Source organism: Manis pentadactyla, chromosome 3 (genome assembly GCF_030020395.1).
Source record: "Manis pentadactyla isolate mManPen7 chromosome 3, mManPen7.hap1, whole genome shotgun sequence".
Taxonomy (NCBI): Eukaryota; Metazoa; Chordata; class Mammalia; order Pholidota; family Manidae; genus Manis; species Manis pentadactyla.
In genome coordinates this window covers 151,121,307-151,639,106 of record NC_080021.1, presented here as the reverse complement: position 1 = coordinate 151,639,106, position 517,800 = coordinate 151,121,307, and the positions used below count along the sequence as shown (strand labels likewise).

General features: G+C 39.2%; 3 protein-coding genes, 1 non-coding gene and 1 pseudogene across 11 annotated transcripts; 3 read left to right on the top strand and 2 right to left on the bottom strand.

The window, feature by feature from the left end:
• Positions 1-82,061: 82,061 nt before the first annotated feature.
• Positions 82,062-124,251, bottom strand: ABHD17B (abhydrolase domain containing 17B, depalmitoylase). 2 transcript variants are annotated; one of them, XM_036893456.2, is made up of 5 exons: positions 123,678-124,251; positions 103,459-103,636; positions 89,752-90,221; positions 86,384-86,563; positions 82,062-83,568 (listed from the first exon to the last, which is right to left on the bottom strand). In XM_036893456.2, the coding sequence occupies exons 2-5, from the start codon at positions 103,477-103,479 to the stop codon at positions 83,349-83,351; spliced, it is 891 nt and encodes a 296-aa protein (XP_036749351.1). In that variant the 5' UTR covers positions 103,480-103,636; positions 123,678-124,251; the 3' UTR covers positions 82,062-83,348. The 2 variants fall into 2 exon arrangements, with proteins under 2 accessions (XP_036749351.1, XP_036749352.1); XM_036893457.2 differs by lacking the exon at positions 103,459-103,636 and having other exon boundaries at positions 123,678-124,249.
• Positions 124,252-124,499: 248 nt separating this feature from the next.
• Positions 124,500-408,831, top strand: C3H9orf85 (chromosome 3 C9orf85 homolog). 7 transcript variants are annotated; one of them, XR_008996504.1, is made up of 4 exons: positions 124,500-124,846; positions 172,141-172,247; positions 302,025-302,177; positions 408,246-408,831. XR_008996504.1 is itself a non-coding variant. In XM_036893460.2 (4 exons), exons 1-4 carry the CDS (start codon positions 124,634-124,636, stop codon positions 227,345-227,347), a joined length of 588 nt encoding a protein of 195 aa, XP_036749355.2. In that variant the 5' UTR covers positions 124,500-124,633; the 3' UTR covers positions 227,348-227,766. The 7 variants fall into 7 exon arrangements, 3 of the variants coding, with proteins under 3 accessions (XP_036749355.2, XP_036749358.2, XP_057354566.1); XR_008996505.1 differs by lacking the exon at positions 408,246-408,831 and adding an exon at positions 398,504-398,627; XR_008996503.1 differs by lacking the exon at positions 408,246-408,831 and adding an exon at positions 303,125-303,644.
• Positions 157,460-157,565, top strand: LOC118916478 (U6 spliceosomal RNA). Its single transcript, XR_005026403.1, has one exon. It is a non-coding gene; the product is annotated as a U6 spliceosomal RNA (small nuclear RNA).
• Positions 325,179-344,956, bottom strand: LOC118916451 (ribosome maturation protein SBDS-like; annotated as a pseudogene).
• Positions 408,832-412,202: 3,371 nt separating the features above from the next.
• On the top strand, positions 412,203-492,457 carry GDA (guanine deaminase). Its single transcript, XM_036893455.2, has 14 exons — positions 412,203-412,478; positions 448,560-448,648; positions 453,374-453,545; positions 463,185-463,272; positions 464,992-465,097; positions 466,515-466,542; positions 467,670-467,777; positions 470,331-470,438; positions 472,234-472,331; positions 474,612-474,679; positions 485,942-486,088; positions 489,170-489,300; positions 490,458-490,485; positions 491,321-492,457. Exons 1-14 carry the CDS (start codon positions 412,371-412,373, stop codon positions 491,389-491,391), a joined length of 1,350 nt encoding a protein of 449 aa, XP_036749350.1. The 5' UTR covers positions 412,203-412,370; the 3' UTR covers positions 491,392-492,457.
• The last annotated feature ends 25,343 nt before the right edge of the window (positions 492,458-517,800 follow it).

Here is a 517,800-nt window from a genome sequence, read left to right as displayed (position 1 = left end):
TTACACATACAGAGTCATTTGTAGTTCCTTTTCTATGACTTGTCTGTTCCTACCCTTTATTCATTTTTCTACTAGTCTGTTTTTCTTATTCTCATTGGTTTGTAAAAGCTCTCTATATATTAAGGAAATTATCCTTTTGTTTATGATTTGAGATGAAACTGTTATTTCCCAGTTTAGCCAACTGATTTAGGGTGGTAAATAGCTAGAAATCAAACTGTACCCAAAAAACCACACTTAAGTGAAAAAATATGTTTGTAGCTGCAACTTGAACCAGCGTAAGAAGCTAACAAATGATGCACTGAGGAAAGAAAACTAATATTTGATTCTAGGAACCACACAATTCAGAGAACCAGCACAAGTGAGTATGGGGTGCTGTGATCAGGGAAGAAGGAAGCCCCCTTGGAGGCCAGACCGTGAACCCAAGAGACTGAATTTCAAACTGTAGGCAACTACTTAAAACAGTAGATGATACCACAGGCCAAAGGTCAAGCTCTGAGTTTGGTCTCTAAGCTCGCCTTTACCTTCTGAATCATTTGACTCTTGTCCGCCTCTCAACCCCTCCTCATATAAAAATGACTACCAAGCAGGGATGCATATCCAAGGGTTCTGGAGCCACACTGTTTCAGACTGAGTCTCAGCAATACCACTTATTAGCTGTGTGACTTTGGACAAGTTACTTAAGCTCTCTGTGCCTCTGCTTCCTTCCCTTTCAGATGGGAATAATCATAATACCCACTCCATGGAGCTGTTATGACATTAAATTATTTAATAAATGTGAAGTATTTAAGAGTGCCTGTACATATATGCATACAGTTGAAGTTATTTAATGTTATTAGTATACATGAACACACACACTCTACTTCAGACAGGTAACACCGATTCTCAAATTTCCAGTCACCACATACGTACAGTTATCTTCCTTTCACAGATAAGGAAACTGAGGCCCAGAGAAAGTAAGACCCACTTTTTTTTAATCACCTTTAGGACATCTTCTAATATCTTTATATTGGAAGTATAAAGAAGTATCTTTATAAGGAAAGCTTGGAGAAAAAAATCTTAGTTACACAGGCAAGGAAAACCTGCAGATGGTGTATAAAGGGTTGTTTTGAGAACCAGAAATTAGCCTTGTCCTGTTGCTCGAGAGGGTGCAAGAGGTATCAATAGGCAGAAATTCAAGGGATGCAGAGTTTGGATAAGCCTTATGAAGAACTTTACTTTCCATTGCATCCCCAGTCCGTAGCCTAGTGCTTGGCAACAGCTCTCAGCTCTCAATAAATACTTGTTGAATGAATCCATGAATGAATGAATGAATGGTCAGAACTGCCTCAGGGGCACTCACTCCATCCTGGCCATGTGTAAGAAGAGGCTAAAGCTAAGCATCTGATGGAGGGTTAGAGTAAATGCTTGTTGACATTTAATTATCCTGAGTTGTCAGGAAGAAAAATGATCCTGGTGAAAATGCAGTAAAGAGAAGTCCCGCTTAGCACCACCAAGAGACTGAATTCTGATTTTAAAAGTTCCTGTACTTCAGGAGAAAGTAACTTCAAAAAGAACCCTGTCTGAGGCTTGTCTAGCTGGTGAGTCATTGTTTCTGCAGGACAAAGGCAAGACCAATCTACTGATACTCCATACAGGTGAAATCAAAGTAAAGGAGAAAGTTGTAAACAGCCTGAAAAAAAAAGGTTTCCAGCAAGAAAAAAGAAGAGAGAAGAATTGGTTCAAAAGGGCATTGGCAATGTATAGGTGTTAGTAGAAATTAACAATAACAATTGCTATTATTTGAGAACTTAGTATGTGCCAATCACTGTGAGAAACCAAAGTGTCAATGAGATGACAGTTATCTTCCAATTTTTGAAGATATTGGAGCCTAGGAGGCCCAAGTTCAAATTCCGACTGGGCCAGTTAATTGTTGTTTGACTCTGGGCAATTTTTCCAAATTTGTGCTTCACTTTTGCCACATGCAAGTCAGTAAAATGGGGATAAATAATTCCACAGCGTTATAATACACTATGTGCAAAACAATGTACCACAGGACCCAGTATATTTGTGGCACTACCTCTCCCCTCCTCGCCCCCGTCTGTACAACATAAGGAGCTGCATATGACAGTTGGAACTGACGAAAAATTTAATAAATGAGGGAGTCTTCCTTCCCTAGAGACGTTTATTCCGAGGCTGGACAGCTACATGCAAACAGCAGCCCTTACATGGTGCTTACTGAGGCAGCAACTGTTGTGGGTGTTTCACAGATACAGATGTAGCTAACTACTAATCCTGCCGATCCTCCCAACAACCCTATAAGGCAGATGGTACTATGATGCACACTGCACAGATGAGAGGACTATGGCAGAGCACCTAAGTAATTTGTGTGACATGGTATAGGTGAGAGATGCCAGAAATCTAGAGCTAGGCAGTCCAACTTTTCACCACCTCACTAACCGCCTGCCTGTAAGCAACAGTGTGAAGGTCATCGATGACCTTGAAGGTCCTTCCAGCACAGAGATCCCATGGGTTCACAATCTCAGTATTGTATGAGCAACTAAAGGGGTTCAACAATGACAGACAGAAGAGATTAGTTTAAAACGGGAAGAAAGAGCAGCCCTGGTGCCTCCGCGGGGGCGGCATCTCCCCAGCCCGTGGGGGAAGGCACCCCTCAGAGGAAGGCTGGCATTCCCAGGAAGGACAGCGAAGAGGCGACGTTTCCTCAGGCCAGACCCTCGGTGTCCCAGTGTGACAGCGCCACCAGCCACCCGTGCGAGCTTTCGCATGCTCACACATACAGGGAACAGCCCCGTGAGCCGCGCGGCGGCGGTGGGGCGGCCCGGGCGATCGCGGTGGCGGCGCTGATCCCTGCGCCCGCTGCGCCTCCCCTGCTTGCCAGGCCACGTCAGGCAAGGCTCAGGCTGACCGCAGGGGGTGCCGAGAACCCACGTTCCATGTGTGAAACTCTGGTTTTAAAAGCTCTTACCCGTGGATTTAGGTTGGGGTTTGGATTTTGAGGGGAAAGGGGAAAAAGAGGATTCATAGGTCATAATAGGACCTTTCTTCCTGTATTCCCCTCTCTTGAACAGCATTTAGATGTAAGGTCTGGTGCTAACTCTCAAGTTAAAATCTGCTGGAGAAAAATAACAAACCTAATGCAGGCTTCCACGTGCATCCCAGTTAGTAGAAGGGCTTTCACAATCTCAGTCTTGTTTGAGCCTTGTAACACCTATGGAACAGACGGGTCAAGGATTATCATCCCCATTATACCAATGAGAAAAGTGAGGTTCATGGAGATGGCAAATACTATTCAAAACAGTGGTCTTTATCGCTAGGAAATAAAAACATCCCATTATTAAGTTAAATATTTTTGTATGATTAGCCCATGTTGTTGATAAAGACTCAGCCTCACTCAAATTCCTTATTTGCTCCAACCCGGCAGATTATGTCTGCTGGTCACAAGGGGGAAAAGCTTACAGGCCAGAGCACAGGGGTAAACAGCACCAGATTAAGAAATATTTAAAATCCTCAATAATCAAGTGCAGTGTGTGGTCCTTGACTGTATTCTGATTTTAACAGATCAGTGAAAGACACATTTGGGGTCAAATTTTGAATATGGATTAGGAATTAGGTGATATTAAGGGATTATTGTGAATCTTGTTAGGTCTGATAAAGGTGCTGTAATTATAAAAAATGCTCACCTTTATACAGCTTTATAGCTTCCCACGAATGATTAAGGATGAAATGCCATGACATCTTTAAAATACATAAGCAAAGGAGGAGGGGCGGAAGATGGCGGCGTGAGTAGAGCAGCGGAAATCTCCTCCCAAAACAACATATATCTATGAAATATGGCCAGAGTGCAGGGCGCTCGATACTGGGAAAACAGGGCAGCAAGAACAGTGAGCAGGCACTGGAGGCTGGGCGACAGAGGACATAAGAAAAGCGCACGACCATTTTTTTTTGCTTTTTTGCTGTTTTGTTTTGGCGAGTGCTTTTTGGAAGTCTTAAAGGGATAGGGACCCCAATACTAGGGAAACAGGGCAGAAAGACAGGTGAGCAGAGGCCTGAGGCTGGCAGCGGAGAATAAAGAAAAACGAACGACCACCTTTGTTTTTTTTTTTTAATTAAAAACTTTTTTTTTTTTTAATTTAAAAATTTTTTTTTCTTTTTTTTTTTTTTGGTGGGCGTTGTTTTGTTTTGGCGGGTGCTTTTTGGAAGTCTTAAAGGGGCAGGGCGGGTCACTTAATCCAGAGGTAGGGAATCCGGGATCTCTGGGCACCCTAATCCCTGGGCTGCAGGGAGCAGGGAGGCCCCTTACGGAGATAAATAGCCTCCCAGCAGCTCCTGCTCCAACGCGACTCCACCATTTTGGAGTAGCTGCCCGAGCTAGGCCACGCCCACAGCAACAGCGGAGATTAACTCCATAGCAGCCGGGCAGGAAGCAGGAACCCTGTCTGCGCGCAGCTGCGCAGCAAAAGCCACTAGAGGTCGCTGTTCTCCCAGAGAGGAGGGCCACAAACCAACAAGAAAGGAAGTCCTTCCAGCCGTCACTCGTCCCAGTTCTGCAGACTATTCCTATCACCATGAAAAGGCAAAGCTACAGGCAGACAAAGATCACAGAGACAACACCAGAGAAGGAGACAGACCTAACCAGTCTCCCTGAAAAAGAATTCAAAATAAGAATCATAAACATGCTGACAGAGATGCAGAGAAATACGCAAGAGAAATGGGATGAAGTCCGGAAGGAGATCACAGATGCCAGAAAGGAGATCGCAGAAATGAAACAAACTCTGGAAGGGTTTATAAGCAGAATGGATAGGATGCAAGAGGCCATTGATGGAATTGAAACCAGAGAACAGGAACGCATAGAAGCTGACATAGAGAGAGACAAAAGGATCTCCAGGAATGAAACAATATTAAGAGAACTGTGTGACCAATCCAAAAGGAACAATATCCGTATTATAGGGGTCCCAGAAGAAGAAGAGAGAGGAAAAGAGATGGAAAGTATCTTCGAAGAAATAATTGCTGAAAACTTCCCCACACTGGGGGAGGAAGTAATTGAACAAACCACGGAAATACACAGAACCCCCAACAGAAAGGATCCAAGAAGGGCAACACCAAGACACATAATAATTAAAATGGCAAAGATCAAGGACAAGGAAAGAGTGTTAAAGGCAGCTAGAGAGAAAAAGGTCACCTATAAAGGAAAACCCATCAGGCTAACGTCAGATTTCTCAACAGAAACCCTACAGGCCAGAAGAGAATGGCATGATATATTTAATACAATGAAACAGAAGGGCCTTGAACCAAGGATACTGTATCCAGCACGACTATCATTCAAATATGACGGTGGGATTAAACAATTCCCAGACAAACAAAAGCTGAGGGAATTTGCTTTCCACAAACCAACTCTGCAGAACATGTTACAGGGACTGCTCTAGATGGGAGCACTCCTAGAAAGAGCACAGCACAAAACACCCAACATATGAAGAATCGAGGAGTAGGAACAAGAAGGGAGAGAAGAAAAGAATCTCCAGACAGTGTATATAACAGCTCAGTAAGCGAGCTAAGTTAGGCAGTAAGATACTAAAGAGGCTAACCTTGAACCTTTGGTAACCACGAATTTAAAGCCTGCAATGGCAATAAGTACATATCTTTCAATAGTCACCCTAAATGTTAATGGGTTGAAGGCACCAATCAAAAGACACAGAGTAACAGAATGGATAAAAAAGCAAGACCCATCTATATGCTGCTTACAAGAAACTCACCTCAAACCCAAAGACATGTACAGACTAAAAGTCAAGGGATGGAAAAACATATTTCAAGCAAACAACAGTGAGAAGAAAGCAGGGGTTGCAGTACTAATATCAGACAAAATAGACTTCAAAACAAAGAAAGTAACAAGAGATAAAGAAGGACACTACATAATGATAAAGGGCTCAGTCAAACAAGAGGATATAACCATTCTAAATATATATGCACCCAACACAGGAGCACCAGCATATGTGAAACAAATACTAACAGAACTAAAGGGGGATATAGACTGCAATGCATTCATTCTAGGAGACTTCAACACACCACTCACCCCAAAGGATAGATCCACTGGGCAGAAAATAAGTAAGGACACGGAAGCACTGAACAACACAGTAGAGCAGATGGACCTAATAGACATCTATAGAACTCTACATCCAAAAGCAGCGGGATATACATTCTTCTAAAGTGCACATGGAACATTCTCCAGAATAGACCACATACTAGGCCACAAAAAGAGCCTCAGAAAATTCCAAAAGATTGAAATCCTACCAACCAGCTTTTCAGACCACAAAGGCATAAAACTAGAAATAAACTGTACAAAGAAAGCAAAGAGGCTCACAAACACATGGAGGCTTAACAACACGCTCCTAAATAATCAATGGATCAAGGACCAAATCAAAATGGAGATCCAGCAATATATGGAAACAAATGACAACAACAACACTAAGCCCCAACTTCTGTGGGACACAGCAAAAGCAGTCTTAAGAGGAAAGTGTATAGCAATCCAAGCATATTTAAAAAAGGAAGAGCAATCCCAAATGAATGGTCTAATGTCACAATTATCGAAATTGGAAAAAGAAGAACAGATGAGGCATAAGGTCAGCAGAAGGAGGGACATAATAAAGATCAGAGAAGAAATAAATAAAATTGAGAAGAATAAAACAATGGCAAAAATCAATGAAACCAAGAGTTGGTTCTTTGAGAAAATAAACAAAATAGATAAGCCTCTAGCCAGACTTATTAAGAAGAAAAGAGAGTCAACACAAATCAACAGTATCAGAAACGAGAAAGGAAAAATCACGACGGACCCCACAGAAAGACAAAGAATTATTGGAGAATACTATGAAAACCTATATGCTAACAAGCTGGGAAACCTAGGAGAAATGGACAACTTCCTAGAAAAATATAACCTTCCAAGATTGACCCAGGAAGAAACAGAAAATCTAAACAGACCAATTACCGGCAACGAAATTGAAGCGGTAATCAAAAAACTACCAAAGAACAAAACCCCCGGGCCAGATGGATATACCTTGGAATTTTATCAGACATACAGGGAAGACATAATACCCATTCTCCTTAAAGTTTTCCAAAAAATAGAGGAGGAGGGGATACTCCCAAACTCATTCTATGAAGCTAACATCACCCTAATACTAAAACCAGGCAAAGACCCCAACAAAAAAGAAAACTACAGACCAATATCCCTGATGAACGTAGATGCAAAAATACTCAACAAAATATTAGCAAACCGAATTCAAAAATACATCAAAAGGATCATACACCATGACCAAGTGGGATTCATCCCAGGGATGCAAGGATGGTACAACATTCGAAAGTCCATCAACATCATCCACCACATCAACAAAAAGAAAGACAAAAACCACATGATCATCTCCATTGATGCTGAAAAAGCATTTGACAAAGTTCAACATCCATTCATGTTAAAAACTCTCAGCAAAATGGGAATAGAGGGCAAGTACCTCAACATAATAAAGGCCATCTATGATAAACCCACAGCCAACATTATATTGAACAGCGAGAAGCTGAAAGCATTTCCTCTGAGATCGGGAACTAGACAGGGATGCCCACTCTCTCCACTGTTATTTAACATAGTACTGGAGGTCCTAGCCACGGCAATCAGACAAAATAAAGAAATACAAGGAATCCAGATTGGTAAAGAAGAAGTTAAACTGTCACTATTTGCAGATGACATGATACTGTACATAAAAAACCCTAAAGACTCCACCCCAAAACTACTAGAACTGATATCAGAATACAGCAAAGTTGCAGGATACAAAATCAACACACAGAAATCTGTGGCTTTCCTATATACTAACAATGAACCAACAGAAAGAGAAATCAGGAAAACAATTCCATTCACAATTGCATCAAAAAAAATAAAATACCTAGGAATAAACCTAACCAAAGAAGTGAAAGACTTATACTCTGAAAACTACAAGTCACTCTTAAGAGAAATTAAAGGGGACACTAACAGATGGAAACTCATCCCATGCTCGTGGCTAGGAAGAATTAATATTGTTAAAATGGCCATCCTGCCCAAAGCAATATACAGATTTGATGCAATCGCTATGAAACTACCAGCAACATTCTTCAATGAACTGGAACAAATAATTCAAAAATTCATATGGAACCACCAAAGACCCCGAATAGCCAAAGCAATCCTGAGAAAGAAGAATAAAGTAGGGGGGATCTCACTCCCCAACTTCAAGCTCTACTATAAAGCCATAGTAATCAAGACAATTTGGTACTGGCACAAGAGCAGAGCCACAGACCAATGGAACAGACTAGACAATCCAGACATTAACCCAGACATATATGGTCAATTAATATTTGATAAAGGAGCCATGGACATACAATGGCGAAATGACAGTCTCTTCAACAGGTGGTGCTGGCAAAACTGGACAGCTACATGTAGGAGAATGAAACTGGACCATTGTCTAACCCCATATACAAAAGTAAACTCAAAATGGATCAAAGACCTGAATGTAAGCCATGAAACCATTAAACTCTTGGAAGAAAACATAGGCAAAAACCTCTTAGACATAAACATGAGTGACCTCTTCTTGAACATATCTCCCCGGGCAAGGAAAACAACAGCAAAAATGAGTAAGTGGGACTATATTAAGCTGAAAAGCTTCTGTACAGCAAAAGACACCATCAATAGAACAAGAAGGATCCCTACAGTATGGGAGAATATATTTGAAAATGACACATCCGATAAAGGCTTGACGTCCAGAATATATAAGGAGCTCACACGCCTCAACAAACAAAAAACAAATAACCCAATTAAAAAATGGGCAGAGGAACTGAACAGACAGTTCTCCAAAAAAGAAATACAGATGGCCAACAGACACATGAAAAGATGCTCCACATCGCTAATTATCAGAGAAATGCAAATTAAAACTACAATGAGGTATCACCTCACACCAGTAAGGATGGCTGCCATCCAAAAGACAAACAACAACAAATGTTGGCGAGCCTGTGGAGAAAGGGGAACCCTCCTACACTGCTGGTGGGAATGTAAGTTAGTTCAACCATTGTGGAAAGCAGTATGGAGGTACATCAAAATGCTCAAAACAGACTTACCATTTGACCCAGGAATTCCACTCCTAGGAATTTACCCTAAGAACGCAGCAATCAAGTTTGAGAAAGACAGATGCACCCCTATGTTTATCGCAGCACTATTTACAATAGCCAAGAATTGGAAGCAACCTAAATGTCCTTTGATAGATGAATGGATAAAGAAGATGTGGTACATATACACAATGGAATACTACTCAGCCATAAGAAAAGGGCAAATCCAATCATTTGCAGCAACATGGATGGAGCTGGAGGGTATTATGCTCAGTGAAACAAGCCAAGCGGAGAAAGAGAAATACCAAATGATTTCACTTATCTGTGGAATATAAGAACAAAGGAAATCTGAAGGAACAAAACAGCAGCAGAATCACAGAACTCAAGAATGGACTAACAGGTACCAAAGGGAAAGGGACTGGGGAGGATGGGTGGGTAGGGAGGGATAAGGGGGGGAGAAGTAGGGGGGTATTAAGATTAGCATGCATGGGGGGGTAGGAGAAAAGGGAGGGCTGTACAACACAGAGAAGGCAAGTAGTGATTCTACAACATTTTGCTATGCTGATGGACAGTGACTGTAAAGGGGTTTATAGGGGAGACCTGGTATAGGGGAGAGCCTAGTAAACATAATATTTGTCATGTAAGTGTAGATTAGTGATACCAAAAACAAAGCAAAAAAAAAAAAAAGGCAGTTCCTGTGTGGTAACCTCCAACGAGTTCTACACAAGGGTATAAAGGGCATATAAAAGTGTAGGCAAAGGGTCTGTTTGTGTTTATATAGAGAATCAAAGCCTAATTGGGCTACTCCAAAAATGAACTAAGATACGATATGAAAAAGAACTTCCAACATCTGCACTCTCTGGAAGACTCATGCCAGAAGATGATCATCAAAAAACCCCAACAAAGATCCACGCACTGCTACAGCTGTAGATGCACTCATCCCACCAGTTCCTGGACTTGCCATGGGAATGAGGAAGGAGATATCTAAGCTGGCCTGTGCATACAGTAAAACAACAAATTTGACTGGATCTATACTGTTGGAACTCAACCAAGAATTTGGAGATGTGCAAATTGTAGCGCTCCAAAGTCTTACAACTACAGACTATTTACTGTTAAAAGAACATATGGCATGTGAACAGTCCCCAGGAATGGGTTGTTTTAATTTGTCTGATTTCTCTCAGACTGTTCAAGTTCAGTTGGACAATATCCACCATATCATAGATAAGTTTTCACAAATGCCTAAGGTGCCTAACTGGTTTTCTTGGTTTCACTGGAGATGGCTGGTAATTACAGGTATGCTTTGGTTACGTAACTGTACTCCTATTATGTTAATGTGTGTGCACAATTTAATTAGCAGTTTAAAACCTATACATGCTGAAGTTACTCTACAAGAAGATATGTCAAAGAAATAATCAATCTTCCCATGTTTTCTTCCGCCTGCTACTTCTATAGCTTTTCTTCTTCCTTCCTAATTACAACCCTTAAATAGAATTCGTGCCTCATATCAAATTTACCGAGTATCATAATTCTTCCAAGTGGTAAAGATACCTCAAGACAAATGCTGGGCATAGAAGCCACAGGGCATAAATATGCAAAGAAGTAAAAAGCTAACCTTTTCAAACAATAAGGCTTCCCTCTCACTTACCAACTTCACATTTCCCTGTATGGCCCCGGAAGATGACTGGTTAGCCAGAGACGGGTAAGATTCCTCAAGGGAGGAACAACCTAAGACAGGCACAGTCGCAGGGGGGCCATCAGGTGAGAAATTGGGGATCAACAGATGTGAGGCTTAGAACCTCACCCCCCCCTGTTCTGAGAGAAATCTTCTGCATACGTGGATGTTTTATTGCCCTGGTCTAGCTTGGATTAACACATAGTCTACAGGCACACACCTGATCATCTACATTTGCTCTCTTACAACACTAATCTATGTTTTCTACCTTTATCTTGTATCTACCTACCACTTCAGCATTTTATTAAAAATAATAATAATAAAGAGAGAAATGTGGTATCCACATATAAATCAAGTATAAAAACCAAATGAGTATTCATATTTGAACTGACTGTTTAGAGTTCATAATGCATGAGCAAAACCGAAAGTTTCTGTGATGACTCCCCTTGTACTGTTCACTATGTAACTTATTCATTATGTAAGAATTTGTTCTACATGTAAGAACTTGTTTGTTATGCCTCAGAAGATTGGAGACTGACGAAAATTAGGCTTGGGGTGGATTAATGATTGTGCATTGAGCATTGACTCCCCTATACAGAATTTTATTGTCGTTAACAACCATTTGATCAATAAATATGAGAGATGCCCTCACAAAAAAAAAAAAAAAAAAAAAAAAAAGGACAGACTTCCAATGGTAAAATAAATAAGTAACCGGGATGTAATGTATAGCATAAGGAATATAGTCAAGATAGTGTAACAGATTGGTAGGGTGATAGCTGGAACCTAGAATTATGTATATAAATGTTCTACCACTGTGTTGTACACTTGAAACTAATGTAATGTAATACTGTGCGTCAACAACCCTTCAATAAAAAATAATTATTTAAAAAAAAAAATTACATACGCAAAAAATAATAATAAAACATACGTGATAACATATTGACAATTGTTAACTCTAGGTTATGAATTTATAAGTGTTTATTTTACTAGTCTACTTTTGTACAGGTTTATATTTTTCATAAGTTACAGAAAAACTTGAGAAAAAGGGACTCATTCTTCCTTTTACACTTAAGTGTCTGTCTTTTTAATTTTTATTTACTGTATTTTTACCTCTTCTTTAACTTCCTTTCAGTGTGTAGAAAATTTCATACGATACATAAAAAAAGGAAAAGGCCTGATCTCACATTTGACTGTGATTTTACATCTGTATTCATCTCTGATCACATCTCACCCCATACCATTACAGATACAAACGGGAGTACCATACAGAATGTGAAAAGATTCCTCAGAAAAGATAAAGGTGCTCAACAGAATTTTCTTTTTCCTTTTTGCTTTTCATTTTGAAATCATTTCAAACTTACAGGAAGGAGTTGCCATAACAGTAGGAGAACTCCTGTGTCCCTTTCACCCAGCTCCATCAGTTGTTAACACTTTGTCACATTTTCTTATCTGTAGCTATCTCTTTCTCTTTGTCTATATAGTTACATGTATTTTTTCTGAACTGTCTGGTAATCAACAGCAGCTGTCATTCCCTTTCGCCCCTAATATTTCAGTGTGTTTCATGGGAACAGGGACTTAACAGTATCCTTTATGGAATTTCCCCCCAGGCCAGAATCCAACTTAGGACTGCGCAGTGCATTTGGCTGCCATGTCTCTTTAGTCCCTTTGAATCTGAAACAGTCTATTAGTCATTCTCTGTCTTACACGATAAGAACAATGAAGAGTAATTCCATTATCAATTCAACCTCTCTTTTCTCCACAAAGAGCTAGAATTTCATTTATAGAAGAAGAGAAAAATTTAACTGTTAAACCTTGAAAGTATATATAAAGAGCATTGTTCTCTAGGAGAAGGTTCAGAGAAGCTCCACCTGGTGAATGAAATCAAATTTATATGACAATATCAGGTTTTAGCTGGGCAAAAAGATAACTGGCAACTAGAATAATTTAACACTAAAACATATTATGAAGAGTATCTCTAGTGATCTCTAAAAGTTTAGGGTTTTTTTAAATTTAATTAATTTGTTTAAACTTTTTAAAATAACACAGACATTTCTTTGTATGAGAGTGTAAGGTATGTTTACACAACAGCAAGAAAATCAAATTACAACTTAAAAATATCATCCAGAATTTGGATTCTTAGAAAGAACCTTAGGAATCATCCAATTCAACTCCTATTTTACAGAAAAAGAGACCAAGACCCAGACTACATTCTATGGAAATAATCAGACAAGTGCATGTGGGTGCTTGTACAAAGATGATCACCCAGCGCTGTTTAAAATGATGGGAAGGAAATGACCTCAATGTCCATCAATGGGAAGTTATTTTTAAAAGTTATTTTGTCAATACATTAGATCTCTGTAGCCACTAAATAATAATGCAAATATATATTTAATGAAAGATGCCCATCATATATGAAATGAGAAAGCAAAGTCTAAAATATCATGTAGAGTATAACCCCATTTTTGTAACAGTAAATGTATATAGATGTGGGAGTTGAAAAACTCTGGAAACAAATACATCAGAATTTCACTAGTGACGGCCTCTAGGCAAGACTAGAATGGATTTCAACTGACTTTTTTATCTTTACTAAAGTGTGAATTTTTATATAGATTATTACTTCATTAAACAGGAAAAGGGGTTATTTTCACTGCAAGAAGAAGCAAGTATCATCTTATTATCATTTTCACTTTTACTGGTAAACATTAACCACTCTCCAAAGTGTGTTGAGCAATGTTATGAAATTGTTACTGGAGGCATTATTCTTAATGTGTCAGATCAAAATTGCATTAAAGATAGCAGTGAAGAAAACCATACCACAGCATATTTGAAAATGGGATTTGAAATGGGATTATGTCACCAGGTTAGAATCCGAAGAGAAAACAATGTGTGTCACCCATTTGAGAACAACACCTTGCAAGGACTTTTTTGGATGATTGGGTAAAAGGATGGAAAGATACATGGATGGATGGATGGATGGATGGACTTAATATGTATGAATGTGCATGGCACATCATTCCACAAAAATGGAGTTGGTTATCTTCACCCTTGGATTTCATTCTTTTGTATTTACAGCCAACTTTCACAGTAAACCTACTTCTTTCATGTAATTTTTACCAGGTAATAACACTCTCTGAAGGAAGAAAAGGGAGAACTTCAGGCCTCTGCTACTCCTCAAACCTCTACCCAATGAATAGTCTTTACTGGCAACAAAGAGTGACTGAAGGTATGGTGAACTGTGATAACCACCACTGTACGAGGAGTTCTTAACCTCTTAACCTCTGTTTGGTCCTCTTTAAAATCCAGAAAAATGTGCACACAGTTCTGGCTCATGAGATTCTTAAGCCCCCAGATATCCCACCCATTAATTTTATTGAGGTTCACAACTCCATGTTAAGAACTCCTGAGCTAAGCTATGGCAGGAGATGACTGGACCTGATAATATAAAAAGCTTTGGAGGTCAAGCCTCTGTATTTCTATTTGACATAGAGGATCTTGACTACCTGAATGTAGCTGAAGCAGCCAGGCACTAAAATCAGAAAGAAATGGAAGTTAATATATTTTTCTGGTTTTAGTATTTGTGTTAGAACAACGTCTTTCAGAATATGTAATTCACCCCAGCCACAAGTGGTGAAATAAGGACAAGAGTCTGTGATTCCTTACAGAGAAAAAGAAAGAAAACTGAGGTTGCATTCATTTACTTAACAAATCTATATTGAGTTCCCACTATATGCTAGGCCTTGTTCCAGGAGCTGGAAACATAGCAGAACAAAATGGGCAAAGTGCCAGCCACATGGAACTTGCTTTCTTGGTGAGGTAGGGGAGGGAGACAGAAAACAAATAAACAAACTATTGTACGATATACTGTCATACTGTAGTAAGTGCCAGAAAGAAAAATACAGCAAGGGAGAGAGAAAGAGAGCAATGGGAAGGGAGTTTGCATGACAGGACAGCCAGAGGACTGGCTGAGAAAGAGATACCTAAGCGGATGCCAGAACGGAGTGAAGGAGCAAAACATGCATACATCTGGGGAAAGAGTTTTCCAGGAAAACAGAACAGGAAATGCAAAGGCCCTGAAGAGGGGATATTCTCTGTGTGCTTGAGAAACAGCTAGGAGGCCACTGTGGGTGGAGGGAGGTGAAACAAAGGAGAGAGTGGTGGGAAGCCCAGGAGGTGTCCTGGAGTCAAACCATGTAACGACTTGGAGGCCACAGGAGGGACCTTGAATGGTCTAAGAATTGTGGAAAGCCACTGGAAGATTTTTAGGAAGGCATATCATGATCTGACTTATATTTTATGACAGCTCACTCCAGCTGCTGTGTGGAAAAGAGTAGGAGGGTGAGCATGAAAGCAGAGAAAGGGAAAAAGAATGCTTATTTTCTGTCTCATGTGGTTACTGGCAATTTTTGGTGTCTCTGGGAACAGAACAGAGAAACAGATTATTGGGATCAAACTGCATCCTTCAGACCAGTTCGCTCTACCCAGTAGTTACTAACATCCAGCTGGTGGGTCCTGGGAAGGAGACAGCAGTCACCCACCTAGCTGTGACATTGTGATTTTAATAAGAAATATATATTTGTTCTTTGTCCCCGCTCCTGGCACAGGGCTCCTGAAACTCTTAGAATTCCCTAAGTGATGAGAATAACAGGGGTATCTTTTGTTATGAGACGACTCATGGCCCAAACCTAAGGATGGGGACTGGCTACCAGGAGTACTAACCATGTGATTACAGGGCTGAAACTGCCAGTCCCACCCTCCTGACCTTTGCAGAAGAGAGATGAGCTGGAGGAACCAATCATCTAATGAGTCATGCCTATGTATCGAAGCCTCCATAAAAACCCAAAACGACAGGTTCCAGGTTGGTGAACACATGGAGATTTGGGGAGTGGCAAGCCTGGGCACAGCATGAAAGCTCCTCACCCTTTCCCCATACCTTGCCCTGGGTATGGCTTCTATCTGGCTATTCATAATTAGGTCCTTTTATAAAAAATGAGTAATCAACTAAGTAAAATGCTTCTCTGAGTTCTATGAGCCCCTCTAGCAAATAAATCAAACCTAAGGAGAGGGTTGTGGAATAGAACACTAGCTCCATGTAGATGGTACCAGCACTGAGCTGAATTGTAGGACACCCAGCTAGTGTCTGAAAAGTGCTTGGTCCTGTGAGGGATCCCCTCCCCTCACTGGTTTCCAGAATTGGTACCAGAATATTATTAGCTCTTACCTTCTTTATGCCAACAATTGTGTCTTTTCCTCAATCTTCCCATTGCTAGGTAGGCATGGTAGTATGGACATAGCGGCCAAAGCCCTGGACTGGGGATCAGAAGACTTCAGTCAAGTCCTGAGCCTGACATACTACAGGGCCTGTACAGATTGGTAAGTCATGTAACCACTCTAGACCTCAGATTCTTCATCTGTAAGATGAGAAATAGTGTTAGCTTCCTCACAGAGCAGCTATGAGAAGCAAAAGTCAAAAGTGTGTTGAAAGGGCTTTGTGAGCCCTATGCAAACATAAGGAACTATTATTAAAGCCTTCTCCCCTCCAGTTCCATCTTAACCCTGGCCAGACCTGGCAGTCACTAAAAGAACAGAAGTGATGAAACAAAGAACTGGTTCTGCCTTTACTTTCTTGCTGTCAGCCCTGGAGGTGGTTGGTTGGCAGGCAGGATAAGATTTGGAAGAGCTGGGATAAACAGAGAAGAAAAGAGAAAAAGTGAATGGGAGAGAGAGCAGGAGCCTGAACTTGAGGGAGTCAGGGGCTCTGCAGGAAGAAAGATGAGTTCATGGAGCAGAGAGATGCATGGCCCAGATCCTCCTTCAAGGCTTGCAATCAGCAGGCATCAGCAACTAGATACGTAATTCACCCCAGTCCCAAGTGGTGAAATAAGGACAAGAGTCTGTGATTCCTTACAGAGAAAAAGAAAGAAAACTGAGGTTGCATTCATTTATTTAACAAATCTATATTGAGTTCCCACTATATGCTAGGCCTTGTTCCTTAGCTAGGGCCTGCCTTAGCTACAGAGCCACCTCACCCAAGATGGCTCCTGGGCAGCTTGCATCTGATGGAAGAGGGGTATGAAGGCCTAGACATTTGGCCCAGCGATGAATGACTGTGACAGGCACATTCACCAGGCTGTGCCAGTGCCAGCCAGCCAGGCTGCCAGAAACTGTCAGGCCTGCATTACAGATGAGTTCTCCCTCCTCTTCCTCTTTCTTACAGGAGTGTTGACCCTGACACGTATCTTATAACCCAAAGTCTGTCTGAGTGTCTGCTTCTGGAGAACCTGGGGTTTACCAGGAGGCGTCGAAAAGAGCCACTGATAGGATGGGGCTTGGAGCCGGATCACTCACTGCACAGCGTGGTGAGGACTCCAGCATGGAAGCACAGACCATCTCTATCATAACCTTTTCACTGGCGGTGAACTGAGAAGGTGGGCCTGTGAAAGGGAACGCACCAGCAGGCATGATGCATCAGGCATCTGAGGCAGGTGGAGGAAAGGCAACTATAGGGATATCAATAATGTTATCCTATTGTTAAGCACCCTTGATGTGCTAAAGAAAGAGAGAATAACTGACGGTAAGAAACAAGGAATTGAAAGCAGGTGCCAAAGGTGGAGGGCCTCTTTGGTGGTGGACAAAGAAGAGCTCATCTTATGCAGCTGGAAGGTAGTAAAAGTCAACATGTCTTAATAGAATGGCTGAACTTCAAAGATGATTGCAAGCCTAACCAAGGAAGCTGATATATTGAGGTCAGGGCCCTGTTTGGGGAACTAGGGACTGACACATGGGGTGGGCCACCTGGGCAAACACCCCCAAAAGATTTTGATTCCCTAGATTTCTTTGTACCTTCTGAGGCTGCAGATGTAGTCCATACCTCCTTGTTATGAAACAAACAATACTGCATCCTGGGACCTGAGGGATTGTGGTCCCATCATGGCTGTATTAATTCATCTGTCCGGCACCTGCAGAATGAATCTGGTTAGGATGATGGTTGACTACTACAAGCTCAACCAAGTGGTAACTTAATCACAGCTGCCAGGCCAGATGTGGTATCTCTGACAGAGAAGATTAACACGGCCTCATGCATATAGACTGAAGAAGACCTGTCAATACACATTGGTAGACACAATGCTTCTGTTGGACACATGTACTCAGCAATATTAGTTTTAAATCTGAACAGACACTTCTCCAAAGAAGAAATGCAGATGGCCAACAGGCACATGTAAAGATGCTCCACATTGCTAATTATCAGAGAAATGCAAATTAAAACCACAATGAGATATTGCCTTACACCAGTTAGGATAACCAATATCTAACAGACAAACAACAACAAATGGATGTGGAGAAAGGGGAACCCTCCTACACTGCTGGTGGGAATGTAAATTAGTTCAACCGTTATGGAAAGCAATATGTAGGTTCCTCTAAAAACTAAAAATATAAATACCATTTGACCCAGGAATTCCACTCCTAGGAATTTACCCAAAGAAAACAAGATCCCTGATTTAAAAAGACACATGTCCCCCTATGTTTATCGCAGCACTATTTACAATAGCAAGGATATGAAAGCAACCTAAGTGCCCATCAGTAGATGAATGGATAAAGAAGATGAGGTACATATACACAATGGAATATTATTCAGCAATAAGAAGAAAACAAATCCTACCATTTGCAACAACATGGATGGAGCTAGAGGGTATTATGCTCAGTGAAATAAGCGAGGCAGAGAAAGACAAGTACCAAATGATTTCACTCATCTGTGGAGCATAAGAACAAAGCAAAACTGAAGGAACAAAACAGCAGCAGACTCACAGAACCCAAGAATGGACTAACAATTACCAAAGGGAAAGAGACTGGGGAGGATGGGTAGGAAGGGAGGGATAAGGGGGAAAAAGGGACATTACGATTAGCAGACATAATGTAGGGTGGGGGCATGGGGAGGGCTGTACAACATAGAGAAGACAAGTAGTGATTCTACAGCATCTTACTACACCAATGGACAGTGACTGTCATGGGGTATGTGGTGGAGACTTGATGATGGGGAGAGTCTAGTAACCATAATGTTGCTCATGTAATTGTAGATTAATGATACCAAAAACAAACAAAAAAACAAAAAAACCGAAGGAACAAAACAGCAGCAGACTCACAGAACCCAAGAAAGGACTAACAGTTACCAAAGGGAAAGGGACTGGGGAGGGTGGGTGGGAAGGAAGGGAGAAGGGGAATAAGGGGCATTACAATTAGCACACATAATGTAGGAGGGGGCATAGGGAAGGCGGTATAGCATAGAGAAGACAAGTAGTGACTCTATAGCATCTTACTACGCTTATGGACAGTGACTGCAATGGGGTGGGGGGGACTTGATAATATGGGTGAATGTAGTAACCACAGTGTTGTTCATGTGAAACTTATATATATATATATATATATATTAGTTTTAAGCACAGATGATGATCTATCTTGATTTTTGAGATTAGTCTCAATCTTTGAGGTCTAAACCAGTGCCACCCCTCTTGGGAACAGTAACTGAGCCAGTCCCTGCAGTCTCTTTTTTCCTCCAGTCTGAAAGAACATTAAGATATCTTTACATGGATCAAGTTTATATACTTAACCATTTTTATATTACTTTTGGAAATATTCCTGTCCACATTCTACTCCAGTTTGGATATGGTGACTAAGTATCTGTAACCTTGACTCTCTAAACAATATTGCCCCCTCTTGGCCAAATATGTGCTTTCCCTGGAAGGCCATATTACAGTGATGAGACTTGTGCTATAGTGTTTACACCTGCACATGCAGTGTGGCCATCTGTAAATATCCCAGAGAACAATCACTATTCTTAAGCCGTTTGAAAATATTTCTATGTAAATTATTGTAAACTATTTCGATGGTGGGTAAAATGGCAATTCAGAAATTGATTTTAATTTTGAAAATATGTTCTTTTCTATCCAAATGACTTTGTCATTGATTTTGCAAATGTGTTATTTTCTGTCCCTATCAGAAAAGAAGGACCAAAAACAGTTCGAATTCACACATGTTGGACAACAATATACATTTGTAGTTTTCCTCCCAGGTTATATTATCTCTCTTTCCTTCTGTGACAATATAGTCTAAAGAAATCTGGACCATCTGGACACCCCAGAGAACATCACGTTGATCCATTACACTGGTGACATTGTGTTGATTAGACTGAATAAGCAAGAAGTGGTTAGCACATCAGAGGCCTTGTGTGCAAGATATGTGTGCTCCAGAGGATAAGAGAGAAAAACCCAGTGAAGACTCACAGCCTGCCATGTCTATAAAATTTCAAGAGGCCCAACAGTAAGGGATATGTCAGGATACCTCTCCAATGTAAAAGATTAATTATTGCATCTTGCATATCCTACCATGAGCAAGGAAGCACAATGCGTGCTGAGTCTCTTTCGGTTCTGAAGGCAACACATTCCACATCTAGAGGTATAGCTTTGGCCTACATACTGGTGACAGAGAAGGCTGCCAGCCTCAAGGAAGCCCCAGAGCAGGAAAATTCAGCGTCAAATCCAAGTTGACGTGGCACTAGCAACTGTGCCATTGGCCCTGTGACCCATCAGACACTGTGGTGTCAGAGACACATGGTGATGCTTAACAGCAAGTCCCAGAGGAGAAACCCAGCCAGGCTATCCTCTGAGAGCAATGCCTCTGAGCTGGTCCTCAAGCTGTGCCCTCAACAGGCTGTTCCAATACTCCCTCAGTGCTGCCTGCTTCTGGTGGCATAACATGTGAAAGGATGTGCTCATAGACCAACTCCTTTGCTTAAAATGAGTGTCTGGTCTGATACAAAGTTTTATGGGATCCCATATCAGTGAATTAAACATTCTGTAAGCCCTCAAAGAGTGGTTCTAGGTAAGGCCCAGAATGAAGGAAAAGGCAAACCCATACTCAGAGTCTGTGCCTACTCCTGAGAATAAACGGCTGGTCCTTCTGGGATAAAAGGGGCCCAGTATAGTCCATTTCTTCCCTGGTTTATGTTTTTGGAAATTGAACATTTGTCAGTGGCAGTCTTGGTAAATCAGGACAATAATGCTTATTCCCTGTATGGTCTCCATCCCCACACCTCTGGGCAATTGATTCATGTGACTGTCATGCTGGCACCGGGGGGCCAATGACAGGAGCTGGCTGTCCGTGAACGACCGGGTCATTCTGCCTCCTCGGCTGTTTGGTGCCTCTTCTGTAGATGCTGATAGATGTTGACATTTGATGTCCTTCATGCCCACCCCTGCATGTCTATCCGCATGCCCCTACCCACAACCTCCCAGTCTTTTTTAACTTCCACGTTTTTGGTCAACTGACCAGGCCATTTGCCACTGCCCAGGAGTTCATATATTTTAACTCAGGCTACTTCTCTTCCACAAAATGGATGATCAAGCGCACCACTCAAGGCTTTACGCAAGAGGAGGGATGTTTCCCTTGCTGTTGTCTTTCAAGGCCACCTCTGAGGGGACCATGAAGATGCTGCCACCCATGCCCAGCTTGCACTCACATACAGGGAGGACCCATCTGCAAAGCAAACTCCAACTTCTGCTCCCTCAGTGGGTCGTGCAGACTCGCCGACAGAGCCAGGGCTGTGAGCTGACGAGGGGCCCTGGGGTGATAGTGGCAGGTACTATGGGCTCTCAGCTGCTGCTCATGCAGCTTAGTTGTGCCCTCTGGTCCTGTTGATCCTCATTCCTGGATGTACCACCTTTATTTTATGAGGGATTGCTGCTGGGACCCCCTTATCTTATGACTTGGATGATCTGTCCCTGTTCATGATGAGCAGTTTCACTGGAGGGTCCCTAGGTGACCACTGGCAGGCCTTCTATCTCTATCACAGTCATAGAGTAGAGCAGGAGCAGGTTTTCAAAGGTGTGTGAGTCACTCCTAGAGATAGTATGGCCTTGCTCCCAATTCCCAAGGTCAGGAACCATGATCTTCCACTGGCACTTGCCACAAAATCCATACAGCATCTTTCCCCATTGCTGACAACCTCCAACACCATGGGATCTGCAGGCTCATATGGCCCAAGTGAGGGCTCCTCATACCTCAGCCTAGCCCGGCTACAGGCACTTTCCTGCTCAAAGCGCCACACAAGCCATGGCAGTCTTTCATAGCAGCTGGAGCAGTGACCAAAGTATGCATATACCTTCAACTTTTCATTTGTTTTTTGTAAACATGACAATGAAGGTGGTTGAAACCTAGAGGACCCAGAAGTACTTCAGTTTTCAAGTAAGGAACAACCCAGCCAGGGTAAGTAAAAACTAGAGAATACAACCCCCAAAACCATCTAGGACATTTTCTTCCTGAGGCATGCAAAAATCAAACTTTCTGATTGATAAACCAGGCATGAAAGTTCTACCTGGACAAGAAAAAAGTACATGCTGTTGTCTTCATGTTTTGATCGCAAATGGGCTCTTGTCAGATATTAATACATTATGTTTCTTTAAACACAGGAAGTGGCTAGGGCGAATTCTTTTCTCAAAGGTTCAGAATGGTACACTGCTCTGCACCTCTTCCCCCACCCCAGCCAAACACACACACCAAATGATATCTGAGAATATATCTGGTGAGAAAGCATTATTTTCATTGACTCAAGACTAGCAGAAGGTCCAAGCAATAATACAGTATCCTAATTATTCTACTATAAATAAAATCTCAATATTTATTTGTGGTTATTTTAAGGAAATCTACTTTGGAAAGTGTTCAGAAAGTTCAAGCTTGCATAATGCCAGTTTTCTCTCCCATGTGTTTTAGCATAAGACTCAAATTCACCATGTTGTCACAAGATAGCTACTTCTAGCTATCATTTATTAGTGTTATTTTTTATTACATCATGGTAAGTATAATCCACATAATACTTAGAAAAATCTACTAAACGGATGGGTAAGGCCATACCATGCTAACATTAATCAAAAGAAAGCTGGAGTAGCTGTATGAGTTTCAGATTGAACAAAAGACTTCAGAGCAAGGAAAGTGATCAAGCATTAAAAAAAGGGTACTCTAAAATGATACAGGAATCAATTTTCCAACACCACATGAAAATCCTTAACATGTATGCACCCAACAACAGAGTGACAAATATGTGGGCAAAACAGATCTGAAAAACTGCAAGGATCAATAGATTGAATCCACTATTATTGATGAATACTTGAACACCCCTCCATTAGAAATGGAGAGATCTAACAGGCAGAAATTAGTAAGGATGTGGTTGAGCGCAACAGCACCATCAATCAACAGAACATAGTGGACATCCACAGACTACTTCCTCCAACAACAGAATACACGTTCTTCGCAAGCTCACACTGAACACTCATCAAAATAGGCCACATTTGGGACCACAAAACACATCTAAACACATTTAAAAGACTAGAGAAAAATCATACATACAGTCCTGCTCTCAGACAACAAAGGAATTAAACTGAGTATCAATAACAAAAACATAGATGGAAAAATACTGAAATACTTGGTGATTAAGCAATGTTTCTAAGTAACACATGAGTCAAAGACAGATCAGGACAATAATGCTTGTTCCCCATATGGTCTCCATCCCCACACCCCTGGATGTATGAAAAATTAAAACACAACTTCTCAAAATGTATAGATGCAGTGAAAACAGTGCTCAAAGAGAAATTTATAGTATTGAATGCATATTTTAAAAACAATAAAGATCTATAATCTATCAGCTAAGCTTCCACCTTAGAAAACTAAAAATAGTAGAGTATTAAATCCAAAGAAAGAAGAAAAGAAACAATAAAAATTAGATCAAGAATCAATGTATTTGAAAAAGCAGAAATCAACAGGTAAAATCAATGAAACCAAAAACTTTTTCTTTGAAAACACCAGTATTGATAGGCCTCTAGCCAGGGTACTCAAGAAAAAAAAGAGAGGATAAAAATTACTAATATCAGAATGAAAGCAGGTATATCAATATAGATCCTATGGACATTAAAAGGATAATAAAGAACACTATGAACAATTTTATGCCTACAGATTTGATAGTAGGCCAATTCCTTGAAAGACATAATCTGCCAAAACTCACACAATCTGAAATAGAGAATCTGAATAGGCCCATATCTATTAGATGAATAAATCAATAATAAAAATCCTTCCAAAACAGTAACCTAGAAGAAATGCACACTTTCTAAAAAACCACAACCTTCCAAGACTAACCCAGGAAGAAAGAGAAAATCTGAACAGACCAATTAACAGCAATGAAATTGAATTGGTAATCAAAAACTACCTAAGAACAAAATTCCTGAACCAGATGGCTTCATCACTGAATTTTAACAAACATTTAGAAAAGAGCTAATACCCAACTTCCTTAAAGTTTTCCAAAAAGTAGAAGAGGGGGGAATACTTTCAAACTCATTCTATGAGGCTAGCATCATTCTAATACCAAAACCAGGCAATGACACCACAAAAAAAAGAAAATTACAGACCAATATCCCTGATGAACATAGATGCAAAAATATTCAACCATAAGAAGAAATCAAATCCTACCATTTGCAACAACATGGATGGAGCTAGAGGATATTATGCTCAGTGAAATAGCCAGGCAGAGAAAGAAAGTACCAAATGATTTCACTCATCTGTGGAGTATAACAATGGAGCAAAACTGGAGCAAAACAGCAGCAGGCTCACAGACTCCAGAAAGGACTAGTGGTTACCAAAGGGAAGAGGTTGGTGAGGGGTGGTGTGGAGGGAGGGAGAAGGAGATTTAGGGGCACTATAATTAGCAATCACAATATAGGTAGGTCACAGGGAAGGCAGTACAGCACAGAGAAGACAAGTAGTGACTCTGTAGCATCTTACTACGCTGACAGACAGTGACTGCAATGGGGTGGGGGTATATGAGGACTTGATAATATGGGTGAATGTTGAAACCACATTGTTGTTCATGTGAAACCTTCATGAGATTGTATATCAATGATATGTTAATTTTAAAAAAAATAGCCCTTCCAGCACTCCCTTTCCTCTATAAAAGAGAGTTCCTCACCTTTGTTCTCCAGATTTGCCTATTGTCTTGCCAAGCTTGCTTGTCCCAAATTGCAGCTCTCTGCTATTCCTGAATAAATCCATTTTTGCTGGTAAAAAACAAAAAAACTTTCCAAAACAGAAAACACAGGCCCAAATATGTTCACTGGTGAATTCTATCAACACTTAGGAAAGAAATGATACCATTTTCTATGATCTTTTTCAGAAGATAGGAGCAGAGGAAATACCTCCTAACTCACTCTATAAAGCTAGCATTGCACTAATACCAAAACCAAAGATATTACAAGGACAGAATACTAGAGACCAATACATCATGAATATAGATGCAAAACTCCTCAACAAAACAAAAATACTAGAAAACTGAATTCAACAACATATAAAGAGCATTCTACACCACAACCAAGTGGTACTTATTCCAGGTATGCAAGGCTGGTTGAACATTCAAAAATCAATTGATGTAATTCATCATATCAACAGGCATATCAAGAAAAAATTGTGGGCATATCAGTAGATGCAGAAAAACACGTTTGATAAAACCCAACATTCATTCATGATAAAAACTCTCAGTAAACTAGGAAAAAGGGGGAATTTCTCATTTATTAAAGTATATTTACAAAAGTCCCACAGCTAACATCATATTTAATGGTGAGAAACTTGTAACTTTCCCACTAAGGTCAGGAACAAAGCAAGGATATACACTCTCACTGCTGCTTTTCAACATTTTACTAGAGTCCTAGCTAATACAATAAGGCAAGGAAAGGAGATAAGAGGTATATAGATAAGGAAGGAAAATATAAAACTATCCTTGGTCACAGATGACAATTGTCTATGTAGAAATCCCAAGGAATCAACAAAAAAATCTGGAACTAATAAGAAAGTAAAGCAGTTTTGCAGAATACAAGGTTAACATAACAAAAGTCTTTCACTTTCCTATATATCAGCAATAAACAAGTGGAATTTGAAATGAAAAAACACAATACCATTTACATTAGTGCTAAAAAAAAAAGAGTTAAATATCTAGGTATAAATCTAACAAAAAATAGTACAAATACTGTATGAAGAAAACTACAAAACTCTGATGAAAGATATCAAAGAAGTAGAGAGGTATTCCACGTCCATAAATAGGAAGACTCAACATTGTCAAGATGTCCATTCTTCCCAACTTGATCTATAGATTCAAGAGACTCCCATTCAGTAACACCACAAATTATTTTGTGGATATCAACAACTGAGTCTAAAGTTTATACGAAGAGGAAAAAGACCCAGAATAGTCAACACAGTATTGAAGAGAGCAAAACCAGAGGACTGTCACTACCTGACTTCAAGAATTAATGTAAAGTTACAGTAATAAAGATAGTATGGTTATGGTGAAAAAAATAGACAAAAATGAAACAGAATAGAAAACCCAGAAATAGAGCCACATAAATATAAGTAACTTATTTTTTTACAAAGGAGCAAAGGCCATACATTGGAGCAAAGAGTCTCTTCAACAGAAGGTGCTCAAACAGCTGGACATCCACCTGTGAAAAAATGAACCTAGATAGACTTTACATCCTTCTCAAAATATAAATTCAAAATGGATCAAAGACCTACATGTCAAACACAGAACTATAACACTCCTAGAAGATAACAGGATAAATTAAGATGACCAGGGATTTGGTGGTGACTTTTTAAATACAATATTGAAGGCACAATCCATGAAAGAAATAATTGATAAACTGGACTTCATTAAAAATTAAAAATTAAAAATTTCTGCTCGGTGAGAGATATTGTCAAGAAAATGAAAAGACAGGCCACAAACTGGGAGAAAATATTTGCAAAAGATATATCTGATAAAGGACTATTATCTAAGATATACAATTAACTCTTAAAAGTCAACAAGAAAATAAACAAACCAATTAAAAAACAAACCATCTCACCAAAATAGATATACAAATGATAAACACAAAATGATTTTCCACATCATATCTCATCAGGGAAATGAAAATAAAAAGAACAACGTGACACCACTAGACACCTATTAGAATAGTCAAAATCTGAAAAACTAACTACACAAAATGCTAGAAAAAGTGTGTGGGGGGGGAACAGGAACTCTCATTCATTGTTGGTGGGAATGCGAAATAGTACAGCCACTTTGGAAGACAGTTTGAAGGTTTCTTACAACACTGAACATACTCTCACCATAAGTTCCAGCAATAATTGGATATTTAACTTCATATTTACCCAAAGGAGTTGAAAACTTGTACAAAAACCTGCATTTAGATGTTTATAGCAGCTTTATTCAGAACTGCCAAAACTTGAAAGCAACAAAGCTGTTCTTCAGTAGCTGAATGGATAAATAAATTGTGGTGCATCCATATAATGGGATATTATTCAGTGACAAACAGAAATGAGCTCTCAAGCCATGAAAAGACATAAAGAAAACTCAAATGCATATGACTAAGTGAAAGAAGCCAATCTGAAAAGGCTACATGCTCTATGATTAACTGTGTGACATTCTGGAAAAGGCAAAACTGTGGAGACAGTAAAGAGTTCAGTGATTGCCAGAGATTGGGATGGGGGAAGGGAAGGAGGGATGCACGGGCAAAGCACAGAGGATTTTGAGGGCAGTGAGGCTACTTTGTATGTTACCATGAAGGTGACTAGGTGTCATTATACCTTTATCCAAACCCAAAGAATGCACACCACTAGTGAACCCTAATGTCAACCATGGACTTTGAGTGATGATGATCTATCAAGGTAAATTCATCACTTGTAATAAATGTACTACTCTGGGGGGGCATGTTAATAATGGAGGAGGCAGAGAATATATACGGGATATCTGTACTTCCTATTCAATTTGGCTATAAACCCAAAACTGCTCTAAAAAATAAAATCTATTATATACTCTTAAAAAAACTTTGAATGAATATATACAATGAATAAACATTATACTAATAAATTAATTTTAAATTAAAAAATGTTTATATGAAGGAAATATAAGGGAATTCAGTTATGCAGTATTGTTTGTTAGTTTCTTTGATTGTTTTTATTTTCTCCTATGATGTGAAAAAGTCCCAAGTATGGGCACCCAAAAGATATCCCACATTGGGTATCCTTTACTATTTTTCAGCAAACTATCTTTGCTACTCTTGTGCAGCATCAAATAAGAGAAAGGCAATCCACCAAATCTTGTACATGAGAGGCAACCCTTCCTCTTTCAATTTCTTCGTAGGACTGGAAGATTCTCCCCTGAATCACAAGTGTCTACAGGACAAACAGTTATTTCTGTGTCATTAGCTTCACATGACAAAAATCCCTGACATGGCTGTTAGGTCAAAATGAATGAAGAAATAACATATGTGTATTCAAGAGCCTTTTAGACACAAAAATAAGACCACCCGTGAAAATAATCAGCCCTCTTTTCTGTACTAAAGCAAAAATACATAAAGATAAACATGTTGTCTAAAAAGAATATAAAAGCAATCTACTCTTATTCACTTTTGCAGTGCAAAGAAACTACCTTGTAACACAGTCCAAACTGCACTATTTTTTTCTGTAAGCTTCTTGGATTTGATTTGCACAGCAGAAAAGTATCATCTCATAGGGCATTACTTACATATTAGCACAACACACTTTGATCAGCTATCCAATCCTAGTACAGTAAGGACCCGTTCATGATTCATCTCAATCTCACATGTTTCCTATCAGGTTACAGAAGCTTTATATAAATGAAACCAGGTTTAGACTTAAGAAAGTCAGGGGTTATTTCAACCACTACTTACAACAGGTGTACCTTCCTTTTGCCTCCCCAGACAATACTTGTATGAACAACATGCCACTCTGAGTCTTGGTGAAAATTTCAGCCTTATAATTTATAGATGAAGTGACCTTGGGTGAGCTACTCTTAACTTTCTAGATCTCAGTTTCCTCAGCTGTAAAATGGGGCTAAGAACAATACTTATCTCATGAAGTGGCTATGAGAATTACGTTACAGGAAGCATGTAAAGCTGCTAGCACACTGCCTGGCACTTTAAAAATGCTAAATAAATTTTGTTTTTCATCACTATCATAAGGACCATTAAGTGATAACTGGTAATCCTTTTTGAAATTTGTGCAATCTGTTAAATCTTTATTTCTTCTTTTCTCTCTCTCTCTCTCTCTTTTTTTTTTACCAGTAGCATTTATGTAATGTCAGGATTGTTCTTATCTATGAGAGCTAGATATAGGGAAAGTCATGGAAAAATCCAAGTGCAACCTTCCGTGCCAAATGTTGGGAGTATTAGGATCTATCTGGGACTTTTCCAGTGTTCATGGCAGGAGATGAATGTCACAAGATGCCAGGAAGCAGGGAAACTTTGGAACTAAGAATCAAGTCTGTATTTGCTGGCACTTTCTTGTAATCTTGCCTGATACACTTTTGCTTATTTGACATATGGGTTGCCAAGGTGATGGAATAATCAGAAGTAATTGGGCAACAGATGCTCCTAATCTATTTAAACTTTACTAAAGTTTACTCCTTTGAGGTAAAACTGTGACAGCACATACATCGCTGCCAAAATGCCAACGAGCATCATGAGCTCAGACCGGCCTCTGTTTTTCCTCCATTTCCTTGCGACCCAGGAAGCCACCACCTGGGCCCAGGAGTAGGGTTTGGTGGGGTGGGGGAAATGCTGGTAGTGGGAGGTTTGCTTATTAAAGGATCTAGATTTTTTTGTGGCGATGATTTCACAATGTATTCAAATCTTGAAACATTGATGTTGTACACCTGAAACAGGACGTTATGTTGATTATAACTCAATAAAACAAAGACCAAAAAAACAAAAAAGGATCTAGCACATTTTACTCTAAGGTTGTAAAAAGAGCTTGAGATTTGGAGCCACAAAATTTTGGAGTTCAAAGCCAGCCTCCACCACTTAACAGCTCTGGGTCCTTGGGTATGTGAGGTTACCTCCTGAACCTTCTAAAACAGGGACAACAGTGTCTTTTTTCACGACTTTAGGGTTGTTATGAGAATCAAGTGGATTTATAAATGTGGAAATGTTTTATAAACTGCCACACATCAAAACAATATTACAGCACAACCTGCATGTCTGCCTTGGACTGGACTGAGGCTTCATGCAAATTTTTCAGAGAAAGGTGTTTCTGGCCTCCAGAATGAGTCAAGTGAACTGGATTAGAAGGTGACACTGCCTAACATTCCACCAATTTAATGAGCACCCCAAATAGAACCTTTGGAAAAGTACTTCATTCAACATAATTTCTTTTAAACCTGTTAGTTACCTTCTCTCAGATGTTTCTCAGTAGGAAACACTGCACTTAAAACAAAATTGAAATCATAGAATTAAAATGTTTAAAATAACTCAGCCTGGTCATTTATTTAAAAAAAATAAAATAGAGATTAAAATTAGTACAGGTCCCTGTAGATCATACCTAACCACAAAGAACCAAGCTACAACATTTAGTGAAAGTTCAAAATACGATCCAGAGGAATAATGGTATGATCTATAAGCCAGTACGGCTTCCCTCTCTGAAAGATGCTGTTAGCAAGTATAGATAAAGCTGCTAAAATTTGTTTCTAGCTGATTTTTTAACCTATTGAAAGGTTTGACAAGCCATGCCTTAGTTCCCTTGCAGTTGGTATATTCTGAGTTATCAGATTTCTGTACCAGGGTTCCAATTTTTAATAATGTGCTTCTAGCTTTGAGGAGACTTTTTCAAATAAAGAAACTGAGACAGAGAGCCTTTTATTTTTATTAATATTATTAAGTTTTTGTCTGAATATTTATTCTAATGTGTAAGATATATAAATGTTGTAAGGCCTTAAATTTGCCTGAGCCCTTTAACAACAGCAGACAAGCCAAATTTCAGCATATATGATGGTTGTAGTTGCCAAAGATCATTTTTTAAAACATATGCTTCCATTTCTCTGCTCTATCTTCGAAGATGTCACATCCTTTGTAAAAAGCATGAATAAAATATAAAGGGTGGTGTATTGCCATCTCTGCAAAATATTTTTCACTTCACTGAAACCTAATACATAAATGTCACATAGAATATTAATTCTAAAATGATTAGTGTCTATAGTATGCCTTAATCATTTTTAATTGTTTCTCATTGAAAAGACACCTAGTATTTTTTCATAATATGCTGTATTTTACAAAGTTTGCAGCCACATTTGAAAAAGAATTCTCTTCTCAACGCCAATAGTCTTTTTCTTCTTAATTACTTAATAAATACAACTATGCAAATGAAGCCATTGGTTTAAAAATACGTGGCAACATAAAAGGCTTTTGTTTTACCTTGCTTTGAGGATATTCAATAGTGTTTTAGCAAGATTGGCTGGGATGCCAATAGAGAAAAAAGGAGGCCCCCTTGCCCCAGTTCCAAGTGTTTGAAAATGAACTTGCATTCTAGGTCATCCTCTATGTGTGGTGGTCAGGCCCTTGAATTAGAATATTTTACACAGATAAAGACAGCCCCTTTTTAAGTAAGTGTTTCAGAATGCATGGGAAATAAAAAGATAAAAGCAATTCGTACCATGCTGTGACATCAGGCTGTTTGTGCCAAATTCTTCATACCCCCAAACACAGTAGTCCTCGTTGGTGGCTGGCTGTGGGATAATTTCAGGCCTCTGTTGACAATGACTCCATGAAAGGAAAAGACACAGTATTGTTACTTTGCTGCACTATCAATAAATGACAGGCAGATTGCCTCTCAAATCTGGTTCACTGTCAAGTGACTCATCATCTTCGGCTATGCTAATACGTGTTTGCACGAGCACAAAAGAACTAGGAAATCATCTTGACTGAGAAGAACAGAGTAGTTAAATTTTTTTTTTTATTGGCATTTATTTCTTTGTATAGAATGGCAACCAGGCCATTGCATCTAAAATTGTAGCATTACCGAAGTTACTCTGTAAACAATCACAAGTTCAGAAGCTAGGGCTGTGCAAGTGGTCATTCACAGCTCTCTTTCCAAGCAAGAAGAATGAAACATCATAGTTGAGTATTTAGTAATACAAGATTAAACAGGTGACTTTTCTCTCTGAAAAAGCTCTTGGGGGTTTCTGCTGCCCCAGAATCAGAAGAGTTGGTCAGTCTGCTGGGTGTACTAACATATATCATTAGTATCTTATAAAAAACCCAATAGAACATCACAAGAATGGAGATCTTTTTTTTTTTTTAATATGTGAAGACATTGAACATGGATGAATATGTAGGATTTCCCAACAATCATCCTGAAAGCGACCACTCTTAAGTGTGGAATAATCTTTTTAAGCATATTGATACAGATCCTAAGAATTCATATATTGAAGGGAATGCTGCAAATTTACAAACAGATTGTGATGTATTTGAAAAGAAAATAGAAGAAACTGAAAGCTTAGATCTATTTGTTGGAGGTAATGTTCCTCATAACAGTCACAGCGTTTGCTCTGTATAAAGCAATGGAGAAAGGAGTTGAGCATGTGTGGACACCTTTCAGCAACATACTTGAACTATTTTTTAATATGGCAAAGATACTACTTTAGAACTAAGAGTTAAAACTATAACTACTTAAAGGTTTAATGCATGTGCACAATAAATTTGTGGATCCATTTATGCAGTATGATAGGACACTGAAGAAGATGGGAGCCTAATTCTGCTTGAACAGAAACACTTTTTGTAGGAGGTGATGAATTTCAGCTATGCAGTGTGATGAAACATGGGGAATTGTTAAGATTACCCTTTTTTGAAAGTACAATATTTATATGGTAAACAGCCCATATCTAGAATGTATCTACAGTAAGGATTAGGATAAGCAGTCCGCTCTCTCGTGACTGATCAGCTGTTTATAGGTAAACTTCTTACTTACAAATGAACTTCATGATATATAGCCAGCCTATAAAAAGGCACAAAATTGAAATATCTGCCTGTGTAGAAAATTTAAAAAGCCATTTTAAAGGTGGAGATTCTGCACAACAAATACCATTCAAAACCTGACTCCAGTAGAATAATATACATACATTTGTATTTTTTAATTAGATGAAGACACTCCAAGACTTTCAGGTATCATTCAACTATTATTGCAAATCTTAATTTTGGACTGATGTCTTTATATCTTCTTCACATTTCACACAAGTTTTTCTGCATGCATTTGCCTCAGTCATCTTACTGCAACAGCATCTGGACATTAAAAATCCTGCTATAGATTTTTGGTAAATCTATAACATTTTAAAGGACGACATTGCCTAAAAGTACAGCTTATTTCCTTTTGGAAAGTATGTATAGTGCATATTTTTGGAGCACCTTCTTCTTTAACACCTAGTTAAGAAATGTTCTTTTATTTTTATTTAATGACTTGAGTTCATGCTCTTAATATAAATATCTTGGCTATTATGAACTTTATACTAACAGTACACTAAAGAAATTCTTTTGAAGATAATTTTGTGATGACTTTTAAACTTCACAAATGATTAACCTTGCTCCTTATATACTAAAAAATGTCTGAAAGGATAATATGGTCAAATATATAATATAAAAGGAATTATTGTAAAGTATTTTGGATTGCTATAGCAACTTGTCTCAAATTGAAAATAAAAGTTTTTTTTTTTTTTTTACCTTTAACTCAAATAAAGCTCATAGAGCTGGAAGATCTTAAGTGTGTGCTATGGAATGATTTGTCCAATACCGAAGTCATCAGCAATCAAATTCTCCATCGCCTTTCTGGAAATGCTCTATTCTGCCAGTAGAGGGCACCATGTGCGTACTGGGCATAGAGAACCAAAGGATTATTAAGTACATCTGCCTTTTGGGTTTTCTCTCTGAAGGAATAAGCCAAGCCAGTGTGAGCTGAGTGGAGTCAGAGTTGCTCGAGCACTTCTGTGGAGCCTGAAGCTTTTTATGATGCCCTTGATCATTTGAGCACCCAGAAAAGCTTGAATTCATCCTTGGCACTGATGGGAACACAGAATATAATAATTGTTGAATTTTTGTTTTTAGAGGTTGCTGATAAAACGGGCAAAGAGTGAGAACTGAGGAGGGTCATTTTTGCATGGAGGGTCAGTCCATACAAAAAAAATCAGACAGAGCCTGGGGGTCAGGAGACCAGGTTCTATTCTCAACTGCACCAGTTACTGAGTAACCTCATACAAAGGGGGAAACTAAGTTTCATATTCATTTAGAAGCTTTGCTTTGGCCTTTGGTATGCATGCTCAATATAAGAATGACTAATACCTTTCACTTGACTGTCATATTTATGCAAATTTATGTTTCCATCATTCAAATATTCATTAAATATTTAGTCTGGAAGAACACATTCATATTTTTTATGCATAGTATGTTTAAAGGTTTAACACCAGTTAATATATTTATTTCTAACAATGTGATGTTAACATAATTCAAATTAACCTGATTTTTAATCCAGCAAAGAACCTATAGCAAGGATGAGGTTATTGCAGAAACATGCAAAATTGTGCACATTTCATTCAATATTTTTTTGAGATGCTCCTCAAAGCAGATCAGCAATGCCTTGAGATAAATGCCCAGCTTTCCAGAGGCAGAACTTTATATGGGAGAAAAATATCTACATCGCTGAGTCATTAAAAATACTTGAGAAAATACATGTGAAGAGGCTGACACATTATAAATGGTCTGTTTTCCTGATTTTTACTAGCATTATATTATAAGTGATGGCTGCAGTTGAAGGAGGAGCTCTCTCTAGGTCATTAAGTCTAACCTGAAAACAACAGGAACACCTGCTGTCCAGATACATCACATTGTCATGTCTACAGGGAAGATTAAATTCTGCTCTTTGGATTTGGAGCAGTGAAGAATTACATAGACCTGAACTCTGGGTCTCATAAAGAGGCAGCAAAAAAAAAGAATTTCATTGCACAACACAGAGCAAATCTTCATAAACGTCTTCCTTAGTGAACACCCAATTTTCTTTTCCTTTTTTCCAATGTCAGCTGAACACTCACCACCCCAGCATTCTTTCTCAATTCTCTTGTTCCTCATTCTTTGCTTCTGTGGGATAATTCGGCTTCTCCAACGTTGCATTTCTTCCATTTCCTCTCTCAACCGAAGATATCCGTTAAAAGGAAAGGAAAGGGGAAAACTGTTTTTCCATCTATGCCACGTGACAAATGATGGGAATATCTCTGCCAAAAAGAGAAGGGAAAGAACTGGAGACAACCCACTTCTACGAAGAGATACTTTGCAAAATGATGTTTGCTTTTGGTAGATTTGACATTACCTTGCTAAACTACGTTTTCAAAATCACAAATAAAATCAGAAACTCTCTGGCCTGGAAGGGATCAACAAGTCCAAATCCCACATTTTACAGATCAGAAGGCTGAGACCTAGGGCAGGTATTGGATTATCCAAAGTTCCCTCATTGGTCACTGAACTGGGTTCGGAATCGTCCACTAACCGGCCTCCTTTGTGCATTACAGCACACTGCACTGCTTCAAGCTAAGTTTTTAGCTATAGCATTTGAATTATGTAGGGGTCTTGTAACATACATAAAATCATCTTCCTTAGGATTTTCTTTCCTCACTGCAATTATAGAAAAACTTTTCTGCCTATATGGAGAGTAAAACAGTCAGTATTAAATAAAGTACTGTGAATTGCAAACATTTTTCATCTAAATGATAAACTATACATACTTCAGAAATATAGTGTATATATTTTTATAAACAGTGATTTTGCCTTTTATATTAGGAAAACTATAGTTAGGTAACATTACACTAGTTAACTTAAAGTACAACTACCAGACTTTTAAGAATTGTGATTCATCTAATCATCTCCATTTCTTTGAAAAGAAATATAAAGAAATTCTTTTTTTTTCTTTCACCATCCTTGCCTTTGTCCTGAGATCAGTTACAAACCTTCATGAGAAATACTAAATTCTCATAAACTATATTCTCCGGCATTGCCATAGGAGTTAGGAAAATAAAGACCAGTAAATCATTATCTTAAGCACCTCAGGCTAGTAAAACAACCTGGCCCTACTCACTCCTCATTATTGAAGCCATCTCGCTAACCAGAAGGCTACACTCCTCCCTAACATCTTCTAAGTAACTCCACCAAAATGTTTCAAGTTGATTTTAACCAGCAGGTGAAAAAAAATAAATATGCCAACAATACCTCTGCTTTCTATGAAATACAAAATTCATTTCCTTCTTATCAAAACACAGCTACATTTATCCTGACTTTTCCAGCAGTAGATCTAAGATACTCACAGAAATGAACAATTGTTGGAAATATTCCCTATCACAAGTGCAAAAAGCAGAATGACCACTTCGACCACTTTTCTTCTCTGTAAAAAAGAGAAAAAATATAGAAAATCTTATCTGCTCAAGGCTGAGTATTGTCATCTGCAAAATGAGAAACAGAGGCTAGGATGGCATCATAGCTTTTTGTGTAATTAACAAGAAAAAAAAGCTAATATATGCAAAAATGGCTCAAGGGAGATTGCCTTTATCTGGAAACACACCTGATTGTCCATGAACCATTGTTAGCTTATCTTAGTTTACATTAATGTGTGGTGGTCAACCGCGTACATATAAGTGTGAAGGAGGAACACAAACATTTTTCAGTTATAACATTGGCAAAGATTTTAAAAGCTGACTCCCCATGGTAGTGAGCACACTGAAAAATTTGCTAACACATCGTTGGTGGGAATGTAAATTGGCATAGCCTTGCTCAAAGGCAATCTGTCAGTCAATGCCAAAGCTTTAAAACTACAAATTAGCCGTGACTTTGCTGCAACAATTTTGCTTTTAAGGATTTGCTTATGAAAGCAATCAGAGTTAGACAAAAAGGAGGTTTATCACTAAACTTAAAAGAACAGAAAGCTGGAAAGCACTTAAAATACTCAACAATAGGAATGTAAGCACAGTGTAGCATAAGTTTTGGACAGATTACTATGCAGCTGCTAAAAATATTGTTAAATAAGGTTTAATGGTATTCCAAATGTTTATGATGTATTTTAAGAAAAAATGATACATACACACATGTAGAATCTGTATGTATATGCTTTAAAAGGTATAAAGAATATAGAAAAAAACTTCCTGGTGATTCCTCTGGAATGATAGTCTTGTAGAGGGCATTTATTTTCTTCTCTGTATTTTTCTGTACTTTATACATTTTCCAATAAACATGTAATAGTTTTGTAATTAAAAAAGCATTTCCTTTTTTTAAAGCCAAGCCTTTCTCAGTTGACTGTCCAAATGTAATAACAACATGTATCTAGGTGAAAGTTTGCAACAATGCTGCAATTGTGCTCAGCTCACACTTGCTGTTGCAGTTGCATGCAAGCCATTTGTCACCCTCTCGGCTCGGGAGCTCAGCACTGGGCTTTCTTTCCTTCTGCAGCATGCAATCCAAGGAGGAGTGCCTCAGTAGGCTGGCTCTGAGCCACCAAGCCTTCCAAAACCCTGTTAGAGGAGCAGGAAGGCCAGTTCCCCACCAACAGGCAGATGGTGAAACATCCTCTTGGCTCTTGTTAACCCAGCCATATTGGAACAGACACAGCTGAAAATAGGCAAACAAATTCTCCAAGGTCAAGCAAAATTAGTCGTCTCTCAAGGGAGTATTTCACCATGCCAGCTGGCATTCCCAGCAATGCCCTCAGCCTGTTTCAAGGGTGGATAATGGGCAAAAAGAGTTGAAGCTGTACACTGGACATGTGAGCACCTCAACTGGAGAGAAGGTGGGCTTTGCAGCCTGTGAACACTGTCAGGAAGCAAAGAATGCATAGGACAGCAAAGTGGGGGAGGTCTGATTGTGAATTAGGAGCCCTGGGTGCTAATCACGTCTCTCTTTCTCCTTTTTTTGAATTTCAGTTCCTTCCTTGATAAACTAGTGGAGTGGGATGGGGGAGGGGGCAGACAGGTTAAAATGAACTATAAAGTTGCTTCTAGCCTTCAAAACCTTTATAATGATTTATAGTGAAGTCATACAATATACATTTCACTTGATGAAAATGTACTCAATGCTTATTATAGCTGGAGAGCAGGAGCCGATGTAAAAACAATTGCTCAGCCACAGGACTCACTGTCCTTAACGGATGTCCCAGTTCCAGTATAATTATTCAGTATACCATTTATTTAAAAGAATATTTTTCACCAAGACTGAATTTTCTCCATTGCCAGTAAAACTTCTTATTTCATTGTCAATAAGCAGTGTGTTTACTAGGAGGCAATATAGGTTTGGGTTAAAAGCATGAGATAGAATCAGAGTTCCAGTTAAATCTGAGCTTCACCATTTGCTAACTTGGAAAAATTACTTAAATTCTCTCAGCTTCAGTTTCCTCATCTGTAAAATGGGAATAACAGTAACTACTTCCTAAGGTAACTATAGAGAGTAAATAACTTCCTAAGGTAAATATAGAGAGTAAATAACTTGCAGCATCCCATGTAAGTTCTCAGTATAACACAGGAAGTGTAAAAATAATTTTAATACCAGTTTAAGCAAAGCACAAAATCATAGAATTTTATATTAAAAGGGGCCTTAGAAACAACCAATTTCATTTCAATCCTCTCATTTTATGTAAAGAAACAATGACTCAAAGAGGTGGAGTAGGACCCTGGGACCCCTAAGAGCTATTTTATTCTTTATACATCCCAGTAATTAATTAGGAAATATCATGTGCTTTTCTGAGAAATTACATCAAAAGTTTCTAAATCATGTGGAAATTATTTCTGTAATGTCTATTATTTTGAATCTTGTGTTTGCTGCTTACTGAAATTTGCCATTTCAGAAGGTTTTCCCAAAAAGAATCTGGCATTTTGACTAAATAGCCCAGTTGATCCTTGCCCCAGCTTCTTTGAAAAATCCGTTGTGACTGCTCCAAGCAGACGTAGACTCTCCCTCGGTGCATATATATCAACAGCTTTTCTCTCTTGATTTCCCTAGCTGCTCTCAGCTAGGTAGAAAAAGTAATTTTAAGTTTAAACAAGCCAAATTCATTTCATCAACTCCAATCAGACACAACAGCCTTCTCTGGAAATCAAGATTGTGGATATGCAACAGTGTCTGCAGGGCAATAAGATAGGATAGGGAACTCATAGAGTGCAGAGAGAAAGCAAGCTGACAGTCCCCATGCTTCCCATACGACCAGGGATTCAAAGCTCACACAACCCTACGAATTAGATATTACTATGCCCATCACACGATAAGCAGAACAACGTTGCGTTGAGGGTCAGCGCGAACTTGCCTGAAGTCACACAGACAGGAAATGATGGCGTTGGACTCTGAACCCAGACCAATCTGGTTCAGAACTTGCCAGTAAATCAGCAAGGCTCTCTTCCACCTATGATCTTCATGACTTTCAATTGTTAGAGTACCTCGTGATGCAAAAAACAAAACAAAACAAATGATTCCCACAAAATTGTGTCACCACCCATTTGGAGAAAAGAGATCCATCATGCAATTCACAAAAAGTGTGTGGAGTGTCTGGAAGGTGTTATCGAGACATTGAGCTTCAATTTTGGTTCATCCTAAGTATGGTAAATGATATTTTAATCTCTCCTGATCAGATTTTCTTATATTATGTCTCATGATTCTTGTAAAGAGAGAGAAATGTAATGGATGCAGATGAAGGAAGAATTGTATATATTTTATTTTTATAAAAAGTTTTCTCTAAATCCATCTTTTTGTATTGATCGAGTTATTTCTCCTAGCCTTTTTAAGGGGAAAGGTTTTGTGTTCTCCCTCACCTCCCTCCTCTGGCTTTTTTTCAAGCATTTTTCCAGTCCACTTACAGTTCAGGACAGATGTAGATGCTGGCCTGCTCCCAGAATCTTGTTGCTAAATCATGACTCCACCATTCCCCATGGACTGAGTAGTGCCAAAGTAGAAAATGACTTCAGCCCACAGCAGAATCTGTGTTACTGCCAGTCTAATTAAAGCCCAGAGGAATCAATCCTATTTGCAGCACTTTTTTTCATTTCCAGTTTTCACTGAGATGTATAGTACATCACATTTTGATGATTTATACAGTACTTCTTGAGGCCTCTCTCTGTCCCATTGCCCCAACATTGTCATTTGTCTATTCCCCAGACTGGAAGAACAGCAAATCTTCAGAAAATCTCAGACAGGCAGGTTAATAGGAACACTATGAGAAAATAAAATGGGTCTTTTAAGAAAATAACTGCAACTTACTTAAAATGTGAGTAAAGTTAGAGTATATGACCTGTTAGATTAATACAGCATAACTTTGGGTTACTCATGTGTACTGATATCAACTGCATCATTTCCCCATCCTGCCGGGTACAGGAAGCTACTATGTTGATAAAAAGCAGATGAGAAAGGGAACAGCTGTGAGACTTTCTTTTTTGTGGCAAAACTACTACAGAAAACTGCAGCATGCAACAAAGGAACATGAAAGGGCCACAAAGTATTGTTACAACCTTCAATCCCAGAAACATTTGGAGGATATCCACCACGGAAAGACTATAGTCCAGGCGCAGCTGAACTTCTTCATTATAGATCAAGCATTACCACCAGGCAGTATCCTGATGGCAATTTTGAGCCTCAAAGATCCCATCTCTTCAGGGTTCTTTTTTATTTGCTCCCATATATCTAGGCTCTTTGAGCTCCAGCGTTCTCCCAAATGGGCTTATTGATCTCATTCATTCACCAAATATTTGTTGAGCTTCTTAAAGGATCAGGCACTGACCGAAGCACTGAAATAGTGTTGAATGACAAAGACCAGGTCCCTGCTATTATGAAGCATTCTTTCCAGAATCATATTCTTATGTTCCCAACAGGCTAATTTTAAGCATGTCATCTATTTCATCAGTGTAGAATATACTCAGTCCCCCCAAGTGGAATTTTAAAGTGAATATTTTTACTGTCAATGATTTTTCTCCAAAGGATCCCTTCGTTTTTCAGCCACAGTGAGAATTAAAGGGAAAGCTGACTGACATGGCATCAGGAGGCCTGCAGGGGGAGCTCTCACATCCACGGCGCCCTGTAAATCTGACTCCGCAGAAGGGATGGACATCATACTGTTTTAGCTGCTTTATTTCCCAGGTGGAAGAAAGTTTTCCGACTTCCTCCACCCCGCAACAGCCCAGCCAGTGAGAGATGCCACAACTCAGCCACTGAGAAGCTTACAATAGATGGGATTCCCAGTTTACTTCAATGGACTTTTTGCTTAGAACAACCCTCCTATCTTGGCCCCTTCCTCTATAAAAGATTGGTCCTCTTATTTGTTCTCAGGTCATTCCTATGGTTTTGCTGTTGCTTGCATGCCCCAGATTGCAATTCTCTACTATTCCTGAACAGACCCTTTTTTTTTTTGCTGCTTGCTAAAACAGCTGACCGTTTGTTTTTAAGGTTAACACCACAAACATTGTCTTAAAATAATAGTTAATACAAGCAATGGGAACCTGGAACATTTATTGCTATAAACCTTGCTAAACTTACCCTACTCTAAAATCTCCGTAGAATGAAAACATTATCTAAAAGGACACGCCTTTACCAGTGGGGCACACTGGTATTTGCCTTTTATAATTAACAAGAAATAACTCAATAGTTTCTATTAACAATTGACGAACTTTGACAATTAGTGTGCAGGATTAAATGAAATGAACTGTCTTAACAGGAAGGAATGGAAAATAAAATGTACCTGAAGGGGAGCAGAATATACTACTCCAAAATACGCTATTGGGCATGAGGACTACCCTGAGCTAAAGATTTTTGAGAAACTGCAGAGGAGAATCTCTGAAAATAGTAGAAGTTGCCCTCTTCTGGGAAATTTACATTTATAAGGAAAATCTCCATTTGTAAGGGTGTCTCCCTAGTACCAGGAAGAGAAGGGTGAGACTCTAAATCTCTAGAGACTTCATCAATGGAAAAGGCCCCACTTAAATCTGCATAACAACATCCTTATTTACAGAGCTTTTTCTGGTCACCTCCCATAATTGACTCTCCACCCACTAACATCTTTCCTTTATCTTTAGCTGAAGATGATATTTAAGGTGGTGGCTTGGGCAATTTCAGAGTTACTCACTTTTCCTGGAAGTCTTCCATGTATACAGGAAGCATGCATGTAATTAAACTTGTGTTTTTCTTTTGTTCATCTGACTTTCATCAAAGGGAGGTGTAGGTTTGGAGGGGAATAATTTTCCCTCCACCATCCTATGTTCTTGGCTGAGACCCCCCCCCTCATTAATTACCATCTTCAGCTAGAAACAAAAGATGGGATGGGCAGTTAGTTACAGGAAGTGACAAGGAACAGCCCAGTAAACAAGGGTAAGGCTGTTATGCAGATTTAAGTCACTGCCTTCTTTGATGAAAATTTCCAGAGATTTAGTCATCATCCTCCTTCTGGTACAGAGAGGGTGACACCCTTACAAATGGAGATTTCCCTTTATAATGTAAAATGTCTCCTACAGAAGTAACTTACACTCTGTTTTCAGAGCTTCTCCAAGTCAGCTGTTCCTTAAAAATAACTAGCTGAAGGTAATCTTTCTGTCAAAGACAGTACCTTTGGGTGGCGTGTTTGTTCCTCTTCGGGGTTTCAGCCAAGAACCTAGAAGGGTGGAAGAAAAATTGTTTTTCCTCCCCTACTTAACTCTCTTATAAGGGCTATTTGATTTAAGGGTGCCCTTACTATAGAGGAGAAAACGGATACTTTAGAAGAGGTAAAGTGACTGGCTCCAAAACAGAATAAGGGAAGGTCACTGGGGTAGGGGAAACTTTGTAAGTAACAAAGATGAGTACTAGATTTCATCAGTAGTGGTTCACTTCCTCCCCAGGGGGAAAAGGGTTTTTAAAAAATTGTGAATAGCCAGGAGTCAAGCTTCAGCTGGAAACAACAGGAAGCAGAGGCAAATTGAGTGTCACTGTGACCACTTCAAATGGCAAAAGGCAAGCACCCAGTGTGGTCTGATAATTTAAAATGTATCTAGGAGTACAATAAATTGGTATTTCAGGTCTTACAGCGCAATAATGAATAGGATGTGGTGGGAGGGGCTCTGCTCCCCAAGAACTCTGAGTTTAGTATAGGAAATAGACTAATTATACTGTTGTCAGGCGACTGCATCTGGGGAGGTCTCTCCGTGCGCAGTAGATGAAACCTCTACCCCGATGGGGGAGGGTTCTTGACTGATCAAGAAAGATTTCTCGAACAGGTTAAATGAGGGAAAGTAAGGAAAGAGTGAAGGAGTTCATTAGAGCGAGTAGTAGTGAATGGCAGCTGCCGTACAGGCCGCAGAAAACAAGGAAGGACCAGGGAGGAAAGGGAAGCTCATGGAACTCCTGCTCGGCATATAGGGCAGATGCCTTACCAACTCCCAAAGCCAACGTCACCTGGCGTCCGGTGTCCGCTTGAATCTGCACGGCATGGGAACTAAGCCCCTATCACCCCAGAATTTGCGGGAGCCACAGAGGATTAGATGGAGTGAGATTATGTTCTGAGAACTTCCCAAAGGCAAAGAATGGAGATTGTTGGGCAGGCTACTAAACAGCATGATTGCGCACAGCTGCAGTCCTGTCTGGGTCACCCAGGTGACTGGAACTTGCAAGTTCAAATCAGAGATCTCAGTAGCCTTTGTCTGAAGTAGGACACAGAGAAAGACTTGTGCTTAAGTCTAGAAAATAGAATGAAATACCATAGTAACAAAGACACCACTGGAAGAGCACAGAGACAAAACATAGTAAGTTGAACAGTAAGAAGGCTTTATTTAAGGTAAAATACACACTTGAAGAAAGGGAAGTACTTGCAATTTCAGAGAGGAGGCACATTTAAAGGCTTAGGATTCTGTCTGTTAAGGATTTCAAGGATGGGGCAAAGGCCCAAGGGGAGTAGGCTTGACATGTGGTCTCATGACGTCTGTCTCCAGCAAGAGACATTATGTAACTATCCATAGCCAGTCCCCTAGATACTCCATAAGATAAACTTAACATGAGGAATTTCTTGATCTTGTTCTTCTCCAAGGTAGTGGTTACCCTCAAGCAGTGGGAACATATCATTTAGGACTACTTGCCCTGCCTTAAGATAGGGTTGGTTATTGGCTAATTACCATAAAATATTAGGAGTCTCACCTCCTAACTCCCTGGTTTTTAAAATGGAATCTTAGCCTTAAGATGGAACCCCTCCTGTTCTTAGTATACTGTTTAGATCTCGGCACTTTTCACCATAGGCAGGAAAAATTAATCATGATGTTTGTCCCATGTCCCTGCCCTACCTCAATACTACATGAGAAAAGGGAACAGGAGTTAAAGGAGAAACACAGGCATCCCAGGGGAATCAGATGATTAATCCTATCAAAGAACATAAGCATCATAAAGGAGGTATTATACACTGGGTATTGAAGTATAATTAGGAGATTTCTGGGTAGACAGGTAGGTGAGACTTCTGAGGAAGAAAATTTTCCTCTACCCTTCAATGGTTGGTCTAAGATGGTCTAAGAATTAAATTGGCATAATGTTGTCAGGAAATCCAATCCTGGGAGATCTCCCTGCATGCTGGGTGAGATCTCAAGCCAGGAGAAGGTTCTTAACTCTGATGAGAATGAATTCATGAACAGACTGAGCAGGTACAGGCAAAGAATAGTTTATTAAAGCAAAGTACACACCAAGGAGGAAGTATGGACATGTCCCAGGGGTGAGCAGCAACAGTGGGGTTCGGGTTGGGTGGTATTGTAGCTGGAATTCAAACAGGGGATGGAATATTCATCTGGATAGGTGAGGTTTTCTTGGAATAGGATTCCCAGGAAATAGAGTGATCTCATTGGAACCTCTAGAATGTTATAGTAGGTAGATGCCAGACATGAGCAGGGAGGAGGCTGGGGACTTTGGCCTTGTTTACATTACATTAGAAACTTGTTTATATTCTGAACATTCTATGTAAACTGTTCTTGCAGGATGTGTGGAGTGAGGGTATAGATAACAGACCTGTCAAAACTGACTAGTTCTGGAGAACCAAGATGGCGGCGAGAGTAGAGCACCAGAAATCTCCTCCCAAAACCAAATATATTTTTGAAAATACAACAAATACAACTAATCCTAAAAGAGAGACCAGAAGACACAGGACAACATCCAGACCACATCCACACCTGCAAGAGCCCAGCGCCTCGCAAAGGGGGTAAGATACAAGCCCCGGCCCGGCGGGACCCAAGTGTCCCTCACCCTAGCTCCCAGCGGGTGGAGAGGAGTCGGAGTGGGAGGGGGAGGGAGCCCAGGAGTGCTAAACACCCAGCCCCAGCCATCCGCACCAGAGCGCAGACACAGTGCATGTGTGGGGTGCTGGATACTAGGGAAACAGGACAGTAAGACCTGTGAGCAGGTCCCCGCAGCCGGCGCACCCGGGACAAAGAAAAGCGAGTGCTTTTTGAAAGTCTTAAAGGGACAAGGACCCCACAGCTGGATGGAAGTATCTTGGGACACTTAGCCCAGCAGCTGCGAAACTCAGGGAGCTCTGGGTGCCTGAACCCCCACAGCGCAGCTTGGAGGCCCCTCACCACGATAAACAGCCTCCTGCCTGTTCCCCCTCCGACGCGGCTCTGCCATATTGGAGCAGCGGCCTGAGGCAGGCCAAGCCCACAGCAACTTCAGAGGTAAATAAACTCCATAGCGGCCGGGCAACATCAGAAGCCCCGTCTGCACACAGCTGCCCAGCACAAGCAGCTAGAGGCTGCTGTTCTCCCAGGAGAGGAAGGCCATAAACTGGCAAGAAGGGGCTTTCTCTTACCCAACACACGCGCCAGCTCCCCACAAATATATCTATCGCCATGAAAAGGCAGAAGAAATTGATACAGACCAAGATCACAGAGGCAAACCCTGAGAAAGAGATAGACCTAACCAGTCTTCCTGAAAAAGAATTAAAAATAAAGCTCATAACCACGCTGATGGAGATGCAGAGAAATATGCAAGAGCTAAGGGATGAAGTCCGGAGGGAGATCACAGATGCCAGGAAGGAGATTACAGAAATTAAACAATCTCTGGAAGAATTTATAAACAGAATGGATGAGATGCAAGAGGCCATTGATGGAATAGAAACCAGAGAACAGGAACGCATAGAAGCTGACGCAGAGAGAGATAAAAGGATCTTCAGGAATGAAACAATATTAAGAGAACTATGTGACCAATCCAAAAGGAACAATATCCATATTATAGGGGTACCAGAAGAAGAAGAGAGAGAGAAAAAGGAATAGAAAGAGTATTTGAAAAAATAATTGCTGAAAACTTCCCCAAACTGGGGGAGGAAATAATCGATCAGACCATGGAAGTGTACAGAACTCCCAACAGAAAGGATCCCAGGAGGACAACACAAGACACATAATAATTAAAATGGCAAAGATCAAGGACAAGGACAGAGTTTTAAAGCAGCTAGAGAGAGGAAAAATGTCACCTACAAAGGAAAACCCAACAGGCTATCATCAGACTTCTCAACAGAAACCTTACAGGCCAGAAGAGAATGGCATGATATACTTAATGCAATGAAAGAGAAGGGCCTTAAACCAAGAATACTGTATCCAGCACGACTATCACTTAAATATGAAGGAGGGATTAAACAATTCCCAGACAAGCAAAAGTTGAGGGAATTTGCCTCCCACAAACCACCTCTACAGGGTATTTTAGAGGGACTGCTCTAGATGGGAGCATTCCTAAGACTAAATAGATGTCACCAGAGAAAATAAAATCACAGCAAAGAAAGCAGACCAACCAAATACTAACTAAAGGCAAAAAATAAAATCCACTACCCACAAAAGCAGTTAAAGGAAGCACAAAAGAGCACAGAATAAAACAACCAACATATAAAGAACAGAGGAGGAGGAATAAGAAGGGAGAAAAATAAAGAATGACCAGACAGTGTCTAAAATAGTTCAATAAGTGAGTTAAGTTAGACAGTAAGATACTAAAGAAGCTGACCTTGAACCTTTGGCAACCATGAATCTAAAGCCTGCAATGGCAATAAGTACATATCTTTCAATAATCACCCTAAATGTAAATGGACTGAATGCACCAATCAAAAGACACAGAGTATTAGAATGGATAAAAAAGCAAGATAATCTCTATGCTGCTTACAAGACACTCACCTCAAACCCAAAGACTATAGGAACAAAGAAAGACTGAAGGAACAAAACAGCAGCAGAATCATAGAACCTAAGAATGGACTAACAGTTACCAAAGGGAAAGGGACTGGGGAGAAAGGGAGGGAAGGGAGGGATGAGGATGGGGAAAAAGAAAGGGGACATTATGATTAGCATGTATAATGTGGGGGGGGGGGCATGGGGAGGGCTGTGCAACACAAAGAAGACAAGTAGTGATTCTACAGCATCTTACTACGCTGATGGACAGTACTGTAGTGGGGTTTGTGGGGGGAATTTGGTGAAGGGAGGACCCTAGTAAACATAATATTCTTCATGTAATTGTAGATTAATGACAACAAAATTAATTAATTAATTTTAAAAAAAACTGACTAGTTCCAACCTGGAGAATTTGACCCTAACTTCACCTTACCCTTCTTAGCATACTAAGGTCATGCCCCTTGGCACCATGACAGTTCTGAGACGGCACACCTAAGAACTAAAAGAGGGTGTCACCCTATTTCTCAGAAATCCCTTCCCCATTCCAAGGAAAGCCCTCCTATCTGGCTGAATATTCCACCCCCTGCTTAAACTCCATCTATAAGACCACTCAACTCAAACTCAACCACACTGCTCATCTCTGGAGCATGCCCACACTCCCTCCTTGAGTGTGTACCTTGCGTTATTAACCTACCCTTACTCTTTGCTTGTGCCTGCTGGACCTGCTCATTAATTCTTTCTCATCAGGGTCAAGAACCCTCTCCCAGTTTGAGGTCTCACCTAGCACACAGGGAGATGTCCCTGGACTGGATTGCCCAACAACAATAAGACAAATTAACACAAGAAAATTATATGCATAGTGACCTCACATACATGAGTGGTTCAAAGACAGAAGGGTAAAATGAGGTACATATGCTGAGCTGGTAAGGGAATGGGTAGGGGCCTGGGACTTCAAAAAGGAGGACAATTCATAGGGCAGGAAGAAGAACAGATGGTTGATAATTAGACGTTTACCCTGCTATACACATAGGTCACTCAAATAAAATTTACCTTTGGTAATTACTTATTCTAAGAAAGACCTCCTCCAAGGTAGATACTTCTAAGTAGTGTTAAAAAGCAGAATTCATACAAGTGAATTTGAAGATCTAATTGCCGTTATTAAATGATTCATGAGTTGGGCGGCATCCTCTCTAGCAAGTATAGATGCTCTGAGAAATTGCACAAAATGGAAGGTTTTTATAGACAGGAGGGTGGGGAAAGTTACCAGCCAAAGAAATAAGGGATTGTTTCAGGCAAGGTCACTTCTCTTAGGAAGAAAAGCAAGAGGTTTTATGCAGATTACATAATCTTCTAGGGCAGATGGAGAGGGCTCACGTGACAGATTATTTTATTGCTGATGCTGAGCAGAAAATTCCTGACTGACTACATTTTTTGGGGAGGTTGAAACTGTAATTAGGTTTAGGTATTGAGTCTTGGTTTGGTGACTTGGCCTAGCAAAAGTGACCCCATGTTGGGCCTGTGCCTTTTTTTTTAACAGTCACTGAGGGACTTGAGCCAGCAGGGTGTTGATTGCCTTCAGTTCAAAATAGTCCATATGCCAAAGTAGTACATTTTTGGAACACTTGTTTTGAACCCTTCAATGACAACACAAAGGTGTGAACAAAATGTATCAGATGCCAATTGTATACTAGACACCCTTTTAAATTCTTTAGATGTATTAAATCATTTAATCCTCACAAAACCCTATGGTTAGTTCTCTTATTAATCTCATTTTACATATGAGAAGAAAAGATACTTTTGAGGGCAAAGATGATGGAGCCAGTTTTTTAGACAGTAAGTATAACGCACTCTTTCTAGAAGCTTCCAAGAGAAATATGGGGGCAATAGAAGGGCATCTCTTATAAAACTTGAAAACTTGAAACATTTAACCTTCATTCATGTCATGCAACAGTTTGCCACTCTCCAAACCTCCAACTTCAGCATTAATGCTGAAAATTATATGAATTTGATATGTCTGTAATGCTGGAAATTATATACGTATTATAGTATTATATACGTACAGCTTTGGCTCAGGCAGAAAACTAAGCACAAAATACAGAAGAGTAAAATGGTTTCAATTACAAATTTTTCAAATTATATGAGGTACAATTAGATAATGGAAATGGCAAATCAATTTTATTTCTATTTTGATATTCAAAATGTTTTTGATCACTGAAACGACAAGCGAAACTCCCAGGCTCCCTCTTGTGGCTTGGCTTAGTGATTCCCAAATTTATCTGAGAATTTACCTGGAGAAATTTATGAAAATAGTTTCCAAGGCTACATCCACAAATGACCAGAACAGGGTAGGAGTGGATGTATCTTTTTAAAAAGCTCTCCAAATATTCTTGATGACCAGCCATTGTAAAAATTGGCATCTTAAAAATACCCTTTTTTTCAAGTTCACTTGAAACAACTTCAGGAAGAAACTTTTCTGAAACTAAAAATGTGAAATGGTTTGCTCAAAGTTGCAGAGAATGTGAATGGCAAAACTACAAGCAAAGGCCAACATCTGACTCTAAATTCAACATGATTGATTGGAACAATTCTAATTTAGTCCATCTCCACATGTTTATCCCTTAACTCACCAAGAGTCCTGCGCCCCGTATCACTTTGAGACAACACACGCAAAGTTGCCAACAGGTATCTTCTGGAGATAAATTATTTCCTTTTCAATATTTGACATATCTTAAAGACTGGTTTTTAAGGAGGCACAAGGAAATAAGCACGATAAAATATTTCCTATAGGACAAACCACTTGAACTGGCAGTCTCTTCTCCAGAATCTGTCTGAGACTGAAGGCATGCTGAGCAAGGATCTCTCTCCACAAAAATCAAACTATTGCCTGTCATTCCATATTAAAGTTTTATTCCTTTGGGTCTTGAAATTTCGAAGTGCAGTTGACAAGGCAGCTTCCCAGGCTGGGTATGCAGAAGGATAACAGAGAAACACTTTCCAGTCTGTCCCTGGTCAATGATTAATTAGTTCATCTGCAGAAAGATGTGTTTAGGCATAGACTGTAAAGGAGGGCAGAGAGCATCGAGAGTCACACTTAACCTGAATGCCCAGAGCAAGAGCCACCCAGTCTTTGTATAAACTACCTGAGGCTAAGTTAAGGAATGCGCCGGCCCTAAGTTAGATAACTAGAAGCGGGCTAAGCCTGGGGACGTAATCCATGATAAGTCACGTAGACAGGCTTGTGTAAGCAAGAGATAACATCTGGAGCGGTCAGGCAACTGACGTGCTCCCTAAAAGGTTACAATGTTTACCATTGGTTACAATATAGAATGTGTTTTAAAACTATTGATTGTAGAAATGTGCGGGCTTTGGTGCAACGGGCTGTAAAAATCCTATATAATCCATACCTAAAGTTGCTTGGGGGTCAGCAGCTCGGACTCGACCTGTGTGTCAGGGGAGGTGCTGTCGGCCCCAGCTAGCTAGCTGAATAAAGACTTTGCTTGGATTTACATCTCCGTGCCCATGTGGTTTGTTCTCTGGAGAAGCCCCGGAGTCCTGGACCCTAACATTTTGGGGGCTCGTCCGGGATCCGAGCATCTTCCCTGAGAAGAAAGGACGGCTGGAGGCAAGGTCTAATTGTCCGGACGGGGCAGTGTAATCCGAGGGTCACCCCCTCGTGTCTGCATAAATCCATTATAAAGCGGGAGTCGCTATCCCGTGTATGGTCTCGGGTTAGTGACCCCAAGTAAGGAAGTCCGGGTTGATAGTCCCGGCCCTCAGGTTAGAGACCCTGGGTGAAGCCCAGGTAACCAATCCTGGCCCTAAGGTCCGAGTGACTCGGCCTTAGAAAGGCAAGTCCGATCGGCAGAAAACTGGCGCCCGAGGAGGAAAAGATCAAGCTCGTCACCCTGCGGCAGTCTGAGTGGATGCCTTTCGGGAGAGTTACGAGAGTTTTTGAGGATCCTGAAAGTGGTGAGTGTGGTGTGCACCAGAGTGAGAGAAGGACCGGTCTGAGCGAGTGCAATCAGATGTGGTGTGTGTGCTTAGTGTCATTGTTGATTGTTTTATTGTGTTTTGGTTTCGGTTTATATTTCTTTCTGCGCTTTTCATTTTAAGTTTCCCCTATTCTGAGGTTCTCCTGTTCTTTCCATCCCTCCTTTCTGCCACTAAATCATTCCCCCGCGGGCACGGGTCGGGCAACTAAGAGCCATTAGGGCACCCGCCGCTAGAAGACTCCCGTGACAGGATAAGGGGGTCACAGCCGCGAATCCCAGATAAATTCGCGTCCCCTGCAGAAGAAAACCTGTGCAACGACTGGCACCCGTTCACAAGCACATACACCAGCCATCTTGTTTGAAGTGGCATCTCTATCCTTCGCCTTTGTCTTCCTCGTATTTTTCACTATGGGCCAGACTCAGGCTACTCCCAAAGGTCTGATCCTTTCCCATTTCCCAAAGGTCAAGGAACGGGCCTTAAATATGGGCCTTGGCATCAAGAAAGACAAGCTCGACACCTTTTGCTCAGCTGAGTGGCCCTCCTTTGGAGTAGGCTGGCCGACCCAGGGGTCTCTTTCCATGGACCTTATTGGCAAGGTCAAAGCCGTTATCTCCCGGCCAAACCCTGAGGGCCACCCTGACCAACTTCCCTATATCCTTGTTTGGGAAAATTTGGCTAAGAATCCACCCCCCTGGTTGAGGCCCATTTTGGTGGGGAAACCTCACGCCGACCCACCAAAAGCCTCAGTCCTAGTTGCCCAGGAAGATTCAAAGCCCTCTGACCGTAGGGCCAGAACCCCGAGTGCGCTGCCCATTCTCCCTGACAGTTCTCCCCTCTACCCCCCTCTGGAGATTGAGCGACCACCTCCGTATGCGGAGGAAGGGGGTGAAGCTGCCAGGAGGGTAGAAAACGAGGTTGGGGAGCCCAGCAGGGACCAGGCGGCCACAGCTTCTCCAGACTCTTCAGCAGGAGAAGGCAGGAAGCTGGAAAGAGCTTCCCCACACTCCCCCGCCCTGGCCCCAAGTTGAGCCCCAGGTAGAGCAGGAAGAATGCAGTTGAGGCCTCGGGGGAGAAGGGAGCAAGAAGGGGAGGCTCCCTCCTCCACCTCAGAAGGAGCAGTGCCGGTTCTGCCTGTGCGTGCCATCGGTGCAGGCGGCCCGGACGGAGCTCAACAATATCAGTACTGGCCCTTTTCATCTAGTGACCTCTATAATTGGAGGACTCAGAACCCTCCCTTCTTGGAGGACCCCAAGTGTCTTATAAGTCTAGTAGAGTCCATTATGTTTACCCACTGTCCCACATGGGACGACTGCCAGCAATTGCTCCACACCCTCTTCACAACGGAAGAGCGAGAGCGCATCCTCAATGAAGCCAGGAAAAATGTCCTCGGAGAAAATAGAAGACCCACTACCCTCCAGCCCATCATCGACGAGGCGTTCCCACTTACACGCCCAAATTGGGACTTCGGGACTGCAGAAGGTAGGGAGCGTCTCTGGGTCTACTGCCAGACTCTGATGATTGGTCTCCAGGCGGCCGCCAGACGGCCCACTAACCTAGCTAAGGTAAAAACTATTGTTCAGGGAGAAAAGGAAAGCCCGGCCGCATATCTGGAGAGGCTGTTTGATGCTTACAGGCAATATACCCCCATAAACCCAGAGGCAGAGGAACATAGATCAGGTGTAGTCCTCTCATTCATCAACCAGGCAGCCCCCGATATCCGGAGGAAACTCCACAAGCGGGAGGACTTAAGAGAAATCTCTATTAGAGAAATGCTGCAGCAAGCAGAGAAGGTCTTCAATGCTAGAGAGACTCCGGAAGATAGAGAGGAAAGGCTGAAGAAAGAAAAATGGATAATGCAGGAGAAAAATAGGGAAGAGGACAGAGAATTTCAGAGGAGGGAGAACAAGAGGCAGAGGGAAGAAATGGCCAGGAATTTTTTTAGCCGGGGTGAAAGAGAGCCCTAGGTCACCTCAAAAAACGGGACCCCACCCATCTCGACTAGGACGGGATCAGTGTGCCCTGTGTAAGAGATATGGGCATTGGAAGAGAGAGTGCCCCAGGAGGAAGGAACAAGGAGGAGGGAACCCCGTTAAGACCCTACACCTAGGAGAGGAGAATTGACGGGGACGGGGCTCGGCACCCCTCCCCGAGTCCTGGGTAATCCTACGTGTAGAAGGGACTCCTATTGGGTTCATGGTAGATACTGGGGGGCAGTGTATTCAGTTCTCAACCGAGCCCATGGTCCCCTAAACCCAGGACGCACGAGTATAGTCCAGAGAGCGAAAGGGTCCAAGAAATGTGCCTGGACTACTAGCAGAAAAGTAGACCTAGGAAGGCATCAGGTCTCTCACTCATTCCTGGTCGTACCCGAAAGCCCTGCACCGTTGCTAGGCAGAGACCTATTAACCAAAGTTGGGGCGCGCATCCATTTTGAACCAGAGGGGATAAAGATCATGGACAAAGAAGGGCAGCCCCTATGACTGGTGGATGTGTTGACCCTATCCCTAGCCGATGAACATCATCTGTTTAAGGCAGATCAAGAAAAGGGGGGCCAGGAGGAAATGGACTCTTGGTTGCAGAGGTTCCCCACCGCATGGGCCAAAACCGGAAGAATTGGTCTCGCCAAACATCTGCCCCTGGTTGTTGTTCAACTCAAAGCCACGGCCCTACCCATCCGGGTCCGGCAGTATCCAATACCAGAAGAGGCTAAGAAAGAGATAGCACCCCATATCCACAGACTGTTGGAGGCAGGAATCCTTAAACCCTGCCAATCTGCATGGAATATGCCCCTGTTCCCAGTAAGGAAGCCTGGCAGTAGAGATTATAGACCGGTGCAAGACTTGCGAAAAGTTAATGAAAAGATAGAAGACATTCACCCCACAGTGCCCAACCCTTACACCCTACTCAGTTACCTGCCACCCTCACATGTGTGGTACACTACTCTGGACTTGAAAGATGCCTTCTTCAGTATCCCACTCTCTGAAGTTAGTCAGCCTATGTTTGCCTTTGAGTGGCAGGAGCCAGGGAGAGGAAGAAAAGGGCAGCTTACCTGGACTAGACTGCCACAGGGCTTCAAGAACTCTCCCACCTTATTTAATGAAACCCTAAGCCAGGACCTGGAGCCCTTTCACAGGAGCCACCCCCGCGTGACACTGCTGCAGTATGTGGATGACCTGTTGCTGGCCACAGAAACCCGTAAGGAGTGCGAAGAAGCCACGGGGAACTTGCTGGCTGAACTAGGCGAACTGGGTTACCGAGCCAGCGCCAAGAAAGCCCACATCTGTCAGAGGTCAGTGGTCTACCTGGGGTACAAAATATCTAATAGAGCCAGGTGGCTAACGCAGGCCATGAAACAAACTATCCTGACTATCCCCGTCCCTTCCTCACCCCAGGGAGTGAGGGAATTTCTTGGCTCAGCCGAGTTCTGCAGGCTCTAGATTCCAGAGTACGCAGAAATAGCCCGACCGCTATATGAGGCAACCAAAGAAGGGCCGGGCTGGCAATGGAATCAGGAGCAACAAGAAGCTTTCGACAGACTAAAAGAAGCTCTCCTCTGGGCCCCCGCCCTATCTCTGCCAGACCCAGAAAAACCCTTCATCCTGTTTGTAGATGAAAAGAAGGAAGTGGCTAAGGAAGTCCTGGCTCAGCAGCTGGGCCCATGGAAGAGACCTGTGGCCTACTTGTCTAAGCGACTAGACCCAGTGGCCTCTGGATGGCCACCTTGTCTGCGCATCCTAGCAGCCATCGCTCTACTAGTAAAAGAGGCAGACAAGCTGACTTTTAGCCAGAACTTGAGAGTAACAGCCCCACATACTGTGGAGGAGATCCTTAGGCATCCCCCAGGAAAATAGATGACGAATACGAGACTCACCCACTACCAAGGACTCCTACTAGACTCTCCACGAATTGCCTTCTCTGACCCGGTGACCCTAAATCCTGCCACCCTTCTGCCAGACCCAGGTCTGACAACCCCCATCCATGACTGTAGAGACATCCTTTCCGAAATTATCCAGGTACGAGCAGACCTGAAGGACACACCGTTACCGAACTGTGGGCTAAATTAGTATACAGATGAGAGCAGGTTTGTGCAAGAAGGGGTCAAGAGAGCAGGGGCAGCAGTAGTGACCCATGAAAGGGAAGTTGTTCAGAGCGCAGCCCTGCCCCCTGGCACCTCAGCACAAAAGGCGGAACTTATTGTTCTCACTGAAGCCCTGGAGAGAGCAGAAGTTAAGCGGGCCAACATCTACACAGATAGCAGGTATGCCTTTGGCACTGTCCATGTCCACGGTGCCATCTACCGGGAAAGAAGATTCTGTTCCGCGGAAGGGAAGGAACTGAGGAATCTACAAGAAGTCCAAAGACTACTAGCCGCTATCGGAAAACCAAAGGCGGTAGCAGTTATACATGTACCGGGCCACCAACCAAAGAAGACACCTGAGGCCATCGGCAACAACCATGCTGATGCAGAAGCCAAGAGGGCGGCCCTCTCGGACTCCCGTATACTTGCAGCCCTCAAAATACCCCTACCTGAACTGCCCGCCCTGCCACCCAAACCTGAGTATTCCCCTCAGGATCTTGAGTAGATTAGGAAACAGGTCTCAGGGAAAGTGTTTGAGGAAAGAAATTAGAGTAGGGACCAGGAAAGTAGGTTGATCCTGCCAGAAGCGTTAAGGCAGTACATGCTTGCTAATCTGCATAAGTCCACCCATCTAGGCTGGAAAAAGCTACTCAGCCTTTTCCAGTCTGCGCAGCTGGTATTTCCTCACCAGAATGAAGCAGCTGTCAGATCATGAAAGAATGTAGTAGCTGTGCAATGCTAAGACCAGCCCCAAGAGGGCCGCACCCGGCAGGTACTTGGGAAAGGGGGAGGGCTCCCAGGAGGAGTTGGGAAATAGACTTCACCGAAGTGAAACCAGGGAAGTACGGATATAAGTATTTGCTGGTTATAGTGGATACCTTCTCGGGGTGGGTAGAAGCTTTTCCAACCATGCATGAAACCAGCCAGGTAGTAGCAAAAAAATTAATTGAAGAAATCATCCCCAGATATGGGGTCCCTGAAGCCATAACGGCCCGGCTTTCGTTAGCAAAATCCTGCAAGGACTAGCCCTAGCTTTGTGGGTAGATTGGAAGTTACATTGTGCTTATAACCCACAAAGCTCTGGGCAGGTAGAGAAGATGAATTGGACCCTGAAAGAGACCCTTTCTAAATTGGTATTAGAGACTGGCAGGGGCTGGGTGACCCTCCTCCCCTTAGCCATCTTCCGCGCTTGGAACTCCCCCTATGTGCATAATTTAACTCCATTTGAGATAATGTATGGGGCCCCTCCACCCATAACTCGGCGAGTGCAGCTTCCCAGTGCAGAGGACCCGGCCCCTGACTATCTGAATGTGCTGCAGACTCTTGCTAAAGTGCAGCAGGAAATCTGGCCCCTGATCAAAGCATATTACGAAGGCGGGAAAATTCCGAGCCTGGAACATGGCATGGTCCCAGGGGATATGGTATGGATCAAGAGACACCAAGTGAAGACTCTCGAGCCTAGGTAGAAAGGACCTTACGTTGTATTGTTTACCACCCCCATTGCTCTTAAAATTGATAGTATCGCTCCATGGGTGCACCACACCCACGTTCAGAAGGCCCTACCTCGTAATGATCCAGGGGCCCGTAAGAAAGAGTGGAAGGTGCAGCAGCATCCTGTCAATCCCCTAAAACTACACCTAATCCGAAGATGAAGGAGATCCTGCTAATAAGCTCCTTAGTATGGACTTCACGGGAGCCACATCTGTGGAGATCAGAAGCACCAACCTCCATCAACCAAGGAACCTGACCTGGATGCTGATTGATAGCGACAATGGAGAGGTCCTCAACTCCACACAACACATTGCACCAATCGGAACCTGGTGGCCTGACCTGCATTTCTGCTACCAGCAGCTCAACCCCATTTACCGCCACGCCCCTCCAGATTTGGCTTGCTCCTATAGGTTTTATGCTTGCCCAGGAACAAGTAAAACCAGGCACTGTGGCGGGGGGGGGGGGGGGAAGGGGGCGTGACTATTTTTGTGCCAAATGAGACTGCGTAACCTCGAACGATGGGGATTAGAGATAGACAGTTACAAGAACCAATTCTGTCAAATTCTCATATGTCAACAAGGGCAACCCTAGTCACAAGCCCTCCACGGCTTGTGACAGAAAGGACCAGGATTGGGTAAGAGTTCAATTCACCGAGATGAGAAAAAAGACTGAAGTATCACGCTGGATAAACGGACTAACATGGGGATTAGTGTACTATAAACCTAGTGATCCTCTCCTAGGTGCATTCGGGGGGCATGCCGGTTCAACCCTCATCATTAAATTAACCGTGTCAACTGCCAACATCCCCGTAGGTTCCAACCCGGTTATGAATCCCCAGAAACCTTCAATCCAGGACAAGGGCCTGGGCCAGAAGAACGAGAAAATGTCAACCGGAACGCTTGCCCCAGAGCCCACGAGAAGACCAGGTCTATCGACCTCTGGGTTAGGGGCCCAGCTCGCTCTCTCCGGGTTAGACAGTCCCATGTGAGAAATGGTGCAGGCAGCAGTAGAGACTCTTAACCACACCACTCCCTCCCTCACCGATCCCTGTTGGCTATGCTACCCAGGTTCACCCCCCTTCTATGAAGCAATCGAGATAAATGGCTCCTACACTATCAACAACTCCCATCCCACTTACTGGGACGGAAAACCGTGGGGACTTACGATTGCTCAGGTCTCAGTCGCTGGTACGTGTGTAAGCTCAGTCCCGACGGCCCAGAGCCAGTTATGCTCCTCCTGTAATAACACCACGTGAGAGCAGGGAAAGTGGATTATACCCTCCTTGGGTTGGTGGCTCTGTTCAAAGATAGGCCTCACCCCGGCCCTATCCACCTCTGTGTTCAATACTAACAGTGACTTTTGTGTGCTTGTAGCCATTCTACCTCGCCTAATATATCATTCTCATGAATCCCTTCTCTCTTTTTGAGAAGAAGTGCTGAACCCCCACCGGAGAAAGAGAGAGCCTGTTACTGCCCTGACCATTGGGGTCCTCTTCCCCTTAGGGTTAGCAGGAGCAGGCACTGGGGTCGCAGCCCTTGTAACTCGGGAACAGGGGCTCACAGCCCTGAGGCTGGCAATCGATAGGGACCTAGAACAACTCCGACAGTGTCAGACCTAGAGCAATCCCTCACTTCCTTGTCAGAGGTAGTCTTACAGAACCGAAGAGGCCTGGACCTCCTGTTCCTAAGAGAAGGTGCGCTGTGCGCAGCCTTACAAGAAGAGTGCTGTTTCTATGTAGACAAGACTAGTGTGGTCAGGGAGTCCTTGGCCAAGCTAAAAAAAGATCTAGAGAAGCGGCGTAAGGAATATGAAAACAGCGAAGGCTAGTTTGAGTCTTGGTTCAAACACAAGCCATAGTTTGCCACTCTCCTCTTGGTCGTTACAGGGCCACTAGTCATCCTGCTGTTGTTGCTCACAATCGGTCCGTGCATTATAAACAGACTGCTTAAGTTTGTACGGGAAAAAGTTGACACCGTCCAACTCCTGGTCCTTCGCCAAAAATATCAGGCTCTAGATACTGCTTCGCAAGATTCCTTAGTCCGATCTAGAAAAGGGGGGAAATGTAAAGGAGGGCAGAGAGCATCGAGAGTCACACTTAACCTGAATGCCCGGAGCAAGAGCCACCCAGTCTTTGTATGAACTACCTGAGGCTAAGTTAAGGAATGCGCGGCCCTAAATTAGATAACTAGAAGCGGGCTAAGCCTGGGGACGTAATCCGTGATAAGTCACGTAGACAGGCTTGTGTAAGCAAGAGATAACATCTGGAGCGGTCAGGCAACTGACGTGCTCCCTAAAAGGTTACAATGTTTACCATTGGTTACAATATAGAATGTGTTTTAAAACTATTGGTTGTAGAAATGCGCGGGCTTCGGTGCAACGGCTGTAAAAATCCTATATAATCCATACCTAAAGCTGCTTGGGGGTCGGCAGCTCGGACTCGACCTGCGTGTCAGGGAAGGTGCTGTCGGCCCCAGCTAGCTAGCTGAATAAAGACTTTGCTTGGATTTACATCTCCGTGCCCATGTGGTTTGTTCTCTGGAGAAGCCCCGGAGTCCTGGACCCTAACAAGACAAGGCTCTGAATGGAAAGGAGTTTGAAAAGTGGAAACAGGCCGAACAAAATTTGTCTGCCTCACCTTTTTGCAAGGTGCGGTTTCTGTTTATCCCCGATATAATTACATTTTCTGGGATTCCTTTGTGTCCTTTCCCTCATCTCTCTCAGCGCCCACACCTACTTTGAGGAGTTCTGGGCTCACTTAAGATCTTGCTTTTTCAAGTCAGACCAGCAGCTTGGGTATCCCTTGAGAGCCAGTTAAAAATGCAAAATATTGAGCCCCACCCCAAACGTACTGAAGCGGAACTGGCATTTTAACATGATCCCCAAGTGATTCATATGCATATTAAGGATTGAGAAAACTGCTCTAAAATGTAAATTTTAGAGTCTGGTGGCTGGGAAACAAAAAATTACCTAGGCCAATTCAGAGTTTCTTCAACTGCATTGAAATCTAGAGTTTCCTGGAATATTTACAGGATTCCAAGAGGCATAATAATGTTTTACTGAAATGGTTGAATATATAAATATTTAAGCTTGGGATCCAGTTTCTTTCTCTCCTCCTTAAATTACACACTTCATCACCTATGGTGGGCATTTGTTTTTAAATGCAATCAAAGAGAACTAATTCAAGCATTGTCTTGAAGTATAAAATGTACGAAGCCAATAGCTCTAAGCATGCATGTAATGAGTTATGAGGACTTCAGGAAATTACTTGGTTTTCTTGAATATTAGTCACCACATCTGTAAGATGGAGATGCTCTTGGCTGCCTTGTTTATCCCCCAAGAATATTAAAGGATCAAAAGAATTGCTAGTCCCTGGAAATGGCACTGTTGATTACTTAGTGGTGTAAACCAGAAATGTTGGAGCCATCCTTGGCTTGGCACATCAGGTCTGTACCAATTACTATCAGGCTTATTGTTTCCCTCAGAACCTTCCATTTCTTTCATCCTCTTTGCCACTAAACCAGACCTAGTCACCATCAATCACACTTTTCCTAAACCATGGCCTCTTGGCCTCTGGTTTGGGGTGATCCCTGCCTCTACTGTCATTCAAATCATCATTTACCCTGAAACTAGAGGCATTTTTTTAAAAAGCACAAGTTTGGTCACAAAAATCCCCCCTAACTGGAGATCTTCAATGGCTTTAGGGGGCCTTGAGTGGAAAGTCTCAAACCCTCATGTGACTCATTTTGCTTTCATTTCCAGCCCTTGCCACCTTCTCTGCTATTTTGTCTTCTCTTGCTGTTGCATCAGTTACATCAGTTTTGAAAATCAGACTCACAGAATGATGCTGGGGTTCTTGTTTGCGGAGCCGAAGAATGAGCTTCACAGTCAAGGTAGGAGAGCAAGGTACACCCTTTTATTTAGAGATAAAGTGAAAGGACAGAGTTCCCAGCTCACGCCAGGAGGGGACAAGAGAGTCTGGGGTGGTGCTTTGTCTAGGGGGTTTTATAGGCAGCTGAGGATTTTTCGAGAACATGAAAAAAACTTAGGGGTGTGGACTTGTTAAGTGGTCCCTGAATATTTAGAATTAACTTAACACAAGCAACTTCCTCTGATGATTTCTCCTTGAGATACCAGCATCTTGGTCTGGGAGCATATGAAATAAGGCCACCTGCTCAGCCCCCAAGGTGGGCCGAGGTATTGTTTGCTAAAGAGTAAGTTAAGAATTTCTAACGTCTTAACTTCTTGGGTATTAAAATGCAATTTTATCTTTAAGGCGGAATCCTTCCTGCCTTTTACTGTGTTGTTTATGCCTGGGCTTACTTGCTAAATTAGTTGCCCAATTTGCAAAATCACTTCATCAGATCTGAAGGAGAAAGACAGCACATAGGCCTGGGCCTTTTAGTATGCTAAAGACAACCTTACACATGATTATAAATGGTTAGCATAATAAAACATGTGCTACTCTTCTTTATCTGGGGAACATTAACTGATTTTACTGAAGAATGATTCTAGAGCTCAATGTTTAACACAGAGTTTTAGCAGGGGGTTTCCTTGCATGTAGTTACATTGCTCTGACTGCAAATATCCCGCCCTGCCCCCTCCGGAGGCCCTCACCCTACTCTGACTACATCTATGGTCCCTGTCTCAAGAACATCATCAGGAAACAACTCCATATCTCTCTCCTAACTGTCCCTTTAGCGTCTCATGCCACTGTCTCTTCATTCACACTTGGATGAAAATGCCAGCAGTTTCAATGACTTTCAGTTCCTTATGGAGTAATTGAAAATATGATGGTCAAGACACCTATCCTGGCGAGCATCTAGTCATGTATAACAATTATCGAGTGACTATGCCATACATCTGTAACCAAAATAGTATTGAGACAGAGACCATGGGCTTAGACAGAATAGGGTGAGGGCCTCTGGAAAAAGCAAGGCAAGGCAGGATATCTGCAGTCAGAGCAATGTAACTACATGCAAGAAAACCCCCTACCAAAACTGTGTTAAACATTAAACTCTAGGGTCATTCTTCAGTGAGATCAGTTAATATTTCCCAGAAAGAAGAGTAGAGCACATGTTTTTATTATGCTAATCATTTTAATCATGTGTAAGATTCACTTTAGCATTCTAAAAGGCCCAGGCCTATGTGTTGTCTTCCCTTCTTCAGATCTGATGAGGTGATTTTGAAAACTGGGTATGAAGGGCCCCCACCCATAAGATAGCGAACCTCCTGCTTCTCTTCCGAGTCCTCGGTTCCCGCTGGCGCCACCTGAAGCCCAATCACCCCTCGCCCCCCTAATCCCAGCACCTAGCCAACAGCCACCAGCCCCGTAGAAGTGACACCACAATCACCCCATGCCCCTTCCTATATAACCCAGCACCTTTCCCCAATAAAGCGGAATTCTCCGGTGAATTGCTGCTGTGTGTCGCTCCTTTCCTTTCAGGGTAACTAATTTAACATGCAGGCCCAGCTGTAAACAACATAGTAAAAGGCAGGAAGGATTCCACCTTAAAGATAAGTTTGCATTTTAACACCCAGGAAGTTTAAGAAGTAGGATTCTTTACTTGCTCTTTAGCAAACAGACAATACCTCAGCCCACTATGGGGGCTGGGCAGGCAGCCTTTTGAAATGCTCCTAGACCAAGATGCCAGTATCCCAGGGAGAAATCAGAGCAGTAAATTTCTTGTATTAAGTTAGTTTTTAATATTCAGGAACCACTTAACAAGTCCACACCCTTAAGCCTTTTATCTGGTTCCCCCAAATCCTCAACTGCCTATAAAACCCCTAGACAACGCACCACTACTGGCTCTCTTGTCCCCTCCTGGCCTCTCACTGTATCTTTCAATAAAAATCTCCCTGACTCTCCTACCTTGACTGTTTGCTAAGTTCATTCTTCTACTTGGCAAACAAGAACCTGCGCATCAGTATCATATATCAACTTTACTGCAGTAAAAAAATATTAGTCACTTCCAGTGTCAAGCATGTTCTCAGTTCAATATTTTCCTAGCCCCATCTAAAACTGAAAGCAAATTTGATTTATAATTACACTGTGGCCCCACCCCCACCCCCATCCCCCCGCTGGAATCAACATGGGCTGGCCTCTTGCAGAATGGAGTGAGTCCTGGCCCCTTCTTTTATTTTTTACATGCTCTCATCTTCCCTGACCCCTCAATTGTGGTAAATCTGGGTTTTGACTCCACCAGGTGGTTGAAACAGGGAAGAAGAGAGGTAAGGAAAAGACTGAAGTTCTTTCTTGCCGAGTCTGTATTTGCAGACAATTTTCATCATTCTATCTGTGGACTTTTTAAAGCATGAGTTGACTTCAGTCTTCCATGCCCTCAGAACTCCTCAGGATACATATCAAATTCCCCTACTGTTCCACTGAAGTCCTTCTCTAATATTGAGGTGAAAGGGAAGCACCCCATTCCTCTTCCCTTTGGAAAGGTTAGAGGACACAGCCCTCCCTTCAAAAGATCATCTCGACAAATCATTCCTGCCTTTCCATTCTCTCAACCGTTTTACGCCCTTATGTTGCTGAGGTGTTCAAGAGCCATATAACCAGTTTCTGGATACCTACTTCAAAATTGCTATAGGGTGGTCTGTCTTGGATCTGGCTTTAGTTTCATATCTCCCTCACCTTAAAGTCGAAGCTTCCATTGCAGCTTGTGTTGCAGGAGATTTCTGGTGGTCTCTCTAGTCTTGGAACACACATTTTGCCCCATTCCTCTTCATTTGCTTCACCCCTACTCATGTATCTGTCGTTCCTCATCCACACTGTGGATATAAGAGAGTTCAGAGCATGAAGATCAGGAGGATTTGTAGACCAAAGATATGAAAGAGTATTTATTTCACAGATGAGGAAACCAGAAAAGTCAATCAACCTATGAAAAACTGTTCAACCAAATTAATTATGGAGCAATTATAAACTAAACTCTAAGATACCATTTTCCACCCACCAGACTGGCAAACACAAAAAGTATGACAACATCAAATGTTGGGAGGATATATACATGTTTGGTAGCAGCATAAACTGGCCCAAACTGTTTATTAAACAATTTATCATTGCCTTATCAAGATGAACATGTGCATATCCCACAGCGCAGCAGTTTGCTTCTAGGTAGTATGTACCTAGGAAACATACATGTGCTCAGGAGGCATGTACAAGTATGTTTATGGTAGCATTGTCTGTGACTGTCAAAAACTGGAAATAATCCAAATATCCATTGGCAGAATGGGCAATAAATCATGGTATGATCTTAGCATGGAATACTATACAACCATGAAAAAGAATGACCAACAGATCTGTGTGACAAAATGGGTCAACCCCAGACTCATGATGCTAAGTAAAAAAGGAAGGTGCAGAAGAATACTTGCAGTATAATGTCTTACATATAAAGTTGAGAGACAAAATTAAGGATATATTTTGTGCAAATGTATGCAAAGATGTGTAATAAAACCCTAAAGAAAAGCAAGAGGCTAAAAAAAAAATTAGGTGTTTATTCTGGGACCAGAGATACAGTGAAGAAATGATACACATAACTGGGTAATAGGCAACTGAATGTTTATTATATTCTTTGTAACTTATTTATATTTTATATATATATAAATGATACATCCATAAATGTTTTCATGTGTATAAAATATTTGATAAAACCAACAAACAAAAAGGACATGTTTACTTATTTCTCCCTATATCTGCCATAATCTATTGTCTCTCTGTTATTTCAAGGTTGAAGGTTGGGCCTATGATTCCGGAGCATTCACCTATTTCAAGGCTACAGTCTGAGCCCCAGTTTTGAGGACACACTTGCTCATGCACTAAATCTGGTATTAGACAGTGGGGCTCTGCTATTTATGAGCAGTATGACTTTAGAAATCGCAGCCTTAGTTTTCTTGCCTACAAAATGGAGACAACTCTAATCTCACAGGGTCGCTGTGAGGATTAAATGAGTTAAACATACACAAAATACCGGGGGCATAGTAAGTACTCAGAACATGTTAATTTCCTTCCCCATTGTGAAAGAACAGAAGAGTGTGTGTACAAAATAGCGTACAATCATCACTGTTTTTCACAAACCAAATTTAAGCCTGTGCTCTACATTACACTGGTCAACCCATTATTTCATATGACCTTCACTGAAAGGTTCCTATGCACCAGACATTTTGATGACAGATCAGTACCTTCAACCTCACAACTGAAAATGGCATCTTTTCTAACCTCAGGGCTAGGCCTAAAGAAGAGATTTGTGATCCAAGCCATGCACTATATAAGAATGGAGTTATAGGGACTTCGGCTGTGGGCAAGTAAAATGTTTAATATGTAATGAAAATAAGACCTTTGGCGCCAGTATGGCACTTAAAGCCATTCATACTCCCTGCCACCTGCTGAGTCACTGCTAAGCTGGGGAAACATGAGTTCCTGAAGCTACCTGGAAGGCTGGTTATGTCATCTTCGGTTGAAATGGATCCCAAAATATATGTCATCTCCTGGGAAGGTGGGGGAAGTGGGGAGAGGTTTTAACTCCTGGGAAGTGAGATATTACTTTGTTCCAGTTTGCAAAAAAGATCTATTGGACTCCATTCCCAGAAACTGTCCCCTGAATGACTTAAAGCAGGGCTAAGGAAACAGAATGCATATTTTAAATTGATTCTCTCTTTCTCTGAGCTGAGCTCTAAGTCGCCTAATAAATTTTTAAATTCCCAAAGAGCTAGTTGCATTCACAGTGACTCCAAAAAGATTTCTAATTTGGGATGTCATAGTCATCACTTGCATAAATCACCACAAACAAAATCGCTGCTTTGACTAACTGGGGGCTGTATGAGGCTGTCCTCCTCATCTGTCTTCTCCTTCACTTTGTTGGGTATCAGCTCTGTTAGGGATATGAATATGATCTATCTTCCTATTAACAATTCAGATGTTGGGTCAAAGAAGGACCATAGGGTTTCAGAGCTGGCAGTTAGAGCTCAGAGTTCTTGCACTCACTTCCCAAGGCCACATATCTTAGTGCTGTGGTCTTTAAACTTGTGTGTAATGGAAGGCTTGTTAAAACACAGACTGATGAGTCCCATTCCTACAGGATGTGTTTCAGTGTGCATGGGGTGAGTGTGTTTCTGGCAAGTTTTCTGGGGTATTGATGCTTCTGGTCCAGGGACCTCAGTTTGAGAACCACAGTCTCACTTAATTGAAGGAGAAGATACAGAGGCCAGCCCTAAAGTAGTCCATTACTTTCTCCAAGAGGTCTCTTCTATAGTTTAGAGATTGTATGCTAAAGTTATGGAAACCAGAGTTTCTTCTCTGGGCTCCTTAACAAGGAGACTTGTATTGGAAGTAGAGCTAAAGCATGAGCTTTGGAATCAGAGACCTGGTTGAGAGAGTGCACAGCTTAGCTTTGTGACTTTGCGCAAGTTACTTAGCTTATCTGAATCCCAATTTCTTCATCTGTAAAGAAATTACTAGTTCCTTTAACAATCTGAGGCTTTTGAAGAAGAGTCCAAGAAGTATTTGACATAGTTATAGGATGTAAGCCATTATTAGAGCATCTAATTTAGCTTCTTTGCTTTTCAGATGTAGAAATGAAGGTCCAGGGAAAGTGAGTGTCTTAGCTAAGCTCTCATAGCACGTGGCAGAATGAGGACCAGAATCCTGGTCTTTTAATGAGTTTGGTTTCATTTTAATCCTTCACATTGGATGAGTACTTCCAAACCAAACATTCAAAACTAAACACTTTAATAGTGGAAGCTCATTCATATGGCAAGTTGTAGACTTGCAACAAATATTTTAGAGAGCCATCTTAGCCAAATTCTATGATTTAACCTACTTTCCAAAATACCATTTCTTGTTCAATATCCCAATTATATAATGGGACACATTACATGGGAAGATAATGAATTTATTCTGCTCATCCATAACTACTAAAAGAAAACTTACAGCAAGTCTCCAAAATTTATTTTTCTTTAGAGTCGATTTTTCAAGAGTCTTCCTTGTGACCTAATGGTGTTTCACAAAAGGGGTGTGGCTATTTGTAGAATTCATGTCTTTCCTGTGGGAAATGAGTACATTTGAAAAAGGAGAGCTTAGTGAATAGGAAACCAATTTCTGCATTGAGGAGAAAAGAAGTTTTAAATGTCTTATGACAATGGCAGTAAACGTTTCTCCCTGTGAGAAGACATATATACACTAAGTGGCCACTAGCTGGCTAAGGAGAAAAGTAACAGGATTCTTCTAAGAACTCTTTAGTTACAGTTTCGACCTTCAGCATCCAGATTTAATCAGTGATGCAGACATTCCAAAATGGCTGGGATTTTCAAGGGACATTCTGATGGGTTATAGATCAGTGGAGGAGTTGGGGAGGGTTTGTTCATAGCTAAGGGATGGGGGATTGTGTGTATCAGGAAGCCTATTTTATCTGCCTGGCACATGATAATCAACAATCTTCAGTAATGGGAAGGGGCAGTCCCAGAGAGATAATAATGGAAAAATCCCTTAAAGCCAATTTGACCCTGGCCAAAATTCGCAATGTGTCCTACCTCAGATGATTCAGCGTTCATTTTAGTAGGCCTGAAAATCTGAAAATAAATGATTTTGAAGTGATGATATAAATTATGCACGAGCATCAACTGAATATTCAAGTTTAACGAGTTTATGGAACACAAGAGAGTATTTCTTTTAAGATGCTGCATACTGCTATTGTTAGGTTCAGAGCCCAGCTGATTGCTTATAGGGAGCCTTTGTGCAGATTTGAAAAAAGCTCCCCCTCTGGGTGATGCAGCCCGGTGGGGTACATGACTTGGCAAGCAGAGCCTGGTCTGGATCTGAGTTCCCTTTTGTCCCATTGGCTGGATGCCTTTGTGCAATGCACAGACTGCACTTCCCTATGTGGCAGCCCCAATTGCTGTTTTAAATGTGCACCAGCAGAAAGGATTTAAAGGCTTGAAGTGGTTGTGCTGGTTGTTAGAAGGTATTTTGAAATATATAAAAGTGATGGGTCCTTCTTCTACCCCAGTACAGAATTTATCCACAAGAGAGAAGGTGCCAATTAAACTCTAAAATGCCATAGAAGCAGGTGGACCCTTCATGATAGAGAACAGAGATCTTTGGGCAGGTCTGTTCCCTGAAGAAGCACAGCTACTGAGCCACATACCCTGTGCCCAAAGCAAATAACTCAAGAACTGGAGAATTTAATTTCTGGAACCAGAATTGTCTAATTTGCAACCTGCTACACAGACCTTGGAAGGGGAAACTGCATTGTTTTGGAGTTAAAACCCTTGATGTCCACCTAGAATGGCACTTAGGCACGGTGGGTGTTAGCAGTAAAATGGGTATGGGCTTAAATGCCCATTTTCCTTTCTGGACCCATGGCCCTATGAGGCCATGGCAGTGAAGAGAACCACAGGAATCCAATATTGAGTTTTCAGTTCCAGGATGAAATGGAGTTGACACACATCTCCCTACTCTGGCTAAAGGCCCTGGACACTGTATATAAAACGGATATAAGAAGATTCTAAAAGGCAGAGAGAAGGCAGACCTGTTAGAGAGCTCAGGACCCAAGGAACAACATGGTGCCATGGGTTCTCTTCCTGCTTCATTCAGTCTGAATGGGTGCTGGAGAAGCAGGAAGCTTAGAAAAGCCAACAGGGTCAGACAAAAACACCTCAAGAAAAGTCAGCTCTCTCTAGCTACAAACAGGGAAAGGGGGCAGCCTGGCAAAACATAGCTTTTAGACAATGATCACTCTACTGCAGAAAAAAATAAGTGAGTGAAGAGCATTGACTTATGCCCTTGCCCAGCTATACCAAGATGCTCTTCTTTTCCTTCCCGTGGGTAATGTTCAGAAGGCCAAGTGGGCAGTTGGGACTTTAATCCCCACCTGGCAATAATGACACCACCCCCAACCTCTGCCCCAGGTTGTCAGTAAAGATGATGTTGAAGCCAGGACTTCCACCCCACTCAGTGGTGATGAGGCACCCCTCCTTGCTAAGATGGTATCAGAGAGGGCTGACGGCAAGGCCAGGACTTTAACCACATTCCAAAGTGACTAGGCTTCCCAGCCCCGTGTGGCGTCAGCAGGGGCCTAGTGGGGAGCCTGAACTCCCACCTCTACCAGCAATAATGAGATGCCCTCTGCTTCCCAGGAGTCAGTGGGAGCCAGGTGGGGAGCCTGGACTTCCACACCAGCTGACTGTAATAAGGCACCACCACCCTTCCCCCACTGCTGTGGTGTTACAGGTGGCCTGCCAAAACTAAGATTTAAATATGATCCAGAATCTCATAACATAATAGCAAAAATGTCCAAGACTGAAAAATTACTCATATCAAGAACCAGGGAAATTTCAACTTGAATTGAGTTGAAAAGACAGTCAACAGACACCAAGATTATACAAATGCTGGAATTATCTGACAAAGATTTTAAAGCAGCCATCATAAAAAAAGAAAAAAAACTTCAACAAGCGATTATAAACATGGGAAACAAATGGAAAAAAAAACCCACCTTAGTTAAGAAATAGAAGCCATCCAGAACAACTAAATGGAAATTTGAGAACTGAAAATGCATAATCAAAATAAAATCCTTGATTGTATTGAGGCTTCGTTGGAAGCTTTTTGATCATGAGTTTAGTGTTCTCTTTATTCCAGGACCAGTCTAGCCCTAATATGAAGATATGACCTCCTTTGATGTCCCCAAATGTTAAAAGTGTCTCTGACCTGGATGGATGGAATTCAAATGTCATTAAGCCCTGTGTAGACTCTTCAGTCTTTTTTCTTTGCCTGGCTTTGTGAAATTTCACTCCGTGTAGACATAAAGTAATTCACATTCAGCCAAGGAAGCAAGGGGACCAGACCCTTGTGAAAATTTTTGGGGCTCTTCCCCTGTGCAGTTTGCTCCCCTACAGTTCTGCCCTGTAAATTCCAGCCACCTCAGCCTCAGTAAACTAGAATTTCTGTGTCCTCATCCTAGGGAAACTGGCACGTTCCATTTGAGTTTCTTCTCCCTTTATTGAATTTTGAAAATTGCCTTTGGGTAAGGGTTGCTGGATTTAACAAATAAAAATCCAATATTGTATTTTTATACATACTTATCCTAAAAAGTACTTATTATGCATCTGAAATTAAAATTTAACTAGACATCCTGTATTTTAACTGGCAACCCTACTTCCAGGCAAAAAGCCAGGGAAACTATGGAGCTCACTTCAATTGTTTCTCTTCTCTCAGAATCACAATCTTGAACATACTGTGGTCCCAATGTCTGAAAATAGCTGTTTCATATATGTTGTCCAGTTTTCTAGCTGTTTACAGTGGAAGGGCAATTCTGTACCAGTTACTCCTTCTTGGCTGGAAATGGAAGTCCATAATGCATCTTTAAAGTTAGCAAGCAAACCACTAAGACAGCTGTCCAATCTGGAAATGGTCAGTGGAATCATTCAGAAAGTTGTACATACATTTGTCATTTCTTTTACTCATCCTGGGGTATGCTACACACAGTTATCAATGTGAGAAAGAGCTCAATTATAATGTAGAGCATCTGCCTTTCATTCAAGGTTCTTATTTGAGCACCATTTCTCTTCTGTTTCATGGTCTCTGCAGACTTTAAAGTTACCCGTTTCAGCTGCTTTGGACAATGTCAACCTATCTCTTTGGGAAGTCACAAGGGTCCTTCCAAGGTGAACTCCAGGCACTTCAGACATCCTATATTATTAGAAAGAGTATTTCAAATATACCCTCCAAACTAATGAGATGCTATGCAGACATTTTCACCGAGAGAGTTCATATTATTTACACAGATTATTATAACAACTCTCATCTCTCGGGAAGTAAAAGAGATAGCGTTCATCAGACAATGGTCATGTGGTATGGTAGAAAGAACCTGTGCCTTGTGAGAATGAGGGGGCAACTAATATTTATTGAGTATCTGTTATATGCCAAGTGTTTCACATTCAGTGGTGTGCTGGAGCCAGCCTGTGCCAGCTCATCTGGGCTTGAGAGAGGCAATTGTTAAATTTTCAGGACTCTTGCCAGCCATTTCTTAAACTGTTGGAAGCTGAAAATTGACAACAGGAGGAATAATTTATACTACGAAAATTATCAAATGCTACAAGTCATGGCTCCTCCTGCACCTCTAAAAGCTGATTGTTAAATGTTTACCAGCTCATCACTGTAATCACATTCTTCATTTCATTTTGTCCTCCAAACAACACTATAAGGTATTTATTAGAATGTAAAGTTTAAAGATGGAAAATAGACTCAGATTACATAAGTAAGTTCGTCCAAATCTCCCCAGGGAACAAGAAATAGAACCAGTTCTGTGTAACTCCAGTCTTTCCTGGTTATAACCCCACACCTTTGAGCCAGGAGTTGTAAGCCGAGTTAGTGGTCCGAGCTGGACACTGACCGTACATCCCTGGCCCAACACCTGACCACTCTGGATCTCCGTAAGCTCATCGATGAAGTTGGAAGCACTGAACTATTTAACGTCCAAGGTCTCTCTTGTCTATCGATTCTACCTCTGCCCACTGTGACAGAAACACTAAGAACAAACTCCTACCAAGTGGCTGCTAGGAAAAGGGATTTATGCTATGAGGGGCTTCCTTGAGGCTTACACCTATGATTCTACCAGATTTTCTTTGCTCAAATGTCCATCATTAAGGAGATGTAATAGAGAAAATTTGGGTAGCAGGTTGGTTTATTGAAAGTTCAACTGGGCAAAGTAAACTACTGTAAAATTAGCCATCTTACTTGTCTTAGCCTTTGACTAAAAATTACCCACCGACATCCTCTGGTCCCAGAAGAATAAATAGCCTTTTATCATTGATGTGGTTATCCCTGAGGACAACTATGCAGGTCTTTGTTTTCAAAGGATTCATTTAAGAGATTAAACATGGGAGAAAATTAAGGAAGAAAATTTGAAAGACAGAATAGAAGAGAATAATCCCATTTTAGAAGGTGGATATATTCCTAGACACTGGGAGAAGAAACACAGGTCTGTAAGGTTCAGAAGACTCAGTTTAGGGTTCGTTTATGGGAAAGACTGCAGGGAACCTACATGGGCCAGGCACAAAGTGCCGTGGCCTTAGGGCTCAAGGAAAGCTTCTAATAATGTGGCACCTATAGAGTACAGCCTGTGAAACCACCACTAGTCTTTGAGTGCACTGAGACAGGATTTCTAAAGCAACCACAGACTGGGAACCAGAAAGAGGAGTGAATTCTGAAGACTTGCTATTATTTGATTTCAGTGATCAGGTGTTAGAGCAAATTCAAGCTGGTTATTGTGGAGAAATGTACACCGGTTATATACAAGACATGTAATTCATGATATCCAAATATCACTAGCAAAGAGATTCCATGATCATAGCTGTGTTGCAGAATTAAAAAAAATGATGCATTTAGATGGAAAAAAAAATGACGCTCTTAAATGCTGACATCATAATTCTTTGGGAGTATTTCAGTTCAGGTCTTCCAAGAAGCAGATGGAATTATATGCACAATAGATTGACTGGGAAGAAAGATTAAGCAGGGAGGGGCTAAGGAGGCAAGAGAGCTTTCAGACTGTGATGGAAATCTGGTGCCTAGGAGGAGACCAGAAAGAAGAATTTGCAGGATGAGCCTCAGACTGCAGCAGTTCTGAGGACATCCACGGCAGGCCATCAATGGGGACTCTGAGCAGAGTTCCATGGGACTGCTGAGGAGAAGTCCCAGCTCAGGCAATGATGCCCCTGCAGTAGCCTCCCTGTGCACAGTCACTGGCAGGGGTCAGCTTGGGGGAAGCATAGCCTCAAGGCGAATGCCATAGTGGGAAGAGGTTCAGCGGCTGGAGTTTATCAGTTAGCTCTGCTCCTGCAGTAGGTTCCCTTGAAGGGACATCACAAAGGTCCATGCTTGCCATGTTTTAGAAAGTTATATTTTTAGAAAAACACTGGGAGGTGCTGCTGTGGGGTAGAAAGTAAGCCCCTGAGGCATACACTCACTGGGCAAAAGGAAGTAAAAGAGTGTTAACATTTTCACCTTGGTAGAGGCAAAAATTTGGGGGCACAGGTCAGGAATAAAGGAGAGGAAGACTGAACATGGAAGGAAATAGCTAAGGGACCCTGTACAAACAGGGTATCTAATGTTTCCAGGTCCTAACAGAAATTACCTCTGTCATTTCAAACCTTGAATAAAATCTGACATAATGTACTAATGCTTCATGGGAGTGTGTGTTTAAATGAAGGGGAAAAAGGTTAAATCCTGTAAGTTAATAAGATACAAAGCACAGGACTTTTGTGCATAGAAAGAAAGCCAATCCATAACTGAATTAATTGTGTAGAAATGGGAGATCAGAGGGTTGTCACCTGGGGAGGGCACTGGAAATCCCAAACTGTGCACCAAGAGCACTGGATCAATCCCGTCAAGCTCTGCTTGGGTCTGTGAAGACTGATTGCAACTGCAGGGCCTTCACGTCAGCCACGGCCAACCCACAGGCATGTATGGAGATGTGGAACAGTGGTGAGAACAGCAAAGGGAAGCCAGGACATCGTACCGCTGTCGAGGGTTTCCCTGCTTCTCTGGTCCCCGTCTTGTTAGTTTCTAGCGCAGTCTTGGCTCATCTCTCTTTTCCTCTTCTCTGTGCCTCCTCTGTAGCAAATAGTGGCTTCCCTGGTCTATCACACAGAACCCTACTCTTCAGACTGGGCAGGGAAGAAACTGTATATAAAGGTACTAGACATGATCTTTCCCCATTGTGTAAACAAGTATTTGTTTTCTAGCTTATCTATTAGCACTACTCTCGTAACCAATCACCTTGCCTCAGAACTGGAATGCCTCCTTTCTTCACTTATTTCAGTTTCAACTGGTATCTTCAAGCTTTTCCTCAATTAACAATTACAATAATCATCTCTGTATAATTTTTTATCTATCACATTCTTTCATGAATATTATCTTTTTAGCTTTTGAGAAGACCCAGTAAAGTAGACTGGACAGATGTTATGATGTTATGTTGCAACCATTTACAGATGAGGACACTGAGGTTTAAAGAGGATTGCATAAAATCACACAACTAGTAAAATAATTTGAATCCAGGTATTTCTTGCTTCAAAGTCCCCTCTTTATCCATTGTACTGCTTTTTAAAGGGTCCTTCCATGTAGGTAATTACCATGACTCTGTGAGTCTAGGAGTCACTAATGCTTCAAGCAATGGCAGTATCTTTTTAGGAATCCCCCAGAAGTAGACCCCAAAACAAAAACTTGAGGGCAAGTAGTTTATTTGAGGAGATGGAGGTTCAGGAGTGGAATAGGCAAGTGAGATGGAGTCAATAAAGTTTATGAAGGGCAACCCAGCTAGGACTATGAGGGACTAATCACAGTTTAATTCCTTTCCCCCTGGGAAAACTCTGGGAGCCTATGTAGGACACATGGCTCTGAGCTATCCCACCTGGGAGGTGAGGGAGCTGGGGTGTGCCTGAGTCCATCAGGCTTTAACTGAAGGTTGCTCCCACTGAATTATTCTGTGGTACTTCCAGCTGGTTGGACAGGAAGGCTGGCTCGGACAGCAAGAGAAAGCTTTCAAGGAAAGAAATATAAATGAATAGTTAAGAGTGTGGGAATACAGGTGAGGCACCAAGCACATTATTGGCAGAATCAATGGAATATTTTATACACAATCATCATACTCATTTTTCTCTAAAGAGAATATAATACAATTGTAATAATCATTGGAGTTGAATATAGCATTACAATTTTAAGAGTGCTTTCACATGTGATCTCATAGGATTACTAAATAGTCCTTTGATTGTAAACAGCATTGAGCAGATGAAAAAGTGAAATATAAAAAGTAACTTGGTCAATTGTAATGAACACCTTAGAAAAAAATATATTTTATCTCCACCAGGACTTTTCAGAAATTTGAAAGTACTTCTTTTCTTATACTAAGTTGATTATTCTACTTTACATTTTTTTTCTTACTGAGTTGATTATACTTAAATTAAAAAATTATAAGTTATAGTTTTTCTTCTCTTGGGAATTTACAGAGATCTTTGGTGGGGCAAGCAAGAAGAAGGAAAATTTAAGAGGAATGGCTGATGGAGAACACTTATGGGCCACAATCTAAAACCTCTTCTCAGAACTACAAAAGCTAGATCAGCATATTATATTAAAACCACATTAAAAAAAAAAAAGATTAGTCATAATCAGAAAAGACAAAGCTCATAAAGATGAAGTTTAAATCAAATAAAACGTGTTCATTTATGCACATTTTATGTCACAATATGTATGGAAGGAATATTTCCTTAACATTAAATAGTTGAAAGTTTTCCTCCTTACCCTTTTTAATAGGACTGTCCTGGGGTGGATTGCTGTTTAAAAAAATTCTTCCATATAAATGCATTGGTTCTTGAATAAAGCAAAGGAGTGACTGCTGTCAACACATTATAATGAGAAAACAAAAGACACAGATTAGGACAAGAACTTGGTCAAGGTACAGAGTTTCATGTAGGTCACATTTTTGTTTCACTATAAAGGAAAACATAGTGTTATGTTAAGAAATTACAGCATTTAGATTTTTAAATCCTCTATAAAAGAGATTAACTTATGTTCATTAACATGCTAGTAACTTATTAAGTTTTAAAGTTAAACATCAAACTTGTAACATTAAATGTGAGTAATTAATTCTTACATCAGTGCAGAAGCACCGTGATTGAAAAAAATGTATTCAGGATTTGAAAATTTAATTTTAGGGAAAAGAGTACTAAAGATTTACCATTACAGATTAAATCTTTTCTGAAACCATGGGATTTTCATTTCAGCTGTCCCAGTGTTGTCTTGCTTTCAGACTTTCTAATTTAACCCTCAAAACTAAGAACACAATGACAGTATGTTTTGGAGACAATAGGGCTCATTTGGAGCCAAAGTGTCACAAGAGTAGAGCAGGACTGGACAGGACGAAAGGTACATTTGCTATGTACGGTTCATCCAGCTGTTGCTGCCTTCCTGGCAGGACCATCATTTTAAAGCATGGCGGACAAGAACTTTTGGTGGCTTTCGATCCTGCCAATCATATAAATATGGCCAAAGTAAGAAACTGGTCAAAAAAAAGGTGGGGAAGGAGGCAGCGTTTAGCTGCAGACTCAGATTGTTTTCTGCAATATGCAAGTAAACTCACACATTTCAATAAACATTTCCTAAAAGTTATCTAAAAATAATTTATGGACTGACCCTCTTCATTTCTAGACACAGATCCACCTTTAGAACATAGACAACCCTTTATATTTTTGTATTATTTTAGAGCACTTGGAAGTATTCTCATTTAGGATTATCATCATCTAATCTTCATAGTAGACTTCCAAGGTCAGCAGAGTGTACATTATTAAGGTTCCCCTTTGATGATCAGTATGGCTCTAAGATTAGTATATCTAAGATTTCAATACCTACCTATCCTCCATCCCCCCCTTGTACTGCTAATTTTTCTACTTCCTTCTCTAATAATTTAAAGGTAAAATAGGAAAGAATTTAGTTTTAACTTATGCGACTATCCTATAAAACTCTCAAATGAGTAACAAAAAGGAGTAACTCTTACCTCTGTAGAACATTTTCTCCCCTTTTAATGATATACAAAAAGAGAAAGGTACATTCTTTGCCCTTCATAGATTTTCAGTCTAACAGATAATAAGGCAGCAGCTTCTTCAAAGGCAGATCTCCAGTGTGGAGGGTCTGTCTCTGAGGATCTTTTTTTCTTTACAACACCGTATGTACGACGCTCTGTTTAGAGAACTATGTAGGCTTCGTAGGATTAAAAGGGATAGAACACAGTCCAATATCTCATGTCTCACTCCAAGTCTTCTTGGAATGGGGCTTCAAGTAGGTAACTTTTGGGAAACACTGGGAAGGATTCAAAAGACCAGTGCAATCACACAGCTATTGTTAGGCTTCTCCTACATGTCCTGTTAATCATTATTTTTTGCTTATTTCTCTTAGGCTCTGAAGTACAAAAATGCTGAGACCAAATGTAACCAAAATACACATTAAAAATAAGTGCTGGAAAGGCAAGACTAATCCCTAGTCCTACTCTCATCATTATAGCCTGTTTCCAGCCTTTCAAAACAGTCCCACACTATTTACTCTTATTAAAATTAACTATTCTTTTTTTTTTTTCCCTGCAAATGTGCTCGATATCTCATGAATTGCAAAATATTCCTTAACTGACAGGGTGTTTGGTATGTATTTATACTCACCTTGCCTTTCTAGTTAGGTATGTAAGTTTGGATTTATTAGTCCTAAAGCACCCTGTATTTCTCCCTATTCTGCTTCTTTCTGATATTGATGCAATTGTTCCTTCATTCTGAAGATCTGTCAAATACCTCTGTACCATACTCCTTGATGTTGGCAACTATTCAACTTTTTGTCTTCATGATTCTTAAGTGCACTTTCAAATCAAATCCATCATCTTGGTCAATGATGGCATTTAAATAGTGCTAAGGTCAAGGCCAGCTGATGTGTAATACTTCATATGTTCCCTCTCAGTTTCTCAGGTTGTTGATGTCATTTAGAAGCCACCGTTTCAACAGTAGCAAAAGTTGAAAATGGCTTCTCTGTCTCTTGAAAATTCATGACTGTCTAAAATAAAAGAAACATACAAGACAAAAGCTGTAACATTTGCCAAAGAAGCAAGCTCCTAGCAGCCAGTCATCTAATTCCCTATAATTCTGGACAGAACCCAATCTCCTGGGCTGCCAGTAACTATTTCTTACCTCTGGGCAGGGGAAACCTTGGTCTTGGCTGTCTGAAGCTGTAGCTTATAGGATAGCCTTTCAGGAACTTAAGAACAGTGATGTTGCTCTCTTAATTTAGACATAATTTAATGAGTTCAGTTATGTCATTTCCTAGATCATCAGTGTAGAAACAGGAACAGCAAATTAGAGGAGAAGAAACAAGTTCACAGTAGCAAATAGTGACAGTTAACAGTGTGAAAGCACAACAGAAGAAACTGGAAGGCAAACACAGGAATCTGAAAAGCAAAGCAGCCTGGGACTCACGAATATAAGAACAGATGATTAATTCTGTCATCTATGCAGCCCATGAACTGGGAGTACCAGGAGAGGATGGAAGAAAAAGTATTCAAAGAATGGAAAAAAATTCCCCAAATTTATTGAAAAACAATAACCTAACCTTTCAGAAAGCTCAATGAACTCCAAGCATAAATATAGAGCCACAAATAGACACATAGTAATAATGCTGAAACTCAAACACAAGAAGAAATCTTGAAAAAAACCCAGAGAAAAACAAAATGCCATTTACGAGACACACACACACCAAAAAACCCCAGTAAGATTATCAGCTGAGCTGTTCTCATGAGGAACAATGGGAACCAGAGGTAGTGGGAAAACATTCAAAGTGCTCAAAGAAAAAATACCATCAACCAAGACTCCTATATGCAGCAAAGATACCTTGAAAGAATTAAAGCAAAATACTTTCTCAGATAAACAGAGAACTTGTTGCTAGCCAACTTACCTTACAATACTGTAGGAAGTTCTTCAGGATGAAAGCAAGTGATCCCAGACCATAATTTGAATTCACAAGAAAATACACCAGTAAACTATGTGTACTTTCTAAATTTAAAAAGCAATTTTATAATATGTATATAATGTATTATTGACCCTGCAACATATAAATGTAGTAGGTGTTAAATACTCACCAACTGTACAAATGAGGGGAATGTGAGCAAAGCTGTAATGGGCTGAGACCGTCACTACAGTTTATAAAGTAATGAAGTTTAGAACAATGCAGGGATGGGTTTGTAATATTAACAGATGTGTTACATAGGAATTGCCTGAAAAAATAGATGGGTACTCAATGAGAGTAGATTGTTTCAGGTATTATATGATGTTACATTCCCTCCCCACAAAACTCAGTATCAACCAAATATAAAGAATCCTTCTCTTTTGACTACTCATTTGCTGCACTGAGAGCCAGGCTAAAAACAAGTTATTTCTCCTTTGCCTATACTGGGATGTTAAAATTTCAATTTCAGAAGCCTGCTTAAGAAGAGCTAGTTTGGAACAGTGTAAGAACCATTTAAAAAAATATAATTATAAAAAACAACAGCAACATCATAGATACCTTTCTCAGGAAAAATTCACCCAGAGTTCTATTTCCTTAACATGATTTCTCATTATACTTACTCCATTCTGGTTTTACTCCATAGGCATTCACATCTTATTTTATGGAGGTATAATCATTAATGTTTTCAGTTGACATTGTATTGGATATCTTAGCAAGTTTAATTATTTTTGATAGCATCACATGTATTCAGGGATATATAAGCTATTTTCTAGTGGCTCTCTCCCATCGGCCCATTCTGTTTTCTACTGGACTTAGGAGAGGGCTTGGAGGCCAGACCTCCAGATTCTAAAGAGCTTAAAAAAAAAGGCAAATTAGCAGCCAAACTTTGGTGAATTGAGATGGCTGCTGTCCTTATTTAAGTTTTAAACTTGTATTCACACAATTTGAAATTCATTACTTAAATTCAAATACGTTTAAGATTTATGTAAAAATACAAATTAGTTTTGACTTTTGAATATGAATCACCGTAATTTGCAGGTAATTTGGAAGAGCACATTCAAATTTTTAAATTCATATGCCCCTAGGTCTACATATCTACTTTGTACCCTTCTGACTACCTTGATGCAACACACTGCCTTAAGCAGTTTTGGGAAAAATCCATTCAACTGATTTTGAATTAAGGTGTACAACCCCTGAAACATGCATTAAACCAGCAGGTACAAAATATCACAATTTAAAAAACAGCATTTCCCCATTTTTCTAATATAATTTCCTAACACAATTTCATTTAAGGCATACTATTAAATCTTTCCAGCAGTGTTATGGAATTGTACTATGGAAGTTCAGTGTATGCCTAGAAGAGAAAATAAAGACATAAGTAATTTCAGGTCCATTTTGCTTCTACTGAAAGCAGTTGTGTTTAGCTCACTGCCATTTGTATAGACTCTAGGCTTTCTTAACTCAAACTCTTATTAATGTCATGACTTATTTCCATAATAGCATTATTTGCTTCCTTTCTTACCATTACTCATTCAAACTATTCAGACACATAATCCATTTAAAGATGTAGTGATTAGATAAAATATCTTCTCTCCCATTTTGCAAATTACTCAAAAGCACAACCCATGTATCATATGCAGTTTTTTTTTGTTACAGGCATTCAGGGTGCAGTTGTTGGAATGCAACATGGTACCATGGTATTGAAAATATTGCTTCTTTTAAACCAAAGCAACAATATAAAAGCCATCTACCACAAATTAGTAACTACTTTGAAACTTTCAACATAATTGCTTTATCTTTGGCACTTTGTAATTGTAGTAAATGAAGTATACATTCATTCATGACTAGAGTTACTATCTTCCCTAGGTTTTAACATACAGAATAGCTGTTACTGAGCCTAGTAAAACTGATTACTTTTAAATATACCGATCATATTGAGATTCTGTTAAAGGCCCATTTGCTCTAATTGTAACATACCAATTTGCTGTAAGCTAGCTAGCTGATGATGAGACCTAGGAGCCACTTAAATAAAATAAACATTAGAGACCAAATTTATGTTTTATTACAGTTCAAGAGGATCACTGGTTCTAAATTTGTGATGAGTGTATAACCATTGACTATAAGATTTTAAACCTTGGCAAAGCTGCTTTTCTTTGGGTTTCCTTCCCTGTAAAATAAAGGGATTAGGCTCAATCAAATGTTGTTCTTAAGATTTATCTGGTTTTCTGTATTACTTGTTCTTGAAAAGCTGTTCTATTCACCATATATTATTTAAATGCACCAAAACATCCAATTTACTTGACAATTTTTATCAAGCTTTCTTAAAATGAACACCTATATATTTAAACCCATCTCTAAGAGATCTGTGATACATATATATGCTTTAGGTGGGATATATAACTGGCACATTTGATTAAAATGTCTGAAAAAATGTAAAGATGAGAAAGTTAAAGTTCTTTAGTACTTCTAAGATATAGGAGTTACATACACCAGTAACTATTTTCTAAAGATTAGTGTTAACCATCCAAACTGTACCAGGTTGGTATGCACAAAAGCCAAGTATCAAAAGTTTCTGGGGTTATTCTAGCTGTGGCTAAAAACTGATCATCAAATCATTACATATGTGTGGGGATGAGATTTTCATATTATAAGTGGAAGGTATTTTATTAATTTATCAGTCCCATCTTTTCACCTCTAGTTGAGGAAGCTGATGTGTAAGTAACCTGACAAGGACATAGGCCTAATTAGTGTTGGTTGATAAAGCCCAGTAGATTGCTAATTCCTCCAGATTGTACTGTCTTGTAGATCCACAGGACAAGTGATGCTCTGAGTGGGTGGAAATCTAAAAGGAATATAAATCTTAAAGGGACATTATATAGTCCACATAATTCAACTTTTCTTTTAACCTGGAATTTCTTTTGTAGCACTGTGACAAGTATGGGTTTCTGCTCTGCTCCAGTGTTTAAGATACTCATTCTCAGGAGGCAGTCCCTCTCTTTGATAAACCACCATGAAGTTCTTACTGAGGTTTTTATCTGTCATTTTACAACTTTCACCTAGTTCTACTAAGTCAAAAAGAGTAAATTAAACAAGAGTAAAGTACTTGCTTCCCAAGCACTTTAAGATGGCTATCATTCCTCGGTGACAATCCTTCGGTTAGTCTTCCGGTTTCAGTTTAGGGGACTCTTTCCAAATTAGTAACATCTTAGTATCAGCACTAACGTGTGAATATCCCTTCACTGCATCCTCTAACAAAATACTGCAGATGTAGTTTGACCAATACTTTATTTCCTCATGAATTTAGAACGTAAGATCAGTTTCAAAAGCTCACATTTTACCCACTGCAAGCTAAAATTTCTGTATTTTTTTCAACAAATGGTTTCATATTTCTATAGATGGCTTTCTGTTGCATCTAGGTCAACAATCTGGGCCCATGATACTACGTATGATTGTGCCCCTAACTAGCTAGCTAGCAAGCTTCATCCCTATACCATCCTTTCCCCTTGAACTTTGGCTAAGCTTCCACATTCTGTCCCCGTCAGCCTGGAATGTTTCCCCTGGGCCATCAAGATTTAGTCATTTCTTAGTACTCCTTCAAAGTTAAGTTCAAATACCACTTCTTTGTGGGAATCTTATTTGCCCTTTTCCCCATGTTTCCTTTCCCAGGAACAGTTTACCTGTACCACCACCCTACAAATCTCCTTCAGTCCTTATCCAAATACTACCGTACTGGTGCCATGAGGCATCTGTCTCTTCAGCTATACTGTGTAGTCAATGAGGACACGGCTGATGTCTACCTTTATCTGGCATAGGGTTTTGCATGATTTAGACATTCAATTAATATTTGTTGAATGAATCAACAATTGGATACTGAGACAAAGAAAAGTGAGTGCTCTTCGAAAGACTTAAAGGGACAGAGTCCCCACAGCTGAACAATTGGATACTGGATTAGTATGATCAATTATTTTGATTTTCCATGGTAACAAAAGAAACAGCTAAATTCTGGGGTGTATGTTGTACAAAGAAAAAAGTGTATAGGATTCTAGACAATTGCAAGAAAAATCTCTCTAAAGCAAAGAAACAATGATCAAATTTAGAAACCACTGAACTATGTCCTATAAGGAGTAAATGTAATTTTTTTCACTCTTTAGTGGGTGGACAGCATGGAAGAAGGCAGACAAGCACAGCTGAGTGATATATTTGTTGTTTTACTGTTAATTTGACACATCTGAACCAAAGCATTCACAATACTTGATATACTTTGAAGAGAATCATATACTATAGTCTTAGACATAACCACAGAACAAGCAGAACAATTAAAACTATATAAGGCCTTAAAATATATCCACAGTGTGTATTATTCAATATTCATTCATTTACAAATTAGACTACATACCATTAAATTTTATTTTTATTTTTCTTTCATTGTTTATTCAGGCAGGATTCATTCAAGGAAAGGCAACTTAGTTTTTGTATGTGAGCTTTATTTTTACTACATTGGTTAATATAAAAGTTATGATTTAAATGTTTTCTTATCTCCTAAATCCAGAAATGAATTCATGTAATTGTCAGCCATCCATAACAACAGGTCCTATTCTTAAAAATAGCCAAAGTGGAAGGGACCAAATAGTAGTCTGTGGTCTTGATGAACAGCTGTTGGATTTTCAGGTTTCCTTATAATGAACAGTACTGCAATTCTACAAGTCAAAATTTAAAACATTGCATACAAAATCATTCTTGAAGCTCTGTCTTTTAAATAAGTATACTGAAAAATTTAAGTAGTTGCCTCACAGTACCAAACTTATAAATGAAAACTAGTTAAAATTCAGTGCTATCATGATTTTTCATTTACAAGGTAACTAGTTGGGAAATTAACAGATGGCTTAAAAAATTTCAGACATCATTTTTCTTTAAAGAGAACTGTGTGACAATCAGGGAATACAGAAAATTCAATGTATCTTACCATGACCTTTAAACCTCTATCCCTGTACAACAGGGGCTAGGTCATCTCTAGTGAACTTGCATGTTTTCATACAGTTTATTCTATTTTGAGTACTTGAATTATTTTAGATATAGAGCTTTTTATTGAAAGAATATTACATTTCTATACCAGGATAAGATTTAGTACATTGAGATGTTTTAAAAATATTTATAAATTTGCTTGATATGCAAAAGCATTTGGTAATACTTTTACAGCATTTGATTTCATAGAATTAAAATTTCATACAGTACTCATCTTGATGTTTAAAAAAAAATTCACAGAAAAAATATAAATTACATAGCCTGACTGCAGGATATCGTCATTTCCAGTTTCTAGTTTTGGTAATTAAAACCTTCATTAAGTCTGTTAACAAACCATTACCTGTACATTATGAAGGCAACTGACATGATTTGAAAACAAAACCTTCAGGTTTTATGTTTTTTACCAAAGAGTGCAGTTCAGCAAGAAAAGAAAACCCAGTATGCAAATATACAGAATTTACAAATTTACCAGTTCCTGTGACACAAATTGTTTCAACCTTTCAAGGTACTGTCCATAAAGTTCCACATCATTGTGACCTGCCCCTTCAACCCAGAGAGGCTCCACAGGTCTTTGGCAACGCTCAAACAACGCGAGGCCATGTGAAAAGTCAATGACTTCATCTTCAGTCCCATGAATTATTAATACTGGAGAGGTTATCTTAGAGATTTTGTCAATGCTGTAGGGAAAAAAGAGGGGGGAAAGTCATTGAGTTGACTATGAAAAGGAATGTACAACAAATTTTCTTGTGCTAGACCAGACAGATTATTTAAATAACACAACTGTGTTTGAATCAACCCAGAAGGGTTAGAAACAAGTCAAATGAGATTCAAGCCACCTTTGCATACTCACTACCTTGAGATGATCTAAATTAACCTCATGCATGTCTGCTCTGAGGCATCACTCGGTGGTTACTGTCACCCTAGTGGACCTTTCTACACACAGTGTTGATGCTTAGCACAGGAGAGGAGGAAAATGGCTATTTTAAGTATGGGCTGACTTTATACCTCTTGGCATGTTGTTTTTGTCTCTCTTCAAATCTAGTAAAATGACATTTTTTTTAGTTTTAGGGTGCTAACTTACCAAAATAATGAGAATATGATACAACAAAATTCTGGAACTGGTAGGCATATTAATGTGAGCAGATGAAAAATACAGGAGAAAGAACAATTTTAAGAGAATAGAAAGTAAAGTGAAGAAACAACCCAATTTATATGACAGAACTGGCTAAGAATTGACATGGGGATGAAAATGGATTGAAATTCATATAGAATTTGTTCAAAGGCTGTTAAGAAATAAATAAGTGCACACTCCCAACCCTGTTGTTCCTTCTTTTTGTAGCTGGTAACCGATTGCAACCCAAAACTGTACAGTTTGCCGATTAGGGTTTTGCCAGACACAGACTAGGACAGAAGTAACAGAGACCCAGTAAACATATATATATACTGGCTATTATGAACCTACTTTCTCTACTGGCTCCCAGAATGCTGACAGCCAGGCCTTCATCCTGGAAGTGGGAGTTTTAGAAAGATTCTTCTTTGGAGACTATATCCACTTTGAGAGCAGAGATACATGAATACTGACATGGGAGGTGGTGGGGAGCCCTAACCAACTGGCTTGACTATACAGAGAAGCTCACAGTTAACCAGCCTTCATCACCTGCTGCAGATCAGCTCTTGCATTCTTCACTCTTACATATGAGCAGACAACCAAAAATCAACAGACACCAGAGGAGAACACTGATTAAATATAAGACAGAGATTTAAAGAAAAAAATAAAAAAATGGCAACTCAGGAGACAAACTATGCATAAAAGAAATCTTACAAATTCTTTTTAATTAAAAAAATTTTTCATTAATAAAAGTACAGTTGATATACAGTATTTATGCATTTGTCATACAACATGATTCACCAATTATTACAAAATGCTGTGATGTGTAGTTACCATCTGTCACCATAGTTATCAGAATTCTATTGATCATATTCCCTATGCTGTACTTGTGATCACCATGGATTCATAATTGGAAGTTTGTACTCTTTAGCACCCTTTTCCTCCACTGCCATGGCAGCCACCCGTTTATTCTCTGTATTTGAGTCTATTTTTTTGATTTTAAAAAAATTCTACATATAAGTGAAATCATATGGTATTTCTTGTTTGACTTACTTCACTTAGCCTAGTACCTTCTACATCCATCCATGTTGTTGCAAATGGCAACATTTTATTTTTTTAAAAACTGAATAGCTGAGTAACAAGTAACTAAATAAAAAATTCTTACAAGTAAGTTATTACAACCAAAAAATGAAGCTAGCATCTTGAAAAGGAGGAAAATCATCAAATGAAATAATTCAAAGCTGTATTTGGTAAGTAAAAAAATGCTTGGGTGTATTATTTGTGAAATGTTCAACAGGAGAGAACTGAAAAAATAAAAAGAAATGTATGATCTTTTCCCAATAGTTTACTGTTAGTGCTGCCCTCTCTGTTGGTGCAGCAGAAATCAAAGATGGAATCAGGTAGATTTGTGAAATGTCATAGCATTACTTCAACCAACCTATCATTCCTTCCATCCAGGTGGACAGAAGCAATGTAATCAATGTACTTTCTAATCTACCATTATCTAAAAAACAAATCCAAATCAATGTAAACACCAAAGCCTCCCACAGCCTGCTCTGGTGATAAGAGCATATACTCCCATGATCTTTCCTAGAGAGTGACCCCTTGCTGGCTAATGATAAAATTTGTTTTGGTAATGATCCTTGTTGTTCTTAAGACCCAAGTGATGGCTTAGTCTTTGGCCCACCCATCATTCACAAAAAATCCATGTATTGCTGCCAATTGGAGAAAAGATTGAAATTTGCCAGTTTCTCCTCCTTGCCCTCTTCCTTTATTGGCGAGAAATAGGCCATCATTTTTTTTCCAGTTATGTAGAGGAGCTGGTAGAATTTTTGAAGCATAAGAAACCTTCTTTCAAATTTCTCTAATGTTTGCAGATTTTAAGGTGGCAATACTTTTTCTAGTTCATTTAAGACTTAACTTTTTGGCAATTCACTTCTTTTGTAAAGCAGGCATTATTAATTAGGTACCATTCACTGGTTTATGTGCACATGTCTCATTTTTCCTCTACTTACTCCCTTCATCCAGTATTATGCATCCCACTGAATCATACCATTATCCGTTAACAGCTCAAGTCAGAAACCTGGGAATTATATTTAGTTTCTTTGTTTAGCATCCTAGATCTAGTCTGATACTCTTTTCTCAAATTCATTCTCTGCTTTCCAATATGAGTGCCACTGCCAGGCCTTCAGCACTTTTCACCTGGTTAATATTTCTCAAATATTTCAGCCTTCTGTGACCACCCTCTTCACAAATTAATTTTTTGCAATTCCTATAATATATGCAAAATAGCTCATGCAAGAGTTGTATCATGAATACCTTATTAAGGGATTGAAAAATTACCTCAGAAGTTCCATTGAATTATTTTGAATACTGATACTTACTTGGGGAATGCATCAAAACAGTAGGTCTTCTTGGTATCAGGAAAAGCAACTCGCATTCCAGAGGTCAAAGGAGAATGAAGAATAACAGCAGCACTCTCATATCGAGCAGCAAGGTCCACAGAGGGTACTGTCCCTATACTCTGGCCATATATGATCACATTTTCGGGGCGAATGCCATATCTATAAAGTTCAGAAGTTAATAAAGTTGGAAAGCTGGACTGGTAGGAAATGTTTAATCATTCCTAAGGACTTAACCTAGTAATAATGACTTAGAACGTCAACACATTCATGTTTTAAAACTGAAGTTTCTGAATCATTAGTGTCATATTTAATACTAACTATAATAAGATCTATATTATTTTCTTGGCTTATTTCATCTGCTTCAATTTCATCTTTTGAGAGAAATGAACTGATTAAATCATTTATGCAACTCTACCTAGTACACTGATCACTACATTTGGAATTTGTTCTATCACTAATATTTTAACGGACTGATGTCTATGGAATATTAAATGTATTTTTTATTCAATATAAACAAAGTTCTTCATTTCTTCGAACTCCAAAAGTGGCTCATTTTATTTTCTAAGTTGGTCATAATGATAAAAATACTATATATACTTACGGTATAGAATAAATAAAATATATTAATATTTCAGGCTAAGAGCATCACTATTTTTCTTGCCAATTTTCTTTGCTAACTCAGAAAAGTGGACTAAGGAAAAAGATAAACTAATGAATGTGAATTCCAAATGCTATATAGTTAATTAATAACAGACTTCATGCTAAATCCTAAGACTATTGCTTTACTGTTTATTTTAAAAAGAGTTCAGATTATGTGAGCTCGTTTACTCAGTAATATTGGTACATATTATGTTCCAGATACTGCTATCTGTCTCCAGTACAACTGTCCGAATTGTAAAATACTTCCTACAAGTTAAGTGAGGTGCTATAGGGGATAATGAATGTGGGGTTAGAGTGACTTTATGCCTTTCCATGTTGGAAGACTGACATTACAGCAGTCACTTCTAAATGTTCAGGGCCATTTACACAAGACATTCTAGTGTTTTGAAAAGGTAATAGAAGTCTTATCTGAACATTCACTAAAAAGAACAAGACAAGCCCCTTACGCTTCCTGTGGCCTTTCCAAGGGCTAAAGGACTATTGGAACTATCATGGAGTGACATACCTTCTCATAGTTTCTTCCACTCAGTCCTATGGAAAGAATCCTTTGGTTTATATCCCAGAGACACTGGGTTCCATCTACTGCAGACTGAATCCTGTATGTTAAGTAAACTCAGAAAAGCTTTTTTCTTTATAACAGACCTAGCTGCACATACTTCATAGGGATGAAGAAATAAATCAGAAAAATGAAAATTTCAACATCAGTGGAACTTTGGATGCTGCGTGGTTGCTGTTAGCTGCATAGCAGCACTGTTGATGCCAACTATGGGTTTTAAGCTTAAGCTAAAGGTAACAATGGCAAGGCTCAAGAGCTGCAGAAGCAGCTGCCAATTTAGCATCAGAGGGTTCAGAGCAAAAGGAGAATTTCAGAATAGTAAAATTAGAGAGGACTTTTAGAGACCATCTAATACATTTCAGCTGCTTGGTGAGCAGATGTTCAGTCACAGTAAGTTAGCGACAGACCTGTAACTATAATCCAGGTGCCCTGATGCCCAGTCCAGGGCTTTTTCCATTATAGCACACAGATAATGAGCTCAAAGACTGTGGGGAAAGACTGCACAGTGAACATTAGTCTCTTATTTTCTGCTGATCTGTCAGACGTTAAAAAATTGAATTATTATAGTCACTTTTTCTGAAAAGGCAATCATTCAAATAATAAAGGCCAGTATTTGTTTTTCTCTTCCTGTTTACTTAAGCCCTAACTTTTTATATTAATCAAGTGAAGAAAATAAAAGCATGAATTCTAATTACACACATTTTTAAATATGACAGAATTTCAGCACAGGAAAGGGTCTTGGTGATCACTTAATCCAACCTTCTCATTAAAGGTATGAGGAAACAGAGGCTCAGAGAAGTGAAATAAATCCTCAAAGATAATCTACACCTACTCACTCTTCTCACCATGTTTAGGGTTCACTATGAGGTAAAATATAAGTCCCCAATTCTATGCTAAACTAGTACATGGGTCTACTAAGAAATTTATTTTGCTTTTGCTTCTCATTCACACTGGTCATCAAATGTGTTTAAAAAGATTAATTCATCAAATTGGTATCTGATAATGATAAGATTTAAAACAATTTAATACAGCTGACCACTTCCAAGAGGTTTTTATACATTAATATGCAATACTGAAATGGATACTGTTGTTTTAATAGTTATCCTTTCATGGTACTTAAGAGCACTAATAATAAAGGATATCTGCTTTAACCTCACATCCTTAAAAACTATTAATACACTGAAGTTACACTTTTAAGGTATTGTCTATATAAGAGTTTTTCTATGAGAGTATAGTGCTGCTGTACTATTGATCTTGAAAGGGTAAAGGTCTCACCTACTAACAAAATTGAGGTGGTTCACCCTAACTGACTGAAGCCATTACTATTTAAGCATTAAATTAGTAATGGTAAGTTTTCCTTATGTCCTCTGGCTTCAGTCTAACTAAACTCTTCATTGTAAGTATAGATACCATTCTAGTTATTATATACTGATGAAAAAATAAACTGCAGTCTATAAAATTGCAAAACTTTAAAGAAAAATTTTAAGTATCTTCTAGTTTCCAAAAATGTGCTGTTATAATCAAAGAACAAATTGATACAAGATAATCTGCCTAAAATAATTATCATAACACTACTTGTTTTTGGTGGCAATCATCTCTCCAAATTTAATGAGTCTCGAATGCAAAGTAAAATCTCTCCTACAGAGTGAGTACTATAGAAACAGTTCCCATAAGGTATCTTTAAATCTTTAAGCTGTACCTTCTGAGACATAACGTAAAATAATGCAAACTCTGGCTTAAGATTTTAACAAAAATAAACCAGCCTCTTACATTACTAATGATAATATGAATGATAAGCTGAATTACTGTTTTCTACCACACCCCTGACATGTTGCAACTTTGAACAAACATTTTTATACCATGGTTATGTCTTAAACAAAACCAACAAAACCGGCTTAAAGAATATCATACATTTATATCTTCAAAAAAAACCACATACGCACTGACACAAACACAAAAACTTGTCTTAAAAAACTATTACAATCTAAAACTTTAACTCTTCGTAGGTAATATAACCTCTATTTAGTACTTCAGGATATGTTATAAAAACTGCTTTTAATCTATATTCCTATACAAGACAATTTTAGCTAACTGTCATAGATGTGCAAAATAATTCCTGATCACCATTTACCTTGTCCTAAGAGCAAGCCAAGCAGCTTCTATGTCTGCATAGAGGTTCTTCTCTGTTGGTTTCCCAGAACTTGCACCATATCCAGAATAATCATATGAGAATATGTTACAATTAATCCGTGATCCCAGTCCTATGTAAAAGCTGCTCATCTGACCAAGATCAACAGCATTTCCATGTGAGAAGAGTAACGTGTATTTGGCATTGGGTGAGCAACGCACAAACATGCAGGCAATTCTGTTGCCTTTACTGGTTCTAGTCATGAAACACTCAATAGCATCTTTTTCTCTAGAAGAGTATTGCCAGTCTGCTCGTTCTGATAGGTGTAAAGTCCAGCGGCTTCCACTTTCATCACACATCAGTGTGTAAGTTGGATCAGGTGGCAAAAACGCTAATTTTGAAGCAATTTTCCCTGGACAAGGTGGACAGCAGAAGAGGCAACATAGCTCACTAAATGAAAGATTATTCATCTTCTGAAAAAGAAAAGGAGATAGTAAATGTTTTAATCACCGTGTGGATTCTGCATTCTCACACAATAGGTCAAAACAAAAACACTGGTAAATTCTACTGGTGGTCACTATCTATTACTTTTATTTCAAGTATTCTCCCCAAAGAGATTTGTGGCATTTTTTAAGAAATACTTTGAATTCTGGGGTGAGGTGAATATTCCTCAACATGAGACAGACTCAAATGCTATTTATTATGTTTCAAATACTAGTGATTATAATATTTAACCAAAATATGAATAATACAAAGAACAGGTAATTATTTCTTCACAGATAACAGGAGGTATAAAATATCTTTAGTGTAGCTTGTAATTTCTATGCAACACAGTGAAAATTCTTAGAATCACCTGGAAATAGATTAATATGATATAATAAATATATAATAGCATTCAGAAGATTTACTATTTCTCAGGCATTGCCCTAAAGTGTTCTATGTGTATTATGTTTAGTCCTAAAAGCAACCCTGTGTTTCGTCTAAGAAAAGACGACAGCAGGCTCAATCACTGTCCTACATTACTGGGCTACAGAACACATTTGTCTCAGAAGCCTAGCATTTTAGCCATATTATCAGTAGCCAAAATAACCTATAAACTGTTAAAATTTATTTATGTATGTAATAATTGTTCAAATTAAAGTCCATTGGGAAAAAGGTGAAATCTGCTAAAGGTTAAGTTTCTAAATGGTTAGATGGGAAGGAGCATTAAGTTTTAAGTCACAGAGAACTGGGGTGGAATCCTAACAGTACCACTGACCTGCTGTGTGCTCTTGGGAAAATTATTTACCTTTTTGACCCTCATTGTCTTCTTAAGTAAACAAGGCCAGTGCCTACACTGAACAGAATGGCTGTGAAGACCATATACAATGGTTTGGTTAAGGCATGTAATACACTAATGGCTATACAGCTGGCACACTTAAGAATGGTCCATCTTCTTCTATGTCTCTTTCACTAGTATTTTAAAAGTATCCAGGTCATATTAATTTAGAACAAAAACAAAGCAATATTGTTTGCCCTGCCAGTATTTCCTTTCAGCTTGTCCTCTATCAAATTCTTATCCTTCCTTTTAACAGTAGTAGACCATTGCTTATTTTCAGGATGAAGGCATTCAAAACAAGTACCTTCCAGGTTTGGTGGCACCTAATTTTCTCCAAAAAACCTACATATAAGGATAGGATAAAAACACACACCATTATACCAAAAATAAGAAGAAATGACTTCACATGATGAAAAAATAAAGAGTATGTGGAGTGAAAGGAATGCCTTTCAGTCACTCACTGAATCAAAATCTATATTTATATTGTGCAATACAATTGTGTTAATTTCCCAGCATAAACTACTTTGGCAGATAGAAAGCAGCAGCAGTAACTGCACAGATAGAGAAACAAGAGCAGGAGTGACATAAAAGGCTTTAAAAGATGCTAACTGGCTCCCTGAACTGTTATGCTGTGGATTCTGAGAGCATGCCCAGGGATTTGGCAGGTAAAGAACATGTGATAAATTAGTTATGTCTACTATAGTTTTGGCCACAATTTATCATCCTTGTCAGGAAGACAAAGGACATGGTCAAGAAGATGGCAGGGAAGGTAGTTCAAAGAGTTGGTATCAAAGGAGATGACCTGGAACAAGAAGATGAGGCAGAAAATACAGTTATAAGCAATGCTCTGTCTGATAATCTGCCTATGGTTTATCTGTTGTTGGCCTGCAATTAACTTACAAACCAACAATACCTGACCCTCAACAGCCTATTAAAAGCTTGATTAATAGGTAAACTGTATATAGTTAAGAGTATGCTCCTATAATTTACCTGTTAAACAAGATATTTATATACTGTGATAAAAAGGAATTGTGAATAAACCTGGCTGACTGAACATACACAGTGCTGCAGTGCCAGAGTGAAGCCTGATGAAAAAGACAACCCGAGCTTGAGGGTGGCACAGAAAATCATACCCACACCCCTACTGCCTCAAACCCAGGTAACTGAAGTCCACCTAGTAATGAAAACTTGCCAATTTTCACTTTCCTACTATCAGGTCTGGTATAGGGCAGCAACATAGACATGCTTTAAAAACTTTTTCTTTTCTGTAAGTGTGAAATGAAAAGCTTCACAACAAAAAGTATAAATAAAACAAATTTCAGTATGATGAGAGCTGAGAGAAAATATTTTATTCTTTTTTTAAATTTTGCTAACATTAACCTACAATTACATGAGGAACATTATGTTTACTAGACTCCCCCCATCACCAAGTCCCCCCCCCAACATACCCCATTACAGTCACTGTCCATCAGTGTAGTAAGATGCTATAGAATCACTACTTGTCTTCTCTGGTTGCACAACTCTCCCTGTGACATCTTCGTTATCCATTCATCTACTGATGGACACTTAGGTTGCTTCCATTTCTTGGCTATTGTAAATAGTGCTGCAATAAACACAGGGGTGCATCTGTCTTTTTCAAACTGGGTTGCTGTATTCTTAGGGTAAATTCCTAGAAATGGAATTCCTGGGTCAAATGGTATTTCTATTTTGAGCTTTTTGAGGAACCTCCATATTGCTTTCCACAATGGTTGAACTAGTTTACATTCCCACCAGCAGTGTAGGAATAACTCCAATACATTTTTATATAAAATTTACCTGATAAAATGTTTCTTGACAACAAAATCTTGAAAAAACAAGGCAGTGAATAATTATATGGGGGGAAATGATAAAACATTAAAGTACACAAAAATCATTAAAGAACGACAATAAATTAAATAATTTATAGCAGAATTTCTGGACCAGACAAGGATTTATGTAAGTTACAACAACCCATTTAAAGAAGAGAGAAAACTTAAACATGAAGTGGAAAAAAATGTCATAAAGAAAAATACAGCTGGAATCCTTGGTTTAAAGAGATACATTAAAAAAAAAAAATTAAAGAATACTTACTCTCAATACTATGCTATGGGAGTCCAAGGGGGAAAAAGAGGAAAAAAATGAAGATAGGACAACCTAATAATCTCTTAAAATGAAATTGTTGAGAATATCAAAAGGTATTTAAGAAAACTCTCATGGCTAGACAAATTACAGCAAATATTAAAATTGCCAAAAATAAAAACTGGAAGTTTCCAAATGGGAAGAACAGATTAACTACAAAAAATTAGACGAATATGGGACTTTTCAACAGAAACACTAGAAATAACATATTAGAAGTGTAGTTTTAAAGTAAACACAAAATAAAAACTTTCAACCTAGTATTTTATGTAGAGATTAAAATATTACCTTAGTATGAAGAGATAAAGATAGCTGTAGCCATAAAAAAAAAGAGCAACAAAAAACAGAAGGTTTGTTTTCCAAACCAAGACCTTCTTTGAAACAAACTCTAGCAAGGAGGAAAATGAATCCAAGAGAATTCTATGGTATATCTGCTACCATAAAAAGAGTAGGTAATATGATGTACTTTTTTTTGGTAAGCAAGCAATAGAGGAGAAGAAAACAAAAAGGCAGCAAAGTATACCCTGAACAATCCAGAACCAAAACTTTGGAGAATACCAATAGGCAGAGGATTGGTAGAGGAGGTTATGGAGTACTTAAATGTACAAATGTGCTGGGGCACTGGTTGCTTGACTTGTTCAGAATGGTATTCGTATTAATAAGCCTAAGATATGGTAAAAATAACAAACATAAAACAATGACTCTTAGTAAGTCAGATGTAACTACCATAAAAACTAGTTTGTAACATACAACTGAAGTAGTTTTAGTTATTCATTACAAATGTCTAGCTGTGAATATTTTTCAGTGTGTTAAACTCAAAAAGGAATGTAAGCACAAAGAAATAAGAGAAAGATACTATGGGGAGATATCAAGAAAAGAGAGTACAAAAAACAATATAGAAATTGACAGACACAAAAACTGACTTTTAGGAAAGGCTTCCAAACCACAATAGTTAATTAACTGAGCATGTACTGTGCTCAGTTAACTGTTGTCTGGCAAAGTCAGTTTCTAGCTGTGTCTAAGGTTGTTCAGTGTTTAAACACTTTTCATGTATTAACTTATTTAAACCTTCCAACAACCCTCTGACTTGGGGACTATCATTAACCCATATACAAATGGTCAATGAACACATGAAAAGATGTTCCACATCATTAGGGAAAGACCACAATTATACAACTTCATACCCACTAGATGGCTATAATTAAAACAGCAGGTAACAAGGGTCGACAAGGATATGGAGAAGTTGGAACTTTCATACACTGCTGTGGTGGCAAGTAGAACAGAACAAGAAATTCAGGGAGGCAGTTTGGCAGTTCCTCAAAAAAACCCAGAGTTTACTCTTGACCAAGTAATTCTACCCATAGGTACACACCCAAGAGAAATGAAAATCTATGTCCACACAAAAAGATGCTTATGAGTGTTCACAGTGGCATAATTCACAAGAGCCAAAAGGCAGAAGTCACCTAAATGTCCATTAACTGGTGCATGAACAAAAGTGGTATATCCAAACAATGGAATATTATTCAGTCATAAAAAATGACATATCGGTGCATGCTACAAAGTGGACAAAACATTACACAAAGTGAAGGAAGCTAGACACACAGATAATTTAGTGTATGCTTCCAGTTAATAGAAGTTACCAGAATAGGATATAAAGACAGAAAGAGATCAGTGGTTGTCTAAGGCTGTGGGGGACAGGAGGGTTGGGGAGCATTGGCTAAAGACTATGGGGTTTCTTTTGAGGGTAATTAAAAAATTCTAAAATTGATGTGTATCATGGTTGCACAACTTTGTTAATACATTAAAAAACACCGAATTGGCCATTTTAAATGAGTAGATATAGTATAGTAAGTGAATACTATTTTAATAAAGCTGTTACTGAAAAAAGGAACATGCATGAAATAACATTACCCCAAAACTTAGGAAAAATAGAAATTAGCAAACTGAGTAATGTCAAGTATTGGTGAAAATGGAGGAAACCAGGAACCTTGAACTGCTTGGTTAAACTATTCTTTTACCTGTGATTCAGAATCCCACTCTTGGGTAAGCATTCCAAAGAAATACTTGCAGCAGTCCTTAACATACAAAAGTGCTCACTGAAGCATTACTTGTATTCAGGTGGAGGAAGCAACACAGATTCCATCACTGGGAAAATGAATTAAGTAGATCTGTTAGATGCAGATAATGGAATATTATGTAGAGTCAGAAATGACTTTGATGGCTAGACCTTAAACATTAACACACATAAATATATTATCTTCACAAGCAAGCATCTAAGGACGGACATGTATATCTGAGTGGATGTTTATGGAGGAGAAAAAAGGGAAAGAGATTAAAGGGAAAAAAATAAAATTAAGTGAAATAAGATCAGGGCTTGTTCATAGACTGACAATGATAACATGCCATGAGTTAGACTAGAGGTTCCAGAGGGCAAAGATCACATCTGCTTGCTTAGCCAGTGGACTTCTAATGCCAAGGTCTCTAATATTTTTTGGATAAACGAGCTAGTAAATTAACTGATATTACCTACTCTCTGTACCTAAGAACCCCCCACCCATATAAGAAGAAAAAGTCTACTAAATTATGGTAAGAAGGCAAATGTGTTTTTTGCAATTACACAGGTCTCTTCTGGGAGCATAACACAAGCAAATGAAAACCTATGAACCTATGTTGGTGGGGGTGGCTGCAGGTGGGAAAAGCACTGCTAGTTACACTAAAATCATTCAGTGTGTTGTGAAGTACAGAAAAGGACACTCTTTCAGGGAAGAGGAAATCTTGCCCCTTTTGAAATTAACTCTCAAAATGGAAGGTCAACTCAATGTTAAACAGATGGCCCATTGTGGAAATTAAGGTTTTCCTTAATTTTGGCAGAGAATCAGAGTTACCTTAGAGCAGGAGGAATTTCCTAAAATTACCTGTCTCCTGGTAACTTTTTCCTGCTCAGTGACAAAGGATGAACATCTGACTTCTTTCTCAGCAAAACAGGAAGACTAATGTTAAAAAATGACCCTAAATAGAAAGACCTACTGTATCTCCTTCCTCTTCTGTAACAAAATTACTGAAATGATGCTTATCAATTCTTGATATAATAAGAATTTACTGAAAAAGAAAAAGAATCTCCCTTTGATATATATCCTTTGTTAATACTTTGATAATGCAGACCAACTTGTATTACTATGATATACAAAGAACAACTGATTCTCTTAAGGTTCAATGAATAGGGAACTAGAACTAAAAAGTCTTTTAAAGGTGGTTTTAGAGAAAACTTAAAAAATGCTTATTATCATTTCATTTTGTATAGTATTTTGACAACTAAGCTTGAAATAGTGTCTATGCTAATATAGTCTTCTTCAACTTAGACTGTAGTATATGTAATTAGTATATGATAAACCACTTAAAATTTGATATTAGAACTATTCTAAAGTACAAAATGAATCACTTTGAATTTGGCTTCAGTAATAGAGAAGTCTGGACAACAACGCACTTTTGATGCTCATCTCTGATTATGAAAAACAAAGCCTGATATTTTTTAGACAAATTGATGGAAGAAACCAGAAAAAAACAAACTTAGATTTACAGCACATCTTAACACCAGAAATGGGCAAATAAGGTAAATGTTAGATTATCAACATCAAGAAGTAGCAAAGATCAGAATGGACTAAAGTCAGAAATGATGACAGAGATGATGATCAAGGATGAAAAAACAGGAAAAAAATACCAGATTTTAGGTCAGTTCTGTACCAGGGTGTCATGAGCCTGACATTTCCCAATAGACTGATCCAAAGGAAATCATACTACTACCATACAAAGATGATCAATTATGTACAGCTCAGTAGCCTAGGAGTGTTATCAGTACAAAAATTAAATTCATTTTCAATATCTGTTGAGAGCACCAATAAGTTAGGCACTTAAAAATCTGTAGCAGCAATTAGCAAAGTACAGCCAACAAGTGAAACTACGAGTGACTATTCTGACAGGTTTAGTTCATACAGAGAAGCTGAGTATGCACCTTCAAAGTCTGGCAATATGCTCCTTTTTCAATCAGGATGGAGCATCTAAAAATACTTGTAATGACTAAAATTTCTCCAAAGAGTAACTTATAAACTAGGTGTTCAGTACGATGTTGTTTTGACACATTTCTATCTTTTTTTGTGTATGCCTTATGTAGAAACATAGCTTGGAAATTCTTGTCTCTGGTGAGTTAGGATTTATTCCTTCTTTTATAGGAAATCAGCAGCAGGGGTACTATACCGTGAGCTCCAAGGATTTGACTGGTAACTGCTAGGGAAATCCAACTCTCATTAGACACAAGACTGCATTGGGCTGTGCTACATGGCTACATGGGAATGAAAACTTAAAGAACTTAAGGAAAAAGTAATTTTTAAATATTTCAAATAGAAAGGAAAAGTAAAACTATTTTAGTCTTTGAAAAAGAATCATGTGAATGACTTTTTAAGGTAAAGTTACATTTTTTAAATACTAGTAAGATTCTAGTTAACTGGGCCAATGAATCATTTGAAAACACCCTAGGAAATGTGAGTTTTCTTGGTAAATTGAACAGATGCCTTAGTAATTTTGAGTTTAGAAAAGTTTAGAGGAGTTGGTTAAATAGGAAAAATTTACTGGGCAATGTGCAAATAAGATTCCTCTCCCACTGGTGAGAAAAGTTGGGGTTAAAACAAGAGTTGAGGTGCAGACCGTAAACACCTACCAGGGTTATCAAAATAGTTTCAACTCTATTATTAGTCATGAACTTATTTAAAAAATAATTAAAATATAAGATTATATATTAACAAAACTTTAATATGTAGCAGAAGTCCTACAGACGTCAATGTAGTCATTTTTATACTTGGATCTTCCGTTTCTTAATACTTAGTACACTGATATAGGAGCCAGTAACTATATACAGCTACTTATGTTTAAATTAATTAAAATTAAATACTCAGTTCCTCAATCATACTAGCCACACATGACTTGTGGATACCAAATTGCACAACGCAGGAAGAACATGACCATAGAAAGTCTTACTGGACAGTGCTGAACTAAAACTTTTCAAACCCAGGGAATCCAGAACCAAAGCTTATATGCTTCATATCTGTACTATGTTGAAATGTTGGCGCTCCTTCCTTCCTGGCCTTTTCATCAAAATAGGCAATTTTCTTAAAGCTCTTCCTGTGGAACGCTGTAAACCACATAGAACTAAATGAGTTTTAGTACACAGTACTGCTTTGGAAGAATGTATCTTGACAAAAATACTGTAACATATAAACCAATTCTATTAAAAATTTTTATTACAACTGAGCAATGGAAATCAATGAGGCTATCTGTACATTTTAATAATATACGCTCTTGATGTGTCAAAGGGATTCACATTCTTGAAAAGTTCCTGTACACTGGAGTTCCAAGTCAATCATAAGAAACTAGAGAAGAATTTGTGACTATTAGCCAACCAATTAATTACTGAACATAGCCCATTGAGTATTCTAAAGACTTAAAATCCTGTTGATCCTCTTAAACAATGCCCTAACAAGTGTATCAAGTCTTCCTGATTAAGCAAAAGGACAGGTTGCAGATTTTTGCATATGCTAATATCATATTCCCATAAAGCTCTTGGTGACTGAAATTGGAAAGTGCTAAATTAGCTAAGCTTTCCAAATCTTGCCTCTACCCGTTGCTGGGCATAAGCTAAATAAAACGTGAACAGACACATGTTTTTAATCATCAGTTTTGGCACCTCTATTGAAAGACTTTAAAAAAACATGCTCCTCCTCAAAGCTCACAAAAAAGCTGTCATAGTACACTGGTAGAGACATTCCACAAATACACATTATTTCCTCTTCATTTATAAAAGTACAATCTGTTTCTGGGAAACTTTCCAGGTGAACACTTTCTCAATACATTCCACACTGTATAATACCCACATTACCACAATATAATCTAACTGAAGTCATCAGAAGTTCCAGAAAATTTAGGGATTACTGATAATTGATAATTATAAATGATTAATACAATCTTTTTCACAAAGAGGGTTCACATTACTGGTATTCCAGTTTGAATTTCTAAGAGTTATAAAAAAGATGATAAAACTCAGCACTTGATATGAGTAAGTATCCAGTCAGACATTCCTTATCAAGTAGTAAATAAGCTGGAGCCAGAGTCAAAAGATAGAAATGTAAATGGTGATAACATACATTCAAATAACTATTAAGTAAACTACATAATATTTGATATAATTTAAAAATAACATAGTTATTAACTACACGACCTGGTTTTAAAAACCTCAAATCACTAAGTTAAAAAATAAAAATAAGTCTCCCTGTAAGGCCAAAATAATGACTGCTTAAATGTCAGTTTAACAGCATTGGGGTATGGGTGGGGACTTGATAATATGGGTAAATGTAGTAACCACATTGTTTTTTTTCATGTGAAACCTTCATAAGAGTGTATATCAATCATACCTTAATAAAAAAATTTTTTTAAATATCAGTTTAAGAATTTAGATACTCTTAACTCAGAATACCAGAGGTTTCCACTGGAAGAACTTCTCTGGGGAATCAGATTAATCTGAAAGATCCAAAGATACTGAGATAAGGGAGGTTACATAGGGAAACTGAGGGAATGGGAAGGATGTGTGTCAACAATGGTGGGATAGAGCTGTATCTGTCCTGTAAGTGGGATGTTAACACGTAAGAGATAGAGATGTAATGTTATTATGTAGAGATATGGAGGTAAATATCAAAAGAATTCTTCAAAGAAACTAAAAGCCCCTGGGAAGGAATATATCAAAGAGATGGAGGCCTGGGATTGCCAATTTTCCTAACAAACTGAAAAATGTTTTCTCTAGCCAACTTTATAGTAACAACACAGTATATAATACATAACACAAACGTTGTACAATCACCTGGCTTCTTAAACACATGCTTGCTTGCATGAATTAGATAAAAAATTAAAAAAAAGTCTCTTCCCTAATCTTACACTAACCCAAACCCAAACTTGCTTCAAACCCACAAATTACTATTTTGAGTCATTTGTTTTTCATTCTGGTGTTTATTAACACACTCATGTCTTTATCCTCTATTATAATGTATCTTCATTATGAAAGATTCAGAGAATTTACCTCTTTTTTCCCTTCACTGCTCATTCTGATTTGTTAGTTTTGGATTTTATTGGCTATAACTGTAAATATTATACTTGAGTCTTCATTTCTTGTCCTATCAATTTCAAAAGTTTTTACTGGATCCCCATTAATCATACATCATTATTATTGGTTATACTACAAATACTATAAATTGGCTATTAATATAAATATACTATATATAAAACATCTCAGATTAAGTTTCACATTATTTGCAGTTTGTTTCGCAACTTAGTTTTTCTGTGCTTTCTCTATAGGTTGACTTTTAAAATTAGGCAACAATAAAAAGTATTTACATTATTTACTGCCATCCAAACTGTGATAAAACCCAGAGCGAGTAGCTATTTTGTCACTAAATCCAAGTGTGTTAGCGTGTTAATGCTCTGATAATTGCCCATGATAAGTAAGGCATATTTCAGTTTACTTCACATCTGGACTTTTAAGAGACTCCTGAATTTTCCTACTTTCTGCCTCTTAATTTTCAGAAAACCCATAAACTTTTATTTCATTAACATATTCCATCTTCTCATTCTGAGAATTTGTGCAATAGAATCTATGTTGTGTTTGAAGACATTCTTAGATAACCATGAGTTACTTTAAGTATTGTTAATATACAATCTTATGTTGGTTTCAATTGTATATCACAGTGGTTCAAGTCAGTTAACCACATTATTAAGTCCACCTCTTCTAGTGTGGTTACTATCAACGTAGAAAGATGTTAAAAAATCTTTGACCATGTTCCTGTGAGTTCTGTTTTAATCTTCAACAGTTTATGTTCTGGGCCAATTCACAGCCCAGCTATCTACCTAGGATTTCTTTTCACCATAAACTTCTCTTGTTCCTTAACCTCACATTTTAGCCTTTTTGTGGTTCCTTTTTATTTTGCTGGACTACATCTATAAGTACTTTGTCCTGCCTCCTTCCAAAGGGCCTAGGCATGCAAACCACATTTTTTTGCACACTTTCATAAAGTTATTTTGATTTCATACTTATGGCAAAGTAGGCATGCTTCAGAATTAAGGTTTCATTTCCCTCAATTAAAATCATTGGCTCATACCTTCTAGCATGCAATCACGATGCCATATTACTTACCTTTTTTGAAGTGATTCCCATGTCTCTACCAGAAAAAGATTAGATTTTTTCTTTGTTCTTTAATTTTATGAGATTATATCTAAATGTGTTATTCTTCATCCATCTTGTTTTGTATTTAATAGGTTCCAAAGCCCCAGGGCCTTCTTTACCTATTTCTGTATTTCCTTTCCACCTTCTTCTCTGTTCCACCAGAATTCCTATTTAGGAACCCTAGAACTATCAATATACCCATTAACTTGCCTTTCTCCCTTTCTCTTTCAGCTCTATGTTCTAGGGAGTTTCTTCTCTTTCAGCTCTATGTTCTAGGGAGTTTCTTCTAGCTTATTTTACAGATCATTACTGTACTATTCTAGAGTGTAAAACCAATTTTAACATTAAAACTGTTTAAGGGGTGCAATGCCCTCTTAAGAATCTTAGGACACTAAGACAAATTTTTGTTGTTGTTCAGTCCATCTCTGTCAGATCAGATAATGTTTGTTCTTTAGTTGTTCATCTTGGATTTGCATGCTGTTGGGAGTGCTTCTTCATGGACTATTCATATTTACCAGCAAATAACTAAATTGAGTTTGTTTTTTATACTTATATATAATACTGTTGACCCAAAAGACTTCTAGTCTGAATAGGGTTGACTGGATACAGGCGTAAATCCTATAGCCACTACTAAAAGAGAATTTCTGGGGATAGAGTACAGCTTACCATTCAACTACATGGTTTTGAATAGCACGGGTCCCCTTACATGTGGATCTTTTTTTCAACAAAAACACTGGAAAACTTCTTGGAGACAGTCTGAAAAATGTTTTCTCTAGCCAACTTTATAGTAACAACACAGTATATAATACATAACACAATTTTATCAAATATGTCATTGGTATGGATTCAGGTCAGCAGGTGATAAGCAGGTTAAAAGTTTTTGAGAGGTCAAAAGTTATAGAGATCTGACAGTGCGAGTGTTGGTACCCCTAATCGAACTAGGTCAAGGGTCAACTGACTTTCAGAGTTATTCTCAAGTCTCTCAAGCTCTCTTTCACATACACAACACCCATTCATCTACCTCTGCCTATGGAACAAGTAAATGTGCTCTTTTCATCTTTTTTTTTTTTTTGGTAAAGCAGATACTTTAAAAATATTTGAGAACATTTACAGTTTTAACTATTTGCCCAGTAATGCAATTAAGGGTTCTACCCAGTCAATTCTTCTATTGAGTATAGTGTAGTCCATAAACCACTAAGCTACTAAACAAGAGACCTAGCTTTCCGTTCTTTACTACTACTAACAAGTTGGTGAGTTTAGGGAAGTCAGTCTCTTTATACCCAATTTTCCTTTTCTATAATATGAGATGTTTGAACTACTTATTAATGTTTCTTCTAGTTCTAAAACTGTACGACTAGGATACTTTTTTCTTCTCATAAACTTCAGATCTACTCAATCTTCCACAGTATTCCAAAAATGAATGAAGAAATTTCTAATCTGAGAAACTTCAGAGACTTTCACAGTTCCTAAAAGTACCTAAATTAAATAAGCACGTTTATTTATATTTATCAAGTTACAGTTAATGAGTTGTAACTTGGGGGTTCGGGGTGGGCAGGTGATGGGGCCGGAGAGGGGAGTGCAGCTGTTTGTGAGAGGGTGAAAGAGACTTCCATTTCTGCACAGCTCCGTTTTCCAAAATGATTAATTTCTCTAACTCCTGGCCACTGTGGTGAAACGTTTGGTTTTTTAAATTGTGGTAGAATACACCGAAGATTTATCATTTTAAGTATACAGCTGAAGGGGGCATTCGGTACATTTATATTGCTGCACAATCACTACCACCACAAGTCTTCTCCAGAACTTTTTTTGTCTAACCTAACCGGAACTCTGTACCCATTAAACAGAATGACACCCTATTCCTTCCTTTCCTCAGCTCCTGGCAACCACCTTCTACTTTTGTCTTTATGAATCTGACTATTCTAAGCACCTCATGTAACTGGAAACGTACATTTGTCCTCTGTGACTGGCTTATTTCACTTACCAGATCTTCAGGGTTCATCATGTTGTAGTATGTCACAATTTTTGTTTAAGTGATAATATTCCATTGTATGTATATATTATACATTTTTGTTTATCCATTCATCTCTCAATGGATGCTGTCTTTTGTGAACAATGTTGCCATGAATATGGGTGATCAAACATTTGTTCCAGTCCCTTTACTTCAATAGGAAACAAAACACGTATTTTGTGTATGTGTTAATATACTATATTCTTACAATTAAGTAAGCTAGAAAATGTTTTTTTCAAATTGCCACAAATCTCCAAGAACTTTTCCAATGCTTATAGGGAAAAAAATCTGAGTATAAGTAGACCCATGCACTTCGAACCCATGTTGTTCAAGGGTCAACTATACTTTAAACTTAAATATATTAAACATGAAAATTCTGTGAGTAGCCAAGTATTAAAAATATCTAAATTCCTAAAATGAAACTTAATATTTCAATTTTTAAAAAATTTAAACTTAAACATATACCCTGCAAATTCTCTGAACTTCAAAATTCTGACATTTTATATCTGTTGTAGTCTGTGAATTATCACTGAAAAATTAAATTCTAGTCTATACAGTTATTAGTTATTAAAATATATCTTCTAAATGCATGGAAATGCATATGAAGGGCTCAGGAAGTCCTGTTTCAACAGCAAGGGCTTCTTTATTGTACAATTAATCAACTGAACCACTTTGTTAAGTACAAACTACTTACTAACCACATGGATGTATCTGTTTTTATTGTTTTGAACCACACCACACATACCCACATTACTGCACATACTTTTAACAATGGCTGTCACACATAAGTCACTCAAAATCCAATGTTAGCTGAGCTGAAGTTTGTAAAACAAAACAAACACTATTAACTTTTGACAATGAGGAATCTAGATTTGTAGGCTCAAAATTTTGCTGGGTTATGAAAACCAGGCTAGTGTTTATCAAAGTCCACACTTATGTAGCTTGATTTCATTGTAAAAAAAATTCATAAATATTAACCTTATTTAATCTTTTTAACAACCCTGTGAGATAGATGCATTACCCTCTCCCTAGCCCAATTTACATGTGAGTAAAGAGAAATTTAAGTCCCCCAGACCACCATGCTAGAAAAACAGTGAAGCCAGGATTCCTGTTCAGCAGTTTGGGTCTGGCATCCATGCTTTTAATCACTGAACCAGACTAGAGTGTGGGAATGAAATGATTGGATGAAAATAATAAAAGCAGTTAATTCAGAATGTGAGCATACGTATCTTGGTAAAAAGGTAGTGGATTTCGCCACCAGGTGATAAAAAGTAAGTAAAACCTGGACTTAACATTTATAAATTTGCGTTTTTGTGTTTTCACCTTAAGATTCTAAGTCATTGTTTTAAAAAAAGGCCAGTTTTACTTGTTACATGGAAGAAAGTGATTATCTTTCAGTGGTCTCTAAATGTGTAAGGATTCTAGAAGGTTTTTTGGTATTTGCTTCAATACTGCCAAATTTGTTTCATAAAATGTACCTGACATAGACCACCAAAGTGCTATCAAAGGTGGCATCAGTTTGGAGTTAATACCTACACAATTATCACCCGGCAGGGCTTGTCATTCGGACCGACTCATACATTTTAATGGATATAAGCAGTAGTCTGTTAGGATGCTAGTGAGTGACACTAAATCTATCAATTTGGAAGAACTGAAATCTTTGGAGTTGTTTGTATGCCTGAAAACAGTATCTATGTATTTATATTTTTTTAAATTCCCCTTTCTGATTCTTTTTGATGTGTAGAAATGCAATTCATTTTTGTGTAGTGACTTAGGATACAAAAACTATGTAAATCATTCATCTCAATACTTTTTTTGCTTTACTGCACCCACTGGGATTCCAGTACACTGTCCAAGATATAAACCCTTCATCTTAACAGTCAAGTCAAACAACAGTAATCTTTTTAAGTATGGCTTTCCCTATGGAATCTTCATGGCTGTCCTTTAGAAATTAAGGACATTTCTTCCTCCTAGTTAAGAGTTTTAATGGGATAAATTCCACAAAACCAACCTGGTATTCCTGTAATAATCCTAACTTGGTGACAATGATTTTTTACATATTACTAGATTCACTTTGCTAGTATTTTTCACTGGATTTTTTTTCGTTTACATTCATGACTGAGAATGGCCTTCAACTATCCACTTTCATAACTTGTTTTGCCAGGTTTTTTTTATTAAGGTTATGCAAACTTCATAAAATTTAGTTGGGGTATGTTCTCTCTCTATGCTAAAGAAAAATGAGCTATTTTTTCTTATAGAGAGTAATGTGATTTACTATCACTTTTCCCCTCTGAAGATTTTCTGTGATGTCTCTATTCTTCCCTTTATTTTAAAGGCTTTTAAAAACACTTCGTTAGTAACTGCTACAATGAAGTCAGAGAAACACATACATCCCAAAACAATGCCGCCTACTGCAAAGAAACTACTAGTACTATGAATCTTAATTCAACAGTGTCTGATTATAGAGTTTTGGGTTTACAGATTTAAAATTCAGTGTCAATCACTATAGGACAAATGAAGAGGTCTATCGTTTCAATAATGTATAATAAAGAGAATACTACCTATCTCACAGGACTGCTTTGAGAATGAAGTACTAAGAGTGAGACCTAACACAAATCTGAAATTCAACCTGAGAGGTTGGTGCAAGAAAGAGTAGAGTTGAGGTCCCATCAGCCATTAGTGACAGAAGTTTACCTTTAACCTTTAAATCTTGCCTCCAGTGATTTGTTTCTTTGGAAGGTCTTTGGGGTATGTGTTAGCTTGGAAATGGAGCTTGGAAATGGGAACCGGAGTGGTATGCTAGTGGTACATAAACCCCTTGCAATCTGCGTCACCTTAAGCCCTTGAATAGTTCCTTCCACACCTGCAGATATGAAGATACTTGTGGCCATTGCTGTGGTATTTCAGAATTTTACATTTTACCCTTCTTTTTGAATTTTCTTGACTTTAGTGCAGTATTTCTAGGTTTTGTTCTGTTACCTTCTATCTGAATTTCTAATTTCTGTCCTGTTGTCTTATGCCGGAATTCTTCCTATTTTGAGGGCCTGGTACAATGTTTATTTCACTTTTAAATCCTCAGCTCTGCGCTTAGAAGCACATAAATCATCCACCTGATGCCTGTATTAAATAAATCCCAGCTTCTACTTCAGAAAACAGGAGGAAAAAGAATGATGTACAGAGGGCACTGGCCCTAGAGGCAAGCTGGCTATCAATGTACTTTTTAGAGGGGAGATTGGTCCCCAGTGTGAGAGCCATTAGGTCCACTGGGGATCCTGGGTGTCTTGTAAGTGAAAAGTATCTAAGGCCAATGTATATGCTTAGTAGGCCCGTGCTGGCAGGAAGCATGATCACTATTCTGCTTTTACTTCAGGGTGACAGAGACCATTTATACAAGGACAGGCTCCCTGAAATGCCCCCATTCGAACCTAGAATGGCTGGATCTAAGTCCCTGTCTCATTTCTATGTTTTACTTTGGACTTTTCATCTCCCTGAGATTCGCTTCTCTTGGAATTATTAGGTGGTGTGGACAAGGAAGCTTCCTGAGCACCGGGAAGCTTTGTGGACTTCATGCTAACCCAACAGACACATTCACCATGAGACTGAAACTTGTGACTGTCCAACAAGTCACTGTTACTGAAGGGTAGGAGCAGGTAAGTGCAAAAGGATGTTAAGCAGGAAATCTGCCCTAGAGGTCTGAGAGGGCTTTGAGGAGGAGCATGCATTTACGCTGCTCCCCTTTTCTTTCAGTAGGGACCGAGTATAAATCAATCCCATGATTATATATTGCTCTTAAGTCCTATCCTCTATTTCCCTACCATGTCAACAACACATTCTTGAGTTTCAATGGTTGCCACCAGGGAAGTTTCTCAGATTTGAAAGCCAAGAAATCCTAACACCCCCTCCCCATCCCCCACCAAGAACCGACTAGATCTGTACACATGCCTAAGGCCTATGTTCTGGCTAAATGGTTATATACTGTCTCTCAGGGCTAAATTACCTGTTTGTGTACCTTATTCTCAAGATTCTTCTGCCTTTTGCAGAGTATCAATATGGAGACTCTCACCTACATCAACTTAAATTAAGAAACACTTTGGGAATTGTTCATTGCCACTCATTCTGCCATCTTATACCAATCCTGACTGAATCTAGGGGTGGGTGAAGGGGGCTATAATCCAATATAGACCAGTGAGGTAAAGAAGTGCTACATTACCTATCTTTGTAAAGTCTAGGCAATCTGAAGAATGTATCAAGTCATTCAACCTCTTTATTGCCCCCTGACCCCCTTTGTCAAAGTTCTAATGCTTAGCGAGTTGATTTTTTATTAGTACCCTCTACCTCAAAATGTTAACATACCAGAGGATACATGATTGGGGTACTGTTTAGGCTATTGCTTAGGCTTGACACTGGACAAACTTTTACCTGGATGGTTCCGAGCTAGGTAATACTTAATCAACTCTATTTAAAAAAATCAGTTAATGTCCATAAAACTCTTGGAAGAAAACATAGACAAAAATCTCTTGAATATAAACATGAGCAACTTTTTCCTAAACGCATCTCCTTGGGCAAGGGAAATAAAATAAAAAATGAACAAATGGAACTAAATATGCTAAAAAGCTCTGTACAGGGAAGGACACTATCAGCAGAACAAAAAGGCATCCTACATACAGTATGGGAGAATGTATTTGTAAATGACGTATCTGACAAGGGGTTAATATCCAAAATATATAAAGAACTCACATGCTTCAACACCCAAAAAGCAAATAACCTGATTAAAAAATGGGTGGAGGATATGAACAGACAATTCTCCTAAGAAATTCAGATAGCCAATAGGCACATGAAAAGATACTCCAGATCACTAATTATCAGGGAAATCCAAATTAAAAACACAATGAGGTATTACCTCACGCCAGTTAGGATGGCCAATATAGAAAAGAACAGGAACAACAAATGCTGGCAAGGATGCAGAGAAAGGGGAACCCTCCTATGCTGCTGGTGGGAATGTAATCTAGTTCAACCGCTATGGAAAGCAGTATGGAGGTTCCTCAAAAAACTCAAAATAGAAATGCCATTTGACCCAGGAATTCCACTCCCAGGAATTTACCCTAAGAATTCAGGAGCCCATTTTCAAAAAGACATATGTAGCCCTATGTTTATTGCAGCACTATTTACAATATCCAGAAATGGAAGCAACCTAAGTGTCCACCAGCAGATGAATGGATAAAGATGATGTGGTACATATACACAATGGAGTATTATTCAGCCATAAGAAAACAAATCCTACCATTTGCAACAACATGGATGGAGCTAGAGGGTATTATGCTTAGTGACATAATCCAGGAAGAGAAAAGACAAGTATCAAATGATTTCACTCATCTGTGGAGTATAAGAACAAAGAAAAAACTGAAGGAACAAAACAGCAGTAGACTCACAGAATCCAAGAATGGACTAACAGTTATCAAAGGGAAAGGGACTGGGGAGGATGGGTGGGAAGGGAGGGATAAGGGCGGGGAAAAAGGGACATTACAATTAGCACACATAATGTGGGGTCAGGGGGGCACGGGGAAGGCAGTATAGCAAAGAGAAGTAGTGACTTTATAACATCTTATTATGCTGACAGACAGTGACTGTAATTGGGTTTGTGGCTGGGACTTGGTAATGGGGGGAATCTGGTAACCACAATGTTGCTCATGTAATTGTATATTAATGATACAAAAAAAAAATTAGTTCATGTGCCAGTTAAATCTGAGAATTACCAGAGACAGCACCACCACTAGTAAGGTATCTGTGGTTCTACGATCCCTGAAGCTTATGCAAAATTTTAAGGAAAAGGATCCAAAACATTTAATAACAGAAGTGACCAAGAAACACTCTTCTCAAAAATCTGGAGGTTCTTCAGTTCAGATTTGTTCCATATTCAGTTTATGCTTGCACCCAATCTAAAACAGCTGCAGTACTTACTTTCTACAGAGGTATTTGGAAAGCTGCAAGAACTTCCCTTTTGCACCTCTCTCATTTGTGGATAATGGTCATCTCCCACGCTGCACCTGGGCATTTATATCCCAAAATAAATCAACCTAGATCTTTACATATTCATTCTGTCTCACACCACTTCTGAATGATTAATATTCTCAGCTCTAGACAGGAAGGTCTACTTTGTACTCCTGACTTCAATTCCTATTTTTCCCCCACAATCAGATGACAACTTCTGGTTGCTGACCTGGGATTATGTCTTTACTAGGCATTAACAAATATCCCAAACTCTGTCACCCATCAGAACTTGATAAAGACATTATACTTCTAAAAAAAATACCTTGAGTTCATATTGATACTGGGGAGGGGAGAAAGTTAGAATTTTCGTCTGTGAATATAAAGAAGTGCCAGATTTTTTAGAGTCAGGCTGGTAGCTTTTCCTAGAAGATCTGTGAAAAGGTACTAAGGCTATCATAATCATGTCACAATTGAAGAAACGGGATATAAACAGTTCTTGTCTTCTAAGACATATACATACACTTTCCTCAGAACATGGGAGTATCCCCTTTCCCTACCCTTTGAAGGGCAAGTGTCAGTATTAAAAAAGAAAAATAGAATAAATGGATATGAGAAAACTAATCAAGATCATGCATGCATTTTCATGTTGGTGTACAAGACCTTTCTCAACGGTCCTTTCTCAACTCCAAGATGCTAAGTGAGATGTCTTTTAGCAGCCTCGGGACTGATGATATGGCAAACTTTTTAGAATAAGGTCTAGGACTTGTAGGCTTCCAGGAGGAAGCAGGGCACAGTAAGAAAATCTTTAGGTCTTTCACAGGAGACACATGAATTTATAATTAGAAAGAACTGTTAAGTCCTAGTTAGTGCCAGTAGATTGATCTGCCTTTCTTACCTGAGGATTAACTAATCCAAGAAAAGATTTCTCTCTCTCCCTCCCTATAAGCAGCTGCTCCAAGAATAAGCTATAAAATAGTAACAGTTGGGTTAGAGGGCTTCAACCACTCATATTAACTTATGACCTTGTTCCACATGAGATGTGACTTCATCAAAGAAGCTGTCACCTGAATTAGAAACCTAAGGTGGTGACAATTATCAAAGGCTGGAAAAAATCATGTGACCCTTGTCACAGGAAGAAATATTAACTATCATTAATATGAAAAATTGTAACATAAAAACTGTGATTACTATCTAACAATGTATCAGGTTTCATCCTCCCCACATTTACTTTGAATAACAGTAACTGGTTGTGGTACACAGTATAAAGAACTCTGGTCCATCAGTCAGGAAGGCTGGGTTCTAGTCCCCACTATCAGAGCAACTACCTCTGAGACATTAGAGAAGTCATTTTTCCTTCCTGAATATCTCAGTTTCCTTCTTACCTCTAACAATGAAGGTTTAAGTTTAATAATGGCACTTGAATTCTAGCATATAGGCTTCTCAATTTTGAATATTAAGTGTTTAATACCTAAGGAGAACTAAGTACCTAAAACAGAATGGAAACTAATAATTTAGTCCTTCTACAATGTTCTTTGTATTCTTGGGCTTTCTTCTCATTAAATGTACCCAGACTCCAACTTTTCTCTGGCAGTTACTTCTTTCCTTGGTTCCTTTGGATTTTACCGTCTACTTCAGCCTATTGTTCAGACTCCTTTTTGAAACAAAATTTCAGTTGCCTTCCTTGTTATGACGACAAGAGGACTGAAAAATCAAGTGGTCCAGATTTGTGTATATAAGTACTAAACATTAATTCTCAAAATAATAGGCTCTTCCACTAGATCAGTTCTAAGATTCTAACTTCTTAAAAATGTTTATTTAGTGAAGGAGTGAAATTTAGGTTTTCTAAATTAAGTCAGTTTTACTGTACCACTTACATTAAAAAGCAATTCAGAGAAATGGTACAGATATAGATCTGTTTAAGCATACAAGAAAAACAAACAAACATATATATATACACATAGCTTCAGAGGGGACCAGTACAATTTCAATTGCTCCTATAGGTATTTTGAAAGAGGTATTTTTATCAACCACTGGAACAGAAACAGTGCTGCATGACAAGCAGCATACCAGCATATTCCTCTCATCAATCCCTTCTCCATATAACTTTTTTAGCCTAACAAGAATCGCTACCCCTCTGCACAGAACGCTTAACAAGCCAGTCACTCCTTACTAATATGGTCTCTGTCAACCAACAGTTGTGGTCATCTACAGAACCCCCACCAGTAACTTTTCCTCTGATTGCCTTGAGCTTTCCCTTAGCTATACCATCTGTAAGTGAAAGTTTGAAGAAATACTCCTTCTGGAACATGTGTAATAAACACTCATCTGTCACTTGTGCTTAATAAACTTTCTTGGTCTCAACAAACCAGTATTTTGCCAATGTTTCTTCAAATATGGAAGTTCTACCTTTTGCATACTTTTTCTTCCACAGTGCATTAACATCAACTAGAATAATTATTTCAAAAAGTATACAAAAAAATGCCTAATTAAAGAAAATAAGAACAAAATATTTAACAGATTAGGAGTAAATTTAATTCAAGACCTTGGGCAAATCTTTTAACCCCTGAATATGTTTCTTCATTTGGAAACAAGGTAACCAACCTAATGCCTAATGTTCATTCAAGTCTCTCTTAAAATTTAAATTTATGTAGTCTTTTATGAATTGGTGGTATATCAAATATATTATAATGAAGAAATTAATATGTAACATTATTAATAAACTAATGCTCTACAGGGTCTTTCATCTTAAGAAAAATTAAGTGCTATGTGATGTGGGACAAATTTTAAGTTTCAGAAATTAGATGAAAGTAAGTATCAATAATTAGGAAACACTTTGTGAAGGAGTTAGAACTTTCCCGTTAGATATGATTTCCAAGATCAGAAGGAAAACCCTCCAGGGTGGGAGAATTGCATGTGCAAAGTATGAGAGTGAGAAAGAACTGAAGTAAAAAGTGGCATTTAAGACTGGGAATAATGAGAAGTAGGTAGAGAGGTTACAAAGCTTGTGTGCAAACCCTTATGTAGAAACAGCTTTCAATGCTTTCAAGAAAACTGAAATATGGTGAAGGAGATTGCAAATTATACTGGTGAAAGGGGAGAGTGTCAAGATCAGTCTGGAGGGGGGAAGCAAAGGCCAGATCGAAGCCTTCAAGGACCCCTGTACCCCTGAATTCTTAAGTAGGACATCACCTTATAGACTATGCACAAAGACATATATAAGCCCACACCAACTAAGTAGAGTGCACTAACTTGGTAACTTGTGTACTGCTGAAGAATTTCACTCATTTAAATTTTAAGGTTCCAAATAGAAGGTTTTAAAAAACAAACTTCAAACAGGCACACATTTCAGTCTGCTACATGGAGGTATATCAGTTATTAGGAAAGAAAAGTTATTAGGAAAAAAAATGGCCATCACTTAAATTGCAAAATGTGGAAACCACATCCTTCAGTTAAATGTCAGTACTTGACTACATTTAAAAGTAATTGTTTCTTCAAATTAGCAACCTATGAAATTTTTTAAAATGCAAATGAATTAATGATAATCTTGATTTATTGGATACTTCAGTTAATAAAAACTGAAAAAATTGTCTTACATTTTTCTCCATTTTTAAAGGGCAATGAATGGGCATATAGAGATGTCCCATGTAGATGGGCATCTACAAGGGCAATAAAATGAATGCTGGACTTTTTATTTTCTTTAAGAGACATTTTCTAGAGTAGGTCTAAAAAGTATTTTAGTCAAAGCTTACAACCTTCCTGATGCCCTCTGCCAAGTAATCCAATCAGAAGAAAGGGGAACAGAGGCTTGTACAAAACAGTTGATGGAAATCCATAATATCTGATTTGAGAAGAATGTCATTGTTTTGGCGAGTCTACATGTCTAGTGTTATCTCTAGTGTAAAAAATTGTTTAGGATAAGGAAGAAAGCAAGCATGAACAATGCGGGGTTCGTCCTTCCAAATGTCAGTGTTTATTCCACATCATACGCACCTCATTTTTACAAAATAAAGGGACAGTAAAAACAGCACGAGCTCCAGAGTTAGAGAACCCAGGTTCAGTTTTAAATTATGTTCTTAAATGAGCTTTTATGCCCCTACCTACCTCAGTTTTAATGTGAGGGGGTTGGACCCTAGGTCTAGAGCTTTTCCAGCAAGGCTCTTTTATATATTGAATCCTGCCTTTCTATAAACTACCTGGATTTTTTGGGCATCATATTCTGTGTTCACCATACAATCTTCCTTTATTCAGCTTCCAGTTTTCTCCCTCTTCTTGCCTTACAGAAAGAATAATCTGATTGGACAGTCTGACACACCTAAAGCAAAAATAAAGTACAACCGTGGGAATATTAAAAAGTCAGAACAGTCTCAAATAGCAGGTATTTACCATTAGCCTCAATATCTTAAAGTCTGTATAGAAAAAAGAATTCATTGGGAAGTCACTCAATTTGTCCTTAACTGTAGAAAAGGACACATGCAATTCTCTTGATTCACGGAGTTACTTTCTCTACCCTTTTACAGTAGTTTCCAGCTTTCACAAATGAAAAGACTGACCAGGGTTGTGTAGAATAATTAAGACAACAGGAGGAACAAATCAATGTGAGTAAACAAATGGAAAACCATTTGAGAATAAGTGTGATTTCCCTCATTCCTATATTCTCATCTACAATTTCTTTTCTATGTAGCCTAGAAGGTGATGTCCTACTTAAGAACTGTGGCTTCCCTCTGTACTTGTAATAAAACCTAACATGTCCAGGGGTCCTTAAAGGCCTTGCATGATCTTGCCTTTGCTTCCCCCTCCAGACTTATCTTGACACTCTCCCCTTTCACCAGTATGGTTTGCAGTCTCCTTCACCATATTTCAGTTCCTTGAAAGCACTGAAAGCTGTTTCCACATCAGGGTTTGCATACAAGCTTTGTTCCCTCTCTACCCATTTCTCACTATTCCCAGTCTTAAGTGCCACTTTTTCAGAGATCTTGTGAATCCCAGGTCTAGATGAGGCTATTCTTTCTCATAGCTCCCCGAGTTCTTTTCCTTTAAAGTTTAAAATTCTGATCCCTGACATGTATTCCCCTGTAGAATTATTTGATTAATGCATTGTCTTTACTTTGAGGTTACTGACCATGTTTTCTTCAGCAGTATACTGGCAGCACACCCAGAGATCTAACAGAATACAAACTGAGAATGACGAATGACTGAAACATTGTCCTTTGTGTTTTGAACCAGGATTCACAACACTAATGTATCTAATTTATGGCTGAACTCTTTCTGGAAATCACGATAATTAACAAATTGTTTTTCTATTCACATTGTACTCTATGCATTTTAAAAAACACCTCTGATATACTTAGATTCTGTAAGACAGTTGAGTTAAATAAATGAACCATTAAGTTGAGAATAATTACCACAAGCACAATTTGCTAAGTGGAGATACACTTTATCCAGCTAATGCATATTAGTTGCAACACAGGAAATCAATTTCCTAATTATAAAGCAATAATACTATATTTTTATATACTAAGCAAATTATGAATATCCTTTGACGAGGCTAGAAAAACCTCTTTTTTTGAAGGGTTATTTGCATGATGCCAAGAAGAAAAAAGGTGAAATGCTTCCCAAATGATTAACTTGGGAGGCAGTTTTACAAGGCCTAACAGTCATGAATTACTTTGAAGAGGTAAGTTTTTTATTGACAAAAAGTGAACTTTGTCTTCTGTATGACTTAGTTTCTTTTGGGATGAAATCTGTGCTAATATGTCCTTTCTACTTTTTCTAACATTACACTATCTTTTTGTGAAAGAGGAAGCTTTCGTAAAAATTTTTAAAATGGTAATAGATACTAAGTTTTTATTTTATGAAGTTATTTTACTGGGCAAAACAAACTGACAAGTCTCTTATTATTATTCCCTTTTTGGGGGAAAATTTGACTGGTCCCCCTTCAAAATCAAGTTTTAGAACTTACTAGGCTTTGGCACTAGATAAATGCAATAACCAACCACAGCTTAGTTATCTTCCAGTTGTATGGCTTTAGACAAATTACTTGTCTGAGCCTCAATTTTCCTATGTGTAAACTTTGCAGGGCTGCTGAGAACATTAAGTGAGACCACCTGTAAATTCCTGGCATTTTCCATGATGAAAATGTTTCTTTTACTTGGACCAGGCAGGCATGTCTTTGATAATTTCTTTCTGGACCCCAGAAATCAATCCAATCCCGATTGTCTTTTCACTCCTGAGAAGTCTCTGCCTCCCCTGTCCTTGTCTTCAGCCTCGCCTGCTCAATTGGTTCATCTCTTCCATTCACGAAAAATTTAAAGAAGTATCTATATCTGGATTCTAACTACCATCTCAAAATGTTCTTCAGAATCAAACTTATTACTTCCCACCAGGGCAAAAATGAACTGTGATATCAACATCGTTGTCAGCAAGTTACTAATCCATTTAGGATCACTGGTAACTACTTATAATTTCAGAGTGCATTGGATATTTCTCAGTTGTCAATTTACACAATCACTTTGTGGCATTAAACACCATTTTCTTTTCTCTCATTTTTTAAAAACTAAGTTCCAATCTTGGCTTTTCTGGTGACCTCTCAAAAGACTTTATTATTGTGCATTTTCTGCAGATTGGCTATCTTTCTGTCTTCCTCTTTTAACTTACCTAAACCCACTGTGGCTTTAGCTATCCCTTTCGTCTTCTTTTGTTTTCTGCTTTCTTATGGAAACACTTAATGGCTTTAGTTACACTTATGCACTAATGATGCTGTAATCTAGAAACTTAATCTATAGCACAGGCCTTCCCTTAAGCTATGCACCCATCTATATTTCTCTCCCTCCTCCTCCTCATTCCTCTTATTCAGTCAAGGTCTATGTCCTGTTTTATCTCTCTCCACCCCCTCAGTCATATCTTAGCTCACCCACTTTCATTCATTGTTTTTAACAGCATCCGTTAATATTTACCTTTCACCTCTTTAGTCCATACTGTAAACTGTGCCAGGTGATGTCACTTTCCTGTTAAAAATATTTAATGGGCCTTACAAGCTCTCTTGAATAAATTTAATTCTGTAGCATGTTATACACGATTCCCCCACATTCTCTGCTTCCTGGTTTCTAGCCTTATTTCTGAGTCTCTCCCTATTCATTTGTTTTACTAACTTTACTGTTCCACCATAAGAGGCATGTTCTTTCTTGCTTCTATGCCTTTGCACATACTGTTCCTTATCTGCTGGTAAAATCCTCCACTTACCCTACAAATAAATATAAACAACTTTCACTTAAAGAAAAAAAAGCCTTGGGATAAGTTTTACTTCTTTCTCCAGGGGGAAATGAAAATCTGTCCTGAACCACGTGAGCTCCGTTTGACTGACTTAGATAATCTCTTTAGTTAAACTTGTGTGGTTTGCATATGCATATTAGGTCATGAAACAAAATGTCTTTATGGATTCTAACAATTAAAAAGTGAAAAAACCATTACCCTAGGGGACTGTATCACAATGTCCTTAAGGCATAATTTTTAAGTCTTTCTCCCTTTTATTAACTTTACTGCCTCAAATCTTTATCCAAAGCAACAGTGTGGTCTATTAAAAAGCTCTGGACAATACATAACCTGCAGTGTTTCAGATGATGTAAGCCTGCCACACCTACTTACTGAATGGTATTTTACAGCTAATAACTGATGTGCAAAGAACAATCTTTACTTTTGGGGTTGAGGATGGCAAAGTTAGAGAGTGAGAAATTATCAGTACACCAAGCAGGATACTAACTAGGAACAAAATACCTAGGTCACAGTCTGAGGATGGAATTTTTGAAAGAAGTTTATTACAGGAATTATTTAAACTGATTTTATTTTTCAAAACACACTTAAGAACAATCTAAACTCAGAAGCCAAACAAGTTTATTGCAATTGAAAAATGATGTCTTATTTTTTTCCTGGAGGCAATTACTTGATACTTCAAAGTTGTTGGAACTGGAACGGAGACTTGCCTACACCAAGTTAATGAGGTTCTAATTTCAATCTTCTCTCTTCTTCACTCTGACCTATATTGAACATAAGTAATTTTTTAATCCTGTTCTTTTAATGTGACTACTCCCTAAATTAACCTTAAGTTAAGCACTCCAAGATAGCCACAATGAGAATAATTTCCTTAGGAGCTTATGTATTTTTAAGGATAAAGACTTCTATCACTATTGACAATTATAATACCACCTCCTTAGATACTGTGAGAAGCTTCATGGGGGAAATCTGAAATTAAAGTCATAGCTAAATAGTTTATGTCCTAATGGTTTTCTAAAGGTCATGGTCTAACAATATAAGCTACAAATTTCTGCTTTTATACTTTAAACACAGTTTTAACAATATGCATACATTTTAAAATGGAACACAGGGGAAATACAACCAAATCAGATTTGTCCAAATTCTCCTTGACTGTGTCACTTTATGCCATTTGGCATCTTAAATTCTTTCAAGTTCAAGATGATACACATCCACTGTTTCCACCACATAGATGATGTGTAGTGATTAATATCTATAAAACAATTTAAAGCTCCAGTATAAAGACACTCTATAAATACAAAACATTTAATAAATCTGCATGAGATGGCTTTTCAAATTTACAAAGTTTTAAAGGTAGTTTACAAATGAGAGTATATGTTAATGAAATAAATACATTACTACAATTGACTGGTTCTTCCCATCTATTTTAGAGTGGGGGGGGGATAAAATTTATTGACTAATGACTTTAAAGTGAGCCTTCTTTCCAAAGTTTTATTTTTTCACATTTAGCTCTTAAATTCACATGAAACTTTTTATATAATAAGGTGTTTATGAATCAAAATTTACACAATAAAAATGACTGCCCTTTATATTAAAATTTTTGCGTTAATGTGTTTTGTTATACACTATGATAAACGCTAGGAAATGAAGTACAGAGTGCTACTCGAGAACTAGGTAGAGGGCAGGAAGTTAGCTGTTTTCACTTGTTAGATCCTTTAATCTTAATACTTTTTGCAAGTTACCATCCTTTTACATGAGGAAACGAAGGCTTCAGCTTCTTAAGTTGATTAACTTGTCCAAGTTCCTATGATCTGTTAAATAGGAAAACCATGGACACAGGCTTAATTCAAAGGCTGCATCTTCAGTCCGCTCTTCCAAATTTTGCTAATCCCTGCATGGATAATGCCTTCATTGCACATCTTTGCTCATTCTCCCCTACTCAGTGAGTCCTATCCTACCCACCCTATTTAATATTACTATATCAACCGGCCTGCTTTTGATTCCTCCTTATCTTTCTCTACCTTTTCTTTAGAAGTATTTATCACTTCCTAACAGTAGATATTTTCATTACTGTGTATATTGCCTATGGTTGTCTGCTAGGCGGTTAAGCTCTAGGAATTTAAGAGATCCCTATTTGTTTTGTTTTCAGATGTACTCCCAAAACCTAGAATAGTGACTTATACATAGTAGACACTGGCTCATTTTTCATTTCCCACTTTGATCTTTAAATGCAAGCACAGACTTATCTTAATATTCTCACTATATATTACTGGAAGACAAAATATAACCTATACCGAGACAAATTAACATTAAAAAATATTTAAATTTAGTCTGAAATTCTGTTTAAAAATTAAGAGTAATAAATATGATTTAAAAAATTCTAACTAGAATAAAGAGATGGAAAGAAATGTAAAATCACCGTGAAATGTGGAGGATGCAAATGATGAAAGAGCTGTACTTAAAGAGTGTCTGCTCATTTTCTATGATGCTTTAGAGACCCAATGGAAAGCACACATGAATCACAGGAATTAAAGTACTCTAAAGCAATGGTTCTGAAACCTTATGGTTGCCAAAAACCAGTTAAATTTAAAAAAAGGTTGGGATGACAGTGTTGCCAAATTTGTTTTGCTACAAAGTGGCATTATAAACTAAACATAACCTACCACATCATTATAATTTCATCAAAACACATTAACGCAAAAATTTTAATATAAAGGGCAGTCATTTTTATTGTGTAAATTTTGATTCATAAACACCTTATTATATAAAAAGTTTCATGTGAATTTAAGAGCTAAATGTGAAAAAATAAAACTTTGGAAAGAAGGCTCACTTTAAAGTGAAAAGGAAGTCATAAAAACTTGACACATTAAAATTATGAATGTCTAGTCATAAAAAGAAACCTTATTTCAAGTGAAAAGACATGGTAAAGACTAAAGGTATGTAAAACCAATAAGATAAACAATCCCAGAGAAAAACCAAACATGCACTTCACAGAAAAGTGTATGAATTGCCAAATTAAATCAAAGCATTCATTCTCAACTACAGGACTAATTGGGGAGATGCAAATTAAAACTACAATGTGGTAATATTTCATACTCCACAGAATGGTAAAACCTAAGCATAAGGGACTTGGATGGTAGGAAAAAATGACTCTCTATTCATATCCATTACTAATATACACATCATTGGAGAGAAAACTGGTAGCTATCTCATGAAAGTTGAAGCAGCACCTCACAATCTGTGTTCTAGCAATCTACTACTAGATTTTATATCATAGGGCAACCTTTCTCAATATGATGGCTCTTTACTTGTTATACTGAATGGGGGACACTGCTGAACAGATGAGACTCTTGGTGTGTAGACACAATGCTGCCCCATGTCCCATGACTTTTGGATATTCTGCTGGTTACTCATTTAACGGAACAAGGGGAAAAAATAAGGTCAGAATATTTACAAACAGGACTTAAGAAAAAGTATATCTGAATTGTTTTAACAGAGATGAAGATTTTTAAGAATGCAACCACTGTAGAGAAGACTGCACTTTTCATACTTGACTGAAAATAATTTCAGAAACTCATTTATAACACCAGTGCCAGCATTGGTGTTTGAATGGCCAGTATGACACACCTGTTTTAATCCTTCGATAGTAGCTGTCCCAGTCACAGTGACACTACGATTGGTGCAAAGTTATCTGACTACTGATCACTATTTCTTTTAGCAGTGCGTCTTAGACTTTAATGAGCACACAAAACACCTGGGAATCTTCTTACACTTCCGCATCTGAGTCAGCAGAGTAAGGCCCAAGGTTCTGATTTCTAACAAGCAGAATTCTGATGTCTACTAATACTACCACACTTGGTAAAAATATTAAGAGTGTGGTTGAGTCGAGCGTTTAAACAGTGAAATATGCTACTTTGATATAAACTACTTCTTATGTTTCAAATAGTGGCATTAGTTTAAAATATGAACATTAACTTTACTATGATGAATTTCATTTTAGGACAATTTTGGGAAATTGTAGTAAGTATTTCTCAAAATTGGGACATAGGTCAAGAACCCCTGCCCTAGGGAAGTCTTACACAGATACACAAGTAAACAAATACAAGAATATTCCCTACGGCATTGTTTATTAACAAGATAACAACTGGAAAACAACTAGCATGACCCAAAGAATACTGGTATTATCATACAATGGAACATTAACCATACTAAAAATTAAATAAACTAAAACTACCTGAACAATCATACATAAATCCTGGCCAACCAAGAAAGCAAGCTACAGACAGAAACACCATATTTAAATAATAAAGCAATCAAAAGGAAACTGTCGTTCATGGCTATAAAGACATTTAGTGAAGTATAAACACAAAGACAGTAAAGAAGCATGTCAATTCCAAGTTAGTGTTTGGGAATGGTAAGAGTAGCATTTAAGAAGAGAAAAAAGTACTGAGGAAGCCGCACTTGTTTTGTAGTGTTATTTCTTCCAATGGGTTATGGGTGCATGGATATTCACTATTTTGTACGCTGCCGATACTTATATTGCTGTCTTATTACTCATTTCACCTGAATTGGCAAAAACTGGTGGGCCCTAGACAGGTGTTTGGAAAATACTACTTTAAAACAAAAGAATTCAGGACGAGAAGTCAGAAAACGCAGGTTCAAGTGTCAGTTTGCTTCTTACAAATTGTGTAGTTTTAGGCAATTTAACTGACTGACTTCTCTGGACTTTCTTCCATCTGTAAAAAAAAAAAAAGCCATAAACCATCCCATCACTTTTTTTAACTCTCAAGGTTGGGTTTGAGAGGCATATCTAGGTATATGTGGGAAATCTTTAACAGGACAGGAAAGGTAGGAGGAATTTTTGAGAATTAAAGAGCAAAACCTTTGATACTAATTAGAAATAAAATCTACCGGTAAATAAACCAACCAAATCAATCTGTCACTCTATTTTCTGGTAATCACTGATTCTAAAGACATAAACAGCAGTCGTAACATGGAAGAAATTCTGAGCGTACAAATCCTAAACGATGGCATATGAACAGGCATTTCCCTAGAATAACTGTTTCTTTAATGCTAATTTTTCACCAACGAATTGTAATTCATCATACCAAAACAAGAGAACTGGATTAAGAGTACTTGTTTAGTCAACAGTCAGCGGCCACATAACTCCTATTTCATTGCCCTTTTTATAATGTGAGCAAGTGGCACATTTTATTAGCCCTGTATTCCATATGAAGGAACTTGACTCAATCGGGATAGCTTGCCTGGAACTGTAGCCAATTCCATGACAGAACGTGGAGCAGACACTAATTTCCTATTTCTTTTGTGTTAAGCTACCAAACCCATTATTTTGCTATGATGCTTTGTGATAGTTTTGTCACAGGAAACAGAATTCTGTCAGATGTCATTTCATACACCATTTCAAAATGGGCAAAGATACTCAAGGAAAACAAACCACTTACCAACTACAGTCCTTGCACTCAAAGAGACAAAATTAAAACCGCCTAGCCTGCTAAAAGTCTAATCCCATCCTTGCCAGTTAACCTTATTAATGCTACAGTAGAAAAGAGAGGTCAAAATATGGGTGATGGAGATGCTATTCATTTCCTCCTGGATCTCTAATAATACAGCAATTATTGCACAACAGGGATTCTGTTTCTCTCCTAAGTTGAAACACGACTATGTCCACTGTTCTTTAGGTAAGCCACCACCCCTACTCCCAAAATAAAAATTTACCAACAACGGAAGAGTTAGGCAGTCCCAAATTAGGACGGACCATTACAGTAATTACAAAATATTAGCTACGATTAGACATCAGTGAAGTCACCTAGTAAGTTTATGGTATAAGCATACTTAGATTAAAACTTTATGGAAAAAAGTTCACTTTATTGAAAATCATCCCGTTAATGTAGCCAAATGAATGAAACGTTATTAGAACATATACCTGACTTCTTACTCAGATTTCATTAGGTAGTTCCTAATGCCACATCTCCAAAATTCTATTTATTGGAGCCTTAAAAAAAAACCCCAATCAATCACCTTATGGATCAAGTATTATATGTAATAAAAATATTAAACAGGAATACCTTTTCTTAAATAGTTGAAGTTTCAAGTGTATTTCGTTATCCTTTTGCTTACCAAACCCACCTTACACGGACTGAATCAAAGTACCGTTTAGAAAAAAATTGTTTTCTAGCATTGGGAGATCTCAGAAGGGATCAAAGTTCCGCATTTTTAGAGAAAGAGTTATACTCTTCTTTACAAAAGCCCTCCACCAACAGTACAATGAATTCAACAGAACTTTGGTTTCAGGGTTTAAAAAAAAACTAACAAGAATTCTAATTTTCCAATTCACAAACTATTCCTGATGAGTCTACCCCAGACAGGTCAAGATTAAAGTTACACAATTTAGAGAAAAAGAATCCTACGACGGCCCCACCGGAATGCCCCAGTCACCACCAAGCACCGGGCAGATTCGATCTAAAATCGAGGCGGGCACACACGAGGACATTCTGGAGAAAGGTTTCAGGCATTGCGAATCTCAATGAGTCAGGGAGGGGTAAGGTGAACCTGACCCCATCCTTCCGTCCAAAGGGACAAAGGCAAAAAGATGTGAGATGAGACTCCTTTGCAACGAGAACCCGAAGAGCTTTCCTATTCCATTTTTGGGTCCCCCTCCGGCCCCCCGCTTCCTGCAGCCTCTAGGACCGCAGGGACTGCCCTACCTCTCCCCTTCAACGAACCACCAGAGAACCCTTCTGAAAAGCACTGCCCCGATTGGAAGTGGCTTCCCCGCCTTTCCCCGGCGCCGAGAGGGATCCCGGTCGCCAACAACAAAGACGACTCCCGCTCCCCTCCCCCTCCCGCGCTGCGGCTCCGGGCCTAGCGCCCCCTCCCCGAGCCCGGCCGCAGCGCCGCGGCCCCCGCAGCCCACGCACCTGCACCTGAGGGGCCCCGGCCAAAGCGTTGGGCAGAAAAGGCCGAAGAACTTCCGCCGATGCGCTGCCCTCGACCAGGTGCGATCCGCGCGGCCGCCGGACTCTCCCGGACTGCGGGCGGGCCCGGCCGAGGAAGGGGGACGAGGGCTGCAGCCGCCGGCACCGGGACGAGCAAGGACGGCGGCGCCCGACACGGTCGGCTCGCGCTCCTGGGTCTCGCCTCGCGCCGGCCCTGCTCCTGCACACGGGCTCGCGTTCTGCTGACTAACGGCCCCGACGCGAGGGGCTGGAGCGGCGACGGCCGCCGTTGGTACTCTCGGGCCTCACGTCCCGCGCGGCCGTGGTCGCAGCCGCCGCCGCCGCCACCTCCTTTTCTGGCACTGCAGACACCACCCAGACACAGCCAGGTTTTTCTTCTTTCTAACCTTCCTTTCTGCGCTCCGCCTCAGCCTGCCAAGCGCGGGTTCGCTCCGATGGCAGGAGGAACACTGGAAGGGAACCGAGGGGGCGAGCCGAGCCCTCACTAATCCAGGAGTTGGTCACCGACTGGAAGAGGTGCCAAAGCTGACCCGGACTCCAGCCTGCCAGCGGGCCGGGGGAGGGACGTAGCCAGTTTAGCCCGACTTCCACCAATCACAGGCCGCTCATCGGAGTTCCGAGCCAGGAGAGGCTGAGCTGAATCGGCAGGAGGCGGGGATGCGGAAAAGAAGAGCCAATAGAAACAAAGGATTCCCGCCCCTCCGCCTTGATGGACTACCACGTTCGGACCAATAGGGGAATTCTCGCTTCGAAGAAAGCGGGATTTTTTACGTCGGTTTCGAGAGAAAGGCTGCGCCAAGGGGGAGGGGTCGAGGCTGGGCTGCGTGGAAGAGCCTTGTTGGAGCTGAGGGGCAGAACGGTGTCCTTTGACCGCCATTAGGAGTCACGTGGGCTGAGGGGCGGGGCGGAAAGGCTGGATGAGTTCCTTCCGGGTCAGTGACAGAGGCGTTAACTCTGGGGTAGTTCCTGGCAACTTGATCTTCACTGCTTGTTCCTTTTCCCAGGATAAGGTGATTGTGATTTCGGCGATGAGCTCTCAGAAGGGGAACGTGGTTCGTTCCAGGCCTCAGAGGCACCAGAATACGTTTAGCTTCAGAAATGACAAGTTTGATAAGACTGTTCAGACCAAGGTAGGAGCCTGCTTGTCTCACTAAATCTGACTCCAGAAAATAATGGTTCAGTGGAGGGGAAAGAGGAAGTGAGAGAAGTTGGCGCGGGCGAGCGTCGACTGCAGCCCAGAGTTAGTTCTGGCTGTAATGCAACCCTTTATAAAATGATGTTCCCACGCCCTTTCTTTGACTTGGATCTGCTGTCTCCTCGTAAATATATTTAGCGGTCAACATTTGAGTAATTGCACAGTGAACGTGACCCTCATCAAACCTAAAATGCTAATGGAGAAATTGAGGCGTTGGAGGCTCCCATCTAGATCACACTTTTGCATTTGGAAAATGAGGATTAGGGCACGTGGGTCTCTTTCAAATTTTGCTGCAAGTTTGTACAGTCAGTATTTCTTATTGGAAAACCCTAAGCCCATAGATTTGTAGGAAGAATGTGAAGGGTTAAGTGAAAGGGTATCTCGCCGCGACCCTCTTTACCCAGAATGACTCAGGAGACACGGGCCCATGCGAGACTTTATAGAGAGTGGCTGCCCCAGAGGAAGGCGGGGGGAGAGAGAGAAATAGAGGGCGCAGCGGGACAGACAGCAGAAAGAGACAAAAAAAGAGAGAGCAGCAGAGTGAAGAAACAGCCAGAGAGAGAGAACAAGGAGAGCAGGGGGACAGAGAGACAGAGGGCAGCAGCGTGGTGCCTTTTATTGTGGCCGATCCGCTCGGCCTGTTGCCTTGGGGGCGGGTCGGGATGTTTAGAGATAAGGCGGGGTAAGCCCAGTCAAGCCCCAGGCAAGCCCAGGCATAATTCTCACCGGCTTCTGTGCTTGGGGCCATGGGGCAAATGGAGAATAAATTACTATATTCTTACATTCCTCCCTTTTCTGTTTTGTAAGTGGTAGAGGATTTGGGAAGGGGTGAAGGTTAGTCTTCAGTAACTGCTTCCTGCTCATTAGGGGCGATGAAGTTCATTTTTGTATTGATGTGTGGCGGCCCTCAGATGAGCCCTTGGTCTGCAGTGGTGATGGCAGTTTCCAGGTTTAATAAGGATCATCGTTTTTGGAGAGGGGTTGGTAATCCTGCAATAAAAGCTGGTTAAAGGTTTGATTAGAAATTTTTTGCATTTGGGCTGATTGCTATGTTTACATAGTGTGGCTGAATTAATAGCATTTTTTTGGGACATGTGTAGGCAGCAAAGCAACCTGTAGGGCAAAGGGAATCCTTAATGGTGCAATCTTTTGGACAGTCTGAAAGAGAAGAAAGGGCTGGTGTTGGGAAGATAGGTCTGGTGAGAGAGTTAAGTGTTGAGACCAGGGTTAATAATCCTGAAGCATGACGCATGGCTGTTGTAAGGGAGGTCTTAGGACTCCGTGCTGGCAGAAACTTCAGTGATGAGTGGAAGTGGAGATGAGCAGCACGAAATGCGGAGAGTAAGAGGTCCCGTCAAGGTGGAGCAGGAACCTGTGGGAGATTTGGTGGTAGGGGAATAAGGGGAGACAAACGGCTTTAGGTGGGAGTTACGTATCTAGTGGGGAGGATCCTGGAGTTCAACTGCAGTTGGCGTGGAAAGGATTTCTGTGTATGGTCCTTGCCATTTGGGAGTGAGGGATGGTGTTTTTGTTGTTTGGAACGGGCATGGTTTGGAGAAGTTTTTCCTGTTTATGGTAATGGCCTTGTAGTGCGGGGAGAGCTGAACTTCCAGGTATGTGACCTGAGCGGCAGATAGCTGAACTTTGGAGGGTGAAACTCTGTAGCTGTGTTCTGAGAGAAAGTTTAAAAGGAGAATAGTATCCTGTTGTGAGGTTTGTAGGGAGGGACTGCACGGGAGGAGATTATCTACATATTGAAGGAGGGTGGAGCTCGAGAGAGTAAGGGATTTGAGGTCTTGTGCTAGAGCCTGTCCAAAAAGGTGGGGACTATCTTTAAAGCCTTGGAGAAGGACTTGTTAAGTGTTCTCCGACTATTAAAATTTAACTTAACATAAGGAATTTCCTGCCTTGATTTTTCTCTGGGATACTGGCATCTTGGTCTGGGAGCATATCAAAAGGCTACCTGCTCAGCTCCCAAGGTGGGCTGAGGTATTGTCTATTTGCTAAAGAATCCTGCCTTTTACTATGCCGTCTACAGCTGGGTCTGCATGCTAAGTTAGTTGCTCAGTTTGCAAAATAACCTTGTCAGATCTGGAGGAAAGACAGCGCATAGACCTGGACTTTTTAGTATGCTAAAGTGAATCTTATACACGATTACAAATGATTAGCATAATAAAACTGTGCTACTCTTCTTTATCTGGGGAACATAACTGATCTCACTGAAGAATGATTAATGCTCAACGTAGTTTTAGTAGGGGGGGTTTCCTAGCATGTATTACATTGCTCTGACTGCAAATATCCTGCCTTGCTTTTTTCAGAGGCTCTCACCTTATGGTCCCTGTCTCATTCTCCCCTCTACAGATAGAGACTCTAGCTGCTGCTAGGGAAAAGGGGCGACGACCACTCTGGCTGCTTCATACTGAGAGGGGACGCAGTAAAGGGTGCAGCTGGTTCTCCATCACTGGTCAGTTGGGAGGGCCTCTGAAGGTTGGCACTTCTATTCTGGGTTTCATTTCTTTTACTATTTGCAGTTTTGTGGCTTTTAGGCAAGATAGAACAAATTGTTATTAGGTTAAGTAGCAACATCTGGAGTTGGATTTTCCATTCTGGAAGGACAAACTTGACGAGATTAAAAATGCATGGCTGAATATGAGAACTAGAAATATGAAGAGTCTAATTGAGAATCATAGCCAGGTATCATGGGGAAATTAGAATTCTGGATCGAGTTCACATCTCAATGACTAGTATTAGGATTTAGTATAGATAAGATTGCATTATTGAAACAATACTTTTCTCTAAAATCACCCTTATTTTTATTAGAAGTAGCCAGATTAAGAAAATAATTAACAGTTGGCTTTATTATTTGCATAAGTGCAGCAAGAAGAGTAATTGATTACATGGGATCTTTTAAATGTGCTTTGCTGGAACTTTTTGCAAGGAATTTCAGATTGAATTTTTAAGGGCTTCTTGAGGCCAGAAAGCTAAGCCAGACTTGCCATCAGCTTGTGCCTGCAGTACCTGTAGATTTGGGTGAATTCCTCTCTTCTTGAGGTTCCCAAGACATTCCTGAGTTTCCTGCACCTGCCAGGAAGTGACCTTCCTTACTCACCTGGTAAGGCTGCTGGGAACTCTGTAAGCAAGGTACCAGGCCAGTTCTTCTAAGGGGCTTTGTTGGCTTTATAAAGTCAATCTTAGTTCCTTAAAGCTGTCTGTTCATATGAGTTTACACACGTGTCTCTCAGGTATGGCGTTCCAGTCAAAGCCTTGGTAATATAACCAGTGTTTTTAATTGGTCTTCTTACAAGGAAAGCAGATTCTTATTGAACTTATGCAAATACACATACTGCCATGAAATATAAAAATAGTCACTGAGAGTTCTTAAATTCTGGAGGGATCAGGTAGAGAGAAAGATAAAGTTTAAATTCTGCTTATAAAGGGAGTCATTTACTAAACTGTTGTCAGCTTTAGAGAAAAAGCTTAAGACACTTTATCAACAACATTTGAAACAAAAAGCCACCAAATCATCTTCCTTAGTTTACTTAATCTTATGTAACTAATACTTGTTCTGCTGAAATCTAGTTTTCTACTAGTTTATGAGTAATAAAACAGTGAGTGTAGATGACCGAAGACTTACAAATGACAATGGTTAAAGATCTGATGAGAGCTTACTGTAAAACAGTTATCATAAGGAAATTTGGATGTTTCTGTAACATAAAACATTCAGTAACAAAGTTTAGCATCATTCTCTGTGATAGTGCCTTCCAGGTAATTAAGCAGGTAAATAAGCCAAATTAGCCAAATACTTTCTCCAATGAGAAAAAATTCCTCTGACGTGTTCCAGGGGCCCTCTGGAAAATATCAGAGTTAACTAGAGGTAAAAAGCACTTTTTTTGAATTTGATTTTGGGAAGCTGTTAAAAGTTTTAAGGCACTTGCTTAAATAGTTACTCACATTAGACAAAGCTACAGTTCACTTTAAGCATTCTTTCTTTGAAAGATTTAACAGATACCATCAACTTAAATGACTTTAGGTAAACTTAGGCAGCTGATAACCATAAGGACATGTCTATTCAGTTCAACTTAAATTAGCATTAATGCTTAATATCTTCTATTAGAATTTTCTGGAAATTTTAGAATGACTTAATTTTTACAAGCGCTTGTCTTTAATTTTTATTAATACCATCTGGAGGTAGAAAAATATTTTTCATTTACACACTTAGACACAAACATACAGATTGAGACGTAATGATACAGTGAGAGGACAGACAGAGCTCCTTGCATGAGCCAGGAGGGAACAAGAGAGCCTGTGGTGGTGCATTGTCTAGGAGTTTTATAGGCAGTTGAGGATATTTGGGAACGTGAAAAAAGCTTAGGGGTGTGGACTTTAAGGCAAGTAGTAGGTGTTTAGGATTGCAGGGAGACAGAGAGAGAGCTTGGTTCGGAGGTAGGAGAAGGCCTGGATATATGGGATCTCTCCATTTGCCCATGCGCTCACAGAAGTTGTATAAGTTGCGGAGAATTTTAGGATCTAAAGAGGCGTTGGGGTTCCATTTAGACTGATTGTCCAATGGTTATTGTGGCTAGATCTCATTACAGTAGTGAACAGGTTTGAGGTCTGGAGTGAGGTGGAGGAGCTTTAGATTATTGAGTAAAGCACCCTAGCGGTGAATCTGCTGGAACAGAGGGCCAGATCCCATGGTGAGAACGAGACCGTTCAGAAGTCGCTGAGGTGTCCCTGAGCGATTGAGAAGGTCGCGGAGAAGACCAGGCACAGTTAGGGGGTTGTCACCACCTCTGTGGGGTCGAGGCGAAAACACCAGGGAGGCTTGGTACCTGGTACCAGGAGTTTTCGAGTCACTAGAAACGTAGATAAAGGGAGACGGGGCCTCAGTGGATGATGACTCTCACCATGGGGAGGCAGAGAAGGGTCGACTATGGGGATCAATTGTGACTCTGAAATCATTTAAGTCGACCATGAAGGGAAGACTCACCAAATCGAAGGCCGGTGTTGGGCGAGAAGACGAGTGACCGGGGAAGTGGACGGTGAGCCAGTGGAGGAGGATTGGGCAGTGAGGGTTCCCAAAGCAGCTCAGGTTCCCGGAGGAAGAGCAAAGTCAATGGGAGAGCCTCGTCCAAGTCACAGCATCAATGAAAGGGTATCTTGCCACGACCCTCCTTACCCAGAATGACTCAGGAGACACGGGCCCACGCAAGAGACTTTATTATCTGAAAGAGAGAGTGGCTGCCCCAGAGGGAGGTGGGGAGAGAGAGATAGAGAGAGGGAGCAGGGGACAGACAGCAGAAAGACAGAGACAGAGAAAGAGAGCAGCAGAGTGAAGAGACAGAGACAGAGACAGAGAGAGAACAGGGAGAGCAGAGGGACAGATAGACAGAGAGAGAGAGAGAGAGAGGGCAGCAGCATGGTGCCTTTTATTGTGGCCGATCAGCTCGGCCTGTTGCCTTTGGTGCGGGTCGGGATGTTTAGAGATAAGGCGGGGTAAGCCCAGCAAGCCCCAGGCAAGCCCAGGCATAATTCTCACCGGCTTCTGTGCTTGGGACCATGGGGCAAATGGAGAATAAATTACTATATTCTTACATTAAGCACTCTTAGCTCCAGTGTCTTCATAAACAAAATGGGAATATCTGTCTTTCGAAAGATCATTTTAAGAACTAAATTATTTGATGAATGTAAAAATGCTTGTTTTGCTATTTACAAGTCATTTTCTTTAGTAGGATTTCTGTAAACTGGAAGAAAATTCAGACTGCCTAGGTAGCCAGACGTGTTGGGTTGTATACAACTACCAATTTGCTGCAGGTGTCTCCCCCTTCTCCCATAGCTGTAAGGAGAGGAAACACTTGAAAACGATCATCTTGGGGACCACCCCAAGATAAACATGATAGTCACATAAACTGAAGTTCAAATTTACTAGGTGTGTGGCTAAAGGGAGTTATTTAAGATTTAATTTCTCTGATCTTAGGTTGGTCTCAAATGAGGTATCTGCCGGGATTGTTGTGAGGCCACATGACATATATAAGTGGTCTGGATCATCATAATTGTTCGACTAATGATTAATTTCTCAAAATTGATAAAGCAAAGTTTTTGGTAATCTGTGGTCTCCTTGTCCTTTCCTCTTTCTGTCTTCACTAACTCTATGAATATTTAATAAATAACTTCCAGTGTACAATGTTCTGTGCTTATGTGTATACAGAGTAAAACAGAATTCACTCTGCCTTCATGGGGCTTAAAATTTTCTGGGTCACTGGACAATAAGCAAGCCCAAAGATGTATAATTACAAATAATGATTAATTCTGATGAAGGGAAAGATAATTTAGTAAAAAAGAAAAGGGAGAGTTATTTTAAACTGGGTGCTCAGATGACCTCTCCTTTCCCTTACTTAGGCTCAGATTCAGAAAGAAAACCTGGAGCAAAATTTGGGAAGACTTTCCCAAGTTTGTGCTGATTATCCATAGGTAAACCAGAATAAAAACCCGAGCTATTCCAAGCACTTGTCTACCTTGTCCTGTATTCTTACTAAGAGTTTTTGCACAATCACTTAATTCTGTTTTTCATCAGATGATAAAAAACAGTTTTAATAAGTAATGTAGCTTACTGTACTTATACTCAAAAGTGCTTCCTGAACTTGTACTATCACTTCTTCCTAGACTTCTTGTATTTGTACTTTTCATTGTCCATTTTTTTTGGTGTTTTTTCTAATAAGTATGTCATTATGATCTTAAATCTTTTCATGAGTTCAAGTTCAGTCACTAAGTGTCATTTTGTTTATCACTTTTATTATTAATTCCTTTACCTCCAAAATCATGAGGAAGTCTCGTGTTGTCCATTGGTAGAAATGCTATTTTTTTTTTTTTTTGGAGTGTCTGCAAAAACAGCAAGACATATTTACTGAGGAAACATCATTAGGTTGATTGTTCATCTGTCTAATCGAAGACTAATTGACTGTGTTCACAGCGAATTCTTGAACCAGCTATGTAATGCTATCTAAATCCAAGATTTTCAGAAGCATCTGATCCTGTCTTCATTCCTGTGCTTTATACCAGAAAGCTGTTTTGGTTCAGTGACATCTAACAAAGAGGGAGGAGTAAAGAAGTGCATGGTTCTCTGTAACTCTCGTGAAAAGATCGTAGTGACAATTGCCTACTTGTACCTTGGTATTTTGTAGGAGTCCTGTATGATGGTTCCCCTTTTCCTCCTCTGCTAAGCAGTTTGTTAGGATTTCACTGAAATTAGAAGTTGGGTAATGACAGGTGTTTTATTGGGAAGTTTTTCTAGGAAAAGCACCTGTCCCAAAAGGACACAGGTGATAGGTGTCTTCCTGTATCTGAATGTATTCTAAAAGAGGACAGAAGCTTGTTCTGTGGCATTCCAACTGGCCAAAATTGGATCAAAGGGTCAAAGTAACTGAGAAAGGTTTTGGCCCAAAATAAGGGAATTGCCTAATAGGTCCCTGCACTGGGTTTGTAACCTTCCCTTCACTGAGGTTATTTAAAAGAGACCCCTCTGGCCCTTGGCCTGTAAGCCCTGTTCAGGACTTGCAGAGATGTGATGGAAAGAGAAATAGGTTTAAATCTCTTCCAGTCATTTGGTATTAAAATGTTGGTTGTATCAAGACTACCTTATGTCCTTTAGTGGAAAAGTAGTGATGTGTGATGGAAAGAACACTGGAGTAAGAAAAAGTCACATTTTTGCTCCAGTTCTGTTGTACTTAATTTGTCTTGTTATGTTAGGCAGTTGATCTACTTTTAATCGACTCCCTTTTAGTTGACTGTGATTTCGATAGGGAGTCAATAGCTTTTAATCTACAATATGGGATTAATACTATCTCTTACTTCCTCTCAAGATTGCTATGGGGATTACTACAATAATATTTTTCAGAAATAGTGATACAAATGAACTAAGCGTAAAGCATATGAAAATTTATGTGGACTTGCAGTTGCCCAAAGCCTAGAAAAGAAATGCATGCTTGTTGAAGAATACTGAAACAAAACAACTAGAGAAATATATGAAGTATAAAAGTGAAAATATCTTTTCTTATTCCTTTCCCTCTTTCAGGAGTAGTCACTGTTAACTAGTGTATGTTTTTAAACATCTATGCACAATACAGTACATACATAATAAAATACATTTTTTCTTATTCAATAAAGTGGATATGTCAGAACATAGAGATTAAGCTCATTCTTTTTATTGGCTACATAATAATATCCTATAATATAAATGTGGACTAAGTTAATTACTTACCTATTGATAAACATTTGAGTTGTTTTCAGTTTTTCACTGTGACAAATAAAGCTGCAGTGAAATTCTTATAGTCAAACATTGTACTAGATGCTAGGGGTGTAGGATTGAGCATAATATATGGCCTTGGCTTTGACTGAAGTTTATAGGTTGATGGGTGAGGTGATAGGCATTAATCAGATAATCTTTCAAGTATGTTAATACAAATGGCTGTAAAGGAAATGTCTAAGGGAAGCCAGAGAGTATCTAGCAAGAAGTCTTGATTAATTTGGAAGGTTAAAGAAGGCTTCTCTGAGATCTGAAGGGTGGATAGCATTTAATTAAGTGAAATGGGAGGAGCATGCATCATCTTCTTAAGGAGGTGGTTTTATATGTGTAGTCAGCATTGGTTTTACTAGCATTACTCAATGTTAGAGCCCCAAGATCATATGATTTCAGCAGGGAGTCAATTCATCATCAAATTACTTTGGAACTTACAGTATACTAGATCTCACTTTTAGGGGGTCATAGCACCCACTGGCATAAAGCACTGAAATGTTTTGTAGTTCAAAAAATGTTATTTAACAAAAACTTGTTTGTGTATAGAATTCTTTGGTTTCCCTAATACCTGTTAAACTAGTTTTGGGGGGGACACACTCATTTTGGGAAATTACCTTGAAATGGAAAAGGGAAAGGAAAATCTGTGGTTATGCTAAGAGTTTTGGAAATAGTTTTTGTTAATAATAGCTCATACTTGTGAATGTTTGTTAGGCACTGTGCATACTTGATATACATTATCTAATGCGATCTTCAAAATAATCCTAAACTAGATGCTCTAATTATCCCAAAGTTACATAACTGGCATGTGGCTATCGATTGATTATGTGAGGTCTGTGCTAGGAAACCTCAAAGGACAAGGAAATCAAAAACCCTTTTCTGTGTATGTGTGGTGGTGGTTTTCAATACTGTGTTTCTATGTGTAATAGAAGCAATGTGACACCAGGTAAGGGTCAGAACAGAGATGAGCGTTACTGTCCCTGCCCCAAAACACTACCTACTTGAAATGTTCCAGGGAAAGAGTTTCCTCACAAGGTGTGGCCCCCAGGAGTGTTACATATCACAGATATGGGCTGGTTGGAGTGGGTCCCATCTAATCACCAGGGCTCTGTAGCAGAATTGGGGCTCCTCTTACTGTGAAAGCAGATGCTAATATAGTCATGCCCCTCAGCTTCTTGTTAGGCAGAAAGCTCTCTTAATTCTAAAGTGGTATGAATACATTTAAGCAGCAGAACAGATTCTGTTTACAAGCACCTTTATTCACAGTAGAAAAAAATGGGAAAAAGACCCTTAAATCTGTGTCAACAGGAGAATAGATAAGTAGATTGTATCAATCATACAATGGGATATTACTCTGCTCTTTTAAAAAAATGAATTACTGATACATGCATTACTTGCATGTATTGTATGCATCATGGATGAATCTCAGAAACACTGTGGAGGAAAAGAAAAATCAGAGTAGTGGTTGCATTGGGTGGTGAGGGGACTGGCTGGAAAGGGGTCATGAAATCTTTCTGGCATGAGAGTGAATTATTGAAACCCATTGAATTGAGCATTTAGGATCTGTGCATGACATCAGTGTAAATTTTACAATTAAATAGATACTACAGCAAAAGGACTGATTAACCACCACTCAGATGCTTATGATGTTCTGTTTCTTTTTGTTCGTTTGTTTGGTTTTTGTTTGAGAAAGTTGTAGAAACACTACCTGTATCAATCCTTTAAAAAAAAAGAAAACCATGTTATTACTAACTTGTCCAGGAAGAAAACGAACAAGTTGACATTCTAACACTGAATGTCTCAGCTAACCACAAGTCAAAATAATTCAAATCATTGTCTTAATATTTTCCCTTTTTGTAAGCTTTTATCTACAAACTCCAGTCATGACATTTTTTATTTGTGTCTGTACAAATAAAAAGTACAGGTGATTTTTACAAAGTGGATTTTGTGCATAAGATTTCTGAGCTTGGATCTGATTTTTCCTAGTTTTCCTCCAGGATAAGAGTCATATCCTTTAGTTGGCCATGATTCCTACACTGTAAGGTGAATGAATAAAACCTTGCAGTGGAAAAGGGTGTCCTACTATTGGTAAAGTTCACTTTGTCCAGAGAGTTTGGATTCAAGTGGTATGGATCTTTGTCCTAACTCTCCCAGCCCAGAGAAAGTGCACTTTAGGCAACAGTCTCCGATTGGTTCAGGTAGTCTCTGTTGTGTAATTTTGGAGTGAGTGATGACATGCCAGTCATGGGAATAAGTGTAATTTCTCAATTGATGGGAGTCAACAATTAAGTGTTAAACAAGTGAGTAGCCATTGAACAAATGTGCAGATGGGCAGATAGATATAGAGTCTACTGTAGTTTCTGGGTAACCATCTCTGGTACTCTGGAGAGACCCTCTTAGACTCCCTTTGATCTTTCTTCAGAATAGGGAAATTTTCCTTGATAGACTTCACCACTACTGTCTAAGAAATGAATGTATCTTTCTCCAATTGATTATTAAATCCAACTTGCTTTTTCTATTGAAAAGGTGACTTAATCTGTGGTGTACTGGCTATTATGATATACCCAAGAATGTTATTTTTAGTAAAAGTCATAGTGCTGGTGAAGCTCTTTAATTTTTCTTTGTGGTATTTTCAATATTTTGAAGTATTGTACTCTCTATTATTATTTTGCTTTTCTCTCCTCCCTCTCATGCAGAAATAATTTCTATGTAAAGTTAAGTACTATACTGTTAGAAAAAGTGTCCTCAGAATTTTTCATCCAGGTAAATTAATTCACCCTGAAGAAAGTCATAATTACATTAACCCTCCCCTAAACAGGGTTTTTCCCTTTAGAGAAACCTTATAGTAGGAGTGCAGCTCTCCAACAAAGAACCTCAGGGCTGAGAGTTACAGGCTGCTGTGGCACTTGTTATTTTAAGCCGCAGGACTCTTTCCACACCTGCCTGATTGTTATTGTGAGGTCTCAGGCAGGTGTGCGGAGACTCCTTCGCGTCCTCAGAACAGCCCTGCTGGCAGCTCACTTTATCCTCGGCTGTCCCTGCTCCTCTTCTCCCCACTGACTTTTGTGAAAGGAAGAAATGAAATGAAAAGAGGATAAAGGAATAGCTAACATGCGTCACATTCCTTTCTGAGATTCTCCTAATCGCTCCAGGCCAAAGAGCACTTAAGTGTATTGAATGATTTAAATAAACATTCCTTTTCTGAACTTGTCTGGTGTGTGCAAGGCCCCCTACTTGAAGGTAATTCTTACGAGGATTCTTCAGTTGTTAACCTAAGCGGAAAGGAAATTTATTAGAAAGATACTGAGCTGCTGTCATGAAGCTTACGGTGTTTATTTTGGTTGGTTTTTTTTAGTGTCCAAGATTCCCAGGTTAGCCATTGTTACTGGGAAATTTTATCCTCGTTTGGCTTTTTGCATATCCTAACCTGATACAGTCTTCCAACTTTTCAGTGCTGTCTCCTTTAACCCTTCCAATTTGCTTCCTGGAATTGAAAGTTTATTATCATCAAATAGAGACATAGTGTTGAACATAAACTTTCAATTATTTTCTTGCCCTACTGGACTATTTGTGGGAACTCTGCTTCCCTGTAGTCCTTAAGTAATGATGTACTGTCACCCCACATCTTCAATTCTCCATTTAGGACCCTTTCTCCCATTTGCTGCTTCAGTCCATTTCTCTGCTCAAAACCCCCAGCTCTTCTAAATCACAGCTTTAGACTGTCGCCCCCTCTAGATCTGTCCTTACTTTTCTAGTTATACCTCCCCATAGTAGCCGGCTCACTGCCTTTCCTCAGTTCCTGTCATTGTACTTGGTGATTGCTACATCCATATGGATAATCCAACATTTGATCTCTCTGCTTTTAGATCCCCTACCTCATAAATCTTCCACAGTCAAACCTTAAATTAAACTTTCTCATTGCTGGTAACTGCTCCACTTATAAACTTTTTAGAAAAACTGACCATCATCTACTTAACTGGTTTTCTTATTCGTCAAGTATGTTTTTTAAAACTCCATTGGGTTCTCCAGTCGATTAACCCTTCTATTTCTCACTGTACATCATTCATGTCCTCTTTTCTGTCTTGATCTAGTTTGGAGTTCATGTTCCATCAGTGTAACTGCTCTTTTGCATAGACCTCAGCTCTCTCATCCTTCTTTCCTCTGTGATACTTGCCAGACAGAATCCTTGATCTCTTGATCTCTCTTCTTTATTATTGAAAAGGCACTTCAAGATTCACATGGCAAAGAAAGAACTCAAATTTTTCTCCCTCAAACCTTTTCTTCCTCCAGTGTTCCCCAACTCCATAAACAACATCACCAAAGTATAAGAATCAACTTTGACTCTTGACTTTTACTTACATTCTGTGTTTCAGTTTATTTCAGCAAAACTGCACTGTCATATTATTTTAATTTTCATAAGTGTTCTATTACTTTCTGACATATTTTGTTTATTTGTTTGTCTTATTTACAGCTCACCTTACAATATTTCCATGAAGGCAAAGATTTTCTTTATATCCTCAATACCTAGACAAGGAGTTGGTACATAAGAGGTATTCAATAAGTAGTTGGTGATTGAAGTAAATAAATAATTTTAACAGTGTGTTAAATGCTCTGACAAGAGTAGTATTGGGGGAGTACCAGTAATTCTGAAAGAAAGGGAGAGAAAGGAAATAACTGATACAGTATTATCCTCAAGGAGATAGTACAGCTTGTGGATGAAGGTCAAGGAGAAGTTCAATGAGAGAACAATAGGTGCTGATAAGTTTGTAGGTCAGGAAGTTGAAAGAGTTTACAAAACAAAGTGAAATGAAAAGGATCAAGGTAAAATTGTTGTTACATGGGGAATCTTTTGAAAACAAGGCGTCTCTTTTACTCATTTTTGAGGGAAGAGTTCCTGACACATTGAAGGCTCCTCAGTAATGTTTGAGTGAATAAGTCCTCTTAAAATGAAGAAGGGGTAAGAAGAGACTAAGAGTTTGTGAAGGTTTTTTTCCAAAACAAGATTACAAATAGGTGTTTATACATACTGCCAAAATGAGCATAATTGCATTATGTGCTGGCAAAAGCACAAGAATGAAATCCTCTCTTAGGTAATAGTCTTTCCCATTAGAACACTGTGGTTGACTAAGACCTTTTTACCAAAAAGGATGCTGAATGGATTGATCTCAAACTGTGAATTAAAATTCCAATTCTGTCAGTTTTAGGCCATCATTCTTTTAAGTAGATGTAGTTTGTTTTGTTTTGTTTTTGCAGGTTCCTTTGAATAGCAGAAATATCTTGAAGTGTATTGGTTAGGAAAAAGTTTCTTGTCAGGTTTTGTCGATTTCAGATGTGAGCTTTTGGATTTTTGGCCATCGATATTCAAGACAGTGGCAACATGGTATGGTAGAAGGACAGTGATCTTGGAGTCAAAAAAGATTGAAGTCAGACTCTCTGCTATTTACTGGCTGTGTAATCTTGGACACATTTTCTTTTTAAAAAAAATATTTTATTAAGGTATGATTGATATACATTCTTATGAAGGTTTCACATGAAAAAACAATGTGGTTACTACATTTACCCATATTATCAAGTCCCCACCCATACCCCAATACAGTCACTGTCCATCAGTGCAGCAAGATGCCAGAGATCCACTATGTTGGACACATTTTCTTAACCTGTTCATGTCTTACATGGATTTAGCTGTATCATGAGGGTCAAATTAGGTTTATGAGAATGCTCACATGGTACCTGGCATGTAGTGTTAAGCATTCTGTGACTGCTAGTCTGTTCCTTCATCTTAATGAGATGTTCATCCTGCTTACATGCTGCTCCCTCAGTCATTCCTTTCCTAGTTAATCCTGCTGGAATGTCTGCCTCCTTCCCTATGGCATTTATTGCCCTCACCGCATAGGAGGTGCATGTCATAGTAGTTATTAGTATGTATGTCTTGGCTTCTTTTCCTGTCACACATACATAGACAAATACCATCTCTCTCTGAGGAAAGGGTCTCAAGCAGTCTAAAACTACTCATGGACTTACAGCAGCAGTTCTATGATGTGGATGAAGGAATGAAAATCAAGTTGTTCTTATTGACATGGTACAATTAATTACTGATCTGTGTTAGTTCATCTGTATTTATTAAGTCCCTATTATGTACCAAGTACTGACAAAAGATGAGTATATTAATCCTTCATTTAGGAATCTCAACTAGTAACTTATTCAAAAGTGGAAAATTGGTAAAATGCTTTCACTTAGCAAATTTTTGTTGAGCTATAACATACAAACATATGGAAAAATATAAAAATCTTAATAGAATTTGATGAATTTTCACAGAATGCAACCAATACTGAGATGTGGAGAATGTTATTGGCCTCTGCTAGTCACTACTACTCTTCTCAAGGGTAACCATTATCATGATGAATATGAGGTATTTTAAAATAACTCAGAAGTCATCCCTTTTGGAGGCAAAGGAGAGAGGGAAAGGTATCCACATGACCAGCCTCTCTTTTCAGAAATAGTATTAGTGGATGTAGAAAAGCATCCTGAGAGAGCTCTTAACTCTTTAAATATACAATACAACTCTATATAATACTTCTTTGGGCTGAAAGAATTGGTGTGATTTGATTTTTCAACAGTTTCTAATTTGGTCCCTATAGAATATTTGGCTTCTAAAAATATCAGGAGTAAATTTGAACTTTCTCATAGCTGATTATTACAACTTTAACCTAATTTTCTTCCAATTTACCTCTGTTTTCATGAGGTTGAATGACAATTTAGGACTTTATGGTGGACATTTTCTTGGCTATCTTATCAAGTTCATTTCTAGTTGGGATTGTTGGGTTTACATTCTGAAGTTAATATAATTATTCAGATTGTCCTGGAACTAAGTTGTATGACACATTTTCTTTGTTTCTGCTTTGGCAGAGGCTTATGCCATTAACAAGGAAGTGTTTCTTCTTAAAGGTGATAGAGCTATGTATGTATAGTAATTTTCAGTAATAGTCCATCAGTAGTAGAGTTCTGTTGTAACTTTATATTAATCAGACCTGGTTTTGAAGGTGCTTTGGTGTTGTAGGCCATTTTCAACATCATGGCTATGAAATACCAACTAAGCTAGGAATTGTTTTAAATGTTTTATTGCTCTATAAGGACTTATATATTATTAAATACTCAGTCCTCTCTTACCAGATAGCTGACTTACTTGTTTTGAAATTACTCATGTCACTGAAGTCATCAATTTGAGTAATATATTTGACATTATGGCATATACTTGTATATGTGAATGTTCTATAAAGCATCATTAGCCTTTATCACAAGACATTTTAGTAATATGATATCATATTTCCTGTAAACCTGAATGCTTATAGGCCATAAAGTTAGATCTATTTTTTAATAAAGTTCAAATAGTCATGTGGAATAAGTTGCCATCTATCATCTATATAAAGGAATATTATGGTTACTTTTACATATGTGATGCTGTTGCTTTAACTTAAACTCTTTGTTATTGAATCATGGGCAGTTCTTTGACCCTCAGAAAATGTTTCTAAGGTCAGCTGTTTGCTAGTATGTTTAAATAAAAAACTCCCTGGCTTACAGTAGTCTTAGGGATTTCCTAGGGATTCCTTTAGTAAGCCTTTTTGCTACTCAGTAGGAAAAATTAGTCAGATTTTACTAAGGCTCTAATTCAAAATCACTGACTAAAAACTTTCTTTTTATTTTACCCAAATTTCAGTGAAATGACAGAAGTAAAAATAACACTGTGAGATTAGATAACTGAAAAAGCTGAAAAGAACAAGAAATTTAAGATAAAAATAGATAGGATTAGACCGATGCAACTTAACGGTTTATTAATCCATGATACAGTAGAGACAGAAGTCAAGATTTTTCCAGTAAGATTCTAGAATAATGCCAACTTTAGATCTGTACTACTCTTGCATCAAGTGGCTTTCTCTAACATTTGTCTTCAAGATAAAGTCAGAAGAACAGCTCTCCAAAGTAGGGAAATACCATGAACGAAAAAGGCAAAGCAGTATTTCAGTTCATTGTTGGTCTCAGAGCTTAAACAAGGAACCTCTATACTTGGAGGCAGTATGCTTCCTGTGCGTGCTAAAGCCAAAGCTATCAAGCTGTTCATTTTGGTTCTATGAGCCAGAGCCAGGGATTGTCTAATTAATACCTGAATTCATTTCCAGAGCAATAGTGATTATCAGTTATGCTTTAGTAACCCATCTATATCTGATACTGATTATCCCATATTAGTACTGCCCAGAAGTACTTTCTGTGGTGATACAAATACTTGATGTCTGTGGCATCCAGTGTGTTAGCCACTAGCCACATGTAACTACTGAGTGTTTGAAATGTGACCACTACAACTGAGGAACTGAATTTTAATTTAGTGTAAATGGCCACATGTGGATAATGGCTCTGTATTGTGTAGTGCTGATACAGGTCTCATTTATGAAGAGGAGCAGACTACTATGAAGCCGTAAGCTTTTTAGAAACGAAAACTAGATGTGTTACAGATACCTACCTCCAGGGAACTTAAAAAAGCCTATTGCTATCCATCTTTAATTATTGAAAAAGCTCTCAAAATCCATAACCAAGACTGTTGTTTAAAAAAAAAAGAGAGAAGTAGCCTATGGTGTTTCTTAAAACTATAGCTGTGGTTTTAGAAATGTAAACATCTTAATAGATGACTGAATAGCAATACTCAGAGTAATGCATACTATTCTGTATTATTAGAATTATAATCTATATAGAATTATATATAAATTATATACTTATTAATTCTATATATAGGATATAGTAGTATTATTCTATGTATGCTGTATGATATAGTATAACAAGACTAATGACTAAAATGAGTAATCTGGGAGATGAAGCTAGTGGATTCATCTGGAACCTAGTCTAAAAGGCTGAAGTGCTAAAAATTATGAAATGAAATTTGAGATGTGGAGAATTGAGCTAGGAAAGCCACTATGTGTTTAAAGGAAAATTGAAGGCAAAGAAGGTGAGGAAGAAATAATAAAGAGTAGAGAAAAAAAAAAACCAATTTCCTGAAGTTGAAGAAAATCTCAGGCCATCAAATAGATTTTAGACATATCATGGTGATATTTTTGATAGGAATTCCTACCAGCTTCCAGACAGAGGGGCAAAAAAGAGGTTACACATAAGACAACTCTAATCCTGTAGGTATCAGACTTCTCATCTGCTACATATAAAAATAGGGCAAGATCTACAAAGTGCTCTAAGGAAAGTATTTCAAATTTAGAGTTCTTTGTAAACTTAGCTATGACTTGGATGTTGAGGCAAGAGAATCATCCAGATTAAATTTGTCAAAAAATTATGTATATCTGAGGGATGTACTCCAGAATATAAGAAGATAGGTGGTAGAAGAGACAGTGGTGAACCAAGAACCTAGTAAAACTGAGTTAAGTTTAAATATTCATTGATAATATGGTGGTGAGAGTTGATTCTGTTGGTATATGTGGATCATAAAATAGAAGAGGTAAATTTTTTAGAAGGAAAAATCTATAGTCACAGTTGCAGATTTCAATCCAACCTGGGAAAATAAAATCAAAGCAAGCTAAAAAGCTTGTCCTGTTTAGAGTGGTGAAGCCAGAGAAGAAAAGTCAGTATTATCATCAAAGTTTTAAACTCTGAGTGCCTCTGTTAGTTTGTTGTGCTAAGCAATATGGAGACAAAAATAAGACCTTGTCTTTGAAAACATAAAGTAACTTTCCAATTCTGCAACACCTTTGCAGTTTGCCATAAGTAGTAGAGATATATGACTCCCCCACTTTGTCCCATTGGTTTGGGGCTAAGTAAGATGATAGGTTTTGAATCTGCAAGACTACCAGTGCGCACTGGCTCTGTGGGGGTGACTCACCCTCAGTCTAGGTCCTTCCAAAAGCTCAGCTGGAAGAGGCCAGCCAGTTAATTTCTAATTTTAAATATCATTTGAATTCTAACAAATATTGCTTGTTCATTTCTTATTATTTTTGTTCCATTATTTCTGTTTCCAACTAGATTTTAAGCACTTTGGGGAAGTCACTGTGCATCATAAGTTTTCTGAATCCTTGAGATGCCTAGTGTAGTGCTGAGTACATACTAGCTCATACTTTTTAAAATTTGTTCCTGTAGACAGCAGAGAGATAATCATGATACATGTTGTATTTCATGCTAACCTGTGACACCTTTTATAGTTTATGTTTGAAGGAGTCTTAAGCTTGGAGTTAGGGCAACACCAGAGTAGTAGACTCTTTACACTTCTGGTGTGGCCACTGAGTCACTCTGTAACTGTGGGTAAGTTATATCAACGCTATAAATTAGAATAACTATAAATAGCAATACCACTTTCTTACTTCTACACAGGGATGATGTGAGAATAAAATGAGAAGCATTGTAGGACAAATTAAGATTTTGTTCTACAAAAATCTATAGAAATAAAATGTAGTAGTACTTTGTTACAGTTTATTTCCAGCCTTATTCAGAATATACCTTAATTTTGTCCCTTAGCTTTTGATATTCTTCTTATCAAAAACATCTTTATTTTCCTTTTAAGAATGAGAAAATGCTCGTAACTGAAGTTAGGTAAGTCACATGTGAATACTGAGCTCTAAACTAAACTAAGCATGGCACAAACCTGTTTTCCTGATGTGACTTGACTCCTTAATCAATTGTGAGCATCCATAGGTTATTCTTATGACATATTAATATGACCAGAACAAGGCGACTATTTTTGAAGAAGTTAACTAGCTTTGGTGTGGTAATTGCCCTTGTATACCATCCCCCAAGTAAGTGACTTACAATGCTGATTTATTTTAAAAGATAAAATTGGTTTGTGGGCATTACTAATCACTATGTTTGAAAGAGCTAAATTCATAAATTCCTAAAATATGCTGCTAGGAGGAAATGAATATCATTCTGCTTTTTTGATTAATACATGTTGAACAATGGTCAGTCAGTAGTTTGTCTCTTTTAAGATCACTAACTTGGGGCATACCATACTAGTAGGACAAGATCTCAGATTGTGACTAACTTTTAATGAGTGCTTATAAAAACGTGTGTTGCCTCATGACAGGACACAGTTGCTGTGAGAAGGGCTTTTTGCATTCCAGTTCAATGGTACATAGTTCGTGCATGTGGCTCACCACTTAGTACCCTTTATTGTTTAGGTCTCCATATTGAAAATCTGTGAAGAGCATGAGAGAAAAGTAAATCATCCTCTTTAAGAACATTGCTTAGCTAAGATAATATTTTCTTTCCTAAATGAATTTTTCTAACTTTGGAGTTTTGTTTTGTGCCTGTTAAACAATGCATAATTCTGCAAGGTCACCTTAGGAACAAGCGAGTAGGTTTGGCCCTGTTTGCAAAAAAATATACCAGTGTTAGAATTTGAGTCAAAACACAGTACAAATTGAAAGGTGTACTTTACAAAATTGTGTGCTTTTTTTCCTTGTAATTTTTAGAAAACCTTGAAGGCTGTAAGGGAACACTTTCTACTTGTAACTTTAATAGAATGCCCTAAACTAAAAGGCATCTTTTTATGGGTTCTGCCCCTGCTGCTCCTGATTAATTGTGTGACCTCAAGCAAATCTCTTAATTCTCAGAATCTTAGGTTTCTCATCTGCAAAATGAAGATAATTATGCCTGCCTTAGCCACAGGAATGTTCTAAGAATAGCAGCAGGGAGAATTTTTATAAAAGATTAGGCATGTGGTTTATAGATTTATGACACCAGTCTTCTGTGTAAAAATTAGTTTGCTATTATTTTTATAATGAAAATCAAAAAGACTTGTTTTATAATAAACCGTGTAAACAAGTAACTCGTTCCTAAGCGTTCTTTTATCTAGATACCTGACCAAAGTGCAGACATGTCCCATGCATGTGAAATCATTCAGGGACTTGAGTCAGCAAAAGAACACTGACCAGGAGCTGTAAACAACCAAACAGGGAGTTAAATGGTAAGTATGGTAGATCTCTGGAGAAGATAGAAATACATTTATTTAGCCCTATATCCCTTTAATTTTGATAAAGTCATCCTCTGCTGGGAGAGAATATATCAGAATCTCTCTTCCCTGTCCTTCCCCCAAATACTAATTACTCTCCTCCTAATTATCTATATTCTGTATTTCATGATGAGAGTAACATGGGGATATGAACACTAGAGGCAGAAACAAAGCTTAAGAATCACTGATCTAGAAGTTACCAAAATTTCTCAGCATGAGCATAAGTTTAGATTTCCTAGCTAATGGAGATTTGGTCTGACATTTGGTCTCATAACTAAGGCAGTGTTAAAACATTGGGGAGGTTTTTTTTTCCTTTTATTCTTCTTTCTTTTTATTGTACCTGTTTGAGAAGATGGATGTTAGCTGAATCTATAATCATCTCACAATGTATGTAAACCATTATGTCTGCATTAAACTTACATAGTTGTATGTGTCAATAAAACTGGAAAAAAAGTAGGGAAGAGCTAAGAAGAAATAATTTCCCAGCTTTTAGTGTGTTTAGATTTGGCTTAAATCCCAGGAATAGGAATAAAGGCCAGAAACTACTGATATAAATTCTATTTTTCCTGACCACAAGAAAAGGTAGAAAACAGCTGGTTTCTGTAGAATGCAGTACCAGTGTGAACCATGTCTGAATTAAGGGTTTTAGACATACAGAGTGACAATCTAGGATAAATTACATTTTAGGATGATATTTTTAATGTAAAATCTTGGAAAAGCTTCTTAAATAAGAGCTCTTCTGGATTCCTGATTTGTATCTTTAGCATAGCCTTTCCTATCAGTTCTGAGGTTATTCTGGAGAACTTCAGATAGTTGGTATATTTCTATAGCATACAAATAGTTTAATCATAGTACTGTAAGTATCAAAGGTTTCTTTAAGTCACTTGGTTAGAAATCAGAGTGCATCTTCGTGAAGAGTGGTGCTCTCAATGATGAAACTAAAAATCAGACTGAGATTTAGTTTCTGAAAGAAAGATGGTATGAAATTGTGGGGCAGGATGTGGAATGCAATACTTTGTAGATGTGTAATCGTAGACAGATTATTAAACCTGTCTGGATTTGTTTCTTAAGCTGTGAAATGGAAATAATACTATTTATCCCCCAAGGTAATGTAAGGAAGTGATGTAATTGTGAATATTGAGTTTTAAGCAGACGATACTAAATAAATGTTGTTGATTATCATTATTTCTCACTTACACTAATCAATGGTGTTTCCACGATAATAGTCATAGCTTTCTTTCTAAGGAAAAGTATATCACCTTCTTTATAGTAATACTTTCAGTAGCAGAGGTAAGAGAGGGAACACATTCTTATCTCTAGAAATGGCAACTTACTTCAACTGCCTAGGGTAGTGGTTCTTAAACTTTGGCATGCTTAAAAGTCATCTTGAGAGTCTGTATAAAATGCAGGAATCCCAGTTGCCAAAAATTCTCAGTCAGTAGATCTGGGGTTGATTCCAGGAATCATCATTCTTAATTAGCCTTACAGGCGATTCTAACATACATGGTCCTCAAACCACATGTGAAACTACTTCAGTATTTACTTTCCCCATATTTGATACTCAGATTGATATTCCAAGGATCATATTCTCTCTGTACATTTAGGTCTATCCTGGGAAGGCAGGAGGGGTTGTTACCATAGAAACCCACCTTGTATGAACACTTTCTTCTTTCTTGCTCCAGAGCATTCTTCCATCCCTTAACCACAGGCTCTCAAAGTGTACTGTACAGTAGAAGCTCCTGAGTTACAAAATCAGTCTCAGGGAGTGGGGCCTGGAAATCTGATCTTTAATATGCCTTTCAGTTGGGTCTTACATGCCCTAAAGTTTGAGAACTGACTTAAAAGTCACTCTTCCCCAGAGTCTTGGCTTTTCCCCAGTTCTAGTCTAGTCATCTTTTCTCCAACCATTGACTGAATCTAGATAATTTCTTCACCTTTATCATCTCCCACGACTTTGCCCAACTTTCTCCCAACTGCCATAGCCAAATTTAGCATTTTGGTATATCATTTACAGATTTATATAGCAACTTCCTTACTGATCTCCATGCTTCCCTCTAGTCTTTAATTGCTGCTTATGATCTTATCCAATCAGATCCCTTCCATGTTTAAAAGTCAAAATTCTTTAGCTTGGCAAACAAGTTCTCTTATAATTTAGCTCATTCCTCCCATTCTCCTCACATCTTGTTGTTCAGCTGTTTCTAACTACTTGCAATTTCCCAAAAAGGTCATATACTTGCTCATGCTTCCCTGAGGCCTTCCCTGTGCACTGGCACTTGGACTTTGTTAGGTAGGGATGATCCTAAAGCACTCTTTCTTTATCTCTTTTATACTTTCCATGCTGCCAAATCTGTCTTTTTAGTTGCCTGCTTACTAACTCATGGCAAGGACCTTACCTCTCTCTTTTTTAAAACTCATATCCCTAGTATCTAATATATTCCTGGCCAGAGGAGGTGTTCTGTAGTCTTCTGAATTGAATGAGGTGGGAAGTACTATAAGGATGGTTGCCTGGAAGGCAATGCAAGAATGTGAATGAAGAATTAAACTTCAGGATGCAGGTATCAAGCACAGTAAGAAGTATTGTGGGCAGAGTAGACTTAGGAGGAGGCAGAGTGTGGTGTCTGTACTAACAGCTTTGTTTACTTGGGAGTACTTAGATACATAGGAGGAAAAACAGGTGATAGGACCAGAAAGGAAAGTAGGGATCAAGATCTGTCAAGTTCATGAAAGATGAGGACCTCCAGAGAGACATTAGATTAGGGACTAGTTTTCAATGTAATGTTCATTGAGCTCATGGTCAAGGCTGTTGTTACACATTCAGTTGACCAAGAGTAAATAGTTTGAAAAGAAAGGAGCATTAACAGGGAACTAGGCTGAGACAGAGACAGAGACTGAGAGAGTGAGAGGGTGAAAGACTGAGTGAGTTGATGACTAAATATTGGGGGATGAATATTTTTAAGGGGTAAGCAGAGGAAGAAATATTAGGAAAGGATCTTGAGAAGGAACAAATGGAGGGTGCAATCCTACTTTGTCAAGTGAGTCTTCCTTCAGGACAAAAATTACTATTGGATAAAACTATGCACATTTTGACCATTTATGGCAATATTTTAAAGAAGAAAAGGGTTGCTTCCCATAGAACTGCTCTGACAATAAACCTATTTATTTCCATTTAGACAAGCTGTTCTTGGATTATTTATTTACTAAAAAGTGCCCTATAGTTAATTATGAAGATGGCTCAAAATTGGAAGCACATTATCTTGATATATTAAGTGCCCATACTAAGACAAAATTTCCCCTGTCATCATGAGATTTATCCCTTCTAATGTTACACTTAACAATTTATTTTTAGCATTGCATTGTGGGTTCTTCCATAAAAATATTTCTTAACATTTATAATGCCCTCCTGATTTGAACCTTTAGATCAAAATGGAGAGAATTGAAAATCTTTATACAAGAGTGCTCTTTATTCCTGTGGACCACACCTATTAAGATACGATTATTTATCAATGTAGTGTTTAGATTAGTAGAATCCTTCAGAAATATTTGCTGTTAAAATACATAGCACCTTAAAGACCTAAATAAAGGAAGAGATACACCATGTTCATGAATCAAAGGTCACAATAAGATGCCCATTCCCCATAAATTGATTCAGTGCAATACTAATCAAAGTCCCAATCATTTTTTTTATGTTGACAAGCTGATCTTAAAACTTATATGTAAATACAGGAGAAATAAAATAACTGAAACAACTTTTACTAAGAGGAACAAAGCTAGAGGACTGATGTTGGTTACCCCACAGTGTGGAATTAGTGTGAAAATAGATAGATTAAAGAAACAGAACAGAGAATTGAAAAACAGACCCACACACCTAAGGACAACCGATTTTCAACAAAGGTGCAAAGACAAGCCAATGGAAAAAGAATAGTCTTCTCAGCAGATGTTGCTAGAACTATTGAATATCAATATGCCAAAAAAAACCCCCACCAAAAACCTATGATCCACGACTTGCATCATATACAAAAAGTAAAGTAACTCAAAATGAATCACAGTAAATGTAAAATGTAACAACTTAACTACAAAACTAGAAGAAAACATTGGAATAAAATCTTTGGACTTTGGCTAAGTAGGAATTTCTTTTTCTTTTTTTCTTTTTTTGGTGTAATTAATATACAATGATATGAGCAACACTGTGGTTACTAGAATCCCCCCATTATCAAGGCCCCACCACATACCCCATTATAGTCGCTGTCCCTCAGCATAGTAAGATGCTATAGAATCACTACTTGTCTTTTCTGTGCTATACTGCCTTCCCCGTGCCCCCTCCCACTACATTATGTATGCTAATCATAATGCCTCTTTTTCCCCTTATCCCTCCCTTCCCACCCATCCTCCCCAATCCCTTTCCATTTGGTAACTGTTAGTCCTTTCTTGGGTTCTGTGAATCTGCTGCTGTTTTGTTCCTTCAGTTTTTTCTTTGTTCTTGTACTCCACAGATGAGTGAAATCATTTAATTGTCTTTCTCTGCCTGGCTTATTTCACTGATCATAATACCCTCTAGCTCCATCCATGTTGTTGCAAATGGTAGGATTTATTTTCTTCTGCCTGAATTATATTCCATTGTGTATATGTACCACATCTTCTTTATCCATTCATCTACTGATGGACACTTAGGTTGCTTCCATTTCTTGACTATTGTAAATAGTGCTGCGATAAACATAGGGGTGCATATGCCTTTTTGAAACAGGGCTCCTGCATTCTTAGGGTAAATTCCTATGAGTGGAATTCCTGGGTTAAATGGTATTTCTATATTTAGTTTTTTGAGGAACCTTCATACTACTTTCCACAATGGTTGAACTAATTTACATTCCCACCAAGAGCGTAGGAGGTTTTCCTTTTCTCCACATCCTCACCAAAATTTGTTGTTTGTCTTTTAGATGTTGGCCATCCCAACTGATGTGAGGTGATATCTCATTGTGGTTTTAATTTGTACTTATCTGATGATTAGCGATGTGGAGCATCTTTTCATGTGCCTGTTGGTGATCCGAATTTCTTCTTTGTAGAAGTGTCTGTTCAGATCCTCTACCCATTCTTTAATTGGATTGTTTGCTTTTTATTTGTTGAGGTGTGTGAGCTCTTTGTATATTTTGGATGTCAACCCATTATTGGATATGTCATTTATGAATATATTCTCCTATACTGTAGGATGCCTTTTTGTTCTACTGATGGTGTCCTTTGCTGTACAGAAGCTTTTTAGTTTGATATAGTCCCACTTGTTCATTTTTGCTTTTGTTTCCCTTGCCTGTGGAGATATGTTCATGAAGAAGTTGTTCATGTTTATATTCAAGAGAGTTTTATCCAAGTTTTCTTCTAAGCATTTTATGGTTTCATGACTTACATTCAGGTCTTTGATCTATTTCGAGTTTACTTTTGTGTATGGAGTTAGACAGTAATCCAGTTTCATTCTCTTACATGTAGCTGTCCAGTTTTGCCAACACCAGCTGTTGAAGAGGCTGTCATTTCCCCATTGTATATGCATGGCTCCTTTATCGTATATTAATTGACCATATGTGCTTAGGTTAATATCTGGACTCTCTATTCTGTTCCACTCATCTATGGATCTGTTCTTGTGCCAGTACCAAATTGTCTTCATTACTGTGGTGTTTTAGTGGAGCTTGAAGTTGGGAAGCGAGAATCCCCCCTACTTTATTCTTCCTGCTCAGGATTGCTTTGGCTATTCGGGGTCTTTTGTGGTTCCATATGAATTTTAAAACTATTTGTTCCAGTTCCTTCAAGAATGCTATCAGTATTTTGATAGGGAATGCATTGAATCTATAGATTGCTTTAGGCAGGATGGCCATTTTGACAATACTAATTCTTCCAACCCAAGAGCATGGGATGAATTTCCATTTTTTAGTGTCATCTTTAATTTATCTTCAGAGAGCCTTGTAGGTTTCAGGTTATAGGTCTTTCACTTCCTTGTTTAGGTTTATTCCTAGGTATTTAATTCTTTATGATGCAATTGTGAATGGAATAGTTTTCCTGATTTCTCTTTCTGCGAGTTCATCATTACTGTATAGGAATGCAACAGATTTCTGTGTATTAATTTTGTATCCAGGCACTTTGTTGAATTCCAATATTAGTTCTAGTAGTTTTGGAGTGGATTCTTTAGGGTTTTTTACATAATCAATATCATGTCATCTGCAAACAGTGACAATTTGGCTTCTTCACCAGTCTGGATGCCTTTTATTTTTTGTTTTGTCTGATTGCTGTGGCTAGGACCTCCAGTACTACCTTGAATAAAAGTGGGGGAAGTGGGCACCCTTGTCTTGTTCCCAACCTTATGGGAAAAGCTCTCAGCTTCTCACTGTTAAGTAGAATGTTGGCTGTGGGTTTGTGGTATATGGCCTTTATTACATATACTTGCCCTCTGTACCCATTTTGTTGAGAGTTTTTATCATGAATTGATGTTGAATTTTGCTGAATGCTTTTTCAGCATCTACGGAGGTGATCATATGGTTTTTGTCCTTTTTGTTGATGTGGTGGATGATGTTGATGGATTTTCGAATGTTGTACCATCTTTGCATCCCTGGGATGAATCCCACTTGATCATAGTGTATGATCCTCTTGATGTATTTTTGAAATCAGTTTGCTAATATTTTGTTGAGTATTTTTGCATCTATGTTCATCATGGATATTGGTCTGTAATTTTCTTTTTTTGTGGTGTATTTGCCTGATTTTGTTATTAGAATGATGCTGGCTTTATGGAATGAGTTTGGACGTATTCCCTTCTTTCTAGTTTTTTGAAAACTTTAAGGAGAATGGGTATCATGTCTTGTATAAATGTCTGTTAAAATTCAGTGCTGAAGCCATCTGGTCCAGCGAGTTTGTTCTTGGGTAGTTTTTAAATTACCGATTCAATTTCATTGCTGATAATTGGTCTGTTTAGATTTTCTGTTTCTTCCTGGGTCAGTCTTGGAAGGTTGTATTTTTCTAGAACGTTGTCCATTTCCTCTAGGTTACCTAGTTCGTTAGCCTATAGATTTTCATAGTATTGTCTAATAATTCTTTGTATTTCTGTGGTGTCCATTCTGATTTTTCCTTTCTCATTTCTTATTCTGTTTCTGTGTGTAGATTCTCTTTTTTTCTTAATAAGTCTGTCTAGGGGTTTATCTATTTTGTTTTTTTCTTGAGAACCAGCTCTTGCTCTCATTGATTCTTTCTATTGTTTTATTCTTCTTGATTTTATTTATTTCTGCTCTAATCTTTATTATGTCCCTCCTTCTCCTGACTTGGGGCCACATTTGTTCTTCTTTTTCTAGTTTCAATAATTGTGAATTTAAACTATTTGGGATTGTTCTTCCTTCTTTAAATAGGTCTGGATTGCTATTTACTTTCCTCTTAGAACTGCCTTCACTGTCTCTCACAGAAATTGGGGCATTGTGCTTTTGTTTTCATTTGTCTCCATATATTGTTTGATCTCTGTTTTAATTTGGTCATTGATCCATTGATTATTTCGGAGCATGTTGTTAAGCCACCATGTGTTTGTGAGCCCTTTTGTTTTCTTTGTACAATTTATTTCTATTTTTATATGTTTATGGTCTGAGAAGTTGGTTGGTAGAATTTCAATCTTTTTGAATTTACTGAGGCTCTTTTTGTGGCCTAGTATGTGGTCTATTCTGGAAAGTGTTCCATGTGCACTTGAGAAGAATGTGTATTCTGCTGCTTTTGGGTGTAGAGTTCTGTAGATGTCTGTTAGGTCCATCTGTTATAATGTGTTGTTCAGTGCCTCTGTGTCCTTACTTATTTTCTGTCTGGTGGATCTGTCCTTTGGAGTGAGTGGTGTGTTGAAGTCTCCTAAAATGAATGCATTGCATTCTATTTCCTCCTTTAATTCTGTTAGTATTTGTTTCACATACATTGGTGCTCCTGTGTTGGGTGCATAGATATTTATAATGGTTATGTCTTCTTGTTGGACTGACCCCTTTATCATTATGTGTGTCCTTCTTTATCTCTTATTACTTTCTTTGTTTTGACATCTATGTTACCTGATAGAAGTAGTGCAGCACCTGCTTTTTTCTCCCTATTGTTTGCATGAAGTATCTTTTTCCATCCCTTTACTTTCAGTCTGTGTATGTCTTTGGGTTTGAAGTAAATCTCTTGTAGGCAGCATATAGATAGGTCTTGCTTTTTTATCGATTGTATTATTGTGTGTTTTTTGATTGGTGCATTCAGTCATTTACATTTAAGGTGATTATCTGTAGATATGTACTTATTGCCATTGCATGCTTTGGATTCATGGTTACCAAAAGTTCAAGGGTAGCTTCTTTACTATCTAACTGTCTAACTTAACTCACTTCTTATGCTATTATAAACACAGTCTGATGGTTCTTTATTTCTCTCTCTTCTTTTTCTTCCTCCTCCATTCTTTATATTTTTAGGTGTTTTAGTCTGTACTCTTTGTGTTTCCCTTGATTGGTTTTGTGGATAGCTGATTTTATTTTGCATTTAGTTAGTATTTGGTTGGTCTGCTTTCTTTGCTGTGGTTTTATTTAATCTGGTGACAGCTGTTTAGCCTTTGGCGTACTTCCATTTAGAGCAGTTCCTTTAAAATACACTGTGGAGATCATTTGTGGGAGATAAATTCCCTCAACTTTTGCTTATCTGGGAATTGTTTAATCCCTCCTTCAAATTTAAATGATAATCTTTCTGGATGCAGTATTGTTGGTATGAGGCTTTCTGTTTCATTGCATTGAATATATCATACCATTTTCTTCTGGTCTGTAAGGTTTCTGCTGAGAAGTCTGATGATAGCCTGATGGGTTTTCCTTTGTAGGTGATCTTTTTTCTTTCTCTGGCTGCTTTTAATACTCTGTCCTTGTCTTTGATCTTTGCCATTTTAATTATTATATGTCTTCATCTTGTCCTCCTTGGGTTCCTTGTGTTGGGAGATCTGTGGACTTCCATGGTCTGAGAGACTATTTCCTTCCCCAGATTGGGGAAGTTTTCAGCAGTTATTTCTTCAAAGACAGTTTCTATCCCTTTTTCTCTCTCTTCTTGTACCCCTGTAATGCAAATATTGTTCTGTTTGAATTGATCACACAGTTCTCTTAATATTCTTTCACTCCTAGAGATCCTTTTTTCTCTCTCTGCCTCAGCTTCTCTGTATTTCTGTTCTCTAATTTCTATTCCATTAACAGTCTCTTCCACCTCATCCAGTCTGCTCTTAAGTTCTTCTATTGATTCTTTCATTTCTGTTATCTCCATCCTGACTTCATCCCTTAGCTCTTGAATATTTCTCTTTAGCTCTGTCAGCATGCTTATGACTTTTATTTTGAATTCTTTTTCAGGAAGATTGGCGATTTCAGTCTCAACAAGCCCTGTCTCTGTGTTTGTTGGATTTTGGATTAAAGAAGGTTCTTCTGCATTTCAATGGCAATGGGAGTGGTCTCCAGTGAGTTGTGCATGTGTCAGCTTGGAGAAGAAAATCCCTTTTTGCTTGCCTGTCCCTTTGCCTGTCTCTGCTGTCTGTGCTGGTTAACCACACACAGGGAGCAGCCTCTGGGTTAATCCCTTAACCTCTTGTGTTGGGGTGGCCTTTGAGATGACTTAGGGTGGTGGTGGGGTTCTCAGGTGAGCAGCTTGTGTTCTGCCATGAGAACAGACTTCCTGGACTCTGCACCCATCTCTGCTGTCTGTGCCAGTCAAGTGCACTCAGGGAGCAGCCTCTGGGTTATTCCCGAGCTGCCATGGGCAGTGTGGTCCTCTGGATGGCCTAGGCCTTTGGCAGGGGTAGCAGGCAAGTGGCACGTGTTCTGCCCCAAGAACAGAGCCCCTTCGTGGCTTCCAGACTCTGCACCCCTCTCCACTGTCTGTGCTGGTCAACCGCATGCGGAGAGCAGCCTCTGGGTCTTGGCTGGTTTGCTGTGCACAGGGAGAAGACTCTGTGTTAAGCTGTGTGGTTGATGTAGGTGGTGCTGCTCCCTGGCTGTTACGCAGCAATGGCGGGTCAGCTGGTTTGCTTGCAGTGCTGGCATGGGAGGGAAGGAGCGGGAGGCCATCTATCACCATGAGGGGATTTGTAGCTGTGCTGCCCCCCAGGTGGTTAGGGTGCCTGAATTTCCCCAAAGTTCCCAGCCTGCTGGGCTGACTGTGCCAGGATGAGTTTGTCCACCTGTTAAACTCTTGTCCCTTTAATAGTTCCAAGGCACCTGCCCTTCTTCTGTCCCAGGGCAGCCGGCCTTGGGAACCTGTTCACAGTCTTAATCTCAGATTTTGCTTTTCCAGACCTCTAATATCCAGTGCCCCATGCAATGTGTGTCTATGCTCCCGGGGCACATTAGTAGGGCTGGTTATTTAGCAGTTCTGTGCTTCCACTCCCTCTCTGCTAAGATTCTTTTCCTCCCGCTGGTGAGCTGGGGTGGGGGTAGTGTTTGGGTCCCACCGGATCATGGCTTTGTATCTTACCCTTTTCCAGGAGATGTTGGTTTCTCACAGATGTAGCCTGGCTCATGTACTGTATCTTCTCGTCACTGATTTAGGAATAGTTGTATTTGCTGTATTTTCAAAATATATGTGGTTTTGGGAGGAGATTTCCACCACCCTAATCATGCTGCCATCTTGAGAATCAAAAGTAGTAATTTTTTAGATACAAATTTTTTCTTTTATAGATTGTACTTTGGTATGGTATGATCAAGTTTCAACTTAAAGTTTAAAAATTGTGTTCTTTCAAAGACTATTAATGAAATAGACAAGCCTCATACTGATAGACAGTATATTTGCAAATCATATATCTGATATAAGGTTTATATCCAGAATATATGTGTATATATATATATATTCATTAGTCAGTAAGGAAATGCAGTACTTAAAACCACAATGAGATACCACTACTCATCTATTAGGATGGCTGAAATTAAAAAGACAGCATACCCAGTGTTGGTGAGGATGTAGAGCAAGTAGAACTCTCATGCACTGCTGGTGGAAATGTAATATGGTACAACCACTTTGAAAAACACTTTGGCAAGTTAAAAAGTTAACCATACACCTATCATGTAATACAGCCATTCCTCTCCCAGGGATTTACCCAAGAGGAGGGAGAGCATATGTCCACACAAAACTGTACAGACTTCTTCCCAGCGATTTTATTCAGTCATTGTAGCCTCAAATTGGAAACAACCCATATGTCCATCAGCAGGTAAATGAGTAACCAACTGTGGTATGTGCAGATAATGTTAAGACCAACCAAATTGTATACTATAAATATGTGTTAACTATACCTTAATAAACTTACAGTATGGAAAAAACTAAAGAGAAGTGACAACTAAATGCAATGTAGGATCCTAGATAGGATTCTGGTATGGAAAGAAGCATTAGTTTTATAATTTGTGAAATTCAAATGAGGTCTGTGGTTTAGTTAATAATACCATGCCAATGTTAATTTCTTGGTTTTGAAAAATTTAGTATGGTTATGTAAATGTTAATGTTAGAGGAAATTGGGTGAGAGGGATATGGGAACTTTGTCCTACTATTGTATCTTTTCTATAAGTCTAAAATTAATTCCAAAAAAAGTTAAAAAATACATGCAATGAATAATACACAGCACCAACTTATTAAATTTTTCCTTAAAAGTAAATGAATGAAATATACTTTGGAAAAAAAAGGTTGCTTTTTGAATAAGTTTCTCTACTGTCAGATGAATATTACAGCAATATGTTTCTGCCTGTAGGCTAGTGTGGCTCCATTTATGTGTTTGTTTGCATTAAGTTTGTCATTGAAAATGTGGGTAGTTCAGTTGGCTGCTGAAATAAGTCAGTAGGTAGTGTGGGTAGTTTGTAAATAGACCCTTTCTGTATAATTGCAACCAGCAATAGCTCTACCCGCTCATTGAGAGAATAGTCCTCTGTTTGGGATGATCAGAACTCATTTCATATTCAATCTTTGGGTGAAAATGCAATTGTTTCTTTTCACAGATGTTGTTTGTTAAAGATTCCAGCAGTAACAAAAAAAGAGGGGGAGGGTATCAAATATTATTTCTTGACCAGAATAAGCTTATGTTGTAAGTGTCTTGAACAAGAGGAGCGTTTTGAGTATTCCTAGCATATATTTTCACTTCTCTCAGTTTGGTATTGGTGTTTTAAGGACTTATGAGGAAAATAGTGAATAGGAGGAAAATGGCATAGACTTCAAGGGAGGAAGTTAATTATTTTAGCATTTAGTAGAAATATGCCTCACTTTATGCCTTAGATATCTTTTACTTAGAATACTGCATAGTGCTCACTTTGGCAGCACATATACTAAAATTGGAATGATACAGAGGAGGTTAGCATGGACCCTGTGCAAGGATGACAATGCAAAAATAAAGAATACTACATAGTAAAAAATCAAATATTATAACTCAAATATTCACGTATTTGATACATGTATCTATGTATGTATGTATATGAAGTATTTTAGAACACCAGGTAATAGTTTGCTTAAAGGAGACTTGGGCTGATTTCTGTGTGAAAAATTCTTATAAATGTTGACAGCTAATCTTGAGTTAGCTACATTGAGCAAATGTAGTTTTCTAAAGAGGAGCCAGCCTATGGTAACTTTGATTTTATATTTTTCCTTAAATGACAATAAAGCCAACTTTACTACTAGAACTCATTTCAAAAATATTTCTGGGCTATTTATATGATTAGCTCATTTTGTGAAATAATAAAATACATAAAAATAGTAAGACTCAGTAACTTAGCCAAATAAGGTATTTCTGAGAGTAATGGACATTCAGACTATTTTATTCTCCTTATCACATAGAAAAGAGTTTGTAGGTTTGAAAGTTTTTACTGAATAGATTTCAGCATTGCTATCCCAGATTATATAGCAGTGGTGTTCTATCTGTAGTAAATGTGAAATTAAGTTGCTTCTAGCAAGAATATTTTTTAATTCTCTTTTTGAGAAGAAATATTCTTTAAAAAATTTTAACTGCATAAAAAGCAAAGCAAATTTTCATAGGCAATATTAGGAAACATTTGCTTCAATACACAAATAATTATGTACTTGATTCAAGAAAGGGATAATTCATTATGAGTTTTCCCCTGTAATAAAATTCTTACTTTATTCTCTTTTGAAATGGAACCAGAACTTATGTGTAAATATAATGTGATGAGAATTTGCAAGTTCATTAGAAGTTTCTTGATGTTGATAATATAATACATCTTAAATATATATGTTCAGTCAGAAATTGGAAACAACTGAACTGTCAAATAATAATAGGTTAAGTAGAAGATTGTAGTACTCTTAGAGAATATAATGCCACCAATACAAATACACTTTTTAAGTATATATATTAGTATGAAAAAAGTGAATGACAAATTATAAGACAGCATGTACAGAAAAACTACAAATTCCTATAAATATATCTGCTTGGAATACTGGAAAATATATAGAATCTCTGAGTGATGAGGTATCACTTTTTCTTTCTCTATATTTTTATAAAGTTTCTGTAATGTGAATACTTAGATATAAATGCTCATATTGTTTTAAATCTATAAAGTTGATCAGTAAAGTAGTTTTTCACCTACAAAAGAGTAAATTCTTGTCATAAGAAAATTGTATAGTATACCATTGTTAATACACAATTAAAAATGAAATATTAAAGGGAAATAATTAATTGTAAAACTAAGTGGCAAGGAAATAAAGTTTACAGACTATCAGAAATAAAAGAAAATTTTAATGTGAAATTTGAACTCTGCCTTATTTAAATTTGTCCACTTATAAAGCTAAGTCCCAAAAGTGTTCTCTAAATATGATCAAACCAAAGGCTAGTTACAGCTATAAAGAATTGAACTCCAAATATTTTGGAAAAAATTTTTTTTCTGGGTGTGTGACAAATATTTAAAATATTTAAATGTACAAAACTATGAATTTGAGATTACTGTATAAATTTTTAAATATTCCAATATTTTTCAAAGATAGTAAAATCTTTACTCCTGTTTTAAGTCCTTCTGACCATTGCACATGAATTCTCTAGCAACTGGACACCAAAACCACACAAAGATAAAAGAAAAAAACAACTGTGGACCAGTATCTCTCACTGAACTTAGACACAAAATCTTCATCAAAATATAAGCATAATTGTATTAATCAGTAAATAAAAAAGACAATACATCACAGACAAGTAGAATTTATCCCAGAAAATCAATGTTCATGAATTGGAAGATTCATTATTGTTAAGATATTAGTTCTCCACCACATTTATTTATAGTTTCAATATAATCCTAATCACAATCATAGCAGGCTTCTTTGTTGAAATCAACAACCTGATTCCCAAATGTATATTGGATATATTGGGATAAAGTGAAGAAACTAGTGTAGCCAAAACAATTTTGAAAAATAGCGAAGTTGGAAGATGCACTATACTGCATTCAAGAGCTTAAAGCTACAATAATAAAGACAGGTTGGTACTGGTGGTACTGTGGACAGACTGGATCTTTATACATGGCTTGTAGTAGTGCAAAATGAAATAGTCACTTTGAAAAACTGCTCATATCTAAAAGTTTAGCATCAAATTATCATACAATTCAACAATACTATTTATAGATATTAACCCAAGAGAAGGAAAATATCTTTCCACACAGAAATTTTTTTTTGTATCATTATCTACAATTACATGAAGAACATTATGTTTATTAGGCTCCCCCTTCACCAAGTCCCCCCCACATACCCCTTCATAGTCACTGTCCATCAGCATAGTAAGATGCTGTAAAATCACCACCTGTCTTCTCTGTGTTGCACAGCCCTCTCTGTGCTCCCCCACACTATACATTCTAATTGTAAGGCCCCCTTTCTTTTTCCCCACCCTTATCCTTCCCTTCCCACCCATCCTCCCCAGTCCCTTTCCCTTTGGTAACTGTTAGTCCATTCTTGGGTTCTGTGATTCTGCTGCTGTTTTGTTCCTTCAGTTTTCCTTTTTTCTTATACTCCACATATGAGTGAAACCATTTGGTACTTGTCTTTCTCTGCCTGGCCTATTTCACTGAGCATAATACCCTCTAGCTCCATCCATGATGCTGCAAATGGTAGGATTTGCCCTTTTCTTATGGCTGAGTAGTATTCCATTGTGTATATGTACCACATCTTCTTTATCCATTCATCTATCGATGGACATTTAGGTTGCTTCCAATTCTTGGCTATTGTAAATAATGCTGCAATAAACATAGGGGTGCATCTGTCTTTTTCAAACTGGAGTGCTGCATTCTTAGGGTAAATTCCTACAAGTGGAATTCCTGGGTCAAATGGTATTTCTATTTTGAGCATTCTGAGGAACCTCCATACTGCACAATGGTTGAACTAATTTACATTCCCACCAGCAATGTAGGAGGGTTCCCCTTTCTCCACAACCTTGCCAACACTTGTTGTTCTTTGTGTTTTCGATGATGGCGATCCTTACTGGTGTGAGGTGATATGTCATTGTGGTTTTAATTTGCAGTTCTCTGATGACAAGTGATGTGGAGCATCTTTTCATGTGTCTGTTGGCCATCTGAATTTCTTCTTTAGAGAACTGTCTATTCAGCTCCTCTGCCCATTTTTTAATTGGATTATTTGCTCACACAGAAATTTGTATGCAAATATTTATTAGCTCCCCAAACTAGTAACACCTCAGAGTGTCCTTCAAGTGGTGAATGAATAAACATTATAGTATATCCACACAATGGGATACTATTCAGCAATAAAAAGGATTGCGCTGCTTAAATATCTTTATATAATTTATCATTCCATTTATCTGACATTCTGGAAAAAGCAAAAGTATAGAAGCAGATTCAGAAATCATTGTTGTCTGGGGACTAGTAGAGGGGATTGACAACAGGTACAAGGGAACTTTCTTTAGAGTGATGGAAATGTTTTTTATTTTGGTTGTCAGATTCGTAGACTAAGTTAATTTTATTTGTGTGTGTGTGTATATAATATACCTGAAATATATATAAAATACCTCAAAACTGACTTTAGCTGGCAGTGTTTTTTAAAAATTTAATTAATATAGAGAGAATGATAAAGAAGTTAGCAGGGAAAGGATCCTGAATGCATGCTGAAACCATGAAATGTTATTCTGGAACAGTATATTGACATGACCTCCATAGAATATTGCTAATGCTTATAATATGAAGAGATCTGGACACTATCATCTTAACCAAGCAATTCAAGTTCAAATTGCCAACTAAGTGAGAACCCAACATGTGCTTCCTAATTTGGAGTACAGAGTATCAGCATGTCTGAACTTGTCAGAAAATATCCAACCAGAATCTAATCCAGCCTTTAAACCTAATGTCCATTTCACAGAACTGTAAAAGATAAAGCAGTGAGTTAAATTCTACCATAAGAAAATCAAACAAATCCAGAATGTGGAATATTCCCAAAGACAACTTGCCTGTTATTTTCAAAAACATAAGTGTAAGAGATAAAACAGGGAAAGCCTTCTAGATCAAAAGAGAGGTAACAGGGAAAAGTGCTTGAATACTGATTTGAAGGGTGAGAGGGAGCAGTTGAGGAAATTTCAATGTAGAAAGGTAGACATGAGCCAGGGAAGGTGAAGATTAGGTTCAAGGAAAAGCCACCCGGTTAGAGAGTTCTACTTGAAGACCACAAAGGTTTGGCGGGGAGATCCCTTCCTTGCCTAATGTGACCAGGCCAAACTGGTCCCAACCAGATCACAAGGCAGGCCCAATGGAGCAAACTAAGAACTGCTCAAAGCACACCTCATCACAATCTCATTCATAAAATAGCGGTTTTGCTCTACCTCTGTCACAATAGGCTTTTCTGCGTACATTTTGGAAAAAGACAAGTGCACCAAGAGGAATGGCTGTTTAACTAGAACTGTCAATCAAATGACCTCACCCTGTCAATCAAACAGGCACCTCCTCTCTAGGAAATGATAAATAGATCCTCCCCTAATAGTTGGAGGCCTGTCTACCTTGACTCTGAACTGCATCTCCTTTGGAGTGTATTCAAATAAAACATTCTCTTTCCTTAGCTCTTGTGTTTCTGCCTCTGAATTCCTTGTTTCCATGGGAACAAAAACCGAGGAGAACGAACTCAACCCATAACAGACTGGCTATACATGGTATTAGGGTTATTTATTATTTTTAGAGGTGTGGTAATAATATTGCCTTTAAGTAGGGGAAAGCCTTTATTTCTAGGATATATATCATTGAGATGAAATTGTAGGGACCAAGGACAGGCCACCCCAAGATGTGCCATTGTGACGTGCAGATTATTTTGAGGTAAGAAATCCTCAAGGCCCAAGACTCAGAAACTTTAACACCCACCCACTCACAAAAAGAATTTAGATGGAGGACCTGCTCCAAGAGTAGAGGTATCACCATAGATTACTATATTATAATGCAAACGAGGTGTGGTAGACAGGGAGGGATGTGGTTAAGTCTGTTAAAATTCCTCTTCCTGCCCCTTCATTGTTTCTGTGTGCCCCAGCAGTATTTTGTTTATTGAACATTTACTCTTCATATTCCTGTGAATTACTTCCCTTTTCCTTTGAAGTCTCAGACCCCTAGTCCCCTCACCCCCTTCTCCTTCGCTCAGGATGATATGCACCTCATTCTTCCTCACTGTCTTTGGAACCCATCTTTGGCTTCCCCATATTTACGTGATTAAACTTTGTTCTCTTTTTTTCCTGTTAATCTGTCCCAATTTGATTTTTAGACCAGCTAGAAGAACCTCAAAGGGTAGAGGAAATTTCTTAATCCCCTACAAAGTGTCTTGATGTCTGCAAATATTTTAAGTGTTCGCACACACCAAATTCAGTTTAGATAGTGTGTATGGCTATGCATTAGTATTATTTTAACTTTTTTCTACGTGTTTGAAATTTTGTTCATAATAGAGGCTAATGTTTTTAGAATTTATTTGAGAGAAACACTCTTTATTGAAGATGGCCTCATGCCAGGCATGTGGACCTACATTTCACTCCTGAGAACTTTTTTACCACACTGTACTTCACATGTAAGACCAGTCTACTTTGGGAAATGGATAGGAAACAGATCTTTGAAATGCTTTATATTGTAAGGATGTTTTTGAGAACATTGCTGACTCTTGTCATATGGTGTACTTTTTGGGAAAGATGAAACTTTGGATTTCAGTAACAAGAGTAGTTGGGCTGACTCCGAAAAACTGGGCTTTAGCATGTTGAAGACACTAAATTGGGTAGAAGAGCGTAGCGTGCATTTTGCTGGCTGCAAGATAGCTCAGACCTCTAGCAAGTGTACTTCCCAGCTGCACTACAGCTTGCTTTGTAATTTCCCTACCTACTCTCATTTTCCCCTCAATCTGATTCCGTCATCTACTTTGTAGCTGTATATATTTTGTAAGATATTTTATACCCAACAGTGTTCTTCTAGCCATCTTAAAAGGATTTAAAAATACGGTTTAGATTTGAAAGTCACAACCTAAGATAGAGATTCTCACATTATTATTATTGGTCATATAAATTCTTGCTCCCAAGTCCAGAGATCCTTTATTCCTTAGCCAAATGTAGAAGAATGGAGTGTTACTAGAATGATTTTAAAATAAGATAAATCTAAATAAGATGTAAAAATCCTATTTTCTGGAGTGATATTGTAGCTATATTAGCGTCAAATACCTTGTTTTGGGGGAGGGGTAATGCAGGGGAAAGAACAAAGCCATTCCATAAAAAATAGATTTTCAGCAGCAGTTAGAATTGGCATTTTCCTTGAGAATTTTATTTTTTAATTCTCTTTTTTCAGTTAACAAAGGGAAGAAAAATACACTGCTGTTTTACCTTTAGCATTTCTGAAAGAATTATGATGTACAAGAAATCCGAATGAAAGATTTTATTAGTTGCTCTTGAATGGTATTCAAATTGTTTTTTCCCCACCATAGTTTTCTCCCTTCTGTTAAATGATACATTATGTTTTATGAAATATTTTCAGCATTAGCATGTTGATATAGATGCTGTATTTACCATTTGTTCTTGCTATCTTCTTAGGAGCTGAAGTCCTTACCACTTACTATGAAATATGTATATAATAGCCATCGGTGATGGCTAGACCTTATGTAAATATTAAATAGGATTCTCTTTTATTTATTTAATTTAATTTTATTTTAGTTCAGTTCAGTTCAGTTCAGTTTAGAGAACTGTCGATTCAGCACCTCTGCCCATTTTTTAATTGGATTATTTGCTTTTTGTTTGTTGAGGTGTGTGAGCTCTTTATATATTTTGGATGTCAATCCTTTATCAGATCTGTCATTTATGAATATATTCTCCCATACTGTAGGATACCTTTTTGTTCTATTGATGGTATCCTTTGCTGTACAGAAGCTTTAGGTTGATATAGTTCCACTTGTTCATTTTTGCTTTTGTTTCCCTTGCCAGGGAAGATATGTTCATGAAGAGGTCACTCATGTTTATGTCTAAGAGATTTTTGCCTGTTTTTTTCTAAGAGTTTTATGTTTTCATGACTTACATTCAGGTCTTTGATCCATTTCGAATTTACTTTTGTGTCTGGGGTTAGGCAGTGATCCAGTTTCATTCTCTTACATGTAGCTGTCCAGTTTTGCCAGCACCATCTGTTGAAGAGACTGTCATTTCCCCTTTGTATGTCCATGGCTCCTTTATCGTATATTAATTGGCCATATATCCATATATGTTTGGGTTAATGTTTGGAGTCTCTATTCTGTTCCACTTGTCTGTGGCTCTGTTCTTGTGCCAATACCAAATTGTCTTGATTACTGTGGCTTTGTAGTAGAGCTTGAAGTTAGGGAGCGAGATCCCCCCAACTTTATTCTTCCTTCTCAGGATTGCTTTGGCTATTCGGGGTCTTTGGTGTTTCCATATGAATTTTTGAACTATTTGTTCCAGTTCATTGAAGAATGCTGTTGGTAATTTGACAGGTATTGCATCGAATCTGTATATTGCTTTGGGATGGATGGCCATTTTGATGATATTAATTCTTCCTAGCCAGGAGCATGGGATGAGTTTCCATTTGTCAGTGTCCTCTTTAATTTCTCTTAAGAGTGTCTTGTAGTTTTCAGGGTATAGGTCTTTCACTTCCTTGGTTAGGTTTATTCCTAGGTATTTTATTCTTTTTTGATGCTATTGTGAATAGAATTGTTTTCCTGATTTCTCTTTCTGTTGGTTCATTGTTGATGTATAGGAAAGCCACAGATTTCTGTGTGTTAATTTTGTATCCTGCAACTTTTCTGAATTCTGATATTAGCTCTAGTAGTTTTGGAGTGGAGTCTTTAGGGTTTTTTATGTGCAATATCATGTCATCTGCAAATAGTGACAGTTTGACTTCTTATTTACCAATCTGGATTCCTTGTATTTCTTTGTTTTGTCTGATTGCCGTGGCGAGGACCTCCAGTACTATGTTGAATAACAGTGGGGAGAGTGGGTATCCCTGTCTTGTTCCCGATCTCAGAGGAAAAGCTTTCAGTCTCTCGCTGTTCAGTATGATGTTAGCTGTGGGTTTATCATATATGGCCTTTATTATGTTGAGGTACTTGCCCTCTATGCCCACTTTGTTGAGAGTTTTTATCATGAATGGATGTTGAATTTTGTCGAATGCGTTTTCAGCATCTATGGAGATAATCATGTGGTTTTTGTCCTTTTTGTTGATGTGGTGGATGGTGTTTGATGGATTTTCGAAGTTGTACCATCTTTGCATCCCTGGGATGAATCCCACTTGGTCATGGTGTATGATCCTTTTGATGTATTTTTGAAATCAGTTTGCTAATATTTTGTTGAGTATTTTTGCATCTACGTTCATCAGGGATATTGGTCCGTAGTTTTCTTTTTTGGTGGGGTCTTTGCCTGGTTTTGGTATTAAGGTGATGTTGGTATTCCCTCCTCTTCTATTTTTTGGAAAACTTTAAGGAGAATGGGTATTATGTCTTCTCTGTATGTCTGCCGAAGTAAATCCATCTGGTCGGGCGTTTTTTTCTTGGGTAGTTTTTTGATTACCGCTTCAATTTCGTTGCTGGTAATTGGTCTGTTTAGATTTTCTGTTTCTTCCTTGGTCAGTCTTGGAAGGTTGTATTTTTCTAGGAAGTTGTCCATTTCTCCTAGGTTTCCCAGCTTGTTAGCATATAGGTATTCATAGTATTCTCTAATAATTCTTTGTATTTCTGTGGGATCCATCATGATTTTTCCTTTCTCGTTTCTGATTCTGTTGATGTGTGTTGACTCTCCTTTTCTCTTAAAAAGTCTGGCTAGAGGCTTATCTATTTTGTTTATTTTCTCGAAGAACCAGCTCTTGGTTTCATTGATTTTTTTCTATTGTTTTATTTTTCTCAATTTTATTTATTTCTTCTCTGATCCTTATTATGTCTCTCCTTCTGCTGACGTTAGGCCTCATTTGTTCTTCTTTTTCCAGTTTCGATAATTGTGACATTAGACTATTCATTTGGGATTGTTCTTCCTTCTTTAAATATGCCTGGATTGCTATATACTTTCCTCTTAAGACTGCTTTCGCTGCGTCCCACAGAAGTTGGGGCTTTGTGTTGTTGTTGTCATTTGTTTCCATATATTGCTGAATCTCCATTTTAATTTGGTCATTGATCCATTGATTATTTAGGAGTATGTTGTTAAGCCTCCATGTGTTTGTGGGCCTTTTCACTTTCTTTGTACAATTTATTTCTAGATTTATACCTTTGTGGTCTGAAAAGTTGGTTGGTAGGATTTCAATCTTTTGGAGTTTACTGAGGCTCTTTTTGTGGCCTAGTATGTGGTCTATTCTGGAGAATGTTCCATGTGCACTTTAGAAGAATGTGTATCCTGTTGCTTTTGGATGTAGAGTTCTATGGATGTCTATTAGGTCCATCTGTTCTAGTGTGTTGTTCAGTGCCTCTGTGTCCTTACTTATTTTCTGTCTGGTGGATCTGTCCTTTGGAGTGAGTGGTGTGTTGAAGTCTCCTAAAATGAATGCATTGCATTCTATTTCCTCCTTTAATTCTGTTAGTATTTGTTTCACATATATTGGTGCTCCTATATTGGGTCATATATGTTTATAATGGTTATATCCTCGTATTGGACTAAGCCCTTTATCATTATGTAATGTCCTTCTTTATCTCTTGTTACTTTCTTTGTTTTGACGTCTATTTTGTTTGATACTAGTATTGCAACACCTGCTTTTTTCTCCCTATTGTTTGCATGAAATATCTTTTTTCATCCCTTGACTTTTAATCTGTGTATGTCTTTGGGTTTGAGGTGAGTCTCTTGCAAGCAGCACATAGATGGGTCTTACTTTTTTATCCATTCTATTACTCTGTGTCTTTTGATTGGTGCATTCAGTCCATTTGCATTTAGGGTGATTGTTGAAAGATATGTACTTATTGCCATTGCAGGCTTTAGATTCGTGGTTACCAAAGGTTCGAGGTTAGCTTGTTTACTACCTTACTGTCTAACTTAACTCACTTATTGAGATATTATAAACACAGTCTGATGATTATTTCTCTCCCTTATTCTTCCTCTTCCATTCTTCATATGTTGTGTGTTTCGTTCTGTGCTGTTTTTAGGAGTGCTCCCATCTAGAGCAGTCCCTTTAAGATACCGTGTAGAGGTGGTTTGTGGGAGGCAAATTCCCTCAACTTTTGCTTGTCTGGGAATTGTTTAATCCCTCCTTCATATTTAAATGATGATCGGGCTGGATACAGTATCCTTGGTTCAAGGCCCTTCTGTTTCATTACTTTAAATATATCATGCCGTTCTCTTCTGGCCTGTAAGGTTTCTGTTGAGAAGTCTGATGATAGCCTAATGGGTTTTCCTTTGTAGGTGACCTTTTTTCTCTCTCTGGCTGCCTTTAATACCCTGTCCTTGTCCTTGATCTTTGCCATTTTAATTATTATGTGTCTTGGTGTTGTTCTCTTGGGTTCCTTCTGTTGGGAGTTCTGTGTGCTTCCGTAGTCTGAGCAACTATTTCCTCCCCCAGTTTGGGGAAGTTCTCAGCAATTATTTCTTCAAAGACACTTGCTATCCCTTTTTCTCTCCCTTCTTCTTCTGGTACCCCTATAATGCGGATATTGTTCCTTTTGGATTGGTTTCACAGTTCTCTTAATATTGTTTCATTCCTGGAGATCCTTTTATCTCTCTCTGCCTCAGCTTCTATGTGTTCTTGTTCTCTGGTTTCTATTCCATCAATGGCCTCTTACATTTTATCCATTCTCCTTATAAATCCTTCCAGAGATTGTTTCACTTCTGTAATCTCCCTTTGGACCTCATCCCTTAGCTCTTGTGTATTTCTCTGTATCTCTGTCAGCATGTTTATGATTTTAATTTTAAATTCTTTTTCGCAGAGACTGGTTAGATCTGTCTCTGCAGATCCTCTCTCAGGTGTTGTGTGAACTATCTTGGACTGGACTAAATTTTTTTGCCTTTTCATGGTGATAGTGGTGGCTCTAGGCAGGTTGCGAGTGTGTCAGCCGGGAGAGGAAAGTCCTTTCCTGCTTCCTGGATGCCTTGCCCTTCTCCGCTTCCTGTGTTGGTTACCCGCAGTCCCGGAGCAGCCACCGGGTTAATACCCTAAGCTGTTGTGGGCGGGTTGTCTGTCAGAGCAGCACAAAGCCCTGCAGGGAGTGGCAGGCACACCAGGTGCGCTCCTCCACAATAGCGACGCCTCTGCCGGGCAGCTGTATGCCAGTAGCGGCCTTTGGGTCTGGCCCAGGTGGCCGTGTGTCAGGCTGGGATTCCGGTCGGCTGCTGGGAGTGTGGGTGCTCCCTCTGGCACCGCTGCAGGTGTGCGCAGTTGTCTCCCACGTGGACCTCTCCCGGGCTCTTCTGGCGCCACTGCCACTGGTGTGCGTGTGCTGCACCCGGGCTCTTTGGTTGCTGCCGCAGCGGGCTCTCACAAGCCGCTCCCACTCCCCTCTGGTGCCGCCAGTGCATGTGATCCGCTCCCGGTCTCTTCCGGCACCGCTGCCCCTGGCGCATGCTGCCACTCTCCCACTACTGGGCTGGTGTGTCGGGGTCTGTGCCCATTGAGGGAACGACTGGCAGGCTGCTTAGTGCTGTGAGGGGCTTCAGAGCTGCACTGCAGCCCAGGGTTTTAGGGCGCCTTAATTTCCCCAGGATTCCCACCCAGCTGCTGGCTAAGTGTGCTGAGACGACTTCGTCCAGTTATGGGGTCCCTGTCTCTTTAAGACTTGCAGAAAGCACTCGTTTTTTTTTTGTCTCAGGAGCGCCGATTGCGGGGACCTGCCCACAGGTTTTGCTTTTCTGTTTCTCTAATATCCAGCACCTTGTGCACCTTGTGTCTGGGCTCTGGGTGTGGATTTCTAGAGCTGGTTGTTTAGCAGTCCTGGGCTTTCACTCCCTCCCCGTTCTGACTCTTTTCTTCCCGCCAGGTTCTGGAGTTGGGGGATCATTTGGGTCCCGCCTGGCCGTGGTTTGTATCTTACCCCTTTCATGTGATGTTTAGTTCTCACCGATGTAGATGTATCCTGGCTGTTGTACTGCATCCACTGGTGTCTCTTTTAGGAATAGTTGTATTTACTGTATTTTCATAAATATATATGTTTTGGAGAGGAGATTTCCACTAAACTACTCATGCTGTCATCTTCCCATTGAGTCTCTAAATAGAATTGTCTTTTGATACACCTTAAGTTATATTCTGAGTTTTTTTAAAAAAGTATTCACTTACCACTTGGTAAATAAGGTTTTCTTCTTTATCTAAGATCCCTAAGTTTAGTGGAATCTTCCAATGAAGATTTTTTTCCTTTAAAGGTCTGGAAAGTAGCTTGTTAAACTAAATGATCTTTAAAGGCTTTTGTACTTATTTTTTATTTATATTTTGACTTGCTTAAATCTTAACCTTAATAACCTATGATCTATCATGAGGGATAAACTAAAATTAATTGCCAAAACAGAATTAATTGTGAATATGGTGTGAGTAAGGTAGGATTGGCATCTCCTTTGCCCCAGGCCAAATGATTCCTAGAATTAGCATTTAAGCTTTCCTGGGTCACATCTTTGGAATTCACCTTTTCTGGTTTGCTAAAATAATGTTAAAGAAGGTACACAGCTTTCTTTCTGAAACTATTATTAAGTGAAAGTACTATTCATTTTCATTCTTACTCTTACTCGTTTCTTAACACACTACTACAAGCTTAATTTTGTAGTAGTGCCTGTTAGTCATGTGAATTCAGTATAGCATCTCCATTTGTATTGCTATCCACATCACTCACAGGACAAGTTCTTACAAAGACTTGTGTTGTTCTGCTGTCCAATCCACCCTAAAGAAACCAGTTTCCAAACTATGTGCAGCTTTGTAAATCAAGATGAACTGGTCAGAAATTGGATACAAATGGGAAACCAAATAATGCTTCCTAGTTAACAAGCAGAGTGTGTTACATATACGAAAATTGCAAGCAATGAAATATTTCTGTCTTCTAGGAATATTCTAATTAGAAAGTTTATATCACATTTGTACTGTAATCATAGTTCAAGTCATTAGTTTATTTCCATTATTGTTAGAAAAATGTAAGTAATATTTTTCTCAAGATATTGTAAGCAACAGGGCAATGAGAACAAATGATGAAATGTGAACTTTAGTTTTGGGTATTTCTTAGCAGCGCTATATGTGATGATTAAGTATCAACATTGATAAGAGGAGATTGGTATAAGCACAGATTTCCTTCTTCCTAGCAACATTTACCTTGCAAGATTAATTTTCCCAGGAACTCCGCATCTAGGTCAGGAAGAAAGGAACACCCATACACAATTCATAAGTAACAGTGTTTTTTGCCACAAAGTTAAATTCAAACATAATGTGTTCACAGCTTAAGTTACGGCTTTTGAAAGTACCCTTGAAATATTTTCTCTTGGAATAAATGTTTTCTCAAATCATTTTTACCTTGTTTAGAACTTTAAGGAATATCAAGCACTGTTCAAAAGTTGTTTTCTTTCAGATGACTCTAAGTTGTGCCTTTAACTCACTGTCAAATAACCTCCCAAGCAATCTGCATCTTTTGTGATCCTTATCTTTCTCATCTTGTGAAATTAAAAAAGGACCAAAGGAAGCAAAGAAGACTTAAAATGTCTTTTGCTCATTATTACAATAGATGAAGACCAGGCTTCTATAGCCAGTTAGAGAATCTCAGGGTAGTTAGTGAAAGTATGTAGTCTAGGTTCTTAACAAATGGATGTTGTAAAATACAAAACTGTTATGCAGAACACATGACTCATTTAAAAAATTCCCATCCTCCTTACTTTCCAACACATTTTGAGAGGAAAATTATAATGAAAAGTCTTTTTCCTCATAAAGCTCTTTTCTCACCACATATTCATATGCACATATTTATTTTGTTCTGAAGAAATTAGGTTAGCGTGGTAACTTTTCTTAAGTTAAACATTTTCATTTATGTGAGACTACAAAAGGATTCAATTGAATAATTAAATGTTTTTACTTCCAGCTGCTTCTCTGGCACTTGTTTCTCAAGTTTCTTAGTCTCTGCTCTCCCCTACAGGCCGACAGTTCACAGCTATCCCATTTCTCAGTTTATGTTCTCATTTCTTAGTGGTAAGATTTGAATTTTCAAACCAGGAATCTTAAAGTATAAATAAGATTTTCTTTTTTATTATACATTTTTATTGAGATATAACTTACATATAGTTAAAATCCATACATCTTAAACTTAACCTAGCTTGAGTTTTTACATATGTATACATCTGATTTAATGGGGAAGACTTCCTTCAAATACTCTTGCCAAGAGGTTAAAAAGTTTCCTACATAATTCTGAGCTATACCCAGTTAAGAGTTTTTGCTATTGTTGAAGAACCAAATTGAGTAATAGAGATAAAAATACACAATATGACATAAAATATTACCCAGATTAAGGTTAAGTTATTATTTTTAAAAAACTTAAATTTCTTGTGTCCCTCTTTTACTGGGCTTGCAGTGCTGGTTCACAGGTTCAATTTGTTGTTTTTCTCTTTGTTTTTAAGAAAATCAATGCAAAACTTCATGATGGAGTATGTCAGCACTGTAAAGAGGTTCTTGAATGGCGTGTAAAGTACAGCAAATACAAACTATTGTCAAAGCCTAAAAAATGGTGAGTATGTTTCTTAATTACCTTACCAGTAATATATATATCATAGTTTATTATTTAATTCCCTGGTCTTCAAAATTGTATCCAAATAAATATTAAGTTAAATAGAGAAAAAATCCCATTCTACTATGTAGAATTCACATGTGCTGAATCCTGCTTTCGGAAGGTAAACAGATTGAAAAAGTGTATTTATTCATCATGTCCTGCTCTATTCTTTCATAAATAAGGCACCATTTTTATAGAGTCTCATTTATAGAATCTTGTTCACAGAAGGTGGGTAAGAGCAGAGAGGGGAAACTTTGTTTTGCAAAATTTTGTCTCCTACTGATGATGATACCATATTTACTATGGATTATCTTTACCAAAAGGGTCTTAAAAGTGGTTTGACCTTTTAATTCAACCCACAAAGGTTACCGAAATGTCTTAGATTGACTGTTAGTAACAAATTGCTGGACTGATAACTTGAAACTTCATTCATTTGAACTTTAGGACTAAACAAAAAGATACTGGACTTTGTTTCTCATCCCCCTGTATCTCACCGTATTTCTATAATTCTAAGACTGTTTTATTAGCCTTGTGTCTATCCTGGTACTGCTCTCTTACATCCTTTAGCTTAGCTGAGGAAGGAAATGTTGGAGGGTAATTGCTGCCTGTAAGAGAAAAGTGATTATTTTAAATATAAAAGTCAACATCCATATATGTGATAGTGTTTTTACATTTTATGAGTTTTAATTGGTAGTTGATATAGAGCCACTTAGGACACGTTTTTTTCATTGTTACATTGTTTTCCTTTTAGCTAATCAGTAGTGGCATCTTCCTTAAATGTATTCCTTCTTCCTTCTTTATGGGAGGAAATTTTACTTAAAGTTTGGAAGGTCAGTCTAAATAAACGATATAACCTTTGCTGTTATTTTCATTGAAAATTTATGTCAGTCTTTTTGTGATTCTATAATTGATGCTAGAGGGTAATTTGTTTTCTTAAGAATATTTAAGAGTTTTGATTGTTTGGGTAATTTATTTTGCCTAAGGTGCTTCTTTTTAATACTGTAAGGTAAAAGTCTCAAGGAAAGGTAGACTGACTTAAGCTATTTAGATTTTTTTTCCCCCTATATTACTCTTTCCCAGCAGAATTTTTAGTATTTATTATGGGTATAGCTGACCCCTTTTTAAATAGATGTACAAGTTTCTCTTCCCTGTCAGTCTTTTCTTCATGTTCTGGAGCATTTCCTACCAAAAGAAAACTTAAAACAAATCTGATGAGTTTTATGTCACTGGCTCAAATTAGCAGTAGGCAAGATTGTCAACTGTACTATATCCAATGCTAGATTTCCATGAATAAATTAACTGGGTCTCTGCAACAGAAATTAAATGTTGGGTGTCCTATAAAACATGTACTTTTAGTTAATATGCCTAAGGTAAGATTTATACGTTTCTGAATATTTTCAACAAGCCTTTCTTTCTATGAAGTTGTATTGAAAGTTCATCACCCATTTCCCTTTTTTTTCTTCATAGTGTAATTTCCTAACTGAATTTGAAGTACATGTAATAAATACTTGTATGGCCCTAGATATTTAATAGATTAGTATTAAAGCTAAGGAAATAATTTTAAAACATTCCGGCTGTTGGGGAGGAAGAAATTTCCACTACCCATTGAGGTTCTAGTTGGTCTAAGAATAAAATTCTCATGAGACATGTTAACAGAGTAAAACCAAAGTTTAATTATATATGTAAGGGGAAGCTATACACATGGTTTTCAAAGAAAATCAGGATCAAAGAGGTCATTATGAATCTAGGAGAAGCAGGTAGGAGTCTGAGGTGTCAAAGGAAAAAGGAAGTAATTCACAGGAATATGAGCAGAGTAGAATGCTTGATAAATAAAATATGGATTCCACACAGAAGCAATGAAGTGGCATAAAGAGGAGTTTTAGCTGACTTAACCACATCCCTCCCTGTCTCCCACCCCTTGTTTGCATCATAATATAGCTATCTATGGTGATAGCTCTCCTCCTGGACCGGTTTCTGCATCTAAATTTTTTTGTGAAGTTGTTGGGATGGGTTGGTGTCAAAGTTTCTTTCTGCTTATTTAGGCCTTGATGGTCTTACTTCAGAATAATCTGCATGTTACAAAATAGTCTGTTTTATTTACAGTTGCACATCTGGACCAGCCTGCCCTTCATCCCTATACTGCCTTATCTGTCATTTGCATTTTAAAGTCTTATCTTTAATGCCTGCTGCATACTGTTTATTATGATTGTGCTGTGTATAAAAGATCATGTCAATTATTGTGGTTTTTCAAGATGCTATGATTTGCTATAGAATTCCCGAACTCATTTGAGACAGCTCTTGGATTATCTCTTTCTGTGTATTACTATGGTCTTAATATTTTTATGACTCCAGAAGAATTTCCATACTTCAAATCCTGAAAGAACAAATACTTTCTTCAAAAGGGAAACAGACTCAGTTAAAAACAAAAGTAAAAGGAAAGAGTAGCAAATCTTTAGTTCCAGAAAGCTTGTAACACAACAACCTTTAAGAATGACTAGATGTGGACACGATAGACCTAAAGGTCAGCACCTTTGCCCTGTCTTAGCGTCACTGAAGTCTCTGGAGGCAGGGGAGCTCAGATTGGCTTTTGAGACTTTCAGTTGGGTCAAGGAGACAAGGCTACTGAGGACCTCACCTCTCCAGCTGCTCTACTATATCAGCCTGAGACAGATGAGGTTAGCTGTGGAATAACTCATGTTGAATGCAAACTGAAGGCAATATAATATTATATAAATACCAAAATACAGATGGCAGTACATTAAAGACTAAAGGAAGATCTCTAGGAATAAAGAAGCTCAAGCTAATGCAACACAAATGATAGTTCATGAGACAGTAAGAAAGTACTAGTCCAAAATAGTTTTGAACATAATACTTAGGAGGTCACCTGCCTAACCTCAAATATCATGAATTTTAGATACTGAACATGTAGCACATTAGGTATTTTAGAAAGCCTAGCTTTGAAAGTCCAATTGAGTATTGTAGAAAGTATAACTCATCTATATTCACTTTGCTTATTCTGCATATTATGACTTGGCCAACAGTGTAAGGACTTAAATCCATTTAGGAAAGGTGCCGATGGTAGCATAACTTGTTTTGAAATTTTAAATATTTTGTTCAAGGTAATCACTTATAAATTAAATCTGTCCTTTCTTAGGGTTTGTATAAGAAGTTTATTTTGATACTAACTGTGTCTTTTGTGTAAAGATTCATTTTCTAGCACCCTGAATATTGCCATTGGTTAAAGTGTTGAGTATTGTTTGACTTGTTTAGCAGATCTCTTGCCACGAGTTATGTAACCAAATGATTACATAAGAAAAAGTTCAACAGAACTTAAAACATAGGGGGGAGGGAGATTAAAGATGGTCATGTGAGAGGTGACAGAGAGGCCTCCTCCTAAAACCGCATATAATACGAAAATATAATTAATACAACTAATCCTGAAAGAGCAGCAGGAAAGAAGGTTGTGCCAGACTGCATACACCTGGAGAAAAGAACAGACCTCACGGAACAGGGTAATACCAAAGCCATGACCTGGCGGGACCCAAGCTCTGCCCCCACCCCAGCTTACCAGTGGGAGGAAGAGAAATGGAATGGGGAGGGAGTGGAGGCCTGGGACTACTGAATGATATGACATTACATAATGATAAAGGGGTCAATCCCACAAGAAGATATAACCATTATAGATATCTGTGCACCCAACACAGGATCACCTACATAAGTGAAACAAATACTAACAATTGAAAAGGGAAATAGAATGCAATGCATTCATTTTAGGAGACTTCAACACACCACCCACTCCAAAGGACAGATCAACCAGACAGAAAATAAGTAAGGAGACAGAGGCACTGAACAACGTATTAGAACAGATGGACTTAATGGACATCTACAGAACACTCCATCCAAAAGCAACAGTATACACATTCTTCTCAAGTGCACATGGAACAGTTTCAAGAATAGATCATATACCAGGTCACAAAAAGAGCCTCAGAAAATTAAAAAAGATTGAAACTCTACCAACCAGCTTATCAGACCACAAAGGTATGAAACTAGAAATAAATTATGCAAAGAAAACAAAAAGACCCACAAACCCATGGAGGCATCACAGCATACTCCTAAGTAACCAATGTATCAATGACCAAGTAAGAACAGAGATCAACCAATATATGGAGATATGGAGACAAATGACAACAATAATTCAACACTGCAAAGCCTGTGGGATGCAGCAAAGGCCGTGCTAAAAGGGAAATATATTGCAATACAGGCCTTCCTCAGGAAAGAAGAACAAGCCCATATGAACAGTCTGAACTAAGAATTAATGGAGCTAGAAAAAGAAGAACAAATGAGTCCCAAAATCAGTAGCAGGAGGGACATAATAAACATTAGAGCATAAATAAATAAAATCTAGAAGAATAAAACAATAGAAAGAATCAATGAAAGCAAGAGCTGGTTCTTCAAGAAAATAAACAAAACAGATAAACCTCTAGCTAGACTTATATCAAGAAAAAAAGAGCGTCTACACACATAAACAGAATCAGAAATGAAAAAGGAAAAAATCACTACGGACACCATAGAAAGACAAAGAATTATTAGAGAATACTATAAAAATTTATATGCTAACAAAGTGGATAACCTAGAAGAAATGGACAACTTTCTCAGAAAATACAAACTTCCAAGGCTGACCCAGAAAGAAACAGAAAATCTGAACAGCCCAATTACCAGCAACAAAATTGAATTGGTAATCAAAAAAATTACCCAAGGACAAAACTCCTGGAACAGATGGCTTCACTGCTATATTTTATCAAACATTTAGTGAAGACCTAATACCCATCCTCCTTAAAGTTTTCCAAAAAGTAGAAGAGGAGGGAATACTTCCAAACTCATTTTATGAGGCCATTATTACTGTAATACCAATACCAGGCAAAGTAACCACAAAAAAAGAAAATTAAAGACCAATATCCCTGATGAACATGGATGCAAAAATACTCAACAAAATATTAGCAAACCGAATTCAAAAATACATCCAAAAGATCATCCATCATGATCAAGTAGGATTTATTCCAGGGATGCAAGAATGGTACAATATTAGAAAACCCATCAACATCATCCACCACATCAACAAAGAGGAGGACAAAAACCACATGATCATCTCCATAGATGCTGAAAAAACATTCGACAAATTACATCCATTCATGATAAAAACTCTCAACAAAATGAGCATAGAGGGCAAGCACCTCAACATAATAAAGGCTATGACAAACCCACAACCAATATCATACTTAACAGCAAGAAGCTGAAAGCTTTTCCCTTAAGATCGGGAACAAGACAAGGATGCCCGCTCTCCCCACTTTTATTCAACATAGTTCTGGAGTTCCTAGCCACGGCAATCAGACAACACAAAGAAATAAAAGGCATCCAGATTGGCAAGGAAGAAGTCAACCTGTCCCTGTTTGCAGATGACATGATATTGTACATAAAAAAACCCTAAAGAATCCACTCCTAAACTACCAGATCTAATATCTGAATTCAGCAAAGTTGCGGGATACAAAATTAATACACAGAAATCTGTTGCATTCCTATACACCAATGATGACCTAGCAGAAAGAGAAATCAGGAAAACAATTCCATTCACAATTGCATCTAAAAGAATAAAATACCTAGTAATAAACCTAACCAAGGAAGTGAAAGACCTATACTCTGAAAACTACAAGACACTCTTAAGAGAAATTAAAGAGGATACTAACTCACAGACTGCTAGAAGTGACTAGCAGTTACCAAAGAGGAGCGGTGTGGGAGGTCAGTATTGAGGGAGGGAGAAGGGGTTTGACGGGCATTGTGTTTAGTTACATGGTGTGGGGGGTCATGGGAAAGACAGTGTACCACAGAGAAGGCAAATAGCGAATGTGTGGCATCTTACTACACTGATGGACAGTGACTGCAATAGGGTATGTGTAAAGACTTGATAATATGGGTGAATGTAGTAACCACATTGTTTTTCATGTGAAACATTCATAAGAGTGTATATCAATAATACCTTAATTTAAAAAAATGTAAGGAGTAGGGGGGGCAGTTCATATGTGACATTTCTTTTGTAGTTGTGGGTAAAATTGCAATATTTCCAGAATCTGTTGCCTGGCTTTAGAGCATCTGCATATCAATAGGTGTTTCCACAGGGTGGAGAGAATTAGTCTATCTACATACCAATAGGTAATTGCAAGGGCTTGAGGGTTTTTCTGGACCTGGACCAGAAAGGTTGGGTGGGACTCATCTGCTGCAGCCTCGTCCAGAGAGAGATGGGATGACTGCTTTTAAAAAATAAATGGGTTTCTTAAACTTTATTTCTCCCTTTGACTGATTTCGGTTACATCTGGCAGTAGTCTGCAGGACCTCTGAACCCGAAATCTCTCTACCTGGGGGCAGCCATTGGGCAGGCTGCCTCTAGGGATGATGGGGAGTCCCCAGTGGCTGCAGTGGTAGAGGGTGCAGCTTTATTTTGGAACCCCCTGTATGGGGGGCTTCCGATTGTGGTGGCCCTAGTGGGAAATTGATCTAGGGTAAAGCACCTCCTAGAGGGGTGGAGCGTTCCCGGTACTGGGAAAGAGTGGAGCACTGGAAGCTGCAGAATTAGACCTCTGTGAGATAGAAGACTGCTTAGAGACCCTGAGTGGCTGTGTAACAGTTGGGATGGTAGGCTCTCTTTTCATCGAGAAAGTGGAAAGTGTTATTGAAGATAGAGAGAGGATTATCGAGGAGAGGGAGGATCATTGAAGAGAGAGAATGGGTTATCAGGGGAGAGAGAGACTTAGACAGGAGAGAGACACACTTCAGCATCTCTTGGAGATGCTGTGTGATGACCTATGGGATTCCCTTAAAGAAGAGAGACAGTGAGAGGACCGGTTGTGTTCCTGGTAAATTCCTTAGCAACGAGGGTGGAGGCAGCAGGAGAGTCCGAGTTGCAGAAGGTCATGAGGGAGGGGGAGAGGGGAGGAAAGAGCAGTGCCTTCAGCTCAGGAGATGGTGGAGGAGGTGTCAGGAGAATATGAGGGGGTGGGGCCAAGAGCCCATCTGTTGCTGAGGCCACCACCTGAAGCACCAGCCTCTCTTGTATTAAAGGCCCACCTGGTTGTTAATTACAGCCAGTCAAAGCACAACAACCGCAGACTCCAGAGGGGGAGGAGCCCCTCCCTCCCCAGGTTGTGGAGCCCTCCGTGCTCCGCGCCTATGCCCAAGTTGAGCTGGTGGACACGAGCATCCGGTATCAGCAGAAGCCATCAGAACCTCTGCCTACATGGCTTTTTCATCTCTGGGGTATGGGGGTGGAAGACATTGCTACATTGGGTTCTGAAATGAGTAGACTGGCTTCCCTTATGATTCACCTATCTCTCCCACAACAGTTGCCAAGTGCCCATCACACCTCAGGGAATAGGTTGCTTCTGGACTGGCTGACAGCAAGCCATCAGGGCAGTGTGGCCTAATCAGGGTGATTTAACCTACTTACACAATAGGTGGAAAACATATGCAGAGCTCCAGCAGGTGTTGTGGGAATTGGGCATGAAAAATATCTATAATATGGATCCCTAGGGCCCTGATGAGGAGTTGTTCACCATAGGAATGAGGAATCTGGTGCTCCATACAGCTCCCCCATGTCTCTTTTAGTCCCTATTCTTTCCCCCCACATAGCACAACCCATAAGTGATGCTACTCATACTTGAGCAGATCTGGGGGATATTAAGACAATAAGAGCCCAGAGGGAAGTATGGGCTGCAACTGAAAGGAGAGGTGCAAAGGCCCCATGAAGGTCTCAAGGACCGAGATGTGGGTTAATTTAATAAAAGCTGGAGTAGTGAAAGCAAAACTTGATGGGCAGCCTAATAGAATCTTATTAGAATTGTGGCACCAGTTAAATCCATAACAGCAGTTCCAGCTGCTGACGTCCAGGACATGGGAGCTGGAGGCAAAGCCCCATGTCTGGCCTGTGTCCCTGCAAGACTTCTTGCAGGCTCTGCCTGGGTCCTCACCCCCACAGGATGACAATTCGGCGTCATGGTTCAACTGAGGGAAGGGTCAAGGCCCCCACCTTGGGGTACACAGTGGGGACCAGAGGCCACATGTAGAATTATATTCATTAGTCCCCTGTGAACGTACAACATGTCAGCCCTGGTGGACAAAGGAGATGAATGCTCAATGATTTATTGTGATCTAGAGGGTTTTCCAGGGATCTCCCCCAAAACTGTTTTCATGGTGGGGCTGAGTGGAACAAGCCTGAATTCCCTTGGGAAAAGGGTGTCTAATACTGTGCGTGATGTTCTGCTCATGTCTGATTACCTTACAGATAAATGTGACACTTTTTAAAGAGGTTTTTTTAGTCTTGTAGGCTACTGGAGAGTGTTTATTCCACACTTGGCATAAATTCTGAAGCCCTTATGCCATTTGGTATGAAAGAGCATCAGGTGGGGCTGGCATGAAACATGTGCATTTACCTCCACTGTTGCAAAATGGATAGTCAAGGCCATGTCATGTTCTGATGAGACAGACCCATCAGGGCCCTGTGAGCTGGATGTCCACGTGACTGAAGATGGCCATGGCTGGGCTCCGGCAGTGCCTTGTAGACTGTTTGCCTTTCACATAGACCCAGGTGCATTGGCTAGCAGCACAGCCTGCCTTGGGCACAAGACAATCTAGGCTGTAGCCTGTCAGTGGGGCCTGTCTTTGACCTTTGAAGAGATCAACAGAGCCACATCAGATGTGCACTTATGACTGAGTCCCACAGCAGCCTGGAGACTTCGTGGCCTTGCACATTTCAACGCATGTCTAAAGCCAGGTGAGATATTCTGGAAATGTTACAGTTTTACCAACATGCAGCTTCTCTTCTCTGTAAGAATGTGAAGATGAGCTGCCACCCTTGTTTTATACCCTGCCCCTTAAAGGTCAGGAGGTGTTTACCAGGATTTCCCATCCTTTTTGGCTCATGTCTTTTGATATTAAGGTGAATACCTGGAACTCCCTGGTGGAGGGCAGTTATAATGCCACCAGCATGTCTGTTGACACCCAAGTGTCATAATCATTTGACTTTTATTATTACATGTAAGAATTGTGATTCAGGGCATGTATAAATCTTTCTATATAAATCCTCATTTTTCAAGTGCCGTTTTTGACTTTCGAGAAAGAAACCCAAAGGTAAATTATAACCATCACCATTCCTGGCCAGTCCTAAGTCATTCTCGAATACTGTAAATAACCTTGGGTGTGGAGGTGAAATGAATTATTGGGAAAGCAAAGTTTTTATAAATATAAAATGATTTGTGTAACTCTTAAAGAAGAAAGGAATCTTTGTATTTTTTACTTAAAAACTCATTTACAGATATTATATTACATTCCAGGTGCTGGAAACACAGGTGGTTAAGATTGTTCCTTTCTTCAAGCATGCAAGATAAGAAATGAAATGAGTTTTTTTCTTTTCTTTACTCTGGGCTCAGAGGGATTACATGTCTTACCCAAGATCCCAAAGTAAAGCAGATGGAGTTAAGATTCAAATGCGAACTGATCCTGTTTGAAAGCTTATTTTCCTGTTCTTTCACAGTGATTTCTCAAAATTGTATTATTTCAAAAGTCCTCCTTCCTTCACCTGAGCCTAACAGTATATTAATTTTTATAAAAGTCACCTATCTTGTTTATGAAAGTTGTCTACTACTGAGTATCATATATATAGCCCTGCTTTCTTTTTAATACATGAATCTTGATAAACAGATTTTTAAGTTCAGGCACGGAGATGCCTAAACTGGTACCTAGAAAATTTTTGCCTTGTGTTCAAGAAACCGGGCAGCCTTTTTTTCCTGTTAATTTAGAAGTGTGATAGGCAAATACATCCGAGTTAGAATCTCTAGGCTGCTTCTTTTCTCTTCCTACCCATAAAAAAAAAATCACCAATGATACAGTGTTAGTTCCTGCTTAACATGCATGCCATTGTAGTAGAAGAGAAAAGGAGAAGCTGGTGTAAAACGGCAACAGAGGACAAACAGATTGAGATCTGAACTTAGAATGGGATCTGTAATTCCTCTAAATCAGCAGTTCTCAACTGGGAGTAGAAGATTTTGCCCCCAGGGGGCATTTGGCAATGTCTGGAGACATTTTTGATTGTCTAGAGGATTGGTAGGGATTTTACTGGTATTTAGTGGGTAGAGACCAGAGATTCTTGCTAAACATCCTACCTGCACAGGACACACCCACATGAGAGAGATATGCAGCCCCAACATGTCAGTAGGATCTTGGTTGAGAAACCATGCAGTATACAAAGTAGATGGATACCACAGGGTCACGCCACTGAAACTTCAGATAGTTCAGTGGTTTCCAAACTTTTCAGGTGTAGAATTCTTGAATAGAAGCTCACCTATGATACCATTGAATACAACAGGCCAAAACAGAACTGCACTGAATAGGGAAAAGGACCTCAGACTTACATGCCGCATGCAGACGACTCAAAGCAGATTTCATCCTAAAAATATTTCAATTAAAGAGGGGAAGAACTGTGTAACATGCCTGGAAATGAACATTGCTCCCGGGATATCTGGCCTAATGGTTTCATGACATGTGGGTACTTTAGGACTAAAACACTGCTCTTCATGAAATCTTTTCATTAAAAATGGTCACTGTGGGTAAAATTGTAGTATTTCCAGAATATCTCGCCTGGCTTTAATGCATTTGCATCATTTTTCAGGGGTGGAGAGAAGTTCATCTCCATATCAATTACCTGGGCAACAGAGGATGTGTCTGAACCTGAGAGGTTAAGGGGAGGGGGCTGGCTTGCTTGCTGGCTTCTTCCAGAGCAGGGGAGAGAGATGGCCCTGGACTGCAGTTTGTAAGCAATAAATGGGTTTTAAACTTAATTTCTCCCTTTGACTGATTTCAGTTTTTAGAGGTATTTTGCCCCAAGATTTCTTCTCCCCATTCTTACTGTCACTCTCCCTGGTCCTTACATCCAGGTATTTAGCTGGTCCTAGTTGATAATTTTTATATTTATTACCTCTTAATTTTTATTCCACTTATTGCCCCAGTGCAACCTTATTTCTTCATGTTACGTGCATTAAATAAATAAATTCTCCTCTATCTTACCTCTAGTCAAATAACTCTGTTGTTCCTGAGTTTGAATGAACGAATGATTTCGAAAAGGTGTATTTCACAGAAATGTTTCAAGGGCTTCTGTAGGGAGAGTTGGGTCTCCAGCAGAAGGAGGCTAAGTGGAGCTTTTCTCCAGAGAAGTTCTGCTTTTTTATGTCTACTGCAGTGTGTGGGGAAGTGAAGGTGTGGGTGGTCTTCAAATGGAAGAAAACAAAGTAATACTAACTGGGAAAGAATGAGGTAGAGAGGGATAAGATGCTGCTAACCAGGTTGTGCACCCCTAGGCTGGCCTCTCTACCCATTGCTTTATCCCTCTTTACTACAAAGCTTTTTTCTAACCAAATTAGCCAAACTAAAACCTTCAAAGTAATCTTTTGTTGACCAACCCTATCCTTTTTTTTTTTTGTTTGTATTATTAATCTACAATTACATGAAGAACATTATGTTTACTAGGCTCCCCCCTTCACCAAGTCCCCCCCACATACCCCTTCACAGTCACTGTCCATCAACGTAGTAAGATGCTGTAAAATCACTACCTGTCTTCTCTGTGTTGCACAGCCCTCCCCATGTCCCCCCCAACACTATACATGCTAATCGTAATGCCCCCCTTTTTTTCCCCCGCTCTTATCCCTCCCTTCCCACCCATCCTCCCCAGTCCCTTTCCCTTTGGTAACTGATAGTCCATTCTTGGGTTCTGTGATTCTGCTGCTGTTTTGTTCCTTCAGTTTTCCTTTGTTCTTATACTCCACATATGAGTGAAATCATTTGGTACTTGTCTTTCTCCGCCTGGCTTATTTCACTGAGCATAATACCCTCTAGCTCCATGCATGTTGTTGCGAATGGTAGGATCTGTTTTTTTCTTATGGTTGAGTAATATCCCATTGTGTATATGTTCCACATCTTCTTTATCCATTCATCTACTGATGGACATTTAGGTTGCTTCCATATCTTGGCTTTTGTAAATGGTGCAGCGATAAACATAGGGGTGCATCTGTCTTTTTCAAACTGGAGTGCTGCATTCTTAGCAACTCTATCCCTTTTTAAGTTACTTGTCTATCCATTCATCCATCTTTTTTGTGGTGGTAAAAAACATATAGCATACAATTTACCATTTTAACTTTTTTAAAGTATACAGTTCAGTAGTGTTAGGTGTATTCACACTGTTGTGCAAAAGATCTCCAGAAATTTTTTATCCTGCAAGTTTGAAACACTATACCCATCGAACAACAACTCCCATTTTCCCCTCCCTGCCAGCCCTTGGTAACCATGTTGACTTCATGTTGCTATGAATTTGACTGCTCTAAAAACCTCATATAAAGGAGTCCTAACAGCATTTGTCATTTTGTGACTAACTTATTTTCATTAGCATCATATATCCCCAAGGCTCATCCATGTTGTAGCATGTGTCAAAATATCTTTCATTTTTAAGTTTGAATAATATTCCTGTGTGTGTGTGTATGCCACATCTAGTCTGTCCACCTATCTGTCAGTGTACATTAGGTTGCCTTCACCTCTTTGCTATTATAATACTGCTGTGAAAAGTGTTGTGCAAATATCTCCTCCAGATTCTGCTTTTAATTCTTCTGCATATATGCCCAGAAATGGAATTACTGGATCATATTATAGTTCTGTTTTTGCCATAATGGTTGATCCATTTTACATTTCCAACAGTGCACAAAGATTCCAACTTCTCTGCATCCTTGCCAACATTTGTTAATCCCTTTATTTATAAGAAGTACTATATACCCTTAAAATTCTGCAGAATAGAGTGCCACTGCCCTCTTTTTTCAAAGAATTAATGCACAGAAAGGACCAGATATATCTACCAGTTTATGGGTAAATTCATGACAATACCTTGTATTTATAACTTGGCATTAGATTATTGTATTTGTCCATAAACCAGAATTCATTACTTGTTATTTCTTCATTGAGCAAACACTCTAACATGAATCTCCTTAAACTAGTTGTAATCACATTTTAGATAGATTCCATCTGTTACTGTCCAAGCTGTACTTGCTCTCAGTGCTTGGAAGCTAGCTGAGCATAGGACACTCCTCTGATTGTGCTGAAACTGAAGAGTAGAATAACGTTTGCTATCTGCAGCAATCAGTCCAAATTGAGCCCTTATTTTCCATATTACCTGAATTTATAGCATCTGAGTGAAGATCCATTAAATGACTAATTCTGTAATCCACATGTCTCAAACACTTTGATCTGCTTCTACTTCAGAGTATTGTAAAAGTGAGCACATTTGCCAGCTCTTTGCATTCTAGAAGCACAGCTTCTTTTAATAAAATATACCTGTGACAAGTCTCTGAGCCATCCTTGTCATAAAGCTATATTGCTTATGTTGAAAAAATGAACAGATTCAAATGAAAAAGGAAAAATAAATGAATTTTTAAATGAATTACTATGTGAAGAATATTTTTCCTTCTTTAAATTTGAAGAAAATATTTATATATGTGAAAGGCTATCTTGCCGCAACCCTCCTTACCTCAGAATGACTCAGGAGACATGGGCTCACACAAGAGATTTTATTATCTGAAAGAGAAATGGCTGCACCCAGAGAGAGGGAGCAGCAGCTCGTGGGTGAGGAAGCACGTTTTTTTTTTTTTGGATAATTATTTTTTATTGAAGGGTAGTTGACACACAGTATTACATTAGTTTCAGGTGTACAACACAGTGATTCAACATTTATATACATGATAATTCTAGGTACCAGCTATCACCATACCAAGTTGTTACAATATTTTGACTATATTCCTTATGCTATACATTACATCCCGGTTACTTATTTATTTTACAATTGGAAGTGCGTATATATATATATATATATATGAGGGCATCTCTCATATTTATTGATCAAATGGTTGTTAACAACAATAAAATTCTGTATAGGGGGGTCAGTGCTCAATGCACAATCATTAATCCACCCCAAGCCGAATTTTCGTCAGTCTCCAATCTTTTGAAGCTTAACGAACAAGTTCTTACATGGAGAACAAATTCTTACATAGTGAATAAGTTACATGGTGAACAGTACAAGGGCAGTCATCACAGAAACTTTCGGTTTTGCTCATTCATTATGAACTATAAACAGTCAGTTCAAATATGAATATTCGTTTGATTTTTATACTTGATTTATATGTGGATACCACATTTCTCTATTATTATTATTTTTAATAAAATGCTGAAGTGGTAGGTAGATACAAGATAAAGGTAGAAAAAATAGTTTAGTGTTGTAAGAGAGCAAATGTAGATGATCAGGTGTGTGCCTGTAGACTATGTGTTAATCCAAGCTAGACAAGGGCAATAAAACATCCATGTATGCGGAAGATTTCTCTCAGAACAGGGGGGGGGGGGTTCTAAGCCTCACCTCTGTTGATCCCCATTTTCTCACCTGATGGCCCCTCTGCGACTGTGCCTGTCTTAGGTTGTTCCTCCCTTGAGGAATCTTACCCGTCTCTGACTAACCAGTCATCTTCCGGGGCCATACAGGGAAATGTAAAGTTGGTAAGTGAGAGAGAAGCCTTATTGTTTGAAAAGGTTAGCTTTTTACTTCTTTGCATATTTATGCCCTGTGGCTTCTATGCCCAGCATTTGTCTTGAGGTGTCTTTACCACTTGGAAAAATTATGATACTCGGTAAATTCGATATGTGGCACGAATTCTATTTAAGGGTTGTAATTAGGAAGGAAGAAGAAAAGCTATAGAAGTAGCAGGTGGAAGGAAACCTGGGAAGATTGATTATTTCTTTGACATATCTTCTTGTAGAGTAACTTCAGCATGTATAGGTTTTAAACTGCTAATTAAATTGTGCACACACATTAACATAATAGGAGTACAGTTACGTAACCAAAGCATACCTGTAATTACCAGCCATCTCCAGTGAAACCAAGAAAACCAGTTAGGCACCTTAGGCATTTGTGAAAACTTATCTATGATATGGTGGATATTGTCCAACTGAGCTTGAACAGTCTGAGAGAAATCAGACAAATTGAAACAACCCATTCCTGGGGACTGTTCACATCCCATATGTTCTTTTAAGAGTAAATAGTCTGTAGTTGTAAGATTTTGGAGTGCTACAATTTGCACTTCTCCTAATTCTTGGTTGAGTCCCACAGTATAGATCCAGTCAAATTTGTTGTTTTACTGTATGCACAGGCCAGCTTAGATATCTCCTTCTTCATTCCCATGGCAAGTCCAGGAATTGGTGGGATGAGTGCATCTACACCTGTAGCAGTGCGTGGATCTTTGTTGGGGTTTCTTTGATGATCATCTTCTGGCATGAGTCTTCCCGAGAGTGCTGATGTTGGAAGTTCTTTTTCATATCGTATCTTAGTTCATTTTCGGGGTAGCCAAATTAGGCTTTGATCCTCTGTATAAACACAAACAGACCCTTTGCCTACACTTTTATATGCACTTTATATCATTGTGTAGAGCTTATTAGAGGTCACCACACAGGAACTGCTTTTTTTTTTTAATCATTAATCTACACTTACATGATGAATACTTTGTTTACTAGACTCACCCCTATACCAGGTCCCCCCTATATACCCCTTTACAGTCACTGTCCATCAGCGTAGCAAAATGTTGTAGAATCACTACTTGTCTTCTCTGTGTTGTACAGTCCTCCCCTTTCTCCCACCCCCCTATGGATGCTAATCTTAATACCCCCCTACTTCTCCACCCCCCCCATCCCTACCTACCCACCCATCCTCCCCAGTCCCTTTCCTTTTGGTGCCTGTTAGGCCATTCTTGAGTTCTGTGATTCTGCTGCTGTTTTGTTCCTTCAGTTTTTCCTTTGTTCTTATACTCCACAGATGAGTGAGATCATTTGGTATTTCTCTTTCTCCGCTTGGCTTGTTTCAGTGAGCATAATACCCTCCAGCTCCATCCATGTTGCTGCAAATGGTAGGATTTGCCCTTTTCTTATGGCTGAGTAGTATTCCATTGTGTATATGTACCACATCTTCTTTATCTATTCATCTATCGATGGACATTTAGGTTGTTTCCAATTCTTGGCTATTGTAAATAGTGCTGCGATAAACATAGGGGTGCATTGGTCTTTCTCATACTTGATTGCTGCATTCTTAGGGTAAATTCCTAGGAGTGCAATTCCTGGGTCAAATGGCATGTTTGTTTTGAGCATTTTGATGTACCTCCATACTGCTTTCCACAATGGTTGAACAAGTTTACATTCCCACCAGCAGTGTAGGAGGGTTCCCCTTTCTCCACAGCCTCACCAACATTTGTTGTTGTTTGTCTTTTGGATGGCAGCCATCCTTACTGGTGTGAGGTGATACCTCATTGTAGTTTTAATTTGCATTTCTCTGATAATTAGTGATGTGGAGCATCTTTTCATGTGTCTGTTGGCCATCTGTATTTCTTTTTTGGAGAACCGTCTGTTCAGTTCCTCTGCCCATTTTTTAATTGGGTTATTTGTTTTTTGTTTGTTGAGGCGTGTGAGCTCTTTATATATTCTGGACGTCAAGCCTTTATCGGATGTGTCATTTTCAAATATATTCTCCCATACTGTAGGGTTCCTTTTTGTTCTATTGATGGTGTCTTTTGCTGTACAGAAGCTTTTCAGCTTAATATAGTCCCACTTGTTCATTTTTGCTGTTGTTTTCCTTGTCCAGGGAGATATGTTCAAGAAGAGGTCACTCATGTTTATGTCTAAGAGGTTTTTGCCTATGTTTTCTTCCAAGAGTTTAATGGTTTCATGACTTACATTCAGGTCTTTGATCCATTTTGAGTTTACTTTTGTATATAGGGTTAGACAATGGTCCAGTTTCATTCTCCTACATGTAGCTGTCCAGTTTTGCCAGCACCATCTGTTGAAGAGACTGTCATTTCGCCATTGTAAGTCCATGGCTCCTTTGTCAAATATTAATTGACCATATATGTCTGGGTTAATGTCTGGATTGTCTAGTCTGTTCCATTGGTCTGTGGCTCTGTTCTTGTGCCAGTACCAAATTATCTTGATTACTATGGCTTTATAGTAGAGCTTGAAGTTGGGGAGTGAGATCCCCCCTACTCTATTCTTCTTTCTCAGGATTGCTTTGGCTATTCGGGGTCTTTGGTGGTTCCATATGAATTTTTAAATTATTTTTCCAGTTCACTGAAGAATGTTGCTGGTAGTTTCATAGGGATTGCATCAAATCTGTATATTGCTTTGGGCAGGATGGCCATTTTGACGATATTAATTCTTCCCAGGCACGAGCATGGGATGCATTTCCATCTGTTAGTGTCCCCTTTAATATCTCTTAAGAGTGACTTGTAGTTTTCAGAGTATAAGTCTTTCACTTCTTTGGTTAGGTTTATTCCGAGGTATTTTATTTTTTTTGATGCAATTGTGAATGGAGTTGTTTTCCTGATTTCTCTTTCTGTTGGTTCATTGTTAGTGTATAGGAAAGCCACAGATTTCTGTGTGTTGATTTTGTATCCTGCAACTTTGCTGTATTCTGAAATCAGTTCTAGTAGTTTTGGGGTGTAGTCTTTGGGGTTTTTTATGTACAGTATCATGTCATCTGCAAATAGTGACAGTTTAACTTCTTCTTTAGCAATCTGGATTCCTTGTATTTTTTTGCTTTGTCTGATTGCTGTGGCTAGGACCTCCAGTACTATGTTGAATAACAGTGGGGAGAGTGGGCATCCCTGTTTATTTCCCGATCTCAGAGGAAAAGCTTTCAGCTTCTTGCTGTTCACTATAATGTTGGCTGTGGGTTTATCATAGATGGCCTTTATTATGTTGAGGTACTTGCCCTCTATTCCCATTTTGCTGAGAGTTTTTATCATGAATGGATGTTGAACTTTTTCAAACGCTTTTTCAGCATCTATGGAGATGATCATGTGGTTTTTGTCTTTCTTTTTGTTGATGTGGTGGATGATGTTGATGGACTTTCGAATGTTGTGCCATCCTTGCATTCCTGGGATGAATCCCACTTGGTCATGGTGTATGATCCTTTTGATGTATTTTTGAATTCGGTTTGCTAAAATTCTGTTTAGTATTTTTGCATCTACGTTCATCAGGGATATTGGTCTGTAGTTTTCTTTTTTGGTGGGGTCTTTGCCTGGTTTTGGTATTAGGGTGATGTTAGCTTCATAGAATGAGTTTGGGAGTATCCCCTCCTCCTCTATTTTTTGGAAAACTTTAAGGAGAATGGGTATTATGTCTTCCCTGTATGTCTGATAAAATTCCGAGGTAAATCCATCTGGCCCGGGGGTTTTGTTCTTTGGTAGTTTTTTGATTACCACTTCAATATCGTTGCCGGTAATTGGTCTGTTTAGATTTTCTGTTTCTTTCTTGGTCAGTCTTGGAAGGTTGTATTTTTCTAGGAAGTTGTCCGTTTCTCCTAGGTTTCCCAGCTTGTTAGCATATAGGTTTTCATAGTACTCTCTAATAATTCTTTGTATTTCTGTGGGGTCTGTCGTGATTTTTCCTTTCTCATTTCTGATACTGTTGATTTGTGTTGACTCTCTTTTCCTCTTAAAAAGTCTGGCTAGAGGCTTATCTATTTTGTTTATTTTCTCGAAGAACCAGCTCTTGGTTTCTTTGATTTTTGCTATTGTTTTATTCTTCTCAATTTTATTTATTTCTTCTCTGATCTTTATTATGTCCCTCCTTCTGCTGACCTTAGGCCTCATTTCTTCTTCTTTTTCCAATTTTGATAATTGTGACATTAGACCATTCATTTGGGCTTGTTCTTCCTTTTTTAAATATGCTTGGATTGCTATATACTTTCCTCTTAGGACTGCTTTTGCTGTGTCCCACAGAAGTTGGGGCTTAGTGTTGTTGTTGTATTTTGTTTTCATATATTGCTGGATCTCCATTTTGATTTGGTCATTGATCCATTGATTATTTAGGAGCGTGTTGTTTAGCCTCCATGTGTTTGTGAGCCTTTTTGCTTTCTTTGTACAGTTTATTTCTAGTTTTATGCCTTTGTGGTCTGAAAAGTTGGTTGGTAGGGTTTCAATCTTTTGGAATTTACTGAGGCTCTTTTTGTGGCCTAGTATGTGGTCTATTCTGGAGAGTGTTCCATGTGCACTTGAGAAGAATGTGTATCCTGTTGCTTTTGGATATAGTTTTCTGTAGATGTCTATTAGGTCCATCTGTTCTAATGTGTTGTTCAGTGCCTCTGTGTCCTTACTTATTTTCTGTCTGGTGGATCTGTCCTTTGGAGTGAGTAGTGTGTTGAAGTCTCCTAGAATGAGTGCATTGCATTCTATTTCCTCCTTTAGTTCTGCTAATATTTGTTTCACATATGTTGGTGCTCCTGTATTGGGTGCATATATATTTATAATGGTTATATCCTGTTGATGGACTGAGCCCTTTATCATTATGTAATGTCCTTCTTTGTCTTTTGTTACTTTCTTTATTTTGAAGTCTGTTTTGTCTGATACCAGAATTGCAACACTTGCTTTCTTCTCTTTGTTGTTTGCATGAAATATCTTTTTCCATCACTTGACTTCAAGTCTGTACATGTCTTTGGGTTTGAGGTGAGTCTCTTGTAAGCAGCATATGGATGGATCTTGCTTTTTTATCTATTCTATTACTCTGTGTCTTTTGATTGGTGCATTCAGTCCATTTACATTTAGGGTGATTATTGAAAGGTATGAATTTTTTGCCATTGCAGGCTTTAAGTTTGTGGTTACCAAAGGTTCAGGGTTAGCTTCTTTACTATCTTACTATCTAACTTAACTCGCTTGTTGAGCTATTATAAACGTGGTCTGATGATTCTTTATTTCTCTTCCTTCTTATTCCTCCTCCTCCGTTCTTCATATATTGGGTATTTTGTTCTGTGCTCTTTTTAGTAGTGCTCCCATCTAGAGCCGTCCCTGTAGGATGCCCTGAAGAGGTGGTTTGTGGGAGGCAAATTCCCTCAATTTTTGCTTGTCTGGGAATCGTTTAATCCCTCCTTCATATTTAAATGATATTCGTCCTGGATACAGTAGTCTTGGTTCGAGGCCCTTCTGTTTCATTGCATTAAGTATATCATGCTATTCTCTTCTGGCCTGTAGGGTTTCTGTTGAGAAGTCTGATGATAGTCTGATGGGTTTTGCTTTGTAGGTAACCTTTTTTTCTCTCTGGCCTCCTGTAATACTTTGTCCTTGTCTTTGATCTTTGCCATTTTAATTATTATGTGTCTTGGTGTTGCCCTCCTTGGATCCCTTGTAATGGGAGTTCTGTGTACCTCTGTGGGCTGAGAGGCCATTTCTTCCCCTAGTTTGGGAAGTTTTCTGCAGTTATTTCTTCAAAGACAATTTCTATCCCTTTTTCTGTCTCTTCTACTTCTGGTATCCCTATTATGCATGTATTATTCCTTTTTGATTGGTCACTCAGCTCTCTTAAAATTCTTTCATTCCTGGAGATCCTTTTATCTCTCTCTGCATCAGCTTCTCTGCGTTCCTGTTCTCTGTTTTCTAGTCCATTAATGGTCTCTTGCATCTCGTCCATTCTGTTTTTAAGTCCTTCCAGAGCTTGTTTTATTTCTGTATTCTCCTTCTTTAGTTCTTGCATATTTCTCTGCAAGTCCATCAGCATGGTTATGATTTTTGTTTTGAATCCTTTTTCAGGAAGACTGATTAAATCTATCTCCCCAGGTTCCTTCTCAGGGGAAGATGTAGCAGATGCCGAAGCTGTCTGGGTTAGTCTTGTCTGGATCATATTTTTTTGCCTTTTCATGTTGACAGGTGCTATTGACTGTCAGCTAGGAGGGCCAAACTTTTCACTTGCTACTGGCCTTTCTTTACTGGGACAACTGCAACCCCTAGTGGCTTGTGTTGGGTAATTGCGAGTAGGGTGGGTTTTTGTGTCTTGCCTGGCCGATATGGATGGATCTCCCTTTCTGTGGGCGCGGTTTGCCTTAGGCTGTTTCTCTGCTTTCGCAACGCCTGGAGGGGTAATGGATGGGGGGCTGTTTGGCTGTTTACCTCCATGAGGGGTCTCAGAGCTGTTGCCCAGGGGGTTAGTGCGCCCGGTTTTCCCTGTAATTTCCTGCCACTGGGCTGTGACCTTTGCTGTTTCCGTCCAGCTGTTAAATCCCTGTCCCTTTAAGACTTTCAAAAAGCCTCCGCTTTTCTTTGTCACAGGGGCATCAGCTTCAGCATCCGCTCAGAGGTCTTGGTGCCCTATTTCCTAAGTTACCAGCCCTCCATGCATGCACTGTGTTTGCGCTCTGGTGCGGGTGGCTGCGGCTGGGTGTGTAGCAGTCCTGGGCTCCCTCTCCCTCCTGCTGGGAGCTGGGGTGAGGTGTGCTCAGGTCCCGCAGGGCCGGGACTTGTATCTTACCCCTTTCACCAGGCGCTGGGTTCTTGCTGGTGTAGTTGTATTCTGGCTGTTGTCCTGTGTCTTCTGGTGTCTCTTTTAGGATTAGTTGTATTTGTTGTATTTTCAAAAATATATATGTTTTTGGGCGGAGATTCTCACTGTCGTATTCATGCCGCCATGTGGGCTCCACCCTCAGGAAGCATTTTTTTAAGGAGTAGGTGTAGGATATGTTCTGCATTGGTGATTGGATCCTAAGGGGTGGGCAACCATCTGGTCATTGGTGATTGAACCTTAAGGGGTGGGTGACCATCTGGTCAGTGGTGATTGGATCTTAATGGGTGGGGGTCTTACCATGCCAGAATTTACCTTCATTGCCATGTTTTTCTTTTCTAATTGGCCCTCTGGTGAACTGGGCGTAGAATCTCATTCTCTAGCTACTTCCTGCTGGAAGGGGACATAGATTCTGGGGTTAGTGAGGCCATTGCTGTCGAGTTGGGGAAGGGCAGGCATCTTGAGATGATTCATGATGTCATCTAGCTGGTTTCGTTTTCTTCGTGAGAAGGCCTTGATAGCCCTGGAGGTGTAACTGGTTGACAGTATGGTTAGAAATTTTCAAAATTTGATTATGAATGAAATTTTGGAATAGGTTAATGAAGCTGGGAAGGAAAAGGAGAAGAAGAATAATGAAGGTAATAGGGGCTAGGAGGGGCAGGAGCCAATTGAAGGGATAAAGGAATTTTTCTAGGAGTTTTGAGTCTTGTTCATGGAGGTGTTTTGCGCCATCCCAGATGAGACCAGATTTGTTGTTGTAGAAGCAGCATTGTTCTTAGAGTAGGGCACATATGCCACCTTATGCAGCTGTAAGGAGTCCTGTTTGGGTTGTAGAGTAGATTACTGGAGGATTTGTAGTCTGTGGAGTTAAAGGTGTAAGTGGTCCCATTGGGATGGAGGAGAATCATGAAGAATGCATTTTTAAGGTCAAAGACAGAGAAGTAATCAGAAGAGGTGGGGATAGTGGATAATAAAGTATAGGGGTTAGGGACTACTGCGTAGATTTGAATAACAGCTACACTGATAATTCTTAAATCTTGAACTAGCCTATAAGAGCCATTAGGATATTTGATAACCAGTATCAGGGTGTCGTAAGGGGAATTGGCTGGTCTCAAAAGGCCCTTTTGTATAAGGGGTATTGAGATTGTGAGGGGAAGAAGGTACGTTCTTTGAGTTTGATGGTTACGGATGGGTAGGTGGTGATATAGGAGGTAGAGGTGTCCCAGACTGTGGGGTTTACTTGGCGAGGGGCTAAGGTAAAAGGGGAGGGAGGTGGGTTTGGAAACCAAGTAGGAAAGGGATCGAAGGCAAGTCGGGGTTGAGGCGTGGGCTAAAGGTAAAGGAGATAAAAGCCCCTAGCTTGGATAAAAGGTCTCTTCCCATAAGGGGAACTGGACAATGGGGAATCACTAAAAAGGAGTGAGAGAGAGTAATGAATGTCCTTAAAGAGGCAGTGAAGCATGGGAGTTTGTAAAGGTTGATAAGGTGTGCCCTCTACCCCGACTATAGAGGACTGGGAGAGGGAGGTAGGTCCCCAAAACTCCTTCAGGACTGAGTAGGTCCAAAAGGAAAGAGATGGGCCTACCCGCTACCATAATGGTTACCCTGGGCTCCTGTACAGTGATGGTAGTGGTCAGGTGGAGGAGTCCCGGGCCCCCTCAATCATCAGTTGCCAGACCCAGAAGGTCTATGTGTGGAGTGTTAGAGCTGGATGGCCTGGCACCTCTCAGTGTGCGAGGACAGTCAACAGCCCAGTGTCCCTCCTGATGGCACTTAGGGCATGGACTGGGGGGCTTCCAGGGATTTGGGCAGGTTCTAGCCCAATGAACCATTTGACCACATTTGAAGCATGGACCAGGAGGTCCTCCTGGCTGCTTCTTAGGAAGTGAGGATACCCGAGCACCAGTAGTTGGGGTAGGTTGAAAGGCCTTAGCCAGCATTTGATATTTTTGTTTATGGGCCTTTTCATCTCTTCCATTATATACTTTGAAGGCCATTGCCAGGACTTCTGCCTGAGGAGTTAAGGGTCCCTTCTCCAGACATTTAAGTTTAGCCTTAATGTTGGGGAAACTGGGTGAAGAAGTAGGTCATTGATAATTGTCTCCCATCTGGGGTCTCAGGGTCTAGGTTTGTATATTGTAAAAGAGCTTTGGTGAGGCGGTCTAGGAACATAGAGGGATTCTGATTTTTATCCTGAATAACCTCTTGGAGTTTTTCATAGTTAATGGCTTTATTGGCTGACTTCCTGAGACCTGCCATGAGGCAGGTGATGAATTGATCTTGACTGGTGACTCCCCCTGCCGTATTATAGTCCCAATTAGGGTCTCAGTCAGGAACCGCCTCAGCACCGATTGGATGAGCTGGAGTAGTTTTGTGAATCTCATCAGCATGAGTTCTAGCCTGTTCCCTGACTCGCCTACAGTCCTTGGGAAAAAGTGTGTTGGATAGTATCATGTGAATACCATGAAAGGTAAGATCATATGACTGAGTTAGGTACTGGAACTCTTTTATGTAATTACCTGGGTTGGAGGTGAAAGAGCCTAATCTTTTCTCAATTTGAGATAGGTCGGAGAGAGAGAAAGGGACATGGACCTGGATGATGCCCTCTGTACCAGGTACTTCCCGTAGTGGGGCTAGGATCTGGGTTCGAGAGCGAGTGACTGGAGGGCTTGGCGTGGGACTGCATGAGGGAAGGGGAACTGGTTGTGGAGGAGGAGGAGGTGCTGCAGCTCCTGCAATGGCACTAGGGGAGCTGGGAGGGTTGGGATTTTGATCTTGCAGAGAAGGAGGTTAGGGCAGGAGAGGAACTCGTGGTTGAGGGGGAGCTGTAGGGGTTTGAGACCAGTAGGGAGGAGGTTCATCAGTAGGGTCAAAGTCAGAGGACATGGTGGTAATTGGTGGGTGGTTAGGTGAAGTTTTTTAGAGCGAGGAGATGTTTAGGATTGCAAGGCAGACAGAGAGCGGGCTTGATTTGGAGGTAGGAGAAAGCCTGGATATATGGGATCTCTTTCCATTTGCCCGTGCGCTCACAGAATTTGTATTAGTCACGGAGAATTTTAGGATCTAATGAGCCATTGGGAGGCCATTTAGACTGATTGTTCAAGGAATATTGTGGCCAGATCTCATTACAGTAGCGAATAAGCTTAAAAGGTTTGAGGTCTGGAGTGAGGTGGAGGGGTTTTAGATTATTGAGTAAGCACCCTAGTGCTGAATCTGTAGGAATGGAGGGGCCAGATCCCATGGTGAGAATGAGACTGTTCCCAAGTCGTTGCGGCATCCCAGAGCGATTGAGAAGGTTGCGGAGAAGACCAGACACAGTTAGGGGGTCGTCACCACCTCTAACCCAGTGGTTGAGGCAAAAATGCCGAGGAGGCTCGGTACCTGGTACCAGGAGTTTACAAGTAGATAAAAGGAGACCGGGCCGCAGTTAATGAGGATTCTCACCACAGGGAGGCAGAGAAGGGTTGACTATGGGGGTCAACTGTGACTCTGAATGTCGTGGTTGGGGGTGCCTCTGTCCCGGAGGAGCCCTTGGGGGTGCCGGACACTCAACAGTCACTTCCCAGGTTCCAAAGGGACATATAAGTCGACCACGAAAGGAAGACTTACCAAATTGAAGGCCAGTGTTGGGCGAGAAGAGGAGCGACTGGGGAAATGGACAGTGAGCCCGTGGTGGAGGATCGGGCAGTGAGGGTACCCAAAGCAGCTCAGGTTCCCGGAGGAAGAGCAAAGTCAATGGGAGGCCTTCATCCGAAGTAACGGTGTCAATGAAAGGGTTTCTCGCCGCGACCCTCCTTACCTCAGAATGACTCAGGAGACATGGGCCCATGCAAGAGATTTTATTATCTGAAAGAGAGAGTGGCTGCCCCCAGAGAGAGGGAGCAGCAACTTGTGGGTGAGGAAGCGCGTTTTTAAGGAGTAGGGGTAGGGTGGGTTCTCTGTTGGTGATTGGATCCTAAGGGGTGGGGGTCTTAGCGTGCCAGAATTTGCCTTTAGTACGGACATCTGAAAATGAAATGCTTCATTGTAGAATCTAATGATAGAAAAGCTGTCCCAGTGTTAATAAACATTGGTGAAGATGATGCCGCGGTTCTTGCTCACAGAGTCGAAAATAATCTTCGCAAATACTCAAAATAGGAGAGTAAGGGAGAGGCTTTTATTTTAGAGATAAAGTGAGAGGACAGAGCTTCTGGTTTTATAGGCAGTTGAGGATTTTCCCCGAACATGATAAAGGGCTTAGGGGTGTGGACTTGTTAAGGGGTCTTAGAATGTTCATCCTTGATGAGATATTAAGTCCCTCTTCTCATCAGTCCTCCAGGTAATTCTGCAAAATTAACATAAGAAATTTACTGCAGATTTATTTCCCGAAATAGCAGCTTCTTGGTCTGGGAGCATACCAATCATCAATCAAGGCTGCCTGCCCTGCCCTCAAGGTGGGTGAGTTATTGTCTGTTTGCTGAAGAGTTTAACAAACATGTTAATCATGTTGCCAGAGTGGTGAAAAATTGATTACTGACTGCTGCAAAGGATGTGATCAATTAGGAAGGAAAAAATCGTTCCAAAATAAAACAGGAGAAAGGGATATTTAATGATTAAACTTTCATTGTCAGACAGTTACTCTTTGTAGATGTGCATGTTCTTGTATGTAGTTAATTTGAAAATTCAAGTTTTGTGGTGGTGGAGGTGATTGAGATGAAGGTAGTTGAACAGTGTATGCTATCTGTCTGCCAGAATGCAAGCAGAATTAAAAGAGAGTAGAGACTTCCAACTGTAGTTCAGGTCTTTATGTTTCTTTCTCTTCCTGCCCCATCTTTCACAAACCTCTGTATTTCTATTAGAACTGCCAAGGAAACCCCTGCAGTTGAGTACTTTTTCCTAGAACACAGCATGACTTCCTTGAGTTGGGCTAGGAGTGGCATTGCAGAGACTGTCATGTCTGTAAAGTACTTTTAGAGCTCTAGAATGGAGAAGTATTTTTCATTTTATAATAGAAACTTCTCCTTTACCAATATTTTATAAATGCAGCTTTTATTTGTGCTGTTGGGCTCCGAAATGATGTCCTCTTTCTGATTTGGATTTTAGCTGTAAAAGGTAGAAGCCAGAAATCTAAGAATTCCTTAAAATTAGAAATTATATTCTGTGATGAGATTTGTGAGAATTATTACTGGAATTCTTTAGAGAGTTACCTGGAAACAGATATGGTCTGCGGAATCATGGTCAAGGAAAGTGAAAGATGCAAATACTTAGAGCTGACCCATCACAGATACCTAGATTTCACTGTAACCCCAGAACTATGAGTTTTTCCATTTTCTTATAGCATCTTAAGCAAGTAGATAATTAATATACCTGTATTAAACTTTATGTTTTATATAAAGCTCTGTTTCACATATATTGGATTCTAATAAGAACCCTGGGGAGGTAGGATTGGCAGATGAGAATGTGGCCTTAGAAAAATTAGGTGATGTATGCTAGGCATAGCTAGTAAGCAGCAGGTTCAGAATTAGAATGCAGGTTTCTTTCTTTCTTTTTTTTTTTAGTAATCTCTCATTCCTGACTTTAATTTTAATGTCAAATCTCTAAGCTTTGACTCAAAGTCATTCATCATGACTTGAACCATTCTTATATCTTAAACCAAAACAGAGCTTTCTGTTACATAATGAAAATGGATCTGTTAGAAAACTTTATTTTGTATAAGCAGATTTTCCTTAATCTACAAGAACCAAGAAACTGGACCTGGATTTGAAAGTTAATTTAATATAATCTACTTGTTTTTTTAGGGGAAAAAAATTGTCCCTAGGATGAGTCCAGGGCCGTGATGGGGGATATTACCCCAAGCACAGCTCTTTTCTGGACAAAAAAGATGGAATCCCTATATATAACAGATAAGAAATTTGGTTCAATTTGCAGTTATTTTAAATACCATCTTCAGTATACAAGGCACTGTGCTGTATGTTATAGAAAACAGCAAAGTGAATCTCCAACACCAAGGAACTTTTGATCTACTAGGAGAGATGGGCCTACAAATAACTCAGGCAGATTGTGAGAAGTGCTTGATTTAAGAAAAAAGAGAAAGAGACCCAGAGGGCACAAGGTAGAGGAATAATAAAATGAAAACAGGAGAGATGGTCTAGAAAATATACGAATTAAAGATAGAAGACTGCTACAAATGACGTTTGCAGGAAACCCTGTGAAAAAGACCAGGAAATGGGAGGGAAAATGAGCAAGAATCTATTCTCTTTGATAGGCAATGCTGGTAATCTCAAACTGTCTCTGTATGTCTTGTCTTTGGGCTCCACATAAATTGTCATTTGTCCATTCATTTGCTCGTTAGTTTTTCTTTTCCTCTTGTTATGTAATCTTGGTGATCCATAAATATTAATTAGGTAATGTTGCCAGTCAAAAAGGTGTGTCTGTCTTCTTTGGATATACATTTAATGAAGAGAAAACAGAAGTGAGAATTTTGGATTAGTGGTTGGATTTCTAGCCTGTAAAAAGTAGTTGATCTTTTTTTTCTCTTTTACCAAACCAAACAAAATGTATACATTGTTACATAATTCAATATTATTAGTCCCACCATGTATTTCAGTGTGTGACAATAAACTATATACTTTGGCCTTTTTGGTTATGTTCTTCAGAGCTGTCATTTCTTGGAATAGGTTGAGGCTCAGATAGTTACTCAGTGATATGAGAGTTGTGTAACTACATTCCAGCCCTATTAAAATGTCCAAGAGTGGAGTTTTAGTCATAGGTTGCTCTTCACATCATAACCTGATGTATGGTGACTATAAACCCCAGCTTTACTCTTGCCTAGAACATTGGTCCTTAATATTAAAGGTTAAAATGGAGAGTTTTCATTACTGTCATCAGTTACTCACCTGTGCATGAAACCTTCTTTGTGACATTAATATTGATTGGTACAGCAAGTTTTGATTTTAAATTTCCTGCCCCAAAGTGTAATGATTTTTATATTATCTTTTTTTCTATACTACTCTCGGTCAGAGGTGAATACTTCATACACTTTTAGGAATGATTCTAATAAAATTGACTGCATAAGAGATAGTATAGTCCCTCTGAATTAGTTTCAGACTCTTCACTTAGGGACACAGAAAAGGAAATTGGAACTTACTCAAAGTTCTTAGAATTTGGAGGTATCATTTCCTTAAAAGCATTTTCTAAGTAACATACAATGTAATTTATTTATTTATTTATTTATTTATTATAAAGAACAGAAATTTATTTCTCATAGTTTGGAGCTGGTGTAAGATCAGGGTGCCAGCATGGCCAGGTTCTGGTGAAGGCCCTCTTTTAGTTTCAGACTTCCAACTTCTTGTTGTGTCCTCACAGGGTGGAAGAGAAAGGGGTCTTTCTGCCCCCTCCTTTTTTAAAGTTTTTATTAAGGTATCATTGATATACACTCTTATGAAGGTTTCACAAGGAAAACAATGTGGTTATTACATTCACCCTTATTATCAAGTCCCCCCATATCCCATTGCAGTCACTGTCCATCAGTGTAGTAAGATGCCACAGAGTCCCTATTTGTCTTCTCTGAGCTACACTGTCTTCCCAGTGACCCCCCACACACCATGTGCACCAATCATGATACCCCACAATCCCCTTCTCCGTCCCTCCATGCCTCCCCTTTGGTAACCACTAGTCCCTTCTTGGGTTCTGTGAGCCTACTGCTATTTTGTTCCTTCAGTTTTGTTTCGTTGTTATACTCCACAAATGAGGGAAATCATTGGCACTTGTCTTTCTCTGCCTGGCTTATTTCACTGAGCATAATGTCCTCCAGCTCCATCCATGTTGTTGCAAATGGTAGGATTTGTTTCTTTCTTATGGCTGAATAGTATTCCATTGTATATATGTACCACATCTTCTTTATCCATTCATCTACTGATGGACACTTAGGTTGCTTCCATATCTTGGCTATTGTAAAAAGTTCTACAATAAACATAGGGGATGCACCCCTATGTTTATAGGGGATACCAAATGACTTCCCTCATTTGTGGAGTATAACAATGAAGCAAAACTGAAGGAACAAAACAGCAGCAGACTCAGAGACTCCAAGAAAGAACTAGTGGTTACCAAAGGGGAGGGGTGTGGGAGGGAAAAGGGGATTGAGGGGTATTATGTTTAGTATACATGGTGTGGGGTATCACGGGGAATACAGTGTAGCACAGAGAAGGCAAATAGTGAATCTGTGGCATCTTACTACAGTGATGGACAGTGACTGCATTGGGGTATGGGTGGGGACTTGATAATATGGGTAAATGTAGTAACCACATTGTTTTTCATGTGAAACCTTCATAAGAGTGTATATCAATAATACCTTAATAAAAAAATAAGGGGAAAGAAAGAAAGAAAGGAAGGGAGGGAGGGAGGAAGGGAGGGAGTTATCTGTTTCCGGGTACCTCTCTAAAGAATTCCAGCAATAATTCTCACAAATCTCACTAAGAAATATAATTTCTAATTTTAAGGAATTCTTAGATTTCTGGCTTTTATCTTTTACAGCTAAAATCTAAATCAGAAAGAATACATCATTTCAGAGCCCAACAGCACAAGTAAAAGCTGCATTTATAAAATATTGGTAAAGGAGAAGTTTCTATTAGAAAAGGTAAAATACTTCTCTATTCCAGAGCTCTAAAAGTACTTTACAGACCTGACAGTCTCTGCAATGCCACTCCTAGCCCAACTCAAGGAAGTCAAGGAAGGAAGAGAGGGAGAGAGGGAGGGAAGAAGGAAAGAAGGAAGGAAAATAAACATAGGGGTGCATATGTCTTTTTTAATCTTAGAACTTGTTTTCTTCAGGTACATTCCTAGGAGTGGAATTCCTGGGTCAAATGGTATTTCTATTTTTAGTTTTTTGAGGAACCTCCATATTGCTTTCCACAATGGCTGAACTAGTTTACATTCCCACCAGCAGTGTAGAAGGGTTCCCCTTTCTCTGCATTCTCGCCAGCATTTGTTTTTCCTAATCTTTTCTATGTTGGCCTTCCTAACTGGTGGAAGGTGACCATACAGTGTAATTTCTTAGTAGGGTTTCACAGTCTTACTGTCAGCACAGATTACTTAAAGCCACTGCAGGAAATGTGACCTTATGGAACTCTGTTGATGACTTTCTGTTATTTATACACAAAAGGTGGAGCACTGCAGCTCATGGATTACAAAAACACCTAGTCATCACATATGTAAGAGTATTAGAGGTGGAGCTGAATTATGATAAAGGTTAAAGTGTAATAATATAAGCAGGAAATGAAGGCAGTACCAGAGAAGTCATGGCAGGGCTCCATAAACCTTTTTACTTCTAGGAAGCACTAGAAATATAAGATCAGTTCTTTTCCCCTTAGTATTTATTGTCTAGATCAGTGATTGTCAGATCTTTTGTTCTCAGGACCTCTTTAAACTCTTAAAAATTACTGAAAACCTGAGAGAGCTGGGTTTATATGTGTTTATGTGAGTTATATATTAGATATGAGAAATGAGACATTTAAAAAATAATTACTCAATAAATAATGTGAATATAAGAAATGTGTCCATTGATGATCATTAATAACTTTTATGAAAAATAACCTGAAACAAAAATATTTGTGAGACAAGTGTCATTGTTCTATATTTTTACAAATTTCTTTAGTGCCTGGCTAGTAGAAGGAAAAGAAAAGAGTAAATTTTAAAGAGAGTAAAGGTAAATTTTATTAATCTTTTCTAGGTAATTGTAGAAATTCATCTTTGATACTATACCGAATCTTAACGAGTGGTAGTTCTCTAAAGGTTAGTTGCAATGTAGAATCTGAGCCATATCAATGAATACTTTAACCCTGTTTTACTAAAATCCATTGGTGTGTCTTGTGCTTTGAGTGGATCTTTCTCTCATGCATGATTTTGTAACATCATGCACTTGTTTATTTGGAAAATATTAGTTCACTGAGTTACTAGAGATGTTGCAAATGCTGATAGGTTTTGTCATACAATATAGAGTCATGCTAATATCACAACAATGTCATTAATAAATCTGTGGATTTTTTATTTTTGTTTTTAAACTACGAGCTTGTGAGGGTGATGAGTGCAGTGATTAGTAGTACATTTGGTGCCACCCATCTTTGTGTATGCTAAGGTGACAGCACTTTCAATACTCACTGTAAAGAATGATACTCAAAGTAAGTTCAAGAGACTTTTAAAGATTATAGATAAGGACAATTCAAAGCTGGGCTAGAATCTAGGTCTCCTGTTGCCCAAATCAGTGCTATTTTCAAAATTTTTCTAGTGCTTACAGTGGTCCATTGAAAAACTTCAAATTTTGTCCCTGATTTTCATCCTTAAATATCTATTCAACATTTTTTACCTTTCAATTTCTTTTTCTTTTCTTTTGTGTTTCTCACTGTAAAAAATAAATAGGGTTCCATTTTTTAAAAGTGTACAACTGTTTCTATTGTCAGTAAAAATAGTTTATAGGAGGGACCTGTGCTTTTAGTTGACCAGTTTCCACCAAAGTGATTAGTGGTGGTATCGTCAAGATTGGTTGTTTTTGGAAACTGTATTGCATGAAGAAATGAAAAGAAGGCAAAAACCATGATTATTTTAACACCTTTGTAATTCTCTTATCAATGGACTCACAAAATACTCAAAATACAGCTATTTTTAATGGAAATTAAGTAAGATTTACATTTAGGTGAATTTAAAGTTTTTCCTTACTATCCATTTTGTAAGAAAAAACCATTCAGGAGGGATTAAATAATTTACAGCTGTTTTAAAAGATGTTTCAAGAAACAGAATACATTTTATGACAACTTGAAATGCATATCTCTTATCATAAAATAATATTTAAACCATTCCATGCTTAAGATGAAGATTGATTGATTAGACAAATGTAGTACTAAGGTGGAAAAAATGTAGAAACTCAATTATTTTTAGACTTTCTCTTACTCTACTCCCCATGAGGACCGAAACCTTGGGATTAAGAGCTTTGAAAAAGAAGGCACACAAAGGGCCCATTTATGTGGCAGGGAAACTGGAAAGTTGTAAATGTTTTTAAAAATCATGTAACTTACATTTTCACAAACATGTTTCACATTTATAAAAAGGAAATGACATTTTAAAATAGTATGTGTGAGTACTTGTACCTCCTTATAAGACAGGTATATTTAATATTCACATAGCTACTAGCCTAATAAAACCTGTTTTTCCAAATGAATTTAAATTTGAAAAGAGCATAATTGCTTTCAGCAATAGAATTCCTTCTTTTCTCAGAATTGGCCAATATAGGCTCAACCAGCAATAGGAATACTGGAAAGCCCCCATCTCAAGGCAGCGTTTCATTGATACAGTCAAGGGTTCTCAAGTGATGGTATGCATAAGAATTTCTTGAAGAGTATAACAGATAGATCCTTGGGACCCATCCCAAGGTTTCTAATTATGTAAATAACAGGGAGAGCCTAGCAATCTGCATTTTAATAAGCTATGCAGGTGTTTGATTCAGTGTGAAGAGTCACTGTTTGGAGGACTAGGTAGAATCTGGGATCTTTTGACTGCAGATTTCAAAACAGGATATCTCATTTGTAAGCCTGTTTTACATATAAATTTTAACACTAACAGTTCTGTAAATACAGTTTTATCCCTGAATTAGCAATTTGAATGCTTAAGGTTTAGTTCTCCCCAGGAGTTCCTGGTATAAAACAATATACTCTTAGCAGTGAAAACATACTCTAATTTCCTTGAAACCTGTGACAAACCTAACCAAGACAGACTTTCTTTAAAACTATTTAAACCTTTTAAAAATCAAAGCCAAAAAACACTATGTAAACTTGCCTAGTCTGTTTGGGTTATTAGAACTTTATCTGTGTGTACTTGCTAATTGGTATAAATTTTTTTATTGCAAAGTCATTAAATAAAGCTTTTTAGAAAGCCAAACATAAACGTGCCAAATAATTGAACAAATTGTTTTCATAATTATTTCAGTAATATTGTATGTCAAACAAAATTTAATTTAAATTCTTATTTTCCCAAACAGTTCTCTTGAGTATATAATTTATATGCAGGAAAAACAACCCTTTATAGTGTATTGTGTTTAAAAAAGCAAAATTCAACTGAGTAAACTATAAAGACTTTATTGGCTTTCTTCAGTGATTCATGAATTGGCCATCATCCCATCTAGCAGATGGACAGGAGCTCTGGTTACAAAATGAAAGATTTTTATAGTCAGAAGGGACTAGGAACAAGGAAGTTACACTGAACAACAACAAAAAGCTGGTTGGTTATTGCGGATCATTTTCCTTTAAGGGCCCTCAGAGGTCTTTCAGGCAGGTCACCTAACTAGTGCTGACTAGGCAATTCCAGATTGATGGGCTTATGATTATATTTCTGGGAGAGCTGAAAGTGTAATTAGGTTTTGGTTACCACAAGCAACTCCATTTTGGGCCTGTTGTCTTGTGTTTTGTAAGTTTTGACAAATGAATACAGTTCTGAGACCAACACCACAGTTGAGATAGGGCACTTCCGTTACCCCATAATATTGCTTCATGCCTCTTGTCATTCCTCCCCAACCCCCAGTCTCTGGCAAACACTCATTTACTTTCTTTCCTTATACGGAATCATATAGCATGTGGTCTTTTGAAGCTGGGGTCTTTAACTCAGTGAATTTGAGATTCATTCATGTTGTATGGCTCAGTAATTAGATTCATTTTATTTGCTGAGTAAAATGCCAATGTAAAAATGTACCACCGATTGTTCATCTACTCACCAGTTGATGGCCATTTAGGTTTTGCTAGTTTTGGGGGATTTTGAATTACACTGCCATAAACATTCACGTACAGAGTTTTGTGTGAACATGTTTTCACTTGTTGAATAAGTATCTAGCAGTGAGACTGCTGGATTGTATATGAAGGATATGTTTACAAGAAACTATCAAAACTGGTATCCAGAGTTTTCCAAAGTAGCCACACTATTTGCATTCTCATCAGCAGGGTAAGAGAGTTCTCTGCATCCTCAAGACTTAGGATTGTCAGGGCTGGGTTTTTTTTTGTCTGTCTTGTTTTTTGTTTTCAAGTATTGTTTTATTTTACCCATAAGTGAGTGGCAATATCTCATTGTAATTATAGTTTTCATTTCTCTGATGACCAGTGATACTAAGCATCTTTTCATGTGCTTATTTTGCATCCCTGTTTCTTCTTTGGTGAAATTTCTGTTCATCTTTAGCTCATGTTTTTATTGAGGTTTTTTTTGTTTACTTATTAATGAATTTTGAGAGTTGTTTATATACTGGGAGTGCAACTCTTTTATCGGATATGTTTTGCAAATATTTTCTGCCAACCTCTGACTTGTTATTTCATTCTCAAATAGTGTCTTTTGAAGTGGAGAAATTTTTATTTTGTTGAGGATCTACCTAGCTTAGCAGGATTTATTGATCATGGTTTTGTTATTGGAGCTAAGAAATCTTTGCATAGCCTAGGGTCACAAATATTTTCTCCTATGTTTTCTTCTAGAGGTTGTGTTAGGGTTCGTGACTCCGGGGCTTCTCCAGAGAACAAACCACACAGGCACGGAGATGTAAATCCAAGCAAAGTCTTTATTCAGGCAGCTAGCTGGGGCCGACAGCACCTCCCCTGACATGCAGGTCGAGTCCGAGCTGTCGACCCCCAAGCAACTTTAGGTATAGATTATATAGGATTTCCACAGCCGTTGCACCAAAGCCCATACATTACCACAACCAATGAATTTAAAACACATCCCATACTTTAACCAATAAAGTTGAAACGGGGACCCGCCGCTTGCCTGACCTTTGCACGAGCATTCCTTAACGTCTTGTCACGAGTTTCGTCCCCCTTAGGGTATGGAAACTGGGTGGCTCTCGCTCTAGGGTGTTTCCTGCATTCCTTTACATTCCCCCCTTTTCTTGACTAAACTGAGGAATCTTCCACAGTGGCATCTAGGGCCAGATACCTTTGACGAAGGACTAAAAGTTGGACAGTGTCAATCCTTTCCTGCACAAACCTAACAAGCCTGTTAATTATGCATGGGCCAATTGTAAGCAGCAACAGCAGGATGACCAGTGGCCCTGCAATGGCCGAGAGGAGGGTAGCGAACCAAGGTTTGTATTTGAACCAAGACTCAAACCATCCTTCGCTACTTTCATATTCTCTACGTCTCTTCTCTAGATCTTTCTTCAGTTTGGCCAGGGACTCTCTTACTGCACCTGTTTTGTCTACATAGAAACAACACTCTTCCTTTAAGGCTGCGCACAGCCCACCTTCTCTTAAGAACAGGAGGTCCAGGCCTCTTCGGTTCTGTAGAACCACCTCTGACAAGGAAGTGAGGGATTGCTCCAGGTCTGACATTGTCTGTTGGAGTTGTTCTAGGTCCCTATCAATTGCCAGACTCAGGGCTGTAAGCCCCTGTTCCCGAGTTACAAGGGCTGTGACCCCAGTGCCTGCCCCTGCTATCCCTAGGGAGAAGAGGGCCCCAATTGTCAGGGCAGTAACAGGCTCCCTCTTTCTCCAGTGGGGACTCGGCACTTCTTCCCAAAAAGAAAGGAGGGATTCATGAGAACAATATATTAGGCGAGGTAGAATGGCCACGAGCACACAAAACTCATTGCTAGCATTGAACACAAGGGTGGATAGGGCCGGGGTGAGGCCTGTCTTTGAACAGAGCCACCAACCCGAGGAGGGTATAATCCACTTTCCCGGCTCCCACGTGGTGTTATTATAGGAGGAGCATAACTGACTCTGGGCCGTAGGGACTGTGCCCACACATGTACCAGCGATTGAGACCTGAGCGATCGTAAGTCCCCTCGGTCCCCTGTCCCAAGGAGTGGGATAGGAGTCGTTGATGGTGTTAGTGGGATAAATGGATATAGGACCCATTTATCCCGACTGCCTCATAGAAGGGGGGGGAACCTGGGTAGCATAACCAACAGGGATCAGTGAAGGAGGGAGTGGTGTGGTTCAGAGTTTCTGCTACTGCCTGCACCATCTCCCACAAGGGGTTATCTAACCCGGACGGACCCAAACCCGGTCTTCCTGTGGGTTCTGGAATCAGCTTCACAGATGTGGTTCCCTCGAAAGTCCATATTAAGGCGCTTATCAGCAGGATCCCCTTCATCTTCGGCTTAGGTGTAGTTTTAGAGGATTCGCAGGATGCTGCTGCACCTTCCACTCCTCCTCGCGGGCTCCTGGATCCTTATGAGGCAGGACCTTCCAAACGTGGGTGTGATGCACCCAGGGAGCGATACCATCTACCTTGAGGGCAGTGGGGGTGGTAAACAGTACAACGTAAGGTCCCTTCCACCTGGGCTCGAGTGTCCTCACTCGGTGTCTCTTGACCCACACCATGTCCCCTGGGACTATGCCATGTTCCGGGCTCGGAATCTTCCCGCCCTCATAATATGCTCTAATCAGGGGCCAGATTTCCTGTTGCATTTTAGTGAGAGCTTGCAACACATTCAGGTAGTCAGGGGCCGGGTCCCCTGCCCCGGAAAGCTGTACTCGCTGAGTAATGGGTGGAGGAGCCCCATACATTATCTCAAATGGAGTTAAACCATGTACATAGGGGGAGTTTCGAGCACGGAAGATGGCTAAGGGGAGGAGGGTCACCCAGTCCCTGCCAGTCTCTAATACCAATTTAGAAAGGGTCTCCTTCAAGGTCCGATTCATTCTCTCTACCTGCCCAGAGCTTTGTGGGTTATAAGCACAATCTTTGTGGGTTATAACTTCCAATCTACCCCCAAAGCCTGGGCCAGTCCCTGCAGGATCTTGCTAACGAAAGCCGGGCCGTTATCTGAACCTATGGCTTCAGGGACTCTATATCGGGGGATAATTTCTTCAATTAATCTTTTTGCTACTACCTGGCTTGTCTCATGCTTGGTTGGAAAAGCCTCCACCCACCCTGAGAAGGTATCTACCATAACTAGCAAATACTTGTACCCATACTTCCCTGGTTTTACTTCAGTGAAGTCTATTTCCCAGCTCCTCCTGGGAGCCCTCTCCCTTTCCCGAGTACCTGTCGGGTGGGGCCCTCTTGGGGCTGGTTTCAGCATTGCACAGCTGCTGCATTCTCTCGTGATCTGACGAGCTGCCTCATTCTGGTGGGGAAACACCAACTGCGCAGACTGGAAAAGGCTGAGCAGTTTTTTCCAGCCTAGATGGGTAGACTTATGCAGATTAGCAAGCATGTACTGTCCTAATGCTTCTGGCAGGATCAATCTACCTTCTTGGTCCCTACTCCAATTTCTCTCCTCAAACACTCTACCCGAGACTTGTTTCCTAATCCACTCAAGATCCTGAGGGGAATACTCAGGTTTGGGTGGCAAGGCGGGCAGTTCAGGTATGGGTACCTCGAGGGCTGCAAGTACAAGGGAGTCCGAGAGGGCCGCCCTCCTAGCTTCTGCATCAGCATGTTTGTTGCCGATGGCCTCAGGCGTCTTCTTTGATTGGTGGCCCGGTACATGTATAACTGCTACTGCCTTCGGTTTTTCGATAGCAGCTAGTAATCTTTGGACTCCTTGTAGATTCCTCAGCTCCTTTCCTTCTGCGGAGCGGAATCCTCTTTCCTGGTAAATGGCACCGTGGACATGGACAGTGCCAAAGGCATATCTGCTATCTGTGTAGATGTTGGCCTGCTTGCCTTCTGCTCTCTCCAGGGCCTCAGCGAGAGCAATAAGTTCCGCCTTCTGTGCTGAGGTGCCAGGGGGCAGGGCTGCGCTCCAGACTACTTCCCCCTCGTGGGTCACCACCGCTGCCCCTGCTCTCCTGACTCCCTCCTGCACAAAGCTGCTCCCATCTGTGTACTAATTTAGCTCACAGTTTGGTAATGGTGTGTCCTTCAAGTCTGCTCGCATCTGGATAATTCTGGAGAGGATGTCTCTACAGTCATGGATGGGGGTCGACAGATCTGGGTCCGGCAGAAGGGTGGCAGGATTTAAGGTCACAGGGTCGGAGAAGGCAATTCGTGGAGAATCTAGTAGGAGCCCTTGGTAGTGGGTGAGTTTTGTATTCGTCATCCATTTTCCTGGAGGATGCCTGAGGATCCCCTCCACAGTATGTGGGGCTGTTACTCTCAAGTTCTGGCCAAAAGGGAGCTTGTCTGCCTCTTTTACCAGTAGAGCAATGGCTGCTAGGATACGCAGACAAGGTGGCTATCCGGAGGCCACGGGGTCTAGTTGCTTGGACAAATAGGCCACAGGTCTTTTCCATGGGCCTAGCTGCTGAGACAAGACTCCTTTAGCCACTCCTTTCTTTTTATCTACAAACAGGATGAAGGGTTTTTCTGGGTCTGGCAAAGATAAGGCAGGGGCCCGGAGGAGAGCTTCTTTTAGTCTGTCAAAAGCCTCTTGTTGTTCTTGAGTCCATTGCCAGCCCTGCCCTTCTTTGGTCGCCTCATATAGCAGTCGGGCTATTTCTGCATACCCTGGAATCCAGAGCCTGCAGAACCCGGCTGAGCCAAGAAATTCCCTCACTCCCCGGGGTGAGAAAGGGATGGGGATAGTCAGAATAGTTCATTTCATGGCCGGCGTTAGCCACCTGGCTCCGTTAGATATTTTGTACCCCAGGTAGATCACTGACCTTTGACAGATGTGGGCTTTCTTGGCACTGGCTCAATATCCCAGTTCGCCTAGTTCAGCCAACAAGTTCCCTGTGGCTTCTTCGCACTCCTCACGGGTTTCTGTGGCCAGCAACAAGTCATCCACAAACTGCAGCAATGTCATGCGGGGGTGGCTCCTGCGAAAAGGGTCCAGGTCCTGGCTTAGGGCTTCATTGAATAAAGTGGGAGAGTTTTTGAAACCCTGTGGCAGTCTAGTCCAGGTAAGCTGCCTGTTTCTTCCTCCCCCTGGTTCCTGCCACTCAAAGGCAAACAAAGGCTGACTAACTTCAGAAAGGGGGATACTGAAGAAGGCATCTTTCAGGTCCAGAGTAGTATACCACACATGTGAGGGTGGCAGGTGGCTGAGCAAGGTGTAAGGGTTGGGCACTGTGGGGTGGTTGTCCTCGATCCTTTCATTAACCTTTAGCAAGTCTTGCACCGGTCGGTATTCTCTGCTGCCAGGCTTCCTTACTGGAAGCAGGGGCATATTCCATGCAGATTGGCAGGATTTAACAGTCTGTGGATATGGGGTGCTATCCCTTTCCTAGCCTCTTCCGGTATTGGATACTGCCGGACTCAGAAGGGCAGGGCCGCGGCTTTGAGCTGAACAACAACTGGGGGCAGATGTTTGGCGAGACCAATTCTTCCGGTTTCGGCCCATGCAGAAGGGAACTTCTGCAACCAAGAGTCATTTTCTCCCTGGCCCCCCTTTTCTTGATCTGCCTGAAACAGGCGATGCTCGTTGGCTAGGGATAGGGTTAGCACATGCACCGGTTGTAGGGACTGCCCTTCTTTGTCCATGATCTTTATCCCTTCGGGTTCAAAATGAATACGCGCTCCGACCTTGGTCAATAAGTCTCTGCCCAGTAACGGTGCGGGGCTTTTGGGTACAACCAGGAATGAGTGAGAGACCTGATGTCTTCCTAGGTCCACTTTTCTGTTACTCCCTGGACTATACTTGTGCGTCTTGGGTTTAGGGGACTATGGGCTTGGTTGAGAACTGAATACTGTGCCCCCGTATCTACCATGAACCCAATAGGAGTCCCTTCCACACACACGGTTACCCAGGACTCGGGGAGGGGTGCCAAGTCCCATCCCCGTCAATTCTCCTCTCCTAGGTGCAGGGTCTTAACGGGGTTCCCTCCTCCTTGTTCCTTCCTTTTGGGGCACTCTCTTTTCCAGTGCCCATATCCCTTACACAGGGTGCACTGATCTCGTTCTAGCCGGGATGGGCGGGGTCCCTTTCTTCGAGGAGATCTAGGGCTCCCCTTTACTACAGCTAAGAATATCCTAGCCATCTCCTCTCTCTGCTTCTTGTTCTCCCTCTTCTGAAATTCTCTGTCTTCCTTCCTATTTCTCTCCTGCACTTCCCATTTCTCTTTCTTCAGCCTTTCTTCCCTATCTTCTGGAGTCTCTCTAGCATTGAAGACTTTCTCCGCTTGCTGCAGCATTTCTCTAATAGAGATCTCTCCTAAGTCATCCCGCTTGTGGAGTTTCCTCCGGATATCAGGGGCTGCCTGGTTGATGAATGAGAGGACTACAGCTGATCTGTGTTCCTCTGCCTCTGGGTTTATGGGGGTATATTGCCTGTAAGCATCAAACAGCCTCTCCAGATATGCGGCCGGGCTTTCCTTTTCTCCCTGAACAATAGTTTTTACCTTAGCTAGGTTAGTGGGCCGTCTGGCGGCCGCCTGGAGACCAATCATCAGAGTCTGGCGGTAGACCCGGAGACGCTCCCTATCTTCTGCAGTCCCGAAGTCCCAGTTTGGGCGTGTAAGTGGAAACGCCTTGTCAATGATGGGCTGGAGGGTAGTAGGTCTTCCATTTTCTCCGAGGACATTTTTCCTGGCTTCATTGAGGATGCGCTCTCGCTCTTCCGTTGTGAAGAGCGTGCGGAGCAACTGCTGGCAGTCGTCCCATGTGGGACAATGGGTGAACATAATGGACTCTACCAGACCTATAAGACACTTGGGGTCTTCCGAGAAGGGAAGGTTCTGAGTCCTCCAATTATAAAGGTCACTAGATGAAAAGGGCCAATACTGATATTGCTGAGCTCCGCCCGGACTGCCTGCACCGATGGCACGCACAGGCAGGACCGGCACTGCTTCTTCTGAGGTGGAGAAGGGGGCCTCCCCTTCTTGCTCCCTTGCCCCTCGAGGCCTCAACTGCATTCCTCCCGCTCTACCTGGCGCCCAGCGTGGAGCCAGGGCGGGAGAGCGTGAGGAAGCTCTTTCCGGCCTCCTGCCTTCTCCTGCTGAAGAGTCTGGGGAAGCTGTGGCCGCCAGATCCCTGATGGGCTCCCCAACTTCATTATCTACCCCTCCGGCAGCTTCACCCCCTTCTCCTGCATACAGGGGTGGCCACTCAATCGGCAGAGGGGGGTAGAAGGGGGAACTGTCAGGGAGAACAGGCGGCGCACTCGGGCGCACAGGTTTCTGGCCCTATGATCAGGGGGTTTTAGATCTTCCTGGGCAACTAAGACGGAGGTTTTTAGTGGGTCAGTGTGAAATTTCCCCACCAAAAAAGGCCTCAGCCAGGAAGGGGGATTCTTGGCCAAATTTTCCTAGACAAGAATATAGGGAAGCTGGTCAGGGTGGCCCTCAGGGTCTGGCCAGGAGATGACGGCTTTGACCTTGCCAATAAGGTCCAGGGAAAGAGACCCCTGGGTTGGCCAGCCTACTCCAAAGGAGGGCCACTCGGCTGAACAAAAGGTATCACACTTACTTTTCTTGATACTAAGACTCATGTTTAGGGCCTGTTCCTTGACCTTTGGAAAGTGGGAAAGGATCAGACCTTTAGGAGTAGCCTGAGTCTGGCCCATGGTAAATAATGCAAGGAAGACAAAAGGCGAAAAGTAGAAGTGCCACTTTAAACAAGATGATGACTGGTGTATGTGCTTGTGGACGGGTGCCTGTCGTTGCACAGTTTTTCTTCTGCGGGGGATGCGAATTTATCTGGGATTCGCGGCTGTGACCCCCTTATCCTGTCACGGGAGTCTTCTAGTGGCGAGCGCCCTAATGGCTCTTAATTGCCTGACCCGTGCCCGCAGGGGAATTATTTAGTGGCAGAAAGAGGAACGGAGAGAACAGGAACAGGAGAGCCTCAGAGTAAGAGAAACTTAAAGGGAAAAGCGCAAAAAAAATATAAACCAATAAACAATAAAACAATCAATAATAACACCAAACACACACACCACATTTGATCGCACTCGCTCGGACCGGTCCTTCTCTCACTCTGGTGCGCACCACACTCACCACTTTCAGGATCCTCAAGAACTCTCGTGATTCTCCCGAAAGGCGTCCACTCGGACTGCCGCAGGGTGACGAGCTCGATCCTTTCCTCCTCGGGCGCCAGGTTCCTGCTGATCGGACTTCCCTTCCTAAGGCCGTATCACTCGGACCTTAGGGCCAGGATTGGTTACTTGGGCTCACCCAGGGTCACTAACCTGGGGGCCGGGACTACCAACCCGGACTTCCTTACTCGGGATCACTAACCCGAGACCAGACACGGGATGGCGACTCCCGCTTTATACTGGATTTATGCAGACACGAGGGGGCGAACCTCGAATTACACTGCCCCGTCCGGACAATCAGACCTTGCCTCCAGCCGTCCCTTGTTCTCCGGGAAGTCGCTCATATCCCGGACGAGCCCCCAAAATGTTAGGGTTCGTGACTCCGGGGCTTCTCCAGAGAACAAACCACACAGGCACGGAGATGTAAATCCAAGCAAAGTCTTTATTCAGGCAGCTAGCTGGGGCCGACAGCACCTCCCCTGACATGCAGGTCGAGTCCGAGCTGTCGACCCCCAAGCAACTTTAGGTATAGATTATATAGGATTTCCACAGCCATTGCACCAAAGCCCATACATTACCACAACCAATGAATTTAAAACACATCCCATACTTTAACCAATGAAGTTGAAACGGGGACCCGCCGCTTGCCTGACCTTTGCACGAGCATTCCTTAACGTCTTGTCACAAGTTTCGTCCCCCTTAGGGTATGGAAACTGGGTGGCTCTCGCTCTAGGGTGTTTCCTGCATTCCTTTACAGTTGTATAATTCTTGGTTTTATATTTGGGTTTATGACCCATTTCCTGTTAATTTTATGGATATCTCAGTGTTTCAGCATTATTTGCTGAAAATATTACTGTTTTTCCATTTAATTCCCTTTGTACTGTATTGAAAGTCAGTTTGTCTTTCTTATCTTTCTCTCTCTCTTCCTCCCACTCTTCTTCCTTCCTCCCTCCCTTCCCTCTTCTCTTCTTCCTTCTTTTGTCTTTCCTCTTCTTTCTCTTTTCCTTTGATCTATGTGCCTATCCTTTCATATGAATACCACAGTATCTCTACTGAAACTTTATGGTAAGCCTTGAAATTCAGGCATGGGAGTCTTCTAACCTTGCTTTGCTTTTTCTTACAACTTTCAGAATCAGCCTGTCAATTTCTTTTTTTTTTTTTTTTTTTTTTTTTTTCATTTTGATTCACTTTTTTTTTTTTTTTTTTTTAGATAATTATTTTTTATTGAAGGGTAGTTGACACACAGTATTACATTACATTAGTTTCAGGTGTACAACACAGTGATTCAACATTTATATACATGATAATTCTAAGTACCAGCTATCACCATACCAAGTTGTTACAATATTTTGACTATATTCCTTATGCTATACATTACATCCCGGTTGCTTATTTATTTTACAATTGGAAGTGTGTACTTTTTCTTGGTTGTTGTTGTTAGGGCATCTCTCATTTTTATTGATCAAATGGTTGTTAACAACAATAAAATTCTGTATAGGGGAGTCAATGCTCAATGCACAATCATTAATCCACCCCAAGCCTAATTTTCGTCAGTCTCCAATCTTCTGAAGCATAACGAACAAGTTCTTACATAGAGAACAAATTCTTACATAGTGAATAAGTTACATGGTGAACAGTACAAGGGCAGTCATCACAGAAACTTTTGGTTTTGCTCATGCATTATGAACTATAAACAGTCAGTTCAAATATGAATACACATTTGATTTTTATACTTGATTTATATGTGGATACCACATTTCTCTCTTTATTATTTTTAATAAGATGCTGAAGTGGTAGGTAGATACAACATAAAGGTAGAAAACATAGTTTAGTGTTGTAAGAGAGCAAATGTAGATGATCAGGTGTGTGCCTGTAGACTATGTGTTAATCCAAGCTAGACAAGGGCAATAAAACATCCACATATGCAGAAGATTTCTCTCAGAACAGGGGGGGTGAGGTTCTAAGCCTCACCTCTGTTGATCCCCAATTTCTCACCTGATGACCCCCCAGCGACTGTGCCTGTCTTAGGTTGTTCCTCCCTTGAGGAATCTTACCCGTCTCTGGCTAACCAGTCATCTTCCGGGGCCATACAGGGAAATGTGAAGTTGGTAAGTGAGAGAGAAGCCTTATTGTTTGAAAAAGTTAGCTTTTTACTTCTTTGCATATTTATGCCCTGTGGCTTCTATGTCCAGCATTTGTCTTGAGGTATCTTTACCACTTGGAAGAATTATGATACTCGGTAAATTTGATATGAGGCACGAATTCTATTTAAGGGTTGTAATTAGGAAGGAAGAAGAAAAGCTATAGAAGTAGCAGGCGGAAGAAAACATGGGAAGATTGATTATTTCTTTGATATATCTTCTTGTAGAGTAACTTCAGCATGTATAGGTTTTAAGCTACTACTTAAATTGCACACACACATTAACATAATAGGAGTATAGTTACATAACCAAAGCATATCTGTAATTACCAGCCATCTGCAGTGAAACCAAGAAAACCAGTTAGGCACCTTAGGCATTTGTGAAAACTTATCTATGATATGGTGGATATTGTCCAAATGAACTTGAACAGTCTGAGAGAAATCAGACAAATTAAAACAACCCATTCCTGGGGACTGTTCACATGCCATATGTTCTTTTAACAATAAATAGTTTGTAGTTGTAAGACTTTGGAGCGCTACAATTTGCACTTCTCCAAATTCTTGGTTGAGTTCCAACAGTATAGATCCAGTCCAATTTTGTTGTTTTACTGTATGCACAGGCCAGCTTAGATATCTCCTTCCTCATTCTCATGGCAGGTCCAGGAACTGGTAGGATGAGTGCATCTACAGCTGTAGCAGTGCGTGGATCTTTGTTGGGGTTTTTTGATGATCATCTTCTGGCATGAGTCTTCCAGAGAGTGCAGATGTTGGAAGTTCTTTTTCATATCGTATCTTAGTTCATTTTCGGGGTAGCCCAATTAGGCTTTGATCCTCTGTATAAACACAAACAGACCCTTTGCCTACACTTTTATATGCCCTTTATACCCTTGTGTAGAACTCGTTGGAGGTTACCACACAGGAACTGCCCTTTTTTTTTTTTTTTTTTTTTTTGCTATCACTAATCTACACTTACATGACGAATATTATGTTTACTAGGCTCTCCCCTATACCAGGTCTCCCCTATAAACCCCTTTACAGTCACTGTCCATCAGCATAGCAAAATGTTGTAGAATCACTACTTGCCTTCTCTGTGTTGTACAGCCCTCCCTTTTCTCCTACCCCCCCATGCATGTTAATCTTAATACCCCCCTACTTCTCCCCCCCTTATCCCTCCCTACCCACCCATCCTCCCCAGTCCCTTTCCCTTTGGTACCTGTTAGTCCATTCTTGAGTTCTGTGATTCTGCTGCTGTTTTGTTCCTTCAGTTTTTCCTTTGTTCTTATATTCCACAGATAAGTGAAATCATTTGGTATTTCTCTTTCTCCGCTTGGCTTGTTTCACTGAGCATAATACCCTCCAGCTCCATCCATGTTGCTGCAAATGATTGGATTTGTCCTTTTCTTATAGCTGAGTAGTATTCCATTGTGTATATGTACCACATCTTCTTTATCCATTCATCTATTGATGGACATTTAGGTTGCTTCCAATTCTTGGCTATTGTAAATAGTGCTGCAATAAACATAGGGGTGCATCTGTCTTTCTCAAACTTGATTGCTGCATTCTTAGGGTAAATTCCTAGGAGTGGAATTCCTGGGTCAAATGGTAAGTCTGTTTTGAGCATTTTGATGTACCTCCATACTGCTTTCCACAATGGTTGAACTAACTTACATTCCCACCAGCAGTGTAGGAGGGTTCCCCTTTCTCCACAGCCTCGCCAACATTTGTTGTTGTTTGTCTTTTGGATGGCAGCCATCCTTACTGGTGTGAGGTGATACCTCATTGTAGTTTTAATTTGCATTTCTCTGATAATTAGCGATGTGGAGCATCTTTTCATGTGTCTGTTGGCCATCTGTATTTCTTTTTTGGAGAACTGTCTGTTCAGTTCCTCTGCCCATTTTTTAATTGGGTTATTTGTTTTTTGTTTGTTGAGGCGTGTGAGCTCCTTATATATTCTGGACGTCAAGCCTTTATCGGTTGTGTCATTTTCAAATATATTCTCCCATACTGTAGGGATCCTTCTTGTTCTATTGATGGTGTCTTTTGCTGTACAGAAGCTTTTCAGCTTAATATAGTCCCACTTACTCATTTTTGCTGTTGTTTTCCTTGCCCGGGGAGATATGTTCAAGAAGAGGTCACTCATGTTTATGTCTAAGAGGTTTTCGCCTATGTTTTCTTCCAAGAGTTTAATGGTTTCATGGCTTACATTCAGGTCTTTGATCCATTTTGAGTTTACTTTTGTATATGGGGTTAGACAATGGTCCAGTTTCATTCTCCTACATGTAGCTGTCCAGTTTTGCCAGCACCACCTGTTGAAGAGACTGTCATTTCGCCATTGTATGGCCATGGCTCCTTTATCAAATATTAATTGACCATATATGTCTGGGTTAATGTCTGGATTCTCTAGTCTGTTCCATTGGTCTGTGGCTCTGCTCTTGTGCCAGTACCAAATTGTCTTGATTACTATGGCTTTATAGTAGAGCTTGAAGTTGGGGAGTGAGATCCCCCCTACTTTATTCTTCTTTCTCAGGATTGCTTTGGCTATTCGGGGTCTTTGGTGTTTCCATATGAATTTTTGAATTATTTGTTCCAGTTCATTGAAGAATGTTGCTGGTAGTTTCATAGGGATTGCATCAAATCTGTATATTGCTTTGGGCAGGATGGCCATTTTAACGATATTAATTCTTCCTAGCCACGAGCATGGGATGAGTTTCCATCTGTTAGTGTCCCCTTTAATTTCTCTTAAGAGTGACTTGTAGTTTTCAGAGTATAAGTCTTTCACTTCTTTGGTTAGGTTTATTCCTAGGTATTTTATTTTTTTTGATGCAATTGTGAATGGAGTTGTTGTCCTGATTTCTCTTTCTGTTGGTTCATTGCTAGTGTATAGGAAAGCCACAGATTTCTGTGTGTTGATTTTGTATCCTGCAACTTTGCTGTATTCCGATATCAGTTCTAGTAGTTTTGGGGTGGAGTCTTTAGGGTTTTTTATGTACAGTATCATGTCATCTGCAAATAGTGACAGTTTAACTTCTTCTTTACCAATCTGGATTCCTTGTATTTCTTTATTTTGTCTGATTGCCGTGGCTAGGACCTCCAGTACTATGTTAAATAACAGTGGAGAGAGTGGGCATCCCTGTCTAGTTCCCGATCTCAGAGGAAATGCTTTCAGCTTCTCGCTGTTCAATATAATGTTGGCTGTGGGTTTATCATAGATGGCCTTTATTATGTTGAGGTACTTGCCCTCTATTCCCATTTTGCTGAGAGTTTTTAACATGAATGGATGTTGAACTTTGTCAAATGCTTTTTCAGCATCTATGGAGATGATCATGTGGTTTTTGTCTTTCTTTTTGTTGATATGGTGGATGATGTTGATGGACTTTCGAATGTTGTACCATCCTTGCATCCCTGGAATGAATCCCACTTGGTCATGGTGTATGATCCTTTTGATGTATTTTTGAATTCGGTTTGCTAATATTTTGTTGAGTATTTTTGCATCTACGTTCATCAGGGATATTGGTCTGTAGTTTTCTTTTTTGGTGGTGTCTTTGCCTGGTTTTGGTATTAGGGTGATGTTAGCTTCATAGAATGAGTTTGGGAGTATCCCCTCCTCCTCTATTTTTTGGAAAACTTTAAGGAGAATGGGTATTATGTCTTCCGTGTATGTCTGATAAAATTCCGAGGTAAATCCATCTGGCCCGGGGGTTTTGTTCTTTGGTAGTTTTTTGATTACCTCTTCAATTTCGTTGCTGGTAATTGGTCTGTTTAGATTTTCTGTTTCTTCCTGGGTCAATCTTGGAAGGTTATATTTTTCTAGGAAGTTGTCCATTTCTCCTAGGTTTCCCAGCTTGTTAGCATATAGGTTTTCATAGTATTCTCCAATAATTCTTTGCATTTCCGTGGGGTCCGTCGTGATTTTTCCTTTCTCGTTTCTGATACTGTTGATTTGTGTTGACTCTCTTTTCTTCTTAATAAGTCTGGCTAGAGGCTTATCTATTTTGTTTATTTTCTCGAAGAACCAGCTCTTGGTTTCATTGATTTTTGCTATTGTTTTATTCTTCTCAATTTTATTTATTTCTTCTCTGATCTTTATTATGTCCCTCCTTCTGCTGACCTTAGGCCTCATCTGTTCTTCTTTTTCCAATTTCGATAATTGTGACATTAGACCATTCATTTGGGATTGCTCTTCCTTTTTTAAATATGCTTGGATTGCTATATATTTTCCTCTTAAGACTGCTTTTGCTGTGTCCCACAGAAGTTGGGGCTTAGTGTTGTTGTTGTCATTTGTTTCCATATATTGCTGGATCTCCATTTTGATTTGGTCATTGATCCATTGATTATTTAGGAGCGTGTTGTTAAGCCTCCATGTGTTTGTGAGCCTCTTTGCTTTCTTTGTACAGTTTATTTCTAGTTTTATGCCTTTGTGGTCTGAAAAGTTGGTTGGTAGGATTTCAATCTTTTGGAATTTTCTGAGGCTCTTTTTGTGGCCTAGTATGTGGTCTATTCTGGAGAATGTTCCATGTGCACTTGAGAAGAATGTATATCCCGCTGCTTTTGGATGTAGAGTTCTATAGATGTCTATTAGGTCCATCTGCTCTACTGTGTTGTTCAGTGCTTCCGTGTCCTTACTTATTTTCTGCCCAGTGGATCTATCCTTTGGGGTGAGTGGTGTGTTGAAGTCTCCTAGAATGAATGCATTGCAGTCTATATCCCCCTTTAGTTCTGTTAGTATTTGTTTCACATATGCTGGTGCTCCTGTGTTGGGTGCATATATATTTAGAATGGTTATATCCTCTTGTTTGACTGAGCCCTTTATCATTATGTAGTGTCCTTCTTTATCTCTTGTTACTTTCTTTGTTTTGAAGTCTATTTTGTCTGATATTAGTACTGCAACCCCTGCTTTCTTCTCACTGTTGTTTGCTTGAAATATGTTTTTCCATCCCTTGACTTTTAGTCTGTACATGTCTTTGGGTTTGAGGTGAGTTTCTTGTAAGCAGCATATAGATGGGTCTTGCTTTTTTATCCATTCTGTTACTCTGTGTCTTTTGATTGGTGCCTTCAACCCATTAACATTTAGGGTGACTATTGAAAGATATGTACTTATTGCCATTGCAGGCTTTAAATTCGTGGTTACCAAAGGTTCAAGGTTAGCCTCTTTAGTATCTTACTGCCTAACTTAGCTCGCTTATTGAGCTGTTATATACACTGTCTGGAGATTCTTTTCTTCTCTCCCTTCTTGTTCCTCCTCCTCGATTCTTCATATGTTGGGTGTTTTGTGCTGTGCTCTTTCTAGGAGTGCCCCCATCTAGAGCAGTCCCTGTAAGATGTTCTGTAGAGGTGGTTTGTGGAAAGCAAATTCCCTCAGCTTTTGTTTGTCTGGGAATTGTTTAATCCCACCGTCATATTTGAATGATAGTCGTGCTGGATACAGTATCCTTGGTTCAAGGCCCTTCTGTTTCATTGTATTAAATATATCATGCCATTCTCTTCTGGCCTGTAGGGTTTCTGTTGAGAAATCTGACGTTAGCCTGATGGGTTTCCCTTTATAGGTGACCTTTTTCTCTCTAGCTGCCTTTAACACTCTTTCCTTGTCCTTGATCTTTGCCATTTTAATTATTATGTGTCTTGGTGTTGCCCTTCTTGGATCCTTTCTGTTGGGGGTTCTGTGTATTTCCGTGGTCTGTTTGATTACTTCCTCCCCCAGTGTGGGGAAGTTTTCAGCAATTATTTCTTCTAAGATACTTTCCATCTCTTTGCCTCTCTCTTCTTCTTCTGGGACCCCTATAATACGGATATTGCTCCTTTTAGATTGGTCACACAGTTCTCTTAATACTGTTTCATTCCTGGAGATCCTTTTGTCTCTCTCTATGTCAGCTTCCATGCGTTCCTGTTCTCTGATTTCAATTCCATCAATGGCCTCTTGCATTCTATCCATTCTGCTTATAAACCCTTCCAGAGTTTGTTTCATTTCTGCGATCTCCTTTCTGGCATCTGTGATCTCTTTCCGGACTTCATCCCATTTTTCTTGCGTATTTCTCTGCATCTCTGTCAGCATGTTTATGATTCTTATTTTGAATTCTTTGTCAGGAAGACTGGTTAGGTCTGTCTCCTTCTCTGGTGTTGTCTCTGTGATCTTTGTCTGCCTGTAGCTTTGCCTTTTCATGGTGATAGGAATAGTCTGCAGAACTGGGACGAGTGACGGCTGGAAGGACTTCCTTTCTTGTTGGTTTGTGGCCCTCCTCTCCTGGGAGAACAGCGGCCTCTAGTGGCTTGTGCTGCGCAGCTGCGCACAGACAGGGTTTCTGCTTCCTGCCCGGCTGCTATGGAGTTAATCTCCGCTGTTGCTGTGGGCGTGGCCTGGCTCGGGCAGCTACTCCAAAATGGTGGAGTCGCGTTGGAGCAGGAGCTGCTGGGAGGCTATTTATCTCCGTAAGGGGCCTCCCTGCTCCCTGCAGCCCAGGGGTTAGGGTGCCCAGAGATCCCGGATTCCCTACCTCTGGATTAAGTGGCCCGCCCTGCCCCTTTAAGACTTCCAAAAAGCACCCGCCAAAACAAAACGACCACAAAAAAAAACAAGAAATAAAATTTTTTTAATTAAAAAAAAAAAAAATTTTTAATTAAAAAAAAAAAAAGGTGGTCGTTCGTTTTTCTTTATTCTCCGGTGCCAGCCTCAGGCCTCTGCTCACCGGTCTTTCTGCCCTGTTTCCCTAATACTGGGGTCCCTGTCCCTTTAAGACTTCCAAAATGTGCTCGCCAAAACAAAGCAGCAAAAAAGCAAAAAAAAAAAAAAAATGGTCGCGCGCTTTTCTTATGTCCTCTGTCGCCCAGCCTCCAGTGCCTGCTCACTGTTCTTGCTGCCCTGTTTTCCCAGTATCGAGGGCCCTGCACTCTGGCCCGGATGGCTGGGGCTGCGTGTTCGGCAGCCCTGGGCTCCGTCTCCCTCCCGCTCTGCCTACTCTTCTCCCGCCGGGAGCTGGGGGGAGGGGCGCTCGGCTCCCGCGGGGCCGGGGCTTGTATCTTACCCCCTTCGCGAGGCGCTGGGTTCTCTCAGGTGTGGATGTGGTCTGGATATTGTCCTGTGTCCTCTGGTCTTTATTCTAGGAAGGGTTGTCTTTGTTATATTTTCATAGATATATGTTGTTTTGGGAGGAGATTTCCGCTGCTCTACTCACGCCTCCATCTTCCGCCCCCTCCCATCTGCTTAATTCCTAGATTTTTATATCTGTGTTAGAAACTGGTCTGTAGTTTTGTCTTGATAATAGTAATTTTTGACCTTTCTTTTTAAATCTTGATCATTCTATGTGTTTATGAATTATCTTAATCTTTCCAAAGAACCTGCTTTTGGTTTTATTGATTTTCTTTGTTTTTCTGCTTTCAGTTTCATTGATTTCTATTCAGATCCATATTGTTTCCTTCCTTTCCTTTTACTTTAGCTTATTTTCCTTTTTCTGCTTTCTTAAGGTAGAAGTTTAGGTAGTTTTTCTTGTTCAATATAAACAGTATTTTACATTTCTCAAGACTTTCTTTAGCTCGGTCCCACAAATTTTGATGCTGTGTTTTCCTTGTCATTAAATCAAAATATTTTCTAAATTCCCTTGTGGCTTCATCTTTGACCTGTAGGTTATTTAGAAGTGTTTTCATGTCAAATCCAAAAAAATCGTAGGAGATTATTACTGCCTATGTTTTCTTCAGGGATTTTTATTTTTTCAGGTGTTGGATTCAAGCCTTTAATCCACTTTGATTAAATTTCATGTATGGTGTAAAATAGTGTCCAGTTCATTGACTGTGTGTTTTCCCAACACGTTTATTGAAGAGACTGTTCTTTCCCTGTTGCAAATTAACTAACTTTGTGTGTGTGGGTTTGTTTCTGGGCTGCTTTTTTGTTCCATTGTTCTATGTGTCTGTTTTTTATGCCAATACCATACTGTTTAGCTTTGCAATATAAGATTGGAATAAGGGAGTGTGATGCCTCCAGCTTCTTTTTTTTTCAAGATTGGTCTGGCTATAGGGGTCTTCTGTGGTTCCATACAAATTTTAGGGTTGTTCTATTTCTGTGTAAAATGCCATTAGAATTTTTATAAGAGACTTCATTCAATCTGTAAATTGTTTTGGGTAGTATGGGCATTTTAATAATATGATAGAAATACCTACAGAACATCCCATCCAAAAGCAACAGAATACATGTTCTTTTCAAATGGCCATGAAACATATGCCACTATAGATCATATGTTAGGCCACAAAACAAGTCTTAACATTTTAAGAAGATTGAAATCATACTAAACATCTTTCCAAACCGAAAATATTTGAAATCAGAAATCAATCGCAGGAAGAAAACTGGGAAATTCACTAACTTTTAGAGAATAAACAACATGTTACTGAATAACAGTGGGTCAAAGATGTGATCAAAACAGAAGTAAACGAATACCTTGAGACAAATGAAAATGAAAATACAATGTACCAAAACTTGATGCAGGAAAATAAATTCTAACAGGGAAGGTCACAGCAATAAGTGCTTACATCAAGAAATGAGAAAAATACTAACTTTGTATCTAAGGAAATAGAAAAAGATGAACAAACAAAGCCCCAAATTGGCTGAAGGATGGAATAACAAAGATCAGAATGGAAATAAACAAAATAAACTAAAAAGACAGTAGAAAAGATCAATGAAACTAAGAGCTGGTTATTTGAAAAGATAAGCAAAATGGACAAATCTTCAGTAAGATTCACCGAGAAAAAAGCAGAGGACTTACATTTACATAAATAAAACCAGAAATGAAAGAAGAAGAGAACTTAAACTCATAACAAAAATACAGAGGATCATAAAAGACTGTTATAAACAACTGTATGCCAACATATTTGACAATCTAGAAGACATGGACAAAGTCCTATAAACATAACAACCAACCAACAGAATCATGAAGAAATAAAAAAATCTAAAAGTGTTACTAGTAAGGAGACTGAATTGATAATCATAAACCTTCCATAAAACAAAAGTTCAATACCAGAGAGCTTCACTGTTGAACTCTGTCGAACATCAATGAATGAATACCAGTTCTACTAAAATTCTTCCAAAATATAGGAGGGAACACTTCCAAACTTACTTTATGAGTCCAGCATTACTGCAGTACCAAAATCAGACAAGGATGCCACAAGAAAAATTACATAACATTGCCCTGATGACCATACATGCAAAAATTCTCTAAAAATATTGGAAAACTAAATTCAGCCATACATTAAAAAGATCATACACCATGATCAGTCAGGATTCATTCCAGGAATGCAAGGAGAATTCAACATACAAATCAGTGTGATGCACCACAGTATCAAAATGAAGGATAAATTTCATATGAATATCTCAATTACTACAGAAAAAGCATTTGACAAAATTCAACATCTATTTATGATAAAAATAATCTCAACAATATGAGTATAGGGGGAACATACCTTAGCATAGTAAATGCTGGATGTAACAAGCCCATAGCTAACATCATATTCAACAGTGAAAAGCCAAAAGTTTTTTCCTTTGTGATCAGGAACAAGACAAGGATACCCATTCTTATTACCACTTGTATTCAACATAGTATTGGAAGTCCTAGCCAGAGTAATTAGGCAGATACAGGACAATCAATCTGGAAAGGAAGAAAATTCTTACTATGTGGGATGACATTTTTAAAAAACCTTAAAGAAGTAGGTAAATCTCAAGTACTATTATTTTGCAGTGTAAGCTGTTGTCTAGAAATGCTTTATAATTAATCTGAAGTGATGTAAGAAACCTTTGAGATTGAAATCTTGGTGTTTTGATTTTTAGGCTTTTCAACTATACATTTAGCTATACTCCCTTATTTCATCAAATAAATCTTAGGTAATTAGTAAAAATTAATACTGTATTTTCTTTTCTAATTTTAGTGTTAAATGTTTACAAAAGACAGTGAAAGATTCTTATCATATAGTGTGTAGATCATGTGCTTGTGAACTTGAAGTTTGTGCAAAATGTGGAAAAAAAGAAGACATTGTAATTCCGTGAGTATTTCTTTCTGTGTTTGGGTTTTATTCTTTTAGTAACTGATACATGAATTTTCCTTTAAGGAAACATTCAGTAGTTCTGAGACTCTTAAGTTACAGTATATCACACTAATAGAAAAAAAGTAAATTATTTGTTAAAATTTTCTGTTACAATAGAAGTGAAATTGTATCTTTAGGAAATTAAAATACCCATGAAGTTCGTATCCATTACTCATTATGAAAGAATTACTCATTATGTAACTACTTTTCTTTAATGGACATTGTGTATTAATTCCTTTGAGCCTATTTTGTTGACAACAGTGGTATAGTTGGTTGCAACATGAGTTGTTTTTCTCTATACTTATTTCCTTTGGTTCTTGTTAATCAAGAATTGTAGTGTGAAGATCTTTTTAATCTGTACAAAGTAAATAATGAAAGCCTGAGAAATAAACTGAAGTTTTTTTCATTTTTAGATTTAATAATGAGTCAGAAAAGACAGAAAATACTGAAAATAATCTATATTCTAACCAAGAAAGAAGTTGCAGAAGGAATGAAGAAGAAAGTGAGGATGACTTAGACTTTGATATTGATTTAGATGATGCAGAAGATGACAATCAAATGGATTAATATGTTTATATTAAAAGTCCATTGAAAACATGAAATTCTGCACAACTTTTGACTTTGAGGTTTATGTATATAAAACCCTGTAAACTCCTAATGAGGAAATAGGAAAAATATGTAGAAAATAGGAAAAATTTATAAATGGACTATGTAGAAGATGTATGTTATTTAAATGATTATAAAATAAGTGGTAGGTATTAGTTTTGAATTTTATATGTAAAGATTTATGCATGTGATTTTGTATCTCTCCTTTATTTCATTATGAAATTTGTGAGGTCCATAATGTTGTAAGAGCTTTAATCTGTTCATTTTACATTGTTTTGCTTTATTCCATTGTATTTACATACCACAATTTTCTTCTCATGTTGTGGGACATTTGAGTTATCTCAAGTTTTTTTCTATTATAAACCATACTCTTGAGAGAATTGTGTGTTTCTTAGTACAAATGTCAGCTTATTGGTATACATTGGTGTTACATATATATTAACCTGTATGTCCTTAGTTACTAATAAGCTTTAGTTCCTTTTAACATTTATTGATTGCTTGGATTTTGAATAGAAAATGATACTTAAGAATTATTTTGTTGAAGTGTAATAGTCTTATTTAAGAAGTGCAAGGAAGGGGCTGCAAAAAGATGGTGGAGTAGGAAGGCAACGCAGAAACCTTCTCCCACATACACACCAAGGAAGCAACTACAACAAATACAACTAACCTTGAAAATGACCTGAAGACTGCAGAACAGACCATCTATATCTAGTGAAGAAGGTCACAGAGAAGAGTAAAGTGGCAAAGCTGCAATCAATCAGGAGTCAAGCCCTTCCCCATCCCACCCTACTGGCAGGAAGAAGAGGAACAGAGTGGGGAGGGGTAAGCATACAGGAACTCTGCGCACCTCACCCTGGAGATCTGCTCTGGAAACATGAGTCCACATTCTTTGGGCTTTGGTGATTAACGGAGCTGGACACCAGAGATTGTCAGAGTATTCTGGGAGGTTGAGACTCCTGTTGCTCATAGAAGACAGGCAGCCTCCATCAGTCCCGTTTAGACCCAACACAGAGGCAGCAGTTAGAATGATTTACCAGCAGCTGGAAGGATGCCTGAGAAGAAGGGGTTGGACAGAGCTCTCTCCGCAGAAGAAAAGGCAAGTGGGCACTTCTCAAGTCCTCCTTCAGCACAACTGGCCAGACACGTGTGGAAGACAGCTCTGAATGCTCCATCCTGCTCACTAGTACCGCAGCCCCAAGGCACTTCCCTGCATACTCCCTGCCCAGCCCAGCAATGGTCAGCCTTTGCTGCCTGGCAGGTGGAGGGAGACACTGCTGCCTAGCAGAGAGAGGCTTTTGCAACTTTCCCAGCCCTCAGCCTACCTGGGGAGGTGCCTGTGGGAGTTGGCTCCAAACACTTCTTCCTCCTTGCTGGGCCCAGCTCCATTCCTGTTCCCTGTGTACTGCTGTGCCCACCTCTCCCTCAACCCAATGGCAGTGCTGAGGGTGGCCCACTCCCACAGTGATCCCAGCAGAAGCCCAGCTGCACAGCTCACAAAGGTCCTTGGATGGCAGATATCAGCCACTCTGGCAGAGAGGCAGAAAGGCGGCCCCACCCAGCACAGCCCACCAACAGCAACTGAGGCTCCACCACAAAGTAGAACCAGGCACTCATGAGCAGAGAGTCTTGATATTCTTGATACCAAAGGATGCCTTAGTCATAAAGCCATTACTTTCTAGACCAGGAGATATAGCAGATATAAAACAAAGGAGGAAACAAAAACCCAGACAAAATTAGGATGCAGAAGATTGCTCCAAAGAAAAGAGCAGGATAAGACACCAGAAAGAAGGCTACATGAAACAGAGATCACCAACCTTCTTGATAAAAATTTCAAAGTAATAGTAATAAGTATGCTCACTGACCTACAGTACATAACTGATGATCTCAGGGAGAATGTCAGCAAAAAGAAGATTTGAAAAAGAGCCACTCAGAGCTAAACAATACAGTAACTGAAATGAAAAAATGTAACAGAGGGAATGAATAATAGATTGCTGCAAGTAGAGACAATCAATGAGATGGAAGTTAGAGAATAGGAAGACAATGAAACTAGGGAAAAAGAGGAAAAATCTCTAGAAATGAGACAATGCTGAGAGGTGTGTGACAACTCCAAATGAAACAATATTCACTTAATAGGGGAACCAGAAGGAGACAAGAGAGACAAAAGGGTAGAAAGTCTCTTTGAGAAATAATTCCTGAAAACTTCCCCAATCTGGGGAAAGAAATAGATACCCAGGTCCCAGAAGTTATGAGAGCCCCTAACAAAAGGAACCCCAGGAAGACAACACCAAGACATAGTAATTAAAATGACAAAGGTTTAGGATAAAGAGAAGGTATTGTAAGCAGCTAGAGACTGGCAGAAAATTACCTATAAGGGAAGCCCCATCATGTTATTAGCATATTTTTCAGCAGAAACTTTACAGGTCAGAAGGGAGTGGCATGAAATATTTCATGTATTGAATCAGAAGGAACTTCAATCAAGAGTCCTCTACCTAGCCAAATTATCATTCAGAATTGAAAGTGATTAAAAGTTTCCTAGATAAACAAAGGTTAAAATAATTCACCACCACTCAACTGGCCTTACAGAATATGTTAAAGGGACTTCTATAGATAGAAATGTTCTTATTTAAGCCTCAGTATTTTCACCAGTGAAAATAAACCCACAGAAAAGATAGTAGACTAATTACTTACTAAGCAAGTATGAAGTTGAAAAGAAAGGTAGTTAAATCAACTAAACACAAAATCAGTCAAGGTATACACAAAAAATGCAGATTATGACATCTAATATATAAAGTGTGGATGAGGAAGAATAAGTTTTTTAGACTGTTTGAAATAGAGAAACCATCAACATAGTATATATATTGTTACATAGTTAGGACACTGTCTGTGAGCCTTATGGTAATCACAAGCCTAAAGCATATAATTGATACACAAAAAATTTAAAGAAAAAATCTAATCACAACACTAAAGAAAGCCATCAAATAAAAGAAGAGTATAAGAGGAGGAGAGCATCAGAGAGGAACTACAAAAACAAACAGAAAACAACCAAATGGCAATTACATATTTATCAATAACTACATTAAATGTAAATGCATCCATCTGTATGCTGCCTACAGGAGACTTATTTCAGACCTAAAGGCATACATAGACTGAAATTGAAAGGATGGAAAAAGATATTTCATGCAAATAATAGGGAGAAAAGAGCAGGCGTAGGAGTGCTTGTATGAGACAAAATAGATTTCAAAACAGAGTAACAAGTGACAAGGACGTTGCATAATGATAAAGGGATCAGTCCAACAGGAGGATATAACAATAATAAATATCTATATACCCAATGTAAGAGCATCTAAATATATAAAATAAATACTAATAAAACTGAAGGGAGAAATAGACTGCAACTCATTCATTTTATGAGACATTAACACACCACTTAAATCATTGGACAGATCAAAAACCAGAAAATAAATAAGGAAACAGAGGCATTGAACAACATACTAGATCAGATGGACTTAATGGATATTCAAAGAACATTTCACCCAAAAAACACTAGGATACTTATTTTTCTCAGGTGCCCCTGGAACATTCTCCATAATAAATCACATATGAGGTCACAGAAAGAGCCTCAGCAAATTAAAAAAGGTTGAAATTGCATCAAACATCTTTTCAGATCACAGTGGTATGAAACTAGAAATAAATTACATGAGGAAAACAAACAAAAATAACAAACACATGGACACTAAACAACATGCTTCTCAATAATCAATAGATCAAAGTGCAAATTAAGCAATATGTGGAGACGAATGAAAACAAAAATGAAACAGTCCGACATTTTTGGGATTTCACAAAAGCAGTTCTAAGAGGGAAGTACATAGCAGTTAAGGCCTCCCTCAAGAAACAAGTACAATCTCAGTGTAAAGGCACAACTAAAGAAATTTAAAAAGAAGAACAAAAGAAACTCAGTTAGTAGAAGGAGGGACATAATAAAGATCAGAGCAGAAATAAATAAGAAAATAAAACAATACAAAAAAAGCAGTGAAACCAAGAGCTGATTCTTTGAGAAGATAAACAAAATAGACAAACCCCTAGCCAGATATTTATCAAAAAATGACAGGACACAAAGTCAGAAATGAAAAAGAAGTTACAATTGACACCACAGAAGTGAAAAGAATTGCTAGAGAATTCTATAAGAAATTATATGTCAATAAATTGGTCAACCTAGAAGAAATGAATAAATTCCTAGAAAAGTACAACACTCCTAGAATGTCCCAGGAAGAAGCAGAAAATCTGAGCATACCAATTACCAAAAACAAAATTGAATTGGTAATCAGAAAATTCACAACAAACAAAATTCCAGGAACAGTTGGATTTACACCTGAATTCTAACAAACATTTAAAGAAGAGCTAATACCCATCCTTCTCAAAGTATTCCAAAAAGTAAAAGAGGAGGGAACACTTCCAAACTCATTCTGTGAGGCCAGCATCACTCAAATACCAAAACCAGACAGACACCACAAAAAAAGAAAATTATAGACCAATATCCCTGATGAACATAGATACAAAAATCCTCAACAAAATATTAGCAAACGGAATTCAAAAATACACTGAATGGATCATCCATCACAAGAGAGTGGAATCTATTATAGGGATGCAAGGATGGTAGAATATTTGTAAATCAATCAATGTGATAGGCCATATTAATAAAAAGAAGGATAAAAACTACATGGTCATCTCAATAGATACAAAAAAGCTTTTGAGAGAATTCAACATCCATTCATGATAAAAACAAAAAAGAGGGGTACAGAGGGAACATACCTCAACATAATAAAGGCCATATAGGATAAAACCACAGCTAGCATCACACTCAGTGGTGAAAAGCTAAAAGCTTTTTTTCTATGATCAGGAACAAGACAAGGATGTCTACTCTAACCATATTTATTCAACAAAGTAACTGAAATTGGTCATGGTGATGGTCATACAACATGGAGAATATAATCAAGGATTCTATAAAATCTTCCTACATTGACAGATAATAATTGTACTAGTAGGGATGAGGATTTAATAATATGGATAACTGTTGACCACAGTGTTGTATACTTAAAACTAATATAAGACTGTATATCAATGATACTTGAATAAAAAAATGTTAAAAACCCTAAATATAGAAATAACATTCTACCCAGTAATTCCACTTCTAGGAATTTATGCAGAGAAAACAAAATCCCTGATTCAAAAGGATAATATACACCCCTATGTTTATTGCTGCACTATTTATAGCAGCCAAGATAGGGAAGCAACCAAAGTTTCCATCAATAAATGAATGGATGAAGAAGATGTGTTACATATTTACAATGGAATATTATTCAGACATAAAAAATTAAAAAATCCTGCCATTTGCAACATCATTGGACCTAGAGGGTGCTATGCTAAGTGAAATAAGCCAGGGAGAGAAAGATGTATACCTTATAATGTCACTTATTTGTAGAATCTAAAAACAAAACAAAACAAAATGAACAAAAGAGCTGTAGAGACTTCGAAAAGGAAGTGACTGGTGGTTACCATGAGGGAGGGGGTGAGGAGGGAAAGGGTGGTAAAGGGGCACAAAAACTTTCAATCATGTAATTTGGTTCAGGGATGAAGTGCTGCATGGAGAATATAGCCAATGTTTCTGTAACATCTTCCTGTGTTAGCAGACAGTAAGTGCACTAATGGGGGTGAGGATTTAATAACATGGGCAACTGTTGAATCACTGTGTTGTATACTTAAAACCAATATAAGATTGTATATCAACTATAATTCAGTAGAAAAAAAAAGCACATACTGAAACATTTAGGGGTATAATGTCAATTTACTTTAAAATATTTCAGCATAAAAAAGTAAAGACATAACATTTCACTGGCATCAAAAATATGGCATTCAGTGGGAATGTAAATTAGTTCAACCATTGTAGAAAGCAATATGGAGGTTCCTCAAAAAACTAAAAATAGAAATACCATTTGACCCAGTAATCCCACTCCTAGAAATTTACCCTTAGAAAGCAAGATCCCTGATTCAAAAAGACATATGCACCCCTATGTTTATCGCAGCACTTTACAATAGCCAAGATACGGAAGCAACCTAAGTGTCCATCAAAAGATGAATAGATAAAGAAGAGGTGGTCCATATACACAGTGGAATATTGTGCAGCCATAAAGAGAATAGAAATCCTACCATTTGGAACAACATGGATGGAGCTAGACGGTATTATGCTCAGTGAAATAAAATGTGGTGGAGAAAGACAAGTACCAAATGATTTCACTCATTTATGAGTATAAAAACAAAGCCAAACTAAAGGAACAAAATAGCAGCAGACTCACAGACTCCAAGAAGGGGCTAGTGGTTACCAAAGGGAAGGAATTGGGGATGGTCGGTTGGGAGGGAGGGAGAAGGGTATCAAGGGGCACTATAATTCACAATTACCATATAGGTAGGTCACGGGGAAGGCAGAACAACAAGGAGAGGACAAGTAATGACTATAGCATCTTACTAAGCTGATAGACAGTGACTGCAATGGGGTGGTTGGCGGGGAGTGGGGAGGACTTGATAATATGAGTGAATGTTGAAACCAAAATGTTCATGTGAAACCTCCATAAGATTGTATATCAATGATACTTCAATAAAAACATATGGTACTCATGAATACATTTTTTAAATACATAAGAATTGTTGACAAAAATATAAAATCTCACCAAGACATTTAAGAAAATGGGGATGTGAAGGGAAAAACATTCAAATAAATGGAGAGAGAGACCATTTTCATGATGTGAAAGTCTCAGTATTCTAAGCTCACATGTATATTCCATAAATTTATGTGGCTTATTTTATTGCATATGAATTTGTTTTCTGGACTATGTACATTTTGTGGTTAAAACAGCAGCTAAGTTATTAGACCTAGCATAAGTTGTTTCCCATCTCAATGAGTTTTAATTCCTCAGGTTTCTTTATAGGAGAAAAATTTAACAAAGAGCATCACCTAGTGACATATACTAATATCTGCATTTCATTCTTCAGTGCTAAGGAAGGTTTTGGTTTGTTTTTTCAACTGACTTAAATCTAATTTCTACATTTATTTCATTTGTATTTCTTTAGAAACTGTCCTTTCTAATCTAAAAATTCTTATATTTTTGGAAATCAGCATGGATCTCAGTACATACTGGCTCTGTCACTTCCTACCTGTATGTTTTGGTGCAAACTAGTTAGTCTTTCTGTGTCTTGATTTCCATGTAGTTGATTGAAGGATTAAATGCATTAATATTTAAAGTACTTAGAACCTATAAGTGCACTATTACAGTTGATACTATTATTGCTTCCATGCATCTATACATACATCTATAAATCATTAAATGAGTTAGTAATTAATAATGAAGATATAATTTGGTTGTTTGCCTACATTCTGCAAAAGAAGACATGTATATGTATATAAATACTTATACATACATATATATATATATACACATATATTGCAGAATGGAATCTTGTTACTGATCCATGCTTTTTCCAGAATCTGTGCTTTTTTTTTTTTTTTTTTTACTGTAGTACAGTACCACTCTATCACACATCAAAAGCATTTCCAAAGGTGAAGAAGCTATATTACATGGAGGATATGGCATGAACAAGTTATTTGGTGACTAAAAAGGCTTGGAATAATAGTGGTAATAGCATAATAATAGCTGACATTCATTTAACAAGTAATCATTGAGCACCTCTATGTGCAAGGCTATGCTCCAGATAGCCTTGAGGTACAACAATGAACAAAACAAAGATCCCCATCCTTTCAGAGATAACCGTTCCGTTCTGTGGGTGGAGACAGACAATTAGCAGTAAACATAATGAGTAAATTCTATGTTACAAGGTGAAAAGTGCTATGGGAAAAAATAAGGCACGGTGTTGTGACTAGGAGTTTTAGGGCCTGGACAGGGGTAGAGGTGAGGGTGCACAAGTGGGTGGAATGTGGGCTGTGGTTTTTGAAGTGTCTAGAGAGACTTATTTGGGAAGAATGTTCCGGGCAGAAGGAACAACCATTGCAAAGCCTCTAAAGCAAGATAATGCCCTTTGTGTTCCAAGAACAGCTGGAATGGGAGTGATTAGGTTAGAGAGTTCTAACAAATACATCGGGGAGGTAATGGAAGGTCAGATAATGCAAAACCTGTTTTTGAGATGTTTTTTTCTTTATCTTTGGTTTTCAGCCATTTGATTATGATCTCTAAAGTGTGAATTTCTTATTTATGCTACATAGTTTTCTGAGTTCCTCAAATCTGTTGGGCAGTGTCCTTAAAAAGACTTGGAAAGTTGTTGACAATTATTTCTTCAAATCCTGCTTTTTCCACTTTCTCCTCTCCGCCTAGCATTCAATTAAACAGTGTTAGGCCTTTTTGACTGTATCCCTTGTCTTTCTTATGTTTTGCTTTCTTTCTTCAATTCTTTCTTTTTTTTCATTTCTTTGCTTCAGTTTGTATCTTTTCTATTGGCTTTTCATTGCATTCATTAATTCTGTCTTATAGATAAATAGGATTAAGTTGTTCAGTCTACTTTTAAACCCATCTCTTCGTAATTTTAGAAACTAAATTTTGCAGTTCTAAAATGTCCATTTGGTTCTTTCTTATAGATTATAACTCAGTTGATATTTTCCATGTTTTCTACCTTGTGCATCTTTTTCTTTATTTTCTTTGACATTAATAATCATAGTTATTTTGAAGTCCTTGTTCATTTTTTTGCTTTTGTTCATCATACTGTCTCTAAAAGCCACTTTCCCTTGCTTTGCACATGTAATAATTTTTATTGTATGCTAGACATTGTAGATAATCTATTATAAAGGCTCCCTCTAAAAAAGAAATTACTGCAAATCACCTTGATCCTGTCAAAACTTGGGTTTAGGCTTTATTGGGGTGGTCTATTTTAGTTTCCCACTTATTTCTAGGATTCCTTATTCCAGTCTCTTAAGCGTTGTCTGTATTCCTACACATGTATTTTCTGGAGTCTTTACTTAATAAGGGTGTTCACCAAGATTTTTTCCCCTGGGTAAGTCCAAACTCAAGCACCATATAACCTCTGAAGTGTCTGCCTAGCTGTTAGCCCCTGGGCAGCTGTTCTCTGCTAGACTCCTGGAGTTGTGCCCTGTATGTATGCAGCTTAGGAGCTAAAGAGTGAGCAGACCAGTAGAAGGAGAACCAAGAAAGGGTGGCCCAGAAGGGAAGGGGCACGTGGCCTGAGTGTCCCCTGTCACTACTGTCCCTGGCACTGCTCTAAACTAACTGTTTTACATGATAAACTCATTGACTGTTCCTATGGCCCTGTGCAGAGGTAACTGTCATCATTCACATATACAGATGAGAAGCTAAAGCTCAGTGATTCAGCATCCACCCCAAAAATGTTAGGTCTAGGTTTTGAACCTACACAGTCATATGATCCCAGATACGGTTCTGCATATTAGAGTTTGTACTATAAGAACTGTACATGAGTTGCTGACTGGATAGCTCCAACATTTTCCATACTACTATAATAGTATATTCCAGGGCTCTGCTGACTGTCCCTCTGCCATGCTTTCATATTATATTATTTCAGACAATTAAGAATTTTTCTCTGCAGAACTGTTGGGTCCCAGTCATAATTAGTGAGTGCTTAGGTTTTTAGCCACTGCTGAGGCACCTGAATCCAAGTCACTTCTTTTTATAATCCTCGCCATGACTACTGATTTCCACATATGAATCAAAATACCTGTAATTCTTCTAGTTAGGTGATGTCACTTTATTATGAGACTTAATTTCATAATAGAAGGAATATAGGTGTTTGCAAGCAATTCTTGGTATATCTAGTAGCTGTATTGGGATGGTAAGTTGTAGTGATTAACTCCTAATACAGTCGTAATTGTTAGGAGAAAAAGTTGTTATATGAACTTGGTGCTTACATAGGTAATTTTTATGATGTAAAAGAAGCAGCAATGTTCTGAATAAGAATTCTTCAGTTTTCAAATGACTAAGATTCAGAGGTAAAGTGACTTGCTAAAGTAAAAAAGATAATAAGTATTGTGGGGGGGACTTGGTGATGGGGAAGTCTAGTAAACATAATGTTCCTCATGTAATTGTAGATTAATGATACTAAAAAAAAAAAAAGGTCAGTAAACCTGTGATTCAAACCAAATTTATATGACTCAAAAGTCTATATTATTTCATCCACAATTATGCAAAATTACAAATATTCCACATTGCTAAACTTTTTTTCTTAAGTAAAATTTGAAAAACCATTAACTTGAATACACATCTATCTCTTCTGAATGTTGCTCTTTCTAGGTCTTTTCCATCCCTTGCAACATTAATCCTGTACTGAGATTGCCCTGTTCAAAAGCTGTGTTTTTTTAAAATAAAAAGATTATAGATATCCTCCATATAACTTATGGCATTGAATTTTTGTCATTCATTATGCTCAGTCTTTTAGTAGTATTAAATGTTGCAAGACCATTTTCCATAATTTTTAATGTGGCAATCTTTCTGGAGGTGGGGAAGTATGTTGGGATTAGTCACTCAACTCTATAGTAATGAGTCCCACAATTTCTTCAATAATTATACATATGGAAAAAATTAGGTATCCCCAAATCTCATAACAAGATTTTTAAAGGAATTAAAGCACCAGGCTTTCAAGAGATATTACTATATAAAATTACACATGAGGCTGCATCTTTTATTTCTTTGTAATTTTAAAAATTAAAGAATTTTGTAATCTTATAACTATGTTTCCTTTCAAAGGAAATGATTTGCATTATCATAAAATGTATAGTTGGTACTTGATACTTGATAACAGGGGTTTTGAAAATATATTGGATATAAAAATACAAATAGTACCTAAGTTTCAGAAGTTAAGTAAGTGATAAAATATTTCACTAAAATTTGGTTTAGAAGTTTCTGTAACCTCCAGAAACATTAATTTGATGTACATAAATTAAACTTTAATGTTAAATATTTAAATGTACATTATTTAAATAATATTTAAAATTAGCATTTTTTCATGTTTTAAAATGAATCGAGTATCTTTGAATTCAACACTAAGATGTAATTGACATTTTTAAAATGATGCATTGTCCATGGATGAATCTCACAGATATGATGAGCAAAATAATCCAAACACAAGAGGTTATATATGAAGTTCAAAAATAGTCAAAAGTAATTTATGGTGATAGATGTCAGAATAGTGGTTACCTTGGGGTTACTGACTAGTAAAAGGCATGAGGGAAACTTCTGGAGTGCTAGAATGGCCTGTATCTTGATTTAAGTGATGGTTATACAAGTGTATAGAAATATAAAATGCAACATTTAGGATTTGTTCATTGTATTTGTATGTAAATTTTACCTGAATTTGAAAGTTATTATAACAGTTTAAAAAAATAATAGTATACGGTTGTCAAATTCATGCCTTTAAATAAAGCAGTATAATTCTTGCTTTCAGGAAAAGTAGGAGGTAGAATGATTCCCAGGCAGAAAGATCTGTTTGAATTCTAACCGTGCCACTTAGTTGCATGCCCCTAGCCAGTTTCCTTACCATTGTGAAGTTACCTTGTGTGAACCTTACCTATTTGTAAAATGGGGACAGTGATTTCTACAGTATAACACTGCTGTATTAAATATAGTATCTGTAAAGCTCCTGGCCCCTAGTAGATGATCCATTCATAGTGTTTATATATATAACTTTATGACTTTGGGTTTAGACATTTTCTTTCAAATGATCTAAGAGGCTCTGTGGGCATGAGAAGTAGGTAAACTAGAAATTCTTGGGCAGGGAAAAAAGAAAGAAAACTTGATACAGAATTCCTATTACATTGAAAAAGAAGCAGCAAACCCCTCCAGTGACAGATAGCATTTATATAAGAAGTGGCAGACTTCTTTTTTAGTCTATTTTAGGGGCTATTTTAGTATTTGGGAGGGATAGGCACTTAATAACATTAACCCCAAATGTTTGATTACAATAGCAAGCTTTAAAAACAGTATTTCTGACTGTTTCAGCTTGACAAACTGCCCTTCATTTCTTTGTTACAACTAAGTAATACTGTATTGCTAACTGTAATAAATAACACACAGAGAGAAACTTTTTGAGAAACCTTAGTAAATCAAATTATCAAAATTTTATATTTTAAAATTATATACTGAATTAAAAATAGAAAGTGGATAGAAAAACATATTCCATTACACTGAAGTTTATTTAAATTACAAATAAAAGTATTTGTGTAATTGAGCATGACCTTATATATACCACTTCTTAAAAAAATTATTTGATCTTGTCATTATGAGTTTATTTGTGGGATCTGCTTTCTTTCATGAATTTCTTTATGGAATCTGTAAAACTATTTTTTAAAGAAATTTTATCGGTATGAAGAAAAATCATGGCATTATGGTGAACAATGACCTAAATGAACAAGATAGGAAATGAATTAATCCTGGGGAAATTGCTAGAACCAGCTGAGGTTAGGAAAGATGGTCTATGGAACAAAACTAACATCCCTTAGCAGGGGATATTACAGCATGTCCACAAAGTCAGGAAACTTAAGATAAACTGACTTTTAAACTGTTATTTACACTTTGAAATAGTGTATTCAGTATGTTTTCTGGAGAAGTACTCTAACGTAGCAGGTTCAATTGTTGTTCTGGAAAAATGCATAATTAACACACTACAGAGTGTCCAGAACATCTGGAAACACAGGAAGAATAGTGTATATACTTCACTGCAGATCATGCTGTACATACTATTTGAAAGTGCAATCGAACCATTACACACTGTTCAAAAATGAATTTCTCCCATGCTTCTTGCCTCAACATTTGTGGCTGCCAGCTGAACAAGGCAGGTGCAGTGTGAGTGGCTGCCAGCGGACAGTGACAAAAACAGGACTTACTGAAACAAACAAGTGTTTCTTACAAATAATTTGGAAACACTTTTGGAATCCATTCCTTGGCAATGGAAATAGTACATTTCAGATCCTATTAAGTGATTGATATATATGTGGGAACTTCTCGATTGGCATTCTGGAAATTCTGAACGATGCTATGCTACTGTTTGTAAAAGGGAGAGGATATCCTACAAAAATCAAAATCCCAGAGAAAGGAAGCCACGTGGGAGCGTGCTGTCTCTGCATGGTCACGATCATTTAATATAAAGTCTGCCCTGTAGAACGCTGACGACACAATAGGTTGCAACCGAAATGCGCCCTAGGGGATAGATGGGAGACAAAACAGGATTCCTCAAAGCAGCTCAGTTATATGTTCGGACAAGCATCTGATAAGTCAACCTTTCTGTATTTTTCCATTCATATGACTTCCTCTTTTCTATGCTCCACTTATCAAGTACATTTTGCCCACACATGGGATTTGCTGATAGTCTAAAAATCAATTGTGTTCTCCCCAGCTAACTGACTGCAGAGATGACTAAAAACCACCAGGGAATTTAACTTAAAGCTGGGATTTTGTTGTTGTTCAGTGCTGCATTAGAAAGCTGAAAGATTTTGAGAGAGTTTTAACTCGAGGGCCGCTGATCCCACCAGTGTCCACATGTGTTTTCAACATTGTCAGTATACTGAGTAATAATGTCTTGCATATCTAGTTACTATTTTATATGTGGTGGATGTGATAGTTAAATGCAAATTCAAATAAAATTATTACTGATTCACAATATTCCTGAAATTATATATTTCTTCAATTTATACTAAAGGCCTAATTCAAATGTGCAGGTCTGTCATTGTTTTTACTGTTAATGAGGGAGTCTTGGCTTGGGAATGATTGGGAACCATTGGTAAAATTATTAGCCTTCACTGTGCTATAAATTCTGTAAAACCTATAGAAGCCTTTTCTCCAATGTAGCAATAATTCCATCTCTATATTTGGAAATGCTTTATTGAGGTACAGTTTGCATATCATAACATTCACCCATTTTGAGTGTATAAGTTTCTGATTTGGTAAATTTACAGTGTTGCACAGTTAACATCACAACCCAGTTTTAGTACATTCCCATAACCTCAGAAAGGTCTGTCCTGCCCAGTGTTAGTCAAACCCATTCCCACCCTTTGCCCCAGGCAACTGATCTCCTTTCTGTGTCTATAAAATTGCTTTTTATGAACCTTTCCTATAAATGAAATCATAAAATATGCAGTCATTAAGTCTGGCTTCTTTCATCTAACATAAACTTTTGAGATATATCCATGTTGCAGCGTGTATCGGTAGTTCATCTTTCTCTTTTTTTCTTTTTTCTTTTTTTGCTGAAGAGTATCCCATTGTATGGATGTACTGATTTTGTTTACCCATTCAAATTTTGATTGTTTCCATTTTATGACTATTATGAACAATTCTGTTGTGAACATCTGCATATCTCCATGTGGACATAATATTTTCATTTTTCTTGGGTATGTGTACATAAGAGTGACATTGCTGGATCATATGGTAAATTTGTGTTTAATTTTTAAGAAACTACTATAGTATTTTCCATAGTGGATGTACCACTTTATAATCTAGTCATCAGTGTTGAAGGCTCCATGTTGAGGAAGTTCCACATCCTCACCAAAACTTGTAATTGTCAATCCATTTTGATTATCCCCATTCTAGTGGGTGTGAAGTCTCATTGTAGTTTTAATTTGTGTTTTCCTAATGACAATGATGTTGACTCAGCATCTTTTCATGGACTTATCTGCCACTGGTGTATCTTCTTTCGTGAAATGTCTATTCAGATATTTTACCTATTTTAAAAGTTGGTTTGTTATCTTCTTACTGAATTGTTAAGCTGTCTTTATATGTATATTCTATATATAAATTCTTATCAGATATATATTTCTGTATAAAAGCTAAATGTGAATTCTCATATCGGCCTGTTTCTTTCTAAGAAAATGGTGCTATAACCCTTGTTATTCCAGGAATTCTGGTCTACATTCTCTTTTTGGTTTTGTTTGTTTTTCCCAAGGTTGCTATTTTCCACCACCAAACTGGCTGCTTTTTGGTCCACATCAGAGTCCTTTGCATATGTTCTTATTAAAAAATGAGTCTGCATCAGTTGTTTTCTGTAGAAAACATTAAAAATTATCTTATGTGTGAACGCCCTGCAGTCTCTGGCCAATGCAGTTTTTTTTTTTCTTCTCTCTTTTCTCTTCTCTCTTCCCATTTGATAGAAGGAATCTGTTACTCCTTGAATCCTGAGCAGAAAATATTTTCTCCACTGCCCCAAAGTGTGGCACTATGAAGATCACTGTATAATGCCATTAAGCACCTCCCTCCACCAAAAAAAAATAAACCCAGCAACTGAGATTGATTACTCTATAATATGACTTTGGCAGTGGTCCCCAGACCTGGCTGTGTATTAGTCACCCATCTCAATAATATGACTTTGGCAGTGGTTCCCAGACCTGGCTGTATATTAGTCACCTGTGATGTATGCTTAAAATGCTGATCCTCCAGCCCCTCGGAGAAAATTCTCCTGCTGTGTTGATACCGGTGGTTTGGGAGCTAGTAGGGCAGCTAGTAGGCTCCGCAGGCCAGGGTCTAAGCATTGTGTCATTACAGCACGTTCAGCACAGTTAGGATGGGCTTACCTGGCTCGACAGCCTGGTACTACAGACTCTTAGGCAAAGAGCTGCCTAAACCTCAGGTGTGGGCTATAGCTGGTGGGGACAATTACAAAACTCTATCATAAGGGGCAAATGTGGATGAGATTTAGGAACCATGGGGAAATATAGCAAGACAGACTAAATCTTATGCAATGAGAGAGATTGGAAGAAACAAGCTATCAGCCAAAAGGTCTCCTGACTCCTGGTTGGGTGACTTGTGACCGAGTGCCCCATTTGGGTAGTGTGGCTCAGCCTTTGGGAGGTGGTTGAAAGAGGGAAGGGGTGAGGGGTGCTGGAGAGCAGAAGTACCCTGCCCGAGCAGGGGTCAGAGTTTCAATCCGCCGAAAGTTACCCCCTAGCCTCCATTTCCCATCCCTGCTGTTCTTCTCAGGCTCTGGTTCTAGAGTATGTAATTTGCTCATTTCCTCAGGATGCTTAAGTTCTTGGAAATAGGTTTATGGAAAGGAGTTCCCTCACCCACTCCTTAAACATCTCCTTGTTTTGTTTGTTTTTTGGTGGGGGGAAGTAGCCTTTCTTTAACATAGCTTCATGTGACGTAACATTCAAAAATATCCAATTTTGGTTCTATCCGATGAGAGTAAATGAGATTGTGAGACTCCATTTTAATGCAGACTTTGTCACTCACTGGCTCCGTGACTCCAGCAGATTACTTCAGCTGCCTGGCTTGCAGTTCCTCCTTGCATAAAATGGCACACTGGTCTAGATCAGTGATTCTCCTCATGTGGCCCCAGGACCAGGAGTATCAGCATTCCCCGGGAACTTGTTAGAGGCAAATCCTTGGGCACCACCGCAGACACACTGAGGTGCACTTAGGATGGGTTCCAGCAATCTGTGTTGGAACAAGCCCGCCAAGGGATTCTGATACTCAGCAAAAATTGAGAGCCGCTAGTCTAAACTAGTTGTTCTCAGCTTGGCTGCATATTAAAATCACTTAGGCAGCTTTTATAACCTACCAATCCTGGGCTGTACCTGCCAAAGATTCTGATTTAAATGATTTGTGGTGGGACCCAGACATTGTTAATATGGTTCTAATAGACATTTCAATGTCATCTGAGGTCTGCTACAACCGAAAGTCAGTTTCCAAGTGTAAATGCATACATCCAGATGTGTAGCATTCTTAAGCCACCAGGTGTTGCTGTAATAGAGAAGGAAAGGCATTTTCAAAACTCAGCTGTGGATATGCATGGAGGAGGAAATGTGCTTTTTGGCTTCTGATAGGGTATTCTGTGACTTACATCTCAGTACAATTTGTTAAATATTCATTTGCAGTTTCTTCAGTTTCATTCAAGGAATTAAATGCACATCAGTGATAAAATGAATAAATAGTTGTGATTTATATATACAATAAAATACTCCTCAGCAATAAAAATAATAAATTAGTGATGTACACAATACCACCACTGAATCTCACAATTTCGTGGCAAGTAAAAAAAAAAAACCAACTGGACACAGTAGATTTGGCAAGTCAGCCATCACTCAGTAGACCATAATTTTATTTATGTCATTTGTGGTCATTAGTGATGAACATAGCATTTTGAGTTCATGTTTAATTTAATTAAAATGTGTGTATCAGTCTATATGGCCCCAAGTTGAGAAGGTAATGGCATGGCCTCTATACAATTAAAGTCCTTGTTTGTTTTGACTGTGTGTGTTTGTCCATGGCACACATTCTTCAGCTGTTCTCTTGGGTGAATGGTTCTTTGACAGCAGCCCTCTGCTATTTCCCTTATTCTTCAAATCTTGTAATAGGATCTAAGAAATAAAATTGCCTGTTCTTTATTATCTGCAGAATTAGACCTCATCACCTCTTCTGTCAGTGATAAGAGGTCAAATGCATCCTAATAAATCAAGATGAGATAGGAAGAATCAATTTGTAGCAGACACAAATGCACATTGTACTGAGCCATTGACTGTCAAAACATGGCCTAATAGAAGGGCATTCAGGGAAGAAAAATGTGTTGGGGAAATGAAAACAAGAGTCACTTAGCAGAATGCACAAACACCCCATTGGAAAGGGAGCCTTATAATGGATGGGAGATTACCATCCATTACGCAGCTATCAGTTTAGATCTACATCCTGGGTGATCTGATTTCATCTTAAACTCTGCTAATCAAATGCACAGGTTGGGCTGGCTGACACCTACCTATGAAATCACTAAAGGAGAGCTGACATCTTTGTTCAGCTGGGACTGTATTAAATGCTGTAAGAGTTTTGTATGGTCTAGTCATTTTGCAATGCTGTCCTCTGTCCCATTATGTTCCGATCACTTTGATGTCCTGTTGGAATTGGGTGGAATACATGGGGCTTTTCTTCAGATTAATTTTTAAAAAGTCATGCTTTGTAACTTGCTCTATGGACACGTTATGACATAGATCTGAACACTGAGGTACTTTCTTTCATCATTCATTTATCCCAGATTGTCCCATGTGCTATGGGAGGATCCCTGGAAGAGTAAGATGGTCTCTGTCCCAAGAGGTTTATAATCTACCTGGGGATACTGAACGTAAACACAAGAAAGTTAGTTTTTAAAATCTACAGAATATCTTCCATTTGTCCCTCTAGATTTGTTCTCCATCCTGTGCACCCTGCTCTGTGACCTGGGAGGCTGACCATTTGGGTTACATCCATGGATGTCCTTGCCCTCTGGCTTCCAATTGGATTCATTCAATGGGAGTCCCTCAGAGAACAGTACAGATTATTCCCCTAATGCTCTTCCTGTAGAATCACCATGGCAAGCTGGGCAAAAGTAGAGATGGTCTTATGGTTCTCTACATACAGACCTCTCTGTCCTCCTGTCCTAGAAGGTCCAGGAGTGATAACGGTGCCACGATGTTCCTAGCCTCAGGGTACTGTACCATGCTTTGTGGATTCCCTATATTCACATCCTTGTCAATAGTCCCCTTTAAAAAGTCTTTTTAAAACTATCCAATTTTAGTGTACCATCTGTTTCTTTCTGAGATCTTGACTGACATAGAAATTGCTACCACAAGTGGCCCCAGGATATAGACACTCAGAATGGGGTTCTGGGTTTGGGTTGCCCATCTATTTGAAGAGCATAGAGGTAACTCATTTGTCAATGGAAAATAGGACACATAATCCTTTATATATAGCTGCATCATAATTATTCAGATTATCACTGTGTGGGCATGAGATGATAGAGAGAGAGGGCAAGACACAGTGAGATCAAGTAGCTGTGGCATTCAGTCATTATCTATATAATGATTTTATAGATCATGGGAGCCACCCTGCTTCTTTTGCCAGTCCTAGAGAGTGTACAAAGGATAAAGAAAAATGAAACTGAGTTTCCAGCTGTAAGTGGATACTCAGAAAGCGTGGGTGGCATCCTTTTGAAGGATGAGAGCATCTCCTGTATTCATACAGCAGATGACACTGTGGTTACTATTATAGAAAGGGTCAAGTGAAACTCAGGAACTACACAACTCCCCACTTCAAAGCGGTAAGCTGAAAGCAACTTCCAGCCCTGGGGAAATTTCAGAGGTTGGTGTCACCATTAAACACTTGAAAGATGCAGTGGTATGATTCTGTCACATCCCCACTGAACTTGCTTGTTTGGCTAGTAGAAAAGTCAGATGGGTTATGGAGATGATCACATATTATTGCAGACCTAAACAGATGGTAATGCCAGTTGTAACCATGCCCTGGTTATGGTATCATCACTAGAACAAGTCAGTATAACTCCATGTATCTGTTTACAGCTGTTGACCTGAAATTATTTTCTATCCTCATCATTAATAAAAATCAGAAGCATTTTGAAGCAATTTGCCTTTCAAGGCAGGACAATAATATGTTTAGGATTTGCATCTAGGCTCTGTGAACTCTCCTGCTCTCTTTTGTAAAATGGTCTGAAGGGATTTTGATCATCTTGGTAGTCTACAGAGCATCAGTCTAATCCACTACAATTATGATGTAATGCTAACTGGAACTGGGGAACAGGAAGTAGAAAGTATTCTAGATGCCTTAGTAAGTCACACTCATGCCACAAGGTCGGAGACAAAGTCCACAAAAGCACAGGACTCTGCCACATGTGTGATGTTTTGAGGAGTGCAATAGTTGAGGCATGCCTCTCTTCAAAAGTGAGAGGTGAATTGCTGCATCTTGCATTGATCACCACAAAGAAGCACAAAATATGTTGGGTCTCTTTGGGTTTGGGAGGCAACACATGCCACATTTGATCATGTTGTTCCAGGCCATTTACCTAGTAAGCTGGAAAGCTTATCATTTTGAGTGGGATCCAGAGCAAGAAGGTGTTCTGAGGCAGGTGAAGGCTCTGATGTGAGTTGCCCTGCCCCTTGAGCCTCGTGACCTAGCAGACCCAATGATACCCAAAATATCTGTGAACAACGGAAGTTTCATGGAACCTTTGGCAATCCCCAGTAGGAGACTTGTGACCTGCTGGCGGATATTACCATGTGACAGCAGCCCTGGCTTGCTCCTGTAGCCTGATAGAGCCAGAAAGCCTTACTGTGGGCCATCCTATCTCTGTGTGACCCAAACTACCCAACATGAATGGGAGTCTCCACTGAACTATAAAACCATGTTTGAGGAGCAGCATTCCATTATAAGTAGAAATGGGATATATTCAATCAGCCCCATGCAGATCAAGAGCCAAGTGAACTGTCAAGCAGATGGCTCAGTGTCCTACATGGCCTGTCCCCTGTTCTACTACTGCCACCCTACTTCATACACATGGCCTCGGGAAGGTTTCTGTGGCCACTGGATAGAGGAGTATGGGCCTGGTTTACTGAAGGAATATGCTGGCATCTGTAGTACATCTTTATTCGGGGGTGGCCCTCAAAGACTGTGATGAAGGGAGGATTCTCTCATTGGGCAGAATTTTGGACAGTGCATCTGGTTGTCTGATTTATGTGAAAGAAGAGATGGTTTGGATCTCATCTGACTTCTGAATAGTAATAAATTGAGAGAGTTGGGGAAAACAACATAGGGAAACTGGTGTCATGGCAGCTTGGGGGAGAAGTAAGTGATGAGATGTTTCAGAACAGATGCAAAATATATACTGCACAGGATGTTCTTAATAGATGGGTGGACAGGATAACCCATGAATGCCATTTGATCCCTTTCTCCAGCCACTCTGATGCTTTCTCAATGAGCCTAAGTACAAAGTGGCCTTGGCCACAGGGGTAGAGCCAGGCATAAGGTCAACAATATGGACTTCCCCTCCTTTGGCTGCCATCACAGATGAGTGTCCCATCTGCTCACAGCAAAGGCCAACCCTGAGCCTCTGATCTGACACCATTGCCAGGGCAACCAGCCAGCCATCTGGTGGTGTGATTACATTGGACCCCTTTCATTATGGAGAAAGCAGTGGTTTGTCCCCACAAGATCAGGGACATGTTCTGGGTACTGCATTGCCTTCCTCACTTCCAGCCCTTCTGCCAGAACCACGTCTCTGGGTTTAGAGAACGCCTGATTCATAGCCATTGAATCCTGTACAACATTGCCTCTGATCAAGGGACACATATGCGAAGGAAGTACAGAAATGGGCCTGCACTCATGGAATTCACTGATCTATTCATGTGTCCTATTACCTGGAAAAGTCTGGCTCAACAAATGGTAGGACGGACTGGGCTGAAGATTCAATTAAAGGAGCAGCTTTACAAGTTTGTGTTGCCATCTTACAGGAGGCAATACATGCTTTAAATCAGTAGTCAGCATGTGGGGCCTCTCCCTCAGAATGTACAAGTCCAGAAACCAAGAGGTGGAGGGAGTTTCTCTCTTACTATGGAGCCTAAAAGTCCACTTGAAGACTTTTTGCTTCCTCTCCCCCTGTCTTGTTCAGTGGATTTAAAGGTGCCTCTCCCAGAGGAGAGGTTCTTCCCTCAGGAAACCTGGTGATGGTTCCAATGAATTGGAAGCACTGGCCAGCCGATGCTTCTCATTCCACTAAGCAAACAAGCAGAGAAGAGGAACATTCTACTGGCCAAAGTGATTGATCCTGATGCCAGATAAAATTGAGTTGCTACCCCACAAATGGGGGAAGAGGACTAGGTCTGGAGTACAGAGGGGTCCAGGGGTGCCTCTTAGTTCTCACTGACTGAATAATCCTACTTGGCGTAAAACACGAAAAAATTTATTGAAACAACAACAAATATGCAATTAAATAAGCTCAGCCTTTTCTCCTCATTTCCTGTTTCACTTCTACCAGCCAGACTGGGGCTTACAGGGACTCACAGCTTAAGGAGCTCAGTACCTAGCTTTAGAAGTTCAAATGTTGAGGCTTGGGATTTGGTAGTCTCAGGCTTAGAATTTCTATTAAAAAGAAAAATCAGGACTTAGAGCTAATATGAACAGTAATTCAGCTGTGGGTACCCACTTGCCTTTGGCTGATGTGTCAATGGTATGGCAATATTTTTGCATCTTGTGTTGTGAATAACTGACCCACAAACTTTATACACACACACACATATATGTTTTATTGAAGAATAGTTGATATACAATATCATATTGGTTTCAAGTATACAACATAGCAATTTGACAGATATCAATATTATTAAATGCTCACCCCAACTAGTGTAGTTAGTATCTGTCAATAGAAAGATGTTACAGAACTATTGACTATATTCTCTTTGCTGTACTTTCATCCCCATGACTCATATATCTTATGATTAAGATTTTGTGCTTCTTTATCCCCTTCATCTATTTCACCTGTCCTCCCCCACCCCCTCCCCCATGGTAACCACCAGTCTCTTCTCAGTGTCTATGACTCTGTTGCTGTTTTGTTTTATTTTTCGATCCCACATTTGAGTGAAATCATATGGTATTTGTCTTTTTCCACCTTGCTTATTTCACTTGACATTATACCCTCTAAGTATATATATACCACATCTTCTTTATCCATCCATTTACTGATGGACACTTCAGTTGCTTCCTTATCTTGGGTATTATAAATAATGTGGCAATAATTACAGGAATGCATATGTCTTTCAAATCACAGATTTTATTTTCTTTGGGTAAATTTCCTAGGAGTAGCATTGTGCCATATGGTAATTTCTATTTTTAATTTTTGAGGAACCTCCATATTGCTTTCCACAGTGGATGCATCAATTGACATTCCCGTCAGCAGTGTAGAAGGGTTCCATTTCTCCATATCCTTGCCAACACTTGTTATTTCTTGTCTTTTGGATAGTGGCCATTCTGACTGATGTGAGGTGATACCTCATTGTGGTTTTGATTTGCATTTCCCTGATGATTAGTGATGTGGAGCAACTTTTTATGTGCCTGTTGGCCATTCATATGTCTTCTTAGGAAAAATCTGACCCATAAACCTTTAAAGAACATATTTATTAACATCCACTAGAATGGCTAAAATTTTTTTTAAAAGACCAATCATACCAAGTGTTGGTGACAATAAAGAGGTGCTAGAATGCTCATATACTATTGGTGGGAATGTGGACGGGGACAACCACTTTGGAAAAAACTGGCAGTTTCATGAAAAGTTAAATGTACACTTACCAGATGGCTCAGACATTCTGATCCTAGTCATTTATCCAAGAGAAATGAAAGCATATGTCAACACAAAGTTCATGGCTACTTTATTTATAAGAGCCCAAAGCTAATGAAAATACCCAGGTGAAAAGATAAACTATGGTTATTTCCATGCAGTAGAATACTTCTCAGAAATAAAAAGGAACGGGCTATTGATACATGCAACAGCAGATGAATCTCAAAATAATTATGCTGAATGAAAGAAGTGATATGAAAAGAAAGTACATGCTGTATGATTTCTTTTATATTCAATTTTAGAAAATGTGAACTAATCTATAGTGACAGAAAACAGATCACTGATTGCTTGGAGCAGGAGGGGAGGGAGCCTAGGAGGTTGAGAGGAGGAACCACAAGAATATAGGAAACTTTTGGGGGTGATGGGTGTGTCTATGAACTTGATCAAGGTGATGGTTTCATGGGTATATATATATGTATTCACCAAGTTGTACATTTTAAATATATGCAATTTATGGTATTTCTATTATACTTCAATGAAGCCATTTATTTATATTTATAACCCAATCCAGGGAAAGGTTGTCTGAGTTTGAGTAAACATGTAGCATAGGAGTTTCCACGGAAACCTGGATCACTGAAGACTTGCACAATTAGGAGGAGGTGAGAAGAAAAGGGAGAAAGATTTCTCTATGCCTGGTGCCTTCCTAGGGCTTTTTGTTTTGTACTTCATCTCACCGTGATGCTTAGATGTTTAGAATATGGAAACTTTGACTCCAAAAGGAAATTTAACCTGAATCCACTAAATCTAGTCTGTGTGCTTTTGCCTATGCCACACTTGGTCTCTATCAAGCTGGATTTAAATGGGCTTCATACAACAGATATAAATCAAAGTAAAGGTTTGTAAAAAAGGAAAGTCCAAATGGAGAGAAGCACCTCTGACAATGACAACAGGAATAACTGTTTGAGAAGGCCAGCCTGACACAGGAAAAGTATCCTGTGGGGAAGGCAGAGTCAAAAAGATTTATGGTGGTGAGCAGTCAGATTTTTGAAGGCCCTGAACTCCAGGTCAGAAAGTTAAAACTTTGTCCCATAGACTATGAGTCACTGATAGCGAATAATTCTGAATAACAGGATTGACTCAACTCATTAGGTGGTAGACATAGTGCCAGGATCCACGATGACTCTCAGGAGTGCACAAAAATGTTTTAATTTTAATTTATCTTAAAATGAGAAAAAATGAATATATAAAATGCATCTAGTCTGGATTATATCTCTTTGTAACCACGCAGTTGTAAAATATAATTACATGTGTATATTTAATATGATTTTATATTTTTACATGTTTACATGTATTTTTACATATTTATATATATGCATATATATATGGCCCTGGATAGGAGTAGGAGGATTCAGAATGATTTCCAAGTTTGGAAACTGAGAAGGTTAAACCAAAGGCTAAATATGTCACTGATTGAGATGGCAAAATCAGGAAAGCAGTTTAAGGGGAACACTGATGCTCCGCTGAGTTGGAGGCTGATGCCGAAATTCTGAAATGAAGTGCTAGGGATTTTGATCAGGGTGGCGGCTCTGGGAAGAGGAGAGTGTCTTTAAATTGGTGTCTCATTGGATTGGGAAGAATGAGTTGAATATGGGAAACCAGCACAGGAATTTCCCATCTGGCCCTGCTGGGTGATCCTGGGTCTCCTCTTACTGCCACGACAGGAAGAAAGAGGTTGAGAGATGGTTCTCACCAAAGACTGTCCTGGGTCACAGCCTCCCATGCCATTAACTCTAGCCTCTCTCATGTCTCTGTCACACCACTTCATTCTCGGTGGTCCTATGTACTCAGGTAGATTTGTACTATCATTTACACACTATTTTAACTATAATCTGAAGAGCACAAAATCGTAATAGTATTAGCAATCATAATTTTTGTTTGTAGAACACCTTACAGGGGCAATAGTGTTTTCTATTAAGTATCTTACAGGATATAACCCTCCCGAGAGGTAGGAGAGGGAGATGATTTGATTTCCCAGTCCAAAGTGAAAGAGCTTGTCAGAGGTCTCAGTCTTTGGTAGAACTGGGATCAAAGATCATACCTCTTAACTCCCTAGTCTCAACTGCACCAGTAACAGTCAGTTTAGATTTAAAGCAAGTCACAGTCTTCACTGCTTTGCAGGTTACAATTCAATTTGAAAATACCAAGGTCTTCTTTATGGACAATTTTAATCTCCCTTCCTATCCACATGATGATACTTTCTAGCCCTTGATACAAGCCTTTGTTTGTAGGGTGTCCTTAGACTTGACTGATTTCATCTTCCTCCTTGGAGCCACTGTAGCTCTTGTTTTTCTTCCTTCTTTATTCTTTCTGTTCTCTCTATCCTGATCTCTCCTTTTTGCCCCTACACTGTTTCTTCTCTCTCCCATTCTCCTCTTTTACCCCCTTTTTTGTTCCTATCTTGACATTACTTCCCTAATATTTATCTTAGCATCCTCATCATTTTGTCTCCTCCATCTACATTTCAATAGCTGTAATATCATAAAATAGCCTTGTTATTTATATTCCCTTCATGCTTACAAAATAAACTTGCATTTCTAAAGTAAATCCATAAACTTTTTACAAGTATATGTTCAAACAATCCAATTAGAATATAGGCAAACGAAGAGAAATTTCACTGAAGAGAATATATGGATGGCAAATAAACTCATGAAAGGATGCTCACTACCATTAGCTATTAGGGAATGACAAATGATAACCACAGTGAGATATCATAACACATCTATTGTAACTGCTAAAAAAAATGGCAATATCAAATGCAAGGATGAGGAGAAACTGGGTCTCTCACACATTGCTGGTGGGGAGGTAAAATGATACAGCCACTCTGGGAAATAGTTTGACAGTTTCTTAAAGTTCTAAACACACACCTAGCATATGATTTATCATCATACACCTGGGCATTTATCCCAGAGAAGTGAAAATGCACATTTACACAAAAATCTCTATACAAATGTTCACAGAAGTTTTATTTATAGTAGTCTGCAAACAATCAAAATGCCCCTTGATAAGTGACTGACTAAGCAAACTTTGGTAGCTTGCTACCATGAATTACTACTCAGTAATAAAAAGAAGCAAACCATTGATACACACAACAACTTAAATGGATCTCAAGGTCATTGTGCTAGGTGGAAAAAAAGTCAGTCTTAAAAGGCCACACGCTGTATAATTCCATTGATATGACATTCTCAAAATGAAAAGATTATAGAGATGGAAAACAGATTATGATTGCCGGGGCGAAGGCTATTGTGGGGTGAGAGGGTAGGTACAACTGGACAGGGGTAGCACAAGGGACATATTCATGGTGATGGAATAGTTTTGCATACTGATTGTGGTGGGATTACATGAATCTACACATGTGATAAAATGGCATAAAACTATACACATGCATTGTACCAAGGTCAAATTCCTGATTTTGATATTATACTATAGTTACATAAGATGTAACCATTGAGGAAGACTGGATGAAAGTTACAGGAGGCCTGACTGTACTATTTTTGCAAGTAGCTTTGAATCTATAATTATTTTAAAATCAAAGTTTAAGAAAGTGTATGTTAAAAACTAAACATTACTGTTAAATATGCAGTAGATTCACGTGATTCAGAAACCAAAAAGTATAAAGCAGTACAGTGAAAAAAATCTCCTAAAATCCATCAGTATCTGTATTGTTTAAGGACCCAGGGTCAAACAGATGACAATCTCAAGCCTGGGAGCTGAGGAGCTATTTATAAAGTTTTGTGCATGGTTAAGGAAAACCAACCAAGGATGGCCAAGCATGCCAAGGCGAGCAAAAGCAGGGCTGTAGGGAAATGGATTGCTGGAGCTCACGGTGCAAAAGGAAGAGGGAGCAGTTACTGGATCTAGAAGTATTATGAGATGGCTTTTTCTCGATAAGTGAATCATTCAGCAGCTTGGCACAAATGTTCCACTCTCTTCTGTAGCATAATATTGCAATGTTGTCTTTTGTTTACTGTTCCTTTCCAACCCTGAAAGTTGCCAGCCTGCCCTGCCTCCTCCTCACCTGGGGGCCCCTGGACTCTCCTCTGATTATCAGTGGGGTCTGGTTCCATCCTCAACCCAAGTATTTCTCAGGTGGTCATTGAATTGAGGCCTCCTAGATTAAGGCTGGCTCATCTTCTGGACTGCTAATTTATTACTTAACCTTACAGAGAGTTTATTCCTGGATAATCTGAGTCATCTTGTGATTTTTTTTTTGCTTAATTAGAAGCACGACATGAAAAACTACAAGACTTAGGAAGAAACTCTTGTTCCCAGAGCTGTCTTGAGCCTGCAGCCAGCATCAGATATCATCACTGGTCATGTCGCATTTCTAGGATTCATAGATTGCGAATGGATAGAGAGAAAAGAATATTTGGGTTTAGAGGAGTGGCAGGGGCCATAACTGCCTCAGAAGATGTCCTTTAGTTTTTGGGTGACCCTTGGGTTGTTCCTAACTCTCTGTGGTGGATAGGAGAGGGGGAAAAGAGGAAGTTGGTCCGACATTCACCTCCTTTCTGCTCACAACGCTGTACACAGAGCAGGGTTTACAGCCGGCCTTTGTGCTGATTGATCCATGACCTTGTGCTGCCTATTGTTAAATATTTTTACTGTCTACCCTTCCTACCAACCCCAGTGAGGCTTTGTTCTACTTTCTTTTGGCTCCAGAGTTTAGTTTCAGAGGTCATAATTTGAACCAGCCAACAATGGTTTCTCAATCACATGATATTTACTGAAAATTAAGGTCTGCTTATCTGTTGACGGATATTTTTATTCTGAGGTCCTGTGGAGACTTACTGTCTTTTTGTAGAGTGTCTACATGGGTGTTTTAAAGGTGAACCAGGGGAATGATTCACTTAAGGGTACTATAGCTGCCCACTTAACAAGGAAGAATTTAGAAGCAGATTTTAGGAACAAACCCTGGAAGTTGTGTCCATTTTTTTGTTTGACTTTTCTAGAAATTTGTTTGCTAATAACACTCACTGCTTATCCATATTGTAAACAATTTAATGATTTATTGGATTGTAGATTTTTGAGTTAAGAAGCAATGGCTATAGGAGAGCTAAATACTGGAATGTATCTTCTCTGAGCTTATGATCTTCTAGAGCAGTGGGCTGTAACTGGGGGAAGCTTGTTAAAGGCCCCAGTGCCTCACTCTCTTTTTTAAAAATTTTCATTAAAAAAAAAATTAATATACCATATTATATTAGTTTCAAGTACACAACACAGTGGTTACCCATATTATTAAATTCTCACCCCTGCTAGTACAGCTACTGTCAACAAAGGAAGATGTTACAGAATCACTGGCTACCTTCTCCACCCCAGCACCTCACTCTCATAGCTCCTAGTCCGGCCCAACACCCCACAGGTGTACCTGAGAAAATGAGGTTGATGTTTGGTGAGCCCAACTCACCTCAGGCCACTGCAGGGGGAAATGGATACCCAAATCACTGAGTCTCATTAAACACGTGGAAAAGCTTCCACCTACTCATGTATCATCTCACCAGGGCTCTGTTTTGTATGCTATAATGTTGCTTTACTTTTCATTATCTTTAAAATAGATTTAAGTGAATTACTAATGCTTTCCTGCCTTGAAAAGAAAAAAGGAATATCCAGTTTATCCACTTATATATATAGTTAGACATAGAAAGTTCTGGAGTTTGCAGACAATGTTGACAGAGGTATTAGTAAAATATTTTCAAGAATCTTAAAGAGTATTTGAACAGAAGGCATTTTTAGAGATCATTTGGTTTAACCCTATTTTATTGAAAGACTAAATAGTAAAGTGGAAAGTGACTCTGGTGCATAGAATGCCACTTAGGAACCTGTGTGTCCTCAGCAGGTTATTAATATAATTGATCGTTTTATTATTTTCCTAATGGATCACTTTATGATTTATTTATTTATTTATTAAAGTATCACTGATATACAATCTTATGAAGGTTTCACATGAACAGCATTGTGGTTTCAACATTCATGCATATTATCAAGTCCTCTTCCATCATTGCAGTCTCTATGCACCAGCTTAGTAAGATGCTAGAGTCATTACTTGTCTTCCCTGTGACCTACCTATATTGTGATTGCTAATTATAGTGCCCCTTAATCCCTTTCTCCCTCCCTGCCCACCCACACTCCCCAACCACTAATCCCTTCCTGGAGTCTGTGAGTTGGCTGCTATTTTGTTCCTTCAGTTTTGCTTTGTTATAATACTCCACAAATGAGTGAAATAATTCAGTACTTGTCTTTCTCCACCCGCCTTATTTCAGTGAGTATAATACCCTCTAGGTCCACCCATTTTGTTGCAAATGGTAGGATTTGTTTTCTTCTTATGGCTGAATAATATTCCACTGTGTATATGTACCACATCTTCTTTATCCATTCATCTATTGATGGATAAAGCACTTAGGTTGCTTCCATATCTTGGCTAATGTAAATAGTGCTGGGATCAACATAGGGGTGCATATGTCTTTTTGAATCTGGGATCTTGTTTTCTTTGGGTAAATGCCTAGGAGTGGAATTTTTGGGTCAAATGGTATTTCTAGTTTTACTTTTTTGAGGAACCTCCATATTGCTTTCCACAATGGTTGAACTAATTTACATTCCCACCAGCAGTGTAGGAGGGTTCCCCTTTCTCCGTATCCTAGCCTGCACTTGTTATTCTTAGTCTTTTCTATGCTGGCCATTCTTACTGGTGTGAGGTGATATCTCATTGTGGTTTTAATTTGCATTTCCCTGATAGTTAGTGATGTGGAGCATCTTTTCATGTCCCTATTGGCCATCTGAATTTCATCTTTGGAGAAGTGCTTTCAGATCCTCTGCCCATTTTTGAATTGGGTTATTTGATTTTTGGGTGTTGAGGCATGTGAGTTCTTTATGTATTTTGGATGTTAATCCCTTATCAGATAAGTCGTTTATTAATATATTCTCCCATATTGTAGCATGCCTTTTTGTTCTGCTGATGTTGTCCTTTGCTGTACAGAAACTTTTTAGTTTGATGTAGTCCCACTGGTTCATTTTTTATTTTGTTTCCCTTGCCTGAGGAGATGCGTTCAGGAAAAAGTTGCTCATGTTTATAGTCAAGAGATTTTTGCCTATGTTTTCTTCTATGAGTTTCATGATTTTATGATTTACATTCAGGTCTTTGATCTAATGGATTACTTTAAATCATTTAATCTAAGGATCACTTTTCTTAAATGTAAACAGAGATCAAGTTTACAGACTGTTAGTGGTTAAATGAGATAATTTGTAAAGTGACTAGCTCATCAGAAGACCCCAATAAATAACTGCTGTCAATATAACTTATAGATGAGAAAACTAAAAAATGAAAAAAAGTGAAATAAAATGTAACTGTTTTATTAATATTAAATCTGGTATTATAGAATTGTGTTCCCCAACTGGTGGATCTCATCTGTGGCTGCCCAGAGAATCATCTGGGAAGATTTAAAAAATCCTGATGCTAAGGCTCCACCCTAGATCATTTCGGTCCCAGGAATCACTATTTTTTAAAGCTACATAGGTCATTCCAATGTGTGGTCATGTTTGTTGTATTATTAAAAGTACAGATTTCCAGACTTGTTACTGAACTCACTGAATTGATTTATAGGGCTGTCATGACAACTACCTTTGACTATGTGGCTTAAACAACAGAAATGTATTGTCTCATGGTCTGGAGGCTGAAAGTCCAAGATCAAGGTGTTGTCGGGGTCGCTTCCTTCTGAGGGCTGTGAGGGAGGATCTGTTCTAGGCTTGTCTCCCCTGCTTGTCAATGGCTGTCTTCTCTTTCTATTTCTTTACATTGTTTTCCCTCTGCTTGTCTGTCTCTGGGTCCTAAATTTCTATTTTTATACATACACCAGTCACATGGATGAGGGTCCACCCTTATGATATCATTTTAACTTGATTACCTGTGCCTTGACCTGTTTTCAAATAAGGCCACATACTGAGAGGCCAGTGGTTAGGACTCCAACATATGATTTTGGAGGGAACACATTTCAACCTATAACACACACCAAATCAGACTCTTCAGGGGAAGGCCTGGGAAACTTGTTTAGCAAGCACCCACAGAAAAGTCTGGGAACCACAAATCTAGGACAGAAGAAAAAACAAAAAATGCTAGCAGGGGCCAGGCAGGCAAAGGACAGAAGCTGTTAGGAACTTAACCCTTGATGAGCAAAACTCAGGTCCAGCAGCTGTCATATTGGAATGAGGGGTGCAGCATGTCTGGTCCTTAGTGTTTTGTTTTGTTTTATCATGATAGACTGCATATTTGGATTTTTATTTAAAAGTTTTCAATAAATGCACTACTCTCCAGGCCAAACAAAATACATCTCTATCCCTAATTCAGCCAGTATTTTACATTTCTTTGGGTTAGAAAAGCATTGGGTTTTCATATTGGACTCAAAAGTCATTGCTGGCCACTGCTCAGTATCAGGAGAAAGTAGTGGGGTCAGTGAGAGGGAAGGGAAGGGTCAATTTAGCCCAGTTATTCTGTGATGATAGCTGCAGGCAGATCCTTTAATTAATTGATCAAATCAGCCTGTCAATTGCTTTTGAAGAATTTTCTAGGGCCTAGTAATGAGAAGTGCTTTTCTATTTTTATTTTTTCTGCTGCCAAGCCTTAAGAAAAGAATCTGATGAAAGATTATTTATTTTTTATAACAACTGAGCAGTGCTTTTAAGTCATGACTATGAGCTTTGAGTTTCTTCAGAGAGGACTGCTCTTTTCTGTGGCCTGCCATGTGTTTTGGGCTGCCATTCCTCTACTCTTGTTACTCTATCTCAGAAGTCCCAGTGTTTTTAGTCTGATGATTTATACATCCCCTTTTGTTGTCTCTGGAGCTATTAGGAGTTCATTCTTTTAAAAAAGGTTATTTTCTGTCATTACAAAGGGATTTTGAACAGGATGATGAGTAGCTACATGTTTTCATTCCGTTATCATTGAAAAAATATTATGGCAATGTAAGGAATAACATAATGAATAGCAGCATACACAAGGGTGATTTAATACATAAAATGTTTCTGGTCATTTGATGTTTCTATGTACCCTTCCCCCAGAAGGAGCTACTTTTCTGAATTCATCTTCTGCCATTCTCATTTACTTCTTTATAATTTTCATGTATCTATGCATCCCTAAGCTATACAGCATGCACATACACACAGATATATACTTCATAGCAATGCTATAATATTGTACACATCTTTCTATAACTAACCATTTTTACTCTGGCTCATTTCTTTTCACTGCACTTAGAGTATTCCGTTTTATGAGAATACCACAATTTAGTACTTGAAACTTTTATCAACCTAGTGAACTTCTTTAACCAAATAATATTTCTTTTGCCTGAAATTCTATTTTGCAGAGGCTACTATAGCTACAACAGCTTTTTTCTTCTTTGTTAGTATTTGCTGTGTGTACATATATCTATTTTTCAATTCTTTTACTATCAGTTTTTCTATCTATGCCTTTATGTCTTAAGTTTTTCTCTTCTATATAGGATATGATTGGAATTTCTAATTATCGGTTAGACCATCTCAGTCTTCTAACTGGTAAATTGGGTTTGTTTTTATTTTTTGTGATTACTCATGTATTCAAATCTGTTTCTAACTTGTCCTTTTCATTCTCATACTGATTTTTCTATATTCCCTCCTTTTTCCATTACTACTTTCTTCTGAATTGATTTATTTTTAGTTTCACTTCTATTTTCTTTTGTTTTGGAATTTACATACCCATTTCTTTGTTTTTTATTTGATATCATTAATATGCAATCACATGAGCAACATTGTGGTTACTAGATTGTCCCCATTATCAAGTCCCTACCACATAACCCATTAATTACAGTGACTGTCCATCAGTGTAGTAAGATGCTATAGAATCACTGCTTGTCCTCTCTGTGCCATACTGCCTTCCCCGTGCCCCTCCCCTACGTTACATGTGCTAATCATAATGCCCCTTATTCCCCTTCTCCCTCCCTTCCCACCCACCCTCCCCAATCCCTTACCCTTTGGCAACTGTTAGTCCATTCTTGGGTTCTGTGAGTCTGCTGCTGTTTTGTTCCTTCAGTTTTTGCTTTGTTCTTATCCTCTGCCTGGCTTATTTCACTGAGCATAATACCCTCTAACTCCATGCATGTCGTTGCAAATGGTAGGATTTGTTTTCTTTTTATGGCTGAATAATATTCCATTGTGCATATGTACCACATCTTCTTTATCCATTCATCTACTGATGGACACTTAGGTTGCTTCCATTTCTTGGCTATTGTAAATAGTGCTGCTATAAACATAGGGCTGCATATGCCTTTTTGAAACTGGGATCCTGCATTCTTAGGGTAAATTCCCAGGAGTGGAATTCCTGTGTCAAATGGTATTTCTATTTTTATTTTTTTGAGGAACCTCCATAGTACTTTCCACAATGATTGAATTAGTTTACATTCCCAGCAGCAGTGTAGGAGTGTTCCCCTTTCTCTGCATCTTCACCAGCATTTGTTGTTTCTAGTCTTTTCTATGTTGGCTATCCTAACTGGCGTGAGATGATATCTCATTGTGGTTTTAATTTGCAGTTCCCTGATGTGGGATATCTTTTCATGTGCCTGTTGGCCATCTGCATTTCTTCTTTGGAGAAGTGTCTGTTCGGATCCTCTGCCCATTTTTTCATGGGGTTATTTGCTCTTTGGGTGTTGAGGTGTGTGAATTCTTTATATATTTTGGATGTTAACCCTTTGTCAGGTATGTGATTTACAAATATCTTCTCCTATACTGTACGATGATTTTTTGTTCTGCTAATGGTGTCCTTTGCTGTACAGAAACTTTTTTAGCATGATGTAGTCCCATTTGTTTATTTTTGATTTTGTTTCCCTTGACTAAGGAGATGCATTCAGGAAAAAATTGCTCATGTTTATAGGTAAGAGATTTTTGCCTATGTTTTCTTCTAAGAGTTTTATGGATTCATGACTTACATTCAGGCATTTGATCCATTTTGAGTTTACTTTTGTGTATGGGGTTAGAAAATAATCGAGTTTCATTCTATTGCATTAGCTGTCCAGTTTTTCCAACACTAGTTGTGGAAGAGGCTGTCATTTCCCCATTGTACATCCATGGCTCCTTTATCATATATTAATTGACCTTATATGGTTGGGTTTATATCTGGGCTCTCTATTCTGTTTCATTGGTCTATGGGTCTGTTCTTGTGCCAGTACCAAATTGTCTTGATTACTGTGGCTTTGTAGTAGAGCTTGAAGACAGGGAGCATAATCCCCCTAGCTTTATTCTTCCTTCTCACATTATTTTGGTTACTTGGGGTCTTTTCTGGTTCCATATGAATTTTAGAAATATTTGCTCTAGTTCCTTGAAGAATGCTGTCGGTATTTTGATAGGGATTGCATTGAATCTGTAGATTGCTTTAGGCAGGATGGCCATTTTAACAATACTAATTCTTCCTATCCATGAGCATGGAATGTGTTTCCATTTATTGGTATCTTCTTTAATTTCTCTCTTGAGTGTCTTTTAGTTTTCAGAGTATAGGTCTTTCACTTCCTTGTTTAGGTTTATTCCTAGGTATTTTATTCTTTTTGATGCAATTGTGAATGGAATATTTTTCCTGATTTCTCTTTCTGCTAGTTCATCATTAAGTGTATAGGGATGCAACAGATTTCTGTGTATTAATTTTGTATCCTGCCACTTTGCTGAATTCAGATATTAGATCTAGTAGTTTTTTAGTGTAATTCTTTAGGGTTTTTTTATGTACAATATCATATTATCTGCAAACATGGACAGGTTAACTTCTTCCCTGCCAATCTGGATGCCTTTTATTTTTTTGTTGTTGTCTGATTGCCATGGCTAGGACCTCCAGAACTATGTTGAATAAAAGTGGGGAGGGTGGGCATCCTTGTCTTGTTCCCAATCTTAAAGGGACAGCTTTCAACTTCTCACTATTAAGTATAATGTTGGCTGGTGGTTTGTCATGTATGGCTTTATTATGTTGAGGTACTTGTCCTCTATACACATTTCATTCAGAGTTTTAATCATGAGTGGATGTTGAATTTTGTCAAATGTTTTCGGCATCTATGGAGATGATCATGTGGTTTTTGTCCTTCTTTTTGTTGATGTGGTGGATAATGTTGATGGATTTTTGAATGTTGTACCATCCTTGCATCCCTGGAATAAATCCTACCTGATTATGCTGGATGATATTTTTTATGTATTTTTGAATTTGGTTTGGTAGTATCTTGTTGAGTATTTTTGCATCTATGTTCATGAGGAATATTGGTCTGTAATTTTCTTTTCTCGTAGTGTCTTTACCTGGTTTTGGTATTAGAGTGATGGTGGCCTCATAGAATGAGTTTGGGAGTATTCCCTCCTCTTCTATTTTTTGGAAAACTTTAAGGACAATGGGTATTAGGTCTTCCCTAAATGTTTGATAAAATTCAGCAGTGAAACCATCTGGTCCTGGGGTTTTGTTCTTAGGTAGTTTTTTGATTACCAATTCAATTTTGTTTTTGGTAATTGGTCTGTTCAGATTTTCTGTTTCTTTCTTGGAAGCCTTGGAAGATTGTATTTTCCTAGAAAGTTGTCCATTTCTTCTAGGTTATCCAGTTTGTTAGCATATAATTTTTCATAGTATTGTCTAATAATTCTTTGTATTTCTGTAGTGATTTTTCCTTTCTCATTTCTGATTCTGTTTATGTGCTTAGACTCTCTTTTTTTCTTGATGAGTCTGGCTGGTTGTTTATCTATTTTGTTTATTTTATCGAAGAACCATCTCTTGCTTTCATTGATTCTTTCTATTGTTTGATTCTTCTCGATTTTTATTTATTTGTATTGTAATCTTTATTATGTCCCTCCTTCTACTGACTTTGGGCCTCATTAGTTCTTCTTTTTCTAGTTTTGTTAATTATGAGTTTAGACTGTTCATATGGGATTGTTCTTCTTTCCTGAGGTAAGCCTGTATTGCAGCGTATTTCCCATTTATCACGGCCTTCGCTACGTCCCACAGATTTTGCAGTGTTGAATTATTGTTGTCATTTCTCTCCATATATTGCTTGATCTCTGTTTTTATTTGGTCCTTGATCCATTAATTGGGAGCATGTTATTAAGCCTCCATGTGTTTGTGGGCTTTTTCATTTTCTTCGTGTAATTTATTTCTTCTTTTGTACCTTTGTGATACGAGAAGCTGGTTGGTACAATTTCAATCTTTTTTAATTTACTGAGGCTCTTTTTTTGGCCTAGTGTATGATCTATTCTTGAAACTGTTCCAGGTGCACTTGAAAAGAATGTGTATCCTGTTGCTTTTGGATGGAGTATTCTTTAGATGTCCATTAAGTTCATCTGTTCTTATATGTTGTTCAGTGCCTCTGTCTCTTTACTTATTTTCTGTCTGGTTGATCTGTCCTTTGGAGTGAGTGGTGTGTTGAAGTCTCCTAAAATGAATGCGTTGCATTCTGTTTCCCCCTATAATTCTGTTAGTATTTGTTTTACTTATGTAGGTGATCCTGTGTTGGGTGCATAGATATCTATAATAGTTATATCCTCTTGTTGGACTGGCCACTTTATCATTATGTAATGTCCTTCTTTGTCTCTCGTGACTTTCTGTGTTTTGAGGTCTATTTTGTCTGATACAAGAACTGCAGCTCCTGCTTTTTTTCTCCCTATTAGTTTCATGAAATATCTTTTTCATCCCTTTACTTTCAGTTTGTGTATGTCTTTGGGTTTGAACTGAGTCTCTTGTAGGCAGCATATAGATGGATCTTGTTTTTATATCCATTCAGTGACTCTGTGTCTTTTAATTCGTGCATTCAGCCCATTTACATTTAGGGTGGTTATCAATATGTATGTACTTGGTGCCATTGCAGGTTTTAGATTCGTGGTTACCAAAGGTTCAAGGGTAATTAATTCCCTTACTATCTAACATACTAATTTAACTCAGTTAGTATGCTATTACAAACAGAACCTAAAGGTTCTTTTTATTTTTTTCTCCTTTTTCTTCCTCCTCCATTCTTTATATAGTAGGTATCATATTCTGTACTCTTTGTCTATCCCTTGATTGACTTTGGAGGTAGTTGGTTTGATTTTGTTGATTTTATTTTGCATCTGCTTAGTAATTAATTGTTTTACTTTGCTGTGGTTTTATTTCCCTTGGTGACAGCTAGTTAGCCTTAGGAATACTTCCATCTATAGCAGTCCCTCCAAAATGCACTGTAGATATGGTTTGTGGGAGGTAAATTCTCTCAGCTTTTGCTTAACTGAAAATTGTTTAATCTCTCCTTTAAATTTAAATTATAATCTTGCCAAATAAAGTATTCTTGGTTTGAGGCCCTTCTGCTTCATTGCATTAAATATATCATGTCCCTCCCTTCTGGCCTGTAAGTTTTCTGTTGAGAAGTCTGATGACAGCCTGATGGGTTTTCCTTTGTATGTGATCTTTTTTCTCTCTCTCTATCTGCTTTAAAAGTCTGTCCTTATCCTTGCTCTTTGCCATTTTAATTATTATATGTTTTCTTGTTGTATTCCTTGGGTCCCTTGTGTCAGGAGATGTGTGTACCTTCATGGCCTGAGAGACTACCTCCTTCCACAGATTGGGGAAGTTTTCAGCAATTACCTCCTCAAAGATACTTTCTATCCCTTTTTCTCTCTCTTCTTCTGGTACCCCTATAATGTGAATATTTTTCTGTTTGAATTGGTTGCACAGTTCTCTCAGTATTCTTTTGTTCTTAGAGATCCTTTTTTCTCTCTGTGCCTCAGCTTCTTTGTATTCTTCTTCTCTAAGTTCTATTCCATTTACTGTCTCTTCTACTACATCTAGTCTGCTGTTAAATCCCTTCATTGTATGTTTCATTTCGTATATGGAATTTCCTAATGATTGAATCTCCATCCTAAATTCGTCCCTGAGTTCTTGAATATTTTTTTGTACTTCCATGAGCATGTTTATGATTTTTATTTTGAACTGTCTTTCAGGAAGATTGGTTAGTTCAGTTCCATTTTGCCCTTTGTCTGGTGTTTGAGAGATTTTTGTTTTAACCAGATTCCTTTGACGTTTCATATTTATATGTGGCACCCTGTAGTGCCCAGAAGCTCTAGTCACTGGAACTGCTCAGCCCCTGGAGAGATGTCAGGGATTGCAAGGGAGTGGTGCTGGTGCCTGTGGGAAAGAAAGAGCTATTTCCTGCTTCCCAGCTGCAGCACCTTGTCTCCACTGTCAGAACCAGTGGGCCAGCACACAGGTGTAAAACTCTGTGCTTTGCATCTGTAGCTGTCATAGGTGGGGCCTCCCTCTGGCTGACCTGATGCCAGCGTAGGGACTGCCAGTTTGTGAGCTGGTGCTAGCAGGCCAGGAGGAAGGCACAGCAGGCTGCATATCACAGTTAGGGGCCTTGGAGATGAGCTAGGGGGATGGAGTGCCTGAAGCTCCTGAAAGTTCCCAACCTGCTCGGCAGAGCGTGCCCATACAACCTTGTCTACCTATCCCTTCTACACGCAGCAAGCTCTGTGCAAACCCTGCTCCTTCAGCAGCCCTCTTGCTGCTAGGAAGCCTCTCAGACTTCCCACCTTTCCTTTGTCCCAGAGCAGCTGGATGTGGATCCCTGTCCTCCACAAATGGCTGGAATTTCAGTCTCCCCAAGTATTCCACCTATCTTAGCTTTCCAACTCCACTAATCTCCAGAACACTATGTAATGTAGGTTTGTGCTCCCATAGCAGATCTCCAGGGCTGGGTGTTCAGCAGTCCTAGGCTTCCACCCCCTCCCTGCTCCATTTTTCTTCCTCCCACCAGTGAGCTGGGGTGGGGGAGGGGCTTGGGTCTTGCCGGTGGTACATTATCCTGTTTCTTGAGGTCCACTCTGTTCTCCCGGTGAATGTAGTCTGGTGCAGCCTTCTTTTCTGTTGCTCTTTTAGGATTAGTTGTAATAACTATATTTTCATAGTATGTGTGGTTTTGGGAGGAGTTCTCTCTCTCACCTCTCATGCCACCATCTTGAATTGCTATCTACTGTGATTATCTCATTTCTTTTTCTTTAATAAACAGCCTTAACTGTTTTTTTTAAACAACTGGATATGTAGAGAAAATATTATAGTATCTAGAACCTCAAAATATGGTTCACGAACCAGTAGCATCAGTCATCACTTGAGAGATTGTTAAAAATGCCACAACTCAGGTCCCACCCCAGAGTTATTGAAGCAGATTTGGTATTTTCACCATATCCTTAGTTTATTCACATGCATGTTAAAGTGTGAGAAGCACTGGTTTAATGAATAGATGTCTCCTATATTTAACCAGTGTTAACAGTTTTCCCTAATTGCTTCATATATTAATTTTTTCCTTGCATATTTAAAAGTAAATTGCAGAAAGTATCACATTTATACCCTAAATAGTTTAATATGGAACTCAGAAAAAGAGGGACATATCTACATATTCATAAAACCATTATCACACTTAACATTAACTATCATTCTCTAATATCACTTGTACCCAGTTAGTATTCAAATTTCTCCAACTGTTTCCAAAAAGATCTTTTACATTTGTTTGATGTGTAATAAGATTCAGTCTTGGTCTATGCATAGCTTTTGGCTATTATGTTTTGTTTCCTGTATTTCTTTGAATCCAGATTACTCCCCTTTCCTTTCCTACACATACCTTTTCTTTTTATCACGTTGTTCATTTAAAAAGGTCATTTGTTATGTAGAATGTTCTCAATTCCGGATTTGTCTGATTGCTTTCTTGTGGTGGTATTTAACTTGTTCTTCTAGCCCCTGTATTTCCTAGAAATTAGACATGAAAGCTAAAGGCTTGATTAGATTCAGGTTCAACAATTTTGGCTACTATATATCATAGACCATGTTGTTTATTTTCTATTGTATCATGCCAAGATTCTTATAATGCTTGTTTACTTAATAGTGATGTAAATATTCACCACTGGGTTCAGTTATGGTAAGCCTGATGACTTCATTTTCCCCTTGTGACTCACAAGTAACCAATGGACTGATACCTTGTTACTTTGCAAATATTCCATTGCCTGTCAACTTTTCACCTATTATTTTTAGTATTCATTGGTAATCCTTGCTGTACTCATTTTTTTTTGTTAGTGGCTAAAAACTTGTGACTTTCTAATTCTTTACTCCTTTTACATATAATAATGAATTCTTTGATAAAGGAAGAGCTTTCTTTTTAGCTGGAGTTGTTGGATTACTCTTCATTGCAGTTCTTAATCAAACATAATATGAAGGTTTAATTCTTTCATTTCAACTCTTAAAATCATAATAGACATGTGTAACAAAATCTAAGTTAATCAGTATCTCTATTCTTTTCCCCCTTTTTTTCAAATTCAAAGACCTTTGATTTGTCTTGCAATTTTTGTCAGGGTTTTTCTATCTTCTTTTGTTTTTTCCCTCAAATCAAGCTTCATTATTACTGATGTATGCAGTCAGTCTCTATTTATTTATATTTATCAACATGTTAGCCAACCTCTTTATCCCCTTCTCCTATTTCCTTCTATAACCTGTAACCATTTTCCATGTTCAGGAATGTCTTTTAACATTCTCTTGTGAGAGTCTTTTGATGGTAAACAATCTTAGTCTTTGTTTTTCTAAGAAGGAAAATAATTTTCCTGAGTTTATGGTTCTAGGTTGACTATTGTCCTTGGCCTTTCCAACCCATTCTGAAATGGTCTCCAGCCATTTCACTCCAGACACTCAATTCTGTGTCTCCTTTTGCAGGGTCCCTGTTTCTGTAGTCCCTGCTGCCTCCATTGTTGTTGTAATTATTATAACTCCTTTATTTTGCTGAAGTGCACTCTACAGTGGCATATTAAAAACAAGCATGTGAGGTAAATTTTTGGAGCCCTTGTATGTCTATAAATATCTTTATATTACCTTCACATGTGATTAGTAATTTTGTGTAGAATTTGTCAGCCATGGTTCCTTAAACATTTTGAAGTAATTGTCCTAAAACTGAAAATCCTTTTGATGTTTAATTTGTTTATGACCTGTATTTTTTCTTTGTTAGAGTGGTTAAACTCTTTAGTTTGCTTTGTTCCTCCAAAATTTTATTATGATAGGCTTAGATGTGGGTCTTTTTTATTTACTTAAATCAGGCAGTTGGTGAGCTCTTTCAAGCTAGATGCTTTTGCTTTTATCTGGATTTTTTGGGGGGAGAGACATTAGTTCTTTGATAATTTTATTTTTCCATTTTATCTATTTACTTTTTAAAATTTGATGTACAGTCTTATTTTAGTTTCAAGTATACAACATAGTAGTTTAATAGTTACCCATATTATTAAATCCTCACCCCCACTGGTACAGCTACCATCTATCAATATAGGGACATGTTTCAGAGTCGTTGGCTGTATTCTCCATGCTGTACCACTATCCCCATAACTACCCTACATTTTGATTGAGAATTTTTGTGCCCCTTTATCCCCCACACCTTCCCCTCCTAGCCATCCCAACTCCTCCCCCATGGTAACCTCCAGTCACTTCTCAGTGTCTATGAGTCTACTGCTGTTTTGTTAATTTTGTTTTGCTTTGTTTTTATATTCTGCAAATAACTGAAATCATGTAGTATTTGTCTTTCTCCTCCTGGCTTATTTCACTGAACATAATACCCTTTAGATCTATCCATGTTGTTGCAAATGGCAGTATTTCTTTTCTTTTTATGGCTGAATAATATTTCATTGTGTATATGTACCACATCTTCTTTATGCATTCATTTATTGAGGACACTTAGGTTGCTTCCATATCTTGGCTATTGTAAATAATGTGGTGATAAACATAGGGGTACATATGTCTTTTCGGATCAGGGCTTTGGTTTCTTCAGGTAAATTCCTAGAAGTGGAATTGCTAGGTTGACTGGTATTTCTATTTTTTTTTTTTTTTTTGAGTAACATCCATACTGTTTTCCATAGCAGCTGCAATAATTGATATCCCCACCAACAGGAAGGTTCCCTTTTCTCCACATCCTCACCAACACTTGTTATTTCTTGTCTTTTGGATAGTAGCCATTCTGACTGGTGTGAGGTGTATCACCTTGTGATTTTGATTTGCATTTCCCTGATGATTAGTGATGTGGAGCATTTTTTCCTGTGCCTTTTTGCCATCTGTATTTCTTCTTTGCACAAGTGTCTGTTCAGGTCCTCTGCCCATTTTTGAATCAGGTTATTTGTTTTTTTGGTGTTGAGGCATATGAATTCTTTATATATTTTGAATGTTAACCCCTTATCAGATAAATCATTTATGAATATATTTTCCCATACTATAGGTTGACTTTTTGTTCTGCTGATGGTGTCCTTTACTGTACAGAAGCTTTTTAGTTTGATGTAGTCTCAGTTGTTTATTTTTGATTTTGTTTCCCTTGCCAGAGATGTGTCCATGAAAAAATTGCTCATATTTATATTTGAGAGATTTTGCCTCTGTTTTCTTCTAAGAGTTTTATGGTTTCATGTCTTACATTCAGGTCTTTGATCCATTCAGAATTTACTTTTGTGTATGGAGTTAGGCAGTAATCCAGTTTCATTGTCTGTCCAGTTTTTCCAACACCAGTTATTGAAGAGACTGTCTTTTCCCCATTGTATATTCATGCTCCTTTATTGTATATTAATTGACACCAATATGTATATTAATCATATCATATATTAATTGACCCCATATATGTACAGGTTTATATCTGGGTTCTCTATTCTGTTCTGTTGATCTATGGGTCTGTTCTTGTATCAGTACCATATTGTTTTGACTACTGAAGCTTTTAAGTAGAGCATGAAGTCAGGGAGCATCATTCCCCCAACTTTGTTTTTCTTTCACAGGATGGCTTTGGCTATTCAGGGTCTTTTGTGTTTCCATATGAATTTTAGAACTATTTGTACTAGTTCATTGAAAAATGCTGTTGCAATTTTGATAATACTAATTCTTCCTATCCATGAGCATGGGATAGGTTTCTACTTATTAGTGTCTTTTTAAATTTCTTTCATGAGTGTCTTATAGTTTTCATAGTGTAGGTTTTTCACTTCCTTGGTTAGGTTTATTCCTAGGTTTTTTATTCTTTTTGATGCAATTTTAAATGGAATTCTTTTCCTGATTTCTCTTTTTGCTAGTTCATTGTTATTATATAGGAAATCAACAGATTTCTGTGTATTAATTTTGTATCCTGCAACTTTTATGATCCAGTTATTAATTCTAATAGTTTTTTGGTGAAGTCTTTAGGGTTTTCTATTTATAATATCATGTCATCTGCAAATAGTGATAGTTTAACTTCTTCCTTAACAATTTGGATGCCTTTTATTTCTTTGTCTTGTCTGAATGCTATGGCTAGGACCTCCAGTACTATATTGAATAAAAGTGGTGAGACATCCTTGTCTTCTTTTTATCTTAGAGGAAAAGCTTTTAGCTTTTTACCATTAAATATGTTGTTAGTTGTAGGCTTCTCATATATGGCCTTTATTATGTCATATATGGCCTCTATGCCCATTTTGTTGACAGTTTTTATCATGAATGGATGTTGAATTTTGTCAAATTATTTTTCAGCATGTTTTGAGATGATCATGTGGTTTTTATCCTTCTTTTGTTAATGTGGTATATGATATTGATTGATTCACCAATATTATACCTGGAATAAATCCCACTTGGTCGTCCTGATGGATGATCCTTTTGATGTATTTATGAATTCTGTATATTAATAGTTTGTGGAGGATTTTTGCATCTATGTTCATCAGGGATATTATTCTGTAATTTTGGATTTTTGTAGTGAGTTTGGTTTTGGTATTGGAGTGATGTGGTCCTCATAGAATGAGTTTGGAATTACTCCCTCCTCTTCTACTTTTTTGAATACTTTAAGAAAGGTGGGTATTAGCTCTTCTTTAAATGTTTGTTAGAATTCACCTGGGAAGCCATCAGATCTTGAGATTTTGTTTTTTGGGAGTTTTTTGATTACCAATTCAATTTCATTGATGGTAATTGGTCTCTTCAGATTTTCTGTTTCTTCCTGGGTCAGTCTTAGAAGGTTGTATTTTTCTAGGAAGTGGTTTATTTCTGCTACGTTGTCTAATTTATTGACATAATTTTTCATACTACTCTCTAATAATTCTGTGGTATCCACTGTGACTACTCCTTCTTTGTTTCTGATTTTGTTTACTTGTTTACTGTCTCTTTTTTTCTTGATAAGTCTGGCTAGAGGTTTAACTTTTATTTATTTTCTCAAAGAATCAGCACTTAGTTTCATTAATTTTATCTATTATTTTCTTATTTTATTTATTTCTGCTCTGATCTTTATTATGCCCCTCCTTCTACTAACTTTGGATTTCATTTATTCTTCTTTTTCTAGTTTCTTTAATTGTGAATTTAGGCTGTTTATTTGGGATTGTTCTTGTTTCTTGAGGTAGGCCTGTATTGCTATGCACTTCCCTCTTAGAAGAGCCTTTGGACTGTCCCATAAATATTAGACTGTTGTATTTTTGTTTTCATTTGTCTCCATGTATTGCTTAATTTCTGTTTTAATTGGTCATTGATCCATTGCTTATTTAAGGCATGTTGTTTAGCTTCCACATGTTTTTAAGACTTTTTATTTTCTTTGTTCAATTTATTTCAATTTTCCTACCATTGCAGTCTGAGAAGTTGCTTTATATAATTTCAATCTTTTTGAATTTGTTGAGACCCTTTTTGTGGCCTATTATGTGGTCTATTCTGGAGAATCTGTTTATTTTTTCTGGAACTGCTGTTCATCACTTGGTGCATATCTTTGATTTCACCTCTAAGTATATTGTCTTTTCTCTCTTATTTTATTCTTTTATTTTTGGTGTTCTATATTTTAGGAGATTTACTTAGTTTTTATAGTCTAACCCTCTTATTTATTAATTTTGTCAGTCATACCCTGGATTTTCAGGAACTTTTCTTAATTCTTGATGTCTTTTTCATGGCACCTTGTTTAGTTTTTAGGGATGAAATATATTCTCTTGTTTCACTGATAATAATGACATAAAAACAAGTATTATCCTGCTATATATATTATACCTATCTCCTCTGGGCTCTTTTTTTGTGTGGATTTGGGTCTCTGTTTTTTTCTACTTGAAGCTTACAGCTAGTGCCTGTCTATCCTGGATTCATAACAACACATTCTATGGAGGCAGATTGAGAGGAAATGAAAGGTTAAGGAGGATTTGCTTGGGCTACTCTTGTTTTTGAACTAAGCATCTAATCCTTGACTCTCATCTTTCTTTCAATTTGGCATATTGTTGCCTTTGTAAGAAAAAATCCAAGCAACCTTGATTTTTAAAAATAAGACTATGTTTTCTATGGGTGAATATAATTTAGGCATAACCTTATGAGGGATTTTTAATAGTACTGACTATAAGTAGATATGTTTCCTTGTCTTAAGTTTTGAGGGCCAACATTTTGCCCATACATACTTCTTAGAGCACTAGACTATGAATTAAGAGGACTGGGTTCTACTTTCCTGGTTCTTGCTGTGTGATCATTGGTGTATCACTTACCTTCTCTGGGCCTCAGTTTCCTCATTTGTAAAATAAAATCCATTTTCCTCATTGGGTCATTATAGGGATCCAGTGTGATAAACCAGTTGTCTTCACCCATAAATTATCAGTCTAAAAGTTCTTAAATCCCTCTATTCCACAAAGATCTGCTAGTATGACACGTGATCCCCAAGACATTCTTTCAGAAAAGATTACCTTTTGGCTAAGGGTTGACAAATAACTTCCAATTTTCATTTCTTGTGATTTCTTTGTTTTCATTTTTCTAATATAGTCTAGTTTCAATTGAATTTGGATGAGAATCCTGAGGCCATATTCTATTTTCTTCAGCCCCTGAGGGGTCTTTTAAATACAGGCATGACTATATGAAATTGCTGTTGCAAACATGATATCAGAAAGATGACTTTAGTCCACCTTGGTTGGATCAGACAGGTTGCCACTGCAATTATAAAGGGGTAATACATGAGTGACTAAGGCTAAAACTAATTCCCTACAGAACTAGGTTAAGCAGTTTATTTAGGGCTCTGGTGGTGACTCAGCCTGTAGAGGCTCGGACTTCCAGGTTGAGGGCATTGTGAGGTGCTTTGGGAATGTGTGTATAGCTTAGTGGGAAGAGCTGTTCGTTCTTCTGCATCTCTGTCTCTCTCTCTCTCATGCTCTTTCCATTTCCTCCCACTCATTTGCTCCAGTTCTCACATTATAACTCTCTTTTGTTCTTTCTCTCAGACCCATGTTGGCTCCTGTTTCTTCCCAGCCTATCCTTTTGAAGCCTAAGGCAAGCCTTTTACCTGAGACTTGACAGGGAAGAGGACGGTGCCCATGGCTGCTGCTGGTGGAGCTGTCAGTTGCTCTTCTGTCTATTCCATTCTCTATCCTGTCCTCTATTTGGAACCCAGTGATGTCCACAGAGAAGCTTTACTGGGGGATCTAGATGCAATGGCCGTCTCTTCTTCTTACTCCTCATTTCTCCTACTCCTGCTTTGTCTATGTTTTGAAGACCTCCAGGCCATTGGGAATATTTCTGTGGAAGAAAACATGATGTAGCTTTTTTTAGTGGCCCTCCCTCTGCAGGGGGCACACAACCACAGTAAAATAGATAAGGGAAAAAACAAGTGGGAAAGTTCAATTTTCATTCCGAAGAAGATCATTGATGACAATGAAGAGTAACTAGTGATTGATAAGCTTTAAGGAAGAAATTTCATGCATATTTTTCTTCAAAAACAATCCATCATCACGACAAGCCATGACACTGAAATAAATTTGAGACTAGTAATTAAGCATAAATTTCTAAGATAATGATCCAACAAAGGTATAGTACAGAGATAAGGAAGAATGAATCTGGGTATATTGAGCCTATATGCTATCTGGAAAGTTGTGGCAATAAATGATAAAAATAATAAATGATTCAAAGTTCTTTGGATAAATACAGCTGTATAAGAACAAGTGAATAACAGATAAAGTAGATTGTACTTCTGTGCATGAGGAGATGTCATAAGCTATTAACTCAATTCATTACAGACATTTATTAGGCACACACCAGGGACAAAGCTCTGCTCTAGAATTTGCGGGGACTTAAAAAATAAATAAGACACTGTTAAGGAAAGGAAGAGTTTCTGCTGTTTTATATACATTTCACTCACTCAGATTATACAGTTCCTGTATTGTACCCTGTGTTATGTCCTCATTGGTTTTGTTCCTTCTACGGCCTGGCCTAGGGGTAGAATTTCTTACTCTCTCTGTATGGAATGTGCATCTGCCTGAAGAAGGAGACAGGAGAAGAGAGGCCAGTCCCCAGCCAGGAAGCCAGAACACAGAGGGCTCTCCAAACTGAGCACCACAAAGTATTTAGTAATGTCTCCTTTCAATGTCCTGGCCTTATTTCACCTGGGCTCTGAAGATACCAAGAAGGGTCTTAGCTCTTTGCAAGCAGTGGTTCTCAAAATGTGGTCTCTGGACCAGCAGCATCAGCATGTACTTGGCAGCTCAGTAATGCACATTAGGTCCCACCTGGACCTTCTGAAAGAAGAACTAAAGGTGGGGCCCAGGGACGTATTAAACCTCCCAGGGCCCTCTGATGCTGGCTCACTGTTGAGAAACACCAGATTGGCCTGAAAACTGAAGGGGAACAGCGCCCTCTGGAGGCCATATGGTTGCAGCTACCAGGGAAAAGGAGCTCTATCCAGGTGCAAGTGATAGAAAACTCTGCTTCTGTTCCTTTTTTAATTTTTATTTTGGTATCATTTGCTTCTGTTCCTTTTTATCCCCAGCATTTAGCACAGTGACTGGTTAAGAACAGATGAATGGAAAGTGGTTTTAAAATGAATAAATGAATAATATAACTCATAGTCTAGTTACATAGACCTAGCTGCTGTCCCTAGAACTCCTAACTCCGTCTTCCTCCGCACAGTCCCTTTAAAGAGATGTGAAATGCTCTCCCATGTCCTTCTCTAGCCTCTTAAAATCCCAGTCTCCTTTTAAGATTCCCTCATAGTGGCCACGCAGTAAATATGTGGGGGTGAACTGCAGAGTATGGAATGTGTACTTAATCAGACTGTCATCAACTGGCAAGTTTACTAAGTCACACTGTTCTCAGGGCAAAGTGCATACATGATAAAAATAGAACAAATAACAATAACATTAGTCCATAATGCTGATAGATTGTATTGGGTGAGTTCATGTCATGCACCAAGGCTTTCACTAAGAGTAGTAATGCGCTTTCTCCTACTGCAAGCCAGTAGGGAAGAGATTGGCATTGTTTCAACGTGGCAGATGAGGGAACTGAGGCATAGAGAGCTTAATAATTTGCCCAGGATCCCCCAATCAGTAAATGGCAAGAACTCTAGAGCCCACACTTTTCAACACCAAATCCCCTGTTGTTTATTAAATGGAAAATATATACAGGAGCTCTATACAAATTTTTTATGACCCAGCCCTAAAGGTGGCCAGTATTAGCTTCCTCATTTTGGTAGCTAGCAGAAGTCAAGAATAAAGTAATTTCCCCAAGGTCATTCAGTGAGCTGCAATTCAAATTCAGATGTGCCCAATGCCTGAATCCATGCTCTTTGCTTGACATTCTGCTGCCTCTTAGGATCTCCAAGGAGGACCCCTCTCTTCAACTGGATTGACTAGCAGGCCTTCACCTATCTGAAGTGTAGTGCTCAAACCTTGGGGCAACAGTATTTCAGGTGTTGTTGTTATTAATCCACTGAGGCTCTGGAGTCTTGCTGAGAAGAGAATTTAAGGAGCAGGACCCTCCCATAAGTCAGAACCAAAACTGTAGCTTCGAAACCTAAAGCTGTAACTCCTTCCACAAGGAGCATCTGAATGAGTGACAACCACTAGAGAATGAGGCAGGTGGGTGGAATGACTTCAGGGGAACCTCAGCCTTTACCCATTGCAACAGACCTGCTAGCCAGTATTATTTATTTCATGTTTTCTCAGGGACTTGACCTATTCAATACTTACTAACTTCTCATATCTTCCAAAAGGCAGGCATTTGGTGGCGTTGATTTTTGGCCAAGAGAATTCCATGGTCATATACGCATACAAATTCTCCACCTCTTAGTTTTCTGAATAATTTTTCACATCCCTCATTAATCTTAAGTGTTTCTTATGGTTGTTTTCCAACAGTCAAATCTTTCCAAATATATTATTAAATGTAATTGCATTTATGTATGTGTTTGATGTTGAAGGGACTATTTTATAATGACTATGGTGTGCTCTTGCTGGATTTTTTATTGTTGCATTTAATAACCATGAAATGTGTACAGAAACAACTTTCTGAAATCTCAAGTTCAGTGCCAAGGTAATTTATTTTAGACAATAAGGTTATGATATCATAGACCTATTGAGATCTTGGTTAAATTGCTATCTATATTTAATCTTGCTATGTATATTTAATTCACTTAAAATTTCTACTGCCTATTTTTCGAGAGCTTTCTATTTTTATGAAAAGAACTGAAATGGAGCTTTAATACGGCCTATTTCATTCAATCTATTTTGTCAATAGTAGCATTGTCCTGAGTAAACTGTAACAAAAAACCAAACACTTTATGGACATTATCTGTAAGCCTATGATTATGATGGTCTTTTGGGTCAAAGAAAGGATTTCTGTCCATGGGGCTCAGAATTCATGAGGTTTTGCTATTTCTGTAGATTATTACTTTAATTAATATTCAGGGATGACTCTGCCAAGTGCAGCCAGGCAGTGAGGACAGTTAATGGCCCCAGGATCAGTCTTCAGCAAGTGGGGGATGGCAGCCAGTGAATAAATGCTCTAGCTTCCCATTCTTCAGGTGGACAATTCTACTTTTCATGAGGTGCAAGAGGAATCAAGAGAGGCGTGACCTTGACAGAGCACACTTGTATTGGCTTTTCTTTCTTGCTTAATTTACTTTCCCTTCTTTGTCACTCTCGTTTCCTGGAATCACCTCACAAACAAACAACCTGCACTCAAGTCCTAGTCTTTCATTCTGCTTTGGGGGCGGGGGGTGACTAGACTAAGACATTTGGTACAAGAATTAGCCCTAGAAAGCAGACCATTAGAACAGGCTTCTGGGAATGTCTTACTCATGAGATGCTGGTGGTAAGTGGGTGGTGGTAATCCTTTGCCTGCTATAGCATCACCATTGCTAAGGCTCTGGGTATAGTGGGTTGGGAGGAGAGACATGAACGAAGGGGAAGCATTCAGTTGTCCAGAAGCTCGGCACTTGAGTCGTTTTATGGGGCAATGGTAATCATAAAGCTGATGGAGTTGGCTGGATATCTGCCTTAGAATCTTTGAAGGAAAAGAAGGATAGATGCAGGTCAGTCAACGATTAACTCAAGGCAAGCTGTAAAAGCCAGAAGGCTTGCTCAGCAGCATAAAGAGAGTCTTGTCTCTTTCATCTATAGGGCAGCCTGTGCTAAAGATCAGGTTTAAGATTTAATAATAAGGTGGCAGGGCTGGAAAAAACACTTGAATACACAGCCTGCACTAGTTTCCTATGCTAAGCCAGGGCTCCAGGATAAAGAAATTTGCAAGGCTATGTCTGAGACCCTTGAACCCTTCCCTATAGTCCTCTGAATCCACCTGGCTGGCAGAAGCAACAGTTCTTGCTGGAGGAGAGCGAGCAGCCTCCCCTTGCCTGACCATGCAAAGACCTCCCCTGAGGCGGCTGTGTTGCAAGACGATGTTTGTCCTCAATGTCTGACACTCGCATCCCCACCCTCCAGCTTATTGCCTTCAGACCAATAGCTAGGGTCAGGTCTCATCATAGCCCTAGAGGGGGGAGGTTTAATACCCGCTATGGTAGAAATTAAAGTATCCACCAAAATAATTCCAGAGCATGGCTAGTATGTACTGTGCAGAGCCAGGGGAGCATGTGCAGGAATGGATTTTGAGGGTACTGGGATGCGTGAGGGGTGGAGGAGCAGAATATAAAGCTGGATATGAGGAGTGAAATGATGCTGGAGCATCTTCCATGACTCAGGATTAAATGTCCCAGCAGAGAAACATGTAGCTGGTCTCACTATGCTGCTGGGATGGCTCCCTGAAGCTTGAGTGTGATCATGACCTTCAGCAAATGAGGTGGAGATACCAGAACTGATGTGGGAGCATAGGGAGGAAGGGGTCAAACAGCCCAGAGAGGTGAGCACCCTAGGACAGATTTATTACCTAAGACAGAGAGCCACCTGCTGGCTAGGTTCTCAGAGAGGGCCCAGAAGGTACTCCTTTTATAAAGGTGATAAGGAATGCGGTGAGGGGCATCAGAATTGACCACTCACTGGTGCCTGTCCTTGTAGGCTGGCACTAATAGTAGGTACTATTGAAAAATAACCTTCCTAGTGTCAATGGGAATAGTAAGATTTCAGAAGACAGAGGCAGGTTGTGGCATGTAAGACTCAGATGTAAGGTAGACAGAATTATCCTAGTTAACAGCAAGGATGGTGCATCAGGCAGAGCACTTTGGGGTGAAGGGCCCTATAAGTGATGGCTAATGCACTGTGGTGGTGTTTGGAGTGAGACAAATGGATCACCAAATGGGGAAGTGCTTGATTCCTATAACGAGATAAAAAGGAGTAATTGGCTAGCAAAAGAACAATGCCAGTTTCCACTATAGATAATCTTTCTCCCAGTTTCCTTATTTGAATAGCTCTCAGACCCAAAGCCCATCCTTTGAAGGGAAGGATGGGTCCCTGGCGGTAGGCTTCTGCAACCCTCCAGCAAGTATAAACAATATATATGCCTTCACTTTTTCCCCAAGGAGAAGCATACACCGGGGGAGTTCCTATATGAGTGTTGTCCGCATAGATACAGGGTCTGAGCTCAAAATCTGAAAGGCTGCCCATTATATTCCTATTCAACTGCATGACCCCAACAAAACCCATATGGTTTGTGGCAATAAAGACTTCAGCACAGGTAGCCCCACTTGTGGCTGCTGTACTGTATGTGGCATCTTACTTATTGTTCCATATCTGCCACTTGGAATATGGCTATTAGTCTGCAGAATGCATTTTTTCCCCAAGTTCTGTCAGTAAAGTTGATTAAAAGAGTTCACAAAGTGGAAAAATCAGTGATGCACATTCATGGACTTGGACCAAGGTTATATTAACTCTCCTGGTCACTGACATGAAATACTCTCTATGGACCTTGATCATCATGTTTTGCAGCATAACATGCTGGTCCATAATGCTCTCAGACCCAAAGCCCATCCTTTGAAGGGTGACCTGGTGAACAGAAAGTAGCAAATACTATGGATGCTTTACTTAGACATATTTGATGAAAATACAATGAAAAAGATTCAAGGGCTTGCTGTATTGCTGAAGTTGTTAGGAGTTCAGTTGTCTGGGGTATGCTGGGATATTCCCTTAAGGAGAAAACCTAATTATATCACCTTGTACCCTCAACCACTAAGAAAGGTTCTTTGGATTTGGGGCACAGCCAGTTTTGAGGGGAGACCAAAGTAAGAAAATATTTTACTGCAGGTTAGGGTTGCCTTGCAATCTTCACTGAAGCTTGTGCTAAATGATCCAGCAGACCCAGTGGTGCTGTTGGTATCCATGATGGGAAGGTGCTGTTCAGCCTCTGACAAGCTCCAGCAGGAGAATCACAGCACAGACTTGTAGGGTTCTGGACATCGCCCTGCCTCCTTTAACAGAGAACCGCTCACTGTAGGAAAAGGAGCTCCATGAGGTCTACTGTGACATTGTCGAGTCTGAGCACCTGACCATAGGCTACCAAGTGACTATGAGAATGGACTTGCTCACTGTGAGCTGGTTATGTCATGACCACTGAATCCTAAAGAGCTGCCACAATCGATTGTATGATGAAACATGGTTCATGAGGATCAGGCCCAAGCAGGTTCAGGGGCATGTCCCCTCTGTGGCATTAGTACCTCTTCCTTACTTCATGCACATGGTCTCATGGCAGCTTCCGGGTGATCCAGTGGTGGAAGAAGAAAATTTTAGCGTCTGGTTCATGGGTGGGTTGGATCAGAATATTGGGGGAAAAAGAAAATGGACAGTTGTCACATTATAGTCATTTAATATCGATCTTCAAGGACAGAGTGAGGGGAATTCTCCCCAGTGGACAGAGCTGCAACTGGTACAATTGGTTGTTTGCTCTTGGTGGGAGAAGTGGCCAGAGATATGGATGTTCATAGGCTTCTGGGAAGGAGCATGGAACTAGCAAGACTGGAAGATTGTAGATATGTAGGTAGGTCTGAAGAAGCAGGCACGGGGCATCTATTATAGGGGAAAGGCCCAATAACCAGGTGGACAGAGTGACTTACCCAGTGCATATCAGCCAATATCTCTCCCTGGCCACCCAACGATTGGGCCCTTGAATGGAGTGGCTATCTTGGTAGGAATGGAGGCTCCACATTTTCCCAACAGACTGAGCTGCCTCTCACCGAAGCTGACCTATTGACTGCTGGCTACTGCCAATGCTGAATGTCCAGCATGTTAACATCAGGGAATGACACGGAAGCCTCAGCTACGTACAATACCTGGAAGACATCTGCCAGCTGCTTGGAGGCAGAATGGTTACATTAGACTCCTTCCACTTTGGAGGTGGAAATTCAGACCACATTATGCCAGTCCATATCTGGGACTTTATTCTGTTTAAGTGGAGATACAAGTCTTTTGGGGTTAAAACATAAAAAAGATCCGTAAGCTCCTTCAGGTATTTCTGGTTTAAGCATAATTACTGATAAACCATTTGGCCTTATGCCCTCTAGTTCTTTATTTCATGGACACAAGATGGGACAATGACACTGCTCTCCCCATTATTTTATATGACAGAGCCTTTTAAGAAAAGATTTTAAATGTCTTCTCCATAAATAAAAAGTCCTAGTCACTTCTCCCTCAGGTCCTCCTGCATATCTAACCCTCCTCTAGATTTCTAGCATTTCTCTCCTACCATAAGCACATGGGTGTAATACGAGTTTGCTTATTCTTAACTAGAAGGATTCTGATATTTTGAATCATCTCTGTAGTAACAATATTTAAAGCAAGCAGTGACTGGGCACTTCCTGCCTGCTAATCACCAGGCTAGGTGTTTTTCATAAGGTAGTCTGTTTAACTGTACAGGGTTAAGTACTAGAATCATGACTGGGGAAATCCTCGAGGACATTAAGAATCAGAGAAGTTAAGAAACTTTCCCCCTGCTGGTCAGTCGTGCAGCTGGAATAGAACCCAGCGGTGGCTCTCAACAATGCATACGGTATTTTCACTTGCATTCTGAACTTCAGTACTACATAAACCACTGGGTGAACTGAATTCACTATGCCCCAAGAATTACATTTCCTCCTTTCTCTTTCATCCTAAATTCTTCACACTTGTCTCTCCAACAACCCCTGACCTCCCACCCCGACTGCAGCCTCACGACAGACACCGTTTCAGGTTTTGAGTCATTTCCTCACCACAATGACCAGTTGGCATACGTTTTGATAACTCAAGGCTGTTGTCTTTGCATAACTTGGTGCCGGATACCGGCACCTAAAAAGATGATAAGATAACCATCCTGGCTTGATGGATCCGGGGAAGAGCAGCGCAGGAAGCCTTAATTTAGGGGCGATCACAGAGTGCAGTTACCACGATTGGCCACCAGATGGCAGAGACACTCAGGGCAGCGCAGCAAGAAGGCCAACGGTGCGCTGCGGACCCGCCTGCAGGTGAGAACCCAAGGCTGAAGGTTTGTTAGTCTTCTCAGCAGGGAGGGCCAGTTGGGCAAATGTAATTCAGAAAGGTAGAAGATAGGACTTACTGGTGAGTTTTCAAGCAGGGTTCTGACTGATGCCAGGAAAATGAAATCAAGAGTGTGCGTCTGTGTGTGTGTGTGTGTGTGCAAAACTGTAATTTTATTTTAATGAGATTATGATGAGGTGTATTTTGGACAGTGTTTTTTTTGTCCGGTTTGCCTGGGATCCGTTTGGGACCGGTTTGGCCTGGCCCCATAGGTCAGGAAGTAATCACCTGGCAGAGCCTTCAGGTGGGACCCCCTACCTGGGCAGCGTTTGGGTAGCTTTTTCCTTGAACTCCCTCGCTGCTCCAGTCTATCTTTCTACCTAACATCTGTACTCTCGCCATGAACCTGAGTGGGCCTTTGCGACTACCTCAACTAACAGAACAGTGGCAGGTGACTTTTGAAGGTAAGTCATGAGCAGTACTGTTTTTGTCTGGCCGCCTTTCTTTTGGGACTCTGAGCTGCCAGGTAAGAAGTCAGACTACCTTGAAGCTGCCATGTTAGATGGTGTGGACAGATGGCTGAAAAGACAGAGGTTCTGCATGAGCCTCACCTGTTCTAGCCCCTGTATGCTCATCTTCCAGCCTTGGTGCTAGGTATGTAAATAGATGGTTCCAGTTCCAGCTACCGTCTGACTAATTCCATGAGAAACCCCAAGCCATCATTGCCTAGTGGAGCCATCAGCCCCAGAACCATGAGACATAATAACAAAAAATGATTGTTGTTGTAAGCTACAAACTTTGAGTCTTTATAGACTTTCCTCTCATTTTCTGCTCAACCCCTTCAATGTATGTCTTTCTAAAAGGTCTGCTCTGGTCTCTTCTTTCTTCTTTCTCTTCATACTGACCTCATGTTTTGATGAATATGCCAAATGATCCAGATTTCCCTCTTGAGCTTCCAAACCATGTGCCCAAGTGCCTAGTGCCATTTCCACAGGTAAATTCAACTAAAATTCAGTGAACTGGGCTCTGTTCCTTTGCCTCCAATCATCTTTGCCCACAAACCACCTTGGACACTGGCAGATTCCATGGAAGAGCTCTTTTAACATCTCTTCAAGCCTCTGTTTAGTGGACCTCTCCAATGCAGAAATTAGAACATTCCTTCTATTCCACCTCTAAATTTTGCAGGGTCCCACAGCTCAGTCCTACACTCATTCCTTAGGTGGTCTCATTCAGTTCAAAGATATTTGGTGGCATATATTTGCTGCTGAATCCTGAATTTCTCTGTCTCCAGCTAGACCCCTCCCTTGAGCTTCAGACACGTGTATGTGACCTCATATTAGTAGTCTCCAAATGGAAGTCTAATCAGCATGTCAAACCTAATCTGTGCAGAGGAGAACGTTGAGGTCCCTGTCGCCCACAAGTGCTCACTTTCCACATGTAGATGCCTTACTCCTCTATCCTTTTCAAATCTCCTCCTGGAGATGTCATCCTCTACCCACTGTATCTAAAATAGAGCCTGCACCTCACCCTAACCCACCTAATGTTATTCTCATAGTATTTGCTTAACACAAGTTAGGTTAGTTATGGTTTGTTCCATGATAATGTAAGATCCACCATAATGTAAGATCTCTAAGAGCAAGAACTTGTTCCTTGCTGTATCCCAGGCACCTGGAAGGGCTCCTGCACAAACTAAGTGTGAGATATATTTCTTATTCTTAGATGCCCACTGCCACTCTCCCAGTGTAGGCCACCATTATCTCTTGCCTGGCTTGCCACAAGAGCCTAAATAATCTCTTAGCCTCTAGTTCCAATCATTCTCCAAACTGAAGCCACCGTGACCTTCCTAAAATGCATAGCTGATCTTCCATTGCTTTTCAGGGGGAGGTTCTATGTTAGTCTGGACCCTGGATCTCAAGCAACAGGAAACCCTTGGAGCCCATCTGACAGATTCCTATCTTTCGGAATTCAACTTAGTCACACTTCCTTTGACTTTTGTGACCAGTATTGAGGGTAGTTACCTCTTTTGAACCCCATGTATCACTGACTTACTGTATTGCAAATGCCAGTTTTTGTGGTTTCTTTCCTCACACCAAAAGCTAAGTGCATGAATATATAAGTTATGCACTATTGTGTCCTCATCATTTCCATTGTACTCGACACTTAAGAATTGCTCACTAAATGTTTACTGAATTAATGAATTCTGTGTGTTTCAACTTTCCATAGTCATTGACTGCTACTTCTTCCTCACTACCCTCTCCATAATCAGAGCTGTAACTCTACCTGCCTGCTATTCCAGATACTGGCCCCTGGGCCTTGAAATTTACAGTATGCCAATTTTTAAAATGATTATGTAATTAATTCAGTAGCACATGCATGTAGTATCACTAAGCTTAACACCTAGTTAGCATGAATACGAATAGTTAGTTAAAATAGGAAACTACCAGATGGTAAGTATTATCAATAACACCCATATGGGAGCCAAGACATGAATTACCAAGTTAATTTAAGGCCATGTTTTGTGCTTGCCCTGGCACCAAAATTATTAGTTACAGCTCTGCCTGGAAGTTCCATTCTATCCAGTAATTTCTAATGGCAGGTCTATTAATTTTACTCACTATGTGTGGGTATGAGAAGGTAGAAAATATACTCACACTAGGAAGTTATGGGAAGGACAGATTGTGGACCTGCCTTTCTATTTTTGTCCTGCTAATTGGAGTATTAGGATTTGAGGTTCAGCCAGAAAGGTTATGGCATTACTTAGCAGTGATGATCTGCAAAGATCAACGAAATATTCAAGTTAGGAGAAATATGTCCACCAGCAGGTGCAGCTGTTTCTAGTGTCTACTTGTAGGACATGCAGCCGTATGACCAGGGACAGGGAGAGAGATCTGAACTACCGGGACAGTCAGTGCTGAGATGTCCCCAGAGCTTCCCAGAGATGTGGGTGTTCTCCCCATGTCTCCAACATTGTACATCAGCCTGCAGTTTTAGCCATAAAAGGATTAGTACGTGAAATCCTTTACTGCAGAAAATAAAAATCTTAAAGATGGTTCCCTGTTTATGTAGCTTGCAACATTCAAGGCTCCAGACTTTTCTCCATCATTATCTGAGTATTTCTTTCTGTCCAGATTCCTTAGTCAGACTCAGAGTTGCTTATGAAGATCAGGGGTCAGTCACCAGCCAACTTATTTCCTTCTATTTCTTTGCTCTTGCTTCTTTCAAAGATTCCTGAGTCTCATTTCTCAGAGACTCGAACCATATGCTAAGGATTCAGATTTACACCATCCTACGTGCTCGGCTTCGCCCACCTGTGTAGTTCTCCCAAGGGCTGGCAGTTGTGGTGGAGCAAAGTTCCGACTCTGCCACCAGTCAGCTATGGGGCTCCGACTCCTCCCAGGTACAGCGAGAAAACAGCAGTGGCCATCTCAGCTATCAAATGTGTGCTCCCTGGAACTTCAGAGAGCCTTATGACTGAGTGCCCACTGGTAAGATGTTACATCCCTTCTTTGCTAATAGAATCAGTTCAATCTCCCCCACCACATCCTCCAGATGCCCCCAGTTTATTGATAGCAAAGACTTTTCTTTTCAATCAATTAAGGGGCATTAACCACCGAGGGTTCTATTTCAGTTGCAGAGAAAATCTAATCAGCAAGGAAGCCAACCTGGTCTTCGGTGGACCAAGGGAGGGCCTCAGATCCATTAGCCCTTCAGTCTAATGTTTTATAAACTGATGAAAAGTAGGCTAATGTGTATCACTTTATCTTTAGGTATGAGGAATAGGCAAAGAATAAATTGTTAGCTAAAGAAATCTTGGATAGGGGCTTGAGTGGGAGATGTAAACAGGTATGTTTCCATGCCTATAGGCCATCTATGTGTTTTGAGGGGAATTATGACTGAGAAATTGTTAGAATGAATGGAAGACAGTATGGCACTGAGATGCCTCTCTTGAAATCAGATCCACATAAACCAAGTATTGGATGCATCAAGCTTGCAGGAGAGGGGAAATGCCACACCATCCCTTGCATGATCAACTGTATTTGTTTTCCATGGCTGTTATAACAAGTTGCCATGTTAAAGAAAGCAAATTTTTTGTAACTATGTATGGCAAGGGATGTTAACTAGACTTATTTACGATCATGTCATGATGCATACAAATGTCAAATAATTAGGTCATACACCTGAAACTATTATGTCAATTATATCTAAATTAAAAAAAAGCGAATTTATCATTTTACCATTGTGGATGTCACAAGTATAAAATGTGTGTGCAGGGCAGTGCTCTTTCTGGAGGCTCTAGGGGAGAATCTCCTGCCCTGACTTCTCCATCTTGTAGAGATTGCCCATATTCCTCGGCTTGTGAACCCCTTCCTCCATCTACAAAGCCAGCAGTGTAGCATCTTCAAATCTCTCTGCCCCTCCTGCTTCCCTTGTGATTACACTGGGCCCACCCAGGGAATGAAGGAAAGTCTCCTAATTTCAATATCCTTTAACACGTTTGCGAAATCCCTCTTGCCAAGTAAAGTTAACAATTTCACAGCTTCCAGGGATTAGAATGTGGACATCTTGTGGGTGGGGTGGGGAGGGTGGGGATTATTCAGTGTGTCACATCACATTTTTGTTGCCGTGGTGACTTTCAGATCAAATTGGCAGGTAGGCGAACTGCTTCGATGCCGGTCACTGCTGTCACTGGCACACGTTTGTCCCCCTACTGTCCTGGGTTATACAGGGCTAGGTGAGCAATTGATCATATAACCACGGCCTGTCTTCTGGTGCTGTATTCAGCACCAAATCTTATTTTTAATTTAAGAAAACAACAGCCAAGGAGTATCAGTCAATGTTGAGTCATGAAATGTTAGGACTTGAAGGGATCTGAGAGATCATGTAATCAATCCAATCCTTTCCATCTTCTGTGTGAAGAGAATGAGGTGCAGAGACCAAAGGGACTTGCCAAGGGCAACAGCTAGTTAGTGACACAAAATGCAGTACCCACTGCCTATTTCTCTTAGTACCTCATTGGGTTTGCAAATTAAGTTTGGGAAACTCTATGGAGTTAGTCACTGGTTATCTGGTCGTATCATTTTTCTCCATGATATTGAGTAAATGTTATCCTAAAACACATTCAAAAATCAAATTTCCATGAAGTTGGGTACTGACCTGGGGTAACCACCATCTACTGGTATGGCTGATAGGTAAAGTGACAGAATAGTAGCAACTGGATTTAAATCTCAGGATGAATTAACTTTTTTCTTAGTGGGTTTGAAAATATGGTCTAAGAAATATAGCTGAAATGAGTGTAAAGGGAAGTGCTTAGTTTCCTTAGACTTTTTTTTTTTAGTGGTTGTTGAGGGCCCCCTGTGTGTCCTCACACTGTCCTAGGTTCTGAGAAAAAAACAATAAAATAAGGTCTTACGGAGATTTACTAATTACCGTTTGGATTTCTTAAACTCCTGAAAATGCATGGAAAAACAACTTTAAAATTTAAAATACGATAGTCTCTAAGTTGCAACAGTAGGGCATTTATTGAGAAAAACTGAGTATGGCATATTAAAAAATGTGAAATGCAGTTCATATTCATAACCCTTTTAAGTTCCTTGTGGACGGGAGCCTATTCCCCTGCTTAAGCTGAATTGCTTAATATGCCAAATTCAGGTGAGCCAAAGCATTTAGGTGAGGTTAAGGTATGGAAAGGCAGAATCTGGACAAAGCCTAGTGCACATGGGAGAAATAAGTGGCAACCCCTCACCTGCATGAGCCCTTTGCCATTCGGGTTCGTAGTTCTCACAGGCCTCACAGGTTTGCTGATTCATGGCTTTGTTTTTAGTATGGTATTTGTTAAACCAGTTTCTCCCATACCGTAAATTACCCCAGAAGAGCAAGGCAGTTTGCTCTGGAAACCAAATGAACTGCTCTGGAAACCAAATGAACGCTTTCAGGTCACTTGATATCCTGGGATACAATTCATTTGTAACAGTATATGGGTGTATGGGCCTATTTAGGAAAACTAGTAAAATAGAGATGATGTGTGTAATCTGACCCAGGGAATCACATTTATACTTCTTTGCAGGCTTGAAATCACTAGAAGGGGAATTAAGCAGAAAGAGCAGAGGAGAGAGATGGTCTTGAAGAAGATGTTTGTGAGATGAGTTTGAAATGGGGGCTGGAGGGAGAAGTTGGGTGCCTTGAAAGCCAAAATCGGTTTCAGACCCCTAACTGCTGAAACCTGCAAAGGTCTGAGGTTCTTGCAGAGGGCCCGTTGAGGGTAGCTGCCACCTTGTGGTGACCAGGTCAGGCTTTGAGATGGACCAGTCAGTCCCACCATTTGGATGCGGGCCCCTGGCTCAGATATTGCATAAGGGGCTGCGGCAGCAGTGAGTGAAGGAAGTGTGCTGAGCTCTCACAGTTCTCTTGAAGCACTCGTCTTGCCTCTCCGTGCAGCCTGCAGTTGAATACCAGTGAATCCCACCTGAGGGAGACAAAAGAGGCAGAGGTAGGACAATCCCTTTGGGGGTGCAACCTAGCTGGCTTCACATGCATCAGGTAAATTACAGATTACAAACAAACAAAAAAAACAAAGCACAATCCTCAGGTTTATCAAGCTATAATCATCTTGCCTTTAGAATATTACAATCCAAAGATGTGAAATTATAAAACAAGATAACTTTCAAACGCAGAAGACAAAAGCCTTGTAATTGCTATTGACTATGTAGAAATTTCTGAAGTGTTAGCTATTTGTAAGCTTCCTAATACCATACCCCAGTTTAAGTCAGGTCATGAGTTACTCAAAAGGCCAAATCCACAGATGGTTCATTTAATTGTGAAAGTGCTTCTCAGAAATGGAGGCATGTACTTGACCTCCCTTAATTTTTACTCTTATTAGAGTCATGCATGTTCTCTGTAGAAAATGTGAAATAGATGCCAAAATGCCGAGTAAGTGACAGCAATATCCTGTAATCCCCAGCTTCAGCTGTGTGAGGGAGAGCACTAAGGCGCAGTTCCCCAAAGGCAGCAAAATGTTTGATGGTTGGAAACTTGAGAAAACAGTAGTTTCTCTCAACTGGGGGTCACCTGGCTCCCCCTGGCCAGGGCATTAGGTAATGCGCAGAGTCATTTTTGTCATTACAACTTGGATGATATTGCTGGCATGCAGTATCTTGGTAAGAGGCCAGGGACGTGCTAAACATCCTTACAATACACAGATTAGTCTTGCATAACAAAGACTTTTCCTGCTAAAGTGTCCATAGTGTCGAAAATGAGAAACTCTGTTGATAAAACTATCAAGAGCGTGAGTTTCAGTTCCATTTGTTTAACATCAGTGTGAAAAGGCAAAATTTCCAAGTTAGGATATTGCTCTTCCTACAACATTGCAGTCATTCCAGGCCCTCGACCCACCAAGAACTGTCACCAATGTTTTGCTGTATTAGCTTCCAGACTTTGCAGAGTCCTTTAATACTTGTTTTGAGGTCAAGCTGACTGGGAGACTGTATCTGTCCATGCTCTGAAAAAGAGGAGCAATCACTGAGCGCCTATGTTCCATGGCTCCAGGAAGCCTGGGCACCCTTCCCCTCCCATTAGGAAGGACTCTGACTGGCAAAGGTATGAGTCAGAGGGAACTTAGGTCTTAGAAGGAGGATCTAAGCTAGGCAGGTTGAATAAAGCTCAGATAACCCTCTTAACAACCAAAAGCCCATTAGACATGACCCCCAAATTCTCTGCCTATCTCCCTGCTGACTTTCATCTCTGATTTTTGTTTTCCCCTTCCAATTCCATAGAGAAATTTAGAGTTTTGCTCTGTGGAGATTTTTATTCATAAGTGGTGTACTACACATATTGTTTTGCAGCTGACCTTTTTTCTACTCAACAATGTTTTAGAGATTTTCCCATGTTAACAAAGAGACCTAGTTCATTCCAAGTATAGCATAGCATTCTATGGCCTGAATGTATCATAGTTTAAGTTACACTTGCTTATAGACAGACAGACCAGTTCCATTTCTTTACTATTAAATGCTGCAGTAATAACCTTTATTCATGCCTGTGTTACATGTAAATATTTCTCTGCAGTAAATACCAAGAAATAGAATTGCTTTGTAGAAGGCTGTGCTCATTTAAAATTTTAACAGAAATTTACAAATTGTCTAAAAAGAATGCTAAATCAATCTAAACTGTCATTGGAAATATATGATAGTTCCCACTTCCCTGTACTAGTCCTTGATATTATAAAACTTTTATAATTTTATCAATCTGATGGGTTAAAAATATTGTATTGTTGCTGTAATTTGCATTTCTTTGATATTTACTGATGGTTTGAGCAGCTTTTTTATGTTTTTAAGTCAGATCACTTGTATTTCTTCTTCTGAAGATCACCTGTATGTTTCCTTTAACAAGTTTTTTCATTTTCTTGATTGTTGGTCTTTTTTTTCAATTGTGTTTTGGAAATTCTTTATTCTGGATTGTATATTAATTTTTTTCTACTATTTATATTTCAACTATTTTCATCCAGTTTATTCTTTATCTTTAAAAATTTTGGAGTTGTTATTCATTTTATAAATTTTAAAATATTGATAAACTCAAATGTATCTGTTATTTCCCTTTACAACTTTTGACTTTTGGATGATAAGGACGCCTCCTCCTTCTCATGCTTAAAATATGTTCTCTAGTATTCTCTATTGTTTTCATCATTTGGATTTTTACTTTTAGCTCTTGAATCTGTGTAGATAAGGCTATCTTCCTGGGTATGCAACCTTTGTAGTTACACAGGGCTCTGTGCTTAGAAGAGCCCAGCAAAATATGTATTAAAATTTGTGTTGAGGATGTGAGTAGTGTGAATGAGGTGGTACATAGATTTATTAGGAATGTGCTCTGTGAAGTAAAAGTACTTGCATTTGAATCTTGGCTGCAACACTCATTAGCTGTGTAACATCATGCAAATTTCTTAATCTTTCTATATGTCAAATTTCTCATCTTTAAAAGGGGGATAGTGACAAGGTCAGTCCATATCATTGTTTTGATGGTGTAATATAATCCAGGTAAATCCCTTAGTGTAAAATCTGGTATGTGGTAAATGTTCAATGAATGTTTGGTTTGCTATTTTACAAGGAATTGTCCTGTGCTCACTTTAAATAAGTTTTTTTTTTTTTAAGTGTTAAGACTTACCTTTATGGTGAAACTCTTTTATACAGTGTTGGCCAGGTTTTGTTCTACAAGTTCCCAAGTCTAAGAGACATCCGTGGAAGGGCAATGAGAGGTTGCATGCTCTACAGATCAAACCTCCAACATCTCCAAGAACAGGAGAGAAAAAATAGGGAGAAATTAGTGATAGAGACTAAGGAGGGAAAAAGAGAAAGAGAGAAAAGAGAGATCCAAAAATAGAGATTTTCAATTTTAGAAAGTAAACAATATTTAAAAAATTAATTCTAAAAATTCACATAAATTGAAATTATTTTTATTTTGAGGATGGGGGAAATTTCAAAGCATATGCTATGTTCATGAACTGGAAGTTCTCAACTGATACTAGTTAGGAACGAGGCCTGGTGGTCTAAACAACAAAGGTGGTAAAATTTATTCAGTTCCTCGGGACTTAATTAAATAAAACGTAAGTTTTTTTAGCCAGAACATTTAATTTTAACCATATATCCACTATTAGGCTTTCATTTCAATGTGTTAGGCAGCACATTATAGAGAGTAGGTTCTATGTGAATACTTTTTCCTTGATTGATGTTTACATATTGGTTATCTTCAACACTCAAATTCAGTGGCTCAAAATGTTAGTCATTTTGGTTATGTAGTAATAGCCAGAGAGTCTTGATCTTAGTCACTAAGTAACTTATGCAGCACAAGTAAGATTGGAAGACATTATCCAGAAGGCCAGTTTCCAAATTTGACAGTGCATCACAGTTATTTAAGCAGTTAAAATAAATAAACACAATTCCCAGAGTCCCCGAAGCACTGAGCATCTATGGGATGTGGGGCTCAGAAATCTGTATTTTAGATAAAAGCAGAAATAGCTGAGGGCATGTGATTTGCATGCAGATGTCTGGGCTAGTGCTGAGAGCTGCTAGTCCTGCTGAATTCAGGCATCTCTTTCCTAGTAACTTCTCTAGGGGGCCTTGGCTAGTGGTGGAGAGCTTATCACCCTTAACAGCTCTGACTGTTAAAAAGAAGTCTTTTCTCAGCCAAAATTTGTCTTTGTGTTTATAGTTGCCATAGTAGATGAAAACCATTATCATATTACTCCTATTCACTGATAACCCCAAAGAAGAATTTACTATGTACAGTTTGCATGATGTATTTTATATCTATCTCCTTCTGCCATATTCTGGGTCAGAAGAGATCACTTTTAGTAAAACATAGTCTGGCTGATGAGGCCAATTAACCTTGTTGACTATTCTCCCCAGTTTTATCTAAAGACACTTTAGAAGTTTCACATTGGTTCTCCTCTGAACATACCAGACTTTCATCCCATGCTCAACATTGATCAATGAACTTTTTAAAAAGAACTAAGCTTATGCCAGGGACTCTGCCAGGCAGTTTATATGCATCAGCCCAATCATTTCCCACAATAAACCTTTCAGGTAGGTGGTTGCCCACAGTTCACGTAAAAAAAAAAAAGGCCTCAATATCTTAGATATTTTGTACCAAGTGGCAGAGACAGGAATTTCAAAAGGGTGGTAGGAGTCTAAAGCCCTTGTTCTGGGCAAGCACAGCATGTCACTGGGGCTGCCTACCTTCTGCCTATCCCAGACCTTCTGATGTCATCTCTTCTTGCTGGAGATCTTGACTCTTTCTAGATTTAGGGCCAGCTGCCTGCCTAGAATAGTAGGGCTGTTTGTTTCTCCATGTCATCCCTGAGTCCTCATGACTTGCCCTTAGGGGCCCACTGCATGGATCAGCCTTTGGTGCCAGTGGCCCCTCAAGGTGGGGTGCTCTCTTGATGCCAGGTCTTTCTCTGCCCTGGATTGTGTTCCGGGTGAGATCTGCTCTACCTTCTTTCTCTCCGTCCCAGATGGGCCCTCCTCCTTCTGATCCCATGCCCAGTATTCACAGTATTCATCCTAAAACCTTGGCTGTGACCTTCCTTACAGTTGAGGATGATGCCTTAACTTTTAGGCTTTTTTGCTGACTGTATTTGTCCAGTTGCCTGAATATAAATATGTTTATATTCTCAGATCTCATTTCCTTTCTTCCAGCCCCTTTTTGTCTAGAGATTTATTGTTGGTTTATTGACATAACTAACACATGGTATATTCTGATTTGACAACTGAATTTAAAGCTTCAGGTCATATGTAGAATAAATAGTTTCTTTACAGGATTAATTCTGAAAAATGCTATTCCTATTTTTATGACCTTGTTTTTTAGCCAGGAGCATCCAATAGATAGTAGATATGTAATTATTTGAAGGTATATTATGAATTATATGTAGTTACTTAAATATATATTATACATCATAATGATGGTTATCTTTCTTTTTTTTTTTTTTTTTAATAATTATTTTTTATTGAAGGGTAGTTGACACACAGTATTACATTACATGAGTTTCAAGTGTACAACACAGTGGTAGAACATTTATATACATAATTCTAGGTTCCAGCTATCACCCTACCAGGCTGTTACAATATCTTGACTATATTCCTTATGCTATACATTACATCCCGGTTACTAATTTATTTTACCATTGGAAGTCTGTCCTTTTTTTTTTTTTTTGTGAGGGCATCTCTCATATTTATTGATCAAATGGTTGTTAACGACAATAAAATTCTGTATAGGGGAGTCAATGCTCAATGCACAATCATTATTCCACCCCAAGCCTAATTTTTGTCAGTCTCCAATCTTCTGAGGCATAACAAACAAGTTTTTACATGTAGAACAAATTCTTACATAATGAATAAGTTACATAGTGAACAGTACAAGGGCAGTCATCACAGAAACTTTCGGTTTTGCTCATGCATTATGAACTATAAACAGTCAGTTCAAATATGAATACTCATTTGGTTTTTATACTTGATTTATATGTGGATACCACATTTCTCTCTTTATTATTATTATTTTTAATAAAATGCTGAAGTGGTAGGTAGATACAAAATAAAGGTAGAAAACATAGTTTAGTGTTGTAAGAGAGCAAATGTAGATGATCAGGTGTGTGCCTGTAGACTATGTGTTAATCCAAGCTAGACCAGGGCAATAAAACATCCACGTATGCAGAAGATTTCTCTCAGAACGGGGGGGTGAGGTTCTAAGCCTCACCTCTGTTGATCCCCAATTTCTCACCTGATGGCCCCCCTGCGACTGTGCCTGTCTTAGGTTGTTCCTCCCTTGAGGAATCTTACCCGTCTCTGGCTAACCAGTCATCTTCCGGGGCCATACAGGGAAATGTGAAGTTGGTAAGTGAGAGAGAAGCCTTATTGTTTGAAAAGGTTAGCTTTTTACTTCTTTGCATATTTATGCCCTGTGGCTTCTATGCCCAGCATTTGTCTTGAGGTATCTTTACCACTTGGAAGAATTATGATACTCGGTAAATTTGATATGAGGCACGAATTCTATTTAAGGGTTGTAATTAGGAAGGAAGAAGAAAAGCTATAGAAGTAGCAGGCGGAAGAAAACATGGGAAGATTGATTATTTCTTTGATATATCTTCTTGTAGAGTAACTTCAGCATGTATAGGTTTTAAGCTACTACTTAAATTGCACACACACATTAACATAATAGGAGTATAGTTACATAACCAAAGCATATCTGTAATTACCAGCCATCTGCAGTGAAACCAAGAAAACCAGTTAGGCACCTTAGGCATTTGTGAAAACTTATCTATGATATGGTGGATATTGTCCAAATGAACTTGAACAGTCTGAGAGAAATCAGACAAATTAAAACAACCCATTCCTGGGGACTGTTCACATGCCATATGTTCTTTTAACAATAAATAGTTTGTAGTTGTAAGACTTTGGAGCGCTACAATTTGCACTTCTCCAAATTCTTGGTTGAGTTCCAACAGTATAGATCCAGTCCAATTTTGTTGTTTTACTGTATGCACAGGCCAGCTTAGATATCTCCTTCCTCATTCCCATGGCAGGTCCAGGAACTGGTGGGATGAGTGCATCTACAGCTGTAGCAGTGCGTGGATCTTTGTTGGGTTTTTTTGATGATCATCTTCTGGCATGAGTCTTCCAGAGGGTGCAGATGTTGGAAGTTCTTTTTCATATCGTATCTTAGTTCATTTTCGGGGTAGCCCAATTAGGCTTTGATCCTCTGTATAAACACAAACAGACCCTTTGCCTACACTTTTATATGCCCTTTATACCCTTGTGTAGAACTCGTTGGAGGTTACCACACAGGAACTGCCCTTTTTTTTTTTTTTTTTTTTTGCTATCACTAATCTACACTTACATGACGAATATTATGTTTACTAGGCTCTCCCCTATACCAGGTCTCCCCTATAAACCCCTTTACAGTCACTGTCCATCAGCATAGCAAAATGTTGTAGAATCACTACTTGCCTTCTCTGTGTTGTACAGCCCTCCCTTTTCTCCTACCCCCCCATGCATGTTAATCTTAATACCCCCCTACTTCTCCCCCCCTTATCCCTCCCTACCCACCCATCCTCCCCAGTCCCTTTCCCTTTGGTACCTGTTAGTCCATTCTTGAGTTCTGTGATTCTGCTGCTGTTTTGTTCCTTCAGTTTTTCCTTTGTTCTTATATTCCACAGATAAGTGAAATCATTTGGTATTTCTCTTTCTCCGCTTGGCTTGTTTCACTGAGCATAATACCCTCCAGCTCCATCCATGTTGCTGCAAATGATTGGATTTGCCCTTTTCTTATAGCTGAGTAGTATTCCATTGTGTATATGTACCACATCTTCTTTATCCATTCATCTATTGATGGACATTTAGGTTGCTTCCAATTCTTGGCTATTGTAAATAGTGCTGCAATAAACATAGGGGTGCATCTGTCTTTCTCAAACTTGATTGCTGCATTCTTAGGGTAAATTCCTAGGAGTGGAATTCCTGGGTCAAATGGTAAGTCTGTTTTGAGCATTTTGATGTACCTCCATACTGCTTTCCACAATGGTTGAACTAACTTACATTCCCACCAGCAGTGTAGGAGGGTTCCCCTTTCTCCACAGCCTCGCCAACATTTGTTGTTGTTTGTCTTTTGGATGGCAGCCATCCTTACTGGTGTGAGGTGATACCTCATTGTAGTTTTAATTTGCATTTCTCTGATAATTAGCGATGTGGAGCATCTTTTCATGTGTCTGTTGGCCATCTGTATTTCTTTTTTGGAGAACTGTCTGTTCAGTTCCTCTGCCCATTTTTTAATTGGGTTATTTGTTTTTTGTTTGTTGAGGCGTGAGAGCTCCTTATATATTCTGGACGTCAAGCCTTTATCGGATGTGTCATTTTCAAATATATTCTCCCATACTGTAGGGATCCTTCTTGTTCTATTGATGGTGTCTTTTGCTGTACAGAAGCTTTTCAGCTTAATATAGTCCCACTTACTCATTTTTGCTGTTGTTTTCCTTGCCCGGGGAGATATGTTCAAGAATAGGTCACTCATGTTTATGTCTAAGAGGTTTTCGCCTATGTTTTCTTCCAGGAGTTTAATGGTTTCATGGCTTACATTCAGGTCTTTGATCCATTTTGAGTTTACTTTTGTATATGGGGTTAGACAATGGTCCAGTTTCATTCTCCTACATGTAGCTGTCCAGTTTTGCCAGCACCACCTGTTGAAGAGACTGTCATTTCGCCATTGTATGTCCATGGCTCCTTTATCAAATATTAATTGACCATATATGTCTGGGTTAATGTCTGGATTCTCTAGTCTGTTCCATTGGTCTGTGGCTCTGCTCTTGTGCCAGTACCAAATTGTCTTGATTACTATGGCTTTATAGTAGAGCTTGAAGTTGGGGAGTGAGATCCCCCCTACTTTATTCTTCTTTCTCAGGATTGCTTTGGCTATTCGGGGTCTTTGGTGTTTCCATATGAATTTTTGAATTATTTGTTCCAGTTCATTGAAGAATGTTGCTGGTAGTTTCATAGGGATTGCATCAAATCTGTATATTGCTTTGGGCAGGATGGCCATTTTAACGATATTAATTCTTCCTAGCCACGAGCATGGGATGAGTTTCCATCTGTTAGTGTCCCCTTTAATTTCTCTTAAGAGTGACTTGTAGTTTTCAGAGTATAAGTCTTTCACTTCTTTGGTTAGGTTTATTCCTAGGTATTTTATTTTTTTTGATGCAATTGTGAATGGAGTTGTTTTCCTGATTTCTCTTTCTGTTGGTTCATTGTTGGTATATAGGAAAGCCACAGATTTCTGTGTGTTGATTTTGTATCCTGCAACTTTGCTGTATTCCGATATCAGTTCTAGTAGTTTTGGGGTGGAGTCTTTAGGGTTTTTTATGTACAGTATCATGTCATCTGCAAATAGTGACAGTTTAACTTCTTCTTTACCAATCTGGATTCCTTGTATTTCTTTATTTTGTCTGATTGCCGTGGCTAGGACCTCCAGTACTATGTTAAATAACAGTGGAGAGAGTGGGCATCCCTGTCTAGTTCCCGATCTCAGAGGAAATGCTTTCAGCTTCTCGCTGTTCAATATAATGTTGGCTGTGGGTTTATCATAGATGGCCTTTATTATGTTGAGGTACTTGCCCTCTATTCCCATTTTGCTGAGAGTTTTTAACATGAATGGATGTTGAACTTTGTCAAATGCTTTTTCAGCATCTATTGAGATGATCATGTGGTTTTTGTCTTTCTTTTTGTTGATGTGGTGGATGATGTTGATGGACTTTCGAATGTTGTACCATCCTTGCATCCCTGGAATGAATCCCACTTGGTCATGGTGTATGATCCTTTTGATGTATTTTTGAATTCGGTTTGCTAATATTTTGTTGAGTATTTTTGCATCTACGTTCATCAGGGATATTGGTCTGTAGTTTTCTTTTTTGGTGGGGTCTTTGCCTGGTTTTGGTATTAGGGTGATGTTAGCTTCATAGAATGAGTTTGGGAGTATCCCCTCCTCCTCTATTTTTTGGAAGACTTTAAGGAGAATAGGTATTATGTCTTCCCTGTATGTCTGATAAAATTCCGAGGTAAATCCATCTGGCCCGGGGGTTTTGTTCTTTGGTAGTTTTTTGATTACCTCTTCAATTTCATTGCTGGTAATTGGTCTGTTTAGATTTTCTGTTTCTTCCTGGGTCAATCTTGGAAGGTTATATTTTTCTAGGAAGTTGTCCATTTCTCCTAGGTTTCCCAGCTTGTTAGCATATAGGTTTTCATAGTATTCTCCAATAATTCTTTGCATTTCCGTGGGGTCCGTCGTGATTTTTCCTTTCTCGTTTCTGATACTGTTGATTTGTGTTGACTCTCTTTTCTTCTTAATAAGTCTGGCTAGAGGCTTATCTATTTTGTTTATTTTCTCGAAGAACCAGCTCTTGGTTTCATTGATTTTTGCTATTGTTTTATTCTTCTCAATTTTATTTATTTCTTCTCTGATCTTTATTATGTCCCTCCTTCTGCTGACCTTAGGCCTCATCTGTTCTTCTTTTTCCAATTTCGATAATTGTGACATTAGACCATTCATTTGGGATTGCTCTTCCTTTTTTAAATATGCTTGGATTGCTATATACTTTCCTCTTAAGACTGCTTTTGCTGCGTCCCAAAGAAGTTGGGGCTTAGTGTTGTTGTTGTCATTTGTTTCCATATATTGCTGGATCTCCATTTTGATTTGGTCATTGATCCATTGATTATTTAGGAGCGTGTTGTTAAGCCTCCATGTGTTCGTGAGCCTCTTTGCTTTCTTTGTACAGTTTATTTCTAGTTTTATGCCTTTGTGGTCTGAAAAGTTGGTTGGTAGGATTTCAATCTTTTGGAATTTTCTGAGGCTCTTTTTGTGGCCTAGTATGTGGTCTATTCTGGAGAATGTTCCATGTGCACTTGAGAAGAATGTATATCCCGCTGCTTTTGGATGTAGAGTTCTATAGATGTCTATTAGGTCCATCTGCTCTACTGTGTTGTTCAGTGCTTCCGTGTCCTTACTTATTTTCTGCCCAGTGGATCTATCCTTTGGGGTGAGTGGTGTGTTGAAGTCTCCTAGAATGAATGCATTGCAGTCTATATCCCCCTTTAGTTCTGTTAGTATTTGTTTCACATATGCTGGTGCTCCTGTGTTGGGTGCATATATATTTAGAATGGTTATATCCTCTTGTTTGACTGAGCCCTTTATCATTATGTAGTGTCCTTCTTTATCTCTTGTTACTTTCTTTGTTTTGAAGTCTATTTTGTCTGATATTAGTACTGCAACCCCTGCTTTCTTCTCACTGTTGTTTGCTTGAAATATGTTTTTCCATCCCTTGACTTTTAGTCTGTACATGTCTTTGGGTTTGAGGTGAGTTTCTTGTAAGCAGCATATAGATGGGTCTTGCTTTTTTATCCATTCTGTTACTCTGTGTCTTTTGATTGGTGCATTCAACCCATTAACATTTAGGGTGACTATTGAAAGATATGTACTTTTTGCCATTGCAGGCTTTAAATTCGTGGTTACCAAAGGTTCAAGGTTAGCCTCTTTAGTATCTTACTGCCTAACTTAGCTCGCTTATTGAGCTGTTATATACACTGTCTGGAGATTCTTTTCTTCTCTCCCTTCTTGTTCCTCCTCCTCGATTCTTCATATGTTGGGTGTTTTGTGCTGTGCTCTTTCTAGGAGTGCTCCCATCTAGAGCAGTCCCTGTAAGATGTTCTGTAGAGGTGGTTTGTGGAAAGCAAATTCCCTCAGCTTTTGTTTGTCTGGGAATTGTTTAATCCCACCGTCATATTTGAATGATAGTCGTGCTGGATACAGTATCCTTGGTTCAAGGCCCTTCTGTTTCATTGTATTAAATATATCATGCCATTCTCTTCTGGCCTGTAGGGTTTCTGTTGAGAAATCTGACGTTAGCCTGATGGGTTTCCCTTTATAGGTGACCTTTTTCTCTCTAGCTGCCTTTAACACTCTTTCCTTGTCCTTGATCTTTGCCATTTTAATTATTATGTGTCTTGGTGTTGCCCTTCTTGGATCCTTTCTGTTGGGGGTTCTGTGTATTTCCGTGGTCTGTTTGATTACTTCCTCCCCCAGTGTGGGGAAGTTTTCAGCAATTATTTCTTCTAAGATACTTTCCATCTCTTTGCCTCTCTCTTCTTCTTCTGGGACCCCTATAATACGGATATTGCTCCTTTTAGATTGGTCACACAGTTCTCTTAATATTGTTTCATTCCTGGAGATCCTTTTGTCTCTCTCTATGTCAGCTTCCATGCGTTCCTGTTCTCTGATTTCAATTCCATCAATTGCCTCTTGCATTCTATCCATTCTGCTTATAAACCCTTCCAGAGTTTGTTTCATTTCTGCGATCTCCTTTCTGGCATCTGTGATCTCCTTCCGGACTTCATCCCATTTTTCTTGCGTATTTCTCTGCATCTCTGTCAGCATGTTTATGATTCTTATTTTGAATTCTTTGTCAGGAAGACTGGTTAGGTCTGTCTCCTTCTCTGGTGTTGTCTCTGTGATCTTTGTCTGCCTGTAGCTTTGCCTTTTCATGGTGATAGGAATAGTCTGCAGAACTGGGACGAGTGACGGCTGGAAGGACTTCCCTTCTTGTTGGTTTGTGGCCCTCCTCTCCTGGGAGAACAGCGGCCTCTAGTGGCTTGTGCTGCGCAGCTGCGCGCAGACAGGGTTTCTGCTTCCTGCCCGGCTGCTATGGAGTTAATCTCCGCTGTTGCTGTGGGCGTGGCCTGGCTCGGGCAGCTACTCCAAAATGGTGGAGTCGCGTTGGAGCAGGAGCTGCTGGGAGGCTATTTATCTCCGTAAGGGGCCTCCCTGCTCCCTGCAGCCCAGGGGTTAGGGTGCCCAGAGGTCCCGGATTCCCTACCTCTGGATTAAGTGGCCCGCCCTGCCCCTTTAAGACTTCCAAAAAGCACCCGCCAAAACAAAACAACGACCACAAAAAAAAACAAGAAAAAAAATTTTTTTAATTAAAAAAAAAAAAAAATTTTTATTTAAAAAAAAAAAAGGTGGTCGTTCGTTTTTCTTTATTCTCCGGTGCCAGCCTCAGGCCTCTGCTCACCGGTCTTTCTGCCCTGTTTCCCTAATATTGGGGTCCCTGTCCCTTTAAGACTTCCAAACAGCGCTCGCCAAAACAAAGCAGCAAAAAAGCAAAAAAAAAAAAAAATGGTCGCGCGCTTTTCTTATGTCCTCTGTCGCCCAGCCTCCAGTGCCTGCTCACTGTTCTTGCTGCCCTGTTTTCCCAGTATCGAGGGCCCTACACTCTGGCCCAGATGGCTGGGGCTGGGTGTTCGGCAGCCCTGGGCTCCGTCTCCCTCCCGCTCTGCCTGCTCTTCTCCCGCCGGGAGCTGGGGGGAGGGGCGCTCGGCTCCCGCGGGGCCGGGGCTTGTATCTTACCCCCTTCGCGAGGCGCTGGGTTCTCTCAGGTGTGGATGTGGTCTGGATATTGTCCTGTGTCCTCTGGTCTTTATTCTAGGAAGGGTTGTCTTTGTTATATTTTCATAGATATATGTTGTTTTGGGAGGAGATTTCCGCTGCTCTACTCACGCCGCCATCTTCCCCATATGGTTATCTTTCTTAATAACCACCCCTGACTTCTTGGGCACCCCTTACTTCACAATTTTTCTTTATGCCAAATATTCTTCTTTTATCCTCACATCTGTATCCAGAACAAAAGTCCCCAAGTCTCAATATTTAATATTTTATATCTGGGTGCATTCTAGTTTTTTCCTACTGAAGTGTGGTCTTCAGACCAGTAGCATCAGCATCAGTAGGAGGCATACAGGCGTAGTAGGTGGTTTTCCCTTATCCGCAATTCTGTTTTCTGTGGTTTCAGTTACCCCCGTCAGCCACGTTCCAGAAGCAGATGATCCTCCTGTGAATCCTCGGAAGGTCAACAGTAGCCTAACCCTATGTCACAGTGCCTACGTCATCACCTCACTTTCTCTCATCACACAGCATGTTATCCTCTCACGTTGTCACAAGGAGGGTAAGTACAGTACAATAAGAGAGTTGAAAGAGACAGAGACCACATTCACATAACTTTAATTACAGTATATTGTTATAATTGTTCTATTTTACTATGAGTTATGGTTTTAATCTCTGACTAATGTATAAGTTAAATTTTATTATAGGTGTGTATGTAGAGAAAAAACAAAGTATATGTAGGGTTTGGCATGATATGAGATTTCAGGCGCCTGCTGCAGTTCTTGGAACGTGTCCCCTGTGGGTGAGGAGGGATGGCTGTACATTAAATCTTCTGACTCTAAGAGGCCTTGTCCTGTTAACCCCTGGGTTCAGCCCAGAGCAGCCACCCTCATTGCCATCTTACCATTGCACTGAGGGGGAGAAGTCTCAGGATGGCAGTTTAGCGTACCTACTGAGTATTTCACCTTCATGAACATCTACCTTGTTTGAGGGGCCTTAGGAATTCTGTAAAAGGAATTGAAAGTTTCCTGTCATCTCCTTTCTGTGGCGATATATAAATGAAGGAATATTGGAGTTGGTAGAGGAAAACACTTATAATAGGATAAGTGCTAGGAAGCCCCAGTCTCTGCTTGTTTGGTCTAATTAATTCATTTTTTTTTTTTTTTGCCATAGTTATAAGGGCTTCCAGCCTCATTAGTTGGCTCCAGCTTAGCACTAATAACAGCATGGGGGCCACCATCTACCAGTTCAGTTTTCTCATCTGTAAAATGGGAAATAACACTTAACTCATACAGTTGTCATGAGGATTCAATGGATTCTACCTGGCATATAGTAAATGCTCAAAAATGTTGGCTTTTCGTAATATAAGTGCTTGCTTACTCAGGCCTTGTTATATGCATCTTAATTACCTTATTTAAGGCCACCCTCCACTTATATTGTAATTCTGAAATTTCTTAAGTAATTTTCCCTCTTTTTAATTTACTCTTTCTTAATTTCTTACCACCTAAGAGGCAGAGGAAGATAAAGACACCACTTATGACAGTCCTCCTCATTCTTAAGATTTCTGGTCAAAAAAGATGATGGAAGTAAAGACACATCCCACCATTAGATCTTTCCTGGGGAAATACAAAGTTACACATTTATGTTTCTTGTTATAAAAAGAAATGACTGGCAAAGTTTCATTTATTTCATTACTAAAGAATAAATAAATTTATTTTGTGAAGGAAGAAAAGTATGGTACATGTCTTCATAAAAAATTCAACATAAAACTTCTCCTAGTTCCAGAATATTTTAAGTTTAGGTGTATTATTACCAAATACCATTCTCTCCCTTTCTTTTTTTCCTGAATTATAATTGCTTCATGCAAAGATATGAAGTGAGATAGATTGTTTTTAGAATAATATTCTGTTAAAAATCCTTTTAACTGCTACCCAAAAGGAAAATACTCATTTATGCTTCTTTGTAAACTAATGCTTTCATTGCAAATGATTGTAATTATAAGCAAAGACATTATTATGACAGTTAAAAAGTAGTTGACACTAAAATGAAGGGAAGGAAATTGTCAGGTTGGCTAAAATATAACCATATTTTAAAAAATAAAATATAATTTCAGTTATTCATGACCTTACCTTCCTTCTTCATGAAGGTATTTTGGGAATTGTTCTAGGTCTGGACTTCTTTAAAGAAAAAGTAAAATCTCTGATGTAGTGAAGTCCATTATAACTGAAACCAAAAAGGGAAGTCCCTGATTCTCAAGGTTCCAAACAGTTAAACAGTAAAAATTGCCCAAGGAAACAGGACAGTTTTTCTCTTGAACAGTCTGATCTATATAAAACATCTCCTTACTCATGAAGTTAACATAATAAGACTAAGCCAGCAGTTAAACTGATTAATTCTAAATTTGCTAAAGATTTCCATGTTTACTATGCTACAGTTAGTTTAGATACACATAGCCATAATCTCTTCATTATGTAAATTACTTAGTCTTGACTTAAAAAAAAAATCACATAATCTTTACAACAGAATTTAAATGGTACATCCAGAGAGCAATTTGATTTTTAAAAATAATATTTATTTCTAAACTAATATATAGTTCCAAATTAATACATTCTTCATGAAATGAATTACTAGGAATATTAAAATCCTCTTTGATCATGTTCCTACCAAACCCAGTGTTTTCCCCAAATGTTACCATATTATCGATATGCCGGGTGTCCTTTTTATTCTGTGTATTTTCAGAATACCCAATAATGCTTGTTTACTTTTGCAAAAGAGTCTCATACTCTACATATTATTTTTCCCCTTGTATTTCACTCAAAAATATGTTAAAAATCTATCTATATCAGTATTTCAAACTACTTCATTGCTGCATAATATTTTTGGTATAGTTATACTATAGTTGAGTTAGCTATTCCCTGGCTGATGAGGACAGAGGCTCTTTTTGTTTTTTATGACAAACATGTTGCAATATGTATATGTTCTTGGCACATATACAAGTTGTTTCTCTAAGACAGATCCTGAGAAGTGGAATTGCTTGTCATGGGGTATATTCATGTATCATTTTAATAGATACTATCAAATTGTCCCCAAAAGTAACACTCAGTTTTCCCACCACCATCAAAAAAATCAGAGTATTTTTTCCCTCATACCCTCATTAATACTGAATCAAAGATATGCAAAATAATGTTTATTAGTATCTAAAAATCTAAATTAAAATAGCACATTTGCCTATCAAGTTGGCAAAGATGAAAAAGTGTATTATTACTGACAAAGGGTATTCTGACATATGCACTTGTAGTCATAGTGGGGGGAATGTAAATGAGAGTGTGTGTGTCTGTTAGTACATATATGCTATTAGTACATGTTCTCATATACATACCTACATACATATACACACGTGAATAATTTGTATTACACCATAGCTATAGATTTGTAGCTCACTTAAAAAATAAAACTCAACTTCATATTTTGAGTATTTGTCATTAAATATTCCTCAAAAATTTGTTTTTAAAGGTTCTGTAATATTCAACCATATGGACTTACTATAATTTATTTATTTAACTCCCTCATACTGGGGTATTTCTCATTATATTTTTGAATTCATAGAAATGGAATTACTAGGACAAGGACATACTCCTTTTTTTTTTTTTGATGGAAATGGAAAGGGGCTTTTTATTGGAGGAGGAAGTTCATTTCTGCCTTTTAAAAAAGTTCTAACACTTTCCTCTTATACTCTGACCACTATTTCAACTAGGAATAAAAAGCAAAAATGAAAGTTATAATTAAAATTTTAGGACCATTCCAGCACCCAGGTGAAGGCAAAGGCAACTGCCCAAGGACATACACCTTTTATGGGGACTTTGACACACATTAGAAAATTGTTTTCTAGAAAAGGACACCAATTTAGAGCTATAGTGTGGCATGTTCATTTTCAAATCCCCAGTGCTTAGCTTGCACTGTACCTAATAATTAAAACTCTCGATTGATGCTACTACTTCTTTCATTCCTTCTTGATACTCAGCTTTTGTTCATATGTCTTCATTACAAATTTGCCTTTGGCCCTGATGGACCACTATTAGAAAATGTTTTCTCTTTAATCAAGGTGACAGTAGCTGATTAGTCAATCCTCAAGCATACGTTTATACACATGTACTTGACCCTTGAACAATGCCAAGTATAGGGACATGGACTCCCCCACTTCATAGTTGAAAATCTGTGTACAACTTTTGACTTCCTGAAAACTTAATTGCTAATAGTTTACTATTGATTTAATGGAAGTAAGTGATAAAAATACTATCTACATAACTTTTATGCATTCATAACATACCTTTTTCTTACATCTTTCAATATTTCTAAGCTACACCATTTGTGAGTTTTTTCTGTTTGTCAAAGATCTACAAAAATTTTCCAACATATTCACTAAAAAAAATCTGCCTATAAATGCAAGCATGCAGTTCAGACCCACGTTGTTCAAGGGTCAACTGTTTAACCTCTCAGGTATTAATTGTGAGGATATTTTTCTTGATGTATATCACCTGTATATCCTTTCCTTTAATCAAAATTTATTTTCCTTACTTTTTCTAATTGATATCTATAGGAAATAGGTTTTGGTGAAGGCAAAAAATCAGTATGGAGTCTGGGACTCTGACGGTAACCACTGAATGTCTTAAAGTTTTGGGATGCAAATTTCTATCTGAGAGGGTCTAGGAAAGGTGACTGGACACAAAATAATGATACTCAAGTCAACAGCAGTACGTATTGTCTGATTCAACTGAAATGAAATTCAAGAACAGGTAACGTGTCTGTAGTGGGTGAAGATGGAATAGTGGCTAACTCTGGGAAGGAGGATTGGCTTAAGAAGGGGCATGGGAAAACATTCTAGGGTAAAATGAAAATGTTCTATATTTGATCTGGGTGGTGGATACATGTGTTTATGCAAATGTTAAATGTTATCAAGCTGTACCTTTTAGATTTGTGCATTTTGTTGAATAATACCTTCAGGGTACATATGTCTTCATTCCCCTCATTGCGGGTAATCAGTGGGAAGGTTTTGCAAGCATGAATTAGGAGTATACTGAATTATGTTAAGCAGGGAAATGACACTATTCAGTAAATATTTATTCAGTTTCTACTATATTCCAGACATGTTGATTTCAATTTTAAAAACTTGTTCTGGTAGAAGAGTGAAAGTAGGTTGGCAAAAGTAAGACTGGAAGCATGGAGAAAGTTAGGAAGGTGTTGCACTAGTTCAGTCAAGAGATAATAACGCCTGGAACCAGGGCAGAGGCAGGCGGGATAGAAAAGGAGAAATGGGTGGGAAATGCTAAGGAGCATGTGTTTAGTATTTTCACCCGACCGTTCTCTGTGTGTGTGAGGGAACAGCTTAGTCTTCATTTTTCCTACCCTAGCACTTCACATACACCCTTTAAAAAAATGGTTTCTTTGTTTTTTCTCTTACCAGACTGTTAACTCCTTGAGGGAAGAAATGCCATCTTGGTATCTCCAACTTCTAGCAGGATGCCTGGTACATAATAGGCGCTCGATAAATGTTTGCCCAATGATGGGATATTTTTGATGGAAGGAAGAGCAGGGGAAAAAAATCCCAGAGTAGTGAGGAGTTAAGGGGTTGTGAGAAGGATAAGTGACACTGAATGACACAATGAGTGGTGAGCATAGATGGACTCTTCTTGGGCCTGTAAAGGCTGAGGTCCTAGGTGGTGTTCACGGCCTGAGAACCTAAGTAAATTCTAGTTTTTTCTAAGGATTGTTTTGCTGTCCCTTAAGATAGTTCTCCCCTGGCAGAAGGAAGAATTAGTCAGTCTCTTGGATTCAGCCTTCTGCATGAAACCCTAGATTGCAAGCTAGCTAGGAGTCCAGAGTCTTTGAAGTTGGATGGGCTGAAGCGCCTTGGGAGAGCTCTGTCCAGGCAAATCCGGGTAGGGCTGTCTGTCTGGATGCTCACTTCTGTGGGCGCACAAAGACCCCTAGTGATCTTAAGTAATTCACTTCTTTGTCCTGGGTCTTGATTTCCTCATCTGTGTATCAAAGGGGCTGGATTATAGTGTTTTTGGTTCTATCAACTCATAGGCTTGATAGGTCTGTTTTAGTCCTCCAGTTGTTAGTGAGCAGAAGGAGGCACTCTAAACCCACAGCTTAGATAGCACCTCCTTAGCAGTAGGAAATGACATTTTATATTCTGTAAACCTTAATGTCTTACCCACATTGAGGAGTGTACATGCATATACATGAGCTGGTGCCTGTCACCGTGGACATGCAGATGCACATATGCAGAGAGCCACCAGTGAATCATATTTTGGATGCTTTCCTCTTTTTTCTGGTATTGTGGTAAGGAAAAATGTGAAAGGGTATACTTTTAACTTTAAGCCAACAAGAGCAGGGTTCCAAAGCTCTCTAATACCTATTGTCAGAGTTGTGATTTACCTGTGGAGCCACTGTCACCCTGTTCTCTGCTGAGGACTAAAGCTGAATTATATTGCTTTGAAGCTAGAAAATATTGCCAACAACCTATTTGCATCTAAAGCTGGCAAATTATTTTCTCTTTCTAGTTTTGGTTTAAAAGTCTGCCATATGTTTTATATAATTTTGACTTGTTTCACTTAGACAGAAGTCACTAATTTATCATTTCTCAACCCTAGTGCTATGAGGTGGTTGCAATGAAAAGTGTTGCATGCTTAGGTAAGTTTGGAAAAATGTATATGATATTCTCTTATGGAAAACTGAAACGCACTTTGAACTATTAAAATTCTGAGAATTACTGAGGTAAAGAAATTTTGTTGTACCTGACAGTGCCTGACTTTATATGACTAGCCAGCTACTTTTTTCTTTCAATGCTTCTTAATATCTTTAAGAGCAAATTGGGATCCAAATTGTGTCCCCCTAATAACCATAATCACCACGATGATGATCTCTGCTTGTGGTTCTCTTGCTTCACATTCTACAGAGCGTGTTTAGGTCCATAATTACCTTAAAAATAAAAGCCTTCTGTTGTGAGGGATAGAAACTATCTTTTTGTCCTATGTGGGGAAATTCAGGTTCAGAGAGCCTAGCAAATGGATACACTAGGAAATAGATGCCACATTCAAGGAAAGGGAGTTTAATGAAAGGAAACCAACAATGGATGGAGAAACATCCTTGCTCCCAAATAGGAAGCAACTATTATATCTGAGCTTGAAGAGATGAAGGGAAGGAATCACTGCTGGAACCTCATGGGAGGTGATAGCTGTGGAAGAGACCAATTACTAGAACTTTCATAGAGGAACATGACCACCACCCATGGGCAACTCACCCCGGAAGGAGCTGGGGATATATGTACCCAGATCTTTCTTTCCTTCTGCCCTCCTGTTCCCTTCCATTGCTTCCCATTGGCAAAACCAAATGGAAAGAGAGATCAAAGAAGCCTGATTGATGTGTGCCATGAAGGAGTGCTTTCTGAGGAACAGAGCAGAGTGGAGAGGGGTGGACATGTACCTGGAGGAACAAATGGGGAATATTTAGCAGTGTTTAGAGAAAGTCTTTTTGAAGAGATGGCATTTGAGCTGAGACTTCAGTGAAGCAAACATCATAGGTAAGAATTTATCTGCAGAGGGAGCAGCAAATATAAAGACCCTGAGGTAGGAATGAACTAAGTGTATTTGAGAAGCAGAAAGAGAGTTGAGTGCCCATGGTGTGGTGAGCCCGGTGAGCATGTACACAATCAACTCAGAAAGGTGGACAGTTATTGGAACACTTAGGACATTGTAGGGTGGCAGTAAGTTTCCCTTTTATTGTAAGTGTAATGGGAAACAAATGGAAAGTTTTAAGTTACTGAGATGTGATGTAATCTGCATTTTGGAAGGATTGCTTTATTGCTTTGTTGAGCCTAGATGCAGGGGGGTGAGCACAGAAGCAGGGTGCCTGCTTAGGAGGTGATAGCAGGATGATGAGGCATGATGATGGCTGAGACAAAGGCAGTGGAGAAGGTGAGCAAAGTGGACAGGTTAAGGGTCTGTGCTGAAAATAGGGAAGACAGGACCTGTTCTTGCATTGCATGTGGGAAGAAGAGGAAAATGAGGCATTAAGGTTAGTATCTAGGTTTTTGTACTTGAGCAATTCAGTGGTTCATCATGCTATTTACTGAGATAGGGAAATCAGGGGAAATGCAAATCTGAGAGGAAAATTATGAGTTCTGTTTGGGATACATTCAGTTTTAAATATTCTACAAGAATTCCAAGTAAAGATGTCAAGAAGCAGCTGGCTATGAGTCTTAACCTCAGGAGAGAAATAGGGGCTGGAAATAGACATTTGATATGTTATTTGAAGCATGTATATGAGATAGAATTGCCTACTGCAAGATTATACATAGAGAAAAAATGTCTTTTTCTGGCAATATGGAAAGCTAGAGATTCTTAAATTCATGTCTGCTACATGACATCGAAAAATAGTCAACAACAATTAAAAAAAACCTCTAAATATCAAATTAGCCCTTTATGAAACTAATGGAAATCCTCTGAGGTTAGGAATAAAGAAGAGCAAGAGAACCTGGAGGTAAATGTTATGGACTGAGGACTTGGTCCCCCCAAAATATTGATAAAATATTGATGGTATAAACACTAATAATGCTTAAGTTATGGAATTAAAATTAATGTAGAGCTAAAATATGGGGCCCTACTTGCATGATATGAAGAAGCAAGGTGATTGTAGTTAAAGCATTCCAAAATCTTTATGAGGTGGTAAAGACTAACTTTATATTCTGTTAAGCTAAGTGTTCATTTACATTCTAGTGACAAAGAGAATAGAAATAAGGTGTATATATTCAAAACCAGTAGGAGAGCAAAATGAAATGAGAAAAAATATCTAAATTCAGTTTAAGTTTATGGGGAAAAAGGTGGGGGGGAAGAGAGAGAAAGAAACAAAGGGCAGAAAAAATGAAAGCTTTAAGTAAGATGGAAAAATAAATCCAAATACCAGTAATCATAATAAATTTAAATAGACTTAATTCTACAGTTGAAGATCATAGATTGTCAGAATAGCTTTTTAAAAAGATATCTCTGAGCAACCTAAGTGTCCATCAGTAGATGAATGGATAAAGAAGATGTGGTACATATACACAATGGAATATTATTCAGCCATAAGAAGAAAACAAATCGTACATTTGCAACAACATGGATGGAGCTAGAGGGTATTATGCTCAGTGAAATAAGCGAGGCAGAGAAAGACAAGTACCAAATGATTTCACTCATAAGTGGAGTATAAGAACAAATAAAAAACTGAAGGAACAAAACAGCAACAGAATCACAGAACCCAAGAATGGATTAACAGTTACCAAAGGGAAAGGGACTGGGGAGGGTGGGTGGGAAGGGAGGGATAAGGGGCGGGGAAAGAAAGGGGGCATTATGATTAGCATGTATAATGTGGGGGAGGCACCAGGAGGGCTGTACAACAGAGAAGACAAGTAGTGATTCTACAGCATCTTACTATGCTGATGGACAGTGACTGTAATGGGGTTTGTGGGGGAGACTTGGTGAAGGGGGGAGTCTAGTAAACATAATGTTCCTCATGTAATTGAAGATTAATGATACAAAAAAAACCGTTATCTGTGTGTTGTTTGTAAGATACATACTTATAGGACAAAATTAATTTATGAGAAAGAATAGAAAAAGATATTCCAGGTAAATTTAAGCTAGAAGAAATCTGGTACACCATCATATCTGACTAACTAGAACTTGAAGAAAAATATAATACTAGAGATAAAAGTGGTTACTATATAATGATACAAGGTTCAATTTTTCAGACAAATACTCCTAAGTTTGTATGTTTCTAATAGCCTAGCCTCTAAATATATAAAGCAAGTAGATAATAGATAGGTGATGGATAAACTGATCAAATTCAAGCAATAGATAAATATACAATCATAGTGGGAGATTTTAAGGCATATCTCAGTGTTTGATAAATCCAGAAGACAAACATCACTATAGATACAGAAACTTTGAAGAACACAATTAACAGCCTTGATCTAAGACAAATATAGAACTCTGTACTTAATTTTGGAGAACTGAAAGTTGGAGAATATGTCTCTTTTCAAGAACACCCAGATTATTTGAAAAGCTGACTAGTTCTTAGCCCATAAAGTAAATCTTGACACATTTCAAAGAATCAGTATCAAGTAGAACTCATTTTCTTACCAATGCACATAAGGCAAAAGTCAGAAACAAAGTGCTAACTTAAATATGTGTTTTATAAAATTAAAAATTAGTCTTTAAATATCTCAAACATCATAAGAAACCATAATAGAAATTAAAATGGAAAGATAATGAGAATGTTACATAACTACAGATTTACCTTTAAAGCTTTATTTAGAGGAAATGTAAAGCCTTGCTTGTTTATTTTAGAAAAGAAGACTGGAAATGAGATAAGCATTCAATTTAAGAAATGGGGAAGAGAAAAACAGAACAAATCAAAAGAAAGTAGAAGGAAGAAATTGTAAAGATGAGAGAGAAGTTAGATGAAGTAAAAAGAAAGATACAGTGAATGGATCAACAAATCAAAAATTACTTCTTTAAAAATACTGATAAAATCAATAAACTCCTAATTATCCAAGAAAAAATGGTGTAAAAATTGAACAATGATTCAAATAACTGAATTTCTTATCAGAAAACCATAAAGGCTAGAAGACAGTGGAGCCACATAATTAAAAATAGTAAAAGAAGAGAATTTTCAACCCTGAATGACATCCTGAGAAAAGAAATTGCTTTCAGAAACATAGGTAAAATGAAGATGTTCTCAGGTGAAGGAAAAGTAAGGGAGTTTGTCACCATCAGACCTATTCTAGAAGACATGCTGAAATTCTAAGTTCTTCAGATTTGAGGAAAATGATACCAGGAGAGCCTTGCAACTTCAAGAATAAAGGACATACAACAGCATTGGCAAATACTGGTGTAAATAGGGTATTTTTCTTTCCTTAAGTCCTTTAAAACACATGTGACAGTTGAAAGTAAAAAGTATAATGTTATCTGATGGGGTTTTCAACTGCTCAGACTTCAACCCAAATGATAGCTATAAAATAAAGAAGGAAGAATGAGAGAACCAATGTGGCTGTAAGGCCTTTTCATTTTGTTTGAAGTGGCAAAATATTGGCTTTAAGTAGATTGAGAGGTTTGTGTATTATTATCACTACAAGCAACTACTAAAATAATACCACCAAGAGTTAAATCGTCTTGATGATCAGTGTAACAAGTAGACAGAAAATCAGAAGGGGTATAGAAGACCTGGATTCTTTCAAGTATGCAGGGAACATTCACTAAGGCAGACCATATAATGAATCACGCAACAAACCTTAACAATTTTAAAGAATTGAAATCATACAAAATAGGCTCTTCGACTATAGTGAAAGGAAATAAGCCCACCTATGTGGTCAAGCAGCTTTTTACAAAGGTCAAGAAAGGATAGCTTTTTTCAAAAAATGATGCTAAAACTATATCCATGCAAAAAAATTCACCTAAGCTCATACTTCACACTTTATACAAAAATTAACTGAAAATAAATCATAGAGCTAGATATAAAACATAAAACTATACATTTTCCAGAAAACTATACTATAGGAGAAAATCTTTGTGGTTGTGAATTAAAAGTTTGGATATCCAAAGCATGATCCATAAAAGAAAAAAAACCTGATAAATTGGACACCATCAAAACTAAAAACCTTTGTTCTCCAAAAGGTAATTTCAAGAATAAACTATAAAGTCATAAACTAGGAGAACGTATTTGCAAATCATGTCTGAAAAAAGACTTGTATTCAGAAAATACAAGAATTCTCAGAACTCCATGATAAGAAAACAGCAACCTAAAAAAGAAAAATAAATAAATAAATAAGAAGAAAACAGCCCAATTAAAAAAGAATAGGCAAAGGGTTTGAGCAGGTATTTCCTCAGAGAAGATATAGAGATGGTAAATAAGCACATGAAAAGATGCTCACCATCATTAGTCAATAGGAAAATGCAAATTGAAACTGTAGTTAGTTATCAGTACACACTATTAGATGGATAAAATGAAATACAAAGAAACCTGACAATACCAAGTAATGGCAGGGTTGCAGAGCATCTAAGATTCTCACTTATTGCTGGTGGGAATGTGAAATGGCAGTGTCTTTGGAAAATAGTTTGACAGTTTCTTATCAAGATAAATGTACAATTACCATGTGACCCAGAAATCTTATTCCTACCCAAGAAAAAAAAATATATATGTTTACCCAAAAACCTGTACAAAAATCTGAGTATTTATAGCAACTTTGTTCATAATTGCCTCACACTAGAAACAATGCAGATGGCCTTCATTTGGCAAATAGATAAACAGACTGCAGTACATCCATACAATGCAATGCTACTCAACAATAAAAAGTAATGAACTATTGATGCACAGACAATACAAATGGATTTCAGTTGCATTTTGTTGAATGATGGAAATCATATCGATAAGGCTACATATTCTTTTGTAGCATTTAAATGACATTCTGGAAAAGGCAAAACTATAGCAGACTGACTACAAAAAGAGAGCATGAGGAAATTCCCCTCCTCCTCCTGTCAGATGATGGTTACATAGGTACCTACTTTATGAATAAAATGGTATGTATGTGTTGTTTTAAAAATTCAATTTACTTAAACAGAAATGAAAACAGTTCACCCATTTCTCCCACCCCTAACTCCCTGCCCCTGCCAACCACCAATCTATTCTTTGTATCTGTGAGCTTGGCTTTTTAAAAAAGTAACTTATTTATTTTTAGATTCCATATATAAGAGCAATAATATGGTATTTGTCTTTCTCTGTGTGACTTATTTCACTTAGCATAATGCCCTAATGATGCATCCATGTTGTCACAAATGACAAGATTTCATTCTTTTTTTGTGGCTGAATCATACTCTGTTGTATAAATATATCCCACAGTTTCTTTATCCATTCATCCATCAATGGACACTTAGGTTTTTTTCGTATCTTGGCTATTGTAGATAATGCTGTAATGAACATGGGTGCATATATATCTTTTCGAGTTAGTGTTTTCATTTTCTTTGGATAAATACCCAGAAGTGGTATTGCTGCAACATACAGTAGTTCTATTTTTAATTTTTTGAGGAACCTCCGTGCTGTTTTCAATAGTGGCCACACTAAGTTACATTCCCACCAACAGTGCACAAGGGTTCCCTTTTCTCCATATCTTCACCAACACTTGTTATTTCTTGTCATCCTGATAATTGCCATTCTAACAGGTGTGAGGTGGTTATTGTATTGTTTTCATTTGCATTTCCCTGATGTTGAGTGATGTTGCACATCTTTTCATGACGATCTGTATATCTTCTTTGGAAAAATGTCAGTTCTTGTCCTCTGCACTTTTTAAAATCAGATTCATTTTTTTTTTTTTTTTGCTGTTGAATGAGTTCTATATGTATTTTAGATATTAACCCCTGATTAGATATGTGATTGGTAAATAAAGTCTCCCATTCTGTAGGTTGCCTTTTCATTTTGTTGATGATTTCCTTTTTGTGCAGAAGCTTGTTGGTTTGATATACTACTCCTTGTTTATTTTGGCTTTTGTTGCTTTTGCTGTCAGATACAAAAAATCATCTCCAAGACCAATGTCAAAGAACTTACTGTCCATGTTTCCTTCTGGGAGTTTTATGGATTCGGGTCTTATATTCAAGTCTTTAACCTCTTTTAAGTTAATATTGTGTGTGTGTTGTAAGATAGGGGTCTAGTTTCATTCTTGTGCATGTGGCTGTCCAGTTTTCCCAACATCATTTATTGCAGAGACTATTCTTTCCCCATTATATATTCTTGGCTCCTTTTTTGTAAGTTAATTGACCATATATGTGTGGGTTTAATTTCTGGGCTCTGTGTTCTTTCACATTGATCTATATGTCATTTTTTGCACCAATACCATACTGTTCTTAAGTGACATTCTGGAAAAGGTGAAACTATAGAGGTTGCCAAGGGATAAAGGGGAGTGACTGACTACAAAGAGATTGCATAAACAAATTCTAGAGGGGTGGTCAGACTGTTCTGTATCTTGTTTGTGGTACTGGTTACAAGACTATGCATTTGTGAATTCCAGTAAATGTAACTAAAAAAATAAAATTAAAAAATTAATAGGAAGAAAATCCATGAGTGTTGGCAGGGAGCAATACTGGGAGTTAAACAATAAGGAGAGGGAATTCTAATTTATTGTTTATTTTGAGGAATCAGGGCAGACTCCAAGAAAGTGACTTTAAGCTGAGCTATGAAGGATGAAGAGGAGTTGGCTAGGAGACAGATGGGGGAAAGAGAATTTCAGGCAGAAGAAATAGCTTACAGAAGTACTCGACAAGACAAGGGTTCATTTTGGTTCTCAAAAGCTAAGCTAAAACCAGTATGTTGCATAAGATTGTATAGCAATGATATTTTAATTAAAAAAAAAACAGTATGGTTGTAGCCCAGAGCACTCCCAAGAGAGATGAGACTTAGGAGAGAGGTGCCATTACCTGCAGGGCCTTATAGGCCATTTAAGGATTTTAGCTTTTACCCAAAAACAGTGGGGTTTTTGCTAGTGATTAGGAATAACATTAGACTTCAAATTGTGGTTTAACATAGGGCTGCGTGTTGAGAACAAATTGGAGATGAGGGAGAGTAGAAGCTGGATGATCTGTATGGTGAAGTGATGATCCAAGCATAAAACAAAAAAATGATCTGAGACACAGTCCTTTTACAGGCTGTAATTTACACCCTCTTTCTGGGAAAAGGGAGCATTTCTAATAATGCTTACTCCTGTTTCTGATAAATTTTGATAGAATGAAGACTTGGTTCTGGGTAACTAGTGACACACAAAGTTGACTATGAGCTGACTGTCAAGAATCTCGTGACCTTCAACTAAACTGTTCTTTCTATTTGTATATAATCCATTCTCTTTTCTGGAGAATTTTCCTATTAGGGATATTTTAACTGATGTACAAAGAGCATTTTTTCCCCCATGTATTCTGCAATATTGTAATAAAATGTTGACAAATTTTTATTAAAAAAAGACTTTAACAGTGTTTCTGGAAACAAGATCGGTGTTCAAAAATCAACTGCTTTCCAGGATATCAGCAATAAACCACTAACAAATGTAAATTCTAAAAGATGCTATTTACAATAGCCATAAAAATAAGGAATTTGGGACAAAGTATAACAAAAGATAGGCAAGGTCCTTATAAAAAATGATTAAACACTGAAAGTGCATTAGTTTCCTAGAACTGCCATAGCAAATTCCCACAAAGCTGGCAGCTTAAAACATTTATTCTCCTGCAGTTGTGTAGGGCAGAAATGAAGATGTTGGCAGTGCTGCAATCCCTCTGAGGGGAGGATTCTTCCTTGCCTCTTTTAGCCTCTGGTAGTCCCAGGTATTCCTTAGCTTGTGGCTGATTGACCTGTTTCTGTCTCCACGTCCACATACTCTTCTCTGTCTTCTCTTCTGTCTCTTATGACACTTGCCATTAGATTTCAAAAATCAGGGTGACAGCATCTTGAGATCCTTCATTACACTAAGGTAGTCAATTACAAGGCTCTTTTTCTAAATAAGTCACTTTTACAAGGTCCAGGGGTTATGGACACCTCTTTTGGGGGCCACTATTCAACCCACTACTTACAGTTAAGAACGAAATAAATGGAGGGATGTACCATGTTGGTACTAATGAAGACACACATAATGATGTTAATCCTTGCCAAACTGATCTTGCTAAGTCAAATCAATGTATACCAATTACATTCCCAAAGCGTTTTGCAGTGGAACCTGACAAATTGATTCTAAAAGGGACAAATAGCCAGGGTACTCTTTAAAAAGAACTGGGTGAGGAGATGTGCCCAACTAGATATCGAGATTTATTTGAAAATTTTTCTAGGACCAGGTGGCATTGGCACAAAGATAAAGAGATCAATGAAACAGAAATTAACCTACCCATATATTGAGACCTGATAGATGGAAGATGTGAAGTTGCAGACCAGTTGGGAAAGAACGGCTTTTAGGAAATGCTCTTGGAGCAATAGATTATGCACAGTGAAAAAACTGACATTGGATCCCTACCTCACATGATGTCCAACATCAATTCCAGATGACTGCAAGACTTACATGTGGAAGCCCAAACTTTAACACTGTTTGAAGAAAATATAGAAGATTTTTCTTTTTGACAAAAAGTAGGAAATGGTTTCTTTTTTTTTTTTTTTTAGGTTATTAATTTCTTCTTTACTTCAGCTTTATTGACACACAATTGACAAAATTACGTATATTTAAGTAGTATAATTTGATGTTTTGATATACACATACATTGTGAAATAGTCACTATAATCAAGCGAATTATAAATATATTTATCATGTCCACATAGTTACCCTTTTGTGTTTGTGTATGGTTAGGGTATTTTAAGATTTTACCCTTTTGGCGAATAAACAAGTTTACAGTACAATATTGTTAACTTGTCACCATTCAGTCTATTAGAGCTCAAGAACTTAGTTATCTTGCATAACTGAGACTTTGCACCCTTTGATTAGCATCTTCCCAGGGAATGGTTTCTTAAGCAAAGAAACAGAAAGTACTAATAGTAAAAGAGAACAGTGACTACATTTTTGTAAACAGGAAGATATCAGAAAAAGAATAAAAAGACAAGCCAAAAACTTAGAGAAGACATTGGAATCATACAACAAAAAAATTGATATGCAGAGTATAAAAGGAATTTCTTAAAAAATTTAAAGACCAACAAAATATGCATATATAGCCTATTATATCTCTCTATATTATTGTATGTATGTTATATCCATTATTCTATATTCTAATATAAAATTGGGCAAAATACATGAGCAGGCATTCTGAAAGAGGAAATATGAATAGTCAATGAGCATATGAAACCATGTTCAATCTTATTGTTGATCATGGAAGTACAAATTAAAACATCAATGAGATATCACTTTACACCCCCTAGAGTAGCAAAAAATGAAAAAGCTATATTCTTTTGGCCTGAGGAATAACAGAAACTCTTGTTGGTGGTAGTAGACATTGGGACAAGCATTTTGGGTCACAATATGGCATTAGTAAATTTCGATTTGCACATACCGTGTGACTTAGCAGTTCTCTTCCCAGGTGTAGACTCTGGCCTAGAGAACCTCTCAGCCTATGGGAAGCAGACATGTGCAGGAATGTTCACAGAAGCAAGGTTTGTAATGACAAGTAACTAGAAACCACCCACATGTCTGTCTGTAGGAAAATGGACACATAAAGGTGTGGTCATAGGATGAAACACTGGAGAGCCATGAAGATGAATGAAATATTGGTGCTCACATAAGCAGTGGAAGACTCTTTGAGACTTAACATTAATTGAAGAAAAAAGCATGGCTTAGACGAATACATTTAAATTTTATAAAGTTTACATTTTAGTTTCATAAGGTTTACAAAAGTACAGGGTCAGATCCTGTCTATATCTAAAATTGTCATATTTTGTTCCTTGTGGAATTTTTCACATTAATTTTGATTTTTAAAATATTACATTAAAGGATTATTTATCCTAAGTATGAGGGTCTTTGGTGCCCCCCTAAATTTTGCACCCACAACAAATGCCTCACCTGCCCCATCCTGTTCTGGTTCTGGTTGGTTTTACTACATTTCATAACTTGCAAAAATGTCATATGTGTTCTATTGAATTTATCTAGTATTTCAAAATTTAAAAATTAAAAAGAAAACATAAAGAAGAAAAGATGGCTAGGGAAAGAATTCTGAGGTCGCTCCATATTTCAATAATCTGAAAGAGATGTTGCAAGTTAAAAGGATCAAGAAGGAGAAGCCAGCAAGGTGGGAGGAAAAACAGACTGTGGCATTTTCTAAGAGTGGAAATATTTGCAAGTCTGTTGGTTCAAGGCAGCTGCTCCTATAAATAGCTTGACAGTCACCTGTTAAGCATACACCTTCTCAATCACCTAGACCTTGCCTTCGTAAATCTTGCCTAATTATAGCCTAGCTGCGAGAAGAACACACATTGTGCATTCATGCACATGAAACATAAATTATAGTGTAAAATATAAAAAGCTGTATTTTTGAGCAAAGGCTTGGATATTGTTTTTAGATTTTAAGTGGTCAACATGGCATGCTGAATTTGAAACGCTGCTGTGCCTCTACCTGTCTTATGCGATTGACTGGTATATTCCTTTTATGCTTCGAGCCTCAGCTCAAATGCAGTTTACTGTTAGATGACTCCCTTGAGGCCAGTTTTTCTTCTGTCTTCAGCCGTCATATTGGCCCCAGAACAGTGTGGGCAAAGCAGCTTTGAGGCATGCCTTGGGCAGGAGAAAGGGCCAAGTGAGAATAGATGTAGGATCTCAGATAATTTAAGACAGTGAGGCAAGCTGAAAGCCCCAGCAGGAAGAATTTGTGGTGATTTCTGAGCTGGTTAGAGCAGAAGTGTTTAAAAATATGAACCAAAGTTGGAATTTAAAAGAACAAAAGGGAAGAAGGTTATGTATAGCTCTGAGGACTGCATTCAGATGCTGGAGAAGTCAAGGCTTCCTTCCCTCCCCACCTCCTTCCCTTTTCCTTCAACATTTATTGAACTCCTCCTGTAGGCCAAATGTTGATTTAGGGATGGAGGCTGCGAAGATTAGGACATGACCTGACATGACAGCTTAGGAGTGCTGTCATATTTTGTTGATTCTAATTTGTACATTTTTTTACCTTATCTCTGAAGTTGGATTATATATTATAATCATGTTTTGACAGCATCTTTATTATGTCTTCCAACTGAAAGTGACTTAGATTTCATAAATACTATAGAAGCCCTGTCTGTCTCTGCCAGTTTTACCTGACTGCCAGATGTTGATTTGGAGCATCCTGCATGGCTTCCTCTTAGAACCCTAAATGGGGTGATAGGGAACAAGCTCCTTGTCCTTCATGACTGCTGCAGTTTGTATCACTGCATCCCTTTAAATGAGCAAAGCTTGGAGAGGTGGACTCGAGTCACCGTCTGACTACACCACTCCCCTCTCTCTTCTCTTGATCTTCTAACCTAATCCCAGGTGGAAAAAAAAAAGTGGACTTTTACTTCTGCTGATTTCAGATCCATGGGTAAGCCATAATGGTGAACAGTATTATCTTTCTAGCCTATGGGAGGGACTGTATATTCTTATTCAAAGGAATTAATTCTTGACATGGTTTAAGTAGGAACCACAAGAATTTAGCACCACTAATTTAGTGGCTATTTTCTGCCCTGAATCTATAGGACTCACAAGGGTGAAAGGCTATAAAAAACATGACTTAAGGTGAGGTAGTGGTGGTGGCGAGGATTAAAATGTGCTTATTTAATAGTTGTAAAAATATAATTCCTTTGGTACTGACCAACTTCTTTTGGTCTTACTGCTTTTGTAAGAACATTGAGAACAATATTAAGTATTACACATTTCAATGGAAATACATATAGTTTCACTTAACTGTGGTCCTGACTGCTTTTTTTGAGGAAAAAAAATGTCTTAGTTGTATTAACAACATGTCTTAATTTAGTTTACAGTTTTCATCAGAAAATAATGTTGATTTATATCAAATGCCTTTGAAAGATATATCAAATCTAAATCTAAATCAAACATTTCAAAACAAAATCATCATGGGACTTTTTTCTTTGATATACTGATATAATAGTATACATATTTAAAGAGTGAATAATCTTTGCATTACCAAAATAAACATTGTTATGGTGTATTGTTATTTTATTTTAGTATGTATTCAATTTTCTGGTGTTTTATTTTGGCTTTTACATCTATATTAAGTTAAATTATTCTATACAGTGTCTGTGTGTGTGTGTGTTTGCTATTTTAGTTAGGTTTTCTATCAACATTGTGGAAGTTCTTAATGAATTGTGAAGCTTTCCATGTTTTTTTAGATGCTCTGAAATTTCAAATTCATGCTTTGCCTCTTACAAGAAGAATAAATGGACAAGTTGTTTTACTTGTTTTTAACTTCCTTTTATAAAAATTAAATACTCAAGGTTTTATCACTTTTGAAGTAAATTTTTATCACTTATATTTTGTTTATGTGTATATTTATTATTTATGTTTTCCTCTATAAAATTTCAAATATATTACCAGATATATACACAACAGATTTTAAAATTATAATGTCTGTCAAATCTATGGTAAATCTTGCACATAAATTTTGTAAACCTGATTGATAATTTTGTGTATTTTGCTTTTGAAAAATAATTATGTTTAGTCTTTCTAGCAGTTCGCCTCTTTACAGTCTAGCCTCTAGGTTAATTTATCAAATATTTTCAGGTTCTCCAAAATATGAAAGTTATATATTATCTCTTTTAAACACTCTTTCAGTTTTATTATACATATAGTGGGTCTTTTGGATTTATTCTCCACAGCTCTTCTATCACCTTTTTTCTATCTTAATCGTTTTTCCCCAAGTTCTGGGAAGATTGCTTGGGGCTAAGGTTCTGACTTACTGATTTGCTTGAAACTTGACAACTAATCTTTCTATTTTCTCAGTCTTTTCTGATTTCAGATTTTCTCATTTTTACTTACTGCCTATTCTGGTGTCCAGAGTGCAGAATCCTCTTCAGCTAATCAGAGAATTTCCAAAATTTGATACAGGATTATTTAATCTCATTACTCAGATCATCACTCAGATTGATACCTTTTTTGACTTGTACTACTTTTTCCTGTTTACAGTTATTTACTGAATTAAAGAGGGAGGTCAGGGTTTGTCCAATACTGGTGGTTTAAGTTCTACAGATTATGTGGCTTTGAAGTTCCAGACCAACCAAGCTTGAGGGTAGCTGGGGCAGTGGTTCCACCATTTTTCTGGAAGGTTGCCTTTATTTGGAGAGAGCTATGCAACCTCTTTGTTCTTTCCCCAGCATGGCAGTCCCTGTCCAGTGTTAGGTATTTGGAAAGACCCCAAAGATCCCTGTTCCTTGTGGCTCTGACATGTGGTGTCAGAGCTGGGGGCTGATTTGTATGTGCCCCTCACAGGTCACCAGTGGCCTATATTTACCTCCAGCTTTTGCTACTGCAATGAAAGTTATAGTAAGATTTTGCTGGGGTCTCTTTTTATTTAATTTCCAGACTTCAAAGAAACCAGGGGTGATATATCTTCTCTTCATGGTCTTATCTCTATTATATTCAGCAAAGATTCCTTCATTTCTTAATTACCAGCATTGCTAGAACATGTTTCCTGTTTATAATATCTATAGGTTATTTCAATAGGAAAGCTGCATGGAATAAAGGGTGGTTAAATGTATCCTACAGTCACCATTTTTAGCTGAAAACCATGTCTGCCTTTCTGAAATCTGGGACAGCTACCAAGTTAACACCCACATGTACTAGTAATGGCTGGCAGAGTAGGGAATCGGGGGCAGAAGATTTATGCTATATATTTATTCCATTTCTCAGTCATCACCTACAAGCAGATGTCTTCTACAAGAACACCAATTCAGTAGCCAAGAGTATCTTGGAAAGAGGAAGCCAACATATTTTCCATAATGCTTGGTGTCCCAATGTTTTTGATACCTCAAAGTCACCAGATCAATTAAATGTCCGATTACGGCCTGATGCTTTCTGCATCCTGCCATCCCATCTGTTGCTGTCAAAGCCCTTCAGAAACACAGGTGGATACCTTTATAACATGTCTGTTTTACCCTCTGCAAACCATTTCTTGTTAATAAGATTTACCTTCAGGTGGAAGGAAATCAAGTCACTGCTTCCATATGTAAATTTCTTCTTCTAAATTTAGATTGTCAGCATCCCATTGCACATGCCCATCATAGAGTAAGGAATTTTGACAAGCCTGCCTAGGTTTTAATAGTGACATCAAAGTTTCCTTTTAAAATTCTAGAAACACCTACATAGTTTATCGTTTTACATCTAGGTTCTATTTCCCATATAATTTCTTTCTTCAGGTTCTGGCTGAATTTCCTCTTGTCTCCCGCTAACAATTGTATACTAGGCAGTGCTGAAATTCAGCGAGTTTGGAGCAAAACTTTGAGAAACTTAGCATCTGGCCAAAGCCTTGAAACTTCATCAAGAAGAAGAATGCCAAGATTTCAGTTATTTCTGGGAGGTACATGCAAGATAGGACACTTGAGCAGAGAGGCCTGTTCACAGCTGACATTTGATATAAGGGCTACTCTGGGGACTTGGTGCAGGAAGACCTTAGATGGTGTGACATTTAATGTGGAGTGTATCCATCTTTATTCACAGGAAGGTTGCCAGGGGCTTTCTATTGCTAACACTTACAAACAACATCAGAAGCCTCATAAACTTACACGTTACTAAACAAATTTGACCAGAGTAATAGAGTTTGCTACTGATGCTAAGTGTGATTATTATCATTCCATAAACATTTATTGAGTGACACTACATGCTAGTCACTGTGCTAAGACCAAAGTATACTAAGATGCATAAGACCTGCACACCAAAAGCTGATTATTTAGAGAAAAGATTAAAGTAAAAAGAGGAACTTAGAGAATTCTATGATTCTACCAATTGGATTTCCTCCAATTCCTTCATAAATATGCATGCTAAAATTTTTTTTTTAATTTTAGGAAATTTCAAACATATACAAGAGTAGTGCAAAAAGTGTAATGAACCTGATATATTTATCATTCAGCTTCAAAAATACTGGTCAAGCCCTTTTTATCTGTAGTCCCTCAACTCTCCACTCATTGAGATTATTTTAAAGTAAACACTGTGCATCATATAATTTCCTCTGTAGAAATTTCAATGTATATCCAGAAAATAAGGACTCCCTTTGTATCATATTCCCACAATACCATTATCACATATAAATAAATTTATAATAGTTCATCAATATCATATAAACATTCACATTGAACTAATTGCCTATTAAAATTTTTTTCAGTGTTTTTAAAAATAAAAATAGTGGCTTTATTATTTACATATTTTAGCTACATTAATATGTATTATAAACTTCAATAACTAGAAATAAATGACTTTATTTTTTATCCAGAATAATCTAGGTTATGACAGCCTGTTCAGTGAATATTATTTAAGTTTTGCACAGTCTCATTTACCTATTTTTCAGATAACCAGAAAGTCATCATCCAAGCCTTATATTAGACCATGGTATAGTTACTCCTAAACATACATTTCATTAAGTAAAAATGAGACACTATGTTTCACTTTTCAGCAAATACTCCCTTTCTTATCCCTTTTTGTCATACAGACATATCCTCCCAAGTTTATCTTATTATAATGCACAAAACCTAGCTTTTTATTCACAGGAGTTGCCTCAAATAACTTTTATCTTAGAAAGCTACAAAGGCATAAGACAGCACTAAATGCTACTCTGGACTCTGCATCTTGGATTTTTCATTTTGTCTGAAACTTCACTTTAAAATTAAAATGAAATTAACCCCACATTATAAGACTTACTTAGGACAGTGTTTTTGTGTACACGTTTAACACAAATGGAAAAGTCAGTTTGAGCAAGTACTTGACAGACCACAGAAAGAAAAGAGGACTGTGGGAAATGAAAATGCTTTAGTGTTTCATAGGGGAAGTGATTGATGAATATCATTCAAATTTCTCATCTCCTTCTTTCCCATCTTCCACACTAAGTACTTTCAGTGAACCTATGCCTTTGTCTCCTTTTTTATTAGCTCACCAATTTTCTTGAAGCAGCCTGGGTCAGTCAGACACACAATTTCTAACTGTTGACTGTAGTCCTCTCCTTCTGTGATCTGCATCAGTGGCCTGAGCTTTCCTTTCATTCTCTTCGCTTCAGTTGCTGGAAGAAGGAACTGGAGTCTCAGGTGAGCACATTCTATCTCCATTTTCTCCCTTAACTGCGTTATCACTTCCAAACACTTCAGGTGTCACCCATTTGTCGGCTACAATAGTTGCAATGTCCCTAAACATCTGCTCTAGCTGCGTTTGCCATTCTTTATCTTGTGCTTGAACCTTTCCCTTAGTCTCAATCTGTTTATAGATTTCAGTCTCGTCGTCTGTTCCAAATGTGATCAGATCTTCCATCTTTGCAACCTGATCTTCAGAAACATTTACAAACATTGAGTGGGTCAGTAGAACTTCATCAAGATCTTTTTCCACACTGCTCCTCCAGCTGATTAAAAGGAAAAGAAAAGATGCAAACTCGGCAGTCCAAGCAGGTTTATTGCTAAACCTGAGAGGGACCTCTCTGTTCTGGCGAGCTCAACAAAGAAGGCGTCTCTTAGAGGCTAAGAGGCTTTTTATGGCAGGGTTTTTTGGCGGACTTTTGAGGGGACAGGTCGGGGAAAAGGTGGGCTTGTTGCTTGCGGACATGTCCTCCGGAAAATGCTTGTGGCCTACGTAAAATGAAACCTAGTCTCTCTGAGATGGCGGACAGGCTCATTCAAAATGGCAATATTCCTGTCTGGGCTCTATTTATCCCTTAATTTATCAGATTTCAAAATAATGATATTTCCCTGGTATCTTTCAAAGATGACCAATCGGTTGAGTTTTAGTATGATTATAAACTCTTGTTTTAAATACATTTAAAGTATCAATTCAATCAGCTGAGGTTTGCCTATTGATGCTCAAATCTCCTATTTTATCCCAGCAGAGTTCATTTAGGTTGACTCCTGAGTACTTTTCAAAACAACCTTGGTCGTCTTTAATAGCTTCACTGCTTTTTTGAATAACAAGATGTTCTAATATTTTACATTTCCAGCTCTAGATCCAGAATTAATCATTTTCCAAAGTGCCCTTAGTTGCTCAAAAAGTGGTACTTAGAGATTATAATCTGGACACTAGGGGTGCTCATAGCTGTTGGGTTGGTCATTGGTTCTTTATCTCTTCAGTGGGGATTTGTTTCTTTTTTGTTGTTGAGATAAAATACATCATGACTTCCTACTTATACTGTCAATTCCAAGTTATGACTTGGTTTTTATTTAACTTCCCAGTTATGCATCTGTATCTCCTGGTAATGACACACCCAAAAATTTCAGTTCTCTGTGATACCAGCCTAATTAGACATTTTATTTTCCCCATACAAAACACGAAGACATCTCAGAAAGCAACTCTGATACTAATGCCTACAACAAGATTACTGAGAATAGTTGCAGGTTTTTTTCCCCCAAGTTCTTCCTGTCCTTAGAATATATCTTTAATGTATACTCTTAGGAATATACAGTTATTGTATTTTCAAATTCTTTGATATAATTTTTCTTTTTCTGAATATTCTCTAATTAGCTATATAAGTGGGTTCATTTATTTCCTGTTACTTTTAAACTCAGAGGTTATTATTACTTAATTTTCTTTTTATTTTTATGTAAAATATTTAGATCTAAAGCTAAATCTACAAAGCCAGATAGTCTTCTATTTCTGTCCTCTCTACCATGTTCTTTCCCTCCTCTTATAATTAGCCTTTTGCTGTTATTGTTCTGTTGAACTGCACTTTTATTTTTATTAATTTTATTGATGTATAATTGACATACAATATCTTATTAGTTTCAGGTATATATCATAGTGATTTGATATTTTTATACATTATGAAATGACCCCCATGATAAGGCTAGTTGCCGTCTGTCATCATACAAAATTATTACAGTGTTATTGACTGACTATATTTCCTATGCTGTACATTATATCCCTAAGACTTATTCATTTTATAACTGGAAGTTTGTACCTCTTAATCCCCTTCATATATTTTACCTGCCTTCCCAAACCCTCCCCAACTCTGGTACCAACAGTTTGTTTCCTGTGTCTATGAATCTGTTCTTGTTCTGTTTTGTTTGGTCATTTATTTTGCTTTTTAGATTCCACACATAAGTGAAATTGTATGGTATTTGTCCTTCTCTGTCTGACTTATTTCACTTAGCGTGATACTTTCCAGATCTATCCATGTTGTTGCAAAGAGCAAGATTTCATTCTTTTTTCTTATGGCTGAATAAATAGTTTATATATATATGTCTTCTTTATCCATTCATCTATTGATGGGCGCTTAGGTTGCTACCATATCTTGGCTATTATAAATAATGCTGCAATGAATGTAAGAGTGCCTATATCTCTTTGAATTGGTGTTTTCATTTTCTTTGGATAAATATCCAGAAATGGAATTGCTATATTGTATGGTAGTTGTGGGAGGTTCCCAGGAAAAGCACAGTAAACAAGGTAAGATTGTTAAAGGATGTAAGGTTGTTACACAAGTAGAAGGCATCCTGACTTCCAGCATCCTGGTTGGTGTTCCCAAATTCACTTTCTTTCCTTTGACTCTCCTAAAACAATATCCATAAATCAGAATTGAAAGCAAAGAGATTATTGGCATTGTTGCTCTGTATCATGCCTTCTGTTTGAGAATGTTCCTGGGTCCTCGTTGATGTTTGGCAGTCTTGCCAGCACATCTAAATTAAATAAGATAGCTCCTTCTCCTGGCAGGGCATTGGGATGACTCCAGCTAGGAACTGATCCAGTAACAAACAACTTGATTTATGATAATATAAAAAGCCTAAGCCTAGAGTATTTGTAATTAGGAAGAATCCAAATGAGATTGAGGTGTGCGAAAATGAATATTTTCCTCTCCTTTCTTTGCATACTGCTCACACACAAACACCCACCTCTTATTTTTATAGAGTCTTATATTCAGAATACTCAGTAAGAAATTATTTGGTCTATCATGTGGGCATTTAGGCTTTTTGAATGAATAAAATGTCCTGAAACTGTGATTATTTTAAGGAATAAATATACCCCAATAGTCCTTCAAAATTTAGAGAAACTCAAGGAAAGAGAAAATAAAGCCCTTTATAAAGACTTTTCCTGGTTCTGAGATAGAGCAGGGAAATGGGACAAAGTCATGCCATTGTAAAATCTACTTAGTCTTTGAAAAGGCCCAGTTTGTTCTTCACCTTAATCTACATGCTGTTCTTCCTCTTCTTCCAGCCCCTTAATCAATTAAGTAATTTTGTAACCTGTAACCTTTGTAACAGGACAAGAGAAGCCTCTGCAGTATAAACAAACCTACCTATGTGAGTAAAGAATGCTGAGATCCAAATCAACTCAGTCACCTAAATAACCCTGTTTTTAAAACAAAACTTCAAAGTAATTGTTAATCACTTGTATACATCATGCTTTATATCAACCTTTACTCAAAAGGCCATATGAACCCCAAGCCCCTAAAGTGCACCTCCTCTCTGAGGGTGTTTGTATGCCCCTCCAAGTGTGCATTGTCTCTTTAAATAAACGTTTTGCTGCTTAAGCCCACTGCACTTTGTCTCTGAATTCTTTCTCATGACAAATTCAAGAACCCACCTACATCCACCACTGGTGCAAGTGTCTTTGTCACTTTGCTGTTCATTCAGCTTTCTAGTCTAAAACACAATCCTTTTCTCTTTATGTTATTTCAGACCAGCAGGGAAGTGGCTGCAGGAACCTCTGAGCACAAAGGGGCTTGCACATTCCCATCCCCTGAGTGACTGACACTGTCAGTCACGTTCTTTAGCAGCCTGTCCCCAAGAGTCTCCTTTCCTTTGCTTTGGGAAGTTCTCAGGACTTAAAAGTCACTCCATCCAGTGCTCTGCAGCTCATCCAAGTTCTCGGGGGACAGGGTTGTAATTCCTGTGCTACACAGATCAAGTGAACATGGGACACCTGGTGACCCTGGCTTTAGGGGCTGGCATGGGATTTGCCTTATGTGAGGCAGGAGTTCAATGAATTTTCTCTTCTCCCTCTGTTCTTCCTTGCTTTCTGCCACCTACATGGAGCACAAATAAGAGGGTCACTTTTCCTGGCCCTGTGCAGTTCTGACATTTGCCACTATTCTCACTTGAATGAATTCCTCTCTTGCTTGCAGTTGTTCGACCCAATCTTGAATTATTTCCTAATCAGTGTCAAGAGCCCTCCCTCCCCTGTCCTGGTTGAGGTTTCACCTGGCTCGCAGGCAGAGAGCTATGCAGGCAGGGGCTATCGGCAGTGGTTCTGTCTATACTCTGGCATATTTCTAAACTGTAAAATAGACTCAGTAATAGGAGTCTACTCCCCACCCCTTGTAGGGGCCAAGGGCAGGCCACCTCAAAATGTGCCATTCTGGCATGCAGGTTATGTCAGAGCTGAAAACAAGGCACAAAAGACTCAGAAAGAAACTTGATCCTCCCCACCCCAACTGCATAAAAAGGAGTTAGAAGGAGGACCTGCTCCAGGAAGAGAGCTATCACCATAGTAAGTACATTATAAAATAAACTAGGTGTGGTAGACTAGGAGGAATTTAGCAAATCTGTTAAATTTTCCGTGATGTTTCATTGTTTCTGTGTGGCCCTGCAAATATTTGTTTATCAAGCATCTACTCTTTCATATTCCTGTGAATTGCCTTCCTTTCCTTTGATGTCTCAGATCCTTACCCTCTTCTTAGTTCAGGATGACATATGTGCCTCGTTTTCCCTGTCTCTGCAATATCATTTCTATGGATTCCTTCATACATACATAATTAAACTTCATTTTTTCCCCTCCTATTAGTTTGTCTCATATCAATTTGATTCTGAGACCAGCTGGAAGAATACTGAATGGTAGAGGAAAATTCTTCCTTTCCAGCACTCTGCTCCCGAATCACCAGCCTCCTTTCCTTAAACCAGTTAGGGTATGAATGGCATAAATGCCCACATACCAATGATTTAAACATGATAAAAACTTATTTCTCCCCCACAAAAACAAAGTTCAGAGGCAAGCATTTCAAATCTGGCATGGGGAGGCCACTGTTATCAGGGACCTTGACTCCTGCCTGTTGCTTTGCTATGGTCAAAATAGGGCTTTTATCTCATGTTTCAAGTAGGCTGCTTGAGTTCCAGGATACAGGTCTACAATCTGGCCAGCGAGAAGTCGGGGAGGAGAAGAGCTCAGTCCCTTTTTAAGTGATGCAGTGCTGGCCAAAACTAAGTCACACTTATTTGCAAAAAAAAGCTGGGAATATCATCTTTATTCCATTTGGCCATGAGGCTAGCTAAAATTTAAGGTTCTGTTACCAAGGAATAACTGGAGATTAGGTAATAGGAGAAAAAATAACTTTGGGAAGCCCATTTCTTTGTAGGGAAACCATTGTTATGAATTTCTTGTGTAGCCTTAGAGATATTCTATATAAATATACAAATGTGCACATGTATGTACATACCCCTGCTTCTTTTTTTTATAACAACTAGAAGCCTACAAATTACACTTCGCTGTGTTACTGGTGGACACTAAAACAGGATCCTCAGTCCTTGTCTTCATGTATTAAAATAATTTAACACCAAGACTTAGAAGTATGCAAGCCAACAGTGTGCTTTAATAGAAAAGTGAGGAAACAGAAACACCTTGATAGACCAAGGTGGGCTGCTCAAGAGAGTCATCCCTGAGAAGAATCAGGGTACCTCCTATTATGAGGAGTGAAAATGTTTATTCATTAGTTATTAGGTCACCTAGCATAAATAGGGAGGGTTTCAACTGGCACACATGCAGCTGGATTACATACACGTATGTTGCAACATCATCTCATGCAGCAGTAGCATATAAAATCTCCACCAGGGGTAGGAAATTTAGTATTATGAGGATAAGGGAACTATCTGACACCAAATTTACTTTATGCTCATGTCACAAGTCTTGGTCCTTATTATCTGACCAAGAGGTCTCTAAACCTAGGTTGGGGTGGCTATAAAATGTGTTACAACAATAGGTTGATGTGAAAAACAAGACATATTGGAACTTTACAGAGCCATTGGTCTGAGTCACAAGGCTTTTTATCAAGACTTAGTTAGGTATGTGGGCTTGGGCTGGTCTCTCCATTTTTTTTTTCCTACCTCAACTGTTTCTTGTTTGTTTTATGATTTTTTTCTGTGTAAATATTTTTAGGAGACCATTCCATATCTGTTGATATATATTTATCTTATCCCTTTGTAATGGCTGCAGAATTTACCATTTCAATTGATGTACCATAACTAAAATCCTCTTAATGGCATTTAATTATGTGTTGATCTTTTTCTATTATAAGTATGCTACAGTGGCTATCATTCTAAGTCCACTCGTGTGTAAATAAATCTATAAGATATATTCCTGAAAAAGGAATTGCTGGGTCTAACTTTTGATAGCTACTGTCAAATTGACTCCAAAGAGTTTGTCCCATATTATACTTCCTCAAAAAAATGTGTGATAATGCCTGCTTCACAACATTCTTGCCTACACAGTGTGCTATAAGGGTGTCCCCTCCTTGCCCATAAGTGAAACACACTGCTGTGCCATTTTATGTGCAATCTGCTTTTCATTCATTATAAAAGCCATTTGTATTTTTTGTTCTATGAACTCTACGTTATTTGATCATTTTTCCTTTGGGATGTGAATTTTTCTCTTATCGATTTGGTCCAATTGATTAACAAGTTGATTAATTTCCTTAAGGAAATTAGCCTCTTTTCTGTCTAATGCACTGCAAGTATTTTTCCCTGATTCATTACATAGTTTATGGTATTTTTTTTCATGCTGAAATATTAAATTTACATGTTTTATTAGTAGGTTAATTAATATCTTTTAGGTTTTGTTTTTTTCTTAGAAAGGTCTTGCCTTTCTTTCAGCTAGAAAGAAAAGTGCAAATGAGCCTGCTGCGTATTCTACATTAAAGCCGGAGACAAGCTCTGATTCTCCTTCTGTTAGACTGAAGGGTGCTCGATTAGTTTCGGCTAGGGTTGAGATGAATCACATTATGGCTAAAGGTCATATAAAACTCTTATAAAAGTATTCTCTCATATTTTCTTCTAGTACATTTATAGTTTCATTTTTTAGGCTTAATTCTTTTCTGCCTGGAACCTATTTTCTTGTAAGAATTGAGGAAGGAATTCAATTTTACTCTTTGCCAGATGGTTAGCCAGTTGTATGTACTATCATTATTTATTGAATAATCCATCTCTTAGATGATGAATTTAAATTCCACCTTTATCATATTCTAAATTCCCACATGTATCTCAGCCTATGTCTGGGCTCTTCATTCTGTTCCATTGATCTGTCTCTTCAGGTACCACTACTAAATTGTTTAAATTACTTACAGATTTATATATCTTTTCATATATAATTAAACATTGATTTGTCTTCATTAATCTTTTCCAGATTTTTCCTACCTATTTTGGCTGTTTTTTTCCTCAATAAAATCTAGAATCTGTTTGTTTAGTGCAAAAAAAAGTACTGTTGAGATTTATAGATTATTTGTTTTCTGATAATGTTAGAAAATTGAATGTTTGATCTAGAGTAGTATTTTAAAGTTTTCTTCACATGTATGTTGCATTTATATTGTTTAGTTTATCCTTTGTGTGTGTGCATGTATCTGTATGTGTATTATTGTAATTAATTGTTTCCAAATGTAGGAAAAAATAGTTTCACTCATTTTACTGATTTCTGTTTTTGTAATAGTTTTTCAGTGCATTTTCCTAACTTTTCCAGATAAATAAATCATATCTGCTATAAATTACAATAACTTAAATGCTTCCTTTCTAATTTTTATTTATCTTATTTCATCCTTTTGCCTAATTACATCAGCTACACTGGTTGATATTTTCAGAACAAAAATAAAACAATAGAAAAAAAATCTTTCTTCAAATGAACTATTTTGGGGGAGCCAAATATATAACAGTGATAATGGTGAAGCTGTTTTAATTGACATAAATATAAGGGATTCCTGATTTCCCACCAATTTTACCTCTTCCCCATTTACTGAATCCTTACATTGGATCCTAGTACACATATGGGAATCGCAGAGTTAATGGAACCTCATTTGAAAACTGCTCACTGATCCTGTCTAATACTTTATAGTATGATGAGGAATAAGACCTAGAGAGATTAAAATTTTACCAAAGGGGGGAAAAGACACCATATTTTGGATAAAAATATGTAAAACAGTGAATTCAGTCTATTGTTATTTTCACTTACTCATTAATTTGCTTACTTAACCAATATTTATTTGGAACTTATTAAATTCCAAGCATATAACACAAAAGGCTTATAGTCAAAGGTAAGGGTCAATAAAATTATGGCCAACAGGCTAAATCTAGCTTACTCCCTGTTTTTCTGTGGCCTGTGAGCTAAGAATAAGAATGTTTTTTATATTTTAAATGTTTGAAAAAAGTTGAAAGACTAATGCATGACACAATAAAATTATATTAAATTCGTATTTCAATATTCATAAAGTTTATTGGAACACAGGTAGGCTCATTCATTTATATATTGTCTATGGCTGATTTGTACCTACAACAAATTTGAGTAGTTATAAATACAGACCAAATGGCCCACAGAGCCTAGAATATTTCTATGTGGCCCTGAAAATTTTGCCAATCTTTGATTTAGGGCAGTGGTTCTCAACGTGTCAGAATCCTTGAGGATGGCCTAAGAATCTGTATTTTGAGTAAGCTTCTTTCCTCCATTCTTGTGGTCCATTATGTGAGACAAGTATGAAAATAAATAGAAGCAATGCAGGATGAGAATTGCTTCAGTGGCTATAGATGGGCCGTGGAAGTAGGTAAGATAGTGTCTAGGTCTACCTGGGCAGAGTTAAGAAGTCTTCACCTCACATGTTGATACTGAATGGTCAGAAGGCATTTTCCTGTCAGAAGTACAGAAGTAGAGCATTCCAGGGGAAGGCTAGAGACAGTGCAGATGTTCACAGAAATGAAAACTTGTTCCTGAGAGGCCATATAAAATAAGTGTTGAGGAATATGGACTCTGAAGTACCTTTATCATTTACCCACTGAGGGACCTGGGGCAAGTCACTTTACCTCTTGGGGCCTCAGTGTTCTCTTCTTCAACAGGGTTTAATAACTATGTTTCACTTTGCTCATCTGCAGGTTTGTTGTTATGGAGATAATGAAAATTGTTCAGAACAGCATTGGGCACATACTAAGTGAGATGTGAATTAGTTATTGTTATGGTGGCTAAAGGGAGAACTCAGAGGGCAAGTAGGGGGAGATGGGATTAGAGAGGTAGGTAAAAGCTACATCTTGAACAGCTTGTGAGTTCAGATAAAATTTTGGTAGGTGATGAGCATCTGTGGTAGATTGCTACATTGTTAGTCTTCAATGAACCATATCTCCCAGTATTCACATCTTTAGGTAATCCCCTCTCACATTGACTCTGGACTTCTTTGGCTGCTTGGACATTAGCAAAGATGATGCAAGCAGAGGGCTTGATAAGCACATTGAGGTGATCCTCATGGATGCTCCTCAAAATCCTGATTCACCATGTAAAAAGATCCCCTTATTCTACTGGAGAGACCATTTAGACAGAGAGAGATGGCCAGCCAGGCCCCATGTTTTCCAGCCATATCAGCTGAGGTGCCAGACCTATGAGTAAAGCTGTCTTGGATTTCCAGCCCCAGTTGAGCTGTGATATGACTGTAGTCACTAGAGTGACCCCAAAGCAAGAACAAACAAAACTACCTCCTTGTGCCCAGCCCATATTGCAAACTGTGATCAAATAAATGGTTGTTGTTAGATCACTGAAATACCAGCATTAAAGAATTTTGCAGTGGGTAGGGGGGCAGTTATCTATTAGCTCTTCCTCCCCATAGTTGAGTATTGCTCCTAGGGGCATTCACCTGCTTGTCCTTCTGGCTCTTGTTTGCAAGGCTTAGAGGGCACAGGGCAGAGTATGGAAAGACTACAGTCATGCTCTTTTGGTGGAACATTATCAGCATGCATCTGAGCTTGTGAGGAATCATCTACCACAGCTGAGACTGAAATCAGGTGTTTGGAGCAAGGACGTGTCATTTCAGACAGTTCTTTCATGCATTTACAAATATACAAATAAGACTATCTACCTACATGATATTTTTACCATCACAAATATGAAATCATGCTATTTTTATTGTTTGGTGACTGGCTTTTCTCATAGATATATTGCTAACTTAGTACTGATAGATGCATCCCCATCCATTTAACTACTGCAGAGCAGTCCGCCGTATGGAGGTGCCATCATTTTTCTAAGCCACTGCAGTTGTGCTCCCACATTCATTAATAATGAAATGAGTCTTGCTGAGGTCACAATGAGAGTCCTTTTTTAGTTCTCTTCTTATATGGCCCTCCTTTGCTGTCATCTTCTTTGATGTCTTCTCTTTGATGTTTATTCTTTGCTTCAAATCACACCTATTTCAGACATGATTTTAAAAGAATTAGCAAATGTGATGATAGATTCAAAGTCAAATCGTAAAGATAGAAAAGGGTTTGTTTTTCTTGCCTTTTTTATTTTTACAAAAATGGTTTTCCAAGCTGTTTGCTCCTGAATTTTCTGTAATTAGGAAAAAACTCTCAAAAGTGTTCGACTTGATGTTTGAATAAGATATCTGCTAATTATAGTTCGCAGGCATGTGCAACAAAATAACACACATGTGGATTACAGCATTTTGTATTCACTGCTGACACTGAATGAAGTAGACTATTATTAGTTAAGAATTATGTGGGCAGGATATAGATTGGGGGATTTTAACAATTAAGTGAAAGGACATCTTTTTCTCCTTTCAATTCAGTATATTTTATTGTCTTTCAAAAGCTAGTCTTATTTAATTGAAATTATTTCAGGAGATTTAAGAGTGTTTATGCTGAGCTTTTATCAACATGTTTAATTTTGGGTTGACACTGGGACTAAGATCACAAAGTATAGTGTTTGTATTAGTTGAAATGCGAGAAAGCATTGAGGTGAAAACGCAGGCTCAGCCATCCTGGGAGTCTTTTTCAGCTTGGGCTGCTATAACAAAATACTGTAGACTATTTATTTCTCTCAGTTCTGGAAGCTGGAAAATCTGAGATTGGGTTGCTCACTTGGTTGGGTTTTGATACCCTCCTTCTGGCCTGCAGACAGCCCCTATTTGCTACATGCCCATATGGTGGAGAGAAGAAGCTCTGTCTCTTTCTCTTTCTATAAGGGCACTAATCCCACCATGGGGACTCTACCCTCCTGACTTCATTCCAACCTAGTCACCTCCAAAAGGCCCTACCTCCCAATACCATCACATTGGGGGTTAGCACCTCAATCTATGAATTTGGGGGGATAATGGACATTCAGACCATAGCACTGGGGTGTGTGTTTGCCACTTATTACCTGTGTGACTTTTGGTCATGACTCTTAACCTTAGTTTCTCATCTGTAAAATGGGATCAATACTTCATAATCTCATCCCCCTGTGAGGAGGAAATGAGATCATGTTCTTAATGTGTTTGATGAAGTGCCTTTGTTTAGGTAATTATCAGGACCTCTCTGAGTAAAGGCATCAGTTACTCTTTACAACGGTTCAATATGATGGTGATCAGTTGCTTAGGAAGACGAGACTTTCAGTTGGACACGGTGGAACATGAAACTATTACCAGTGTCGGCAAAGACATCTACTTGAAGAGATGATTTGTCAGTACTGAATCCGTCCACACTTGATGGATTCTGACATTTAGGGATGCTCTGGGGATTCCCATAATGCTAACTGACTAGGAGGTAGGTCAAATTCATGGACTTTGTTTCATCAGCATTGCACTCTAACTGCTGCAGCGAACTCCAGAAATGCTAAGCCAGAGATCTGATGCAAACACTTAATTTAGGATCCCAGTGCATCCAAGATGGGAAGGAATGGACAGGCTTCAGATGTACTCATGCAAATGGACTTTATCTGCAGGGAAGCCCAGAGTGTCCTCACATTCTCAGAGGGTCTCTGATACAAAAAACTTTTAGGGTCTGTGACCATAAGGAAACTTCTATTGTTTTCCATAGAATCCTCCTTAACTAAATTTCCTACACCCCATACTTTTGAATGAAAAACCTGTATTTTCCTTCTCTAGGAAAAGATTAATTCTATTGAGGTTCTCAAGACCTGAATTTTGATAAAGTAATACTTTGTCTTTCAGAGGGAATTTTTAATTAAAGAACAGAAAAAACTATCTGTAAATTAGAAAATAATGAAGGAAAGAGAAGCTGCAGGCATTTTCCTTAATTTTAATATTGCAATGTAACCTGAATATTCCCAGCTTGCCAAGCAGTGGGTATACATGAGATCACCGGAACATTATTAATAAGGCCTGAATTTAGCTGCCTCATAGTCCCTCCTGCCATATGTTAGGACCTCAGCTCATCTCCAATTTTTGGCCATTTCATGAGTTTTTCCCTTCCATTCAGGAATAAAGCCACACATGTTCTAATTTTGTATCATTACTGAAGTCAGTGCTTCCAGTCCTTGCATCATAGTTCCTGAGCATAACCAGTGTGGCCAGGATTCACAGTGGGAATGCTGCTTCCTGACGTTCCTGCTCCACAGCTGTTCTGAGATTCCTACCAGATGCACCCTGTGCTGTGCAGACATTGCAGGCATGTTCTTTTCTTCTGTAAGGAGCAGTTTGGCACATCTAGTGCTATTGGGTGTGCAGTATGTCCTTATAAGAATCATCATAATGCTTTCACTTACAACCCTTTCTTCTCTAGGGAGTCCCAAAGAGTTGGGGTGGAGAACAGCCACTTTTCAATCTCTCTTTTCCTCAGCACTGTTTTCTCTGTCCAAGATGACCTGAAAAGCTGCCCTGCCTTCTTTTTGTGGGTTTTAGGATTTGGAGAGAGAGGGTAAGCCCTGTATACCAAGAAATGTGTGCAAATAAATCTCTGGGGTTGGAGATTTGAGGAAGTTATCACCATCTGCCTATGCTCACCTTAAGTATTTCATTAACCTTTTAATATTAGTAATAATAAACCTTTCATATCAATTATAATGAGTTGGGCTGCAAGTAACAATATTTAATTTTCATTGTCTTAGACAATAATGACACTCATATCTTCTGCTTTACAATATGCTCTAGATGAATGTCCAATGTAAGGCTATCTATTTTAGGTACTAGTGTAGCCCCAAAGCCTAGAATATCTAGCAATAGTAAGTGCCCAATATTTGTTGAATGAGCAAATGAATATCTATGCATTTCTCCTAGGTTTTCCCTCACAAGCAGAAGAGGGCAGAATCTGTGTATTATTTAGGTGAAGAAAAGGCCCCTCAGTCCAGATCCTCATCATCCTTGGAACTAGAGTATATATAACAAGGGCCTCTAAGTTGGCCTCCCTGCCTCCAACCCCTTCCTGCTCTGGTCCATCTGCCTCACAGCTAATAGAGTGCTTTTTCAAGTTCCAGACATGATGTTATAATTTTTTCTTCTTGAAAATTTCTGATGGTTCCCATCAGCTCTCATATCTACACTTCCTTCAATCAGTGCTCTTCACAGTCTCCACTCACCCTGTCTCTTTAAACGTCATCCTTACTTCCCTTTTCTTACCCACTCCACTCTGTCATGATAGGCATTATCACACATCTGTGGTTTTTACAATAGCATTTCTTCTTTTTGGAGCCTCTTCCTTCCTTTGTGTGCCTGGTCGTCCCATGGTAGGAGCTTTCCTTGAGAGTGCCTGCACACCCAGGTGTGAACATCTAGTTGTCAGGTGGAGGAGAGAGGTAGAGCAGACTTGGACTAGTTATGAGGGGAGCCCGAATTAATAAAAATTCTGAATTATATTTAATGTGTGATGTTCTATAGAGAACACTTGCTTTTCTATTTGCATCTAAGAAATAGAATTAATTTAGTCTAAAGCATTTCCAAGTTGAAATTTTACCTAAATCTGCTTTTATATGTAGAAGCAATGTATGGTTGTTTTTTGAAGTATTAATTAGTGACTTTATAATAGTTTATATTTATTTATAAGTATTCATACTTATACTTTAAATGAATACTACAAAATTAAAAAAATCAGTGATTCTCTTCAGTCACTGATCTTCATTATGGTATGAATTTAACAAAATCAGAAGCTCGTACACATGTAATCACAATTCTACCAGGCTGAACTGCTTGGAAATGGGGGAGAATGCAAATAAGTAGACCTTCAATAGATGACATTAATAACTACTATTTAGCGTGTGCTGGTGCCTTACCAACAGCATAATCCTAAGAGGCAATGGTTATTATCCTAACTTTTCAGTTAAGCTGTAGTGTTTGAGGAGGCTAAACAATTGGCCCAGGGCACACAGCTAGGTAATAACAGAACCCAGGCTCAAAAAGTTCGGGACTTAGATGCACATCCTTTTTTTCCTAAAGTCCAGTTTACACTGCTATCATTCTGGCACTAAGATGTTTAAAGTTGATCTAATTAAGTTTCTCAAACTCGGGTGATGAACCTCTCTCTTTTATGAGAGAAACTTACATGGATTCACAGGGTTGACATAAATTATTTATATTGTAAGAAGCTTAACTGTATGCAAAATATGTTCCTTTTATGCTCATATTTCTTATATAAGCATAACATCAAACTACATTACAAATTAAATATCAAACAAAAAGCAATAAAATTTAAGTTAATAGCACTAACATGACAGAAGATGCTGTTTTGCTGAAACTAAATTGTCCAGATTAGTTTGAAAAACATCAAACGTTATCCACTAGTCACTGCTGTAGGTAATCAGGGTCTGCAGCAATGAGGTATTCATGTGATGTGATGTTCAGAATGTTATTCAATAAATTCAAGGCAGTAAGAAATGCTCAGATGCCAATTTTAATAGAATCATTTATAACTTTGTAAATTACCTTATTTATTTGAAGATAATGTTAGCACTCTACCTTTTTGGAAATCTGCATTAGAGAGTATCTAATTGAATTATCGCTAGATGTGAAACTAAAAATTTCTCATTATGTGTTAACTGCTGAACAAAACTGTTCTTGAACTATTGCAAACTGTTTCCCCAGAATGCAGGTTTGCTCATGCTCAACAGGGCACTGCCATCCTGTGTGATAGTTCAAATTCCCATCTGCTTTTCTCTTTTCAAAGTTTGTGTACTAATTAAGGATGGTAGCTGTTAAAACAGGTTAAGTCCTGAATTCTCAATGGCTGAACTCAATCAAGTTCACATCTCACTCATGTTCCAATCTGGTCCGGCAGCCTCCCATGTTGTGGCTCCACCTGCTTTCAGTCCTCAGTGGCCTTTCTGTTCAGCTCAGATGGGCCAGGAGAGCAAGGACTCCACGTGCTGCAGGGAGGAGGGAGGGGGCTTATGTGGGCCAGACCTGGAACTGGCACACATAACTTCTGCCCACATTCTATTGGCCAGAAGTTCAGCCACCTGGCCACACCCACATGCAAGAGAGGCTAGTAAATGTAGTCTGTTTTGTGCTAAAAAAGGAAAAGGAAACAATAAATATATAGCAGAATATTACTCATTTTGAAAAATGATTATTTTTTAGTGAGCCAGGAGTTCTTCCATTAACCAGATGGTAAACATGAATACCAAAATGGGTCCTGAAATGATGTGACAGTGACTATGTTTAAGTGGCCATTCTGGTGATCTACATATACTTACTCTAATGTTTTAGATTATCCCTGACATGACAAAATTCAGTGTAAAAACTGTGTTTGAAAGCTCAAATTCTCTGAGATTTATACAATCCTCAAGATCCATAAACCCTGATTTTAGAAACCATTATCCTAAATGAAGTCTCCATCCTGGTCAGGCTAAAGTGCTCCCCCATGCCTGTTTATCACCATAATTATCCTGGGCTTGGGCTTTTGTTTATGCAATTTACCTGCCTAGAATGCTCTACCCCTTTCTTTTAGAAATTGATCTAACTTCTACTGACCACATAGCTAATGGCCCACACCTCTATGAAGGTTCCCCAGCCTTCCTGTCTTCCATGATCTCTGAGTTTTCAGAATTCTGATCTTAATATGGAACCGAAAATTTGATGATACCGTTATTTAGTTTATGAATATATATAGCTTGTTTCATCAAATAATTTCAGCCAGAGATTGGAGGAATTTCTCACTGTACACAGAAATGAGGAAAATACAGTTTGAATGCTGGGTTTTTTAAAAAGAATTTAATTAATTCAACATCCAATTTTTTTTTCCTGAGAATAGATTATTTCTACTTTTTTAGTGTTAAAACGACTTTGCTTTTATGAAGAGATTATTTGAGATATACAGAACAATCTCTCTCTTTCCCTCCCATCCTTTCTCTCTTTCCCTCTCTGTTCCTCTATCTCTCTCTGTCAACGAAGAAACTGAACTCAGAAAGGTGAAGTAACTTCCCTAAGGTTGCACTGTAGTTCAAACTGAAGCATATCAGTTAGGATATTAATTGAACAACAATTAATGGGAAACAAATGGAATGTCTTAAATAATAAACACATGAAGTCCTGAAGAAAGGCTCCTATGCACAGTTGATTTATTAAATGGCTCGGCTCATTAATGTTACCAAGGATCCAGATTCTTTCTCTGTTTCCTGCTAACCATCTTCATTTGTTGCCTTGGTATCAAGAGAGCAGTCACAGTTCTAGATGTCATAAGCAGGTATGCCAGTGTTTGACAATGTAGAAGAGAGGAAATCTTTCTCAGAGGTATCAGCATACTTCTCCCACAATTCTTTGGCTAAAAATGTGTCACATGCTGAGACCCAAACCAATCACTGTGGAAAAAAAAATGGGCTAAACATGATTGGTTAGGATGTATCACTGAGTTGAATTTAGGGTTACCTTCCCTGAGTAGTAGAAAACAACACAAAATTGGGTTCGGCAAATACAAAAGAAGTAGGAGTAATGGTTATCAATAACAAATCATTAAGGTTCACTACAGCAGGCTGATTCTAGGGAGTCTTCCTAATGCACAAAATACTGGTTGAATGAATAGAGAGAAGTGAAAATATACATGTAGGAGAAAGATATTAAGAATGCATATTTGGGCATTGAAAGAACGGAAATCTATCTCTTATTCCTTTCTTAAAAACTATCAATTACCTTTATAATATATGATAATACACATTTATATGTACCACATAAAAATCCCTCCTTCCTCCTTATAGTGCTATAAAGATAAAAGCTCCAGAAAGTCATATACCACAAATACAAGTTTTTATCATAACATTGATTATCTCAACTCTATTTCTAAAGAGCTATAGACATTTCATTAAAAACAATGAAACTCTAGGAGAGAACCATAGAAAAGCCAAATAACTGCACAGATTTTTAAAGCAGCATTTTCCCAAAAGTATGCCAGAACAATATAAATAAATGAAAAAAATATTGAGCATCACTAGTAATCAAAGAACTGCAAATTAACATAAGAAACTCTTTCATTTATCAAACTGGCAGTTTTTCTCCTTAGGTTTGGTATTAAAGGCTGATGAGCATGTAAGGAAACAGGCATTCTCATGTACTGGCGGTGGGATTGTAACTTACTTGTTCTGATCATTGTTTTAACAATGCATGACAAAGGATCGTTTATTTCGCCCTTGCTAGTTTTTTAAGGTCACTGAGTGCAGGGACTGCATTTGCTCCACTGAATATTCCTGGTGTCTAGATCACTGCCTAATAATTTGATAGATATATATCTCCATTTATTGAGTGGTCACTAAATATTTGTTGAAATTAATGAACTGATGTTTGAAAAAGTAAGTGTAGCCTTTAACCTGGCATTAAAGTTTCTAGGAATATAAATGAAAGAACTAAGTAATATAACAAGAATTATCTGTAAAGATGTTTATTCTATTGTAATTTACATCATCAACAAGGAAAAAAATAGCTGTGGAGGAATAATGTTTAGCAATTATTAATATTCTAAATGTTAGCGCATTTAGATGATGAAACCTATTAAAAATATTGCAGAAGATTATTTAATAACATTGAAGATATTCATAAATGTATACTAAGTAATCAAAAAAGGTGCTAAAATGGCATGATCTCTTTTGTTAAAAACTTGGATGTGTGTGAATGGTTAGAAAAAAATGCTGGAAATACAACAAAATGTGAACAGTTATTGTAGCTGGTTCATTTTTATGTTTTTAATATTTAACATGCATTATTTTTGTAATAAGGAAGAGGAGGATGGAAGTTCTTTTGTTTGAGTGATCTGAAAATAAAACTTCCCCATTTGATTACTCCTAATCAGATATCATTATTTTATTTTGATAATGATGACTTGATAAAGATATACACTTTGTCAACCAAACTAGGCATAAAGAGCCAATTAATGGTCTTTCTGTGACAGATTGTGGGATGTTTTCCTACCGTGATCTCTGCAGCAGAGAAATAGGTTTTTCAATGATAGTTTTAAAATAACCAAAGAGTCACGAATTTCTGGGTAAATTGTGGAACCACACCCTTCATTTCTGACCCTCAAAATGTAATCTATTGTATTTGACACTAAGCTTCAGTCTTGTATATCTCATGTAAGAACAGCAGCTTAATGTTTTAAAAAGCTGCTTGCCTGTTTTTCTCTTTGCCGGTGCTATTTAAAGAGCAGTATAAGCACTTATCAATAGGATGTATGAGTCATTTCAATAATTCTGAGCAACAGCAATACTTTTCTCAAAGATGTACAGCATTTAAAAAAAACTCTCAGCAAAATGGCATCTTAATGCAACTGCATGATATTAGCGGCTGCTTAGAAGCAGTGGGGTCTTGCTATTTTTGATCAATCTGCATTGCTGTAGGTAAGAAACAAATCAAGTGATCCAGTGAACATAAAACATAGCATTTTTAACATGATTCATTTGATATACATAGTATTGGGTGTAAACTCATTGTCCATAAGACCTGATTCAGATTCCCTAACAGTTTTTATAAGGCCCACCCTGTTTATCAATAACCTCCATGTAGTCCCTGGGTTCTTTATCAAGCCTATGCGTCCATCACTTGTCCCTTAACACATGACCTCAACACTTTGCAGAAAAATAGGAAGTATGAAGCAGAAAATTACTCTTCTTTGCTCTAATTAATCTACAAACTTTACCTACCTTGACACCCACCAATCCACTCTCTTTTCTATGGTTAATTCCTCTGTTTGTGCTTTGGATCCCATCTTCCCCTGCCTACTCAGGGACTGTACCCCATGAATTAGGCCCCTTCCTACATCTTCTGACTTATACCATGGGCATTTAAAAATCCTCTTGAATAGTACATGTATAGCATTAATAAAATGGCAATTCCCATTTACTAAGTACTTAGCTGTACCAGGCATGGAGTTAAAGATTTTTAAATCTATTAACTTACTTCTTTCAACCTCTTTTTAAGGTTGATGTTTCCCTGTTATGCAGATGAGGGAACTGATGCTCAGGAAGGTTAAACACCAGCTAAAATTATGCAGCATGTCTGTGGCAAAATAGGGATTCAAAGCAAATTCTGATTATAGGATTATAATTAACCATTTTGTTATTCTGTCCTTGTTCATCTCTGAAAACCCTCTTTCGGACCCAATTTCCGTCTCATCACAGACAAACTTCCTGGAAGACTTATATTCAGTTTCTATCTCCATTTCCCTCCTCACACCTTAACCTGCTGCAGCTTGGCACATACCCCATGCCGGCAGTGAAACCTCTCCAGGCTTCATCGTCAATTATCTGCTTATTTCCAAAGCCAAAGAATCTTCTGCATCCCCTTTATAACCTGACTTGCAGGAACCTTTGAGTGTTTGACAGCTCTCTCCTTGAAATATTCTCTTCCATGGACGCTCATAAAATACTCACTTTGCTTATTTTTCTCTTAGTCAGTCTTTGGGGTAGGAAGTAGTTTCTTTTTAATCTCTGTCTATCCTTATGTGTTGAAATCCCACAGATTTGTCTTTGTATTTTTTTTTTATTAAAGTATCATACACTCTTATGAAGGTTTCACATGAACAACATTGTGGTTACTACACTCACCCATATTATCAAGCCCCCCCAGCCCCATTGCAGTCACTGTCCATCAGTGTCGTAAGATGCCACAGAGTCATTACTTGTCGTCTCCGTGCTCTGTGGCTTTCCTTGTGTCTGTTTTTGTATTTTTATTACAAATACAAATACTATTATTACAAATACAGTCCTGGGGATTTCATCTGCCCTATGTACCTGATAAACCCCCATATTTCTATCTGGAGCCCAGGTCTCTATCCTGACATTCATATTTCATACCCAACTTTACATGTCCCACAGGCACAGGCACAGAGTAGTGAAGTATTGTGAGATCTTGTCTGGTCTCAGACTCCTGGGCTTGAATCCTGGCGCTACCACCTAGAACCATGTACTTCTGGGCCTCCATCTCTCTGGGTCTCCATTTTCTCACTTCCTGAATACACATACAGCACATACACATATATAATTTTTATCTTTTTAAAATAAATTAGTCACAGGAATGGAAGTACAGCAGAGGGAATATAGCCAGTAATATTGCAGTATCTTGGTAAAGCGACAGAGGGTAACTTTACCTACCATGGTGAGCATTTAGTAAGGTATATAATTGTCAAATCACTATGTTATGTATCTGAAACCAATGTAATATTGTATATCAACTATACTCTAATGAAAAAAGTAAACAAAAATGAATAAAACAAGATGATTATTTTAAGTGGAAAAAAAAGGAAAGAAAAACAGGTCTTATACAGATAAAAACACTGCTATACCATTGCAGGTTATTTTCCATAAATATTATGTAGGCCCACTCTACTCTATCAAGTGAGAAAATGATATTATGTTCTTTATTTTAATATTCCAGTACTCTATTTATTATGGGTCAAAAGCTAAAAAGGAGAGAGAGAAATAAGGGAGGAAGAATTAAATTTTTAAAAATCTTAGAAAGCCAGAATTTTTACAAAATTTTACACAAGTTACTATTCATCAATGATATTGTTCAAGGTAATAGTATAAATTATTCACTAAGAGGGAGCTGTTGCACTCAGGCAGAATAGTACTCCATAAAGAAAAATCATGAGTAGTGTTTCTGAAATCTGGTGATCATCAGAATCACTGCAGAAAATTTAAAATACATATATGTGGATTTCTTTCTTTTTGTTGAAGTATAGTTAATACACAATCTTATATTGGTTTCAAGTATAGAACACAGTAGTTCAACAGTTACCCATATACGTAAATCCTCACCCCCACTAGTGCAATTACTATTACTAGTTGGTTGCATAGATATTTGTAATTGTTATATCCTCTTGTTGGATTGATCCCTTTGTACCTCTTTGTCTCTTGTTACTTTCTTTGTTTTGAAGTCTGTTTTTTTTCTGACATAAGTGTTGCTACTCTTGCTTTTTCTCCCTTTATTTGCATGAAAAATCTTTTTTCAATCCCTTCACTTTTAGTCTGTGTTTGTCTTTGGGTTTGAAATGAGTTTCCTGTAGGCAGCATATAGATAAGTCTTGTTTCTTTATTGATTCTGCCACTCTATGTCTTTCGATTGGTGCATTCAGTCCATTTACATTTAAGGTAATTATTGATAGGTATGTACTTATTGCCATTATATTGTTCCTGGTTGTTTTTATAGTTCCTCTATGATCTTTTCTTTCTCTCTTACACTTCTCTTTTTTTGTTTTTTTTTTTGTAGGTAATTATTTTTTTATTGAAGGGTAGATGACACACAGTATTACATTACATTAGTTTCAGGTGTACAACATAGTGATTCAACATTTATATACATGACAATTCTAGGTACCAGCTGTCACCATACCAAGCTGTTACAATATCTTGACGATATTCATTACATCCCGGTTACTTATTATTTTACCATTGGAAGTGTATACTTTTTTTTTTTTTTGTGAGGGCATCTCTCATATTTATTGATCAAATGGTTGTTAACAACAATAAAATTCTGTATAGGGGAGTCAATGCTCAATGCACAATCATTAATCCACCCCAAGCCTAATTTTCATCAGTCTCCAATCTTCTGAGGCATAACAAACAAGTTCTTACATGGAGAACAAATTCTTACATAGTGAATAAGTTCTTACATGGTGAACAGTACAAGGGCAGCCATCACAGAAACCTTCGGTTTTGCTCATGCATTATGAACTATAAACAGTCAGTTCAAATATGAATACTCATTTGATTTTTATACTTGAATTATATGTGGATACCACATTTCCCTCTTTATAATTATTATTATTATTAAAATGCTGAAGTGGTAGGTAGATACAAGATAAAGGTAGAAAACATAGTTTAGTGTTGTAAGAGAGCAAATGTAGATGATCAAGTGTGTGCCTGTAGACTATGTGTTAATCCAAGCTAGACAAGGGCAATAAAACATCCACGGATGCAGAAGATATCTCTCAGAACAGGGGGGGTGAGATTCTAAGCCTCACCTCTGTTGATCCCCAATTTCTCACCTGATGGCCCCCCTGCGACTGTGCCTGTCTTAGGTTGTTCCTCCCTTGAGGAATCTTACCCGTCTCTGGCTAACCAGTCATCTTCCGGGGCCATACAGGGAAATGTTAAGTTGGTAAGTGAGAGAGAAGCCTTATTGTTTGAAGTGGTTAGCTTTTTATTTCTTTGCATATTTATGCCCTGTAGCTTTTATGCCCAGCATTTGTCTTGAGGTATCTTTACCACTTGGAAGAATTATGATACTCGGTAAATTTGATATGAGGCACGAATTCTATTTAAGGGTTGTAATTAGGAAGGAAGAAGAAAAGCTATAAAAGTAGCAGGCGGCAGAAAACATGGGAAGATTGATTATTTTTTGACATATCTTCTTGTAGAGTAACTTCAGCATGTGTAGGTTTTAAGCTACTACTTAAATTGTGCACACACATTAACATAATAGGAGTATAGTTACATAACCAAAGCATACCTGTAATTCCAGCCATCTCCAGTGAAACCAAGAAAACCAGTTAGGCACCTTAGGCATTTGTGAAAACTTATCTATGATATGGTGGATATTGTACAACTGAACTTGAACAGGCTGAGAGAAATCAGACAAATTAAAACAACCCATTCCTGGGGAATGTTCACATCCCTTATGTTCCTTTAACAGTAAATAGTCTGTAGTTGTAAGATTTTGGAGCACTACAATTTTCAATTCTCCTAATTCTTGATTGAGTTCCAACAGTATAGATCCAGTCAAATTTGTTGTTTTACTGTATGCACAGGCCAGCTTAGATATCTCCTTCCTCATTCCCATGGCAAGTCCAGGAACTGGTGGGATGAGTGCATCTACAGCTGTAGCAGTGCGTGGATCTTTGTTGGGGTTTTTTGATGATCATCTTCTGGCATGAGTCTTCCAGAGAGTGCTGATGTTGGAAGTTCTTTTTCATATCGTATCTTAGTTCATTTTCGGGGTAGCCCAATTAGGCTTTGATCCTCTGTATAAACACAAACAGACCCTTTGCCTACACTTTTATATGCCCTTTATACTCTTGTGTAGAACTCATTGGAGGTTACCACACAGGAACTGCCCTTTTTTTTTTTTTTTTGGTATCACTAATCTACACTTACATGACAAATATTATGTTTACTAGGCTCTCCCCTATACCAGGTCCCCCCTATAAACCCCTTTACAGTCACTGTCCATCAGCATAGCAAAATGTTGTAGAATCCCTACTTGCCTTCTCTGTGTTGTACAGCACTCCCTTTTCTCCTACCCCCCCATGCATGCTAATCTTAATACCCCCGTACTTCTCCCCCCCCTTATCCCTCCCTACCCACCCATCCTCCCCAGTCCCTTTCCCTTTGGTACCTGTTAGTCCATTCTTGAGTTCTGTGGTTCTGCTGCTGTTTTGTTCCTTCAGTTTTTCCTTTGTTCTTATATTCCACAGATAAGTGAAATCATTTGGTATTTCTCTTTCTCCGCTTGGCTTGTTTCACTGAGCATAATACCCTCCAGCTCCATCCATGTTGCTGCAAATGGTTGGATTTGCCCTTTTCTTATGGCCGAGTAGTATTCCATTGTGTATATGTACCACCTCTTCTTTATCCATTCATTTATCGATGGACATTTTGGTTGCTTCCAATTCTTGGCTATTGTAAATAGTGCTGCGATAAACATAGGGGTGCACTGATCTTTCTCATATTTGATTGCTGCATTCTTAGGGTAAATTCCTAGGAGTGCAATTCCTGGGTCAAATGGTAGGTCTGTTTTGAGCATTTTGATGTACCTCCATACTGCTTTCCACAATGGTTGAACTAACTTACATTCCCACCAGCAGTGTAGGAGGGTTCCCCTTTCTCCACAGCCTCGCCAACATTTGTTGTTCTCTGTCTTTTGGATGGCAGCCATCCTTACTGGTGTGAGGTGATACCTCATTGTAGTTTTAGTTTGCATTTCTCTGACAATTAGTGATGTGGAGCATCTTTTCATGTGTCTGTTGGCCATCTGTATTTCTTTTTTGGAGAACTGTCTGTTCAGTTCCTCTGCCCATTTTTTAATTGGGTTATTTGTTTTTTGTTTGTTGAGGCGTGTGAGCTCTTTATATATTCTGGATGTCAAGCCTTTATCAGATGTGTCATTTTCAAATATATTCTCCCATACTGTAGGGTTCCTTTTTGTTCTATTGATGGTGTCTTTTGCTGTACAGAAGCTTTTCAGCTTAATATAGTCCCACTTATTCATTTTTGCTGTTGTTTTCCTTGCCCGGGGAGATATGTTCAAGAAGACGTCACTCATGTTTATGTCTAAGAGGTTTTTGCCTATGTTTTCTTCCAAGATTTTAATGGTTTCGTAACTTACATTCAGGTCTTTGATCCATTTTGAGTTTACTTTTGTATATGGGGTTAGACAATGGTCCAGTTTCATTCTCCTACATGTAGCTGTCCAGTTTTGCAGCACCATCTGTTGAAGAGACTGTCATTTTGCCATTGTATGTCCATGGCTCCTTTATCAAATATTAATTGACCATATATGTCTGGGTTAATGTCTGGATTGTCTAGTCTGTTCCATTGGTCTGTGGCTCTGCTCTTGTGCCAGTACCAAATTGTCTTGATTACTATGGCTTTATAGTAGAGCTTGAAGTTGGGGAGTGAGATCCCCCCTACTTTATTCTTCTTTCTCAGGATTGCTTTGGCTATTCAGGGTCTTTGGTGTTTCCATATGAATTTTTGAATTATTTGTTCTAGTTCATTGAAGAATGTTGCTGGTAGTGTGATAGGGATTGCATCAAATCTGTATATTGCTTTGGGCAGGATGGCCATTTTGACGATATTGATTCTTCCTAGCCACGAGCATGGGATGAGTTTCCATCTGTTAGTGTCCCCTTTAATTTCTCTTAAGAGTGACTTGTAGTTTTCAGAGTATAAGTCTTTCACTTCCTTGGTTAGGTTTATTCCTAGGTATTTTATTTTTTTTGATGCAATTGTGCATGGAGTTGTTTTCCTGATTTCTCTTTCTGTTGGTTCATTGTTAGTGTATAGGAGCGCCACAGATTTCTGTGTGTTGATTTTGTATCCTGCAACTTTTCTGTATTCCGATATCAGTTCTAGTAGTTTTGGGGTGGAGTCTTTAGGGTTTTTTATGTACAGTATCATGTCATCTGCATATAGTGACAGTTTAACTTCTTCTTTACCAATCTGGATTCCTTGTATTTCTTTGTTTTGTCTGATTGCCGTGGCTAGGACCTCCAGTACTATGTTAAATCACAGTGGAGAGAGTGGGCATCCCTGTCTAGTTCCCGATCTCAGAGGAAATGCTTTCAGCTTCTTGCTTTTCAATATAATGTTGGCTATGAGTTTATCATATATGGCCTTTATTATGTTGAGGTGCTTGCCCTCTATTCCCATTTTGCTGAGAGTTTTTATCATGAATGGATGTTGAACTTTGTCAAATGCTTTTTCAGCATCTATGGAGATGATCATGTGGTTTTTGTCTTTCTTTTTGGTGATGTGGTGGATGATGTTGATGCACTTTCGAATGTTGTACCATCCTTGCATCCCTGGGATGAATCCCACTTGGTCATGGGGTATGATCCTTTTGATGTATTTTTGAATTCGGTTTGCTAATATTTTGTTGAGTATTTTTGCATCTACGTTCATCAGGGATATTGGTCTGTAGTTTTCTTTTTTGTTGGGGTCTTTGCCTGGTTTTGGTATTAGGGTGATGTTAGCTTCATAGAATGAGTTTGGGAGTATCCCCTCCTCCTCTATTTTTTGGAAAACTCTGAGGAGAATGGGTATTATGTCTTCCCTGTATGTCTGATAAAATTCGGAGGTAAATCCATCTGGCCCGATGGTTTTGTTCTTTGGTAGTTTTTTGATTACTGCTTCAATTTTGTTGCTGGTAATTGGTCTGTTTAGATTTTCTGTTTCTTTCTGGGTCAATCGTGGAAGGTTGTATTTTTCTATGAAGTTGTCCATTTCTCCTAGGTTTCCCAGCTTGTTAGCATATAGGTTTTCATAGTATTCTCCAATAATTCTTTGTATTTCTGTGGGGTCCCTCGTGATTTTTCCTTTCTCGTTTCTGATTCTGTTGATTTGTGTTGACTCTCTTTTCCTCTTAGTAAGTCTGGCTAGAGGCTTATCTATTTTGTTTATTTTCTCGAAGAACCAGCTCTTGGTTTCATTGATTTTTGCTATTGTTTTATTCTTCTCAATTTTGTTTATTTCTTCTCTGGTCTTTATTATGTCCCTACTTCTGCTGACCTTAGGCCTCATTTGTTCTTCTTTTTCCAATTTCGATAATTGTGACATTAGATCATTCATTTGGGATTGTTCTTCCTTTTTTAAATATGCTTGGATTGCTATATACTTTCCTCTTAAGACTGCTTTTGCTGCGTCCCACAGAAGTTGGAGCTTAGTGTTGTTGTTGTCATTTGTTTCCATATATTGCTGGATCTCCATTTTGATTTGGTCATTGATCCATTGATTATTTAGGAGCGTGTTTTTTTGTTTGTTTGTTTGTTTTTATAGATAATTATTTTTTTATTGAAGGGTAGTTGACACACGGTATTACATTACATTAGTTTCAGGTGTACAACATAGTGATTCAACATTTATATACATGACAATTCTAGGTACCAGCTATCAACATACCAAACTGTTACAGTATCTTGACTATATTCATTACATCCCGTTTACTTATTATTTTACCATTGGAATTGTATACTTTTTTTTTTTTTTTGGTGTGGGCATCTCTCATATTTATTGATCAAATGGTTGTTAACAACAATAAAATTCTGTATAGGGGAGTCAATGCTCAATGCACAATCATTAATCCACCCCAAGCCTAATTTTCATCAGTCTCCAATCTTCTGAGGCATAACAAACAAGTTCTTACATGGAGAACAAATTCTTACATAGTGAATAAGTTCTTACATGGTGAACAGTACAAGGGCAGCCATCACAGAAACCTTCGGTTTTGAGGAGCGTGTTGTTAAGCCTGCATGTGTTTGTGAGCCTCTTTGCTTTCTTTGTACAGTTTATTTCTAGTTTTATGCCTTTGTGGTCTGAAAAGTTGGTTGGTAGGATTTCAATCTTTTGGAATTTTCTGAGGCTCTTTTTGTGGCCTAGTATGTGGTCTATTCTGGAGAATGTTCCATGTGCACTTGAGAAGAATGTATATCCCGCTGCTTTTGGATGTAGAGTTCTATAGATGTCTATTAGGTCCATCTGCTCTACTGTGTTGTTCAGTGCTTCCGTGTCCTTACTTATTTTCTGCCCAGTGGATCTATCCTTTGGGGTGAGTGGTGTGTTGAAGTCTCCTAGAATGAATGCATTGCAGTCTATATCCCCCTTTAGTTCTGTTAGTATTTGTTTCACATATGCTGGTGCTCCTGTGTTGGGTGCATATATATTTAGAATGGTTATATCCTCTTGTTGGACTGAGCCCTTTATCATTATGTAGTGTCCTTCTTTATCTCTTGTTACTTTCTTTGTTTTGAAGTCTATTTTGTCTGATATTAGTACTGCAACCCCTGCTTTCTTCTCGCTGTTGTTTGCTTGAAATATGTTTTTCCATCCCTTGACTTTTAGTCTGTACATGTCTTTGGGTTTGAGGTGAGTTTCTTGTAAGCAGCATATAGATGGATCTTGATTTTTTTATCCATTCTATTACTCTATGTCTTTTGATTGGTGCATTCAGCCATTAACATTGAGGGTGACTATTGAAAGATATGTACTTATTGCCATTGCAGGCTTTAAATTTGTGGTTACCAAAGGTTCAAGGTTATCCTCTGTAGTATCTTACTGCCTAACTTAGCTCGCTTATTGAGCTGTTATATACACTGTCTGGAGATTCTTTTCTTCTCTCCCTTCTTATTCCTCCTCCTCGATTCTTCATATGTTGGGTGTTTTGTGCTGTGCTGTTTCTAGGAGTGCTCCCATCTAGAGCAGTCCCAGTAAGATGTTCTGTAGAGGTGGTTTGTGGGAAGCAAATTCCCTCAGCTTTTGTTTGTGTGGGAATTGTTTAATCCCACCGTCATATTTGAATGATAGTCGTGCTGGATACAGTATCCTTGGTTCAAGGCCCTTCTGTTTCATTGTATTAAATATATCATGCCATTCTCTCTGGCCTGTAGGGTTTCTGTCGAGAAGTCTGATGTTAGCCTGATGGGTTTTCCTTTATAGGTGACCTTTTTCTCTCTAGCTGCCTTTAAAACCCTTTCTTTGTCCTTGATCTTTGCCATTTTAATTATTATGTGTCTTGGTGTTGTCCTCCTTGGATCCTTTCTGTTGGGGGTTCTGTGTATTTCCGTGGTCTGTTTGATTATTTCCTCCCCCAGTTTGGGGAAGTTTTCAGCAATTATTTCTTCTAAGATACTTTCCATCTCTTTTTTTCTCTCTTCTTCTTCTGGAACCCCTATAATACGGATATTATTCCTTTTGGATTGGTCACACAGTTCTCTTAACATTGTTTCATTCCTGGAGATCCTTTTATCTCTCTCTATGTCAGCTTCTATGCGTTCCTGTTCTCTGGTTTCAATTCCATCAATGGCCTCTTGCATCCTATCCATTCTGCTTATAAACCCTTCCAGAGTTTGTTTCATTTCTGCGATCTCCTTTCTGGCATCTGTGATCTCCCTCCAGACTTCATCCCATTTCTCTTGCATATTTCTCTGCATCTCTGTCAGCATGTTTACGATTCTTATTTTGAATTCTTTGTCAGGAAGACTGGTTAGGTCTGTCTCCTTCTCTGGTGTTGTCTCTGTGATCTTTGTCTTCCTGTAGCTTTGCCTTTTCATGGTGATAGGAATAGTTTGCAGAGCTGGGACAAGTGACGACTGGAAGAACTTCCCTTCTTGTTGGTTTGTGGCCCTCGTCTCTTGGGAGAACAGCGACCTCTAGTGGCTTGTGCTGGGCAGCTGCGCGCAGACAGGGTTTCTGCTTCCTGCCCGGCTGCTATGGAGTTTATCTCCGCTGTTGTTGTGGGTGTGGCCTGGCTCGGGCAGCTACTCCAAAGTGGTGGAGTTGCCTTGGAGGGGGAGCGGCCTGGAGGCTATTTATCTCCGTAAGGGGCCTCCCTGCTCCCTGCAGCCCAGGGGTTAGGGTGCCCAGAGATCCCCGGATTCCCTACCTCTGGATTAAGTGTCCTGCCCTGCCCCTTTAAGACTTCCAAAAATCACCCGCCAAAACAAAACAACGACCACACACACAAAAAAAATTAAATTAAAAAAAAAAAATTTTTTTTTTTAATTAAAAAAAAAAAAAGGTGGCCGCTCGTTTTTTTTTTATTCTCCAGCGCCAGCCTCAGGCATTTGCTCACCAGTCTTGCTGCCCTGTTTCTCTAGTATTGGGGTCCCTATCCCTTTAAGACTTGCAAAAAGCGCTCACCAGAACAAAACAGCAAAAAAAAAAAAAAAATGTTCACGCGCTTTTCTGGTGTCCTCCGGCGCCAGGCCACCGGTGCCCGCTCAGTGTTCTTGCTGCCCTGTTTCCCTAGTATTGGGGGCCCTATCCCTTTAAGACTTCCAAAAAGCACTCACCAAAACAAAACAGCAAAAAAAAAAAAAAAATGGTCATGCGTTTTTCTTATGTCCTCCGGCACCCGGCCTCCGGTGCCCGCTCACTGTTCTTGCTGCCCTGTTTCCCCAGTATCCAGGGCCCCCTGGGCATGTACTGTGTCTGCGCTCTTTCCCGGATGGCTGGGGCTGGGTGTTCGGCAGTCCTGGGCTCCGTCTCCCTCCCGCTCTGCCTGCTCTTCTCCCGCCGGGAGCTGGGGGGAGGGGCGCTCGGCTCCCGCTGGGCCGGGGCTTGTATCTTACCCCCTTCGCGAGGCACTGGGTTCTCTCAGGTGCGGATGTGGTCTGGATATTGTCCTGTGTCCTCTGGTCTTTATTCTAGGAAGGGTTGTCTTTGTTATATTTTCATAGATATATGTGGTTTTGGGAGGAGATTTCCGCTGCTCTACTCATGCCGCCATCTTCCGCCCCTCGTACAGTTCTCTTTTTATTTGATGGTTTTCTTTAGTATTGTAATTGGATATCTTTCAAAAAAATTTGTGTATCTATTGCAGGCTTTAGGTTTGTGGTTACCATAAGGTTCATGGATAGCTTCCTAACTATATAACAGTCTATTGATTATCCCTCTATTTCAAACACAATCTAAAATTCTTTTCTTATTCTTCTTCCTTCTCCACATTTTAGGTGTTAGACATCATAATCTGCAGTTTTTTGTGTATCCCTTAAATGATTTTGTGTATAGTTCGTTTTACTACTGCTGTTTTGTTTTGTTTTTTTAACTTAATACTTGCTTGGGAAGTAATTGGTCTCTGCCTTTACTGTGTGTTTATTTTCACTGGTGAAAACTATTTAGGCTTAGGAACATTTCCGTCTATGCAGGTACCTTTAACATATCCTGTAATGCTGCTTTCATGGTGATGAATTCCTTCAGCCTTTGTTTATCTGAGAAACTTTTAATCTTTCCTTCAATATTGAATGATAAACTTGCTAGGTAGTGGATTCTTGGTTGAAAGTCCTTTTGTTTCAATATACTAAATAGTTCATGCCATGCTCTTCTGGCCTGTAAAATTTCTGCTGAGAAGTCTGCTGATAGCTTGATGGTTTTTCCCTTGTAAGAAATTTTATGCCTTTCTCTAGCTGCTTTCAATACCTTCTCTTTACCCTTAATCTTTGTCATTTTAACTGTATATCTTGGTGTTATCTCTCTGGGGTTCCTTTTGTTAGGAGCTCTCTGTACTTCCAGGACCTGGGTGTCTATTTCCTTCCCCAGACTGGGAAAGTTGTCAGCAATTGTTTCTCAAAGAGACTTTCTACCCCTTTGCCTTTCTCTTCTTCTGGTTCCCCTATTAAAAGAATATTGTTTCATTTGTAGTTGTCACACAGATTTCTTAGCATCCTCTCATTTCTAGAGATTCTTTTTCCCCCCTGTTCCTCACTTCATTGTTTTGCTATTCTCTAATTCCATCTCATTGATTTTCTCCTTTACTTGCAGCAATCTGTTAATCATTCCCTCCATTGTATTTTTCATTTCAGATACTGTATTATTCAGCTCTGTGTGGCTCTTTTCAATGCTTCTATCTCTTTGTTGAGGTCCTCCCTTAGATCATCAGTACTTTTCTGCAGATCAGTGAGCATATTTTTGACTTTGAAGCCTTTATCAAGAAGGTTGGTGATCTTTATTCCATTTAGTCCTCTTTCTGGAGTCTTATCCTGTTGTTTTATTTGGAATATATTCCCTGTCTCCTCATTTTGTCAGGGTTTCTGTGTTTCTTTGTATTGTAGATCTGCCATGCCTCCTGATCTAGATAGTGATGGCTTTATGAAGAATGTGTCCTGTGGTACCCAGAAGCTCAAGACCCTTGCTCACTAGTGTCTGGTCCTCTTTTACAGTGGAGCCCCAGTTGCTGTTGGTGACTATGGGTGGGGCTGCCTTTCTGGCTGTCTGCCTGAAGTAGCTGATTTCTGTCAGTGGAGGGTGACAGCTTGCCTCAGGCAGCCCTCTGTGAATTGAGCAGTGGCACTTCAGCTGGGATCATTGTGGGTGGGGTGCCCTCTGCCTTCCCTGTGGGATGATGGCTCTGGTAGGCTGATGGAGTAGGTAGGGAACATTGCAGGGGAGCATGGCTCCAGGCTTGGCTGCCAGTGAGGAGGAAGAAGTGCTAGAAGCTGGCTCCTGTAGGCTGAGTTAGGGTAAGAAATCAGGCAAAGCCACCCTCAGCCTCTGGGCAGCAAAGTCTCTTTCTACCTGCCAGGCAGCAAAGTCTGATGCTGTTGGGTAGGCAGGTGTGCAGGAAGGTGCCTCAGGGCTGAGCCACCAGCAAGGGGATTGGAACTTTTGGGCTCCCATGAACACCTGACCAGTTGGGCTGAGGGAATGCTGCTGAAGAGTCCACCTGCCCTTTCTCCTGCAGAGAGCACTCCATCCAACCCTTGCCCATCTGACACCCTTCCCACTGTTGGTAAGTCTTTCAAACTGCCACTTCTGTGCTGGGTGTCAATGGGACTGACTTCCACAAGTGGCTGGAGTCTCAGCCTCCCAGAGTGCTCTAGCTCTTCCAGATGTCTAGTCCCATTAATCAGCAAAGCCCAATGCAATGTGGACTCATGTTCCCAGAGCAGATCTCCATGGCCAGGTGTGCAGAGTTCCTGAGTACTTATCCTCTCCCCGCTCCATTCCTCTCTCTCCTGCTTGTGGAATGGGATGAGGGAAGGGCTTTGGGTCTAATCAATCATGGCTCTGCTAGTCTGTCCTTCTGTGTGTGGTCTTCTCTTTTTCACCTAGTGTAGATGGTCTGTTCTGCAGTCTTCAGGTCATTTTCAGGGTTAGTTATATTTGCTGTAGTTGCTTCCTTGGTGTGTATGTATAGAAGGAGATTTCCACCTTGTCTTCCTACTCCGCCATCTTATTTCCCTCCCCATCTGTATTTATGTGGATTTCACCCCAGACTTCCTGAACCAGAATCTCTGGGGATAGAAACCAGGAATATGTATATTTTAAAGCTCTCAGCTGATTCTGATGATCAGTCTTATTTGGAAACAACTGATAATCAGGGTTCTAACTTCCAATATAATAAAATAGTCAATACCTTCTTTAGAACAAATGAAAGCTATTTTTAGTATCTGATATTTTATGTTTGAATCTTGGTTAATTTAGGAGAGGGGACTCAAATGACTCATCATTAATAGCATTGACCTAGATAAAGATTACATTTATCCATCACCTTTGCAGCTAGCAAGATATGACCATGTGACCAAGTTCTGCCAATTGGATGAGAGTGGAAAAAGGTGTGCAAAGTAGGGCCTTGCCTTTCTAGCTGTGGTTTCTATTGGTTTTTGTTCCATTGACTCTTTTGGTAGCCTAGAGAAGCCTAAGGACTCCTTCTTTAAAAAATATTTTTATATCCATAAAGTGAAATACTTAGAATTACGAAGACCAACTATATGACATACTGTTATCAAAACATTAAAAGAATAATTTTGTGAAACAATGATATAGATATTCATCGGTATTTTCAACAACAAAATTTATCAGGTTAATGGCAGAATTGTGAACTTTTAGGGTTGCTTGGGGTGAAGATGGGAGGGATATTTCAGGTTAAGATAATGTGTCAGATTCAAAGCACTTAGGTTTCTCTGGCCTCTAAGGGTGAGTGGACTCTGTTCTCATGTTTCCTAGACTATAGAAACTTCTAACTTTGTCTCCATCTTACCCAAAGTCCTTGTCATCATTAGTTACTTAGGGAAAATTATAAATATATAACGGATATGGCTTTTCTATGAACTGGAAAGGTAAAAGGCAGGTTTAGGAGTTTTCAAATAAAGGCAAAGGACTTTTGAGTATTCTGACTCTGGTTTATTGCATTTTGTGAACCTGACTGAAAGAAGTGTTATTTCCTTTACTGGGCTTCTCAGTACCTAGTTCACTTTTTCATTCATCCATTCAACAAACATTTTTGATTATCTGCTATACTCCAGACACAATGCTGGGCTACCTAATTAGTGCTGGCAACACAAAGACTTGCCATATGTTGAGGAGTGGTTATAACCTGTAGTGACAGGTAAGTGACATCTCAAATTTAAGTCTGACTATATCTGTTTGCCCAGTTAGAACAAGACAGGAATTAGGTTCAGAAAGAACTTTTTTTTTTTTTTTTTTTTTTGTGAGGGCATCTCTCATATTTATTGATCAAATGGTTGTTAACAACAATAAAATTCTGTATAGGGGAGTCAATGCTCAATGCACAATCATTAATCCACCCCAAGCCTAATTTTCGTCAGTCTCCAATCTTCTGAGGCATAACAAACAAGTTCTTACATGGAGAACAAATTCTTACATAGTGAATAAGTTCTTACATGGTGAACAGTACAAGGGCAGCCATCACAGAAACCTTCGGTTTTGCTCATGCATTATGAACTATAAACAGTCAGTTCAAATATGAATACTCATTTGATTTTTATACTTGAATTATATGTGGATACCACATTCCTCTCTTTATTATTATTATTTCTAATAAAATGCTGAAGTGGTAGGTAGATACAAGATAAAGGTAGAAAACATAGTTTAGTGTTGTAAGAGAGCAAATGTAGATGATCAAGTGTGTGCCTGTAGACTATGTATTAATCCAAGCAAGACATGGGCAATAAAACATCCACGTATGCAGGAGATTTCTCTCAGAATGGGGGGGTGAGGTTCTAAGCCTCACCTCTGTTGATCAACAATTTCTCACCTGATGACCCATCTGCGACTGTGCCTGTCTTAGGTTGTTCTTCCCTTGAGGAATCTTACCCATTTCTGGCTAACCAGTCATCTTCCGGGGCCATACAGGGAAATGTTAAGTTGGTAAGTGAGAGAGAAGCCTTATTGTTTGAAATGGTTAGCTTTTTATTTCTTTGCATCTTTATGCCCTGTAGCTTCTATGCCCAGCATTTGTCTTGAGGTATCTTTACCACTTGGAAGAATTATGATACTCGGTAAATTTGATATGAGGCACGAATTCTATTTAAGGGTTGTAATTAGGAAGGAAGAAGAAAAGCTATAGAAGTAGCAGGCGGCAGAAAACATGGGAAGATTGATTATTTTTTGACATATCTTCTTGTAGAGTAACTTCAGCATGTATAGGTTTTAAGCTACTACTTAAATTGTGCACACACACTAACATAATAGGAGTATAGTTACATAACCAAAGCATACCTGTAATTACCAGCCATCTCCAGTGAAACCAAGAAAACCAGTTAGGCACCTTAGGCATTTGTGAAAACTTATCTATGATATGGTGGATATTGTACAACTGAACTTGAACAGGCTGAGAGAAATCAGACAAATTAAAACAACCCATTCCTGGGGAATGTTCACATCCCTTATGTTCCTTTAACAGTAAATAGTCTGTAGTTGTAAGATTTTGGAGCACTACAATTTTCAATTCTCCTAATTCTTGATTGAGTTCCAACAGTATAGATCCAGTCAAATTTGTTGTTTTACTGTATGCACAGGCCAGCTTAGATATCTCCTTCCTCATTCCCATGGCAAGTCCAGGAACTGGTGGGATGAGTGCATCTACAGCTGTAGCAGTGCGTGGATCTTTGTTGGGGTTTTTTGATGATCATCTTCTGGCATGAGTCTTCCAGAGAGTGCTGATGTTGGAAGTTCTTTTTCATATCGTATCTTAGTTCATTTTCGGGGTAGCCCAATTAGGCTTTGATCCTCTGTATAAACACAAACAGACCCTTTGCCTACACTTTTATATGCCCTTTATACTCTTGTGTAGAACTCATTGGAGGTTACCACACAGGAACTGCCCTTTTTTTTTTTTTTTTTTGGTATCACTAATCTACACTAACATGATGAATATTATGTTTACTAGGCTCTCCCCTATACCAGGTCCCCCCTATAAACCCCTTTACAGTCACTGTCCATCAGCATAGCAAAATGTTGTAGAATCCCTACTTGCCTTCTCTGTGTTGTACAGCACTCCCTTTTCTCCTACCCCCCCATGCATGCTAATCTTAATACCCCCGTACTTCTCCCCCCCCTTATCCCTCCCTACCCACCCATCCTCCCCAGTCCCTTTCCCTTTGGTACCTGTTAGTCCATTCTTGAGTTCTGTGATTCTGCTGCTGTTTTCTTCCTTCAGTTTTTCCTTTGTTCTTATATTCCACAGATAAGTGAAATCATTTGGTATTTCTTTTTCTCCGCTTGGCTTGTTTCACTGAGCATAATACCCTCCAGCTCCATCCATGTTGCTGCAAATGGTTGGATTTGCCCTTTTCTTATGGCTGAATAGTATTCCATTGTGTATATGTACCACCTCTTCTTTATCCATTCATCTATCGATGGACATTTAGTTTGCTTCCAGTTCTTGGCTATTGTAAATAGTGCTGCGATAAACATAGTGCACTGATCTTTCTCATACTTGATTGCTGCATTCTTAGGGTAAATTCCTAGGAGTGCAATTCCTGGGTCAAATGGTAGGTCTGTTTTGAGCATTTTGATGTACCTCCATACTGCTTTCCACAATGGTTGAACTAACTTACATTCCCACCAGCAGGGTGGGAGGGTTCCCCTTTCTCCACAGCCTCGCCAACATTTGTTGTTCTCTGTCTTTTGGATGGCAGCCATCCTTACTGGTGTGGGGTGATACCTCATTGTAGTTTTAATTTGCATTTCTCTGACAATTAGCGATGTGGAGCATCTTTTCATGTGTCTGTTGGCCATCTGTATTTCTTTTTTGGAGAACTGTCTGTTCAGTTCCTCTGCTCATTTTTTAATTGGGTTATTTGTTTTTTGTTTGTTGAGGCGTGTGAGCTCTTTATATATTCTGGATGTCAAGCCTTTATCAGATGTGTCATTTTCAAATATATTCTCCCATACTGTAGGGTTCCTTTTTGTTCTATTGATGGTGTCTTTTGCTGTACAGAAGCTTTTCAGCTTAATATAGTCCCACTTGTTCATTTTTGCTGTTGTTTTCCTTGCCCGGGGAGATATGTTCAAGAAGACGTCACTCATGTTTATGTCTAAGAGGTTTTTGCCTATGTTTTCTTCCAAGAGTTTAATGGTTTCATGACTTACATTCAGGTCTTTGATCCATTTTGAGTATACTTTTGTATATGGGGTTAGACAATGGTCCAGTTTCATTCTCCTACATGTAGCTGTCCAGTTTTGCCAGCACCATCTGTTGAAGAGACTGTCATTTTGCCATTGTATGTCCATGGCTCCTTTATCAAATATTAATTGACCATATATATCTGGGTTAATGTCTGGATTGTCTAGTCTGTTCCATTGGTCTGTGGCTCTGCTCTTGTGCCAGTACCAAATTGTCTTGATTACTATGGCTTTATAGTAGAGCTTGAAGTTGGGGAGTGAGATCCCCCCTACTTTATTCTTCTTTCTCAGGATTGCTTTGGCTATTCAGGGTCTTTGGTGTTTCCATATGAATTTTTGAATTATTTGTTCTAGTTCATTGAAGAATGTTGCTGGTAGTGTGATAGGGATTGCATCAAATCTGTATATTGCTTTGGGCAGGATGGCCATTTTGACGATATTAATTCTTCCTAGCCACGAGCATGGGATGAGTTTCCATCTGTTAGTGTCCCCTTTAATTTCTCTTAAGAGTGACTTGTAGTTTTCAGAGTATAAGTCTTTCACTTCCTTGGTTAGGTTTATTCCTAGGTATTTTATTTTTTTTGATGCAATTGTGAATGGAGTTGTTTTCCTGATTTCTCTTTCTGTTGGTTCATTGTTAGTGTATAGGAAAGCCACAGATTTCTGTGTGTTGATTTTGTATCCTGCAACTTTGCTGTATTCTGAAATCAGTTCTAGTAGTTTTGGGGTGTAGTCTTTGGGGTTTTTTATGTACAGTATCATGTCATCTGCAAATAGTGACAGTTTAACTTCTTCTTTACTAATCTGGATTCCTTGTATTTCTTTGTTTTGTCTGATTGCTGTGGCTAGGACCTCCAGTGCTATGTTAAATAACAGTGGAGAGAGTGGGCATCCCTGTCTAGTTCCCGATCTCAGAGGAAATGCTTTCAGCTTCTCGCTGTTCAATATAATGTTGGCTGTGGTTTTATCATAGATGGCCTTTATTATGTTGAGGTACTTGCCCTCTATTCCCATTTTGCTGAGAGTTTTTATCATGAATGGATGTTGAACTTTGTCAAATGCTTTTTCAGCATCTATGGAGATGATCATGTGGTTTTTGTCTTTCTTTTTGTTGATGTGGTGGATGATGTTGATGCACTTTCGAGTGTTGTACCATCCTTGCATCCCTGGGATGAATCCCACTTGGTCATGGTGTATGAGTCTTTTGATGTATTTTTGAATTCGGTTTGCTAATATTTGGTGAGTATTTTTGCATCTACGTTCATCAGGGATATTGGTCTGTAGTTTTCTTTTTTGGTGGGGTCCTTGCCTGGTTTTGGTATTAGGGTGATGTTAGCTTCATAGAATGAGTTTGGGAGTATCCCCTCCTCCTCTATTTTTTGGAAAACTCTGAGGAGAATGGGTATTATGTCTTCCCTGTATGTCTGATAAAATTCGGAGGTAAATCCATCTGGCCCGATGGTTTTGTTCTTTGGTAGTTTTTTGATTACTGCTTCAATTTTGTTGCTGGTAATTGGTCTGTTTAGATTTTCTGTTTCTTTCTGGGTCAATCGTGGAAGGTTGTATTTTTCTATGAAGTTGTCCATTTCTCCTAGGTTTCCCAGCTTGTTAGCATATAGGTTTTCATAGTATTCTCTAATAATTCTTTGTATTTCTGTGGGGTCCGTCGTGGTTTTTCCTTTCTCGTTTCTGATACTGTTGATTTGTGTTGACTCTCTTTTCTTCTTAAAAAGTCTGGCTAGAGGCTTATCTATTTTGTTTATTTTCTCGAAGAACCAGCTCTTGGTTTCATTGATTTTTGCTATTGTTTTATTCTTCTCAATTTTGTTTATTTCTTCTCTGGTCTTTATTATGTCCCTCCTTCTGCTGACCTTAGGCCTCATTTGTTCTTCTTTTTCCAATTTCGATAATTGTGACATTAGATCATTCATTTGGGATTGTTCTTCCTTTTTTAAATATGCTTGGATTGCTATATACTTTCCTCTTAAGACTGCTTTTGCTGCGTCCCACAGGAGTTGGGGCTTAGTGTTGTTGTCATTTGTTTCCATATATTGCTGGATCTCCATTTTGATTTGGTCATTGATCCATTGATTATTTAGGAGCGTGTTGTTAACCCTCCATGAGTTTGTGAGCCTCTTTGCTTTATTTGTACAGTTTATTTCTAGTTTTATGCCTTTGTGGTCTGAAAAGTTGGTTGGTAGGATTTCAATCTTTTGGAATTTTCTGAGGCTCTTTTTGTGGCCTAGTATTTGGTCTATTCTGGAGAATGTTCCGTGTGCACTTGAGAAGAATGTATATCCTGTTGCTTTTGGATGTAGAGTTCTATAGATGTCTATTAGGTCCATCTGCTCTACTGTGTTGTTCAGTGCTTCCGTGTCCTTACTTATTTTCTGCCCAGTGGATCTATCCTTTGGGGTGAGTGGTGTGTTGAAGTCTCCTAGAATGAATGCGTTGCAGTCTATTTCCCCCTTTAGTTCTGTTAGTATTTGTTTCACATATGCTGGTGCTCCTGTGTTGGGTGCATATATATTTAGAATGGCTATATCCTCTTGTTGGACTGAGCCCTTTATCATTATGTAGTGTCCTTCTTTATCTCTTGTTACTTTCTTTGTTTTGAAGTCTATTTTGTCTGATATTAGTACTGCAACCCCTGCTTTCTTCTCGCTGTTGTTTGCTTGAAATATGTTTTTCCATCCCTTGACTTTTAGTCTGTACATGTCTTTGGGTTTGAGGTGAGTTTCTTGTAAGCAGCATATAGATGGATCTTGATTTTTTATCCATTCTATTACTCTATGTCTTTTGATTGGTGCATTCAGCCGTTAACATTGAGGGTGACTATTGAAAGATATGTACTTATTGCCATTGCAGGCTTTAAATTTGTGGTTACCAAAGGTTCAAGGTTATCCTCTGTAGTATCTTACTGCCTAACTTAGCTCGCTTATTGAGCTGTTATATACACTGTCTGGAGATTCTTTTCTTCTCTCCTTTCTTATTCCTCCTCCTCGATTCTTCATATGTTGGGTGTTTTGTGCTATGCTCTTTCTAGGAGTGCTCCCATCTAGAGCAGTCCCTGTAAGATGTTCTGTAGAGGTGGTTTGTGGGAAGCAAATTCCCTCAGCTTTTGTTTGTGTGGGAATTGTTTAATCCCACCGTCATATTTGAATGATAGTCGTGCTGGATACAGTATCCTTGGTTCAAGGCCCTTCTGTTTCATTGTATTAAATATATCATGCCATTCTCTCTGGCCTGTAGGGTTTCTGTCGAGAAGTCTGATGTTAGCCTGATGGGTTTTCCTTTATAGGTGACCTTTTTCTCTCTAGCTGCCTTTAAAACCCTTTCTTTGTCCTTGATCTTTGCCATTTTAATTATTATGTGTCTTGGTGTTGTCCTCCTTGGATCCTTTCTGTTGGGGGTTCTGTGTATTTCCGTGGTCTGTTTGATTATTTCCTCCCCCAGTTTGGGGAAGTTTTCAGCAATTATTTCTTCTAAGATACTTTCCATCTCTTTTTTTCTCTCTTCTTCTTCTGGAACCCCTATAATACGGATATTATTCCTTTTGGATTGGTCACACAGTTCTCTTAACATTGTTTCATTCCTGGAGATCCTTTTATCTCTCTCTATGTCAGCTTCTATGCGTTCCTGTTCTCTGGTTTCAATTCCATCAATGGCCTCTTGCATCCTATCCATTCTGCTTATAAACCCTTCCAGAGTTTGTTTCATTTCTGCGATCTCCTTTCTGGCATCTGTGATCTCCCTCCAGACTTCATCCCATTTCTCTTGCATATTTCTCTGCATCTCTGTCAGCATGTTTACGATTCTTATTTTGAATTCTTTGTCAGGAAGACTGGTTAGGTCTGTCTCCTTCTCTGGTGTTGTCTCTGTGATCTTTGTCTTCCTGTAGCTTTGCCTTTTCATGGTGATAGGAATAGTTTGCAGAGCTGGGACAAGTGACGACTGGAAGAACTTCCCTTCTTGTTGGTTTGTGGCCCTCGTCTCTTGGGAGAACAGCGACCTCTAGTGGCTTGTGCTGGGCAGCTGCGCGCAGACAGGGTTTCTGCTTCCTGCCCGGCTGCTATGGAGTTTATCTCCGCTGTTGTTGTGGGTGTGGCCTGGCTCGGGCAGCTACTCCAAAGTGGTGGAGTTGCCTTGGAGGGGGAGCGGCCTGGAGGCTATTTATCTCCGTAAGGGGCCTCCCTGCTCCCTGCAGCCCAGGGGTTAGGGTGCCCAGAGATCCCCGGATTCCCTACCTCTGGATTAAGTGTCCTGCCCTGCCCCTTTAAGACTTCCAAAAATCACCCGCCAAAACAAAACAACGACCACACACACAAAAAAAATTAAATTAAAAAAAAAAAATTTTTTTTTTTAATTAAAAAAAAAAAAAGGTGGCCGCTCGTTTTTTTTTTATTCTCCAGCGCCAGCCTCAGGCATTTGCTCACCAGTCTTGCTGCCCTGTTTCTCTAGTATTGGGGTCCCTATCCCTTTAAGACTTGCAAAAAGCGCTCGCCAGAACAAAACAGCAAAAAAAAAAAAAAAATGTTCACGCGCTTTTCTGGTGTCCTCCGGCGCCAGGCCACCGGTGCCCGCTCAGTGTTCTTGCTGCCCTGTTTCCCTAGTATTGGGGGCCCTATCCCTTTAAGACTTCCAAAAAGCACTCACCAAAACAAAACAGCAAAAAAAAAAAAAAAATGGTCATGCGTTTTTCTTATGTCCTCCGGCACCCGGCCTCCGGTGCCCGCTCACTGTTCTTGCTGCCCTGTTTCCCCAGTATCCAGGGCCCCCTGGGCATGTACTGTGTCTGCGCTCTTTCCCGGATGGCTGGGGCTGGGTGTTCGGCAGTCCTGGGCTCCGTCTCCCTCCCGCTCTGCCTGCTCTTCTCCCGCCGGGAGCTGGGGGGAGGGGCGCTCGGCTCCCGCTGGGCCGGGGCTTCTATCTTACCCCCTTCGCGAGGCACTGGGTTCTCTCAGGTGCGGATGTGGTCTGGATATTGTCCTGTGTCCTCTGGTCTTTATTCTAGGAAGGGTTGTCTTTGTTATATTTTCATAGATATATGTGGTTTTGGGAGGAGATTTCCGCTGCTCTACTCATGCCGCCATCTTCCGCCCCTCGTACAGTTCTCTTTTTATTTGATGGTTTTCTTTAGTATTGTAATTGGATATCTTTCAAAAAAATTTGTGTATCTATTGCAGGCTTTAGGTTTGTGGTTACCATAAGGTTCATGGATAGCTTCCTAACTATATAACAGTCTATTGATTATCCCTCTATTTCAAACACAATCTAAAATTCTTTTCTTATTCTTCTTCCTTCTCCACATTTTAGGTGTTAGACATCATAATCTGCAGTTTTTTGTGTATCCCTTAAATGATTTTGTGTATAGTTCGTTTTACTACTGCTGTTTTGTTTTGTTTTTTTAACTTAATACTTGCTTGGGAAGTAATTGGTCTCTGCCTTTACTGTGTGTTTATTTTCACTGGTGAAAACTATTTAGGCTTAGGAACATTTCCGTCTATGCAGGTACCTTTAACATATCCTGTAATGCTGCTTTCATGGTGATGAATTCCTTCAGCCTTTGTTTATCTGAGAAACTTTTAATCTTTCCTTCAATATTGAATGATAAACTTGCTAGGTAGTGGATTCTTGGTTGAAAGTCCTTTTGTTTCAATATACTAAATAGTTCATGCCATGCTCTTCTGGCCTGTAAAATTTCTGCTGAGAAGTCTGCTGATAGCTTGATGGTTTTTCCCTTGTAAGAAATTTTATGCCTTTCTCTAGCTGCTTTCAATACCTTCTCTTTACCCTTAATCTTTGTCATTTTAACTGTATATCTTGGTGTTATCTCTCTGGGGTTCCTTTTGTTAGGAGCTCTCTGTACTTCCAGGACCTGGGTGTCTATTTCCTTCCCCAGACTGGGAAAGTTGTCAGCAATTGTTTCTCAAAGAGACTTTCTACCCCTTTGCCTTTCTCTTCTTCTGGTTCCCCTATTAAAAGAATATTGTTTCATTTGTAGTTGTCACACAGATTTCTTAGCATCCTCTCATTTCTAGAGATTCTTTTTCCCCCCTGTTCCTCACTTCATTGTTTTGCTATTCTCTAATTCCATCTCATTGATTTTCTCCTTTACTTGCAGCAATCTGTTAATCATTCCCTCCATTGTATTTTTCATTTCAGATACTGTATTATTCAGCTCTGTGTGGCTCTTTTCAATGCTTCTATCTCTTTGTTGAGGTCCTCCCTTAGATCATCAGTACTTTTCTGCAGATCAGTGAGCATATTTTTGACTTTGAAGCCTTTATCAAGAAGGTTGGTGATCTTTATTCCATTTAGTCCTCTTTCTGGAGTCTTATCCTGTTGTTTTATTTGGAATATATTCCCTGTCTCCTCATTTTGTCAGGGTTTCTGTGTTTCTTTGTATTGTAGATCTGCCATGCCTCCTGATCTAGATAGTGATGGCTTTATGAAGAATGTGTCCTGTGGTACCCAGAAGCTCAAGACCCTTGCTCACTAGTGTCTGGTCCTCTTTTACAGTGGAGCCCCAGTTGCTGTTGGTGACTATGGGTGGGGCTGCCTTTCTGGCTGTCTGCCTGAAGTAGCTGATTTCTGTCAGTGGAGGGTGACAGCTTGCCTCAGGCAGCCCTCTGTGAATTGAGCAGTGGCACTTCAGCTGGGATCATTGTGGGTGGGGTGCCCTCTGCCTTCCCTGTGGGATGATGGCTCTGGTAGGCTGATGGAGTAGGTAGGGAACATTGCAGGGGAGCATGGCTCCAGGCTTGGCTGCCAGTGAGGAGGAAGAAGTGCTAGAAGCTGGCTCCTGTAGGCTGAGTTAGGGTAAGAAATCAGGCAAAGCCACCCTCAGCCTCTGGGCAGCAAAGTCTCTTTCTACCTGCCAGGCAGCAAAGTCTGATGCTGTTGGGTAGGCAGGTGTGCAGGAAGGTGCCTCAGGGCTGAGCCACCAGCAAGGGGATTGGAACTTTTGGGCTCCCATGAACACCTGACCAGTTGGGCTGAGGGAATGCTGCTGAAGAGTCCACCTGCCCTTTCTCCTGCAGAGAGCACTCCATCCAACCCTTGCCCATCTGACACCCTTCCCACTGTTGGTAAGTCTTTCAAACTGCCACTTCTGTGCTGGGTGTCAATGGGACTGACTTCCACAAGTGGCTGGAGTCTCAGCCTCCCAGAGTGCTCTAGCTCTTCCAGATGTCTAGTCCCATTAATCAGCAAAGCCCAATGCAATGTGGACTCATGTTCCCAGAGCAGATCTCCATGGCCAGGTGTGCAGAGTTCCTGAGTACTTATCCTCTCCCCGCTCCATTCCTCTCTCTCCTGCTTGTGGAATGGGATGAGGGAAGGGCTTTGGGTCTAATCAATCATGGCTCTGCTAGTCTGTCCTTCTGTGTGTGGTCTTCTCTTTTTCACCTAGTGTAGATGGTCTGTTCTGCAGTCTTCAGGTCATTTTCAGGGTTAGTTATATTTGCTGTAGTTGCTTCCTTGGTGTGTATGTATAGAAGGAGATTTCCACCTTGTCTTCCTACTCCGCCATCTTATTTCCCTCCCCATCTGTATTTATGTGGATTTCACCCCAGACTTCCTGAACCAGAATCTCTGGGGATAGAAACCAGGAATATGTATATTTTAAAGCTCTCAGCTGATTCTGATGATCAGTCTTATTTGGAAACAACTGATAATCAGGGTTCTAACTTCCAATATAATAAAATAGTCAATACCTTCTTTAGAACAAATGAAAGCTATTTTTAGTATCTGATATTTTATGTTTGAATCTTGGTTAATTTAGGAGAGGGGACTCAAATGACTCATCATTAATAGCATTGACCTAGATAAAGATTACATTTATCCATCACCTTTGCAGCTAGCAAGATATGACCATGTGACCAAGTTCTGCCAATTGGATGAGAGTGGAAAAAGGTGTGCAAAGTAGGGCCTTGCCTTTCTAGCTGTGGTTTCTATTGGTTTTTGTTCCATTGACTCTTTTGGTAGCCTAGAGAAGCCTAAGGACTCCTTCTTTAAAAAATATTTTTATATCCATAAAGTGAAATACTTAGAATTACGAAGACCAACTATATGACATACTGTTATCAAAACATTAAAAGAATAATTTTGTGAAACAATGATATAGATATTCATCGGTATTTTCAACAACAAAATTTATCAGGTTAATGGCAGAATTGTGAACTTTTAGGGTTGCTTGGGGTGAAGATGGGAGGGATATTTCAGGTTAAGATAATGTGTCAGATTCAAAGCACTTAGGTTTCTCTGGCCTCTAAGGGTGAGTGGACTCTGTTCTCATGTTTCCTAGACTATAGAAACTTCTAACTTTGTCTCCATCTTACCCAAAGTCCTTGTCATCATTAGTTACTTAGGGAAAATTATAAATATATAACGGATATGGCTTTTCTATGAACTGGAAAGGTAAAAGGCAGGTTTAGGAGTTTTCAAATAAAGGCAAAGGACTTTTGAGTATTCTGACTCTGGTTTATTGCATTTTGTGAACCTGACTGAAAGAAGTGTTATTTCCTTTACTGGGCTTCTCAGTACCTAGTTCACTTTTTCATTCATCCATTCAACAAACATTTTTGATTATCTGCTATACTCCAGACACAATGCTGGGCTACCTAATTAGTGCTGGCAACACAAAGACTTGCCATATGTTGAGGAGTGGTTATAACCTGTAGTGACAGGTAAGTGACATCTCAAATTTAAGTCTGACTATATCTGTTTGCCCAGTTAGAACAAGACAGGAATTAGGTTCAGAAAGAACTTTTTTTTTTTTTTTTTTTTTTGTGAGGGCATCTCTCATATTTATTGATCAAATGGTTGTTAACAACAATAAAATTCTGTATAGGGGAGTCAATGCTCAATGCACAATCATTAATCCACCCCAAGCCTAATTTTCGTCAGTCTCCAATCTTCTGAGGCATAACAAACAAGTTCTTACATGGAGAACAAATTCTTACATAGTGAATAAGTTCTTACATGGTGAACAGTACAAGGGCAGCCATCACAGAAACCTTCGGTTTTGCTCATGCATTATGAACTATAAACAGTCAGTTCAAATATGAATACTCATTTGATTTTTATACTTGAATTATATGTGGATACCACATTCCTCTCTTTATTATTATTATTTCTAATAAAATGCTGAAGTGGTAGGTAGATACAAGATAAAGGTAGAAAACATAGTTTAGTGTTGTAAGAGAGCAAATGTAGATGATCAAGTGTGTGCCTGTAGACTATGTATTAATCCAAGCAAGACATGGGCAATAAAACATCCACGTATGCAGGAGATTTCTCTCAGAATGGGGGGGTGAGGTTCTAAGCCTCACCTCTGTTGATCAACAATTTCTCACCTGATGACCCATCTGCGACTGTGCCTGTCTTAGGTTGTTCTTCCCTTGAGGAATCTTACCCATTTCTGGCTAACCAGTCATCTTCCGGGGCCATACAGGGAAATGTTAAGTTGGTAAGTGAGAGAGAAGCCTTATTGTTTGAAATGGTTAGCTTTTTATTTCTTTGCATCTTTATGCCCTGTAGCTTCTATGCCCAGCATTTGTCTTGAGGTATCTTTACCACTTGGAAGAATTATGATACTCGGTAAATTTGATATGAGGCACGAATTCTATTTAAGGGTTGTAATTAGGAAGGAAGAAGAAAAGCTATAGAAGTAGCAGGCGGCAGAAAACATGGGAAGATTGATTATTTTTTGACATATCTTCTTGTAGAGTAACTTCAGCATGTATAGGTTTTAAGCTACTACTTAAATTGTGCACACACACTAACATAATAGGAGTATAGTTACATAACCAAAGCATACCTGTAATTACCAGCCATCTCCAGTGAAACCAAGAAAACCAGTTAGGCACCTTAGGCATTTGTGAAAACTTATCTATGATATGGTGGATATTGTACAACTGAACTTGAACAGGCTGAGAGAAATCAGACAAATTAAAACAACCCATTCCTGGGGAATGTTCACATCCCTTATGTTCCTTTAACAGTAAATAGTCTGTAGTTGTAAGATTTTGGAGCACTACAATTTTCAATTCTCCTAATTCTTGATTGAGTTCCAACAGTATAGATCCAGTCAAATTTGTTGTTTTACTGTATGCACAGGCCAGCTTAGATATCTCCTTCCTCATTCCCATGGCAAGTCCAGGAACTGGTGGGATGAGTGCATCTACAGATGTAGCAGTGCGTGGATCTTTGTTGGGGTTTTTTGATGATCATCTTCTGGCATGAGTCTTCCAGAGAGTGCTGATGTTGGAAGTTCTTTTTCATATCGTATCTTAGTTCATTTTTGGCGTAGCCCAATTAGGCTTTGATCCTCTGTATAAACACAAACAGACCCTTTGCCTACACTTTTATATGCCCTTTATACTCTTATGTAGAACTCATTGGAGGTTACCACACAGGAACTGCCCTTTTTTTTTTTTTTTTTTTGGTATCACTAATCTACACTAACATGATGAATATTATGTTTACTAGGCTCTCCCCTATACCAGGTCCCCCCTATAAACCCCTTTACAGTCACTGTCCATCAGCATAGCAAAATGTTGTAGAATCCCTACTTGCCTTCTCTGTGTTGTACAGCACTCCCTTTTCTCCTACCCCCCCATGCATGCTAATCTTAATACCCCCGTACTTCTCCCCCCCCTTATCCCTCCCTACCCACCCATCCTCCCCAGTCCCTTTCCCTTTGGTACCTGTTAGTCCATTCTTGAGTTCTGTGATTCTGCTGCTGTTTTCTTCCTTCAGTTTTTCCTTTGTTCTTATATTCCACAGATAAGTGAAATCATTTGGTATTTCTTTTTCTCCGCTTGGCTTGTTTCACTGAGCATAATACCCTCCAGCTCCATCCATGTTGCTGCAAATGGTTGGATTTGCCCTTTTCTTATGGCTGAATAGTATTCCATTGTGTATATGTACCACCTCTTCTTTATCCATTCATCTATCGATGGACATTTAGTTTGCTTCCAGTTCTTGGCTATTGTAAATAGTGCTGCGATAAACATAGTGCACTGATCTTTCTCATACTTGATTGCTGCATTCTTAGGGTAAATTCCTAGGAGTGCAATTCCTGGGTCAAATGGTAGGTCTGTTTTGAGCATTTTGATGTACCTCCATACTGCTTTCCACAATGGTTGAACTAACTTACATTCCCACCAGCAGGGTGGGAGGGTTCCCCTTTCTCCACAGCCTCGCCAACATTTGTTGTTCTCTGTCTTTTGGATGGCAGCCATCCTTACTGGTGTGGGGTGATACCTCATTGTAGTTTTAATTTGCATTTCTCTGACAATTAGCGATGTGGAGCATCTTTTCATGTGTCTGTTGGCCATCTGTATTTCTTTTTTGGAGAACTGTCTGTTCAGTTCCTCTGCTCATTTTTTAATTGGGTTATTTGTTTTTTGTTTGTTGAGGCGTGTGAGCTCTTTATATATTCTGGATGTCAAGCCTTTATCAGATGTGTCATTTTCAAATATATTCTCCCATACTGTAGGGTTCCTTTTTGTTCTATTGATGGTGTCTTTTGCTGTACAGAAGCTTTTCAGCTTAATATAGTCCCACTTGTTCATTTTTGCTGTTGTTTTCCTTGCCCGGGGAGATATGTTCAAGAAGACGTCACTCATGTTTATGTCTAAGAGGTTTTTGCCTATGTTTTCTTCCAAGAGTTTAATGGTTTCATGACTTACATTCAGGTCTTTGATCCATTTTGAGTATACTTTTGTATATGGGGTTAGACAATGGTCCAGTTTCATTCTCCTACATGTAGCTGTCCAGTTTTGCCAGCACCATCTGTTGAAGAGACTGTCATTTTGCCATTGTATGTCCATGGCTCCTTTATCAAATATTAATTGACCATATATATCTGGGTTAATGTCTGGATTGTCTAGTCTGTTCCATTGGTCTGTGGCTCTGCTCTTGTGCCAGTACCAAATTGTCTTGATTACTATGGCTTTATAGTAGAGCTTGAAGTTGGGGAGTGAGATCCCCCCTACTTTATTCTTCTTTCTCAGGATTGCTTTGGCTATTCAGGGTCTTTGGTGTTTCCATATGAATTTTTGAATTATTTGTTCTAGTTCATTGAAGAATGTTGCTGGTAGTGTGATAGGGATTGCATCAAATCTGTATATTGCTTTGGGCAGGATGGCCATTTTGACGATATTAATTCTTCCTAGCCACGAGCATGGGATGAGTTTCCATCTGTTAGTGTCCCCTTTAATTTCTCTTAAGAGTGACTTGTAGTTTTCAGAGTATAAGTCTTTCACTTCCTTGGTTAGGTTTATTCCTAGGTATTTTATTTTTTTTGATGCAATTGTGAATGGAGTTGTTTTCCTGATTTCTCTTTCTGTTGGTTCATTGTTAGTGTATAGGAAAGCCACAGATTTCTGTGTGTTGATTTTGTATCCTGCAACTTTGCTGTATTCTGAAATCAGTTCTAGTAGTTTTGGGGTGTAGTCTTTGGGGTTTTTTATGTACAGTATCATGTCATCTGCAAATAGTGACAGTTTAACTTCTTCTTTACTAATCTGGATTCCTTGTATTTCTTTGTTTTGTCTGATTGCTGTGGCTAGGACCTCCAGTGCTATGTTAAATAACAGTGGAGAGAGTGGGCATCCCTGTCTAGTTCCCGATCTCAGAGGAAATGCTTTCAGCTTCTCGCTGTTCAATATAATGTTGGCTGTGGTTTTATCATAGATGGCCTTTATTATGTTGAGGTACTTGCCCTCTATTCCCATTTTGCTGAGAGTTTTTATCATGAATGGATGTTGAACTTTGTCAAATGCTTTTTCAGCATCTATGGAGATGATCATGTGGTTTTTGTCTTTCTTTTTGTTGATGTGGTGGATGATGTTGATGCACTTTCGAGTGTTGTACCATCCTTGCATCCCTGGGATGAATCCCACTTGGTCATGGTGTATGAGTCTTTTGATGTATTTTTGAATTCGGTTTGCTAATATTTGGTGAGTATTTTTGCATCTACGTTCATCAGGGATATTGGTCTGTAGTTTTCTTTTTTGGTGGGGTCCTTGCCTGGTTTTGGTATTAGGGTGATGTTAGCTTCATAGAATGAGTTTGGGAGTATCCCCTCCTCCTCTATTTTTTGGAAAACTCTGAGGAGAATGGGTATTATGTCTTCCCTGTATGTCTGATAAAATTCGGAGGTAAATCCATCTGGCCCGATGGTTTTGTTCTTTGGTAGTTTTTTGATTACTGCTTCAATTTTGTTGCTGGTAATTGGTCTGTTTAGATTTTCTGTTTCTTTCTGGGTCAATCGTGGAAGGTTGTATTTTTCTATGAAGTTGTCCATTTCTCCTAGGTTTCCCAGCTTGTTAGCATATAGGTTTTCATAGTATTCTCTAATAATTCTTTGTATTTCTGTGGGGTCCGTCGTGGTTTTTCCTTTCTCGTTTCTGATACTGTTGATTTGTGTTGACTCTCTTTTCTTCTTAAAAAGTCTGGCTAGAGGCTTATCTATTTTGTTTATTTTCTCGAAGAACCAGCTCTTGGTTTCATTGATTTTTGCTATTGTTTTATTCTTCTCAATTTTGTTTATTTCTTCTCTGGTCTTTATTATGTCCCTCCTTCTGCTGACCTTAGGCCTCATTTGTTCTTCTTTTTCCAATTTCGATAATTGTGACATTAGATCATTCATTTGGGATTGTTCTTCCTTTTTTAAATATGCTTGGATTGCTATATACTTTCCTCTTAAGACTGCTTTTGCTGCGTCCCACAGGAGTTGGGGCTTAGTGTTGTTGTCATTTGTTTCCATATATTGCTGGATCTCCATTTTGATTTGGTCATTGATCCATTGATTATTTAGGAGCGTGTTGTTAACCCTCCATGAGTTTGTGAGCCTCTTTGCTTTATTTGTACAGTTTATTTCTAGTTTTATGCCTTTGTGGTCTGAAAAGTTGGTTGGTAGGATTTCAATCTTTTGGAATTTTCTGAGGCTCTTTTTGTGGCCTAGTATTTGGTCTATTCTGGAGAATGTTCCGTGTGCACTTGAGAAGAATGTATATCCTGTTGCTTTTGGATGTAGAGTTCTATAGATGTCTATTAGGTCCATCTGCTCTACTGTGTTGTTCAGTGCTTCCGTGTCCTTACTTATTTTCTGCCCAGTGGATCTATCCTTTGGGGTGAGTGGTGTGTTGAAGTCTCCTAGAATGAATGCGTTGCAGTCTATTTCCCCCTTTAGTTCTGTTAGTATTTGTTTCACATATGCTGGTGCTCCTGTGTTGGGTGCATATATATTTAGAATGGCTATATCCTCTTGTTGGACTGAGCCCTTTATCATTATGTAGTGTCCTTCTTTATCTCTTGTTACTTTCTTTGTTTTGAAGTCTATTTTGTCTGATATTAGTACTGCAACCCCTGCTTTCTTCTCGCTGTTGTTTGCTTGAAATATGTTTTTCCATCCCTTGACTTTTAGTCTGTACATGTCTTTGGGTTTGAGGTGAGTTTCTTGTAAGCAGCATATAGATGGATCTTGATTTTTTATCCATTCTATTACTCTATGTCTTTTGATTGGTGCATTCAGCCGTTAACATTGAGGGTGACTATTGAAAGATATGTACTTATTGCCATTGCAGGCTTTAAATTTGTGGTTACCAAAGGTTCAAGGTTATCCTCTGTAGTATCTTACTGCCTAACTTAGCTCGCTTATTGAGCTGTTATATACACTGTCTGGAGATTCTTTTCTTCTCTCCTTTCTTATTCCTCCTCCTCGATTCTTCATATGTTGGGTGTTTTGTGCTATGCTCTTTCTAGGAGTGCTCCCATCTAGAGCAGTCCCTGTAAGATGTTCTGTAGAGGTGGTTTGTGGGAAGCAAATTCCCTCAGCTTTTGTTTGTGTGGGAATTGTTTAATCCCACCGTCATATTTGAATGATAGTCGTGCTGGATACAGTATCCTTGGTTCAAGGCCCTTCTGTTTCATTGTATTAAATATATCATGCCATTCTCTCTGGCCTGTAGGGTTTCTGTCGAGAAGTCTGATGTTAGCCTGATGGGTTTTCCTTTATAGGTGACCTTTTTCTCTCTAGCTGCCTTTAAAACCCTTTCTTTGTCCTTGATCTTTGCCATTTTAATTATTATGTGTCTTGGTGTTGTCCTCCTTGGATCCTTTCTGTTGGGGGTTCTGTGTATTTCCGTGGTCTGTTTGATTATTTCCTCCCCCAGTTTGGGGAAGTTTTCAGCAATTATTTCTTCTAAGATACTTTCCATCTCTTTTTTTCTCTCTTCTTCTTCTGGAACCCCTATAATACGGATATTATTCCTTTTGGATTGGTCACACAGTTCTCTTAACATTGTTTCATTCCTGGAGATCCTTTTATCTCTCTCTATGTCAGCTTCTATGCGTTCCTGTTCTCTGGTTTCAATTCCATCAATGGCCTCTTGCATCCTATCCATTCTGCTTATAAACCCTTCCAGAGTTTGTTTCATTTCTGCGATCTCCTTTCTGGCATCTGTGATCTCCCTCCAGACTTCATCCCATTTCTCTTGCATATTTCTCTGCATCTCTGTCAGCATGTTTACGATTCTTATTTTGAATTCTTTGTCAGGAAGACTGGTTAGGTCTGTCTCCTTCTCTGGTGTTGTCTCTGTGATCTTTGTCTTCCTGTAGCTTTGCCTTTTCATGGTGATAGGAATAGTTTGCAGAGCTGGGACAAGTGACGACTGGAAGAACTTCCCTTCTTGTTGGTTTGTGGCCCTCGTCTCTTGGGAGAACAGCGACCTCTAGTGGCTTGTGCTGGGCAGCTGCGCGCAGACAGGGTTTCTGCTTCCTGCCCGGCTGCTATGGAGTTTATCTCCGCTGTTGTTGTGGGTGTGGCCTGGCTCGGGCAGCTACTCCAAAGTGGTGGAGTTGCCTTGGAGGGGGAGCGGCCTGGAGGCTATTTATCTCCGTAAGGGGCCTCCCTGCTCCCTGCAGCCCAGGGGTTAGGGTGCCCAGAGATCCCCGGATTCCCTACCTCTGGATTAAGTGTCCTGCCCTGCCCCTTTAAGACTTCCAAAAATCACCCGCCAAAACAAAACAACGACCACACACACAAAAAAAATTAAATTAAAAAAAAAAAATTTTTTTTTTTAATTAAAAAAAAAAAAAGGTGGCCGCTCGTTTTTTTTTTATTCTCCAGCGCCAGCCTCAGGCATTTGCTCACCAGTCTTGCTGCCCTGTTTCTCTAGTATTGGGGTCCCTATCCCTTTAAGACTTGCAAAAAGCGCTCGCCAGAACAAAACAGCAAAAAAAAAAAAAAAATGTTCACGCGCTTTTCTGGTGTCCTCCGGCGCCAGGCCACCGGTGCCCGCTCAGTGTTCTTGCTGCCCTGTTTCCCTAGTATTGGGGGCCCTATCCCTTTAAGACTTCCAAAAAGCACTCACCAAAACAAAACAGCAAAAAAAAAAAAAAAATGGTCATGCGTTTTTCTTATGTCCTCCGGCACCCGGCCTCCGGTGCCCGCTCACTGTTCTTGCTGCCCTGTTTCCCCAGTATCCAGGGCCCCCTGGGCATGTACTGTGTCTGCGCTCTTTCCCGGATGGCTGGGGCTGGGTGTTCGGCAGTCCTGGGCTCCGTCTCCCTCCCGCTCTGCCTGCTCTTCTCCCGCCGGGAGCTGGGGGGAGGGGCGCTCGGCTCCCGCTGGGCCGGGGCTTCTATCTTACCCCCTTCGCGAGGCACTGGGTTCTCTCAGGTGCGGATGTGGTCTGGATATTGTCCTGTGTCCTCTGGTCTTTATTCTAGGAAGGGTTGTCTTTGTTATATTTTCATAGATATATGTGGTTTTGGGAGGAGATTTCCGCTGCTCTACTCATGCCGCCATCTTCCGCCCCTCGTACAGTTCTCTTTTTATTTGATGGTTTTCTTTAGTATTGTAATTGGATATCTTTCAAAAAAATTTGTGTATCTATTGCAGGCTTTAGGTTTGTGGTTACCATAAGGTTCATGGATAGCTTCCTAACTATATAACAGTCTATTGATTATCCCTCTATTTCAAACACAATCTAAAATTCTTTTCTTATTCTTCTTCCTTCTCCACATTTTAGGTGTTAGACATCATAATCTGCAGTTTTTTGTGTATCCCTTAAATGATTTTGTGTATAGTTCGTTTTACTACTGCTGTTTTGTTTTGTTTTTTTAACTTAATACTTGCTTGGGAAGTAATTGGTCTCTGCCTTTACTGTGTGTTTATTTTCACTGGTGAAAACTATTTAGGCTTAGGAACATTTCCGTCTATGCAGGTACCTTTAACATATCCTGTAATGCTGCTTTCATGGTGATGAATTCCTTCAGCCTTTGTTTATCTGAGAAACTTTTAATCTTTCCTTCAATATTGAATGATAAACTTGCTAGGTAGTGGATTCTTGGTTGAAAGTCCTTTTGTTTCAATATACTAAATAGTTCATGCCATGCTCTTCTGGCCTGTAAAATTTCTGCTGAGAAGTCTGCTGATAGCTTGATGGTTTTTCCCTTGTAAGAAATTTTATGCCTTTCTCTAGCTGCTTTCAATACCTTCTCTTTACCCTTAATCTTTGTCATTTTAACTGTATATCTTGGTGTTATCTCTCTGGGGTTCCTTTTGTTAGGAGCTCTCTGTACTTCCAGGACCTGGGTGTCTATTTCCTTCCCCAGACTGGGAAAGTTGTCAGCAATTGTTTCTCAAAGAGACTTTCTACCCCTTTGCCTTTCTCTTCTTCTGGTTCCCCTATTAAAAGAATATTGTTTCATTTGTAGTTGTCACACAGATTTCTTAGCATCCTCTCATTTCTAGAGATTCTTTTTCCCCCCTGTTCCTCACTTCATTGTTTTGCTATTCTCTAATTCCATCTCATTGATTTTCTCCTTTACTTGCAGCAATCTGTTAATCATTCCCTCCATTGTATTTTTCATTTCAGATACTGTATTATTCAGCTCTGTGTGGCTCTTTTCAATGCTTCTATCTCTTTGTTGAGGTCCTCCCTTAGATCATCAGTACTTTTCTGCAGATCAGTGAGCATATTTTTGACTTTGAAGCCTTTATCAAGAAGGTTGGTGATCTTTATTCCATTTAGTCCTCTTTCTGGAGTCTTATCCTGTTGTTTTATTTGGAATATATTCCCTGTCTCCTCATTTTGTCAGGGTTTCTGTGTTTCTTTGTATTGTAGATCTGCCATGCCTCCTGATCTAGATAGTGATGGCTTTATGAAGAATGTGTCCTGTGGTACCCAGAAGCTCAAGACCCTTGCTCACTAGTGTCTGGTCCTCTTTTACAGTGGAGCCCCAGTTGCTGTTGGTGACTATGGGTGGGGCTGCCTTTCTGGCTGTCTGCCTGAAGTAGCTGATTTCTGTCAGTGGAGGGTGACAGCTTGCCTCAGGCAGCCCTCTGTGAATTGAGCAGTGGCACTTCAGCTGGGATCATTGTGGGTGGGGTGCCCTCTGCCTTCCCTGTGGGATGATGGCTCTGGTAGGCTGATGGAGTAGGTAGGGAACATTGCAGGGGAGCATGGCTCCAGGCTTGGCTGCCAGTGAGGAGGAAGAAGTGCTAGAAGCTGGCTCCTGTAGGCTGAGTTAGGGTAAGAAATCAGGCAAAGCCACCCTCAGCCTCTGGGCAGCAAAGTCTCTTTCTACCTGCCAGGCAGCAAAGTCTGATGCTGTTGGGTAGGCAGGTGTGCAGGAAGGTGCCTCAGGGCTGAGCCACCAGCAAGGGGATTGGAACTTTTGGGCTCCCATGAACACCTGACCAGTTGGGCTGAGGGAATGCTGCTGAAGAGTCCACCTGCCCTTTCTCCTGCAGAGAGCACTCCATCCAACCCTTGCCCATCTGACACCCTTCCCACTGTTGGTAAGTCTTTCAAACTGCCACTTCTGTGCTGGGTGTCAATGGGACTGACTTCCACAAGTGGCTGGAGTCTCAGCCTCCCAGAGTGCTCTAGCTCTTCCAGATGTCTAGTCCCATTAATCAGCAAAGCCCAATGCAATGTGGACTCATGTTCCCAGAGCAGATCTCCATGGCCAGGTGTGCAGAGTTCCTGAGTACTTATCCTCTCCCCGCTCCATTCCTCTCTCTCCTGCTTGTGGAATGGGATGAGGGAAGGGCTTTGGGTCTAATCAATCATGGCTCTGCTAGTCTGTCCTTCTGTGTGTGGTCTTCTCTTTTTCACCTAGTGTAGATGGTCTGTTCTGCAGTCTTCAGGTCATTTTCAGGGTTAGTTATATTTGCTGTAGTTGCTTCCTTGGTGTGTATGTATAGAAGGAGATTTCCACCTTGTCTTCCTACTCCGCCATCTTATTTCCCTCCCCATCTGTATTTATGTGGATTTCACCCCAGACTTCCTGAACCAGAATCTCTGGGGATAGAAACCAGGAATATGTATATTTTAAAGCTCTCAGCTGATTCTGATGATCAGTCTTATTTGGAAACAACTGATAATCAGGGTTCTAACTTCCAATATAATAAAATAGTCAATACCTTCTTTAGAACAAATGAAAGCTATTTTTAGTATCTGATATTTTATGTTTGAATCTTGGTTAATTTAGGAGAGGGGACTCAAATGACTCATCATTAATAGCATTGACCTAGATAAAGATTACATTTATCCATCACCTTTGCAGCTAGCAAGATATGACCATGTGACCAAGTTCTGCCAATTGGATGAGAGTGGAAAAAGGTGTGCAAAGTAGGGCCTTGCCTTTCTAGCTGTGGTTTCTATTGGTTTTTGTTCCATTGACTCTTTTGGTAGCCTAGAGAAGCCTAAGGACTCCTTCTTTAAAAAATATTTTTATATCCATAAAGTGAAATACTTAGAATTACGAAGACCAACTATATGACATACTGTTATCAAAACATTAAAAGAATAATTTTGTGAAACAATGATATAGATATTCATCGGTATTTTCAACAACAAAATTTATCAGGTTAATGGCAGAATTGTGAACTTTTAGGGTTGCTTGGGGTGAAGATGGGAGGGATATTTCAGGTTAAGATAATGTGTCAGATTCAAAGCACTTAGGTTTCTCTGGCCTCTAAGGGTGAGTGGACTCTGTTCTCATGTTTCCTAGACTATAGAAACTTCTAACTTTGTCTCCATCTTACCCAAAGTCCTTGTCATCATTAGTTACTTAGGGAAAATTATAAATATATAACGGATATGGCTTTTCTATGAACTGGAAAGGTAAAAGGCAGGTTTAGGAGTTTTCAAATAAAGGCAAAGGACTTTTGAGTATTCTGACTCTGGTTTATTGCATTTTGTGAACCTGACTGAAAGAAGTGTTATTTCCTTTACTGGGCTTCTCAGTACCTAGTTCACTTTTTCATTCATCCATTCAACAAACATTTTTGATTATCTGCTATACTCCAGACATAATGCTGGGCTACCTAATTAGTGCTGGCAACACAAAGACTTGCCATATGTTGAGGAGTGGTTATAACCTGTAGTGACAGGTAAGTGACATCTCAAATTTAAGTCTGACTATATCTGTTTGCCCAGTTAGAACAAGACAGGAATTAGGTTCAGAAAGAACTTTTTTTTTTTTTTTTTTTTTTGTGAGGGCATCTCTCATATTTATTGATCAAATGGTTGTTAACAACAATAAAATTCTGTATAGGGGAGTCAATGCTCAATGCACAATCATTAATCCACCCCAAGCCTAATTTTCGTCAGTCTCCAATCTTCTGAGGCATAACAAACAAGTTCTTACATGGAGAACAAATTCTTACATAGTGAATAAGTTCTTACATGGTGAACAGTACAAGGGCAGCCATCACAGAAACCTTCGGTTTTGCTCATGCATTATGAACTATAAACAGTCAGTTCAAATATGAATACTCATTTGATTTTTATACTTGAATTATATGTGGATACCACATTCCTCTCTTTATTATTATTATTTCTAATAAAATGCTGAAGTGGTAGGTAGATACAAGATAAAGGTAGAAAACATAGTTTAGTGTTGTAAGAGAGCAAATGTAGATGATCAAGTGTGTGCCTGTAGACTATGTATTAATCCAAGCAAGACATGGGCAATAAAACATCCACGTATGCAGGAGATTTCTCTCAGAATGGGGGGGTGAGGTTCTAAGCCTCACCTCTGTTGATCAACAATTTCTCACCTGATGACCCATCTGCGACTGTGCCTGTCTTAGGTTGTTCTTCCCTTGAGGAATCTTACCCATTTCTGGCTAACCAGTCATCTTCCGGGGCCATACAGGGAAATGTTAAGTTGGTAAGTGAGAGAGAAGCCTTATTGTTTGAAATGGTTAGCTTTTTATTTCTTTGCATCTTTATGCCCTGTAGCTTCTATGCCCAGCATTTGTCTTGAGGTATCTTTACCACTTGGAAGAATTATGATACTCGGTAAATTTGATATGAGGCACGAATTCTATTTAAGGGTTGTAATTAGGAAGGAAGAAGAAAAGCTATAGAAGTAGCAGGCGGCAGAAAACATGGGAAGATTGATTATTTTTTGACATATCTTCTTGTAGAGTAACTTCAGCATGTATAGGTTTTAAGCTACTACTTAAATTGTGCACACACACTAACATAATAGGAGTATAGTTACATAACCAAAGCATACCTGTAATTACCAGCCATCTCCAGTGAAACCAAGAAAACCAGTTAGGCACCTTAGGCATTTGTGAAAACTTATCTATGATATGGTGGATATTGTACAACTGAACTTGAACAGGCTGAGAGAAATCAGACAAATTAAAACAACCCATTCCTGGGGAATGTTCACATCCCTTATGTTCCTTTAACAGTAAATAGTCTGTAGTTGTAAGATTTTGGAGCACTACAATTTTCAATTCTCCTAATTCTTGATTGAGTTCCAACAGTATAGATCCAGTCAAATTTGTTGTTTTACTGTATGCACAGGCCAGCTTAGATATCTCCTTCCTCATTCCCATGGCAAGTCCAGGAACTGGTGGGATGAGTGCATCTACAGATGTAGCAGTGCGTGGATCTTTGTTGGGGTTTTTTGATGATCATCTTCTGGCATGAGTCTTCCAGAGAGTGCTGATGTTGGAAGTTCTTTTTCATATCGTATCTTAGTTCATTTTTGGCGTAGCCCAATTAGGCTTTGATCCTCTGTATAAACACAAACAGACCCTTTGCCTACACTTTTATATGCCCTTTATACTCTTATGTAGAACTCATTGGAGGTTACCACACAGGAACTGCCCTTTTTTTTTTTTTTTTTTGGTATCACTAATCTACACTAACATGATGAATATTATGTTTACTAGGCTCTCCCCTATACCAGGTCCCCCCTATAAACCCCTTTACAGTCACTGTCCATCAGCATAGCAAAATGTTGTAGAATCCCTACTTGCCTTCTCTGTGTTGTACAGCACTCCCTTTTCTCCTACCCCCCCATGCATGCTAATCTTAATACCCCCGTACTTCTCCCCCCCCTTATCCCTCCCTACCCACCCATCCTCCCCAGTCCCTTTCCCTTTGGTACCTGTTAGTCCATTCTTGAGTTCTGTGATTCTGCTGCTGTTTTCTTCCTTCAGTTTTTCCTTTGTTCTTATATTCCACAGATAAGTGAAATCATTTGGTATTTCTTTTTCTCCGCTTGGCTTGTTTCACTGAGCATAATACCCTCCAGCTCCATCCATGTTGCTGCAAATGGTTGGATTTGCCCTTTTCTTATGGCTGAATAGTATTCCATTGTGTATATGTACCACCTCTTCTTTATCCATTCATCTATCGATGGACATTTAGTTTGCTTCCAGTTCTTGGCTATTGTAAATAGTGCTGCGATAAACATAGTGCACTGATCTTTCTCATACTTGATTGCTGCATTCTTAGGGTAAATTCCTAGGAGTGCAATTCCTGGGTCAAATGGTAGGTCTGTTTTGAGCATTTTGATGTACCTCCATACTGCTTTCCACAATGGTTGAACTAACTTACATTCCCACCAGCAGGGTGGGAGGGTTCCCCTTTCTCCACAGCCTCGCCAACATTTGTTGTTCTCTGTCTTTTGGATGGCAGCCATCCTTACTGGTGTGGGGTGATACCTCATTGTAGTTTTAATTTGCATTTCTCTGACAATTAGCGATGTGGAGCATCTTTTCATGTGTCTGTTGGCCATCTGTATTTCTTTTTTGGAGAACTGTCTGTTCAGTTCCTCTGCTCATTTTTTAATTGGGTTATTTGTTTTTTGTTTGTTGAGGCGTGTGAGCTCTTTATATATTCTGGATGTCAAGCCTTTATCAGATGTGTCATTTTCAAATATATTCTCCCATACTGTAGGGTTCCTTTTTGTTCTATTGATGGTGTCTTTTGCTGTACAGAAGCTTTTCAGCTTAATATAGTCCCACTTGTTCATTTTTGCTGTTGTTTTCCTTGCCCGGGGAGATATGTTCAAGAAGACGTCACTCATGTTTATGTCTAAGAGGTTTTTGCCTATGTTTTCTTCCAAGAGTTTAATGGTTTCATGACTTACATTCAGGTCTTTGATCCATTTTGAGTATACTTTTGTATATGGGGTTAGACAATGGTCCAGTTTCATTCTCCTACATGTAGCTGTCCAGTTTTGCCAGCACCATCTGTTGAAGAGACTGTCATTTTGCCATTGTATGTCCATGGCTCCTTTATCAAATATTAATTGACCATATATATCTGGGTTAATGTCTGGATTGTCTAGTCTGTTCCATTGGTCTGTGGCTCTGCTCTTGTGCCAGTACCAAATTGTCTTGATTACTATGGCTTTATAGTAGAGCTTGAAGTTGGGGAGTGAGATCCCCCCTACTTTATTCTTCTTTCTCAGGATTGCTTTGGCTATTCAGGGTCTTTGGTGTTTCCATATGAATTTTTGAATTATTTGTTCTAGTTCATTGAAGAATGTTGCTGGTAGTGTGATAGGGATTGCATCAAATCTGTATATTGCTTTGGGCAGGATGGCCATTTTGACGATATTAATTCTTCCTAGCCACGAGCATGGGATGAGTTTCCATCTGTTAGTGTCCCCTTTAATTTCTCTTAAGAGTGACTTGTAGTTTTCAGAGTATAAGTCTTTCACTTCCTTGGTTAGGTTTATTCCTAGGTATTTTATTTTTTTTGATGCAATTGTGAATGGAGTTGTTTTCCTGATTTCTCTTTCTGTTGGTTCATTGTTAGTGTATAGGAAAGCCACAGATTTCTGTGTGTTGATTTTGTATCCTGCAACTTTGCTGTATTCTGAAATCAGTTCTAGTAGTTTTGGGGTGTAGTCTTTGGGGTTTTTTATGTACAGTATCATGTCATCTGCAAATAGTGACAGTTTAACTTCTTCTTTACTAATCTGGATTCCTTGTATTTCTTTGTTTTGTCTGATTGCTGTGGCTAGGACCTCCAGTGCTATGTTAAATAACAGTGGAGAGAGTGGGCATCCCTGTCTAGTTCCCGATCTCAGAGGAAATGCTTTCAGCTTCTCGCTGTTCAATATAATGTTGGCTGTGGTTTTATCATAGATGGCCTTTATTATGTTGAGGTACTTGCCCTCTATTCCCATTTTGCTGAGAGTTTTTATCATGAATGGATGTTGAACTTTGTCAAATGCTTTTTCAGCATCTATGGAGATGATCATGTGGTTTTTGTCTTTCTTTTTGTTGATGTGGTGGATGATGTTGATGCACTTTCGAGTGTTGTACCATCCTTGCATCCCTGGGATGAATCCCACTTGGTCATGGTGTATGAGTCTTTTGATGTATTTTTGAATTCGGTTTGCTAATATTTGGTGAGTATTTTTGCATCTACGTTCATCAGGGATATTGGTCTGTAGTTTTCTTTTTTGGTGGGGTCCTTGCCTGGTTTTGGTATTAGGGTGATGTTAGCTTCATAGAATGAGTTTGGGAGTATCCCCTCCTCCTCTATTTTTTGGAAAACTCTGAGGAGAATGGGTATTATGTCTTCCCTGTATGTCTGATAAAATTCGGAGGTAAATCCATCTGGCCCGATGGTTTTGTTCTTTGGTAGTTTTTTGATTACTGCTTCAATTTTGTTGCTGGTAATTGGTCTGTTTAGATTTTCTGTTTCTTTCTGGGTCAATCGTGGAAGGTTGTATTTTTCTATGAAGTTGTCCATTTCTCCTAGGTTTCCCAGCTTGTTAGCATATAGGTTTTCATAGTATTCTCTAATAATTCTTTGTATTTCTGTGGGGTCCGTCGTGGTTTTTCCTTTCTCGTTTCTGATACTGTTGATTTGTGTTGACTCTCTTTTCTTCTTAAAAAGTCTGGCTAGAGGCTTATCTATTTTGTTTATTTTCTCGAAGAACCAGCTCTTGGTTTCATTGATTTTTGCTATTGTTTTATTCTTCTCAATTTTGTTTATTTCTTCTCTGGTCTTTATTATGTCCCTCCTTCTGCTGACCTTAGGCCTCATTTGTTCTTCTTTTTCCAATTTCGATAATTGTGACATTAGATCATTCATTTGGGATTGTTCTTCCTTTTTTAAATATGCTTGGATTGCTATATACTTTCCTCTTAAGACTGCTTTTGCTGCGTCCCACAGGAGTTGGGGCTTAGTGTTGTTGTCATTTGTTTCCATATATTGCTGGATCTCCATTTTGATTTGGTCATTGATCCATTGATTATTTAGGAGCGTGTTGTTAACCCTCCATGAGTTTGTGAGCCTCTTTGCTTTATTTGTACAGTTTATTTCTAGTTTTATGCCTTTGTGGTCTGAAAAGTTGGTTGGTAGGATTTCAATCTTTTGGAATTTTCTGAGGCTCTTTTTGTGGCCTAGTATTTGGTCTATTCTGGAGAATGTTCCGTGTGCACTTGAGAAGAATGTATATCCTGTTGCTTTTGGATGTAGAGTTCTATAGATGTCTATTAGGTCCATCTGCTCTACTGTGTTGTTCAGTGCTTCCGTGTCCTTACTTATTTTCTGCCCAGTGGATCTATCCTTTGGGGTGAGTGGTGTGTTGAAGTCTCCTAGAATGAATGCGTTGCAGTCTATTTCCCCCTTTAGTTCTGTTAGTATTTGTTTCACATATGCTGGTGCTCCTGTGTTGGGTGCATATATATTTAGAATGGCTATATCCTCTTGTTGGACTGAGCCCTTTATCATTATGTAGTGTCCTTCTTTATCTCTTGTTACTTTCTTTGTTTTGAAGTCTATTTTGTCTGATATTAGTACTGCAACCCCTGCTTTCTTCTCGCTGTTGTTTGCTTGAAATATGTTTTTCCATCCCTTGACTTTTAGTCTGTACATGTCTTTGGGTTTGAGGTGAGTTTCTTGTAAGCAGCATATAGATGGATCTTGATTTTTTATCCATTCTATTACTCTATGTCTTTTGATTGGTGCATTCAGCCGTTAACATTGAGGGTGACTATTGAAAGATATGTACTTATTGCCATTGCAGGCTTTAAATTTGTGGTTACCAAAGGTTCAAGGTTATCCTCTGTAGTATCTTACTGCCTAACTTAGCTCGCTTATTGAGCTGTTATATACACTGTCTGGAGATTCTTTTCTTCTCTCCTTTCTTATTCCTCCTCCTCGATTCTTCATATGTTGGGTGTTTTGTGCTATGCTCTTTCTAGGAGTGCTCCCATCTAGAGCAGTCCCTGTAAGATGTTCTGTAGAGGTGGTTTGTGGGAAGCAAATTCCCTCAGCTTTTGTTTGTGTGGGAATTGTTTAATCCCACCGTCATATTTGAATGATAGTCGTGCTGGATACAGTATCCTTGGTTCAAGGCCCTTCTGTTTCATTGTATTAAATATATCATGCCATTCTCTCTGGCCTGTAGGGTTTCTGTCGAGAAGTCTGATGTTAGCCTGATGGGTTTTCCTTTATAGGTGACCTTTTTCTCTCTAGCTGCCTTTAAAACCCTTTCTTTGTCCTTGATCTTTGCCATTTTAATTATTATGTGTCTTGGTGTTGTCCTCCTTGGATCCTTTCTGTTGGGGGTTCTGTGTATTTCCATGGTCTGTTTGATTATTTCCTCCCCCAGTTTGGGGAAGTTTTCAGCAATTATTTCTTCTAAGATACTTTCCATCTCTTTTTTTCTCTCTTCTTCTTCTGGAACCCCTATAATACGGATATTATTCCTTTTGGATTGGTCACACAGTTCTCTTAACATTGTTTCATTCCTGGAGATCCTTTTATCTCTCTCTATGTCAGCTTCTATGCGTTCCTGTTCTCTGGTTTCAATTCCATCAATGGCCTCTTGCATCCTATCCATTCTGCTTATAAACCCTTCCAGAGTTTGTTTCATTTCTGCGATCTCCTTTCTGGCATCTGTGATCTCCCTCCGGACTTCATCCCATTTCTCTTGCATATTTCTCTGCATCTCTGTCAGCATGTTTACGATTCTTATTTTGAATTCTTTGTCAGGAAGACTGGTTAGGTCTGTCTCCTTCTCTGGTGTTGTCTCTGTGATCTTTGTCTTCCTGTAGCTTTGCCTTTTCATGGTGATAGGAATCGTTTGCAGAGCTGGGACAAGTGACGGCTGGAGAACTTCCCTTCTTATTGGTTTGTGGCCCTCGTCTCCTGGGAGAACAGCGACCTCTAGTGGCTTGTGCTGGGCAGCTGTGCACAGATAGGGTTTCTGCTTCCTGCCCGTCTGCTATGGAGTTTATCTCCGCTGTTGCTGTGGGCGTGGCCTGGCTCGGGCAGCTACTCCAAAGTGGTGGAGTTGCCTTGGAGGGGGAGCGGCCTGGAGGCTATTTATCTCCGTAAGGGGCCTCCCTGCTCCCTGTAGCCCAGGGGTTAGGGTGCCCAGAGATCCCCGGATTCCCTACCTCTGGATTAAGTGTCCCACCCTGCCCCTTTAAGACTTCCAAAAACACCCGCCAAAAGAAAACAATGACCACAAAAAAAAAAATAATAATAATAATAATTTAAATTAAAAAAAAAATGTGGCCGCTCGTTTTTCTTTATTCTCCGGTGCCAGCCTCAAGCATCTGCTCACCGGTCTTCCTGCCGTGTTTCCCTAGTATTGGGGTCCCTATCCCTTTAAGACTTCCGAAAAGCGCTCGCCAAAACAAAATAGCAAAAAAAAAAAAAAAAAAAAAATGGTTGCGCGCTTTTCTTATGTCCTCCAGCACCCGGCCTCCGGTGCCTGCTCACTGTTCTTGCTGCCCTGTTTCCCTAGCATCCAGGGTCCCCCGCGCACGCACTGTCTGCACTCTGGCCCGGATGGCTGGGGCTGGGTGTTCGGCAGTCCTGTCCTCTGTCTCCCTCCCGCTCTGTCTATTCTTCTCCCGCTGGGAGCTGTGAGTATGGGCGCTCAGCTCCCGCGGGGCCGGGGCTTGTATCTTACCCCCTTCACGAGGCGCTGGGTTCTCTCAGGTGCGGATGTGGTCTGGATATTGTCCTGTGTCCTCTGGTCTTTATTCTAGGAAGGGTTGTCTTTGTTATATTTTCATAGATATATGTGATTTTGGGAGGAGATTTCCGCTTCTCTACTCACGCCGCCATCTTCCACCCCTCTCCCAGAAAGAACTTTAACGGAATACTGAGGAACTGCTTAATTTTTTGCTCCCTATTTCAAGGTTGTCCTGTAACTGCCTGATCTTTTCTGAGAGTATCTGGGTCTTTGAGCAAACTGCCAAGCTGTTATAGTAAGATCAGTTCAAGGAGGGCATACAAAGTCAATCCTATCAAACGTCTCAGAATAAAAAATTCTCTGTGACCCTAATGATTCAAATTGGTGATATGCAGGGTTCAAAATCACTGGGAAATCTGCTGCATCCTAAATTTCCATTTATTTACATCTGACACAGCCTGGTCTTTTTTAAATTGTGTGACACTTGCTATAATGTGCTGCTTAACTTGGAATGGAGTAAACACTATATCATTTTTAAAAAAAGAAAATATTGAACCAGGCTGAATCAAAACCAAGTTTTTAAATTTAAATTGGTTGATGGGAAAATAAATCCCTGAAATGAAAAACAAAAAAAGATATGAAAATAAATCTTTCTTAGGAAAATCTACAATATGTCTGTATGCTTAGTTGTTCTTTCCTTTCAGGCTAGTCCTAGATAACCCTCAGGTTATCTGCCTACTTCATCATTGTGAGGATCAAATGAAATGATGTATGAGATGAAGCTCTACTGTTCTATGAAAAAATAAAGTATTAGCCCTACCAACTGATTTCTTTGGGAGTCATTTCCTCCAAAAGAGGTTAAATGGTTTTCCCAATTCAGGTTTTATGTATCAGTTTATCTTTTACTTTTGGCCTGTGTGTTTTTCTTATCTATGTGTGACTATAAACCATTTATTAGAGAGAACTTTGAATTCAATCTCAATTCTGTCAACTATTTTGCCTGGTGGTTTCACTTGAGCTAAAGGTTTCCATATTTTCCTGTTAAGTGTTTTACTGTATTTATGTTATTAATTACCCATGTACCCATCGAGAAGGGACTTTTGATAAATGGAAAATAATTTTGTATCAGAGGGAGAGAGACTATAACTGGCATAGAAATGAAAAGGTGAGATAAATGAGGGTTGTATACCTGCTTATTACCACCATATTATCCTTTATATATTTGCAAAGCTATCTCTTTAAGCTAATAGAAAACAGAAAATGTGTTCATCCACAATTATGTTTCCTTAAATAAGGCGTTCAAATACTGGTGTGGTGGAATGGGGTAGGGTGGGAGTGTCTTGGATGGCTTTTTGGCCATTCTTATGAAAAATGTGCTTTACACTGGCAATCTCTTTGCTAATTGTAATAGTGATAATGATAATAATTTAAAAATAACTAGTATCATTTGGAGCACTTTGCCATGTGTTAAGCACTTTATATCCATTGTCTTCACAACTACAATGGAAGGTAGATGCTATTATTTACTTTCCAGTGCTGATACAGATGTATATACATGTATATATATATATATGTTATATAGCTGATATATATATATGGTTGTATATTATCATGTAACAAACATATACTGCTGATATAGTTAGAGTGGATTAGTTATTTGCATTAGGATTTTGACAACTTCCTTTCAGGAGTTCTCTACCAGCTCTCAAGCAGCTCTAGAGTCCTGTGAGACAGGCTGGCAGCCAAAAGCTTTATATAGGCAGGCAGGGCTTGAGCTGATTCATTTTTTTGCCTAGCACCTAACTTATTTTTAGAATGCAGAAAATGGTAATAAAAATTAAATAGTGAACAACAATACAACCAAAGCTGCACAAATTCACTTCTCAGATCAGGTGGGGTCTCACTGGGTTTTTTTTTTAGGGTGTCTGAAGAATGTCCTTGCCTGACAATGAGAGATGGAATAAAATTATAGCAATTTTAGCTTTCTTTTCATTAAAAAATTACTCAAATTTTTAACAGGATAGGTCTGCAGCCTCTCCGTGAATAAGCCAGAGAATAAACCAGGTGCAGCTGTAGTCCCCACTGGCTGCTTCATTCCCCTGGCGTGTTGGCCATGGCCCACTGGGCTTGCTCTTCTACTCTCCCTCCAGACCCTTGGACCTGCTCCAGCTCTGTCCACCGTTCTCAGATGGCATGGTTCACCACCCCTCTGTTTCCAGACCAGGTTAGGACTTGTTGCCACATGGGATGAAGTCAGGGGACCCACACAGGGCTCATGGCCTCTGCTGCAGTACATTTTTCAGATCCCATATTCTGGCTTTCAGTCTAACAGATCTAGATATTGCTAGAGTCCCAGGATTTCCCAGATATTGGGAGACAGATTAATGCTCACCTAGCTCACACCAGACTCTGTGTAAAAACCAAACTGCTTGGGTATTTAACTGACAACAGAATGTATAACCGCCAAAAAGAATCTTAAATGAGAAGCCAAATGTTAATCAGAGTGTTGCTTGGTAAGTGTGAAAGCAGGGCAAGGGAGTTAGCCGAATGAGGTGAATATTTAAGGGCCTCGGGTTCTATCAGCTTAGGACCAGGACTCTACTGCTTTCAAGATCAGAGGAGGCAAATTCTTGAGCCAGAGCATTTCTTCCTCTGGAAATTCCCTGCCCTGGAAGATGGAGATGTGCCTGTTAGAATTTGTTGGATGACACTGGAAGTATTTCCCTGGTCTCTGACACTTCCCCCTGTGCACCGCACTGGGCAGGCACTAAGAGAAAGATAAACACCAGCCCCTATAGCACATAGACATAGAATGCCTTTGTTGTAACCCTGTATTCACTTTAGGAAGAGATCACTTGTCTGAAATACGATGCCACATAGTTTTCTTCTATTCATCTAGTGAGAGAATAAAAGTGGGAGGTCGAATTAAGCCAAAGAAACAAAAAATAAAAAAACAAACAAAAAAATGGGTGGGCAGTATGTGTGTGGGTGCAAATGCCTTATAAATATCTTTTAATGTCATTTAATGGCTTATTTATGTAGATAAGAGCTGTCTTACAAAAACAGACATGCTCAGCCAATTTAAATCTATGTAATTTTCATAACTTAATACACTTAAATGAATAATTTCTTGGTGAGGCTTAATGCTTGATTTACAGCAAATGGTGATTAAGAACTTTAATAAGAAGAAGCTGAGACCTACAGAACTGAAGACACAGAACTGGTTAGAGGCAGAGGCAAAATCTACACTTGCTTTTCTTAATTCTCAGTCCAAAGATCTTTGCACAATTAAGTACAGCTTATTTTTCTATCACCCAGTTACTATGCACCAAATAAGATAAGGAGAATCTGGTTTGAGAGAGAGGGAGAAGGGCAAGTGTTGCTATTTGAGAATGAGACATTGTCGGAGAAGTGGACCTAAATGGAGCCCCAGTGGAAGGTCATAGGGTGCAGAGCAGTCCCTGACAGACATCTCCATTTCTGCAATTTTTCTAGAATTAGCTGGCAGCTCTTGTAGCAGGACTTTTGGTATATTTCTGTTCTATTACTTCAGCTATATCAGCTAAAACACAAAACATGTACCATCAAGTACATGAAGGGAAAACAGAGCCATGGGTAGATGATGACACTAAGCCTTGGAGATTCTAGTTAATGCGTAACTTCTGAGAATGTAGCAATCTCATTTTATTTCATTGTACATTTATTGAGCACCTGCGCTGAAATACGATTGGGTCTAACCCAGAGGGCATGAGGTGAACAGCATATGGTCTCTGCCCTCAAGGAGCCACAGTCACTTCAACAGAGACAGTCACTTAAGCAATTACAGTACTGCACATTATCCTCAGTGATCCAAGGGTATATAAGGCATGCAGAAATATAGAGATAGAACATAATTCTGTTGGGCTTGGTCAAGGATGACTTTGTACAGAAGGTGATCTTTGAATTGGATTTTCAGCAAGAAATAGGACAGTTCAAATTTTAAAAAATGGACTGTGTTGAGTCATCCCAACTTACCACCACATAACATAGGTCATTGCTGATAACTGTCTTATGTGGCTGAGTGTTTTTCTTAAATTGTCTGCACACATTGATTCTGAACTCCTTATCATGGCATTTTAGAGCTTCCATTCATTCCCTATTGCATTGTCATTTATTGAGCATCTACTATGTGATTACTGCTAGAGATAAAAGACAGGTTGGAGAAGACACTTGCCCTGGAGGAACTCACTCATTGTGAAGTACAATGGAGGGAGAGCTTTTAAAACCCATGAGTGCAAAAGGCTCCACTTTCAAATGTTCAGCTGAAGTTGAAAGTCACTAGTATAATAAGGCAGACATAGATGTGAGCAGATGATAAAGTGTGGCTTTATACGAGGAAGGTTCCTAAAGGATTATGGGAATAACAAGGCAGGCATGCAGTCCAGCCCGAGGATGCACGAAAGCTTTCCTGTGAAAGTGATTCTTGCTTGAGCTGAGTTTTGACGAATCGGATGTGGGTGGAAATATTCCAGGCAGAATGTACCTCAGTTTTAAAAAGAAACAACAGGCCCTAAATGAAGTCACCTAGTGAAGAACTACCAAGACTTAATATCTAACCTAACCGCAGCTTCAGCCTCTTCCAGGGTGTGGAACTTTAAACCAACCAGTCTGGTATTTCCTGATCAGTACTAGTGAGATGATCTTCACCATAGAACCCACTGCCTTCCCCTTAAGGAAAAGTGGCCTTACCCAGAACAGTTTTTTCCTTTCTTTTGCTAATAATTCCTTATCCTGACTATTTCTGCCGATAAAAGCCTCCCATTCTGTGTAACTCCTTGGAGCAGTTCTGTTCATTAGATGGGATGCTGTCTGATTCATGAATCATTGAATAAAGCCAATCAGATCTTTAATTTTTAAAAATTATTATTATTATTTATTGGTATATAGTCTTATATTAGTTTCAGATTTACAACACAGTGGTTCATCAGTTACCTACATTATTAATTCCTCACCAAAACTAGTGCAGTTACTGTCTGTCACCATAGGAAGATGTTAAAGAATCATTGGCTGTATTTGCTGTGCTGCACTACTATCTCCATGGCCATCCTGCATTATGATTGAGAATTTTTTTACCTCTTTATCCCTCTTGCCCCCCCAACTCCTCCCCCACAACTCCTTGGTAACCACCAGTCCCTTCTCAGTTTCATGAGCCTACTGCTGTTCTGTTCATTTTGTTTTGCTTTATATTTATATTCCATAAATAAGTGAAATCATATGATATTTGTCTTTCTTTGCCTGACTTACTTCACTGAGCATAATACCCTGTAGATCCAACCTTGTTTTTGCAAATGGCAGGATTTCTTTTCTTTTTATGGCTGAATAATATTCCATTGTGTATATGTACCACATCTTCTTTATCCATTCATCTATTGATGGACACTTAGGCTACTTCCATATTTTGGCTATTGTAAATAATGTGACAGTAAATATAGGGATGCATATATCTTTTTGGATCAGGAATTTTGTTTTCTTCAGGTAAATTTCTAGAAGTGTAATTACTGGGTTGAATGGTATTCCTACTTTTAGATTTTTGAGGAACCTCCATACTGCTCTCCATAGTGGCTGCGCCAATTGACATTCCCACCAACAGCGTAGGAGGGTTCCCTTTTCTCCACAACCTTGCCAACACTTGTCATTTCTAGTCTTTTGGATAGTGGCCATTCTGACTGGTTTGAGGCCATATCTCATTGTGGTTTTGATTTGCATTTCCCTGATGAATAGCGATGTGGAGCATCTTTTATATGCCTGTTGGCCATCTGTATTTCTTCTTTGGAGAAATGTCTGTTCAAATCCTCTGCCCATTTTTTAATTGGGTTATTTGCCTTTTTGGTGTTGAGGTGTATGAGGTCTTTATATATTTTGGATGTTAACTGCTTATCAGATAAATCATTTATGAATATATTCTCCCAAAAGCTAGACTTTTTGTTTTTCCGATGGTGTCCTTTACTGTACAGAGGCTTTTTAGTTTGATGTAGTCTCACTTGTTCATTTTTTATTTTGTTTCCCTTGCCATAGGAGATGTGTCCAGAAAGAAATTGCTCATATTTATTTATGTTCAAGAGATTTTTGCCTATGTTTTCTTCTAAGAATTTTATGGTTTTATGTCTTACATTCAGGTCTTTGATCCATTTTGAATTCACTTTTGTGTATAGAGTTAGGCAGTAATCCAGTTTCATTGTCTTGCATGTAGCTGTCCAGTTTTCCCAACACCAGTTATTGAAGAGGCTGTCATTTCCCAACTGTATATTTATGTCTCCTTTATCATATATTAATTGACCATGTGTGCATGGGTTTATATCTGGGTGCTCTATTCTGATCTCATTGATCTATGGGTCTGTTCTTGTACCAGTACCATAATGTTTTGATTACTGTAGCTTTGTAGTAGAGCTTGATGTCAGAGCACGTAGTTCCCCCTGCTTTGTTCTTTGTTCTCAGGATTACTTTGGCTATTTGGTGTTTTGTATGCGTCCACATAAATTTTAGAACTATTTGCTCTAGTTCATTGAAAAGTGTTGTTGGAATTTTGATAGGGCTTGCATTGAATCTGTAAATTGCTTTGGGCAGGATGGTTATTTTGACAATATTAATTCTTCCTGTCTATGAGCATGGGATAGATTTCCACTTACTTGTGTCTTCTTTAATTTCTCCATGAGTGTCTTATAGTTCTCAGACTGTAGGTTTTTCACATCCTTGGTTAGGTTGATTCCTAGGTATTTTATTCTTTTTGATGTGCAATTGTAAATGGAGTTGTTTTCCTGATTTCTCTTTGTGCTAGTTCATTGTTAGCACATAGGAATGCAACAGATAACTGTGTATTAATTTTGTTTGCTGCAACTTTATTGAATCCAGTTATTCATTCTAAATTTTTTGGTGGAGTCTTTAGTGTTTTCTATGTATAATATCATGTCATCTGCAAATAGTGTCAGTTTAACTTTTCCTTACCAATCTGGATGCCTTTTATTTCTTTGTGTTGTCTGATTGCCATGGCTAGGACCTGCAGTACTATGTTGAATAAAAGTGGTGAGAGAGGACATCCTTGTCTTGTTCCTGATCTTAGAGAAAAAGCCTTCAGCTTTTCACCATTAAGTATGTTGTTAGCTGTGGGCTTGTCATACATGGCCTTCCAATTAGATCTTTAAATTCACTCAACTGAATTTTTGTTCTTTAACATGGGCAAACCTTTAGGTTTCCAATTTCTTCATCTGCCATCTTCATTACCTCCTATCCCCACTCATAACCATGGCCTTAAGCTATGAGCTATTCCCACCACACCCCTGCTACATGAGCCATGCTAACCACACATGAATTTCCCTTTGCTATCTTGCCCTTCCTCTGTTATTCTAAAAAAAGCTTACTCATCCTTTGAGACCTAGTTCTAGTTGTGCCCTTTAAAAAGGGGTCAGAAAATTGTGGTCTGTGAGCCAAATGTGGTCCACTACCTGTTTTGTAAATAGAGTTTTGTTGAATCACAGCCACAGCCACCCATTCGAGAATCACTTATAACTCCTTTTGTGTTATGACAGCAGGATTATGTAGTTGTCTCAGAGATGGTATGGCCTCCAAAATTGTGTCCTTGAGATAATTGCTGGTTAACCCTTCCATGATTCAGTTTCCTTATGTGTAAATGGCAGTAATTATAAAAGCTGTAACATGTTTTTATAATGATTAAACACAAAAAAAGATGTAACAGTACTCTGGCAAGGACCCAAGAGAGGGTGTGAGCATGTAGGATGGCTCCTGAAAGCATGGAAAAAGCAGTGGCCCATATTAAGTGAGGGAAAAATGATGTAATTGCTATGACAGCATGATACAATGGAGAAAAGAAAGAATGTGTTTGGCATATTTTTCTCCTTTGCCCAGTTTGATAGTAAGTGACATGTGTAGCAATCTCAGTCTATTTTTATTATTGCTCTGTCATTCTGAAGATCTTCAGATCAAGAGGATTCAAATTGGTGTCGAGAATAGTAATGCAAGACTGTTCCATAGAGACTTCATAGTCCAGATATGCCACGAGACGCTGAGACCTTTGATGATTCTGCTGAACCCAGGTCTGGGCGCTCCTGGAAGATGCTGCAGGTGCAGTTCCAGACCACTGCAATAAAGCAAATATCACTATAAAGTTAGTCAAATGAATTTTTTGGTTTCTCAGTGCATATAAGTGTTATGTTTACACTGTCCTGTAGTCTATTAATTGTACAATATCATTATGTTTTTTTTTAAATTAAGGTATCATTGATATACAATCTTATGAAAATTCCACATGAGCAACATTGTGGTTTCAACATTCACCCATATTATCAAGTCCTCACCCCTCCCTTGCAGGCACTAACAGTGCAGTAAGATGTTATAGTCATTACTTGTCATCTCCGTGCTATACTAACAGCATTATGTTTTAAAAAAACAATGTATGTACCTTAATTAAAAATATTTTATTGCTAAAAAATGCTAGCACTTTACTTTGCAATCTTATGTTATGCAGATGGCTTCTTTCCTTAAACCTCATGAACCAAACTCTGCAAGTTTTGAATTTTTCTTCTGCAGCTCTCTCGCCTCTCTCAGCCTTCATAAAATTAAAGAGAGTTAGCGCCTTCCTCTGGATTAGGCTTTGGCTTAAGAGAATGTTGTAGTTGGTGTGATCTTCTATCCAGACCACTAAAACATTCTCCATAGTAGCAATAAGGATGTTTCCCTTTCTTATCATTTTCTGGGTAGCAGTTTTAATTTCCTTTAAGAACTTTTCCTTTGTGTTCACAACTTGGCTGTTTGATGCAAGAGGCCTAGCTTTTGGCCTTTCTTGGCCTTTGACATGCCTTCCTTGCTAAGCTAAATCATTGCTAACTTTTTATTTATAACTCTTCTTTTCCCTTGAACACTTAGAAGGCATTTTATGGTTATTAATCAGCCTAATTTCAATATTGTTGGGTCTCAGGGAATATGGAGACCTGAGGAGAGAGAGAAAGAGGGAGCATGGTCACCTGGTAGAGCAGTCAGAACACACTGAACATTTATCAGTTAAGGTCACTGTCTTATATGGATGCAGTTCATGGTGCACCAGACAGTTAATAACATCAAAGATCATTGATCACAGATCACCATAACAAATATAATAATAATTAAAACATTTGAAATATTGGGAGAATTACAAAAATGTGGCATAGAGACCCAAGTGAGCATATGCTGTCGGAACATGGCACCAAGAGACTTGATGCAGAGTTGCCACAAATCTTCAATTTGTAAAAAATTCAGTATCTGTGAAGCACAATAAAGAAAGCAAAGTAAAATGAGGTATGCCTATAATTATAGTCCCTGGAGTCTGATCATGTCCCTCTAACCTATCCCCAACCAGAAAAAGGTACTGTGCCTGACCTAATGGTACAGATTTGTGGCTCTGGCTTAGGAGACTCCATAATGCAGGGCAGCCCAGGGCATTTGCACCTGACTATGGATGAGGCCTATCATTTCAAAGGACAAAGAAGAAGAAAAAGAGGCAGCTGGGTGTACTCTGCATACTATTCAATCTCAGGAGAGCTATTCTCTGATAAGTAATTTTTTGCTTAGGAAGCAATCTCTGAACTTTACTTTTTTGGTCTCAAACTATATTATCTATTGATTTGCAGATTCTAGCATATCAACTGTTTTTACACAAATTCTTTTCTATTTTAAAACTCAACAGTGTGTATAGTTTGACTACTATTTGACATCCCTTAGGTGTATTAATATTGTTCTTTGGGAATGTCAAGCCAAGAATGCTTGCTTTTAGATTAGCCAAGTGACCTTAGCCCACACAGATATTATTCCCTGGTCACTTGTTTTTAAACACCATGGCTTTGCATCATCCTGATTTCCCACGTGTAGAATAGATGTTCACTCTGATTGCAATTTAAGGAGAAATTGGAATGCTCTCTTGTTTCTTCTTTTACTAACTGGCTTCCTAGAAATATTCTGCCAAACAATGTTAGAAATTCCACAATAAGAAAATACTTCTGTGACTCCATGAATGGGGTCCAAAATAGTCACCCTGGTAATGCAGTGCTGCTCCAGTGCGAAGTTCAAGATGTTAGCCTGGGGAGCCTGCTGGGAGGACTGAAGCCAGTCCCCAGCCCTAGTGTATTGGAACCAGAGCCGCCATAGGAATGTGTTCACCGTGACTCACTCAGTGCTCAGCAGTCTGGTCCTTGGGTTGCTCACTGAACTCTCCCTGTGTTCCTTCTTCACTGTATAAGGACCTATCAGGTTTTTTCTTTACTCCTTGTCAAAAAGGTGGAAACCACTGGTGTAATGGGGAGTAGGAAGACCATGAAAAAGAGAATAAATGGAGAGGAAAAGAAAAGGTCTCAGCAAATAGGGATAAACACCAGTTTTTGGCTGAAACAGTTTGTTCAATTAAAAGACCAAGTAGGCTGATGGAAAGACCTTGAACTAATTACCAAAGGTCTGAGGATCTTAGAGAACCAGTGTAGTGATCTTGAACATAGCGTTTAATATTTATCTCAAGTTCTGCTCTGTAAAATGCAAAGTACTGTGACATTGAATAAAGGAAACCTCATTTAAAGTGGAGTTCAGAGGCCAGAAGGGGAAGTTCTCACACCTTATCACTCCTGACCATCCTCTGCTGACCCACTAGGAAGAGGTGGACCCTGCATTCCTAACCAGAAGAATTCTATACTTCACTACCCCAGCAGGAGGAAGAAAGATTTCTCCTTGCCCAGCAACAGCCCAGCCAATGAGAGACTGTCACAACTCAGCCAATGAAAAGCCACTTCTATTCCAATGCCTTTTTGTTTATAACAGCCCCTCCCAACTCACCCCTCTCTTCTGTTAAAGAGTGGCCCTCTCCTTTGTTTTCCAGTCTTGCCTATGGTTTTGCCATAACTTGCATGTCCTGAATTGCAATTCTTTGCTATTCCCCAAATAAAGACATTTTGCTGGTAAAATAACTGACAGTTCTATTTTTAAATTTCACAGTACTGTGGCTGCCCTGCCTGCCTCTGGCTGGTTGTGAGATCCAAATTTATATTTCTGAAGACTCTCCAAAAAACATGCTGTGCTCTAGGAAGGCACTCGATTGTTATGGGGTTGTCACCATACATAAATCCTGGTTCAAAATCTACTGGGAAAGAAGTCAGATACAAAAGAAAAGTACATAGAACTGAATTAATATTTGTGAGACATATCAAGAATAGCAGAGCTGCCACCTGGCAGTTTTGCTGGTAGCAATTCTGTTGCTGCTATTATAGAGCTGAGGACATCCCAGTCGGCCCAACTCTTCTGGGGGAAGTGTGGCATTGCTCCGGATGACACTGGTCTGTGATAGGCAGTAAGTTGGGTTTCTTCTTGGTTACTTCCCTGTTGATTGACAGTTCTCTGGAAACATAAGATTCGACGGTTCAGGGAAGACAATGTTGCTAAATAACAGGGTTCCTAGTCCATTTCTTCCAAATCTCACAACATCCCTGTGAAATATCGTTAAAGAAAACTGCAGCAATGGAGTCTCTGAGAGGTCAATACATTGTTGGCAGTGAAGCTGAGCATCGATCTCAGATTGATGTAACTCCAAAGTCACCACTTTGGATATCCACACTCCTACATCAGGCTCCCGGGGGTACTAACACCTGAAGGGATTGTTGAGGGGTGGGGAGGTGGTGGGTGGTGGTGGGAATGAACTGAGGTGGGTAAGAGTAGAGGAGGAGTGAATTGCATTTATTAGGCACCTACTATTTACTAGACATTTTACATGCATAGCCTCAATTAATACAATAACTCAGTGAAATAGATAGTATCATATCCCCATTTTAAAATGAGAAAACTGAGATTCAAAGGACTAAGTAAGTCACCTAAGCTCACTTAATAAATAAGTGGTGGAGTCAAGACCAGGCTGCACATCTGTTTGAATCTGTGACCGCAGTTTGCCGTTATTTCCCCAACTTCAGATGTTACACATGGTACCCATACACATGGCACACCAAAACCCGTATTGATTTTGTCCAATCTGGCAACCTGTACTGTAATTACTTAAATTAAAAAAAATACAACTCTTTAAAACTTTTAAACTTAAACTCAAATTATTAACTAGAAAACTGTACAAAACTATAAGCAAGAAACCAGCTATGCCAAATCTATAAAAGAGAAACCAGCACTCCTTGCTGTAAACAGGAAGAAACCATAAATGTAACTACATTACAGAAAGAGTAATGTTAGATTCTCGCTACTTACTGTTGCCTGCAGAAGGTTCTAACTCTCGGGTCTCCTCTCTCTTTGTTCAAAAGGGAAATTATCAAGGTTACTAAATTTTGTAATACCACGTTGAGAAGGTCTCCTTGACTTAAGAAGGATTGAAAAATTCAAACAGAAGTAATTTTCTCACTCTAATTAAGTGTAGCTCAGTGCTATTTAATGCAGTGTGTGTAAGATAGCTAAAATCATCCCCTGAACCATCCAAGGACAACTCATGCTTCACCAGTTGCTCACATCCAGTTTTTTTAATGTCTTTACCAGTCTTCTTAGCTGCCTTGAAGAATAGTGGGATGATGAACGTGGTGGAAAAAGAAGACCTAAGACAATCACACCATTTTCAAATCCTGGAGGGCTGACATGTAGGAGGTAGTACTAATTTCTTCTTTCTTGATTAAGAAAGGCAAACTTGAACAAATTATGTGACATTTTGAAGTGCAGCTTTCAGCTCAATATAACATACAACATGAACATTAAAGTTAACAAAGGAAATGGTTATTGTTCAAAGAACTGGGTTTGCTGTGGTGAAAACTAATAGCAGACCATCTTCTGAGATTGACATCAAATAAATGATTTTATTGTTTGAGGGACTAGAGTCCAATTTCAGATCCTTTAGAACTTTAAGATGATTTTCAATGCCATCGTTTGCTATGACTCCATGATGCTTCTTGTAAAGCAAAGATCACTGGACATTTAAGATCCTGGAGCTGAGAATCTTATTCTAGACAAAGATTTTTCAGCCTTAGCACTACTGATGCTTTGGCCTGGTTAATTCTTTGTTGTGGGGGCTGTCCTGTGCACTGCAGATTTGCTTAGAAGTATCCCTGGCCTCTACCCACTACATAGTGGTAACTCCCCCCACAAACTAAAAATATCTCTAGATATTGCCAAATGTACCCTAGGGTGCAGACCACCTTTGGTTGAGAATCACTGTCCCAGATCCAATTCTCTCTGTGCATATCTACTCTTCTGAGACAGAAATCAATAAGAAGTTTTTAAAATATTTATACCTCATGCATACCTTTACCACTGCACCTGATGCATCTAACATGCCCCTACTAAATATCTACAACATGCCAGGTGCTGCATTAAGCATGGTGGCTACAGTGGTAAAGGAGACAGATCCAGATCTCACAGAACTCTGTGGTGGGTGGATGGGGAGAGGAGACAGACCTGTATATGGTTTATCACGGTTAGCCTGTGTTCCTGTCTGTTTCCACCATTACCTTGTGATCTTCTTAAGTGTGAGAATCATGTCATTTTAATCTTTTAACTTCCAGGGTCTAGCTGAGTGCCTGGAATATAGTAGGTGCTCAACGATATTTGCTTAGTGAAAGAATGAGAGTGTAGGGGATTGGAGAAGGGCAGGAAGTGGTAACCTACCCAGCATATTAAACAACTACACCACAATCAAGCATATTTAAAAGATTGGGGAAGGAGAAAAATTTGTACAGTTAAGCTTTTATTAGGTCTTATGAAACATTAATAGCATTGCTTCTTCCCGTGAGTTTCATTGTAAGTTGTTTATTTTTATGAGCATAGTCTCTTACCCTAACACACTTAGGGATATAAAAGAAATATGGAGCAGACATGGCCTGCCATCCCTCTTTCTAGCACTTTACCTTAAAGTTAACAAGTAAAGATTTGACCCACAGTAGTGATCAAAGCAGAGCTTTTTGTAGTGGCTCATTTGAACTGGGTGTTTTGATATATTTGGTCAAACTGCACCTTTATTGGATTGCCTTTGTCACCTCCAGGATGGCATGAGGGCTGGGTAAAGATTGTGAAGGTCAGTGATGGAGCTGACATTGTTATGCAATGTGTTTTAGAGCATTAAAATATCTTTCCACTGAAATAACCATATTAATATATTCCAAATCTGGAAATGACTATAATTTCCACAAAGTAAGTACATGGCAAATGGAGAAATTCCTAAGGACCCTAAAAATGTTAAATGCCTCTCTTCTAAGTCATAGTGGCTGAATCTCTGACCCCAAAGTATGTATTGATGTCCTTCTCAGAGAAGAGCACTCTACAAATAAACATTAAAAGAGTAGTTCCACTATACACTTTGCTTTTTAAAAGTTCCCTTCTGCTTGACTCTCAGTTTGAGGACAGGAACCGTATCATGCTTATTTTAATATCCTGCACAGCGCATAGCACATTATCATACAGTAGGCACAAGACATGTTACAATGTAATTATTTGATATACAATATGTATTCTGTCATACTTTATCAGTATTTCTGCCTAATATATTTCTAATCATGTCTGCACTTATCATTCCAGTGAGTTAATAACCTTGAGTAAACAAACTTTCACCCATTGCACCCTAATAAACATCTTCTGTTCTTGTACCTAGAATTGATTAACCTTCTCTGGACATAAGAGAATAAGATCCTCAGCTCCAGGATCTTAACCTTCTCTCTTTATCTCAGTTTGTCTAGGAAACCACCCCCTCCCCCATTCTCAGCTCCTGGGGTTCAGGTCTCCACTCCCATCCTTGAAGTGGAGCATGTGATTCAGGGCAGTATATCCCATTTCACTCAGTATATTATTGTCTTGCTACAAGGATAGTTTTGTAGGACACCTGCCTCCATTTTGTGCCCTCCATCTTGAATAACTATGTCCCCTACATGACCCCTGCCTCCATTTTGTGTCCGCCATCTTGAATAACTAATAACCCCTGCTTCCATTTTGTGTCCACCATCTTGAGTAACTAATGACCCCCTGCTTCCATTTTGTGTCTGCCATCTTGAATAACTATGTGCCTCCATTTTGTGTCCCCCATCTTGAATAACTATGTGCCTCCATTTTGTTCTGTGTCCTCCATCTTGAGTAAGAAGTTTCCCACTCAAGCCATGCCCAATTTCCAAAAGTATAAAAGCAAAAAGGGAACTTTGTTCAGGGTCTCAGACTGAGTCCTGTGTTTTGACGGGCCACTGAGACCCTAGTTTGAGCCAGCAATAAAGACCTGTTTTGCTCTTACATCTCGCGACTGAGGCTAGTGACTGCAGCTCCACACGGGGGACTCAAGGAAACGGGGCACAACAGTTTCAGGACTAGATATTGGTCCAATTGGGAAAATAAGGCAATGAGTTGTTTTTTGTTTGTTTTGTTTTGTTTTTTCCCTGTGCAACTTTAGGGGGAAGATTGCTTGGTTTTTCCCTCACTAGAGTTGGAGAGAGTATAAATTCTATAGCTGTTACCACCATCCTATAGCCATGAAGAGAGAGAGGTCAGACAATGGAGTTTGTGTGAGGAGGTGGGAGGAGGGGAAGTGGGGGAGGAGATGTGGAAGACGGAGTGGGAGTAGTGCAGTTGGGTGCTGTAGAAACTGATTTACCTGCAACCACACTGTACCACGAGTCAGTGCATGGATTTTGGTTATGTGAGACTGTATGTTCTCCTTTGGCTTAAGTGATTTGAATGAATTTTCTGCCACTTTCAACTCATAGTCTTTACTTAAACATGCTATTTCTAACAATTCACAAAGTCTTAACAGAATTTAACCTGAGAGAGATTGCACGGGCTAAATAAAATGTTACATCTGCTTTTGGTTTGAATTATGTTTATATGACAGTACTAGGCAGTTCATGTCAATCAGAAGCTCTGATTGGTAGTTAATTTGTCTTTAATGAAAAATGGGGAAACAATCCATTCAACAACTATTTGAGTGTCTATCTTGTCTTCTTGATGAATAAAATATTTTATAACTTAAAGTCTAATTAGGAAAAAAGAAATCAGTTATTGAGAGTAAAGAAGTATGGAACCAGTGACAGTATGTGACCTCCCATCTTAAAGATGAAGAAACCAAGGCCTGAAGAGGTGGAAAGACTTTCCCAGGGTATCATTGGCTACTTGATGAGCTGGAATGGGGATCTTTAGATACTGATTCTATCTAAGTGCTTATCCCTTAATATTAAATGTAGGAAAATATAATGCATGTTAGGGCCAAAATGTAGACAAAGTAATACCAGGTCAGTAGTATTTGCTTTGAGCTTGCTGTCATGGCAGGAAAGTGGTATTAACTAATCTCTGCTAAGGTGCTATATGATTCTAAGGGTCAGCAGTATGAGGTGGTGATGGAGATAGCTACTTACATGGTACAGAAATCTTTCCATTCAGTAAAAAATCTTCCTGTACCAGCCTAGCATAAAACCTAATTCAAATAGAAGCACAAGCCTCTTGTTTTGAAGTTTTCCTTTCTTCATTAGAATTCAGGTAAAATATATGCCTTTTTTCAGATTTCTCTAAATTTAATTGCTATCCTATGAAGTAGAGGTAGCCTTTCTCTAGCTTACTTTTCCCTTCTGCAAACTACTAGTTTATCATCTTCTCTCTTTTTATAGTTGAACTTTTCCCAAAAAACTTCAGGGGTGCTACTGGTGATATATCTGAGTAGTAGGTATGAGCATTTAAAAAAGTATTCATTTAAAAAAATGAACATATGTCAATTTTATAAAAGTAAAAAGAAGTAGCTACATAAAAACAGAGATTTCTTTAAAACAAATGATGTTAAATCATACACCTCTGCATTGGTCTCTAGATGTGCACTTTAGCTTTAAAGTGCCTTTTATTATATTTATATCACTTAAAATTTGGTATGTAGTATATGATACATATGATATATGATAACATGCTATTCACCAATCCAGGAGCTGTTATGGTAACACTATGAAAACTATTATTTCCTACTCCTAGACTGAAAGGATTCTCTCCAAGGGAGAGAGAAGATTTGTGCAAGTTGCACATGGGCAGGACAGTATCCACAGTGCTTAGCATGGTGCACACCATGATCCAGTTTTCTGATAAATACTGGTTGAATGAACAAACAGAAGAAAATATACAGGGACTCACACTATATTCTCATAAAAATTGACTAAATGAGGATTGAGCCTTCTCTGTTGCTGGTAAATGCAAAAGCGAGATACTCACAGCCATAACTACTGCTACAGATAAAGCAATTTTGGAGGGCCATGGTGATCCTCTGATGGGTATGCAAACCTGCATTTGCACTTAAGAACTAGAAAATTGACGTCATTATGATTTGCTATCCATTAAGGCTTCCTCCTCAAAAGAACACATTTTTAAAAGGCAGGCGTTTATCCCATCTCAGGTTTTTGGTGTCTTTTTATTTTTTCCCCTAAAGCATAACAAGCTTGTCAGAGTTTCCATGGTGAGCATGGGGCACCATGGAAACTGATAGATTCAGCTACATGAAAAGAATAAATAAAATAGGCAGGCATTTATTTCACTCTGCTGTGATAACTTCTCTCCTGGATGGAAAAGGAGAGTGGCTTTTCATTTTACCCACCTGTCCTTCACTCTGTATGCCTCGTGAAAACATGAGTTATTTCACTGGGTCATCTTACTGACCTATGCTGATTGTTCTTTGCCTCAAGGTCCATTATTCCTACTTTGGTTTTACTTCAGGGTAGATCTGTGCATCACTGGCAACTGTTGGAAAACCATGTAAAATGTGATCATCGTGAATGACAATTCACAATTGAGGGACCCGATGAGTCACGAGGAAACTGAATGGCAAATCCTTCACAGTTGACTGTGATGAGACTGCGCGGAAACAGTCAGAGTCAAGACCAGGTCCGTCCCATGCTAACTGGATTGGCAAGCCAACCCTCCTGAACCTCGGTTTCCCCATCTCTGAAATGGTTAGAATACATCCTCCTCCTATGTTGAGCCTCCATTTTGAGGTTCAAAATGACATGGTAGAAGAGGAAGACTTTTTAAAACAATCAAGATCTACTAGTAGGAGAGACTGACCAGCTGCAGGTATAACGATGCTCATAAGGCGGCCAGATGACCAAACCCATCCTGCCATGGTCCTATCCTTTGCCTCAGGCAATTAGAGTTCAGAATATGCTGGTCCCACCCAGGAGTTGGGGAATTTTAAGACTACTTGGCTTGATCTCAAGAAGGGAGAAATGTGATCTTAAGAAATGAAGCTTTTCAACTTTTCTGTATGTTTGAAAATTTGCATAATAAAATGGTGTAAAATTAAGTAAGTGAACTAAAGCTCTTTCTTAAGACCCTGAGTCCCAGCAGTAGCACAGACTCTCTCTAGCCTCTTGTTTTTTTATTGCTAAAATGTAGGCAATAGAACCATCTCTTGGAATTCAACATTTGTATAAGCCTATTGAGCCGGCAATGTGTTAAGGGGATACAGAGAAAGAAAAAAAAGGCAGAGATCTGGTCCTTAAGAAGACTACAATCTTCTGGGGGAGATAGACTAAGAAACAATGATAGCACCCGCAAACTCAGAGGAAGAGCACTTAACACCTGAGAGAGAGGAAGTGTAAAGATTTCCTGGAGAGGGTGGGAGTGGGCAATTAGCAGAAACATTTAGCCTGCAGCTGGGTAGTAAAGTGAGGCAGGCATGGTGTAAGCTGGTGTAACAGCACTGCGGGCAGAGAGATGGGAGACCAAGAGCAATGCAGATGCATAGTATATGGGATTCTGGAGGGAGAAGGGCCCAAAGAGGCAAGTCAGGCCTCCAGCAAGCATCCATACCGAAGGGAGTCTGTTTTCTTTGGAAAGAAGTGATAAGTGAAGCTGCACACGGTTTTTGGGTTTCCTTTTGAGAAATCAAATTGGTAAGGAGTTGGCAGGAGCTATTGCTGACAGGGAGTAAGTGATCCTAGAGAAAAACAGTGAATTGTACAGTGCATAATAATCTTGAAGGCTCTTTCAGTTCTAATATTGCATGAATTTAAACATGGGCTATAGAAAGAGATGAAGAATAGGAACTGCTACTTCCTTGAGCCTTTGGAAGCACAGTAAATACCATTTGTTGCACACTTTGCCTTGGTCAGAATAACCACACTGACTGGAGGCTGGCTGGGGATGTGTTTGGGCTGTTTCAAAGGTGAGTATAAAAGGTGGACATCCCTTTCTTCCTCCAGGAGCCTCGAGAATGTTTCCCTGAGGATACCAGGATGGGAGTCACAGTTGCAGGAGGACCAGCAATTGAAAGGCGTTTTCAAGTCAGAGGGGGAGAATGGGTGACGGTCTTAGGGAAGCCAAGATTTCCTAACGTGTGGCTTAGCTGAAGGTACTGGATCCTTAGCCAGGTGCCTAAACTTGATGGAGAATGGCAGCACACCTCTGCACTGCTAGGAAGAACCAACACTTACCTGCAGAGTGCTAATGCCATGGCCCCTGGAGGTTCATGGCCATTCCTTCTGTTTAAGAAAATTAACTTTATTTAAAGCTATATAATGATTACTCATTCCATAAACCATACATGCCAATGTCAATAAGCATCAAAATGAATTCCCTAGCAATTACATTATCTCAACAGAATGATAATGCAAGTCTGGTATACCTTTTTAATTCTAGCCTATATGATTTTAGCCAGAGCATAAATGCTATTTTAAAAAAACTTAACATTTTATATGTGATTCTCACGTGGCTACATATTACTATTAAAAAAAAATAATTGCAGAATATGCTACCAAGAAGATATATTCTAATTCATTAAACTAGTCTGAATTGTTGGACATTAAGGCTGTTTGCATTAAAAAAAATTATACATATATTAGGTGAATCTATTTTAGGGAATCAGTACACCTTTTGAAAACATTTAGCTGTTTGCTCTTTTGAACTAAAATCCAGACATTTTCCTCACTTTTCTTTCTGAGATGTGTGTGTACACAAGCATAGGTCAAGAGGATGTTTCCACTGCGCAGCTCATTGGGACTTCAAGGAGGGAGTGTGATCTGCAGAATCAGGGGAAAGGGACAGGGAGAAAGGGCTACCATCTCCAAGAGGCAACTGCAAGCCTCTTACCTTCAAGGCTTTGTAATTCTGCATCCCTGGTAGTGTGACTAACCATCTCAGTGTCCCTGGGACTGTGGCGTTTCCTCGAGGTGGAGGAACCGAGGGGAGAATGAATCATTTATATAAGGTAGGCCTGAGTCATAAAAGCAGCAGTTCAGAGAAAGCCTGCGCATGCACTGCAATGAAACCTGTACCCTTTACGTGGGAGCCCAAATAGATATTTCACGTTATTGTTCTGCCCCCACAAAAGCCTTTCATTCATTTATTCAATAAATATGAATAAACACCGGGCCTGGAAACACCAGGCATTGTTACAGTCATAAGACCCTTGGGCTCTTGTTCCTTCCATTTCTGTGAGTGTTTTGGGGAGCAGGAAGGAGAAATAAATGAAATAACATCAAATAAAGGAGGATGGATATGACTTATGCAATGGCAGAAATAAGACGGATTAATGGATTAATGGAATAGAAACTCTGTGGGGAGGATGCTGCCAGCTTGGTGGTAGGAGAAGGTCACTCCAAAGAGCTGACATTGGAGGCACACCAGTGATGAGAAGAGCAGGTCATGTGAAGATCCGTAGGAGACATCAGTGGTAGAAGGAGCAGCATGTGCAAAGGCCCAGAGTGGAAACCAGTCCGTCTTCCTGGAGCAACTTAGTAAAGGACTTTGTGGATGTAGTGCAGGGAAGGGTTGCTGGGCAGTCTTAGCACCACTCAGTTCTCCTTCCATTTCCATAAATGAGGATGATAAAGATGCTGAGGTCCACCTGCATTGACCGTAGTTTCTCGATTCCTAACCCAGACTCTTTTCTCCAAGCCACGCCACACTGCCTAGTTACTTGGCTCCAGTACTTAATTTTCTCCCCTTGCAAATGGAAAATTTTCTCCCCTTGTACAAATGGAAGTAATTCAAAGAGACTGCTTATTTTAGGTACGCGAAAGATTGGAGTTGAAACTTTTTGTAGATGGACACAGTGTTTCCACTCACCTCAAAGTGAAGAGAGAAACTTTAGGGTCCAGATTAACCTCCAGTAGTGGGGCCCCCAATAATTCCCTAAGACGTGTGTACATAATATCAGGACGCATTGGGCAGCCCTCAGAAACCGAAAATGAAACTGATCTGTTAGGCAGGCAGACCAGCGGCTCTTACACTGGTCTCTGAACTTGTGCTGGTTCAGAATGCGCGAGTGCTACAGGTTGAAGAGGTCCAGGGTTCGGCAGCAAATAGCCCTAATAGTTTAAAGGGCAGAGCAAGCAGGCAGAACCACCCCTACGCGTGCCAATTTGAGACAGGTGCAAGAGCTTGGAGGCAGGGAGCGAAAGCAAGTTTAATGACCAATTAAAAGTACCGGGCTGGACCCAGCGGCTCCTCCAGCTTCTTCCTTCATCTCCCGCCCCTCCTGGGTGGGTGACTCAGCCACTGTGCGTTGAAGGAACTGCGATGAGAGCCGGGATTTTGGCAACTCAAAGAGTTAATATACCAAGAACACCCGTAGGGGAGGAGAGAAAGACCACACCCAACAGAGCGCAGAGACGGCTCAGAAAAATCCTATTGGCGCGGAAGAGCCAGGGAACCCGCCCCTGGGCGCGGCCTACGGGGTTAGGCGTTAGCCCGGGAAAGCGGGGGCAGGACCATCCGGACAAGCGCCCACTCTGCAGCCTCCCGGGCCGCACGGAGCCCTCGCCGCGCCTCCGCCCGGTGCGACCTCCTCCGCTCGCCGACCCCGCGCTGCGCCCCGCCGCTGACTTGCGTGTCGCCCCGATGCAGTCCCTGGCGCACATCTTCCGGGGGACGTTCGTCCACTCCACCTGGACCTCCCCCATGGAGGTGCTGCAGGATCACCTCCTCGGCGTGAGCGACAGCGGCAAAGTAAGCCGGCGCGGGGTCGGGCGCTCCTGCGTGCGCGCGGACAGGTGGGGAAGGGATCTCGCTGGGTGCGCTGCGGCGTCTGGAGTTCCCGCTCCGGAGTTGAACTTGAGTGGCCCTTGGGGAACGCCAGGAGAACCCTGGCGCTAGGTTCGTGGGCTGACCTGGTGGGAACATGTCCCCAGAAGCTGGGAGTCGCGGAGTACTCAGATCCGCTATTGCTTAGACAGCCGTCCAGGAGGGAAAGGAGGTCGAGACTATGCCCTAGCAAATCTTAAGAGATCATTAATAAACCAGAACCTTGCTTTGTTTATTTTGTATCTAGTGCCTGGCACAGTGCCTGACATAGGCTAGGCGCATGATAAATTAGATAAAATTTATTCTGAAAGAAATAACAAAGGAAGGGGCACTTGATCAGTGTTTAGCAAAGAACTGATTTTTGTTCTTCTACCTTATCATTCAACAAAGGATATACCAATGATTCAGACTAGACAACGTGTAATACTAGAAAGGATAGCCCAAGAAAAATTATTTCCCCCACACCCAGCCATTTGCATCAAAACAAGGCATTCCATTTTAAGGTTCAAAATGTCTTCTGTGAGTGTATCTTCTTCACTTCCTTTTCCAAAACTAGGACTTCTACAAACGACAGGGAAACTCAATGTCTAATACTTACTGTTCCATGTATGATGCTATCTGTTGGCAGTGGCCTGGCCAGTTTGATAAGTGAAAGTCAATCCATTTTTGGAAGGAAAAACAAAGATGGGGATGGGATATTTTGAGCTTTTTCCCAACTATCAGTTTTCTTAGCAAAAATACACATATTTGTGACTTGTCAGCTTGAAGATACTATTTCTGCCTTAAAATGCTTCCGAGTCAGTGACAGCTGTGAATCGTGACTCTTACGTATGGGGATCACTAAACCCTGTTTTTATATGGTGCTTAAGAACTAACCTCTCCGTGCATATTCAGGGAAGTTTCTCTTGTGTTTCTAAGGTGAAGAGTCAGAGCTCCTCCAAATGGAGAGACTCCCTAGACCCTGAAACTGATGAATTATTGCTGTGTGTACTTGACTCTCAAGTTTCAGGGTCCCCTGGGGCTTGGGGCAAGTCCCAAGAAGCCAAGGAATTGCCAAACTAGGGAAAGAGGAGGGGTGTTGCTTAATCACAAGGAACTCTTCAACTCTTAGATTTCTTTTTAAAAGTTCATTTCCTGTATCCATAATGTTAACTGGTAGGATAGCAGGCAAGAGAGTGGGTTTGAGGACTCTCTTTCACCAGTGGAGAGTAGTAAGAAAGGAAGTAATTTATATAAAAAATTACCTTCTCTGGGGGTTGTACAGAAGAAGAATAAAAGAGTGTCCGGAACATACAATTAGTAGTTGAGTCAGGGAATCTATTCCTAACTAAGGAGCATACTGAATTTATAAATTTAGAAAAACGCCATTCCCCCACAAGATACAATTATCTAGGAATTGAATAGAAAGGTGAGTTAGTTAATCAAGCAGCTTAGATCTGTGGTATAAAACGCCCTAATCAGTGAATTGATAACAGTTTTTCTCCTCCTTGATGCAAGGCAGTTGATTTCTGACTGTGTGTAAAGGGCGGGTGTGTCATATGTGCAGTATTTCAAGACTTGATTTCCCCCATTTTGAAAGTGGGAATGCCTTGACCTTTAGAGTTGCTGGGATGAATATCTTATTCATTTAAAAAATTTCAAGGTTCTTACAGGCAATTATATCCCTATGAAATAAATAAATATGCAGAATCACAGTTTTACCGAGCTCCTAAAGCTGTTCTCAAATCTTGGGATGAATTAGAAACATCTAGCAGTGCTTGTTAAAATGCAGGTTGCTGGGCATTGGTCCTCAGAGAAGCTGAATCTGTGATCAGCCCCTGGAAGTGGCATTCAACAAAGGCCCCAGGTGGGTCAGACACAGGTGGTGGGTGGATTACATTTTGGAGTAACCATGGTATGTAGACCGCATGGTGGAACCAGTCATATGGGATCTTGGGAGCTCAGTTCTCCCTGTCAAGCCTGGGTCTTGGGTAGCATCTCAGAGAGAGGCGACGTGACTGCCTCTGCCTTCTCACTCTCCTGTCTAAACCTCATCCCTCATTTCATGTAAGTTTACTCAGTCCCAGAGAATGGTAATGATTAACTACTTTTAATTCATTAACTAAAGCTCACCCAAAACTAGGCTAATTAAAAAAATTCTCTAGTCAACATTTTAGTATCAGGCATTTTAAATTCAGAGTTAGTTTTTCTATTCAAGTGCCATGTAGCTTTTAAAAGAAAGACTCCAGCAAATGTTATTTCATTTGCAGATATTTAATTAATTTTGAGACACTCTCTGCTCAAATATTAATAAATTACCTGATTCTTCCCACATACAACAAGGGTCAGCTTGACTTTAAAGATATATAAAGATGCCTTCGTTCTTTTAATGCACACTTACCCAGAAGCAAGAGTGAAGGAGAGAATCAAATTTTCTTCTGCTGTATATTAAATGAAATAATAATCGAAAATACCTCACACTTAGTGTATACTTAACACATACCCTGTTCATTCTGTCCTTTTCCTTCCCTCTGCCCCCAGCAAATCCTTAACTTTTGCTCACTGTAGTGTTTTGTTTATTTCCACATGGTGGCACCCGTGCAGTCCAACAAGTGGAGAAGGAAGCCATGGCCTGGGATACCCTATGTGGGGAGTGGGGGTAGGTACTGGACCTCAGCTGTGCAGACTCCCTGCTCATGTCCTTGACCTACTGATGCATCTGGGAGGAAAGAAGTAAAGAGCATCTGCTAGGTATGCCCACACATGATATTCAGTATCAGTGTGTTCATGACAGTGTCATTATTCCCACTTACATTTGGGGAAGTTGAGACTTGAGAAAGCATGCATTCAGAGATAGTGGTGTAGCTGGATTTTTAATTAACATGGCCAAAGCCCATGTTCTCTTCTCTAGAGCAAGCCACCTCCCTGAGGTACAGTCCCTGACCTCAAAGAACTTGCCCTTTTAAGTAAGGAAGATGAGACTTGTACCTCTAATAAAAGGGGACTGATTCCTGGACCAAAGACTGGGCTCATTGCTGGAGAGACATTGTTGAACAAAGCATGCAACCCATGCCCTGCTCTTGGGAGGATGATGATCTGGTGATACATTAACAGAATCTGCTATGATCTGTCAGAGCTTCAACTCATCTAGAGGTGGAGAGAAGGCTTTCCTGAGGCTGAACTGACATTGAAATTTTGATTTAAAGAAGAAGTTAAATAGATAAGGCAGGGTGGATTGGAGGTAGGGAAGGCGGGAAAGGCCCTACGGTAGGAGAGAATGAAAGCATCTGGTGGTTTGCATCCAAAGCTACTGGAAAAGAAAAACACAAGATAAGGCAGGAAAGGTAGGCAGGGCAAGATCTTGGGGGGCATAGGGAGTGGGGCAGGGGAGGGATTTGTCTATGATCAAATTTTGCAATTTTAAAAGAATTCTAGCTTCAGGATAAAAAATGCACTGGAGAGAAATTGAGTGCAAGCAAGGGGATCAGATAGGAGCCTGTTGCAGTCCTTCTGGCAAAATGGAATGTGGTTTAGAAGAGAGGCTGTGTAGTGCGTCAGTTAAGCTATGAACTCTTGGGTGCCTCTGTCACTTACTACCTATGTGAATCGATCAGTTTACTTAACATTTCTATTTCCAAGTTTGTAAAATAATTACTATAGTCTACCTCATAGGTTGTTGGGGGGATTAAGGGAATTAATAGTTATGAAGTTCATAGGATAATGCCTTGCATGTAGCACATGCCCAGTAAATAGCAGTTATTATCATCAGTGATGGAGAGGGAGGTAGACAGTTTAAGTCACATCAACTGGATTTGGTGATAGGGTTACAGAGATGTATGCCAATGGATTAAATAATTTGGTGGGATGCACATTCGCTGGTGATAGTTGAAAAGCTGGATGAAGGAAGCTAAAATTGAGTTAGACATTAAATAACAGATAGGACTTGAACCTGCAGAAAGGGATTAAATAGCCCTGGTTGAAGGGACTGAGTCAATATTCTTCAATTCCTAAAACCGCTTGGAGGAGCAAGAGGTATATTTCAGTGGAGATGGCATCATCATCTTGTTTTGCGAGTCTGAATCATTAATCTTAGTGGTTTGGTATCATTCATTCCTTCCTCTTGGGGAGGTGAAGGCCCACCTTCTTACTAAGCTCAGGACCTCAAAATATCCTGCGATCCTGAAGGGGGAGTTTGGGCAAAGTCATTCCTTCTGAGGCTGCTGGATCAGTGCCTGGCTTTCATGAGAAATATGTTCATGCCCAAGCATCATCCTGTGGAAGGCAGATGGCTTTGTTCAGAGTACGCATGGCAAACCCTGTTGGTCATCCTCGCAGTGGTCTTTCTAAATGATGTGCTGGATTTGATCAGCTTGTGATATACTCAGTGTGTGGATGTGTCATGCCATGCCAACCATGGTAATCATTATCCATTTGATGGACATTTATTTTGCCAACTTCCTGGTCTTTGAGGGTGGCCAGGATAACCTTCTGGCATGGGGGAAGTTGGCTCAGAGGCTTCTGGGAGATACTTTCCTTCTTAATAAATAGCCACAGAGATGGGGAGAGAGTCTGTCCTCATCCAGAATCTCTCCTGAGAGGAATGGCGCTTATGCTATGGCTGCTTGAGACTCTGAAGAAAGACTGAGAGGATTTCAGAGGCACCAAGAGGCCCTCTTTGAGTATCATTGGCTACACACATGAATAACATCACTGAATAATCAGCTGTCCCTGGAATTGCCTACTGTCTACTGCTTTGAGACTCCTTTTGTGAGATAATGGAAGATCTTTTCCGTCTATGCTTCTGTTAATTGTTAGAGGTTAACAATTACTCTACTTTTCAAAGAACCCTTTTATTTTTCAAAGGATTGCTAGCTGCCTTTTTCTTTTCCCATTTCTGTCTCCTCCTTAGGGGCCCAAATGCCTGTATCTTTTCAGGCACCCATATTGGTAGCCAATCCCAGCCAATTTTCCTCTGGGATACCTTTGGGCATACTCCTTCCTATTGTTATTGGCCCCGTCCAGGTTTTCATTTTCTTTGGCCTAAAATATTAAGGATCCTCCTGTTTTCTCTCCCCACATTATGTAACATCTCCTCCACATTATGGATGGTCACTTTCTTGGGACATGGGTAGTATCATGTAACTTCTCTTTTGCACCCTAACCACCTGTGGCTCTCTACTGCCTCTAAGATCTGAAAGCCCCTGGAAGACATTCTTTGGCCCCAGTCTACTTCTCTAATATTTTCTCCTAGTCATCCTTCCTTCTGGCAAGTGGGAGTAACATTACCAGGACTGATTTGTACCATGAGGTATCCAGGTACTCATGAGCTGAGAGATGTCTGTCCATGCCAACTCATCATTGCTTCCCAGCACGTCATATCCTTTTATGCCCCCACTTCATTGGTGACAATCTCAGTCTGGAATAGTCCTCCTGACATATCCCCTTTTCTCCTCCACCTCTGTCAAGATGAAATCTTGCTCCTCCTTCAAGGTCCAGTTCTGATGTCTGCTTCTTTCCTAAAGCTTCCCCAGTTGGAATAAATTACCCTTTGTTCTCCCATAAAATTTTGCATATCTATTCAAACCAGTGTTTTCCTGGTGGTTAAGAGTGTGGCTTCTGGAATTAGATGATATGGATTCAAATCCCACTTTTATGGACAAATTTTCTAACATGTCTGAGCCTTCACACCCTCATTTTTGAAATGTGAACAATAACAGCCCTGTAGGAGTGTGGAGGCAGATGAGATAGTGTCTGCAAAGCACTTGGCACATATTGCTTGTGCTCAGTAAATACTGGTTATTGTTAGTATTTTTCTTCCATTAAAGTAGTAATTTCATTTTTGCCTCTGATTATATCTCACTTTAAAGAAAGTTTTCACTCACTGAGTTGATTTAAAGTCCTTTCACAAATGGGAGGTGAACTGGAGAGAATGTAACATTTATTAAGTTATACTGTGTGTCAGACACTCTACCAGACTCTTTGTAATCAGCAGTCCTGAGATGAGACAGTAGCAGTCGTCATCTTCTTTACCATCCCTGTTTTACTAAGGAAGAAATGGAGGCTCAGAGAGTTGTCTGAGACGGCTGCAGTCACAGCAAGTGGCAAAGTCAGGATTCACCCCTGCCTGTCTGATTTCCAAGGTCCACGCTCTTTTTCCGGGAGTTCCTGCTGCCTCCTGTCCTGAGGAGGACTGAAAACCTACTGTCCTTAGAGCCTCTCAACATTGCCTTACTGTTTTAACACAAAGTAGGTGGTCAGTAAAGTATGTTGAATGCAATGTGTAATGCAAACATATTCCTGTGTGACACGTAAAAAAAAAAACATTGCTAATTCCAGAGAGATCTTTTTCAAGCAAGATCTGACTTATTTTTTTGAGGCTTTGAAGCAACACTGCTGGGAGTGACTGGAGTTTGCTGCCCTGCTTGTTGTGGAAAGTTGTCTATTCCAGAAATTTCTTGGCAGTTTCCTAAGAGTAAGCAATAATTTTCTAAGAGTAAGCAATTAAATATTGATTGTCTCCCAAAAAATCATACTTTATGCATTTTCACTTCCGAAGGAAATTTTGAAATTATTTCTAAAAAGTCACACCCCTTTCCATGGTGAAAACATTATTTGGCTTTCTCACACTAACTTACTAATCCTAAAGGATAAGTTACATTAACTTCAAATTTAACTTCTACTTGAGATCTGCTTTTCAAAACCTTTTGACTGTTGGCGTTGGTGCCTCTGCTTTTAAAATGCTGGCGTTCTCCCCCATGAATTAGTTATTCATGCACTATTAGCTGAACCTATTTCACAATAAATACCTTTCACATCTTCTCTTCCATCGTGGCCCTGCTCAGGTTGGAATCACCAGGAGACCGGTTCTGTCATCACAATGTTCTTTCTCTTCTCAGCTTGTCACTGGGTTTTAAAGAATTGTTTTGACAGAATGAACCTTTCCCAATAAACTCTACTTTAAAACCAGTGCTGATCTCACTTTATCAACAAGCTGTTGATTCACAAGTTAAAAGAAAAATCTGAAGGCTAAAGCAATTATAAGCCACTTCTCATTTAAAGTGAGTTATTCTAGACCTACATGAAATGATATAGGAATTGTAAAGGCCCAAGGTTTTCCAGTAGCTTGAATGGACAGAAAAAGTATGTCCTATGACCATTCAGTCCCCTCCAGCTACTCTCACCCATAAAGACACATATATAAAACACATTTCTGGAAGACAGTATTAAAATACAAAGCCTAAGTACTATTTACTTCTGTCGAGTAGGAGTGGAGAATTGGGGATGTGGAGGAGAATTTCTATGTTCTAATATATAATGTTTTGTATTGGTCATTTTTTCTTGTCTCACTTTTATAATTTAGCATAGCATTCACCATTTTAATGTGTACAATTCAGTGTTATTTATTCTATTCTCAGTGATGTACAACCGTCACTGCCATCTAGTTTCAGAATATGGTCATCACCCCAAAGGGAAACCCATCAACCAGGAAGCACTTCCTATTCCTCTCCTCCCCTCTCACAACCGCTAATTTGCTCTCTGTCTATAAGTTTGCACATTTTGGATATTTCATATCAATGGACATGCAGAATGTGTGACCTTTTGTGTCTGGCTTTTTTTACTTAGCTTAATGCTTTCAAGGTTCATCCATGTTGTGGCATTGGTCAGAACGCCATTCCTTTGATGGCAGAATAATAATCTGCTATACAGATATATTTCATCTTGTTTATCTACTCATCAGTTGATGGACATTTGATTGGTTTCCATCTTTTGTCCATTGTCAGCAGTGCTGCTATGAATATTTGTGTGCAAGTTTTAAAAACCAACTTATTCTTTAAAATATTTTTATAGCTCCCCATTGCTTAACTGTGGGATAAATGTAGGCCTGGCCTTGCTGTTTGCCCAAACTCCCATCTTGTTTATGCCTTTGAGTCTTTGTGCTATGTCTGCTGGATAAACACACCTTTCTAGACTAATTTAAGTGTCACATCCTCAGTGAGGTCATTGCTGACATCACTCCAACCCTTCTGTTCATAGGCAGATCCAATGTGTGGCTCTTTTGTGCTCCACTTTCTGCTTGGTATCTCTTTAGGGCTCTTAGTTTATCTTGTAAGGGATCTCTGTAACCTGACCTTGAAGGGGTCAGGCTTGAAGGGGCTATGCCTTTATGACTTTCATATCCACAACACCTAGCACAGGGTAGGCATTTGATAAATATTTATTGAGTAAATGGTACTTTGATTTTTTTCACTGCCAGATAAATGGATTGGAAAAGTTCACTTTAGGAGTCAGCCACATGTACAGTCAGCTAAAAATATCTTCCAAGTAACCACTTGTTTGAATAAGAACTCTAGGTTTTTAAAGTCTGGGTGCTTGATACAACATATTTGGCCCCTGGGAGCTGTAATTAGTTTCATGTCCTAGTGAATAATGAAGAACCCTGGAAGAGAAGATTTTAATTGAATCTCTGAGACCTCATAAAGTTCTCAAATGCCTTTAACTAGGACTATGTTAAGGATCTGGAATAATGTCTATATAGGCCTGCTTACTCCCTTTGGTTTTATATTGTGGTTTGTTAAGTGTTCACTTCTTTGTAAAATGGTAATTTACTTGAAATGTGGCTTGTAAATTGCCTCTTAGAATTTATAGCCCTAGAACATGGTAGACTGTTCATAAACAATAGCTCTTATTATCCATCTCCTATCCTTCTCAGTACTTAGTGTTTTAGTACAAAATTGGCATTTAATAAATGCTTCTGAATGAAAGAGTGAATAGAATGGACTGCTGTGCTGTGTATGCCATCCCTTTGAGGGCACAGATAGTCCTGGCAGAATAGATAGGAAATAGTTAACATTCTCAGCTGGTTGTAGCCAATATGTGTGAGGGTGCAACATAAGAAGTAACATTGGTAATGCCTTCACACATTGGGACAGAAATTTTCCTTATACTATTTTACCTAGATATTGTTTTCCTCCTGCATGTGTGGAGTCACTCCTGTAAGCCATAACCCTTTTTTGAAGGACAAAATGCAGAAACCACTCAGAACTTGCTCATGGGGGCAGTGAACCTCCTCCAGTCCCAGTGTAGCGTGGACTCATTAGCCCTGGAGCTAGTGTGCTTGCAGCTTGTAAGAACTGATAATATCTGATGAGGAACAACGATCTCAAGGAGTTAGGGATAAAATGGTGGGCAACAGAGATGCAGGTCCTGTGCTATTTGCACCCAGAGTCAATACTTAAACAAGCGTGGATAAGTATGTCATTTCTAAAAATGAAAAAGGCCGAGTGCTATGAAGGTGTGAAACCAGAGGACTTGGCTTATTTTGAGAAGATGCTTCAAGAATGCATTCCTCAGGAAGTGATATTTGAGATGAGTTTGAAGGTTAAATGGGAGTTAATTAGGCAGAGAAAGATGGGGGAAAGACCTGTGCAGACACCTAGTGGGAAGGAAGAACTGTGAACCCAGGTGACAGAGGATGGCAAAGGAGGGGCTGGTGGAAGAGGCCAGGACAGAAGCAGTAGCCACATCAGGCTACTGTAGGCTTTTCCCTTCATTCTAAGATGGGAAGCCAGTGAAAGGTGTTAAATAGAGGAAGATAGATCAGGTTCACATTTTAAAAAATATATAAACAATAAGTGCAGAATGGAGAACAGACTGGAGCAGGGTAAGAGTAGTTGTTAGAGAGATGAGTTGGAAGGTAATTACCGTGGACCACAGAAGAGACAGGTATGTGGTGGTAGAGCTGGAGAGGAACGGGTGGGTCTGCAAGACAACAGGGAGGCAAAAATCAGTGGAATCTGGAGATCTGATGTGGAGATGTCAAGTAAGAGCTCCTCTGGAGCTCAGAGGAGACATCTGAGTAGGAGATATTAAATGTGGAGTAAGGGTTGGAAAGAGAACAGGAACTAGAGTAACTCCAGTGGTTGAGTTCAGAGTAAAAGAGAATAAATGGGATGAGAAGGGCAGAGGGAAACAACAGGATGGTAGTGTCACAGAAGGCCAAGGATAGGGGTAATGTCAAGATGGATGGAGGACAGCAGGTATCATGTGTTACTCAGGAGTAGAAGTAAAATGAATAATCCTGGGAAAATGTCCAATTGACTTAGCCATCTGAGATTATTGTTGACCTTAGAAAGACTTATTCTGATGAAGAGAGAGGGTGGCACTCACCTTGACTTGAGTCTTGGAATGGGTGGAAGACAAAGATATGCAGGTAGTTGTGATCATAGAAAATTCTTTGGAGATAATAAATGTGTAATATTTTTGCTAATCATATGAGGAAAATAATAAAAATAATTTCTCCTATGAGAAAAGAATGCCTTGAATAGTAATAAAATACAAATAAGATACATAAGTTTTATTTCCCCAATTCTTAGCTTCCTTGAGGACTTTTATGCAAAGGTTAGCATTTATAAAAGTTATGTAAGCATGCTGGTTTGTCCTTTGCAAATATTTAATTTGAGTTGATGCCATAGAGTTGGCAAACATTGCCAGATCCTAGAAGTAGTTGCAGCCTTACTAGTAATCATTTTACTGTCTTATAATGTCTCAGAAATATAATTTATCATCTCGGTGTTACTAGAAATCTTGGTATTCAGTCAGTATTTTTAAATACTGACTTTTAAAGTGTGGGATGCCAGTGGTGCAACTCTTTTCATTTTATTAAGATCAGACAGGAAGTCATAAGTTTTTGTAAGTTTGGGATTATTGTGAAATTTAAAAAGTAAACCCAGATGCTTCCTGGTATGCAAAAATGCCGTTTGATTCTAAGGAAGTTGTTTTGGACTTCTGCTTTCTCTAGGGGAATTGAGAAAATCTTGTCTATTCCTTTCCTCCTGGGTGGATGACTGTACATGGAAAACTTAGTCCAGCTGAGCAAAGCAGCATATAAGTGATTCACATTAAGGAGGAAACAGCACCTGTCTCTCTATGAAGGGGGCCTGTGCAAGCATTCTTTTTCCTTTGTCCAGACAATCAGGTAGGACGAAGGTGAAAAATAAGACTTCTGCTAGGTTTATGCCAATTGAAATTAGAATAAGGAAAACTATCCACGTCATCTGTACAGGATTGGATGCTTCAGAAATGCCAAGTCATCAGGCAGCTAGAGTAAGGAGATAATAAGAGAAGATGTGGAAAGGAAATTATATGACAATTATGAGAGTATAAACACATATTAATTTCCATTTGTTACATCTTTGGGCTTCTCGTGGTTTTGTCCATACCCTGAATGCCTAACCTCCCATTCTCCTCTCTATATACCTTACTTCACCTCCTCTGAAAAACAACTGGATTTTTCTAGTCCTTGATGATTTCTCTCCTCTCTGAGTTTTCCCAGCTAAGTCATTAATGCCAGTTTGGCTTTCAGAAACATGCCATCATGCACTGTTCTAAATTTTCTATATGCACATACATTTTATTTCCTCAACCAGAAAATAAACTCTTAGAAGGCAAGATTTATTTATTATATATTTATCTGAATCCTTAGCAGTTTGATGAGTATATGATGTACATTTCAACAATATGTGTTACTTTGAATTGTTATCAATTGAAATGCATTACTGAACTTAACAAAAGGTGGGCCAAGAAGTATATGTTAAGCAACTTTCTGCCAAATCTTGGCATTTCTCCTCCCAGCCTCTGTATGCAATGATTTGATTGGCATACATCCTATCACAGGCCCTCGGTGTGCCCAGGTATGACGTTCACAGATGAACCTAGAAGATTCTTGTCACTTGGGGAGGTGTATGTCTGAGCCTGAAAGTGCCCCATTGGTATGCTGGTCGGTGTCACTTGCCAGCCAGTAAGCCCAGCTGGCCCGTCAGCATCAGCATGGCTGTGCCATGTCTCGTCTTTGTTGTATATGCAGGAACTCTCATGAAGTAGTGGAAAGACAGCTGAAACAGCATTTTTATAAAATGTTATATTGTTCTTGTGAAAATTGATGGGCGAGTGAAGACACACTGCTATCGAAGCAGTTTCCTTTTACTAGTATGGCTGCTGTCATAGACTGTAGGCTCCTTGAGGGCGGGGGTTCTAGCTTGCTCATATTATGTCCTCAGGTCTGGGCACTGCAAATATTTGAGGAATGAGTAAGTAAGAAAATGATTATTTCTAATAAAAGTAAAAGATTGTATAGCACTTATGTGCCAGGCACTGGTCTAAGTCTTTTACATCTATTAACTCACTTAATCATTGCAATTAACTGTGAATTAAGTACCACTGTATCTCTGTTTTGCAGATGAGGAAACTGAGTCACTGACGATTCGAGTGTCTCATTCAAGGTCATAAAACTGGTAACTGGTGGAGTTAGGGTTTAAATTCACATGGTGTGGTTTCAAAAGTCTGTGCTTTTAGCAGCTGAGCTATGGGAGAAGTTAAATACTGTACTGGTAACAAATGTTTTGGGGTACATGAAAACCTTAGGATACAGTCACCAGTCTCTGTTACAAAAATTTTGTTTGCCTTTGATTTTTTATTTTGTCAAAGAGAACTCCTAAGGTATTCTGGCAATTTGTCAGTAACCCTTCTAAAGCAATTATGTGTCCTTTACAAGATCACTGGTTTGCTAATTCTTAATCAGGTTGTCAGTGACTCTGTCATGTTGCTGCATGTCAGAGCTTCATAACCAGAAGCTACTGGCTTTGGAATCAGGGAAAACTAAGCTAGTATCAGTTCATTGCTGGTATCTTCACACAGGAGAGGAATTTGTAAGGCGGACTTGTTCTGAGTTTCTTTTATTAGCTTCAGGAGTTGAGTTTGTTGGGCTAAGCAAGCAGTTCAGTGAAGCTCATGGTATATGTTGTGTCGGACATGTGAAACCTATTATCAGGTCTATTTAGAGCCATTATGAAGAGAACATAGACAAACAAGGAGAGAGTATCGAGTCACATGGAATATTATTTGTTGGTTAGAGTTGTTTTTTTTATATCTACTCTTTTGGGAACAGAGCCGTGATCTGACTTAATTCAGCTGCTGTGAATGCACGCTCTCTAGATGACCACCATGATTTCCTTACACATTCACGTTGACTTTGTAAGTAGGCTTTGTCAGTCAAGTTTTGCATACATTTTAAGAGCCCCACCCCAAACCAAATCACAGTAGGGAAATCTTAGGAGTTCTGTTTGTCAGAAATGAACAAGACCACAATTTTGCCATTCTGCTCTTATCCAACTCTATGCCGTCAATCTGACAAAAAAAAACCCAAAAAACAAAAAAAAACAAACAAAAACAAGCTGGGGCTCACTCTAGAATTAGAAATTAAAAAACATTTGGCTGCCCAGGGCATCTGGGAAGGCTTTGTAATTAATATGACAGATGAAAAACTTAAACAGAGATGTTTTCAATTTCACCATATGTGATAGAAAAAAAGTCATTTAAAAATGTATCCTCCAGTTCTGAGAGTGGGTAAGGGCCCCTTTCACCCAAACCTGCAGGAGGAGGTGCTGTTATTTCTTACAGCTCTGTCCTAGTGACAAAATGGGAGAAGAGAGATGAATTTGACTGAGACAAACAGATGAAGCATAAAGATGTTTTTCCCTTTAAAATTAGGGAATATGACATCAAGCGCCATTCTCTCGTTGCCATAAAAATAAAATGAGAAAATTGGATAAGACCCACAATTTTGACTAATGAATGTTGTGCTCATGAAAACACCTAATTATCCTGAGCTCTTGGATTGAACAGTTGCAGCAGCTTTGGGTAGGTCTGTGACATTTACACATATTAATTTTAAGGATGGAATCCTGGTTGGCAAAAACGAGTCTCCTAGTACTATATAAAAAGTACAGTGAGAAGCAGGGAATAATCATAAAGACTGAGAGAAAAATAAACCTCATTCCTTGTCTTCATCCAGTACAGATCTAAGAAGTTAACAGATTTTTAGGGAACTGTATATAAAGGAGATTTTATAAATTAAATATTGTGAAAAATATATTAGGCCAGAAGTTGAGAAACCTGAACGAGAGATGGGATTCTATTACCCAAAGGCTTGTGTGATCATGGACTGGTCAGTCTCCTTTGTGTGTCTGTCTTCCTCGACTGTGAAATGGGTATAGGGATGCGATTCTCCAGAAAGGATTTTTATTTTCTTCTGTTGGGAGCTAGGGACCACTGGCTTTCATCTGAACTTATAGCTTATGGCCGTCTCTTTCAGTCTATAGGCTTTTTAATCTTCCCCTTTTTTTCAAAAAAACCTTGATACTTTCCCTGTGTCCTGCAAGGGAAATGTGTAATGCAACATGTAGGTATTTTGTAGCTGGAAGGCCCTTTAGAATATCTTGCCCACCAAAAAATGATGGAAGCAGAAATTTCTGACTTTACTGAATACTTACTCTGTGCCAGGCATTCGTTTGAGCATTTTACTTGTGTTACCTCACCTAATGCTCACAACAACTTTTTGAGAAAAGTAGTATATTTATTCTCATTTTATGAGTAAGGAAATGGAGGTCCGATGAGAATAAGCAATGTGTTGCCAATGTTACACAACTGATAAATGTTGAAACTGGGATTAAAAAAAATATATACATAGACAAACAAAAAAATCCATACATGTGTTAGAAAATTGCAAGGGCACAAAAAGGTGGTTGGTGGCTTTAAATCTCCTTCCTGTGCTTGTCCCCTAGACATGACATTGCCTCTCCCAATAGTAAACCACTATTAGCAGTTTCTTACATATTTTTCTAGTGATAGTGTATAAGATATACAAGCTAATATATATGTTTTATATATTAAAATATTTATGTATTTTTACATATTCATTTTTTTCCACAAATGGTGGTACACTAAATGCATTGTTTAATGCCTTCCTAATGTATTTAGCAATTTGTAATTAATGTAACAGAGGGAAAACTGAATTTGTAACTCAATTTTTATAATTAATTAATTAATATAATTAATGTAATAGGGAAAACCGAGACAAAGATGTTTCCAACTTTACCATATATGATAGAAAAAATTGTCATTTAGAAAATGTATCCTCCAGCTGTAAGAGCAGATAAGGGTGCTTTACATCTGAACCTCCAGGAGGAGGTGCTGTTATGTCTCACAGCTGTGTCCCGGTGACCAAATGCGTTGAAGACATATGTATATATAGCTTGGACATCATTTCATATCAGTACATGAAGATTTGCCTCATTTTCTCCCTCTTTCATAATTCCCCATTGTAGAGACGGGCCAGAATTTATTTACCCATTTCCTATTGATGAGCATGTGGATTATTTTATCCCTTTTGCTATTACAGACAGCATGGTGCTGGGACGCAGACTTAGGTAATCTGACTCCTAGTTCCCTTCTTCTCTGCCAACCTTCTCATTTGCTTTCTACTAAGAAGTTTTCTCTGTTTTCTGGAAATAATGAAGAGATGGAAACATTTTCAAGGAGAAGAGTGCCACGTTCCCAGCACTCTGTTGTTGAAAGATAACTCTGATAGGTGTAGGGAGGAGGGTTTCAATGAAGATGAATTTGGAAGCAAGGAGATTCTTTTTTCAATAGTTAACACTAATTCTGTTTCCTGTTCACCATGTGGACAATGTGATCTGATAATCCTTCCACCATCTCTTGCCTTGTTCCCAGCTCCCGACATTCATGGGACTAGGTCTTACTTTATTCTCTTCTGTCTGGTTTTGATAGAAAGGTAGAAAGTAGCATTTCTTGAATTCTTACTCCATACCTGGTGCTTCTCATTCATTACCTCATTTAATCTTCTAAAGAAAATTATTAGTTTTACTTTATAGGTGAGAAACTGAACCTTAGAAAAGTTGAGTAACTTGTCCAAGGATGATCAGATAGTAAGAAGCAGAACTCAGATGCACGCCTGGATCTTCACAGTTCCTGAGCCTGGGTTCTCAGTCCTCAGATGCTGCTACCCTTGGCTTTTCAGATAAATCAACGCCTTTAGCCCACTGGCACTGGGTTAGGGCGAGGGCCAGAGTTCAGCCTGGAGTTAGGGCTGACCTTAGGATCGCCCCTCTACCCTTGCTGCCCTGCCTGCACGTGGCCTGCCCATTTGTTTGGGGATTGCTGGCTCCTGCGGGGTAGGATGAGGGGCAGGGAGCTCAGCCCAGGCTCTCTGCATTTATATTATTGGTTTCGTGTTTAAGGACAGGCCCTTGTCACCCACACCCTCTATTTTGAAACTCCTTCCCTGTCTTTTCTTCTCCTTCTGATTATTTTCTTCCTTCCTTCTAGCCTTCCTGCAAACATGTATTTGAGTGCCTTTGTGTGTCTAGCACTCTGTTTGCTGCCAGGAATACCAAGTCCAGGAGTATCACTGTCCTTTGTGGAAGTTAAACGTTAGTGGAGAGACGGGATACCCTAACTCTGAATTATTATGCAGTTAATTAAGTGCTTGTATTCATTTTTTATGGCTGCTGTAACGAATTACCATAAACTTGGTGGCTTAAAACAACATACTGATTCTTATATCTGGAGGTCAGAAGTTCATAATCAGTTTCACTGAGCCAAAGTCAAGGTGTCAACAGGGCTCTCCTCCTTCTGGAAGTTCTAAGGGAGAATGTTTCCTTGCCTTTTCCATTTCCTAGATGACATTCCCTGCATCATTGGCTGGTGGGTCCTCCCTGCATCTTCAAAGCCAGCGTCCTGCTCAGTGGTCACCGTGCCTTGTGCTTCTGTCAGACCTCCATCTACCTCCCTCTACGAAGGACGCTTGTGGTTGCACTGAGGCCCACCCTGATAATCCGTAGTAATTGTCCCATATCAGGATCCTTAATTTAGCCATGCAAGCTAACAATCACTGGTTCCAAGGATTGGGAACTGGATATAACTGGCCATTATCCAGCCTATGCCATTGCTGTTTGCAAATGCCTGCAAGCTGTGCCAGAGGAGTACCTTATTTAGCCTGAGCGGGGGCAGGTCAAAAAGGTTACCAGAGGAAGTGGTTGTATCTTCAGATGAATTGTTAAGGAGCAGGTGGGACTGAGTTTCCTGTCTCTCTGACTTCACCTTTTACAGTTCCTTTCCTGGCTCCTCTCACCCTTGTAGACTCTTTAAATCAACTGCAACCCCCAGGCTGCCCCCTGCAGGCCCTTCTTCATCTTCTCTTCCCCAGATATGCCAGCCTCTTGCGTGGAGTTCACATGACATTTGCATAGATGACTCCAGTTTCCATCTCCAGACCCGGCCACCACCAGGGCCACTGCTGCTGGACATCTCTGTCTGCAGTCCTGCACCCCCCACATCATCTCTCCTCCACGCCGACAATCCAACATCTCTTTTGGCTTCCCTATTTCTGTCCTTTTGTCCTTATTCTCTCAATCAGAGATTTAGTATTTATGTATATCTTCAATGGTTCCCTCCAGATCCAGTGCACTACTGACTCTGTGGGTCCTTTCTCTACATTCAGCTCACATGACACTTCATTTCTTCTCTCTCTGCCACTCTATGCACCGACCATTGCCTCAGCCCAGATGAACGTTCAGATGGCTAAGAGTTCTTCCTGTCTCCAAACTCTCCTTCCAAATTACCTTATAATCATTGCTCCATTAATTTTCACATGTGAGTCTTGTTAAGAAACTTCTAGAGAATAAATTCAGAATCCCTTAGTGGGACACTTCATATTTTCCACAGTCCAGGCGCTACATCACATTCATTTATTCATTCATCAGATGGCCCTTGGACATCTCTCATGTGCTAATAAGAATGTGCCAGGAAATGGAAGTATGATAATGAGTAAAAATAGGATCTCAACCCGTGTGGAATTTACCATCTAATGGTAAAGGCAGATGTATGTAAAATAATAATTCTGAATACTTGTCAAGTTGAAACTGTAATAAAACAATAGGTCTGACTTATACGTCTGCTATATGTCAGCCACCATTCTAAGCATTTTACATATATTATCTCATTTAATTCTCACAACATGTTCCTGTTATCCTCACTTTATAGATGAGAAAACAGGCATAGAGAGTTTAAGTAACTTGCCCCAATTCATACAACTGGTAAGAATTTAAGCCGGGCAGCCTGGTTCAGTGTTTTGGTCATTTAACCATAATGTCATATTTCCATAGAGAAGTGGTGCCTGGTGCTTTGAGAAGCATTAATTGGTATGAGATTATGAATGGGAGTGGGGTGGGGAATTTGGGCTAGTCAAGAAAGACATCCTAAGGAAGGACAGCTAAACTGAAACAGGAAAGATGAGTTGGGGGTTAATTGGGCAAGAGGCAAGGAAATGTGACCCATACTATTGGGAAGGTTGTGTGTCAGGATGGAGAGAGGAGGGCGCTCAGTGTGGGAGAGCAGAGAAAGCAAGAGAAAGTGGGGAGCAAGGCATGGGGTTAGGCTGGGATTGAATTCGGCTGGAGAGGCAGGGAGGTGCCAAACCACCCAGGACCCTGGAGACCATGTTATAAATTTAAATTTTTTTCTTCATCATAAATGCAGTGGAAAGCCACTGAAGTTTTAAGCAGGTGGCAAGAGAGAGATGTGACAGTGATTTCTGGATTGTGCCTTGAATTGATGTGGTCTCATTCTCTAGACAGGAACCCTGGACAGGGACTAGGTATGGGAAGAGATCATGGACCATATTTTGGATATGTTGACTTTGAAGAGCCTTGTGAGAAATACTGTTGAGATATCAAGGAAAATGCCAAATGTGTGGATCTGGAGCTCATAAGTGTCTGGGCTGGATCTTTAAGTTTGGGTGAGCAGTTGGATGAGCAATATGCTGCCATATTGAAGAAAATGGTTCCTTCATATATGAAGGGTGGAAGGGCTCAGGTATTTTTTCACTGAGCATTTACAACTGAAAGGTGAACTTGTTGAAGGACCTCTTCTCTGCTAAAAAGAACTTTAAGATTTGTGAGATCTGCATTAATCTTCTGCAGCAGATTTGAATGTGGAGTGATTACCAGGCAGGGTGGGAGGAGTTAATTTTAGATTCCTTCTCTGCTTTTTACTTTTATAACAGATTACCATTGTATAATCATTTATTCTTCAATGATAGGAACTAGTTTTTGGAAATTGTGCTTTGAGTCTATTAAAAGGAAACTGGCAAAAAGAAAAAAGGAAGGAAGGAAGGAAACAAGGAAACAAGAAAGGCTGTGTGAGCAGGCTTCTTCAGTCTGCAATGTACATAAACCAAATGGATTGTATTGGAGAGCTATTACTGCATAACAAGTTACTCCAAAACATAGGGGCTTATAACAATGACTTATCCTTACAGTTTCTTTGGGTAGGAATTCAAGAGCAGTTTAGCTGAGAGACTCAGGCTCAAGATCTCAGATGAGGTCTCAGTCAAGATGTTGACCAGGATTGCAGTCGTCTGAAGGCTTGACAGGCTGAAGGATCTGCTTTCAAGGTTCAAGTTGATCCACATGACTGTAATTAGAGCATGCAACTGTTGAAAGCAATCCTAGATTTCTCCCCACAAGATGCTTTTCCTGGGGCTTATGTTTCCTCATGGCAAAATTGGAGGCTTCCCCCAGAATAAAAATCTAAGAGTGCAAGAGCTAGGTGGAAGCTCTCCTTTTATTAGCTAGCCTTAGAAGTCACGTAGCACCATGAATGCTTTATTCTAAGCATGTCACTAAGTTTGGCCTACTTCAGGGTTGGGGGAAGGAACTAGACTTCACCTTTTGAAGAGAAGACAGTCAAAGGATTTGTGGACATATTTTGGAGCCCTCACTTGGATGTTGAGCTATGGATGGACCCTCCCCTCTCATCCTGTATAGAAATTAATTTCTTCCAGAACATAGCTAACAGATGGTCAGTCAGTCTCTGCTTGGCACTTGCAGCTATGGGGAGATCATTATGTTGTGAGTCAGTGAATTCCATTTATATCTACTTTTAATTGTTAGAAGGTTCTTCTATTCATGGAATTGAAAACCCTATTGCTGAATATTCCATTATTGAAACTAGTTCTGCTGCTCTAGAATGGCACATTTGTGTGGTGGCTTTTCTGTTACTCTGCAACTTCTTCAGAGAATATGCTGTCAATTCCATTCGGAATTTTATCCCATGTTTTAATTTCAGGATTTTTTCCCACACTTTGGTCACCCTCCTGTAAAAACATGCCAATTCAGTTCATCTCTCTACAGTTGAAAATTGGCGACTGGTTCTGTACACCAGCCAGTCTATAAGGACATGACAAAGCAGGTCTCACACTGCACAATGGTGCAGGGCTGAGAAAGATGACCACGAAACTGGAATCATGCGAAGTAATCATAAGACTCCATGGGAAAAGTTGATTATTCTGAGACCTTTAAAAACTTCTGTCAGATCATTAAAAGTGTTCTTTCAGATCTAAATGCATGGGAAAATGAAATACTTAGTGAAGCTACTGTTCATTTGGCATATTGTAATTTAAAACATTAGAAGCTGATGTGAAGTTTTATTTCTTTATTAAACAGTGCTTACCTTTTTCTTCTCATCCTGTAACTTGTAATAGAGTGAGCACCTTTTATTTGCCCTGGCATATCTCATCCTGCTTTATAAATTTGGATCAGCTGCTGACATTTTATCCTTTGAGGTCTCAGCATGGTGAAGTTTCATAAGATATTTCTCTGAGAGTTCCTTTAATGGGAATTTTTTTGCTGGTGTTACTTCCTGTGAGACATCTTCAGTCACTATCCTCATTGCTGTCAGTAAGTTCAACTCTGTTAAGTTCCTCTGGCTGTAGATGTAGAGTTTCTTGAATGGTGGCAGTGTCCACATTACCACGGTCAGCTTTTGCATCTGTAAATCCATGTTTGGTAGATTCAAATTTCACTTCTTGTGTTAATCACTTTTCATTTCTTTGCTGTACTCTCTTCTTTGTTAAACAATTCACTTTCGATTACCCATTTTTGAAAAATGCCATATAGTTTGCTACTGGACAAGGAAGCAATACATCTACATGCTTTGCCATGTGCCTAAACTGAGTACAGTGACCAGTCACCACAGACTTTGGAAGAGGTGACGTGATTGGTCATTGATCATGATGCACGTCTGTTACATATGTAGTGATGTGTGGACTGAAGAGCTGGATGCCAAGTTTGTACTTTAGGCAGTCAAAGTTAATAGGCCATGGTAACTGATATTTGAACCATATTATTGAAGGATTGTGTTGTTTAATAACTAAACTGTCCTGTCTGAAATGTACATATGTCAGAACCATGCAAAGTAAGGACTGCTTGTATTTCTGCAAACTGACCTGAGTTACAGTTTATTTTTACAACTATTCTACCTTGCTTATTTTGAATTCCTATTATCAAGTCTCAGACATATTTACCTTGTGCATTAGATTTTACTTAAATGTAGGTGTCAGATTTTACTTATATTCCTCTGAAGCTTCATCTTGTTAGTCTTCACCTGTGGATATCTTTTTCTATTTTTTTATTTTTTAAATTTCGGTATCATTAATCTTGTGGATATCTTTTTATTTTAATTTATTTTATTTTGTTATCATTAATCTACAATTACATGAAGAACATTATGTTTACTAGGCTCCCCCCTTCACCAAGTCCCCTCCACATACCCCTTCACAGTCACTGTCCATCTGTGTAGTAAGATGCTGTAAAATCACTACTTGTCTTCTCTGTGTTGCACAATGTTCCCTGTGCCCCCCATGCAATATATATGCTAATCATAATGCCCTCTTTCTTTTTCCCCACCCTTATCCCTCCCTTCCCACCCATCCTCCCCTGTCCCTTTCCCTTTGGTAACTGTTAGTCCATTCTTGGGTTCTGTGATTCTGCTGCTGTTTTGTTCCTTCAGTTTTCCTTTGTTCTTATACTCCACATATGAGTGAAATCATTTGGTACTTGTCTTTCTCCGCCTGGCTTATTTCACTGAGCATAATACCCTCTAGCTCCATCCATGTTGTTGCAAATGGTAGGATCTGTTTTTTTCTTATGGCTGAGAAATATTCCATTGTGTATATGTACCACATCTTCTTTATCCATTCATCTACTGATGGACATTTAGGTTGCTTCCATATCTTGGCTATTGTAAATAGTGCAGCAATAAACATAGGGGTGCATCTGTCTTTTTCAAACTGGAGTGCTGCATTCTTAGGGTAAATTCCTAGAAGTGGATTTCCTGGGTCAAATGGTATTTCTATTTTGAGCATTCTGAGAAACCTCCATACTGCTTTCCACAATGGTTGAACTAATTTACATTCCCACCAGCAGTGTAGGAGGGTTCCCCTTTCTCCACAACCTCGCCAACACTTGTTGCTGTTTGTCGTTTCGATGATGGTGGTCCTTACTGGTGTGAGGTGATATCTCATTGTGGTTTTAATTTGCATTTCTCTGATGATTAGTGATGTGGAGCATCTTTTCATGTACCTGTTGGCCATCTGGATTTCTTCGTTAGAGAACTGTCTTTTCAGCTCCTCTGCCCATTTTTTAATTGGATTATTTGCTTTTTGTTTGTTGAGGTGTGTGAGCTCTTTATATATTTTGGATGTCAATCCTTTATCGGAACTGTCATTAATGAATATATTCTCCCATAATGTAGGATACCTTTTTGTTCTATTGATTTTGTCCTTTGCTGTACAGAAGCTTTTTAGCTTGATGTAGTCCTATTTGTTCATTTTTGCCTTTGTTTCCCTTGCCTGGGGAGATATGTTCATGAAGAAGTCACTCATGTTTATGTCCATGAGATTTTTGGCTATGTTTTTTTCTAAGAGTTTTATGGTTTCATGACTTACATTCAGGTCTTTGATCCGTTTCAAATTTACTTTTGTGTATGGGGTTAGACAGTGATCCAGTTTCATTCTCTTACATGTAGCTGTCCAGTTTTGCAAGCACCATCTGTTGAAGAGACTGTCATTTCCCCATTGTATGTCCATGGCTCCTTTATCATATATTAATTGGCATATATGTTTGGGTTAATGTCTGGAGTCTCTATTCTGTTCCACTGGTCTGTGGCTCTGTTCTTGTGCCAGTACCAAATTGTCTTGATTACTGTGGCTTTGTAGTAGAGCTTGAAGTTGGGGAGCGAGATCCCCCCCACTTTATTCTTCCTTCTCAGGATTGCTTTGGCTATTCGGGGTCTTTGGCAGTTCCATATGAATTATTGAGCTATTCGTTCCAGTTCATTGAGGAATACTGTTGGTAATTTGATAGGGATTGCATTGAATCTGTATATTGCTTTGGGCAGGATAGCCATTTTGACGATATTAATTCTTCCTAGCCAGGAGCATGGGCTGAGTTTCCATTTGTTAGTGTGCTCTTTAATTTCTCTTAAGAGTGTCTTGTAGTTTTCAGGGTATAGGTCTTTCACTTCCTTGGTTAGGTTTATTCCTAGGTATTTTATTCTTTTTGATGTTATTGTGAATGGAATTCTTTTCCTGATTTCTCTTTCTATTAGTTCATTGTTAGTGTATAGGAAAGCTGCATATTTCTGTGTGTTAATTTTGTATCCTGCAACTTTGCTGAATTCTGATATTAGTTCTAGTAGTTTTGCAGTGGAGTCTTTAGGGTTTTTATGTACAATATCATGTCATCTGCAAATAGTGACAGTTTAACTTCTTCTTTACCAATCTGGATTCCTTGTATTTCTTTGTTTTGTCTGATTGCCGTGGCTAGGACCTCCAGTACTATGTTAAATAACAGTGGGGAGAGTGGGCATCCCTTTCTTGTTCCCAATCTCAGAGGAAAAGCTTTCAGCCTCTCGCTGTTCAGTATGATGTTAGCTGTGGGTTTATCATATATGGCCTTCATTATGTTTAGGTATTTGCCCTCTATACCCATTTTGTTGAGAGTTTTTATCATGAATGGATGTTGAATTTTGTCGAATGCTTTTTCAGCATCTATGGAGATGATCATGTGGTTTTTGTCCTTTTTGTTGATGTGGTGGATGATGTTGATGGATTTTTGAATGTTGTACCATCCTTGCATCCCTGGGATGAATCCCACTTGGTCATGGTGTATGATCCTCTTGATGTATTTTTGAATTCGGTTTGCTAATATTTTGTTGAGTATTTTTGCATCTACGTTCATCTGGGATATTGGTCTGTAGTTTTCTTTTTTGGTGGGGTCTTTGCCTGGTTTTGTTATTAGAGTGATGTTGGCTTCATAGAATGATTTTGGGAGTATTCCCTCCTCTTCTATTTTTTGGAAAACTTTAAGGAGAATGGGTATTATGTCTTCTCTGTATGTGTGATAAAATTCTGAGGTAAATCCATCTGGCCCGGGGATTTTGTTCTTGGGTAGTTTTTTGATTACTGATTCAATTTCATTGCTGGTAATTGGTCTGTATAGATTTTCTGTTTCTTTTTGGGTCAGTCTTGGAAGGTTGTATTTTTCTAGGAAGTTGTCCATTTCTCCTAGGTTTTCCAGCCTGTTAGCATATAGGTTTTTATAGTAGTCTCTAATAATTCTTTCTATTTCTGTGGGGTCCATCGTGATTTTTCCTTTCTCGTTTCTGATTCTGTTGATGTGTGTTGACTCTCTTTTTCTCTTAATAAGTCTGGCTAGAAGCTTATCTATTTTGTTTATTTTCTTGAAGAACTAGCTCTTGGTTTCACTGATTTTTTCTACTGTTTTATTCTTCTCAATTTTATTTATTTCTTCTCTGATCTTTATTATGTCCCTCCTTCTGCTGACCTTAGGCCTCATTTGTTCTTCTTTTTCCAATTTCGATAATTGTGACATTAGACTATTCATTTGGGATTGTTCTTCCTTCTTTAAATATGCCTGGATTGCTATATACTTTCCTCTTAAGACTGCTTTTGCTGTGTCCCACAGAAGATGGGGCTTTGTGTTGTTGTTGTCATTTGTTTCCATATATTGCTGGATCTCCATTTTAATTTGGTCATTGATCCATTGATTATTTAGTAGCATGTTGTTAAGCCTCCATGTGTTTGTGGGCCTTTTTGCTTTCTTTGTACAATTGATTTCTACTTTTATACCTTTGTGGTCTGAAAAGTTGGTTGGTAGGATTTAAATCTTTTGGAATTTACTGAGGCTCTTTTTGTGGCCTAGTATGTGGTCTATTCTGGAGAATGTTCCATGTGCACTTGGGAAGAATGTGTATCCTCTTGCTTTTGGATGTAGAGTTCTATAGATGTCTATTAGGTCCATCTGTTCTAGTGTGTTGTTCAGTGCCTCTGTGTCCTTACTTATTTTCTGTCTGGTGGATCTGTCCTTTGGATTGAGTGGTGTGTTAAAGTCTCCCAAAATGAATGCATTGCATTCTATTTCCTCCTTTAATTCTGTTAGTATTTGTTTCATATATATTGGTGCCCCTGTATTGGGTGCATATATGTTTATAATGGTTATATCCTCTTGTTGGACTGAGCCCTTTATCATTATGTAATGTCCTTCTTTATCTCTTGTTACTTTCTTTATTTTGAAGTCTATTTTGTCTGATGCTGGTATTGCAACACCTGCTTTTTTCTCCCTGTTTTTTGCATGAAGTATCTTTTTCCATCCCTTGACTTTTAATCTGTGCATGTCTTTGGGTTTGAGGTGAGTCTCTTGTAAGCAGCATAGAGATGGGTCTTTCTTTTTTATCCATTCTATTACTCTGTGTCTTTTGATTGGTGCATTCAGTCCAGTTACATTTAGGGTGATTATTGAAAGATATGTACTTATTGCCATTGCAGGCTTTAGATTCGTGGTTACCAAAGGGTCAAGGTTAGCTTGTTTACTACCTTACTGTCTAACTTAACTTGCTTATTGAGCTATTATAAACAGTCTGATGATTATTTCTCTCGCTTCTTATTCCTCCTCCTCCATTCTTCATATGTTGGGTGTTTTGTTCTGTGCTCTTTTTAGGAATGCTCCCATCTAGAGCAGTCCCTCTAAGATACCCTGTAGAGGTGGTTTGTGGAAGGCAAATTCCATCAGCTTTTGCTTGTGTGGAAATTGTTTAATCCCTCCTTCATATTTAAATGATAATCGGGCTGGATACAGTATCCTTGGTTCAAGGACCTTCTGTTTCATTGCATTAAATATATCATGCCATTCTCTTCTGGCCTGTAAGGTTTCTGTTGAGAAGTGTGATGATAGCCTGATGGGTTTTCCTTTGTAGGTGACCTTTTTTCTCTCTCTGGCTTCCTTTAATACTCTGTCCTTGTCCTTGATCTTTGCCATTTTAATTATTATATGTCTTGGTGTTGTCCTCTTTGGGTCTCTTCTGTTGGGAGTTCTGTGGGCCTCCGTAGTCTGAGCAACTATTTCCTCCCCCAGTTTGGGGAAGTTCTCAGCAATTATTTCTTCAAAAACACTTTCTATCCCTTTTTCTCTCTCTTCTTCCTCTGGTACCCCTATAATGTGGATATTGTTCCTTTTGGATTGGTCACACAGTTCTCTTAATCTTGTTTCATTCCTGGAGATCCTTTTATCTCTCTCTGTATCAGCTTCTATGCGTTCCTGTTCTCTGGTTTCTGTTCCATCAATGGCCTCTTGCATGTTATCCATTCTGCTTATAAATCCTTCCAGAGTTTGTTTCACTTCTGTAATCTCCCTCTGGACTTTATCCCTTAGCTCTTGCATATTTCTCTGCAGCTCTGTCAGCATGTTTATGATTTTTATTTTGAATTCTTTTTCAGGGAGACTGGCTAGGTCTGTCTCTGCAGATCCTCTCTCAGGTGTTGTCTGAACTATCTTGGACTGACTAAATTTTTTTGCCTTTTCATGGTGATAGCAGTGGCTGTAGGCAGGTTGCAGGTGTGGCAGTTGGGAGAAGAAAGTCCTTTCCTGCTTGCTGGATGCCTTGCTCTTCTCTGCTTCTTGTGTCGGTTACTCACACTCCTGGAGCAGCCACCGGGTTAGTCCCCTAAGCTGCTGTGGGCGGGGTCTCCATCAGGGCACCGCGGAGCCCTGTGGGGAGTGGCAGGCACACCAGGTGCGCTCCTCTGTGATAGCAGCGCCCCTGCTGGGCAGCTGTGTGCCAGCAGCGGCCTTTGGGTCTGGCCCGGGCAGCTGTGCATTGGGCTGGGATTCCGGTCAGCTGCTGGGAGCACACCTGCTCCCTCTGGCTCCACTGCAGGTGCACGCGGGGCTCTTCTGCGTGGGCCTCTACCAGGCTTCTCTGGCTCCATTGCCGCTGGTGCGTGCGAGCCGCACCCGGGCTGTTCGGTCGCCGCCGCTGCGGGCTCGCACCAGCCTCTCCTGGTCCCCTCTGGCACCATTGGCGCTCGCGATCTGCTCCCTGTCCCTTCCGGTGCTGCCGCCCCCGGCATGTGCTGCCACTCTCCCACTACTGGGCTGGTGTGTCGGTGTCCTCGCCAGTTGGAGGAATGACTGGCAGGCTGCTTAGTGCCGTGAGGGGCTTCAGAGCTGCGCTGCCTCCCCAGGGTTTAGGGTGCCTAAGGTTCCCTGGGATTCCCAGCTGCTGGCTAAGTGTGCCGGGATGACTTTGTCCAGCTACGGAGTCCCTGTCTCTTCAAGACTTGGAGAAAGCACTTGCTTTTCTTTTTTCTCAGGGGCACTGGTTGTGGGGACCTGCCCACAGGTTTTGCTTTTCTGTTTCTCTAATATCCAGCACCCCCTGCACCTTGTGTCTGTGTTTCGGGTGTGGATTTCTAGAGCTGGTTGTTTAGCAGCCCTGGGCTTTCACTCCCTCCCCGTTCCAACTCCTTTCTTCCCGCCGGGTCCCGCCTGGCCGCAGCTTGTATCTTACCCCCTTCGTGTGATGTTGAGTTCTCACAGATGTAGATGTATCCTGGCTGTTGTACTGTATCCACTGGTGTCTCTTTTAGGAATAGTTGTATTTATTGTGTTTTCATAAATATATATGTTTTGGGGAGGAGATTTCCTCTGAACTACTCATGCTGCTATCTTCCGTGGATATCTTTTTAAAACTTGATTTTGCTGTCTAGAAAACAAACTATCCCTTCCAAAATGTTATTCTTTTCACATCTAAGCTATTAATAAAAATATGGTTGGGGCAAAGGTTGGTGATATGTCTCTAGAGCTTTCCAGCCATGCTTCCCTCATCCTATTAAAAAATCTTTTAAGTGGGGAGATACAACCAGATATGAATTTTTCCAAATCTGCTGTCATGCAGTTTACCTCTTTCAAGCTTGCACAATAAAATTAACTCTCATAACCAAAGCACGTTATGCCAGCAGTTTTCTCCTGAAATACCACTGTAGTTACTGTATCAAAATTAACACTACTGATAATACCTTATGTTTACAGAGAACTTTTACAGTTCATGGAGTCATCTACATATCTCCATTTTAAAATATTTTGTCTTTCTAGGGTTGAAAGGAGATGGGAGATATTGTTACCATATTTTCAAAAAGTTAAATCTGAAAGGTTAAGGGATGTACCTTTGTCCACAGAGCTAGTAAACAGCAGAATATTGATTCTTCAGTAAGTGAAGTGTATTTATTAGCACCTCAGACTTTTCAGACCTCAAAAAAAAAGAGGATTTCTGCAGTGTTTTTCCTTTGTTAATTTATTTAGTCTTACAGCCCCCCATTTCTCATAGGGTCTTGTATTAGTTTGCTAGGGCTATTATAATAGCACCACAAACTAGGTTGTTTAAACAACAAAAATTTATTGTCTCCCAGTTCTGGAGGCTGGAAGTCTGAGATCCAGGTCTCCACAGGACTGGTTCCTTCTGAGGGCCATGAGGGAAGGATCTGTCCCAGGCCTCTCTCCATGTCTTGGCAATGGTTGTCTTCTCCCTTTTTCTCTTCATATTATCTTCCCATTATGCATGGATTCTTGTAGCCACATGTCCCCTTTTTTTGAGGATATCAGTCATATTGAATGAGGGCCCACCCTACTGGCTTCATTTTACTTGATTTCCTCTGTAAAGATCTTATCTCCAATCCAGGCACATTCTGGAGTACTGGGTGTTTAGGACTTTGACATACGAATTTTGGGGAGACACAATTCAACCTGTAATAGGTCTTCAGGGCAGATTTCGTGCTTTTAAAAACATGACCCAAGGGGTCAGCTTGTGTACCCAGTAGTTTTGTGCAGTCCTGCATTTTCGTATCATTATCTATGAATCTGATGTTGTCTGTTGAGATAAACTTTTCCACTGTTGATATTGCCTTGCAGTTTTCAAAGCACAGAGTGAGTGCTTTTCTTAAATTCATTCTCAGCTGTCCACTTGCTGAATTTAGTCTCTAAAGAGGACGGTTGTGAGGCAGCTGCTGAAATTATTGTCTTGTTTAATGATTCCAGGACTCAAATGGGTCATTTGATCTTAGCTTTGAGATTTGTGGTGAATTGGACTCAGTGCTTGGCGATAATCACACACCCTTCTAAGCAGTTTCCTCGTTCCACCAATTGTTTAAAGCATCAAGGGATTCTGCATTTAGGAGACAAATAAGGTGGAGAGTAACAGTTTGATCCCAAAGGCATTCACAGACTATCAGGTGCATGTAAAGGTTGTTCCAGCACATTACTGACTGCTGGTGAGAACAAGGGCCCCATGTGACCTCAGGTCAGCTGGCTGGTGTCAGGTGCTATAAGCCTTAGATCTGTGTTTCCTCATTGCCTCCACCCCTGCTGTAGCTTTCCTTCTTGGTCATTTAGTTGTTCTACAGATTTCCAGGTTGAGCACTTTATATGGTACAGGTTCTGATGTTTTAAAAAAATAACATTTATTGTGAGCAGAGAATTTGTTTTTGTTCATATATTTGCTCATATACAAAAAGAACAGCTATGATACCCATGTAAGGTGTAAAGAATGAAGACATGATGAACTGTTGGTTACCTCTGAAGCCCCTAGATGTCCTTTCCACCCACTGCTTTCCCTTTCCACCCTGAGGGATCCATTGTCCTCAATTTTATATCTCTCATGTCCTTACTTTTCCTTATATTTTCACTTTAAAAATTTTGTTTCTGTGCAATATATTATTTGTTTTGTAGTTAACCATTTTTATTTTTAAATCATTGCAAAAATTATAAAAAGCTTCAGAAAATTTTGAGGCCTCATATTCTTTTCTGATTCTACATCCCATTGCAGTGCCTCTGTGTGGACTTTATCTAATGGATTGTGATATGTTACCTTATTTTGTCAGCTGGCCAGGCTACTTCACAATGGTCTGCAGAGGAGTTTACTCTGTCCTGTAGCCACAGATCTCTTGCCCAAATTTACCATCTTACGTTTGAAGCCTTCATCTTGCAGAGATTTTTTTTCATTAGTTGACAGTCATTACTCATCTGCTGTTGGCTTTAGTACTCCTGACATTCTCATTATTGCTCATCCTAAATAGCCCCAGTTGCCAGTAAGAGAGCACTTGGTGTTGTTTGCTTAACAGAAGGGACTCAACTTCCTCCTCTGGAAAACGAGGAGGTAAGAGGAGGTCCTGCCAGCTGGCACAATCTGTGATCTCATGAGCTCATGAAACTTGGCTTGGAGTCATTTCTGTCTGTGCTTGTCGGGCACCTCGGTGGTGGCCTGTGAAGAGGAAGGCTGTGGGCCCTCATAGGTGCTCACTTGATGGTGAATGAATAAATTAGTGAATGGCCATATAGGACCAGATGACCTCAGGATGAAAGAACCATTGCCCAATAAAGAAAATATCAGTGATATTTTGTAATTTTGCCACATTCATTTTCCAGATATTTTTTAGGGATTCCCTAAAAATAAACCTCAAGTCTGTACCATGGCCTACAAAGCTCCTGACTACCTCCTCTGTCCCAGTTCCTACCACTCCTTCTTCTAGTCCCTGTTCTGTATCCCCACCAGCATTCCTGATGTTTGTAAACATGCTAAGCATCTAATTCAATTCCATTTAAATATACCCCTTAGGGCCCTTGTACCGACTGTTCCCTCTGCCTGCACTGCTCTTCCTGATTATATAAGCGGTTCATTCGCAAGACTCAAGCATGATTTCTCAGAGGGACCATCACACCCCACATTTTATCTCATCCGTTTATCTTGCTTTATTTTTCATCACAGCACTCATTAACATATGCAATGTATCTTATAGTCATCTTCTGATGTACCATCCCAAGTTCCTGGAATAGTGCTTCTCACACAGGGGGCATTCAGTCAGTAGCTGTTGAGTGAATACACAAATAAGCGCAAGAAAAGAAAATTTGTTAAGTACTTGATTGTGAATAAAGGTTATCTCCAACCTGTTGCTCCAATGGTATTTAAAGTACACTCCTGTTTGTAACATATCTTGTAGCTTTTTGCTTTTGTGCCTCTGCTGCTATCACTATTTACCTCTTCCTTTCCGTTGCCTCTAACCCTGGATACTTACCAAGTACCAAATCCTACTCATCCTTGGAGTTCTGCCTTTTCTTTGAAACCTCCATCGACCACACCCACTGTCTTACCACCTGAACCACAGGGTCTGCTACCTTCCTTCCTGGTCTCATTCAGTATCTGCCTACCTGTCTTCACTCCCCAGCCATAGGCTCCATGACTAGAGATTATATTTTTGTATTTCCATTTTTTTCTTTACATTTTCATATTCATATAAAATGGAATGAATTTTACCTCTTTAGCTATAATAAAACATTTATTATTAACAATTTTGAACCTAAAAGGCTGTAAAGATGAAGGCAAAAACATTACCCCCAAATTCCAGTGTAAAGAGATAATAATCCTTGTCCACATTTAGACACATCTCCCCAGCACACATACTGTGTTCTTATAAAAATGTGATTGCACCATACAAGGTCTCTAGTAACCTTCATTTTAGAAAGCACCTTAAAACTGTATCAAGGATAATTTTCTATTCAGTAAATACTGATCTTAAGTGCCACTTTTAATTGCTGTAGTGTTTAGTCGTATTTAACCAATACCTTATTGACTGACTTTGAAATTATTAGCAATTTTCCACTATGGTGCATGTGTGATATTCTCTTTTGAAATAAATGAAGTGAGAGATTTAAAGAGTAGGTGGATTTGAAGGTATCATGGTGAAGGGCTGAAACATAAGTTGACTTGAGAAATGCTCTTCACATTTTTTTTTAACTAATATGCCCCTAAAAGAATTTTGAATCAGTTTATATGCTTTTGCACTTTAAAAAGTTGGCATATGTAATATTTATTGAATTTAAATACATATAAAGCCCATAATTTGTAGCAAAGTGTAAAATATATACATGTTAAAACTGAACTGTGACATTACTTTTATCTAATGGAATAAAAATATAGTGATTTGATATTTACCTTAATCTCTTTTTTAATGATTGTGAACTCACTCTTTAATGATCTGAAATCCTATGTAGTCCCTTTTTCTTCTTGAATTATTAATTCTGTTCTGCTTTCATTAGAGGTTGTGCTAATACAGTAGTTTTACATTTGAAAGTCTTGTATTGATCAACATTACAATAAAATTTCTGTGTATAAATTTAAATGTTTAAAGTTTCCTGGGACCATAAGGAAATTAAAAAATGTGTATTACACATTTTGAAAGGTGATTTGTTAAATGTAAAATAAAAAGACTTTTTTCCCCTCCAACTCGATAATATATCTATGGATTATCTATGGATGAGTGTTACTCGTTAGAATGAAATAGGGACAGCATCATTTTTTTTCATATTTTCATTTTTTATAGATGTAAATCCTGGGAAACATTTTCACATAAATCAAATAGAAGGGAATTGGGGAGTTTAATTATACCAGTATCAATTGTTGAGCTCTTTTTGAGTTATTTGATAAAAATTACACATTAATCTAGCACCAAAAAATATTTGCAATGATCTGTCAGTGGTTAAGCAGTTAGGTCTTCTGTAAGTTTATTGAAAGTAAAGATCACAGTTCTAGAGAAATATGTTAGGGGCTGGACACAGGCATTGGTAGGGGTACATTTGACCTTGGTGATTATGGTCATTCCATCTGCCATGCTGTGTGCTTTGCTGCACAGCTGTGTGGCTCTGCATGTGCAGCTCAGAGTTGGGTTCAGTTGGGTTGACCTTTTAACAGATGTTTATTGACTTAAAGACATAAGAAACATGAAATCCTAGAGGGTGGACTATAAGCTGTACAAGGAAAACGTTGAAAGATGACCACTAATGGACTGGGGAGAATGTAAAGGATGAAAGATGGGTTGGAGTAGTTGAAATGGCAAACGGGAAAGTGAGGAAATTGTGGTCAGATGTGTGATTCAGGAGTTTTGGAGGTGGAGTAGTTACGGGTCATGAACATGTCCAAGGTGTGGCCGTGACCTGAAGTCCGTGACCTTCATTTGTTCATGCACAAGTCACTGAGGATGAGTTCATGGAAGTAGGTGGCCATGTAGTCAAAGGGTTGTCCATGATGATACTTTAGGAAAAGCAGGGCTTGTAGTGGAGACAAAGAGTGTGGGGCAGGTATCAACAAATCTGAACCGAGAGCAAGTTTGGTAAAAGAAAGCAATAAAATGTGAGGGAAGTTCTCTTGAAAGCTGAAAGGGGCAGGTTTTGAAGGAGCTTTGTTTGCAGGAAGCTGCAGGGAAAATGGTTTGGAAATGGCCCTGGTGGGTAGTAAAGGTACCAAACTCATTGCCTGACCCTGATGAATATGAATACCTGCCATCTGAGAAGCATAAGGGAAGCCACGTCCTCAGGATGAAAGCCCCAGTTATTAGAAGGGGGAATCTCAGAAGGACACACTGAAGACAGCGGATTATTGCTTACGGAGGGGCAGTGACAAGAGGTCACAGTGAAGGTTTTTGGTAAGTGGAGAGTGGTGGGAACTCATTTGGGGACAGGAAGTACAGAGCTTTATGAAGATAATGGTACAGATTAGGATTCCTGGTGTGTATGTGATGAGCAGGCCAGTTCTGGTATGAGTGTCAACTGATGACAACAGAAAAGAGGGCTGATAGGTTTAATTTCTTCTAGCAGTCTCCTTGCCCAACCACAGTACTGACACCTGTTCTAAGTTGGTAGATATGTCTTGCTTGGTCAAAACAATTGAGGCTAACATGCTGTGGATATTCTGAATTATTATTTTAATACATTTTTACTTTTTATTGCTAGTATATCATTGGGATCATTTTTGCATCTGTGTTACTAAACAACAAATGGCACTGACTTGTAATTTTTGCTCTCTGCATATTTGTGTTCATATATGTGTGTGCACTGTGTCAGGTTTTGGTGTGGGGATTGAGCTAGATGTGGAAACAAAGAGGTGTTCATTCTTTTCCATGCCCTGTAGCTCTTTAGTTAGCATAGGTAAAGGCTATGTTCTTTGTGTGGTAGAAAGGGCTCTACTGTGAAATTCTCCAAACACGCACCGCCCAAGACAGCAGCTGCTAGCCACGTGCACATATTGAGCACCTGAAATGTGTCTGGTGTGACTGAGGAACTACATTTTTTAACTTTTGATTTCTTGTTTTTATTTTTAATATAATTTTCTGTTTAAGAGTTGATACTCATCTCAGTTTTGGAAAGCTTGTTTTTGAAACAGCCTGAGTATGTGGGTCCATTTTTTAGTAAATTAACTAAAGCCTAGATGTACAGATGAAGTATATCTGATAAAAATTTAGCAACCAGATCGAAATGAACTTTAAATGCAAAACAGACCCTGGGTTTTAAAGACTAAGTGCCAAAAGAGTAAAATTAATAACTTCTATGTTGATTTCATGTTAATGTGATAATCTTTTATCATGGCCACCTATGTTGTTAAATAGAGCACATTATTAAATTTACCTGATGCCTTTTACATTTTTAGTGTAGTATAAGAAAATTTAAAATTACAGATGTCACTTGCATTTATGACAGGCATTTTATTTCTATTAGACAGCATGAGCTTTCCTAAAGGATTAATAAAATGTCCTTTGTTTCTTCTAGGGTTACTAGATTCATTCAGTTTTCCTGTCTTTCCAGAATAAATTTTCATTATTTATATTTTCCTCAAAAATCATTTATTTCAAGTGTATTTTCAAATGTGTGAATGTTTTGCCTTACAAATATTTTATTTAATTACAGCTTTAATGGTAAATCAGCTCTGAGTTTGATAAATTCTGTTCTTTTGTGGGTCTTGATTACTTCTGTATCTGCTTTGATATTTGTGATTCAAATATATTTTTAGAATCATCAAATCACCTTTCCTTAGTAGGAATTACATTTTCATGTTGTCTTCTGATAAAAATCTCAACTTTCAAAAAAAAGGATATCTTCAATGAATTGAAAAGTAGTCGACATTTGTTTTATTTTATTTTTGGTCTCACAAACTATTTTTCTCACAATATATTGCCTTGATTCTAAATTAGATACATCTTATCTACCAGGTTTTTTTCAGTATTTCATGTTCTGTGAAACATTTATTCTCACATTTTAAAATGAAGCAGGATATTTCCAGCATGTATATTTCATTCTTTCTTGTTCTGGCTTCACAATCCATTTTTACAGAGAACGCAATCACGCTGTACTAAAAGAATCAACAGTAGATATAATGTATATAGCATTTAACCTCCCAGGGAGGTGCTAACTTTTTCACCGAAATTATCATATTTAGTCCTTACGATGGCCCTGTGATGTATGTACCGACAGTGTCCCCAGTTTGCAGACGGGCAAACCAGACCAGGAGAGATTAAGAGACCCACCCAGGGTTTCCCAGCTGTGGCCCACAGGCTCAAAGGCCCACGTAAGAGAGAACTCTGTTAGTGACTCATACACAGTGCTAGAAAAATATAACAGACATCTTTATCGCAGATGTCTGGAACCAGAACATCAACATAATTCATGCCAAGATTCAATTGTCAAGCAATCAATTTTACATGCAGTTATATTCAGTGTTAGTGAGTTGCCCCATGATATCCTACTGTACTCTGGACTTGGGTTTCCCATAACAGCCTAACAAAAATCTTGTAAGCATCTGCAGGGAGGTACACTTTCTATAAGCAATGGTTTCCTTTCATCGTTTTGTGGGGTGGGGAGGAATAGGTATCAGTCAGTCATTTTTAATACCCTCTATCTTCAAATTAGAATTTTTGAAGACATACTTGTCTCTAGAATGGCAGAAAAGGAGACATTTCCTGCAGATTACTTCTTTGAGGAAGTAAAGGCAAACTCCTGTCTTTTTGCCTCTAAACTCTGTCCCATTTGGTATCAAATACCTTTTAAGATTAACTCAACTACAGGTTAGTCCCTTTGAAAAAGATTTAGATATTCAATAACAACAAATGACTATGGTTCATTAATTTGTGATTTTTTTTCTCTCTTTCCTTTACAGATCGTGTTTTTAGAAGAAGCATCCCAACAAGAAAAGCTGGCCAAAGAATGGTGCTTCAAGCCATGTGAAGTAAGAGAGCTCAGCCAACAGTAAGTCACAGGCAGCCTCTTCCCTGCTGCTGGGTGCCTAGTCTCAAAGGATGAGAAACCTGCCTTGACAGACACAGAGGACTGCTTTTTTCTTTGAGGGGTGATATGGGAAGGAGAAGGTAAATAGAGAACAGAAAGTTGCTGGATGGAAACTTTGAGAACTAGAGGCTGCCATCATTCAGTTATTTCTTCAGCAAACATTTGCTGAGCTTACTATGTACAAAAACTAGGATCTGGAGGTGAAGATGATTTATAAAGTCTTTGTCCTTGCAGAGTTTGCAGCCCATGGGGAACACAGAGAGAAAGCAAGTGCACAGATACATAAGCGTGACAGTGGTAGGTCGTGACGACTTTTGTAAAAGAAATAAAGAGAGAGCATGATACATATAAACTGTCAGGAGGGAGAGGAGGGAGATTTGGGGTTAGATAAGACCCATCTCCAAAAGTGCATCTGAACTGCGATGTTGTGTTCCAACCACATTGAGTCGTTTTTAATATTTGCTCAAAATGTGTTTCCTTTAATTGGTTTACTCTTTTTATATCTGGTTGGTTTGTTTTATAGAAATGGGGATACTTTTTTTTATTGAGGTATCATCGATATACAATTTTATATTGGTTTCAAATATACAGCACAGTGGTTCAGCAGTTACCCATATTATTAAATCCTCACCCCCACGAGTGCAGTTACTATCTGTGAACATAGGAAGATGTTACAGAATCATCGACTATATTCTCCATGCTGTGCTACCATCCCTGTGACCAAGTTATATTATGACTGAGAATTTTTGTGCCCCTTCATCCCCTTTACCCTCCCTACCCACCTATCCCAACCCCTCCCCATGGTAACCATCAGTCACTTCTCAATGTCTAAAAGTCTACTGATATTTTGCTCATTTTATCTTGTTTTGTTTTTGTATTCCACAAGTAAGTGAAATCATATGATATTTGTCTTTGTCTGCCTGGCTTATTTCACTTGGCATTATACCCTCTAAGTCGATCCATGTTGTTGCAAATGGCGGGATTTCTTTTTTATGGTCGATCAATATTCCATTGTATATATATATACACCACATCTTCTTTATCCATTCATCTATTGACAGACACGTTGCTTCCATATCTTGGCTATTGTAAATAATGCAACAATAAACATAGGAGTGCATGTATCTTTTTAGATCAGGAATTTTGTTTTCTTTGGGTAAATTCCTAGAAGCAGAATTACTGGGTTGAATGGTATTTCTCTTTTTAGTTTTTTGAGGAACCTCCATATTGCTTTGCACAGTGGCTGCACCAATTTACATTCCCCCAACAGTGTAGGAGGGTTCAGAAATGGGAATACTCTTTTAAACTCAAAGATTTTATCTTACTTCAGGCCAAGTATGTTTCCAAAGTCAATGAAAGTTCCAAAGCTAATAAAAATCATCTTCATTCTAAAAAACATTTTTATAACTTGGGGACCCTGTAACTCTAGAGTAACAGAGTGACAACACTGAGCTAGGAATCAGGACACCTGGCTTGAATCCTCATGCTACAGCTTTGCAGCTGTTACCCGTAAAGCAAGCCACTGCCCTTCTTTGAGCTCATCTCCTAGGCTGTTAGCACAAGGATTGTCCTAGGGGACTGTGGATGCCTTGCCCACTGTAGCAGAGCTGTGAACTGGGTCACCCCAAAGGCTCTGGGGCAGAGAGGCTGACCACAGTCCAGAGAGATGGGGTTTTGTTCCACTTGCATCTGTACTCATATCTCCTGCCTTCTCCCCTCTCCCCACTGCCTCTCTATGCACTTGGCAATATGCTGGCTATGGGCCTGGAAATGAATCCAGTGAGCATGGAGAGAATTGCAGTTACTTCTGCCGGTACCATCTGCTTCCTCTGCTAGATTTTCTTAAGAATATATGTTGAGGAACAACTGATGTGCCTGCTTGCATGCTTTTTATGATGAGGGTGTCAGAAGAAGGCTGAGGAGTAGATGGGACAGAGGTTGGGCTGAGGTGAGAGGATGGTGGACTGTTTGGAGGGTGGGAGAGGGAAGAACCCATCTGTGGGTCTTCACATCCTTCTGTCCCTCATTATGAGTCTGCTTGGAGGTGAATCCATCAAACAAATGCAGATTCTAGGGAGCCTATAAAAACTACACACAACAAGTGGCAAGGTAAGAAAAAAATGTGAACTTCAATGGAAGACTGAAGTTTTTGAAGAAAAATCATATTTAGAATGCAAAGTAGTTCTTACATCAAACACACAGGATACATGCAGTTGAGTTTCTTTAAGTCACAATGAAAATTCCACAGAAGATGATGTCTCTGACAGTCTGTTTAACAGACTTAGTGTATCTACAGGTTTATCTCAGCGTGATGTGGATTTTTCTTTCTAATGAAAATTTCAAGTGGAGCACTGAGCAGTGTTTTGACAAGAGTGGATCAACTTGTGGCCATGGACCATGGAGAGGTTGGCAGTGCCAGGATTAGGGCGAGGCATTTACCTTGGGCACAAATTTCAGGGTGGGGTGGGCGGGAGGGCAAAAAGCTTAGTGATAAAGATAAATAATAGTTTAATGAGGTATTTCAAAAAGTCAAAATGAATGCAAAAAAATCCACAGTGAGCAAAATACCAAAATGTCAATAAAGATAGGACACTATCTGTGTTGATTGTTTTATATGTTTATGCTTCTGTGTGACACAATGGTCGTTTTCAGATGTCCCAGGGCCCCCAAGCCCATGGGGTCATTGCATCCCCTACAGGACATGTGGGTGAGGATTGACAATGGTGTGCCAACAGACTGGACAGCTCAGGCCTTTGCACACCATCATGTGTTTTGATTGTAGAACTTCCATTAACATTTGCCACTTGATTAAAGAAAGGGTGGCTGTTTTGATCAGTGTCGTAGAGGCTTGCATTGTTCTTTTTCCTCAGGTTCTGATGTAGCCTGTCTTGTACCACAGGGTGGGAATATGAAGACAATGGTTTTTATCTAGGGGAAGTCAAAATTTTCTAAGGGAATTAGGGTAGTGATTAAGTAAAATGAAAAGAAGGAAGCTGACAGGCCTGGCCCCCACACTGCAGGCCTGCTGGGTACTGCCTTCCTGCCATACCTGCGGGCAGCCACCTCTCTTCACTTCCAGAGTGAATGGACAGTCCGTCACGTAGAGGGTACTGGCCGGGTCCCGAGCCTGCAGCAAACTGCCTGGACTTGAATCTCGTTTCCGAAGCTGACTGACTAGTTGAATGATTACAGTTTTTTTCAAGCTACATCTATTTCCTGAGCTTCATTTATCTCTTATGTAGAATAATAATGCTGCTTCCTAAGTTTATTGTGAGCATTACATCATCACAACTAATATTTTTTTGAGTGCTTTCCGTGACCAAGGTGGTGATTTCACACATGTTGACTCAATTCTCACAACAGCCCTATGGTGTTAACTACTACCTCCACTTTACATAAGGGGAAACTGATCACAGAGAGGTAAAATAACATGTTGAATATGCTGTTGCTGGTTTAAGGTGGGCTCTGAATTCAAAATCAGGCAGTGTGAGTCAACATCTAATCTGAACCCCGACCACCTCCCACCGATGAGATGGTGCACATGGTGCCTAGGATGTGTGCACCTTCAGTGAACATCACCTGCTGTCCCCGTTATCACTGTCATCACCACCACCATACCTAGTTCTCATTTTTTAAAAATAAAGCACTTACAGATACCCACGGCTTTGTCTCCACGTAGGTGGTATTCATCTGTGTTGGCAGTGTAAGGGATTTGTTGTTATGTCAAGTTTTGAGTACAGTCTCCTTATGTGTATTAAATGTAATTAGTATTTCCTGAGGATGTTAGTGGTGCTGATGCAAACTTATCTTTTAACAAATATCTTTTTGGGTGTGATTAGATACTAACCAGACATCAGGGAACTGGATTAGTTCTTTAGAAAAGCTGTAAGTATCTGTTAGTATTGGGCTGCCTCAGTCATGTGGGTAGTACCTCTGAAAACAGTTAGAAACATCTTTCCAGGAATTTCTGTTATAAGAATTAATGGAAAAATGAAAACCAATCGACGGCTCCGGGTAACGGTAGTGGTCGGTAGCATCTGGATAATGGCTGTAGCACTGCACCTGTTGCTTCACTCAACCACGCGCACCCCTCGCCCACTGACACTCCCTAGGCTGCCTCAGTTTGCTCTTGCTGTTCGTCTGAGAACTCAGCTCCTACCTCACATGGGAAGGGATGAGATCTCTTGCAGTCAGCCCAGGTCATCATGACTATCAGATCTAAAATCACGGGCACTCTGTTTCCAGTCCTGTCATCCTCGGGGATTTGCATGTCACTCCTCAGCACAGCTCTGGAAGTTTTGAAGACCTCCTCCCTCATCTTTGCTCGGTCCTGCCACCCCCAATGGTGAGAACCAAGTCAGAGGATGAAATCGCCGCTTCCTCCCTCCGTTGGGCAGTGGCGGCTTTGCTTCTGCTCAGTGTGGTCCTTTTTCCTCTGTCTGTCATTTTGGGTAACCTCACATCAGCCATTCCAACTTAGGATCTGCGTTTTTCCTAGCAAAGTTTCACTCACTTTTATTTCCTGACCTCCACATAATAGGAGAATTTACAGTCATCTGATTTTATCAAGTTCTACACCTATGTGGGATGAGCAATTAAATCACTGGTGAGAAAAAACATGATTTAAGGACAACGAGAATGACTAACGATGTTGATGGATTCTTTTCCTCTCATTTTCATTTCCAGCGAATTCTTCATGCCTGGGCTGATTGATACACACATCCATGCCCCTCAGTATTATTTTGCTGGGAGTAATGTAGACCTGCCACTTATGGAGTGGCTGACCAAGTACACATTTCCGGTGGAATACAGATTCCAGAGCATGGACTTTGCCGAGGAGGTGTACACCAGAGTTGTTGTAAGTATCCTGCTTGGGAATAGTGCTATATTCTGTTGCGTCACCTGCAGAAACACACATTTCTTGGGGGCAGATTTTAATTATAAAACACAGTTAAAGGCTAGAATGGACTGTAGAGACGTCTTTAGTTTTTTCACAGTCCACGGAGTTTGTGAGCACCTCACCTCCTCATGGAGAGAGAATCTGAATCCAAATCCCCAGATCCCCAATCTGGTGGGCTCTCATTACTCTCCATCTTTTACTTCATGTGTTTTCCTTTACTCAATTTCAGTTGAATGCATATGTGTGTTGCCTTACTCCTGCCAATCCACCGTGCTGTTCTGGGACTATATGGGATAGCTGTGTAACCTTTGGAAAGTCCTGTGACTCATTTTCCCCATTTATAAAAAAATAGAGATAATGACAGTATCTTCTTTATAGGATTGTTATGATAATTAAGCAAGTTAATATTTGTAAGGTTTTGAGAATAGTACCTGACACATGGTAAGCACACTCTGTGTTGGCTTTAAAAAAATATCCAAGGAAATTTAAAATTAAAATTTCAAATTACAATTAGAAAAGATATCACATTATGTTGGTTGCTTGCAAGGAGGGAAAATAGGATGACCCCTTATTGCAGGGCTTGTGGGAGTGTGACTAGCCTTAGCACCACTAGAGGGAGCTATGGAGCTAGTTCAGTCCTAGAACAGTGGCTGGAGTGTGTGCCAACTATATTTTGAGCGCTCTGAAAATGTCCTTCCTTCTTGTCTCTCAAGAAAATCGGTTCCATTCTTTCTACTCCAACTCTATGCTCAATACACTCAGCAACCAGAAAAGCTTCTGCTTGGGAATACCTTCTGCAAATACCTTCTTATCTAACCCCTACCTCTTGCTGTTCAGCACAATTAGTCTGAACATTTCTGTATTTTTGTTGGACCCATTGATGGTTTTTCTGTTAGCATAATGGCTAGGTGATGGTGACAATATCATAAGCCTTGTACAGTGACCTAGCCATCCTGCCAGTTTCCCTGGTCTTGCATCACTTAAGCCTTGAAGAGTAAGAGCAAGTGCTGTCTGTCATTTATGCACTTGTCTCGCTTAGTTATAAATTCAGTGTCATTGTGGATCATATGTATTTAACATGCATCCACATAACACCAGGAAAGCTGAGATGGACTAAAGCTGTGCATGAGGTTGCTGGTGCGTTGTGTTAATGAATTGTGTTAACACACCAAATCCTTTTATTCTCAAAATGTATTTATACCTCACATTGTTCTAAAAAGCGTTTGAGATATCTTAAAATTGCATAGTACACAACAGAAGAAAATGAGTCATGAAATCACACAGAGGAAAAAGGCGGGGAGGAGGAAATATAAAACCAAGAGGTAAATGTATGCCATGGAGCAGGGGGGCATGCATCTGTTAGAGTCTGTCACAAATTTGGCTTTAAGTTTGTAGCAGCTTACCCAGAGAGGGCAATCAATTATGTAATTTATACTGTGTGTATAAAAAAGTGTTTGTTAAGATAAAGCATGTCTATTCCTCATGCTGATTTTCTTTTTTTTTAAGTTTTATTTTGGTATCATTAATGTACAATTACGTGAGCAACATTATGGTTACTCGACTCCCCCCATTTTCAAGTCCCCACCACATGCCCCATTACAGTCACTGTCCATCAGCGTAGTAACATGCTATAGAATCACTACTTGTCTTCTCTGTGCTATACTGCCTTCCCTGTGTGCCCCCCTCCCCATATTATGTGTGCTAATCGTAATGCCCCTTTTTCCCCCTTATCCACCCCTTCCCACCCATCCTCCCCAGTCCCTTTCCCTTTGGTAACTGTTAGTCCATTCTTGGGTTCTGTGAGTCTGCTGCTGTTTTGTTCCTTCAGTTTTTCTTTGTTCTTATACTCCACATATGAGTGAAATCATTTGATACTTGTCTTTCTCCACCTGGCTTATTTCACTGTGCATAATACCCTCTTGCTCCATCCATGTTGTTGCAAATGGTGGGATTTGTTTTCTTCTTTTAGCTGAATAATATTCCATTGTGTATATGTACCACATCTTCTTTATCCATTCATCTACTGATGAACACTTAGGTTGCTTCCATTTATTGGCTATTGTAAATAGTGCTGCAAAAAACATAGGGCTACATATGTCTTTTTGAAACTGGGCTCCTGAATTCTTAGGGTAAATTCCTGGGAGTGGAATTCCTGGGTCAAATGGCATTTCTATTTTGAACTTTTTGAGGAACCTCCATACTGCTTTCCACAATGGTTGAACTAATTTACATTCCCACCAGCAGTGTAGGAGGGTTCCCCTTCCTCCACATTCTCACCAGCATTTGTTGTTGTTTGTCTTTTGGATGGTGGCCATCCTAACTGGTGTGAGGTGATATCTCATTGTGGTTTTAATCTCATGCTGATTTTCTTAAAAATTAATTCCAATAACCCTTAACATGGACACATGTAATGTTGTCAATATATTGTTGAGGTGCTATAGTATAAAAAAGTCCAGATGTACCAGTGTTTTGTTTAAAGAGTTAGAATATCTAGAACGCTCTATCCCTCAGGCAGTATTCCATAAATATTATTTCTTACTTCAGAGATTTGTTGAAGTATGATGGCAATAAGTACAAAATAGATTTTATTCTTGACAAATATTCATGTATATCCTATGTTTCTGATTATTTTAGTTGGATCTAAACAGTTGTTAACTAGAACTAACCCTAGGCTGGAAGCTGCCTATTTAAATTGTACTGGAATGAGCTAAAAATGCTAGTAAGTTCAGGAATCTATATATTATATAGATCATAGTCAAGGATTTAGAGAGTGGGATCCTTGGTAAATGTGCCAAGACAGACTAGTTGTAAATATTCTGGATGATGGAATGAATATGCTTACCCTATGGTGTTGTCAGAGACGCAGCAGATAAATCCTCCTAGTTCCAAGGTATTAGAGCACACCGTGAAAACAATGGGAGTCAAGCACTCTTTCCCCTTCTTTCTGCTCACTGGAAATTATCTAATTTCTTAAGAGGTGTTGTGATTGGCCTTGAAGTGCATGGTCATCCTAAGTCTGGAGTCTATTTTGGGCTCTAAAAGCTTGGTCTCAAAATCCTTCTTGCCAAGAGTTGAAGATTGAGGAAAGGTTGGGAAACACAGCCAACAGTCTGATGTTACTCCTGATAAATTTCTTTATACATGGGAAAAATACAGATGTCGTTAATGGAAGAGCCCTCTTGAAAGTGTATGAGAAACTGGAGTGGAAGAGGTCCTGAGAAGTCCAAACACAGACCATATGGAGGAGGAAAGTAGCTGTGTTTCAGATGGCCTGTCTAGTAAGATTTCTAAGCAAAACTCCTTTCTTATCCTTTTTTCAGTTGTATGAGTCACATACCTGTGGCTGGTTTGTTAAATGGGCTGAATTCAGTAGGAACAAATGGAGAGTAGCTTTGGGGGTTCTTTCTTCCTCCCCTGCCCCTCCCTACCCCCCATCCTGTCCCTTAACTATAATTTGGGGAGATCTTGAAATTTCTAGTCTCTTTAGTTTAGCCCTGTCCATTTTGAAACGGTGGTTTCTCAGAAGGATTCGCTGCTGGTGTCTGTATGGTATGTCCATTACCCTCATTACTAAATAGCCAAAATTTTCCACTTTGATTTCATCTTCAAGCCAAGATTTAAACGGGTGTTTAAATTTTTGAGAATTTAGAAAATGTTAGATTATGCTTCTGTTTTAATTTCAAGTTTCCTTTTGTTCTGGTTATTGAATGCAACTTGGGTGATTATTTTTCTTGGGAATTGGTTTACTGTTATTTTATGCCCTATAAAAAGGTCAATTTTTATGATTGTTCTGCACATTTTTTAAAAAGATTGTGTTCTCTGTCTATATGATATTTTAAGTCTCTGTTAGATTAAGTTGTTAAGTGTTAAACAAGTCAATCATTCTCCTCCATATTCTTCCATATAAGAAAAGAAGTTGATATACTTTTTCCTCCTTTATCTGTATGTACCCCTCACCATGTCCTTTGCTATATCATCTATATAATTTTCAGCAGATTTCAGTTACAGTTTATTTTTTTCACCATCTACCCTTAATTTAAAATATTTTAACTTTCCAATGTAAATTAAATTAAATTAAATTCCACTTTGTTATTTCCAACATCTGTGCTTAATTTAACAGTGTGCTTTATTTTTTTCTTTTGCTACTTGGATTCTTTGCCTTACTTTTGGATTCATTTTTCATTTTCTTGGAATATGACCTCTGATAGTCCTTTCTAATAAGGTGGCTGATAAACCACTCCAAATCTTTGAATCACTAAAAATGTTTTTATTTTGTTCTGACTCTCAAACGATGTGCTTCAGCTGTAGAGGGAATTCTGTGTGACATGATTTGCCCACTAGCAGCCAATGTGCTGTTATCAATCAGATTCTTATTGCTTTCAATTTACTCATCTTCAAGATTTTTCTCATCAGTCTTGATGTTCTGAAGTTTTACTTACAGGTCTTTTTTTCAGTTCATTCTCTTTAATATGTAGTTCTTTCAATATGAAAACTCCTGTCTTCCTCCCATTCTCAGATGTTTTAAAAAATGGTGAAACTTGTGTATATACTTTTGTGTCTCTATTGTATACATTCATAATACTGTGGCCTGATTTTAAAAGTTATTAACTAACTTTTACTGTTAAAATAGCCTATTTCTCTTTCAAAGGTACAAAGTCCTGTCCTATTCATCTAAGAATGCTAATTTTAATTCATGTTGTATCTCTTGTTCTTAGTAATTTTGCTTCTGCTGGTGTTCATTTAAGAAATATTCATGGAGCGCACACTAGGATCCAGATACTCTTCTAGTTGCTGGAGACTGAATTTGATGCCTCTGTCATGTCATTAGCTTCTCTTCAGGATTTGTGATTCTGATAAAAAACTCATCCTTGTTTGAAAGGCTCTAAATATCCTCTCCTGGCAGCCAGACATATTTTATTTCATGTGCAATTAGAAAAGATTAACATAAAAATCAAAATTTCCAGGTTCTTTCAACCTTTGAGACTGTCATCATTGGGCTCTCTTTGCTTTTTTTTCAACAATTAGCTAAAGCTGAGTAAAGGCTGCTAAGAAAGGGCATGCTCTTCCCTATTATCTTTCTTTTTAAAAATTTTTTATTAAGGTATGATGCACTCTTATGAAGGTTTCACATGAAAAAACAATGTGGTTACTACATTTACCCATATTATCAAGTCCCCACCCATACCCCAATGCAGTCATTGTCCATCAGTGCAGCAAGATGCCAGAGATCCACTATGTGCCTTCTCTGTGCTACACTGTTCTCCCCATGATCCCCTACACCATGTGTACTAAACATAACAGCCTTCAATCCCCTTCTCCCTCCCTCCCCACCTGCCCTCCCACACCCCTCCCCTTTGGTAACCACTAGTTCCTTCTTGGAGTCTCTGAGTCTGCTGCTGTTTTGTTCCTTCAGTTTTGCTTCATTGTTATACTCCACAAATGAGGGAAATCATTTGGTATTTGTCTTTCTCTGCCTGGCTTATTTCACTGAGCATAATGTCCTCCAGCTCCATCCATGTTGTTGTAAATGGTAAGATTTGTTTCTTTCTTATGGCCGAATAGTATTCCATTGTGTATATGTACCACTTCTTCTTTATCCATTCATCTACTGATGGACACTTAGGTTGCTTCTGTATCTTGGCTATTGTAAAAAGTGCTGCGATAAACATAGGGGTGCATATGTCTTTTCGAATCTGAGAAGTTGTATTCTTTGGGTAAATTCCAAGGAGTGGGATTCCCGGGTCAAATGGTATTTCTATTTTTAATTTTTTGAGGAACCTCCATATTGTTTCGACAATGGTTGAACTAGCTTACATTCCTACCAGCGGTGTAGGAGGGTTCCCCTTTCTCCACATCCTCACCAGCATTTGTTGTTCTTAGTCTTTTTGATGCTGGCCATCCTTACTGGTGTGAGGTGATATCTCATTGTGGTTTTAATTTGCATTTCCCTGATGATTAGTGATGTGGAGCATCTTCTCATGTGTCTGTTGGCCATCTGAGTTTCTTCTTTGGAGAACTGTCTCTTCATATCCTCTGCCCATTTGTTAATCGGGTTATTTGCTTTTTGGGTGTTAAGATGTGTAAGTTCTTTATATATTTTGGATGTTAACCCCTTGTTGGATATTCCATTTACAAATAGATTCTCCCATACTGTAGGATGCCTTTTTGTTCTGTTGATGGTGTCCTTTGCTGTACAGAAACTTTTTAGTTTGATGTAGCCCCATGAGTTAATTTTTGCTTTTGTTTCCCTTGCTCGAGGAGATGCATTCAGGAAGAAGCTGCTCATATTTATATTCAGGAGATGTTTGCCTATGTTGTCTTCTAAGAGTTTTATGGTTTCATCACTTACATTCAAGTCTTTAATCCATTTCGAGTTTACTTTTGTGTATGGGGTTAAATAATAACCCAGTTTCATTCTCTTGCATGTAGCTGTCCACTTTTGCCAACACCAGCTGTTGAAGAGGCTGTCATTTCCCCATTGTATGTCCATGGCTCCTTTATCATATATTAATTGACCATATCAGGTTGGGTTTATATCAGGGCTCTCTATAGTCTGTTCCATTGGTCTATGGGTCTGTTCTTGTGCCAGTACCAAATTGTCTTGATTACTGTGGCTTTGTAGTAGAGCTTGAAGTTGGGGAGCATAATCCTCCCAGCTTTATTCTTCCTTCTCAGAATTGCTTTGGCTATTTGAGATCTTTTGTGGTTCCATATGAATTTTAGAATGATTTTCTCTAGTTCATTGAAGAATGATGTTGGTATTTTGATTAGGAACTGAATCTATAGATTGCTTTAGGCAGGATGGCCATTTTGACAATATTAATTCTTCCAACCCATGATCACGGGATGAGTTTCCATTTATTGGTATCTTCTTTCATTTCTCTTAAGAGTTTCTTGTCGTTTTCAGGGTATAGGTCTTTCACTTCCTTGGATAAGTTTATTCCTAGGTATTTTATTCTTCCCTATTATCTTAAGTCCAAAGTATTTTTTTCCCTGTGAGAGTCTCTTTTAATTTATCCTGCAATCCTTCTATTGACTTCCAAATTTCATTTATGAAATTTTTACTTTTGGAAAGCTCTTATCCTTTGATTTTCACAGTATTCTATTCTTGTTTTATGGATGTAACATCTTCTTTCATTTCTTTGAGAATATTAATTATAGTTTTATTTTTAAATCAAGCTGCTAACCTTATAGATTGTGGGTTTTCTACAAGATTTTCTCAAATTCTTTCTTCCTCCCCCACACTTTTTTGTGCAGTAGCTTTTCTGCAGTGTCTGTTGAATCTTGAACCCACCTCTGTATTTCAGTGTGATGCTTTAAGATGCTGATGGTAAGTGTGGATGGAGGTGTCACTTGTTGACTAGTGAACTTCATTATAGGATGAACAGTAAAGGCAGTAAAAAGCACTTTCAGTGTGGTCCCCAAATGTCCCCCCACATTGTGAGGATATCTTTCTTTAGAAGATGAGTTTTTTAGAACTCATCTTTTCTAGGAAAGAGTTCTTCAGTCCTGCCAGGAGTGGTGGGAGTTGCAGATGTGCCATGTTGGGGAAAATGATCAAGGGTCCCAGAGCCAGATTATCCACTTAAACCTCTTCTTTTCAGCCTCTGCCTCACTTTGTCCTTTTAGGTTTATACTCTCTAAATATGACTCAGTTTCTACAAAGAGTAAATCTCTCCTGCAAAGATTAGGTTAGGGTTGTTGGCTGGTTTCAAGAGAGAGAAGTCCTGCCAGGGTTTAATCATATGTAATTAGACTTGCAGCCAATTCCCTATTAATAACTGTAAACATTTCCCTCTCTTAACAAGTTGCCCCCAAGGTTCTCATCCATGTTTTTATCTTTTAAGAAGATGTTGAAATGTTTCGTTTGCTCATGTCTCATCTTATGTTCTTCCTGCAAGTTAATAAATTTTATACTCCTTTACTGTTATTTTAGTGGAAATGTGCTCAGGAAGGGAACTAAATGCATGTGACCTATTTGCCAAATTGAACTAGAAATCTGGCTAAATAATTTTACTCTGTAATAGAAAAACCTTATTTATTCACTCCTAGGTGCAATAAAGTTTGGATATCCTTAAATAATCCTAAGAAATAAGGAATTAACTAGTATCACATTTTATGAATTCTCTAACATAGAACTGTATGAATCTAGGAAATCAAAAGTATCAACTTCTCCAGCACTCATTTTTGGAATATAAATACTTTTCCCATTTACCTTAACTGTATTTCATATCAAGATGGAATACTTTTTTTTTTTAATTGAAGTATCATTGATATACAATCTTATATTGGTTTCAAGTATAGAACACAGTGGTTCAGAAGTTACCGGTATTATTAAATCCTCACCCCCACTAGTGCAGTTACTATCTGTCAACATAGGAAAATGTTACAGAATCATTGGCTGTATTCTCCATGCTGTACTTCCATCACTATGACCAACTTACATTATGACTGAGAATTTTTGTGCTCCTTTATCTCTGTTATTTTATGACATAACAAAAGGTCAATTTTTATGATCAGTCTGCACATTTCTTAAAAAGATTGTGTTCTCTGTCTATATGATTTTTAAGTTTCTATTAGATTAAGTTGTTAAGTGTTAAAAAAGTCTTCTATCATTTTTGTCCATATTCTCCCATATACCCACACTCCCTCCCTACCCACTCCAATCCCTCCCCTATGGTAACCACCAGTCACTTCTCAGCATCTGTGAGTCTATTACTATTTTGTTCATTTTGTTTTGTCTTGCTTTTTATTACACAAGTAAGTGAAATCATATGGTATTTGTCTTTCTTCACCTGGTTTATTTCACTTAGCATAATACCGTTAGGTCCCTCCATGTTGTCGCAAATGGCAGAATTTCATTTTTTATGGCTGAATAATATTCCATTGTGTATATATGCCACATCTTCTTTATCCATTCATCTACTGATGGAATTTTGTTTGCTTCCCTAACTTGGCTATTGTAAATATTGCAGTGATAAAAATAGGAGTGTGTATATCTTTTCAAATCAGGGATTTTGTTTTCTTTGGGTAAATTCCTAGAAGTGGAATTACTGGATCACATGGTATTCCTCTTTTTGTTCTTTTAAGGAACCTCTATACTGCTTTCCATGATGGCTGCACCAATTGACATTCCCAACAGCGCACTAGGGTTCCCTTTTCTCTCCATGCTCGCCAACACTTGTTATTTCTTGTCTTTTGGTTAGTGGCCATTCTGACTCATGTGAAGCCATATCTCATTGTGATTTTGATTTGCATTTCCCTGATGATTAGCAATGTGGAGCATCTTTTCATGTGTCTGTTGACCACCTGTGTTTCTTCTTTGGAGAAATGTCTGTTCAGGCCCTCCACCCATTTTTAGTTGGGTTATTTCATATTTTTCTGGTGTTGAGGTATATGAGCTCTTTATATATTTTGGATGTTAACCCCTTATCAGATAAATCATGTATGAATATATTCTCCCATAGTATCAGTTGCCAAGATGGCATACTTTTAAATAAAAAATTTTTTAAATTATAAACTACAATTGTTTTCATCTTTACATTCCATGTGACTTCTGAGCACACATGATTCATGGCTTCTGTGATTTATTTTTAGAGGAGAACACTAAAGAATGGGACAACCACAGCTTGTTACTTTGGAACAATTCACACTAACTCATCTTTGCTCCTTGCAGAAATTACAGGTGAGGAGATGAAAGCCTGATTTATGAGCATCTCAAGCAAAGACAGCCAGACCATGCCTGGCAATGACTTATCCTTGTGGGCAGCCCTGCCTTTTCATTGCTAGAATTTGGACAATGCATTTCTTGCAACTAATTAGGTGTTTGGCCCAAGAATGTTCTTAATTGTTTCAGTAATTTGATTATTTACTTGTGATTTTTGGTTCCAGAGTGATGTGTATGGGTCTGACTTCTATGTATAAATTTAGGGCTTTTGGGAGCAGGTTTATTAATTCTAGCTATGGCAACAGTTTATTATATTCTAATCCATAGGCATGTCTTGTCTATTGTCTAGACTCAGGGCCCTGTGCTAGATGCTGGAAGCATAATGAACAGAAAATAGTCTCTGTCCTTGAGGAGCCAGACAGGATTAACTGAGTAATAACTATACACTTGGTGAATTACTTTAGTAACAGCTGCTGTCCTGTTCCCAGATGCCTGGCTTTGCACTGGCAGAGCACTCGTGTGGGTTATGCCAGCTCAGTTGCAGACAGCCTTCAGAATTAGTTATGAATGTCCTTCTGTTATGATGGGTAAACTGATGCTCAGAGTATGTAACATGCCCAGGCTGGTAAGCAGAGCTCAGACTGGGTTTAGAGCAGAGATCCCATAACTCGTACATAGCACAGTGCCAAGCATGCAGCAGGTGCTCAGTAAATGCCATTGGCTGGTGTGCTGATGACACTGCTTGCTGACGGTGGTTCATGCCAGTGGCCTGAAGGCGATGCTGAAAACAAACACCGCTGTTTTGGGAGAGGCAGAGAGAATCCAGACCTGAGCCGTCGAGGAAGAGTTTTTGGAAGGGGCCTTAAATTGGGCTCTAAAGGGAGATGTAATGGAGAGACAGGACACTGTCTTCCAGGCAAGGGAAAGGACATAGATAAAGGTGTGGAGACAAGAACATTCACAGTGGGTACAAGGGACAGAGCTGCTGACCTGGAGGAGAGAACTCATTGCATGGTGGGCGGGGGAGAAGAGGGCAGAAGCTGGGGTGGTTCAGACTGTGGAGAAGTTTGAATATGCATCAAAGACTCAGAGAAGGTTTTGAGCCAGATGGAGTATGTGACGAAGGTGATGTTTTAAGGAAGAGTAATCTAATGGCCGAGTATTACAATGAATTATAGGGGCCAGGGAAGACTTTGGAAAGACTCTTATGATGTGGTGGAGACCCTGTAAAACAATATAAACATTGCCCCACGTAGTTTTAATGTTCTAGCTAAAATAGAATTCCCTGGCACCTCTGATGAGGACTGGGTTATTTAGTGATGAGAAGTGCTAATAGGACTAGGTAAAATTCCCCACAAATAATAATACTGGCATTGCTGTGGTTAAGAATAGCAGCAGTATGTTTCCTAAACCCTCTATGCCGGACACATCATGTACACTGTTGGGTGTGTTCCTCATAACCCTGCACATGGCAGAGGACACTGGGCACGTATAGGTTTAGACCATAAACAAATAATACTGTCTTGGGTGTAATCAGAGAAATAAGGAGTCAATGCAAGTAACTTTACAGAATTTACTGGGGCTTTGTTGTTTATGTTCTTAAATGCTATGACGATCTCTTACATTCTCACTTACATTTTTATAGTGGGTTAATTTAAAAATGTTTTTTAAGGTCTCAGAAAGGTACGATTTGGGAAATAAATCTGAGTTCAGATTGTTTTTGTGTGTGGCACACAGATAAATTTGGGCAGCGGGCATTTGTGGGCAAAGTCTGCATGGATTTGAATGACACTGTTCCAAAGTACAAGGAAACCACTGAAGACTCAATCAAGGAAACCGAGAGGTATGTTCATCTCAGCTCGTCTTGTGGGCAGTCCTTCTGCTGCACTGATGCAGTCAGAGAGGGAGGGAGGCTCTCTGGGCCAGGCTTGATGGGCTCTGTGAACTTGCCCAACTTTATGAAATTGGTCTGGTCCTAAAGCAAATGTTGCATATCAGTACTATTTTTGTATACCAAATTATATTGTAAAGCCTCTGGGAACTTGCAGGAGACCTAGGGTGAATACCTTCATAAAATGAAGGATTCTTTTTAAAAGTTAATGAGTTATCTATTCCCTCTCCTTCATTCTATACGTGGAGGATTCTCCTGTAGGTTGGACTTGCTTTAAGTGTGCATGGCTTGTTCATTAAAGTGCTTCTGATTGTGGGGCATCCTCTTCCCTGAGATCATGAGTTTTTGCTGTTCTTTTAATATTACATTGTGATATTCTACTGATCCTATAATTACTTTTTCTACATTTCTTTAATGGCTTTTCCATGATGCCTTGTGTCTTTGACAAGGAATTGTATGACACTCAGTGACCAGAAGATATAGAAGAAAATTCTTTGAATTTAAATTTTCCCCAAGAACAAACCTATCATGATGCAAATTAAAAGTCCACCTTTTCTCCACTCCCCAGCCCAACTTCATCTTAAGTTTGTCCTCTGAAGAGGGTGGCTGAGGGGCCATTCTGCTACAGGCCCGCGGAAAGAAGGAAGCATGCACTTTCCCATTAGCACTGGCCCATGTTCAGCTTTTCAATGAATTTGTGTTTGTGGTCATGGTAAACCTTAATCCACATTGCATTCTGAAACAAAGGAATATCAAAAGGCAGGAAGCTATAGCTTAATATATATTTCCAGTGAGTGCAGAAACAGCCATTTCATAAGCCTTACAACATACCACCATCCTGCAGATATAAGTGGTAAGGTTGCCATTTCATAACCACCCCTGCCCATTCCTTCTGCATTACTCCAATATCTATGCCCAGTAGCACTCTGCCTTTGGAGATAAATGACACTGTGTGAGCAAGTAGCTTCCACCTCAGGGAAATTAGAAGAAGAGAGCCCCATGGCTTCTAAATGCCTCCAGGTAAATAGGACTACAGACTCTAATGTCCATGGAAGTTAATATATTGCAAAATTCTCCCAGACAGAACTTAAGCTGGTAGAATGGCTTTAGGGCTGTGGGAATACTCATGAACAGCCTGGCTGATGTTAGGTGATAACATTGTGTTTCCCTGTGATTTTGCACCTCAGTTCTCTGGCTGCAAATGAGAAAGCAGAGAGTAATTACTGCTTGTTAATCTTTAATTAGTGGTGTGAAACATGTATAGTGCTAGAAATGTTTGCCTGGAAGTTGGGACATGTAAGGATCCTTCTGGAAAATTTATTTAAAAACATCTAAATCTGGTAACTTGCCATTTGTTGCTTTATTTCAGATTTGTGTCAGAAATGCTCCAAAAGAATGTAAGTAAACTTGTTCCCAGCTGTTTTTGGAGGATTTGTCGTTAGTTGTTTGGTAGAGATTAGTCTGTGTGCATTTGGCTTATTCTGTACATGCAGAAGTATTTTTCTCGAACCTTAAATTGTTTTCACAGTGGACCCATCAGTGCAGCTCAGTAGGTGAGTCATTTTTTTTTTTTGCTTTCTCACTGGTTTTCCCTTCTTCTCCTCTGGGACCTTCTAATTTCCTAGGACTCATCTCTGAGGAGGTTGGGGAGGGCTTCCTGGATGTGGCCGTCTCTGTGGTAATTAGAAGATGTGGCATGATTTGTTGGCTATGTCATCATTGGCTATGGCCTCTTGTATACCCTGCTCTGGTCTGGGACCCAGGTGGCATGCAGCTCTGCTGCCCCAGCCAGAGGTTGCCTTGGTCCGTGCACGTGGGTGTGCCACACGGCCCACAGGCACTCGGCTGGACAGCCCTTTGTGGTGCCCTGGGGTTGGTGAGCCTATGGAGGCAGTGCTTTGCTGCCCCTACTCACTGCAGGTTGGTCCGTGGCTCCATCATGCAATTGCTTAAATTGGTGAGCTAGACCCCTTCCCTTACTGTCTCTTGAGGTTTGATTGGAAACCAGAGTGAAGCTCAGTGTCTTTCAATCCAATCCTGGGAGATGTAAGTGGAGCTTTGTGGTTTCTTACTCTCACCACCCCTCTCTGCGTCCTCCTCTTCTGCTTGGCCCTTCACCTCGGGTGACCTCAAGCCAGCTACACAGGCCTCCGGGAGGCCAGGGCCAGCACACTTCCCCAAGAGGTGGAAGGGCCGCCACCCGGCTTTCAGTCTCCCCAACGCTCACCTTCAAAACTTCTGCCTCCTATTCTCACAAAGGCAGCACACCTGGGCTCATCTAAGCCTTCGTGGGGGCGGGGACGGGGGGCGCCCGTCATTTGGGGCAGCCTCTTCTTCCACTGAACTCGGTGCTACAGAATAGACTGTCTTTTGTGCTCAGCCGTGAGCCATTTCCATGAAGCCCAGCATTTCCACCCACTTTAGAATGGCGACTGTTCCCTCAGATAAGACATAAAGTCAACTTACTACACATTTTTGGAATATGCTACACATTCATGATATCCAATTTTTTTTTTTTTCCCAGTATATCCGAGTGAAGCCCATCGTGACACCACGGTTTTCCCTTTCCTGCACTGAGACTTTGTTGGCTGAACTCGGAAACATCGCAAAGACCCATGATTTGCACATTCAGGTGGGCATGTTTCCGTCCTGTTTGACCTGCAGGACATCTCAGTACCTAAATTCTAGCTGTAATCTCCAGTTCTTCTACTGAGATCTCCTAGAGAGATAGTATCATGGGACAGGAAGGACCCTGCAGTTGTCACCTGAATCCAAGTCCTTAATTTTTCACCCAAGGAACCTGATGTTCCTTTATGCTCAGTCTTCTCTGGTCCGCGTGGAGAGACGAGGGCAGAAGCAGCCAAGCCAGATTGATGGCAGACTGCTTTCCTGTTCTCTGGAGGATACATTAATGACTTTCTTTCCTTCTTTTCTTTTATTTGATACTTTCTCACTGTTCAAGTCCTTCATTTTTGGAGGCACCACCTATTATTTGAAAAGCAAAAAGAACCTAATTTCCACCTTACAAAAATGCATTTCAAAGCTCTTTTGTTCTGAGTTTCTTAATTTAAAATAGGGAACAAAAAAAAGTATATCGTACTTTGTCATTAAGTGGTTGCAATTTAGGAGTAAAACACTTTTTAAAGCTTCCAGCTAGGTTAAAATTGGGAGTTGGGAGCTCCCCATCCCCCATCCAGGCTTCATTATGCACTAAAATTTTCCCTCTGAACAGTTGACAATTTTATAACAAAGGGCAAGTTAGGAGAATGGCAACACATTGATTTTTTATCATTTTGTAGGGTGGAGGGAATATTTTAAAAGATTTTCTTGTTAGGTCTGATTAGCTAGTCTCATATTCCCCTCCCCCACTTTTTTGGGGTGTGTGTGATATTTGAATTTTTGATTCAATCCCACACAGTTGCAGGGGAGGAACAAGTTTTTCTCGACCTTCTTGGGGGTCTCTGGCTGGATCTGAAGACTAAACTGACAAACATAGATTAACAGGAGAAAAGCATACAAATGTATTTGAATATCATGACATGGGAGCCTTAATAAAGAAAGAAGACCCAGAAGAAAGGAAACGTTAGTGTTTTTATCCTGGGTTTGGTGATGAGGGCACAGATGTAGAAAGATGTGATAGCTGAGGAGTATGAGGTAAGTGTAGTCAGCTGGGGGCTGCTTTTTGGATTCATCTGAGTGTCCCTTCATCTTCAGAGGTAAGGATGCTCCTGTCCTCTGGTGGTGGGGCGGGCATCCCTCCAGGAACAGTTTCACAGTTTGTTTCAGGGAAGGAGGGGTGCCCTTCCCACTTCTGCTCTTTCCTCAGACTCCTTCACCTTCAAAGAGTCAGTGTGCCAAATTGCCGTATTTTGGTGTACTGAAACCCATCGATACACAACAGATCAGATATATCTTGGCCAGGGTGTGTGTGTGTATGTGTGTGTGTGCACGCGTGTGCACACATTTAACCAAATTGACCAAAATGACCTGAATCGTCAGGTGTCCCTTCTTCTTTTCTGATGCCCTGTGTTTCTTCAGTGGCCTGGATTTCCTCAAGGCTGGTGATAAAGCTCATCCTCTAGTTGGAATACTCTGTGTTTAGAACATTGCTGTTTTTTCTTTGATTCATTTTGTATGCATGCTCTCCCTCGTGGAGAGAGGGAAAGCACTGCCAGTCTTGGAAGTGGTAACTTGCTCTTGAGTTATTTCCTGTAATATATACTCATCACCAGTTGGATGATTTCTTTTTAGGCTAGGGGTTGGGATGGTTACACTGAAGTGTTATGTCTCAGAAACCCTTTATGCCCCCTCAGGTCCTGTGGTGCCCTGGAGAAAGGCCATTGCAGGGGCCTGGACTCCCTTGTTTTGCACATGGATTCTTATGGGCCCTTGGTGGAACTGCAGGATTTTCTAGCTTAGTTGTTTCAAACTGTTTTCTGTAGAAGAATTCATTCTGGAAGCTGACAAAGAAAACGGACTGGGAATAGGGTCCCAGAATCCCCTCCTGCTTCATCCTGAGAGGCAACTTGTTTATGCCTTTTACATATAGGATTTCCATAAATTTTTATATGAATAACATATCCAAAGTTAAAAGATTTTGGAAATCACTCATTTGGCCCATCCCTTTTATTTGAGAGATGAGAAAATGGAGTCACAAAGAAAAACACTGACTTTCCCTAAGGCATATAACTGGGGTCAGAACTTGGACTAAAATTAATTTCTCTTTATTCAAATTCTGTTTTTCTTAGAAGTGAACGATACAGTCTATGCTTTTGATGGCCTCTGCACTCTTTTATGAAACAACCAACACTAGAAGACGCAGGTTGCTACAAAAACTAGGCTCTTGACTCTCTTCAAGGAGAACTTTTTATTTTTATTTGTTCTTGCTATAGCTTGGAATTTGAAAAGACTTTGTTGAGTGAACATTACATGGGCTAGCTTTAGGGCTAGAATAGTACGTGTTCATGTAGATGCATACTCATAGTTTCTTTGGCAGGTATATGTCCTATTTTATACATGATATATAAATTGTTTTAAATAAAACACATGTACAATCTTCATTGTCTTTCTATGTGGTCCCTTACAGAAGCAAGTAGAAACCATACATATAATTTTAGGGTAGGAAATACAGTTTCTAATGGTGTTTTACATTAAAAATTTGAAAATATTGTTTCTTTTCCTGTAGAGCCATATAAGTGAAAATTCTGATGAAGTTAATGCAGTGAAAACCTTATACCCCAGTTATAAAAACTACACAGATGTGTATGATAAGAACAATCTTCTGACAAATAAGGTAAGTTGCATATCATGACATAATCTGGGCAAAGTAGGGCATGTTTATCTAAATTTTAAAATCTCAGGAGTGATCTTCAGACTTCTATGACATACATGCATTTCCCAAATTAGAGTAAAACTCAGAGCATGCATATGCCTGGGTGTATAGTTAAAAATGGGCCTAAAGTTTTATACCAGTAAATAAATCTGAAGGCTTGCTTCTTTGAGGGTGGAAATGTCATTTGGTCCAATAGCATTCTATCAGTATCTATTAGAATGTAGATGTACATTCCTTTGAGTTAGCAGATGGACCTAAAGGTCCGTTCTGTAAGGAATATGAACAGGGATGTTAATTACATGTAAAAGTTTAAAAATGGCTACCAGTCTAATTATAAAACATATATAATTAGAATTTTATCCAACATTTACAAAGAGTGAAGTGTACAGGCTGACAAGGAAGGAAATTTGTACAATATTGTTGGATGTATGTGTATATACACACACTCAGACATATATATATATGTATATAGGTGTATGTTCACTTAAAAAAATTGTAAGACACACATTTAATGTTAAAAGTGACCTTCCTAAGGAAGAGAGAAAGACTTTTTCCTTTTTATTTTTAAATTCTCTGAGATTGCTTTTTTTAAAAAAGTGTGTATTACTCTTATAAATAAACAATTTTAAATTAATTAAAATTAATATGATAGAGGAAAGACTTCATTACAACAATATACCCCTTGTCCTGTGCTTTAAAGGAATGTATGACCTGCAGAGAGTTGAAATAGTGCAGCAAATAAATTCTCAGGGACCAGGAATGGAGATCTGAGTGTGACTAATTTGAAAGGTTAATACTCTGCATAGATCTTGTAAATGCTATGCCATAATTTTTTTCCTCTTCTACATATATTTCCATGTGATTACCATGTGATTAATATATTAACCTTCAATTTGCATGTTCATTTTATCAGCACAAAGGTTGGGAAATTTTTATTTTAATAATAATTCTGTGGTCACTGAACGATGCCTCCCAAAGGGAAAAGCTATTTAGATAGCAGGTTTTGTACTGAGGGAAAAAGGATTTTGAAAGAGTAAGGTCTTATTCAGGAATATGTACAAATATTACCAGGACTAAAAATTAAGAGAAGTCTCATATGTGTGCAGTACCTGTCTCTTTAGGTCAATTTTACCTTCTGAATTAATGCTTATAAGATACTAGATTTCCTAATTTTTATGTAAATATAATCATAGGTGATAAAAGAAATAAAGCTTATTTGGTTATATGTGTCAAGATCATTGGTGCCGCTATTTAAGTAGGAGCAAAAATAAAGTACAGCTTTCCAGGATCACTCCCACAGATTACATGTGCTGAGAAAGAAAAGCTTACTTCTAGAATGTTCTGATTGGAACCTCAACAAGCAGAGTCCCACCAGTCGCTCTCCATGAAGACTCAGAAAAGAAAATAATACAGCTATTTTCTAAATGGGAAATGAAGAAACAACAGTATTTTTGAACTGGGTAGACATCTTATGCTGTTGGTCAGCTGGACCAACCCTCATTATTTTGTAGATCAAAAAAAGAAAAAAATCAGATGCGCTAATTTGCTAAGTGTAATCCAATGTTTTTACAGGCCTTTTTTGAGCTGTAATATGTACACAGTGAGTTTATAAATGCAGGTAATCATAAATGTTCCTGTGAAGATGGTAGCAGAGAAGTCACAGCTGCTCTCTGTAGCTAGTGTAGCTGACTGTGAGTGGGGGTAACCTTTGCATTCTTAAGGTGGTAAACTCCACATCAGGCACTCTTCTCTCCAGACAGTGATGGCACATGGCTGCTACCTCTCAGCGGAAGAACTGGATGTATTCAGGGAACGAGGAGCATCCATCTCACATTGTCCCAATTCTAACTTATCGTAAGTAGGCACCATTGATTGGTGGGTTATAAACATTTGGGTTGCGTATGTGCAGCCAAGTACCTCTGTGTTCTTAGTCCTTATCCAGGCTCTCTGTTGTTTGATGGAGATGGGAACTAGATTGATGGGCAGACGCTTACGCATGCTGAGGTACGCACTTCTTGCAGGGTATGCATTTGAAGAGTGCTACATTTCTTAAAACTTCTGAGTTTGCACAAAACAGGACAATAGGAAGTACAACAGGAGGAGTTTAAAACCAACAACGTTCAGAATTTACAGCCAAGGACCCGAGGGAAGCTAAGCATATGCCAGCCAGGTGGTCCAGGGAGTGGGCACTGCCTTTGTATGCTCTGGCTGCAGGGGAGGGTGCAGCGCTACTATATGCTAGCACACTACGGGATCTGTCACCTTGCTGGATCTGCTAGCATGCCAGTGTGCACAGGAGGGGCTGTGTCTTATTGTAATTCCCCAAGATGCAAAGCTTTATTTACAACTGGTTCTTAACCTTTGAAGGTTATGCATTCACAAGGGAATCAGATGAAAGTTATGGCCTATATCTTCAGAAAAAAACAACATAGATAGAAAAATGTTGCATCTAATTTCAGGGACTTTGTAGATCTTATGGTGTTGATTCATGGATGCTAGATTAAGAATCCATGCTCCAGGACTGGACAGGGAAAGGAGCCGTCATTTCTGGTGCTGGCTGACCCAGAGCAGAGCTCCTCCTGCTTAGAGGCAGGTTAGGGTAGATCATTCATATATTCATTCAATAAATTTATTTAGCTTGTGCTGGATTTTAGTTTTTTTGTGCATTAATTTGTATCCTGTCTTGTTTTGAGTTCTTGTAGAAGCAGACCATGAGATGGGGATCTTTATACAAATAGTTTATTTGGGGGGTGATCTCAGTAAACCTGTTTAGGGTAAGACAGAGAAAGAAAGGAAACCAGCAAAGGGCACATCATTAAGCAAGTAACCACTCTGGGCTCCTGAAGCTTAATCCTTCTGGAAAACTCAGCGATCATGTTCAAAACAGACCTCAACATCATCCCTGTCAAGGGGTGAGGAACCTGGGATAGTTATACCTAACCACTCATCAGTTATTTGTGGAGGGCTTTTATGGGTGAAAGTGCATTAATTCTTTGAAGCTCCTGAGCTTCCCCAAACAAGGGCTGAGCATGCTGTGTCGGGGGAGCCGCTGGGCGGAGGTGGAGGTGCTGGCAGTTGGAAATCTAGGGACTTAGCCAGTGTCAGTGGATGTATGGGAGAGGCAGGAGGGCCATAGGCATGCACTTCTGGTGTGTTTGCAGCTCTTCGAGAAGCTCCTGGTTTTCAGATATAAAGTGGTCACCCATGACAGGGAATCTTGCCTAATGTACAGCTTAGTGACCATATTTGTGGTCTAGTGACCAGATAGGGGGAAGATTTGATAGCCCTGGGTTAATTACACACTATCTAAATTAAAAAATTATGCAGTTTTGCAAATTGGGTTTTGAAGTTAAATGTTATTTATGGATACATTTCTATTTAAATAGTCACTGCTCTTCTTTCTTCAACAACTTTGATTTATTGCATGTGCACTGGGGTTTTGAGAACCATAGTTATGTGCATCTTTAGGCAGCCACTTTGACCTTTGCATTTTGTCAGACTTCTAAAGATTGTCTTAATTTCCTGTGTGCCATTAGAAAGGCAGCACATGAGATAAGCTCAGGGTCACAGGTCTGGAATTCAGCCCAGGAACCTTCCCTTCTAGTTGCTGCCGTCCTTGGCAGCACCGTCCGAGCTGTGAGGCCTGACTCACCAGCCCGCACCCCCTTTCCCAGGTATATCCCCTTTCTTTGATTTTGTAAGTTGCTACTCATTCAGGGTTAGAAATTATTCCAGACAGAGAGAAAAAGCAGTACTTTATAATTTCTACTTCCTCCCATAGAAAGTTGAGTTGGTTAAAAAAATATTGAAGACCAGTAAGACTTTTGGACTAATTGTAAGGTTAACTTCCTCGCTCATTTTTCCTTTCAAATAATCCCCCTGCTTTCCCTTCTGACTCTTACAACTTTGTACTGTTCCTGAGATTAACCTTGACCCAATGATTAAAGCTCCTTTATGACCCTTTATTACTCCAGGACTCAGAGGGTCTGGTTTGACTAACATGTTTGTGTCAGCGTGAGAGCTGATATGACGGGAAACACAGTTTTGAGTGGTATCACTGTCATTATTGCTGGTGTCCTTTTTTTACTGGCACCACCTGGGTCTCCTTGTTCTGACTCTCTCCTCTCTCCACAGGATCAGCAGCGGCTTTCTCAATGTGCAAGAAGTCCTGAAACATGAAGTGAAAATAGGGCTGGGTACAGGTAAGTAGCTCGCCATTCAGAGCTGTGGCAAAATGGTCCGTTAAACACTTAATTTTCTAATGTGACTAATTTCCAGGTAACTTCCATGTTAAAAAAAAATTAGTTATATTATCTGGTAGTAATATCTTGAACTAATTAAATAGTGGGATGGGAAGCAGTAAGAAGATGTATGTAAAGGGACAGTTTTGACGGCATTAGCATCCTGAAAGCCTTTATCCTTGTTTACTGTTCAGAGATGGGGCTCAAAAGGGTAAGTCCTTCGAAAGCGTTTTGGAGGCTATTTTAAAAGCTCTTTGATTTTTTTCTTTTGTTTTGTCCTTCTGGCTAGGATTTAGTGGTTGCAATTTGTATGTGTTTAGTTTTCAGTAACTCTTGTCATCACAAATACTGTCTCAAAAGAAAATGATCTGGCCTTGCCCTAGCGAGCACAGACTCAGTCTGGGCCATCGTGGGGACCTCTGAGCTACGTCAGGAACTTGGTTTGCCTTTAAGCAGAGTGTTTCCCCAGATGAGACTGCAGCTTCCACAGGCTGTCTCAAGTTTGCTGGGCCGAAGGATATTCTCCGTGCTGATGAATTAGTGATGTCCCCTTGTGTGTCACAGTGCGTTTTAATTGTTTTTCCTGAGTGTGTGCAGTGCTGCTCTGAAAGGGTGAGTCGGGCCCAAATGGCTAGGCATATCCTCTGTGAATCTTTTATTACTGTGTGTGAAAAATGAAACGTTTTTTGAAAAAGGGTGTGGAGCATAGGGACTTATTTTGCATTCTTGATGTACTTGTCTTCCTGATATTTAAGAGCACCAGATAGGTGCATGTTAACAATAATGGCTCTCATTTTCTGCAATGATTCAAGTCTCAGTTCCCTTCAAAGAAAAGCTGTCATGAATAAGAAAAAAATGGACAAGAGTTTTTGTTCCACCCTGTAGTTGGTTGATGAAAAGTTTCATAGACATGTAAAAATCGGGTAGGTATACTTTCAAATTTTCTAGGATTTTGGTATCCATAATTTAAATTCATCATGTGACTTCTAGTTCTTGACCTTGTGTTGTATAGGGATGGCCTAGAATGTTTAGGTAAAGCTCTCTCATGTTCCAGCTGTAAGACCTTGAACAAATAACCTTGATTTTTGAAGCCTTCATTTCTTAATTTCTACAACAATAACAACAGTTATAACAATGTGTATCTTACAAGCTTGTTTGCAGCCTTAAATTTAAAAAATGTACAAGAAGTGGTTAGCACATACCTGGCATACTGTACTAGTCAATGAAGATTTGCTTAAAAGGGAAAGAGGGACATTGGTGTATTGACCAAATGTTTGATTAAATATGAAGTATTTGCTTATTAATTTGGAGAATGCTGTTGTATTTTACATAGTCTGTGTTGTAATAGCCACCCTACATTCCACTATTTCGTAAACATGATCTTTATGTAAAATCAACCTGCCCTTCCCCTGTAGACTTCCAAACATTATTTAACCTCTTACCGTAGACAGAGAGCAGGTCAAAGAGTAGTTGATTCACAAGCAGAAGCAGATCTGGACTTTCTCAAGTATTAAATAGGAAAAACCGACATGAAGCTTAATGAAAATATTTCAAAACAAGAGAAAGTAGTAGTAAACAGAATAAGAGGATGAGTGTATCTCTGAAAAGATCTACTTCAGGATCCAAAAGAAAATTTCAGAAAATTGCCTTTATCCTTGGCATATGAGAAGACATGGCACAAATAATCAAAAGTTGAAAAAAAAACAGTCATGGCACTATGAAAAGTCCACAGGTTCCACTGGAAAAGGAAATTATTAAAAGAAGAAAACTGAATTAAAAAATAGAATCATGTCGATGTTCATACACTGCTGAAGGGAGGGTACAAGGTACAACCACTTTGAAGAACTATTAGGCAGTTTCTTATAAAGTTGAATATATATCTGTATATGATGCAGTGTTTCCAGTTTGGGGTATTTACCCTAGAGATGAACACATATGTTTGCAAAAAGAGTTGTACAAGAACATGTTATAGCAGCTGTATTCTCAACAGCCCGAAACTGGAACCAGTCCAAAGACCTGCCGACAGGAGGATGGATGAGCAAACTGGGGCACAGTCACACAATAGAATACTACCCAGCATTAAACAAAAGAACAAACTCCCGATGTATGCAAAATGTGGATAAATCTCAAAGTCTTTTGTTAAGTGAAAAAAGCCAGGCACAAAAGAGCACACTCTGTATGATGCCATATGTACGACATCCAGGGACCAGGAGAGCTAACCTGTATTGGTAGGAATCAGAAAGTGGTTGCCAAGGGGTGGGGCTGGGGATGGAGAGAGAAACTGGCTGGAAAGGGCCCAACGGGAACTTGCTGGAGTGATGGAAATGTTTAATATTTAGTTGTTGTATTTTTTTGAAAGGTAGTTAAGTGGCTATATACAATTGTTATCATTCATCAAACTGGAAACCCCAATTGTGTGCATCTTATGACATCTTAATTTTTTTTTTTTTTTAGATAATTATTTTTTAATGAAGGGTAGTTGACACACAGTATTACATTAGTTTCAGGTGTACAACACAGTGATTCAACATTTATATACATGATAATTCTAGGTACCAGCTATCACCATACCAAGTTGTTACAATATTTTGACTATATTCCTTATGCTATACATTATATCCCGGTTACTTATTTATTTTACAATTGGAAGTGTGTATATATATATATATATTTTTTGTGTGTGTGTGTGTGTGTGTGTGAGGGCATCTCTCATATTTATTGATCAAATGGCTGTTAACAACAATAAAATTCTGTATAGGGGGGTCAATGCTCAATGCACAATCATTAATCCACCCCAAGCCTAATTTTCGTCAGTCTCCAATCTTCTGAAGCATAATAAACAAGTTCTTACATGGAGAACAAATTCTTACATAGTGAATAAGTTACATGGTGAACATTACAAGGGCAGTCATCACAGAAGCTTTCGGTTTTGCTTATGCATTATGAACTATAAACAGTATGACATCTTAATTTTGCCTCATTTAAAAAGCATCAGCCAAAAGGACAAACCTTGTAGGAAGCTATGAGAAGTGGAATTATTATTGCAGAAAATTAAATCAGTAAGGTGGAGAACAAAGTTGATCGAGGATCAGAGGGGATGTTTGAGAATGGTCCCCATGGAGGGCAGAAAGCATAGCATGAACAGATGGAATTTTCCTGACCAAGGATCCAGAATAAATGGAACAGAAGCTGGGAAGGATAAATCTTTTCTGAGCATCAGAAAGAACTGTCTTTCCTATTGAAAGAACCTATCCTGTTCTAGGCTAAATCATAACTGAATATAGTATGGAAAAATATTTGAATTACGATGAGAAAGAAGAAAAAGTCCTGGCAGGGAAAAGTTATCAATAAAATATATAAACCAATTTGGTGTCAGGTGTCTTTGCTGGCATGCAAAACACCAAGAACAAGAAACAGTTTGAAGACAAAGTAGTTGTTACTCAAGAACATTATTTTGGACCAGATTCTCCCTCCTGTGTGAAGGCAACACAATACTGAGAGGTACAAAGGTTTGGAAGATATTCTCCCCGTGGACCCTTTCAAAAAATTACTTTTAAATCTGTTTATCCAGTGAGTGATGAGGCAGAATGAAAGGCCATGGTATAGGGAAGTAATGGTGCACTAGGATGTCAGGGAAGGCTGAAAGTTAAAACAGAAAAAAGACTTTTAAAAATTGTAATGGAGTTTTTAAATGAAAACAAATAAAAAAATGTGTCTCAAGAGAATTGCACGCTGTTAAAAATAATACCTTTAAAAAAGTCTAGTGCACTGTGAACCTTCAGCTACTTGAAAAAAACCAAAGTCCTAAGAAAAAACCACAACTGAAACATAAACATAAAAAAAAATGGTGGCATAAAGTGAAAAGACATTTCCCTCTGATTGGGAAGAAGTTCCTGGGATGTGAATACATGGTATTTATTTTTGAAACTGAATGTCAGTTCGAGATTTGGTGTTACATATTCCTTATATCATCTGAACATTTTATCATACATTTAAAAAATAATATATGCTCTGCAAGAAATAACTTCCCAAATACTGAAAGTTCCTCTATTTTGATTTTGTTGGAGAAAACCAAGAAGCTGTGCTTTATGTGTAAAGTTGAGAGGCTCATTGGGCAAATGGGAACAAAATTATACATGTATAAAATTCCTTGTCTCAGGAAAAAGGGACATAGTGAATAACTAGAACACAGTAATCTGAAGGAAAAAGATATGGACAAAGTTTACATCAGCAAAACCTACAAGTTCATTTAAACAAACATACTTCCTATGGACGATTTCCTGTCCTTCTTACTTACTTGTTCATTGCTCCCAAAGCAACAGTTCTTTGATTGGCTTGTAGACTCCAGTCCAGTGATCACATGCCTCCTCAAAAACCCATTCTTTCCTTCCTAATTTCCCCTTCTCAGGTGGCCAGGTGCATCACTATAATCATTCCCATGGAAACCTCCTCATTTCCCACATCCCTCTCATTCTCTTTGTATCCTAAGAAAAATTTGCAGAAGCCTAGTCCCCTTGGTCATCTCAACCATTTCCCTTCTCAGTATTTATTTACAGCTGATTTGCTGGAGGTTGTTGAAAAAAAAATTCTCTAGTGAGGTTTCATTTAAAATTTTGCTCTCAAATCCCACATGGCCCTCCGCACTACCCAAGTAGACAGTTACACTTCCCTACCAAGTAGCCTTTTCTCATTTCTTCTCAGCTTGTACCCTCCTTACTTCCATCTGATGGCCTCATCTCATAAGTCATTGAAAAAATGGAAACAATCAGAAATCCTTCCCTCGCCTTCCCATCACCACATTACACATCTTCCTGCATCCGCTTGCACTCTCTCTCTCTCTTCTTTTCTTGTTACAGCTAAAAAAAAAAAAGCAAAACCAAAAAGTCTCTCCTTCAGTATTAGGCAAACCCCAAAATACCCTGAGGTGTGTTCCGTATTCTCTCCCTCTCCCAATATCTCAATAAATTAATTCCTTTGGCCATAGATCCTCCTGCAACATTATTGTCTCCTCCCTACTGGGTCATTCCTATCAACACACAGAACATTCTTTAGTAACTCCTGATCTTTTAAGCAAAGCAAAGAAAAAAACCTCACTTTTAATCAGGCATCCTGTCTCGCTCCTGCCTGCCTTCTCATTCTCGTTCACAGCACAACGTCTTCAAAGTGGGTATGCACACTGCTACCACATTGGGGACACTTTCCATCCCTCCACCCACCTCAGACAGGCTACTTGCCCGGCCTGTCATGACAACTATCCTTGTCCTTTCTCCCTGGTCTCTTCCCACTGTGGTGTCTTCTGTAGCCAACCCCAAAGGACAACATTCTGTCCTTATCACACTGGGCTTCTGAGCAGTATTCTCTCCTTTGTCCAAACACTTCTACCTTGGATTCAGTGAACCCACTGTGTCTAGTTTCCCTTCTCCCTCCCTTTCTAACTGTTCTCTGTCTTCTCTGAAAGCTCTTTCTCCTCCCTCTGACCATTCAAAAGCTTTCCTCTAGGCTCGGTCCTAGGCACTCTTCTATGTTTACTTCTACTTCCTTCTTAGGAGACATTATCCCCAACCATGGCTTTACATGATTACAATATATGCAGATGACTTAGATTTTTATATCCAGCCCAGACTCCTCTTTGAATTCCAAATCTGTATTTTTTATTGCTTACTTTCTCCTTCCTCTTTGATCCCCCTTCATTGAGCCCTCAAACTTCATTCTACCCCAAAACACACTTTAAGCCTAGTTCTCATAAATGGCTCTCCTTTTCAGAGAATTCTGTTCCTTAAAGTCGAGACTTGGTCTTTAGGACCTTCTTCTCTCTCATCTCTCCGCATGTCTAAGCCAGCACACTGTCCAACCTCATGACTCCTTAATATCTTCTTAATCCACCTGCTTTTCCCATGTCAGCCACCACCAAGTGATGTAAGGTGCTATCCACACCCCAGCCTCATCTCCTGCTACTTTCTCCTCTCCACACTGGCTGTCTTTTAATGCCCTGTATGAATCAAACTCCCTTCTACCAGAAGACCTTTGTTTGTTCTGTTGCTCTGCCTGGAATGCCCTTTATGCCTCTTTTACATGGCTGAGTTCTTCTCATTCCTGTTTTAGTTTACATGTTATTGCCTTAACGAGGTTTTCTCTGACTATGTGTAAAAGCGCTTTCCACCTCCATTTTCTCTAACACTAACTGAACACAATTTATAGTTAATATTTGGTTGTTTATCATACTTAAAAGCGAGAAGCTGAAAGCTTTTCCTTTAAGATCAGGAACAAGACCAGGATGCCCACTCTCCCCACTTCTATTCAGCATAGTACTGGAGGTCCTAGCCACAGCAATCAGACAACACAAAGAAATAAAAGGCATCCAGATTGGCAAGGAAGAAGTTAAGCTGTCTTTGTTTGCAGGTGACATGATATTGTACATAAAAAACCCTAAATAATCCACTCCAAAATGACTAGTTCCAATATCCGAATTCAGCAAAGTTGCAGGATACAAAATTAATACACAGAAATCTGTGGCATTCCTATACACTAACAATGAATTAGCAGAGAGAGAAATCAGGAAAACAATTCCATTCACAATTGCATCAAAAAGAATAAAATACCTAAGAATAAACCTAACCAAGGAAGTGAAAGACCTATACTCTGAAAACTACAAAACACTCATGAGAGAAATTAAAGAAGATACCAATAAATGGAAACACATCCCATGCTCATGGGTTGGAAGAATTAATATTGTCAAAATGGCCATCCTGCCTAAAGCAATCTACAGATTCAATACAATTCCTAATCAAAATACCAACATCATTCTTCAACGAACTAGAAAAAATCGTTCTAAAATTCATATGGAACCACAAAAGACCTTGAATAGCCAAAGCAATTCTGAGAAGGAAGAATAAAGTTGGGGGGATTATGCTCCCCAACTTCAAGCTCTACTACAGAGCCACAGTAATCGAGACAATTTGGTACTGGCACAAGAACAGACCCATAGACCAATGGAATAGACTACAGAGCCCTGATATAACCCAACCTGATGTGGTCAATTAATATATGATAAAGGAGCCGTGGACATACAATGGGGAAATGACAGCCTCTTCAACAGCTGGTGTTGGCAAAACTGGACAGCTACATGCAAGAGAATGAAACTGGATTATTGTTTAACCCCATACATGAAAGTAAACTCGAAATGGATTAAAGACTTGAATGTAAGTGATGAAACCATAAAACTCTTAGAAGACAACATAGGCAAACATCTGAATATAAACATGAGCAGCTTCTTCCTGAATGCATCTCCTCGAGCAAGGGAAACAAAAGCAAAAATTAACTCATGGGACTACATCAAACTAAAATGTTTCTGTATGGCAAAGGACACCATCAACAGAACAAAAAGGCATCCTACTGTATGGGAGAATATATTCATAAGTGACATATCTGACAAGGGGTTAACATCCAAAATATATAAAAAACGTACACGCCTCAACACCCAAAAAGCAAATAACCCAATTAACAAATGGGCAGAGGATATGAAGAGACAGTTCTCCAAAGAAGAAATTCAGATGTCCAACAAACACATGGAAAGATGCTCCACATCACTAATCATCAGGGAAATGCAAATTAAAACCACAATGAGATATCACCTCACAGCAGTAAGGATGGCCAGCATCGAAAAGACTAAGAACAACAAATGCTGGCGAGGATGTGGAGAAAGGGGAACCCCCCTACACTGCTGGTGGGAATATTAGCTAGTTCAACCATTGTGCAAACAATATGGAGGTTCCTCAAAAAAATAAAAATAGAAATACCATTTGACCCAGGAATTCCACTTCTAGGAATTTACCCTAAGAATGCAGCACTCCAGTTTGAAAAAGACAGGTGCACCCCTGTTTACTGCAGCACTTTTTACAATAGCCAAGATATGGAAGCAACCTAAATGTCCATCAGGAGATGAATGGATAAAGAAGTGGTACATATACACAATGGAATACTATTCAGCCATAAGAAAGAAAGAAATCCTACCATTTGCAACAACAAGGAATGGAGCTGGAGGGCATTATGCTCAGTGAAATAAGCCAGGCGGAGAAAGACAAGTGCCAAATGATTTCCCTCATTTGTGGAGTATAACAATGAAGCAAAACTGAATGAACAAAATAGCAGCAGACTCAGAGACTCCAAGAAGGAACTAGTGGTTACCAAAGGGGTGGGGTGTGGGAAGGCGGGTGGGGAGGGAGGGAGAAGGGGATTGAGGGGTATTATGTTTAGTACACATGGTGTGGGGGATCACGGGGAGAACAGTGTAGCACAGAGAAGGCATATAGTGGATCTCTGGCATCTTGCTGCACTGATGGACAGTGACTGCATTGGGGTATGAGTGGGGCCTTGATAATATGAGTAAATGTAGTGATCACATTGTTTTTTCACATGAAACTTTCATAAGAGTGTATATCAATCATACCTTAATAAAAAAGTATTTGGTTGTTTATATGTCTCCTTTTCTATGAGATATTTGGCTCATGTTGGGCCTGTAAGTTTTGTTTGAGTGCTTATATAAATCAAGCACACAGAAGGTGTTCAACAGATGACCATTGAGAAGTGAATGAATGAATAAGAAATGAACACACATGTATAAAATCATTCCCTTTTATCTTTCCATTGCTTTCTGGCTCAAGGTTTTACTCTTACATGGCTTCTTTAGAGTCTTCATGTAAACAATAGTGTCCTTGTGTTGACTCTGGCAAGCAAGTAATTGTGCTATTCTTTGTTATGATGGTAAGGGCATGAGTATACATTTTCTGAGAGAATGCATCCATCTTCTTCCCTCCACCGTTCCCATGCAGTTCCCACTCTTTGGTCCTCATTCCTAAGAACTTAATGTTATTAATTGGATTTTCTCAGCAACTGTTAAGATAGGTGATGTTATTTCTGTTTTCTGAGAAAATTGAGGTTCACAGGTAACTGACCAAAGGTCAACAAAGCAAAAGAGTTCCAGATCCACAGTTTAAAACCAGATCAGTAAAATGTGAAGTTCGTTATTTCTCTTTCCACCCTCTCACACTGCCTCTTGTATATGACAAAATAGGGATTCTACTTGCATTAAATGTGTTGCAGAGGGAGGAGGAGGTGACTGAGCTCACTTGGCAGGGCAGGGATCAGGAAGTTACTATCACAACAGAAATCCTTTGGAGAAAAGCAAGACTTACATACAAATGATTCTGATTAAATACCATGGTTTATGTGGTCCAGAGTTCAATCTTTGATTTGCACAGTATTGTTTCACTGTTGAAAATTACTTTATTAGCATAACAACCAGAAAAATATAGGATGATTAAGCCATCCCATAAGTCAGCAACATAAGATAGCTCTCAAAAATTTCTCAGTAAATTGCATAGCATTGTTACCTAATCTATCCCAATTCTTTCTATATCAATAGTTTTGATTAGATATTGAGGAAATTACTACTTTCTGTCATATTTTATAAAACCTGTTTTTATAGCTGCAAGTATTTAAATTTTCCAAGTTCCCACCATCTTAACAGCATTACTTTTGTTTTTCTATGTTTCATTCCATTCCACATGTTTCAGAATATATGTTCAATCTTTACATGTTTCCATAGCATATTGTGATAGCATTTTTATTCTGCCTTTATATTTAATATTTTCTTTGCTTTAGCAATAAAGAAAAACTTGGTAGACTGAGTATTTCAAATATTAATATGTATTATTCCCAAATCTTGCTTATTTTCTTAGTTTGATGCTATGGTAAAATGACAGTTGAATGGATATTTACTGACGTGGACTGATAACTTAAATAGATATAATAAAACTTGTCAAGGAAGTGGATGATCCTCTGGCAATAGTGTTCTGGTTAAATAAAAGTTTTTTTTTTAACTTATAAAATTTAAAGACATGGAAGAAAGTTGAACATAAAATTGACCAGCAATCTAGGATTATTACTTAATAAGCTATTACTTTTGATCTTTGCTATATATATATATATATATATATATATATAGGCACTAAAAATTATATATGTCTACCTAGGAATAACATAAGGGACCCTTGAAATATAAAGTGTATTTTATTAGCTATAGATGTACTTTTCCCCTAATAAAACATACTTAGTTGACATTTATTTATACAGACTCATTTAATAATTTCTACATTTGTTCCTGTCAAAGTAGTATTTCAATTTAATTATGATTCAGGACTTTATTTGAACCACTAAAAATCTCATTCCACGTCTAATGATGCCAGCCAACATATAAAGCTGTCTGTATCAGCAGAGCTCATTTATTACAGTAATCTTCCAGAATACCAAAGTTCATTCTAAAAGCTCTTCCTGAAAAATCATCATACAGAAATGACCTTTTAATTCCCAAAGGTCACATCTGAATTAGAATAGTCAGGATTTTTTTAGAGTGTAGAACTGGGAACTTATTTTAAATCTCACATTATCTAAATTATCTTTATAACTGTGCAGCCATATTTGACCAGTTTCTGTGAGAGTTTAGAGAATATTCAAAGATAAGAATTTCTTCTCTTCATTTTATTAACAATTTGGGCATTTGTACCGGGTTGAATTGTGCCTTCCACACTCCCCCCAATAAAAGATGCCAACCTGGGACATGTAAACGTGGTGTTATTTAGAATAAAGGTCCTTGTAGATGTATTTAAGGTAAGGATCTTAAGATGCAATCATTGTGAATTTAGGGTGAGCTCTTAATCCAATGATGAGTGTCCTTATGAGAGACAGAAAGTGAGAGACACATCAAGACAGAGGGATGAAGGTTTTGGAGATGGAGGCCATTATTGCAGTTACATGACCATGAGCCAAGGAATGCCAGGAGCCCACAGGAACTGGAAGAAACCAGGAAGATTCTCTCCCAGAGCCTTTGTAGTGATCATGGTCTTGTCAACACTTTGATTTAAGACTTCTGTCCTCCAAAACTGTGACAGAATACATTTCTGCTGTTTTAAGCCACTGTGTTTGTGGTAACTTGTAGCAGCCCTAGGAAACTGATACAGGTTTATATTTGATATGAATTACAGGTTTTGAATTCCTTTAAATGTTAGTCTGTGTCTGTTCTGTGTTTATAGATATTTTATTTGAAGTGTATTAAAGACTGAATATCTGTCACTAAAAATTAAAAAAAATTTTTTTAAAGCCCTTACATACTTAATATCCCATTTATCTCACAAGGCTCCTGTTCTGGCTTTCTTTTATCTACCATAGATGTGGCTGGTGGTTATTCATCTTCCATGCTTGATGCAATCAGAAAAGCAGTGATGGTTTCCAATATCCTTTTGATTAATAAAATAAATGAGAAAAGCCTCACCCTCAAAGAGGTCTTCAGACTAGCTACTCTTGGAGGCAGCCAAGGTAATGACCATTGTATTTCTCTGTCAAACAATGTACACCATGACAGTCCGCATCCTTGGATGCAGTATAAAGGCACATGATGGTTGCATCCACGGACATCCACATCCACGGCTGTTGCATCTTATACAGCATACCCCAAACTAAGCAAGTCAAGTACATGTTCAGGCATGTGGGGAGGCATCATTCATTCAGCAAGCTTCCTGTCTTTGGCAGAAGAGATGTTCAGTATACCATTATCACATTAATTATTTTAATGGATATCTGCATTGGTCATATGTGTATGCATTCTGTAGTCATTTTTCTCTATTGAGTCTAGTAACACACTCTCTACTGGCCTAGTTGATGATGATAGTAATGATAATAATCATTATTGTGGTGTAATTAATAGCCAAGATGTACTGAGCTCTTACCATGTAACATCTTTAGAATCTGGGGAATAGGCACCATGCAACATCTTTACATATGCTGCTATTTAATCCTCACAGTCACTGTTAGTAATTCCATTTTACCAACGAGGTACCTGAGTGAGGCTGACACAACTGTCAAGCTCCAGAGAGCCATGATCTGAATGTAGGAAATCTCACGGCAGAGTGCACTTTCTTACCTTTCTCCCATGATACCTTCCTGTATAAATCCCAGCTTAGACTATGTATTTTGTTCATATATTTAAATACACTAATTATCCAAGCCCGTTTAAAATGAGAAGGATGTAAAAATATAGTTGGTTGATATGCAAATATTATTCATCTGTTTTCCCCAGTTCTCACATGTAACTGTATTTTTATGCAAAAAAAAATTGGAAATTGTGTTGCTTTCAGTCTAGTATTATAGTATAATCTGGACGGCCACTAGTAATGTATTGCATATATCATGAAACCTTAGGTAGCTTGTGAGAAATAAAAACATAGATACAGAGACATAGAGAGAGATTTATAGTAGATACCCTGGGTCCTAGAAAAGGAGGATGATGGAAGCTGAGAGTATCTTGAGAGGAGAAATGTCCTGGCTCTTCTTTGAATGTTCTGGGCTGCAATAAATAATATAAAGAATATTTCAAGAAAAACAAGTAGATGCCCTGCTCTTTGCATTTTCTAAAGTTCCAAGTTTTAAATGACCTGTTCTTTGAACAGGTGTGACACTTCCAACCCCAGTCCCACTGTGTTTGAGTATCTGAGTTTGAGTAGTTGACCTATCATGTTTTCATGGTGCAAGCAATGGTGCTTTTTACTATTATTATTATTATTATTATTATTTTATAGGCTCTCTGTGAGTTGCTTCATTAGGATCCTGTGCCTGATCAGGATGGTCTGGGGTGCTTACCAAATCATTTCTACCTTGCTGTGTAGCTTTTAAGTCTATTTTCTGGAGCACTGGGTTGACAGTTACGGAATTTCTTCTCCTGAGCTTATATCTCTATGAGTCAAATGAGATGAATGGGTTCCTGTTCAAATTGTGGCATCTTCCCAGCTTGCCTTGGCCTTTACAAGATCTGCATAAATCGCCTTCACAGAGCCAACATTTGCTCCAAAGGCAGCAAAGCTGTGTTTCCTGACATGCAGTGGTGTTCCCAACCAGCCCAGCTGGGCCTCTCTGCAATAATCTGAACTTAAATCAATTTACAAATTCACTGACACCAATTGTGTCTTTTTTGGTTGGGTAATGCCTGAACTCCCTAGGTTCTAACATGTAGCCCAGTTAATTGATACATATCATCAAACTCTGGCAAATAAACCTGGCTATCTGGCTTATTAAAGACACAACAACTTTATGTTGAGTGCAGTCGTTAAAAACATATTTGTTATGTTTCTTTGTCAAGGGGAAAAAAGTAGTGTAGTCAGTGAAGGAGGAGAGAATTTCTGGTGATTTCCTATTTCATTCAATCCTTTCCCAGACAGTTAGCCAAGTCACCTGACTGCTTTTAACATTTCTAATTATTTTTGCACACCTGTCTTCCCATGAGAATTCTTGAGCTAAATCTTTTTCTTTTCTGAGAATAAGAGTTGTCCTTTAAATAATCTTTTAAGAACTAGTAGGGTTTGTAAGTCAGTGCTTAGGAATATCAATATAATAAATTAGATATTGTCTATCAGGGATATGTGATACAGAATTTGCACCTCAGACTACACCCTGACTGCAGCAGAACACAACAAACCCATGTAAAAATTCGGATAAGTAATGCTGCATTCCAGTTGACCTTCCCTTATGCATGCTTCCATTTGGTACCTCAGAGCACATTTTGCTCAGATTACAGATTTAAGGGTCTTGAGATTCAATACCTTTATTGACTAGGAAAACCAACTACCTCTATCTTCTGAAACTAATTCATAAAAATGAGAGCTATTCTTTCTTAGCATCCAATATTCATGGAATGTGAATTCTAGCTATGAGATGGATCAATTCAATAGATATTGACCTATGCTTTGTTTTAGAAAACAATTCTCTGGCAACCAGAAAATCTTTGTAGTTAAAAAGAAATTGGTCAAAAGCATTGGGACCCTTGAGTCATGAGGAAATATTTATTTTTTCAGAAGTGAATTTTTTCTATTCAAAAGATTCCAACTAAGGAACTTAGAATGGATGTGCCTGCCAATAGGGCAACTAGGCAAAAGAGTAATTATTTTTTATTTATTCGAGATTCATTTCACTGCCATGAAAGATAGATCTTATCAGCTGTTTCATAGAACAAAAAGAAAAGGCAAGGAAAGGACTTGGAGTGTTGGGGAAGAATAGGAGGAAAAAGAAGAAAGATACTCTGTCAGTCGTTGTGCTTCTTAGAGGATGAATGAAAATCATAGACCAGCCGGACTGTGAAGCACACTGACAAGCTGAAATAGAGAGACGCTGTCAGAATTGTAACCTTGGTGACGAGGGAACTGTTTTTACTCTGAGATTTTGCTTTCTGTTTCCTTTGCTTTCTGTAAGTTGAAGTCTTAGGACCTATTGGAATGAGTTTTTCTGCTTCACCATTAAAATATGAATTTTTTTTTAGTGACACGTTGACAGATTCTGTTCTTGCAAACTAGGACATTTTCATGGTCTGATGTCTCAAAGTACTGTTTATTAATTTATTCCACCCTGTAGCCCTGGGCCTGGATAGAGAAATTGGAAACTTTGAAGTGGGCAAGGAATTTGATGCCCTCCTGATCAACCCCAAAGCATCTGACTCTCCCATTGACTTGTTTTGTGGGGATTTTGTTGGTGATATTTCTGATGTAAGTAAAAGAATGTTAATCAAATGACATTTCATTTCACGACAGTCACAATATCTTCCCTGTAGAAAAAAATTAGAAACTGAAACATTTTAACGGAATGCAGGAGAATCTTAAAAGGGAAACTAGATCCTTTTGAGTTTTCATCACAGTGTTGTTAAGAATAATGATATTTACAAAATATTTATATTTTGAATATGTTTGTATATTTGAATGTATTTGCTATAAGAAGCCATAATATACCCACCTAGCACTTATTGAACACTTGCTACGGACTCAATAGCTTGGGATTAAGTATATTCATACATCATTTTAATTTAATCATCAGAACTCTTATGAGAGTTGGATGCTATTAACACTGCCATGTTACTTATAGGGGCAATAAGGCTTAAAGGAGTTCAAGTGATTTACCTAAAGACTCATGGCTAATAATTAGTAGGAAGAGTTTGGATTCAAGCCCAGAACTTTCTGACTTCCAGAGTTTGGGCTCTTGACCACAGTGCCACATGAATTTTCTTTATTTTTTAAGAAAATGAGTTTTGTTATGTTCCTCTTACTATAAAATGTTTCCTCAATGTAAACTGGTTTTTTTCTTTAATAATAATTCCTTCTAAAATGTATTTTTTTAATTTAAATTTTTCTAAAAAATAATTGTTAAAAAAATATTGCTATTTATAAGTCAATCCATTTATGAGATAACTATGGTACTAAATATATTGAAATATTTAGAGGAAAGATGCTACGTAATTTGAAGTTGGTACCACTGGTTATTTTCGTATTATTTTTTGTACACTCTTTCATTAAAGTGAATTTGTGGGAATTCAGCTCAGTCCCCTTCACTCAGTCATTTTTTTATATTATACTATTCTTGAAATATTTGAATTATTTTATTGAATTAATTTCTTTAATTAATGTGACACTTTTCCTCTGAAGATTTCAGGGTTATATACCAAGAACTTTCAGGCAAAATGAACATTCGTTAATAGCCAGTTTTGTTTTGTCGTGTTTTTAAGCAAGGACTGTTTCTTTTTCAGTAATAGAATTGCCATTGAGAAATAAATGTGTATTTCTAGGTTTTGCCAACTACTATTGGGTGTGAATTTACTTTTCTAGATGGCACAAATATTCTTTCTTACTGTTACCTTTATTTTACATTTTAGGCTGTAATCCAGAAGTTCCTCTATCTAGGTAGGTAGATACACATGTCTTATGCTAAATAAAATCTTTCTTTGTCTCTTTCTTGAGTATGGATCTCTGGATTTCTTCTACCATATGTAAACACTATATGTGATCATTTGATTTGATTTGTTAGTTTTTTTACTATTCCTCAGCATCAAGCCCATTTATGACAAAATATTTAATGGCACTATTTGAAGTGCACATCCAGAGCTGAGGACTGGCAGGCTGAGGGGAAGAGGCCATGGGGTCCTTTCCTCTGCCAGCCATTCTGTAATCCCAGTCTGCCTACCCTGTTGTATTTGTGCTAAGTATGTGGTGGAGTCTTGCCACACTTTTTTTTTTTAACATACTTTTACTCAGTTCTATTCACTGAGACACAGAAATAGTAGAATACCATTCTGCTCTGCCTCCCACTCCATTGAGTGAGCTGAGTTTTGAGTGAACTTGAGATGGGAGAGACACATGTGGTATTCCTTGAGCTCAGTTCTTGCAGGCCCTTCATCTCACCGTGCTGAGTAGGATTCTGAAGTGTGACGGTAAGTATTTCCTTTACAGCTGGGGCTGGAAATGCAAACCACTCACTTCAGCTGAAAGGACAGCAGTAGGGGGTTGATTCAATTTTCTGTGATTTCTGCCTTATGCAGAATTCAGACCCTATTCCTCACATTAGATGCACAGTATCTTCTATTTGTAATGTCTTCTCATCCAGATGATAAACAACCTGAGAGAAAAAAAAACAGTTTTGTACTTTCTCTCTTAGGTTTTTTTTTTTAATCCTTCCCCATGGCAATTAAAGTAGTGACACAAAAGCACTTTATAAATGATTCCTTTATTTTTCTTTCAGGAGATGACCGAAATATCGAGGAGGTGTATGTGAGCGGAAAGCAGGTGGTTCCCTTTTCAAGCTCAGTGTAAGACCCTTGGCATCAGCAAGTTCTCCTGGGAAACATGGTTCTGCATCTCCCTTGTGCCCAGGGGCAGTTAGAAAGTCAAAACCCAGTACCTTGTCCTTGGGGTGCCTGTCTCCTTCTGTGTCTAGTTACAGGATCCACTTGACTAATCATTGGAAGGGAGTTGTACTCATTCTCAACTCTCTGGCTGGGAGGATTAAAAATCTCTCCCTTTTGAGCTTTTCAGATTTGCTTTAAGCGCAGGCATAAGGGAATGTTAGTTCTGGTGGTGTTCTTATTATGAGATTTAAGTAAAACTGATTTCATATTTGGGAACGTGGAGAGAAATTCTTCCTGTAAGATTAGATATATTGAGCTAAGAAGTGTGAAAATCAGACAACAGAAAATGAACCAGTGAGTATATTTCTATGAGGGAGAGTAAGTTAGACTATAAGCAAATGTTGGAAAATCACTTCAGGTTGTGTTTGAAAAGTATATACTGAGCATACTAATTTAGAAAGAACTTGTTGTATTTTAGAACGTGTTTCTAGATTGACCTTGTGTTCAGGAAATTTGCATTTAATGGAATTTGCATTTTAGAGATGTGTCATTGTTGTGTTTTTGCCGCCTTTGGAGAGGAAATGTCAGAAATTAAATGCCACATATGCTTTCTTAATATAGTTCTTTGCTTCAAGTGTTTGACAGAAGTCGGGTCTTAAAGACTGGAGGTCTCTAGCACTATTACTCATATTGCTACGTGGCATAACTAGCTTTTGTACTTTAAATTACCTTCATGTGTAACTGTGTGATGCTATTATTGCTTCAGTTATATTAGAGGAAAAACAAATTCCATACTCCACTGTTGTGTAGACAAGAAAGAGTCTTCGTAAGCTGGGGCAGGTCCTGGGCATCCAGGAGCTTCAGTACCAGAGGGAAGGCTGATGCTGCAGTGACCTGTTCTCCCCAAGAGCTTTGCCATAGTTGCTGGAAGATGTCAGTCTGTTAGCACTTTAAAACGAAAGGCAAACGAATATGAATGTAATAAAGAAAATGAATATTAAAGAAACCTTATTAAAAATCTCTAAACCCTGCATATTGAAAGCACTCTATTTTTCAACTTTATCCCATTGTCTTTTAAATTCCTAAGAATTTTCAGGACATTAGAATTTTAGGATAATGAAAAATATGTAGATGTTCCACTTAATGTTTATGTTAATAGGATTTAATCTGTCCTAGACATAAGAACATTAAACAAAGCAAAAAGTATTTTTATTCTTCCTAACTAATATAATGTGCTTTCCTATAATGTACAATTAAAACAAATCATGACTTTATGATAAATCCTTAAGTACTAACGTGAATGTTATTTAAATCATGTATTTTTCTCATTTAATTTCAAATCCTATAAAGTAACAAGGAAAGGGAGTAGATTTTCTTAACACTTACACCTAAGGAATATGTATGACTCTTTATTACTACCTTATAGTAGAGAACTTTATGTTATATAACTAACTCCATATTTACAGAACTAAGGGCAAAATTCCCCCTCTTCTACTTTACATTTTATTCTTACATAGTTACCCTAAATCAGCAGTGATTTGCCCAGTTTTTTGTCATTTTTTTTTCCTGGTGGGAATACTTTTATATTTGACTGTATACATACTACACCTAAAGACAGAACAAATGTTTGGTCTTATTTTTTAAAAAACAACAGAGTTTGTGTTGTGGGACGTTAAGTAACGCAGTAAACCAATTTCCAATCTATCTCTGTACTTCCAGACTTCTTAACTCCTGAGCTATGTCAAAGACACCCTGCCCAGTTTCTCCCCATTTCTCTATAGTGCCAGCAAGTGTTTTCTGCTCTATCTCCCAATCCCAGCCAAAGGAACTTTGTTATCTGGTGTTTAACCCATATGCGTGGGCTTAAGAATTTGGATGTGATGTACAAGATCCATAATAGGCAGCAGCTGTTCCCAGCCTGTAAAGGACCCTGCACTTTAACCTTCCTTAAGAGTGTACATTTTGATGTTGAACATCAGTTTTCATTTAATTTAGGATTCCTATGCAGTAAATATAAAAAAGTGTAGCATCAGAAACAGGAAGAATGGCCATGTACAACCTATCAAATGTTAAATTTAGCTGTTCTTATGTTAAGATCTGAATATCTATTCTAGTAAAAATAGAATATGTTGAAGTGTTTACATGTAGTTTGATTTGCCTGCATTATGCAGAACTTGTGTGTTTTATTTCTTCAAGTGCACTTTTACTGATAGGTTGCGTATGCTTTTCGGAGTATTACAGGGATTAGCCACACCAGTGGTCAGAAGTTCTGCACTTTTAATTGTTGCCTTTGCCTAATATGGGTTGACTTTCTGAATTGTGGAGAGGCAGTACTCAAAGCAATCTTATTTGTCACTTTATATTTGAATATTTTGCTCTCTGGCAGGAAAGAAAGGGTTAAAACTTCTTATCAACTCCTCATCCCACCCTGCACTGTCCCTCAGGTTTCATGATATCTTTAGTGAAATATGCTTTAAGAGGTAAAAAGATATTCAACATTTAAAAACTCTTTTGTAACCACAACACAAAAGCAGGATAACCAGCGAAGATGAATTTCATTTTCAAGAGAGAGTGAAATGTGGGATTAGGGCGTTGGTTATCCTAGTAATCATGTCCTAAGACTGAGGAGACTCTGGTCCCTTATTTATTCTCCCAGCTTTTTCTTTCATTTAATCGTCAAGGCTTTGGAATCCAAGAGAGTATCTTGGAACAAGCTACCTGTATGCTAGGAGGAGGTCTTTCTAAATTAATATTGTGAGCACTGAACCCCACTGAATCTCCTTTTTACTTCTGAGAATTCTGAGTGGTAAAGGAAGAAAGCAGTGGGAAAAGATTCCTGCTATGTTAGCTGATGTTGAGGCGCACCTTGCAGATCCCTGTTGGCAGCTGCAGCTGAGGCCTCAGAGAGGAAACATAACGGGTGTGAGATCCAGCCATGTATTTTCAGTCTTCACTCCCTTCCATATTCTTCCTATTTGTAATGTTTTCACCTCAGAACCAGCCATATGGAACACTTTCAAGGCAAGCTGGAAGGCAGTTCTACCCTGTGCTATACACCGAAAATATTCAGAACTGGATGCGTCTGTAGCCCACTGGACATCCTGTCATCCATTTTTTGAAGTTGATGGATGATGCCAAAATATTCACATGTTTAAAAAAAGTGTTCTCAGTTATTAAAAGGTGAACTAAGAATTGTGCTAAGGGTGACGTCTTGAAGTACTTTTCAAATTGTGTAGATTGTTGTGAATTTTTAAGTTTTTGAATTTTGCAATTTTGAGTTGAAGAATTTTGAAGGCTTGAAGGAGACATGCGCAATTTCAAATCCACCTGTCACCTTAGGTGTGACCTTGGACCCTGACCCTGTAACACTGCTAGAGGATAGGCCTGGACAGACGTGCACAAATGAATGGCTACTGTTAGGAAGCTTTAGCATTGGTCCCATGCACGCCTCCGTACCCATTCTCTTCTGCCTTTCCCTCCCACAGCCCTGTGAGTGAGATCGAGACTTGAGGGGTTAGTTTGTAAATCTGTTCCAAATTGAGTGAAATTCAGAAATTGAACAGGCTGATGGTGAAACTAAAGGTAAATTCCAGTGTGGCTCCCACAGTCCACAGGGGTGGACTTGAGTGACTGATGTCACGTGGCTTTGACTTACCTGTCCCTTCCCTACTCAGAAGCCTGCCAGGAAACCTTCTTTATCAAAACCAGCTTACATTGTTGTTAAACTCACCATCACTGCTCTTAAGAGTATATACATTGTATTCACAGGGACAGTTTTTCTCAATATTTGTATGATTTGCTTATGGCTCATGTGCTGAGTGAGTTCCTTTGTGCTTCAGACAAAAATAAATGAGATTTTGTGTTTACATTATTTTTCTGTGGTGTGAGTTTTATCAACTTAATAGGAGGGGGATTTTACTCTTACCAGGTTTTTCTTTTTAACAGGAATTTTAAAAAACAGACTAGAACACTTAGCTGTGGGCTGACGTGTGTCTTCCATTCTTTGATAGCCACTCTTCATAGCTTTTAAAAATGAAGTGATAATGTTCAACCCTTGGGAATCAGATTGCTATTGCTTTTGATTTCAGCATAGTTAATATTTCATTTTTTTTAAAGTCACAACCCAGAGTGAGAAATGCACTTATCATCAAGAATTAGTTCACATGTACATATGTGCAGGTGCATTTAAAACCAAAGTCTCACAAAATAATACCTTCCTTATCTGGGATGCCCGGGGCTATATCCTGTACTATTTACTTTTGTTCTGTTCTGTTCTATTCAGTTTATTCTGCTCAGTTTTGTGCTCATAGTGGTTTTCCAAATTGTTTCCTTGAACTCCTAATAGGTCATCACCTGCAGCGTGCAAGCAGTTTCTGGGTGTCTTTTTAGCTGGGTCCTTTAAGTCTCTGTGACTCCATTCTGTGACTTGAGCATGACATAAGCAATGTTTGAGTCATGAAGATTAAATGAAATAATACATATACGGCACTTACGATGGCACCTGCAACAAAGCAACTGCTCACTGTATGGTAGTTTTTATTTCTAAAATGGAGACAGACTGAACAGAAAGAAAAATATTTAAAGTGTATTTTCATCCATTTATGTATTAGAATTGAAATCAAGTGATGTTAAGGCTTCCTCTGTACATAAAAATGTTCTGTAAGGATTAAATCTGTTTGGGGGGGTACTATTACATTCATTATTTTTCATTTATAACATGAAGCATAAGAGAGTAGTAGATTCGGTCTATAAATTCACCCTTGGTGATCTGAGCAACTTACTAGGCACCTTTTTTTCTCTCCTTCTAAAGAACAACTTAGTTAAAATACCCAGGAGATAATCTTCATGTGCATAATCTAGCAATAATGTGTGCCTAATTTGCACATCGTGGGCACAAAGTTCTGCAACAGGTAATTAATAGATGTGTGCAAATGACTGATGGTTGTATAATCGATGTATGCAAGTTACTAAATTCAGGATTTAAATAAAATCAGGTTTAGATGTAAAATATGGACCTGCCAGTAACAAAAACAGGGCCCATGTAGGGTGTTTTCAGATTCCATGAAGAGGAACCTCAGGATTTTTTTTGGATCTTGTTTTAAAATGGGATAAGAGAACTTTATTCTGTTCTTTAAAGTGATAGAACATTATTTTAAAGTATAATTAATTTATCACGAATTCAGACTCCTCCCCTTTTTCCCATCAAGCCTGCCTACACCATCATTGCTAAATCACACTAAATGTGTCATACTTCCTGAGTTTTTCATGCTTCTCTGTTAGTTGTGCCTATATTTCAGGGTGGGAAGAGAGATAGATAGGTTACTAAAAAAACAAACATTCTCTGTGGCAAAAAACTTCGTTGGGAAGTTTTGCAGTGGTAACTCAGAAAAAAATAAAACATGTTTTGGCCTGGCATAGAAATGATAAAGAAAATACGAACACATAACAGAGTTTCAGGGGCCACTTGGACCCTCCTCCTTTGCCTAAATTCTGCCAATCCCTGTAGGAAATTAACTCAGTTTCCCCATCTGTAGAAAGAGAGCCCAAAGTCTTAGCAGTAAAATCTAACATAAGAGCAATAGTGGCCCCAGATCGTCATTTTGATGACAAGAGGTTCTCATACAGTTGCTTGAAAACTGAAACTTGTAGCTAATCTGTGGAATTAACTTCTGTTCTCTTAATCTTGGGTAGTTTCCACATCAGACTTTCGTTTTACTACTGTCCAATGAAGCCACAACCCATAAGTGAATAATCCAGTAATCACATTTTTTAATTTCTTAATTTGCTTCCTGGAATGCTTGCGAGGCTTTAAACAGCTTTGGTGTTTTGCTTTTGTTCTTGTTTTTCTTGCTGCAAAAGTTGCTGCCATCCACACCTGAGCTTAGAAATGAAGGCAGGAAATAGTTTTGTGCTTGGAAAGCACTTAGGCCACCTTGACTGAAGCACAGAAAGAGATGAGACATGAGAGGCCTTTGTTATTTCAAAGGATAAATTAAGAGACTCAGAAAAAGCAGGGCACACACTTCTTTCAATTTATGAACACTTTCCGCCTGGCAGCACCATGAAAGATGAATCAGGTTTGGCTAATTATGTGTTTGAGATTAATTTATGTAACCACAAGAAGGCCTTCAGCATCATAAACACGTCCTGGCCTGATGCAATGGCACACTGAACACCTGGTAAAACCCTCATGGTAATGATTCAATACTATGGACTATGGGTGGAAAAGACAATCTTTGTGGTGGTTGTTTTAAGCTTCGTGATACATTTTTTGATGTCTAGGACCATTGTGCAGTCTCTCATGAGTGGATTATTTATTGTAACTTAATGGGGAAAAAAAAAAACCAATCTGTACTTGTACACAAATCTTCATATTCCTTATAAAACTACCTTCCAGATAAGAAAGAAGTCAACATACATGTGTGTAAAATCTTTATTTAATAGTGTTTGGGGTACTGTCTAATTGATTCTAAAAGAAATCACTATTAATCAATCATGTAGCCCTGAAATTTACGTGGCTGTTCTCTTATGCTTCTCATGTGTTGTTCCAATAAATTGAATGCTTAAAATTAATTAGTTGCCTTTTTTAAAAGACGAAATCCATGCATGCAGGAAACATAAATAACAGCCTATTAAGTAATGTTTAATTTACTAATCATGAGGCTAGAGTGTTTTAAACCATATTCATATTCCAAAGATATTTTGTTAAGTGCACACTGGATACCAGACACAGACTACTTGGGGGGGTTAAAATCAAGGTTCATCTCTTTGAGGAACTCAATCTAGGATGGTAGGTGAGGAGAATATGTAGAGAAGTAAAAATACTGAGTTTATAACAGATGTTTAGGTCGCTAAGTGTGCTGAGAGGGGAAAGCTGAGGTGTGTTGGTATATGGTGGACAGAGAGAACAGGGCAAAAGTTGGTGATTTTGCAGAGGAAGTGACATCTGAGAAGAACAGGAATTAATTTTCCATGTGAAGACTCTCAAAAGGGTATCAGCATTCATCATAAAGAACTTGACCTCTGGAAAAAGTAAGTGAGGGATGAGGAGACAGTGACAATAGAATCACTAAGGTGTTAGTTCAAAATGAAGGTTTCCAGGCTCTTCTTCCTAGAAACTGATTCAATAGGTCTGGACTAGAGCTTGTGAAACAGTATTATGAACAAATACCTTGGTAAGGTCAGGGGTCGGGTGTAGGGAAAAGGACCATCCTGGGGAGAACAAGGACCGAGTGTGAGCATAGGTGTGATCAGCTGAAGAGAGAATTTGTGACACTTGAGCTGTGTCCAGAAACTATGAGCCTCACGTGCAACTTGGGTCCTTTACCTGTTCTTTGGGAAAATCAATGCCAGCAGCCGTGTTCCCACCATAGGGAGAAATCTGAGGGAGTGAACCCTGCACCAGAGGCCTTTTTCTGACCCTGAAACTGGAGGCAGACTGAGTAGCTTTGGGTGGAGTGGAGACCCTGATCCAGCCAGAGACCCCAGGCCACCATCGCTCCTATGCCTCTGCAATTTTGTGGGCGACCTCAACATCCTTCCTTGGCTTAAGCTCCTGCCAGCTTTGTTTCTGTCACTTGCAAATCAAAGAGCCCAGATTAAAATCATATCTGGCCTTCTTTTTTCCCCACAATGGCTGAACTCTTTAGAAATAGGTTCTAAACTTTGAAATGGCCATTTTCTTCTAAAATAAATGAATGCATGATAAAGAAATCACTACCACTTCACCTGGCTTTGGCCGCCTCCCCACACCAAGCCTGCTCAGAGGCTGTATCCTTGCAGGGGCACCTCCAGGAGTCCAGACCAGCCTCCACTCATGGTTCTCTCATTTCCCTCAGTAAATGTACTGGGGATGAGTTGCTCATGGAGTCTGTAGCTCCAGGGGAAAACCCCAGGACAAATACCTTTGAAACTGAAATCAGTCAAAGGGAGAAATAAAGTCGGAGAAATCCATTTCTTTCTTACAAGCAGTCGTCCACTTTTGCTCACCCCTGTCTCTGGCGACCCAGCTGCAGGAAAAAGGGACCCCACCCAACCTCTCTGGTCCAGATATACCCTGGCTCACCCTTGTAATTACCTATGGATATGGAGATAGACTACTGTCCACCCCTTGGCAACACCTATTGATATGGAGATGTACTAAGGCCAGGTAAGAGATTCTGGAAACACTGCAGTTTTACCCACAGAGTCCCAGGTGAGGTACTGGGAGAGTGAGATGTTTAAAGAAGTAAATGTTGGCAAACAGCCAAAGAAGGCCCCGTCTCTCTGCAGAGGTGACCACTTCGTGGATTAGAGCCGATTGCAGGACAACAAATTGAGAGCCATGATCCAAAGATGGTGGGGTCACATGATGCAAGGAGCCTGTGGGGTGTGTCTCCCTGACCCAGGACATGGACTGAAAGGGGACACACTGGCCCCACAGGAAATCCATGAACTGTTAAGACACTGCCATTCTGCTACTGAAATCCAGGGCTGTTAATACCTTTGTTGAGGCCCTTCATTGCTCTACCCCTGACCCCCTGGACTGACCAAACTCAAACTAGATGGGGACCCTCCAGAGGAGGGAGATCGCTTTGTAGGCATGATCAGGCTCCCCTGGTGCTGAAGAAAAAAGAAAAAAGAGCCTCACCCAGGGGTGTGGGCACAGGAGTCCTCTGCTGCAGTGTGCCCCCCACCATTAGGCCCTGACCTGCTGGTGGGCTGAGGATGTGCAAAGGCTTGGCACTGCTTTGATCTCTTGGGTTTCCTGCGGTGCCAGGCCAGGACTAGAGTGGTCAGAGCTCATGGCTCATCTCTGGCTGCAGTCAGTGTTTTCCATTTGCCCAGTGCACTAGACAAATAATGTTACTTCCTATTTGTGCAATGAGCAGGGCCAAATTAGAGAGCAGTGTTTTATAAGAAACTGACCCCCAGCCTACTGATGACCTGTCCTGTTTGCCAGGCACTGATTTGGGTTAGAAGGGTGGCCCTCTCTACAGGGTCCCCTGTGGTACTTATGGCCCACAGGATACTGGCAACTGGACACCAGAGCAGCCGTCCCTGTGGAGGCACAGAGGGCTTGACTGACGACAGCCACAAAAATGCCTTCTCAGCTGGTCTTAGAGGTGCTGTTCAGTGCTCTGGCCACTGATCATTAGACACTGAGAAGAGAAGAGCAGGCATATTAAGGACAGACAAAGAGTCAGTAAAAGATTTTCTGCTCCAGTTGAGGAGTATCAGAAAGTCCGTGAGAGGACTGGGCTGATGCCATGAGCTGCGGGAGCCGTGAGTCACCTGGAGAGGCTGGTCCTCTGAATCACACCGAGTTTGGTAGCACGTAGTCAGCATCCAAGTGGGTTCGTGTCTTCACATGAGGACAGGGTAGACCTTCTCCAAAAAGAACAGAAGAGTGAGCCCCCTAAGCTTTCATTTCATGGAGGGATGATGGCTTGAGCTCAAGGACAGACCAAACAATGTGAAGATGCATGACAATCCTGTCACTCCCCATGACTAAGCCTGCAAACATCTTAAAAGCACCTCTGAGGAGTGGAGAAGAACTTCCATGGGAAATCATGCATGGTCTGGATGAAAACACTCATTTTTCAGGAAAGCCTAAAACTGCTTTCCCAAGACACTTCCAGATAGAAGGGGGAGTACAGGAATGAAGGGACAGAAATGTCTGAGGACTTGAAGACGTGAATGGAACACATAGTAAATGATAAGGAGAGCCAGCCACAGTATCCCAAACTGCACTAAAGATGGTAAGCTTGCCTGTTCTTTCTAGAAAACATGACATGAAGGCAGCTTGGAATTAGTCAATCAGAAAATGGAGATCACCTAGACTATGAATCAGAAATTGATTTGAAGAAACCCATTAATGCTATTTTCTTAACAAAGTCTTGAAGGAGAAAACCAAGGAGATACTGAAGAATTATGTGAAGCAAATAACTGAGTTAAGAGCCTACAGGTCAAATAAAAAATTACTAGCCTGATCAAGCATGCTTACAGTCTAAAAATTCACACCTTGGAAGTGAGATTCAATGACTTCAGCTGAAACTTCAAATACGGCTTGGACTACATCCAGAACTTAGTGCAACTCACAGAAAGTCAATTGAGAAGCGAGTTAACCACTTAGAATTAGAGAATAAACTTCCTCAAAAGTGTATAAAAACATCAAGCCATCTGCACCAAAAGTGTGACTCCTGCTGGCAGATGGCAGACAACTTGGAGAAAGAATTGGAAAGAACCACTTCCTACCAGGAAAGATGGATGATCAATCATGAGGGAAAAAAGAAAACAAAATAGCTGGTTGGAAGCTCTGTCCATGGAGAGAAAGCTCAATGAGCTAAGCAAAGGAAATGGTCACAAGGGATGAAAATCGGCTGAAGCAGAGCGGAGGCTCCAGTTTTTCCCAAGTAGCCCTGGGTGGAGACTCCAGAGTGGCAGGAAGGCCCCTGGATCATCAGGTCCTCAAGGAAGAGTGAAGCTTCGAGGGTTCAGGGTTCTGGTTGTAGACGGTGACCCCTGAACATCTACAAGCCACAGCAGGTCCTCTGACTGTGTTTTCTCTCTTCAAAAAGAATTTTTATTTATCTCTTATTAGTTAATTGCTGTTATTTAATTAATGTTGCATTCGTTCCTATTGCATAAGACAGTGTTTTTCAAATGTTGATAATTTTAATATAATTCTTATGAATACCTTATTTCTATATCAATTCTATCTCCTCTAGAATGTGATGGTATTAAGTGCTTTATTTTGACTGAAATAAAAAGTTCACTATACTCATCCATAGTTGAGGGAGGTTTGACATGACTGGATGGAGATGTTTAAAACAATAAAGATAATTTCTGTATGCTATGAATTTTTAGTAGAAACCTATAAAAGTTACTTAATATTTATATCTTGTTTTAATTGGTTTTAAAAGCAATGCAAAAAAACAAAGCAGAACTAAATAACAACACCCCCAGCTAAACTTAGTAACATTTTTATTGATTTTGTCCTAAATTCATGTTACTATAGGGAAGTTGACGTTTTGCAAACATTTGTTTCTTTTGTAACTTTTCTTAGCTCCAGTTATTCTGTTTAGGATATTCTTTGCTGTTTAAACATTTCATATTTTATGCAATCACAGAAGCTTCATTTATGGAAAAAAAAAATTACACATGCTGCCCTGCCAGCAGGCATCCTTTGCTGAACTGTCCATTACAAAAGGTGACAGTCATTTCCTCCACACAGGATGCTGTCTTAGGACGTCCCGTCCCTGACCATCACAGATGATCGGCCACGTATTCATACTTGATCCAAACTAGACCAAACCAATGATCTCTTCCTGGAGTTAGGATTCAGGACTCAGATAAACCTAGTGGGTTTGCTAAATGCACTGGCTTCATAATATTTATATTCAGAGGCTGAATATATATTCCCATTTGGGAGTAGCTGTTTGGAGCCATCCTGGCCAAGGTGTGTAAGCAGATTAAACCTTCAGAGGAAGTAGGAAAACGGCAGACCTGTGCAGAGAAGCAGAGAAGAGGCCATGTGGCCTCAGAGAAGGAGAACAGCTGTGTTGCCCCTGGATAACATTTTTCCCTCAATTAAGGCTCCCAAAAGGCCTGGGTGTACCTTCTTGTCTTAGGCCTCCTAAAATTTATTGTATTATATACTCTTTTAGCTTTTTTTTTTTGTAATTGTACAACTCTTGAATAAAGACCAACATGCCATTAAAATGGAATGTTGTTATTCCTTCTCAAACAGGCAGCTGATTTCTTGAGGTGGAGTTGGGGAGGGAGGGTGTGTGTATGTGTGTGTGTAGTATCTTTTGCTGTTTGGACAACACAGTTAGAGTTAATATTTGTTGTTAGTGAAGTGAAATAAGCTACCATGACAGTTCATCTGACTGCATGATTAGTGTTCTTTATGTTTCCACTTAATACCTATGAAATAAACCTCTGCATTTTTATTTATTTTTTACATTTTCACACATTTAATTTGCATATTGGCCACATCTGTCCCAAATACTATATCCCTGGTATTTTCCTAAGAATGCTCTATACAATATGGTCCTAATTTTAAAAGAAGTAATTGCCTGTAACTATCATCAAAGATGCATTTTACGTTTTCTTGTTTTATGTTCACAAAACTTGAAAATATCAACAGCATAGGGAATTTAGTCAATAATATTGTAATATCTTTGTATGATGACAGTACACCTGTGATGAGCATTTAGCAATGTATATAGTTGTTGAATCACTATGTTGTACACCTGAAATCAATATAATATTGCATACACCATACTTCAATAAAAAAATAGTATAGCATAGTCAGTTCACTGAACATGTTAACATTTTCACATTCTGCATTTAAATAGCTGCCACCCCCTGCCTACTTCTCAGCTACATATTAATAGTAGGTAAATATCTCTTAACAGTTTATAAGAGGTGTAGACAAGTGACTTAGGCAGTAGATTCCACAGTCCTTAATAGTGTGGCACTAGTTCCCCAGAGATATGCCGCCCCAGTCAGGCACAGCCCCTGCTCTGAGGAGGAGCATGATTTCCTGACTTCCTCTCCTACTTTTCTTTAAGTAATGAAAAGTAAACTATAATTGAGGTAATAACAATAGCCAACATTCGGCGTGTGCTTATTATATATATGCTAAATATTGTTCCAGATTATCAAATCAAGTCACTTAATTTTAACATAACCTAATGGAAAGGGGGAAGGGCCTATCATCATTCTAATTTCACAGAACAGGAAACCGAGGCCCACAGATATTAAGTAATAGGGTTGGACTCAAGACCTGATAAAGGACATTAGTGGGAAAATTGGCAAGATTTGAATAATGTAGAGTATATATGCTCATGATACTAATTTGTAGATTAGATCAGGGGGTCAGCAAACTTTCTCTTGAAAGGGCCAGAGAGAAAATACTTTAGGCTCTTTGGACCAGCATGAGCGCACCTCAGAACTCTATCACAACTACACAATTCTTTTTTTACGGCACAGAAACAGCCAGTGTGTAAATAAATGAACATGCCGTGCTCTGAAAAACTTAATTTATGCACACTAAAATTTGAAATTCATTTAATTTTCCCATGTTGCCTAGTTCTTGACTACTTAAAAAAATGCCTAGATAACAGGCCCTACAAAAACAGATGGCGGGTGTGATTCGGCCCTCAGGTCTTTGCCAATCCACCGGGTGAGATGACAGTGTTGGTCGTTGTGCTGTGGTTATGTCAGACAAGACAGGAACGTCCTTGTCTTCTGAAAATACACATGAAAGTATTTAGAGATAAAGCGTCATCCTGTTTTCAACGTGTGTCCACCAAGCGGTTGTCCAGTTTTTGCTTGCATACCTTCACAGACGAGAAAGTCATTTTAAGCAGCTCATTAAATTCTAGGACGACATAGATGAATTAGAAAATTTTATCAGATTGAAAGACAATGTAGTTCCATTGTGAGACAAATGCTAGGATAAATACAATTATTTCAGTGTGAATGAAACTGCTTTTTGGTACAAGATATAAGTGGCATTTTGGAACCACGACGTGCAAGCAAGTCAGCCAGGTGGAGATAATGTTTAACCAGTGCACCACCTAGTGGCCAAAACTTGAGCAGCTGGCTCTGTGAAACAACCAAGGTCTCCCTCTAGAAGGGCCAACTTGCAGAGGGATAAAGAGGCTAAATTAATTTTTTTTGACACCCAGAAGAATAGAAATTTATAATTTTCAAGAAACTCAAACAGTACAAGAAAATTAGGGAGATTATTTTTCTTATCAGCTGGCTGATGCTTGACTCCCTTCTTCAATAAAAATCAACAATGAATATCCATTCAGTTTAAGTCCTGAAAGTGGTGGGGAGCTAGCTCAAGGCTATTTCCCAAAGCTCTTTCCATTCTTGGATTGCCAAGTTGGAAAATCCTCTTGAACAGACAAAACTGTTCTCCTTGCAACTTCCCACCCCGCCCCACTGGTAACCCTTAAAACAAGTCTACTCCGTGTGCATATTTGATAACTCTATGTCCCACTGAAGCATTTTCTCCTCTAGAAGAAGCATCCCCAATTCTTTATATCCCACTGTTTTTCATCATTTCACCATGAAGGTCTCCTCCCCTTGAACAATATCCAGATAGTCCACTACCCCCTTCAATTATGGCGCCATGAACAAAAGTTAGGTTTTAAGAGTTGGGTGGCCAGTGAAGAGAAAAAGCAATTATCAACACCTTAATTCTGGGCCAATGTTTCTTCAAGTATGTTCCCCAGAACACAGGTTCTGGGTAGAGCTTAATGGAAAAAAAAAAAAGGTTTTGTGGCCAAATAAATTTGGGAAATATTGCATCCTTTCTCCATATCCCTCTTTCCCTGAATATTCACTATTTATAGCCTCATATTATTTATTATTGTTACTAAGAAGTTCTTTAACAAGGTTGGAAGGTGATTTTGTGAACTAATAATTTTGTCTAGCTTCGTTTTACCTGTTATTTCCAAAATTACTAGGCCACAGAACCACCCTCCAGTCATTGTTCTCTATAAGATACCTATTATTGGCCCACTTATACTTGAGGACTTGTAGAAATTCTTTTTTAGATATTCTACTTCAACCCATGAAAGCCATGATTAATTTTTGATATTTAACCATATGACATTGTAGACTCATATTGAGCTCTATTGTCTACCTACACTTTTCATTATTTGGCACATTGCTGTTAAGTCATGCATCTTCTCTTCATTGTTCTTTTTCTTTAGGAGTTTTAGACCCAGCTTTTGGATTTTGCCTGTAAGCCAATTTAATTTCATGGTGTTGGTGTCAGCCTGTCAACCTGCTTAAGTTATTGTATCCAGAGTTTACTATGTCCCCCAGCTTTATACTGTCTTCAGGTTTGGTGAGTGTGCCTTCTTCCATCCATAGCAAGGTCATCACCAGAGATTTTCCCATGCCTTATTTCATCTTTATGATAACCTTATTAAGTGATGGTACCCTGAAAGTGGTGGTGATTGAGAATCAAGCAATATTAATCCCACTTACAGAGAAAAAAAATCAGGCGTCGAAGCTAGTCTCCAGAGATGGACCTCAATGAACCAGGCCTCCCAGGATTTGTACCTTGTGTAGTCCTCCTACACACTGAATCTGGGCTGGGCTGCTGGCTCACATTAAACAGACCCTGCACACATGATGCAGTGCTGGTTCTGGGTCTAAACTTTAAGGAAGCCTGGAAACTTCTTTTGTGTTTTTGGGAGCCCTAAGCTACAATTTAAGAAGTCTAGCCAAAGAGACCTATTAAAGAGACCATGTAGAATGATCACCAGAACACATGGAGGTGAAGAAGTCCTAAGATTACAGAGAGCGAGAGACAGAGGGTAAGAAAAAGAGAACGACTCAACTTTTCCAGCATCCCAACTGAGCCCAGACTTCCAGTCATTTCTGCAAGATGCAACATATGTATGCAAACCACCTTAGATGTTCTTGCCCATTTGAGCCTCCATATGACCACAGCCCTGAATGACGTTATATGAAATTAAGGAAAACTGCCTGGCTAAGCCCCATTTGCCCACAGACACATGAGAGAAAATAACATGGTGGTTCTTTTAAGCCACTCTATTTTGTGTTTTTTCTTTCAGTCCAACAGATAACTCAAACAGGCAGAGCAATATGTATAGCGTTGTGGCAGTTACCAATTTATTGCCTCACTACTTCAAATTTGCGCTTTGTTGCCTGAAATGTGAATACATAACTAGGCCCTTTAAATGTTCTTCCTTTGCTGGTACAACGTGAAGCTTCCAGTAGAGGGCGCCAGACAGACACTCTGAGTGGAAGGTTCCAGGCTCTTCGCTACAAGAGGGACATGTTTCCACTACAGTGGCCCATGGCCAGATGCCTGTGGGACACAGATTTCCCTACATTTGGACACCACGTGTTTTCTCCAGCTCTTGACTCAGGCAGCAGGGGTGTGGCTGAGTCCCAGGCTGTGCCGACCTGCACGCCAGGCTGGGTTGCTGCTGCCCACACCATTCAGCCCCACAGTTCATGTATATATAGATACACATTGTTAATATTTGCTTACTTCAAGGAAGGAGAGGGGAGGACAGACAGGTTGGATACCAAATTTCTTTATGTACTTCTCTATTGTTTCAGCTGCTGGTTGGCAGCAGTAAATAGCCTATGATTTGGGCCTCAAACCCATCAAAAATTTCAAGGCCTCTCTATAAACTGTGAGTGACACACATTTCGTAGATCGTTGTTTTTATGATCACATATAAGCTGTTCATGAGAGATCATATACAAATCATCCACATCTTATTATTAAATCATATATGTACATAATCCTCCATATACACTTATTGAATAATGGAATGTAGAGTGATACTTCATAATGCCTCTGAGACTGTGTTCCCTGGGAAAGGGGGAACTGTGAGGGTCACCTGTTGCTCAACCTAAGTAGGCCACAGTTAGTAAGTCTGATATTCAACTGTCTAGGTTGAATGTGATTTATTATTGCCCTTTGAGTCAAATCATTCAGCTGACAATCAATGTGACTAATGTCCTCCTGCCTAAGAAACAACGGAAGCAGTCACAATACTAAATAACGATATGAATGAGGCAGAACTGGAAAGTATGTTGTGGGCAAAAATGCAAATTAAAGCACATCTGATGTTTTATTCAATTGGAATATAACCCAATGTTCAACCCAGATAGTGCATAAAGCATACTAAACTGATTTGTCTCTGCAAATTTTAAAGTGTAGCACTAGATTTGCACATATCTGAGGGGACATTTACAGAGCCACTCAATCTAATTATATAAATTTTGCAGGCATCTTGCTGTGACAATAATGTTAAACAATGACAATGTAGTTCAGGGGAAGGGTGTTCCTGACCTGGGGCAAATCCCCTGTGAAACCAGTGAAACTGAAATAAGTCAAGGTAATGGATAGATTGGGAGAATCTGTTTTATTGCTCACAGCTTGCTCAAATTCTCTAGCTAGGCCTGGCCCTGTCCATCTCCTCTGCCCTGCTCCTGCTCTGCCGCCTCAGTGTGCTCTCTATTTCCTTCCTGCCCCTCCTGGGAGGGACTCCATTGGCAGGCCCTTGGTGACTGGCAGATGCCAGACCTATTACATACCAGGAACAGAGGGGAGGAGAGAATGGCCATTTTCCCTCCACCTCTTGCCCCAGAGGCTGCCTGGGTAAGTACCTATTGATATGTAAATGGACCAAGGCCAGGTGGGAGATTCTGGAAATACTGCCATTTACATACAGTCATCTAGTTTGCTTTTTTTGAATTATTGTATCTTCAGGTCAATTAAGCATGTTTCCACATTTGCTAACTCATAGGGTTTTTTTTTTCTGTCCATCAAGAGAAGAGTTGATCCATATACTGTTTACTTATTGTAATGATAATTGTTCATTACATTTCAAGGGTTGATAATCTTGGAAGGAATTTGTCTATAAGGGAAAAAGTACCTCATCTGTCTACGTTTTAAGACTTGGAGAACACATCTGGGTTTGCCCAGAGACTTAGAAAATTACAACCTCTGGATCAAAAAGAGGCTGTGGCATTTGTACCAATCAGGATTCTTTGTTGTAACAACAGAATCTAACTCCAACTAATTTAAGGATGGCTGTTTAAAAACTTACGAAGAAGGCTGGAGAATGGGGCTTAGAAATTGGGTACTATCCAATGTAAGTCTGACTGGCTGGAACCACAGCGAAAATCAGGCTGTAGGAACAGTCTCTTCAGGGCTCTGAACTGCGGTGGACACTACTAATACCAGACACCACTGCTACCACCAGGTGCCATCATCAGTGTGGGTCAGCACCATGGGGAATGGTCCTAACTGCCCTTCATTCTGGTTCCTGGGCACTGGAAGGCCAGCCTGCGTCACGTACCTGTCCCTTTGTAAACGGCACAAAGTAGGAAACTTCATCCCGAGTATCCTCACTACACAGAGTAGGGTATTCCTATAAATAAAAAAAGGGGTTAGATGGGGGGACATCTAAATGGACAAAAAGGAAAACTGTTCACAACATGTATCCCTATGGTACAGGCAGGTTTATACAAGTAATAGTACAACTCCTTTTGGGTTCCTGGACCTGATTCTAATGCATGTGTGTGAGTGGGAAGGGGTCTTCCTATGCACAATACCAAGCAATTCTTGGACACAAGCAAGGTAACAGAATTCAACTCAATTCTGATGCTATCTGCTTGGAGACAGCACCAGATTCCACAGGTGAAGGGCTCTGTTCTACAAGACTGCCCTCCAAACCCCACTCCAGATGCCAGTCACAAGCCCCAGGCTGTTCCCTGTGCTTCTGACCTACCAGCTACAGATGGGAGGTTCCCATGACCTCCCCCTTAGGTTCGATTAATTTGCTAGAGCTGCCCACAGAACTCAAGAAAACACTTCTGTTTACCAGTTTAATAAAGGATACCGTAAAATGTACAAGTTAACAGCCAGGTGAAAAGATACCTGGGCAAGACCCCAAGGAAAGCAGCTTCTATCCTCGTGGAGGTTCAGGCCTGGGTAGCACATGGACATGTTCTCACTCCCCAAGCATGGAAGCTCTCTCCATCAGAGAAGCAGCATGCAGGAGAGGGGGATGCTCCTCTCATGGGTTTTGCAAGGGTTTCATTGCATAATCATGATTGACTAAATCATTAGCAATTGTTTGATTCAACCTCTAGCCCCCCCCCTGGGGTGGGATCCAAAAATCTCTCAACATGAAAAGATACCTGTTTCATCTTTAAGGCTCTGAAGTGTTTTCAGGAACTATGGATGAGGACAAAATATGTCTGGGAAATATATATTTGGTCATCTGAATGACTAAAGATGTATTTCCTATGACTCATATCGCAGTTCCTCTTATCGACTGTCGTGCCTCGGTTCCTCCTTCCCGCCCAAGCCTGTCTCCCCTATTTCACCTTAGCACTCCTGACCCACGGGTAACTCTACTCCCTGCCCCCATCTCCTTCCACTTCCTGTTGTAACTCTCCCCAGGTCATAAGGGGCACTCATCACTGGCCCTTGAAGGAGGAACAAGGATGGGAAGAGAGGGAGGCAGGGAGCCATCTGCTGAGGAAACTTCTGGATCTGTCAAGGCTGCAGCAGGAGTGGTATGCGCCCTGATACCGATGGTCAGCCATCCGTATTCAAATGCTATACCCAAGGGCCAAAGACAGCTCTGTATGTTGGACTGTTAACCCAAAGCCCTCCAACAAGAAACTCAAATTCTTACACATTTAATTGCCTTAAATATAGCTCAAATAAATTTTTTTTTGAAATCGAGAGCTTGCCTGCTTTGCATACTCAGGAAACTGCACCCACCAACTGCTAGCCTTGCATTAGATAAACCCCACAGCTATGAAGGACCCCGAACTGCTGCTGCCCTTCCAAGCTCTCTGACTCCAAGACTCCCCACTCTCTGCGGAGGGACATTCCTCTCCAATTCCCCTCTCCCCTGAGTTCCCTGGCGGTCCTCCCCTTGTGGATGGTGCCCCACACAGTGGCGGCTGGCAGGTGTTCTGCTGTGAGGGATGTCCTCTCTGGGGCTGCCCTGTCCTAACCCTGCCCACAAGCATGCTGTGCAATACAGCCATCTCCAGCTCCTGGCTTTTCCCTCATCAGCCCTGAGTTTCTCCAACACACCACAGCACCTTATATTATCCACGAATCAGAACTTATCCCTGATTAGCCATACCAGGAGTTAAACAGGCTTCCATGAACTAGTCTGAACATATCTATCAGTTATAAACAGAGCGACCAGCTGTTTCAGTTTGCTAGGACTGTGGGTTTCCCAGAATGTGGAAAAGTCCCCGGCTAACCCTGATGGGTTGCTCACCTTAGGAATAACTGTTCCTATGGGAAAATACATTTTGCACTTCAAACAACTGATTTCCAGTCAACTTAGTGGATATAATCTTTGCAGACAGCCTGTTGGGAAGTATTTGATTCATTATTCAATGAGGTCTGGCTTGTATGTAGGGCAGACATGGGTAACAGTATGATTTTCTGACAGCTTCCAACAGAAGTCTTAATGTTCAGGAATATTTTATAAACAACAAACCTAGGATACCAAGGGTATCAAGAGAATATTTGTGACTTGGCTGAATCAAAGCAATATTTTACAGTGGTCCAAGAAAAGAGCCAAGAAATTGCTATGGTTTCCCTTAGAAATTTTTCATTGAAAGTTTGATTATTTCTAGATTTTGGTCAAAATTCACTCCAAGCAGTGGTTGAAAATTGTCAACCCCAGTGAAACCAAACTCAAAGCCCTTTGAGTCATGCATGTCAGTTTGGGTTAAACTTCATACTTTCAGGAGTTCCTGAATCTATTTTCTTGGTGACCAGGGAAAACCCCCCAAATAACCACAACTGTGGGTGTGGGATGGACTTGTTCCTTCAATTTAAACTCCTTGTGCAGTATGTAATAGAACATCACCTGAATCTATAAAAAAGCCCAGCTCCTCAGGATGTTTGTGTTAGTTTTGGGTCTTCCTAAATACAGAGGCTGAGAAAAGAAATTGGGTGTAGGCAATTTATTGGGAGGTGATTCCGGGAAGCAGAAGTGATGGAACCGGGAGCGGGAGCGTGAAGGGAGAGGAGCCAACGTAAGCCTGCAATATTGAGGTCACTGCCATGAGCTCAGTCCTGCTGGGAACACTGAAAGCACATTTCTGTGGACTGGGAATTTGGGAGCAGCTCCAGCTGGGCAGTTCTGGCCCAGGGACTTCGTAATGTTGCCATTAGTTGTCGGTCGGGGCTATAATCGACCACAGGCTTGGCTAGGGTGGAGGATCCTCCGCCGTGGTGACTCTCTCACATGGCTGGCAAGTTAGTTCTGGCTCTAGGCAGGAGGTCTCAGCTTCCTGCATGACAGCCTCTCCACATGGCTGCTCGAGTGGCATCAGAGCTTGGCAGCTGGCTTCCCCAGAGCAAGGGACCCAGAAGGCCAAATGGGACGTGCATTTCATAATGTAGCCTTGAAAGTCACACACTGTCTCTTCCTCCATATGCTACTGGTACACAGACCAACCCTAGTTCAATGTGGGAAAGGCTGTAAGAGGGCCGGATTCCAGGCAGAGAGGATATTGGGAGTCGTCTTGGAGGCTGGCCTCCTCTTAGCTTCAGTTTCCTTACCAAGCGGACTGGTTATAGGACTACCTCACAGGAGAGTTGAGAAGATTAAATGAGATAATGCATATGAAATTCTTAATACATTGCTTGGTATGGTAAATGTTGAATAAATATTATAACTATTATTGTGAGCCTCTTTCTTCTTTTCTCTTCCTTTAGTGCAGACCATCTTCATAGCAGCTCTACACTAATTGACAATCATTACTGGCCACATTACCTGAAGAGTTTGAGACTGCTCCCTATCTGAATTGGATAACCTAATGCAAAATTTAAGTGTTTGCAGAGCAGCAGGTTACCTGAAAGCGTGAGAGCTCTCTCAGCTGGAGAGCTGTGGAGTATGATCATCATTGCCTTCACAGCAATGCGTCTAGTTCAAATCATCCCCGCCCCCAGGGGTCTTAGCTGCACTTCCTCTTCTTCTGGCACCGCCCCGATATTGCTGAAAAATGATCCGCTGAGAGTTGCTGGAGCTTGTAAAAATGCGCCTGTGTGCATCGCATGGTGCAGGGCTGCGGGGAGGGGGGCGCTGTTTCCTTACCGCCCAGACTCCCCAGCCCCAACCCCACACCCTCAGCTGTTACCTGGCTTCTTTGGAATCAGAATAGCATCCTGTTGATTTGGTTTGGTTTGACTTGGCTTGATTCCTCTCCTTTGGGGACTACTCCGTGGAGAGATTTTATTACCTTATGTCACAGAAAAAAAACTGCTCAGATCTTCACCTGGGTTGCATTTTAATATCCTTTGTCCCATCTGGTGGTGTAGTGATGTAGGAATAGACCCAACATCCTTTTGCAAGAGAAAAAACCTCTTTGATTGCTAGAGGTACAAAATAGCCCCCTTTTCCTGTTGTTCTTGCGGTGGGTAATTTGATAGCTTAACTTGCTTTTCTCGCCCACTTACTGTTGAGGATTGTATTTACTTTCCCGTTATGTGGCCATGATTATGCTTGTTTTGACATCCAGTAAAAGCCTTTAGCCAAGAGTAGAGGTTCTCAATGTTGGCTGCTTATTAGAATTGCCCCAGAGCTTTTAAAATTCCCGATACCTTGGCTGCACACTAGACCGGTTGCATAAGGTTCCATGCATGCATGCCAAGGAACCCAGGCATCTGGATTTTTTCAAGCACCGTAGGTTGATACCAATGTGCAGCCAAGGTTGAGAGTAGTCATCCTCGAATTTTTTAACCTTAGGACCTTATCATCATTCAAAATTATTGAGGACCTCAAAGAGCTTATTTATGTGAATTATATCTGCAGGTATTTACCATATTAGAAATTAAAACAGAAAAAAAAATTATATCAAAGTCACTGAAAGGTAACAGTAATAAACCCATTACATATTAACATAAGTGACATTTTATGAAAAATGGCTGCATTTTCAAAAATAAATTTAGGAGAGTGGCATTGTTATACACGTATTTGTGGATCTCTTTAATGTCTGGCTTAATAGACAGTGGGGTCTGCCTCTACATGCAATTGGTTGTGATTTCAGCCCATCATGGGGCCTCTGGAAGTTGCCTCTAAACATTCATGCAAGAATGAGAGTACAAAAGACAAATTTTTGTATTATTATGATAGTAGTTTTGACTTAGTGGGCCCTTTTTGGGTCCCCGGGTTGTGGTTTGGGAAGTCCTGTGCTAGAGGGCTCTTCAGTGTGTGACTGGCAGATATGCTAGTTATCAATTCCCGGAACGTTTCACCCTCTCTTTCCTCCTCTCAATTCCCAGTCTGCTCTTCTTGCAGTATTGGTATATTTAGTATATAATAAATATATATTAGTATATAATAATATAATAATATACTAAGTATATATTAGTATATTTAGTATATACTAAAAGTATCCCTTATTAGTATTGCCCTCTAGAGGGAGCCCAAGGTCCTTTACACCAAGACCAACAGGTGTGCTGTACTGGGTCAAGTTTAAGCAATAGGATTAGTGCAGGGAGATCTTGCAGGTTTTAAGGAGAAAAGGAGTTGAAGTTTTGACTTCTAAACAGTTGCCCTCTCCTTTCTATTCTCCCTCCCCCAATTCAGAATTCCTGCAGCATTTGACTTTGTCTTTGTAGAAGCGCCCCCTGTTAATCCCAGTAAATTTGTGCAATACAGAATAAGGAACTGGAGATCAGGCTAGGTCATAGAACAATGATTCTTGAACTTAATATTCATCAGGATCATCTGGTCAGTTTGACTAAGATGCAGCTTCCTGGGTCCCTAAGTGTTGATTTCACAGGACAAAGAGGCCTATCAATCAGAATTCTTAAACAGGCACGCAGGTGCTCTGAGGGCACTGTTTACCTGGGAGAAGAGGTCACCTGGGCCTGCATATTGCATGCAAAATGAGTCTAAACCTTCTTCATGAGACTTCTGGGTGTGGATCCAAATTTATCGCTGTGCTTGTTTTAGTCTTGTGATATGGTAATTTTTGTGCTATCTTGCATTCTTGGGAAAAATCACACAGTTATGGTGTATAATCCTTTTTATATGTTGCTCGTTTCTGTTTGCTTGTATTTTGTTGAAGATTGCACATAATTCATCTTTGATAAATAATTGTTGAATGCATGCATGCATGCATGCATGCATGTGGATAAAATGAAAGTTCCTGTAGCCAGGATTCTCACCTGGCCCTGGTTGGCGGGCTCACTAAACACGTGTGGGCAATATGTTGCTATTGACGCTATATAAAGAGCTCCACCCAGTGCTGTGGGAGACACGGTGGTAGGGCTGGAAGGCTGCAGGAGAGCAGAGCAGAGGCTGGAGTGGTGGCAGCACTGAGGACAGGCTCAGAGGCAGAGACAGGCTTGCTGCATACAGACTCACTCTGAGTGGATGAGATTTTAGTGACTGACCTGCCATCATGGAAATTAAGTTGGGTATAACCCTTTCACTCCAAGAACATTCTACTGTAATTTCTTTGGTCACATTGAATCCATAGTGAACTTGCCCCGGGCTGAAACCCATTGGCAAGACAATTGGTGACCAAGGAAAAAGAATAGGTTGCCCTTATGGGAGGGGTGTTTCAGCAGCTGCACCTATGACTGGGGAGACATTCTAGTGTCCCCCTGTGGACATGTGGTACTGTAAAGGGGTGGAGGACTGGGGTCCATCCCAAGAGAAAGCTGACTGAAGTGGCGTCAGTATGAAGGGCTGTGGCCCGAGAAGGATCAGCAGCACGGGAGTGCAGGCTGCCAGGTGCCGTGGGGCATGTGAAGGAAGAGGCCCGAGGAGCTGCACGAGAAGCAGCAGCACTCAGGCTGCCAGGTGCAGAGGGGCAGGTGAGGGATGTAGTGGAGTTGTCAGCCCCAGAAATGGAGGAGCGGAGGTTGATGAAGAGGTGGGGGTGGAGGCCCTGCCAGTGCCAGAGGAATCAGCCCCTCCTCAGTTGAGGCCCCACCTGGTTGGAAGCTGGTGGAAAGCAGAAGGGCTCGGTGACTGTGGATCCTTTCAGGGGAGGTGCAGCCCTCTCCTCAGGTCATGGAGCACTCCATGCTCTGCTTCTGTCCTCAGGCTCAAGCACAAAAGGAAATACGGTAGGCTTCTTGAAGGATGAATTTAAAGGGCCCCGGGAAGGTCGTGAGGACCCAGATGTGGGTTGGTTTGAAAAGACAGGAGCAGACAGAAAGCAATGGGACTGGAGCCATGGCAGTTGAGGCCGGAGCAGTGATTCCAGCTACTGAAGACAAAGCAGAAGGCAGAGATAAAGCAACAAGACTGGCCTGTGTGTCTGCAAGACTTTTTGCTGGAAAGGCTGGAGAAGGTGGGTACTCTAAGGCCCTTTGAGTAGAACTGGTTTGAATACAGCCAGGATGACCACTTAGCAGTGGATCTCTTCTGGCTTGAGGGTTATTATTATTTGTTAGAACTGGTTTGAATACAGCCAGGATGCAATGGATCTCCTCAGATTTGAGGGTTATTATAATGTGCTATACTTTTGTTATTTGTATATTGTCTAGTCTCTTTTGTTATTATGGAATTTGGTTACAATGCTCCAGCTTTCTCACACTGGGACCATTGCAGAGGATTGAGGGCACATAGATTGAGAGGAGAGAATCCTGGAGGGGTGGAGTGTAGATAAAATGAAAGGTCCTGTGGCCAGGATTCTCACCTGGCCGTGGTTGGCTAGCTCACTACACATGTGTGGGCAATACGTTGCTATTGACTTTATATAAAGAGCTCCACCCAGTGCTCTGGGAGACACAGTGGTACGGCTGTAGGGCTGCAGGAAAGCAGAGGCTGGAGTGGTGGCAGCACTGCAGACAGAGGCCCAGAGAACGGCTGTACAGGCAGAGGGGCTCAGAGACAGAGACCAGCTTGCTGTATGCGGACTCACACTGAGTGGATTAGATTTTAGTGATTGACCTGCCATCATGGAAATAAAGTTGGGTATAACCCTTTCACCCCAAGAACATTCTACTGTCATTTCTTTGGTCATATTGAATCCATAGTGAACCTGTCCGGGGCTGAAACTCATTGGCAAGACAATGCAGAATTTTATGCATGTTATTTTAGTGTCTGCTTATCTGAGGGAGGCCCTCCATTTCTATATTTATGCATTGTCTTGTCAATGGGTTTCAGTCCTGGGCAAGTTCACTATGGATTCAACGGGACCAAGGAATGACAATGGAACGTTCTTGGGGTGAAAGAGTTTATACCCAACTTTATTTCCATGGTGGCAGGTCAGTCACTAGAATCCAATCCACTCAGAGTGAGTCTGCATGCAGCAAGCCTGTCTCTCTGCCTCTGGGCCTCTCTGCCTGTGCAGCCATCTCAGTCTATGTCCTCAGCGCTGCCACCACAGCAGTCTCATCTCTGCTCTCCTGCAGCCTTGCTGCCAGTGACCCAGAGCACTGAGCGGAGCTCTTTATACAGAGTCAGTAACGATGTATTGTGCACACGTGTGTAGTGAGCTAGCTGACCAGGGCCAGGTCAGAATCCTGGCCATAGGAACCTTTACTTTCTCCACAGTTCCTAAGTTCTTATTTTAAAAATTTCAAGAGGTAATTAAAAAAATTTGCTTCTAAAGTGCTCTCATAAGTAATTTATGAGAGAATATCCCTTGGTCTAAATTGGAATTTTATTTATACAGAGAACTCAATAGTGTGTTCTCTTCTTATTCCTGAACTCTGAATTTTCTGGACTGAGTATGTGATTGAAGTTAATCTGAACAGGCAGCAAGACCTATCGTTTTAGGGGTCTTTAAATAATAATAAAGCCTTACGGATTTAACACTGGGCCTTCAACGTAACTGCACAGTTCTTCATTTTATTCATATC

Excerpts from the sequence above, each read along its gene's own strand:
- ABHD17B (XM_036893456.2), bottom strand. The coding sequence starts at position 103,479 with ATGATGAACCCTGAAGATCTG. Across the intron at positions 86,564-89,751 it reads TGGCTTGCTCTTAGGACAAG|ATATGGCATTCGCCCCGAAA; the intron begins GTAAATGGTGAT and ends TGAACTTTATAG. Across the intron at positions 83,569-86,383 it reads TGTTTTGATGCATTCCCCAA|CATTGACAAAATCTCTAAGA; the intron begins GTAAGTATCAGT and ends TTTTCCCTACAG.
- C3H9orf85 (XM_036893460.2), top strand. The coding sequence starts at position 124,634 with ATGAGTTCCTTCCGGGTCAGTGACAGAGGCGTTAACTCTGGGGTAGTT. Across the intron at positions 172,248-226,624 it reads TTGTCAAAGCCTAAAAAATG|TGTTAAATGTTTACAAAAGA; the intron begins GTGAGTATGTTT and ends TTCTAATTTTAG. Across the intron at positions 226,739-227,193 it reads AAAGAAGACATTGTAATTCC|ATTTAATAATGAGTCAGAAA; the intron begins GTGAGTATTTCT and ends TTTCATTTTTAG.
- GDA (XM_036893455.2), top strand. The coding sequence starts at position 412,371 with ATGCAGTCCCTGGCGCACATCTTCCGGGGGACGTTCGTCCACTCCACC. Across the intron at positions 470,439-472,233 it reads ACAATCTTCTGACAAATAAG|ACAGTGATGGCACATGGCTG; the intron begins GTAAGTTGCATA and ends TCTTCTCTCCAG. Across the intron at positions 474,680-485,941 it reads GAAAATAGGGCTGGGTACAG|ATGTGGCTGGTGGTTATTCA; the intron begins GTAAGTAGCTCG and ends TATCTACCATAG.